Here is a 576,716-nt window from a genome sequence, read left to right on the forward strand (position 1 = left end):
GTTAAACCAGCAAGGACACCTTTTTAACAGCTGTGTTATAACTTAAACTTCAGAACGATAGCTTTTTTTTTTTATAAATGGGAAAAGATGAGCGTCCTTTCATTTGCTGTTTAATGCAAAATATGATATTCATTTGTTTAACTTGACATCGTCCTTGTGAATTGCCTAGATCTGCTACACTACTACAGTTGCTGCATATCATAAACTCTGGTACGTGCTTCCTATGTGCTGCAAATGTGTTGATATTGTGTTTTTACATTTATCAAACAATATTACTCAGTTGTTTACCTGTTTTTGTATCATCGGACTGCGGGGTTAAACTGGTGACTATATAGCAAGACACTTCTTCAAAAAAAAATTGTACAGATGTTCTGTGCTCATTTAGAAAATTGTGCTCAATTATTCACGACTAATGCTATACAGTATGACAATGTTCTGTATTGAATGCGGCAGCACATGCCTGCTATTGCACATCGTAATCTCCTTTTTGTATGTTTTATCTGTTACGTTAATGGAAAACATGCTGTGTACAGAGCCATCTCTAAGAAAAGGTTCAGGGATTTTGAGCAGTTTGAAATATTTTTGTATTGCAGTGTCCTTTTTGTAGAAATGGGTTTAGATCTTCTTTTTTTTTTTTCCAACACAACTGTACAGATACTGTGAAAATACGTTAAGGTTTTATGGACTTCTGATGATTTGGGGTATTTAAAATTTGTTGTAGTAGAAGGAAATAAAGTTTGTTGTACTCCTGTATTTATATATAAATCAATTGATATATTTGTTGAAGCTTTTTCTCGCTTTGATTACTATAAAAAAAATTCAAACACCAAATTGACTAGTCACGTTTCTAACGTTACTCGGTGCTAAAGAAAAAAACCTCTTATTTTTACGTGAACATTTTAACATGATCCTCCCCACTTTAAAAACCTCATTTATTTTTGTTCGCATGTTTTCTCTGCTCTTTCAGTACTTTTTGAGGTGTAATTATCTTAAAAGGGGCTCGTTCAGCCCAGAAACACATTGATTGCACACCTAAATAATTAAGATATACTTCTCAATACCTGTCCACATCGTTCTGGCAGACCCTATTTTTCACTTGTCAAACCTTTTTCGTACTTTGGGCCACCAATTGTTATCCGTTGCTAAAAAAACTTGGTTAACTAAATATCTGTGACCTGCTGTATGGTATGTGTTATATATATATATATATATATATATATATATATATATAATAAATGTTAGTGGGTACCTAGAATTTGCACCACGGTTCAGGCTGCAATCGCCATTCCTTCATTAGTTCTCAGTCCCCCTGATATGCAGTATCCAGGCTGCCCCTAGCTTCAGACTTTTCTCCTGTGGTAGTGCCCCTCCCAGTAATACATGCTGGATATGAGCTTTGGGTGTCCAGGATGCTGCTGTTTTTCACTAGCTCTCATGTATCAGCAAGGTTTCATTGCTGTTCAGCTTTTTTTTCTTCTACAGTCCATGAGAGATCTCCTCTTATCCCTTGTGCTAACGGACACTGATGCTAAGATGTATGTGACTTACTCCCTCCCCTGCACAGTCTGCTGTGGGTGCTCTTACAGGTTATGGGTACTAGATTCCGGAGATGGGATGTTGATCCAGGGATTTATTCTGATTTCCATATTTGGAGTCGGGGAGGAATTTTTCCCCCATGGGGGTTTAGCTTTCCTCTGGATTAACGGTAGGATTTTAGGTTGGACTTGATGGACCTGTCTTTTTTTTTTTTTTTTTTTTTTTTTCAACATTATCAACTATGGAACTATGCTCTTAAAGAGAATGTGTCGCGAATTGAACCTTACTTTTTTTTTTTTTTTTTTAAGTGAGTTACTTATTTCTTATATTTTAAGTTTTGGGCTATATTTATTTTTTATTTTTTTTTCTTCCACATGGTGGACAGTATTAAAAATGAAATAATAATTTGACATGTTTTCCTATGTTGGCCACCAGAGGGAGCACTTCCCAGAATTACAGCAAGGTGAATAAGGCAAAGCAACCTGACTCACAGCTGCCGTAAATGTTTGAGGGAATCTCCCCCCCCCCCCCCCCTCCTACAAGCCAGGAAAAAGTGTCTTCAAATTGCTAAGCATTGTCTGGCTGCCATTTTGGGTGTGATTGTTGAAATGCAGCTTGCAGAAGCTATGGGACACACCAAAAGGCTAAGGGTATGTTCACACGCTTAAGGAAAACATCTCCTGATTTTCAGCCATTTTTTAATCAAACTCGCGTTTTAACGGCAGTTTTTGGAGCTGTTTTTTTTCTATAGAGTCAATGAAAAACTGCTCCAAAAATGTCCCAAGAAGTGATATGCAATTTTTGGCGGGCGTCTGTTTACGTGCCGTTTTTGGAAAATGGCCGCATAAAAAAAACGCCACGTCTGAACAAAACGCCGTATTTCCCATTGAAACCAATGGGCAGATGTTTGGAGGTATGATCACCATCCAATACTGCTGACAGTCTCCTCCAGTGTCACCATACAATCCTGCTGACGGTCTCCTTCAGCATCACTGTCAGCAGGATTGTATGGTGATGTTGGAGGAGACTGTCCGCAAGATTGGGTGGGGACACATCACCAAATACTGCTGACGGTCTCCTCCAGCATCACCATACAATCCTGCTGACAGTCTCCTCCGCAGTAGAGGAGACTCGCACCACTATGTGATAGGAATAACCATCTACTGCTGACAGTCTCCTGCTGACTGATACCTCACCCGATCACAGAGAGTGGGGGTCTGTGAGAGCGAGGGACAGACACACACACACACACACCCCCCCCCTTACCTGCAGTGCAACTGGTCTTCATAATGGCGCCTGCTATCTCCCTACAAACAAGCTTCTGTGCTGTATGGCTCTGAACTGCGTCTGCGCAGTATAGAGCCAGCTGTCAGATGCAATGGACGGCTCTTGTTCATTGTGTCCTATGCACTGTGCTGCTGTATTCCATCTGTGTATGTGTCGTTAACAGACACGTACACAAATGAAATAAAACATGGCAGCCCCCAGTACAGTAAGTGTCAATTAAAAAAAACTGAAAAATTAAATAAAATCAATATAATATTTTATTAAATAAAAACACACAAATTTTAAAAAAATCATGATACTGTCCCTTTAACACAGATTTACAGCCTTTTGTGATTCACCCCCTCCCCCTGTGTGCTTTCTTTCCTATCTACACTCTGATTTTGTATAGCTTGTGTGATTTGCCCTCCTTGAGGTCTTGGATGCTTCCGACCTTGCATCACTCTGATTTGATCTTTGCAAAGCAGAGAGCTGACTTAGTCTGGATCACTGTGCTGTCGGATATATGTGGGAAACCGCAGGAACACCACTCCCGGCACACGTGACTTGGATGATACTGTAAAGGGGAACTCCGCTTGTCCACTCTCACTAGTACAAACACCTATCGCAACAGCCTAATAACGAGTTAAAGCGCACCCCAAAACCAGTTCACACATCCACACAAAACGCTGCCACCACTTGCCGTATTAGGCAGACAAGAGCCTTCTCCTGGTAACGCACACGTTCACACAGGCACACACTGAATCTAAATAGCATTCAACAGGTTATGCTTTTCCTCTTCGAGGTTGTGGGTAGGTTTAGAGCAGCAAGGAACAAACTTATTAATTTTAAGATTTAATATACGAAAGTACAGTGCTTAAGAAAAAGGTTACAAAAATGATGTAAATAAAATGACATACTTATAAGCAAAACAGTTACAAATTAAAAGGCAATAAAGCAAAGAATAACAGACCTCTTACGTAGTGGATAGGTTAGAGATCCCGCTGAGGAGAACAGCTTGAAGGTGGACAGAACTGCAATGTGGTCGCATCTCCTCGTCTTGACTACTGTAACTCATTACTAGTCGGTCTTCCCCTCACTAAACTCTCCCCTCTCCAATCTATCCTCAATGCAGCAGCCAGGCTCATCTTTATGACCAACCGCTACACCAATGCCTCTAATCTGTGCCAGTCACTGCACTGGTTGCCCATCCCCTTCCGAATAAAATTCAAACTTATTACTCTCACCCACAAAGCTCTCCACAGTGCTGCACCTCCTTACATCTCCTCCCTCAACTCTGTCTACCACCCTACTCGGGCTCTACGTTCTGCCAACGACCTTAGATTAAAATCCTCCATAATCCGAACCTCCCACTCCCGTCTCCAAGATTTCTCTCGTGCTGCACCCGTCCTCTGGAATGCGCTACCCCAGACAGTCAGATGAATTCCCAATATCCAGAGTTTTAAACGTTCCCTGAAAACACATCTATTTAGACAGGCCTATAACATTCCCTAATCTGACTTCTTTCCATGGCCCTCCTTTTAGATCAGTCATCAGAAAAAATATTCCCTCACACTCCTTCTCTTCATGTCCGTCATACACGGATACTGGCTGGTGACCGGCTCATGCAGCTTTGTTACCACCCCATGTGTATAAAAATGGCCGGACCATTGTACAGAACAAACACTTGTTACACTTTGTGTCTCCCTTATGTCCTCATAGATTGTAAGCTCTTGCGAGCAGGGTCCTCACTCTCCAGGTTTGAATTGTAAATGAACTTTGTCACTATGTAATATCTGATATTGTTTGTTTCATGTCCCCTCTAAATTGTAAAGTGCTGCGTAATATGTTGGCGCTATATAAATAAAGATTATTATTATTATTAGTTGAAGGAGTTAGACTTTACAGTAGCATTTTTATTAATGACTAGAAAGTTGCTTAATTTAGACATTTGTCTAAAAAGTGATCAAAAAGTTGTGTGCACTAAAAAATGGTACCAATAAAAACTACAGCTCGTCCCGCAAAAAATAATCCCTCACACCACTCTTATCGACCAAAAAATAAAAAGTTATGGCTCTCAGGATGTGGTGAAACAAAATGTGTTTGTTTTGTTTTTTGTTTTTTTTTACAAATACTTTTTACTTTGGAAGAGTAGTAAAATCTAATTTTATTTTTTTTATACATTTTGTATCCCCTTAACTGGTTGCTGACACAGGACGAGAATGCTCGTCCTGAGCGGCGGGTACTTCGCGCATTAGGACGAGCATTCTCGTCCTGTGTGACAGCCGTCTGTGTACGCGATCGAGAGTGGGGCAACGGCTGTAATACACAGCCACGGCCCCGCTTTGACAGTGGAGAGAAGAGAAACCTCTCCGCCGTTAACCCTTTAAATGCCGCGATGAAAGCTGATCATAGCGTTCAAGGAGAGGGGACTGCACTTTGATCGCGTCACAGAAAATAATTGACGCGATCAAAGCCCATAACTTGTAATTCCAGACAGCCCAGGGTCCATTGAAGGACCCCAGGGCTGTCTGAACATATTTCCTGTTGTTAGGGCATATCTCTCTAACAATCCGTACACAGGCTAATGTCCGTACACAGGCTAATGTACTACCATATAGATCTATGCCAGTACATTACAGTTAAAAAAAATCAAAATGATAAATCCCTTTATGGGATTTAAAAAAAAAAAGTTAAATGAATGTAAACATTTTTTAGGACAAATAAATAAAAAGTAAAAAAAATACTTTTTTTTATAATGAATAAACTTTATCAAATATAAGTCCCAAAACATGAAATAATATAGACATATTTGGTATCGCCACGACCGTAAAAACCTGTACAACAAATGTATAACATTATTATTATGATCGGTGTATGGTGTAAAAAAATTAAATATTAAAACTGCATTTTCGCCAAAATAAAAATGTATAGAAATTAAACTATAATGTATTTGTACCAAAAAATGGTACCTACATAAAGTACAACTCGTCCCGCAAAAAAGTCTCATACAACTACGTTGTACAAAAAATAAGAGTTATGAGCGTCGGGATGCAACGCGGGAAATCTAAAAAAATTGTTCTGTCCTCAAGGCCAAAATTGGCCGTGTCCTTAAAGGAACAGTGTCACCAAAATTATTTTTTTTTCATGTCAGTTTTATGTTAGTGTTTTATTAAAAACGTTTTTATTTATTTGTGTGTTACTTTTTTCTATTTTTAAACTTTTTCTTCCCTATGGGGGCTGACATTTTTTTTTCCATTTCTGTATGTGTCGATTAACGACACATACAGACATGGAATACGGCAGCCACAGTCCCATAGGGACTGCGAACGGGGCCCGTTCGCAGTCACTATGGTATACGCCGTCTGTGTGAACGGTGCATGCGCCGCTCCCACACAGTCCAAGTTGAAATGCGCGCCGTCCGGCGCCATTTTCCTGTGGACCGGAAGTCGCGGCCGGACAGTAAGATTACTACTTCCGGTCGCGGCTTCCGGACTTGTGCACATGGAGCAGCGGCAGCAGACTGAGCGGAGGGAGCAGCGGCGACTGGAGCAGGTAAGTGATTTCTGTGTACGTACGTGTTTTAGTGTGTGTTTACTAGTGTATGTAAACCTACTACACTGTGTGTTAGCACAAAAAATGGCGACACACAGTGTAGGAGGTTAGACTGTTCAAACCCCTCGCCACTAGCCAGGATAAAGGAGGGGGGGATTCTCAGAGCTCAATAGAGCGAGTGAGTTTTTCCCAATTTTGCAGCAAAAAGCAATGTGGTTGCTTTACCACATGCAATGCTGCAATTTTGGGAATAGCTCCATCTAGTGACCAGCACTGGGAAATATTATAAATTAGAATCTAATTTATAATATTTCCTGACTAAAAAAAATTAGAACAATGTTTAATACCTATACACTAATTGTTTATCTAAAAAAAATAATGCATGTTTTGCTGGCAACACATTCCCTTTAAGGGGTTAATCATATTAAGTTTAAAAAAAAAATTTGTAATTGTCGTTTTTACTTGCACGGTGAAAGCCGTAAAAACAAAACCCAAAAAACAATGGAGGAATTGCAGCTTTTTCCAATTTCAGCCTGCAAAGAATTTTATTTTCAGTATCCCAGTACATTAAAAAGTACTTTAAATGGTGTCACAAGAAACTACAACTCCTGCAAAAATAAGCCCTCACACCACTACTGACGGAAAAATAAAAGTTATGGCACTTTGAAAGCGAGGAGAGAAAAACTAAAATGAAAAAGCAAAAAATGGATCAGTCCTGAAAGGTTTAATTAATTTCTAATGAAAAAACATTTATGACCACGTAGGGTATTGCCGTACTTGGGAGAAATTGCTTTACAAATGTTGGGGTGCTTTTTCTACTTGTGGATAAAATGTTGATATTCATTTTCACAGCCGAATTCTAATAAATCCTGCAAAAGACCTGTGGGATCTTAATGCTCACTATACCCCTCGATAGATTCCTTAAGGGGTGTAGTTTCCCAAATGGGGTCAGTTTTGGGGTGTTTCCTCTATTTTGGTACCCCAGGGGCTTTTCAAATGCAACATGACACCCAAAAACTATTCCGGCTAAATTTGAGCTCCAAAAGCCAAACATTGATCCTTCCCTTCTGAGTGCTGCCGTGGGTCCAAACAGCAGTTTATAACCACATATGGCATATTGCCGTAATCGGGAGAAATTGCTTTGCAAATTTTGGGGTTCTTTTTCTCCTTTTATTCATTGTAAAAATTAAACCTTTCTATGTTTTGTCAGAAACAAAATATTAACTTTTTCACGGTCTAATTCCACTAAATTCAGCAAAAAATCTGTGGGGGTCTAAATGCTCACTATACCCCTTCCAAAATGGGGTCACTTTTGGGGGGTTTTCCACTGTTTTGGTTCCTCCAGGGCGTTGCAAATGCGACATGGCACTGAAAACCAATCCAGCACAATCTGTGCTCAAAAATCCAAGCGGTGCTCCTTCCCTTCTGATCTCCACCGTGGGTCCAAACAGCAGTTTTACTACATATGCGGGTATTGCTGTAATCGGGAGAAATGGCTTTACAAACTTTGGTGTGCTTTTTATTCTTTATTCCTTGTAAAAATTGTAAAAAAAAAAATATTTTTTCAGAAAAAAAAGATTTTCATTTTCACAGACAAACTCCAATAAATATAGCATAAAACCTGTAGGGGCAAGATGGTAACTATACCCCTAGATAAATTACTTGAGGTGTGTAGTATCCAAAACCGTGTCCCTTTTGGGGAGTTTCCACTATTTTGCCTAAAATATATTCTAAAATGGAGGCCCCAAAATCTTCTAGGTGCATCTCGGCTTCTGAGACCTGTTTAAGTCCATTACTACACTAGAGCCATATGTGTCATATTTCTAAAAACTGCAGAATCTGAGCAATAAATATTGAGTTGCTTTTCTCTGGTAAAGGTTTTACAGAGAAAAATTTATTACACGTGAATTTCGGCAAAAAAAATAACATTTGTACGTTTACCCTCTACTTTGCTTTAATTCCTGTGAAACACCTAAAGGGTTAAGAAGCTTTCTGAATGCTGTTTTGAATACTTTGAGGGATGCAGTTTTTAAAATGGGGTGATTTATGGGGTCTATCAAGTAGTACATAAGGCCATTTAAAGCCTCTTCTGAACAGAACTGGTCTTTGAAAAATAGCCTTTTAACATTTTCTTGAAAATTGCTGCTAAAGTTCTAAGCCTTGTAACGTCCTAGGAAAATGAAATCCTGTTCAAAAAATGATGCAAATATAAAGTAGACATGGAATATGTGAAATAGTAATACCACACAAAATAGATACTATCTGTTTTACAAGCAGATACATTTAAAATGAGAAAAATCATACATTTTTGCTAATTTTCTTAAAATGTTTTTTTTACAAACAAGCAATGATTTTATTGACCATTTTTCCACTAACCTAAACTACAATATGTCCCGAGAAAACGATCTCCGAATCGCTAGGATAGGCAAAAGCATTACAGCGTTATTACCACATAAAATAACACATGTCAGGGGCTGATCCTGAAGGCCAAAATGAGCTTGGTCCTGAAAGGGTTAAAACCTACATTTCAGCCTAAAACTCGCATGTAGAGGATTCAACAAAACAATGTAAAAATGTAATTGATCAAGGTAGGCAAAGTACATAAATACCACAAGCATCTACATCAACACGAACTTGCTCTCAAAAACATTGGTTATTAATCTTTTTTTATTGCACTTCGTAAGTGTGTAAAAATACAACTTAAACATTTATGTACACCACCACCTTCACGCAACTTTGCATCAGAGATTTTTGAGTAAAAATTGCATTAAAATGCAACTTTGCAATTAAAATGTGTACTCAAGCAAAACTCTTGTGCAAAGGTCTGTTGGTTTTTTCTTAAAAAAACCAAACCATGAGTTTAAACAAATGCCACCCAGGTGCGTGTTAAAGAGATGCAGAAATGTGGCAACTGATTTATGCACACAAGCTATATTTGGATTATATGTGTGTAATTTTCCATCCCCCTTGTATGAACGCTAACCCTACTGTGGCAAATTTTTCTGTTTTTTTTAGAACTTGTTGGAAATGATTTCAATTGGGTTTGCAGAAATCCATTTACATACTGCAGAAGCTTGAATATATGGAAAAGAGTTTTCAGTCGCAGATAAATGTAAATACTAAAATATTCACTGATCAGTCAGAACTCTTAAAACCCCTAATGGGAAGTGAATAACATTGATTATTATGGTACCTGATGGTATATATTAGGCAGCAAGTATATATTAAGTTGTTGAAGATCAGGTGTTGGAAGCCACAAAAATGGCCAAGTGTTAAGATCTGAGCGACTTTGACAAGGGCCAAATTGTGATGATTTCTAATTGCAGATCTTGTGTGGTGTTCCTGGTATGCGAAGGTTAATACCTACCCAAAAGGGATCAATAAAGGCCAATCTGTGAACCGGCGACAGGGTCATGGGCGCTTGAGGTTCATTGATGCACGTGGGTAGTGAAGGCTAGCCCGTCTGGTTCCGATCCTTCAGAAAGCAACTTGTCACGATCAAGGGGTATGTGGACCCACTAGTCCTCTCTGCCGTAGCGGAGAGGCAGCTGGCCAAGTCGGTCTATGCAAAAGTCTATACGAGTTCGTAGCACAAGGGTAGCTGAAATAGTCCAGATGGTGGCAGGGGCTCTGCCATGGATGGTAGTAGGTGCAGTAGGTTGTGCTAGCCTTGGCGGATGACAATGGTTGTAGCCGGACACGACTCCAATCACTAAACAGACTCCGGAAAACAATAACACCGCACGGGATGCAGGGCATGGGAAACAACGGGAACAGGATAACATGAAGGGACTATTTGGAAGACTAACATGGGATTAACTAACAACGCTCAGTCAAGGATCAGAAGGACAGGGCCCTCTTTATAGTTCAGGGTGATCAGGTAATATTTACAATAGTGATCACTACGGGACAGAGAGGGCGCATGTGCCGACGTCTCTGGGGAGGAAGGCGCCAACAGGAAGAGGAAGATCTGCGGAAGGCAGGTAAGTGAAGGTCGCGGTCCGTGACCGTGGCGGTAACCGTACCCCTCCTTACGCCCCCTCTTCTTGCGTCCAGAGTGAGAGGAATTTTTTAATGAGGGTAGGGGCTTCTCTGGCTACCAGGATCTCTTCTCAGGACCAAACCCTCTCCAGTCCACCAAATAGAAAATCCTTCTTCCTACCCTCTTGCGGTCCAGAATCTCCTTCACCTCGAATACATCAGAAGAACCAATGGGAGCAATTGCATACCTAGGAGCTTTACTATAACGGTTCAGGACCACGGGTTTAAGGAGGGACACATGCAAAGAGTTGGGAATCTTCAGAGTAGGAGGCAACCGAAGTTTATAGGATACTAGGTTGATTCACTGTAGGACTTTAAAAGGACCGAGGAAACTAGGAGCGAACTTGTGAGAAGGCATCTTGAGTCTAATGTTTCTCGAGGACAGCCAGACCTTGACTCTAGGAGAGAGTTGAGGGGGAATTTTCTTTTCATGCGTTCCACTGCTTGGAGAATCGCAGCCTTAGTTTGCTGCCAGATGTGAACAAAAGAGCCAAATGAAGAGTTAGCTGCCGGTACTTGAGTCATGGCTGGCTTAGGAAGAGGAACTCGAGAATGCTGGCTGTGCACAATGTAGAAGGGAGATGAGGCGGTAGACTCACTTGTGTGGTTGTATGAGAACCCTGCCCAAGTTGCTCCCAACTGTCGTGTTGGGTGGAAACAAAGTGGGGAAGATAATTCTTTAAAATTTGGATGGTCCTCTACACTTGACCATTGGACTGCAGGTGTTCGGCAGAAGAGAAGTCAAGTTTAACGTCCAGCACAGGGCTCTCCAGAACTTGGATGTAACCTGTAACCCCCAGTCCGAGACCATATGTAGAGTGAGTCCGTGTAGCCGGAAGATGTGCAAAATAAACCGGCTTGCCAGGCGAAGAGCAGACTGGAGGCAAGTCAGTGGAATAAAATTTGCCATCTTGGAGAAACTATCCACTACTACCCAGATTGTAGTACATCCAGCCGACAGGGGAAGGTCAGTGATAAAGTCCATAGCTATATGCTGCTAAGGAGCATAAGGAGTGGGCAGGGGAAGGCGCAGACCATCAGGTTTGGAGCGGGAAGACTTGTTCAAGGCACAGTTCGTACATGAAGAGACACAGTCCACAACATCCTTAGGCAGCGTGGGCCACCAATACTGACGGGTATGAAGTCCTGAGTCTTTCGAACACCAGCGTGCTCCGCCAATTTAGAGCTGTGTCCCCAGTGGAGAATTCTCCTGTCCGTAAGGCGGACAAAAGTCTTTCCATGAGGAATGTCTCTAATTTGCAACGGGCTAGCGACAATAATCCTAGATGGGTCTATAATATATTGGGGAACCTCTTCAGCGTCATTAATCTCAAATGATCGAAACACAGCGTCCGCCGTCAGATTCTTATCAGCAGGACGGAAGTGAGGCCGGAATGGCATGGCGAGGATTTAGTCGTTGTGCTGTAAGTACGTAAGGTTCTTGTGATCCGTATAAATGATAATAGGAAGGGGCCGCGCCTTCCAGCAAGTGTCTCCGTTCCTCTAATGCCATCTTGACGGCCAGCAACTCCCGATCCCCGATGGAATAGTTGCACTCTGCTGGAGAGAACAATTTTGTGAAGAAGCCACAAGCCACCATCTTGCCCTTAGAGTTCTTTTGACCTAGTGCTCCAGCACCAACGGAGGATGCGTCCACTTCCAGAAGGAACTGCCGAGAAGCATCAGGGTGATTGAAGAACAGATGCTGAGGTGAAAGTGCTCTTAAGCTTAGTAAATGCCGATTCTGCCTCTAGAGGCAAAAACTTGATGAGGGCCGAGATTGCGGCAGTCAGAGATGAGAAGTTCGGGATAAACTGCCGATAGAAGTTAGCGAATCGCAGAAATCTTTGTGCCGAAGGCCCTGTGGATGTGGCCACTCGATGTCGGATCTCACCTTCTCTGGGTCCATCTTGAGGCCACAGTCGGATACTATGTAGCCCAGGAAGGGCAGAGAGCTTCTCTCGAACACATACATCTCAATTTTAGCATATAAGCGGTTCTCAACCACGACAGAACTTGGCGAACATGTCTACGATGCGTCATTAAATCTTGCGAGTTAAATCAGGATGTCGTCCAGATAGACTACTACACAGACATACAGCAGATCACGGAAAATGTAATTTACAAGTTCCTGGAACACAGCTGGAGCGTTACACAGTCCAACGGGCATCACAAGGTATTCGTAATGGCCGTCGTGGGTGTTAAATGCGGTTTTCCAATAGTCTCTGCGGATACGGATCAAGTTATATGCTCAGCGTAGGTCCAGTTATGTGAATACCATGGCCCCACAGATTCTGTCAAATAGTTCTGAGATGAGCGGCAGGGGATACTTTAATTTGGTTCAGGCCCCGGTAGTTGATACATGGCCGAAGAGATCCGTCCTTCTTTTTCACGTAGAAGAATCCGGCTGGGGAGGAAGACTTTCGGATGGACCCTCTTTCGAGATTCTCTTTAACATCGGCGGACATGGCTTGGGTCTCTGGCATGGACTGAGGTTAAATGCGCCCTCGAGGTGGTGAAGCGTCAGGGAGTAAATCCACCGAGCAGTCATAGATGCGATGAGGAGGAAGAGTCTGCTTCTCTTTTACTGAGAACGTCCGCAAAACTAGTCTAATGAGATGGTAGATCAGAGAGTGACTGAGGCAGTGGGAGCAAAACAGGGCGAACCTGTGACAGGCTATGGCATCTGGGGCCCATTGGAGATTTCCGGAACTCCAGTCGAGAACCGGAGCGTGTAGGCGAAGCCATGGCAGACCCAGCAGAATAGGGTTGATAGCTTTAGGTAATACAGGTAAAACGATCTGTTCAGAGTGAAGGGCTCCGACTTGTAGTGTCAATGGTTCCGTGATGAACACAATTGGATCGGGCAATGGTAGACGATTCACAGAAGGAACAGCCAGAGGTCTCTCCAGAAGAACTGTAGGTAGAAGTGTGGCAGGAGTCAAGATCGGCAGAGGAGGAATGTGATTTCTCCGGAGATGAGGGCCACAGGAATCGATAGTTTGGAAGAGGTTTTGACGTTTGGAGACATCCCGCCTAGAGTTGCCTCTCCAACCACAACCCTAGGTGCTGGAGTTTCCCGGTTACTGTGGGCATTTGCGCACAAAATGACCCTTAAGGCCACAATACAGACATCATCCAGACGAGTGCCTGCGCTGTTTCTCTTGTTCGGACAACCGGACTCTGTCTACCTGCATAGGTTCTTCAGGTAGCGCACTAAGGGAAGGCAATAGTGGTCTCTGGGCTGAGGGTGCTGGTCTGTGACACCGGCTCTCCTGTCGAACTTCCTGAGTGCGCTCCCGGGTCCTCATGTCAACCCGAGTGGTCAACAGGATGAGGGCATCCAAGGTAGAAGGAAGGTCGCGGGCTTCAAGCTCGTCCTTGATGTGCGAGGACAGTCGCTGCCAAAAGGTCGCCACCAATGCCTCATTGTTCCATGCCAACTCTGCTGCCAGGATACGGAAGGAGATGGCATACGCTCCTACTGTGGAACCCTCTTTCTTGATGAGCTCGTAGCCTAAAATTAACTGCATTGGTTGATGAACCTTCTACACGCTCTGGGATCACCGTCCTAGCGAGGAGGAAGAGGCAGTGAAACTGGATCCGGAACAAACAGAAAGCAACGGACCGTGGAACAGCAACAGTCTCTGGAGGAAGAACTGGAGGTGGAACAGTGAGTTGATCCAGGTGGGCCATGCTGGAAGGCGCTGATCCTGACGTGGCCGTAGGTCATCCATCTCCGTCTATCTTTTGAACTGCGGTCTGTGGCTGGCCGGCGGGTTCCATGGCCTGAGCGTACTGTCCCGATCACTGGGTATGTGGACCCACTAGGTTGCTTCCCCGTGGCGGAGAGGCAGCTGGCCAAGTCGGTCTACAAGTTCGTAGCGCTAGGGTACCTGAAATAGTCCAGATGGTGGCAGGGGCTCTGGCACAGATGGTTGTAGGGGCAGCAGGTTGCGCGAGACGTGGTAGACAACAGGTGCAGTAGGTTGTGGCAGAGTGTAGCGTGACACTGCTCCAATCACTAAACAGACTCCGGAACAATAACACAGCACAGGATACAGGTAGCAGGGCATGGGAAGAAACGGGAACAGGATAACACGAAGGGACCAGTTGCAAAGACTAACATGGGATTAACTAATAATGGTCAGGCAAGGAAGAGAAGGGCAGGGCCCTTTTTATAGTTCAGGGTAATCAGGGAATAATTAATTTCCATATGCACGGGCACGCTGGTTCCCAGCCTTAAAGGGCCAGCGCGCGACTTCTAGTGATCACTACAGGACAGAGCGGGTGCTTGTGCCGACGTCTCTGGGAGGAAGACTTTGGCAGGAAAATCTTCGGGAGGTGGGTAAGTGAAGGTCGCGGTCCGTGACCGCGACCTTAACACTACTGAAAAAGTAAATGCGGGCTATGAGAAGTTTCAGAACACAGTGCATCACATCTTCATATGTTTGGGGCTGCAGACCTTCAGAGTGCCCATGCTGACTGTCGTCCACTACTGAAAGCATCTACAACGGGCATGTGAGCAATGAAAAGAGGTGGCTTGGTCTAATAGATCACGTTTTAAATTTATGTGAACGGCCAGATGCATGTTGCCTTGTAAAGAAATGGCACCAGGGTGGACTATGGGAAAAAGACTCTAGCAGATTTTTCTGCTGGGAAACCTTGGGTCCTGGCAATCATGTCGACATCGCTTTTATCCAGACAACCTACCTAAAGGCTGTTGAAGACCAAGTGCATTTCATGATGGAAATGATATTACTTAGTGGCAGTGACCTCCTTTCAGTTGGATAAATCATCCTGAAAATGCAAAAAATGGTTTGAGAAACATGATGAAGAGTTTAAGGTGTTGACTTTGCCTTCAAATTTCCCAGATCTCAATCTGATCGAGCATCTTTGGAATTTGCTTGAAAAATACATATTCTAGGATCTGCTTTTTTTGTTTTGGCGAAAGATAGCAAGTACACGTTCAGAGATCTCGTGGAGTCCTTCGCTTCAATGGGTCAGAAGTGTTTTGACATGAGGGGGACCTACATAATATCAGGCAGGTGAATTTTATGATATGGCTGATCGCTTTATGTACCCCAAAATAATGATGTTATATAATACAACTCGGCACGCTAAACACAAACCCTTATATGTATGTAAAATTTAAAAAAATTAAAACCGTTGTGACTGCCAGACTGCAGTGAGGCAAAACAAAAAAATTCCTGTGTCTTTAACAGTCTTAGTACTGTACATTGTATAAATGTTTTTTTTTTATTCAGTTCTTAGAATGCTGTACCGTGACAGCCTTTCGTAGAGACAAGAATTGTAGTTGTAAGAACCATTTTTTGGCTGATTTTAGATTTGACTGAGCAGCAGTGAAGTGCTGCTGCAAATACCGCCCCAACATCAATATATGGAAAAGTTAATCTGCCGTGTTGAATGTTTTTCAGTCGTTATGGAATGCAGTCCTTGGAAAGTCGTTTAGGTTAAATGACAGATCTGCATCCCATCAATAGAAGTCCACATCAGGTCAAAGTCACATATTTATTTATTTTTAAGTTATGTTGTCATCCAGAGTTAAAACTTTGAATATTCACTGTGAACTGTTGTCAACAAGCAGTTTGGAACTATTAACTTGGTACCAAGGGGACCAGAGTTTGAAGGAGTGATCACCACAACCATAATCCTATGCATGATAACCTCTTGTGCCCACTTTAGCATGGAGAGAGGGACGAAGGAATACTAATGTCTTGGGATGACCGCATGTGTCTGTGCCAAAAAGAAATGTAGATCAGATTTAGAAGGTAGTGAATTGAGACCTGAAAAAGGAGTGTAGTTGAGCATGTGAATGCCAATATAGCCGCTTGCAATTTCGGGTGAGGAGAAAAAAGGGTGTCCTGCACTGTAACAAAATGGAAAAACTGGAAGTCTGTTGAGAGCAAGCGCGAAACTGACGGTTCTGATGGAAAGGTAGGGTTGTGAAAGATAGGGTTTATGGTTCAGTCCAGTGAGAAAGGGGCCATTTAAGACTATTGTCCTACATCTGCCCTCAGTAGGGGTTTGGAAAATAAACGGTGGCCAGTGTGTATATCTTGGTCTGAAGAGAGAGATTTGTAAATATGGACACTGGATTTGTTCTGTGGGCTATCACTTTGAAGTGAATCTCTTGGAGGAAGAGACCGTAATACAACCCTTACGCAGATGAAAAGTTTAGAATAGTTCTCGGGTATATTGAATAATTAAGGTGTGGAATCCAAGAAAAAAAATAAAATAAACCATTTTCTCAGCTGAAACTCCAGTGAGCAGATTGAAATCTTCATGGTCTCCGCTAAATCCTTTTATGTTAACCACTTGATATCTCCCAGTGATCTGACCTGGGCAATATCTGTGTAAAAACACTGACAAAAATGACCCACTAGTTATAATAAATCTATAGCACGAAATAAACATAACTAATGGGAGTGGAAGTGGGGGAGGTTTTTTGTTTTTTTTAATTTGGATAAAAAATATTGTCGATAACCAGAGTCAATCATTACTGTAATAATCAATTTCTACCCATAAAAATCTTGTCTATTACAGTTCTATTCCTTCCCAGGTAGCTCTTCCCTTGCATGTCTCTGAAGTAGAAGGAACTGCCTACCCGAGAGAGAAAAAATATCGACAGATTTGTATGGTTTCTGCAGTAAATCAAGAGATGACAGAACTTCAGCACATTGCACGTTTGGGTGAATAAAACGTAACGCTATGTTTTAGGTCCTATGGAATTTACTTTGGGTTTAAGTTGCAATGCCAATGGACAAGTGAGGCTCCGTTTCTGGGATTTTTTTTTTACCTAATCTCAGTCACATATGTGGGTTTCCTGTCTCGGCTGTTAAGAATAAAAGCCTCCTTTAATTGCACAAAGCACACAGACACTACTGCCAGGCTTTTATATATATCACATTTATCAAAAGTAAGTGTATGAAAAAATTTTTTGTTGGCAGATATTGGAGGAGAATGGTGAATACAGTAGAATTTGTCTGACGTCTCTCTTCAAAGCAGACATTACTCCATAATGATCAGTGATCTCTCTACAGCTATTCATTTGTCATTTCTTCTCCAGAAAGGAGAGGAGAGCGAAATAAAAATGTCTACAAGGCCAAGAGCTGTTATTCTCGGTTTTTCATTCTTCAAGTTTATGTATGAACAAACCATTCTATCCAAACAATAAAGCAAAGAAATAAAATCCTTGCTCTTCTTTTGCTGGTTCTGTCCCCCAACTAAGTCTGTGTGCTGACTATTTGTTACCTCCAATTACAATGATCTTTGGAAAAGTAATCTGCTGCATTACTGGGGCCAAGGTTATTGCTATAAATTGGTGTGGGGGAGTCTGTCTGTACTTACAGGCCAGACTACTGTATGATTTTGTCTCCATTTAGTATGCCTTAAAAGCAGCTTTAAATGGGTATACTTGTAATTTTGCACCTGACCTTATATTAGTGTGATGGATTTTCACTCCTATTCCTTCTGTTAAAACTTCTTACTCTATTATATGGTGTGTCTGAAATTCTTTCATTCTCATTGTGACTTGGCTGAAAGAATACTGGAATTTTTTTTTTTTAAAGCAAAATGTGCAAGAATTCTGTGGCAAAGGCACGCTAAAAAAGCAGTGTCATGTAGGGTTCGTGGACCCACCGGGCCGTACCGCCTTGGCGGTATAGCAGCTGGCCAACAGGGCGCAGGTCAAAGTCTATAGTTCGTATAAGGTACCTGTGGCAGCTCGGACAGTAGCAAGGCAAGCTCGGCTGGGACTAGGCAGTGGGTAGACGTCAGGCGTGGAGTAGCAGGACAGGCGTGGAATACAGCACAGCACGGCACTTGACCAGGATAGCACGGGACGCCGGATACACTGGGAACTGGAAAACACTGGGAGACCATTTTCTTAGACAAACTAGGATACGAGAAACAACGCTCAGGCACTGCAGGAAAGGGCTGGGCCCTTCTTCTAGTCCAGGGTCCTCAGGGGCTAATTTAAAATTAATGTTTGGTGTGCGCGCTGCCCCTTTAAGAGCAGGCAAGAGCGTGCGTGCGCACCCTACAGGGGACCCAGCCGAGGTGAGTGGAAGGGAGCGCTGGCGTCTCCTGAGGAGACTGGGACCATGACTGCGGCCACCAGGAGGTGAGTGAACCTGACGGCCCGCAGCCATGGACATGACACAGAGTAGGATGGCGTGAAACAAATTTTATGTGTCTGATACTTTTTACACCTAAAAATAAATAGAAAAAGTTAAAAAATTAGAAAAACTGCCTTTGCAAAATTAGCAAGGTATTTGTAAACTTTTGTCATTGTGGAAAATCTTAGCTTTCTGCCATAGAACAATAATTTACAGATTTACTTCATATCAATATATTAATGGTAATTAAGAGCTGGTCCATCCCATCAGTGTGTGACATACACCGTTCACCAGTAACATTAAACCACCTGCCTAATATTGTGTAGGTCCCTCTCGTGCCGCAAAAACAGCTTTGACAGTCAAGGCATGGACTCCACAGGATCGTTGAATGTTCCTGCAGTATTTGGTACTAAGACGTTAGCAGCAGATCACTTGTCCTGTAAGTTGAGGTGCAGCTTCCATGGATCATACCTGTTTTTCGAGCACATCCAAAAGATGCTTGATCAGTTTGAGAGCTGCAAAGTTTGGAGGCCATGTCAACATCTTGAATTCTGTTATGGTCCTCCAACCATTCCTGAACAACTTTTGCAGTGTGGCAGGGCACATTATCCTGCTGAAAGAGGTTACTGTATTAGGGAATGCCGTCGCCATGAAGGGGTATACTTTATGTGTAGTATTGTTTATGTAGGTGGTATATGTCAAAGTGCCCGCTACGTGAATGTCAGGACCCGAGCTTTCCAGCAGAAAATTGGCCGGAGAATCACACTGCCTCCACTGACTTGCCTTCTATTCATAGTGCATCCTGGGGCCATCTCTTCCCCAAATAAGCAATGCCCACGCACCCAGCCGTCCACATTACGTAAAAGAAAACGTGATTCATCAGACCAGGCCACCTTCTTCCATTGCTCAATGGTCCAGTTCTGATTCTCACATTCCCATTTTAGGCACTTTTGATGGTGGACAGAGGTCCGCATAGACCGTCTGACTTCTCTAAAAATCTATGCAGCTTCAAATGCTGGGATGCTTTGCGTGTTCGGACTCCTTTCTATTCTAGCCAGCAGTCATTTTTTCAGCAATTTATGCTACAGCAGCTCTACTGTTGGATCGGACCAGACAGGCTAGCCTTCACTCCCCATCTGTATCGATTGGGCCTTTGAGGCTCGTGACCTAGTTGCCCATTCAACGGATGTCCTTCCTTGGTTATACCAAAGCCTGCATACTGGGAACACCTCTAAAGACCTTTCAAATTGGAGAATTTTGAATCCAATCGTCACCCTAGTTGCCCACCACTGATCTGCATTCATTCAAAAATTTGTAAAATTATTACAAAGTTTAATCAAGATAATGGTAAGGCTAGAAATGGTAATTACTTAAAAAAATTAGCGCTTCAAACTTTGCTTTCATTCGAGAATCCTACATTTGCAGCAATTACGAACTTACAGTCCTAGCTGTCAAGTTGTTGAGGTAATCTGCATGAATTTCAATTTTTTCTTGCTGAAGGTCCTCCCACAAGTTGGATTGGCTTGGATGGGCACCTTTTTCATACAATCGGACTTCTTTCCTAAATAGGTCTCGTATAATTTAGAGCAGTACTTTCGGTCAATCTCCTATTGTAGAATGAAATTGGGTACAATCAAGCGCCGTCCAGAGAATATGGCATGTCCTTACAGATTGACAGCAAGCCTTGTTTAAGATTTACTTTTATCATGTACAAATTTCCGACTTTACCAACACCGAAGCCACCCAGACCATCACATTTCTTCCACAATACTTGACAGATGGCATTGACCAGCAGCCTTTTACTGTTCTGTCTCACAAATGTTCTGTGGTTTGACTGCACGAAAAACTTTTCTCCGATCATTGGCCTTCTAACATCTGTGTTCTTTTGACAATTTAATCATTTTATTAGCCATATGTTGCCTGAGGCAAGCATCCCGAATGCGCCTCTACACTGTTGAAGAGGAGACTGGTGTTTTTTGCGGGTACTATTTAAAGGGGTTACCCAGGAAGCGACTTTTTTTTTTAGTAGGGGCTGCAAATCAAATAAATATACCAGAAAAGCAATACTTACCTGTCCCTGCCCTCGGTGATCCAGCGCGGTCACTCCGGTTGTTCTCCCAGTGGTTATTTACATGCATGTAACCACTGCAGCCAATCAACGGGGTTCTGTGGTGATTAATCATATTTCTGTCATAATGCCAGAAATACAACCTGGGCGCTGAGCCTTCTGGCTTCAGTGGTCACATGCTACATGCATGTAAACAATTACCAGGAGTGGCACGAGCCTCAGCGCTGGATCGCCATGGGCAAGGATAGGTAAGTATTGCTCTTTTACAGCCCCTACTAAAGAAAAAAAAAATGTCACTTCCTGGATAAAGCTGCTAGCTGTGGTCGTTTTTAAGTTCTCCAGAAAAATGGAAGATTACTTGTTCTATAAGCCAAGATAGTAGAACATTGTTTATTTGATCAATACTGAAATTCCCGTTTAGACCTAGTTCACACAGAGTGTTTTGACTCGGAAAGCGCGCCAAAAAGTGTCCAAAATCGCCTCCCATTGATTTAAACACGAGCGGAAAAAAAGTCCATTCTCTTTCTTCAGGCGTTGACATCAATGGAAGGCAGAGAAAGCGGTTTTCGCTGCTTTTCTTGGCCGCAGCGCTCAATGGCCACGGCCGAAAAACACGGCAAAGAGTGTAGGCAGGTCGAAATCTGCCTGAAAAAAAACTCTGTGTGAACATAATACCAGTACAGGGACAGTGCTTTGCTTTGAAACCCAGAGCTGTTTCTCAATAGCTAGAGCACTTGGCAGCTTTGCACTTGAAGTATTAATAATTTTTTTTGTTAAATGCTAAATAATAAGGAGCACTTCTGCATAGTATCAAAAAATCTAACCCAAAATTGAAGCCCCAGAGTAATCCTGTTTTGTGGAGTTTTTTTTTTGTCTATTTTACTCTCTTCCAGCCAAATTGGCCTACTATATGAGTAAAGTTGGTTTCCGTTAAGTAATTATTTTTGTATTATATTGGCACTCTATAGGCATTACACTGTGTTCCAAATTATTATGCACATTGGATTTAAGTGTCATAAACATTTAATTACTAGCTTTTCATTGAAACTCATGGATGGTATTGTGTCTTAGGGCTCTTTGGATCATTGTAATCAATCTCAGACACCTGTGATAATTAGTTTGCCAGGTGTGCCCAATCAAAGGAAAACTACTTAAGAAGGACGTTCCACATTATTAAGAAGGCCACAGGTTTCCAGCAATATGGGAAAGAAAAAGGATCTCTCTGCTGCCGAAAAGCGTGAAATAGTGCAATACCTTGGACAAGGTATGAAAACATTGGATATTTCAAGAAAACTTAAGCGTGATCATCGTACTGTGAAAAGATTTGTGGCCGATTCAGAGCACAGACGGGTTCGTTCAGATAAAGGCATAATGAGGAAGGTTTCTGCCAGACAAATTGCACAAGAAAACCTAACTAGGTTAGCAGTTGTAGAAATACTGGCCCGAGCTTGTCTATGACCAATGTCCATGCCTCGTTCCAAGTCAGATCGTTTGAATTTTAGATTCTAAGGTGGATTCACACTAAAACTTATCCAAGGAAAACTTGCTTAGTTGGTTTTATTCTGCACTCTGGGGTCACGTGTCTCATATCCATACAGGGAAGCTCCAATGATGAAAGTACCAGTGTCTCTAATAAAGCGGCCATTCGGTGTGTGTGTGTGTGTGTGTGTGTGTGTGTGTGTGTGTGTGTGTATATATATGTGTATATATATATATAATGTGTGTGTAGATTTATATTCGGGCTGGGCGATTTAGAACCTAAAGCAAAATCACGATTAATTGAACATGTAACCTCGATTTACAATTAATGAGCGATTATTTAGGCAACACCATTTTTGGATACCACGCCCCCTATTTGCGTGCTACGCCATTGAATTAATATTTATCCTGATGCATGCTGTAAACTATTGTATATAATATACCCTGTAACACTGCCCCCACAGTGCTCCCCACAATGCATAATGCCCCATAGCTGCCCCCACACATAATGGCTCCATAGCTGCCCTCTCACAGTATATTGCCCTCCATAACTGCCCTCCACACAATATAATGCCCCAATTACTGCCCCATAGCTGCTGTTACAGTATAAAGTCCCAAATAGCTGCCTCCACACTGTAGAATGCCCCACAGCTGGCCCCACAGAGTATAATGCACTCATAGCTGCCTCCACACAGCCCCAATAGTTCCTAATATAAAATACATACCCGCGTAACCCCGTTCCAACGATGAGTGGAGGAGATCCCTCTGGTCTGTGTGGCTCGGTGCTGACAGGTGCGATGACATCACTGCCTCGCGCCTGTCTGCACTGAGCCGTGAGCGTACGGCGAAACAGTGAATGGTAGAGCAGGGATCTTACGTCTTCCATGCTCCATTGGATTCAACTGTATTGAAGTACGGTGATACAGATGAAACCGGGGAAAAATAATTTAAGAAACCAAAATGCACAAGATGTCTGTTGATTGCGCTGAATTTAAGTTTTGATTATTTTGAGATTAATTGCCAGCCCTAATGTGTGTGTGTGTGTGTGTGTGTGTGTGTGTGTGTATATGTATGTATGTGTGGGTTCGTGTGTGTGTGTGTGTGTGTGTGTGTGTGTGTGTGTATATATATATATATATATATATATGTGTGTGTGTGTGTGTATATATATATATATATATATATATATGTGTGTGTACGTGTGTATATATAGCCTGTGTGTGTGTGTACATGTGTATATATAGTGTGTGTGTGTGTGTGTGTGTGTGTGTGTATATATATATATATATATATACCACAGGGAATTTTGTTTTCCTGTGGTTGCCCTGCTCTATTTTGATATCTACTGCTTGTACCAGGAATAATTCTGATAGAGTATACCCAGGAGCGGCATGATTGCTGAGCACCTCGCACTGATGTTTAGTGGATAAGGATTGGAGAAGAAAAAAAAATCAAATTCATTTTTTTCCCAATGCATTTTTTTAAATCAAAGTGTTTTGAAGTAATAATAATTTGGACACCTCCTGTTCGGCTTATTGTGGGATGGAACCTAAACTGCTCAGGTTCAAAAATAATTTAAATATGTTTGTTTCTAGCTGGCGCACTGTAATATATGCAATGACTATTTCTGTGTTCTGTCATATGTTTGACACCTAGAAATAGCAGTAATAATTTAATGTGGCGTGTTTCCCAAACTCAACAATAGCTTGCATTTGCATTATATTTATGTATGCTGATTATTAGGTTAGGAATGAAGAGAAACTGACAAACCGAGAAGAAATAGCTCATTTTTTGTCAAAGAAAATGACGGTCCCACTGTTTTAATGAAAGATTTGTAAATTTCCGCGAAATTTTGTAAACTTACATTGAAAGTCTGACATTTCTTCTCTGCATGCTGTGCACCGGAGCAGGAACTGAAACGTAATCTCATACAGGGAGTACTTTAGTAAATGGGATTTTATTTTTTCAACAAATTTTTTGAGAATTCTGCAGTTTTTTTTGAGGATTTAAAATAAAAATGTCCCAAAATTACTCCAAAAACCTCATGCGTATCATGCTGATTTTGCTGTTGCTTTCTTGCGCCTCTATTTCCCAGACATCCGCACAATATACACTTTATAAGAAAAAAAAATGTAGACGGATTTACCCATTTAATGGGTGAAATCTGCAAAATCCAAAGTAGATCCTAAAAGTGTGGATGAGATTTTTGAATTCCTATGCAATGAGTAGTATTTTCTGCATCGCATGCACTACGTTTATATGAAACATTATGGGCAATAAAATAAACAACTGAGAAGAGTGACCGTAAAGTGTTCTGACCAATGAAACAGATTTTGATACGTGTGAACCGATCAATTTTTAGTACCATAGAAATGAGTGTCCACACGTGTTTTTCTAAATAGGTCAAACGTTCTGTGCTTATTTAATTTCATAACGTATCTTTATAGTGGTCAAAGCTCTGTTCTGATACACCGCTCCAAACTAATGACATAGTTAAATAAAGCAAAATTATGGCTGCCTGCAACCGCCACTAGGGGGAGCTAATTGCGTACAGTTTTACACTGGCCATATTATTTGTATGTAGCTCAGGAAGGCAGATTCATTTCTCTTTAGGGAGCTGCACTGAATGGCTACTTTATTACAGACACCTGCCCTTTCACAATTAAAGATTACCGGCAAGGGAAATTTAGATATGTCATCCCAGAGTGCAACAAAATGAAGTGAGCAAGTTCTCTGTGGATCAATTTGTGTGAATCCATATAAAAATGAGAAAATCGAGCGACTTGGAGCGAGGCATGGTCATTGGTGCTAGATTAGCCAGGGCCAGTATTTAAAAAACCGACAACATTACTTGTGCAATGGTTTTCCTGTATACCAAGAATAATGTGATTAAAGAGGCTCTGTCACCAGATTTTGCAGCCCCTATCTGCTATTGCAGCAGATAGGCGCTGCAATGTAGATTACAGTAACGTTTTTATTTTTAAAAAACGAGCATTTTTGGCCAAGTTATGACCATTTTCGTATTTATGCAAATGAGGCTTGCAAAAGTACAACTGGGCGTGTTGAAAAGTAAAAGTACAACTGGGCGTGTATTATGTGCGTACATCGGGGCGTGTTTACTACTTTTACTAGCTGGGCGTTGTGTATAGAAGTGTCATCCACTTCTCTTCACAACGCCCAGCTTCTGGCAGTGCAGCACTGTGACGTCACTCACAGGTCCTGCATCGTGTCGGCACCAGAGGCTACACTTGATTCTGCAGCAGCATCAGCATTTGCAGGTAAGTAGCTACATCGACTTACCTGCAAACGCCGATGCTGCTGCAGAATCATCTGTAGCCTCTGGTGCCGACACGATGCAGGACCTGTGAGTGACGTCACAGTGCTGCACTGCCAGAAGCTGGGCGTTGTGAAGAGAAGTGGATGACACTTCTATACACAACGCCCAGCTAGTAAAAGTAGTAAACACGCCCCGATGTACTTTTACTTTTCAACACGCCCAGTTGTACTTTTGCAAGCCTCATTTGCATAAATACGAAAATGGTCATAACTTGGCCAAAAATGCTCGTTTTTTAAAAATAAAAACGTTACTGTAATCTACATTGCAGCGCCGATCTGCTGCAATAGCAGATAGGGGCTGCAAAATCTGGTGACAGAGCCTCTTTAAGGAAAAAATCCAGCAATTGGGGATAATGTGGACATCAATAACTTGTTGACAAAAGAGGTCAGAGGAGGATTGTACTGACGAATAGGTGGAGCATAGTCAAGCAAATTGCAGCCAAATACAACACTAGTGCTCCAACTAATGTGTCCAAATGCACAGGTCGTCATTCCTTAGCATGGATGGTCCATAACATCGGTTCCAGTGCCATCACTGTCTAAGGGAAACAAAAAGTTAAGACTCCAGTGGGCAAAAGAGAGCACAAATTACATCACTAAGCAGTGGAAAACATCGCCTGGTGAGATAATTTAAGATTTCTGTGGCTCCATACTGATAGGGAGGGTCAGAAGATGGCGCAAACCGCATGTATCGATGAACCCTTCCTGTCCGGTGTGAACAGTTCAGACTGGTGGAGGTGGGGTAATGGTGTGGGGAATGATTTTTTTGCCACACCCTGGGTCCTAAGACGTCGAGCCCCAGGTACCACAGCTTACCCATGCATTGTGGCTGACCAAGTTCGTCACTTCATGGCAGCCGTTTACCCTAGGGCAGATGGACACTTTAGTGGCAACTGCGAAAAGCTATTCTCTCCGAATGGGCAATGTTTCTTCCGAACAATCTCAATACCTAGTGGAATCTATGCAACGACAAATTTTGGTGGTTCTGAAGATCAAAGGAGGTACAACCCTCTACTAAATGGGTGTCTAATAAAGTGGCCAATCAGTGTATATGTGGAGCAGCCCAACGTTTGCCGAGTAGGACGGCCTGAAAGTGTCTAAATTATTTTAAGTAATTGTTATTCAAATACTCCATGTCTTTGTGTAGGTTCATCAATGGTGGAGCTTCACTGTGGATCTCTTGAAAACATGTAATCTGACTATATAGAAACTTCTCTTCGTAACCTAGTTTATCATATCTTGCCTGATTAAGGTACATCCTCCCACATGTTCTTTCACCTCTCGTTTCTTTTTGTTGATTTAGATTACGAGCTCCTGAGCAGAGCTGTCATTCCTATTTAACGTGTTTGTTTAAATGTTTTAATTGTGTAATTGTTATAATTACCTTGTTTGTAATACCGACTCTGTACAGCTCAATGTAGGGAATTTTTATGTAGGGTATATGTTTCATTACTACTAATAATTAGATGTATTAATAATCTCTGTAAAATGATCTCCTATATAAAAAACGTGCTGGATCCAGTTTGGGGGTCTGAAAATTTATTTTTCCCCAATTTAGAACAAATTGTCTCGTGCTATAGAGGTGTTTTTTTTTTGTTATGTTCATCTGAATCAATCGGTGTAAACTGCGTTTCCGTTTTATTTCCCCCCTTTTTTTCTCCACACCATCGTCCCCTGGTTGAACTTGATGGACGTTTTTGTATTTTATTTTACCATACTATATGTATGTTGGCATATGGCTATTGTAAGCTGCAACAAAGTTGCACCCGAATGGATCTCCTGAGTGTCTCCTGGTTGCAGATGCATTAAATTGCAGATTAGAGGTTTTACCCCTGATACTTGATAAACATTAGGTCAGTGGGAGGTCTGGAGTGCTCTCGACTGTCACCGTATGCCCCATAGAGTTGTATGGAACAGCTGGATGAAGCAGTACGCAAGTCTGGCCACCGCTCCTGTTCTACAGATTAGTGGGAGTTCCAGCAGTCAACCTACTGATATAACAAACAGAATATCTAGAGCCTATAGCTTTCATATAGCTGCCCTGCTGTTCTTTTCCCCAGAGTGCCCCCATTGCCCGTAGTGACTCCATTAATAGTGGTATAATAGAGATTCACAGGTCATGATACTTAAAACTCCGCTTGACCTATAAAATATTACATAAAGACCTAGATAAGCTAGCGGCATGGGCAAAAACATGGCAAATGACATTTTAATGTCGATAAATGTAAAGAAATGCACCTAGGATGCGATAATCGTATTAATGCATTAGATGGAATAAAACTGGAGATAACGGAACAAGAGAAGGACTTGGGTTTTCTGTTTACAAATAAGCTAAGCAGCAGAACTCAATGTCAAGCAGCAGCTGCAAAAGCAAATAGGATTTTAGGGTTTATAAAAAGAGGTAAAGAACACCTGTGTTTCAAATGTAATATTACCCCTCTCTAAATCCCTTGTAATGCCACATCTTGAATATGGAATTTAGTTTTGGGTTCCACATTGTAAAAAGGATATAGAAGAATGGGAGAGGGTTCAAAGGCGGGCAACTAGATTATTAAATAGGATAAGAGGTGTCTCTTACAATGAAAGGCTAAAGAAATTGGGCTTGTTCAGCTTGGAAAAAAGACGTCTTAGAGGTGATCTTAATAACCAGTTCAGGACCGCGCTATTTTGAGCCTTCAGGACCAGACACCGTTTAGCCCTTTTAGCACGCGTTAGTTAAATGGCTATAATTGTATTATTTGTTGGGCTAACAACGTGATTTTTTAGATTGTTTTTTTCCGTAGACAATGCAGGTTTGTTTTTTTTATCGTTTTTATACACCTCCTTTTTGCTATTTTAGAATTTTTATTCTTAAAGTTTGAAAATAATAGTAAAAAAATAAGCTTTTTTACTTTTCAGCAATTTATTTTTTATTTTTTTGGTAATAGCATAGTTTTACCCTAAAATAGACCTTTTATTTGTGATCGTCATTGTCTACCGTAAATTTTAATATACGATTGTCACTAATAGGGCTGTGCTGGGTCTAGTAAGATCCAGCAGCAGTCTGTCACTAACGGCACCTGGCGATTATGTGACCAGTCACATGAACACCGGGACCCATAGAGGCAGCAGCGCGGCCGCTGCCTCTATTCATATACACAGCGTTCTCTGATCAATTCAACACAGCGATCAATGAAGACGGAAGCAGCGAAAGCTGCTTCTATCCTCTCCTCAGGGTCCCCGGCAGTCACTGACAGCCGGAGAGCCGACATTCAGCTGCCCGATCGCTCGCGCAGCAAGTTAAAACCCGAGCCGTAAAAAGTCTATGACGCGGGTTTTAAGGACCCTGACCGCTAGCCGTAAAAACACAGCCAGCGGTCGGGAACCAGTTAATATGTATAAGTATATGTGTGGTCAATACAGAGACCCAGCACATGATCTGTTCCTTCCAAGGACTCTACAAAGGACCAGGGGACACCCATTGCGTGTGGAATAAAGACGTTTCAGATATCAATATAGGAAAGGGTTCTTTACAGTTAGAGTGGTCAAACTATGGAATGCCTGACCCCAAGAGGTAGTCATGGCAGAAACTATGTCAGAATTAAAAAAAATAAAAAAAAGGTGAGATGATTATTTATTGACGAATGACACGGAGGGTGATAATGAATCAAGCAATGAATGATGGGTAATTTATTGAGAAAGGTTGAACCTGATGGACCGACGTGTTTTTTTTTTGCTTTTTTTCCCAACTATGTAACTATGTAATTCTGTAATATTGTATCTAATGTTGGCTGAAAGTGAAGTTTCTATTCGTAGCAATTTTTTGGATGATTTTCCTTTCCCTAAACATGTTCTCCTCCTCTTTTTTTTTTTCTTAAATCCCAGTGGACTCCTATTTTAGAGCTGAATTAGAAGGCGATTCTTTAAGCCTGTATTGCAGAGCTCAGCTGGTAATGCTGAGATTTATTCGTAATCCGTAAAATCTTTCTTCAGTTTATGGATTTCTCCTTTGTTGTAGTAATTATCACCGCCAACAGTTATGCAGAGTATTCAAACAATTTTTTGGAGCCTTTACACTACACAAGTCAGAGTAATTACACCCTCCACACATCACACATCATTAAATACATTGACATCTATCACAAAAGGAGAAGACACCGAGTATTACAGATCACGGTTGCCTTTTGTACACGGGAAATCAAACAGAAACTACGCTTCATAAATTGACAAAAATGACGGAGAACGGGCTGCTTTTAGGATTAGTTGCTGCTTCTTGATGGACGTCTACCCCGCACACTTCCTCCTATGGAGTGAAATCCGTCGCTTGTATAAAGATGACATGCCCCTCTCCTACGTGTTTCCAGTCAAACCAGTCTAGAATCGAAAACCACAGCGCTACATACCAGTCATATTCATTTCTGCATACTGCTCGGCAGATAAACTGCATGGGACTAATGGTAAAAATGTCAGCTTTTCTCCTTCTCCATATTGGAATTAACATGCACGTTGTACTTTTGGCTGATACTAGTGCAAAAAGTTACAACCAATTAAATATGGTTGGATAAAGCATAGAGAAAAAAACATCCATACAATTATTTAGAGGCCGATTTGTATCATAAGCCTTAGGTTATGACCAAAAATATCCAACAAAGGATAATGTTAATTTTGCAAAAAACCCCAAAATTGGGTATATATAAAAACTAGTAAAATCGGTGGCAGCAACTATATTCATCGTCTATGGTCATGTTAAGACTCTGGAGGTGGAGAACAATTTAAAGGCCGACACTCGAGCATATTTCTCTTCTACCTGCTATTTTGGGCGTTTGAGGCAGATTTTGTTATTTTTGCTTTTTTGCATCAATACTTTCTAAGAGCCATAACTTTTTATCTTTTCTGTTGTAGCTGTCTGAGGGCTTCTTTTTGCAGGCTGAGCTGTATTTTCTTAATGCCACCAGGTACATAAAGTGTATTGAAAACTTTTTTATATTTTGTGAAAATAAAAAACGCAAATTTCGCAATTTTTTTAAATTTAGTTTTTTGTTTCATTTTTATGGAATTCACTGTGCAGCATAAATTACATACTGACACTTTATTGTGCAGATCAGTAAGATTACGGCGACACCTGTCAGAACTGCCAGACCTTGTTTTTTCTGCGGTCGATGGAGCTTGTTTTTTGTGGAGCGCGCAGTAGGTTTTATTGGTACTATTTTGGGACACATACAATTTCAATATCACCAACAAACCGCAATTCTGGCATAGTTGTTTTTAGTTCTATTTTTTTTATGGTGTTCACCATTTGGGATAAATGGGTTCATCTTTACGAACGTGGCGATAGAAATGATTTAAAATTTTTACATTCTGTTGCAATAATCAGGGAATTTGTAAGGGACAAAGGATATATATATATATATATATATATATATATATATATATATATATATATATATATATATATATATATATATATATGTATGTATGTATGTATGTATGTATGTATGTATAGTAATAGAAAAAAGCAGCACTCAAAGATAAATTCCAAAATGGATATGGGTGCCCAGCAGGTAATCCTGATCCAAGGATAATGAATGTATATAAAAAGAAATCCCGAAGCACTCCGGTATGGCAAATAAAGGTGATTTATTTCAAGCAGCAAAACAGGATACAACATTTCTGTCCAACCTTAGGACCTTGCTTGAAAATATATATCTAATTTTTTTTTCTTGCCTATTTTTTTTTCAAAAATCTTTTTGGAACTTATTTTATTTTTGTCCCAGCAGGGAACTTGAATGTGCGATCCTCTGATCGCTCATGGAATACACTCCAATACTTCTGTATTGTAGTGTATTATGCCTGTCCGTGTAAAACTTACAGGAGGCCAATTGGGGCCTAATAGGCTTCCATATATGGCAGATCTGGGGGCCATTGTTAGGCCCCTAGCTGGCTGAGTAACTCCTCGCCACCCCACGATCGTCGCAGACGGTTTTGATCACGGGATCTAAGGGGATGAACAGCAAGGATTGGAGCTAGCGCCGATCCTGGCCGTTGCAGCAGAGTGTCAGCTGTATGTTACAGCTGACAACCATTGCTGATGGTGTGGGCTCTGATTCAGATTGCGCTGCAGCGGCGCATCTATACAGCCGATGTCGCCAAAGGGTTTAAAGGAACACTCCAGACAAAACTGATATACTGTGCTATGCCTCATGCAGGGCCTGAAGGGGAGGTGCATGGCACACGTATTCTCATTCGTTTTCTTTAGATCCCTGTCACGCACCAGGCATAACACAATACATGCGATTTCTTTTGGGGTTCTCACCCTTTAGGGGTTGTTATACAGCTTACTTCAGACCCTGAATAATCTACAGGGTGGGCCATTTATATGGATACACCTAAATAAAATGGGAATGGTTGGTGATATTAACTTCCTGTTTGTGGCACATTAGTATATGGGAGGGGAGAAACTTTTCAAGCTGGGTGTTGACCATGGTAGCCATTTTGAAGTCGGCCATTTTGTATCCAACTTTAGTTTTTTCAATGGGAAGAGGGTCATGTGACACATCAAACTTATCGAGAATTTCACAAGAAAAACAATGGTGTGCTTGGTTTTAGCGTTACTTTATTCTTTCATGAGTTATTTACAAGTTTCTGACCACTTATAAAATGTGTTCTAAGTGCTGCCCATTGTGTTGGATTGTCAATGCAACCCTCTTCTCCCACTCTTCACACACTGATAGCAACACCGCAGAAGAAATGCCTCCCGATCTGACCCCCTTAGACTTTTATCTTTGGGGTCATCTGAAGGCAATTGTCTATGCTGTGAAGATACGAGATGTGCAGCAACTGAAACTACGGATACTGGAAGCCTGTGCTAGCATTTCTTCTGCGGTGTTGCCATCAGTGTGTGAAGAGTGGGAGAAGAGGGTTGCATTGACAATCCAACACAATGGGCAGCACTTAGAACACACTTTATAAGTGGTCAGAAACTTGTAAATAACTCATGAAAGAATAAAGTAACGCTAAAACCAAGCCCACCATTGTTTTTCTTGTGAAATTCTCGATAAGTTTGATGTGTCACATGACCCTCTTCCCATTGAAAAAACTAAAGTTGGATACAAAATGGCCGACTTCAAAATGGCTGCCATGGTCAACACCCAGCTTGAAAAGTTTCCCCCCTCCCATATACTAATGTGCCACAAACAGGAAGTTAATATCACCAACCATTCCCATTTTATTTAGGTGTATCCATATAAATGGCCCACCCTGTATAATTCTACATTGTTCTGCAGGTACATTTCCGATTCCACCTCTCCCCAGCCTGAGATGGCTGCTCACAGAGAACAATAGTTTGCCTTCGTCTGCGCACCACGTGTAGATCCGCTTTCGGTTAGGCTGGGTTCACACACCCTATTTACGGACGTAATTCGGGCGTTTTAACCCCGAATTACATCCGAAAATACGGCTCCAAAGCGTCTGCACACATCTGCCCATTCATTTGAATGGGCTTTACGATGTTCTGTGCCGACGGTCATTTTTTTTACGCGCCGCTGTCAAAAGACGGCGCGTAAAAAAGACGCCCGCGTCAAAGAAGTACCTGTCACTTCTTGATTGGAGCCGTTTTCCCTTGACTCCATGGAAAAACAGCTCCAATTACGTCCGTAATGGACGCAGCGAAAAGCGCCTCAACATGCCATTGCGTTTGAAATTCCGGAGCTGTTTTCTCCTGAAAACCGCTCGGTAATTTCAGCCATAACGGAGGCTGCCGTGTGAACATACCCTTAGTGTCTATGCTTTGTCTTCCTTGCCTGCCTCTTCATTCTAAACTCGCACCATTATAATACTCACACAATTATGACACAAAGAGGTTAAATATGGAAGTGGCCGTCACGTCGCCGCAGTTCATGTGCAGTTTAGTTCCTCTGTGTTTTATGATAATTTGTCTGTGGCTCTTGAACACGGTGTCTCTCTCCTTCCTATGTATCTATGGCATTAAATCTGTATGTGCACTATTTTTAGAAGCCTCCCTACGTAAGGACCAGGTTTGTTTTTCAGCTGGAAGGTTTGTTTTCCAGTTTCTGGGATAAATCGCATTAGGTTAAAAGAAAAGTTGTTTTGCTGTATCCGAGCCGTAATGCTTTTAGTTTTTGCCGCACGTCTACAGTTTTGTAGATTGCTGATAAATTGAACATCATCTAAATGAGGCTTTATATTTCAGATGCGAATTTAAGTCTTGTTTTCTGCAACGTTCATTATCTGCCGCAGGGATTATAACCTTTAGGCCGGATTTACACGAGCGTGTGCGTTTTGTGTGCGCAAAAGGTACTTAACAGCTCCGTGTGTCAGCCCTTTATGATGCGCGGCTGTGTGATTTTTGCGCAGCCGCCATCATTATGAAACTCCGTTTGTATGTTTGTAAACAGAAAAAAACGTGGTGCTTTTCTGTTTTCATTCATCCTTTTTACTGCTGTTGCGCGAATCACGCGCGTCACACGGAAGTGCTTCCGTGTGCTGCGCGAGAAATGCACAAATATCGGACATGTTGTGAGTTTTATTCAGCGGACACACGCTGCGTAAAAATCACTGACTTTCTGAACGGCCCCATTGACTAACATAGATCCGTGCGAGGCGCGTGAAAATCACGCGCGTTGCACGGACGTATTACACGTTCGTCTAAATAAGCCCTTAGGGTATGTTCACACGCTTAACAAAAAACGTCTGAAAACACTGCGCTGTTTTCAAGGGAAAACAGCTCCTGATTTTCAGACGTTTTTTTAACTACTCGCGTTTTTCGCAGCGTTTTTTACTGCCGTTTACCTCCGTAGAAGTGTCCTGCACTTCTTTTGATAAGCTGTCATTTTATGCGCCATATTTTGACAGCAAAGCGTAACATAAAGGCTCGTGGGAACAAAACGTAAAACCCATTGCAGGCAATGGGCAGAGGTTTGTAGGTGTATTAGGGGCGTTTTCTCAGGCGTAATTTGAGGCGTAAAACACCTGAATTACGTCTGAAACCACTGCGTGTGAACATACCCTAAGGGCATATTCACACGCAGTGACCAAAAACATCTAAAAATACGGAGCTGTTTTAAGGCGAAAACAGCTCCTGATTTTCAGACATTTTTGTAGTAACTCGCGTATTTTACGGCCGTTTTTGGAGCTGTTTTTCAATGCAGTCAATGAAAAACGCCTCCAAAAACTTCCCAAGAAGTGACGTGCACTTCTTTTTCGCGGGCGTCTTTTTACGCGCCGTATTTTGACAGCGACGTGTAAAATGAAGCCTCGTGGGAACAGAAGACCGTAAATCCCATTGCAAGCAACGGGCAGATGTTTGTAGGAGTAATGGAGGCGTTTTTTCAGGAGTAATTCCAGGCGTAAAACGCCCGATTTGCATCTGAAAACACTGCGTGTTAACATACCCTTACTGGAAGTAGAAGCTGCCAGGGAAGGTAAGGAGTTAATGGGCGTTATGGAGGCACACATCACACCTTTTAACGCATGGCTGCAGTTTTTTAGCATAGGGAAATTCAGGTTTCTAAAATTACACGTTGTCGGAATGAAAAAATAGGGATTACGCGCCACATATTTCCTTTGAGAGAGCGAACGGGGGGGGGGGGAGGAGATGACTGAGTCATAGGAAATAAATGAGATCTTAAATTATAAAACATAGATATGGCTGCAAATGTCGCTCCTCTTGCTCAAGAAATATAAATGTTCACCTGAATAGAGACAGATAATTAAGACGTGACGATTTCCGATAGCAAATATTCTCCCCCTTGTATATGTCCCTGTTGCAAATATATAGGTTTCAACATGATCATGCAAAGGGAGCCTAAGGCATACGTCATCGAAATTATTACCGGACATATTTAACAAGCAAAGATAATAAATACCAATATTATCCATGAAGTAATTGCCCCCTAGCACTTAAGCTGGTTGTCTCATGAACACAACCTCTGTCCGCATGCTCTCTTAGGGCATATAGACGTCTAAATTTTTTTGCTCAAGATCCAATTCTTAGCCAGAATGGAAAACCGCTCTTGCGGATTCAAGCCGTTTAAGTATTTATCTGAATGGACGACAATTTATTACTATGTTTCCCCTGCAGCAGCCGGTGAAGGGGAAATTTCTGTCCAGCCATGGCTTCTCTCAGAAAAATCAGCTGTGGCTCCATATGAGCAGGTTGTCTCCCCCTTTAGCAGTAATAACTATAACCAAATGTATTTTATGTGATTATTGGTCTTTCACATCCTTGTCAGACATGTTATCTGTTAGGGTATGTTCACACGCTGAGCCAAAAACGTCTGAAAATACGGAGCTGTTTTCAAGGGAAAACAGCACCTGATTTTCAGACGTTTTTTGAGCAACTCACGTTTCTCGCGGCGTTTTTCGCGCCGTTTTCGCAGCGTTTTCGTGCCGTTTTTTCAGCCGTTTTTGGAGCTGTTTTCAATAGTCTATGAGAAAACGGCTCCAAAAACTTCCCAAGAAGTGTCCTGCACTTCTTTTGACGAGGCTGTAATTTTACGCGTCGTCTTTTGACAGCTGTCAAACGACGACGCGTAAATTACAGGTCGTCGGCACAGTACGTCGGCAAACCCATTCAAATGAATGGGCAGATGTTTGCCGACGTATTGGAGCCGTATTTTCAGACGTAAAACGAGGCATAATACGCCTCGTTTACGTCTGAAAATAGGTCGTGTGAACCCAGCCTCATGGAACGAAGATTTGTCACCTATTTGACCCTCTACCTCTCGTGTCCTTCCCAAGTATATGGTCTGAACACTGGCAAAAGTATATAAATCCTCTGAATGCAGAAATCCTAGCCGCCCGCGCTCATGGAGTTGCTGTTTATTCTAATTTATTGCAGCGTTATACAGGGTAGGGCTATAAAAAAAGAACAGATACTGTAGATGTTTCGGGCCTCCCAGACCTTTATCACTAGTACTTTGGGGTGGATTCAGGCCATATGCGATTCCGTAAAACGCACGGTTGTAAGTAGGAAAAAGCTGTCTCTTTCCTCCTCACAGCAGTCCTTACCACACTTCATATGGCCTGAATCCACCCAATCCTCCACGTAATTGGCCTGTACAGATGTGCGCTTATCCTTTTATATTTTTTACTTGTTTATACCATAAAAGTCCATTATTGTTACTCCCAGGGTTCCCGAAATCCTGGATGTCTTGTACAGTTCAACAGTGGATCTGAGGTGGCATTGTGGGAATATGGAGAGCAGGCAGAGCTATAGCAAGGCTTTCCTTCACCCGGGGCAATGGTTGTGGTTTCTGCCCTAGGCCGGCATCTAAATACCGTGGCCAAGGTAAAGTGGTTTGTTAGAACCCCTCTTGGGGCGATGGATAAGAAAATATATATATATCGCACTCTACCTGCCTACTCAGATATTCAAAAGTTTGGACTTTCCAACACTATAGCACCTTATCGGAATATTAAGTCATAATAGAGAATTTGGCCCATCTTTTATTAGACTTGTGTAGTGGAATATTGAGCCAGTCCTCATCTTGTTGGTTACAGCTCTTACAATTAATGGAATTGTTTCCTGCCGATTCATCTATATCTTGTCACATGCCACACGGTTGTCACACTATTTTCCTATAAGGTACTTAAGACTTTGGATCCTTTTACATCGGCTAATTTGGGCCGTAAAAACGAGCGCCGATCAAGAGACGGTTGATCGACACGCATTTGCTCTTTTGACAAGGAGCTATGTATGGGGACGAGCACTCGTTACTACGATCTCTCCTCCTCATACATTTCCATCATGTCATCAGCGCGTCTCCCTGTTTACACCTGGAGATGTGCTGTCGACAACGATAATATTTTATGCTGCATGAACGATACGATCAGCCGATGAGCGAGCGTTTGCTTGTTCATCGGCTAATCGTTTCCCTGTTTACACAGGGCAATAATTGGGAACGAGCGATCATATGAACCCTTGTTTGCCCAATCGTTGGTCCGTGTAAAAGGGCCTTAAAGTCTTCTACACTGACAGGTGGTAAGTATATCTGTAATTTCCTCAACTATTGAGATTTCTGTCTTTTCAGGTTGTCAAATTGCAACGGAGACGCCAGATATAAATTCTGGAAAATGGTGCAGACTATAGACCTCTCGCATCCTCAGCTCTGAGCTTGTGCATCGTCCTGGCGTGATGAGACCTGTCGGCTAAGATTACCTCTGATAATGACATCCACATGTCTGTTCCTGCAGGAGTTACATGTTCTTATACAATATCAAACCTCTTCTGAATGCAACTTCATAGGACAATCGAAGACGCATGAAACTCAAGGCACTAGTAAGGAAAAATTCAGTTTTTTTATTCATTATTTTTGTCTTTTTATTAACTGTAACAGATTAGATTTTTGGGCTTTTTTTTGTCCTCCCTGTGTAATGTAATGTTGTTGTTTCCTAATGGGTGAATTTCCTACAATGGAGCCATATTTGCGGCATATAAGGCAATGGAGGCAGAAATACAACTCCAAATTCCAGCACTTGAGCCTCCATTTACTTTGCCCATTACCAATCTTTAATTCCTGAGTTCTGACCTGGCTTTCTGCCAAAAAATAGGAGCACACGTCATGAGCCAAAATTATTCTGTTTTTTGACACCCTTATTAATCGTCTTTTTAGCGTGTTGAAGAGTAGGGAAGATTTATTAAGCAAAAATGAACCAAAATTCTGCCACAAATTGCACCAAAAAAAGCAGATGACCGTCAAACATCCTGACGTTAGATGCTCTGCGGCTGTCACATGGGATGAAACATCATCCCAGGAGGCCGGCCTGGAGGAAGAAACATAGACTTCTGAGTAAGAATAAAAAAAATGTTTGTTTTATCCTGAATTGCGTTTTTTGCGGCGGAATTGCTGCTATTCTGCCGCAAAAAAAATGCAACATCTGCTATTTGTTGCGGGTTTTACTTCCCCATTGAATTCTGTGGAAAAAACCCACAACAAATAAGCAGCGATTACGCACATACAATTGACATTCTGCGGATTAAAATACCAAATCATGGGTCAATTTCTGAGCGTTTGATCCGCTGCATTTACGCAGCGTGTGGATGAGATTTGTTAAAAAATCATCCACTCTGTTGCTACTCTGTATGATGCTGTGGATTTTCCGCAACGAAATTCGCTGCAGAAAATTTGCAGTATTTATGCTATGTGTGAACTGACCCTTAGGGTGTCTAGAAAATCGGGCGTGGCTAAGAGGAGTCCTAAAATGCAGCAGAAATATTAATGATGTGCAGCCTTTTTTTTTTTAAAGTGCAAAGTATAAATTCTGCCAGCCATGTGGGGCGTAAGGAAAAGAAACATGCCCAGTGACTTGTGCCAAATTTATACATTTGAGAAATGTGGCACAATTTGCGCCATTTTTGCCAACTCATAAAATTATTCATTTTATGGCATTGTGGGAAGAAGTTGTAAGTTCTTAAAATATTTTTCGACAAAATATTGATGTGGTGAGTGAAAGGAAGAAAAAGTGTCTAAGGGCATGCCCCCACGTGGCGATTTCCTCCGCAACTGTCCGCATCAATGCCGCACAGAATCTGCGTTGCAGATTCTGTGGCGGATCTGCCCAAAATGTGCAGTAAATTGATGCGGACTAGCTGCTGCGGACTGCGGTAAAAGTGCTTCCCTTCTCTCTATCAGTGCAGGATAGAGAGAAGGGACAGCACTTTCCCTAGTGAAAGTAAAAGAATTTCATACTTACCGGCCGTTGTCTTGGTGACGCGTCCCTCTTTCGGCATCCAGCCCGACCTCCCTGGATGACGCGGCAGTCCATGTGACCGCTGCAGCCTGTGATTGGCCTGTGATTGGCTGCAGCCTGTAATTGGCCTGTGATTGGCTGCAGCCTGTGATTGGCCTGTGATTGGCTGCAGCCATCACTTAAACTGAAACGTCATCCTGGGAAGCCGGACTGGAGGAAGAAGCAGGGAGTTCTCGGTAAGTATGAACTTCTATTTTTTTTTCAGGTTGATGTATATTGGGATCGGTAGTCACTGTCCAGGGGGCAGAAACAGTTACTGCCGATCGCTTAACTCTTTCAGCACCCTGGACAGTGACTATTTACTGACGTCGCCTAGCAACGCTCCCGTAATTACGGGTGCACACACGTAGTCACCCGTAATTATGGGAGCCCCATTGACTTCCTCAGTCTGGCTGTAGACCTAGAAATACATAGGTCCAGCCAGAATAAAGAAATGTCATGTTAAAAAAGCAATACGCATCCGCAGCACACATAACATGTACATGACATCTGCGGACTTCATTGCGGAATTTAGAATCTCCATTGAAGTCAATGGAGAACTTCCGCAATGAGTCCGCAACCAGTCCGCCACTGGTCCGCAACATCCATTGTATGCTACGGACACCAAATTCCGCACCGCAGCCTATGCTCCGCAGCGGAATTTTCAGCCTCGTCTAAACGAAGCCTACTAAAAAGAAGTGGAAGGCAATGGGCAAACGGGTCCGCTGCGGATTAACGCTGCGGAGTGTCCGCAGCGGAATTCAAGAGCAATTCCGCCACATGGGGCTTTGCCCTAACATGCTTATCTAGTTGCACCAAATTTTTCATATCATGAACGCCAATTGATACCTGTAATATACAGTACATACGATATATTGAAATAAACGCAATACACAGGCGGACCTATTTTATGGAAACTTTACATGAAAAAGGCCGGAGGCCTCAGAGGAGATGTCATCATCTCCCAACATTGAGAAAAACGCAGCAAAATACGCACCATTTTCTGCCATAAGTGGTGCGGTTTTTCCGCAGCGGAATTCCAGCTAGTTTCTGCGGAATCGCTGGAGAAATTTTCTGCAGCAATTCAGTTACGTGTGGTCAAGCCCTAAGGCCTCATTCACACTTGCGTATTTTGGTCAATATTTTTCAACAACTAGGAGTCGATCCAAAAAACGAAAAAGGTGCAAATCTTTCCGCTTCTGATGCACAATACTAACCTAAATATGCAAGTGGGACTGTGGCCGGTTTTATTATGGCGTTTCCCTTTTAAGTTATACTTTATCACAGATGACCGTTTCCTTTGATGTCATGTATTGTCCATATATGAACATTTCCATCAATACTTCATGGTCAAAAAATGGCCTTGTGTCAAAATAATCAACCGTAAAAAAATAACCAATATAGGAATAGGAAATGTATCTAAAAAAAGGAGTATACTACTTATTGTAACTTTTTTTTTTTTTCAATTATTGAAAGTTATATTATGCAAATGATCACATAAGAAATCACCTGACATATAATATAATGAACCCTCTGCGTTCGCTGCCTGTAACCCTCTGCACGACTCCTCAAGTGACGCTGTTGTCACGCACGACTTGTACTGTCAGTCATCTGTCAGCTACATCCTGATGGGGGAGGGTTTGGAATCGGTCTGAGTGACATTTTCCCAAATTATTACAATGTTGTAGTATTTATAGGAGTTACTGCTGCTTAACGTTGTCAAAAGGAATATAAATATAAAGAAAATGTAAACTGGAATAAAAATTACCTTCCTTGGTGAACTGCACTTTTATTTTGTGTTTTATACAGCGCTAACATAGTCCTCAGCACCCAACGCAGAATATATCCGCTCGCATCCGTTCTTGTGCCCATGGGGCCACAACGTCTAATTTCCCGCTTTGAAGCATTCACATACTTACTCATTAGGAACAAATTATCTTCTCTGGTTGTTTTTGGAGTGTAGAAAGAAGAGAATGTAGAGGAAACCCACAGAAATATAAGAACATATAAACTTTATCCTGATATTACCCAGATGGGATGTGTATTCTTCCCTCCAGTGCTGTAAGACTGATCATTGAGCCACCGTTCTGCCCGTGAATATCTCGTCTTTGTACTTTTATTGTATTACTTATTTTTTACCTTTCAAGATTAGTTTGCAGATCTCACGTTGCTCATAGGGACAACTTCCCGTCCTTCGACCCGTAGGCCTACGAAATCCTACTGGGTGGAAGGTACAATTGAGATTTTTAGTATTCATTGTTGGAAATCATTTGGAATAGCTCAATATATTCCCAAATGTTGGCCCAGTTCAAGGATAGAGTAATCTTGGGGTAAATGAACCTGCGCCATGCACCAACGTCCTGCAGCACATCACTTATTCCCTTTCAATGCTGCTAAGAGGCAAAGGGAATGAGTGAGGGGGGCCACTTTAATCCATGATAACTATATAGGGGTGTTAATGGGATTTGTATTATTCTTGGATGGTTTTCACTCCTGGTAACTCCTATGGATTCTACATCACCAAATTGTTCGGTCTTCTGGTTGGGTCTTCAGGATTTTCTATGATGTGCCCTTAATTTCTGTGATTGTCTCCATCCATCTTGTTGCTGGTCATCCTCTTCTTCAGCTTGATTTGGTCAAAGTTGGTTTTCCTATTCTTGCTGTCCAGTCATCTCAAGTCGTTGCCAACACCAGCCCTTGCCCCTGTCTACTCTTATATTTGTGCCCAGAAGTTATGGGGGCTTATAGTTGATGCTCCACTGCACCAATCAGGGGTGGGCGTATGTTAGATGGTGCCCTGTGGGGAACTTTCTGTTGGCACCTCTCCCTTTATATTGTGTACTATAATATACTGTACAAATAACCGTACCAAACAGTGCCTGAATATAAGTGCCATTAAGTTTAGTGGCCAAAGAACGGTGCTATATTTTTGCCAAATAACCCCATATGGTTGTTTAAATAACGATATATAGTGCTGCCACCGCCACCACCTCACATTGCAAAATAAGTCCTAAATAAATACCACCATAAAGTCCTCAAATAATACCAACATACAGTGACCAAATAACCGCTCCATACATTAAATAATTCAATAATGGTACTATATCATTAGAATAGTAATTGTGAAATAAGCGACTCCTTCACCAGAGGTTGCAGATGTGTCCTGGCACCAATGACCTTGAGTGTTTGTTGGCTTTGGTAATTCTTAGAGGTTGGACTTTTTTCATCCCCCTTCTAATTCTGGAGTTTTTAAAGAGCTTTTCCAGTCCCCAAAAATCGATGGCCTATCCACAGGATAGGCAATCAATACTAAACGGTCGGGGTCCGACTCCTGGCACCCCGCTGATCAGCTGTTTTGAAGGGGCCACAGCGCTCATATGAGCGTTGCTTCCCCTTTATTTCCTTCGCTGCTCACACTGTGAATCGCCGACACACTTAGTGGCAGTTCACAGTATTACAGCTTTCTTCCATTCACTTCAATAGGAGAAGGCTGTAATACTGTGAACTGTAGCTACAAGTATGTTGGTGAATCACAGTATGAGCGGGTAAGAATTAGAGGGACGGCAGCGCTCATAGGAGTTCTGCAGCCCTTTCCAAACAGCTGATCGGCGGGGGGTCGGACCCGACCGATCGGATATTGGTGGCCTATCCTAACCCCCTTTAATATTTATAAATTTATGTATGTATGTGTGTGTATATATATATATATATATATATATATATATATATATATATATATATATATATATATATACACTGTGATTTCTTTACTTTTTTTTCAGTATAGAATCATGGACCGAAAACTAGAATTGTACACAGGTTATACAGGCTTGTATTTCTAATGGAAGATTTGATGTAACGCTACCTATGAGACCAGACGATTCCTAAGAGGGTTTCCCCACAAGATGTCGAGGTCCTCCTGTTCGTACATGCTTGCCATAACTACTGACAAGAAGCCTTTACCAGAGTCTAAAATTATTGAATGCTTTACCCTCCCCTATGTAGGGTTCCCGGAGAGTGAAAACCTTTTTTTAGGACTTCCTCTTCGGTAATGAGGTTGGTAAATTGTATTTCACTGAAAATACACTGGCAAATATTAGTAGTTTAATTTATTCTATAAACGCATACACAGCCCAACCCAATGTACAGAACAGCAGAAAGCTGCTCCAACTGCAAGGACGCTAGTGCATCAGAAGTAGAACACGCCTGTCTGTCTATGGGCACATGGCTGGCTATATTGGTACGATGGTAATCCTATAGTTGAGCCAGGTGTGCGGCGCCGATCGGAACATCATGTAAAAATAATCTATTGGTTTCATGAATTGCTGCAATGAAGAGTCACTGGGGATTCGGCTCTAGAACATGTGAACAGTGAATGAAATCCTAATGAAAGTTTGACATGAAAACACTGCAAGGATGAGTCAAGGTCTAGTGGAAGGCGAATTCCTTGAATTAGATTGTCATTATGCGTTGTATAATAGTCTTGCCTTGTAAGGCTCCGTGGTTGAGTATTTAGCTCTTACAACATCAGTGGGTTGAAATGTCAAACCCTGTAAATATTTTCATTGTTGTGGTGTCATTGTGTTGAGGAGGTACATGAGAGCGGTATAGTTATTGCCATCGGAGATGAGGAAATTGAAAGCTTTCCTTTTGTCCTGGATAAACTTTGCTCCTTAGATTTGGAAACTGACGAGCCGCGCATTGTGCATATTTATTAATTTAATCTACATGGTCTTCGCTGCGCAAAATGAATTGCATGAATGACAAATGTTCCCGGCTATGTTGCTATGCAACAAAAATTACCCTGACCAATAAAACCGAGTAAGTTTATGTAAAGCTCTTGTTTTGTGTTCGTCGGTGCATAAAATCTGGAGGTGATGGATTTGATATTAAACTACAGTGACATACGGTTTCAATGGGATGTAGTACATGGTATCCTCACTAGTTATACAAGGAGCCGTCACAGTCGTATCATGGATAATTCTTAGCTGGTGAAGTTATTGTTAAAGCGTTTGTCTCACTACGACAATCCCCATCCATATGTCCTATTAGGCCACATGGACATCATATAGAGGGAGGTCTCCAGTCTATGTCCCAGAGCGGATATCTGCTCTGTAAGAGTGGCACCTTCTCTGGGAGACCCAGTGCATCCATGCATTACATTGACTGCCATTCATTTGTAATACTACATTTCCCCTGCAGGGAAAATGTGTCGCTGGCCATGGCTTTTCCCTGGCGATCACTGCTGATTGTCCATGTAGAAGAGGCGAACCTGTGGTGATCAATCGACTTCTTTTTAAAAACCGGTAGCTCCTTACATATGGATTTGCACAGCTGGTATTGTGTTCCATGAGAATTGTATACATCTATATGCGTTGTGCTCCCCCTAGTGGTGGCTACAGGCAGGAAGGATTTTAACATTTTGTTCCTGCACTTGGGAGGGCTGCTAGTTACCCTCATGTATAGTATCCATATAGGAAATCACCATTTCCCTTTCTTATCAGGAGAGGTGAACCAGTATTTTGGGTGCACTCACATTTTCATCTGTATAAAAAAAAGATGTGGATGTTTTTCTCTGTCCAATGTGGCTGAAGCCATATGAGGAACGTACGCTCAAGACAGAATGGTTTTCAGATATGGTAATTACACCTAAATGCTACTACTGGACAATCGAGTAGACATTCCAACAGCTAAACTTTAACTCTAAGTTTTAGGACTTCGCCCAACTCCAAAAAGGAAAGGTGCTTGGGTAAGGATTTGTTTGTTCATTTATTTATTTTTTGTATACCATGTAATGTAGAGAGAAAATACACTCACTTTTTTGGCAGAATCTGTAGCATAGTCGACTACGTTATCTATTCCGCCAAAACAACGGAAACCTTTAGCAACGGAAGCATTACCATTGAAATCTATAATAATGCAAACGGAAAGCTATGGTTTCCGTTCATGGGTTCCCCAGATGGAAAGGTGTCACGGAATCCTGACGCAGAGGTGAACGAAGCCTTAGGCCCCATGCTCACGGCTGTGGGCGTAATCACGGTCCACTATTACGGGCACGGCCGGCCGCTGGTGGCCACGGACAGCCACGCGCATTTTCGGCCCGTTCTCCCATACAAAGTATGGGAGCATGGGCCGTAAAAAGCAAAAGATCGGCAAAAGAGGCGATCTACGGCCCGGACACTTCCCCTTAAATATACACGGAAGGTGTCCATGGTCAATAGAAATTAATGGGTCCGTAATTGCAGACCGTAACTACGGTCCACAATTGCAGACTAATCCTACGGTCACGTGCATGGGGCCTTACATATGCACCGTTAATTTGCTCCAAATTGTATAAATTGGGCTCATTTTCTGGCTCCTCCCTCTTAGCTTAGTCCAAAAACTACCAGGTAGGCATAGAAGGTGTGAAAAACAACACTTGATGTACATCCTGATGTCTCCTACTCCTAAAACTTGCTAGACCGTGCCCAAATGAGATGGCTGAATAGCACCTAGCCATGGTGACCAGGTTGTATCTGCACTCTCTTCTGTAGATGGATAGTAAACTTTCATATGGCTAGTACTACCAGCACTTTGATGAATGCCCTAAGCAGGAAAAGAGGTGGCAGGTCCTCAGTGCTGGAGCAGGGAGGATTAGGTGTGCTAATGCATGTGGATAAGGTGTGAAAGGTTGAAAGAAGAGACAGTGTGGACCTTTTTCTCCACCTTTTCACACCATCACATTTTTTAGGTCCAAACTTCTGTGTAGATTCATTTTTTATTATATCATTACAGTGGAACTTTCTTTTTTGATAACACGGAGCTCCACATTCCCTGCAAAAATAAAGCATCAAATTATAAAATTCGACCTACCCTTTAACCAACAATAGAGAGCGCTTACCGCAAACAGTGTTATTATTTAAAGGAGTTGTCCAGTTTGGGGGCTGTTTTTCATACTGATGACCTATCCACAGGATATATCCTCCGTACATCCACCGTTACGACTGTCTCCGGGCATCGGAAGTTATGCAGTGGTGGGTGCTGGAAGCAGATGGCTCAGTACACTGCATAGCGGCCGTGCTGGGTTACTGCAGCTCTGCTCCTATTTACTTGAATAGCAGTACTGCAGCACGGCCGCTATACAGTGGTCGGAGTCTTTTGCTTCCAGGGCCCAGAGGCAGCTTGAACAGCTGGTCGGTGTGGGGTCCTGTTGTCGGACACCCACTGATCATATACTGATAACCTATCCCGTTGATTGGTTGGCTGGTTTTCAAACTGGACAACCCCTTTAATGATATGCAGTAAGTTACCTATAGCAGTGGCTGTACCACTATAATGATATGTTAAGAAGTCATTCAGAACAGCATTTTGGGCATTTATTTTAAAGGGAACCGGTCATGTTGAAAATGCAGACTAATCTGCAGGCAGCATGTTATAGAGGAGAAGTTGAGCAGGTTGATATGTATTTTTGTGGGAAAAAATTCTTTACAACTTGTAATTTTATTAATTTCAACGTCTGCTTATTCTGGGCGTAGGAGTCCAGTGGGTGGTCCTTATTAATGATTAACTGCTATCTCTGTATTTATACTCCCTACAGGAGATGCTATCAATCAGGGATAAGGACCGCCCACTGGACTCCTCAATACAAAAGAGTTTTTAAATGAATAAATTACAAGTTGTACTGAATCATTTCCCACAACGATCTGCTCAGCTTCTTCTCTATAACATGCTGCCCGCAGATTGGACAACATTTTAAACGTGACAGGTTCCCTTTAAGGCAATTAATTTTCAAAAAATTTTAAAGATAAAAACAGTGCGAGCTGCTTCATGAAAATGTCTTTGGCACAGTTTAATATTACATCATGATATCTGTGATGGGTAAATTTGCACTCCACATCGGATAAGTATCATCCAGTGAGGTAAGAAATCGGTACATTGTGACTGAAGTAAAATAATAAGGTAATAAGATTTCCCTTTTATCCATAGTCTGCAGGTTAGGGATCCACTTTTATACGATAGTTAAGAACAGTGATCCCCCTCTGTGTTTTCTCTTAATACATGGGAACGTCTCTCAAACTTTAAAAAGCGTTTTATTCATTGTAGTCAATTGTGATCATACACGGGAAGGGCAGGTTATCCCATGTAGCTGCTTTGATCGTTAAACAGATTATTTGATGCTATTTACTGTCCGCTTCGTACTCTGACATTCATTGCCTATTACATTCATCAGGCGTGTACAAGTGCGGCGCATCATCCCGTGTTAGGGCCCTTTTATACCGGCCAATTATCGGGCAAACGAGCGTTCACAGAACACTCCTTCCCGATAATTGCCCTGTGGCAACGATGAGCCGATGAACGAGCAAATGCTCCTTCATCGGCTTATTGTATCCTTTTAAAAATATTATCTTTGTCGGCAGCACATCTCACTGTAAACAGGTAGATGCGGTGCCAACATGATAGAAATATATGGGGACGAGCGATCGTAGTAACAAGCGCTCGTCCCCACACATAGCTCCTTGCGAAAGGAACAAACGAGCGCTGATCAACGAGATGTCTTGTTGGTCGGCGCTCGTTGTACTGGCCAAAATGGGCCGGTGTAAAAAAAAAAAATTAACTTTCATTGTGTCACTCTTCGTATTTGAGAATGATCATCACTCAGAGTGGTCCAAAGATACATGTTCTAGACTTCCACAATACGGAGATGCTTGGGGTGCATTAGGACTTCTCTGGACCTCCGATAAGGGGACGTTTCTTTAAGGAAAAAACCTGGGCAATACTGATACACTGTTATTCCTAGGGCAGGCCGGTGCATGAAACAGGGATTCTCTCTAAATCTCTGTGCCATTCTCTGCTCCTCAGACCCTGCTCTAGGCATAACACATCAGTTTGTGAATAAGAGTCAAACACTATCTATCTGCTCCACTGGCCACTTCAGCTTTGGGTAGACCACTAAACCATGCTATCTGCAAGGGCGGAAGTAGGGCCCTTTTCACTGAGACATGAGGAAGAGGAACATCAAGTCAGAATGTCTGCAGTAAGTAACAGGTAACAGGTCTGCGCTGAATTAAATGGGTTAACTATTGTCACGTTAATAGAGATGGATCATTGTATAATAGAAAGTTCTGCAACTTTTGTGTTTCAATTCTTCACCATTTTACAGACCTAGTACATTTACAGCTGAGAACCTGTCGCAACAAACTGATACATTTTTACCCACACTGATACATTGTACCAAACGCACATGAGCGGAGCAAATTGTGCAGCTGATGTATTTAACTCATGGATTGTCTAGACTGTATATAACTAACAAATACTCAGCTGTGAGATGTATTAGGCGTTTACAGGCTTTCAGTCTCTGGATGTAAACAAAAATATTTCCATCCACTGACAGCAAGCATATGTCTCAAAGCAAAAAGTACTTTTGAAAGTAGTAAAACTTTTCATTATAGAATGATCAAGCTTTATTTACATAAAACTGGACAAATCTTTTATTTCAGAAATGTCCCCGAACCCTTGTTTCTCAAGACACTTTTTTTTATTTGGAGCTCAGTATCCGAAAAAACAGGGCTTAGGCCGGATTCACACGAGCGTGTCCGTTTTGCGCACGCAAAAGCTCCGTGTGGTATCAGCATATGGTGCGCGGCTGTGTGATTTTCACGCAGCCGGCATCATGATGACACTCTGATTTTATGTTTACAAACAGAAAAGCATGTGGTGCTTTTTTGTTTTATTCATTGTTTTTACTGCTGTTGCGCGAATCACGCGCGGCACCCAGAAGTGTTCCGTGTGCCGAGCGCGATTTGCACGCACCCATTGCCTTCAATGTGTGCGTGCAGCGCAAAACACGGCCAAATATAGAACATGTGCGTTTCACGCAGCACTCATACACTGCATGAAATTCACTGACCGTCTGAACGGCCCCATTCATTAACATAGGTCCGTGCGAACGCGCGTGAAAATCACGCGCGTAGCACGGACGTATTATACGTTCGTGTGAATAAGGCCTTAGGCTGCTATAAAGATATATTCAGAAACTAATCAGCACAGGATTTTAGACGGAACCAGGGGAAGATTCACTTTAAAATCATTCTATAAAAAGTAAATAAAATATGCAGTGGTAATGCACCATATTACTTTTATTAGCTGTGCGAGCTACACATATTACTAAAAGTAAGTTGTAGTGGCACTCTGCTGCAGGGCCAGACATCTCCCGTTAACCCTTTACCAAATAGATGCTAAAGCAACCAGTGCGCTTGTTGTGTAAAGTGTCATTCTGCTGTTAACATTTCAGTTTAAATCTACACATAATGTTGAGTAACTTCGTACATACTTTACTATTTTATACTGATTTCTTTATTTTAAGTTATTTCAAATTTTCTCCATTTGTATACAGAGCCGCTTTAAAAAAAACAAAAACTTTGCTGATTGCGCTTGGAATCTGACCGCATCTGAGCTACACTCTGCTGTCCGTAACACGCAGCTTAGCTGATAGGTTACATGACTGTCATCTGCACTCCCACAATGCACTTCTCTCGGGTAACAGGAAACTTTACTTTGGACATGAATAGAGCAGAAAATATATAACTCAGAGTGCAATTGACTGATTTTAAGTATTACAAGTATTAGAACACTCCAACCCCCCCTCCCCCCCTTTTCAATCCAATGGATATCATCAGCAGGAAGAACTTTTACTTTGCTAGGATCTCTTTACGTTAGTGAACACTTAAACACTTCACAGTGGTCTTAGATCCTTATGAGCAGAACCTTTTGTAAAGCCTTTCCCTTCAAAGCTCGGCTGATTTATGCTGCAGACCTTCATAATTCACTAACCGGAAGTGATCATTGTCTGCGAGGTTATAGATACGGTGGAGCTGCAGCCCGGTCACAGTCACTGTCTCTACAAGCTCATATTAGACTTACCGCTCCTCCTTCATTGGTACACTCCCACACACTTGTCGTATGTAATTTGTCATTATTTTGACCCTCAATACGGATGGGCATAGATGTGGTATGAGAATGTTTGTTTCTATTCAGGCTGCCAATGAGGCCATGTTTGTGTTTCTACAGATTTGGATGTTCTTGAAAAGCTCACAAGACATTGTGGGTCCTTACAACTTTACTGAAATCATTGCCTGTCCCTGCCAAATAAAGCCCATCACACAAGGTATTTAATCCATAGTCTCATACTACTCAATGCCAAGAAACCATTCTGTAATATTTTACAAAATTGTACTTTGTATCAATGCTTGACGTTATAGGTCCAAAGCTTGTGGCAAATTGAGTCCCATGTTCTCAAGACAACGCTTCCTGCCTGATTTTTGGCCATGTTCAGATTTGTCATAGGAACATTGTGTGGATCCACATCACCGCCCACATCATTGTCCATGCATACAAATATAACTGCCATCATACAAGTCAGTTAGGATGTAGTTGGGTATCTTACTCCACAAAATGCCCCTATGACAAACCTGAACAAGACCATAGAAGAAACTAACTGCTTTAGGCCTGTAGCCAAGCAACTGTAATAATAATGTTTTTTTTCCTTTTGAGGTAACCTCTCAGTCCTCATTCTTTTTACTTTATTACTGTTCTAGACCTTCATAAAAAAAAAATGGTAGCGCCCTTTTTTACAATAGTTTGTCTCACAAATTGTCACATTTTTCAGAAATTTTGCGCCACCGTCATCGACGGTATAAGGAAGGTCGGTCACAGATCTTACATGTTAACTTTGCATGCAGAGTTATATACAGGGTTTCATGCAGATATAGACCTGCTGGAGAGAGATCCCACAAATATAGGAAGTTTGGGTCATCCTATAGTGTAAGCTGCTGTGTATGAATAGGAGCCGTATAGACCATGAAAACCTGTACAATGACTGCACATCTCAATTCTTTCCACTACCCCATTCTAGCAGCAGAGGCAATTGGTCTTGTATGACTGGAAAGAAGTCTATGGGATAACAGCTAGATTTACTGTAGTTTATGCTCTACAATTTCCATGGTTCTGTTTAGAGAAGGACATGGAACGAATAGATCAGGTACAGAGGAAATGTCAAATGTTTACTGAAGTGCCATTTACTAATGTCTTCCAGGTATTTTCCAGCTCAGCCAAAAACGAACAACATTTTAAGAAGGGTCCCGCAGGACTGAAACGTTGCACTGGTGGGTGAATACATTTCCACTTATTTTGGAAGTGCTGCCTCTTTTCTGTGGATTCCATTTGTGGGACTTTGGATCAGGTTCATTTTAGGCTCGCACCCATTACTTCAAACGTGATAACTCTCCCTCTTTTAAAAATGAACAGACACAAAATCGAATGAACGAAAGAGTCTATTAACCAGTTAGTGACCGCCAATACGCCTTTTCATGGCGGCCACTAACGGGCTTTATTCTGATGCATATGCCTTTTCTCGGCGCTGCATCAGATCTGCGGCATCGGGAGCAGTTTAAACTCCCTGTTCTCAGCTACCAGAGGATCGAAATCCGCCCATTTAACCCCTTAGATGTGGTGCTCTGTGTAAGGGTAAGGCCACACGGCGCGGTCACGTTGCGTTTATGTTGCATTTTTAAACTGCAGCAAGTCATTCTTCAATAGAAGTCAATGGTGAAATGTTTGTTATGGACAGACTGCTGCTATTATATTACAATGTGTTTTTTGTGCAGTTGACTGCATCTTCATAATGTCCGACCGCATGCGGTTAATGACTGCGCTGCCAATGTTGTTGCTGAACTGCTTGCGTTTTTGGTAACAGTTCAGCAATGCCTTGTAATGAACAATATACAGGAAGCACCTAACAAACTCCAACACCAGTGAAAACTATGTCCATAAACTATGTGCGTCAATTATTTCCTTTAAAAAACGCAACAGAACTGCAGCATTACAGACAAAAACGCATGCAGTTGACCGCATGCGGTTTTCAAACGCAACAAAACTGGGTCAACGACGCACCGTGTGGCCTTACCCTAAAAGTAGTAAAACATAAGAACCATATAAATTTGGTATAGTCGCAATCGTAACGACCCGCTGAATAAAGTTGTTATTTATAACACACGGTAAAAGGCGTAAATTAAAGACGCAAAAAAAGTGGCGAAATTGCTGGTTTTTTTTCTTTTACGCCCCAAAAAAAGTTAACAAAAGTTAATCAAATATGTACCCCAAAATGGTGCTATTAAAAAAAATACAACTTGTCCCACAAAAAACAAGTTCTTATACAGCTCTGTCAACTCAAAAATAAAAAAGTTATAGCTCTTGGAATGCAATGATGGAAAAACGAAAAAAAAAAATAGCCTGGTCATTAAGGCTGGTCACTAAGGGGTTAATACTCTAACGAATGAAGCGTTTTGGCACCACCTGCATTATATGTTAGACAGAAATCTCTGTTTTGTTAATCCGATATGTAGCAGAGCCGAGTTTGTAAGCACCAATCCTATTGTTTTCTAATGCTAAGCAGAGACTGAACCATCAGCTACACAAGAGATTTCTAGTAGCACAAGTGAAAGGATCTGTGATCAATTGCAATATATAGTGATAACGTGTATGTCCACCTTTGATCACCAGTTTACAGTTTATATATAGAATTATCCTACATAAAAACTCGAGTCACGTTGTAAATATATTACATTACTTAACTTGTACTAATCCTATTTTACAGCCTGTATTATACTCAAGAGCTGCCTTCACAATTCTGCAGGCCTCAGAGCTGTAATCTGCCAGCCTTCCCTGCTGGCTGAGTGTCTGCACAGAGCTTGATCTGCTGAGTTGCATTCTGGTAAGTGTAACCTTTACACCAGGTACTATTCAGTAATCTAATATAGGGAGAACAAACTCTCATTGCGTTATAGACGCTTAGCTAAGCTGTTACAGGAGTGTTAGGCTGGGTTCACACGACCTATTTTCAGACGTAAACGAGGCGTATTATGCCTCGTTTTACGTCTGAAAATAGGGCTACAATACGTCGGCAAACATCTGCCCATTCATTTGAATGGGTTTGCCGACGTACTGTGCAGACGTCCTGTTATTTACGCGTCGTCGTTTGACAGCTGTCAAACGACGACGCGTAAAAATACAGCCTCGTCAAAAGAAGTGCAGGACACTTATATACATTATATGCGGGACACTTATATACATTATATGCAGGACACTTATATACATTATATGCAGGACACTTCTTTGGACGCTTTTGGAGCTGTTTTCTCATAGACTCCAATGAAAACAGCTCCAAAAACGGACGTAAAAAACGCCGCGAAAACGGCGCGAAAAACGCAGCGAAAAATGCGAGTTGGTCAAAAAACGTCTGAAAAGCAGGGTCTGTTTTCCCTTGAAAACAGCTCTGGATTTTCAGACGTTTTTGGTCACTACGTGTGCACATACCCTTAGGGTATGTTCACACGGCCTATTTACGGACGTAATTCGGGCGTTTTTGCCCCGAATTACGTCTGAAAATAGCGCCTCAATAGCGTTGACAAACATCTGCCCATTGAAAGCAATGGGCAGATGTTTGTCTGTTCACACGAGGCGTAATTTACGCGCCGCTGTCAAATGACGGCGCGTAAATAGACGCCCGCGTCAAAGAAGTGACCTGTCACTTCTTTGGCCGTAAATGGAGCCGTTATTCATTGACTCCAATGAATAGCAGCGCCAATTACGTCCGTAATGGACGCGGCGTTCAAGCGCCTGCACATGCCGTTACGGCTGAAATTACGGGGATGTTTTCAGGCTGAAACATCCCCGTAATTTCAGCCGTTACGGACGCCCTCGTGTGAACATACCCTTAGATGAAAGCTTGTTGACTGTTTCCAATGACAACCAGCAGCAGTGTGAATGCAACTCTGGTGTAGTCTATAGAGGCTAGAAAAACAGTTCAAAATATGTATTTATAATTTCCTTAACTTTTTGTATAGATAACTATTATTATATGGATATAAATAGCAGGCCTTGTGGCATGTTCAAATATGGCAGCGTGTGCTACTTCCCCACCATCATGTATTCAACATACACTGTAATTACTCATGAACTATATGGATAGTTTAATTTTTACAGCTGATATTACCCCATGTAGGAGCTACTGTGAAATCCACACGAGTAGAGTTTGGAAAAACTCACCTGACTGATCCCCTGGTGTACCAGCATCGCCACTCTGGTGCTGCCCGCTGCTCTTTGTTGACCGTGCAGCAGCGACAACATGCCCATATAACCACGTGATCACTGCAGCCAATCACTGGCCTCCGCGGTCTTGTGCCGTATATCACTGAGGCCAGTGATTTGGCTGCATTGATCAAGTAGGTGTACGAGAACGGTCAACAAAGAGCATCGGGGAGCACCAAAGCAGCGGTCCTGGAACGCTAGGGGATATGTCAGAGTAATGACTCATTGTTTTATAGCACCCCCGCCCCCTAAATGTTGTTGCAGGCCTAATGGGGTTGTGTCTCCAAGACCATTCCTGTCCATATGTCCTGTTATGGCACATGGATATCAGAGAGGGGTCCTGAGCAGGGGATCACCTCTATGAGAATGAATGTGGTAACGAGCTGCGTTTTCACAACAAATCCTATCTCTGCTGTTCGTGTAGTGTTTTTCCCCATATGAAAGATTGAGATATTTGCTTTTACCCAGATGGTGGTTATCCATATGTGGAACATATCCTAGAACTGGCTCTTCACAAAAAATAAAAGTGTCCTTGCGAAATGGTGGAAGTAGGGCCGAAAGCAAATCCTACACACGGAGTGTAAGCTTTGTCTTAAAGGCTATGTACACCTTTGCAAGGTAATTGTTTTTTTGTTTTTTAAAAAAAAAGGTGTACCAGTGTGTTTGGCGCAACTTTACAAATACTTTTTATTAAAAATGATGTTTACTTTTTTAGATACAGCTGCTCTGTATTCTCTATACAGAGCAGTTGTATCTAGCGCTATTAACTGAATCTATCAGTCCCACGGACTTGACTGGTTCAGTGACAGCGGGTCCTGTGTCTCTGACACGCAGGATCCACCTGTAATCTATCATATGTAAATTATGAAGTTACATGCGATAGATTACAGATGGATCCTGCATGTCAGACATGCAAGACTTGCTGTCACTGAACCCGTCAGGTCCGTGGACTTGACTGGAGCATGATTTAGCAAAAGATACAGCTGCTCTGTATAGAGAATACAAAGCAGCTGTATCTAAAAAAAAGTAAAAATAATTTTTAATATAAAGTATTTGTAAAGTTACACAAAACACACTGATACACCTTTTTATAAAAAATTCAATTTGCCTTGCAAAGGTCGACATAGCCTTTAATTGTGCATAGTTTTGGGGAATCTAGTGGGCACTATTAGTTGCAAACAGAGGAGACCAGGTTTAGGAGCTGGGGTTGGCTAATGCTTGTTACTAATTGTCCTTTTCTCTCTAGATTTAGGTGAATCCCAGGAGACCGTTACCTGGCACTGTATGGCACCACAGTTATTTGGCACCAAGTTCATCAGACATCACGGTTAGTACAACACTGCTGACTACGACATAAGCGTTCTGACACTAGGCTTAGGGAATTATGAAAATACTAATATATTACTTCTTAAATGAAGTGGTCTACACTTTCAGGTTCACCCATTGCATCAGCCTTATTTACAGATGGTACAACTATCGATGTAAATAATCGATATCCAATTCTGAGGTTTTCTGTTTGCTTCATTAACTTCTTAAAATTTCCAGAAACAACGCCACTGTTGTAGAGGGCCTGTATCTTGTATTGTAGCGTTCAGGTGAATAGGGCTGAGCTGCAATACCAGACACTACCAATGGACAAGTGGCGCTGTTTCTGGGGAAAAAAGGCAGGCAGATTTATTTTATTTTTTTATTCTGGACAACCCCTCATCCAACAATATTTAGGACTTTTATATGACTTTCTAATAAAATGTATAATATAATATTTTTGACTGAGCCCATCCACTGCCTGATTGTGGCTCACAAAATAAACTGTTGGGAACCTATGTTCTATATTTTCTCCTGCCGTGTACTAGTCCTTAATGAATTAGAATATCATCACAAAGTTAATTTATTTCAGTAATTCAATTCAAAAGGTGAAACTCATAAAAAATATATTCTATAGATTCATTACACACAGAGGGATCTATTTCCAGCACTTTTTTCTTCTAATGTTGATGATTATGGTAACAGGTAATAAACTCAAAATTTAGTGTCTCAGAAAATTTGAATATTATATAAGCCCAATTTCAAAACTGATTTTTAATACCGAAATGTTGTCCTACCGAGAAGTATGTACAGTATATGCCCTCAATACTTGGTCAGGGCTAGTTTTGCATGAATTACTGCATCAATGCGGCGTGGCATGGGGGCGATCAGCCTGTGGCATTGCTGAGATGTTATCAATGCGGCGTGGCATGGGAGCGATCAGCCTGTGGCACTGCTGAGGTGTTATCAATGCGACGTGGCATGGGGGCGATCAGCCTGTGGCACTGCTGAGGTGTTATCAATGCGACGTGGCATGGGGGCGATCAGCCTGTGGCACTGCTGAGGTATTATCAATGTGGCGTGGCATGGGGGCGATCAGCCTGTGGCACTGCTGAGGTATTATCAATGTGGCGTGGCATGGAGGCGATCAGCCTGTGGCACTGCTGAGGTATTATCAATGCGGTGTGGCATGGGGGCGATCAGCCTGTGGCACTGCTGGGGTGTTATGGAAGCCCAGGTTGCTTTGATAGTGACCTTCAGCTCATCTGCATTGTTGGGTCTGGTGTCTCATCTTCCTCTTGACAATACCCTATAGATTCTCTTTGGGGTTTAGGTCAGGCGAGTTTGCTGGCCAATCAAGCGCAGTGATACTGTGGTTATTACACCAGGTATTGGTAGTTTTGGCAGTGTGGACAGGTGCCAAGTCCTGCTGGAAAATGAAATCATCATCTCCATAAAGCTTGTCAGTAGAGGGAAGCATGAAGTGCTCTAAAATTTGCTGGCAGATGCTGCGCTGACTGGACTTGATATAACACAGTGGACCAACACCAGCAGATGACATGGCTCCCCAAACCATCACCGACTGCGGAAACTTCACACTGGACCGTAAGCCACTTGGATTGACGCCTCTCCACTCTTCCTCCAGACTCTGGGACCGAGATTCCCAAATTAAATGCAAAATTTACTTTCATCTGAAAACAGGACTTTGAACCATTGAGCAACAGACCAGTCCTTTTTAAAGGCTTAGAAAACCTTTGCAGGTGTTTGTGTTGATTGGCTGATTAGAGTGTCACACCACGAGTCTACAATCTTCAACTTTTACCCAATATTCAAATTTTCTGAGAGACAAAATGTTGGGTTTTCAAGAACAGTTAGCCAAAATCATCAACATTAAAAGAAAAAAATGCTGGAAATAGATCACTCTGTGTGTAATGAATCTGTATAATATGAGTTTGACTTTTTGAATTGAATTGCTAAAATGAACTTTTTGATGATATTCTAATTTGTTGAGAAGGACCAGTATATTCGTTAAAGTGATTGTATGAAAATAGTTTTTTTTTCTAAATTGGACACTCTATTAGGGTATCCTGAGTTAGAGGGCGGTCATCTGTTCAGGATCCTCATCTCTTGGCCAGGATAGAGAGCGGTAACAAGGAGTGTCTCTTGCTTTGGAGGACCTTTCCTGTCCTGTATTACACAGACTACCTTTTAATTTGAATGAGCACAGTGTAATGCTTAATTTCCCCTGTGGGGGTGCTGCAGGGAAATTGAACACTTACTGCCAGGTTTCCCCACAGATAATAGCTTATTGCTGAGGGTCCCAGCAGGGGGACACTTTGTGATCTGCTTATTTTCAAGGGTCCCTTCTGACCAGTCAGGATTGTTCGGACGACCCCTTTAAAGTAGGTTAACGCTACATAATAATTAAATCTAAGATATATAAAAGAAAACACATTAAAATCAGTTGTTTTTCACAGACAAAAGAAAGTGCTTTATGAAAGTAATGCGATGGTCCCCTACTTTTGTTTTTTTTACCGTTACCTCTTCCTAGGAGAAGTTAAAGAATCGGAAAGTATATTTGTAGAACATTCTGCGCTATACAAAAATAGAAATAATGCAATACTGTCACAATGGTTACAAAAAAAATGTGTCTAACTCCAAAAACAAAACAAAATAGACATAAAGCTTCCTTCGCACTCCGTGTAAATCTATCCACATTGTGTATAAATACATTTTGTGTTTTAAAAAAAAAAAAAAATCTCTATCTACACATTTACCCTCTACACATATACCTTCTCTACACCTCTCCCAAAGATTACAACACTATACAACCAGTCAGCATGTGTGCGCGTCTCTCAATGTAGTAGGTACTGTTTATACATATAATTTTTTTTGTTGAATGCCACAGACATTAAGATGTTCACACATCTGAAAGGGAAGCAAAGTCCAGTTTTACAGAATGTATTGTCCGCTTTTTTTTTGTTAATTTTTAATTATTTTTTTTTTAATCCGGTGTGGTATGATCTATGATGATCCAGTCCATTGAGATCCTACATACACTGGGAACAGCCGCACTTTATTGGCTTCTCTACATCTTCCACAAAAGAGGATCCGTCGCTGCACTCGAATGTGTACTTCCTGCGCTTCATGCGTAAGCCCGTGCAGCAGCCCTGGTTGTTGCAGGATCCCCGGCATTCTACCCACGATACTGTACGTGTGGTTTGGCAAATGGCATATCCCCTCTGCACTTGGTAGTAATCCCTGACGGGCTCGCCTCTACATTCCGACTCTGTAAGAAGAGAGAATTGTGAGCATATGTCAAGTGAATATCGAAACGGTTGCCATTTCAGGGGCAATTAAGTATCATTATGCTTATAAGGATGGTTTGTCACATGACCTAACAAATTAACAAAAGGCTCGTTAGATGTATAGGAAAAACATTGCACCGTAGCATTATACAGGGAAATGAGCACAACGCTCTCAAAAAACCCTTTGCAAAGGGATGTATGTACTACACAGGCAGACCATGCAGATGCTATTGGGCCCTTGGAGAGAGGGGGCCCAGCTCTGATTGTTCCATCCCTTTTGCTATTGGGTGATTAGAACCTGTGCAGCCCTCCCCAAATGAACTGCACTGTTGGTTAGTCCAAGGGTCATGGAGGGGACAACACCAGACCCTACTGTCCTGGGTGGTCTCTTCTCTGTACACCTGTTTTTACAAATAGTTTTCATGTTGGTCTTATAGATCCCATTCAAGATAGTATAAGACACGATGTTACCCTTACCTACCCTGATCACAGACGTCACCCACGTAGCCGTTCTCACACTCGCAGTATGCTTCACCCACATCTGAGATCTGACAGCGCCCCTGCTGGCATTGCAGATTCTTGCAGGGATTATAGAGTTCTCCACCTTGTTGATTACAGAGGGCACCCTTATAACCATCCTTGCACAGGCAACTGTAGGTCAGAGAATCCAGGGGCATGCAGGTCCCGTGTACACACCTGAAAAGAGAAATCTAGTGTAAGCACCTTGTAATAAGAGTCTTTAATATTTATAAATTAGAAAAGGATAACCGTTGAGTCTTTTCCACAACATGACAAGTGTACAGTAAGAGAGGAACGAGCAGCACAAACGCCACACACTGGACCTGGGATCGAGCAAATCCCCAGCTCAAAGTGCATTTCCATATACTTCCCCATAAATCTTTATTGCACCCATACGGTTACATTCAGATGATGTTTTGGCTCATCAAGGTGTAAGGGCTCATTCAGACGAGCGTGATTCTCGTCCACGTGCTGTGCGTTGTAACAACGCACAGTACACGGCCCCATTGATTTCCGTGTGTCCGTTGTATCCTATATTGGTGCGTTTTCACGCAACTAGTCACACATTGAAGTTCACATCCGTGTGCTGTCCGTGTTTCACGTATCAATTACATTGGAAAAAAAAAAAGTTCTTGCAAGTGCATGAAAACGCCTGCCACTTGCAAAGCACCCTGATGCAAAAACGCAACGCACATGGGCAGATTTACATGCGCTGTTTATGCACGGAAATCTGTCACGCTCGTGTGAATGTAGCCTTCGAATGGCAATTGCATGTAACTTAACGGGTGCAAAAGATTTATTTAATCTGGATAGGAGTGCGGTCGGTATGGAGAAGTATATAGAACCCCATATAAATGTGACACTGGATTACTCGCCACTTCCAGCACTTGTGATTCCACAGCCTACGATGCAATGTAAAGTAGACGTGCACGTGTTCTGTATCGCTATAATGTGGGCCCTCAGACTCCAAGAATGAAATGATGGACCCTGGCATTGTCGTTTTCATATTTCTATATTGTACTCCATAACGATGGGGCTCATGTATCAATGCAATTACTCCAGTTTATTTTACGTAAATGCATTGAAAAAAAACAAACCACTTCATCTTTTTCAAGTGGTGCACAATGCCAGATGAGACCGGTGATTATGAAGCCGTGTGGACCACATTCCATGTTGGGTAATCCAGTGCACACTCTCAGGGTCAGGTCTCCCTTCACTTGTGAGTGTATAAGGGGGATTGATGAGGCGTGTTTTGTGTGTACATTCAGCATATGCGCTAGGAAAGGCTCCCGGAGTATACGCTGAATGGTATCTGCTGGGCGTATACAGTCGACCACCGCAAATTATCTTTTTTTAAATTTTTCTTTTTACAATGGTGGCCTATGGACAACGTATACAACTCTATGGCATGCTGTTGCAAACGTTGCCCCTTTAAGTTCCGCACATACGCCAGGAGATTCTTCCACGGTTTGCGCCGAATGTGCAGAAAGAAATAAAGTGTGAACAGAGGCTGAGCTGCCAATAAGTATGTGACTTTTACTGTGTTACTTCTACTGTACTTACTTATGGCCTATGCAGGGGTTGCTTATCTGTTGGTCACAGTGTGGGCCTGTCCACCCTGTCTCACAGTGACAGACTGGTCCATTGACCGCGTTGGGCTGGCATATGCCATGAAGACAGAACAGCTTTTTGCATGGTTCACATCCAGGTACAACGCCAGGCTTCATCTGAGTCTTGGTGAAGTCCTGGAGCTCATTGTTGATATACAGGTTGCGGATGCAGCCGTGGAAACTGGTCCCGTTAAGAATCTGCCATAGTCTGAAAGCAGCTGAGTTGACGTCCACTGGCATGCCTGCAACACACAAGCAATGTCCATTATCCACTATTGTATAGGTAACGGTCCAGTGATAGGCATATGAAGCAACTTTTTACTGTTTAGATTATTTTTACTATCGGCGTTGCTGCTTAAAGCAAATAATCAGGTCACTTCTTTTATTCTATAACATGCACTACAGAAACGACAGGATTGTGACTGGTTGTTTAGATCAAGATTTATATATTTTTTTGCATTAATGCCCCCAAGTAAGTTTTATAAAACAAACTAAAAGCTATAATAATTCTATGAATTTTCATTTAGAAAGTCCCTGGATGGTGAATCTATGTAGTTATTCTAAAAATGCTTACCACGGGGTAGAACCATTGATGTGTTTGCTATCTACACAATTTCCATAATTATAATATAATAATTTGGTACTTTAAAGGAAAACCCCTGGAAAAACTGAACGTATGTATTATGCCTAGTAAAGGGGCTTAGGGGGCGGTGCATGACTTCTCTCTATGGCTATTCCCTGTGTCATGCTCCGCCTCCTTATGTCCTGCACTACACAACAAAATTGCATCAGTTTTTCCAGGAGTGTTACTTTTAATGTGCATTTAGCAGCTTGTACACAGGATCTTCTTTTGTTTGATCCTCTTGCTGTTCAACTGCAGAGCATTCTGTAAACTCTCTCCTGTATATTCAGGCTAATTTGCCGTAAAACCTGGTCAGAACACGGTCATGATACTAATGGAAACCTGGTCGTGACACTACTGCATGCTCTGTCCATGTCCAGGGTGGGGCTTTCTGTGTACACTCCTTTATACGTACCTCAAGTTATGATTGTGGCCATGTCTCCCAAAATTGGGACGGCAGGGTACGCAGCCGGGAGAGCAGGTCTAGGCCACCTTACCACACTGTGCTGTATGGTTATTTAGACAACCGTCGACTGCCTTTTCTTTTAAGCTCCTGGTGTGAGACACGGTCGCGAGCATAACTGGAGGTGCACTTTAATTATATAGTGAAGTACTACAAGTTGCAGCATGACTGATGACTGACAAGTTACAACCCTAGTCTCCGCTCACTGATTATTCCAGTTCATCCAGACATCTATTACAGCTCTTACCTCCTACATACAGCGGTGCTTCGCTGTTAAGAGTATAATGTTTCCCAAAGTTGTCCATGGTCATGGGGGCACCGCCGTCAATCGACAGATTAACCATCTGGTCAAACGTAACTAACTCCACTGTATGGAACTGCCCATCATTGATAGTCTCTGCGCTGGAGAAGAGGAATTGTCAGGAACACACTCTCATTATCCTTCTATTCAAACAATAATGACTCCTCAGGGAACGTTAAGAATGGGCTGCTAATTCTAAATTAAAGAGTGATGCTGTGGGCATATGGTGTAACGTGCCATCTGCCGGCGGCCCAGCTCCAGTAATCCACCGTCAAACAATGATATCAGTATCAGATCACTAACGGATCTCAGACAGACATCTATAATAAATATGTCTGCATCTCCCTGATTTACCGCACCGCGGGTGGAGACGCATATGTGGCAGACATTGGATTTCATCTTATTTGGCTAATTGTTTGTTCGTTTGTAGACAAAATTACCATCAAAGACGAATGATTAACATGACGTGAACCAATCTGTGCTACTCGCACCAACAATGCAGGTTGTTACTCGATATTTTCAGACCTGCCAGTATTTGCTCTCTTTATATATAGGGATTAAAGAGGAACAAAGAGGCGGCCTAAATCTATTATGATCAGGTTTATTTCTAACATATAAATGTCCCAAAAAATGAAAAAATCACCAGTAAATATAAATACTGAAAGGGGTTTTCCCAGCCGCTAAAAATTGATGGCCTATCCTCAGGATCGCGTAGATTCACAGGTATTGCAGCCTTCTGCTCCCATTCACTTCAATGGGAGAAGGCGGCTGCAGTACCTATGAACCGCCGGTAAATGCATGTCGACGACTCAGTGAGCAAGCAGAAATGAAGGGTAAGAGCGCTGCGGCCCCTTCAAAACAGCTGATCAGCGGGGTCCCAAAATTCGGACCCCGACCCATCAGCTATTGATGGCATATCCTGAGGATAGGCTTTACATTTTTAGTGGCTGGAAAACCCCTTTAAGTCGACCACTTCTTTCATGTTGTGAAAAGATTATATTCAGCAATTGATTAGTTATGTCTGTTTCTATAAATGCCGGCTTGTTACTTTCCTAAAATTTTACTTAATCTGCCGAGTTATGGAGCAATATGGTCATGAATGGGCATCACTACATAAAAAGCTCATTTAAAGGGGTTGTAAATTTGAAAAACATGGATGCTTTCTCAGAGAAACAGCGCCATGCTTACCAATGGGCTGTGTGTGGTATTGCAGCTCAGTTACATTCAACTCTATCACAGGGACACACTTGATCAATTTGTTGTCACCTAGTTATGATGGCAAAGGCTAGCGTCCTTACACATAAGTAAAGTGCAATGGTGAATAAGGTTCAATACAACATGACGACCTAAGCTATAAAAAATAATAATACAGTTCTTACTCCAAATAGTAGCGGTTACCCAGATGATGGCAACCTCAATGTGGAAAATGTTCCGCAAGTCAGACAGATTTTTCTAGTTCTTGTGTTGCAGGATATTTTCCCATACATTGTAACGTTTTTTACAGTGTATTGTTACGCTGCGGTAATACGAGGCACACACGCCACTAAATTGCAGCTTTGAAAATCTGCATTATGTGAATTCTTATTAGTAAAAAGAAAAATAATGGGTCTTACCTATAGATGGCCGAGCTGGGGAAGCTCCCGGGGTCATAGCTGACTCTCACATGACCCTGATATAACTCTACAGCCATGTGATCACGATCGCCATTGTAGAGGAGAATTCCATTGTCTTCGGCTGTTGAGACCTGCATATTGGAAGGAGAAATATTCATTTTGGGGATGGATAATCATTGAATTTGGATCTCATTCGGCAGATTCTGATTGTCAACGATAAATCGAAGAAGTCTCACAAAATGTTCCTATCCTGTGATTATCGGTTGTATAAGATTTCCAGAAATTGCTCCACTCTTGCTGTGTCTGGTATTGCAGAGGTCTATTAAATGGGGCTGAGCTCCAATACCAGACACAGGCCATGGACAACAATGGCGCGGTTTCTGGAGAAAAAAAGGTAAATCCTTGTTTTTCTAATACAAGAATTTTCTTGAAACAAAGTATTAATATTAGAACACACCGGAGTACATACTTCGTATAGAAAACGTCTTGAAGTGTCCCCTGCGTTATGCTCTGGGATAACACCAATGCATGGGGGCTACCTAGTAGTATGTCTCATAGTGATATGGATTATGAGGGTATGTTCACACGCAAACTCAAAAACGTCTGAAAATACGGAGCTGTTTTCAAGGGGAAACAGCTCCTGATTTTCTGCCGTTTTTTTTAAGCCACTTGTGTTTTTTACAGCCGTTTTTTGAGCGGTTTTCAATAGAGTCTATGAAAAACTGCTCCAAAGACGTCACAAGAAGTGACCTGCACTTTTTCGCGGCTGTTTTTCAAAACGGGCGCGTAAAAAAATGGCACATCGGAACAGAACGCAGTTTTTACCATTGAAATCGATGAGCAGATGTTTGGAGGCATTCTGCTTCTGATTTTACAGCCGTTTTTCGGGTGTTTACGGCACGAAAAACGGCCGTTAAATTCCATGTTTAACTGCAAGGCATTGTTTGAATGTATATAAAAAGTTGAGTGACTTTGCTTTACTATTTTTGTACTGAGCGGTTTCAAAATTCTGCTGGTTGCCCTTGGAAACAGATAGCGGTTTATCTACACTCTGTTGTCAGACATGTGACCTAACAGTTTAGGTCCTACTGTGTAACTCATCTGAGCTCCCACAATGCACTGCTCTTTGGTAATAGGAAACAAGAAGACTTCTGCACTCTCCTTAAAGGGGAATCTGTCACCAGTTTATCAATTCCCTATCTCCTAACTAATCTAATGGGCGCTTAGCTGCTGCTAAGTACAGTGTCCGTGTGATTTGATTTTTAAAAAAAACGTTTATTATTTGCAAAGTTATGAGCATTTTTCTAAATATGTAAATGAGGTTTTATTAGACAAGTGGGAGGTAACCGCAGCGATTCTCCTGAGGTGGAGCCTCCTCACAGCCTCGGACGCTGTCCTATCAGCATGAAGCTGCTTCACACAGTGTGAGAGACTGAGGCTGGAGGGAAGGGGGATCACTTCAAGCACTTGTTTTCTTCTCCATGTTTAAATATGAATAGTAACAAAGTTACTTCAACTTTTATTAAAGAGAACCTTTCACCTCCCCATACATGTGCACAAACACTGGGGCACTTTAAATTTTTTTTTACCCTCCTCCATTATTTAGATATCGGTGCCGTTATATTTGGCGCCCGATATTTAAATAACCTCCTGAACTGTCAATGGAGCGTTTACTGGCAAGGGGGCGTGTTACTATGGCTGTGACACTGTCCAATCAGATACGGACAGTGTTACAGCAAGAGCGAGGACAGAGGAGAGAGTGTGCGCGCGCGCACGCTCTCACTCTTTAGCTTTCAAGATCAGTTTTCTGCCGAACTGGCAAGGGGGCGTGTCACTGCTACAGACCGTGTAAGAGCTGGAGAGAGGAGAGCGCGCATGCCCCTTGCTAGTTGGCCAGACAAAGTACCAGACTGATCTCTCGCAAGAGCTGAAGAGATGAGAACGCGCATGCGCGCTCTCCTCCACAGCTTCTACACTGTCCGTAGCAGTGACACACCCCCTTGCCAATACACGCCCCATTGACAGTTCAGGGGGTTATTTAAATATCGGGCACCAAATATAACGTCACCGATATCTAAATAACGGAGGAGGGTAGAAAAAAATTAAAGTGCCCCAGGGTTTGTGCAGCCCTGCCCATTACATGATGCACATGTATGGGGAGGTGAAAGATTCTCTTTAGGCTGGGTTCACACGACCTATTTTCAGACGTAAACGAGGCGTATTATGCCTCGTTTTACATCTGAAAATAGGGCTACAATACGTCGGCAAACATCTGCCCATTCATTTGAATGGGTTTGCCGACGTACTGTGCAGACGACCTGTCATTTACGCGTTGTCGTTTGACAGCTGTCAAACGATGACGCGTAAAAATACAGCCTCGTCAAAAGAAGTGCAGGACACTTATATACATTATATGCGGGACACTTATATACATTATATGCAGGACACTTATATACATTATATGCAGGACACTTATATACATTATATGCAGGACACTTATATACATTATATGCAGGACACTTATATACATTATATGCAGGACACTTCTTTGGACGTTTTTGGAGCGGTTTTCTCATAGACTCCAATGAAAACAGCTCCAAAAACGGACCGCGAAAACGGCGCGAAAAACGGCGCGAAAAACGCGAGTTGCTCAAAAAACGTCTGAAAATACAGAGCTGTTTTCAAGGGAAAACAGCCTCTGATTTTCAGACGTTTTTGGTCACTACGTGTGCACATACCCTTAAGCGTTCTCCTTTTTGAATTTTCATCCCTCCTCTTATATTGAGGTTAGTAATGTGATTGTCACAGTGATACCACAAGCAATGCCAGCCTATCTTGAGCCATACGGTCCCCCATGCGTGCAGATGGAGTTGAGAGATACATTTTTAAAGGTAATCTTGACTATATAAAATATTTCTAATCTGTAAAGCATGAATTTCCAGTGTACAAATTCATTTAGTATAAAGCGGTCTCACAGGCTTGTGCCGGTAATAATGAGTATAGTGAGATTACTGTAATCCGGCATCTGCAAAAACTAGAAAGTCTGATTATACGGCACTTGTTTCAAGCACTGAACTGACATTCTCTGCGCTCTCCTCTGTGTGAACAGGGACTTATATAATGTCCAGACGAGAAACAGAGTTTTTTTGCAGGCGGAAAAATCTTCCTAATCATTTCTTCAGGAATTTTGAGGCAGATTTTGACCTGCCTGCACTCTCTATGCAGTGTTTTTCGGCCGTGGCCATTGAGCGCTTCAGGCAAAAAAAAACGCAGTGAAAACCGCTTTCTCTGCCTCCCATTGATGTCAATGGGAGGTCAAAAACGGAAACGCCTAAAGAAAAGGGCATGACTCTTCTTTTTCCCGCAAACAGGGAAAAAAACGCCTCCACCTCCCATTGAAATCAATGGGAGCCTTTTTCTGACATTTTTTGGCGTGGTTTCAGCGCCAAAAAACTGTATGAACTAGCCCTAAACTAGGAAATTTCTTTGACTGTTCAATAATGCAGAATATTTGATAATCCGGCATTTTAAAACACATTGATGCCAGATTAAAGGAATGGTATTGTGTTACTAGATTATTCGATGTTGAACTTGTTTGTTGACAATTATTAAAGTAACACTGTCACATTATATTGCGATCACGTTTTTGCTGGTTTTCAGTGACTTTGTCTGATTTTGGAGTGATGTGTTTGCAAACTGTGATGTTACAGCCTCGGCATTGTGAAGCAGATAGGCCGGGATATTAATTTGCTGACAATTCTCACTGTTGTTTGATAGGATTAATAGCTGATTTACACCTACCTGAAGTGTGATGTTTGCCCGAGGCCAGTTCTGCAGGTCTGTGAATTGCAGGTAAGTGTCTCTATCCACAAAATTCACACTCAAGAGTTTCTCGCACCTGTTCCCTCCGAAGCCAGGAAGACACTGGCACACCGCGCTGTTCCCCAGGTCAATGCAATTCGCTCCGTTCTGACAGTCGGCTAACTTACATGGGTTCGTCAGGGTGGATGCTTGTGATGGCATTTCGCAAAGCTGCCCACTGAGAGACGAGAGAGTTGTGGGGGATAGTTATAACAAAAGTAATGAGCACAAAATATGTATATACAAATGTATTATTTATATTTGGTGTTAAATTATGTCGCAAATTATGGTGCATGCCACTTTTGTGAAATAATTTACGATTTTTTGTCTATTTTAAAAAGGTGAGAAAAGGGGGTGGTGTTTAATGGGAGGGGGCAGGGGGGGGTCACACCATAGGTCCGACAGAAATTGGTGTAAATTATGGCACAAGTCTGCACCTGCTCATAGTAGGCCTACGTATTAATTGTTGGCGTATGGACAGCCAAAGATGTGCCAAATTTATTAAGAGGTCTGCATAAATTTGGTGCATCTTACTCCAAAGTATTTTAGTTTTAGACTGGCGTATGAATCGCCAGTCTTAGTAAATCTCCCCCAATGTATTTATCATACATATTATCTTATTATTTATCTTTGTTTTAAAACACTGTATCTGAAGGAGGGTCCACTTAAGATTCTGATTCCGGAATCGCTACCTTTTTAACATTGTTATTTACAAAGGCCCTTTTACACGGGCCAATGATCGGCAAACAAGGGTTCATATGAACGCTCATTCCCTATCATTGCCCTGTATAAACAGGGCAACGATCAGCTGATAAACGAGCAAACACCTGTTCATCGGCTGATTGTATCGTTTATGCTGTACAAAATATTATCGTTGTCGGCAGCGCATCTCCCTGTGTAAACATGATAGAAATGTATGGGGACGAGCGATCATAGTAATGATGTCACCATACATAACTGATCATAGCTCCTTGTGAAGTGATCAGCGCTCGTTTTTACGCCCCATATTGGCCGGTGTAAAAAGACCTTAAGTTCCATATACAGTGCTGGTCTTTGTGTTTTTAAGGGTATGTTCACACGCTTACTCAAAAACGTCTGAAAATACACAGCGGTTTTCAAGGGAAAACAGCTCCTGATTTTCAGAAGTGTTTTTAATCAAACTTGCGTTTTTTGCTGTGTTTTTTACGGCTGTTTTTCTATTGAGTCAATGAAAAACGGCTCCAAAAACGGCTTAAGAAGTGACATGCACTTCTTTTTCGCAGGCGTTTTTTTTACACCCATCGGAACAGAACGCTGTTTTTCCCATTGAAATGAATGGGCAGATGTTTGGAGGCGTTCTGCTTCCTATTTTTCGGACGTTTACAGCCCGAAAAACGGTCGAAAATAAGCTGTGTGAACATACCCTAAGGCTGCGCTCACACATGGCGTACTTTTATTGCATTTCCTGCAGCGTAAAAATGTATGCCTATGGGAAAAAATTTCTGCAACGCAAACAGATTTCTCCAGTACATTGTAGTTTTCCGCAGCAGATGTTTTGGCTGCAGGAAATACAATGCAAGTACGCCACATGTGAGCACAGCCTAAAACAGATCTCTAAATCCCCTGCATAGATAGAGGGGACAATTTACGGAGACTGATGTAGCAGAGCTGAATTTGTCCTTTAAATCTTTGAGGCTGTACATTTAGGGTATGTGCACACGATAACTGCATTTACGTCTGAAATTACGCAGCTGTTTTCAGGAGAAAACCGCTCCTGAATTTCAGACGTAATTGCTCGTACTCGCGTTTTGCGAGGCATCCATTACGGACGTAATTTGGAGCTGTTCTTCATTGGATTCAATGAAAAACGGCTCCAATTACGTCCCAAGATGTGTCCTGCACTTCTTTGACGGGGCTGTTATTTTACGCGCCGACTTTTGACAGCGACGCGTAAAATGACAGGTCGTCGTCACAGTACATCGGCAAACCCATTGAAATGAATGGGCAGATGTTTGCCGACGTATTGGAGCCGTGTTTTCAGGCGTAATTCGAGGCGTAAAACGCCTCCATTACGCCTGAAAATAGGTCGTGTGAACCCAGCCTTAGATGGTTGTGATTACTACCGGAGTTCAGATCATGAATGATAGTAGGATTACCTGCAATACTATGCAAATTGACAAACTCTCCTGTATACTATTAGATCAGATTTCTCTTTAGTCTTTTTCGTTTTTATCTACAGCTCCTCTTCTACTATATGACATATTCGATCACTATAGAGGACATCGTTGTGGGTGATCACAACAATGAGATTTTAACTTTCCACTTCTGTTCTTCTCTTTAAGCTTAATTAAGGGGATTTAAGTCTATGGGATTTTGGCCAAGAATAGTCAAGTAATACAAGTAACAGTGACTAGTAAATTCCCCCATACGTGTCTAAACTGCGGAGTATTTCACATGTCAGCTGATAACCACAGCAAGGACACATGACCAAAAATATCTAACTTTAAATGTAAAACTCCTGGCAATGGGGCCTCTCTAAAGAGGATTTCCTCCTGAAAATGACAAAAAACATCTCCTACATGTAAAAGTTCTTGATTTGTCGTCCTCCTATTTTTCTCATGTATTCCTGTTTCAGTAGAAGCTGATGAAAACCAATATAACTCCTGGAGGAAAGGATTGCAGGTTTGCTGTTCAGGATCCAAGGAAAACAGATGTGACTAATTAATGGCTTAATAGAATCTGTTTAAGGCTGGGTTCACACAGTGCATTTTTATTGCGTTCTGAGCTTGCGTTTTTTTTTTGTATCTAACAAAACAAAACAAAAAAGCATGCTAAGAAGGCAGGAAAGACGCCCCGTGTGAACCCAGCCTAACAACCGGACAGAGGACAATACAAGAACTTACAGGTGATATGTTTTTTGTACTTTGGGAGGGGGATGACCCTTAGGCCATGTTCACACTGCATGGATTCTCCATAGGCAATTCTGCCCTGGATTTTTTATAAAATACACTTCTAAAACGGATTTCTGCCATGAATTGGCCACTGGATGCGCACGATTAGCCCCAGTGTAATTCATTAAAATGAATCCGCTGCTTCTCAGAGCGGAATCCGCGATAATGATGGACATGCTGTGGATTTTAATATATTTACACAGGTATTTCTATGGGACCCGAAGGGTCCATTCACACGTTGCGGTGAAAACTGCATTGGAAAACCGCATGCGTATTTACCGCGAGTTGATGCGGGTTCCTTTTTAATGCAACAAAGAACGCAACAAATTGCGGTAAAAAAATGCACCTCAACTGCACTGTGTAAATGGATCCTTATCTATCCCACGACCTCATTCACTAATTCAAGCAGCTGCTTTTCTCCACTGTAATTAATGGGTCTTTGAAGTCCTATGGGAGTAATGGACTGAGCCGGGCAATTCCCATAGTAGCCGCTGTCTGCAGTTTTGAATCGATGAATGGGGGTAGCCAGTCCGTGTTCTATCGAAAGGTGAGGGTCCCAGGGAGACCTGCACCCATGGATATACACCATAAATGCCTAAGCTGTAAATACCCAACCCCAAATTACAAGGTCCACGCAATTCCGTAATATCATGGCAGTATATGGACATAGCAGGCTCTTACCTGAAGCCCTCTGTGCACTGACATGAATACCCGTTCAGCTCATCCACACACTGGGCATTGTTCTGGCAGCGGTGGTCCCTGCAGTCATCATAGTTGAGGCTGCAGTTCTCTCCTACATAACCTGGTGCACATTCACATCTAGGAGAGGAAACAGACAGATCGTGTTCTCATAGACTGCTATACTGATTATATAAGTTACCAGTGCTATCTGGGAGGTGTTATATGGCGCATGTGATGGCACCAGATGTTTCTGATGATAAAGAAGGTTCCCCCGATTTAAAGCGCATGCCAGGGTGGGTGCTCGTCTCGTGGTCTGAACTATTTTTGTTGTTATTGCGCTTTAGGCCTCAAGCAGACTTCAGTGATATTCTTCAGTGCGCTATCCGTTTAACGGATAGCACGACCCGTTCATTATTATGAAGCCGTGCACACGTCTTTTTTTTTTTTTTAGGGGATCTGTGTGTCCGTTCCGCAAATTATAGGACAGGTCCTATTCCTGTCCAATATGCGGATCAGTCTCGGCCATTTTATGCATTGGTCCGTTAAAACTACAGATCGCACACAGAAGCCATCCTTGTCCTGCGGATCCGTGATTTGCGGTAGTATAAAGGCCCACGAATGTGCTTGAGGCCGTATTTTGTTCATTGGTGTGTATTATATACTTGTTGTATACAACCTCAAAAAGTTTTAGAAGGTTTACACACACGTGATGCATTATCAGAGCAACCCCTTTCATGTGTCCTATTAGAACACGTGGAGGTCATAGAGGGCAGACTGGGCTGTCAATGTATCATATTGACCCTGTATTGGTCGCTAGACGGGAAATGAGCAGCTGACCACTTCTATGTGCAAAATGAGCTGTTTGCCGGTGGTTTCGGGAGACATACCCGCGACTCTCTTATTGAAGAGATTGTCTATAAAAGACAACCCTTATACTGCAGACAAACCAAGGAGAAGAGGCAGCACTCCAAAATAGAAATCTCAAAAATGGTTTTATTCACACATATGTTCAAGGGATGCAACGTTTAGCTCGATACAGCCTTTGTCAATCTGCATTGAGCAGCTGAAACGTTGCACCCCTTGAACATATAGGTGAATAAAACAATTTTTTGAGATTTCTATTTTGGAGTGCTGCCTCTTCGCCTTGGTCTGTCTAAGTTTGTGGGATCGGCAAGTTGGATTCCTGCAGGCTGGCACCCAGTTGGCCCCTGCGAGGTCTAGTTCTGCTGTGCTGCCCATATCTTTGCTGTTTAAACCCCAATAATACAATACCGGATAAAAGTTACTTGTAGACAAGTCTTTCCTTTTGTGCTACTTTTTCCATTTGACCATGTCCACACATCTATTGTATTTATTAAATAATTTGGAAAGTTATATTTTATGTTATAAAAAAAATATACAAAAAAAAGAACAAAAACTCTAACATATAACATAAAATATTTTTTTTTATGTTCTGTTATATTTTTTATTATATGTTGGCCACTTACTTTGGACCCTCAGCAGTTGTAATACATTTAGAATCGGGATGACAGGGGTTGAGCTCTGCAGAGCAAAAGTCCAGCAACTGTTCACAGTATTCTCCTACAGAACACGTAAAAAGGGAAAAAAGGGGTCAGACGAGAGAAAAATCTATAGATAACTTTACAACAAGATCGTTCTGTTTTTGTATGATGAGGTATAGGAAACAGTAGAAGACTTTAGTGAAGCCTATTCTGTGTCCAGGCAGACCGGGCATAAGGTGCATCTGCAACTCTATCGCATATCTCCAGTAGGGAGTATCCTGCACTTCCTGTCAATCATCCCATTGAAGGGCGCTACAGTCAGCCCTTCCTCATCCTGAAATGGCTGATAATAGAGAATAATAGTTTGCATTCACCTGCGCTGCAAATGGAGATATGAAAATGGGCAATGATGCACTATGACCAACTGCAACCCTCATGATGTAGTCCGTATAGTGGTATAGAGGTCACTGTGGTCTGCAGCTGTTCCGCCATAATATAAAAAATGTCATTGTAGGTCAGAGTAGATTATTGCTCATTCATTTGCAGGTGTTCACTTGTTCTGCTGGAATTGTTTTATATTTAGCAGGTTGTAAAATACATTTGTGCTTTTTTACAGTCTACAGGTGTTTCTATGGGAAGAACCTTACAATATCCGTTTTTCAGGTAAGCGACCACATAATAGATAAACGTACCTGTGTATTGTGGAGGACACTGACATGTGTACGTGTTTATTCCGTCTACGCAGGTGCCGCCGTTCTCACAGTCACTGTACTTGCATTCATCTCTGTTTATCGCACACGTTGAGCCGTCAAAACCTTCGGCACAGGCGCATCTGATGGTGACAGGGTACAGCCATAAGTCACAGTACACAATAAGTAGAAGTGCTGCACGCTGTATTTCATGTCTCACACGTCCCACAGTGAGCACTTCGAGCTTTCATGGCACTGCAGCCCCTTCATCTGTCACAGAACCTGACGTGAAAATCTCCCTGTGATCTCCTATATGTTTAGTTAGCATACATATTACCTTGAGGCTCAGGCCTTTTTAGCTCGGTAGTAAAACTGACAGATAAATCTGGTATATAAATAGTGCAAAACTGAATATAATTCCCATCCTGAAATGTATGAACATAAGATGTGTCAGGCTCCATTGTAATATACAGCCAGCATCCCGAGAAGGATTTTCATGCCCCCCCCCCCCCTGGCAAATACCAAATGCTGTGCTAGGAGTTGTAGTACTAACAGTATTATCAGGTACCGGTATTAAAGGGGTATTCCGGAACTAAAAAATTACATTTATTTAAATAAAACAATGAAAATGATATAACTTTACAATGTACTTACGTTTCATCAGATGGCTGTAGCGTCGTATATCCTCCTCCGTCACCGCCCCCTTAGTGAAGCAAAATCTGCACTTCCTGTGCAGACCCGTCCATTTAGTCTTCTGCCTTGCTTCCGGTTTCCGGCTTTCACACTGTACGGTTACGTCACAAATGACGTAACCGTACCACGTGCTTCTTTATCTCAGAGCATGCGTGGTTAACACACTCCACCGCGCATGCTCTGTGAAATTATAACCCCTTATAAATTACCGACGGAATACGAAGTTGCGGGAATAACGGCCGTTTCGACCGTCTTCCCGACAGGTGCAGGAGCTGTGACAGCTGCTGTCTCGTACAGCAGCTGCCGCAGCTCCTACAGCGGGGACCGATCGCTGTGTCCCCGCTGTCTAACCCCTTAAAAGCCGCGTTCAATAGAGATCGCGGCTTTTTAGGGGTTAAGTTACCATCGCCGGCCTGCTACACGATAGCGGCCGGCGATGGTTACTATGGCAACCGGACACCAAACAATGGCGTCCGGCTATGCCATCGACGGAAGCCTAATGGGTCCTGACAAAGTCAGGACCCACTATGCTTGCTGTCAGTGAATAGCTGACAGTTCTAATACACTGCACTACGCATGTAGTGCAGAGTATTAGAATTGCGATCAGGGCCTCCTGCCCTCAAGTCCCCTTGTGGGACAAAGTAATAAAGTTAAAAAAAAAGATGTGTAAAAATAAGAAAATAAAAGTTTAAAAAAATCCCCTTTTTTTCCCTTATCAGTCCTTTTTTATTAATAAAAATATCTAAATAAATAAAATATACATAATTGGTATCGCCGCGTCCGTAACGGCCTGAACTACAAAATTATTTTGTTATTTATCCCGCACGGTGAACGCCGTAAAAGAAAATAATAATAAACCGTACCAAAATCACAATTGTTTGGTCACTTCACCTCCCAAAAAATTTATTAAAAATAGATCAAAAAGTCGCATGTACCGAAAAATGGTCCTGATCGAAACTACAGTTCGTTACGCAAAAAATAAGTCCTCGCACGGCTTTATTGATGGAAAAATTATAAAGTTCTGGCTCTTAGAATAAGGTAACACAAAAAGTGAATGATTTTTTACAAAACGTATTTTATTGTGCAAACGCCATAAGACATAAAAGAACTATAAACATCTGGTGTCACCGTAAGGCCGAGTTTACACGAGCGTGTGCATTTTGTGCAAGCAAAAAGCGCGGCGTTTTGCGTGCGCAAAAGGCAATTAACAGCTCCGTGTGTCAGCCCTTTATGATGCGCGGCTGCCTGGTTTTCGCGCAGCCGCCATCATTATGACACTCCGTTTGGATGTTTGTAAACAGAAAAGAACGTGGTGCTTTTCTGTTTTCATTCATCCTTTACAGTGCTGTTGCGCGAATCACGCGCGTCCCACGGAATTGCTTCCAAGCGACATGCGTGGTTTTCACCCACCCATTGACTTCAATGGGTGCGTGATGTGCGAACAGCGCACAAATATAGGACGTCGTGCGTTTCACGCAGCGGACATACGCTGCGTGAAAATCACGCCCACCTGGCTGCACGGCCCCATAGACTAACATAGGTCCCTGCGACGCGCGTTGCACGGATGTATAACACGCTCGTGTAAATGAGCCCTAATCGTATCGCCCCGCAGAATAAAGTGAATATGTAATTTATAGCGCACGGTGAACGCTGTAACAAAAATAGAATAAAAAAACAATAGTAGAATTGCTGTTTTTTTAGTCACCACGCCACTTAAAAATAGAATAAAAACTGATCAAAAAGCCGCATGCACCCCAAGAAAACTACAATGGATTCCTCAAGGGGTCTAGTTTCCAAAATGGGGGCACCTTTTGGGGGTTTCCACTGTTTTGGTACCAGAAGACCTCTTCAAACCGTTTAACCCCTTAATGACCGGGCCATTTTGCACGTTAATGACCAAGGATAATTTTTGTTTTTTTCACGGTCGCATTCCAAGAGTCGTAACTTTTTTTTTATTCCGTCGACATAGCCGTATAAGGGCTTGTTTTTTGCGGGACGAGTTTTATTTTGTAATTCCACCATTTTTAGATGCTTATAATATATCGATTAACTTTTATTAACTTTATTTTAGGAGAGAATTGAAAATAAGCAGCTATTCCAGCATTGATTTTCACGTTATAAATTTACGCCGTTTACTATGCAGCGTAAATAACATGTTAACTTTATTCTATGGGTCGGCACGGTTACGGGGATACCAAATATGTAAAGGTTTTATATGTTTTCCTACGTTTGCACAATAAAAACCCTTTTAGAAAAAAATTACTTGTTTTTGCATCGCCGCATTCCAAGAGCCGTAACGGTTTTATTTTTCCGTCTATGTGGCCGTACGTGGGCTTGATTTTTGCGGGACAATGTGTAGTTTTCATTAGTACTATTTTGGGGTACATAGGACTTAGATTAATTTTTATTTAATTTTTTATGGTGGGAATGGGAGAAAAGAACGAATTTTGCCGTTGTTTTTTTGGACGCCGTTCATCCAGCGGTTTAATTAATGTGTTAATTTTATTGTTCAAGTGGTTACGATCGCGGGGATACCATATATGTGTATGTGTGATTTGTTTTGACACTTTTACTTTAAAAAAACCACTTTTTGGGCAAAAAAAGTAGTTTTATTTGATTTTCACTGTAATTTTTTTTTTGTTTTTTCACCAACTTTATTTAACGGATTGACATTTTTTTTTTAGTTCCACCCGGGGACTTCACTATGCGATGTGCCGATCGCATATATAATGCTTTGGTATACTTCGTATACCAAAGCATTATTGCCTGTCAGTATAAAACAGAGGGAGCTCCCTCCCTCTGTCAAACACATTAGATGCCGCTGTCACTATTGACAGCGGCATTTAATGGGTTAAACTGCCGGAATCGGAGCGCGCTTCGATTCCGGCAGTTGCAGCAGGAGCCAGGCTGTGTATAACAGCCGTGCTCCTGCCGCTGATCGTGTGGGTACACTGGCAGTACCCGCGCCATCACAGGACGGATATATCCCTCCTCCTGCGCGAACTAGCAGCTGCAGAGGACTGATATATCCGCCCTTCGACGTTAAGAGGTTAAAAACGCAGATATCCAGTGATTTCAGCTTGTGCTATCAGTAATAGAATGAGAGCACCAAAATGAAGACTGAGATTGCAGAAGTTAGTAGAGCTGGGTGTAGTAGGCGGAGCAAGTGCACTGCTGCATGCACATTGCATGCTGGGACTAGAGCAGTGCATGCAGGGAGGAGAAACACAGGAAGAGAAGAGGAATGAACTTACTGAGCAAAACAAACCTCTCAAGGTAAACAATAGGGAGTAATGTTACTAAAACCATTTATTATCAAGAAAAAGCTAGTCAGAGCGCACTAATATATTAATAGAGGAACATTGCATTGATTTAAAAAAAAAAAAAAAGGATTGGAAAACCCCTTTAATGAGTGGCAAATTAGGTAAATGCCCTGGGCCTTCATTTCCTTAATTTTAGAGTTATCTGGTGGTATTATTTGGGAATTTCATTGCAGTATTATGTGAGAACTATGTGGCAACCCTATGTGGGCTCTTTATAAGGGAGTGTTATTAGGACAATTTTACTTAGGCGCTATATGGCGGTATTATGTGGGTTGTATATGGCGGTATTATGTGGAGTGTCATTAGGATACTTCTTACTTAGGCGCTATATGGCGGTATTATGTGGGTTGTATATGGCGGTATTACGTGGAGTGTCATTAGGATACTTCTTACTTAGGCGCTATATGGCGGTATTATGTGGGTTATATATGGCAGGATTATGTGGATTATATATGGCGGTATCATGTGGGTTGTATATAGCGGTATCATGTGGGTTGTATATGGCGGTATCATGTGGGTTGTATATGGCGGTATCATGTGGGTTGTATATGGCGGTATCATGTGGAGTGTCATTAGGATACTTAGGCACTATATGGCGGTATTATGTGGGTTGTATATGGCGGTATTATGTGGGCAGTGTATGAGTATTATTTAGACACTAAATTGGAGATTTCTTTGGGGTTTGAATGTCGGCATTGTGTGAGCATTGTATGGCAGCATTAGGTGAGCACTGTATGGTAGTACTTGGATACTGTATGGAGGTATTATATAGGCACTGTATGGCGGTATTATTTTATATAGCACTGTGTTTGTACATGTCTCAGTATAGCTGACATATGCTGTATGCTTACATTTTACCTCTGTGCTTTTCAGTCTTGTATTAGTATTATTGGGGAGTTCTAGAACCGTATTCGGGGGCAGCTCCATAATATAGTAGAATAAAAAAACTATACAACTAGTCCTAGAAACACATGGCACGTAAATAAAGAAGGAAGCTCGGAGGATAAAATAGAATATTTTTAGCGGGGCTGATGAAGGGAAATGTAAAGAAAATACATGTAAAACTTCTTGGGGTAGAATATCCTGTGCAGCTCACTGTAATACAGCTTGTTATAAATGACAGATGCGAATAGCAGCTCATGTATTGGGAAGACGACGCCGTTACAGGCGACATTCAGATCTGCACAGAGGCTCTTCTCAATCTCAATAAGGATCTCTCTTCAAGGCTGAAATGTCAATTGTCTTGTAATTCAGTCTCTATGGTATAGTGCTTATTTGCACTTAATATGCAGAGTGCATTAACTTGTTACTTCATGTGTATTCTCCATGTGTGTACGAACATGTAAATGTTTTGCAGTGGAAGCCTAAAAGCATAGATGTAGCAGACCTGAGTTTGTCAAGTGCAGCAGAGGAGATTTTGTCAATAGGTAAGAATCATGGGTCATCTGTGGTTTTACAAAGGACTGCCGTTATATCTAGCTCTTGTTTGTACATTCTGATTACTCATTTAACATAATATTGTACAGACACATTCAGATCTGCTACATCGGTATAAGACTTGAACAGTGTGATACTGGTTGTCCATGCGATCATACAATAATCAGGGACAACTCAACAGCGCCCACTACATCCAAATATCCATACTAAAGTTTTTACTATTTATTTCACCTTTTGTATATAGAACCATAATATTCTTTACATCATTCCTTTCCCCAAAGGGTCTCACAACTTAATCTCCCTAGCTCAGATAAACACGTAGGACTATGTTCACATCTGCGTTTTGCTGCTTCGTTTCCGTCATAGGAGCAAAACAACGAAAAACCGGAGCGGCCAGATCCGTCGCATGACGAAAAGTAATAGTGCCCGATGAAACCCATTGACTTAAATGAGTTTCATCGGGTTTCTGTCATAATGCCTGTCATTTTGTTTGGCAAAAACGATGAAATCTGCGCCAGAGGCCTCTAACAGACCTCTGACGCAGGTGTGAACAGAGCCTTAGGCCTTATTTCATAAGGATCCAATTATCCGATCAGTATGGCATTAGGGTTCATTAACACGTTGCAGTTAAGCTGCTGTAAGAAATGCATAAAAAAAAAAAGCATCTGAAAACCACATTCAGCTTTCCTTTGATTTGATTTCGGAAAACCAAAACGCTAGTGTATCGAAATGGCACCAAATCGCTGTAAAAACGCATGCGGTTTTCGGATACGTTTTTTTTCTATGCAGTCCTAACTGCACCTCGCCCTCAATATGTGATTGGACCCTAAGGCCCAATGCACTGCACACGACCGTGGTTTTTCGTACATGTGCTGTCCGCAATTTTGCCGATAGCACACGGACCCATTCATTTATATGGCCCCATGCACACGTGTGGAGGCCGCAAAAACGCACGACATGTCATTTTAATGTGCGAATTTGTGGATCATGTGACCTACTCAGGGGGATGGGACAAACTGGTGACATGAATTCCAGCCTTCCTTTTTGTTTTTTTCAGATCTGTGAATACTGATGACTGATGCGCTACGGAAGGTTTTTTGCGGACTGCAAAATCACCACGGTCGTGTGCATTAGGTTTTAGACTATTGGAGGAAATAATATACGCACAATGCCATGTTCTCATAGAAAGAAATCCCGCTTTGGCATGAAACGAGTTAACATGCCCCCCACACACACAGCCTAGGAGGTCACACTTCTTCACTTCTTGTCTTGAACACAGGGTAACGCTATAGGTCGGCAGAGAGACGCCTATTGTAATAAATATAATGTAGCTCTTGAAAACCGCATCTGCCGCATTGTTTCACTCCATACCGTTCCGATGTTCCTTTCTCATTTGCTCCTTATTAATAATGGGGGCATTTACACATTGCTGGAATTGCCTGCGCGTTAATTTGAAATGGATTCCACTCTCCGTAAATTCCCCAAAATAAAAGGAGAAAAGAAAAGCGTCTGCGAGACATTTGTGCGCAGGTTGAAAGCTGCGAAGAGTAAATGGTTTGACTGAATGGCTTTTGCAAACCCCAAAAGGAAAATATAGGCCTATTGTAAAGATGCTTGGTTACCACGGCAACAGAACGAGAGGCCATTTAGTATTATTTTTATTTTTTTTGTACATCTGGTCATTTTAGGCTTTTAGATGCAGGTCCGGTCATTTCTGCCTCTTCATTCAACATCGTCTTCAAATAACCCAATTCTCTGGTCTTTCTCTCTTTTTCTCCTTGATTTATTTTTGGCAACCAATTATCTTCTAGGGATTGGTGAAAAGCAGCGACTACGGGAAAAGTGCGTCTCCCTGATTCAGACGCTTGGACTTAAAGTGGTAGTTGGATGATGGGAGATGCTGTCAGTTTAGATGCACATGAAGGTAAAAGCAATGACAGTAATTACAGGAGGCTCTGCCGCACTAAAGATAGAAGTAAAAATACAATCTAGAATGTAAATACTGACAGTTCTTTATTAGCGCTCGTCATTTTTGGTGTGGGGGGGGATAAGCACGCAGCAGATGGCAGCATAATGTACAGAGCAGGTTAATTGGGGGTCTATAAGGGATTCTAAAACAATTTGGATAATTGTCCTGTGCGTTAAAAAAATAAATTGTTACATCCATTCTGCTCTTTATCTTAACTTCACGGAACTGGGAATTATAAGGTGGGGGGGGGGGCAATTTAATGATCGCACAAGCTGGATGAGTATTTAATGCATCGTAGTGATCCATTTTAAGTGGATCGGTCATCAGGCTTAGTAAAGGCAGTATAGTCTGATGACGGATCCACATTTGGAGCATCTAGATATATATATTTTTTGTGCCCTGGATAATAACATTTAATGTATTCCTCTAGTTAAGACTTTGTGCAGCTTAAAATTTAATTGGGGTTCCCTGCTTTATTTATAAAAAGCTTAAAGACTACGTACAACTTTTGAAAACTATTTTTTTCTAAATAAAACGATCCGTGTGATTGGTGGAACTTTATCATTGCTGTTTATTACAAAAAAAATTATATTTTTGAGATACAGCTGCTTTGTATTCTGTATACAGAGCAGCTGTATCTATTACTGAGACCTGAATCCGTCAGGTCAGCGGGAGTGACTGGTTCAGTGTCGGCGGAGCCTGCGTGTCTCTGACACCCAGGATTGAGCGGTTATCTATCACATCTAAGTTCATAACTTAGATGTGACCGATAACAGGTGGATTCTGCATGTCAGAGACACACAGGCCCCGCCGACACTGAACCAGTCACTCCCGCTGACCTGACGGATTCAGGTCTCCGTGCTAGATACAGCTGCTCTGTATACAGAATATAAAGCAGCTGTATCTCAAAAAGATTTTTTTTTAATAAACAGCAATGAAAAAGTTGCACCAATCACACTGATACTGTTATTTTTGTTAAATATTTTTCAATTCCTCCGTTTGCAAGATCTCTGCTTACTGTCAGTGAATGGAAACATCATTGTTTACACAATCTCTGATATGTTTGAAGGGGTTGTCCACGATTAAAAAAACATTGCTGCTTCTTTTTTTTTTTTCAGAAATAGCGCCACACCTGTCTATGGGTTGTGTTTGTTATTAGATCTCAGCTTTATTGAAGTGAATAGGGCTGAGCTGCAATACTATACCAAACCTGTGAACAGATATGGAGCTGTTTTTGGAAGACAGCAGACGTGTTTTTCTCATTGTGAACAACCCCTTTAAAGTGAATTTACACTTTTTATGTAGTTTTTAAGTTCAAAATTCTATGCCGAGTAATTTCTTGATATAAGTTTATAGCAGTTGTAGCTTTAAATTAACTGCATAGTCATAAAGTTAAATGATAAAATTCTTGCCTCCTGCAGCCGCCACTAGGTGGAGCTTAAATAAAGACTAGTTTATTATTGAGGTCAATATTTAAACCATATTCAATAAGCATTTAAGCGCCCCCTAGTGGTAGCTGCAGTCAGACATAAATGTATCATTTAACTGACTATACTGGGGATTTGGAGCTATAAACATATATTAAAAAAAATATTCAGATAATTTGAAGGTCCGTATCAGAAAAATGGGACTTTGGATTTAGAATAAAAAAACAATCTTCAAGAGAGGGCATTCACTTTAAAAAGCTGTAAACTTGGCGCACAGTTGGAAATGATCTGTACGGGTTTCCCGCCTTTTGATGTAAACAAGAATGTTTCCATTCACTAACAGCGAGCAGAGATATTGAAAACTGTGAGGAAATGCATAACTTTGCAATGAATAAGCTTTATTTGGGACTTTACTTGCACAATGAAAATAGTGTCACATAGTTCAACCAAACGACCACCCATGGATGGATTTGGGGCTGGATTATAGCATGGGCAAACAAGATAATTGTGCCGAGACCTCCACCATTTATTTTGGCTCTGTGTGGCGTTTTTAGGTGCTTGCAGTATAGCACTATTCTGTAGGCACTATATGGAAATCACATGACATTATGCTACTATTATATGAATAAGATTGTAGAACTGTCCTTAATAAAAAAAAAGGGTCACATTGCAGTTTTGTTCAGGGTCGGACAAGCCCACCAGAGTATCAGAGGTTCTTTCGGTGGGCCCGGGAATGGACACAATAAGAGGACCAAAGGTCTAGCAGAAGACAACTAAATTTGAAAGGATTTTTTTCCCAGAATTATAAATGATCACCTATCCACAGGTGATCATTTTCTGATCGCTGGGACCCTCACCGATCGTGAGAATGGGGGTCCCGAACCCCCGGATCCTCCTCACTGCGGGCGGTGCACTTGAGCATTGTACTCTGCTTTTTCTTCGTTACCATAGACACTAAAAGGAGCAGCATCGCACATGCTCAACCGCCACTCCATTCAATGTCCTCACTCCAGTCAAGCAGCGTGGAGGAATGGGGCTTCGGGACCTCCGTTCTCACGATCTGTGGGGGTCCCAGCGATCAGAAAATGATCACCTATCCCATGAATAGGTGATCATGTATGATTTTGGAAATATCCCTTTAAGCGGACTTTGGACCCAATCATGTGCCACTGGGGTCAAGAACAAAAATAGCAAGTGGGACGTTTCTTGAGGCTTCTGGGTCCCAATGCAAAATCTCAAACATAGCCCCCCCCCCCACCCCACCCACCATGTACCATTTATAATACTGGCATCTTATGTGACAGAGGAGCTTTTGGGTTCCCTCATGTGCCAAGGCCTGGGTGCGACTGCTTCCCCTGAACCCCCTATAGCTCCAACCCTGCTTTACTTAGTAAAACACAAGACAATAAGCTAAAAAAGTAGTCCGTCTCAATGGAATGAAGAAACAGAAGGAGGGGAGTAGTGTGTAATTATTTCACAGAACATCTATAGAATAATTCCGTTTGGATCTGGCTGTATACGGGTCATTGGTCACCTAATGTTATTTAGCGGGATGGCTCTCCAGTATTTTGTCAACAAAGGGCTATGTCCTCAGGGTGTACGAGCACTTTATATGAACTTCTCATATGAATAGGGAAACTAGTGGCTTTTGTTCACATATCATATTTCCTATAATGTGCCATCACAATAGAGCCAGAGCTCCGCATCTTACTTTATCCGGCCCAACAATTCTAGGATGTCCCAAAAACTGCAGGGTGTAAATTAATCCGAAAAGTGGACGTCTAGGTTTTATTTGTTGCCACATTATGCTACGTTATACAAATCACCTTTGACCCCTCACAATTACAAATGGCCCAGTATATATATATATACACACACACACACATACAAATATTTTAAAGAGAACAGGTTCTGCATTGCTTCACTGAAGAGAAGGAAGGTTCATGTTGTCACAATCACACGTTTAGCGAGCTGTTTGCAAATTATGCTGCCATTTTTAGAGGTGCTTAATCTGGAAACTAACTTTAAATGTTTCCATAGAAACGCGGCATAATATGTTCTCGGAGGCCACGAAGCCTTAAAGAATCTATTTTAAATGCACCTGCAGACAAAATCCTTGACAATAATCTCTGAAAACCTCACAAGAGTGCACCTTTTATTAACTAATGTATCCGGCGCTCTCCGACAGATAGAAAGAATAAAAATTCTTTGCTTCTAAACCCATCGATTTATTTCCCTCTCATCACAAAGTAGCCGCTGGAAAAGGCAGCAATGCACTCGTGGCTCCATGTTGTTTAATAGAACATGTTTAGCAAAGTTGTTGTTTTTTAAAGCGCAAGAGTGTTCTGTGCCCTGTACAAAGTGACAAGTATGTTCTCTGAACCTAGCAAATCTGTTTTTCTCTAAGATTCAGGGTGAAGTGGGGATAGACGTGAATGCCAAGTACAAAAGGTGTATACTAGTCCTTAATGAATTAGAATATCATCAAAAAGTTCATTTATTTCAGTAATTCAATTCAAAAAGTGAAACTCATAAAAAATATATGATATAGATTCATTACACACAGAGGGATCTATTTCCTGCATTTTTTTCCTTTAATGTTGATGATTATGGGAACAGTTACTGAAAACCTAATATTTAGTGTCTCAGAAAATTTGAATATTATATAAGCCCAATTTCAAAAATGATTTTTAATACAGAAATGTTGTCCTACTGAAAAGTATGTACAGTATATGCCCTCAATACTTGATCGGGACTCCAACTCTGTATGAATTACTGCATCAATGCAGCGTGGCATGGAGGCGATCAGCCTGTGGCACTGCTGAGATGTTATTAATGTGGCGTGGCATGGAGGCGATCAGCCTGTGGCACTGCTGAGGGGTTATCAATGCGGTTTGGCATGGATTTGATATAACACAATGTACCTACACTGTTGCTAAGTGGTTCAAAGTCCTGTTTTCAGATGAAAGTCAATTTTGCATTTCGTTTGGGAATCAAGGTCCCAGAATCTGGAGGAAGAGTGGACCGCAAGCAATATAGATTGATGCCTCTCCAGTGTGAAGTTTCCACAGTCAGTGTTGGTCCAATGTGTTATATCAGGTCCAGTGTCAGCGCAGCGTCTAGCAGGACATTTCCCAGCACTTCATGCTTCCCTCTGCTGACGAGCTTTATGGAGATGCTGATTTCGTTTTCCAGCAGGACTTGGCACCTGCCCACACTGCCAAAAGTACCAATACCTGGTGTAATAACCACAGTATCACTGCGCTTGATTGGCCAGCAAACTCGCCCGACCTAAATCTCATAGAGAATCTATGTGGTATTGTCAAGAGGAAGATGAGACCCCAGACCCAACAATGCAGATGAGCTGAAGGCCGCTATCAAAGCAACCTGGGCTTCCATAACACCTCAGCAATGCCACAGGCTGATCGCCTCCATGCCACGCCGCATTGATAACCCCTCAGCAGTGCCACAGGCTGATCTCCTCCATGCCACGCTGCATTGATAACCCCTCAGCAGTGCCACAGGCTGATCGCCCCCCATGCCATGCCGCATTGATAACACCTCAGCAGTGCCACAGGCTGATCGCCACCATGCCACGCCGCATTGATAACACCTCAGCAGTGCCACAGGCTGATCGCCTCCATGCCACGCCGCATTGATAACACCTCAGCAGTGCCACAGGCTGATCGCCCCCCATGCCATGCCGCATTGATAACACCTCAGCAGTGCCACAGGCTGATGGCCACCATGCCACGCCGCATTGATAACACCTCAGCAGTGCCACAGGCTGATCGCCTCCATGCCATGCTGCATTGATAACACCTCAGCAGTGCCACAGGCTGATCGCCCCCCATGCCATGCCGCATTGATAACACCTCAGCAGTGCCACAGGCTGATCGCCACCATGCCACGTCGCATTGATAACACCTCAGCAGTGCCACAGGCTGATCGCCTCCATGCCACGTCGCATTGATAACATCTCAGCAGTGCCACAGGCTGATCACCTCCATGCCACGCCGCATTGATAACACCTCAGCAGTGATACAGGCTGATCACCTCCATGCCACGCTGCATTGATAACACCTCAGCAGTGCTACAGGCTGATCTCCCCCCCCCCCATGCCACGCCGCATTGATGCAGTAATTCATGCAGAAGGAGCCCCGACCAAGTATTGAGGGCATATACTGTACATACTTCTCAGTAGGCCAACATTTTGGTATTAAAAATCATTTTTGAGATTGGGCTTATATAATATTCTAATTTTCTGAGACACTAAATATTAGGTTTTCATTAACTGTTCCCATAATCATCAACATTAAAAGAAAAAAGTAGTATATGTATTATTTTTCTTTTTCCTACATCAGCCATATTGATACATAATATGGACATGTTCCAGACTTGCTTTCTCTCTGTAGTTCAGGATACCGAAAACAACATCCTTTAATCCGGAATTAAAAAGAACAGGTGGGCGACAGATTATACAATATTCTGGATTATTGGACTGTCACACTAATTATACTGTATTTTATCTGAGTTCTCCCTTTTGAGACTGTGTTCACGTCATGTATGGTGTCTATGTTCGGCCTATATGTCAGGAATTGGTCATCATCTGACAGTTCTATTGGCCAGACGTATGGCAAAAGAGATCCCTATATAAGTCTGTATACCTTTTTATTAACTGTATAGAATAATGTAGTCAAATACGCTTTTCGATACAACTGGATGCCATAAAAAAATTAATACTGTGCGTTATTCAGTATTGTAAAATGACAGTCAATGGCAGACGTATGCAGCTGTATAGGCATTAGTTGTATGTCTGGGTAATACACTCGGTAGCAAACTTCACAGCGTATGCTGAATGTAGAGCCTAAACCTGATGTGATGTGAACAGAGTTTGAGCATCACATGTTCAGAAGAAGCGGTTTTCATCTTCTGAACATAAACAAAAGTTTCCATTCAATGATAGCTAACAGATCTTTAAAATATTACATTAAAAAAAGTCACATAACTTGTCATTACACAATGATTAAATGGGTCCTCCTGCCGTTAACTATCATTTTTTGTATATATCATACAAAATTAACAATGTTTGCCATTTACACGCTGTTAAAAAACGATCAATAGAACAGTTCTGACATTTACTTATACAGTCTGGCACCACCTGGTGTTCAAAGTGTATAGCAATGTGCATGTCCACCTAATGAGCTAGTGGACAGACATGCTCAGTCCCCCCCCCCCCCCCACTGCCAGGTCTCTGCATAGTGATCCTCTGTCCAATAGAAAGAGCTTTCTGACCTGCTTGTCAGGGAAGGAGCAGAGCCTCAGCTATACTGCCATACTATTGCAGAGGAACCTCCTTCTCAGCTTGTTAGGACTGTAAAAATCTGCATCCTGACAACTGATACGATCCCTGCACCTGCCACTCAGTATTAATTGTTTTATTTAATTATATTTTCAACAGTTTCTTAGGGAATGCATACTGTGGATGTCTCACACTATGTATATCTTCATGCCTGGATCCCATGTTACCTATCTGCAGGAAAAGTAAGTAGGGACTATATATTCAGCTACCAGAGGTGAAGGAGACTGATTCTGCTCGGAACCCCTCCCCAAACAGCACAGATTAGTAGCAGCACCAACAGGGACACAGGAACTAAAAAGACGAAAAAGGTATGTTTTTTTTATGCTAGAAACACATAAATTACTTTAAAACCGCTATTCACAGCATTTCTGGACTTTTGGTATAAAAATTATTTGTGGGATAACACGATTAAGCTTTATTTACATAGAAGCAGCAGATCCATCAGGTCCCGGCTGCTAATATTTACAAATCTGCTGTTTTCTCTCTAGTGTATAGTCCTATAAGGATCATCGGCAGGCACTGCATTCAAGTGCCATAAAGCAAATCTGCATTCTAACTACATATCGGCTACACAGGGGAACGAGGGAGATACACTTTAAAGTACTGAAAATCAAGTGACACAAATTGCCATAATACTCACATGAAGCCACTGGTGTCATCTTTTGGGTGACACACTCCTTGGTTTTCACATGGGTTGCTAGAACATGCATTAAGTGAGATTTCACAATTTTTGCCCTGCAAGAGAAGAATTCAAAGGCGATATATATGATAAACCTTCAACATTATTGGCTGGTATTCACAAATGTGTTTAAGGTCTGTAAATATATATATATTTTTTTACCTACGTTGAAATTGGATTCCGAAATAAAATACAATAAAAAAAAATTAAGCCTAAGATTGTTTGTAAAAACACCTGCGATTTTGAACATTTGTATGTGTTTTTAACCCCCTGCCAACATTTCACGTAGGGTTGCATCACAGCCGGGAAGGAAAAGTATGGAGCGCACTTATGTTACAGCCCACACTGGTCTGCAATGGCCAGGATCAAAGGTAACTTCGATCCCAGCCGTATAACCACTTAGATGCAGCTGTCACTCTTGACCATGGCATCTAAGCCGTTAGAAAGAGAGAAGTGGCCCCCTCTGACAGCTCATCGCCCCCCCCATGCAAAAAATAAATTAGTATCACCGCATCCATAAAAGTCTGAACTATTACAATGTTACATTACTTAACCCGCATGGTATATGCCGTAAAAATAAAAAAAGTAGAATTGCTGTTTTGTAGTCACCTTGTACCAAGAACGACAAATAAATAAAAAGTGATCAAAAAGTTGCATGTACCCCAATCGACGGAAATAGAATTATTTTTTTTTAAATAAATTTGGTTTTGTCGTAATCTTATTAACCTGCAGAATAAAGTTAGGCCTCGTTCACATCAGCGTCACCCTTTCGTTGATGGCTTCCGCTAGACCTTTACGTCGGAGGGGCCCATCAAGGAAAAGGCAGACGGAAACCGTAGCTTCTGTTTGCATTACCATTGATTTCAATGGTAATGCTTCCGTTGCAAATGGTTTCCGTTTGTGTCAGTTTCGCGAGGTTTTTGTTTTTGTTGGCGGAAACTATAGCGCAGTCGACTACGCTATTAATTCCTTAAAAAAAATGGAAACCTTACAGAACGGAGACAAACCAAAACCATTTGCAACGGAAGCATTACCATTGAAATCAATGGTAATGCAAACGGAAGCTACGGTTTCCATTTGCCTTTTCGTTGATGGGCCCCTCCGACGTAAAGGTGTAGCGGAACCCATCAACGGTACCCTGACTGATGTGAACAGGCCCATAACATGTCATTTCACCGCACAGTGAATGCAGTCAAAATGTAATAAAAATAACAATGGAGGAAATTGCTGTTTTTTTTCCCACTCCACAAAGATTTTTTTTCCAGTTTTCCTGTACAGTGTATGGTACAATAAATGGAGTCATAAAAAACTACAACTTGTCCCACAAAAAACATGCCACCATACAGTTATATTGAGGTAAAAATATAAAAGTTATGGCTTTTGGAATATGGGGAGGAAAAGGCGAAAATTAAAAGCTGAAAAATGGCTGCTGCGCCATGTGGTTAAGACCTCTCCACTCCCGAACGCAGTTTATAAATCCAGCCTAAAAGAATACAGACTCATGTGAGCAAACCCTATAGAAAGTAATGACCCAGTGGCCCTGATAATGTAGCAGCATTTGCTGAGTGTGTTACATATTACATGCGGCTGCCTCGCAAGGCTTTTGTTGCTGGGGATGTTTACAAATCACGTGTTTCTGCAGAGACAAAGTAGTTAAAAACCCGGCCTTATCAATCCAGATCTCCGAGTCACAGCTGCATACCAGGAAAACCATTAAGCCTGGTAAAAATAAGGCAGAAATCCCGCACACTGTAGTCTGCGTCTTACTAGATACCACACAAGAGCACTAAGAACTGCTTTTAAAAGCACCACTCTTCTCCTCCACGTCAGATAATGGAGATTTATAGTTTTATTTCATCTGCTCTGTGACATCTACTTCAGCTACACAAGGAGGAATTGTATGTTTTGTTTTTTGCTTAAAATTTTTTCTATAGCACCTGTCACAAGGCAGGAGGGGGGATACTATACTAATAGATTCAGAATATGTAAAATATCAGCGTCTTTTAATTGTGCATCCTTTAAATACGTGCGCAATCAGTACCTTTTGTTAGACAATTTTCATCTTCTGGTATAGATAGGTGTGTGTGTGTGTGTGTGTGTGTGTATATATATATATATATATATATATATATAATTAGTGTAGAGACAGGCTTTTTAATAAATTTGGGTGATTCTTACACATGAATCTGTATTAAAGGGGTTGTCCTCTACCACTGTCTTAGAAGGAGGGTATTCTTTTGTCTGGCTATGTGCCATATTGCATAGCGGCTCCTTCTCTAGCAGATCCGGCGCAACCTTGCATTACATGGACAGTCATTCATTCTAATGGCTGGCATGTAATGCTGTATTTCCCTTGCAGCGGCTGCTTTAGGGAAAATGTGTAGGTGTCCACAGCTTCACCGTGGCGGCTCCTTTTTGAAAAGGGATAGTTTTCATGAGACAACCCATTTAAGATGGCCATAGACATATGATAACTTTCAGTGACTGCTATCGTACCGGACTCCTTCATTGACATACAAACTTGGATTGGCTGAACGTGCAGGTTTCTTTCAATACAAAGAGGAGAAAAACCAGGAGCCAGACACTTCTGTTATTCATGCAACTTTTTGTGAGGTCTTTTAACTGGAAATAGTAGTCATTTAGCCCAACATACTCCTCCAATTGTACCCCCAAATACCAACCATGTTATTTTTGGACAACTGATCCATGGAAGGCCCTAGATTTTCATGGACATGTGCTCCACCCGTTGTATAGGCCACGCTCCAAAAAACCTCCAACCTACTACCCTTGAATCACGATCACTACGCATTACTGCTTCCTCAAGCTCCTTTATCAGACCCTAAAGGGTATTCAGACCCCAAAAAACAGAAGCACTGACCTGCACACATTGGGTAAGGATAAAACATCGGACACATGCTGTGGAGAGGAGGAAACTCGGCTAGCTAATGGAAAATACTTATTTCCACAACCTCCCGTCTCCTCTGATGGAGCCCGGTTTGTACTATGCAGGTCACCAGTGCATAAAAGGCACCCAGTTTTTGTTGACTGTCGGCTACCCAGATACCAACAGTCGTACAAATAGTTGTAATATTGCGACAAAACTGTCTCATTACACCAAAAAATTACATAAACACAGGACTAGCTCGACCTGGCATGCAGGCTCCCCTCAATGACCGTTCATGAAGTCCTATGCAATATTTGGTTTGCAACGAAAACAAATATGACATGCAAACAACTCTACGGATGATAACTGCATAATTTTGAAGTCATTTAAAAAACGTTGTGACCCATTTCTTGAGCTTTAAAGAACATAACACAAGCTCATACCTTGAAGCCAGGTGGACAGACGCATGTATAGTACTCCACGGCATCCTTCTGACAGCTGCCTTGGTTACGACAAGGACTGGACAAACATGGATCACATTTGGCCTGGATACTCAAGCTTGGTGGCCCTGTGGGAAATAAAACCAGAATAAAAAATGGTAAGATTAAAAACCCACAGGTGGCCATGGCAAACCCCTCCAAAAAAACCTCTGTTTTGCTCTAAATCGTGATATGACATGTGACGACCATAAACCTAGAGCTGCATCTTGCTAATGGCAGGTCCTTAAAAAAGCCAATTTCCATAATGCATTGCAGACAAAAATAATAGTCACTTATTGGAAAATGTTACATAGAATATGGGGCAGTAAATCAGATTTCTGCCTTTTTAACCCACAGGAGTAACATAAATAAATTGACCCTAAAACAATTCAGCGAGGTCGGAGAGCTTTAGCATTAAGCGTAATATGTTGTGATTCTGAGGGACAGATGGAGGAGGTTTTTGTGATAGACCCACATAATATCGGAGCTGAAGGTCATTTTAATCAGTAGCAGAGAGGGGGAATGGAGAGCTTCACACCACTACAGCTGCAGGAGTGTTCGTACGTGACTGTCACACACTGCATATCACATTGTGATGGAGCTCCACTACAGCCAGCAAGTAAGTGCTGCTCATATGGAGAGTGATATGAATAACGTTTCAGAAGTAAATCGGTTCCTGATCTGAAATCTAAGACTTCCTTTGGGTGTAAACAAAAGGTATTAGTGAGTCCGTGCTTCCCATGGAGCGTGATATATTGTAGGTCAGTGCTTTAATTTTGGCCATGTTATTTAAAGCTATTTAGCCCTTTATAAATCAATAGTGGCTATTGTACAGCAGTAAATGTGGGCGATGGTGTACATACAGCCCCTATGTCATACACGTGCCTTGTGAGAGTTTCATAGTGTGTCTTTATGGATGGAGATGGGACCATACAAAAGAAGAAGGCATCATGGTTAGGTATTCCATTATCACACAACACACACACACACACACACACACACTTTTTCTTCTTCTCTACAAGATAGCAGGCTACATGTGGTGGGGATGGCTAGTGGTGGCAATGTTTGCCCATGCTATAATCCAGCCCTTCTCATGGCATGTTCTAGTTCTTGCAAACTGCCCCTACCCTCTGTATAGATATTAGAATGGCCTTAAAAACATTTTGGAAAAAGAGAAATGGCCAGAGCAACCACTTTAATAAAAAAAAATGGTTCTTAAAGGAACTTTTCCGTAAAATGATGCAGTGTAGCAAACGAAAAAAAATAAAAAGAATTGAAAAAAAAGAATGAAACAAAATCAATATCTGCATATAAAAGTAACTAAACAACAGTAGAGGTGCTGTGACTTTCTAATATACTCTCTCCCTGATCTATGAGGACGGACGATCAAGACAGAAGTGGATTTTCATTACCATTACATTCAAATTTTTTGGCCGGTGTTGTAAGGAGAAGTTTCCCATCCATTTCAGGGGGTCCGGTGCAGCGGGCAATGCCAGGTTCCTTGTACCCAGTCTTCACCCAGCTTGACAGCCAGCGTAGATTACAGTCACAGTAAAGTGGGTTTGCACCAATCGCTCTAGTAAACAAAAGACCAAAAACAAGATGAGCAAACAAGTTATTCATCTCCCAGAAAATCTGCAGCAGCAACAAGCAGCATTAGGCCGCATTCACACACGCAGTTTTTGTGGCAGTTCTATTTATGCAGAGACATGAGTGGATCCAAAAGAGAAGATGTACAGATCTTCATCCATACGATTGTACGTGTTGCGTCAGAGCGGTTTCTGTGTGTCATCCGTTTTTCTCGTCCGTGTTTCTCTTCTGAAAGCTCTTCCTGGTTTCACTTTTTTTTTCTGCATTTCTTTAAGAAATAATCTATGAAAAACGGACAGCACACAGATGTCGTAAGTGTGCAGTCCATTATTTTCACGCCTTCTTAGGGTATGTTCACACGCCCTATTTACGGACGTAATTCAGGCGTTTTACGCCTCGAATTACGGCCGAAAAAATGGCTCCAAATCGTTTGCAAACATCTGCCCATTCATTGGGTCTTACGGTGTTCTGTGCAGATGGGCTTTTTTTTTTTACGCGCCGCTGTCAAAAGACGGCGCGTAAAAAGACGCCCGCCTCAAAGAAGTGCCTGTCACTTATTGGGACGTAATTGGAGCCGTTTGTCATTGACTCCAATGAAAACCAGCTCCAATTACGTCCGTAAAAGACGCAGCGAAAAACGCGTTCACTAGTCAAAACGTCTGAAATTCAGGAGCTGTTTTCACCTGATAGGATAGGTCTTCAGTATATGATCGGTGGGGGTCCGACACCTGAACCCCGTATCAAACCGCTGTACCGGCTGCCTCCGGGCGCCGGAAGCAGATGGCTCCGTATACTGTATAGCGGACGCGCTGCAGCTTTGCTCCTATTTAAGTGAATAGAAGCAAAGCTGCAGTTACCCAGCACGGCTGCTATGCAGTGTACGGAGTCATCTGCTTCAGTGTACGGAGCCAAAACAGTTGATTGGTGTGGTGTCCGGGTGTCGGACCCCCACCGATCATATACTGATGACCTATCCTGTGGATAAGCCATCAGTATAAAACACAACCCCCGAATTAGACAACGCCTTTAATGGGCGAGTCTTCTTCACAAAAATGGACCAGAATATGGCATGCTGTAAATTTCTTTGAATGTACACACCCTCCATGAAAAAAAACGTATGTGTGACTAACCCTACTGAATTGCATGGGTCAGTGTGCTCTTTGACGGACAGCACCCGGACGAGAAATACGTTCATGTGAATAAGGCTTTAGGGTACGTATGTTTACACTCGCCACATTTATTGCAGAAATTTCTGTCCCTAAGTCTGTTCCATATGTGTGAATGGGGTTGCTTCTGCAGCGTATGCATGGATTTGACTGACCCCATTAATTTGTATGGCGCAGTCGCAGAAATTTCTGCCACAAATCTGTCATGTGAACTTACTGTGCTGGAAATAGAGGTGACCCAGAAAACAAAAGGAGTAGTACGAAAGTGGTATGCTAGGTAAAGCTGGCTATAGACGAGACACTATGCCCCAATCCGAGCAGCATTGCAGTATACCTCCCTATAGGGACACTGCTCAGTAATGGGACATGCACTGCAGCGATTGATCCCTACCCTTGTACATATGATTTGAGTTTATAGCTGTAGATTAATTTTCTCATATGATAGATGATTATGCTCTACGATCTTAGTATTTAATCAGTAACCGCTGTACAGATACATAATTTACGCCAGCTCTGTCCCCAATGGGGCTCACGATCCCCCTTTCTCATACACACTAGAAAATTGGAAGCCATTAACGGATCATTATGTTTATTGGGAGGAAACTGAAATACCTGAAGGAAACTCACACAAATATACAAACTCGGGTTTGAACCCAGGACCCTTTGTGTGTGCATATTTCTTATGCGTATTAATAGGGTTCATTCACAAAGTATAGATCAGCATCAGCCCCATATCAACTTCCAAATGCAAAAAGGAGACTAGATCTCAGCAGGGAATAAAGGAAAATATTAAGGATTTAGAATAAATGCTGAATAAAAAAAGTCCCACCAGGTGGCGCTGGTGAGCAGTCAGCAGAATTGAATAAATTGCTAAGGGCAGTGTTAACATTTGCAAACACCTAAAAGCTGACTTGCTGCTATTTTACTATTTGCACAACAGCTGTGAGGCACAGCGTGCTCAGCCATCATAAATCACTCTGTAAAGAAAATAATTCCTGGAGACACTGCGGAGTGGATGAATCGTTATTTTGCTAACTATGAAATGCAGTTATACAATGGGCCAAATTAAACAAAAGATTGAGTAAAAGGAGGAACCAGTTTGGCAGCGCTCCCTGGAAACAAACACAGAACATACTGAATGAACACACAACTACAAAGGCTGCAACCAAAGAAAACAGAACAGGTGGAGGTGAAGGAGCAGAATTTAGTAAAAATGTTTTGTACGTTTTCATAACCAAAGTCGCAGTTCTGCAATCTCATATGATTCGAAAGGTGCCCTGGTCTCTGCGTGATACCTGCTTACATTATGAAGCCCTCATAGCAATAAGTATGTGTGCGGAGAGTTTAGGAACTCGTCAGGACTAAACATATTAGAGGAAGTCTCAATTTGTCATGAAAATATCTTGTTCAATGCAACGCGCATGTCTATGGGGCCCTATTGTACTTCCGTATGCCTGTCAGAAAGAAATGAGTGGCATGCTGTATACTAAGGCTATTACTACACTAGAAGCATTGCTGCTAAGGGAGCAGATCTCCATGATACGGTGGTGTATGTAGGCACCATACGGCGGCACACACAGTGTCTATGGCTCCATAGTCCGAAGCCGCAGGTACTCTGTGTGCCTCTGTACAGGCTTCAAGTACTTGTCCTGTCTGGACAATTGTATGTACATTTGACTCAATGTATTGCTATTGCAACTGTCTCGCTATAAGAAAAATCTTTGTGTATCTCAGCCTTAGGACTCATCCGTGATCATGGAGTGCATTATGGGGGATCCAGTATGGATCTGTACTGCATTTCGTGTGGTGGAGACGCGAGACACCATATTCTCCACTAGAAGAATTCCTCTAAGGGAGAATATCTCTAATACAGCATGTATATAAAATTGGAGGTACAGTATAGGCCCAAACAGGCTATGGGTGCTGTATTTCGGATCCATGTAACGGAGATCCCAAACAAGGCCATGCACATAATCTGGCCAATCGGAACTCGCTGGGAAAGGGACACCTATCATGGAATATAGTTTTTTGTTTTTTGCGGTCGTGGACATACAAGTATTTGCATTGCCCAACATGCATTTTTCTCAGACATTCGTACATGCAATGCCTGTAGCGTTTATACTAACAACCGAGGAAACCGCAAGCATTAGGTGCTCCAATACAGTAATTTCTATAGGTCAGAATTATGATTTTTGTTAACTATCTCTAGAATGTGCCATCACTTCATGATCGTGGCGATCTGACCTCTGCGATCCTTGTTGATCTCTAGAATAAAGGGGCAGAAGCCGCTTTTGCAGCTTCTCTGCACAGCACAGGTCTGTGTTGCCGCTCCCTGCACAGCGGGTAGGTGGGAACGGCACTGTGCAAAGAAAAAGTAAACCAACCAGTACTGTGCACTATTTATTCTGGGCATTGGTGGTGCTCCCAGCAGGTGGACCCCCACTGATCAAGAAGTGATGGCACATCCTAGTCCTCATTTCTTTTGGTGGGAAAACCACAGCTTAGAATGCCTGGTCTCGATTTTCTCTGACATTCTTATGGTCCATGTGGACGGGCTAGGAGTCTGAAGTGTACTTACAAGTGGGACAGCGAGGAAACATCAGAAAAAATCCCCTCGGGCAGAGTAGAAATATCATTTCCATGGACAGACCTGAAACAAAAAATGGGAGAGGTTTGTTAATTATTAACATTGGCTTGTTATACAGCCGGTACAGAAAGTAATTCTAGATAGGATCGTCTACTTACAGGAGCCTCAATGATCTCAGCCCCTCAAAAGCCAGAGGAGGAATGCACCTCAGGGAGTTGTAACTGAGGATCCTGGCAGAACGAAAAGAATCTCTTTCAGTAATATAATGACTTCCTCCAGTCACACACAAACTTTCACAAGTATTTTTCATCCATTGTATCTGATTAATGTACATGGAAAACATTATATAGACTAAAGGTCCTTTTACATCGTTGATCGGCGCTCGTTTGCTCCTGTGACACTGAGCTATGGATGGGGACCAGCGGTCGTTACTCTGATCACTCGTCTCCATACATTATTATCATGTTGGCAGCGCGTCTTCACACAGGGAGATGTGCTGCAGACAACGATAATATTTAACTTTTTTAAAACGATACGACCAGCATATGATCGATTGTTTGCTCGGTCATCTGCTGATCGCTGCCCTGTTTACACAGGGCAATTATCTATGAACGCTCGTCTGCCCGATAATCGCCCAGTGTAAAACCCCCTCAAGCCTGACTGTCAGTGTATTCTGGGAATGGACAGTGCAGAAGGATGTCTTGTACGTTAAACCTATGTACACGAATGCAAACTATTAAATCATTGGGAAGTAGTCACATCATTGCGTCATCATTCAGCTTCCTCCAACACGTTTTATTACAAAGCAAATCATGGCATTCTCCAGGCAAAACTCAAGCCCCGTGTTGTATCTAGTGCAGAGCCTGCGGGGGTGGAGCATGACTTCTCTAGTGATTCGCTGTATCATGCTCCACCCCTTTAGACCCTGCACTTGACATAATACAGTGTATCATTTTGGAGTATTCCTTTAAAGAGAACCTTTCACCTGCCCATACGTGTGCAGCTGAGTGCACCATGTAATGAGCAGGGCTGCACAAACCTTGTCTCACTTTAAAAAAAAAATTGTATCCTCCTCTATTAATTAGTTATCGGTGTCGTTATATTTGTCGCCCGATATGTAAATAACCCCCTGAACTGTCACTGTTTCTTTATTTTTAAATGGCAGGGGGGCGTGTTACTTATCACAGTGACACTGTCCAATCAGCTCTCGCAGGAGATTACACAGTCTTTCCTTCACTGTCTGACAAGAGCTGGAGAGGAGAGCGTGCGCGCGCACACACACAGCTCCGCCGCGGAGCAGAAGAATGTGAATTCTTATGCTCTTCTGTTCCGTGGCGGCGGAAGTATTGTCGGCAGCGGCGACGTCGGAGCACGCTCTAATTCTCTTCAGCTCTCGGCAGACAAGGATGACAAGACTGTGTGATCTAGCGAGAGAGATCACACAGCACAAGCCCCTGTGACACTGTCCGTAGCTGATTGGACAGAGTCAGAGCAATAAGTAACACGCCCCCTTGCCATTTAGAAATAAAGAAACGCCCCATTGAGAGTTCAGGGAGTTATTTACATATTGGGCGCCAAATATAATCGGCACCGATATCTAAATAACTGAGGAAGATAGAATTTTTTTTTTAAGAGTGAGACAAGGTCTGTGCAGCACTGCCTATTACATGGTGCACTCCGCTGCACACGTATGGGCAGGTGAAATGTTCTCTTTAAGACATCCCACCCTGATCTTTTGCCTCATGTAGCTCACATCATTCCCCTCCAGGTGGAAATAGGGAATGTTTGGCACTTGATTCTGCATTATGGGAAAAATATATACATATATATATTTTTATTTATATTATGTATTTATACATCAAAGCTTTTTTGCATAAATACATCATGCAGGACAGTGGTTAAGCATTAGGGTATGTTCACACACACTAATTACGGACATAATTCGGGCGTTTTTGCCCCGAATTACGTCCGAAAAATGCGCCTCGATAGCGTTGACAAACATCTGCCCATTGAAAGCAATGGGCTGACGTTTGTCTGTTCACACGAGGCGTATATTTACGCGCCGCTGTCAAATGACGGCGCGTAAATAGACGCCCGCGTCAAAGAAGTGTCCTGTCACTTCTTGGGGCGTAATTGGAGCCGTTATTCATTGACTCCAATGAAAAGCAGCGCCAATTACGTGCGTAATGGACGCGGCGTTCAAGCGCCTGCACATGCCGTTACGGCTGAAATTACGGGGATGTTTCCTCCTGAAAACATCCCCGTAATTTCAGCCATTACGGACGCTGTCGTGTGAACATACCCTTAGGGGGTATAAATGTGGAAGTTGCAACTGGGCCCTGGGATAATAGGCCGTCTACACTATATAACATAACAGCTGCACTATATGCAGGAGGTGTGGAGGAACATAAACCTGTTATGCTAATTACACAGTAATGTCATCTTGCGCTACAGAGTGATCTCACTACTCCATTTTTACTATATATTTATATATCCCCTTATGCAATCACATACAGTAAATTTTGTCACCCTTTACATGGGGTCAGGCTTTTGCACAAACTAAACTTCTAATAAGGCGAAAAGCTCTGTAATCTACTGTCAGCTTTTGGTAGGAACCTCCAAATGGCACAGTGTACAGTATAACAGTAGCTTCCAGTATAAACTATGGCCTAAGTTGCAATTGACCATCCCCCACCTTCAATTCTTGAAGGTCGCATTGACGCTAATATATCCAATAAAAGCGACCAGGACAGGTTCATACTATTAACAAAAAAAACACATTTTATATATATATAGTAAATATTCTGTGTTAAAGCTGTAAAACATTTGGAAGAATAACATGAACCATGATAATAGCACATCCAAGGACTGTTTGTCCTACTTCTGCGCGGCGGCTATGCTGAAATTTCACAAAAGAATGTAACCTAATTGCTTTGTGTGTAGTTTGTTTTTACAAAAGTAAAACATTTTTCCTTGAGAAGGACGCGGCATTCAGCACAGACAGACCCCTCGCATCACATCAGTCCACGGCTGACCTTGTTTGCAGAAAATAACTTACAATGTGGTGAGTTGACTCATGTTTGTGAAGGAAGAGTTGCTTAGGGAGCCGATTTTGTTATTGCTCAGGTCTCTGTAAAATACAAGAGATCACATTAGATTAGAAGGGTAACCATTCATTTCCTTTGCACAAAATCTCCATTTTTAACCTCCTGTCACAGCTCATACACGTCTTATATAACATCAAACACAAGGGAGAGGCTGAAATGTGGCTCCCGAACCTCTCAATTCCCAATACCAAGGCAAAAGTGCCCAGGATTCAATAAGACAGAGGTAGGTTTCCAGTACTGTCCTGGACTGTGACTTATGTGTCCGGAACAGAGGAGATCAATCAGAGATCGCTTCAGTCCGATAGATTTCTCCAGTGCCAATGTCAGACCACAGACAATGCCGCAGAAAAACATAGCGATACCTGCAGATGGGCTGTGCGTAATTCAGTTAAAGGGGTTGTCCGGGCACGGGGCGGTTTATCATACTGATGACCTATCCACAGGATAGGTCATCAGTATATGATCGGTGGGGCTCCAACACCCAGACCCTGCACCGATAAAAAACAGCCCCATGCCCGGAAAACCCCTCAGTTTGTATTTACATACAGTGAAACCTCTCTGTATGGCACTATCTACAAGAGGGAGGTGGGGGATGCTCTCTACAGGGGGGGGGGGGCTGTATGGCACTATCTACAGGGGGGAGGAGGAGGCCACTATCTACAAAGCACTGTCTATGAGGGGGAGAGGTGGCATTATCTACATGGGGGACTGTATAGCACTGTCTACAGTGGGGGCTGTATGTCACAATCTACAGGGGGCGCTATCTACAAGGGGGGTTGTGTGTGGGACTCAGGGGAGGGGGGCCCAGTCTTTCCTAGTTACACCTGTTAATTTTAATGTGTAAACAGTGTGTAGAAAGCTCCTAAGCTTCCCCTTGTGGTCAGCCAGAATGTCGTTTTTTAAATCTGTGCAGGGGTTTTGGAGCGAGAAATATAAATATATATATTATAATGAGTCAGTACAGAATTTTTAACCTATTTAGATTGAAAACAAAAATGGTATTTAAGGGTGAACAGCAAGTGAGCAAAACATACAATTACAATACAATATATTTTGAAGAAAAAAAAGGTGAAATTGGTCATGACTGTAGTAAACGGAGACTGAGTGTATTATGACAATGCCTGGGGGTGAAAGACAAAAGATATTACTTTTCAGATACAACAAAGAAAAAACAGCATACAACCTTTAGATAAAAAAAATAAGAAAAACAAGAGTAATAAAAAATGTATTAAAGGCTATGTAAACCTGTGAAAGGCATTTTTCTTTTTTTTTTTAATAAAAAGGTCAGCCAGTGTGTTTGATGTAACTTTATAAATAGTTTTTATTAAAAGTATTAAATGTATTCTCTATACAGAGCAGCTGTATAGTTCACTAAGACCTGAATCCGTCAGTTTCGCCAAACTTACGGGTTCAGTGACAGCGGGTCCTGCGTGCCTCCGACACAGAACCCGCCTGTAATGTATCACATCTAAGTTATAAACTTAAACGCAGGACCCGCGTTCACTGAACCAGTCAGTACTGCGGGCCTGACGGGAACAGGATTTAGCGAACAATATAGCTGCTCTGTATAGAGAATACAGAGCAGCTGTATCTCAAAAAGTAAAACAAATTTTTAATAACTATTTAGAAAGTTGCACCAATCACACGTATTGAAAGGAAAATGTTTTAACATAAAAACATCAAAGGTTTACATAGCCTTTAAGTGCACGTACGCAGGATCTCAAATAAATACAGGAAACTCTGCAACTTACAACATCCCATTTACAATCTGCATAAAATGCTGAGCAACTTTGTCCTTTTATTTACTTATCTTGTACTTATTTTGTTTTACATACTTCCCCGTTCACGTGTAAAACTAAATTATATATATAAAACATGAGATAGAAAAAGAGCATGATAGATAGATAGATAGATAGATAGATAGATGTGAGACAGGTAGAAGTATAGATCTATCTATCTTATAGATAGAAATTATAGATATATATATATCTATGTAGATTGTTAATTCACAAATGTCTATACATAGATAAGAATCACACAGCTGTAAACTTACACCAGTTGTAAATACTTGAATGTGGACAGCTGTTTGGGTACCAATGTGAACTGATTGCCATCCAGGTACCTGTAAGAGGACAAACACCATTACTATCTATTTCTAAACACAGCAAATAGAAAGTATAATATTCCAATACGGTGTCCCTTAAAGAGTCTCTGTCACCACATTATAAGTGGCCTATCTTCTACATAATGTGATCGGCGCTGTAATGTAGATCACAGCAGTGTTTTTTAATTAGAAACACGATCATTTTTTACAGAGTTATGACCTATTTTAGATTTATGCTAATGACTTTCTTAATAGACAACTGGGCGTGTTTTACTTAAACGTTACCGAAGTGTCGGGATTGTGAATAGACATTCCGTTCTGGCTGAAGGTGATGCCTATTAATTCTCAAGACGCTACAGTAACGTTAGTGTGTGTGTGTATGTGGCTGCATATAGTGTATGAATGGCACCAACTTTAATGGCGTTTAGGTAAATATGTATATTGTATGGGACGCTCAACCAATATTTGAATGGATTGAAGATCACAAAAGTCAAGCCAGAATCCTGAAAGCAGTCCTCCGGCCATGTGTATGTGTATATGTGTATATATATATATATATATGTGTGTAATTTCCAGTTTAATATTTTATATAATTTCCAGTCATTGTCTTTATAAAGTACAGTAGGACGCACAATGGCCCATACATACTACAGAAAGCCTGTTAACACTTTTCAATCACCATTTTGTAGTGGTCCCTGGGAAAGTGACGATGAGACTTACAACTCTGTGACGTTCTTTGGTATTCCTTTCGGCAGTGATAATAAGTGCTTATTACTGCAGCGCACCACGGTGTCCAGGCACGTACACTCCTGCGGACACTGCGGCTGCGGAGCACAACTCAGCTCGTCTTGTCCTGTGGAGAGAAGAAAAATAAAATACAGTTCAACTTATCAAAAGTTGGTGAAATAAAATATTTTTACACCTTCTAGGAATCAGTTTCAGGTGTAAACTTATGAAGATGAGACTTAAGACTTACATTTTTACATAGTCTTGTATTCAGTGGTGTAGCTATAGGGGACTCAGCGTTCGCAAATGCGACCGGACAGCCAAAGGGGGGGACCCATGGCCCGCCACACCATGTCTATCCACTGTTACTGTAGTAACTGGGGCCTCTGTAATAAGCTACACAGGCACCTGTTACTACAGTAACAGTATACTTACCCTCCTCATTCCTGAATTGGGTATGGGAGCAGCGCGGGTCCTGACGCTTTTCAGCTTCACAACGTTCTGTGGGACACTATCATGACGTCAGGACCCGGGATGCACCCTGAAGAGGACCCAGCTCAAGAACGAGGAGGGTAAGTATAAGAATACTGTTTGCTGGGGCCCTATATCTAAGCCAAACATGTGTGATACTGTCTGCTGGGGACCTGTATCTAAGCCTACCATGTGTTATACTGTCTGCTGGGGACCTGTATCTAAGCATATGTATTGGGGCTATTGCCCCTGATGTATTAAGACCTTCGCAATTCCCCTGCCTGCTAGTGCTGCATCGATGGGTTACTTAAGAGACCCAGCGATGCAGTTGAAAGCTGCGTGGCATCGGCCATAAAGAGACGTTTGAGGGGCCCCAAGAAGAACTTTTGCATCAGGGCCCATGAGCCTTTAGCTATACCCCTGCTTATATTCGTGACTATATACAGTCTGTTCACAAATCCTCGTGACAATCTAGGCTAGCATTGCAATGAGAACCAATGACCTGTATTCCCAGAAAAAAACATACCACAAGTTCCTCATGAATGTACCCATGTAGAGTTTTTGTAACTTCTTACAATGATGGTGATGGTCTAGGCAACCACATTGCCCGCTCTCCTGCCTTCAATCATCTAGTGGGAGATGTGGCCGGCACCATTATTGGAGGTACACTTTAAAGAGGTTTTCCCACCACAGACATTTATGCCATATGCAGGGGATATGCCATAAATGTCTAATACGTTAGGTTCTAGGTCTGGGACCCCCATCTATCAGGAGAATAGGCGTCCCCTGACCAGATTTGAATGGAGACAGCAGCTGCCGCCAGCCACCTCACCTGGTGGAACAGGGGTCAAGGGACACCCATTCTCTCGAAAGGTATGTCATATATGTCTGAGATGGGAAAACCCTTTAAGCGTTCATGTTTGTTTACAAGTAATAAATCTAGTTTACCTTCTTCACATCGGAAGTCGGGGGAGGCTACATCCTGAAGTGGGATCTGCCGCAGGAAGTCTGGGTTCTGACAACGAGGGTTTCCAGTGACAATTTTCCTCTTCCTCAGCCAGTCTCCAAGCCAGGCCAGCTGGCAATTGCAGTTAAAGGGATTAGCCAGTAAGTTCCTGCAAACATATAATGCCATGGTTAAAACATCAGACAAATTAGTAGAAATAGAAGGCGTCTTTATGTTGCTCTGACCCCAAAGCTACAATAAAAATTTCCAGTCCTGCAATCACAACACCACAATCGCCCTGGATTGTTTACAGTATATAGCAATTGAATAGGTGACTGTGCAAAGTAGTGAACTGTTCTTATACATTATACAAGTTTTCAACATACTTTCTTTATCCATTCCACATTTTTCATGATCACTGCTTGCTGTCACTTAAAGGGAACCTTTATTGTTTACTTACAGTAAATTAAAAATCAATCCAGCTCATGTGATGATCACACAGGTGCACAGTTCGTTACAGTACAGTCATCAGATCTCTGTTTTGTACCGAGCTGTGCACTTGTGTGATCATCACATGACCCGGACAAATTCTTGTCTACTGGGAGTAAACCATGAAAATTCCTATTGAATGACAGCAAGCAGAGATCTTGAAAACCATGAAGAATTGATAAAGAAAGTGCGTTGGATAATTTTATGACCTTTTTATCATCACTGTCACCTTGCTTACATGCAGTTGTAGGGTTTTGGAAATAGAGACTAGAAGAAAACGCTTTAATTAATCGCACATGTTAGATGAAGGCTTTGTTTTATTTTAGATGCACATGAATGAACTGAAATAGTTAATTCCCCAAAATCCGCAACTTTCTAAAGACGTGAGATAAAACTCTGCATCGCCATCTGCTGGCCAGAAATGGTCTTCTTACGTGCTCTACATCATTTGACTTCTTTCCATTTTTTCAATAGCTCAGATATTGATGGCCAATTGATGGTCGTCTATAACCGACTGCCATAAGAATGTGAATTATTTACAACTGCAGGACGACCCAGGGTGAGCGAGGCAAAGGGGTAAACGCCCCAGGATCTCCACCATCCTCAAGATAATATACAGCAGGATCTATCTAAACGTCTCTGATCCCAAAAATTTGGGACCTATGCACTGACTGATTATTATTTAGGCAGTGTTTGTTTGGGTTATTATTAGTTTTCTCTACGGCACTATTATATCAGTGCTATATAGCGGTTACATTGTAGGACTGTATCATTTGTAAACTGCATGAGTTTGTGCTACTGTGTGCAACATTTTGATACATTGTGACCGATTAAATTTTGACCTTTTTTTCTTTACCTGTAGCCTATTTTTTCAGAACTATTCTTCCTACCAAAAAAACATTGCGTTTTGCCCCTATGCCTCCACAAACCCGGATCTGGCCCTGATCCCCCCCCCCCCCTATGACTCTTGATGATATCTCTCTAAAACTCAATAGACATCTACTCACAAAGTGGAGAGTGACTGCAGAGTGTCGAATGCCCCTGGAGTGATGGTGCTGATCTGATTATCATACAGGGACAGGAGACGGACGTTCCGGAGTCCAGTGAAGCTGTCGTTGTGGACACAGCTCACCTTGTTATTTCTCAACATCCTGTAACGATATGCACAACGATTAGCTTTGTTTTATCAATGCAAGAAAATTAGTCACAGCCTCCAATTCTCAATAATGTCATTTATATAGAGAATCGGCCTTAAAATTGTATGTAGAAAAAAAAGGGTTACCTTTTGTTTTACGTAGAAACAGCGCCACTCTTGTCCATGGGCTGTGTCTGGTATTGCACACATTCACTTAAATAGGAATAAGATGCAACACCACACACAGCCTATGGATAAGAGTGGCGCTGTTTCCTGGAAAAAAAACCTTAACCCTTTTCTGTAATGCCGGACATACAATAGTCTAAAAAAAAAAAGCAAACAAAGCAATATGTAGTGTGTAACACCTCTAGATTACCATCAGCTATGCATGAATAGGAATTAAGGCCATGAAATTGCAGCTTGTTGGCCCTCGCCCAGTTTTTCTTTTATAGGATCCTTATAGACTGGCATGACTAGGGCAATATAAAATAAGTATTTTTACTTACAATGTCCTCAGACCTTCCAGACCCCGGAACATGGCGCTGCGTACAGACTCCAGGTGATTGGCGGTCAGGTGTAGCTCACTCACTGGAGCCGCCCCCTCAAATGCCCCATCCTCAATTTCCGAGATCTTGTTGTTGCTCAGATTTCTGCAGGAAATACATATTTGGATGTTGCTTATATCGTCACCCTATTATTGTTCTCTGGTGTAGGTCACGTGTCATGAGGTTATCATATTGTGACCGCTACATACAATGACAATGCTAAAAAAAAAAAAATCACATGCTGAACACAGGTAAGACCGAATATTTTAACAGTATTTGCTTATGTTAGGGTTTTTTTTTGAGGAAACCAGAAAGAGGAGTTTCAAGTGTCCAGAAAATTAAAGCAACCTCTAAAGTGATCCCGGGACAAAATTTTAAATATGATGGTGTAATATGAAGTAATATTACCTGTGCCCCTCTGCCGTGGATCTGCCGTTTTAGGGTCCCCTCTGAGCTGTCCCAAAATGGCTGCAAAGTGTCTTAGACTACAAGTCTGAGACATTCCCACTGTTCTCGGATTGGCCGGAGCTGCTCATGTGAGCAATTCCGTCCAATCTGTGAACAGAGTGGCTGTGGCCATTATGAGACAGCATAGAAGAGACCATAAAACTGCGGATCCACGGCAGAGAGGAACAACTGGAGGGCACAGGTAATATTACTCCATATACCCCATCACATTTATAATTTTGTCCTAAGACTGGAGGGTCGCTTAAAGGAGCCGAATTGTCCATTCACAAGTGCATTGGCTCTCCAGCTGTTGGGAAACTACTACTCTCACCATGCATAAAATTACTACTTTGTAAAAATGACATGACTTTGATCTTCAGCCCCTTGAAGGTAACGCTCATCAGGTGCTAAAAAAAAATAATTTACAACTTCCTAATCTCACCTTTGTGTCTTAGGCCCCATGCAAACAACCGTAGTTTTTAGCCACAATTACGGATCCATAATTGCGGAGAAAGTACTGACACATTCATTTCTGTCGGCCACGGACACCTTCATGTATATTTACGGGTGTGTGTCTGGCCCGTAGAAATGAGCCGGAAAAAAGAGGGCTCATGCTCCTATACTCATTACTGTGAGCACGGTCCGCAAATGCGGATGGCACTCCGCGGCCCCTCTGTGCAATATTTACTGACCATAAATACTGCATGGACATGTGCATTAGGCCATAGGCCGGATTCACACGAGCGGGTGCGTTTTGCGCGAGCATAAAACGCGGAGTTTTGCACGCGCAAAAGCCACTTAACAGCTCCGTGTGTCAGCCCCGTATGATGCGCAGCTGCGTGATTTTCGCGCAGCCGCCATCATTATGACACTCCGTTTGGATGTTTGTAAACAGAAAAGCACGTGGTGCTTTTCTGTTTTCATTCATAGTTTTACAGCTGTTGCGCGAATCACGCGCGTCCCACGGAAGTTCTTCCCCTGTGGTGCACGTGACTTCAATGGGTGCGTGATGCGCGAAATACACACAAAGAACGGACATGTCGTGAGTTTTACGCAGTGGACTGACGCTGCGTAAAAATCACGGACAGTCTGCACTGCCCCATAGACTAATATAGGTCCGTGCGACCCGCGTGAATATCACACGCGTTGCACGACGTATATCACGTTCGTCTGAATAAGCCCTTAGAGAGTCTTCTAGCCACGTCATTTGTACAACGGTCATGTGACTTAGCAAATGGGACAATCTGACCGACCAGCGCAAATGGTCACTTACATTTTTTTGAGGTGCGGGAGTTTCCTGAACAGTCCAGTAGCTTCTAAAGTCGTGATCTCGTTGTTGTTCAAGCGCCTGAAATGTTACAAAATTAAATGTATAATTAAAATCGAGTTCACGAATATGGATTACACCGAACATCTAGATTTACATTGTCTATATTTTATCCACTGAGTGACTTCAAAAAACAGATGCAGAGGTATGGGGATGACAAAATTATTGTGCCGCAGTGGTTGGGGCTTATTATGTCAAGGTTGGCACCAGTGTGATAATTACATGGTAACCATCTTGTCATTTACATTTGCCATCGAATACTGTATGCCATGGCTTGTTTGATAATAGTGGCAGCGAAATGATAGGCTGTGACAACGTGAGAGTTCAGAGCCCTGGTACATCGCTATACATCAGTAGTGACGAATCTCATACATACAGCTCAGCTGTAGACTGTGGGATGCGCTCTGGGATTTTGGACAGTTTCAGATTGGAACAATCTACCACATTGGATTCACATCTGCACTTGGGTGGACAGACAACGTCGCTGTTACATTCGCTGCTGAGCTGTAAGTCCTCAGTTCCTGTGAAGAGAAACAAACCGGATCAAATGCCATGTGGGATCCTTAATACTAGAAATTCGACATCAGAATAATTTTGATTTTATTTTCCTCTGCATCATTACTAAATAAATTCTAATGAGGCTGGGGGCGTTGCAAGATGACAAATAAAGGCAATATGTATGCTACCCACATTTGGGAAACCACATTATATAAGTCCTTTCTGGGACTACTGCTACAATATTATATATATATACACACACATACACACATATATATATATATATACACACACACACACATACATATACATACACTGAATGGCCACTTTATTAGAGGCATCTGCCCTTTCACGATTAGGGCTGTCCTGTATGGAATTAGACATGTGACCCTGGAAGCAACATAAAATTAAGTGAGAACGTTTTCCGTGGATCCGTTTCAGTGTAATCCACATTAGAATGGGAAAATTGGTAGACTTGGAACGAAGCATGGTTTTCGGTGCTAGACTACCCGGGGCCAGTATTTAAAAAAAAAAAAAAACGCCAACTTTTTGTGGTTTTCTCGTGCAACGGTGTGGAGAGTATACGGAGAATGGTGTGATCAAGGAAAAATATCAAGCTTAAAGAGGCTCTGTCACCAGATTTTGCAACCCCTATCTGCTATTGCAGCAGATCGGCGCTGCAATGTAGATTACAGTAACGTTTTTATTTTTAAAAAACGAGCATTTTTGGCCAAGTTATGACCATTTTTGTATTTATGCAAATGAGGCTTGCAAAAGTCCAAGTGGGTGTGTTTAAAAGTAAAAGTACAACTGGGCGTGTATTATGTGCGTACATCGGGGCGTGTTTACTACTTTTACTAGCTGGGCGTTCTGACGAGAAGTATCATCCACTTCTCTTCAGAACGCCCAGCTTCTGGCAGTGCAGACACAGCGTGTTCTCGAGAGATCACGCTGTGACGTCACTCACTTCCTGCCCCAGGTCCTGCATCGTGTCGGACGAGCGAGGACACATCGGCACCAGAGGCTACAGATGATTCTGCAGCAGCATCAGCGTTTGCAGGTAAGTAGCTACATCGACTTACCTGCAAACACTGATGCTGCTGCAGAATCAACTGTAGCCTCTGGTGCCGATGTGGCCGACACGATGCAGGACCTGTGAGTGATGTCACAGCGTGATCTCTCGAGAACACGCTGTGTGTCTGCACTGCCAGAAGCTGGGCGTTCTGAAGAGAAGTGGATGATACTTCTATACACAATGCCCAGCTAGTAAAAGTAGTAAAAACGCCCCGATGTACGCACATAATACACGCCCACTTGGACTTTTACTTTAAACACGCCCACTTGGACTTTTACAAGCCTCATTTGCATAAATACAAAAATGGTCATAACTTGGCCAAAAATGCTCGTTTTTAAAAAATAAAAACGTTACTGTAATCTACATTGCAGCGCCGATCTGCTGCAATAGCAGATAGGGGTTGCAAAATCTGGTGACAGAGCCTCTTTAAGGGCATCCTGTGGACGTCACCACTAGTCGACGAAAGGTGTCAGAGGGGGATGTCAAGAATCGTTCTGATGAACAGGTGGTGCACAGTCAAGAAAATTGCAACTGACCACAGCACTAGTGCTCCAACTAACGTGTCCGAACACACAACTTGTCGTTCCATAGCACAGATGGTCTATAGCAGTAGACGACCAATTCTGGTGCCATTGCGGTCTAAGGGAAACAAAAAGTCAAGACTCCAGTGTGCAAAGTAGCGCAAAAATGGGATCACTGAGCAGTGGAAAACATCGCCTGGTCAGATGAATCCAGATTTGTGGCACCACGCTGATGAGAGGGTCAGAATTTGGCGCAAGCCGCATGAATCGATGAACCCTTCCTGCCAGATGTGAACAGTTCAGGCTGGTAGAGGTGGAGTATTGGTGTGGGATTTTCTTGGCACCATGTGGGTCCTCTGATACCTGTGGATGGACGTCTGAACAGTAGGAATTACCTAAACATTGTGGTCAAGTTCATCTCTTCATGACAGCTGTTTACTCTATGGCAGAAGGACACTTTAGCGGCAACTGTGAGAAGCTATCCTCTCCGCATGGGACAATATTCCTGCAGAACGATGTCAACAACTAGAGTCAATACCACGACGAATTGCTGCGGTTCCGAAGGCCAAAGGAGGTCCAACGTGCTACTAGAGGGTGTCTCTAATACAGTCGCCATTCAGTGTGTATATACTATATACATATATATGTATCGTAAATTGTGCCGTTTATTCTATTATTATTCTACGTGAACTGTATGTAGCAGTAATTAATCCATTTATATGCAAATACAGCAGAGGATTTAGGCTATATGGCATATAAGTGTATTCTTCAAGTATGACACATCTAATATCCATACCTGGAATGAAGTATTGTTCTTTAGCTGTGAAGAAAGAAAAAATAAAAATTATCACAACAAGGTTTGCGTTCCACTGTTTCATTTCGTTTTTTAAATACATTGCAGCACATTGATGCGTGGATAACAACAACCTATTAAGAATTGTCCTAATAGAAAGCATTGGTTAATATGAACGTACCTGAACATCTGAACTTCTTGCTTTTTATTTGCCCGATGCGTTTGTTGGCGAGTCGGCGAGGACTGGCGCATCTGGCACCGCTGGTCTCTATTGGATTAGTTCTTAGGAAGTCTGCCAGCCACTTGAGGTTACAGTCACAGATAAAAGGGTTCTGAGCCAAGTGCCTAAGGAAAAATCACACATTGTCAGGATTAATAAGGGCATACAGGAACCTCTGCTGCTATCTTAGGCCCTGTTCACACAGTTTTTTTGGCGCTGATTTTGAAACTTGCATCGGAATCAGCACCAAAAAATGACCGAATTCACCCCATTGATTTCAATGGGAGGCAAAGGCGTTTTTATCCCCAGGCAGCTTTTAGACGCTCGCGAGAAAAGAAAGGCATATAATTTCTTGCCACGGTTTCTGCCTCTAACCTGCGGCGCTTGTATCCGAGTGATTTTCGCTGCGTCTTTTGCCTGTGGTCCTGGCATTAGCTTTAACGGCCACGGGCAAAAAACGAAGCAAAAAAGAGGAATTCTGGGGCAGATTTTTTCTGCCTGCAAAAATTCAGTATGGACAATGAACATGGGCCTTGAGGTGATCGCATTGCAAGGCAGTTGCTTTGACTTGTCCAACCAAGGGAAAAAAAGAGGGAGGTACAGACAGTATAACAGCGAGATATTAGATGTACTGCTCCCCTATACCTCTTTCCCTCTCAACGATGTGTTTTGCCGTCTTTTATTGTGTTTACAATTAGATAGAAATATAGAATCTAAAACAAAAAGGATAAGAGGGTGCCCTCAACAATTGTTTCCCAGAGTACTCCAAAAATCTAAATCTGTCACTCTACATTATTTAAGATTATAATTTAGTATAAAGTTCTACTAAAAATCAGAGGAAGTGTAAAATCTACCTCTTGTCACATCAGAGGCTCATGCTGCTGTCCTGTTCCTCCACCATACTTTATACTGCCTGCTTGTACAAGTGCCGCGGCCTCTTCATTGTTTATACGGATTTATTTTTTTATTCATACTTGCACGTCTATGCATTTACAGCGCCTATGCAAGGTAATGCACCATTGTCCCATTTAAGTGCTTGCACAGCCACTACGAATGTATACACGTGTGCAAGTATGAACGAAAGAGAAATCCGTGTAAACAATGAAGAGGCTGCTTCGATTATACAAGCACCGCTTTCCCTTTAAACAGCTGATCGGCAGGGGGCGCAGAGAGTCAGACCACCACCGATCTAATATTGATGGCCTATCCTAAGGATAGGCCATCAATTTTGAAAACCCAGAAAACCCCTTTAAAATACTATACTATTAAGAACAATAGGAGCTTATATGAAGCTGTAATACAGCCATGTGCTTAAAGGGGTTGTCCCATGAAGGACATTAAACACTTATACACAGGATATGTGGCGAATGTCTGATCATTGCGGATCCCACTGCTGAGACCCCACTGTTCACTAGAACGGGGGGTTCTGAGCGCACATTCCACTTTACTGCACGACCGCAGTGAGGAGGCGTTGGTACATTCAATGCCTTTGGAGCACTATAATTCCACTGTGTGAAAACAGCCGTACATTCAATATGAATAAAGTCAAAATGTAAAACTCTGTTGTTTATTACTGTAAGTAGAATCAGATGCGGACTAGGGATGCTGAGGCTTGTAGTTGTCATTCAATGGTACTCACAAGGTCTGGATGGCACGGAGGGAGGAGAAGGTTCCTTTTGCCAAACTTTGGATCTTGTTGTCGTATAGCGAGAGCAGAGAAAGATTCTGCAAGTCCTGGAAGGTGTCGGCTCGGATGCAGTTAATCTTGTTGGCATTCAGAAGTCTGAGCAGAGGAAGATTGAAAAAAGAAATAAATAAAATAAGTAGAATAAGTCTAACAAGCCCTGACATTATGACTGCATTGATTTCAGCTTGTAAGTCATTAAAACAACCAGGACCGGCATTCAGTATAATCAATCACTCGTCTGTGCATTTTCCAAGTCTTATCTAAACACATCATTTCAAATGCATAAATCCAGGTACATAAGATATATATGAAATGACAGTCTATCATCTTCTCAGCAGTCGTGGGTCCAGAGGAATTGTTAGGCTTCGTTCACATCTGCGTTGGGGCCCCGTTGTGACGTTTCGTCTGAGCTTTCCGTCAGAACGGGGCCCTGAACAGACACAAACTGACACAAACGGAAACCCGTTTGTCTCTGTTGTGCACCAGACCCGTAGTTTTGCCGGAAGCAATAGCGTAGTCAACTACGCTATTGATTCCGTTAAAACGACGGAACCCCTATACAACTGAGACAAACAGAAACCATGGGCACCGGATCCTTCACCATTGAAATCAATGGTTATGGAAACGGAAACCTCTATTTTCCGTTTGTGTCAGTCAGGGCTCCGTTCCGACGGAAAGCTCAGTCGGAACGGAGCCCTGACGCAGATGTGAATGAAGCCTAAGGTGGATGAAAGGAAAAGCTTTAACATAAATACAATAATAGAAATAAAAAATATTAGTAAAAGCTTAAAACAAATAAAATCCATTCATTATTCAATTACATTTGTGCATGCGTGACATATTTACGTGCGTATGTGGCATGTGTTAGTCACGCACTCGCAAGGCACTTTTTTTTAAATGGAATCGATGAGCAAATCATGCACAGCACACGGATGTGCATCCGTGTGCTGTGCATGGTTTTCACGCACCTATTTACTTCAATGGGTGCGTAGGTGCGGGAAAACGCACCAATATAGGACATGCAGTGAGTTTCACGCAACGGACTCTTGCTGCGTGAAAACTCACGCATGTGTGAACAGCCCCATTGAAATCAATGGGTCCGTGTGCTGTGAGTGATTTCTACGCACAGCACATGGACGAGTTTTACGCTAGTCTGAACGAGCCCTTAGACTTTCATCTCTTCCCATCCTAAACACTGCTTAATCACTAACTCGTGGTCAGGCCTCATTTTTACAGATTTATAACTCAGTGCTTATGAGCCAATCATGTCCCTCCAATTTTATATGAAACCATGCTTCTAAGGGAGGATTAGGTGCCTCATGGAGGTACCATACGGCGGCACACGGGGTGCCTATGTGTCTTGAATATAGACCAGTAAGGACTTTGAGTTCTGTCATACAGGGTTTGTGCATGGACCCTCAGACTGATCCACTAGATCAGACATGGGCAAACTACGGCCCGCGGGCCACATACGGCCCGTTAGGCTTTTCAATCCGGCCCGCCGAACTTGTCCAAATCATAGTAAAAACCTCCTTTTTTTTCCCCTTTCCCTGCAATGCCCACGTTTTCCCAATAGATGGCGCACTCAAAACACATTGACCGTTGTTAACTCCTTAACGCCGAAGGACGGATATATCCGTCCTCAGCAGCTGCTAGTTCGCGCAGGAGGACGGATATATCCGTCCTGTGATGGCGCGGGTACTGCCAGTGTACCCACGCGATCAGCGGCAGGAGAACGGCTGTTATACACAGCCTGGCTCCTGCTGCAACTGCCGGAATCGAAGCGCGCTCCGATTCCGGCAGTTTAACCCATTAAATGCCGCTGTCAATAGTGACAGCGGCATCTAATGTGTTTGACAGAGGGAGGGAGCTCCCTCTGTCACCCGATCGGCGCCCCCGCAAACAAATCGCGGGTCGCCGTCGGGTTTCCATGACAGCCGGGGGTCTAACAAAGACCCCCAGGTCTGTCTTCCGCAACTGCCTGTTTGGCGATGCCGGAGGCATGACCTAACAGGTTGCCTGTCAGTTTTACACTGACAGGCAATAATGCTTTGGTATACTAAGTATACCAAAGCATTATATATGCAATCGGCACATCGCATAGTGAAGTCCCCTGGTGGGACTTAAAAAAAAAATGTCAATCAGTTAAATAAAGTTTGTTGAAAAAAAATAAAATAATTACAGTCAAAATCAAATAAAACTACTTTTTTTGCCCAAAAAGTGGTTTTATTCAGTAAAAGTGTCAAAACAAATAACACATACACATATATGGTATCCCCGCGATCATAACAACTTGACCAATAAAATGAACACATTAATGAAACCGCCGGATGTACGGCGTCCAAAAAACCCGCAAAAAACAACGGCAAAATTCTCTCTTTTCTCCCATTCCCCCCATAAAAAATAAAATAAAAGTTAATCTATAAGTCCTATGTACCCCAAAATAGTACTAATGAAAACTACGCATTGGCCCGCAAAAATCAAGCCCACATACGGCCACATCGACGGAAAAATAAAAAAATGACGGCTCTTGGAACGCGGCGATGCAAAAACAAGTAATTTTTTTCTAAAAGGGTTTTTATTGTGCAAACATAGGAAAACATATAAAACCTTTACATATTTGGTATCCTCGTAATCGTGCCGACCCGTAGAATAAAGGTAACATGTTATTTATGCTGCATAGTAAAGGGCATAAATTTATAACGTGAAAATTAATGCTGGAATAGCTGCTTATTTTCAATTCTCTCCTAAAATAAAGTTAATAAAAGTTAATCAATATATTGTAAGCATCTAAAAATGGTGCAATTACAAAATACAACTCGTCCCGCAAAAAACAAGCCCTTATACGGCTATGTCGACCGAATAAAAAAAAAGTTACGACTCTTGGAATGCGACCATGAAAAAACAAAAAATAATCCTTGGTCATTAACGTGCAAAATGGCCCGGTCATTAAGGGGTTAATGTGGCGCGTATTTCTCTTTATTTCACTTTAATTTTCACTTCGTTTCACGTCACCATTAAGCCCTTCGGTTTTCAAAGAGTACAATATCAGCCGTCACTTTGCCACGAAGCATGCAAACTATGCTAGCAAGCAGTCAACACAAGAACGGGCGGCTACTGCTCAGAGGTTGGCAGCTAATTTACAGAGTCAACAGAACTTTTTTCTTGATAAATCACAGTGCGTATGTTATTTTAATCTATTTACATTTCCTCCTCCCAGTATCTGCGAAATAGTATGTAAATGCCATATCTTGCATATTCCTTGAGACAAATTTATTAACTGATAAGGGCTATTTTTCACATTTGAAAGACAGTTAATAAATTGGGTTGTAGTGTTCTTACTGTGCTATGAGGTTTGCACACACTACATTTAATGCTTTAGTATATCCGGCCCAAACACTCCCTCCAAATGCTCCTGGCCCGGCCCCTCTGTCAAATTTTAGAACCCATTGTGGCCCGCGAGTCAAAAAGTTTGCCCACCCCTGCACTAGATGGTCCTCCAGATGCCCAGAGTTTAACATGACAATGGGCCTTGCCATAACACAACCCTTGAGGTCCAGCCATGGACAACCCCATCTGAAGCGGACAGTGGTACAGATCACTTTCTCCTGGGGTTAGATCATTTTTAAAAATACTCTACACCAACCAGCCATAACATTAAAACCACCTGCCTAATATTGTGTAGTTTCCCCTTGTGCCACCAAAACAGCTCTGACCCGCTGAGGCACGGACACCACAAGATCTCTGAAGGTTTCTGAGGTATCTGGCACCAAGACGTTAGCAGCAGATCCTGCAAGTTGTGAGGTGCAGCCTCCATTGATTAGACTTGTTTTTCCAGCACATCCCACAGATGATCAATTGGATTGAGATCTGGGAAATTTGGAGACAAGTCAACACCTTGAACACTTTGTCTTGTTCCTCAGACCATTCTTGAACAATTTTTGCAGTGTGGCGAGGCATTATCCTACTATAAGAGGGCACTGCCATTAGGGAATACTGTTACTTGGTTTGCAGCAATGTTTAGGTAGGTGGTACATGTCAAAGTCACATCCACATAAATGCCAGTATCCAAGCAGAACATTGCCTAGAGCATCACACTGCCCCCGCCGGCTTGTCTACTTCCCATAATGCATCCAGGTGCCATCTCTTCTCTAGGTAAATGACGCACACGCACCCGGCCGTCCACATGATGTTACAGAAAACATGATTCATCAGACCAGACACCTTCTTCCATTGCTCTATGCTCCAGTTCTGATGCATTGTGGATGCTTTCGGTGATGGACAGCGGTCAGCATGGGCACTCTGACCATTCTGCGGCTACACAGCCCCATATACAGCAAGCTGCGATGCTCTGCGTGTCCTGACATCCTTCTATCATAGACGGCAGTAACTTTTCATTAATTTGTGCTACAATAGCTCTTCCGTGTGATCAGACCAGAGGGGCTAGCCTTCACGATCCACACACATTAATTAACCTTGGGTGTCCATGACCCTGTCGCCGGTCACCGTTGTCCTTCCTTGGAGCACTTTCGGTAGGTCCTGACAACTGCCTACCGGGAACACCCCACAAGACCAGATGGGGTGATCTGACCCAGTCGTCTGGACATCACAATTTGGCCCTTGCCAAAGTTGCGCAGATCATTACACTTGCCCATTTTTCCTACTTCCAACACATCATCTTCAAGAACAGACTGTTCACTTACTGCATAATATATCCCCCCCCCCCCCATGTCAGACACCATTGTAACCAGATCATCAATGTTATTCACTTCACCTGTCAGTGGTTTTATGTTATGGCTGGATGGTGTATATATCCATTCTAATGATGTGACCTGTGTGCAATGATAATGCTAAATTTTATGATGCGATTAAAATAGTGCATGCTATGTATCATGTCACGTGTAGCTGTATGGTGCCCACTGGTGCTCCAGTCCATTCTGCTATGTGATACATGCCAGTTTTGCAGACCACTATTCCAATCTTACCTATCCTAATCTAGTAGAAACCAGACATGGTTCCCATTGAATATGTAATAGAAATCTTTGTTATGTACAGATCTTTTCAAACTTAACACAGTACATTAGATTCCCTAATTCTTCGGCCATTATGTCACACAAAAAAAAGTCACATATGCATGCAAAGAAAACACAGATAAATCCTTACTTACAGAAGCTGCAAGGCATGGAGACCACTAAACACACCTTTAGGAAGGTCTGTAATCTTGTTGCCATATAAAACCCTGAAAAACAGAGAAAAGCTTTATGAACGATATTATGAGAACTCAACACCAAGGGCTATTATGGCATGCTGGGAGTTGTGGTGTCACAACAGCTGGAAAGCCACAAGTTGGCAACCATAGACTTAAGAGCAGTGGTCTCCAACCTGTGGCTCTCCAGTTGTTGTAGAGCTACAACACCCAGTATAGCTAACTGTTAGACATGCTGGGAGTTGTAGTTTTGCAAGAGCTACGGGTCCGATACTATGGTTTTACAATGTCTGCGCCTGAGTAAATTAGTGTAACTGCCTTACAAGTTATTCAATTAATATTTAATTAACTGCAAGAGAAAAAAGGGTCGCATTTGTAGTAATTAACGGGTGGAAAAACGGTCCTCTCCTCATTTTTATTTAACCTGTTGTGTCAAATTCTGATTAATTGGACAAAATGCAAAAAAATCTCTGGATTAGACTACAGTATCTGCAATCACGCTGTGATTATCTTGCAGGAAAAAAAAAAAAAGATTAAGAAATTATTTAGCGGTCAAAGGTGCCTGTCATGGTGAATGATAATTGCATTGAAACGAAGACGCCATGTGAGCTGAACGCAGATAAATACTACGTGGCAGCGTCTATTAATACATAAGTTACCATTCCAGGCACATCATATATTTATATACGCTCATTAGTGTACTCTGTCTCAGGATGTAAATATCCAGATTAGATATAATGATCACTTATTTGAACCAGCCATGTAGAGATCTGCTTTTCTGATCTTGTATAGCGCCACCTACTGGTTGCAGATTTTCTGAACTTCTCCAGGACAGTATTATAGTAACAGACTTATTTTTACTTTCCCTTTAAATGTAATAACAATATTTGACCAGAAACAATAAAAAAGGGCTTTTCACATGACGGAGAGAGGGAGTCATTCCCTAACATTTCATGTTTCCCCTCTTCCTTATGCCAAGACCCGATGCTCTTTTTGATCTAAAAAGTCGTACAGGAAAAATCTCCTGCATAAAATGTGAAAAGTTACTTTTTTTTTGTTGCTTTGTTTTCTATTTCAACCAGTTACTCCCCTGCCTATATCTTATTCTTCATGTAGCTGGTTCTAGGAGGCAGTTAAGATACAACAGCGATTTTTAGAAGCTATGGCTCTATTATTTAGTCAAAGAGTCACCCAGGCTTAATGGAAAAGCACAGTCCCTGCTCTTCTCACTTTCAGCCATTACCTCTTCCTGTGGCAAAAGCTGTTAGTCTTATACAGAGAACCAGTATGATCCCATAAGTTTATGCTCAATTACTATGGTAGAACTGAGTATTCTCTACAAGTGTTGATCGCTTTGGCTTGGACACCAATGCTGTTGTCTGCTGGCAGCTGTTGAGGTGAATGGGCTTTTGCTGTAATATCAGAAATGTGTGATGTTTAAGAAATACCCCAATTCTAAATTGCATAACGGACAACGGATATATTAATGCTAGAAAGTACTTCTGCTCATTATGACCAATCGTAGAAGAATGCGACTTAATCCAAATTATTTTAAAATCTCTTCTGTCATTTCTCACTTAAGTTATCCGAGGCAATGACAAACAATAAGACCCAGGAATCACCCAAGGTCCACATGAATCTGACAGAATAACCCTTCTTTATGCCTCCATATAAAATCAGCGGCATACGGAGGTACAATATGGGTCCATAGACTGCTATGGGGGCCGTATTGCATAACTTGGAGGTTGTACGGAGCCGTAATATGTCTGTGTGCATGAGCCCTTAAAGGGGTTTTTAGAGGTTTTACATTGATGGCCTATCCTTAGTATAGTTCATCAATGTATGATCAGAGGAGATCCTGCCTTAAGACCCCCTCCAACCAACAGAATAAAGGGGTAACAACAAAGTGTACTGTGAAAAGGCAATGTAAATCCTGGAAAGCCTCTTCATTCTGCGAATCGTTGAGGGTCTCGGGGTGAGAACGCAACTGATCACACAATGATGGCCTGTCCTTCGGATAGGCCATCAATGTAAAATCCTGGAAAGAATCTCCTTTAGGCCCTTCATTTCAATGGGAGTTGGACACTTTTTTTTCCCGCTAGATGATTTTTATCAGCTAGCAGGAAAAAGAAACGTCCTGTTCAATCTTCGGATGGATTCCATCCAAACCTCCCATTGAAGTCAATGGGAGGAGGAACTTCCTGCAGACGGCAGGAATAATTCCGCAGTGGATTTTGCGGTGGGACCCACCACACAAAATCTGATGTGTGAACAGGGCCTTAGGCTGGAATCACATGCCGTTTTTATGGTAGTTTTTTTAGGCCAAACACAGGAGTGGATACAAAAGAGCGGAGAACTATCAGTCTTTCCTTTATACTTTATTTTTTATTTTTACATCCACTCCTAGCTTCTGGACAAAAAAGTGCATCAAAAACTGCCATGAAGACAGCAGGAGTGATTCCAGACTGATGGTGTTTTTTTCTCTTCGGAAGCCATATGACCAAAGTCACATGCTGGTTACCACATTTGCCAACATAGGGCTTGTCCACACGTAGCGGAAGTGCAGACAGAAAATACGCAGCAGAATACAGTAGCAGCAAAGTGGGGGAGATATAACAAATCTCATCCACACACTGCGTAAAATTCCCTTGCAGAAATTGACCTGCGGTGCGTATATTTCGTACCACAGCACGTCAATTCCTGCTGCGGAAAAGTGGGCTTAATTGCTGCATTTTTCAGAGGAGATGTCGCCATCTCCCAACATGGAGAAAAACGCTGCAAAATCCCTACCAGTAAAAAATGCAGGAAATGGTGCGGTTTTTCCGCATGAGAATTACTGCTAGTTTCTGCGGAATTGCTGCAGAAATTTTCTGCAGCAATTCCATAACGTGTGGACAAGCCCTTAATTTTGATTTTTGTATGTAAAACTGTGATTTGATCTAACAGGAAACATTGATACAAAGAAAATATAATGCCTCATGCACACGACCGTTGTGCCACTCGGGCCGTTTTTGATGGCATCCGAGTGGCACCCAATAGTCTTCACGGACCCATTCACTTTAGCGGGTGAATCGGGTTCAGGAAAAATTATCAGAGTCTCCAATCCGAGGAACGATAGGACATGTTCTATCTTTCCTCGGATCACTGACAGGACTCGGCTTAAACCTGTCTTACCGATTTGGGTAAAGAAAAGAAAATGCAAATAAACAAAGATTGTGCTGAACCCCAACCTAAGGCTATGTTCACACTGAGTTTTTTTGCAGGCAGAATTTCTGCCTCAAAATTCCATTTGGAAGTTTGAGGTGGATTTTCCTCCCCCTGCATGCAGATTTTTTTGCCCACGGCCATTGAGCACCGCGGGCATAAAACGCCACGAAATACGCTTTCTCTGCCTCCCATTGAAGTCAATGGGAGGTCAGAGGCGTAAACGCCCAAAGATAGGGCATGTCCCTTTTTCCCGCGAGGCGGTTTTACCGCTCGCGGGAAAAAGACGCCTCCGCCTCCCATTGAAATCAATGGGAGGCATTTTCGGGCTGTTTCCGCGTCAAAAAACTCGTCAAAAAACCTCAGTGTGAGCATAGCCTAAAACGGTTTGAAACCTCAATCAAGGGAAAAGTAAAATATTGCTAGTTGCATTAGTCGTCGAAACGCATTAAAGCAGCCATCTTTATAGCCCTGGATAGAAAAGCTAGTTGTTCATTCTTTAGTAGTCTGTATAAATCTCCCTCATTGTTAAATTGAATATATTTTTTTAAATAATGTTAATAATCCGCTTTAGTACAAATTTTCTCTGGTCTGTAACGGCGCATAATAATACATTAGTCATATTACAACCAAACAAGATAAAGTGCTTCTCCACGCGCGTTTCACAGGTTCCTAAATCACCGAGTATTTTTGCCGACTTCTTAATTACGTTTCCTCTGCATGAAGTTCTAATTAACATGAAAGGCAAAGCTGCCGAATCTCATCAATTCTCAGCCCGCAGAAAGCCAGTCACATTAAAATTCACATTTTCCAGAGCAGCCATCCCAAACATCATTGCCTTTAAGTCCCTCTCCTGAGGAAATGGGTTTATGCCGTCACAATATGAGCTGTGGCCACTGATAGAAGATATTCATTTTCCCAGTGTAAAACACTCAGCATTTAATAGAAAGAAAAATACAATTCTTCAATGGAAATCACATTATAATCTGCAATACATAAGAGCAACATGAGCTCATGTATTCCAGATACGTGAACCGCAATTGCTGGGTAATTTAATTTTGTACGATGGCCCCTTCTAAATTCAACTTACAGGGAATTAAGTGAGCGGAGGCCGTGGAACGCATCAGGAGCAATCTCTGAGATCTGGTTGTTACTCAGGTCTCTGGGGGGAAAAAAAAATACAGATTAATTATAGGTTGAAAATAAACATTGTAATGTAAAACAGGATTGTGACCAATGTCCCGCTGGCATCAAATATATGGCGATAAAGGTGAAGTTGCATCAGCAGGATTTAAAGAGGAGCGTACATCTCTCCTGACAGGTCTGTCTTAGTAAATAATTCTATTCCCCATGAAATAACAATTCTGGATCTGCTTTTCTTAGAACTCTACGTTGTGCCGTTCCTCTGTTATTCCTCCTGCAAATTTATCATGACTAAATTAACAACTGGGTATTACCAGTTGGGTGTGTTTCCCTACAAAGTCGGACATTGTCCAATCAGTGCTCACAATCTCAGACTGTTTAGGGATACGTCCCCTTGATAAGGGGAATGAGAACACTCATTGTCAATTTATTCAAAAATTTGCAGCAGGACTAAGAGAGGAACGGAAAAATGCGAAGTTATAAGAAAATATGTTCCGAAATTGGTGTCTATTTTAGTAAATACTTAATTGAAACATGTCAGAAGAGTGGACAGTTCCTGTTTAAGAACAATAAGGGTATGTTCACACGGCAGCGTCTGTTACGGCTGAAATGACGGCGCTGTTTTCAGGAGAAAACAGCACCGTAATTTCAGCCGTAATGGCATGTGCAGGCGTCTTTCGCTGCGTCCATTACGGACGTAATTGGAGCTGGTTTTCCATGGAGTCCATGTAAAACGGCTCCATTTACGTCTGAAGAAGTGACAGGCACTTCTTTGACGCAGGCGTCTTTTTTACGCGCCGCCTTTTGACAGCGGCGCGTAAAAAAAATGACCGTCGGAACAGAACATCGTAAGACCCATTCAAATGAATGGGCAGATGTTTGCCGACCCTTTTGAGCCACATTTTCGGACGTAATTCGGGGTTAAAATGCCCGAATTACGTCCGTAAATAGTGTGTGTGAACCCAGCCTTAGGGTATGTGCACACACACTAATTACGTCCGTAATTGACGGACGTATTTCGGCCGCAAGTCCCGGACCGAACTCAGTGCAGGGAGCTGGGCTCCTAGCATCATACTTATGTACGATGCTAGGAGTCTCTGCCTCGCTGCAGGACAACTGTCCCGTACTGTAATCATGTTTTCAGTACGTGACAGTGGTCCTGCAGCGAGGCAGGGACTCCTAGCATCGTACATAAGTATGATGCTAGGAGCCCGGCTCCCTGCAGTGTGTTCGGTCCGGGACTTGCGGCCGAAATACGTCCGTCAATTACGGACGTAATTAGTGTGTGTGCACATACCCTTAGATGAATGTGGTCAGACCAACTTACATAAAAAATATAAAATCACATGTAATTTAAGCCATCCGACATACTCCTGATATATATCTCGGACGTATACAACTGTATGCCACCATAGTAAAGAAACCTGTATGTTCTTTTATTGTGCCTGACTGTATAGGAAAGCGCAGAAGGCTGCACTTTTCGATCCAAAAAGTTGGATGTCAAAAGGATACTCATTGGTCACTCCCATAGGGGGTCTATGGACTAGTTGAGCGTATGCGCCTGGATCATTTGAACACAACTTTTCTTTAGGTTATCCTAAGAAAAAAAAAGGATGTGACCGATAGCGCTTCATTTTGTACAATTTATATTGCGCTAATGTTTTTTTTTAATTTTTTATGTATAACCTCTAAAGCTAGGGTTCCATGGGGATACAAAGTCAATTGCATTTCGCAGTAAAATCACAGCATTACTGTAACTCACGCATGACCACAATGTTACACTATGTTGAAAAAAAGTTGCGAGCTACCTTGAGCTCTGATAGGTTGCTATGGTCAGTCTGTTAGACAGTTTTGATAAATCTTTCTATGCTCATTTAATATATATGGCAATGGAGACTGTTAAAAAGGGATTTTTACTTCTTTCTTAAATGTCCGACTAGGTCCCTGACCTACAGTGGTCCAATTGCGAAGCCATACAAAAGAGTCTCAAAGGCTTTCGAGCTTTTACCACTCAGTCTGAAAAACGCATTGGGCCATGAAAGTTTTTCTATGGTATTTCACAAAAAGTCGTCCGTAAAATCTCCATGTTGTGATCATTAATCTTCATTTTTTCTTCTTGACCAGAAATTTCTCAGCTATTATTAAACAGAAGTACAGAACTGACTGGGACGGATATCTCCGGAACAGCTCTAATATGATACATAGAATGAAATACGTCATGGTGTGCTGTACTTACATCCTGCGCAGCTTCTTATATGGTGAGAAGGCTCCGGGCGGCACGGACTTGATTCCATTCAGCTCCAAACGTCTAGAATAAAATATAAAAATAATGACTCAGGTCAGAATTAGTGATTTTTGTAAACTTCCATAAAACCTTACATTTCTCATCTTACATGAAGGGATTTCCTTTCTAGGCTACTATATATCCATTATATTACATTTATATTATTGGTCATGTTCATTGGTCTACTTTACAGATCATGTTAGGGTGTTGAGTCCTGTAAGTCTGCAGCTGTCCCCCAAATCAGTGCAGCCAATGCTATGGCGACCGCTGAATGACAGGACCCTCATCTTGAGGCGCCACCTGCATGTCCTTCCCCAATACCGCTATAATGGTCTGTCCGGCAGGTGATTAACCCAACATGCCCGCTGTTTTAAACCTTTATATGCACGGTTGTGACTCTTTGGCCCAATAACACTTTAATCAGACATCCTATTCATAACAGGGTATTACTATTCATGATACAGCATACTAAATACAAAAACACATAAGAAAAACAGATCCATCAACAGCAAGTTTATTTACTGTTTCCAGGTAGCTACAGAAGTTAAATAAATAAATAAATAAATAAATAAAAACAGTGCAAAAAAAACAACAAAAAGACACTGGAATTTACACACGCTGTTACCCCATGGGTTCATGCGCAATGCAAAGCCGTCAGACCATATGCGTTCATGAGAATATCTGCGTGATACGGCATGTGATGGATCATGCCACAAGTTTTTTCTGAATCTATGAGAGACGATGACTACGTGCGTCCGCGTCAAGGGCACATAGAGATGAAGTATGGGACCATATCAGGCTATGTGCTCTGTATTATAAACATAGATCTCCCAGAGCAAGTAACACTTTGGCTAGGTGATTCAAAAAACTGTATCTCACCTCCAAAAGTATTGAATAGTAACAAATAGAAACTCCACAGAATCATTTATAAGAAACATAAGAGAAACAAGGAGTCATGCACTATTTAGTGTAAATATGAAAAATATCAAATCTTTTATTATACAAAACATACTGGATAAAATAACAAGGAGGACCCCATTAATTTACAGCTATACATGGGCTACACATGGATGTTTAATACAATGCGAAACAATGGTGTATTCCATGTCAGCAAAAGAATGCACAATGGGTATAGAATAACATAGTTAATGAATTTGGATATATATCCACATGGGAATGATGGCATCAAAGAAGTAAATGCACTAAAACAGCCTAATTGACTGCTATAGTCTGGTGCCCTATCCAAAAATATATCTAATAGGTAACGAAAAAGAAAGGGATAAACCTCACCTCCTTTTCTAGAGTGGATAGAAAATCCTAATGGGATGACTTACCCATATGTGCTGAGTAGACCGTGTGCCCAGGTGCAGCGCCCCGATGCGCGTTTCGCATTTAATCGCTTTTTCAAGGGTTACTTTCAAGTACAAATCCAATCCAAGTACCCCTTGAAAAAGCGATTAAACGCAAAATGCGCGTCCATGTGTAGCCCACGTATAGCTGTATATTAATGGGATCCTCCTTGTTAATTTTATCTAGTTTGTTTTGTATAACAAAAATTTTGGATTTTTCCTATTTACACTAAATAGTGCATGACTCCTTGTTTCGCTTATGTTTCTATATGTGCTCTGTATTACTTAACTGTACAACACAAATCCATAATACAGAGCATGCATTAAGCTAGGGTCACCCCGCACCTCCCCAAAAATTATCTTTGATTCTTTTTTTCCTCTATAAATAATCTTGTCAGGGCCGACTCCAGGTTTATATGGGCCCTTGGGCGACACAGACTTAGTAGGCAGCAGTAAAATGGCAGAAAACTGTAATTTTTGCCCCATATAGACATTAGGCCCTGTTTATGCCCTCATATAGAAGTTAGGCCCCCAGTTTGTACCCCCATAAATTTAGTGCCCCCTGTAGATAGTACCACACAGAGCCCCTTCCCAGGTCGTGCCACACAGCCCCCCCAGGTCGTGCCACACAGCCCCCCTTACTAGTAGTGCCACACAGCCCACCTCCCAGGTAGTGCCACACAGACCCCCTCCCAGGTAGTGGCACACAGACCCCCTCCTCCCAGGTAGTGCCACACAGACCCCTCCTCCCAGGTAGTGCCACACAGACCCCCTCCTCCCAGGTAGTGCCACACAGTCCCCTCCTCCCTGGTAGTGCCACTCAGCCACACTCCCTGGTAGTGCCACACAGCCACCCTCCCTGTAGGTAGCGCCTTTGGGGTTCCCTCTAGGAGTGAAATCCCCAGCCAGAGCATTGCAGACGCTCTGGCTGGGGATTCTGCTTAAGGAAAAGCCCCTGACATCACTGTCCACATATAGACAGTGTTGTCAGGGGCAACTCCAGAGCCATAGTCTCGGGCAGAGCACTACTAACACTCTGGCTGAGACTACTGCTCTGATCCTGACATCACTGTCCATATGTGGATAATGATGTCCGGAGCACAGCTGAAGTCCCCGGCAGAGCGCTAGTAAAGGTACTGCTCCGGTACGCCTGCTCTGGGGAACCCTCTGACATCACTGTCCATATACCACTAGTGATGTCAGGGGCAACCCTAGAGCCAAAGTCCTGAGCAGAGCGCTACTAGCACTCTGCCTGGGACACTGCTCTGCTCCTGACATCACTGTCCATATATATATATATATGGACAGTGATGTCAGGGGCTTCCCCAGAGACGGAGTCCCGGAGCAGAGCCGCTAGCGCTCTTCCTAGGACTCCTTCTCTCCTCCTGACATCACTGTCCATATATGAAAAGTGATGCCGTGACGACGGCAGCTTCAGCACCCGGCAGCAGAGTCTGGCCCCCCCCCCCATGGGTAGTGGGCCCCGGCATTTGCTCGGGTTCGCCGGGTGCTGACGCCGGTTCTGAATCTTGTAATAAGTTTTTTGTACAAGATTAAGCGCACATATTCCGTATAGGCAAAAGACATAAAAGCATAAAAATATGGATAGGGGTTAGTGAGTAATGCCTAATTTTAGCTTTCCTGGTTCATTTCCCTCTTCTCCATCATTGCTATTACATATATTATCTGGTTGCTTCTGTGTGACCTTCTCAGAGCTCAGGATCTCCTAATTAATATTTCTTGCTAAGTGTCCCTGGATCGAGAGGTAGGAAGAAGTGACCTGTCAGCTGTGCATGTGAAGCAGAATGACCTGAGTTAACACTCCATCAATTACATTTAGTGGATGCCAGCAGGAGCCTGTGTAATGATTTGGTGTTATAACAAAGCGTGTGTAATGTTTTCAGCTCCGCTGACTCTTCTGGCTTTTGGAGAGCAGCTGTGTATTTACTGAAGTCACTTTTTCTTCCCCCAGGAGGAGCGGACATTGGGGGATCAGCTGTCACACAGAGCCATACAGTGATTGCAGGAAGGAATGGTGCCTGGCGCTGTGTAACACATGGGGAGCCGCATGGCCCTTCAATTCACGAGGGTCTATCATTCACCCTCAAGTGCATCTGTGGCACAAACACATGTTTACCGAGTGGGTTTATACATGATGAGGCCTTCACCAGCATATTCATAAAAATATTAGTAAAATATTGGACTAAGATCAGAAAATACATTGGATAGTTTAGTCCTGATTGCAAAAATGTTATTATGGCACATAAGGTTTTACAGATATGCATAACTGATGCTGTTTTATTTTTTTTCCCATTAGTCATCATTAGTCACCTCCATCAAGAGGCCGATGCAACTCCACCGACAATGAGATGATTGCTGGGAATCAGGCTGCAGTTATGACATCCTCCAGAACAAGACCCTGGCTAAAATAGTCAGTTTCTAGTGCATATAGACAGGGATCTTCCTGAGTGGACAATACCTTTAAAGAGGACATGTCAGTGTCTTTTTCTTAGAACTCTGCTTTGTGCCATTCCTCTGTTATTCCTCCTGGAAACGTATGAATAATTTGACAACTGGGGCGTTACTATTCCCCTTGTCAATAGGGTGTGTCCCTACACACTTTGACACAGTCTGACCAGTGTCATTGTCAGACTGTATAGGGACACACCCTCTTGACAAGGAGGATGATAGGGCCCAGTAGTCAATTTATTCATATATTTTCAGGAGGAACAATAGGAATGGCACAATGCCGATTTCTAAGAAAAGACACTCAAGAATAGAAGAGGCTGGACGGCAGCGCGGAGGGCTTAAGGGGAAGCTTCCATGACTGCCATAGGAGAAGAGGTAGTTGGGGAAAGGGAGGAGACGTACAGGGGAGGGGACGGGGGGAGTTATCTGTTCCTCCCGCTGTTTTCGGCATTGAGCCGGAAGCAGCGGGAGGAACAACAGGTAGAATTGAGCTCCCACCGTTAGATTTTCTTACCTCCCGTGGCAGTGTTAGGATGGCTTCCCTGGCCACCATGTTCGAGCAGCTGCAGGCTGCAGTGGCGTTTCACTATCCGGGCTGGCTGGAGGAAACAGTGGCAGTGCTAGCCCGGATCCCTCAGGCAGGCCCGTCGCGCTCTTTGTCGGCAGCCGGCATAGAGGCGCCCCCTTCCCCCACCCTTTTCACGGGCGTTAGTGTCACTGCAGCAGGGGGAGAGATGATCCCTGCGGCCCCTGCTACAATAAAGCAGGTGGCGTCGTCGGGAGCGGTGGCTCAGGCCAGGTCACCCCGCCGCTCCAGGCGGTCCCGTCCACCAGAGCGTCTGAACCCAGACATGGCCCCACGGGCCCGGCGTCGCAGGGGGAGCCCTTCCAAGGACGCTGCAGGCCAGGTTGCTGGGACGGGCGCCTCCTCCCAGGGCCTGCGTCCTGGCAGGAATCCCCAGCCGCGACGGGGCTTGGCGGGTAACAGGGCCGGGCTCCCGATCACACCCCCGCCTTCAGCCGCTGTATGCAGTGTCCAATCCACGGCCGCTCCGCATGGTGATGTGCCGGCCAGGGGGCAGGCTTCCTCGAGATCGGCGGGGAGGACAACAAGATCAACGCCGCCGTCGAGGCAACAAGTCCGGTCGGAGGTTTGGATCCCTACGGCCGGGCGGCATGTGGCCGGCCCTTCGGTCAGCATGTCGGAGTCCCCATGCCGTAGATGTCGGTGTGAGCGCCAGGCGGCACCAAGAGAGGATTTGGAAGATGGAGAGCTGGATGAGACGCAGCGCGGTCAGGATTTTCCGGCTGGCGGGAATACAGCGCCTGGGCAGCCCGGTGAGTGTGTAACTCCAACGTTACCGTATCCAGCAATTTTCATGTCGGGTTGTGAGGGTGGGTTAGCAAGCGCGGAGGTTGCGGCTGTCGATAGTGGCGTTGTCGGGCGCGATGGCTTATCGGATTTGGTGGGTTGTTTGCGCGAGTTAGTTGGGCGTTTAGATAGGGCAGCGGCCCCTGTAGTTCCTGCGGTGTCCCCGGCGGTGGTATGGGAAGGTCATCGTGATGTACTGCCGCGGTCCGTGGGTAGGAATGTTTCGGGGGTGTCAAGAGAAGCAGTAGCAGTGTCGGTTCAAACTGAGGTGCAGAAGGATGGGGATAGAATTAGGCTGGATGATCGCGCGCGGGGGGAGGTGTATGTCTGTTTTGAAGGTCCGTTAGGTGCTCACCTGAAGCAGGAGGTGAGGGATCGTATTTGGAAAGATGAATACGTGGAGATATTTTCTCTTCTGCCGCTTGCTAAGTTCAATCTGGATAAAGGCAAGCGGGATGAGAGTAAAAAAGGGGAGGAGGAACGCCGGCGGTATAGGCTTATTCCGCAGACGTTCGTGAACTGGTCGCAAGCCTTCGCTATTTTCGCGAGCGTGATCGGAGAGAAGGCGCCGGAAAACTGCTCGGCGTTGTTCTGTTATTTCGATGCCATCGGGGAGGCATATAGGGCGTACGGTAGGCAGGCGTGGTTGAGGTATGATGAGCAATTTCGCCAGCGGAAAGCGGTACGACCGGCGATTCGGTGGGATCAGAAAGATATTGCGCTATGGTTAAGGGTTACGGCCCCGGTTAAGCAGTCCTTTCCCGGGAGCGTTGGCCAAGGAGGTCAGTCGGGTCAGTCCGGACAGGGTTCCGGTTCAAAACTTGGGTTCTGCTGGCAGTTCAATGATGGCCAGTGTAAGTTCGGGGCCGCATGCAAATTTAAACATGTCTGTTCGGAGTGTAACGGCTCCTCTCATGGGGCTGCAAAATGTATGCGGAAAGGGAAGCGGTCAGGTCCTCAGTCCTCCTCCGCTGGCCAAGGGTCGGTCTCCGGTGAGGGTGGAAAGAATGGCACCGTATCTAACTGAAAATCCGGATAGGGTTGCAGCCAAGTTAATTTTTGAGGGGTTTTCGTTTGGTTTTGTTATTCCCCCTCCTCCGTATGAGGTCCCGGTTACGCGGCGTAACCTTAAGTCGGCTTATTTGCACTCGGCGGTTGTTTCTGAAAAACTGTTAAAGGAAGTTTCGCTGGGGCACATGGCCGGTCTTTTTGTCGAGCCGCCTGTTGTGAATTTGGTTGTATCCCCCTTGGGAATCGTGCCGAAGCGGGAGCCCCATAAATTCAGTTTGATTCACCATTTGTCCTTTCCCAGGGGAGCGTCGGTTAATGAGAGGATAGATCACGATTTATGCTCGTTGGTTTACACGTCATTTGATAAAGCGGTGGCGTTGGTGCGAGGGGCGGGACAAGGGGCGTTGTTGGCAAAGACAGACATTGAGGCGGCTTTTCGTTTGCTGCCTGTACATCCGGAAAGCCAACGGCTGTTGGGTTGCTTCTGGAACAGGGGGTTCTACGTCGATAGGTGTCTTCCAATGGGGTGCTCCCTTTCGTGCGCATACTTTGAGGCTTTTAGTAGCTTCGTGGAATGGGTGACGAAGGGTGTAGCGGGGGTGGACTCATTGATACATTATCTGGATGACTTTTTGTGTGTCGGCCCTAGCGGTTCTCCGGTTTGTGGTAACCTATTGTATTGCTTGCAGAAGGTTGCGTCGGATTTCGGAATTTTGTTGGCACCGAGTAAAACTGAGGGCCCAGTTTCCACCATCTGTTTTTTAGGGATCGCAATTGATTCGGTCGCTATGGAGTGCAGGCTGCCGGAGGATAAATTACGACCGTTGAGGCAGGAGGTGAGGCGGGCATGCCGACTAAAAAAGATCACTTTGCGCAAACTCCAGTCGCTGCTGGGGAAGTTGAATTTTGCCTGTAGGATTATGCCAATGGGTAGAATTTTTAGTAGGCGTTTGGCGGCAGAGACGGCGGGTATCAGGGCTTCCCATCATTTTGTGAGGCTTGGTGTGGAAGGCAGATCTGCAGGTATGGGACGAGTTCCTCGGGCAGTATAATGGTAAATCGTTGTGGATGTCCCCGGTGCAAGAAATGAGTGACGTGGAGTTGTTTACTGACGCGGCGGGGTCCGGGGGTTTTGGCGCATATGCGGGGGGTCAATGGTGTGTGGGGAGCTGGCCGGACAGCTGGGTGATCAGTGGGCTTACGCGAAATCTGGCCCTGCTCGAGCTGTTTCCCATCGTGGTTGCAGTAACCATTTGGGGGGACAGGCTCAGGGATAAAAAGTTTAGTTTCCACTGTGATAACATGGGAGTGGTGTTAGCAATTAACAACTTATCGGCATCATCTCCACCGGTGGTTCAGTTGCTGCGTCATCTAGTGTTATTGTGCTTGTCGCTAAACGCATGGATGGTGGCGGTGCATGTGCCAGGGGTGTCCAACTGTATTGCTGATGCTCTTTCTCGCTCACAGTGGGATCGTTTTCGTCAATTGGCACCGGGAGCGGATGCGTCCGGCTTGGCTTGCCCGGAACATCTCTGGGAGCTGGTTTCGGTCCCGTGGAAGGGTTGATTGAACGGTCGCTGGCTAGGGCGACTTGGAACGCTTATTCGGCTTGTTGGCAGCAATGGGAGGATTGGGTAAGAGTATTGGGCAACGTCTGCACGGAGCAAGACAGGTTGGTAGCATTGTTGTATTGGTTGGGTGATGCGTGGGAGGCGGGGTTTTCGCTGGCTAAGGTAAATCGTTTTGTTGCTGGTTTGGCGTTCGGTTTCAAATTATGGGGTTTCCAGGATGTATCCAAGCATTTCCTAGTAAAGCAAGCTTTGAAAGGGTTGCGTAGAGGCAGGGCCGAAGCAGATCAGAGGCGACCTGTGTCTTTTGCCCTCCTTCGTTCACTGGGCGCAGCGCTGGGGGCTGTTTGTAAGTCACCTTATGAGGTAGAGCTGTTTAGGTTGGCTTTTTCCCTCGCGTTTTTTGGGGCGCTCCGAATTGGGGAGTTGGTCTCCCCTAGTAAGGCTAAGGCTGGGGGTTTGCGACAGGTGGATGTTGGTCTTTACCGGGATAGACTCGAGTTGTTGGTGCGGCGGTCCAAGACCGATCAGTTGGGCCGAGGTAAGCGGATAGTGTTGTTTGCTCTCCCGGGATCGACGATGTGTCCAGTCGCTTGCATGGGTGCGTTCAGGCCATTGGGCGAGGTGCCGGAGGCGCCATTGCTCCGTCATGAGAATGGTGCGTTTTTGTCTAAGTATCAATTTGATGCAATATTCAAAAAATGCTTGGCTGTGGTTGGTGTGGTGGACGTGTGCTACTCGTCTCACTCGTTCAGAATTGGCGCGGCTACGGAAGCTGGGCGTTGGGGGTTGGATGACGAGGGCGTGCGTCGCATTGGCCGCTGGGAGTCCAATAGGTTTAGGTCTTACGTGTGCCCTCATTTGTTATGAGTTGTTTCGTTGTTTCTTATGATTTTCTGTGAGTTTCTTGTCCTTTCTTTCAAATCATCGCCCATGTTTAGTCTGGCTGTTAGGACATTCTTTTGTGCACTGGGGGGCACTGCGGGCGGATGTGCGCCCGGATGGCCGCCAGCTTCTCATTCCGCGTCGGGATGCGGTGTTACATTGGTTGGGATTTCGAGGTATGTTATGGAGCCGGGTATTGGCCGAGTTTCAAACATATGCTCGCCTGGATAGAGTCCCGGAGGTTTTGGTGTTACATGTTGGGGGGAACGATCTAGGGGTATGCCCCTTTCGTGAGCTAGTGCGGGATATAAAGCATGACTTGCTGTGTTTGTGGGCGTCTCATCCGTCCTTGATGATTGTTTGGTCGGACATAGTTCCGAGGAAGGCTTGGCGCCTGGCAAGGTCGGTGGAAAGGGTCAACAAGGCCCGCATTAAGGTGAATCGGGCGGTGTCACGATTCGTTGCCAAGAATGGGGGCATTTGTGTTCGTCACAGGGATCTGGAGTCCGGGGTTGGGAACTATTGGCGTAGTGATGGGGTGCATTTGACCGAGGTTGGAATTGATCTGTGGAGCTTGGCCTTAGCAGAAGGAATTGAGAGGGCGGTGGTGGTTTGGAGGAACTCACAGGCTTAAGGTGGTCAAGGCCTGTTTCGCTGTGGCGGGGGGAGTCCTTGAGGTTGGTCAGTACAAAATGGTGGGGGGGTCGCATCGGGGGTATGCGTCCCCCAAAAAGGTATATCATTTGAAGACTTTATAGGGTGTTATCCCTTTGAAGTGGTCTTCTGGTGGTTGGAGCCATCTGCAGAGGTGAGCGGTGCCTCCGAGCTGGTTTACGGCTGGAGGTAAAGAGTTGGTGGTGGTTTGCAGATGGCTAATTTAAAGAAAAATCCGGTTTTAAAATGGCTTCAAGGACTTCCCCTGCTCTGTTAAAGTATTAAAATATGTTTATGGTTAATTCTGATTCTGACCCATGTTGGGTCATGTGAATTAGAGGTGAAGTTATCCGAATGTTTCGGATTAAATTGCATTTAAATAATGTAAATAAATAAACGGCTGCTGTGGCCATTTGTTATCCAACCTCGGTTGTCACGTGTCGTTATTGGGAGATGGGAAAGAGAAGGGGGTGAACAGGTTCATTAGGTAAAATATTGCATGACTCTACTTAAGCCAGTCATGTTATTTCCTGGGAAATACTTGCGCGTGTGTGTGTGTGTAGCAAAACAATTCGATGATGATGTGGCACTCCAAAGTACGATGAAAAAAAGTGCATAGATCTTTGTTTCACCCATATGTAAACTTTTCAGCCCAGCTCAATGACTTAAGAAAGGCCCCATTGAGCTAGGCTGAAGCATTGCATGTGGGTAAATAGAAGATTCATACACTTTTTTCATCATGCTTTGGAGTGCCGCCTTATCTTTGAATAAATATATTATTTCCCCAGAAAAGAACAACGTAGTTTGAGCATTTTGGCCTATACCATGGCAGGATTGGATACAACTAACAGGTGGTCCTCCAGATCCTGGCAATGATCAGGACGGGACTTTCGGTGATGTCAGGATTGCATTTTAATCTAGCCAGTCGCTTCCCTTCCTACCTAGGCTTTGAACATATTGCCTACAGGGTAACTTCTGGACCATATCTGTAGCTATATAGTCATGAGGTTAACATACATATAAAAATACACACTTTAAACTAATTTCCAGGGGGTGATAAGGAAGATATGGTGCCATGTCTTGTGAACTTGGGATATGCAATCTCAATTACAATAAGTTTACTCTAAGTTATGTTGTTTGCATAGCAGTAAAATCATGTTACTGGAGATACAGCAGAAAAGAATAACAATAGATTGTAGGTGATGATGTGGCTTACATTTCAGTCATGGTCTCAGGTAGATTTGCTGGGATCGCAGTTAAACCTTTTCCCCGACAATCCACTATGCCGTTACTACACGTACACATTGCCGGACAGGAGCCAATAGAGAGGCTGCAGATCTGAGTGCTGGATGGATCTGTTTGACCTGTAAAACAAGAGTGGAAAGGGACTTACAAAAAAAACCAATGGTGGTCCAATATGATTGGAATAAATCAAGTAATGAGTGTGGTTGTCACCCAACGAACACCTAAATAGTATTTGTAACAATTTGATAGATGAAAACTCAAAAGACCACTATTTACTGGTGAGGGGGGACGTACATTTGCAACATCTTCATTAGGACTGGGTCTAGAGGCCATACACTAAGTGGTCACAATGTGGACGCCTGAACATCATATCTACGTGTGCTTGTTGGACATCTCATTCCAAAACTAATATCAGGTTGGAGCTGTTTCCCCTCCTTTACTACTAAAACAGCCTCTACTCTTCTTGGAAGGCTTTCCACTAGAGTGTTCACAGCCATTTAGCCAAAAAGGTGATGGTGAAGACTGGTTTGTGGTTGGACTTCATCCCTAATGGCAACATGGTCTGCACTACTCCAGCAGACACTTGGTATTACACAATGGTAGATCGTACCACAATGGTAGGTGGATGGAACATGTCAGCGTAACATCCACATGAATGCCAGGACCACAGATTTCCCAGCAGGACATTGCCCAGATCATCACACTGCCTCCGCCGGCTTGTCTTCTTCCCATAATGCATTCTGCTGCCATCTCTTCCCTGGCTCATGTACCTGGCTATCCACATGAATAAAAAACGTGACTCCTCAGACCAGGCGCCTTCTTCCGTTGCTCCATGGTCCAGTTCTGATGCTCATGTGCCCATTGTAGGCACGTTCGGCAGTGGACAGGGGTCAGCATGGGCACTCTGACCGGTCTGCGGCTACACAGTCCCATATACAGCAAGCTGCGATGCTCTGCGTGTTCTGACATCTTTCTATTATAGCCAGAAGTAACTTTTTCAGCACATTGTGCAACAATAGATCTTCTGTGGGATCAGACTAGCTAGCCTTTACTCACCACGAGCATCAAAAAGCCTTGTGCACTCACGGCCCTGTTGCTGGTTCACCGGTTGCCCTTCCTTGGACCACTTTTGGTAGGTACTAACACTGCATACCGGGAACACCCCACAAGGCCGGCCGTTTTGGTGATGCTCTGACCCAGTCGTCTAGCATCACAATTTGGCCTTTTGTCACAGTCGCTCAGATCCTTACACTTTCACATTTTTCCTGCATCAACTTCAAGAAATGACTATTCGTTGCTGCCTAATATATCCCCCACTCTTGTCAGCCGCCATTGTAACCAAATAATCAATGCTATTCACTTCACCTTTCAGTGGTTTTGATGTGTCAGTAATTTTTCTGCTCTGCTCTTAGGTAGCTCTTGAGGGCACCATCTTTGGGGCCCCCAGGACACGGCAGCCCTGGGCAATTGTCCAGTTTGTCACCCCTTAAAACTAGCCCTATTCGTTAAATCCCTGGTAGTATCGGCATCAGGACATAGGAGCATAGATTTTCAGCAAACAGGTATAAGAAGCGTAAATCTTTCCCTCTGTTCCTTTAAACCCTGATGTTCGCTTATCTCGCATTTTGCATGTAGTGTAAGATTTAAAGATAAAACCTGCGCTATAACCTCCAGCAATTTTCTTTTCCAAAGAGCACTCTATAACATGATAAAAACCATTTCCATAATTTATCCCAGAACGAAGAACCTGGTAATGACAGAACTCGATTTTCAGCTGTACTATAGATTTTCTTTCGTTTTTAATGTAAAAGGGAAATAACCTCCGGAGCGATTTTCAATTGCAAACACAAATGCTAGCAAAATTTTCACACAGGAATCCTGAAATTCATTTAAGAGAGAAGAACGATTACAGAGGAGGATGTGGGCAGGAAACGGGAGCCGACAATGAGTGATAAAGCCAAGACATTTGTTACTTTACCTTTAGAAGGTCATTTAGGTAGGAAAATAAGCCATAGATGTGCCAACAATAGTCTAGGACAATAAATATGTCACATACTAATTATTAAAATGTATCCACATGAGTAGACAATGTCACTACATGGTAAAACTACAACTCCCAGCATGCCCTGGGGGAGATTTACCAAGCAAAATGCGTCAGGATTCTCAAGGCTTAAATTGCCGAAAAAAATACCCTACCTGTCATGCTCCAAATTTATTATGTGTTTTGGAAGTTTTTTACAACTTTGAAAAGTATCTAGAAAAGGCGGCATGGCTAAGAGAAGTCGTAATGTGCGGCAGATTTATTTAATGATATGTGCCATTCTTTTGGCGCAAAATATTGATGTACAGTATGTCAGCTGAGATGTGGTGTAAAGTACAGAAAAGTGTTTAATATGTCTGGCAAAACGCGTCAAGGTTATCACACAGCGTGCGACGCAGTAATAAATTTGGTGCAGTTTCTGCCTGTCTGATCTAGTTTTATCATGTCTACTAGAAGACATTATTAATAAACCTCCCCCAATGAGTCTTCCCGTGTCACAGACTGGAGAGGACTCCCATTATCCTCTGTCATTTAGCATTGGAGTGACTAAATAAAGCAAAAAACACAAAGGTCTAGGTACTAAGAAAGGTTCTAAAATGTATTTTTTAAATATTATTATTATTATTATTATTATTATTATTATTATTATTATTATTATTATTATTATTATTATTATCATATAATTCACCCTTTAAAGTGAATGTCCACCTTTTTATCAGCATTTTATTTTTAGGTCCAAAAATACTGTAGGGACTAATTTCTTAATCTATATTTATAGTGGGTTGGAGCTTCATTTTTCTGATACAAAGCTCCAAATCACTTGCATAATTATTATTGAGTTCAATGTATAAACAGTATACAGTTATCTCCTGGGCTCCCTCTAGTGGTGTTTGCAGGAAGTAAAAATCATATCATTAAAGGGTAACTAAACTTTCAACAAACTTCTGACATGTCATAGTGACATGTCAGAAGTTTTGATCGATGGGAGTCCTTGCATAGAGACCCCCACCGATCGCTAAAACGAATCAGTAGAAGAACTCGGGTGAGCGCCAAACCGCTTGGTTTGTGATCGGCTTTTCTCAGAAAGCCGATGTAGCAGTGTACGGACTCAATAGAAAGCCTATGGGCCCGTAGAATGCTACATGGGCTTTCCGAAAAAAGCCAATCAGAAATGAAGCGGCTGAGCGCTCACCCGAGCAGTTCTGCCGATTCGTTTTAGCGATCGATAGGGGTCTCCATTCTTGGACCCCCACCGATAAAAACTTCTGACATGTCACTAGGACATGTAAGAAGTTTGCTGAAAGTTTAGTTACACTTTAAATATGATTCTGGCTTCCTGAAAACACCACTAGGGGGAGCCCAGGAGATAACTTTATACTATTTATGCCTTGAACTCAATAATAACTGGCAAAAAAAGCCAAGGAAATCGCTCAAAGACAAGCTACGCAGGTTTTTCCTGCCTCTCATTATTTTCATTCAGAGGTCAGAAGCGGAAACCGTGGCAAGAAAGGAGATGCCATTTTTTTCCCCCGTGAACGGCCAAAAGCGGCCTGGGGAAAAAACGCCTCTGCCACTCATTGAAATCAATGGGGTGTGATTTTGACAGTTTTTTTTGTGCTGATTCAGGCATGATTTCCGTGTCAAAATCATCGCCAAAAAATTCCTGACCCTGTGTTTATAGTGTGCAATTATTTTAGTGGAGTTACACAGTTAACCATTAACTAGACATGTTGCCCATATGCCAGGCAAGTTTATCTGAAGATCGCGGCATCCGTCAATAACTTGGGCACATTAAGCCGTCTCTACACGTACATCGCGCCTTTTCACCTCTCTCTCAGTTTGCAGCTCAAACTGTGTTGGAAATGAAAACAAACAGCACATTCCTGCATATAAAACTGGCCACATAAAAGTGTAATGAGATGACACCAGATGCCCCTGTGATGGAGATGTCACAATGCCACGTGCCAGCTCTGCAATTACATAACAGCACTCTATGTCACTGGCAGGATAAAGACTCGCTGGAGCAAACTGGGAAATACATGAACTAGGCAACACGGATCTCACATCATAAATGTGACTAAGGGATTCGAGACTTGTGCAAGACTTTGTAATTAAGAGCCAGTAAGAGATATCCCCCATGTAACACATTGAATGACAAAGCTTCATAGAAAGCACATAGGGGTTGTCCACGATTAGAAAAACATGTCTGTTTTCTTCCAAAAACAGTGCCACATCTGCCCACTGGTTGTGTGTGGTATTGCAACTCAGCCTCATTCATTGCAATGGAGCTGAGCTGCAATACCAGACACAACCCATGGACAGTTGTGGTGCTGTTTTTGGAAGAAGGAAGCCATGTTTTTCTAATCCTGGACAACCCATTCAAGACCTGAGGGGAAAGTGCATGACACAGGGTCCTGAGAGATAATCCCTGTGTCATGCACCGCCCCTTCCGACACTGCACCTGGCATTACACAGTACTCCTTTTAAAGAGTATTTCCCTTTAAAATGAAAAAAAATAAATAAATTCTCTAAATATGTCCATGAGCCATCTCTGAGTTATATCTGATTCTCGGAAAGCTAGGTTGACGTACCCAACTTTTTAAAGTTCTGAATGGAAAATCAAATTACGTAAGCAGAAATATAGGAGATGGAGATGTATCACTGCATTACATTCTGCTCCTGGGGCAATTGAATAAAAGTCCCTGTGAAAGCTACAGTAGTGTCCATATTGATTGACATCAATTTTTCGCAGAAACAAACATATAATATCTGTCATGAATATAAAACTATTAAATCAACTACATCGGAGAAATAAATGACAGTTCAGTCAGATTAGTTCTGTGGACCCTCATCCGTGATTACATGTGAATATTTTTGCTATTATCTAAAGATAAACTCTAGCCATAGAAAAAATAAATAATTTAATTTCATAATCTGCAAAATGGGTTATTCTACGGCTCACGCCCTGTATAGTGGTACATGGAGTATCTACAGCTCTATGTGAGTCCATGTGCCGCCGTATGGTACCCGAAAAACACAGTATTCTCCTCTAGAAGCAAAGCCTTTGTACTATGGCATACGAATCTGCAGACTGTGATCTGGGCCCATAGTAGGATATGGATGAAACTCTTAAGGCTCTTGCACACGACCGAGTGCCACTTGAGTCGTTTTTCACGGCATCCGAGTGGCACCCGATAGTTTTCACTAACCTATTCAGTTCAGTGCGTGAAACGGGTCCGTGGAAACGACCGGACTCTGATATGTTGAAAGATAGATCATGTCCTATCTTTCCACGGATCATGTAGGGGATGGGCAACACACACGGTTGAGTGCAAGAGCCCTTAGGATCTGTATAATATGGATCCCAAATACAGTGACAACTACTGTGAAAGGCTGTCGCACACAGGGGCCCTGGTCCCTAAGGGGCTCAAACGTCTCTCTGCCAAGCAAGAGGATGGCAGGACTTTAATTAACACATAGCAGTCCAGGATTCCTGTTACAGATTTAACTACAAGGCCCTAGATTTCAACTATCTCGAGCAAAGTCCCCAAAAACGATCCCCTTTTTTTGATGCTAACAAGACAGGTTGCAGTTTGTCGAGGGTCATTTGGTTTGTATGATTTATGAAGTAGGTCCACAATGCTGGTCATGTCGTGCAATACAAAGGGGCAGATTTGTGGGTGGCGCACAGACGCCGGCTTTCTTCTCCGGTGTCTCCATATTCATTAGTGCGACCTAAAGTGCTGATATAAACAAACATCAATGATATGCTTGAATGAAGATCTCCATGCTCCCCATCTGCACGGCTCGCAGTAGAAGCTGACTTTTAATATTTTATCATATTGTGTCTCGGTTTCATTCAGCTTAATGGGAGGTCTCAGCTGCGGCCTTTTTTTTTTTTGCAGCAGCTGTTCCTCATTTACACACATCCACCTCCCGTAACAGGGAGATCCGGGCTGACCTCACACCAGCGAGACAACACACTGCTATTCTTATCACACAAGCCCAGATCAAGTGTGACTTCTGAAGATGTGGAGGAAAAACAACGGAAAAGTGAGAAAAGAGACGGGTATTTTACAGCATCAAATACAAAAACATAGTTGGCCTAAGAAGTAAAAATGATTAATTATCATACGTGATCCAAAGTGATCAGTTCTGACTTATAAATATCTGTTCTACTAGTCTAAATATTTATTTCACCCTCTTTAAATGGTACATTTTACACCATCAAAATTACATAAACAGAAATGAAACTTTGTAACTTAAATACGACTCTCCTGGTTGTCACTGGAAATAGTCAAAAAGCTTGTCGACAGACAGACTCCAAACATATTTATGGTGCCTGGTGTAAATATGGCACTTCCAATGAATGGAAATCAACTTCGGGAAATGCAGATGTTGAATCAGAAAGGGATGCAGCGAGATTTCAGCTCTGAATCATGCAGAACTCTGCATGCAGCTCTAGAGTATAATACAGGCAGTAATTCAGATGAGTGATGCAATGTATTTAAAAAGTAATCGAACATCTTATGTAGATTAATTCTCTATATAAACTGTAAAATATGGTGTTATGATCTTTGTTGTTTGTGGTGAGTTTCCCATAAAAAGTAGTTGGAAAATTAGTGATATATAAGGACTTTCCTGGCAAGACTCTCAAGTCTTTTTATCTATGGCCCACTTAATTCACTGTTGGCTTAAAGGGGTTTTCCCATGAAGGAAATTTATGACATATCCTAAATGTCAGATAGCTTCAGGTCCCACCTCTAGGACCCGCACCTTTCTCTAGAACAGGGTCCCCTAAACCCCGTTCTAGCTTTTTGTGCTCACGCTGCTTCCATAACTGCCATTCACTACTATGGGAGTTACGAAAACAGCTCAGCTCACGCTCTTTCCGTAACTCCCGTCCATGTCCCGACCATGTAATCAGGAAGTGTCCGGGAGGCAACGTGAGCACAAAAAGCTGGAATGGGGATTAGAGGGCCCAGCTCTAGAGGGTGGTACCCGCATCTATCTGACATTTATGACATATCCTGTGGATATGTCATAAATCTCCTTCATGGGAAAACCCCTCTAAGTTGAACCTACATTCGTTAGTGTATCTGGTTTTATTAAACGCTTTCTAAACATGACAGTGAAATGTGAATCACAATAATCCAAGTACGTTAATTGCCTTCCTATGAAGTTGGCACACTCATAAATGCCACTATTACTACTAGTTGAGATGTAGACATTGATATGGATGGTGATTTGTATCCATAAAGTGTTTTTATTACAAGTCTAGACAAGGCAGGAAGTGTTGTCACAGGAGCAGAGAAGCTGTAGGCTTTGTGCTTGTAACTTTAAGCATTGAAAACCCAGCAAAGAAGTAAAAAGTATTTAAAAACCATTCTCATTTGTCATCTAAAATAAACAGCTTTTTACACAATATTTCTGTTAGTTTCCCTTTAAGAGGACTTTTCCTCTCTTAGGTCTGTTTAAGTACATACTTGTATTCCCCATAAAATCACAATTTTACAGCATATTTTCTAAAAACTCTGCGTTGTGCCATTCCTCTGTTATTCCTCCTACAAATTTATTAATAAATTAACAACTGGTTGTTGGCATTCTCCTTGTCAAAGGGGTGTGTCACAACACAGTCTGAGGCCGTCACCACTGATTGGACAGTCAGACTGTAGGCACACACTGCCAACTAGTAACATCCAATTGTCAATTTATTTATACATTTCTAGGAGGAATAACAGGGGAACGGCACAATTCCGGGTTCTAAGAAAAGATGATCCAGAAGCTCTATTTTATGAGGAAAATAAGTATTTACTAAAACAGACATTAGGAGAGGTGACACGTGATCTTTAACACGCCGTTATTACTAGATTGTTCCAGTCCAATAGATATGAAGCCATTATAAAATTCTATTGTTGTGGAGAAATTAAAAATATAAAGAAGTCTGACCTGAGCAGCTAAACTCGTGTTTCTGGACCTCTGCCACGTTAAGGCCACGGAGCTGGGACGGCCCTGTGCACTGTGTGAAGAGCCCAATGGTTGGTCGTTGGCGAAGCCACTGGGAAAGCCAGGCCAAGTGACAGTCACAGAACAAGTTGTTGGAATGAAGCCGGCTGGAAGAGAGACAATCAGCGGATCACATAAAGAGAATTCAAAGTTCTGTACTAATAATGTAAAGTTACTTTCTAACATTCTCCGATAATCTATCAAGACTGAAAACTTGTTCTGATAATGCCCTGCTCACATATAAAAAAGAGCTGGGATTCACTATGAGCCAAACACCTTTGCAAGCAGGACATAATCAGGACAACATCTCAGTCTCTGGATGTAAACGAGAATGTTTTCATTCACTCACAGCAAGCAGAAATCTTGAAAATGTGGAGAAAATGAATATATTGCATAAAGTTTTAATTATACAATAAATACGTTTTAATCTACATAAAATAAAAAAACGCTGTCCCACAACAAATGATAAATGTCTCCAATGGCTGCTCTACAACAAACACTGTGTCAGCTCTGACCACTATGGTAAGACAAAATTCTGTTGTTAGATATTAATAAATGTGTTGCATATCTACAGCTACCGAGGCAGGCGACTGCCAAACCAAACCAGAATTAAAAAGTGTTTACAGCAACTGCAAAAATGCGTCTGATTAATAAATACGGCATCAGTTTTTGGTAGGAACTTCTACCGCTACTACATGGAGGTCAACTCTACAAAGAAGTTGAAGGGGTTGTATGAGGTTAGAAATAAATGTTGTTTTTTTTTCCAGAAACACTGCTACTTTTATACATGGGCTGTGTCTTGTATTGCAGCTAAGTCTCATCTAAGTGAATAGGTTTGAGCTGCAATTCCAGTCACAGCCTGTGAACGAGAGTGGCGCTGTTTCTGAAAAAAAAGTTAACTTTTTTTCTAATCTCATAGAACCCATGTCCAAACTTCTTAGAAATCAATGCGGTCTCTGCAGTTAACCCGACTGTGATGTTGACAGCAGCCAAGGCTTCTTCCAAAAGCATATTCATCCTATAATATGCCTACCCCCTCCTTCTACAGGTTGTGCGCACACCTATGGAGTTAAAGCTCTGCTAAAGGCTCATGTTTTATTAAAACCAGAATAAACAGAACATTATCTAAAGCTTGAGAAAGATTAAATGCCTTCAAGATGCAGCCAAGGAAGCTTCTCATTCCGTTCATTTCATTGAAGTAATGTGTTTCTCTTAACTCGTCTTTTCCAGACTTATGACAATCCCATTGCAGCCTATCCCACTAGATATGGTATTGTCATGTAAATATGGAATAGACTCATTTATTCCCCGCGCTAATAATAATTCCATCTCCGCACGCAGAGTAATCGGCTGAAATAGGATTAGGATATATTACATATTGCATGAGTAACAGTGTTATTATTGGATAAAGGTTTTACTGCCTTTTGCTAGTCATGCGTGACATTCCATTTACCGCCAGCAAAATTACTCACGACAGCGACAAAATATCCCTCTAAAAACTGGCGAACCTCCATTCTGGTAACGTAATACGAGGCAATTCTTAATTAAAAGGAAATTAATAATTAACAGTCCCCGAACGTATTCATCTCTTTATAGAGTGTCAAGATATATGGCTTATTATTGAGAACAAAACGATAAGAATTAGAATATGAATGTTTTGCTTCTATTCACGCAAAGGAATATGTTCAATTGGAAAATAAATAATCTCAACCCAAATTTAGTTTTTTAAAAATCTGATTTTTAGCACAGGCTAGGGAATGTTATAGGATAGCTTTTCCTCTTCTCTGCTGTCAGCTATGAAGTAATGGGTGAGACATTTGAGACAGACTGGTTGTTAGGGATTCACTGCCTGACAACAGCATTTTATATGGGGCTCTCATGAAGTTCAACCATAGTAACCAGTCGTTCTCATGTTACTTAGTTCTGGTTGTCTACATCAATATTTTTTATAGTGGTCCGAAGCCGCTCCCAGTGTCGGCAGATAGCAAAAAAAACGTGTGTGCTGCCCGAGTCCCGTCCGCGATCGGTGGAAAGATAGGACATTTTCTATCTTTCCACCCATCGGAGAGTCGTGTCCGTGAAAAACAAAGTGAATGGGTATGTGAAAACTATCGGGTGCCAATCGGATGCCGTGAAAAACGGCCCAAGTGGCACTAGGTTGTGTGCAAGAGGGCTTAAGCTATGCAGGGGATTTGGATCTTTGTATCAGAAAATATATGACATTAATCAGAAAAAAAATGTATGTTTCGTTCACATCTGTGTCGGGGTCCCGTTTGGACGTTCCGTCAGGGCTTCCCGTCACAACGGGACCCTGACTGAAACAAACAGGAACCATAGGTTTCCGTTTGCATCACCATTTATTTCAAATAGTGACGGATCTGGTGCAAATGGTTTCCGTTTGTCTAAGGCTTCGTTCACATCTGAGCTTTCCGTCGGAATGGAGCCCTGACTGACACAAACTATACCATAGGTTTCGGTTTCCATCGCCACAAACTGAAACCATTGACACCGGATCGGTCACCATTGAAATCAATGGTGATTGAAACGGAAACCTATGGTTTCAGTTTGTGTCAGTCAGGCCTCTGTCCCGACGGAACGGAGCCCTGACGCAGATGTGAACATAGCCCTAGTTGTGTAAGGGTTCCGTCGTTTTGACGGAATCAATACCATAGTCGACTGCAGCATTTTTTTATAGTACTGGTATATGGGGCAGAAAGACCTTTTGAGCCCCCCTCATGCTCCAGGGCTCGGGTGCAACTGCATCTGCTGCACCCCCCATAGTTACACTCTTGGAACCGTAAGGCCGGGATCCCACATAGTATAAATGTTGTGGAATTTCCGCAACAGAATTGTGTGCAGAAATTCCGCAGCATTTACAGTAGCAGAAAAGTGGATGAGATTTAGTAAATCTCATGCCCACGCTGCGAAAAAAAAAAGCGCAGCGTATACGTTAAAAAATTGACCTGCGGTGTGGAATTTAAATCAGAGGCATGTCAATTTATGCTGCGTTTTCGTTGCTTTTCTGTTGCGGGCTTTTCCCATTGAATTCAATGAGGGTGCAAAACCCACAACAGAAAGCCAAGTGTTGCGACTTCTGCAGCGAAATCGCAGCGATTCCGCAGCAAAAATCCCAACTCAGGAAAAAAAAAAAGTTATACTTACACAGAACTGCCTGCTTCTTCCTCCAGTCTGGCCTCCTGGGATGAGGTTTCATCCCATCTGACTGCTGTAGCCAATCACAGGCTGCAGCGGTCATATGGCCTGCAACGTCATCTCACAGAGCTGCTTTCCACAGCGGAAATTCCGGCCAATAAACCGCACCACAATGTGGTGCGGTTTTTAAGAGAGAATGTGCTTTGGCGGGTTCCAGGTCGGATACGCTGCGTGGTTTTTAGGCAGAATATACGACCCGTGGGAACCCGGCCTAAAACTTCTGTGTGCATGAGCCCTTACTCATACACAGATGTATACAGGATGAGATTTTGTTTTTGTCGTAGGTGGTGTGGGCAGAAGGATGGGCCCAAGCAGAACTTTGGCACTAGGGCCCATGAGTCTATAGCTACGCCTCTGGTCAAAGTATTGTTATGGACTGTACACCCGAAACATTCACGCCAAGGACACGGTATAATGCACTTTGTAATGTTTTTCTTGCACTGCATGTTTTTAATAATAACCAATGTCTTCTTGATTATTGCTTGTTTTCTTAGCTATTACATTTAATTGGAAACAGAAGAACATACAGCAAAACCACAAAACACAGGAAAAACAACGAACAAATAGAAAAATTTAATAAAAAAAATATAAAATTAATTTGTCCTGCAATTTATGTATTCTCTGTGTAATGTTCCCAGCAATTTTGATGATAAATAATAGCTGCAAGACTTCCAGAGAACACAAACAATTATATATTAATGTTTGGTTGGGGAAAGTACTACCCACAATTCCAGAAGACCGGTAAACAGACTATAAGGATATGTAAAGGCAATTTAGAATTAAAAACAGCATGTTTTATACACATTATATATTAATCTATAAATACACAATCATCTACAAAATGGGTTGGCTTTTCTTTGTATTCCTTATTAAATAAAACAAAAGAACATAAAACAACAATGCTTAGAGGAGCTTAGGCTCTGTTCACATCTGCGTTGGGGTCCCGTTCTGATGTTCCGTCTGAGCTTTCCGTCAGAACGGGACCCTGAGCAGACACAAACTGACACCGGTGCCCGTGGTTTCCGTTTGTCTCTTTTGTGCGCCGGATCCGGTGCACAAAAGGGACAAACGGAAACTACGGGCACCGAATTCGTCACCATTGAAATCAATGGTGATGGAAACGGAAACCTCTGGTTTCCGTCAGTGTCAGTTTCTGTCTGTTCAGGGTCCCATTCTGACGGAAAGCTCAGACGGAACGTCAGAACGGGACCCCAACGCATATGTGAACAGAGCCTTACCGGTATATCTGAAACATGAATAGCCCAACCGACCGTGTCAGCCATATATAGTAGTTGATGTATGTAGTAATAATAATAATAATAATAATAATAATAAAAAAACAACCCCAAATAAGCCCAAATATAAAGTAGGCATTGATCATTCCTATAAAACTTTTACAAACGGTGAGGGAATGTTAAAGTATCTATTTTCATAGAAACATAAATATTTATAATCTATATAGGTGTAGCCACCTTTATCTTGACTTTTTCAATGACTTTTCAATGGCTTTTGTTGTGTGATATCACACTGCAGCAAGTTATCAAAGTCAATATAAAGATGGCTACATCCGTATATATCTGAAACAACTAAGTCAGCCTTTACAGACCTACAGTCCAAGCAACAGCTTCATCTACAAGAACATTTTAACTAAAATATCAACTATAATACTGGTCCTATGTACAAAAATATAATAAAGCCCCCTATGTATACTAATATAACTCCTGTAATACTGCCCCCTATGTACAAGATATAACTACTATAATACTGCTCCTATATACAAGAATATAACTACTATAATACTGCCCCTATATACAAGAATATAACTACTATAATACTGCCCCTATACACAAGAATATAACTACTATAATACTGCCCCTATGTACAAGATATAACTACTATAATACTGCTCCTATATACAAGAATATAACTACTATAATACTGCTCCTATATACAGGAATAGAACTACTATAATACTGCCTCCTATATACAAGAATATAACTACTATAATACTGTCCCCTATATACAAGAATATAACTACTATAATACTGCCTCCTATATACAAGAATATAACTACTATAATACTGTCCCCTATATACAAGAATATAACTACTATAATACTGCCCCTATGTACAAGATATAACTACTATAATACTGCTCCTATATACAAGAATATAACTACTATAATACTGCCCCTATATACAAGAATATAACTACTATAATACTGCCCCTATACACAAGAATATAACTACTATAATACTGCCCCTATATACAAGAATATAACTACTATAATACTGCCCCCTATGTACAAGATATAACTACTATAATACTGCTCCTATATACAAGAATATAACTACTATAATACTGCCCCTATATACAAGAATATAACTACTATAATACTGCTCCCTATATACAAGCATATAACTACTATAATACTGCCCCTATACACAAGAATATAACTACTATAATACTGCCCCTATATACAAGAATATAACTACTATAATACTGCCCCCTATGTACAAGATATAACTACTATAATACTGCTCCTATATACAAGAATATAACTACTATAATACTGCCCCTATATACAAGAATATAACTACTATAATACTGCTCCCTATATACAAGCATATAACTACTATAATACTGCCCCTATATACAAGAATATAACTACTATAATACTACTCCTATATACAAGAATATAACTACTATAATACTGCCCCTATATACAAGAATATAACTACTATAATACTGCTCCTATATACAAGAATATAACTACTATAATACTGCCCCTATATACAAGAATATAACTACTATAATACTGCTCCCTATATACAAGCATATAACTACTATAATACTGCCCCTATATACAAGAATATAACTACTATAATACTGCTCCTATATACAAGAATATAACGACTATAATACTGCCCCTATATACAAGAATATAACTACTATAATACTGCCTCCTATATACAAGAATATAACTACTATAATACTGCTCCTATATACAAGAATATAACTACTATAATACTGCCCCTATATATAAGAATATAACTACTATAATACTGCCCCCTATATATAAGAATATAACTACTATAATACTACTCCTATATACAAGAATATAACTACTATAATACTGCCCCTATATATAAGAATATAAATACTATAATACTGCCCCTATATACAAGAATATAACTACTATAATACTGCCCCTTATATACAAGAATATAACTACTATAATACTGCCCCTATACACAAGAATATAACTACTATAATACTGCCCCCTATGTACAAGATATAACTACTATAATACTGCTCCTATATACAAGAATATAACTACTATAATACTGCCCCTATATACAAGAATATAACTACTATAATACTGCCCCTATGTACAAGAATATAATGACTATAATACTGCCCCCTATGATGGAGAATATAATTACTATAATACTGCCCCCTATGGTGAAAAATGCAACTACTAGAATACTGCTCCCTGCAACTGATGTTGTTTTCACAGATCAAGATCTCTTCTTCCCAGACTACAAACTCCTTTTACTTACAAAGTCCTCAGTTTCGGCATATGGTTGAAACTGGAAACTGGAATTGTGGTGATGTTGTTGTTGTTGAGGGTTCTGAGAAAAGGATGAGAACATTTTAATCACACAGAGCTAAAAATTACAGGGATAAGCGAGGAGAAGATTTTCAGGAGCATATATAAGGGCACTTGAGTTTTACTGCAGACAGGATCTGAGGACTTGGAGGAAATACACAGCCTTGCTTCCAAAAGAAAAATATGACAAAAACCACAAGCACAAGAATTTACCATCCATCTCTTTTCTGAATGATGCGATAAAGTGACGTTCTTTATTGAAAAAAAACAAAGACGCACAAAAGCTGTGTCCTTCCTACTAACCACTTTCACGCTGGGTTCACACGACCTATTTTCAGATGTAAACGAGGCGTATTATGCCTCGTTTTACGTCTGAAAATAGGGCTGCAATACGTCGTCAAACATCTGCCCATTCATTTGAATGGGTTTGCCGACGTATTGTGCAGACGACCTGTAATTTACGCGTCGTCGTTTGACAGCTGTCAAACGACGACGCGTAAATGGACTGCCTCGGCAAAGAAGTGCAGGGCACTTCTTTGCCACGTAATTTGAGCTGTTCTTCATTGAACTCAATGAAGAGCAGCTCAAGATTTACGAGCGTCACAGACGGCTCGCAAAATACGAGGAGGAGCATTTACGTGTGAAACGAGGCAGCTGTTAAGGGTATGTGCACACACACTAATTACGTCCGTAATTGACGGACGTATTTCGGCCACAAGTACTGGACCGAACACAGTGCAGGGAGCCGGGCTCCTAGCATCATACTTATGTACGATGCTAGGAGTCCCTGCCTTGCTGCAGGACAACTGTCCCGTACTGAAAACATGATTACAGTACGGGACAGTTGTCCTGCAGCGAGGCAGGGACTCCTAGCATCGTACATAAGTATGATGCTAGGAGCCCGGCTCCCTACACTGTGTTCGGTCCGGTACTTGCGGCCGAAATACGTCCGTCAATTACGGACGTAATTAGTGTGTGTGCACATACCCTAACAGTCTGTCTTTTCACACGTAAATGCCTCTCATCGTGTGAACATACCCTTACTGTACTATTTCACTTGCATTTTGGCCTGATGTTACACTTCTGTGTGGTGATCACAGCTTGCCCTATACATCGCAGTTTTTGCCTTTTTTCTTCTATTGAAAACCGAGTATAAAACCACGATCGAGGTTTTCACATGTAGTACTTATGATTTTCTATCAAAACAGATTTTAAAACATTTCCTGGAAGTGCTTCTCCACACTAATGGGTTTTTATGAGATTAGTAAAAAGTTTAAAAACATTTTTTTTTGTAGAAACAGCACCACTTTTGTCCATAGGTTGTGGCATTGCATCTCATTCTTGTTCAGTTGAATAGGGCAGAGTTACAATACCAGACACAGACCATTGACAAGGGTGGCATTTTGTTTCTTGCAATAGGGTAGACCTATTTTCTAATCTCAGACAACCCGAAGTTTTTTTTTTAATTGTTTCAATGCAACTAAAACAGAAAATGACCGTCTTTGCAAATAAAAATGGCCGATTTCTGTCTACAGCTTATATGCAGCCATGTGTTTCCATGGTAACAGACTACAAACAAACTCTGTGTAGTCTGCAGTCATATTTCCTTTCACCTGTTCCCTGGTTCTTGCTTTACTATCGAATGCATATTAGTAAGAAATAGTGGACAGATAGGAGTATGACTGCAGGATCATACTATATAAAGTATACTGTGCCCGATTAAGTAATTTAAAGAGGCTCTGTCACCAGATTTTGCAACCCCTATCTGCTATTGCAGCAGATAGGCGCTGCAATGTAGATTACAGTAAGGGTATGTGCACACACACTAATTACGTCCGTAATTGACGGACGTATTTCGGCCGCAAGTACCGGACCGAACACAGTGCAGGGAGCCGGGCTCCTAGCATCATAGTTATGTACGACGCTAGGAGTCCCTGCCTCTCCGTGGAACTACTGTTCCGTACTGAAAACATGATTACAGTACGGGACAGTTGTCCTGCAGTGAGGCAGGGACTCCTAGCATCGTATATAACTATGATGCTTGGAGCCCGGCTCCCTGCACTGGGTTCGGTCCGGGACTTGCGGCCGAAATACGTCCGTCAATTACGGACGTAATTAGTGTGTGTGCACATACCCTAACGTTTTTATTTTTAAAAAACGAGCATTTTTGGCCAAGTTATGACCATTTTTGTAGTTATGCAAATGAGGCTTGCAAAAGTCCAAGTGGGCGTGTTTAAAAGTAAAAGTCCAAGTGGGTGTGTATTATGTGCGTACATCGGGGCGTTTTTAATACTTTGAGAAGTATCATCCACTTCTCTTCAGAACGCCCAGCTTCTGCCAGATCACGCTGTGACGTCACTCACAGGTCCTGCATCGTGTCAGACGAGCGAGGACACATCGGCACCAGAGGCTACAGATGATTCTGCAGCAGCATCGGCGTTTGCAGGTAAGTAGCTACATCGACTTACCTGCAAACGCTGATGCTGCTGCAGAATCAACTGTAGCCTCTGGTGCCGATGTGGCCGACACGATGCAGGACCTGTGAGTGACGTCACAGATCTGCACTGTCAGAAGCTGGGCGTTCTGAAGAGAAGTGGATGATACTTCTCATCAGAACGCCCAGCTAGTAAAAGTATTAAAAACGCCCCGATGTACGCACATAATACACGCCCACTTGGACTTTTACTTTTAAACACGCCCACTTGGACTTTTGCAAGCCTCATTTGCATAACTACAAAAATGGTCATAACTTGGCCAAAAATGCTCGTTTTTTAAAAATAAAAACGTTACTGTAATCTACATTGCAGCGCTTATCTGCTGCAATAGCAGATAGGGGTTGCAAAATCTGGTGACAGAGCCTCTTTAACTTCAAAGCACAAAATAAAAATTTAGGTTCTCTTGTAAGTAAATTGCATGAAAAGCATTTTCCTATCACCAGATTTGTGAGAAGAGTCAATAGCTGAGTAGGGCAGCCGCTGGGATGGGATACTCACTGCTACCTGTGATAATAGGTCAGCAGAATAAAGGCAGCTATATATGACAGCCTATATTCCGCCTGTTGATCAGAAGACACAGGACGTCATAAAACAGCCGTGACAAATTGTTATCCCCTTTAACTTTCCCCTGTTCTACCTCTGGAACACTTGTAAAAGGAGGGATTCTGATACCAGGAGTATATTAGGGAATAACCTTTAATAAAATTCTCCAATATAGATAGCAAAAAGTAATAAACTATATACTGAATGCCTGCCATATACTTACAACACTTCCAGTCCTCGAAGAGCACGAAAAGCTCCGTCCTCGATACAACTGATCTGATTCTTGTCCAGTTGTCTATGAATAAATAACAGAATTAGACCGATGGATTGTTCATAAACTGCACATGAGTATATACATTTTGGGGGGAGATTTATCAATTCGATGAAAAGTCTATAAAAATTGCACAAAGTGAGCAAAATAGCCAAGGCACATTGGTAAATTTGGCGCAACTGATCAAACATGTTAGACACCTCTCTTTCTTCTACCACATGGATGGTGTATATGTGTACAAGAATATATAACAAATAAATCGTGCACATCTTTATTAAATTTGGCGCCTTGACTCCTTTTAGTCACGTTCCTTTTCTAGACAGGTTTCAAACAATCTTTTACAGTACAAGAGGAGCAAGAAATGTGTTTATATAATGTTTGGATGTTATTCTCTTTCACAGCTGTCTGGCGACTTTATGTTTTTGGGTATGGCAAAAAATGGAGTATACGTGCACCTCATTCAAAGCGAGTGTGAGGTTATTTGCCCCTGAACAGGACAGGCAGACGGACATTGTAGAAGGGTTGTTTTGGGGCAGCTGTGTGAAGGCACGAGTACCAGCATGCCATGAGGGCATGCTGGGAGTTGTAGTTTCAGACTGACAAAGCAAGGTCATATCGAATTCTACAGACTTACAAATTCTTAAGTTCAGTAGCTCCCCGGAAAGTTTTCCTTGGAATTGCCTGGATCACGTTTTCACTAAGATCACTGCAAGACAGAAAGAAGTTTCCGGTTATTCTTATGGTTTACCGTCATGTATTATATTAATTTCCTGATATCCCCTTAACATACATACATTATATCTATACATATATATATATATATATATATATATATATATATATAAAAACACACATAGATATATATATATATATGTATATATATATAAACACACACACACACACACACACACACACACACACACACACACACACACACACACACATTATATATATATGTATAGCGCTCACATATTCTACACATATTCTCCAGTGCCGTATCAAGAATATTTTATTACATGCTGCTTACACTGTGCTGACACATACAGTATACTAGTGGTGGACTGAGAGTTATCTGGGACACCGGGCATTAAAGGGTAACTAAACGTTAAAAAAAAACTTTTTACATGTCATACTGACATGTCAGAAGTTTTGATCGATGGGGGTCCGACAACCGAAACCCCCACCGATCACTAAAACAAAGCTGGTTTCTGATCGGCTTTCCTCAGAGCAGTGTGCGGGCTCAATAGAAAGTCGGAGTCCGTACACCGCTCGCTCGGCCAAGGAAAGCTGATCAGAAACGAAGCGGCACATCGCTCTGCCGCAACATTTTAGTAATCTATATTTATAGTGGGTTGGAGCTTCATTTTTCTGATACAAAGCTCCAAATAACCTGCATAATTATTATTGAGATCAATGTATAAACAGTATACAGTTATCTCCTGGGTTCCCCCTACTGGTGTTTGCAGGAAGTAAAAATCATATCATTAAAGGGTAACTAAACTTTCAACAAACTTCTGACATGTCATAGTGACATGTCAGAAGTTTTGATCGATGGGAGTCCTTGCAGAGAGACCCCCACCGATCGCTAAAACGAAGCAGCCGAAGCGCTCGGGTGAGCGCCGAGCCGCTTGGTTTGTGATTGGCTTTTCTCAGAAAGGCGATGTAGCAGTGTACGGACTCAATAGAAAGCCTATGGACCCGTACACTGCTACATCGGCTTTCCGAAAAAAGCCAATCAGAAACTAAGTGGCTGAGCGCTCACCCGAGCAGTTCTGCATATTCGTTTTAGTGATCGTGGGGGTCTCTGTGCTCGGACCTCCACCGATCAAAACTTCTGACATGTCACTACGACATGTCAAACGTTTTTTAATTATTTACCCTTTAAAGGTTATGTGCCCCTTATTAACCACTAGAGCCATGATCCACGGTAATAATTGAGTTTGGCGGGCATCTTTGGCTTGCATTTTTTCAGGTCCTCCACTTAAGGAGCGGACCCTTGGATACTGACCTAATGCACAAATAGTCAGTCCACCCCTACCATACACACACATACCCAATTACATAAACAGTAACCAGACACAGCTAACATCTATGGGGCAGACAGGCTCTCATCTCAGGGCTGCCATCGGGGGAAATACATATCAGATGTATCTTTCTTAACCCAGCCTATTGTTCCTCTGGGAAAGAAGATGTGCCAGCAGAGTGTCCCTTGTTGTACTGAATTAAAGGGGTTGTCTGGTTTGGAAACCCATTTTTAAATACTCTTTTAAGGCACTCTTCATAGAGAGGGGTCCCTCATTCTGGACCTCCATCAGTTATCCAGGTAGGACAGGATCTCTTACTCTGGAGGACTGGGCGTTACACAAGCAGCCCATTCATTTCAATGGGAATGATGTAAAGCTTAATTTACCCGGTGGTGGCGCTGCAGAGGAATTGAACGCTTGCTGCCACATTCTCCCACAGATTACAGCAGCGGGACACCTGTAATCTGCTTATTTTTGGGAAACCCTTCTAACAAAAAAGGATTGTCCAAAGTGGACAATTCCTTTAACAAGAACCTTCTCTTCAGGTTTGCCCATGATTATACAAACATGGCTGCTTTTTTCCAAAAACAGTGCCACACCTGTCCATAGGTTCTGAGTGGTATTTTAGCTCAGCCCTATTCACTTTGATGGATCTGAGCTGCAATACCAGACGCAACCCATTCGCCGGTGTGGTGCGGTCACTGGAAGCAGCCATATTTTTCTCATCATTGACAACCCCTTTTAGCTGAATGGACCAATCAATTTTTCTGCTGTAGTAATTAAATGGTACATCTACATGTGGAGTTACCGAACAGTACATGCTAGGGAATAGCTTATATAGCCGTTATACTGTTACTATATGTACTTTCTGATCTTTCCCCCTACTGGTTTTAGATTTTGTCCCGTTGTCCGTAATCATAGCCGAGTAATAAACTCAATTAATTACTCATTTACATGTATTGACTGCTATGACTTTTCCCCCCTTTCCCTTCATGCTTTCTACCTGTAAACAAGAACACAAATCTTCCCGGCAGTACAGGCTTTATATAGGTACGGCCGATCAGGGGCGGACATACCGCATGTGCAGCCGGTGCAGCTGCACAAGGGCCCCGCGTGGGAAGGGGGCCCGTTCAGTGGCGTAACTACCACAGTAGCAGCCGTAGCAGCTGCTACGGGGCCCGCGGCATGGGGGGGCCCGTGTCGCCCTGACAGGCACATTACATTTTATGTACCAGGCCTGGCGGCACGGGCCCCCTCATGCCTAGTAGCATCACAACACTAGGCATGAGGGGAGGGAGGGGGCGGGGGCCCGGTGATAGCCGCCACACTGCACTACCAATCGGGAGGGAGGGGGCGGGTGCCCGGGCCCGGTGATAGCCGCTACACTGCACTGCCAATCTGGCACAGATGAATAGGACAGGACGGCGATGCTGGTGGTAGGAGGAGCGCTCAGGCAGGGGAGAGGACAGGGGGCGGTGCGACGTAAGACTTCGGGCGGCTGGACAGTACAGTCAGGACTGCCGGAGAACTCATAGGATGAGCGGAGGACAGACACAGGACGAGTGGAGGACGTGCAGACTGCAGAGGACAGGTAGATGAAGTTAAAAAGTTCATGTCAGAAGGGAGAAGTTTTTATGTAGAAAAATCTGCCTCATAATTCCTTCCGGAATTTTGAGGCATATTTTGACCTGCCGGTAGAACACTTCCCGCGTTTTTCATTGCGTTTTTTTGTGGCGTTTTTCGGCCATCGGGCCGTGGGCAGGGAAACGCAGCAAAAAACGCATTTTCTGCCTGCCATTGTTGTCAATGGGAAGTCAGAGACAGAAACGCCCGAAGAAAGGGCATTGCGCTTCTTTTTCCCGCATGCGGTTTTTACTGCTCGCAGGAAAAATTTCATGGATTTCAATGGGAGGCACTTTCTGACGTTTTTCGCGAAAAAAACCTCAGTGTGAACTCCCCCTAACACAGGGGCGTAACTACTGCTATAGCAGCCGTAGCGGCTGCTACGGGGCCGCGGCATGAGGGGGCCCGCGTCACCTGCCGGCACGGGCCCCCACCTTGGCCGGAATCTCCGCTAGCTGCCGCTATGGCTGCTACAGCGCGATGCCACGGAACACTACGGCAGAGCAGGGAGTATCTCCCCGCTCTGCCATTAAACATAAGACATGTATCCCCTATCCACAGGATAGGGGATACGTGTGTGATCGCTGGCATTGATAGGGAGAACGGGGGACCGAAAGTCCCCTGAAGTTCTCCATCACAAACCTCGGACTTCCGGGGTCTGTGTCGGCAGCTCCGTAGAAATGAATGGAGCGCCGGTCACACTTGAGCTGCGCAGACACCGGAAGTCAGAGGTGAGTGATGGAGAACTTCGGGGGACTTTCGGTCCCCCGCTCTCCCTATCAATGCCAGCGATCACACATGTATCCCCTATCCTGTGGATAGGGGATACATGTCTTTTGTCTTTTCACACTGTAGGTCGCATTTTTTTGAGTGATTGGGGGTGTATGGCGTTCCCTACAGGGGGGGGGCTGTATAGCGTTCCCTACAGGGGGGGGCTGTAAGGCGTTCCCTACAGGGGGGGCTGTATAGCGTTCCCTACAGGGGGGGCTGTATAGCGTTCCCTACAGGGGGGTCTGTATGGCGTTCCCTAAAGGGGGGTCTGTATGGCGTTCCCTACAGGGGGGGGCTGTATGACTTTCCCTACAGACCCCCCCTGTAGGGAACGCCATACAGAACCCCTGTAGATAACGCCATACAGACCCCACTGTAGATAACGCCATAAAGTCCCCCCTGTAGATAACACCATACAGCCCCCTGTAGATAACGCCATACAGCCCCCCTGTAGATAACGCCATACAGCCCCCTCTGTAGATAGCGCCATACAGTCCCCCCTGTAGATAGCGCCATACAGTCCCCCCTGTAGATAGCGCCATACAGTCCCCCCTGTAGATAGCGCCATACAGTCCCCCCTGTAGATAGCGCCATACAGTCCCCCCTGTAGATAGCGCCATACAGACCCCCCTGTAGATAGCGCCATACAGACCCCTCTGTAGATAGCGCCATACAGTCCCCCCTGTAGATAACGCCATACAGCCCCCTCTGTTGATAGCGCCATACAGTCCCCCCTGTAGATAACGCCATACAGCCCCCTCTGTAGATATCTTGAGATTCAGTCCTGCTTGATAGGTAACAGTGCAGTAAGCTAAGCATGATAAGATCATCTAAATTATTGCATCTCAGTTGCATGAGTGCTTTGTGTTATATTCAATGATTCAATTTAACCTAAGTCTCTAAATGTGGGCAAAGAAAATAAAAAAACTATACTCACCTCCTCCCTCGCCTCCGTTCACCCGCCGCAGCCCCCATCCTCCTGTCTCGGTCTGTGTTACAAGTGTACAAGGCTGCACTGGTGACGCGCTGCCGATGGCACGTGACCGCTGCTGCCAATAACTCCTCATTGGTGTGCTGCTGAGGACAGTAGTTCCACAGCAAATCGCTGTTGAGGGCATTGATTGGCTGCAGCGGTCATGTGCCATCGACCGCGCGTCACCACAGCAGCTTTGTAAACACAGAAAGGGATAGGGGCTGCGGAGGGGGAACGGAGGCGCCGGAGGAGGTGAGTATAGGTTTTTCATTTTCTTTGCCCACATTTAGGGACTTAGTTTAGATAAGAATTTAACCCGGAAAAAAATGTGTTACTTGTGTTCTAAACTGGTAATAAAATGTACAATATAAATCTTCCTTCATAATTTTTATTAGTAAGGTTTATTTTTATATGCATATATATGTTTAGGTAACTTTGTCGGTATTGGGGGGGGGGCGGGGGGGCCCTGGCACATTATCTGCACAGGGGCCTTTTGCAGTCTGTGTCCGCCACTGCGGCCGATGTCTCTTTGTTCATTTTGAAACGTTTATAATTATCGGACTTATAAGACAGAAAAGGCAGCGAGAAAAGTTTGCGTCTTCCAAGTCTTAATCACGCCAATAAAGTCTAGCGGAGCGTACAATGGCAGCTCATTAAGGAGCTGCTTTATTCAACACAACCAAGGTTGTAATGAGGACATCATTCACAGCGACTTAAATGTCTGCTACAGCCAGAATTAAACCATTATCACAATATGGAACCAAAAGCCCAAGAAGGGAGGAAATGGTGAACTAACATGATATGTATCTAGCCATAAAAATTATCCTCCTTTATTAATACAATACAACCCTATCAGTGATGTATTCGACTCATCCACCCCAGTAGAGGGGGCAATTAATAGGGCAATTCGAGTGGATGACATGGAGATGACGTATATTAATTTCACAATAATGCTATCACATGAACGGACTATTGTTTTTATAGCATGCATGGTAGGGGGTTATCCTTGCTAGTGCATGAAGTCATGAACACAGGTATTGTATTTGTGCCACAATCCAGATACCTACTGTAGGTCACTGGAGATTATGATCTAATCTCACACAAGCCCCAAACATAGCGATAACCACATGTGATTAGTATCGAGAAATACATTAGTAAGATTTAGATAATGAAAGACGTTTTAATTATAGGCACAGTCAGGGTTGGATTCTCCATTAGGCACAAGCGGTCCATGCCAATGGACGGTCCTGCAGGAATAGGCGCCTGTGCTTCAATGTCAGGAGCAGATTTCTAGTTCATGCAGTGGGAGCTGCGGCAGCAGTCTCTAGTTAATATTTACACTGCGTGGCCACTTTATTAGAGACACCGGCCCTTTTACGATTGGATCTTCCCTGTATGGAAATTGAACACTATATCCCTGGGTCCAGCATAAAATGAAGGGAGCAAGTTTTCTGTGGATATGTTTTAGTGTTAATCCACTTTAGAATGGGAAAATTGAGCGATCTCAGTGATTTGGAACGAGGCATGGTCATTGGCGCTGGACTAGCCGAGGCCGATAATTCAAAAAAATGCCAATATTGTGTTTTTTTTCTAGTGCAGCGGTGCCGAGAGTAAACTAAGAATGGCATAATGGAGGAAAAGACACACAGCAAAGGGGAACCTTCGAAAACTTGTCAACGAATGGCGCCGATGGAGGATGTCAAGAATCGTTCTGATGAACAGGCGGTGCACCGTCAAGCAAATTGTGGCTGAATACAACTCTGGTGCTCCAATGAACGTGCCCGATCGCACAACTCATCGTTCCTTAGCACAGATGGTCTATAACAGTAGACGACCAGTTCAGTGTCATTGCTGTCTAAGGGAAACAGAAAGCCAAGACTCCAGTGTGCAAAAGAGAGCAAAAATGGGATCACTGAGCAGTGGAAAACATCGCTTGGTCAGATGAATCCAGATCTCTGTGGCACCATGCTGATGGGAGGGTCAGAAATTGGCGCAAGCCGCATGAATTGATGAACCCTTCCTGTCAGGTGTGAACAGTTCAGGCTGGTAGGGGTGGAGTAATGGTGTTGGGAATGATATCTTGGCACCATCTGGGTCCTCTGATACCTGTGGATGGACATTTTAACACTCCAAGCATTGTGGCCAACCAAGTTCATCCCTTCATGACAGCTACTGTCCAACACGCTACTAGATGGGGTCCCTAATAAAGTGGCCATTCAGTATATATCAAAACACTTCTGCCAGGGGTATACACAGAAATCATAGGGCTCCATAGAAAAACTCAGAATTCCCCACTAAGAGCCCCTTAAAAATGACTACACCTTTTTTTAATTGAATTACTACCAATCCATTTTTAATCAATACATTTCATAATATACCTGCATTGGGGAGCTCTGTTTTTCTGATAAATGTTAAAACTCTAACTGCATGCAGCCACCACTAGGGGGAGTTCATTGTATATGGATTTATACAACTAGTATTGAACTAGAATAACCCGTATTCATAAAGAGAATTACTCTTTGATATAGTTTATCCGAAAAAATGAGAATTTTCTATACCTACAATCCCTCATGGCTCGGGCAGTTTGTTCTGGCTACAACTGATGGCAGGGAGACTATCCAAAGCTTATATAATATATTCCTGATGGAGACTAATTGAGACGATTCTTATCTGCTCTGCTCTCATTTCCAGCACATAAATAGATGAGGTAAAGGATCTGAATGTTTGAAGAGTGAAGCAGAAACGAGTTGTGAATTCTTCATGGATGTGATAAACATTAGCGGAGGACGGTTTCAGCTTTGAAGTTTCTTCGTGGTGCGAGTCACTTGGGTCTTTATATTAAGATAAACAAAATCATTCTTTGTTGCACGTCAGTGCTGAAAATGCTCGCTTGTGGCAGCGTGAAATGCGAGGAGCTTGTTAAACAAGTCGTTCTAAACAGTCTGTTAGTGCAAAAGAGTGCGGCTTCTAATGGTAATGAAATGTAATATGTAGCCTAGAGCTGGTAATGCCGCCCAGGGTGGAAATCCAGTCAACAGTGAGGCTTCATCTGCAGTGGAGGGAGGGGGGCGGGGGGGGGGGGGGGTTGAAGCAGTATCAGAAATATTATCATGAAAGAGAGAAATCACAATTAAAAGGGGGTTCTGGATTAGTGTAATCAAAGCTTAGTCGTATATCGAAAAATTCTGCAACTTTCTAATATACTTTGTAATAAAATTTCTCACTATTTTCAAGATCTCGGCTTGCAGTCAGTGAAACATTATTGTTCATATCCAGAGGCTGAGAACTCATACATTCTTAATACTAAGGACTGAGAGTTGAGAATTTGCTACAATGTATCCAGTCTGGACAATTCTCTGGAAGCTAAAGACGCTGGACTCCACACGGATACATTTTACCTGCACTGATACATTGTAGCAAACTATCAAGACAGGAGAGAGATTTGTGCTGCTGATATATTTAGCTCACAGAGGATTCTGCGCACATCAGTTATTTTCTTCAGCGTCCTGTTTTTTTTTTAACAGATAGAATACTGACCCATTCATTTCTATGCGACCATGCACACATCTGTTTTGGTAAATCCGTGTGCCCGATCTGCAAAACTCAGAGCAGGTCCTATTCATGTCAGTTTTTGCAGGTCAGTCTTGTCCATTATATTCAATGTACGGTTAAGAAAACAGACCGCACACAGAAGCGATCCGTGTGCGGTCTGTGTCTTGCGGATCCGTTTTAAGCGGCTGTATAAAAGGACAAGGAGATGTCTTTAACTGGATATTCTTTTGTTTCAGTTGCTATCTGTTTGCTAGGTTTCCGTTTTTTTTTCACAGAAACAAAGTTCTGCAGACTGCACTTTTGCTTCTGTCAAAAAAAACAACAAAAAAACGAAAACCTAGTAAAGAAGACAAATGGAAAGCAACTGAAAGAACAAAAGAATTACCATTGAAATCTACGGTAATTCTAACGGAACCGTTGCTTTTCGTTTCATCTTTTGACCCTCTCTTCCTCTGACGGAAGAGAAGTAAACGTGTATACTAACACTAGTGTGAAAGAAGCCTTAAGAATACATTGGTTATCAGCCTCTCAATGTAAAGAAGATTTATTATTCACTGAACGCAAGCAGAGATCTAGTGAAGAATTTAAATATAAAAGTATATTACAAAGTTACAGAGCAGAACAGTGGGTACAATATAAATAAGTTACATCTGCCCATCTCAATGTGGGCATGGCACTAACATGAACATGCATCAGAAGCTGAATAGACCAGAGATGCGCGGACTGGATATCACTGAAGTCACTGCCTATGCACACAGAGGAGCAACTGCAAAGTTGGTGCCCAAAAGCAAGCAATAAGATCTCTTCTAACTTTTCTAGAAAAATGTCAGCTTCACTGTTACTTCACTGTTACTGGCTGTTGTGGGCTATGATTCCCTGGCAAACAGACACAAAGGATTGTATAAACTAAACTGACATTTCTCTTTTTTTCCATTGAATAGTGATGTTTAAAAAATGCAATGTGTCATCCAAATGTATAACAGACTCCTAGAAGGGGCCAGATGGTGGAACACATGTATGATATGATACAGTCACATTGACGGACAGGTTGTTTTTTTCATATATTTTTTGCAATGCAACAAAAAATTCTATACAACAGATACATGTCTGCGTATATTCTTATCCAACATATTCTGCCCAGCTCTACTGGAAGGAAATGATTGTAACCCCGGAGAGCAACACAGACACCTCCACCATCCACGCTGCTCAGCGCGACTCTGCTGGCCCTTCAAGGCCCTTTGACCATCATTTGGAAAACTACCGACATAGAAATTAGAACATCTCTTTGAAAAAAAATAAAAGTAAATAAATAAAAATAAATTATATATATAAAACTATTTTATTTTTTTTAAATAAAAATGTCCATCGGTGTGATTGGTGCAACCTTGTAATTACATTTTATTAAAAATGTTTACTTTTTTGAGATGCAGCTGCATTGTATCCTGTATACAGAGCAGCTGTATCGTGCGCCTAATCCTGTATCAGTCAGGCTACTGGGACTGATGGGTTCAGTGTCGGCGGGTCCTGCGTGTCTCTGACAAAAAATAAAAAAATTATAGCTCTTTGAATGCGACTACAGAAAAACAAATAAAATAGCTTGGTCATTAGGGCCTAAAATGGGCTGGTCACTAAGGGGTTAATACTCAAAGCAGTCAGGAGGAACAGTAAACTAGGGTTTACATTGAAAAATGTGTCAACACCAGACTTAGGCCAACCATATTGTAAGTCGCAGTACTTGAACCAACAAAATGTTTTGGAATCAAGGGAAAAACAAAAATATAAAGAAACATATAGAGGAAACGAAGAGGGAATACTCAGCCCTAATCAGTACATGACTGTATAAAATGTGTACACAACCCATGTATACACAATCCTCTCAACTGTATACATTTAATATAAAATCAAATCAATGCCTTAAAGTTCTGCCAAAATAATATTACTGATGTTGGTATTCTTTGTTTGCTCACTTGCAGTTCCAAATATGGCCACAATGTGGCAACAGCAGTCTTTCTAGAAGTGTTATTAACAAAGCCATCATGGATTCAATTATTAGCAGTGAGCTGTATCCACTAGAAAGGTTCCTAGGTTTACCTTTCCAGGACTTCTGAATGCATTCCTTTCATAGGAGCCTCAGCCAAAAAAAGAATAACAAGCAAGCATAATGGCATTCTGCGCTCTTTCAGCATGAGTCCCTTCTGAGCGGCATAGACTCAGTAGCAACGCTTGGAGACTCTTAGTAAAAAGGAGCTGCAGCAGGACTAAAATCTCCAGTGGGGTTTAGGATTTCCAGTAAGTGGCCACAAACAAGACACTTATTTGTAATAATGTCACTCATGCGCTCAGCTTCCGAGCCCGGCGAGCTGGGCTAGAGAACAATAAACATCAAACCAAGCATCTTAAAGTAGCCAAGAAAAGGAATTAACAGCGTAATAGTAAAACAGGCATCCAATGATCTCTGTACACAATTTAAAGGGGTTCTTCTCTTTGGACAATGCCTACTTGTTTAAAGGGTTCTTTGGCAATAAACTGATCACAAAGTGTCCCGCTGCGATCAGCTGCAATCTGGCAGTAAGTGTTCAATTTCCCTGCAGCGCCACCACAGGAGAAATTAGACATTACACAGTGCACATTCATATCAATGCGTTACTTGTGTAATACAGGACAGAGCACAGAGACGCACTTTGCACCCGTCCTCCACAAAAGATGAGGATCCTGAACAGATGACACCCCTGTATTAACTCAGAATTCACTAATAGGGTATATGAAAGTTGATTTTTATAAACTAGACAACCACTTTAAGTTCATAAGACACAGGCTGATCTTGGACGTCCTGGGCTCCAGTGCATAAGCTATACAGTATCTGGGCCCTTGACCGGACTGCCAATGATTTCACATAACACGGGATCTACGGATGTCAGGGTCTTGAATAATATCTCATTTATATATAATTATATGTAATAAATATCATTTAGAATATTAATAATACCAGAAAAATTTAAAAACTTGAGAATTTAAATTTTTGCAAGATTTAAGGAACTTTGGCCATATTGACTATACAAGAAAAAAAAAAAAAAGTACAGTAATAAAACCAGTAGGTAATAAACATACATAGAAGTATCCATACATGCTACTCATATATCAGCAATTTTAGAGTTTCCATAGACTGGAAAACATTTCTTTTTTTAGACATCAGGAGGAGCAGATACATAGTCTCTAATATACACTACAATGTAACCAATAGTTACAATGGGGAGATCTATTAATACTGGCACTGTGTGAGCGGTGTGCCAGTATCTCTACCCCCTTGCATTGTGTGCCAAATTCTGACTTGGTGTTGTTTCCCGCTACTTTTCTAGGTTAGATTAGAAAATCTTTATGAGAGCCGTGATCGGTGCAACTCTGAAGCCCTGCCCACTTTTCTGCTTAAAGGCACAGTGTTCACCAAGCTCATGTGTATTTTAACTACTGTGGTTGGTCAGGGAGCCAAGACCGACACTCAGTCCGCCCTTGTACACCAGTCATCGGAGTGTAGCTTGTAGATATAGGTTGCACTGTATATACAGGTAGTTGTACCGATATAGAATGTGGAAAGCTTATAATGGCACCCGGGCCCTTGTGTCTTAGGGGGCCTAAAGTCACCATCACATAAGAGTATGTTTTGTAAACAAGCAGTGCAAGTGTGAGATGGAGCTTCATGATGACGTCACTACTGTATTGTATAATGCATATGGGCACTACCCATCACGCACAATGGTACGTGACACAGAGTGGGCAAAGATTTTACATTGAGTGTGGAATTATACAGGATACAGACCATACAATTAAAGACTGCCTTCTGGTTACTACACAGCTGGCATGATGGTTGCTCTGGCACAATTAGGTACAGACGTTCCCACCATGTAAGGTATATACATAATCCCGAAACCAGCAGGCGTATATACTAATTAAATAAAAAATACAATATCGCCACGCTTAACAAGCCAACACAATGCCATTACTATGCAGTAGTACGTAAGGCCATCCTGACCATGCCCTATGGCGCAGTGCTCCTCCGCCTTCATTTTACCGCACACTCTGCAAATATCTCCTGAAGAGAGGAAATGATGGAATTAAGAACGGAAAAAAAGGTCAGTGTTGCAGTCTTCCTTCTCTTGTTAATCCCAAATTCACACTTTAACCTGATTGAGACTTGCCTTGTTTGGTCCTTCCCCTCTGTTCTCTGTTTGAGAGGATTAGATTTGGACTCAGCAGGGGGGTAATTGGCAGCCTAGCATCCCGCTCGCTCTGTGGTTCCATTGCTTGGCAGTGCGCCGCTGGACACAAACTTTACGTAGTGGGCTTATGAATGAGACGACCGAGCCTAAAGTTTTCAAGAGCTCTTGTGTCTTTGCAGGTCAAGTCTACACATACCAGATGTATGGATAGCAAATCGCTTTAAATGGCCTTCTAACCAGACACTTACCATCACGAGAGGATGGGAAATGGTCCTCAAAAGCTTTCATGTAGCTCCGCAATGTCTCTATAATGCATGGGAACCAGGGACAATGAGCGGCTCCGACATGCTGCAAATCCTTATTCATAACCTATTTATTATACTCATCGTTCATTACGACTACATATACCACAGTGCTGTACAGGTAACTCACTCACAGAATTTCCTCTCTTATTGGAGTTTACAATATAATTTGCTTAAAGGGATATTCCAACTGTAGTAAATCATGGTATAAGGGGAAAACAGGGGTCTGGTGACCCATGTACGCTGATTCATGCCGGATGCCTTGCACATGGAAGTTGATGGAGAGGTGGCCATGCTTACGTGCGGCCATCCTCATTAAAGTCTATGAGAGATATGGAAGAATGGGATCAGTACCTATTAGGCATTTATGGCATAGGCAACACTTTGGTTCTTATCCTGCTTACCCAGCAACAGATATAAGTCGGATAAAAATGTAAATAGCTTGAAAGAAGATGGCAGTCAATAGCTTTCATCTACTATACCGATCATTTTTATATTTACACACAGTATATATGTATTCCTCCCCCCACCCCCACACACAAACATTGTGGCTCATTTTCTTCAATATATGTGTCAGATACCTGATATCTCTTTTTTCCATTAGTGGTTTAGTTGCTTTTAGTTTATCACTTTATCTTAGCTGTCATAGTAATTAGCAGACAACCTGCACAAGCAAGGCTGCAGTGTAAAGCATGAGGGAGGAAGAAGCAGCCTGATAGATAAAACAGGAGGTATATTTCAGAAACTAAACAGATAATGTAGCTCAGGGCCCTTTTACACGGGCCAATAATCGGGCAAATGAGCGTTCCAGATAATTGCCCTGTGTAAACAGAGCAACGACCAGTCGATCAATGAGCAAACGCTCGTTCATCGGCTGATCGTATCGTTTATGCAGCAAGAAATATTATCTTTGTCGGCAGCACATGATGAAGGGAGATGTGCTGCTGACATGATGGTAATGCATGGGAACGAGCGATCGTAGTAATGATTGCCCGACCCCATACATTACTGATCATAGCTCCTTGTGAAAGGAGCAAACGAGTGTCGATCAATGAACTGCCTCATTGATCATGGCTCAATTTCACGGCCGATATCGGCCGTATAAGAAGACCTCTAGTCACCACTAAAGACAATAAACTTCCGTGACCATTTCTGTACACTTTATTTCAATTATAAAAAGTTATTTGTGAGATTCTCGATTACAAGTATTATGTGTGTGTGTGTGTGTGTGTGTGTGTGTGTGTGTGTGTGTATATATATATGTATTTTACAAAGCTCACTATAGACGGTGATACTATTTTCATATCTCTGATGGCATTTCTCTAGAGGCTTCTGAGATGAACTATTGACAGTCACGTAGGTTCAGAAGTTCTCTATTAAGTAATTGTTGGATTTGCTTTTCAGTTAAGAAGTAAAGAAAAGCAGAGTTCAGTCTCCAGGAAAATGTTATAGCTGCCAGTGCACGGCTGTATCTGCATTACTTTACTTTGAAGATTCCATTTAGAAGTGATAAAAACAAAGCTTCAGAAAATCTATTTTTGCCTCTTGATATGCAAGTCAGTTGGAGACGCAGGTATACAGTAGGTGAGGGCTCAGGCAATCAATACTCAGGTCAAGCTGAAGATTTTTTTTTTTTTTTTTTAAAGAACAGAGACCGTAAGTTTAGGATTTAAAGGGGCTGTCCAGTTTAGAAAACCCATTTCCATATACTCTATTGGGGAATTCTGGGTTAATAGAGGAGAGTCCTCTGTTCAGGATCCTCATCCCTTGGCCAGAGCGGAGAGCAGTTACAAAGAGCGTCTCTCGCTCTGGAGGACCTGTCCTGTCTTGTGTTAGAGACAACACATTGATATAATTGAACACTGTAATACTTAATTTCTCCTGTGGTGGCACTGCAAGAAAATTGATTGAACATTTTCTACCAGGGTTTCCCACAGATTATAGCTGGAGTCCTAGCAGGGTGACACTTTGTAATCAGCCTATTGTAAAGGGACCCTTCTAACAAGTGGGGATTATCCAAAGAGGAAAACCCCTTAAAAAAAAACCAAAAAAACACAAATGAAGGAAGTGAGGAAAGATGAAGACTGGCAGTACAGGTCCAATGAATATAAATATAGTGACACCACAACAAAAAGTCCACCAGGTGATTCTGTGATAATCTCCCTTTTCCCTTTGTATATTGACCCTCTTGTTGCAGAGGACCACCTCTCTAGAAGACCAATTTTTACTGCTATTTTAAGTGGTAGTTTTAAAAAGATTTCACAATATATAGGGTTAACCTAACTCTAGGGTAAAGCAGTCTCTGAAGAGCAGAAGCATAAAATGTTCTGCTTTGTAAACAGGAATAATACACGGCTAGTTATTATTGCGACTAATGTAAAGTTGCCTCCAGTTAAACGTGAAGAAAAAGTGTAGCGGTTGCAGTAGGACCAGGACATGCTGAGAAGTGAACAAGGAAGCTGAAATATGGGCTGCTGCATGCAGGTTCCTTGCACTGGAGGGCGGCTTTAGCTCTTCCAGGACCTGCTGAAGTGGCATGAATGGAACAAGGTGCTCACCAGTAATTGTATATGCGGAATAGTAGTTCTGCAGGGTCAAAATCAAATCACTGCTTCAGCTCAAGGACCTTGGAAACAACATCTCAGATCCCAGTTCCTAAGGCCAGTGTAAGTATGCCTGAGAGGGGGGAGTTTGTCAGATTTTGGACAAGGTATACGCGAACATAAAAAAACGGAGAATTTCCCATATGGGGCAATACAACATGACTACGCATGTATATCCTTTATGCATAGAAACTCCATCAATACACACTGACATTTTGCTAAAATCAGTGTCTATGGCCAGCTTGATGCTTGATTTTGGTTTCTTTTGGTTTCTGAAACCCATTGATTATGGGTTGTGTCGGTTTACTTAATTTTTGTTGAAAGATACTTAAAAAATAATGGGGGGCTGACGTGGAATCTGCACTTACATTCTTTGAAAGGCCTTTCCTTGGACTTGAGAAAAACTTCTCGTCTTTGTTTCTGCGGTATCAGTAACCAACTCATGCATTATCTGAAGACAGCGCATTAGCACAAATAGGCACATGTCTTGGACTTGATTAAGTGGTTGATGCTACACCAATACCAATCAAGGTGACTCGCCGTGAGATGATACGCCTTGCTTTGTCGGGAATCGTCCTCAGGTCAATAGCTTCGAATGACAACTGGTGCAGATAGCACGGAGGTGTGGAGAGCTTCCAGGACATCACTGAACACAGGCTAATGGAAATCAATACCGCAATCAGCGTCTGCATTACCTAAGGACATACACTATCAAATGAGTTCTTCTTTCGCTGTTCTTCCATTGTTTTGTACTGAGCTGTCAAGGAGATGATGACCGTGCACAATTCCGGAGAGTCGTCCACAGCTCCTCAAGTTACTTCTCTTACTTTTAGAACTAAACTTAGAGCCAGGAATTCGTTATTTCAGGGAAAATCTTATGAAAACTTGTTTATAGTCATCATAACTGTGGCAAATCATTGGGTTTCGAGGATTATAGCATTGGATACATGACCTCCACCACCATCCGTAGCCCCCTGGAACTTCAGCAGGAGTTGGTGGCGTTACTTAGGTATTATTTGGACACTGTTTGGCACGGTTGTTTGGGCACTGTAATGTTAGACACTGCATGGCAATATTATATAGACTGAAGGCTCACTACAGCCATGCATATGCAGTATGTTTCCGATAATAAGATTATATTGAAGAACTTCTAGTTATGCAATTTCCGAATATAAGCTCCAAACTTATTTCATGGTCTCAAACTACCATTGAATACAGCATCATTTTTTTTCTACTACATTGTGGTACATTATCAAGCAAGTTGTCATGTTAATGTAACCCTACAATTACGCTGACTTGTTTCAATGGAATATGTTGAAAGATGGAAGTGGAAGCACTTACAGAGAAATTCCATCAGACTCTGTAATAAATAAGTACTTGGCCCTGCCATTTGCTAAGCAACGTCCTGAATACGTGTGGGCCTTTGCAATGACGGCCACAGCCCGGGGAGACCTGCCATTACTCATACTCACTGCAATGATACACAATCCTATTTAAGTATCATTAGAAAAAAATAGAATCCCACCTAAAGTCCAAATGTTGTCCCATCGAGAAAAACTTTTGACATGACTATCATATGTCAAAACATTTTTAAAAGTTTAGTTAAACTTTAAATAAAGTTTAGCCTAGGAGAGATCTGGTACGATGGGGTATGTGATGTGAGAGTGATGTTGGTGGTCCCTTTTGTTGTAAATGACACTCTTGCTTTTGTTTTTTAATTTTATGTTGTGAAATATTAAATGTTCAATAATAAAAATCCTTTAAAAAAGTTCAGAAATATTCTTACATATGCAACAATAAGTTCGGTTTGAACACTAATAGCCATATATTATTATTTTCTATTGTAATGTAAATCACTATTTGCAGATGTACAAAACTAGCTTATAGCAGAAAGATCTACGGGTTGTGCTGTATGACAGTACAGTAAAAAATTGTGTAGTACCGTGTTAGCCAGAGACAATATGAAATGTTAAATACTTTTGTGTCAAAAAAGACAAAAGTATAATAGGTATGATACCTTTATTGGCTAACCATAAAAGTTCTATATGAATAGGAAATAATTATAGCAAATGGAAATGGTGATATATGTGACGGAGCTTGCCCCATCCTTATTGTACTGTAATATTGTCTTTTATATTACCTCCTAGATGTGATAGAAGACTGTTCAGGTTTTCCTTCACATGTCCTTCTGGTATTGCCTAGAGAACTATGTAAGGACACCTAGAGATCAGGGTTTTTGTATGTGATTCATTGTGTCGGCTATCGGATCCACTCGGAAGCAGAAGAGAAGATAAAAGGAAAACCCTGATCTTTATACATCCTTTTGTTTCCTTTGCATATAATTGACCTATAGAAATTAATAATGCAATTTGCATGCTTTTTATTAGTGCACGATAAGTCTATATTTATGTAATAGAAATATTGATATAATAACTATTTTTACATCCGTACCTTCAGTGCTATTTTGCGGGTCTGTGATCTCTTCTCTTTGTGGTATCACCGGCCTTGTAGAAATGTGGAGACTGCCAGCGTACAGATACTGACTTTATTACAGCCTTTTAGAGTGAATTACATCTAAATGTTGTGCTTTTTTCTAAGTCATTCATTTGTAAACTGCCTGAAGAAGGGGCCTCTGTGCTCTGAAAGCCGCATATAGAACTTTTATGGTTAGCCAATAAAGGTATCATACCTATTATACTTTTGTCTTTTTTGACACAAAAGTATTTAACATTTCATGCTGTATGACAGTGTAATTCACTCTAAAAGGCTGTAATAAAGTCAGTATCTGTACGCTGGCAGTCTCCACATTTCTACAAGGCCGGTGATACCACAAAGAGAAGAGATCACAGACCCGCAAAATAGCACTGAAGGTACGGATGTAAAAATAGTTATTATATCAATATTTCTATTACATAAATATAGACTTATCGTGCACTAATAAAAAGCATGCAAATTGCATTATTAATTTCTATAGGTCAATTATATGCAAAGGAAACAAAAGGATGTATAAAGATCAGGGTTTTCCTTTTATCTTCTCTTCTGCTTCCGAGTGGATCCGATAGCCGACACAATGAATCACATACAAAAACCCTGATCTCTAGGTGTCCTTACATAGTTCTCTAGGCAATACCAGAAGGACATGTGAAGGAAAACCTGAACAGTCTTCTATCACATCTAGGAGGTAATATAAAAGACAATATTACAGTACAATAAGGATGGGGCAAGCTCCGTCACATATATCACCATTTCCATTTGCTATAATTATTTCCTATTCACTGGCCTATATACCATAAAAGTAAAAAAATGGTCAATTGAATGAAACATTTTCCCTGCTGCGGACCCCGGCTCCCCTGCTGACTGATCGGGATGGAGACCGCCGACGGCTCACAGCTCAGCTGCTTCTATAGACAAGCCTGTGTGGTACTCTCAAATGAGTATATATCGTATATTCTTTGATCACATATATCTTAGTCCTTTATGCACTTGCTCTCAGGCCAAACAAAGCAAACTACCCTTCAAGCTCCGTCCTAATATCCACCTTATATAGACATCATTTGGGACTTTCATTATATATTTATACAGGTCAATGTGACCTCCAACATCATCATGATATAACTATGATAAACAGATGACAAGGTGTTAGACACATTCCAAGGACTTCTACTCTGTAGTTAGCTCCATTAGAGTTAAATGATAAAATGTGGACTGCCTGCTGCCACCACTAGGGAAAGCTTAGTACATACTGTTTTATAATTGAGTTCAATGTATACACAGTATGCAGTAAACTCCCTAACTCCCCCTAGTGGTGGCTGCAGGCAGTCAGAATTATATCATTTTACTCTATATCTAGGCAGGGGATTTGGAGCACTTTATCAGAAAACCTAAGCTTTGACCTATATAAAGATATATTCAACTTACCACTGTAGCTTGGCTCTATTGTGAAGAAATTGAGCAACACAGTTTAATAGAATATATTGCAGGCTTAATCCATATGATAAATTCTGTCTTTAAAATCTTTTGAGAAACTTAATGTTGTTGACATTCATTTCACCGGTGCAGGGGAGCAACTAGGGGTGATGCCTGATGCTGGGTGCCAGGTCCACCTTTACCACTGGGCAGGGAGTCTGATGGCCCTTGGTAAGGGTGGGGGGCACAACTACCCTCCAAGAGCTTGTCAGCTGCTCGTCCTTAAGTGAAAGCGAGCAGGTGGGAAGATGATCAGTGACAGGTCGAGTGAGACTAGGGGTGCCGGTATATTTACCCTCCTGACTCCTCCAGCTCTGGGCGCTGCTGCACTGGGTCCTAATGCCATCAAGTGTCCCGATGCCACCCTGTATGGCTGTGCCAGAAGCTGAAGAGGAGCCAGCAAGTTAAGTATATGCATGGTTTTGTGTCTGATTAATTTAGCGGGTCTAGTCTGGGGTCTAATAAATTTAGGTGGTCTGAAATAATTTAAGGGTCTGATTATTTTGTTTTTCTCTGGTCTAAGTTTTGATTATTTAAGGGCTGGTCTGGGGTTTTATTAATTTAGGGGGTCTGGGGTCTGATTAATTTAGGGGGTCTGGTTTGGGGTCTGATAAATTGAGCGATCTGGTCTGGGGTCTGATTATTCAAGGGGCCTGTTCTGGGGGTCTGAATAAACGATGATAAATTCTCTATAAACTGCCCTGCCAGAGGGCATCAACAAGTCACTCGTCTTCTCCAGGGTATTTAGATACAGGATAAGCCATGAATAAGAACACAGATTGTGTTCGAAACGCGTAGGCTCCCTTAATTTGCCATGTTTTGACCACCTTGTACTGCATTCTTTTTTCTATGTTCGTTATTTTATCGTTCACGTTTAAATAAAGCGGAAACCGAGTTTCCTTTTACCACTACATCTCGCTGGATCCTACCTTTCCTTCTTATACTGCCTGCCGTGTGCCGTCGTGGAGATCCGGGCGAGACCTGAACATAGAACCCAGAACTGGTAAGCTGGAGGTTTCCTCCTACCCCTTCTTTCCAACTTTTTATTTAGATACAGGGCTAGGGTAGCAAAACGGAATCATTGCCCTGAGTGGAGGAAAACTTAGCTAAGACTGGGCAAATTTGTTTCAAAATCCCAAATAACTGCATTAATGCTACTAATTACAGCAGAATAAACAACACAGAGAAGCTACAGATATAGCAGTGCTCAATTTGTCGTCTAACTCTTTAAGGAAACAAAGATTACGCACTGCAATAATATTCTAAGTAGGTAGGTCCTACGTAAAACTGCAGATTAAACATCAACATGAGTGGAGAATATATCAATCTGCTACATCTTTCAAACTCCGCTCTGCTACTTCTCTTAGGGCAAAATAGATGCGCTAAGGGAACTTCGATTTTGCATCACACAATATCTAGCATTGTCTTCTACGCATTATAAAAAAAGATTACGTACACAGGGCTTTCTTTCCTACCTACAGCAAACTAGCCCACAATGGGATAAGACACAACACAGACTGCGCAAGTGTGAATGAAGCCTTTCCAGATCTTAACGTCTACAAGTCATGACCCTGCAAGACGACGTTGTTTTCTTTAACTTGCAAAGAGGGTTACTGAATATTTGATTTGCGGCCGTGGCACAGCCGGTGTTTTTGCCTGTAACAAGATCCAGTGAAGGAGATTAGGATTTAAAAACAAAATCGGAGAGAATCTTAATTCCTAAGTAAAAGAAGAGGTTTATACTGTAGCTGACAGATAAGAAGCAGATATGTTACATGTATAAGGTCTGGACCACACGCAACTGTGGAAGAGAAGGCGACTCTTAAATTAATAGAGGTAGTTGTGTCTTCATCCCGGTGCCATGTGAAGGATTTCCACAGGAGAAAGATAAAATATCTTTATAACCAGTGCGCCAACGTAAAGTGACAAAGATGCTATGTTCTACGTTGAAAACGTGGTTGTTGTTTTTTTGTTTTTTTGAAATAAGAATGTGTATCAGTGTGATTGGTGCAATTTTGTAATTACTTTTTATTAAAAAACAAATTTACTTTTTGAGATACAGCTGCTTTATATCCTTTATACAGAGCAGCTATATCTAGCGCTAAAAGCTGTATCCGTCAGATAAGCGGCACTGACGGGTTTAGCAACAGTGGGTCCTGCGAGTCAGATCCACCGGTTATCCATGACATGTAAGTTATGAACTTAGATGTGATCGGTAACAACTCGATCCTGTGTATCAGAGACACAGAACCCGCTGACATTGAACCCGTTAGGGTATGTGCACACGATGAGAGGCTTTTACGTCTGAAAAGACAGACTGTTTTCAGGAGAAAACAGCTGCCTCGTTTCAGACGTAAAAGCTCCTCCTCGCATTATGCGAGGCGTCTGTGACGCTCGTAAATCTTGAGCTGCTCTTCATTGACTTCAATGAAGAACGGCTCAAATTACGTTGCAAAGAAGTGCCCTGCATATAATGTATATAAGTGTCCTGCATATAATGTATATAAGTGTCCTGCATATAATGTATATAAGTGCCCTGCATATAATGTATATAAGTGTCCTGCATATAATGTATATAAGTGTCCTGCACTTCTTTGCCGAGGCTGTCAATTTACGAGTCGTCGTTTGACAGCTGTCAAACGACGACGCGTAAATTATAGGTCGTCTGCACAGTACGTCGGCAAACCCATTCAAATGAATGGGCAGATGTTTGCCGACGTATTGTAGCCCTATTAAATAGGGCGTGTGAACCCAGCCTTAGTCCCACTGATCTGACGGATACAGCTTTTAGCGCTAGATACAGCTGCTCTGTATAAAGGATATAAAGCAGCTGTATCGCAAAAAGTAAAAATTATTTTTAATAAACAGTAATTACAAAGTTGCATCAAAATCTCTGATACACGGTTTACTTATTTTTTAATCGTTTTCAAAAGGTTGTACATAGCCTTTAAAGGGGTTGTCCAGTTGAAAAAAAAAAATAATAATTTACTATACCCCGTTAGGAAATTCAGAAAAAAATAAAGGGGGGTCCTCTGTTCTGCAGAGTTAGCCAAAATTGATCAAAGTTTTAATCAGATCTTGTTAATAATATATTGAGAGGCGGATAAGTCTGACAACAGGTCACATAGGGAGGTCCAAGCTCAGCTAATAAATGATGAAACTTCTCACTAGAAATAAAAATGCTTGATTGTTCTTTATTACAAGCAGCCAGTGATGGAAAGCTTCACGGCACTATAGCCCCTTTATTTGGGGATTCAAGGGGGTCCCAGATTAATAAATGGCACCAATAATATCAGAAAATGATTTGGGATGGAATTTCCTTTAATTACTATATTGTTTGGCTACCTGGTAATTTGAACATGGGGTTAAATAAATGGGATATGAACAAGCTGGGTAATAATAACTGCAGATTTGGAGTTAATTAACTCAATGTATAGGACACCACCTGAACCTCAATGTAAAGGACAACAGCTGAATACACAGCCCTGACGGTCATAGAGACTATTCATCAGTTATGATGGGCCCAGCTGTACAGACTACCTGTGTATTACGTCTTATTCCTCTTCTCCAGTCCAGTCATTAATCTCCATGAACATAAATCAAGGTTAAAGCAGGTCACAGGTGACCAAGTGAATAGCCCAAGCCTGGAGCAGCCTGGATCTGTATCCTAGAATTGTCTTTACAGCCAAACTTGATACAGATACATTACATAGAGTTACAACAGCTAAAACATGGGGTTGGTATTTATGGTCAAGTTCAACATGGGAAACGGCTATCCATCATATACCTGATACATGACATCATAAAATATGTCCAACCCCGATCCAATCTCATGAAGAAAGATCTGTATCATTATATATATATATATATATATATTCAAACTGCATCCTGACCTGATAACCAGCTACCTAGGTTATAGATTTGTAAAGCTGTGGGCAATGTAAATTGCTCACGGCTGCCTTCTTGCACTGTCGGGAAAGCACATGTTTTCTGTGACTGTGCGGAGCAGAGGGTATGTTGCATTGTGCAAATGTGCACTGCCACAGCCTTCTTCCAACGAGTAAACCATTCTGCTCTATTAGTGGGAGCTACTTTTTTTCCCTCAGAAACAGCGCCACTCTTGTCCATGGACTGTGGTATTGCAGCTCTGCTTCATTGAATTGAAAGGGGCTAAGCTGCAATACCAGACACTGACCATGGACAAGAGTGGCACTGTTTCCAGGTTAAAAAAATATATATTTTTAAAAAAAAGCAGACTCCTTTTATCTAATCCCAGACAACCCTTAGTCTGTTGTTAAAAATATAAAAATGTGTTTTTTTTATATATTCTTTCAATTATATGTATACAGATCATAAGTATACACTTCCGTTCAAAAGTTTGGGGTCACCCAGACAATTTTGTGTTTTCCATGAAAACTCACACTTATATTTATCAAATGAGTTGCAAAATGACTAGAAAATATAGTCAAGACATTGACAAGGTTAGAAATAATAATTTTCTCCTTCAAACTTTGCTTTCGTCAAAGAATGCTCCATTTGCAGCAATTACAGCATTGCAGACCTTTGGCATTCTAGCTGTTAATTTGCTGAGGTAATCGGGAGAAATTTCACCCCATGCTTCCAGAAGCCCCTCCCACAAGTTGGATTGGCTTGATGGGCACTTCTTGCATACCATACGGTCAAGCTGCTCCCACAACAGCTCTATGGGGGTGAGATCTGGTGACTGCGCTGGCCACTCCATTACAGATAGAATACCGGCTGCCTGCTTCTTCCCTAAATAGTTCTTGCATAATTTGGAGGTGTGCTTTGGGTCATTGCCCTGTTGTAGGATGAAATTGGCTCCAATCAAGCGCTGTCCACAGGGTATGGCATGGCGTTGCAAAATGGAGTGATAGCCTTCCTTATTCAAAATCCCTTTTACCTTGTACAAATCTCCCACTTTACCAGCACCAAAGCAATCCCAGACCATCACATGACCTCCACCATGCTTGACAGATGGCGTCAGGCGCTCTTCCAGCATCTTTTCAGTTGTTCTGCGTCTCACAAATGTTCTTCTGTGTGATCCAAACACCTCAAACTTCGATTCGTCTGTCCATAACACTTTTTTACAATCTTCCTCTGTCCAATGTCTGTGTGCTTTTGCCCATATTAATCTTTTCCTTTTATTAGCCAGTCTCAGATATGGCTTTTTCTTTGCCACTCTGCCCTGCAGGCCAGCATCCCGGAGTCGCCTCTTCACTGTAGACGTTGACACTGGCGTTTTGCGGGTACTATTTAATGAAGCTGCCAGTTGAGGACCTGTGAGGCGTCTATTTCTCAAACTAGAGACTCTAATGTACTTGTCTTGTTGCTCAGTTGTGCAGCGGGGCCTCCCAATTCTCTTTCTACTCTGGTTAGAGCCTGTTTGTGCTGTCCTCTGAAGGGAGTAGTACACACCGTTGTAGGAAATCTTCAGTTTCTTGACAATTTCTCGCATGGAATAGCCTTCATTTCTAAGAACAAGAATAGACTGTCGAGTTTCACATGAAAGCTCTCTTTTTCTAGCCATTTTGAGAGTTTAATCGAACCCACAAATGTAATGCTCCAGATTCTCAACTAGCTCAAAGGAAGGTCAGTTTTATAGCTCCTCTAAACAGCAAAACTGTTTACAGTGGTGATAATATAATTGCACAAGGGTTTTCAAGTGTTTTCTAATCATCCATTAGCCTTCTAACACAGTTAGCAAACACAATGTACCATTAGAACACTGGAGTGATGGTTGCTGGAAATGGGCCTCTATACACCTAGATATTGCATTAAAAACCAGACGTTTGCAGCTAGAATAGTCATTTAGTACATTAACAATGTATACAGTGTATTTCTGATTAATTTAATGTTATCTTCATTGAAAAAAAACCTGTGCTTTTCTTTCAAAAATAAGGAAATTTCGAAGTGACCCTAAACTTTTGAACGGTAGTGTATAAAGATAGAAAGACAGTAGAGATAGATAGATAGATAGATAGATAGATAGATAGATAGATAGATAGATAGATAGATAGATAGATAGATAGATATATATGAGATAGATAGATAGATAGATAGATAGATAGATAGATAGATAGATAGATAGATAGATAGATAGATAGATAGATAGATAGATAGATAGATAGATAGATAGATAGATAGATAGATAGATATTAGATAGATAGATAGATAGATAGATAGATAGATAGATAGATAGATAAATAGATAGATAGATAGATAGATAGATAGATAGATAGATAGATAGATAGATAGATAGATAGATAGATAGATAGATAGATAGATAGATATGAGATAGATAGATAGATATGAGATAGATAGATATGAGATAGATGGATATGAGATAGATAGATAGATATGAGATAGATATGAGATAGATGGATATGAGATAGATAGATAGATAGATATGAGATAGATAGATATGAGATAGATAGATAGATAGATAGATAGATAGATAGATAGATAGATAGATAGATAGATAGATAGATAGATAGATAGATAGATAGATAGATTGATTGATTGATAGATACTCTTTTTGACGTACAGTGTTTTTTGGCATTGGGCTTAGTAGAAACAATTCCTCTTATTCGGCTCACACCAGTCTCAGTATTTATGATTATGACCATGGTGAAACTCTTTATTCTGCTGTTCATCTTCATAACTCTGGGTGATTCTTCTTCTTCATACATAAATATTCCCATGGTTCCTCAGCGCTAGGAATGACTATAGAATTAATATGAGCGGTCTGTAATGTGGGGGTGATGCAGATACTATTACAGGGTTATTGATTTGCTCGTTAATATAAAATATGTGAAATAAATCCGTCCGTCTGTGGAGCAGCTCAGGTATAATTTTGCTTCATGTCTCGCTACCTACTTTCAGGAGCACTCCAACAATAAGCCATTGTCCCAGCTCTTAATTGCGTTTCGACCTTCCCTGACTGCGGTTCGCCCGGCCTGTGATATCTGTACAGTTTCTGATTCTCTGCGTTGTCCACGCTGCTACACTGTCTCTAAGTATCTTGATTTCCAGACTTAAAAACAGTGCTTAAAAAGAGATTTTTCTATAACAATTCTGCCCTGAATAAAGGAGCGGGCTGGTAATGAGAGATATTAATCACTCGAGCTTTGCAGAAGATGACAATTATCTACTGAGTAAATCAATGGGATGTAATTGCAGTATTAATAGCTCATTACACAGACTAATGAGCTATGTACAACCATTGTCAGCAGCTGCTACTTTTATCACCCCCTCAACAATAAAGAATGGAGGTCACACGTCTCCGGTCTCTTGCATCAGACCCTTAATTCAGCAGCAATGTTACACCAAAGCAATCGGGGTTGTAAAGGGTAAAAAGAGTATTACAGTTTCAGCAAATAAATGAAAAGTTCTGCAATTTATTTGATTTTCAAGATCTCTGCTTGCTGTGAGTCAATAGGAACCTTTTTTTCCAGTAGATAAAAGTCTGTCCTGGACATGTGATAACCACACAGGTGCCTGGCACGTTACAAGACACAACTCTGGTAACTGTAACGAGCTATTCACCTGTGTGATTATTACATGATCAGTGACCAGCCTGTATTAAGCTGAAATAACACATCGCGGCCAAAATTGCTGTGATTTTCGCAAAATGGCACGGTTTGCAGTAAGAAAAAAAAATGCATTTTAACCGCAATGTATGAATCCAGCCTTATAGAGCAGAGCTGCATTTACAGTTGTTATGGCTGCAGAGCGGACATCTCCCTGCATTCCTTGCTGGCTCAATGTCCGCATTAAACCTGCTGTAGTAATTTATAGTCTAGAAGTAAAGTCTTTACATCAGACACTGTACAGAAATCTGATATAAGAAACGAAATGTCCCTTTGGATTGTAGGAGCTCAGCTAAGCTGCTAGAGACGTGCCCGATGACAGGATTGTTGACAATAAGAATGAGCAGAATTGTGAGAGCAGCTCTGGAGTATAATACAGAATGTAACTCAGGATCAGTACACTATAAGTAATGTAATATATGTAAACAGTGACTCTACCAGCAGAATAGTGAGTGCAGCTCTGGAGTATAATACAGGATGTAGCTCAGGATCAGTACGGGAAAAGTAATGTAATGAATGTACAGAGTGACTCCACCAGCAGAATAGTGAGTGTAGCTCTGGAGTATAATACAGGATGTAACTCAGGATCAGTACAGGATAAGTAATGTAATGTATGTACACAGTGACTCCACCAGCAGAATAGTGAGTGCAGCTCTGGAGTATAATACAGGATGTAGCTCAGGATCAGTACGGGATAAGTAATGTAATGTATGTACATAGTGACTCCACCAGCAGAATAGTGAGTGCAGCTCTGGAGTATAATACAGGATGTAGCTCAGGATCAGTACGGGATAAGTAATGTAATGTATGTACACAGTGACTCCACCAGCAGAATAGTGAGTGCAGCTCTGGAGTATAATATAGGCTGTATAACATAAGTATTTACAATGTTACTCAACTTTTTATAAAAAGACGACGAAGGAATAACAGAACTGGAAATGTTATTAGCCACATCCATAAATTACAACAGTAATAACGTTTAGTATATAAAGTAATATAGGAAATGACGGCAGTCCTGAGCAGACTGGAACAGTTTTTGGTCTCCATATGTAGGACCAATAATTGCAATGATCAGGAGTGCAGTATATATGCTGGATGTGATTATACTGCATGTGTACAAAGTGGAAGCCAGACAATCTTCATGTACAACCCAACTACTAGTCAGCAGAAATAATAAAACGCTGCCTGTTCGAACGATAAAAAAAGCAGCAGGAGAGCAGGAGGCCACTTTCAACGTGATTTGGTGCGCTCCGAAAAATCCTGTCAATATAACCTTTAACACTATGGGTGCCAGGACTATTCCCAATGTAAGGCATATCCCAAGGGGTTATAGATATTGTTAGGAGGGATACCCCGGCCTCCGGATCTGGCTGATGGGGTGCATGGAAGGTGCACCTCTGGTCACAGCATTCCTTCAAATGGACAGAGGCCAAATCAGGTTTTCTGTCTTTGTTTAGGCAGAATCGCATAAGCAGCTGTGGCGGAGGAAATTTGGAGCGAAACAAAAGATTTATGTGTACAGAACAGCAAAAGTACCCTGACTCCACTATGAAAAAGAAGGGGATTGAAAGCATATATAAAAGTAGATTTATTGCCCTTTGCTTAAATAGCGGCAACATATTAGGCAGGTCTGTACAGAGATCGTCACCATTCACATCAGTCCCTGTAGAATAATAGTATTTCTCCTATACACATATAACAGATAGAAAAATACTGTATAGAATAATAAAATAAAAATTCTAAAACAAACAATAAAAAATTATTTGAAACAAATTTAGCCCAAATTAACCAAAAGTAGAATTAAAAATGTAAGGGGATTTCTACTTAAATAATAAACATTAATTTAATAGTCTAGTCAGTCAATTGAGATAACTATCTTTGAGAAAACTGGTTGAGAACCAATATGGTGGCCATTACAGCTCCCCCAGAGGTGGTCACCCAGCTTTTGCAGATTCCTGAAAAGCAAATATAGCAAGAAAACATGTCAAGAGCAGAGCAAGGGATGTATCACTGCATAGCTAAGCAGACCTAGTCTTCAGGAGTCATGATAAATGGCAAATTGGCCCTGTGGGAGCTGTAATGGTGGCCAAATGTATTTATTTTGGTCAAGTGTCTTTAAATTTTCAGCAACTAAGACATCATGCACGTGACCATTTCCATTTTGCAGACCGTAAAACACAAATCCTAGTGGCTTCCGTGCGCCTCTTCTTTTTATTTTTTACGGACCCATACAAGAGTGGGTGAGACGGACTGCAAATACGGACTAGAATAGGACATGTTTTATAGTTTTGTGGGACGGACACACGGTTCCACAGAAAAAAAACTTATGTGTGCATGGACCGCTCTAAATGAATGGGTCAGTGTGCTATCCACAAAAAAATGGATAAGACATTGAAGAAAATAACAGCTGTGTGCATGAGCTCTAAGAATTTTTAATTTCTAATATTTCAAAAATGTTAAATTTTTTCGCTTCATTCTCAACTGGAACACTCTTTTAAAAGCAAAATCTAATTTTTACTCTGTCACTTGACCCCTGGATCAAGAGGTCTTCCGGGGTCATTTTTATAGCATAACATCAAAATAAATGATGCATTGCAGAATAAAAACAGGGAAAAAAATATTGTGTGCACCATAAAAACCTAAATATTTAAAGACCCCTTTTCTATCTTTAGAAACGCAAAATCTTTCGTACCCAGAGGGCATCAACTACAGTCTATGAAAACATTTACACTAAGTGTATAAGACTGATGACTGCCCAGGTCTTCTCATGCATGATTTTGAGTATCATTTCATATTATGTTCAAATAATGCCACGCTAATAAAGTCTAGGGGTTGCCCTGTGACTATTATTATGCCGCCTTGGACAGCGAGAAGATAAAAGATTACCGAGAGAAAGGCTCTCGATGTTCCAAATAATGAACTTCTCTTAATTATAGAAGCAAAGGAGGTGGAAAAAAAAAAAATCAGCTTCCTATTAGATGTGGTAATATAGAAGTCTCAAGTGGTGGCCAGCGAGGCAGAACTCATCTATTGCTGTCACTTACTGCTGCGGGGAACTCTCACCAGAAAGACTGGATGTTAATAGGTGTGAGGACAACGGCCGCACTTGTCTGCTTGATGTTGTAGTGAGAATGAACTGAAAGGCTGAGCCGAACGTTCAATTGCTGCTCTTGTCCAGAATGTCCTCGCGGCCCCGGCTCCTCCGCATCTCCTACTAATTAAAGCCTTTACAATATAAATTGGTTGCCGAGTCGCCCTCTCTATTATACAGGTGCACCGCTGCAAGCGATGTGACTTCAAGAACACAAGAAATGTCCTAGTTCCATCTCCTTCACTGCTCATAAGATTCTAGTGTCTGCCTTAAAGTGATGTGAGCGATTCTGAAGTGTTACACGGCGCCATTAAAAGCAAACTCGCAACCAATTCACATAAGAGGATCATTCACTTAAAACGTCATTCTTAAATTTACCGAAAGGGAAACATGGAAAGATCAGTTTTTATTTAAAAAATAAAAAATAAAAGCACCAAAAATGTATACTTTTTGCATTTTGAGACAAATATTTACATGCAATTTTTGAATTTTACAGTTTCCCCCAATTAGAGTCAATGTGGACGTATCCAATCATTTATTATATAACTAAAAACTGATTCTCTTGGAGCAGCGCCCGATATGGTCAACTCATTTTTTTTCACCCATAGATCAGATCCTTTTGCACATTTACATATAAACCTTATCATTCACATTTGGGGCACATAAGAGATCCAATCCCGTCCTCAGTAATATCACATACTTACATGGCTTAAAGGGATTGTCCGATTTGAGCAAATTTGTTATTTTCTATATAATGAAAAGTTATACAGTTTACCAATACACGTTCTGTATTAATTCCTCACGGTTTTTAACCCGTTAGTGACCGCCAATACGCCTTTTCACGGCGGCCACTAATGGGCTTTATTCTGATGCAATAGCCTTTTCACGTTGCTGCGTCAGAATAAATAAACAGAGCAGAGAGCCGTTAAATCTCCCTGCTCTCAGCTTCTGGAGGTAGCTGAGGGCTGGAGGCAACCCTCCTCAAACGGGTGAGATTGATATTAGTATCGATCTCACCCGTTTAACCACTCAGATGCGGCGCTCAATAGCGAGCGCCGCATCGGAGTGGTTTTGGAGAGAGGGACTGAGCTCCCTCTCATCCCACCGGCACCCAGCGATAAGATCGCAGAGTGTCTGTGTCTCCGATGGCAGCCGGGGGCCTAATAAAGGCCCCCAGGTCTGCCTGTAGTAAATGCCTGCTAGGTTATGCCCAGAGGCATGTCCTAGCAGATGCCTGTCCGTTTTAAATGGACAGGCAGTAATACACTGCAATACAGAAGTATTGCAGTGTATTATAAAAGCGATCGGATGACCGCATATTAAAGTCCTCTAGTAGGACTAGTAAAAAAGTAAAATTTTTTAATAAAAAGTTGATAAAAAAAATGTGAAAAAAGATGAAAAACCCACTTTTTCCCCTTACAAAATTCTTTACTATTAAAAAACCCCAAAATAAAGCAAAAAAGTTACACATATTTGGTATCGCTGCGTCCGTAACGACTCCGACTATAAAGCTGTTACATTATTTAACCCGCACAGTGAACGCCATAAAAAAATAAAATAAAAAACAGTGGAAAAATTGCTGTTTTCTGTGAATCCTGACTTAAAAAAATGTGATAAAAAGTGATCAAAAAGTCGCATCTACTCCAAAATAGTACCAATAAAAACTACAAGTCGTCCCGCAAAAAAAAAATGCCCTCATACAACTGCATCGGTGGAACAATAAAAAAGTTATGGCTCTTCAAATATGGAAACGCAAGAACAAATAATTTTGAAAAAAAAAAAAAAAAGTGTCAATCGCAACAACCCGTTGAATAAAGTTATTGTGTTATTTATATCACGCTGTGAACGGCGTAGATTTAGGACGCAAAAAAGAGTGCCAACATTTGTTTTTTTTCTATTCCCCCCCCCAAAAAAGTTACAATTTAATCAATAAATAATATGTACCCCAAAATGGTGCTATTAAAAAATACAACTTGTCCCGCAAAATACAAGACCTTATACAGCTATGTCGACGCAAAAATAAAAAAGTTATAGCTCTTCGAATGTGACAATGGAAAAACTATAAAAATTGCTTGGTCATTAGGGCCCAGAATGTCAGCAGGGGGAAGGGGTTAAGATCTCTGATTGTTGTTATTCAGTAGGAAAATTCATTGTTTACTTCCAGTGGACAAAATTCTGTCCATGGTCATGTGATGGACACACATGTACATAGTCTCGTTACATGGTCATGTGATGGACACAGGTGCACGGCTCGTTACATAGTCATGTGATGGACACACACATACATAGTCTCGTTACATGGTCATGTGATGGACACACAGGTGCATAGCTCGTTATATGGTCTTGTGATATACACTCAGGTGCTGGGATCGTTAGATGACACAGCTCTGATACACATGCTGTAACGATCACAGCACCTCTGTGTCCATCACATGACCATGTAACGTGCTATGCACCGGTGTGTCCATCACATGACCATGTAACATGCTATGCACCTCTGTGTCCATCACATGACCATGTAACATGCTATGCACCTCTGTGTCCATCTCATGACCATGTAACGTGCTATGCACCGGTGTGTCCATCACATGACCATGGACAGAATTTTATCCACTGGAAATAAACAACGAATGTTCCTACTAAACAACAAGAAGTAGAGATCTTGAAATTCGTGAGAAATTAGTAGAGAAAGTATATGGGAAAATTGTATAACTTTTCATATTACCAAAAATAACAAATTTGCTTAAACCGGACAACCCCTTTTATTTTTGTCTGCTTCAGCTACGAACTGGTTCCCTGGTGGGCTCAGTCTCTCTCATGATAATGCGGCTGACCAAAAGTGGGCCCATGAGGTCCAGTGTAGGACATTTCCACTATCTCGTATAATTTTTCAGAGGTTATTCCATTTTTTAAGATGCGGCCTGTAAGCGCATTGATAACAGAGCAAAGTTTACAAATAAGTCAAGAGGATGTGTGAGTGCTTTACAACGGTGAATAGTGGGGCCCAAAAATGTCATACTCCGGTGGCCCAAAGTCTTATCTAATATTAATAAAAGGAGAATACTTAATACAGCTTTTCAGGCTGTGAGTGAGTATTTTACAACTAAGTAACTTGCATAGGATAACCAGAGTTCATGTGTAGGAAGAAAGCTGCAATAAGTCAAAAACATTATTGAACTTGGTGCTCATAATTGGGAACATATATTCGGTGACATGGTTACAGAATACAAAAACATTGAGCTTTTAAAAAGACTCCAATGCACTAGGACCTTGAAGGAGCCTGCCGAGAGTCCATACTTAAGGCACTCTGCCAAGCCTGATTACCCCCTGATGGAGCAGGCCTGGCAGGGCTGTTTTAACAGTTCTGATTGAAGCTGGTTTCCCGCTGTCATCTGTGCTCCCTTATCATTATCGGCGCCACAGCCTCCCACCAGTGAGATAAGAAGAAGTGAAAGAAATAAGGAAAAATCAAAAGCAGTGTCATAAATTCCATATGAAGATGGGCTGAATGTGAAGGAAGTAGGAGCAGCTCCCCCAGCCTAAAACTTTATTTTAATCAGTGTACACCCGAGCTGTCAACAACAGACTTCATTTAGACAGTGAGTTTGTGCTATTAAAATTTTCAGTTTGCAAACCCGCTCCTATTTGCGCAATATGTCTTCCTAAACAGAGCAGTCACCGAATGAACTGTGGATGGCAAAACATTAAAGAGCTGCGGAGACTTGAAAGGGAAACATAACATCATATACTTATATAAGGCTAAGAAAACAAAAGTTTCCCTACAGCAGTGCTCCCCAACCAAGCTCTCAGGCCCCCCCCCCCTGCATGTGGCTCCCCAACTGGTGGCAGTGATAAATATTATGATGCCAAAATATCACTGGAACTTATAAAACTGGTTATTAATGCATAGTATAAGATCCATGTGACTCGCTCATATCTTTAATAGACTTTCACTCTAAATATCCAAATGTGGCTCAACATCACCCTTCATATTTGTGTCTCGCGAGCTAGAAAAGGTCTGTAAACCACTGCCCTAGAGAGTCGTGATCTACTTCTACACGGAGTACAATGTAGGACAGGTATGTTTTATAGAATACTAACTATTAGATTCACTAGGGCCACGGACTGATGTGAGACCAGATGAGTAATGTCATGTATGTACACAGTGACTTCACCAGCAGAATAGTGAGTGCAGCTCTGGAGTATAATACAGGATGTAACTCAGGATCAATACAAGATAAATAATGTATGTACTCAATGACTCCACCAGCAGAATATTGAGTGCAGCTTTGGAGTATAAAACAGGATGTAATTCAGGATCAGTACAGGATAAGTAATGTAATGTATGTACACAGTGGCTCCACCAGCAGAATAGTGAGTGCAGCTCTGGAGTATAATACAGGATGTAACTCAGGATCAGTACTGGATAAGTAATGTAATGTATGTACACAGTAACTCCACCAGCAGAATAGTGAGTGCAGCTCTGGAGTATAATACAGGATGTAACTCAGGATCAGTACTGGATAAGTAATGTAATGTATGTACATAGTGACTCCACCAGCAGAATAGTGAGTGCAGCTCTGGAGTATAATACAGGATATAACTCAGGATCAGTACAGGATAAGTAATGTAATGTATGTACACAGAGACTCCACCAGCAGAATAGGGAGTGCAGCTCTGGAGTATAATACAGGATGTAACTCAGGATCAGTACAATATAAGTAAGCAATATATTTTCTCAACTTGTTATGTAGATCACAATTATATGAACTTTAAAATGGTGTGTCATACCCAGTTAATAGGTTTTCTGGGATAAGGAACCGGAGGAGCAGTACAACAGTGTGCACTGAGGCCTTTACAATGTTTATTCAGGTGCCAGTCCCTCTATTCTGTTGATCGTAGGGGTATCGGATGTTGGACCCCCACCAAACACACATCAATGCCCTATCCTAAGGAAAACCCAGAAAACCCCTTAAAGTCATGACCCACATCCAGCAAAGTTGGAAAACTTCGCATGTGCCCATTGTAAACAATAGGTGGCATGCATGGGCAACCATTGATTCATTGAAAAAATGGGCATAAACATTATGCCTCATGAGGACTCAAAACAGCAATGTTATTTGGCATAAGAGAAGATGACCCGCAACATGAAAAGGGGTGCAATTCCAAAACACAGTAGTCCCTAAGGTACAAGGCCCCGGCTGTGACTGCAATGTCTGCTTCCCTATGGCTCTGCCACTCTCTTGACATAAGGTGTTTACAGTCATTGACATTTGCTTGCAATAGTCTAAAATGACAGGATGATAGATTCACGTACATATTTTTTATTACAGACTAATACAAGTCTGTCACTTTTAGACACAATGAAAGTAATTGTAATAAAATGAAATTAAATTGCTGGAATATTTTCATTCCAGGGAACAGCTGTACAAATTGAGTTTATGGTTGCTGGGAAAGAGACACAGATATAGATATATGATTATTCAAAATTCTGCAACCAAATTGAAACAAAATAAACTCCCTGATGTAGCAGCCAACAGCAGGGTAGTAATGAGATAATATCAGATGACAGGAAGGTAAACATAACCAAGGAAAAAATAAAGTGCCATGGGCAGACTTAAAGAACTATTAGGAGGCGGCATAGGTGGCAGTGAGAGATACAGCATTGCTTACTGAAAATAATAACGTTTTATTGCACATCATTTACATTTTATATTTGAATTTATTTTACAATTTCATGCAATGCAATAGTTCCTTACAGGCCGAGGCCTATACAACTGTTCATCACCTTGCAGAGGCATAACGTGAGGATCCTCAACCCCAATACAGAAAGTGCTGTATTTTTATGTGGAAAATGTCAGTGGTTCCCTTCAGGGCCAGGGCCTGCTGTATGACTGTTATCTTGGCAAGATGAAGACACTGTTGATGGCTATTTCTCCTGATCCCCTTCCTCATACACATGCACGCTCGGCTTGGCCGAGTATTCATGCATACTCAATGCGAAGAGGGGAAGAAGCCACCGCCAGACACCTTTGGCGGCAGCTTATTTAACGCGGGACCAAAGGATCGGGCTTTTGTAATCCAATATGGCCGATCCTTCGCCGACAGCCATAGAATTAAATTATAAAATTCTGTGTGCCTGCGACCACCAAGAAGCAAAACTTGGGATCTTACTAAATACTGTTATTATGGAGTTCAATGCGTAGCGCCAACAGCTGCTGGCCTCCCCAAATTCAGCGGCTGCGGCCGTCAGCTTGTGCATCCTCACCAACGGCATCCTCTGCCTTCTCCCCCTCCGCCGTTTCTTAAAGGGCCAGCGCGCACCAGGAATATTGTCCCAAGACTATCCCTGCATAACCTGGACTACTTAAGGAACTCTGGCCACCTTCCCAGTGCCTGAGCAATGTTGTTTCTAACCCAGTGTTAGTCTGCAAAGTTTCCGTATGCCGTTGCCTGAATCCTGTGTCCATGACTATCCTGTATCTTGAGTCCAGTGTCCGTGACTATCCTGTATCGTGAGTCCAGTGTCCGTGACTATCCTGTATCGTGAGTCCAGTGTCTGTGACTATCCTGTATCGTGAGTCCAGTGTCCGTGACTATCCTGTATCGTGAGTCCAGTGTCCGTGACTATCCTGTATCGTGAGTCCAGTGTCCGTGACTATCCTGTATCGTGAGTCCAGTGTCCGTGACTATCCTGTATCGTGAGTCCAGTGTCTGTGACCAGTCCTGTATCCGTGTCCAATCTTGCATCCTGTGTCCTGTATCCGTGACCAATCCTGCATCCTGAGTCCAGTGTCCGTAACCAGCCTGCTTCCACTCATCCAGCGCCGGCCTGCTTCCACTCATCCGGCGCCGGCCTGCTTCCACTCATCCGGCGCCGGCCTGCTTTTGCTACCTGCAATCTGTCGGTGTCCAGCTGCCACCCAGGTAACATCTACCAGTGACTGTATTTTATCTGTCCGGCCAGCAGCTACTCTGTTACGGCGGAAGTAGCCTAGTGGATCCTCAATCCCACTGGACGTTACACAATGTAAACACAGTATGCAGTAAGCTCCCTCTAGTGGTGGCTGAAGGCAGACAGAACTTTATTATTTAACTCCATGCATCTGAAAAACAAAGCTTTGACAGCTATAAAGATATATTGTGAAATTTATCAGCACAGAATTTGGCAACTATTTAGATTTAAAATATAAAAAATGGTGTTTAAGGGTAGACATTTATTTTAAGAGAAATCGCACCAGCATCAATACTAGATTTGTCATTTTTTTGTCTAGACGTGGCACATCTTTAGGTCATGAAATCTTAACGGCTTTGCTTTTCTTATTTGTAAAAATAACTAAAGACGGGTATAAAAAAAAAATCTATAGTCCTTTCTAAGATGCTTGGGGATTCTGAGCTTATAAAATCAATGGAGGCCTGCCTCATACCTGATGATCTAGCAGCTGCAAAAACGCACAATCTGCTATGCTCCATTTTTCAAAATGAACCGGACAAGAAATGAATAAACATCCATGACCAAATGTCTGTTCTTTAAAAACAAGACAGGTCTATATGAAAGGCATTGAGTATAAGGCGGTCCATGAGATATGTATCTCCTTAGACTCACATTGATCTTCTGCCGCGTGGAGAAGGAACTCGTTAAAACAATAGTAATCTCATAGAGGCCATAAAATATGTGAAACTTGTCTGCGAAAATCCCAAGAGGGCAACTGTATTATTTTAGAGTCTTGAATATAGCTTGACAAGAGTAAAATAAAGGAATAATATTGTCAATATTATAAATATAGGAGCTCATGGCTTATTCTGAAATGACCCAAGAAGACAATGAAACTATATATTGAATCTCATTCTATCATTATAATGAAACCATGTATCAAATCTAGTTCTATTATTCGAACACATAGGATAAAACCTGCAAGATTTCACCTTTCAACAATGGCAAGAGAAACCGCTTCCCCCATCCTGGAAAAAATAAAGGAGCTGACATTTTCTGTAGGATATGAGCCAAGAAAGGGGATATCTTTTAATGTGACTTAAATGATCCATTAATTGCACAATTTTCTGCAATAACGCAAATGTAGTTAAGTGCACGGGGCTTTTTCTTTTGTGTGGAGTCGGAACCCTTGAGATTGCTACATTGTGTCAACCACTGTGACTTGCATTCTGTTAATTGGAGAGCTTCAATGCTACATTTTGAGAACAAGAGGTAAGGAGGGGGGCACGATCACATATTTTTGGCGATTTGCCATGTAAAAAAGGAATTCTAAAAAAGAAAGAACTTAAAGGAAAAAAAAAAGAGAATGACATAAGTAGGTTATACTCAGGCTGGATTCACCCGGCCATGGTATGGACCTCCCTTTTTTTTTTACTGAATAAACGAAGAACACCAGAGGACACTATGATCTAAATTCAATTCAGTAAAACCACGGGGGAGTCTGTACTATGGACTCAAAGTCAGCATTGATATAAGGATGTACTAAGCATGCCTGGCTAAGTTTCAGTGGTGCTACATATGTCTGACTTGGGTTCTTTATGCTAGGAGGTGAAGATCCTATGTGTCGCCCTCCCAGCAAATGAAGACTATAAAATTAAGACTTTATATAAACTCCATCACCAGTAGCGTGCCAATCATAGTTCTGGTGCAATTTTTTATGCTGACCTTTTTAGTGATGCAGCTACTCTCTGACCTTCTCCTATAGTTTGAGAAATAAAGACTCTTTGGTCATCAACTTTCCTCTTGGACCCAACAATGCTTTGTCTAAGGATTTTTTTTGTCTTGTGGTTCTTCCGTTGTCAACCTACTAACGAATTATAACATTTCCAGCAGTTTTCCTGCATGATTTGACTTTCCAGCTGATGACACAGACTGAAGAACAGTGGGACTTCACCGACCATGCAGGACAACCACTCCCTAAAGATTTGGACATGTCTGTTTCAGCATATTGGAGCATCTTTTGTTAGAACAGGGTTGGTCCATTCCTTGGTTATTCCTCCTTTAAACTTATAAATAAATTGACAACTGGGTGTTACCATTCCCCTTGTCAATGGGGCTCATCCCTACCGCACTGCCTAATTATTGACAATTAGAATGCTAAGGACCAGTTGTCAGTTTAAATCATTTCCAGAAAGAATAAAAGAGGAACGCACAATGTGGCACAATCTTTTCTAAGTAAAAGATTCCCCAGATATGTTATTTCATGGGAAATACAAGTATTTACTAAAACAGAAATGTTAGGAGTGCTGACAGGTCCTCTTTAGGCTGTGTTTATATCGATGGAGCCTCCATCACAGGATACGTCATGAATGGAGAAAAAAAAAAACAGCGCATCATGCTATACAATTTCTGGTAGAATAATGGACACCATGACGGAAACCAGACAGACCCCATTACAGTCAATAGGGTACGCTGGGCGCTATTGGTGTCAGTCATGTGCTGGATACATCACAGCCATGAATTCCATTTTCCTGCTCCTATGACATAACAGAAAAACGGAATTCATAGCACAGAAGTGAATAGAGCCTTATGCTGGTCCCACTTGCACAGATTTGCAGCAGTTTGCAGCTGTATTTTAATAACCAGCACAAATTATTCCTGAATTCGCTTTCAGATGGCATTAATGCCGACACATTTTAGTATCTGTATTGCAACTGCAACACTTCATCCAGCCGTAGTACGAATGATCCAACCTTAGATCAACATAGGATTTGGGTGTTGCTGCCATAACACCGCTGTCTAAAAGTGGCCACGTTCACACAGGGCAGGTTTTGATGCAATTTCTTCTTTAGCCAAAGCCAGGAATTAATCCTAAAAGGCGGAGAAGTATAAAGGAAAGACTGATAATTATCTCTTGTATGTCCACTCCTTATCTCATTATGGCTAAAAAAGATGCATCAAAAACTGTACCAAAAACTGCCCCGAGTGACCTTGGCCTAAAATAGAAAGCTACGGTCATGATTTTTACGCCTATAGTACATATGAGATATAATTTATTTTGGCTCATTCCTACCTGTCTCGCAGAGATATGACGTGATGATAGCAAGCCTAATGACTGTGTAATTGCCTCTCTCACCTGACATTAGAAGCCTTCAGAGCTCAGAGAAAATGGTGCAGACTATTCCCTCAGAGACCGACTGTCAGACACTTCACTGCAAACGTGAGATGTTTATCCTGACGATTTCCACGAGACTGCAGTCTAATTTCCCAGTTCAGCTGACTGACCGTCACACCTATAATCAGGTCAATGATGAGAACATGTGACAGCCGTGCTCTGGGGTCTCGTCTCACTCCATAAAGACTACGTTACCATTCTCATGTGTTAATGTAGAGACAGAAACATTGAGAGCGAAACACGTTCCCTTCATATTGGACATACTGAGAGTCAGACAGGTTTTATTGTTCTAGCTGATAATTTGTGACGGCAGACTCTTAAAGGGCACCTGAGCCATGGTCTAAAATCCATTCTCTCGCAAACCCTACAAAGATGGAAGAATAATACAAGGTTATATCAGGGTTGGATCTATAGTCGTATTATACAGGCAGACCAGGCAGCTGCTATGGGGCCCTTGGAGAGAGGGGGCCCAACACTGGTTCCTACCATCACCTTTTCTATTGTTTGGCAAGAACTTATGCATTACTCCCCTCTCCAGAGTAACTACATTGTTATCAAACAAGGGGGCAAGGAATTGACCCAATGGTCATGAAAAGGGTGTGGAGGGGGAAAAACAACAGGCTCTTCTTTCCTGAATGGCAAAACCCAGCAACATTTTTGTCTTTCCTATGGGACCCCCTCACTTCTATATGTGCCGATTATACATCCCTAATTTCCTTGTGTTTGCAACCTTATTTGCCTCGTATTTCTACAGCGCAAAAACACGCTGCGGAAAACGTTACAAATGTCCAATGAGAAAAATATTCTGCAGCAAGGACATATTTTTTTTAATTTCTTGCGCTGCAGAATATTTCTACCATTGGATTACATTGTAAAGTTTTCCGTAGTGTATTTTTACACTCCTGAAATAGAAGGTAAAAACGCTATCTGTGACTGCACCCTCATAATCTTGTATTTTGTTGTATTTCCCTTAAAAAATGACATTGCAATTCACTAAAAATAAATAAATAAATATACATATATATATATATATATATATATATATATATATATATATATATATATATATATAAATAAATCTCTCAGGTTTTATTTTTTGTATGGCAATAAAAATATTCCAGGGCACACTGTTGCCTATTAGATCCGAGATGGCCTTTCAGTTCACATTATATAGACTACTTATATGTATGCCACCTTCTTTCATTTGTGGCACGGCCCACCAGAAACCACTTTTTCTGCTTGAATTTTATTTATCCATTCATTAAAGTAGCACTTGGAGGTTTCTAAAATTCCAATTAGTTTAGATGGAGGCCCTGTGAAGCCAACTCTCTACTGATGGGAGCCCCTCGTTCTCAACATTAGTGAGAGTCCCAGCTGTTGGACCACCAGAGATGTGATTTGTCTGATTAACATGTCAAATTCTCTAATCTAAAACTTTTTAGAGGAGAAAACAGACACATTTATAAAAATGTCTAAAATATAATCAGGATAATAAACCTTTGAAGGGTTTGCATGAGATAAGCAGCTCTTTTCCATGGGTTGTGTTTTGTGAAGTTCAGCTCCATTCAAGTGAAGCTGCCATGTTTTTCTGATCTCATGTAAAACCTTTAAAGTTTTAGAAAGAAGATGAGAAAACTGTACAAATCTTGATGCATATTTAACCAGCAGTCGTCAATATCAACCATATGTAACAGATCTCCTAGAGGAAAAAATACAAGCAAGAGTGGCACTTAGGTCGGTGGTGGGGCTAGAACAAAAGTGACAACCAGTTAAATTAGCATTTACAGCAGTTGTCACTTTCCATCTGCCCTTCCCATGTATATATTAGTCGCCTTGTTGAAAACCCTTTTGTGAAAATGCTAAGTATTAAACGATCCATGAGTTTGTATAGAAAGAGTCAGAAATAAATGGGGTGGGCTCCTGCACAAAGAGTTAATTTTTTCTGACCACATCGGACTGGAGTGGAAAGTTCAAGCATTGTGACAACGTTCTCATAGCAGAGGCGAATCACTAGGGTGCGGTACTTTAGCTGTGCCGTTTAGCGAGCACCAAAATATAAAAAGATGGGAATTTTTGTAAAAGTTAATTATGGCAACAAGAAACGTGTAATTAGTCAGTTTATCCTAACATAAAATACAGTACTTAGAATATATGGTCACTACATACAGACTGACATTTTTGTTTTAAAGGAATGCTAAATGTAGAAAATGCACAGAAGAAAATCCCAATAATTCCTCCCTTAATATTCTTTTCTCCTATGATCCTATCCTGTCTCCTACTGCAAGCATAACTGAGAAATGTATGATGAATTTTTCTATATGCGTCAATGGAGATTATCTATCCTCCTCCTCACAATTCTTAAATGAGACCTCTATCTAGCTGTACGGCAACTGGCTGCAGCAGGAGCTCTCCCCCACAGCTCTGACTGCAATAGAAGTCCAGGCACGCTAAGCACTATCCCCTTAGTGAAGCCCCTACCCCAATGGAAGGAATCAGGAAGATATTAAAACTTTTATTCTCTGCCCGATTTCCACACGACATTGTGGGCACATTTTTCTTGTACTTACTTTCAGGATTTATTTCTAGATTTACTGTCACTTTAGAGTTTATTAATAAATAAGCGAAGTAAAAATTGGTGTGAAAATTGTAATGGACTCGGTAGCATCATGGTAACATAACGCAACATTGCTGTTCTATGGTGAGGTACCTACAGCATAACATAGAAGGAAATCCTGAGTCTATAACCTCTACATATCTTTATATTATATCTTCCTTACTATTCTTCTCTATATTTCATTTATTTATCGCAGTTCCAGGTGCACTTGGAGCCAATTACTTAACAATTTCCTTGGAGTGGAATAAAGCTTTAAGTGCATTTATAATGCAAAATTTAAGAGATCAGCATAAGACCCCAGAAAGGTATTATAGGGGTCATATCCAGTCCTCTGCCCCGGACTACACCTGCAAACAGCTGGACAATAAGCACTGCTTTCCTTTACCGATGGTGATCATTATCAGCTGATAAATGCCGGCAATAAACCATCTAGTTATTGAGAAAAGTAATAAGCGGCATAAAAAATAGAGGTCATCTCTATGATTTGCGCTCCCATAATAGTATAGGGTTGCAATACATTAATGAGCTGTAGATTTACAAAACTATGGGAAGATTTATCCAGTTTTTCTATAAATTGAAAAATATGGCAATCATGCTACATTTACCATATGAAATCCCTGCGAATGTGTCTGAAAAAGTGGACAGTCAATTAATTTTGTACAAAATGGTTTATATTGTTATTACTAATCCCTTTGTGTATGGCAAAATGTTAATTTGGAACTTTATATAGAACGGATCTAAACCTCCTTTCAATGATGTATCTGCTAGGGCAGGGACTGACACAAATACTGAGGGGAAGGTGAGATGTGTGTACCCAGTCCTGCGGTTAGAGTACAGGTTATACAGAGGAAATATCAAGTAGCTAACAATTTGGGTATTGGGTTTGTTGGTTTACATGGCGCGTCTATGTAATTTTTTACAATCAACTTGTTGACCCAGGGCTGGGCAAATCCCAATGAGTCTAAACATTTTACAATGGGCAACTTTTTGGGTTGTTTTTTTTTATTGATCTCTACTAAACATTTCATTGATTGGCCACCAAAAAAGTCAAACTGGTTTTTGATATAGTAGTATTTTGTCCATTCTTGATAATCATACACACTAAATGCACCTATGCTTCCAAACTAAGAATTTTATGGGCCCATACTATACCTGTACATGTGTTCCTCTGATTATTATCTAAAAATAAAATTGTGGTATGCCCCATCACATGTTGTATTACAGAGTGCCTACCGGTCACCAATAGGAACTCCATGTGTACAGGGTCTGTGTAGGAGGCTCTGCAGGGTGCATGGACCCAATGACAATAGCGATTATGCTAATCACTAGAAGTTAGTTCATCAAGTTCATCACTAATTCTTACTTACTTAAGGGGCCCATATACATTAGATAAATGTTGGGCGAACCTGACGATTTCGGCAAGACCAGCCGACCATATAATATGCATTAGAGTGTCCTAAACTCTCCCCCGATGGCACATGTTGGGGGTAAAAAAAAAAAATCGGGCATGTTTGAGTTTCAACATGCCCGACTGTAATGACGGGGGTGGGGAGACAGACAAGTGAGCCCTAATCTACCCACCACTCAGTCCCTGCCTACTTGCAACGACCCGCCCTAGGCGACGGGGTACAACTGGGCGACGGTCCCTACGCTCAATGAGTGCACGACAGACAAACAGACAAGGGTACACAGAGCTAGGGGGAGAAAGGGGCAGTTGCCCACGGCAACACCGTGAGCAACAAGAGAAGTGAACAAGCCGAGTCAAACCAGGAGAGTACGAGGTGCCAAACGCAGAGCAGAAGAGTAGTAAACAAGCCGAGTCAAACCAGGAGTGTACGAGGTACCAAACGCAGAGCAGGAGAGTAGTCAGCAAGCTGGGGTCAATATGAAGCAAGGACAATGGTACAAGAAGCTGCAGCAGGGCCAGGAAACCAAACGAGAAGAATCACAAGCAAAGGAGGAACAGGAAAGGCAGGTATAAATAGACAGAGGGCGGGAGCTAGCTCCGTCTGGCCAGGCTGTGATAGGTTCTCCCACTCCTAAGCCTGCCACCCTGAGTGGTGGAAGATGGAGTCAGTCTCACAGACATAGAAGCAGGTGCAGACTGATTATCTATGGGCGTTAACCCCGAAGCTGTGGCTGGCAGATCCTTTACACCGACACTTTGTTCTCAAGGGAGAAAAGCCGACACCAAAGGTGTACAGCAGCGGCTTATTTCCCTCTCCTCATTGAGTGCTCGGCCGAGCGGACATGTGTACTTGGGGGTTGGGAGGAATAACTTTTGCCCGAAAGCTATCTAAGGTGTATGGCCACCTATAGAAAGGAAATGCAACATGACAGTACATATAGTTAGTGGCCATCCATCATGGTGCTATGGGTGTGATAATCTGATATTCAATCTGTAGAAAAGTGGAATTTGAGGAATGCAGGAAGTCACAGAATTTATATGAAAATTTAAATACAGATTTTTTTTTTTTTTAAATGACAGATCAAGTTGTTGATAGAATGATGATCGGGTGATAGAAATGAGGATAATGACCTACTGCATTGTAATGGCTCGATAAACTAAATAACTGTAGGCCGAAAGTAACTGGAGCAGCTGCTACATCAGAGAAAACTGCATTATCCAGGTGTTTGTCACATGAGCAATTGGGAATGTTAATTTGAGGAGGAGTTGCTCGTAGGTTTGTGTATAACAACAATGATGGTATATATGTTTATATGTGACATTAATTCAGCGCTTCTAGAAGGTATTCTGGAATTCATTCTTCTTTGAAAAAAAAAACCCTCTATGCCCCATTTATCATTCAGTTTAGGCCAGGTTTTGGCGTAAACTGTGACAAAAATAAAAAGTTGCAAAACGTGCAACAAATCAGTCGCATTTTGTTACAAATCTACACCTGCTCATAGCAGGCTGCACTATTAATTCCGTTAAAAAAAACGGAAACTTTACGAAACGGAGGCAAACGGAAACCATTAGCAACGGAAGCATTACCATTGAAATCAATGGTAATGCAATCGGAAGCTATGGTTTCCGTTTGCCTTTCTGTTGATGGGTTCCTCTGACGGAAAGGTCTGACAAAACCCATTAATAGAAACCGAACGATGATGTGAACAGGCCCTAATGCACACGACCGTAAAAATCGTTCGTAATATCGGACCCATTCACTTTTATTGTCCACGGACACCTTCCCGTTTATTTATGGGACGGTGTCCGGGCCGTAGAAGTGTACTGCAAAAGATAGGACAGGTCCTATCTTTTGCTTTTTACGGGTCGTGCTCCCATATGTATGGGAGCACGACCCGCAAATGTGGGCGGCTGGCCGTGCCCGCAATCGTGGGCACGGCTGTATGAATGAGGCCTAAGTCAGTGCAAAATGCAGCAAATCTATTAACCCCTACCCGCACCATGACGTAAGCACGTCGTGTTACAGGGGGTGATGTTTGGAGCGGGCTCACCTGCTCATTACAGCTGACACGATCGCGCTGTTCCTTGCCGTTTAACCCCCCAGATGCTGCGAGGAATCATGATCGCAGCATCTAAGATGTTAAAAAGAGGGGGCACCCCCCTCTGACAGCTCATCGCCCCCCTCCCGCAACGCGATCGGGGGTTGCCGATGGTTGTCATGGCAGCCCAGGGGCCTAATGAAGGCCCACAGGGCTGCCTTTCTTCATCTCCTGGCAGGGCTGGACAGGAGCTGGTAAAGATGACAATATACTACAATACACTAGTATTGCAGTGTATTGTACCAGCGGTTCAAGTCTCCCCCTAGGGAGACTTGATAAAATGTGTAAAAAAAAAAAAGTTTAATAAAGTTTTTAGTAGTGTAATTTTTTTTTTAAAAACCTCCCTTTCACAATTTTTACTTAAAGTAATATAAAAAAAATAAACAAAATTGGTATTGCCGCGTCTGTAAAACTACTAAGTACAACAATATACCATTATTTAACCCGCACGGAGAACGCCGTAAAAAAAAAAACCAAAAAATGCCAAAATGGCTGCGCTGTTTTTTGGTCACTTCATATCCCACAAAAAAAATGAAAATAAAAAGTGATCAAAAAGTGCCATGTAGCCCAAAATTGTACCAATAGAAACTACAGCTCGCCCTGCAAAACATATAAGAAATAAGCCCTCATACCACTCAATCGACAGAAAAATGTAAACGTTATAGCTCTCAGAATGTGGCGACAAAACACAAATTTTATTTTTAACAATTAGTTCCTTCCTTGTAAAAGTAGTACAACATAAAAAAAACTACATGAATATGGTATCGCCGTAATTGTATTAGCCGGTAGAATAAAGCCAACATGCCATCTTTAACGCACGCCGAAAGCCGTAAAAACAAAACCCCTCAAATATTGAAGAATCACAGTTTTTTCCTATTCCACCCCACAAATATTTTTTTCCCAGTGTCCCAGTACATTATGTTACAAAAAATGGTGTCGTGAAAGACTACAACTCGTCCCGCAAAAAACAAGCCTCATATCAACGGAAAAATAAAAAAAAGTTTTTGCTTTTGGAAGGTGGGAGGAAAAAAAACAAAAATCCAAAAGAATGGCTGTGACGGAAATGTAATACCATCTCCTTTACTAAGACCGGCGGAAGATATACCAATCTTCGTAAATGTGGGCTATATGTCTATGAAAATCATAGAGCGTAGAGAGATAGGGTAGATAGTCAGGCAAGAGGCTTCCTATTTTGCATATAAGCTTTTAACACCAGGTCGTTTTAGGTTTAAAATTCTGTGCTGATTTATTTCTTAATATATCATTATAGCAGTCGGAGCTTTGTTTTTCTGATACAGAGCTCCAAATCCACTGCAGAAACATATTTAACCCATAATATTCTGCCTACTTGCAGCCACCTCTAGAGGGAGATTACTGCATACTGTTTTACTATTGATTTCAATGTACAATTGAAATTGTACATTGACACATGTCCTTGATGGACATGTTTCTTTTTTCAACCGTACTAACTATGTAATTGCAAGCAAGTTCATTAGCTCCCCCTAGTGGTGGCTGCAGGCAGACAGAATGATATGTTTTAAATCCATGTCTATGCAGGGAATTTGGAGCTCTGTTTTATAAAAAAAAAAAAGAAGCTATAAAGATTTATTAAGCACATAATTAGCACAGAATTTTTAACCTATTTAGATTAAACAAAAAAAATAATAAAATGGGCTACAAGGGCAGGACTTTCACTTTATAAGGAGTTTACCAAAATGGGACATAAGATAATTACAAGAATAAGTATTTTCCAAAAATATTACATTTACTTCCGAGCTTAGGAAGAAGTAGTTCCCATCTATTGAAACAGCTGGAGCATGCCTTTGGCAAAAACACATCTGACACTTAAAGGGCTAATTGCCTATTCTTGGTCCGTGAACACCTATAATTGCACGCTAGTAACTTTAGAAGAAACTAAACGTCTCCGAAAAAATAAATAATACATAAATTTAGAGGTCCAATGAATGGAAAAAACCGGGGAAATCCAAGGGCGCCCTTGGATTTCCCCGGTTTTTTCCATTCATTGGATTTCTTCAGCGGATATTGTACCTTCAAACCTCCGGATTGGGAACTGTGGCGGCAACCGATTTTGACAGAGTTACCTCTGAATGCAAGTGTGGGTTGTTATGCTCCTAGCATAACATCACCAGGTCAGTACCTTTGACCCTATTTTCTTTTTTCGTTATATACAAATTCAGGCACGATGTGCGCTTTGTTTTTATTTTTTCTCTGTAGCGTGATAAATTTAGAGGTGGAATTTACAAATGTGCCCAAAACATACACAGTTCACTTAGACTTATGAAAAAGGGTCCTGCCAAAGAAACATTAGCCCCATAAAAACATGGCAGGAGCTTTTAAGAAAGAAAACACAAAACCGGGAGTGCGGGGTCCGCTGTGTGACACTTAATGTTGTGGTACAAAGTGACAAATCTAAGGCAGAGCAGATGTTTTGTAGCTTGTAAACAGCAGCTGATGAGGTGGATCCGATGAGGTGTAGAAAGCAGCAGAGGATTGAATTACTCCTTGTAGATTGCTTGGGGCCGGCAAGACATCGTGCTCTACTCTATAGTAAGTGACAACTACTGTGTACTGACTCTTCACTGGCGAAGAACAGCCGAGCCGCTCCTTTATTATATATGCACTCATTTCCAGTTTAGAAACCCCATTTTCATGCACAATTACGAAATTCAGCATTAATAGAGGGGTGGGGGTCCCATATTTAGGATCCTCATTGCTTGGCCAGAGTGGAGAGCGGTTACAAGGAGCGTTTCTCGCTCTGGAGGACCAGTCCTGCATTACACAGACAACACATTGATATATGAATGGACACAGTGTAATTTCTAATTTCCCCTGTGGAGGCGCTGCAGGGAAATTGAACACTTACTGCTGGTTTTCCACAGCAGATCTGCTTATTGTCACGAGATCCTTCTAACAAGAACGGATTGTAGAAAGCGGAGATCCTTTTTAGTATGAGCCATCTCCCTATTTCAGCAAACATCCAATATCAGTCTGGTATGTTATTGATACCATCAGTTTAATGACCCATGAGGAATTTGACTAGACTCTAATATCTACTGCCAACTTTACTGTAAGACACGTTGGAAGATTATTGGCTATCTTCTTAGAGCAGAAAGAAGGTGCGGGTGTGAAGGGACTGGGCGCTTAGGGTTAAAACAACCACATTAGTGTTCAATTCCTTTCCTTTGCATGTTTATAAGTGAAGCTTCATCTTGGGGTTCTTGAAGGATTTTAGTAGAGAACTTCATTATCAGCAATTCCCTAGTATAATATCATTACCAGCAAGTCTTTGCAGTCTGTATTCTGTGAATGGATGCCGGTCTGCCGCTCTAAGCAGATCACTGATAGAATACAGGCTGCAGTAAAAGGTGCCGATATATTGGCGTTGGCACCTGTAGAATAAAATATATAAGAAAATGTAATTATAAAAGGTCTGACCATATAAAAGCATGAGGATAATGTATGCAGCAGCTGAGTAGCGTGTTATGATGTTGTGCAGCATCTGAGGTGTTTGTTAGGCCTCGTTCACATCTGCGTTGGGGTCCCGTTCTGACGTTCCATCTGAGCTTTCCGTAAGAACGGGACCCTGAACAGAGACAAACTCCATCACCATTGATTTCAATGGTGACGAATCCAGTGCCCATGGTTTCTCTCTGTTGTGCACCGGATCCATCAACATTGAAATCAAAGGTGATGGAAATGGAAACCTCTGGTTTCTGTAAGTTTGTGTCTGTTCAGGGTCCCATTCTGACGGAAAGCTCAGACGGAACGTCAGAACGGGACCCCAACGCAGATGTGAACGAGGCCTAATAATGTTCTGCAGCAGCTGAGGTGTGTATTATAATGTTCTGTAGCAACTAAAGTATGTATATTAATGTTCTGCAGCATGTGAGGTGCGTATTATGATGTTCTGCAGCTTCTAAGGTGTGTATTATGATGTTCTGCAGCATCTGAGGTGCGTATTATGATGTTCTGCAGCTTCTAAGGTGTGTATTATGATGTTCTGCAGCATCTGAGGTGTGTATTTGATGTTCTGTAGCAACTAAAGTATGTATATTAATGTTCTGCAGCATCTGAGGCGTATATTATGATGTCCTACAGCAGCTGAGGTGTGTATTATGATGTTCTGCAGCAGCTGAGGTGTGTATTATGATGTTCTGCAGCAGCTGAGGTGTGTATTATGATGTTCTGCAGCATGTGAGGTGTGTATTATGATGTTCTGCAGCATGTGAGGTGTGTATTATGATGTTCTGCAGCTACTAAGGTGATGACTTTAATACCCTGAGACCTACTGACCGCACACATGTATATAACTATTGAGTTGAATACTCAGGGCTGTTACTGATGTAACACTGGAATAACATGCGGGGAATAAATCTTACCCGGTGATATATTTTTCACTGCTGAGTAATAAAACTATCTTCACATAATCTTTACCATACTCCATTAGACCGACCGGTCCGAGAAATAAAATCAGCTCCAATTTGAAGTGAAAATTCCCTTTATTGGGTCTAGCAGGGATCACTAAGAGAGACAAATTGGATTCTTTATGTCACCACAAAGCTCGAATTACTATCTCCCTCCAAGAACGACTTGATAGGGTATCTCATCAATAATTTGTGAATACAAATGAGAATGTCAGCTGTCCCGCTGCATAAGCCGCATATCCCCAGGGGCCAAAGGTAAAGTGTAATCTTTATTATTAATGTAACGTCGGGGAGGAAAGCGAATAAATATTTAACCAGGTGTCTCTAGCCAGTTGTTCGTGGCTGAATCGTGAACATAGGTTTTACACTGCACAGCCGGGGCTCCCGGGATTCATTGTTGCCAAATTAAAGCCCTTGGTGGGATTCAGCGCTGCGAGGCATTAAGAAATAACACACTGGATGAACTCGGACTCTTTCCATCAAATATTTCAGATTTTTTTTTCAAAGAGAATATAAATTTATTGTTAATAAGCTGCGAATTTATGCCTTCAAGATAGACTGTAGGAGATATATAAATACACACACATACATATAGTGTGTGTGTGTGTGTGTGTGTGTGTGTGTGTGTGTGTGTGTGTGTGTGTGTGTGTGTGTGTGTGTGTATATATATATACACACACACATATATATATTATTTAGAGATATATAGATATATGCAAAACACTATCAGGCAAACTCAATTTAACCTCATCTGTTCCCAAACTGCAGCCACTTGCTGCAAGTCAGTGCATATCAAACCCAGTGCAGGTGAAGGGTACTTTAGTGCCATTGTTTTTGCCTTTACATTAAGGGTATGTTCACACGATGAGAGGCATTTACGTGTCAAAAGACAGACTGTTTACAGCTGCCTCGTTTCACACGTAAGGCTGGGTTCACACGACCGATTTTCAGTCGTATACGAGGCGTTTTTTGCCTCGTTTTACGTCTGAAAATACGTCTCAAATACGTTGTCAAACATCTGCCCATTACTTTCTATGGGTATAACGCTGTATTGTTCCGACGACGCGTAATTTTACGCGTCGTACGGCAATTACGACGCGTAAAATTACGCCTCGTAAAAAGAAGTGCAGGACACTTCTTTGGACGTTTTTGGAGCTGTTTTCTCATAGACTCCAATGAAAACAGCTCCAAAAACGGACGTAAAAAACGCCGCGAAAACGGCGCGAAAAAAACGCCGCGAAAAATGCGAGTTGCTCAAAAAACGTCTGAAAATCAGGGGCTGTTTTCCCTTGAAAACAGCTCTGTATTTTCAGACGTTTTTGGTCACTACGTGTGCACATACCCTAAATGCTCCTCCTCGTAATTTACGAGGCGTCTGAGACGCTCTGAGACGCTCGTAAATCTTGAGCTGCTCTTCATTGAGTTCAATGAAGAACAACTCAAATTACGTGCCAAAGAAGTGTCCTGCACTTCTTTGCCGAGGCAGTCCATTTACGCGTCGTCGTTTGACAGCTGTCAAACGACGACGCGTAAATGACAGGTTGTCTGCACAGTACGTCGGCAAACCCCTTCAAATGAATGGGCAGATGTTTGCCGACGTATTGTAGCCCTATTTTCAGACATAAAACGAGGCATTATACGCCTCGTTTACGTCTGAAAATAGGTCGTGTGAACCCAGCCTAAGGCCTCATTTACACGAGCGTAATATACCCGCGTGCGACGCGCGTGCTTTTCACGCGTGTCGTACGCACCTATATTACTCTATGGGGCAGTTTAGACGATGCGTGAATTTTGCGCAGCGTGAGTGCGTTGCGTAAAACTCACGACATGTTCTATAATCGTGCGTTTTTCACGCAACACGCACCCATTGAAGTCAATGGGTGCGTGAAAACAACGCATGCCACACGGACGCTACTGCGTTGCATGCGCGAAAATCACGCAAGAGCTGTCAAAAGGATGAATGTAAACAGAAAAGCACCACGTGCTTTTCTGTTTACAAACATCCAAACGGAGTGTCAAATTAGAGATGAGCGCACCGAACTTCACCGGGTTCGGCCGAACTCGTTTTGACCGAACCCGGCAAAAAATGTTCGGGTACGCGACGTCAGGAGACAGTCACTGCCCACGGTGCTGAAAGACTTAACCCCTTCCCTCTTTAGCCACTTTTGACCTTCCTGACCGAGCCTCATTTTTCAAATCTGACATGTGTCACTTTATGTGGTAATAACTCCGGAATGCTTTCACCTATCCAAGCGATTCTGAGATTGTTTTCTCGGGACACATTGGACTTTATGTTACTGGCAAAATTTGCTCGATATGTTCAGTATTTAATTGTGAAAAACACCAAAATTTAGCGAAAAATTGCAAAAATTAGCATTTTTCTCAATTTAAATGTATCTGCTTGTAAGACAGGCAGTTATACCACCCAAAATTGTTGCTAATTAACATCCCCCATATGTCTACTTTAGATTGGCATTGTTTTTTGAACATCCTTTTATTTTTCTATGACGTTACAAGGCTTAGAACTTTAGCAGCAATTTCTCACATTTTCAAGAAAATTTCAAAAGGCCATTTTTACAGGGGCCAGTTCAGTTGTGAAGTGGCTTTGAGGGCCTTATATATTAGAAACCCCCAAAAAGTCACCCCATTTTAAAAACTTCACCCCTCAAAGTATTCAAAACAGCATTTAGAAAATGTCTTAACCCTTTACACATTTCACAGGAATTAAAGCAATGTAGAGGTGAATTTTACAAATTTCATATTTTTTTGCAGAAATAAATTTTTAGTACAATTTTTTTTATAACACAGAAGATTTTACCAGAGAAATGCAACTCAATATTTGTTGCCCAGTTTCTGCAGTTTTAGGAAATATCCCACATGTAGCCGTAGCGTGCTAATGGACTGAAGCACCGACCTCAGAAGCAAAGGAGCACCTAGTGGATTTTGGGGCCTTATTTTTGTTAGAATAAATTTTAGGCACCATGTCAGGTTTGAAGGGCTCTTGCGGTGCCAAAACAGTCAAAATCCCCCAAATGTGACCCCATCTGGGAAACTACACACCTCAAGGAAATTATCTAGGGGTACAGTGAGCATTTTGACCGCACAGCTTTTTTACAGAAATTATTAGAAGTAGGCCGTGAAAATTAAAATCAACATTTCTTCAAAGAAAATGTAGGTTTAGCGATTTTTTTTCTCATTTTCACAAAGACTAAAGGAGAAAAAGCACCGTAAAATTTGTAAAGCAATTTCTCCCGAGTAAAACAATACCCCACATGTGGTAATAACCGGTTGTTTGGAGACACGGCGAGGCTGAGAAGGGAAAGAGCGCTATTTGGCTTTTGGAGCTCAAGTTTAGCAGGAATGGTTTGTGGAGGCCATGTCACATTTACAAAGCCCCTGAGGGGACAAAACAGTGGAAACCCCCCACAGGTGACCCCATTTTGGAAACTACGCCCATTGAGGAAATTATCTAGGGGTATAGTGAGCGTTTTGACCCAACAGGTTTTTTGCATAAATTATTGGAAATAGGCCCTGAAAATGACAATCTAAATTTTTTCAAAGAAAATGTAGGTTTAGCTAATTTTTTCTCATTTCCACAAGGACTGAAGGAGAAAAAGCACCGTAAAATTTGTAAACCAATCTCTCCCGAGTAAAACAATGCCCCACATGTGGTAATAAACGGTTGTTTGGAGACACGGCAGGGCTGAGAAGGGAAAGAGCGCTATTTGGCTTTTGGAGCTCAAGTTTAGCAGGAATGGTTTGCGGAGGCCAGGTCACATTTACGAAGTCCCTGAGGAGACAAAACAGTGGAAACCCCCCACAAGTGACCCCATTTTGGAGACTACACCCATTGAGGAAATTATCTAGGGGTATAGTGAGCTCTTTGACCCCACAGGTTTTTTGCAGAAATTATTGGAAGTAGGCCCTGAAAATAAAAATCAACATTTTTTCAAAGAAAATGTAGGTTTAGCTTATTTTTACTCATTTCCACAAGGACTGAAGGAGAAAAAGCACCACAAAATTTGTAAAGCAATTTCTCCCGAGTAAAACAATGCCCCACATGTGGTAATAAACGGCTGTTTGGAGACACGGCTTGGCTTAGAAGGGAAAGAGCGCTATTTGGCTTTTGGAGATCACATTGAGCAGGAATGGTTTGCGGCGGCCATGTCACATTTGCAAAGCCCCTGAGGGGAAAAAACAATGAAAACGCCCAAAAAGTGACACCATTTAGGAAACTACACCTCTTGAGGAATTCATCTAGGGGCGTAGTGAGCATTTTGACCCCACAGATGTTTCATAGAATTTATTAGAATTGGGCAGTGAAAATAAAAACAATCCTTTTTCTTCAATAAGACGTAGCTTTAGCGCAAATTTTTTCATTTTCGCAACAAATAAAGGAAAAAAAGAACCCAACATTTGTAAAGCAATTTCTACCGAGTACGGCAATACCCCATATGTGGTCATAAACTGCTGTTTGGGCACATGGCAGGGCTCAGAAGGGAAGGACCGCCATTTGGAGTGCAGATGTTTCTGGATTGGTTTCTGGGCGCCTGTGGGCCCAAAACAGTGGAAACCCCCCAGAAGTGACCCCATTTTGGAAACTACACCCCTCAATGCATTTACCTACGGGTGTAGTGAGCATGTTAACCCTGCAGGTGTTTTGTAGAAATTAGTGTGAACTCGATGTTGCAGAGTGAAAATGGGATTTTTTCCACAGATATGTGGATAATATGTGGTGCCCGGCTTGTGCCACCATAACAAGACAGCTCTCTAATTATTATGCTGGGTTTCCTGGTTTTAGAAACACCCTACATGTGGCCCTAATCTCTTGCCTGGACAGTCGACCAGGCTCAGGAGTGAAAGGGTACCATGTAAAATTGAGGCCTAATTTGGCGATTTACAAAGTATTGGTTCACAACTGCAGAGGCTCAGATGTGAAATAATAAAAATAAACCCCTGGGAAGTGACCCCATTATGGAAACTGTACCCCTCAAGGCATTTATTAAGGGGTGTAGTGAGCATTTTCACCCCACAGATCTTTTCCATAAATGAATGCGCTGTGGATGGTGCAAATTAAAAATTTATATTTTTCCCTAGATATGCCATTCAGTGGCAAATATGTCGTGCCCAGCTTATGCCACTGGAGACACACACCCCAAAAATTGCTAAAAGGGTTCTCCCGGGTATGACGATGCCATATATGTGGAAGGAAACTGCTGTTTGGGGACGCTGTAGGGTTCAGATGGGAGGAAATGCCATTTGGCTTTTGGAGCGTGGATTTTGCTTGGTAGTAGTTTTGTTTGGAGTCTTACTGGTGTTTCAGTTTATAATGTAGGGCATATGTAAGCCGGGCGGAGTATATAAGGGGCATAGTCAGGTGGTATAATAATCGGGTAAAAAAAAAACAATAAAATAATCCATAGATGTGTGTTACGCTGTGAAGCAATCCTTTCTGCACAGGCCGGTGTCGCACTGATATATGGCGTCCTTTCTTATCCCCCTTTTGATCCACACTCCGCGCCTTTGTAGTTTGGGGAATTTTGCTGGGAAGTGTTGTCCTGGTATAATACGGGCACCGTCGCTTCCAGCGGATATGTTTGGGCCCTCCCTTTCCTGGTTCCCTAATTTTAGGTCCTTGAAAAATCGCCTCTTCAAACAGAAGAAATGTTCCCCTCGGGCACAACTGCATATTTTTTTATTTCCTGACTTATTGGAGCCATAACTAATTTTATTTTTCATAGACGTAGTGGTATGAGGGCTGGTTTGTTGCGGGACGAGCTGTAGCGATTATTGGTACCATTTTGGGGTACATGCGACTTTTTGATAACCTTTTATTCTATTTTTTGGGATGCCAGGTAAACAAAAAAACGCATTTCTGGCACAGCTTTTTTCGTTTTTTTTTTATACAGCGTTCACCATGCGTTATAAACTACATGTTACCTTTATTCTGCGGGTCAGTACGATTCCGGCGATACCTCATTTATAGAACTTTTTCATGTTTTACAACTTTTTGCACAATAAAATTACTTTTGTAAAAAGAATGTATTTTTTCTGTCGCCAAGTTGTGAGAGCCATAACTTTTTAATTTTTTTGTCGACGGAGGTGTATGAGGGCTTGTTTTTTGCGAGACGAGCTATAGTTTTTATAGGTACCATTTTTGGATACGTGCGACTTTTTGATCACTTTTTATTCTAATATTTGTAGGGCAAAGTGACCAAAAAACAGAAACTCTGGTAACGTTTTTTACGGGTTTTTTTTACGCTGTTCACCGCGTGCAATAAATGATACAATATTTTGATACCTCAGGTCGTTACGGTCGTGGCGATACCAAATACATATGGTTTATTATTATTTTTCAATAATAAAGTACTTGATAAGAGTAAAAGGGGGATTGTGTTTTATTTGATTACTTGAAACTTTTACTGTTTTCAAACTTTTATTTTGTGCACTTTTTTTTCACTTTTTTATACTTTTTTTACACTTTTTCTCAAGTCCCACTAGGGGACTTGAAGTTCCAACGGTCAGATTTTTTTTTTTCTAATACATTGCACTACCTATGTAGTGCAATGTATTAGATCTGTCAGTCATTCACTGACAGCAAGCCGATTAGGCTTCGCCTCCCGGCGGGGCCTAAATCGGCTTCCGTAATGGCAGAGCAGGAGACCATTGTGTCTCCTGTTGCCATAACAGCAGTCGCCAGTCCTGATTGCCTGTCAGGGCTGGCGATCTGCTAGTAACCGCTACGATGCAGCAATCGTTTTCGATTGCTGCATCGAAGGGGTTAATGGCAGGGATCGGAGCTAGCTCCGGTTCCTGCCGTTACAGGTGGATGTCAGCTGTACAGTACAGCTGACTTCCACCGCTGATGACGCCGGATCAGCTCCTGACCCGGCGCCATCTTGCCGGCAGCTACGGAAGCCGATCAGGCTCCGCCGCCGGGCGGATCTTGACCGGCTTCGGTGCTAGGCAGACCGGGAGGCCAGTATTAGGCCTCCGGTTGCCATTGCAGCCACCGGAACCCCGGCAATTTCATTACTGGGGTTCCGATGAGCTGCAAACACCTTAAGTGCAGCGATCGCGTTTGAGCGCTGCACTTAAGGGGTTAATGGCGGGGATCGAAGCTCATTTCGGTCCCCGCCGTTACAGCCGGATGTCAGCTGTAAGATACAGCTGAGATCCGGTGATGATGGGACCGGCTCAGCTTCTGAGCCGGTCCCAAACATTTGGCGTACATGTACGGCAAGATGCGGGAAGTCAGTACTTTCCATGACGTACATGTACGGCAAATGTCGGGAAGGGGTTAAACTGTTTCAGCACCATGGACAGTGACTTTCGATCGCCATATACATATACGTGTAAAAAAAAACAGAAGTTCGGACTTACCGATAAGTCCCGGCTCCTTCCTCCAGTCCGACCTCCCGGGATGACAATTCAGGCCAAGTGACAGCTGCAGCCAATCACAGGCCAAGCACAGGCTGCATCCAATCACAGGCTGCAGCGGTCTCATGGACTGCCGCGTCATCCTGGGAGGTGGGGCCGGATGACAAGAGAGGGACGCGTCACCAAGGCAACGGCCGGGAGACCGGACTGGAGGAAGCAGGCAGTTCCTGGTAAGTTTGAACGTCTTTTTTTATTCACAGGTTGGTGTATATTGTGATCGGCATTCACTGTCGAGGGTGCTGAAAGAGTTACTGCCGATCAGTTAGCTCTTTCAGCACCTTGGACAGTGACGGGCGTCGACTAGCCTCATCTCTATGATGGAGGCTGCGCGAAAATCACGCAGCCGCGCATCATACACGGATGACACACGGAGCTGTCAAATGCCTTTTGCGCGCGCAAAACGCACACGCTCGTGTAAATCAGGCCTAAAGCTGTAGATTGACAGTGATGATTGAACTTATAGGCACCAGCAAAAATGTAAAGGGGATATTTGAAATAAAAAAATACTGGGAGTGATTGGTGGTATGATAAGATGTATCATTTTTGGGAGGGTAAAAAATGGTGTAAATTGCGCCAAGTTTATCAAACTAATACACGTGGTATGAATTTAGTGCAACTCAGATGTTAGATACTTCTCTCTTTTTTATGACCCATTCATGGCAGCCATACTTTACATCAATATTTTGTACAAAATAAGGACTCATTCTATTACTACTCTTAGGCCCCATGCACAGGACTGTAAAAAACTTCCGTAATTGCGGACCACAATTACGGCCCTCAATATCGGGACAATTTAGTTCTATTGTCCATGGACACCTTCCTGTTTATTTATGGGAAGGTGTCCGGGCCGTAGAAGTGTACCGCAAAAGATAGGACATGTCCTATCTTTTGCTTTTTACGGTCCGTGCTCCCATACCTTGTATGTGTGCATGAGGACTTAGGCTTTGTTCACACTTCGCAATTTGCTGCAGATTTTTCAGCCAAATCTAAAAGTGGATCGAAGAGAAAGGAGAGGTATATGTTCTTCCTTTATGATTTTTCATTGTTTTTGAAACCACTTCTGGCTGTCTCAAAATTCTGCATCAAAATCTGAACCAAATGGCCATGTGTGAACATTAGTCACTGCCCAAAAACAAAAAATGCCTAAAACACACTATATATTTGGTGCACATAATATTATTTTTTTGTTGCAATTTGGCTGGATTCACACGAGCGTGTTCGGTCTGTGATATACGGACAGCATGCCGGCAGTATTTCCCGGCACGAACACAGTGCAGGGAGCCAGGCTCCTATCGTCATAGTTATCTATGAAGCTAGGAGTCCTTGCCTCGCTGCAAGAAAACTGTCCTGTACTGTAATCATGTTGTCGGTACGGGCCAGTTTTCCGCACCGAGGCAGGGACTCCTAGCATCATATGTAGATAACTATGACGATAGAAGCCCGGCTCCCTGCAGTGTGTTCAGTCCAGGAAATACTGCAGGCATACAGTCCGTATACCACGGACCGAACACGCTCGTGTGAATCCGGCCTTTGTGTCAGAATTCTGGTAAATGTTGCTTAGTAAATCGCCCCGATTGTTTTTTTTTCCAGGAACAGCGCCACTCTTTTTTTATGGGCGGTGTTTGGTATTGCAGCATTTTTAGAGAATGGGGCTGAGCTGATTGGTGTTATTTCTCATTTCAGATAACTCCTTTACGGGTTAAACAACAGGAGAGCGCATAAGGGGAATACGTAGGAAACAACATTTTGACGATTTATGTTATTCTACTACTGCCTGTATGTCAGTCTTCACTGTAGAGCTGGTATCCCGTGCATGAACCAGGAGGATCAGGATGTGTAGTAGTGAAAGATCAGTCCATTAAGAAGCGTTTGAAATGGTCTGCAGAGAACAGAACAGAAGTTGGATAGATCAAAACTTAAGATAAATGAAAATGTCTCTAAGTTTAGTGTTAAGATAATGCAATATCAGTTAAGGGGAGCGCTGATTGATGTAATCTGCACAGATATAACGCTGTTCACATTTACAAAAGAGACCAGATGGTATCAACAGCCATCGCTGAACTGCTAACAAGCTCAAGACCATCTGAGGAAAGAAACTCCATCTCTAGATAAATATCCCCCCTGGAGACAGAAGAGATGGGAAAATATTTTATTAGGCTCAACCGGACATGAATCCCATATCTTTACTTGTTCAAGAGCATAACCTTATCTCTCCTCCTAAAGTCCAGGGATTGTTCCAAACTTACCAAAACCTCAGAGGTCATCTCAGTACCATCCATGGGCGTAACTATAGCGTAGTAGCTGTCATGGGGCCCGGGGGTTTATACGGCCACTGCAAGAACATTGGTCCTTATTGTGGGAAATAACACTTTAGTGGCTTTCTGCTATCTGTACTATGTGAGTTTTCTGATACAGTATGTGGTGCAATAATTCCTACTTTTAGTTATTGCTACTTATGGTTTCAGTTTTTTGTCACTGGGTGGTGGTGGGGCCTGTGCTATGCGACCCCTTGAGTTCTAGTTATGCTGTTAGGACCATCCATCAGTAACACGGCTTAGGGCCTGACTTGTGATATCACATATTGGAGTATTCCGCTTAGGCCCCATGCACACGAACGCATTGGTTTTGCGGTCCGCAAAACTACGGGTCTATAGCGGTCCATCTGACAGCAGAAAACCTTTGATGTGCATCCGTGTGTCATCAGGACTCACAGATCCGCAACAATTCACCGGCAGTGGTGAATCTGCACATCCAGACCGTAAAATGACTTGTCCTGGATTTTTGTGGTCCGGATTTGTGGTACACACGGATTCGTGTAAGCCGCAGTTATGTGCATGAGGCCATGGAAATGAATGAATACGCAATTTATCTGCAGGAATGCGGATAAATTGCGGCCGAAAAAGCACCGTCGTGTGCATAAGGCCTTATACTGTATTGTGTTCAATTATTTAATTATTTTTAGTTTAATTTCAAATATAGAATGGCACAAATATTATCATTTTGAACTCCGCATTTGCCGTTTGCTAAATATTTTTAAAAAAAGTGTTCGAAAGCGCTCATACTCATACAAGTGAATGTGGCTGAACTGCAATACCAGACACAGTCCATGGACAACGGTGGCGCTGTTTCTATGGAAAAAAAGGCTGATCCTTTTTCTAATCTCATCTGTTCACATTAGAGTCATGACTTCCGTTTATAACAGATCCATGACTGATCAATTTTCAAATGAATCCATACAAATCCTGACGGACCCTATTGACTTATAAAAGTGGGTTCTTTGGGTTTCCATCAGGGTTTCTGTTTTCTTTTATTGCAAAAAAAATGCACGGCAGACGATACTATTCTTGCCTAAGTTACACGTAAAAATTACCTTCCCATTTCAATATAAAAAGGGTCAAATTATTACTGGTGAAATGTTAAAAAAAACAATATGAAAAAAATCTAAAATATTTTCTTACAATTCCTCTTCGATTTACATGCAATATATTTTGATTCGTCATATACATCAAATGATCCAGAATATAGTGAAAAAAAAACATTTCATTGATTGAATAGCAGACAAATGCGGGGGAGGGAAGTATGATCTTTGCTCGTCTTTTATATATATCATCTTTTTGTGGGTTGAATTTAATGTTCGCTCTTATCATATTGTAACCTGCTAGTTTGCGGTGTCAGAAATGCAATACAGCGATGGGCAGACACCAGCGCGGCGTTCTAGCCCAGTCAGGGAAGGGTTGCTAGGAGACTGAGGATGCCCAGCTGGAATTGTGACGAAGGCATCTCATTTGTGTATCATTGAGTGAAAGACGGGCTGGTTTGGTGCGCATGCGATGAATCTCTTCCTCGGTCAGATGCTCCCATTGGGATGAGAGGTTGTGCACAGGATTATAAGACAAATGCATATCTAAGTCTTTAGGCAAATGAATCACACCAGGGATAACGACGGGATCTGTCTGTGCGCCACCACCAACCCGTAATCTTGTATGAAAAATAAAATAAAAACATAAATGAAAATAAATAACTTACAACTCTTTCCTTACACTGGTGTATGCTGCAAAGTGCGCAATATGTGTCCCTCTTCAAGCTCTTTACTACATTACCTGCATAATTCCTACTACACCAATTTCATAGGAAGCAAAAAGCAAAGAAAAGAAAAATCAGGAGAATACAAAATCATATGCTGCTCCTGTTGGCAAATCATTTAATGGCTATGTACATCTCAGAAAGCAAAAAGTCAATCAGTGTGTTGTGTTCAACTTTATAATTTGCTTCAATTAAAAATTATTTGAACTTTTTGAGATAGAGCTGCTTTGTATCCTGTATATAGAGCAGCTGTATCGTGCACTGAATTTGTTTGTCCCGCGGGACTGACGGGTTCGGTGACCGTGGGTCCTGTGTGTCTGACACGCAGGATCCACCTATAATCGATCACATTTAGGCCGGATTCACACGAGCGTGTGCGTTTTGCGCGCACAAAAAACGCAGCATTTTGCGCGCGCAAAAGGTCCGTGTGTCATCAGCATATGGTGCGCGGCTGCGTGATTTTCACGCAGCCGGCATCAAGATGACACTCTGGTTTAATGTTTACAAACAAAAAAGCACGTGGTACTTTTCTGTTCTCATTCATTGTTTTTACTGCTGTTGCGCGAATCACGCGCGGCACCCGGAAGTGCTTCCGTGTGCCAAGCGCGATTTGCACGCACCCATTGACTTCAATGGGTGCGTGCTGCGCGAAACACGGCCAAATATAGGACATGTCGTGAGTTGCGTGAAATTCACTGACAGTCTGAACGGCCCCATTCAGTAACATAGGTCCGTGCGACGCGCGTGAATGAGGTGAATTCCGACCATGAAAAGGGTTATATGGTCGTGAGTTACATAAACTGCGAAGCTCGCTGAGCTATGTTGTTTCCGTAAGTCCCATAGAACTAAATTGAAGTTACGGAACCATTAGCTCGCATACTATGCTGCTTCCATAGCCGCCATTCACTACTATGAGAGTTACGTAAACAGCGTAGCTCAGCGAGCTACTCCTTTTTCGTAACTCCCGACCATATAGCCAGGAAGTGTCCGGGAGTCAGCGAGATCAGACAAAGCTAGAATGGGGTTAAGGGGGCTTTTATTTTTTACTTTAGTACACCTTTAGGGCAGATTCAGACGAACGTTGCGTTTTTGCGCGCGCAAAAAACGTGGCATTTTGCGCACGCAAAAACCACTTGACAGCTGCGTGTGTCATCCGTGTATGATGCGCGGCTGCGTGATTTTCGCGCAGCCGCCATCATAGAGATGAGGCTAGTCGACGCCCGTCACTGTCCAAGGTGCTGAAAGAGCTAACTGATCGGCAGTAACTCTTTCAGCACCCTCGACAGTGAATGCCGAACACAACATCGAGAAACCTGTTAAAAAAAAAAGAAAAAGTTCGTACATACCGAGAACTTCCCTCCCGGCCGTTGCCTTGGTGACGCGTCCTTGGTGACGCGCCTCTCTTGACATCGGGCCCCACCTCCCTGGATGACGCGTCAGTCCATGTGACCGCTGCAGCCTGTGCTTGGCCTGTGATTGGCTGGAGCTGTCACTTGCACTGAATTGTCATCCCGGGAGGTCAGACTGGAGGAAGAAGTCGGGAGTTATCGGTAAGTCAGAACTTCGTTTTTTTTTTACAGGTTCATGTATATTGGGATCGGAAGTCACTGTCCATGGTGCTGAAACAGTTTAACTCTTTCAGCACCCTGGACAGTGACTATCTCCTGACATCGCGTACCGGAATTTTTTTTGACGGGTTCGGACAAAACGAGTTCGGCCGAACCCAGTGAAGTTCGGTTCGGTTGTCCGGGTTCGCTCATCTCAAAGACACTCCGTTTGGATGTTTGGAAACAGAAAAGCACGTGGTGCTTTTCTGTTTACATTCATCCTTTTGACAGCTGGTGCGCTGTTTCAGTCGGTTCGCACGGAAGTGCTTCCGTGCGACCTGCGTGGTTTTCACGCACCCATTGACATCAATGGGTGCGTGATGCGCGAAATACGCGGAGATATTGAGCATGTCGCGCTTTTTGCGCAGCTGACAAACGCTGCGCAAAAAGCACGGACTGTCTGTACTGCCCCATAGACTTGTATTGGTCTATGCGTGGCGCGTGAAAACCACGCGGCCCGCACGGACCCAATACACGCTCGTGTGAATCCCCCCTTAAAGGGAAGACGCAAAAAACAAAGGGCTACTGTACAGAACAATAATCCAGGAAAACAAACCATTTCAAAGAAGTAGATAAAGTTATACAAAAATGTTCTTATTTGTACATATACTCTTTAATATGAATAAATAATTAATAAGAACAAAAAATATAAACATTCACAAGTCACTATAGTCTCTTTTAGAGTATCATATCAAATCCGAACCGCAGGACAAATGATAAAACTATAAAAGCTGAAACGTAAGTCGCCTTTCTGATCATGCAGGGAGCAGGAGGGACCTGATCTCTGTATTGGCTTTCTAGTCCAAGGTTCCTTCCAGGAAATGTAAAAAAACAAAAAAAAAAGCAAAAACTTCTTCCCGCGTTTTTATGATTCATGTTTGTAACAGTCTTTCTGCACCATTAAACATCTGGAATCGTGTAAGGATGTTTTCGGTCTGTGCTTTATCTGCGTTTTACATCTGCCGCCTTGTTTTACACTAAGTTAAACAAATGAAGTGACTAAAGGTTTGTGTTAGGGAAACTGCCTAGAGGTTAACATATACTAACCTGCAGATCATACTGCAAAATCTAGGAAAGAGGACAAGGGGGCCAACATTATACAACGGCTTAATATAGTCAAAATAGTATCTTTTAAAAAAATAATCTGACACTCTAATACTACCTGATTATTAACTATTATACCTGGTAATACCTCCATGTTTGATTGACATTGGATATATATTCAGCATCATATATCTTCATCAATTTTGGTTCTGTTTTGACAATTTTATGATATGCTGTATCTGTATTTGGACTATGGTGTGTGAGGACTTCACGGCCACTTAGTTGTGCAAGAGTCAGGGCAAAATTGCTGGGTATTGTGACCATTACACAACCTAAATTGCAACAGTCGTAAGTCGTCTAAAACTTTTTGCCACAAAAGAAAGCAACCTTTTAGAGTTACATGACCAAAAATCACAGTCGAGCCCTGGCCTAAAGGGCTTGCCCAACAAATCACTTTTATAATTTGGTAATTTGAAATGTTAGAAAAGTGTGATTGGTGGAAGGCGGGCTGCTGGGACCTCCATGATACCGAGAACGAGGGGATGAGGACGCCTTTTCCACATTATCAAACCTGTGGTCTTTCTACATTTAACAATTGTTAGTGCACAATGAAAGCAACAATGGTATTTATAGTAGATAGTGCACCATGATAGCAACTCGGTATAAAGAAAAGCAGAGCTGGGGATGTAAATTTCTTAATGCGGCCTGAAGATGACCCACAACAGGCACTGGATTATCCAACATTTTTCTTTACACAGGGCAATAAGCAAAAATTATTTTTAAAGGTTTAAAAAGTTCCTTCAAGATCCCAAAAATTAGTGACTATTATTTATTTACATTTTTAAACTATACGACTCTTCATGTTTGAGCCACTGTCAGAGCTATAGACTCTAGAACAGTGGTCCCCAAACAGTGGCACTTGGGTCCCCTGCATGTGGCTCCCCAGCTGCTGACAACTCCAGAGGTGGGGGGAAAGCTTAACTACGACTCCTGTTGTATATGGATTGTGACCTACAAAAAGTTGTGGACTTCTGATTTAGAACAAAATGTATTTTACTTTTTCTGGTTAATTCATCAGGTCTGAAAACTTTCCTCCCCCACTGTCTAAATCAGGGGTCGGGAACCTATGGCTCGCGAGCCAGATATGGCTCTTTTGATGGCCGTATCTGGCTCGCAGACAGGGCTCCTACCTGTCTATGGGAGGGATGCACGTTGCAGCCGCACAGCTCAGTATAGTGCACATGACTATGAGAGCGGGGCTGCGGCTGTGTAATTCAGCCACAGCCCCGCTCCTGAGTCCTGACATATGCGCGCGGGGTCAGCATCATGTGATGCGGCCGGCGCTGCACTAATGATCTGCGGCATTGAAGACAGAACATGGCGGGCGCGCTACAAAGCACCCCCATGTTGTCTTCAGTGCCTGAACTGCCGCTCATTAGTGCAGCGCCGGCCGCATCTCCTCATGCTGACCGCGCGCGCACTTCCTGTCAGGAGCGGGGCAATCACAGCTGACTGCAGCATTCAGGGGAAAGTGAGAAGGGGGGATGCCCCTGGATCGCATCACAGGGAATTCCTGTGACGCGATCGAGGGCCATACCATATATGGGCAGACAGCCCAGGGTCTATTGACGGACCCCAGGGCTGTCTGACCATATCTCTTGTTGTTAGGATATACCCAAGTATGTCCTAACAACAGCCTGTGTGCTATCTGTCCACAGACTAATGTACTGGCACATATCTGATATATGTCAGTACATTAAAGTTTAAAAATAAAGTAAAAACAAAGTATGGTTACATTTTTAAAAAAATATACACCTTCACCTTTTTTACAATAAACATTAAAATAAGTCAATACATAAAATACACACATTCAGTAATGGCGCGGACAACAATGTTTTTGCATCATTTATGATGTGTACGCTGTAAAAAAATGAAATAAACACGGCTTTCATTCACTTATTAATGTGAGGCGCGAGGTGCGATGAATTTACCCTCCATGTTCCTCACATTAATAGTAATTAACCCCATCATGTACCTCGCCTATCTGCGCATGCGCGAGTTCAAAGAGACAGAGAGTCCTGGGTCCTGCCGCCGATGGCCATAGTGAAGCGCTCCTGCACGAAATGGTGAGTATATCTTAAATTCTATATTTTAAGGGTAAAAGTTGGGGGTCGTCTTATACGCCCAGTCGTCTTATACGCCGACATATACGGTAGTTCTTTGATGGCCTGATAAGCATTGGCGGCAGTGGTGAGCGGAAGGGAGCATGGACTACATTTCCCATAACTCCCTGCATAGCCGCGCCGTCTGCAAGCACGCACCTGCGTCCCCTAGTGAAGCGGCATCTGCCTCCTCCCTTGTGTCTCCCTTGGACGTTCCAGAAACCCCTGGCTGTGCTGCTGCTTTGAAGGTGAACATTATAACATGGAAATTGTTACACAGCCTCATGGTCAGCAGCAGTGAGCTGCATCAATAAAGGGGCTGTGTAATACAGTGTGTCCCACCAACCCCCCCTTCCCACTTCACCCCTGAAAATAATCCCACATAATCCATAATATAGCCCCCCCCCCCCCAAAAAAAAATAAAAATATGGCCTTAAAAAACATCTGCCACCCATATTACACTCTTGGGGGCTTTAAATTAATCTCTTGTGGGCATAAGAAACTGATTTAAAGGACCACTATCAGGGCAAAAATCTGTTCTGAGCACTTTATTACAGCTCTGGAGGTCTCCCAGATGGGTCTGAGCCTCTCTTTTTTGTTCATTTTCTGTAAGACCAACACTTTTAAAAGGGCCACTGACAGATACAATTGCTCCAGCGGTCACTTAGTACACAAAGGAGTGTTCCTCTCTGCTGCACTAAGCCACCGCTGGACCTAAACAATAATTCGCTGTAAAATAATAAAATAGATAATTGACATAACTGACAATGCGTTGTGTGACATGTCCAACATTCCAGCTTCTTTCTTCTGCGAATGCCTCAAAGCTGGCATTCTCTCAACATCAGGTGGGAAGAATGCCAGCTTCCAGTCATGCGCAGGAAAAAGAAGAAGCCAGACTGCTGGACTGATGTCATGCATCGCAAGCTCACAATGTAAGTTATTTATTTAATTTTTTTACTGCTAATTACCATTGTTTCAGTCCAGTTGTGGCTTTATACAGCAGGGAGGAGCATTCCTTGCTGTACTAAGTGAACATTGGAGCGATTGATCTGTCAATGGCCCTTTAAACATATTGTACGGCTCTCGCGGAATTATATTTCAAAATATGTGGCGTTTACGGCTCTCTTAGCCAAAAAGGTTCCTGACCCCTGGTCTAAATGGACACCTTAAGAATATACTATGGTGAAGTAATGAAGTTGACCAACATCATATAAACTTTTTGGGTTTTGTTTTATTTTTTTTGGAGGTATTTTCTCAATCTCTAATAATGTATTTTTTTCCTTACTTAACTCAGACAGTCTTCTTAACAATTTATAACAATTCTACAGGGAGAACTATTAACCGAGGATTACCGCTATGTTGGTCTTCCGCAGCTGCATTGGGTTGAATCACCTTGGCACTAGGATGGCTGTTCACTAAACCGATATCAGAAAGGCTTTCCAACCGGTGTTTCAAATTGAACTTGATAAAAAGAGGATGCGCCCTGCCCCTGATATTTGTACTCCTGGACATTAAAAGTGCAATGTGTCTATTTGATGGAGGATTCACATTGCATTCCCGGTAAAGCTCCCTATCTTGGTGTAGACGTCCACCAATGAAAACTCTGTTACCCCCAGAGACCAAAACCATTTTGCTTGAGTAAATGCTGTCGGGATGAAAATGAGGCCCTGAGCAAAGAGTCTCTGCCGAGCTAATATTTGCCTTTTCTCATCAGCTAACCCTCAATACATTGGGAAGGTCAGAGGTGACCACCTGCTCTTCTCCTTTGGGAAAAAAAAACACAACTAAAAATTAGATGCTTGAGAAGTACAAATATAAGAAAAAAAAAAACCTTCAGAGTTTCCCAAAGAACCTGTATTTTTTACTACACCAAATCGTGTCTTTTTAAGAAAATATATTCAATTATTGGAATAATTTAAGCACGAGTATAAGAAAGAGTGAAGGCTAATAGAATAGACAGAGCTTCTTAAATCACAATGCGAGACAGAGGTCAGTTTGCTGTAATTTTCAACTAAATAGGACCTACTCAGCATCACAATAATCACTACCCCTCCAAAGTCAGCTTTTCTATAGACTAGACCAATACTCATGGGCAGGCAGAACAAGAACCATTAACGAAAAAACACACCAAATATTAAAGGACAAGTCACTAGCTCCAATTTTTCAGGGCAGCGGAATATTGATTACCTTCACAAAACAGCTAAACACTGAAGGAGAGGAATGAACCCCTATTTAGTGGCAAGTAGGAGTCACCTACTCCATAAAATTCTCCATAATTTAGGAATAAGATCATTAATATTCAGCATCTGGTAGATATTAGTTCCATAAAACAGCACAACCTGGATGGGTTAGCTATGGATTTATAATAGAGACATTGAGAACATGAGTTTGAGGCCCTGATCTGTAATAGAAACCAGTTATTTCCCACTCAAGCTCAGGGCAATGTCATGACTTTCACAATAGATTGTGACCTTCCAAAGAGTGGTAACTGTATATGTTAAAAGACCTGACAATATTCAGTATAATGTATAGTCTTTTTCTCAACCAACTAAATGAATACAAGGTCAGTGGTGTATTATAACGGAGGTGTGAGTTAGGCCTTATTCACATGACAGGGATAATCTGCAGAGTGAAGGATGTTTTTTTTTTTTAACGGCCGTCACACGGCTGCAATAAAATCAACGCATGTCTATGGGTCTATTCACACGGCCGTTTTTGTTTTTTTAACGGACCGTGTGAGCGGCCCGGAATAAAATAGGATCCATCAATAGACTCAAGTCGATGAGGGATCCGTGAAAACGGGTCCCGCACTGGTGCAAATCGTCCGTGAAAAACGGGCATTTTACACAACCAACTTGACACCTGGTCATGTGAATAAAGTCTAAGACTTAACATAATTTATTACTTCAAATATGCTAATTATTGGCCTCTTACAATTAGATGAGTTGCATTACAATAGAACAAAAACATATGTTACACACAGACTAGATCATTTAAGTGTGTTGAAGACAGTAGGGCATGTGTTCCTACTTTGTTATATGTCTTGTTATTCCTATAGATAGTCCGTCTCAACGAGAAGCAAACCGCCTAGGACTCCTAGCAAACCATAACATAGACCAAAAACAAACAAAGAGGGAGCATGTAGACTAGAATGTTTTTTGTATTAGAGAATATATTTTATTTATTTTCGACAGCAAAAGATAAAAAAAACACACAAATTTGTAATGTATAAAAATAAAAAATTATGATCTCAACACCATATATACAACGCCTAATTTTTTCACGTGTGAGTATGCTAGTGTGTGGTACTATTTAGCTACATTTAGTGGAAGTAGCATGGCAGCAAAAAGATCTTACGGATACATGTCAATATGTGAAACTTAATATATGTCACAATTGAGGTATATTCAATGAGTGTCCGTAGACCAGGTATAGGTCCCAAACAGCAAAAAATGGTAACGATATCAAGTATAGAAGCCAATTTAGAACAACCTTAGAATATACATGTACCCACATATAGGACTGTGTCCTTGCCAAAAGATAAGTAAACTCTTACTCACATGAAAGAGCAATGCATTGACGCGCGTTTCGTATTCATTCTCCTCAGGAGTAATGTTACATAAATATAATTACGTAACATCTTTAATACAGGTGACTTTGTATAAAGGGTTTGTCAATACTGGACAATCACTGTCCATATACAGTGAAGGAAATAAGTATTTGATCCCTTGCTGATTTTGTAAGTTTGCCCACTGTCAAAGACATGAACAGTCTAGAATTTTTAGGCTAGGTTAATTTTACCAGTGAGAGATAGATTATATATAAAAAAACAACTGAAAATCACATAGTCAAAATTATATATATTTATTTGCATTGTGCACAGAGAAATAAGTATTTGATCCCTTTGGCAAACAAGACTTAATACTTGGTGGCAAAACCCTTGTTGGCAAGCACAGCAGTCAGACGTTGTTTGTAGTTGATGATGAGGTTTGCACACATGTTAGATGGAATTTTGGCCCACTCCTCTTTGCAGATCATCTGTAAATCATTAAGATTTCAAGGCTGTCGCTTGGCAACTCGGATCTTCAGCTCCCTCTCTATAAGTTTTCGATGGGATTAAGGTCTGGAGACTGGCTAGGCCACTCCATGACCTTAATGTGCTTCTTTTTGAGCCACTCCTTTGTTGCCTTGGCTGTATGTTTCGGGTCATTGTCGTGCTGGAAGACCCAGCCACGAGCCATTTTTAATGTCCTGGTGGAGGGAAGGAGGTTGTCACTCAGGATTTGACGGTACATGGCTCCATCCATTCTCCCATTGATGCAGTGAAGTAGTCCTGTGCCCTTAGCAGAGAAACACCCCCAAAACATAATGTTTCCACCTCCATGCTTGACAGTGGGGACAGTGTTCTTTGGGTCATAGGCAGCATTTCTCTTCCTCCAAACATGGCGAGTTGAGTTAATGCCAAAGAGCTCAATTTTAGTCTCATCTGACCACAGCACCTTCTCTCAATCACTCTCAGAATCATCCAGATGTTCATTTGTAAGGGTATGTGCACACGGTAGCTGGCTTTTACGGCTGAAATGACAGACTGTTTTCAGGAGAAAACAGCTGCCTCGTTTCAGCCGTAAAAGCTCCTCCTCGTATTATGCGAGGCGTCTGAGACGCTCGTAAATCTTGAGCTGCTCTTCATTGACTTCAATGAAGAACGGCTCAAATTACGTTGCAAAGAAGTGTCCTGCACTTCTTTGCCGAGGCAGTCAATTTACGCGTCATCGTTTGACAGCTGTCAAACGACAACGCGTAAATTACTGGTCGTCTGCACAGTACGTCGGCAAACCCATTCAAGTGAATGGGCAGATGTTTGCCGACGTATTGTAGCCCTATTTTCAGGCGTAAAACGAGGCATAATACGCCTCGTTTACGTCTGAAAATAGGTCTTGTGAACCCAGCCTAAGTGTACAGTTTTCCTGCAGCGCCACCACAGGGGAGATTAGGCATTACACATATTAATGGGTATTCTGTGTAATGCAGGACAGGACAGGTCTTCCAAAGCAAGAAATGATCTCTGGCCAAGATATGAGGATCCTGAACAGAGGACTCCCCACTCTATGAACTTAGAATTCCCTAATAGGGTATATTGAAATTTGTTTTTTAGAAACTGGTCAACCCCTTGAAAAATTGCAGGACAGGACTTCACAGAAATTAATACTCTCCACCTGAGCTGACTCAGGAAAAGAGCCCCATAAATTAGTTTTTCTATGTTTTGCATAAAATAATGACGGTGGCAGACAGAAATTGTTGTTTTGCGCCAAATTGTAAGAAACGAACATGAATAAAGCAATGTGACCGTGTAAGATCGACAAGAGAAATCAGCTCTCAAGTTGCACAGGACCAGCCAACCGTAACAAATCTTCATTGAGTGGTCGTTTCTGCATTCTGTTGACGTGTGGCCCTTTGTCTCAACCCCACATTTAAACGCATGAACCAGCGCTGTACAATAAGCAAATCGTTTAAGCTATTTCAGCCTTGCAATCTCTGGGCCTCCCCCTGAAAATGGAAAATGTCATTCACTCCTTGCTTGTTCCGAAGCTGCAGCAGAGAAGGGGGAGATAAAGTGGAGCAGGGGCTATGAAAATGAATTGTGTCAATGGTTCATGACTGAGCAATTGACTAAACACTTTTACTTATCTCCAACTCTTGGTTTTAATCTACCCTGGATCTTTGTATACTGTGTATGCAGGAAACGTCTGCTATCTGCATTCTTCCTGTGATGTGAATGGACGTGATACAATCTGACATTCCACACGGTCATCGCCATGTTCTTTTATAATACAATTTCTATCCTATTTGTCTCTTGCCAGTTTCTAGACTATAGGAGAACCTAGCTCTGTCTTTTGAAGATTCTCTGTATTATTAGTCATCCTAAAAGGCGGCTGATCAGTACAATAATGTCAATCTTGCACGTCAAGTATATTAAATAATGAGAAGCTATTCAAGGGAGTCCTATAGATCCAGCATAAGAAAACTCAGTGACATATATTAAGATTGATTAAATTTTTTATTCATTTTAGGTGAACATCATCCTCACAGTAATTCCACTTTTAACAATATTTCAATAGAGTCATTTTGTAAATATTTTCCTTTACTTCTTGGTTAAATTTTAAGTTGTTCTATGTTCTTTTCTCCATTCCATTAAAATTCTGCTAGTTGCCCTTGGAAACTGACAGCTGTTTATCCACACTCTGCTGTCAGACACATGACCTAACACCTGAGCTTTAACTGAGTCATCGATATCAGCTCCCACATTACAATACTTTCTGGTGACAGAAAACCAGCAGAATTCTGATATTAGCTATGTATATGGATGGAGAAGAAAACATCATGTAAGTCAAAGTTGTTAAGGGGAACCGGTCACGTTAAAAATGCAGCTTAATCTGCGGCTGCATGTTCTAGACCAGGGGAGCTGTGCAGATTGATATATAGTTTTGTAGAAAATGATTTAGTATAACTTTTAATTTATTGATCTAAACCTCTGCTCATTCTGGGCTTTGGAGTCCAGTGGACGGTCAAACTCAGTGATTGATAGACTACCCTGTATGCGTGTAAATACAGAGAGAGCTGTCAATCAGTGATTAGGACCGCCCACTGGACTCCTAAGCCCAGGATGAGCAGAGGTTTAGATCAATAAAGAAAAAGTTATACTGAATGTATTGCCACAAAAATATATATCAATCTGCTCATCTGCCGCTAGCCTATAACATGCTAGCCATGAGAGCAGACAGTATGTATTACGTGTCAGATTCCCTTTAAGATATGTAAAGCAAAGTATTTACAAAGTCACCTAGTAATTATATACATTTTAGTAGTGCAATGTTGTAAATTGTAATTGGAAAATTCTCATTTAAGTTTAAGGGTATGTTCACACACTTCACGAAATACGGCTGAAAATACAATGATTTTCAGCCATTTTTTAAGCAACTTGCCTTTTTTACAGCCATTTTTGGAGCCGTTTGTCTATTGAGTCAATGAAAAACAGCTCCAAATACGGCTCAAGAAGTGACAAGCACTTTTTTACGAGGCGTTTTTTTTACGCGGCGATTTTTAAAAACGGGCGTGTAAAAAATGCCCCGTGGGAACGGAATGCCGTTTTCCCATTGAAATCAATGGGCAGATGTTTGTAGGTGTCCTGCTTCCGATATTTCAGCCATTTTTTGGGGAAATTACGGCCCGAAAGACGGCTGAAAATAGTCTGTGTGAACATACCCTAACAGGACAGACCCTCAAGCAGGCAGAGGATGCATAATGTGCCGATAAGTTGAAAGTGATAGTTGGTGAGGAACGCGCTAGTATTACTTTTACTGACCAAATTCAAAATGAAATTCTGGAACAGCTTCAGAACTGTGAAGCATTTGCTGTAACTTGAAAAACTCAGCAGTTATAGAAACCAGGGCTGGTTGCCTGATGCATGTGCTTGTTTTCATATAGCAGGCGCTAGGATTTCCAAGCTGGATATATTTTTACGGCAATGGTGGAGGTCCGGGAATTGAGAACAACACTGAACTGGTTTGTATGACTGCACAAAAGACATAAAACATTAATTGAGAGGAAAATAGTCTTTAAAAGGTAACAGAAGAACCTAATATATTACTGTACCCTTCCAGCATTCATTGAAATTAACTCTAAGGGCATGTTCACACGGCTTAGCAAAATAGATCTGAAAATATGGAGCTGTTTTCAGGCGAAAACAGCTCCTGATTTTCAGACGTTTTTTTAACAACTCGCGTCTTTTACAGCCGTTTTTGGAGCTGCTTTTCAATGGAGTCAATGAAAAACTGCTCCAAAAACGTCCCAAGAAGTGTCCTGCACTTCTTTTGACGAGCCGTCATTTTGCGTGCCGTATTTTGACAGTGACGCGTAAAATAAAGGCTCGTGGGAACAGAACACCGTAAAACCCATTGCAAGCAATGGGCAGATGTTTGTAGGTGTATTAGGGGCATTTTTTCAGGCGTAATTCGAGGAGTAAAACGCCCAAATTATGTCTGAAACCACTGCGTGTGAACATACCCAGTGGCTACATTCACACAAAGCGTGGCCAACCTCGGACGTGAAAAACGTCAGTTTTTCACGTTCGAGGTGCACCCGTACGGGACACGTTATTTCGCATCCCCCATGTCTAGTCTTAGAGTCATGTCCTATTTTTTCACTGACCCTTCACAGGCTCTGTTGAAACAACAGTCCTGTGAACGGCCCCATTGAAATACTTGAGTCTGTGTGACGGCCGTTGTTTTGCCCTGAGGCTCTGTTCACACGGAGGATTTTGTAGGCAGAAAAAATCTGCCTCAATATTCCTTCAGGAATCTTCCTGCACTTTCTTGCCACAGTTTTCGCAGCACTTTACGCCTGCAACCATTGAGGGCCACGGGCAAAAAACATAGCGAAACACGCTTTCACTGCCTCCCATTGATTTCAATGGGAGGTCAGAGGGAGAACCACGGTGGATTAAAAACTCCTCCACCTCCCATTGAAATCAATAGGTGGCGGTTACGGACGTCTTTTGGCGCGGATTCTGACACAGTTTCCGCGTAAAAAAACTCAGCGTGAACTGGCCCTAAAGCTGGCTGGATATTTAAAGGAGTCTTCCCACTTCAGACATGTACATCATATCCACGAGATATGCTATAAATGTCTGATAGGTGCTGGTACCACCTCTGGCCTTGGTTAGCAAGCCAAGTTGGCCAGCAGTGGCTATTTATAGGGATGGAGAGGTGGCCGCACATGACTTTGGCTTTCCACTAAAGTTTACTGGTGTTACAGAAATAGCCAAGCACTTTGGCTTTCCAAATAGTGGTCAAAGGACCTCCATTCTCCTGATAGGTGGGACCACTACCTATCAGACATTCATATATATTTAAAGTGGAAAAATTTCTTTAAGGATCTAAAATCGATGCGGTCTATTAGCTCTTCTTGTCTAATAAACAACGACAGAGGTAACTGCTAGCTCCCCAACATTTATACACTTGAAATGTATAGTCAACCAAGACCGACGTCCAAGTAAATTTTTGGGATAAAAATAATTTTACATCTACAGCTAACCCTACTTGGCCCAAAAATACCTATCTCTGCAAAAAAAAAAAAATACTCAATGTAATGATGGGAGTAGGGAAACAGACAAGTGAGCCCTAATCTACCCGCCACTCAGTCCCTGCCTACTTGCAACGACCCGCCCTAGGCGACGGGGTACAACTGGGCGACGGTCCCTACGCTCAGTAAGTGCACGACAGACAAACAGACAAGGGTACACAAAGCTAAGGGAAATGGGGCAGTTGCCCACGGCAACACCGCGAGCAACAAGAGTGGTGAACGAGCCGAGTCAAACCAGGAGTGTACGAGGTACCAAACGCTGAGCAGGAGAGTAGTCAGTAAGCCAGGGTCAGTATGAAGCAGGGTCAAATAGTTCAGAAGCTGCAGCAGGGCCAGGAAACCACACGAGAAGAATCACAAGCAAAGGAGGAACAGGAAAGGCAGGTATAAATAGACAGAGGGCGGGAGCTAGCTCCGTCTGGCCAGGCTGTGATAGGCTCTCCCACTCCTAAACCTGCCATCCTGAGTAGTGGAAGATGGAGTCAGTCTCACAGACATAGAAGCAGGTGCAGACTGATTACCTATGGGCGTATACACAGAAGCTGTGCCTGGCAGATCCTTTACACTCAACATACATTTACTACTGCTGCAAAATAAGAGGTTATTCTTGATGTATATGATAAAGATACATTATGTATAAAAGTCAAGGTCCATTACCAGGTCATAAAGCGGCTTGTGCTGACCATGAATTAAGAAAAAACATTACTTAGTTTACTCATTTATCGATCCAACCTAATACGTCAAAAGTCCTACACGGAGAACGGCCACTGAAAGTTGTAAACGGAACACTTTTTTTTTATGGTCAAATTACAGGATAGGCTTCAAGCGAAGACATTAATAGTCTCTATGAAGCTGCTATCAATTTTTTTGCAATGTGCAATAAAGTGGATAAAGTAAATCTATCTCTATTGTAAATAGTTATCTGCAGCAGTAAATTAATGACGGCCCTTTTAATGTAAAATACTATAATTTAATTAAAGCACATCATAAAAAAAAGATTTATCAAGAGTATATACTGTGGAAAATTCTCTTTGATCTTCTTCGTTTTCAGTACTAATGAATTATAAAATCGTGTAAGTGGAAACTAATCTCTTTTATATTCCGCCATCTGTGCCAGCACGATTCCTTTAATGTTTTCACAGAACAATACAAGCTATCTTGGATGATAAGAAGTGCGTGACGTGACAAAAAAAGTCAAGCAAAACCCATAGATAAGAACAGAAATGTGCATTAGACTTGCTGGATGAGGACTCTGTTTTTATAGACCAGTTAGTTATCTGTTTTTTTAGGGACCATTACTGTAATAGATTAAATAAAGTACACAGCAGCTGAAAGTATAATTTAGGCCACGTAGCTGGCGGTTCTTGGACCATCTCAGGTCCTAAAAAGTATTTTTCCTTATACTGGTCACTAAATGACTCAATAAAGTGTCAATCATGGTTTCAGAAGAAGCATAATATAAGAGCGCCAACTGTGACTGGTGCTATCATGTGTGCACTGTGGAAGGCACGCTTACGTGGGTACTATAAAAAGTAGTGTTGTGTGCCTACCAATATGGCAGGCTCTTCTTTAAGGGCATGGTTAGGTCCAGTTCAAATTGTATGGATATTGTATGGGTACTATAGGGAACTGCATATACGGCTTGATTATTTGGAGACTAAATAACACTGTTATTTGGGCACTGTATGGCAGCATTATTTGGGAACCCTACTGCATGGTTATTTACGTGCCGTGTGGAACTATTATTTGAGGATTGTATGATAATGTTTTTGGCCCCTGTATGGCAGGATTATTTGGGAACTTTTACTGCACAGTTGTTTAAGTACTGTATGGCACTATTATTTGAGGATTGTATGATAATGTTTTTGGGCCGTGTAGGCCAGCATTATTTGGGCACTGTATATTAGGGCACATAACCAAACTGTGAAGCTCTAGGCAGCACATGGGGTCCAGTCTTCATACTTGCATGGGGTGAGACAAACTACCCTAATCTAAAATATACGTCCCCAGAAAATACTTGGTAAACAATTGTATACATTGGTAAGACAGTAAACACCATCAGAACTACTTTTTGTATTATGTGCTTGAAAGATATATTGCGGAATGAGCTTCAACAATATAAGGAAATCACACATTCAATTGTCTATAATATATAAAGGCGATCATATATGTAAATTCCATTAGAACAGATCAGGCCAAACATTGTCAAATTTGGCCACGAGAGGAGCGGTGTAAAATAAATATGACCTCATCCTAATCTAACGGAGACAGCACGGACCTCATAAAGACTGATGAGTACAAGGGCCACAAGGGAGAGCTCCCAGCACTTAATGTTACTGATCATTTTTTATTTTTCTCTCCTCCCACACTGAACGCAAAAGTCATAAAGGTTATAGCACATTATCCTTCAGTTAATAAAAGTGGAGCTTTTTGCTAATTACTGTATTGTGTCGATATGTTTATGTATATGCAATAGTATAAAAAGTATAGATAAGTATAAACTATAAAATTATTCAATTAGTCCTCTATAAAAAGGTTTGTAGGCTATATCCCCTACTCATAAAATCTGAAAAGGACATACTAAATTCGTAATATAGCAGCCTCATGCGAATTGAACCAGCCATGACTCATACCTTCTGAAAATGCTCCTGATTTTTAATGCAATCCATCAACTCCCAACAGGATATTTTTTTCTAGAGTGTAGGCCCAACATTTTTATAACCTCTGGTGCAATACAATCCGCCCCCACGATTCGTTTTGTACACTGTATTTATTTAATGAGCAGCTACTTTGAAAATAGATTTGAATTTATAAGCATTATGCAAATCATTTTCCATGTGAAATTAAAACGAAACCACCAGATGTTCAAGTTCCTTCCTGGAGTGTCAATCTATTACACACTCTGGTTTTATTGCTGAACATGTATTGTTAAATGTCACACTCCTGCAATTCTTACAAAATCATATGATTAGAACGGCGTGATGTTAATTGTGTCTTATTATTATTATTCTTACCTAATTTGCTTGTTGATGTTAATACAGGAAGACTTTAAAGTATTATGAATTGAAAGAAATGGAAAAATCCAGTATTAAGTTCAAACTAATAGGAATTGTAAGCACTAGACAACCAATCTGTATATAGCTTGTTAGGGCATATGGATGTCGGAGGAAGGGGGGTTCCCCAATCGGGCCCCTATATGAGTCAGAATGGAGTGCTGCTGCAAAGAATGGCTTTCTCCCTGGCAAGCTCAGTGTGTCCATGTCAACCATTCAAATCAATAGGCGTTGTGTAATACTACATTTCTCCTGTAGTGGCCGCCGCAGGGGAAATTGACAGCTTCTCCCGACAAGAATACAGATGTCCTTCCTAAACTTATCGCTAAATCGGACATATGCCAAAATGTGCGGCGCAAGATGTTACAAGCGTAAAAAAACTTATACCTCTGACGTATACCATACATCAGCAAGCCGTCACCCATAGACTCCCATTCTAAAAAAACCGCATTCTTTCAACGCATATACTGGGTGGCTGTGTTGGATGCCATTCATCGGCAATCCATCATCTATAGATGCCTGTGATAAAATAAACATATACGATTTTTTACCGGATGGCATGGGATTGTAATGAATTGGTATCATGACAAATTGTACAGCTTAACACAATTCAAGAAAAAATGAAAAGTAATGGGTGGACACATCTATAGATGATCGCCAGGTGAGCTTGCTTCAGAGAAGAGGTTGAGACAACTTTTTAGTAGGAATGAATGTTTTAGGCCAAACAGCGGGTTACCCGTTATAAAATGGCACGTACCACATAACTGGGAATCCATGTTAGCACGTACCCCTTGTAGAACCATGTTTCTTAAAATATGACTTAGACTGCAATATTGCAATATAATGAATTTTCATTGCTACTGCTGAACCGTTCTTAGCACCAAAGACAATGATGTGCCTGTCGGGTAGGTTCAAAGATTAAACTCAGCTGAGTAAGAAACAAGTTAAAAGACAATCAACCTAAAATTGTAAACTTGCATAAATGCAGGTTATAAGAAAAATTGCTCTAGGTTAGCCGACAATAATCATAAGAAAAACAAAGCAATAATCATTTCTAACTACATAACTGTAAAGGATCTGCCAGGCACAGCGGGGTTAACGTCCATAGGTAATCAGTCGGCACCTGAGTCTATGCCTCTGAGACTGACTCCAGCTTCCACCACTCAGGCTGGCAGGCTTAGGAGTGGGAGAGCCTATCGCAGCCTGGCCAGACGGAGCTAGCTCCCGCACTCTGTCTATTTATACCTGCCTTTCCTGTTCCTCCAGTGCTTGTGATTCTTCTCGTGTGGTTTCCTGGCCCAGCATCAGCTCCTGACTTTTTGATCCTGCTCCATACTGACCCTGGCTTACTGACTACTCTTCTGCTCTGCGTTTGGTACCTCGTACACTCCTGGTTTGACTCGGCTCATTCACCTCTCTTGTTGCTCATGGTGTTGCCGTGGGCAACTGCCCCATTTCCCTTAGCTTTGTGTACCCTTGTCTGTTTGTCTCGTGCACTTACTGAGCGTAGGGACCGCCGCCCAGTTGTACCCCGTCGCCTAGGGCGGGTCGTTGCAAGTAGGCAGGGACAGAGTGGCGGGTAGATTAGGGCTCACTTGTCCGTTTCCCTACCCCTATCATTACATAATCACAAGCCCGTTACCTAATCTACCCTGGTCCCTGTCTCTACTATGGACCCCCTTGAGACCCTGGCCCAGCAAATGCAGGGTCTCTCCCTACAGGTCCAGGCCCTGGCTCAGAGGGTCAACCAGCCTGACACTACCATGGTAGTGCCCCTCACCTCACCCCTTGAACCCCACCTCAAGTTGCCTGACCGGTTCTCAGGGGACCGGAGGACTTTTCTCTCCTTTCGGGAGAGTTGTAGGCTTTACTTTTGCTTAAAGCCTCACTCCTCAGGTTCTGAGAGCCAGCGGGTGGGTATAATTATGTCCCGGCTCCAGGAAGGGCCCCAAGAGTGGGCCTTCTCCTTGGCTCCTGACGCCCCTGAACTTTCCTCCGTTGATCACTTCTGTTCTGCTCTCGGACTCATTTATGACGAGACTGACAGGACTGCCTTTGCCGAGAGTCAGCTGGTGACCTTACGTCAGGGTAAGAGACCTGTTGAGGAGTATTGTTCTGACTTTAGGAAGTGGTGCGTAGCTTCTCGGTGGAATGACCCTGCCTTAAGGTGCCAGTTTAGGTTGGGTCTGTCGAACGCCCTGAAAGACCTGCTAGTTAGCTATCCCTCTTCTGACTCCCTAGACCAGGTTATGGCTTTAGCGGTACGACTTGACCGACGTCTCAGGGAACGACAACTTGAACGTTTTTGTGTTTTCCCCTCTGACTCCCCCATGATGCCTCCCGAGGTCCCGTTGCTTCGCTCTTCCACGGAAGACTCGGAGGTACCTATGCAACTCGGGGCCTCCGTGTCCCCCCGACAACCTAGAGAGTTCCGCAGGAAGAATGGTCTCTGCTTCTATTGTGGGGATGACAAGCATCAAGTGAACACCTGTCCTTGGCGTAAGAATAAGCAGCCGGAAAACTTCCGCGCCTAAGTGATCATCGGGGAGGTCACTTGGGCGCACAGGTATTTCCCGTAAATATGAAACGTAATAAAATCTTGCTTCCCTTTCAGGTCTCTTTTGGTGGTAGGTCTGTTACCGGCAGTGCCTTCGTGGATTCAGGGTCTTCTACTAATATCATGTCTGTGGAATTTGCTATGTCTCTATCTATGCCTTTAATTGATTTGACTAAACCTGTTCCGGTAGTGGGTATCGACTCCACTCCTCTTGCTAATGCTTATTTTACACAGCATACCCCTGTTTTTGAACTCCTTGTTGGCTCCATGCATTTGGCGCAGTGCTCTGTACTGTTGATGCAGGGATTATCGTCCGATTTGGTTTTAGGCCTTCCCTGGTTGGAGTTGCATAATCCCACATTTGACTGGAATACTGGGGAGCTTACCAAATGGGGTAATGAATGCTTGACATCATGTTTTGCTGTTAATTCTATTTCTCCCCCTGAGGTGGTGAACACGCTACCTGAGTTTGTGCAGGACTTCGCTGATGTTTTCTCTAAGGAGGCCTCCGAAGTGTTACCTCCTCATAGAGAATACGATTGCGCTATCGAATTGGTACCAGGAGCTAAGCTCCCTAAGGGTAGGATATTTAATCTTTCTTGTCCCGAACGTGAAGCCATGAGAGAGTATATCCAGGAATGCCTGGCCAAGGGTTACATTCACCCCTCTACTTCTCCGGTAGGTGCTGGCTTCTTCTTTGTAGGGAAGAAGGATGATGGTCTTAGGCCATGCATTGACTACCGTAACTTGAATAAGGTCACTGTAAGGAACCAGTATCCCCTTCCCTTGATTCCTGATCTCTTTAATCAGGTTCAGGGGACCCAATGGTTCTCTAAGTTTGATCTAAGGGGGGCGTATAACCTTATCCGCATCAAAGAGGGGGATGAGTGGAAGACTGCGTTTAACACGCCCGAAGGTCATTTCGAATACCTCGTCATGCCCTTTGGGTTGTGTAATGCTCCTGCGGTCTTCCAGAATTTCATAAATGAAATTTTAAGGGATTACCTGGGGGTTTTTCTTGTAGTGTACCTTGATGACATACTGGTGTTTCCAAGGACCTGTCCTCCCACATTGAGCATGTCAGGAAGGTGCTCCAGGTCCTTCGGGAAAACAAACTGTTTGCGAAAACCGAAAAATGTGTGTTTGGGGTACAGGAGATACCATTTTTGGGTCAAATCCTCACTCCTCATGAATTCCGCATGGACCCCGCCAAGGTCCAGGCTGTGGCGGAATGGGTCCAACCTGCCTCCCTGAAGGCGTTACAGTGTTTCTTGGGGTTCGCTAATTATTACAGGAGATTTATTGCTAACTTCTCGGTCATCGCTAAGCCTCTTACGGACCTCACTCGCAAAGGTGCTGATCTCCTCCAATGGCCTCCTGAGGCTTTCCAGGCTTTTGAGGTCCTTAAGAAGTGCTTTATCTCGGCCCCAGTGCTGGTTCAGCCCAACCAAATGGAGCCATTTATCGTGGAAGTTGACGCATCCGAGGTGGGAGTGGGGGCTGTCTTGTCCCAGGGTACCAGGTCCCTCACCCATCTCCGTCCCTGTGCCTACTTCTCCAGGAAGTTTTCGCCCACTGAGAGTAACTATGATATTGGCAACCGCGAACTCTTAGCCATTAAATGGGCATTTGAAGAGTGGCGCCACTTCCTGGAGGGGGCTAGGCACCAGGTAACGGTCCTTACCGACCACAAGAATCTGGTTTTCCTAGAATCTGCCCGGAGGCTAAACCCGAGACAAGCTCGATGGGCGCTATTTTTTACCAGATTCAACTTTTTGGTTACCTATAGGGCTGGGTCTAAAAATATTAAGGCCGATGCACTGTCGCGTAGCTTCATGGCCAGCCCCCCTTCGGAGGAAGATCCTGCTTGTATTCTGCCTCCTGGTATAATCATTTCTTCTATTGATTCTGATTTAGTCTCAGAAATCGCGGCTGATCAAGGTTCAGCTCCCGGGAACCTTCCTGAGGACAAACTGTTTGTTCCCCTGCAATTTCGGCTAAGGGTACTTAGGGAAAACCATGACTCCGCACTATCTGGTCATCCAGGCGTCCTGGGTACCAAGCACCTCATTGCCAGAAACTATTGTTGGCCTGAGTTGCCTAAAGACGTTAAGGCCTACGTCGCCGCTTGTGAGGTTTGTGCTAGGTCCAAGACTCCCAGGTCCCGACCAGCGGTCTTACTACGTTCTTTGCCCATTCCCCAGAGACCTTGGACCCATATCTCCATGGATTTTATCACCGATTTGCCTCCATCTCAAGGCAAGTCGGTGGTGTGGGTTGTAGTAGACCGCTTTAGTAAGAAGTGCCACTTTGTGCCCCTCAAGAAACTACCCAATGCCAAGACGTTAGCTACCTTGTTTGTCAAACACATCCTGCGTTTCCATGGGGTCCCTGTCAATATTGTTTCGGACAGAGGGGTACAATTTGTTTCATTGTTTTGGAGAGCCTTCTGTAAAAAGTTGGAGATTGATCTGTCCTTCTCCTCTGCCTTCCATCCTGAAACTAATGGCCAAACTGAGAGGACTAATCAATCTCTAGAACAATATTTAAGGTGTTTTATCTCTGACTGTCAATATGATTGGGTCTCATTCATTCCCCTCGCCGAATTTTCCCTCAATAACCGGGTCAGTAACTCGTCAGGGGTCTCCCCCTTTTTTTGTAATTTTGGGTTTAATCCACGGTTCTCCTCCGTTTCACCTGGTAGTTCCAACAATCCCGAGGTAGAGGTCGTTCATCGGGAACTGTGCACAGTCTGGGCCCAGGTTCAGAAGAACCTAGAGGCGTCCCAGAGCGTACAAAAAACTCAGGCTGATAGAAGACGTTCTGCTAACCCCTTGTTTATGGTCGGGGATCTGGGGTGGCTATCGTCTAGGAACTTGCGCCTTAAGGTCCCGTCCAAGAAATTTGCTCCCCGGTTTATTGGGCCGTATAAGGTCATTGAAGTCCTCAATCCTGTCTCCTTCCGACTGGAGTTGCCCCCATCTTTTCGAATACACGACGTGTTTCATGCCTCCCTCCTTAAACGCTGCTCCCCGTCCTTAGCTCCCTCGAGGAGACCTCCTGTTCCCGTTCTCACCCCTGAGGGGGTGGAATTCGAGGTGGCCAAGATTGTGGACAGCAAGATGGTCCAAGGCTCCCTCCAGTACCTGGTCCATTGGAGAGGATACAGGCCTGAGGAGAGGACTTGGGTACCCGCCCGGGATGTTCACGCTGGGGTATTGGTCAGGAAGTTCCACCTTCGTTTCCCCAATAAACCAGGTCCACTTAGAAAGGGTCCGGTGTCCCCTCATAAAAGGGGGGGGTACTGTAAAGGATCAGCCAGGCACAGCGGGGTTAACGCCCATAGGTAATCAGTCGGCACCTGAGTCTATGCCTCTGAGACTGACTCCAGCTTCCACCACTCAGGCTGGCAGGCTTAGGAGTGGGAGAGCCTATCGCAGCCTGGCCAGACGGAGCTAGCTCCCGCCCTCTGTCTATTTATACCTGCCTTTCCTGTTCCTCCAGTGCTTGTGATTCTTCTCGCGTGGTTTCCTGGCCCAGCATCAGCTCCTGACTTTTTGATCCTGCTCCATACTGACCCTGGCTTACTGACTACTCTTCTGCTCTGCGTTTGGTACCTCGTACACTCCTGGTTTGACTCGGCTCGTTCACCTCTCTTGTTGCTCACGGTGTTGCCGTGGGCAACTGCCCCATTTCCCTTAGCTTTGTGTACCCTTGTCTGTTTGTCTCGTGCACTTACTGAGCGTAGGGACCGCCACCCAGTTGTACCCCGTCGCCTAGGGCGGGTCGTTGCAAGTAGGCAGGGACAGAGTGGCGGGTAGATTAGGGCTCACTTGTCCGTTTCCCTACCCCTATCATTACAATAACTAACATTGGCTCTTAAGAAAGCTAAAGAAAATAAATTGCGGTTTTACCCATCACAACCAGAGTCCAGGTCTTTTTAAGAAAAAAAAAATCAGATTAGAAATGTAAAGCAGTAATCTAAATTAATCTAGGAGGCAGACATCTTTTTTTTTTCCCACTAGATAACAATAGAATAAAAAAATGCAGCCATCTATTTCCATGTAAAAGAAGAAAACACTACTCTTGGGTCAGTCCAGAACGTTGGCTGAGAATTATCAAAAGCTTTGCCCACTTCCACGCTGAGTTTTCTTTTATGTAGGGGTTTCCTTTAAATATTCAGGGGTTCACATTAAAATGTTTGAAAACCACTGCTCTGAATACAAGGCAAATTAAATAGGGGTACAGTTGAACAGATCCCCCTTTTTGCACGGCTGTGTCCTATTCAGAAACAATGCATCAACTTCCAAAATTAGAATGCGATACATAGTAATTTATTTATAATTTATTCAAATGTAATTTATTGATTAATAACCATGTTATATACAGGTGGGACGGAATATATTGACCTGCGTTGACTGGGATAGTTAACTCCCAAGAATCCATCTTGTTCCGTTTAATTACTTAACATGTTTATGTTCTACCAATTCAACCCTTTCAATAGCCATATAGTCTAGCTATGTTTCCCTACTCTCTCTTCCACTGACATACCCCCATCTCACTGCTCCTGAATAGACACTGGGGGCTAAAATAGCCTGACAAATGACTGAGGAGGTCCTGAGGATGCCCGTTTCATTCTGCCGTCTTTATTGTGGCTGACCTAAAACCAAATACCCAGGCCCTGGTCTCCCTGGTGACACCTGAAGGCTTCTGTCTCCTAGAAACCCTGAACAATAATCCCTGGGAAAAGCCCATGCAGTTTGGTAAAGGGCAGTGCGTTCTCTTAGAGCTCCCTGCTTTCTCCTGTGGGTGATATTGGGAGGGAGAAGAGGGGATTTTGTCGGCTCCCGCTGGCAAACCACGAGCAGAAATGAAAGCTGTAAATACATTCACTTATTTCTTGTGCCTTTAAAAAAAAGTTTGCGAGAGTTTTAGCACTGCATACTCCCATGAGGCAAGGAAGCGGCTCCCCACCTGTGGAGTTAGTAGCTGGCTTTTAAGGGGACAAAAGCTCCTTTCACAACTCCCTGCCTCCCCCAACCCTCTCTATGGCCACTTTTAAACACTACGGGGATCCCAATCCAACTGCAAATTCCACTTCTATTGAAGGGGGGAAATGGCCCTGTTACACAGAAGATATTTCCTGCTTTCTTTAAGGATTACATGCACAAGCTGAACGTGTTGTAATTGCAAACACAGAGAATATCAAGTGTGATCTTGGGGCATCCACCAAGTGCCGAGGCTGCTACTTGTTAAATCTACTATTAGTACAACAAAAATAGTGAAGAGCCACAAACAATCTGTATAGAGGTCATCAACAAACAAATTCTTCAGGATTTTAAGTTTTTATCCAAATTAATGTTTCTTAATTTTTTTTATTATTTAGTATTACTTTCCTTTTTCATATTCTTCGGCAGGTGTAGGGTTTTATATATAGAATATTAAAAGGTCTGTATTATGGTCATGTCCAGTGGTCGGGTCATGTTGGGGCTCGTAGTGTTCTATGTATAGCGTATAATAAAATTTTATTATGGTCATGTTTAGTGGTCGAATGGTGTTGGGAGGTGTAGTGCTCTGAGTATAATAGAATTGTATTATGATCATGTCCAGTGGTCGGGTCATGTTGGGAGGTGTAGTGTTCTTTGTATAGAGTATAATAGAATTGTATTATGGTCGTCCGTGGTCGGGTCATGTTGGGAGGTGTAGTGCTCTATGTATAGAGTATAATAGAATTGTATTATGATCATGTCCAGTGGTCGGGTCATGTTGGGGGTTGTAGCGTTTTATGTATTGTATATAATACAATTGTTTTATGATATGTCTAGTGGTCGGGTCATGTTAGGACATAGACTGTTTACAAAGTTGTCGCATTTTTATATTATTGCAGATGCATTGGAGCAATAATAATAATTTTTAAAAAAGGCATTGGTTGCAATTGTGTTCCTACCTTTTAAGCAACCTGTGAATGGACTATTGCTCGAGACACTGTTCAAAGAGAGAGTATTACAACAAATCTGTATCCAATCTTACTCTACTGCCGTGTAATCTGTGCTACAATACCTATTATTTCCTACATTGTATTGACTTTAGTTCTATAGAAGTATAAAGTTTCACGACCAGAGTGACAGACAGACCTAAACTTCTATGTTCAGACAAGATATTGACGGCTTGTTCTCCAGGCTATTAACAAAAGTATAGCAAGAACACGTTCAGCTGAGGATTTAATCCAGAAAATTGATTTCTTTGTGGATATGACATGAGGTGACTGAATGTCAATAATCCTTTACTTAAAAAGGATGTAATTCAGAGGCTTTGTACATATAAATGCAAAGACTGAAATTCAAAATGGAAATCCACAAAAATTCCCCCAAATAATAGGCATGAAAATCTGCACTGATTTTTTTCTGCTACATGTGGATGTGGTTTTGAAAACCCCATTTACCTGTATTGCACTATAATTTTATTGCAAATTTTCTGAAAAGCCCCCAAAAAATCCGCTACATCTGAACATGGCTGTATAGAGCATCTAACGTATGCAGTAAGAAGCTGTATTAAAGCGTTTTCCCACAGGATTGGTGATAAATGTATGATCACTGGGGACCTCAGCCATTACCAAACCGGGGGTCCCAAGCCCCACGTTTTTCCTCGACCACAGTAAGTAGACATTTGATTGGAGCAGCTGTCGATTACGCATGCTGCCACGTCATTCAAACTCTATGGGGGTTACATAAAAATGGGAATAATTAGAGATACATAGAAATCAAGCAACAAAAAGATAGAAAGCAAATACCACAGGTATCAGACCATGGACTTAAAGGAGTTGGCTGGTTTAGGAAATACTCTTCAAAAACCTTATTAGGGTATGCTGAGGTTTTTTTAAGTGGGGGTCCCCAGTTAGGATCCTCATCTAATAGCGAGAGTATAGAGTGGCTACAAAAAGCATCTCTCGCTTTCTCGTCATTTATTTAGAAGTCAACTGTGTAATGGTGTAATGCTTAATTTCCCCAGTGGTGGCACTGCAGGGAAATAAGACACTTGCTGCCAGGTTCCCCCATAGATCATAGCTGTTCGCTTGGAGACATGCTATGATTAACTTAACCCCTTAGTGACCAGCCTATTTTAGGCCCTAATGACCAAGCTATTTTTTTTAGTCGTATTCAAAGAGCTATAACTCTTTTATTTTTCCGTCTACATAGCTGTATAAGGACTTCATTTTTGTGGGATTAGTTGTACTTTTTAATGGCACCATTTTGGGGTACATATCATTTTTTGATTAACTTTTATTAACTTTTTTGGGGGGGGGGGATAGAAAAAAAAAACTTGAAATTCTGCAATTGTTCTGTCTGTGTTCGCCACTGGGCCCAATGATTATCGTGTGATGCTTCCTAGTAGCAGGACACCCTGCCTTATAATTTTATTGTTGGGACCCATTAAACAAAAAGGGTTTTTCCAAACCAGACAACCATTTTAAAGCAAAATTGAAAAATGTACTTATTAATTCAATTCTATTATTTATCATATAGAACATCCATTTTATTTTCTCCTGTACCTTTAATAATAGAATCTCTTTAAAATTCTTTTCTATTATTCAGAATGTAAAAGTTGCAGACTTGAGTTTTTTCTGCATTTTCTAAACGAGAGAAACACAAGCTAGAACAAATACTTTCATGCTATGAAATCCTAATTGATGTTTTGATTGATCCTGGGAACAAAACATGATTAGACGATACAGATGTAAGTAATTTACATTAAAATGAAAACAGATTGGGATCTGTGAAAGCAGAACCTTCATTTTACTTTAACACACAAAGCCAAACATAGTTATATAGGGTAGTGCTGAATAATGCCTTGTGCCACCCAACAGTGCACCCCTTAACAACATCACACCTCATAAAAAACTGCATCCCATCTCAGTCCACAGCTAAAGCTCTCAGCCCGCATCGGAGTATACATGTACAATGAAACTGTACTGTGAAAGAATGGCAATGCCTCGCCATACTACTGGGGCATCCACCTGGCATCTGTACAGTTTAGGCCTAGCTTTATTACTACAATGGATATCTGTTAATATTATCATGTTTCAAAATGTTTTTTAAGGAACCAGACCCAAAAGTTTATTCACCAAACTCTAAAGCTCAAAGTGGTTGTCCGCTTTAGACAATCCCTTGACAATAAGCTGATCCCAAAGTGGCCCCTTGCTGGGACCTCTTGCGATCAACTGTAATCTGTGGGGAAACTTGGCAGTAAGTGTTCAATTTCCCTGCAGCGCCACCAAAGGGGAAATTAATCATTACACAGTGCACATTCATATCAATGTGTTGTCTGTGTAATGCAGGACAGGACAAGTCCTCCAAAGTAAATGACACGCTTTGTAACCACTCTCCACTCTGACCATCAGGTGAGAATCCTGAACAAAGGACCCCCCTTTATTAAATCAGAATTTTACTGATCGGATATATGGAAAAAGGTTTTCTAAACTAGACAACCCCTTTAAAGGGGTTTTACTTACTTTTTTTCATAGACAAAGCACACTAATTGTGCAATGAAAGTCCTGAATTTTTCTAATATACTCTATCAATTCTCCACATTTGTCAAGATCTCTGAGTGCTGTCCGTGAATGGAAACATTGTTGTGGCTGAAAATACAAGTGTATGGCTTGTTACAAGAGAGATGTTGGATATATCCAACTAGCCGTACACTTGTGTGAGGAGAACGAATTGTTGAGCCTTCGAATATCCATACAGGACATGTCATCAGTAAGGACTAATTGGTTATTTGTGCTCATCCCATAAGAAATAGGCCCTAGTGGCAAGTGATTGGCTCCAAAGTCCCTCCAAATGGGGTTGTCTTCTGTTGGACCTTTGGGAATCATTATTGTGTCAGAACCTGTGAGGCTTCAATCTGACCCTGATAGTACCTAGCAAGTAAGCCAAGAAATACATCTAACAAGGCACCTGCTGAGGTGAAGGTTTAAAACGAAGATGGACACAGACACGAGTCATGAATAAGGACAAGAGCTTTGTCCGAAACGCCACCCCCATGAACTTTGAAAATAATTTTAATCCAAACTTGAACGTTGCTTCCTTTTAATATCCTTCACAAGCGCTGGATCAATCCTTTCTCTTCTTTCATTGCCTTGCCGTGTGCAGTCGCGCAGGATACCGGGCGCAGTCTTGATCGAGACGAGCTATGGGTGAGCCGGAGGATTCCTCCCAGTTTTTTCCTTATATAGGACTTTTAAATAATCTGTAGTAATTGATCAGATCTGCTTCTTATATAGAAATATGCGACATAACCTTACAGTTTTGAATCTTTTTAAAGGATCTGTAAACTCCTTAGGTTTCTATAAAGTTATTTTTTTCTCAGGAAATGACTAAGAAAGATGGACACTTGGCGGATAATGGGAGTCAGTGTTATGGAGGACACAAGTTCCCAGCCTGTCTTCATGGTCTTCCAAGTCGTGTAGTTTGCACTGATTCATTCACACTGTACTGCTAACAAGACAGCTAAATGTCTTTGGTTACAAATATCTCCCCGGGGCTAGGTAAAAATTAATCCAGCTCTTCCTGCCTTTACAACGCACATACCCTGAACCACTTGTAAGCCTAGGGGAGGAAAGTATACTGCTGAGAGTTGATTCAGGGGAGTCCCTCCGTGATGCAAGCCGGATCCATTTAAAGAGAAACCAGACTGACTGTGGCAATTCGGTTATTCGCTGTGAATTAGACAAGGACAGGCCAACCTCAGGGCTTTCTAAATGTTCTCGAAGTGCAAAGCGTAATAGCTTAGGCAACCACTACTTAAAGACCCCTACATAGTCCATAGCTCCATCCACAAAATGCAATCAATCATATCAGTCCATGTACTCAGTAGGGCTTACAATGTCATTTCCCAATCTAACATGAGTAGATACTGGGGCCAATTTCAGAGGAAGCCATCCTCACCATTAGTATGTTTTTGGAAAGTGGAATACCCAGAGCCTAACGAAGACTTCATGAAAAAATAAATAAATAAATCAAGGAACAGAGGTTCTCAAGTACTAGGAGGATTTGAAGGACCTTGTTTAATCGCCTGGTCAACTATTGAACCTCCATAAACTAAAATTAAGTTGATCATCCCAGCCAAGGCTATGTTGAAGTGCTTATTGAACTTCTAATGAGACAACAGATGAATATATATATATATATATATATATATATATATATATATATATATATATATATATATATCCAGTTTATTACAATAATTACTCAACTTGTGACTGGTTGAGTTGTGTTGGATGAGCACCATAATAGATGTTTTGAAGATGGAAGACACCATTAGCGACCATTAACTACTAGCTTACGGGCTAATTAATTCAAGGTGAGAACGTTGCCTTAGCCAAGACCCTTTTCTGACTGTAGGGGGTAGCATTTTGGAAAATATACACTCCATCCATGCAACTTCTTCACATCAAATTTGTGGAGGGACAGAGCAAAATGTAACATCTCAAGCAGTAAAAAGACTACAAGCCTCCCTGTACCCAACCACAACCTTATGGACAGCAGTTTAGAAGAAAACGATTTTGCTAATCTCAAAAGCGGACCATTATTATTCCCACCAATATTTCATTGGTAGTAACTAAGAGAAACATGCCAGCAATGTTCATGTTATAGAGAAGTACCACAGTCAGATGTCAATTTTTTTTTTACCGGTGAATATATAAATTATAAATAGTCAATTTGTTTGCATGAATTATAGCTGTGCACAATGATAAAGAGTTGGTTTATCTGCCAGCGACAGCAGAGTGGGTGGCCATATGGTGATACATATGTAGGGCTCTCTAATTACATTTACATAATGAATACATAATATAATGTAGCAAGCTGGTCAGTTTACAGATTGCAAGTTTGACTTTAAAAGTTGAAATCATGTGCGACATCAAACATCGAATTTGTACGGAAATGACAGCAGAGCTCTCCCCATTTTCAGTGCCATTATATTGGTCAAAATAAGGCTACTATGAGGCTAAATAGAGAATCCTAATACATTCAATAATAGTGTTGGTGGTAGACTCCGCATCTATAATGGTATCATACATTATTCTGCTCTTCCGTCCTTTCTCCTTTATTGTACTTAGTCTCTCTCAATTTCCTTACAACTCCACTACTGTTGTCTTTCTTGCCTCTTTCACTTCCCTCTTCCCCTTAATAGTGGAGTCAGAGATCCTCCCACACCAAATCAAAGTTGTTGTCCTAGAATTGATAATGATCACCTCTCCATATAAATCGATGGACCTCCACCGATCGCAATAACCCGAATCCCCCATTTCTCCTCACTGCACCCCCCACACTGAGGAGGAGCTTGAATGAAGCGCCGTTCAAGAATGGCCACACCGCTTCATTTAATGTCTATGGGACTGATAGAACCACCCGAGCGCTATAGTCGAGCCTTCCCGTCATCTCCATAGACTTTGAATAGAGCAGTAGTGCGCATTCTCAACTTCTGCTCCATTCAATGTCCTCCTCTCTGCAGTCGAGTAGTGAGGAGGAATGAGGGGTTTGGGACCCCCATTCGTGTGATCGATAGGGGTCCAAGCGAACAGACAATAATCACCTATCCTGTGGATAGGTAATAATTGTCGATTATGGGATTACTCCTTTAATAGAGGGGGATCATCAGTTCAAGACCCTCATCTACTAGCCAAAGAAAAGAGCAGCTAAAAAGAGCATCCCTCAACTGGAGGACTCAACATATCCATGCATTACACAGACAGTCCATTGATTTGAATGGGCACCACGTCATTTTCATTACCCCAGTGGTGGTGCTGCAGGAGAATTTAGCACTTGCTTCCTTCCAACTTCCCCATCAGATTACAACTGATCACTGTGGGTCCCAGTAAGGGAGTGATCAGCTTGATTTCAAGGGTCTCTTCTAACAAAAAGGGGATTGTCAAAAGAGGACAAAACCGTCAACATTTCTGTTAAATATTCCTGAGAACTTCTTTCAAAGTTGAAAAAAGATTTAAAGAGATGTTTCAGTTACATCTAACCAGAATGAAAAAAGACACTGGTCTCAAGTCCAACCTATAAACCTACCGTCTCAATCTCAAAAATTTCGAATATATCCACAGGATATGCCATAAATGTGTAATAGGTGCTGGTCCAACTCTTGGACCCGCACATATATGGAGACCGCAAGGTACCCCGGCACGCCTCACCGGTGGAGTATGAATGGACGCAGGGAATAAATGGAGAGGTAATCGCACATGTGCGAGACTCTCTCCATTCACTTGCATGGGAGTTTTGGAAACAGCTGAGCACACTTGGGGACCCCAGGTCTCCAGAAAGGTGAAGGTTCGACCTCCCTTGGCTATGCCATAAAAGTCGAAGATGAAAATACCACCAGATTTCAGAAAACAGTATTGAGGATATTAGTATAGAATAGTTTAAGGTCTTCATACCTCACATTGATGATATGCTTCTACGCTCTCCCGCATGTATAAGTTCCTTATGGCTGGTTTGGCACTACCAACGCTTAATTGGTTTTACAATGCTATACCTTGTTAGACTTATGGGTCTTTTTTTGCAGAAAAATAAGGTCTTGATTATGTAACATTATTGGGTCAATCTACAGTCCATTTATTGAATATTATAATTATGAACGTAAATCCATTTCCATTGTGTCTTTACCGGTCTTAAATAAAAATGTGTAATTGTAATAATGATCATTTATTTTATAGTAAAACTCCTTTATGACTTTCTTGCTATTCACTCATGAACAATCCCCTAGTATCTGCATTTTGAAGAGTGATACAGATAGTTAATGGTTAAAAGGTACTGCATACACTATAAAACAGCAATTGCTTTCATTGGGGGATGTCACCTATAAATTATCCCAACTGTAAAACCATTCATGTGAAATGGAAAGGAATCCCACTGCAAAGCCCCCCATGCCTAATAAACCCGGGAAGTCTATATCACTACCATAATGCATGTGTTTTCCTATCCTGTAAATCTGAAGGATGGACTGTTAATGGCCCTAGAGTACTGAATGCTGAGATGCCATGCTGTGTCTCTAATGCACTCCATGAAGATCTGACTGGCCAGTATAAAGGGAACTGGGCAGTTTTATGGAACATTAAGTTATACAAGTTTACATAGGTGGGTTTTCTAATCTGGTAATAAAGGTTTACAACTTTCTAGAGCTGAAAGACTTCCTGGGCCAAAGTTGTTTTATTGTAAGGTGCCACCAAGGAATGACTGCAGACAAACCATTAACTACCATCCCATTTGCAAATTTTTTCTTGAAAACTTGCAACATACTCTATCCACAATAAAAAGGGTTAATTAGTACAGAACCCCTTCCAATTCTTTGCCCCTGGAGTGGAAATCCCAATATCCTAATAAAAAAGTATGAAACACTTTAAATTATCTTTTAGAAGCCGTTGGGTGCAACATTGATAAATAACTCTAAAAAGATTAATGGAGGAACATAACCAGCAAGGAACATACAGAATTGGTACTCTAATGCTTCATTCTGTAAAGTATATGGTAATACATTACTGAAATTCCGTAGTAATAAATATATGGCGTTACTATTTGCAATGCCATAGGACAACCTTAATACTACTGAAAGGACTAACTTTTTGGTTAACGATGCTTTTTCAAAACGTACAGTTCCCTTTCTAAAAATCTCAAAAGAAGCTATGAAAGTCTTCAATTCTATAAACTCAGCACTGCACGTTAATTTCTAAGCAGAAATCTTGGCGCCCTCTCTCTTCGAGGCTGTGCCTTCTTTTATTTTTTTACTATTTATTACCATTTTACGGTTATCCAGTTATGTCCCCATCCAATGCCCTTTTTACTTATTGTACCCTAATACTTTTCCTTCTCCAAATTCCCACTGCATATTCATCTCATGACAAAAAAAATACACCAGCCCTGAATGATCATACTGAAAAAAAATGTATTAAAACTACCATGTCCTCCAGGCTCATATATAGTGTATACTTTTTTTCTGTGTCTAGGTTATAAAGGGAGATTTACATGTCAGAAGGTGTTATTGGTGGGGGTCTATGTACTGTGACCATGGTGCTCATCCAAATGTCGTTCCCCTTCACCTTCTGGGAGATTTCTGACCACAGACTCAGAAATCAGAAGCTGTAGGAGTCTGTAGTCAGAAATGTCCCATTTACTACAATACAACTGTAATGCTCATTCTGTAGGGGTCACATGGAACAGATCCATGCTGATGACATCTGCCATGTCTCAGTGACTTCTTTCATTAGTGGCATTATATAAATTACACATGTGCCAGTGGTTTCCAGACAATATCAGTCAAGCGGACTACCGTCAAAACTGCAATAACTTTTCACAAACCTCATATACTGTATGTTAAATTCAACTCAGCATAACTTATAATGCTGCTTACGACTACCAGGCAACCAAGTCTACAGATTTATATATATAATGCCAAACACACGACCAAAATGACATCCTACGAAAAGAAAACAAATTTCCTGGCAGATCATCATGGTAATGAAGCAATCATATTGAGACAGTTTAATTCCCAGAAAGCCAAGTGCATTAGCCCACCCAGTCGGAGGTGCCCGTTCATGGCACATTATCAGAAAAATGAAAAATAAATCATACTTCATTCAACAGAGGACGAGCATTTCCAGTTTACAGGAACTCAACAAGAACATTACACATCACATTACTAGAAAATAGAATTTGGGAGTGTTGAGGTTTTCTGAAATGACTCCCTTCCTGACAACTAGTTCAATAGTAAATATGTGTTCCCCAATCAGAGACTGTGCGAACACTTTTTAGATGTGTTTGACTAGTGCTATTGCACCTTCTAGCTAGTATTTATTGTCCTCCATGTGCAGGACAGGTCATCGGCATTCCCGGATATTTTGTGAGAAGATGGATTGGGAAGCAGAAACGTGTCCACCTCTATGATAATGTTAGTGAGGACAAGGCTGCATGTAATGTGGAGTGTAATTAAGTGAACAAGGTAATTGAGGTAAGATGAATATGATTAATCATCACACTTAATGTTGTTCATTTTGGGAAACCCTTGTCCATATGTCTTATTAGGGCATACAGATGTAATAGAGGGGTGGTGTGCCATACTTGGAGACCTACTACAAGGAGTGGCTACCTGTCTGGAAGACTCAGTGTGATCATGTATTACACGATTGCCTATTCATTCGAATGGGTGCAACGCAATACCACATTTCTCCTGCAGAGGCCAGTGCAGGAAAAATGTGCAGTTGCTTGTATTCAATTGGAAAAAACAACCGATTCCCAGGGGTTTCAGCTACAGGAAGGGGTTATCCAGTATGGGAGAACTCTTAAGTGGGAAGCTTGTAATGTCAGGCATACTATTATTCATGACATTTCTTGACTCCTTCAGAATTTCTTTAGAACTATCTAAAGTATCATGATATCTTCTTTTGGGGGAGCGGTCCCCTTTACAACAGAATTAGTAATTAAATAGCCACACTGAATTAATGGGCACCAGTAAGCCCTTTAACTTGACCCTTGAAATTCCAATTGGGTGGTTGAAAAGTAGTGGTGTTGCATACAGTATGGCTTTTCTCCTCACCTCTGTGAACCCTTCACTTCTCCTTAGCTCTGACATCTTCGAAAAGGGACTCTCCATTTTTCTAAAGAGTCCTGGGGACCGACCATGTTACTTTTGACCACTCCAATGGTGCTTTACTAACTAGTTCCTCTTTGATGGGATATTCTACATATGCCCTACGATTCTGTTCTGGTGACATGTTCTCTTTAATATTATCCATCCTGACAAAAATGATTGATTACTCTAATTGTCAAGAGAAATGTAAAAAATGCCATCTAGTGCCATGAGAGAGTAGACTTTATTCTGTTCCAACAAAATATATATTTCCCAAGGTCTGCTCAAGACTTATTGGGCGATATATCTTTAGGTCATACATAGTAACCTTATGATGACAAATATATATACTGCATCAAACATTACCAGCGCGAGGTCACCTATTGTCTTTCCCCTTCGTCCAGCGAGTATCTCTAGTTTAATGGCCCCAACCATCCATTAGAAACTTTACACCAATGTAACCAGCCCTGTGAGACTGTTCACATTACAGAATATACATAGAAGCAATGTACACCATAGCGAGGACCTTAATTACAGTATTTAATGGTGTACAGATAGTAATATGTACAAGTCTCTCTTCGTTACATTATAACATCACCATGTTTGGTTGCCAAAATCATAGCCTGCCAACCTGTTAGTGGGTATTTCACTATTTATTCTGAATACAAGGGTTGAACAACTTCCCAATGGCGGTAGAGTTGACAAGGATTTATTAGGGGCTTGTGTTTCAAGGAAATCCTCCCCTGTGATTACAAGGCCATTAGTTACTGTGTGGTATTTCTAGAGAGACTATGAAGGCCACTTTGATTTCTTTGTGGCTTGTTCTCACACATGTCTTCACCTGCAATAGTGACTTTATAATATATTATAGCATAATCTCAGAATGGCTATCAGTTATAAGAGAACACATACAACAACTATGGAAGGTAAAATCTAATGTAACAATGGACCCACATTTTCTTATATGGTAATATCAACAAAATTAAAGAGGTTTTCTGGGACTAGGAGATTGATGACCTTTCCTTAGGATAGGTAATCAATAACAGATCTGTGGGAGTTCAAATCCTGGCACCCTTACCGTTCAGCAGATTAAGGGGGCCGCAACGCTCTCACCTCTTCATTGCTTACCAGGGACAGCGCCGTACATTCGGTAGTGGCTGTGCCTGGTACTGCAGCTCAGTCCTATTCCCTTGAATGGGATTCAGCTGCAAAGAGCTGCAGTACCATCTACTTTATTGTAAGCTGAGCATTACAACAAGAAACTCCTGAGCTGGGCTCTACACAATCATACTCTTTATTATCTATGCTTCGTTAAACTTCATTACTTCATCCTATACAGGTCCCAGTATAATAATCCAAGCACCAAATCCTTAACCATGTTCTATATCCTTGAAAACAGTTTGATCTTTTGCAGGAATTTACATTCAGCCGTTTCATCCTGAAATGATGTGCGCATCATTAAATCTTCCTAATTCAGGGCTTTTTTTATATGTTATTAAACAAGCTCTGCGTTATCTTTACCCATAGGATATACACACTTTAAGTACAAGTGTATTAGGACACCTACAGGAGCTTTTATAATATCCCTTTCTAAATCCATAGACATTAATATGGAGTCCCCCCCCCCCCCCCCCTTTGCAGCTAAAACATCTTCCACTCTTCCGGGAAGACTTTCTACAAGATTTTGGAGTTCTACAATTGAACACAATGTCTTGTGTGCTGAAACATTAAGATTTCCCTTCGCTGGAACTTAAGGGCCTCAGCCGACCCCTGAAAAACAACCCCTATCATTATCCCTCCTCCACCAAACGTCATAGTTGGCACAATGCATTCGCCAAACCCAGACTCATCCATCAGTCTGCCAGACAGAGAAGCGTCACTCCACAGAACACGTTTCCACTTCTCCAGGGTTCAGTGGTGGAGTGCTGTATACCACTCCATCTGGTGCTTGGCATTGTGCTTGGTAATGTGAGGCTGGCATGTAGCTGCTCGGCCCCCATGCCATGAAGCTCCCAGGCACAGTTTTTGTGCAGATGTTAATACCAGAGGAAGTTTGGACTTGCAGATATTGAGTCAGCAGAGCGTAAGCGACTTTTATGTACTATGCGCCAAAGCACTCAGCGCCCCCGCTCTGTAACTTTACATGGTCTGCCACTTTGCGCCTGAGTTGCTGCGGTCCCTAAACACTTCCACTTTACAATAATATCACTCACAGTTAGGGAACAAGTTTCAGGTACTGACTTGATACAATGGTGACGTCCTATTACAGGACCACGCTGGAATTCCGTGAGCTCTTTAGAACAACCCAATAACAAATGTTTATTAAGGCGACTGCATGGCGAGGTGTTGCATTTTATGCACCTGTGGAAAAGGGGCTGAATGCATATATATATATATACAGTATATATTTACATTTCAGTCACCCAAGGCTGATGCAAGACCTTCGCTCAGCACACTTGCAATAATCATACTCATCATCATACCCCATGCACCATCACACCCAATGTATTGTCCATTGGGTGTATGATCACAATAGACCCAATGGATAGCAGCACAATCAAGAAGTAAACTTTGCCTTGAGCATGGGAACGCTCTATAATGAGATCTGCCACAATCCAACCACCTCGTCATGAGCTCTACATCTAAATGTGGCCGCTCCATAATAAAGCAAGTCTTCTCATCCATTAAATCAACCCAATGAAACGACAGGATAATTAGTTCTGCTCCAACCGCACTGATTCTAGTCTAACCACGTCATTGAGATCTAACCAAAGCAACAGATTAAAAATATCCTACCCATGAATAAAGGCTTTCTGCCAAAAACATTAAATTTACCACATTTATTGACCTCTGAGTCATATGAATTTGAAGCGCCGCATCTCGTCATCCAAGCCGTCTGCTCCAGTGTGAACTGAGATGTGCATCATTGCAAACGGACATCGGCACGATCACAGAAGACCTTATAGCCTGCAGATGCGTCTCCCCTATACTCAGGGGAAGCTCCAGGAGAAGCAACCAGAATCCTCCAAAATTGAAGTGAGTGCTGCAGTCGCCCCAATATAAGCGCTAAAAAGTATATAAGAAATGAGTTTGTCTAGAAAACCCCTTTACCATCCCTGTTTGCTGTCGTAGAAAGATTGATCCATCTATTTTATAACTTCTGCCATAGTATTCAATTGTATTTGCGTCCTGAGGACGCAGATACAATTGAATGTGGCAGTCGTCCAGCAACGCCAATGGTCATGACAACTGGCACCCGCGGTCCAGGTTTGGAACGCAATCCGCCAGTTGAGGAACACTGGTCTAGATTCTGGCAAGTCACGGTTTATTTACACAAAATCGCACACATTATTTGAGAAATAGCAGCGAATTTCGGCCTTTTGAGGAGACTTTGTGGTAATAAGCCGTCATTGAAATGCACCGTGTGAAAAGCCCCAAAAGCTGTATGTGGTTTTATGGGTTATCACCCAGCTTACCAGACATAACTAAGAAGTGGCTGGATACAATCTTTAACAGCTTAACAAAATAGGACGACCCAAGAATGTATATTTACTGCAGATTTTTTTTACATCTTTATTTTTTTTTAAATTCTTGAGCAAAACCATGTAAAGAAAAATGTGCGCAGTAACCAATGACTCACAGTATGATGAAAGGTATGACAAAGACAATGTGATGGTCCGACCCTATAAAGCAGATGTGATGCTGACAGCAGACAGATGTTTGTGTGTCAGTTTTCACAGTAGATGCAATGATCTGAGCTTCTTGTGGGCGCGGGGCTGTACTTGACTTAAAATAAATGGTCCCGTTTTTAGGTGCCTTTAATAACCTTGTTGTGGAATGCAGACTCCGCAGCCAGCCCGGATTCTCAGGAGAAGCATTTTAACGAGCCGTAGCCTCCGGTTAAATTTACAGACCCCTGCTGGGGTAGTAATAAGATCAGAGCGGATGACAATGAAAGCATACATTACATGTGTAAGGCTGTGTATGTGCGCAAGCATTTGTCTCTCTATTGAAGTTTCTGCACTCACTTTATTTGCACATTATAAAATCCATTATTATTTCTTTATAAAACAAGGTGGTAGGAGTCTATCAGGAGACGCAGCACGCTCAGATCCTGCTAAGGACAGGAGTATTAAAGATTTAAATAGTGCGTCCAGGTTCAAGGTACACATTGCATCAACCCCAATAACATGCGTGCTCGGCTACAATCATGGATATTATATCTTTGGAGAAAGGAGAAGTAAGCGGCCAGATACCTCCGGAGCCACTCGCCCCCAGGAGAACAGACCAGTGTCCAACACGGCCAAGAATTTTTTGTCCATAGAATGGATGGTTGAAAAAAATCTAAGGGATCTCATACATACTACACTTTCAATTTATGATTGGATGTTTTTTTATAATTGAATTTTGCAATAAAATCTTTTTAGACCCCTAAAAATAATGGCCATTGTGCCCCAAATGTGTAGAAATTACAAGAAGTGGCGGGAGATCATGGCGCTGGAGGCACGGGAAGTAGATTACATGTCATTTTTAGAAATTTGGGGCAGATAAGGCATTGATTTCAGGAAGGCAAAAAACAAACTTTATAATTGACCTATTTAATGGGTGTTCCAAAACCTGAAAAAAACACTATAATAGTGTTAAAACAACTATGTGACAATCTCTAAACAATTAAGACCAATCATGTTATTATTCCTGACCACCACGAAATCCACGGCAAGTCCACAGCACAACCTATGGCAAAATCTGCATGCAACACATGCGGATTTTGCAGCAGCTTAGTTGCAGATTTGAGGAAAAATCGGTTGCAGGTTTTTTGTGCTACGTCTGGACTTACCCTAAGGGCGGATTCAGACGAACGTGATTTTCGCCCGTGCAGCCCGCGTGGTATTCACGTGGGTCGCACGGACCTAAACAAGTCTATGGGGCAGTGCAGACAGTCCGTGAGTTTTGCGCAGCGTGAGTCCACTGCGTAAAACTCACGACATGTTCTATATTTAGGCGTTTTTCGCGCATCTCGCACCCATTGAAGTCAATGGGTGTCTGAAAATCACGCGCACCACACGGAAGCACTTCCGTGGGACAAGCGTTATTCGTGCAACAGCAGTAAAAGAATGAATGTAAACAGAAAAGAACCACGTGCTTTTCTGTTTACAAACATCCAAACGGAGTGTCATAATGATGGCGGCCGCGCGAGAAGCACGCAGCCGCGCATCATATGGTGATGACACACGGAGCTGACACGCTGCTGCCACGCGCGCAAAACGCTCACGTTCGTCTGAATCCGCCCTAAGGCTGGGTTCACACACCCTATTTACGGACGTAATTCGGGCGTTTTAACCTCGAATTACGTCCGAAAAAATACGGCTCCAATGCGCCGGAAAACATCTGCCCATTCATTTGAATGGGCTTTACGATGTTCTGTGCCGACGGTCATTTTTTTTACGCGCCGCTGTCAAAAGACGCCCGCGTCAAAGAAGTGCCTGTCACTTCTTGGGACGTAATTGGAGCTGTTTTCCATTGACTCCATAGAAAAACAGCTCCAATTACGTCCGTAATGGACGCTGCGAAAAACGCCTGCACTTTCCTTTACGTCTGAAATTCCGGAGCGGTTTTCTCCTGAAAACAGCTCCGTAATTTCAGGCGGATCGGACGTGTACGTGTGAACATACCTGTAGATTTCTTACAAAAAAACACAAATGCAACCTGGCAGAGTAGGAGCAGATACATTACTGAAAACTTTAGGAGCCCGTAAGAGCCAGCCGAAGAACTGTAGACATCAATAGAAAACAAGCCAAAAACGTAGGCGCCGGCAGCAAATTTCTAGGAGAACCGCACTCTTGGGATTTGTCTAGTCCTGTGGCAGGGGGAAGTAGGTAAAGCTTTCCTTTAAAAAAAAAAAATTCCTGCTACCCTCTGCTGGGGTTAACTCTTATTTTTGGAAAAAACACAAATCCGGTTGTGTTAAATTGTCATTATCAGGGAATAGGAAACTTTCTATACTTTTAAGTTGCTTTCTCTTTTAGCTTGAGGCGAGATGTTTGTACGGGGGGGCATTGGTCACATCTGGCAGCACAAGAATGCGTTTTTACTTCCACACGTTATAAACACTCTCTTTTACGTTATGACCGAATGTGGCGATGTCAGCGCCATAAACCTGCATCTCCCGTTCCAGGACTCCAAGAACTGACTTACTGACTTCCTCAAGGTCGCCTTTCACAAGTGTTAAAATAAAAGTCACTCAGGTGTTTACTCGTTAACAAGCTCGCATGGATATGAACCGGTGACCTCCAGATAAATACGTCTGCTGGTGTTACGGCACTGGCGGATACATGTTCCAATGTCAATGCCTTGCAGATGTAGACTGAGGCCTGCAGTAAATTCTGTTTGCATCCTTAAACATTTGCATTTCGGGTTGAAAGCGGCGAGAAGTGGCGAGGCTGAGGGTATCTCGGGGATCAGTTAAATTGTCTGCTGCCTTTCATGTGAATACCATGTATATTCATTGAGCTCTGGGAAAGGTTCGTTATTCAAACAGGCAATGGAGAGAGAGAAAAAAAACCACAGCTTCTTTGGTTTTCAAAGGACGCTCTGATGCGCCAGTCAGAAAGCTGTCATACTATCCCTGAAGCGAATGATCCAGGGAAGGAAAGATGAAAAAGAGAGACAGACATCAGAGGTAGTAACACGCCAGAAAGAAAAGTGCAAAAAAACGGAAAGGGTGTACAACAATTGGGCTGCGGGATGGGAGGGGGTGGGAGTTGTTACAATCACGACGACCCGTGCATTTAATTCTAACTTTAAATAAATTCAGTGTACTGTTTGCTGCAATATACAACCGGTAAGATTGTATGGGAATTGTCATTCATAGGGAAAAGCTTGACTTCTCCTAAATATAGAGCCACAAAAATTCTCAGGATCTTCCTTTTTCGAGGTAGAAGGCCTCATGGACACATCTCTATTACAGTTCCGTACCACTTCTACAGGACCCTACGCGGCACATGGAGTGTCTATGGCTTCAGAGTACAGTGCTGAATGGACTCCATGTGGCTCTGTACAGCTTCCTGCATGGCCAAAGGGTGTAGGCTAGGGTTCTACATGCCAGGCTTCCATAGAAAAGCATTGGTGGGAAATATTAAAAGGTTTACGCCAGTTTTCTGGGGTAAAAAAGTTGCAAATTTTGGAGTTAAAATTTGCAACTTTTTACTTTTCTTTCAGAAAGTGGCTAGAAAAGGGGGCACAGTTTAGCTTAAGGGGCTGTGGACTCCACCGGAAGTTACCAGAATTTATGGCAGAAGCCTGTGTAAGGTATAGCGCAAAGAGGAGCCAAATTTATTGAACCTCTTAATAAATTTGGCGCATTTTCTGCCGATGTAAATTCATTTAAGACTGACGTATTAAACGCCAGCCTTAATATATCCCCCCCATCGAGTCACAATTTGTACAACTTCATACTTCTGATCCCACCAAAGTTGCATCTGACAGCAACAGTCGCACAACAGTCACATCCCATTCAATTTAACAGGAGATAAGTGCGACTTTTCTTTTGCGCGAAGAAACGTGAGAAGTTGCGCAATTTACCAATACCTTGAAAATTAAGAGAAAAAAAACAAAAAACAGAAGTGGAACCTACACAGAGAAATATTATAAATCGAAATATTTGCACTTTTTCCATGTCTTGCATCCATTCATAGTTTTGGCTAATAAATACTGACCAAAATATTGCTGTGCCAAAGTCGTATGTGCGACTGTGTTGCGTGATTGGTAATCGCACAACCAAAGTCCTTGGGTAACATGAAATTCAATTGAAATCAATGACTGATCCACATGGATATTTTCCACATCATGTGAACAGGGTTTTAAATATCCCATTACATACCTTGCGTTATCTTCGGTGTGAGTTTTCGGTGGGTAATCTGAGCCACAGTCCGTTTGGTCCATGTTTGTCATGGTTTACGTTGAGATACTGTTTTTTGAAAGTACTGAAAAGCGGAGTCTGCTACGCTATTCTGCACTTTAAATAAAGGTATACACGATGTAACGATTTTTACGCATAGATCTCAATGGACGACGTATGCAAACGTAATGCAATACGTTTCTACCCATTTACATACAGTAAATCTGTTCTTTTTTTTCTATCAGTGTCCACTTGAAAAAACAAAAGTATACGTTTTTTAAGTAAAAAACGGACAGAGATGTATACAGACATATGAGTATACGCTAAATGTACATGCTATAAAAAACAGACGTAAACAGAAAATGGTACACGTTTGTATGCGTTTTTAATGGTCCATGTTTTTATTTAAAAAAAACAAAACGTATACGCTCGGCGGTTAGCACAAATGCGATGTGAATGGGGCCTTACAGTATTTTGTGATCAGAAACATGTTATTTGTTACATGCACCGGTGGATACAATAAAACACAGCAAGACTGAACAGAATTCTCCTCGCTTTTTTTTTGCCATCAAGTGACTATTAGCATATGACTGCAGAACAGCATCAACTTCTGCGACCGCTGCCAAGTGGAGGGGACTGGCTTTTAACTGCTGAATTGTTAGGTCTCCACAGCTCTTGCACGTCTGGTGATCTCTACAAACAAAGATGTAAACGTGAAAGCGAGTCATGTCCTGTAACCAGTGTGAACCCCGCCGAACATTCTCTCATTGGTACTCAGCACCTTCTTATGTGTAGATTTCAGATTGAAATTCACCAGGCAGGAGCCCGCAGTAGACCGAGTGTGACCGATTTCACAGCCGTTTCTTACTGACCTTCAGAGACAGGAATTGGCTGAAAATGTAATGGACCTTTTTATCTGCAGTTCTCTTTAGTGGTTAAAATGTGCAAAATAAATGTACCAGTTACAAATGCAATTTGTATCTGACATGGAGGTATTGAAATTTTCTTTGGAGTATACCTTTAAGTATGAAAATCAGCTTTTATAGGGGTTTCCATTAGGCCCATTCCTTTCCATATGCCCTATTAGAGCACATGGACATCAGAAAGGGTGGTCCCATGATCAGGACCCCGTTATAACGCTGCACTGGAGGACTCGGCAAATGAATGGACGAAATTATTGCAATGTCCAACCACATGTAATACCACATTTGCCCTGCAGAGTATGCAGCTTCCCCCAGCAGCATATATTAAATTTGCCCCATGATAAATTCTACCTATAACCAGACGACCGTCATATGGGTGTAACTCCACATCTGTATTAGGTCTCCGCTGACATATCACTTTCAGGAGTTACACTCTCCCATATGTCTTGACCAAAAGGGCAATTGGATTTCAGCGCAAGGGAGAGGAATATTATTTTTACTAATAATACCATAGGATCTCACAAAAGTGACGTGCAAGAAGGTTAAGGGCATGTTCACACGGCCTATTTTCAGCCGTTTTTCGGTCCGCAAACGCCCTGAAACACGGCTAAAAATACGGCGGCTGAACGCCTACAATCATCTGCCCATTGATTTCAATGGGAAAAACTGCGTTCCGTTCCAACGGGGCATTTTTTCACGTGGCCTTTTGAAAAAACAGCCCGTAAAAAAAAACGCCTTGTAAAAAGAAGAAGTGCAGGTCACTTCTTGAGCTGTTTTTGGAGCCGTTTTCCATTGGGTCAATAGAAAAACAGCACCAAAAAGTCCGTAAAAAACGCCTGATGCATAAAAAACGGCTGAAAATTCCCTTGAAAACAGCTCTGTATTTTACAGCCATTTTTAGTTAAGCGTGTGAACATACCCTTATAGTCTCATGACATGGACCCCCCCCCCCCCCCGTGGTTCTACAGAACTAAACTTAAAGGGGTATTCCTGTTACAAGTTACTCCCTATCCGTAGGGTAAGGGGTAACTTGCTGATCGGTGGGTGTCTGATAGCTCGGACCCCCACCATTTCCAAGAATGGGGAACCCGAATCCCCCATTTGAACCGAGCGGCAGGTCGCTCATGCACCCATTCATTCTCTACGGGAGCGCCGGATATAGCCGAGTGCAGTGTTTGGCTTTTTCCGACACTGCCACAGAGAATGAATGCGCATGAGCGACCAGCCGCTCGGTTCAAACGAAGGATTCGGGATCCCTGTTCTTGGAAACGGTGGGGGAGCGAGCTGTCGGACACCCATCGATCAGCAAGTTACCCCTTATCTTACGGATAGGGAGTAACTTGTTGTAACCAGAATACCCCTTTAAAAGGGTAATCCAATAAATCAATATTTATCACTTATCCACAGGTGATAAATATCTGATCAGTGGGGGTCCACCCGCTGGGGCTCCCAGAAACGGGAAGGTAAGCCCGTTCTTGTGATCAGTGGGGGTCCCAGCAATCAGATAATTATCCCCTGTGGTAAGGTGATAAATTATGATTATGGGAAAACCCTTTTAAATGGAGATATAAGTTCCAGGTGTTACATGTGTTGTATTGTCACTAAAGTATAGCTTTATTTCGGCAGCGTGAAACCGTCCTTATAGTCCTGCCCCTGCCCACTCTCTTATATCTAAAATGCAGCCATTTTATTCATGAACCAGTAAGATCAGAATGACCTGGTGCTACTGGTGTCACATAGGAGAGGACTGCAGTGCACAATAGAAATAAAGGAGGATAAAACATCTAGTGATCATTTTGGGATTCTTCATATTGCAGATCTAATCGTTTTTAAAAATTAAACATTTGCAGTTTTCCATGCAGAAAAAAATGTTGCATAGTTAATAAAAGTCCCATTAATACTATGTGGTTAGAAAGTAAAACCACAATAGGAGATTTACTAACTAAATGTGCCCAAATTCTGTAAATTTGCACCAAAAAACTGCGCCAGATTTATTATGAATTTTAGACACTTTTTCCACCTCACGAGACAAGTTTTAAAAGGGTCCTAGAAATGGGTGTGACTTAATAAATACGGATATGGCTAAAGGTGCCAGATTGCGACCAAAATTATGCTAAAATTTTGGCACAAAATATTGGGCTAAAGTAAGCCAACCAAGAGATGGCGTAAGAAAAAGTGTCTAACATGTCTAGCAAGATGTACCAAAGTGATCATACAGCAAGCACTAGTGTGAAAAATTTGGCCTGGTCTGCCCCAATATGGATTGAATGGGGGTTGCACAACATAAAAAGCATAAATAACCATACTTGTAGTACTACAATACATTTTGTTTGCATGGCAGCATTGAGTCATGTGTCCCAGTGTACCCAGTGGTACAGAGGACACCCCAGTATAGAACATGCACAGAGGTGTAACTTTTACACCTGGTCCTTAATGCACAATCTGTAACAGGGTGCCAAACCTATCAACGGCCATTTATAATACTGGTGTCCCCTTATGTAGCAGAGGAGTTTTTGGGGGCCCTGCAGGCACCATAGCCCGGATGCAATTGCCACCTCTGCAACCCCTTTAGATACGTCCTGGAAAATACATATATATGTGACCAGCTTCTATGTGACTTGCATCTGCTCGGCTCTGTACTATATAAACCTATTCTGCTCTGACTGACCCCCTGCATTCTTCTATTGTGATACACAATTTCTAGCTAGCCTCTTATCCAAACCCTCCCCTCTTAGTTCTGCATCTACGTCACTATCGCAACTCTTCCATGAAGACAGCAAGAACAGTTGTATTTAATTTGCAATGGAGTTAAGTCCAACAAGTTGAGATTAAACCCTTGTTTACATGAAATAACATGCCCGTTACTCTAGATGCTGAACCGCCCAAAATACGAAATTGCTGCGGGAGCCGGACCTAATGTACTCTAAACAGTCAAACTTAAAGAGGCTCTGTCACCAGATTTTGCAACCCCTATCTGCTATTGCAGCAGATAGGCGCTGCAATGTAGATTACAGTAACGTTTTTATTTTTAAAAAACGAGCATTTTTGGCCAAGTTATGACCATTTTTGTAGTTAGGCAAATGAGGCTTGCAAAAGTCCAAGTGGGTGTGTTTAAAAGTAAAAGTCCAAGTGGGCGTGTATTATGTGCGTGCATCGGGGCGTTTTTAATACATTTACTAGCTGGGCTTTCTGACGAGAAGTATCATCCACTTCTCTTCAGAACGCCCAGCTTCTGCCAGATGACGCTGTGACGTCACTCACAGGTCCTGCATCGTGTCGGACGAGCGAGGACACATCGGCACCAGAGGCTTCAGTTGATTCTGCAGCAGCATCGGCGTTAGCAGGTAAGTCGATGTAGCTACTTACCTGCAACCTGCTGCAGAATCAACTGTAGCCTCTGGTGCCGATGTGTCCCCGCTCGTCTGACACGATGCAGGACCTGTGAGTGACGACACAGCGTGATCTCTCGAGAACACGCTGTCTGCACTGCCAGAAGCTGGGCGTTCTGAAGAGAAGTGGATGATACTTCTCATCAGAACGCCCAGCTAGTAAAAGTATTAAAAACGCCCGATGTACGCACATAATACACGCCCAGTTGGACTTTTACTTTTAAACACACCCACTTGGACTTTTGCAAGCCTCATTTGCATAACTACAAAAATGGTCATAACTTGGCCAAAAATGCTCGTTTTTTAAAAATAAAAACGTTACTGTAATCTACATTGCAGCGCCGATCTGCTGCAATAGCTGATAGGGGTTGCAAAATCTGGTGACAGAGCCTCTTTAAAGCGGAGAAGTAGAAAGGAATATTTAAATTGTAGATTTGGCTAAAAGCTGACAATGTTAAATACGGTTAAACACTGAGCTCAAGTAACATTTATTTCCCACGTTGCTCTCAATTATTTGCCGATTCGAATTTTGCGCATTTCACTCATCAACTTCCAATTATTGAATTTATGGAGTTTACCAAGACACGGTATCAGCAAATATGCTGTGTGTAAAAAAAAAAGAGATGTGACAATATTGTTCTGTAATAAGACAGCAGTGATGTTGAGGTCTGATGGTACTGTGGCTATAACTGCAGCAGCAGATTGAGGATAGAGGACACGGCTTATACTGCATTGTATCTGTCATGTCCATGGCCATGGGCCGTCAGGCGCTGGCCCCAGTCTCCTCCTCAAGAGACGCCAGCTCTCACTTCTGCTTACCTCGGCCGGGTCCCGTAGGGTGCGCGCGCACGCTTGTGCCCGCTCTTAAAGTGCCAGCGCGCAACACATGAGTTAATGTCTAAATTAGCCCATGAGCACCCTGGACTATAAGAAGGGCTCAGCCCCTTCCTCCCATGCCTGAGCGTTGTTGTCATACCCAAAGTTTGTCTAAGCAAATGGTGTCCTAGAGTTTCCCAGTTCCCAGTGTTAACCCCGTTCCTGCTACCTGTACCTGTATCCCATGCTATCCTGGTCAAGTGCCGTGCTGAGCTGAAGTCGTGCGGTGCTGTATACCACGCCTGACGTCTGCCTGCTGCCTAGTCCCAGCCGAGCCGGTCTTGCTACTGTCGAGATGCCAAAGGAACACTATACGTACTATAGACTGTGACCTGCGTCCTGTTGGCCAGCTGCCATACCGTCAAGGTGGTACGGCCCAGTGAGGCCATGTACCCAACGTGACAGTATCAGAGCGGCAGTAACAGGTGGTGATGTCAGACAAGCAGTGACGTCAGGCAGGCAGTGACAGGTGGTGGTATCAGACAAGCAGTGACAGGCTTTGGTGTCAGACAGGCAGTGACAGGCTTTGGTGTCAGACAGGCAGTGACAGACTTTGGTGTCAGACAGGCAGTGACAGGCTTTGGTGTCAGACAGGCAGTCGTGTTGAGGTCTGATGACACTTTGGCTATAGCTGCAGCAGCAGATTGAGGATAGAGGACATGGTTTACAGTGCATTGTATCAGACCGGCAGTGACCGGTGGTGATGTCAGGCAGGCAGTGACAGGCAGTGGTGTTTAGGTTTGAATGCAGCAAAAGAATGAGGATAGACGACTCAGACTATTGCCATACTCGCAAGTTAACGGTTAGCCATAAGATTATTTGCCTGGCAATAAAAATCCTCAACCCCCCCTCCATTAAAATACACACTTGACTTGACAGAATGCTGATATCAGTCACTATGAAGGTAGAAGTAGTTAGCGGCTGCCACACATACGATGCGGCTTTTCTTGGGGAGAAACAATCGTTTTAGACACAAGAAGACTGTACGAGTCACTGTGGCTACGTACTAAGGCGCTGTAGGCCCTCTGCGTGTTGCTGTATGGTGCTGCGTAAGGCGCTGTATTATCGGGTTATTCTCCCTTAGAAGCAACGCTTCTAGTGAAGAATACCCCTGTAATACGGCATCAGATGCATATGGAAACTCCATATGCTTCCATATAAAATCAGAGGCATAAGGAGGTATGGCAAGACCCTATAGAAGTCTATGGGTGCCGTATGATGGCTCTGTACAACTCAGAGCTTATACGGAGCCATTATACCCTTTTGTGCATGAATCTCAAGAGTATGGATCAAAAACATACTAATGATTCTGCACTCATATAAATGGTTCAGGATAGAACGTTAGTCCACCAGGCTTCCAAATTTTAAGTGTATCTTCTCCTCATTATTTGACTATTACAGTCTGACCTTGGAAGGATTACAGTCTAAGAGGCACATTTCATTTCTGCTATATATATATATATATATATATATCAGCCGCCCATTAGTTCTCCTTCACGGTTCTTTCATCCTTGAGTAATTTAAAGAAATCTGCAAAACAGAATCCCGGCATTATTTCCTCCCATCCCACCCGGCTTGATTTCATCTTTTTGCCTTCTCCACTGATGATGTAAACAAGGACAAGACCACGAACAATTAAAGCATCAACATCTGCCAGTCATATGTGTATCTCAGAGAGCATGTCAGGCTTTTCCTTCACTCGAGGTTACATGTAACGACTGTCAACAATCAGGCGCATGTTCAAAGTCAGTTCAGCCAGACAGAAAACTGTTTATATCTCAATGTACCTGGTAAGACGACCTATGGAAGTGAAGGGTCTGAGCAGATCAGCAGAGACTTGAGTACATGTGATGAAGTAGACAGAGACGGAGTAACTTCATATGCTACATAAAGGCGGAAAGGATCCATCGAGGAGGAGGCCATGACAATAAACAGACTTTGACAAATAGTTATTTTTTGCCCCCCTTTAATGGACAGCTGTGTGGATCTGTATATAGAAAGGGAGCTGATGATGTCATCTGTAGAGATGTACTGAAACTTCACAAAAGATGGAAAGCCTCTCCAACACAGGATGTGCACCATAAATTCTTTGTAATTTGCAATACTCTATGAATCTGTCCCACTAAGGCTAGGGGCGGTAAAATTGTAGAATTACTGCAATGCCATCACATCATTTCTCTATGGGAAACAGGGTCTTGGAAGAACTAGCAACCACTGCAAAAATACTGACTGGGTTAGATTTTTTGCAAGGGTCAGAACACGTCAGCGACCCGGTTTCCCATAGGGAAACACTGAGGTTGTGTTGAAGTAATCCCGCAATACTACTGTGATTGTCACACAACCAAATGTTATCGTATAGTTCTAGCATTAGCGGGCACAAGACTAGAAGCCAAAGCTGAACAGAAGATCATCCATAACAATTGATTGGTGGGAGTCCGAGCACTGAAACCCCCACCAATCGCTAGAACGAAGCAGCTGAAGCGCTTGTGTGGGCGCTCGCCGCTTCGTGTCGATTTGGCTTTTTCCGGAAAGTCGATGTATCGGAGTATGGACTCAGACATTCTATTGAGTCCGTACTCCGATACATTTATTTCCAAAAAAAGCCGAACAGAAACGAAGCGGCTGAGCGCTCACACTAGCGCTTCAGCTGCTTCGTTCTAGCGATTGGTCGGGGCCTCAGTGCTTGGACCCCCAACCAATCCAAACTTCTGACATGTCAGAAGTTTGTCAAACGTTTAGCTACACTTTAAGGGATTTTCCAATTTCTGCAAATAAAGTTTATTTAATATATACTGAATAATTAAGATATTTCTAAATTGACTGGGTATCATTTTCATAAATTAGGAACCTTCATGGATTACACAGGCTCATTACAGTTAGGATGGGTTCACATCTGCGTTCCGTTTTTCATTTTTTTCAGTTCGCTCATAGGAACAGAAAAATGAAAAAACACAAACCGAAGTGCTGGATCCGTTGAATGACTAACACCAATGGCTCCCGATGGAACCCATTGACTTTAAGAGGTTCTGTCAGGTATTCGTTGCTTTGCAGAATAAAATAGCACAGCATGCTACACTATTGCTACCGGCATTTTTGTCCGGATCTGTGACGGAGGTTCCGATATGAACTGAGCCTTCTAGTACGGTATATACCGAGCGTTTCTGTAATCATCAAATGACCAGGACAAATGTTCTACCGCTGAAAGTAAATGAAGGCTCCCATTAAATTACAGCAAGCAGAGATCTTTGAAAACCATGATGAATTGATACACAATGTAAATTAGAAAGTTTCATAACTTTTTATTATACAATGAATAAGCTGCATGTATTGAAACTGGAAAACCCCATTAATGCCCCATGCACACGATCGTATTTTTCATTCGTAATTACAGACCCATTCATTTCTATGGGCTACGGACAACTATCCGTTCTTTTTTTCCGGATGGGTGTCCGTGCCGTAGAAATGATAGAACATGTCCTTTTTTTGTCCGTAACTACGGCACCGACTCTCCATAGAAGTCTATGGGTGCTTCCGTAATTACAGACGGCTACGGATGTGCAGGGGATTACCCTAAATTCCGCCAGTTTTTTTTAGTGGATCCATAAATACGGATGCATTGCGGATGAAAGACGGACTGTATTTACGTACACCCTTCCATATATACGGATGATTTACGGATGACTATAAATGACTACGGGTCTATTTACAGATGGATGAAAAATACGGTCGTGTGCATGGGGCCTAAGAATGCACTACGTGGGTGAACCAATAGGACAACCACCAAAAGTTACAACCACCAAAAGTTACAACTCACTGCAACTCAGTCTAGATAGTTGTGCTCCAATACAAATTCATATAAATCATGCACAACATTAACATCAGGAAATAATGGTCTTCCTCTATGAAGCAAAATATAATTCCAGGTTTTTCTGATAAATGCTGTATGTTTTGGTAGCCGCTTCTTCTTTAATTCTCTAATAATCTAATGATAATTAGCTGTTTTGGGGCAAGAGAAAACACAAACATCCTGGGTTTCTATAGGCCTCTAGAGACGATAAGCAATGACACGGCAGTGGCAGGGTGGTAATTGTGGAGCCAGGATCTGTTCCCTGGTTCTCTTCAGTGCGGGTAGATTTTTACAGAGTGATGGAGATTTTCACAGTAAGTCATCTTTTATTTGTTACGGTAACATTAAGTTTTGCATTGTGCCAAATGTTGGAAAGATTAATGCTCGATCAGACTACACAGGGTTTGTTTGCAGTCTGTAGCCATGGAGACACATACAGTAGGTCTACTTAGGATGTGTAGACACAAAACATCTATCTGCAAAGTTGCTTCATTTTTTTTATTTAAGAGGCATTGGAGCAATAACAAAAAGGGTATGTTCACACGGCGGGGGTCCGTAACGGCTGAAATTACGGGGATGTTTCAGCCTGAAAACATCCCCGTAAATTCAGCCGTACCGGCATGTGCAGGCGCTTGAACGCCGCGTCAATTACGGCCGTAATTAGCGCTGCTATTCATTGGAGTCAATGAATAGCGGCTCCAATTACGGCCAAAGAAGTGACAGGTCACTTCTTTGACGCGGGCGTCTATTTACGCGCCGTCATTTGACAGCGGCGCGTAAATATACGCCTCGTGTGAACAGACAAACGTCTGCCCATTGCTTTCAATGGGCAGATGTTTGTCAGCGCTATTGAGGCGCTATTTTCGGGCGTAATTCGGGGCAAAAACGCCCGATTTACGTCCGTAAATAGGCCGTGTGAACATACCCAAATAGTTACACATGGTATTTTCACCTTTGCATCAGTGCAGTTGATAGCCATGATGACATATGACGCACAATTATGTAATCACTCCAAACTGAACCATACAAATTAAATAGGTTTGTCTGGTTTAAAAAACTCATTTTCAAATACCCTATAAGGCCGTGAAGGTTGGAACGGAGAATGGCTATAAAGAGCATCTCTCTCCCTCTTGAGGATCCAGCACATATGTGCGTTACATGGACAGCGCATTGACTTCAATGGAAACTGTGTAATGCTAAATCTCCCCTGTGGTGGCGCTGCAAGGAAACTGAACACCTGCTCCCAAATTCTCTTGCAGTTTACAGCTGAATGTGGGTAGTCCAAGCAGTGGAACACCCCGTGATCAGCTTATCATTAGGAAAACCTAACAAAAAGGGAATGTCCAAAGCAGAAAACCCAGTTAAATGGGTATTCCCATATCAGACATTTAAGTTCTGATAAACGCAGGCCCTAACTCTGGGACCCGCACCTATCTCAAGATCGTGGGCACCCTGATCGTGTCTGGAATTGGTGCAGAGATGGGGTAGCTTGGATTCTTCCGTAAACCTTAGCAGTTTCCGTAACCCCTAAAGAAGTAAATAGGTGTTAGGGTATGTTCACACGGCCTATTTACGGACGTAATTTGGGCGTTTTTGCACCGAATTACGTCTGAAAATAGCGCCTCAATAGCGCTGACAAACATCTGCCCATTGAAAGCAATGGGCAGACGTTTGTCTGTTCACACGAGGCGTATATTTACGCGCCGCTGTCAAATGACGGCGCGTAAATAGACGCCCGCGTAGAAGAAGTGACCTGTCACTTCTTTGGCCGTATTTGGAGCCGCTATTCATTGATTCCAATGAATAGCAGCGCTAATTACGGCCGTATTTGACGCGGCGTTCAAGCGCCTGCACATGCCGGTACGGCTGAATTTACGGGGATGTTTTCAGGCTGAAACATCCCCGTAATTTCAGCCGTTACGGACCCCCGCCGTGTGAACATACCCATACAGCATAGCACAGCGATCTCTGCTGTTTTTGTAACTCCCAAGTTCTGTAAGCAGCAAGCTCAGCTGTTTCCATAATCCCAGTTACCTTGCCACTGATTCACTGCCTGGTGAGATGGGCGATGGTTGCCGCATACAGGCGGGGCATCAGTGGAAAGGTGGCCGGGATTACGGAAACAGCTCGCTGTGCTACGCTATTTCCATAACTCCCATAAAAGTAAAGGTCATTTTACCAGGCGGGGATGGGGAACCCCAATCTCGAGATAGCTTCAGGTTCCAAAGCTGGGATGGCAATACTTGTTTAAATAATTTTATAGCTGCCATGAAGCAAGACATCATCATACCTATAACATAATTTGTAGCCTAGTGGAGAGGTCCAGTTATACATCTTTTACCAATCTTGTGGTGTTCTTCCTTATTCCTTTTGGCTGCACCCCTATTCTCCTGTACCCCCTCGCCCGACACCAACCCATTAAAGTCAGTGGGTTCCATCGGGGCGCCAGTGGCATCCATGGTGCAACGGAACCGGTGTGTCCGGCATTTTCAATGCTTGGTCATATGACGTGGAAGAATAAAAAATACCAAAACGCAGAAGTGAATGATGCCTAAACTATGCAGGTATCCGATTTATATGTTCTTCTTCCTCCATCCTAATTCTCACTTACGTCCACAAGACATGCTCAGGCCGGCTCAGTCTTACCTAATTGGTTTTGCTATACGCTTCTTCCATCTGAAAGTGTAAGATATTTTAATTTACAAATATAAAACTTCAAGCTGGGTTTCCTGTTACTACAGCCTGTGATATTCAGATGGATTTATGGCTGTTAGATAATGGAACTTTTTATTAAAGGGAAGGGGACAGTTTTCTTTTATAGAAGAAAAGAAAAACTGGGAGAAAACTGTGTAGTTTACTTAGAGACATTTGAAAGCATTGGGGCTGGAAGGACCTGAGGTCACCTCCAATCCTTTGTGATTTTCTTTGCAGCAAAGAGTGATCAATTTTTAACAGTTATTCATTTCATTCAAGGCTATGTCCTTGCGGCCTGGACAAAACCCTGCCCCTTTTGTCTGTCTGTCCAGCGCTGACAGTTTAATTAAACCCCGCTCGAGATGAGGTCAAAGGGTTAGCTATTCATCAGTAACGCTTTACTGAAATATCAGCTCCGGCCCTTGTTTAAATCCTAGAATCAAGTTAATGACTTATGCACCCCTCAATTATCCAGGAGGGGCGCGCCAGACCTTTTCCTATATGAAAACTGTCTAATCATGCTCCGATGGGTTAACAAAATGTAGAAAAAACAAACAATTTGTAGCAAAATTAAAAAAAATAGAGAGGAAAATAAGGGTCTCAGGTGGGCTACATTGCGCAGAAGAGCCGCGATACAGCAGCTAAGACAAGCACCATGGATATCAAAAAGACCTAATGGGTTAATTTGGGGTATTAATCCAATAAAATATTAGTTTCTAAAGTGACAGTAAAGTCCAACTTGTCTACATTTGCTGTGCAGTTTAGTGCAATCTATTGTTCTCTGTTATCAGCAATTTCAGGCTAATTGAAGCATTCTTCAATGGGATAACAAAAAAAGAAGTCCAGATAAATTTATGATCACGGGGACAGAGATTTATCTTACATATCTCAATAATATTAGCGACGACTTTCAGAAACATTGCAGTAAAATTCCTCTAATGTAGAATTGACCTCTTCTCTCGTGAGACGTCGGGTTATCTAGCAGTTTTGTGCTGGAAACAAATGGTAAAATATTAAGCTAGGGTTCCATCGAGACACGAGCTGCCTGTAATTCACAGTAAAATCACAGCGTTGGCACAACTGGCAGGAGACTTTATTGTTTCACTATGGGGAAAAAAGTTGTTTCATTTTTTTTGCACATTTTACAGACTATTGCAACTTTTTATTTTCCCATGAGATACATTTAAAATGCCTGTGGGATGTAATAATGCTCCAATTTTACTGCAATGGAGCCCTAGATTTGGTAAGCAGATACGGAATCCTATATTCCAGAACTTCTGAAACTTATTTCCATTATGCTAGATAAAATTGCCAGTATCTATTATTTTAATTTAAAGAGGACATGTCCCCTCTCCTGACATGTCTGTTTTAGTAAATACTTGTATTCCCCATGAAATAACAATTCTAGAACAAATTTTCTTAGAACTCTGCATTGTGACGTTCCTCTGTTATTCCACCTAGAAATGTATGAATAAATTGACTACTAGGTGATTCCATTACCCTCGTCAAATGGGCGGTTCCTACACAGTCTCACTCGGTCAGCACTGATTGGACATTGTCAGTCTATGTAGAGACAAACTCCCCAAACTGGTTACACCCAGTTGTCAATTTATTCATAAATTTCTAGGAGGAATAACAGAGGGGACAGCACAATGTAGAGTTCTTAGAAGAACTGCTCCAGAATTGTTATCTCTTAGGGAATACATGTACTAAAAACAGACGTGTCAGGAGACATGACCCGTACTCTTTAGTTTACAACCTTTATACTGGTGGCAACATTATCAGTCGCATGTTAGGCTCTCTTCACCCTGGCGTCATGGGTTCCGTTTTGACGGATCCTACCGATTTATAATGTGTCTGTCAGGTATTTCTTTTTTTACCAGGCAGAGTAGCACAGTGGACTACTTCCGCCTGACAGAGGCAACAGAAACCTGATGTAATGGAGCCATAATGCCAGTGTGAACAAAGCCTTATTATTATTATTATTTATTTTTACTTCTATTTTGGATTCTTTTTTTTTAACTTTTTGCAACACAACTTTTGCTTTGAATCATAGTTTTAAATGCAGATACCCTTTATCCCCTGCACAGTCTGCAGTAACCCATGGACATACCAACAGTACGAGATGTGACCGGATTAAAGTTCTGCCATCTCCTTCCACAGAGCCCCATTCCTTACAACAGGCATAATTAGCAGGGAAAGGGATCTCATTTCACCCCCTGCCCTCCAGCGAGCAGCACAATTTGTATTAAGACAGCTGCGATTAGCACAGGACAGGATTCCATAGACTATTTGTGCATTTAGTATTGAGGAGGGGGGGGGGGGGGGGAAATGGGAAATCCTATTATGAGGCAAGGACATTGCTTTAAATATGGGTCTCGCATTATGTCAAATGAATAGGTGGCATCTGATGGGCCTGTGTTTTTTCTTACAACCTGACTTACCATCTAGCGGAGCTCCATATATCAATCTTAATAGCACAAGTCAGTAAGTCTTTGAAAGAGCAGTTTCTCACCAGTCTAACTATTCTGTGCAGAGGCCGTGTTTACTCAGGAGCCGCCAGTCATTCAGAGTTTCACACAACGTCACTTTGTCGTTGACAGAAGAGGGTAGGGGTGGGGGTGAATACAAAGCAAAAACAAAACTGGGATGAAACCAGGCAAATTCCCCAAGGCAAGCTAACTAATCACCACAAAGTCACTGACCGATGGCAAGAGTCCAAATTAAGCGCCTCGTGTTACCATGGAAACGGCGACCTTCGACGCCAGGATCTTCCATGGTGGCTTCAAATCGTTTCATCACTTTTCTTGTCTCTTTATCCCTCAGACAAAACCAGAGGAAGCAATCTTAATGATGTGTTTCCCCCGCACTACAAACTCTCACCTTCTCCCCATCGATTAAAGGGGGTGTCTGTAACGGCACACAGCATTCAACTCGACGCTTCCAAATTGCCCACATTGTTAACTAGATATAGAAAAGAGACAACAGATTGCCAAGAAAAGCGGATTGTAATGATATACTGAGGTAGCAGGTGCATGATCAAGAGGGGGAACAAAAGCAAATATCATGTATCAATATGTATCCTCTCCAACTAAAATGAAACATTGTATATTGTCAAAAATAAATTCTATCTAAAAGTTTCTAAACATAAATGAATACCTTGCATTGAGCGAATGGTTTGTCCTGCGTTAAAAAAAAGTTTGTATTATTTTATACAGTGTTAGGGCAGATTTACACGAATGTGTAATACGTCCGTGCAACGCACGTGCTTTTCACGCGCGTCGCACGGATCTATGCTAGTCTATGGGGCCGTGCAGACTGTCAGTGATTTTTGCGCAGCGTGAGTCCGCTGCGTAAAACTTACGACAGGTCCTATATTTCTGCGTTTTTCGCACATCACGCACCCATTGAAGTCAATGGGTGCGTGAAAATCACGCATTCCACACGGAGGCACCTCCGTGTGACGTGCGTGATTCGCGCAACAGCAGGCAAACTATGATTGCAAACAGAAAAGCGCCACGTGCTTTTCTGTTTACAAACATACAGTGTCATAATGATGGCGGCTGCGCGAAAATCACGCAGCCGCGCACCATATGATCATGACACACGGAGCTGTTAAGTGCATTTTGCGCACACAAAACGACGCGGTTTTTGCGTACGCAAGACGCACACGCTCGTGTAAATCTCACTAAACTCACCTCACTAAACTCTCCCCTCTCCAATCTATCCTCAATGCAGCAGCCAGGCTCATCTTTATGACCAACCGCTACACCAACGCCTCTAATCTGTGCCAGTCACTGCACTGGTTGCCCATCCCCTTCCGAATAAAATTCAAACTTATTACTCTCACCCACAAAGGTCTCCACAGTGCTGCACCTCCTTACATCTCCTCCCTCATCTCTGTCTACCACCCTACTCGGGCTCTACGTTCTGCCAACGACCTTAGATTAAAATCCTCCATAATCCGAACCTCCCACTACCGTCTCCAGGATTTCTCTCGTGCTGCACCCGTCCTCTGGAATGTGCTACCCCAGACAATCAGATTAATTCCCAATATCCACAGTTTTAAACGTGCCCTGAAAACACATCTATTTAGACAGGCCTATAAAATTCCCTAATCTGACTCCTTTTCATGGCCCTCCATTTAGATTAGTCATCAGAATAAGATTCCCTCACACTCCTTCTCTTCATGTCCGTCATACACGGATAGTGGCTGGTGACCGGCTCATGCAGCTTTATGTCACCACCGCATGTGTATAAAAATGGCCGGACCATTGTACAGAACAAACACTATTACACTTTGTGTCTCCCTTATGTCCTCATAGATTGTAAGCTCTTGCGAGCAGGGTCCTCACTCCCCAGGTTTGAATTGTAAATTAACTTTGTCACTATGTAATGTCTGATATTGTTTTCATGTTCCCTCTACATTGTAAAGTGCTGCGTAATATGTTGGCGCTATATAAATAAAGATTATTATTATTATTATTATCCGCCCTTAGAAATTGTTAGAAAATATAAATTGCCTAATTGTATAAAGTCTTAGGCCAGATTCATACGAACGTGGGGAAACTGTTGTGAAAAATGTGCCGTTTTTAACATCTGAGGTGCCCCACGTGCGGGTTCCGCTTGCACGAATCCTCATAGACTCGAGTCTATGGAGGGATCCATGAAAACGGAAGGTAATAGAACATGTAATCACGGCCCGTGATTACGAGCACGGCCGGCCGCAGGTTGCATTTTCGGGCCGTGCTCCCATACAAAGTATTGAAAAGTAGGACATGCTCCATAATTCCCGGCACGGTTCTATGGCACGGACACCTATCCGTAGCGATACGGAAAGAAGTCCGCGGCCAATAGAACTGGGCAGGTCCATAATTGCAGACCGTATTACGGTCCGCAATGACGGAGATTTTTTACAGTCGTCTGCGTGAGGCCTTAGGGCATGCCCCCACGTGGCGGATTTCCTCCGCAACTGTCCGCATCAATGCCGCACCTAATCCGGGTTGCGGATTACGGCTGCGGATCTGCCCAAAATGTGCAGTAAATTGATGCGGACTAGCTGCTGCGGACTGCGGTAAAAGTGCTTCCCTTCTCTCTATCAGTGCAGGATAGAGAGAAGGGACAGCACTTTCCCTAGTGAAAGTAAACGAATTTCATACTTACCGGCCGTTGTCTTGGTGACGCGTCCCTCTTTCGGCATCCAGCCCTACCTCCCTGGATAACGCGGCAGTCCATGTGACCGCTGCAGCCTGTGATTGGCTGCAGCCGTCACTTAGACTGAAACGTCATCCTGGGAAGCCGGACTGGAGACAGAAGCAGGGAGTTCTCGGTAAGTATGAACTTCTATTTTTTTTACAGGTTGCTGTATATTGGGATCGGTAGTCACTGTCCAGGGTGCAGAAACAGTTACTGCCGATCACTTAACTCTTTCAGCACCCTGGACAGTGACTATTTACTGACGTCTCCTAGCAACGCTCCCGTAATTCCGGGAGCCCCATTGACTTCTTCAGTCTGGCTGTAGACCTAGAAATACATAGGTCCAGCCAGAATGAAGAAATGTCATGTCAAAAAAGCAAGACGCATCCGCAGCACACATAACATGTGCATGACAGCTGCGGACTTCATTGCGGAATTTAGAATCTCCATTGAAGTCAATGGAGAAATTCCGCCATGAGTCCGCAACCAGTCCGCCACTGCTCCGCAACAGACAGAGCATGCTGCGGACACCAAATTCCGCTCCGCAGCCTATGCTCCGCAGCGGAATTTTACGCATCGTCTAAACGAACACTTCTAAATTTAAGTGGAAGTCAATGGAGAAACGGCTCCGCTGCGGATTAACGCTGCGGAGTGTCCGCAGTGGAATTCAAGTGAAGTTCCACCACGTGTCAACCCAGCCTTAGAGTGTGTTCAGACATGGTGTATTTGTGTAAATTCCAGACCGAAAATCTGCAATAGATTACCAGTACAATGTTAGTGATTGCAGTTTTACAAAGCCCCATTCACACTTTCTCCACTCTGGATTTGCAGGCATAATGTGGATTTACAAATTTGCACCATACTAATTATGTTTCAGATTTACAGCAAATTTTTATTGCGGATTTCACCCTTTGCTATGAAAAGGACGAGATCCATGGCAAATTCGCAACAAAATCCACAGCAAAATCTGCCGCATCTGAACATCGCATTAAAGATCAGGATAATATGAAACTTTAGGATCAAGCTTTTTTTTCTTTTTGGTTTTTACGCTCATCATTTTACCCCTTGCAGCCCTTCTATTTTCAATGTATGACTTGTGATGCGTTCTTTTTGCTTTAATTATAACATATGGATTATAAAGAGGGTCCCACACTCAAAACCCACCCGTATTAGCCAGAGCAGACAGCAGCTAACAAAAAGAAGCTTTATTACGGTCTGGCTTGACCGCTCATCTATCATTTAGTTGAAATAATGGCCGGCACGTAATACAACATTTCTCCTGTGATCACCGCACCAGGTTTTTTTTATTTACGAGACAACCCCTTGATATAGGAAACGCACAAAGAACAAATAAATTGTTATTTCTATAGTTTATATTCATGTTAACCAGGACTGGACAAATCTCAGCAGCCAGGTAGGCAATGCAGATACAAATTTGCTGTTTTCCATCAATATTTATGGGATTTTTTATTGCTGGGCAACTAAAAAGATCAAACTTGCTCCTGGAATTGTGTAACTGGCTCTACAGTAATTTGTAAATCCCTAAATTTCACAAAAACACAGTAGACTGCATGAGATCTCTGGCGAATATTCTATCGATGTTGTAACCCATAGTGATCAATTATAGTGACGAGGCCGTGGTAAACATAAGGAACACAGATACTCTTCCCCCCCAAATCAAGAGAATCACTAGTAAATATAAGTAGTCGTCGCCCCCCCTATTGAATTGTTAAAAATTCTATTTAGCAGTTTTAGTTATTTTTCTTAGTTATTTTATTTTCACGTCCGGGTTGCCCCAGTGCGGGTTCCGTTTTCACAGATCCCCATAGACATGAGTCGATTGAGGGATCCGTGAAAACGGAACTAAATAGGACGTTCTACTTTTCAACGGACCCTTCACACGATCCGTTTAAAACAATGGCCGTGTGAACAGCCCCATTGAAATACATGCGTCCGTGTGACGGCCGTTGTTTTAACGACCGCCACCTAGACGTATACTACGGTCGTCTGAATTCGGCTTTATATTGATAGGACGATTTAGGAAGAAAAATTTGATATTTCTTTTTGCAAATTCCACTAGATACATATTATGGGAAAATCAGAATATTTAAGAATGCATTTTGATTCTCAAACACTAAAATGTCAGAATGGAGAGAGGTCACTTGGTTCCTTTCTACAATAAGCAACTTTCTCTCCTGTTGATATTAATTTGTTTTGGAAAAACAAGTTCCTAGCGCCTCTTATGAGTTTCCCATGTTCTCGTGACGCTTCCATGGCCATAGGCAGTAAATATTTGTATGATTACATTACTCAATCTCTCTCTTTGATGACTTGTACTTATGTCAATTTAGACATGAAGAGGAATGCTTTGTACGCTGGTATATGGGGTACAGGATGTCAGACCTGCCCTTATGTTACATAATCTTGGAGTTTAACCCGTTAGTGACCGCCCATTAGTGTTTTTACGGCAGCCACTAACAGGCTTTATTCCGATGCAATTGCCTTTTTACGATGCTGCATCGGAATAAATAAATGCCGACATGAGCAGTTAAATCTTCCTGATCTCAGATACCTATGGCATGACCTAGCAGATGCCTGTCCATTATACATGGACAGACAGTAATACACTGCAATGCAGAAGTCTTGAAGAGTATTATAAAAGCGATCGGATGATCGCATAGTGAAGTCCCCTAGGGGGACTAGTAAAAAAAAAAAAAAAGTTTAATAAAGTTAATAGTAAATAAATAAAAATCCAAAGTAAAAAAAATAAATAAAAACCCACTTTTTCCCCTTACAAAATGCTTTATTATTATTTAAACAAAAAACAAAAAAAGAAAACAAAAAAAAGTTACACATATTTGATATCGCCGCGTCCGTAACGACCGCAACTATAAAGCCGTTACATTTACCCGCTTGGCGAACGCCGTAAAAAAATAAAAATAAAAAACAATGCAATGTTTTCCGTGTAACCTGCCTTAAAAAAAAATGTGATAAAATGTGATCAAAAAGTCTGATATACTCCAAAATGGTACCAATACAAACTACAAGTCATCCCGCAAAAAAAAGCCCTCACACAGCTGCATTGACAAAAATAATAAAATAGTTACGGCTCTTCAAATATGGAGACACAAAAAGAAATAATTTTGAAAAAAAAGTGTTTTTACTGTGTAAAAGTAGTAAAACATACAAACTATACAAATTTGGTATCGTTGCAATCGTAACAACCCGCTGAATAAAGTTATTGTTTTATTTATACCACATGGTAAACGGCTTAAATTTAGGACGCAAAAAAGTGGCGAAATTGTATTTTTTCTATTCCCCCCAAAAAAAGTTAATAAAAGTTTATCAATAAATGATATGTACCCCAAAATGGTGCTATTAAAAAATATAACTTGTCAGACAAAAAACAAGACCTTATACAGCTATGTCGACGCAAAAAGAATTTTAGGCTTAGGCCTCATGCACATGGCCATGCCTGTAATCACAGTCCGTGATTAAGGCCACGGCCGGCCGCTGATGCCCATGGACAGCCACCCGCATTTTTATATGGGAGCACAGTCCGTAAAATGCAAAAGATAGGACATGTCGCTTCCTACAGCCCGGACACCTTTCCGCAAATATACGGGAAGGTATCTGTGGTCATTAGAAATGAATGGGTCCGCAATTACAGTCCGCAATTATGGACGAAATCTATGGTCGTGTGCATGGGGCCTTAGTCCACACACTGCAGACTCTTTCCAATTTCAAAGCACATCTGCAATGAAATCTACATTAAAATCTGCATGTCTTACATGCAGATTTGACCCTACAGTTTTGATGCTGATATCACCCTATGACTGCAAATCAGCGACAGAATGGACATGCTGCAGATTAGAAAATACTTACTAGAGGATTTGCAGCAAAAATCCAAGGTTTATATTTCTGCTGCGGATTTGCACTTTGATGTGCCGTAGATCCGCATGAGGAATCCACGAAAAAAAAGTAGCATTTACTTATTCCCACAAACTATTTTTTCCATGGTGCAAAGAAATATCTGAGCTGAATTATTTCTGCTTCATGTGAATGGGGCTACAAAAGCCCCTATCCACATGCATTGAATGCAGAATGTTAACAGATTTGAGGAGGATTATGTTTAAATTTTGTTGCTACTTCACTTTCCCTTCATGGAAATACTGAAAAACAGAGCTGTCCCAGTCTAGGGTGGTGACTCTCTTAGGTTTGATGATGTGTGAATAGGGTGACCCCTGCAAAGAATAGGGCCCTGTTCATAAAGTTCCTTGCAGGCGGATAAATCTGCCTCAAAATTCCTTCAGGAATTTTGAGGCCGATTTTGGCTTGCCGCGACCATTCAGCGCTGAAGGCAAAAATTGCTGAGAAAATCGCTTTCTCTGCCTCACACAGCTGACAATGGAAGGTCGGAGACTGAAACGCCGGAAGAAAGGGCATGACGCTTCTTTTCCTGCAAGCTTTTCTTTCCACTCGCGGGGAAAAACACCTCCGCCTCCCATTAAGATCAAAGGGAGGCGTTTTCGGATGTTTTTTGGAGCGGTTTCCACGTCAAAAACCGCACCAAAAAACTCAGTCTGAACTAGGCCTAATGGTCCTGAATTTCAGAAGGAAAAGTTGCCTCTTCTCAAATGACAAATGTTTACTTATACCATATCCCAATAAGACGCAGTTCTGAAGATTTGGGAAGAGCTAAGGGGTTGGCCTCTGATTTTATATTGCGGCAGTTGTAAGGTAGTCAACGTTCATGCAAAACACAACATAACAAGATCCTTACTGCTATAAAAAGTTGTCTATGACATCTGTTATTGGGCAAAGTTATTGTCTTCCAGGTCAAAAATATGGGCTGGTTATAGTTCCCTAGCAGGGGAACCAATTTATTAACTATATATGCCCTAAAATGGCACTTTCCTAGAGGTTGTCAAAGTCAGACCTGTTCTTTATTAGATTGGAACAGCGCCACGCTTATCCATGGGCTATGTCTGGTATTGCAGCATTCAAGTGATTAGGCCTGAACCGCCATACCAGACACAGCCCATGAATAAGCGTGGTGCTTTTTCTGCAGAATAAAAAAAAAACCTCTCTCATTCAAAGCTATATATATTTTACCCAGTCCTACAGATGAACTAGTTCTATAATCACAACTCAAATACTAGATTGTAAGAGTCATGTTCATTTTCCCCTTGAAAATTCACTTTGAAGTCTAATATGAAAATGGTAACGGAGTTGTAAAACAATACACTCACAGCTTATAAAATATTCAGAGCATCCAACCTCTTCTTTCGGCAATAAAACAGGCCATTTATTTCTGGACGATAACCTCCCTCGACTAGTAAACCAATAACGCAAAATTCCAAATCTGGTGCCGAATAAACACACAAGATGAATGCCGGCTCACCACAAGTATGATTAATAACCCAAACAACATTTCCTAAAAAGTCTCTCTCACAAGTACTCTTGATCCCATTTGTGCACTTCAAGTAGACACAGCAGCATACCAGGAAGGGCAAAGCATTAATTATACCCAGCGGGACACAAGCCGCAGCCGTGTATAATGGAAAATCAGGAGATCCCTTCTCCTCTAAGCTCCAGGGGAGCAGAATGTTGGGACTCCAATGTCTGGTGCCTCAGCTGTTCCCTCCGGCTGAGCCTTTTAGGAAGCACAGCAAGGACTCGGCTCTGTCAGCTGAAAACAAGAAAAATTTCGTAACAAAGACAATAGAAATAACAAAAGGAATGCAACTTTGATTAGCCATGGTTACTATTAGGCGTTCCTTTCCTTCATGAACATTCCTGGAAGAGGTCCTCAAGCCAGTGGTGTACAGCTGTGTTGTTGTATTTTTGTTTCCCTTTCAGTCAGGACGATCCAAACGGCAATAGGAAAAAAACGGCAACACAATTCTATAGGGTCCTGCTGTTTTTCAGCTATACATTGCAGTGGAGAATGTATAAAACCTCCAGTTACACTCGTACAGACGATCCACCACTTGTTCTAGAAGAAAACCGTGATTACACCGGCAGAATTACAACTCCTTCCTTCTGCTATCTCTGTCTTTTCCATTATGTTTGTTTTAGCCTCATGTTAGGTCTGTGATTAGTAGTCTAAATTTTTTTTATTGCAGTTGCTTTTTCATTTATTTCTTTGCTTTTATATTTATCAGGTTTTTTGTTGTTGTTTGTTTAGTATCATGGAGCCGGTAGGCCTTGTTGTCACATGGCCATTCCATTAGACTTAGGCCTCATTTACACGAGCGTGTGCGTTTTGCGCAGGCAAAAAAACGCAGCGTTTGGCGTGCGCAAAAGGCACTTGACAGCTCCATGTGTCATCAGTGTATGATGCGCGGCTGCGTGATTTTCGCGCAGCCTCCATCATAGAGATGAGGCTAGTCGACGTCAGTCACTGTCCAGGGTGCTGAAAGAGTTAACTGATCGGCAGTAACTCTTTCAGCACCCTCGACAGTGAATTCCGATCACAATATACACCAACCTGTGAATAAAAAAAAGACGTTCATACTTATCAAGAACTTCCTGCTTCCTCCAGTCCGGTCTCCCGGCCGTTGCCTTGGTGACGCGTCCCTCTCTTGTCATCCGGCCCCACCTCCCTGGATGATGCGGCAGTCCATGTGACCGCTGCAGCCTGTGATTGGCTGCAGCCTGTGCTTGGAATGTGATTGGCTGCAGCTGTCACTTGGACTGAATTGTCATCCAGGGAGGTCAGACTGGAGGAAGAAGCCGGGAGTTATCGGTAAGTCAGAACTTCTTCTTTTTTTTACACGTTCATGTATATTGTGATCGGAAGTCACTGTCCAGGGTGCTGAACCAGTTTAACTCTTTCAGCACCGTGGACAGTGACTGTCTCCTGACGTCGCGTACCGGAAAATTTTTTGCCGGGTTCGGTCAAAACGAGTTCGACCGAACCCGGTGAAGTTCGGTGCGCTCATCTCTAATTTGACACTCCATTTGGATGTTTGTAAACAGAAAAGCACGTGGTGCTTTTCTGTTTACATTCATCCTTTTGACAGCTCTTTTGCGAATCACGCAGTTCGCACGGAAGTGCTTCCGTGCGGCATGCGTGGTTTTCACGCACCCATTGACTTCAATGGGTGCGTAATGCGCGAAAAACGCACAATTATAGAACATGTCGTGAGTTTTATGCAACGCACTCGCGCTGCGCAAAATTCACGCATTGTCTGCACTGCCCCATAGAGTAATATAGGTGCGTACGACACGCGTGAAAAGCACGCGCGTATATTACGCTCGTGTAAATGAGGCCTTATACTAAATACTAGCAAACAGAGGGGAGGGTGGCACAGCCAATAAATGGCAACACATTGAATTTGTGTATAACATTATTTAATTTACAGATTCGGATTTAAAGGCTATATAAACCTTTGATGGGCTTTTTTAATAAAAAGGTCAGTGTGTTTGGTGTAACTTTATAATTAGTTTTTATTAAAAAATTTGTTTTCCTTTTTTAGATACAGCTGCTTTGTATTGTCTATACAGCGCAGCTGTATGTAGCGCAGCTGTATGTAGCGCTAAATCCTATTCCCGTCAGGCCCACGGGACTGACTGGTTCAGTGAAAGTGGGTCCTGTGTCTCTGACAGGCAGGATCCACCTGTTATCTATCACATCTAAGTTCATAACTTAGATGTGATAGATTACAGGTGGGATCCTGTGTGTTAGGCCTTATTCACACGAACGTGTGCGTTTTGCGCACGCAAAAAATGCTGCATTTTTTGGTGCGTTGCAGTTCCGTGTGTCATCAGTATGTGCTGCGTGGCTGCTTGATTTTCACGCATATGCCATCCTTATGACACGCGGTTTTGAAGTTTAGAAAAAGTAATGAAGGAAGTGCTTTTATTTTTTCCTTCATTTCTTTATCTACTGTTGCGCGAATCAAGCGTGTCACGCGGAAGTGCTTCCGTGTGCCGTGCGTGATTTTCACGCACCCATTGACTTCAATGGGTGAGTGATGCGCGAAAAACGGCCAAGTATAGGATATGTGAGTTTTAAGCAGCGGACATACGCTGCGTGAAAATCACGGACTGTCTGAATGGCCGCATTCACTAACATAGGTCCGGCGACGTGCGTGATTTTCACGCGCATATCACGGACGTAATACACGTTCGTGTGAATAAGGCCTTAGAGACACACAGGAGCAACGGATACTGAACCCGTCAGGTCTGTGGACTGACGGATTCAGGTTATAGCAAAAGATACAGCTGCTGTATATAGAGAATACAGAGCAGCTGTATCTAAAATAGTAAAACAAATTTTTTATAAAAACGAATTATGAAATTACACCAAACACACTGACTGACCTGTTTAAAAAAAACAAACATAAAATGCCCCTCAAAAGGTGTACATAGCCTTTAATATTAAAATAAATAATTTCCCATGCAGTTTTCATGCACTAAAATATTAATGTGAAGTCACCCTCCGATCGTGCAGCGTGGGAAGACTGGATGAACTTTACTCAAAGTTAAAATACTTTCAAGCAGAGTAAGATGTGGCTGTCACAGATGTCACTGATCCCTGTGACAGCGGCTCCTTCCTGTCCCTACAGAACCCAGACATAAGGTTAACCTTCACCACCGCCTATAACATAGGAGATTATCGGAATAACCAGGGTTATGTCCGAACAGCTCAAAAATATATCTGTAACAGTCCCTGCTGCAAAACTCTTATTATAAGATTTTAAAATGACTAAAGAGCTCCTTCCGAATGGACCATTATGGTTAATTTATGACGAGTTCTCTTAGGTTTATTACTGGGTAAAAATGTATATTTTGATTCAGTTCTGCAAATATGAACAGATCATAGTTCAGTTTATAGATGTTGGAAGAGAGGTGTCTGATTTTGCAGTAGGGTTGCATATAACCGGCCCGGGCCAAGAGCTAGATTTCCCGGTTTACAGATTGACTATGAGAAGAAGACTAGCACACAGGTGTACAGGAAGATTCAGATGCTTCTCGGATTGGACATCTTGAAATAGGGATTCTGATTATATGGTAAGATTGGAGAAAACTCCATTTGAAATACAATATTAGGGAATTCTAAGTCAATAGGTGGTGATACTCCGTTCAAGAATCGGAGAGTGCCAACAAAAAGCAGGACCATGAATTATCAACAACCGATTGACTTAAACGGTAAGTGTGTAATGCTTCATTTCTCCTGTGGTGGAGCTACAGGGAAGTAATACACAAGTTGTCCCTGCAGCAGGACACCCTATAATCATCTTATTATTGGGCGATCATTTTAAGAAAAAAGGATTGTCCATAGTACACTACCATCTGATAAAACGTGGAGGTTAAGTGCCCAGCTTGCTGTTAAATATAAATATGTGAGCAATAATTGACTTTTGATGCCATTAGTAAGTACACCCAATTATTTGTACATTAAATTAAGTTGTACAATGAAGCTCCAATATTCTACCAGTCTAGAACTCCCACGGATTATCCAGAATTCCTCAAATCTTACCATATAATCGGAATTTCTATTTCAAGAAGCCCAATCCTAGTAGCGTCTGAATCTTCCTGTACACCACGGGTCAGCAACCATCGGCACTCCAGCTGTTGTGAAACTACAATTCTCAGCATGCCCTGAATCCTTTGGCTGGATTAGTAAAGCCTTTGGCTGCAAGGGCATGCTGGGAGTTGTAGTTTCCAAACAGCTGGAGTGCTGAAGGTTGGTGACCCCTGTTGTGCACACTCCTGTGTGCCAGTCTTCTTCTTATAGTCAACATATAAACAGGGCAATCTAGCTCTCGGCCCCGGCCGGTTATATGCAACCCCATTGCAAAATCAGAGACCTTTCTTCCAACATCTATAAACTGAACTATATGACTTGTTCATATTTGCAGAACTGAATAAAATTAGATTATTTTTTTTACCCAGTAGTAAACGAAGAACCCTCTTCATAAATTCTCTCTCTCCCTCTATAATATATTGAGTTGTATCAAAAATAATGATGACGATGATAAAAATAATCGATTTTTGCAGAGAATCCTCTCATCCGGTAGGATGTCTACTTTGTTGCCATCTCTTATAACAAACATCATTAGAAGCCAAATGGAAAAAAGGATGTGCAAGCGTGCTGCCGGGCCAAGAAAGCTGCCCATGAACAATAATATCAGCTACGTGTGGGATGCAATGCAATTTATTGGAAAATGTGAAGATGAAATCTAAGGAGGCTCTAAAGATTATGGACTGCAACATCTGTCTACGATTTTTATGTTACGTTTATTGCCAGTGTCACAGCTTGTAAAGTATCTAGTAAAATAAAGCATGTGTATTATATGGAATGATACAAGTACAAGAAAATCAAAGAAGGGGCTATGAGGAAATCTACAATATCCCTGCTTTATTTCTTATCTGTGGAAGAGAAAGGAGACTTTACAACTGAGCGCACATGTAGAGAACTGGAGTTTGTTCAAATATTAAAAGGGTTTTCCAAGATTAGAAAAACACGGCTGATTTCTTCTAAAAAGAGCGCTACACCAGTCCAGTGGTTGTGTGTGGTATTGCAGCTCTTCCACATTCACTTCAATGGACCTAAGCGAATACCAGACATAACCCATGGACAGGTGTGGCACGGTTTCTTAAAGAAAGCAGACATTTTTATAATCCTGTACAACCTTTTTAAAATTCATCTAGAAGAAGAGCCTCTAGTTAATTCTTTGACTAGTCAAAATATAATGGCACAGTCATCCCTCGCTATATGTTAAAGGGGTTGTCCGGGCACAGGGTGTCTTTTTTATACTGATGAACTTTCCACAGGATTGGATCCCTACCGATCATATACTAAAGACCTATCCTGTGGATAGGTCATCAGTATAAAAAAAATAGCCCCCAGCCTGGACAACTCCTTTAACACCGTTATAGTCTCAAGTAACATTTTTCCAAATTACTGTAAAATGAGGGATCACGGAACAACACATTTTGAACAGATTGGCCCCCATTTACTAATGTTGTCTAACTTAGACAGTGTAAACTTAGACCAGGCAGTCACAAAATGCGGCAATTTTTTTTACAGTGGTGCCTGCTGTAGGATAATTTTGCCACATCTTGCATGACTTATTAAACACTTCTCTCTTCCTTATGGCAAACTTTGGCTCATTTAAGCCATGCCCCTTCTTGCTAAGCCGCACCCTCTTAGAAACACTTAAAAATTTCCACCAAAATTTGGGGCATTTTCCACACATTCTAGACACAGTAGTAAATCTGCCCCATTGACTGAAAAAAAAAAAAAAGAAGCAAATTATAGGTTTTTTTTGGAAGGAGTTTGTCCTCTTACCTATTATGGATGTTTAGATTTGATAGGAACTCTGTTGTCAATGCCCCTCCTATTTAAATGTCTAAATTACTATATGTGAAGGGCATAGAACTTTTTGAATGGGTACGTATTTGTTACTTTAACTAATATTTTCAGAGGCGCTTGTAGACAATCTAAGGCCTTATTCACACGGCGCTCCAAAAAAACTGTGTGTAAATGCGTCAAAATGCTAGCGTGTTTGCAAAGCGCTTTTTAAAGTACAGGCATTTTTGGGCGCGTAATTAGGACTTCCATTGACTATGGGAATTAGGTGCGTTTTCGGCACGTTTTACGTGTCAAGAATTGACTTGACGCTTCTTTTTTTACACAACGCGTTTTTTAAACACGCGAGCGTAAAAAAAAAAAAGGTGTATGCACTACAATGTGTTTTCCTATTGATGTCAATGGGAAGCTTAAAACAAGCATTTTTTATACGTTTTTGAAGAGTTTTTTGGTGCGTAAAACGCGGCAAATACACGCCATATGGCCTCAGGTGGGCACACATGTAGCTTGTCCACAGTTAGAAGCTACATTACTTCTGGCTAGGACAGAGGTCATTGATCCATTTGACAGTGGCTCCTTCCTGGCAATACTGACCATGTGCATGACACATCTATAGGGAGGGAGAACGGATTAAAGAAGGCCATAATACTCCTAAAAATCCCATTAAAAAGATACAGACAGTAGATTAGTGTTTTTCAGTTTTACACAACTCTAGACTAGTGGAATTCCAACTTCTGTGATATCGGATAAAATGTTTGTACTATCATGAAAATGTGCCCAAACACATACACCCACAAAACATTACCCACATAGCAGTTTCCCATAAAATTACTGCCAAATAATGTCCACATAGAGGGGTAGTAGTGGTAAAACAGCAGTGCCTGTATGCAGGGTCAGATTGACCCACCAGAGAATCCTTCAATGGGCCCAAGCTCTGACCCAATAATGTGGGCCAAAACTTAAGCAGAAGACAACTGAACAAACAGGTTTGCTCACTGCAACCCCAAGAGTCAATGTGGGGAATTTTTAAAGACTATCCTTCCATACGCTAATCTCAAACTATACTACATCAGTGTGAAGTGTTCCATATTAAAAAAGGTGCACGCCTCTTAATAAATTTGGCGCATATTTGGATGTCTATGCACCACAAATTCAAAACTATGCCTACGAGCAGGCAATTTTTGCTGTAAATTATAGTAAATGTAGCATGTACCACTATTCACATCTTTTCTACTCAACTTAAGAGGCAAAAATAATTTAATACGTTTCCGCCAATAGGTCATTGTGTAATTTATAAATTTCAATACAATCCATTACAGATCTGCCAAGAGTTTCCAAAATAAGACTTTTTGGGACCCATCTTGAAACGTTGACTTATTTGCTACTGAATTATAGAAGAACAATTAAAGTCATGTTAAATACCGAATAAAACAACGTTTTAAAAAAAAAAAGTTTTTCCTAACATAACAAAAACCACAAAATAAAAACAAAAAAAATCCACATCAATTCCAAAAAAATACCAAAAATGTAAAAGTATGTGGGAAGACAAAATTAATGAAATTGACATCTGATAACGGTCAGGACTTGAGTTTTGTTGCTTGGAGCTGCAGACCCGCCATAAAGCATTACATGATAAATATATGCAAATGTCTCTTATTTACTATGGATGTCAGCTTAGAGGGCGGACTGAACCAGATTTAACATTCCTTCACTGTTGTTTTTCCTGTTGCAATTGGATTAATTATGGTGTTTAGGAGAGATCAAAATAGGCAGAAAGTGACAGCACAGCCCTGCGTTTTCTATAGACCCGGCCTTCATTGAGCAGCTCAAAGCTGGGGAGAATGGCCTGGGGAACAATGTGGGAGGGCTCCAAAGATTGGTCTTTCACCAAATCACTAATGTCGCTGACTTGGTTTTGTGTCAGGAGAGATCTGAGCTACATTTATATAGTTGGATGCTTGAATAAATATCTCACGATGGGTCTTTACAGACGACACAAAAAGAAACATGGAAAGGAGGTTCGACAAGGAGGACCCGCGGGCGTGTAAAGCAATACTTACATTAATCCTTCAGTTATGGTATTTATAGTTCTCTTTTTGAAGGCGACTCTACATTTACAGTCAATCTCTACAAAGAGGGAACATCTTCTTTGATTCTTCAATTAAGAGAAAATCGGTTCCAAAAAAGAGTGTATTTATAGAAAAACTGTTTTCAAATGCCCTATTAGGACATTCTGAGTGAATAGAGGACGCTCTCCCTCATTTGGGACATCCTGGCATGAATTAGCTGGAGTAGAAAACTTCTACAGAATTGTCCTCTCACTGCGGAGGACCCAGAACATACATGCAACACAGACAGCCTATTGATTTCAATGGGTACATTGCAATACTTAATTTCGCCTGTGGTGGCACTGCAGGAGAATAAAACACTTGCTGCCAGGGTTCTCCCACAGATTACAGCTGATCGCTGGGAGTTCAGGCAGCAAGACATCCTGTCATCGTCTTAACTCGGGGAACCCTTGTTACAAAACGGGATTGTCCAAAGTGATTAGCTCCTTTAAGTTCAATAGGACACTAATGTATATGCACAATACAGTTCCTTTGAGATCTTAAACACTCCCGATCCCTATCAGACAACAGTGAATGTAAGAGCAATGCCACTTTTTGGCATATGAGCATAAGGCTGGATTCACACGAGCATGTTACGTCCGTAATGAACGGAACGTATTTCGGCCGCTAATCCCGGACTGAACACACTGCAGGGAGCCGGGCTCCTAGCATCATAGTTATGTACGATGCTAGGAGTCCCTGCCTCTCCGTGGAACTACTGTCCCGTACTGAAAACATGATTACAGTACGGGACAGTTGTCCGGCAGCGAGGCAGGGACTCCTAGCGTCATACATAACTATGATGCTAGGAGCCCGGCTCCCTGCAGTGTGTTCGGTCCGGGATTAGCGGCCGAAATACGTTCCGTCCATTACGGACGTAATGTGCTCCTGTGAATCCAGCCTAAGAATGTATCTACAGACCCATTAACATCCTCATGCAAATACAACTGCTACTGCAATCCATGTTCATACATCAGCGCTCCTACTTATGAATTATAGTAAATTAGAGAACAAATGAACGTTTACAGGAGGGTAAAAAAATATATAATTATTATAAAACAGGAATTCTGGTGGTGAACCTTAGTATGCAACATAATCTTCTCATACAGGGGTGTTGGTAGACTCTGAAGATACCTGGGGCACCACGTACCATTGTGCACAGGTTGCAGTGGAAGACACTGATACGATTGAATATGGTACCCGCCAGCTCTTGGAAATCTGGAGGAATAGGCAAAAGACCCCTGGTGGCCACTGCTAGCAACGTCAATGTTTTCATATATACTGTGCCATAGTTGGTGGGTAAATACCGTAACTCATGGGCCATGACGTTAACACAAATAATCCCGTGTAATTTTCACATTCAGGCTTGTACATCACCACCATAGCAAGAAGTGGGATCTGAGGTAGAGTAGTTAGGAAATCCACAGAAAATCTCTGACAATAAAAGGTTAATCTGAATTTTTCTGCCAGACACAACTACATAATAATTGCTGTGAAAGACACACGGTAATAGTTCATTCTCAGAATAATTGCTGACAATTATTGCCTAGTAATAATAAATTCTCGTGTCTCCACAGCATTACATTTTATTACGATAAGCGGATTAGGAAGCGGTGAAAAATACACACGTATGCTTTGTGGCTTTAGAAACCACCTAGACTGAATAGCGACTCCTAATTATTCAGATAACCCAGTGACAATTCTGGCACAGCACCGGATTACTTTCTAAGCGGGTGATATGTCTACACATCATAAATGCCCCAATGACAGGTGCGGGCATGCAGCGTATTTATGTATTGAGACAAGAGACTGTCATTGAGAAGACTGATCGCTATATTGTTGCTTCATTTTTAAAGTCTGTTACAGTGTAACATCTATGATACATTTTATATTTATAGGCGAGTGGTTTGCGAGACAATATCCACTTCTTATAGTTATCAATCACATACTACTTACAGAAGATGTTATTCCAGCTCTGAATAATTTAGTCCAGTTATGTAGAAGACGATATACAGTAGTCTACAGCATCTAGGTTATCTCCAATATGAACTCCATATTGCCATATATTCAGATCTTAAATCTGACCAAACATCTAATGGATCTTCTCAAAGCCAAAGAAATAGAACAGAGTAATGTATACATTATAATACCAGATACTTTACACAGTAGAAACCACAAAACCCCAGTCACCAGAAACACTACATGGCCAATTGTATGTGGACAAGCCTCATATTTTGGCTTCATGCACGCGACAGTTTGTATTTTGCAGGCCCGTAAACAAGGGATCCGTTGTCTGTTTTTTGGGGTCCGTGTGTCATCAGTGTGTCCTCCGCATCCGTTCCGTACGTTCCATAGGTTTGACTTCAATGGGCGAGCTGCAAAACACAGACCGGTATAGGAACTGCTCCTAGTTTTGTGGCCCTGTTCCACGGGCCGCACACGAATCAGTGGAAACCACAGTTGAATGCATGGGGCCATGTGCTATCTGTTGAACAAGGTATAGCACATGGACATAAAACAAAGGCGGCGTGCATAGCTCCAGTCATTTCAGCTACACTCATTGATAAAAAGAGTCTATAAAAATAAAGCATGCAATCTCCTTAGAGAGATATTAACCATAGGGGCGTACATCGTTAAGAGCTTAGTAACTTTCAATATAGCACCAAAGTAAGTCAAATCCTCTCCAGGCAGTCAATTGATCCAATTCTGCATAGTTACAAGTGCCCCGGACACCTGTAAGAGCTGTTATTGCAAAGTAAAGCATTTAGAAACAAGAACAACTCCGCCACAAAGACGAAGGCCACACAAGAATAAAAATGATGTGTCCTACCAAGTGACTCTGGAAGCAAAAGAGCTGTGTTGAATGTTTCAAATATATTTTCAGAGATCATCATACACAATGTCAGTAGGGGAGACCTAAAGGCATAGGACTCTGGGACAGTGGAAACATGTTCTTGGGTGGATTGTACCACACACTTCACCATCCGACTGGCCATTTTGGGTTTCACAGAAACCAGGAGAAGACTCTCTGCCTTAGAGTCCACTGATTGGTAAAGATGGAAGAAGGTCTTGTGTGGAGCTTTATGTAACAATTTAGGCTTGCCCCGATAATCCAGTGAAACAAAATTTTACAGTACACAGTGAAATTCTAGAGAATTGTGTGCTTCCAATTGAGTAGCATCAGATTGGTGAAGGCCCTTAGCTAGGTTTGGTTTGGAACAACTTGAGCAGCCAGCCCAGAGCCTTGATCTCAACTCTTTGGGATGAATTGGATGGCCAACTAGAAGAAAGGCCTTAATGCGCAACACCGTAGTCCGACTACATTATTGCTGAGGATCGGTCAGTTGCCTATCTCTTCGCAAATCAAAGGGGTGTCGCTAGTCCCAATGAAAAGCGATGATAAAAATTATATTTGCACATAATATGTGCCCACATAAATGAATGGGTTAATTTAACAATCTTTAAGGTGGATTTTTTTAAGCAAATAATGTACAATCATGGCAGTAACGGAGGTACTCACAGTCTGGAGAGCGCCTGGTTGTTTTGGAATAGAAGCTCAGGCAACGTATGCAGCTGGTTTCGGTTGAGGCGGCTGAAAGGAAAAGGAGGGAAGCACAAACATGAATATCAGATTGAATTGTACACCCTACGGATAGTGCGCTTATATAATATAGCTGCACAAATCCCAGGACCAAGCTGTAACTGTCTCCTGAATATCACATAGCCGGCCACACAGCGTAAGCCCTGCAGCACCACTATCCAATCCATGCCGGTATCTATTACATACAATGTAATGATGTATACACATTCATATTCTACTACACCGAAATCCACAAGAATTTAGGATTAGCTTTCCTAACAGTTTAATTCCTGAGCGACTGCAGCAGCACCATGTTTATATACATCGGTGTCACCCTTCATTTAAAACATTGGGAAAGACATATAACTATAGAAATATACAGCTATTGCGGACTCTTACTGCAAATTCTTCAAGGAGGTTCTACATGACAGACTTTTCCTGGATATGAATCATAAGATGATGGTACATATTATAAATTATTGAACCTGGCATGGCACCGTAATATAGTGCAATAGTTACTCTAAAACAGCAAGAACAGCGCACTACAATTTTTGCATTCCAAATCTGTACCAGTTCTTCATTCTGCAGGTGTATACAGTATAGAAGTATAAAGGTGTTTATAAGCAATGCATGCTTGTCCATGAGGGAAGAGGTAGATTGCTGCATCCCATGGGTCTCTTCACTCCCTAGTAAGGGTCATGCTACATGTGAGACTCTGACATGTATCTCTCTCTCATATCTATCTATCTATCTATCTATCTATCTATCTATCTATCTATCTATCTATCTATCTATCTATCTATCTATCTATCTATCTATCTATCTATCTATCTATCTATCTATTTATCTCATATCTATCTCATATCTATCTATCTATCTATCTATCTATCTATCTATCTATCTCATATCTATCTATCTATCTCATATCTATCTATCTATCTATCTATCTCATATCTATCTATCTATCTCATATCTATCTATCTATCTCATATCTATCTATCTATCTATCTCATATCTATCTATCTATCTCATATCTATCTATCTATCTATCTATCTATCTATCTATCTATCTATCTATCTATCTATCTATCTATCTATCTATCTATCTATCTCTCTATCTATCTATCTATCTCATATCTATCTATCTATCTATCTATCTATCTATCTATCTATCTATCTATCTATCTATCTATCTATCTATCTATCTATCTATCTATCTATCTATCTATCTATCTACAGTATCTATCTAAAATCTATTATATCTAATTAACTAACTTTCTCTCACATCTATCTAATATCTACAGTAGAATCCAAAAATCAGGCAGCACTCCAAGGTATAAGCAAGGTAGAAAAAGGTGCTTTATTGGTCCATATACACACAGTGTGTATATGGACCAATAAAGCACCTTTTTCTACCTTGCTTATACCTTGGAGTGCTGCCTGATTTTTGGATTCTACTACAGCAGGTCTGTTAGCCCTGACCTGGGCAGGTCGGCACCCACCTATGATTTACAAGGCTGTGAGGCTGACATTGTATTTGGACTTTAATATCTACAGTAGCTAGATCTTGACTTGGATAAGTAGAGTAGAGTGAACCGTACCTTCTTTAGCCTCCAGAATAACACACATGACACCGAGGTTGGATTTTAATGGCCACAGCAGCCGTTTATTATAAATTTTATGCAAATAAAATTTTATAACCCAAATATTATAAAACACCCAAGAATTCCCCAGAATTGGAATTCTTCCAAAAAACACATCACAAAAAACCCTTAACAGGGTCAACATAAATAACAACATGACCAGGGAAGCCCTTGAGGTTACCGCCAAATCGAAACCAACTAGCCATCTGCCACCACCACTTGTTTTTACCTCCAGCCGTAACCCGGCTCGAAAGCACCGCTCACTTGCAGATGGCTTTTTCCATAAAGCACTTCAAAGGGGTAACACCCTAAGAAGCCTTCCACATATTTTGGGGGACGCATACCCCTGATGCGACCTCCCCCACCAGTTTTACTGACCAACCTCAAGGACTCCCCACGCCACTGCGAAATGTGCCTTGACCACCTCAAGCCCATGAGCTCCTCCACACCAACACCCCTCTTTCGATTCCTTCTGCCAGGGCCAAACTCCATATATCCATCCCAACCTCATTCAGGTGCACCCCATCATCCAGTAACACCCCACACCGGCTTCCAGGTCCCTGTGCCTGACCACTACTCCACCATGCTTTGCCACAAAAGCTGACACCGCCCTATTAACTTTTATTCTGGCCTTATTCAACCTTTCAACCGATCGAGCCAAACGCCACGACTTTCTCGGCACAATGTCCGACCAGACTATCAATAATCTCGGGTGCAATGCCCATAAGCACAACAAGTCATGCTTAATGTCCCTAATCAGATCACGAAAAGGGCGCACCCCTAAATCATTCCCCCCCACATGCAACACTAAAAATGTCGGGAACCCGGTCTAACTGGGTATATATTTGTACTTCTTGTACCACCCTAGCCCAGACCATTCCCCTAAAACCCAACCAGTGCAGAACAGCCTCTTCCCGCGGAATCCTCAGTTGGCGGCCATCAGGACGAACATCCGCCCTCAGAGCGCCCCAGTAAACAAAAGAATGCCCCAAGATCCAGACCAGACAAGGGCGTAAACCTGAAAAAAGAGAAAAACACACATCTTACAATCCCATCCGCACTCCATTTTCTGACTCACACCTCCACTCCAGTAATAATTGCGCCCTGTTAAAGCAGATGAGGACGAACGTAGGTACGAAAACGGTTAGACTCCCACCTCCCGATGCGCCTCACCCCCGCCTCGTCCAACCCCCATCTCACTGCCTCTGTCGCCGCGCCAATTCGGAATGAATGTGAGGAATACTCAGTCTCCTGAACCCCGATTGTAATCAAACAGCGCTTGAACACCGCACTAAACTGGAATCTAGATAGAAATGACCCGTCCTCATGTCGTAATAACGGAACCCCCGTTAACCCCCTTTTCCCCCCAAACGCAGCCACACACTGTACCGGGCACATCATCGAACCCTCTAACGCGAACAACACTATCCGCCTACCCTTGCCCGTTACGTCAGTTTTTGATCTACGCAGCACAATCTCCACCCTGTCACCGAACAATTCCACATCATCCAAAGCTATACCGCCCGCCCGAGAAACACTTGGCGACACCAGTTCGCCAATTCTGAACGCCCCGAAAAAGGCTAACGAAAAAGCCAGGCGGAACAATCGGACTTCAAAACCCGAACTACAAACCTCTTCCACCGCCGATCCCAACAGGCAAAGAATCTGAAAAGAAACCGGCCGCCGCCGATCCACCGACACTCTTCCCCTGCGAACCCCTTTCAAAGCTTGAACCGCTAAAAACTCTTTAGTCACATCCACCAAACCATGCAGTTTCAAACCAAACGCCACTGCGGACACAAACTTGTTCACTTTGGATACAGACACACCTGACTCATACGCGTCCCCCAACCAATACAACAAAGCCACCAGTCTGTCCCGGTCCGACCGGACGTCACCTAGGGATCTCAGCCAAAGCTCCCATTGAGCCCAGCCAGCCCTGTATGATGCCCACGTAGAGCTCGCCAGAGATCGCTCGATCAATGCTTCTGCCGCAGCGAAACCAACTCCCAGAGATGATCCGGACAAACCATGCCGATCCGATCCGCTCCCGGCGCCAGCTGACGAAAACGGTCCCACTGCGAGCGAGAAAGGGCATCAGCAACACAATTTTCAATCCCCGGAACATGCACCGCCACCACCCAAGCATTTAAGGACAAACATACAAGCACCAAGTGCCATAACAGTTGCACCACTGGAGGCGATGACGCCGAGATATTATTGATAGCCAATACCACCCCTAAGTTATCACAGTGAAAACGAATCTTCTTGTTCCTGAGCCTGTCCCCCCAAATGGTCACCGCGACCACGATAGGGAACAGCTCGAGTAAGGCCAAGTTTTTCGTCAAACCGTTGTCCACCCAGGTATCTGGCCACCCTCCGGCGCACCACTGGCCACCACAATAAGCTCCAAATCCGCCCCCTCCAGCCGCATCCGTAAACAAATCTAAATCCACTGAATCCATAGCCCCATCCATCCAAAGTGACCGCCCGTTATATTGGCCCAAAAACTGATGCCACACGCCCAAATCCGCCCGGTGCTCACCACTCAATCTCACAAAATGATGCGGTGCCACCACCCTGGCTGTCGCCGCCGCCAGACGCCTACTAAACACTCTGCCCATGGGCATGATCCGACACGCGAAGTTTAACTTCCCCAATACTGATTGCAAACTACGCAACGTAACCTTTTTAAGCCGAGCCAATGCCTGAACTTCCGACCGAAGCCCTGTCAATTTGTCTTCAGGTAGTCTACATTCCATCAAGACCGAATCAATTTCTATACCTAGAAAACGAATAACAGTAACCGGACCCTCCGTCTTGTCCGGAGCCAACGGGACTCCAAAGTCCCTCATGACCCCCTGTAAGGCATACAAAATATTTGCGCACACTGTTGAACCACCCGGGCCAACACACAAAAAATCATCCAGGTAATGAATGACAGACTTCACACCTGCGACCTCCAGTATTACCCATTCCAAAAACGAACTAAATGCCTCAAAATACGCGCACGACAAAGAACAACCCATCGGCAAACAACGATCCACAAAAAATTCCCCTTCCCAAAAACAACCCAACAACCGTTGGCTCATTGGATGAACCGGCAGTAACCGAAACGCCGCTTCAATATCCGTTTTTGCCATCAAGGCACCTTCCCCCGCTTCCCTAACCAAAACCACCGCCTTATCAAAAGACGCGTACACCACTGAACACAACTCTGGATCAATTCCATCGTTCACCGATGCACCCCGGGGAAAAGACAAATGGTGTATCAAACGAAACTTGTTAGGCTCACGCTTAGGCACAACCCCCAAAGGAGACACCACCAAGTCATCCACTGGGGGTTCTACAAAAGGACCCGCCATGCGGCCCAAACTAACCTCTTTCCGCAATTTCTCGTTAACCACCCCTGCGTGTTGATACGCGGACCTAAGATTCCTACGAGTGACCGGAATATCATACGGGGGAGCAGGAATCACAAAACCACAACTAAAACCGTCCTCAAGCAACTTTGCCCCAGCCCTATCCGGATAATTACTTAGAAAGGGGGCCATCCTTGCTAAACTCACCGGTGTCACTCCCTTGACCAGCTGCCCCCCCCGAAACCCCACCCCTTTTTCCTTTTCGTAAGCATTTTGACGCACCATGAGACGTCCCGCTGCAATGGGAACACACGTGCTTGAACTTGCACGTGGCCCCAAATTTACATTGGCCGTCGTTAAATTGCCAACAGAAACCAAGTTTCGAACCGGAACTCTGACCAGACTGTCCGACCTGCCCTGCAGATCCCCCGCTCCCTGGAAAGGACTGTCCCGGCTTAACCGGAGCAGTCACCCGCAACCACAACGCGATGTCTTTCTGATCCCATCTAATGCTGGGTCGCACCGCCTTCCGCTGCCGAAACTGCTCATCGTAACGCAACCATGCCATACCGCCATAAACCCGATACGCCTCCCCAATAGCGTCCATGTAACAGAAAAGGGCAGAGCAATGTTCTGGAGCTTTTTCCCCCACCACACTAGCCAATATCGCAAACGCCTGCAGCCAGTTCACAAACGTTTGTGGAATAAGACGATAACGCCGCCGTTCCTCCTCCTCCTTTTTACTCTCGTCCCTTTTTCCTTTATCCAAATTAAATTTCGCCAAAGGAAGGAGAGAAAATATTTCCACATATTCGTCCTTCCAAATGCGCTCGCGAACCTCCTGTTTTAAATGCGCCCCCAACGGACCCTCGAAACACACATAGACTTCACCCCGCGCTCTATCATCCAACCGTACTCTCTCGCCTTCTTGCGCCCCCTCCGTCTGTACCGACACCGCTACGGCCCCCCCGGAGCCCCCAGCTTGCAACCCCACCAGTGGCTGCCCTGCCCCCAGCGCTGCCGTCCCCCAAACCGCCACCGGAGCCACTCCCGCCGATACAGACGCCTGTGACTTATCCAACTTATTCACCAGCTCGCGCAAACAACCTACCAAGTCCGCGAAAACACTAACATTCCCCCCAGAAGGCCCGCCATCGGCCGCGCTGCTCGACACAACCCTCGCACCCCCCGACAAACCAGCATTATGAACAGAGATAGAAGATGAACACCCACCTGGCTGCTCAGGTGCTGTGATCCCGCCAGCCGGACTAACTTGACCGCGCTGATGCTCTCTGACTTCTCCCTCTTCCAAATCCCTTGTCAACTGCGACCGCTGCCCACACACACAGTGAGGGCACGGAGATCCTCTTCCCGATTGTCCCGCCGGGCCGGCCTCCATTGGAGCCCTGATGCTGAGAGGGCCAACCGCCTGTTGCCCGATCCGCGGAACCCAGACCTCTGACCGCACTCCACCTCCCACAGGCCTCTCCATCCTCCCTGCAGACAACCTCGCAGCAGCCAGCCCCCTGATTGGCTCTTCATCATGCGGGGCTGCCGACGTGCCCATCTCCTGCATCACCCCCGACGGAGGGGGGGTATTTGGAAAACTGGGAGCAGCCCCCCCCACACCGCCACGCACCGCCGCGGCTGGGGATTTCTGCCAGGCCGGGACCTCCTAGGGGATGCCGCTCTCCCTGGAGACCGGACTGCAGCGACCCTGGAGGGGCTTCCCCGGCGGCGCCGTGCCCGCGGGATTTCCTCCGGGCTAAGTCTCGCCGGCGGGCGGGTACGCCTAGACCTGCGAGCAATCACCCCCCCTGTAGAGACCGGATCACTTCCCCCACTAACCGGAGTCGTGAACAGCAGCGGGCTGCCCACATCTAAGTCCAGCACTGCAGCAGCAGACAACGAGGGAGACGAGTGCAGGAGATCCGTCCCTCCCCCCTCTCTGGACACCGCGCGATGCGAGCGCCGGGGCCCTGCTGCCTGGGGCGCCGCCAGCCCCACCAGCCTTGTCACCTGTGTCTCAAACCAGCCGTCCTCATGTGACTCCGCTGCCACCCGGAGCCGCTCCACCAGACCATCGAACGACGCCATCAACCGCCCAGGTAAGTAAAAAATCCGCTTTGCACACAAATGAACAGCTCACTGCTTCTGCTGTTGTTCTTCTCGCTGTCTCCCTCGCACTGAGGAAAACAGCGGGAAGCCGTTACTCTCACCCCCTCCTCCCTCCGAGCCCCTCCCCTAACTACCTTATGCATCCCTCCCTTAACTACCGTTATACCTATTAACCCCTTACTTCCCCCTACCTCCTATCCTGTCATGGCGGCCTCCCCTTATGTCCTGCAGTCGGCAGTGCGGCCGCTCCTATCTAACTATACCTCTCACATATCTATCTCTCTAATATTTATCTCCAATCTCCATCTCGCTCATATCTATATAAAATCTACCGATCGAATATCTGCAGTATCTATCTAATATCTATCTCTATATATAATATGTAAAAAGAAAAGCAGCACAAAAATGAAAAGATAGATCTATGGTGCTGTATGTGGAAGCCTCAGGAGCTCGACCTTCAGTACCACATTCAAATATCCAAGAGATAGGCAGAACTCCACATAAACTTGTCAAGTGAAAAAATCCTCTATGTATCACAATACATTTTACCACTCCTGTATTCAAAATCTGTACTATGCTTTAAGAGGTATATACAAGTATATAGGCAATGCTTGCTTGTCCATGATAGATGGGGTAGATTGCTGCATCCTATGGGTCTCTCCACTCCTTAGTAATGGCCATGCTACATGTGAGACTCCTGTTCTGCTGTGTTGGGAGATCATTGCAGACAACATTTCGTACTGTGCTATGTATTATGTGAGACCACCTCCAGTTATGTGGTTTCCTCTATCCCTTTGGGATGTGGCGTGCAGATGGGTGTCCCTACTTTAAACCATTAAATTGCTTACTAACCAGACAATTTCATGTAGTTGATCCACACAATACAAGAAGTTCAAACTAGATCAATAGGATTGCAGGCGACTGACCATTGTGGCCTATTGACGCACGTACGGGATTCTGATTCGGTCTTCAATGCCTTAAACGCATTAATGTGGTGTATAGTTTATGCTGCTGTTCTCATGGCAATTTTTCAGTTGAAGCAAGCATGGGCGCTTTATACACTGGCACAGCTTTGTAACTGGCTGGTTTAGTGGTACCATATGTATATCTCATCCCAGATCATGCTGTTGTGCTTTAATATGGAGACCATAACACATTCTATATGGACATTCCTACAAATACTTTGATCTAAAAAAAAAAGTGTGACTAATACATTTTTTGCAAAAACTTGTGATGATCACAACTCCATGATGTTATCTGCACAACATAATACCAGCTTGTACATAGACAGATCAACAAATCTTAACAATTCTCTTATCATAACAGAAAACCTTCTGTAAGTTATGTCACTAAAATACAAATATAAAAAGATGTCTTTGTTGGGATATGATCAGCCGGGCAAATGCTTTATCCAGAAAATGTAACGGGACTAACTGAAGCATAACTATATTGTGCTAGTGATGTATGCAGCTCACGCAATACGCATTGCTTTTATCCCTTATCCCATGTGTAGAAGGACTTTCTTCATTTTATGTAATGACTATTTATATTACAGTCCCGTTTACTTACATGTTGGCACGGTATACAAATGCTCAAGCAAACACCGGTCCTATCTTAAAGAAGAAAGATGCAGATTGGAGTCTGCGCTATGCGATGCAGTATTAGAGGTAATACCTGACCCTATGATTAACTTTCTGTCATTACCCCACTCAGGTCAGGCATTGCATACCCAGTACTCATCAGGGTTAGATTCAGATACGAAGGCTGATGAAGGTCTATAATTCTTACCTGTACTTTAACTTCATTGTTTTGATCTCTCAATCCATATACACCCAATACATTACTCTTTGCCGATGTGTATTATACCGCTATAGTCCATACACACTTAAAGAGGCCCTGTCACTAGGTCATATAATTTGAACTGGTTTACTGACCCGAATAGCACTGTTTCCCTGATTTGAGCGCTGTTTTTCTTTTTCTCCTGGACCCCCCCCCCATTCCAGAGATATGGCCCATTGTTGTGTTGACTCCCTATAGGCTAATTTGCTGTAGTTAGCCAACAGGGCGTGAACTACCCTCAAGCTGCCTTGTGCCGATTGGTCAGCATCTGAGGCAGGGAAGCTAGCTCCGCCCCGTAGGCCAACTACAGCAAATTAGCATATAGGGAGCCAGCACAACATTAGCCATATCTCTGGAATAGAGGGGTCCAGAAAAAAAAGAAAAAACCAGTACTGGAATCCAGGAGCCAGCACTTTTCAGGTCAGATGACCAGATCAACTTATATGGCCTAATGTCATTGGTTCATCTTTAAAGAGAACCTGTCAAGTAAACGGACTAGAATCTAATATGGGAGTAACACCAAGAGTTAATGGTCTAACTAGACAGGGAGACAACTCTATTCAGGTCAGTTAACCAGTTCAACTAATATGACCTAGTGACAGGCTCTCTTTAACCCTGCCTTGCCTATATAGTCCAACCCTTAAGCTGGTCATAGACCTAACGTTTATATCCAGATCCGAGCCTTTGTTTTGCCGTCAGAGACCTTGTCTGGAAAAGGGCCATGCACGAATAGAGGTTACCCATGACAAGTCATTTGTATCACGTGAGATGTCATATCTTTACAATGCCCCACATACATCGTCCTCAGACAATAGTTGACACTACAAAAAAGTGTTTGCTGCTAACGCCTGAGAAAAATTTTGGACTACGAACGAGCAACCAGCAAGAGTTCCATTGATTATCATCAGTAGTCTACTATTATAACAATGATTATTGCTAACAATTGTAACATTATTTGGACTGTTAACAATAATCTCTAGGTCTTTAGCCGGCTTTACACCTAGCATTATTGATTTGTCTCTTTCACGCTGGACGATAGCTTGACATCCCTATAACTTATGTCCAAGATTTTCTTCAAAGCCATCGCACATTATAGTTCGTCATATTACTGCCAATGCCTTTGACCTCCCTTACCCACAGCTGTATCAGTCACATGCGTCTCACTTATCATGGTACCCATGAGATGCAGTGTGTAACAATTAGAGGTGCCAGGAATGGCGTTGTCCGTGCCAGCTGTCTGTAGGTAATGCAGTAATATGATAAGCAGAGAAAATAATTGGTGTACGAGCACTCACAGCCTCTCCAGTTCCTTCATGTCATCAAAAGGTCCGCGCTCCACACTGCTAATCTGATTCTCCATCAACTGCCTGGGAAACAAAACAGACGACACCTTTAATTCCTGCTGCCATAACACATATTATGAATGTTCTTCTTCGCAGACAAATTGTGGTCACTGTCTGGATAAACCGAGGTTTTCGGTCATAACTCTTGCCGGGTTCAGCATTGACGGGGGCAGCAGGGTTAACGGCTTTAGCCACGCAATAACGTCTCCAAAGCTTTTCATTTTGAAATGCAATTTAATAATCAAATATAAAATGTTATATGGTATACGGAAAAATAACACCATAAATCCCATCTAATTTAATGTTTGGTAATATCGAAAGGTATAGTAAATATTACATAGTTTTAAAGGACCTTTCACTAGGTCATATAAGTTGGACTGATTTACTGAGCTGAATAGCGCTGTCTCACTGATTTCAGCGCGGTTTTTCTTTTTTTCCTGGACCCTTCTGTTCAGAAATATGGCCCACTGTTGTATTGGCTCCCCCTATGATAATTTGGAATAGTTAGCCAACAGGGCGTGAACTACCCTAAAGCTGCCTCACGCTGATTGGTTAGCATCAGAGGCAGGGAAGTTAGCTCCAACCTCATTGGCTAACTACAGAAAACTAGAATATAGGGAGCCAACACAACAGTGGGCCATATCTCTGGAACAGGGGGGACTAGAAAAAAAAAAAAGAAAAACAGCAGTGGAATCCAGAAGCCAGCACTTTTCAGGTCAGATAACCAGTTAAACTTATATGACCTAATGTCATTGGTTCACCTTTAAAGAGAACCTGTCAAGTAAACTGACTAGAACCTAATATGGGAGTAACACCAAGAGTTAATGATCTAACTAGACATAGAAGAGGCTTCCATAAACATTACAAAATTGTTGGCTGAAACGAACAATATCAACTACATCTTTCCAAAATTCTGTCATGTTTTTTCGTCCTACCGATAGACAGACAACAAACAGACCTCATGCATATACCACAGTCAAGTGCAGGAGGCTGTACAGCGGTGCGCGGAGTACCAGCAGCTCCGTACTAGGGAGCTGTAGACACACTCGGTGCTGCCTTATGGTGCTTTGTACTGCTCTGTATTTCGGCGATAAAGCTTCTAGGGGAGAATACCTCCATTATAAGACATCTAATAGAATATGGCACGATTTTAAAAAAAAAAAACAAAAAAAAAAACACCATATAAAATATTGGAGTCAAATAGGAGGTACAGTAGAGCTCCACAGAAATCTATGAGCGCCTCTTAAGGCTCTATTGAACTTGTAGGTTGTGCGGGGCAGTAATATGACCATGCGCATGAGGTTTTAATCTGTTAAAAATTAATCTCACAAGGTGGGTTTTTTTCAGCAGCGAATCGAAGTATTAGCTTGTTGGTACAAGTTCGAACATGTTGGTAATGAAGTTGATTGTGATTCCATTTCTACAACCGCTCATTAATTTCTGACAATTTTATATGGTGCCCTTTAATATTACATTGACATTACCCTGCAGATTAGAGCAGGATTGTGTTCAAAATTTAAATGACTGTGATATATTCTCAAGGGTGCAACATTAATATCTAGTAACAGGAAGACGCGTAACCTTTGAAACAAGGAGATTGACCCAATAAAGCTGTAAGTGCAGGGGGTGTTGAAAGTAATATGCCGACTAGCCTTGAGAGAACCAAATTCTGCTCTTTACACCATTTTCTTTGCTTCCCTAGAACAATTGCCGGACAATTTGATTTACATAACTTGCCATAAATGTGCCATATGTCTATACATTGACCAATATCCGTCAGTAATGGGATCATACGTGTGCCTTGTACGGGACAGTAATTCATCTATTGTGTGGAGAGCTGGATCCTTATACTACAGGACAATATTTATCCTAACATCTCCCGCACGTGCATAAAAGTGCCATTTAAGGCATTATAAGGATTTTATTTCTACTTTCACGGTGTGTGGCAAAATCGTAAAACCTAGGCATTGAAGCCAGGGGGTATGAAATAATACAATTAGGAAATTTTTAGATCTCTTGAAGACGAGGGGGCACATTGTTTGGTGCCACTGCAAGACACTAAATACGGGAAAGATCTGCCTGATATTTAGTCCCTGGAGGACACCACTATATTCTTAGTACAATAAGCAGTCGAGAGACACCGCAGACTGTGTGTCCTCATGACAAATGGATTGAAAAATGTGAATGTTTTCATATTTAGTCAATTACATAATGTTAATTCCTATTCAATAAATTGGCTATTAATGAAGTGACCTACATGAAGCTTCTACGGTACTGTTGCATTCCCATTACTTCTATATTTCTCATTATCAGTAAACATGCAAGGGTTAAATCTGGCCAATAAATCTGTTATATGGACATCGGGAGAAAAAGCTTCTCCAGATACAGGGTATCCGTGCTTTTGTGAGCACCCAAACTCCTTCAGGGCGTCCTCTAACTGACCTTGATGTAGCCAAATACATTGAATTAGATCACATACACAGAACCTGCATGCAGACAAGCCACACGGCTGCATCATTCTGTCATTATAGCATAGCCCTGGCTTTAGAGCCCAAGGAAGAATAGCTTGGACTGAGGAAAACAATAAGTCATCCAGCTGCTGTGGCTTCAATACATGTTTAATAATGAGACATTAGCTATACTGCCACCACAATGCAAATGGTAAAATTCGCAACAAAATATGCACATTACACATGCAGATTTTGGCGCAGATTTTAGGTCATCCACCATGTGCACATGGCTTGATGCGTCATATGGACTGGAGTTGTGATCTTTTATATCTCGTACATTGAGAAATGTTCCCTCTGCAGGATCATGTAATATCTAGGAGAGGGGAAATTCACTAGTCATATAGATTATCTGGCAGATCGTGACACCACTTTATGCAGGCATCATAAGTGACATGTTATAGGGGAAACCGGTAAGAAAAACCTCAGTTGCCTTCACTCCAGATATGTAAGATTTTGTGGGGTAAGAGAATGACCCGAACCCTGCCAAAAAAACACCTAAATTTCAGTTTATGCAAAGTTATTGAATTACTTATTTACTGTAAGTGCCAAAAATTTACATTTTATGCATTAAATGAAAAGTCTTACAAGACTCGCAGCTGCTTGAGTCCAGAGAAGTCATTCTTCGTGATACGTGTTATGTTGTTCCCGTTCAGTTCTCTGCAGAAACAAAGAAACATAAGAAATATTTAAAATCAACGTCTTCCACCATTAGGTAAAAGCAGGAGCTCTGCGCTCTAAACTTCTAATTCCAAATTATCTAAAAATTCTGGATTTTTTTTAATATCGATAATGTTGCATTGAAACATATATGAAAATATATTGGACTGTGATTTACAGAGGGGGCTTGTTTACACAGCAACCATTATACGACTGGTAAGTCACATTAGAAATAGTTTTGTTTTTTTTTTAAACCATATATCTCACAATTTTAATTAAAGAGGTTCCATTGAATCGACAATTATCCCCTATCCACAGATGATGTTATAATTGTCTGATCGCTGGGGGTCCAATCACTGGGATCCGCACCCATTGCAAGAACTGGGTTCCCAAACCCCCCCTCCTGCTTACTGCACCGCTGCAGCGAGTACCTCGAATGGAGCAGCAACGCACATGCGCCATTTAATGTCCTCCTCCCTGGTTCGGTAATTTTGAGGTAGAAAGAAGAGGGATGTAACCACGGCGCTGCTACTCAATAAGGATGCAGAAATTGATAATAGTATTTATTAGTAAGAAGGCTACGCGTTTCAATGCCGCACCGGCATCTTCCTCAGGCCAGATGCCGGTGCGGCATTGAAACGCGTAGCCTTCTTACTAATAAATACTATTATCAATTTCTGCATCCTTATTGAGTAGCAGCGCCGTGGTTACATCCCTCTTCTTTCTACCTCAAAATTACCAATATTGGACGGTTACCCATTGGTGTGACTGTTTGGGATTTCGGCAGCAGCACTCTCCACGATCTACATCCATTTCAAAGTGATTGACCTATCCAGCTGTGGTAAGCATCCATCCGTCACACTCTGACTGCCTGATTGGGCTTACTCACACTATGTGGCGCCGTGTTTGTTTCTTTGTTATATCCTCCCTGGTTCCACATTCAGGACCCCCGTTCTCACAATTAGTGGGGGTCGCAGCAATCAGACAGGTTATCCACCTGTGGATAGGTGATAATTGTCGACACTGGTACAACCCCTTTAAGATTTTTTTTTCAGCTTTTACCAGTTTTATGCAAATAAATAATGCATATGGTCATGATTTACAGCCGGTATTATATTCCAGAGTGGTTTCCACAATTCTGCTGACTGCTATTGGAAACCGTCAACAAGCTTGTCTCACCCTCCTTGTCTCACCACTGCCGGCCACTCCATAGCAGCGCGAACACAAGCTCTTCTATAACTTAAAAGTATGCTGTAAACTTCCCAGAATGCAAACAACCAGAACAAGCTCTGTGCAGACACTGAACGCACAGGGAATGCTGGGAGATTTCAGCTCTGAGGCCAGCTGAATTGGTAATGCAGCTCTGTAATACAGGCTATAACTCAGTATCAGTACAAGATAAATAACACAAATCAATTTACCAAATTATGAAACTTTTTAAATAGTTTAATTCTATATGTAAATTGTGAAATGGTGTTCTGGGGTGAATATACATTCTGTTCTAGCAATTGTCTAGTAAAACTTTAATGCACATTCTAGTATACAAAACTGCTGTACATAATAGAATTACTGCCGAATCATATTCTGCATATTCTGAGGTAGCTTGCGGTATCACTAGCGAGACCTCATGTGAGCCGCACTTTCAGGTCAGGTTTCACAGGTGAAAGGTCAGAGGCAGCAGATGAAGAGACAATTATAGGGATCAACTAATTCAAACATCCCAAGTATTTCAGTATTAACTGGGATTTATCTTGCAGTTCTTCAATGTTCTCATGATAAAGCTACAAATACATCCCATATTATGATGATATATGGTGCATTAAAGCTGATCTAAAATAAACGCATCACAAAAAGTAGGTGCTTGTAAGGGTATGTTCACACGGCAAACAAAAAACGGCTGTAAAATACATAGCTGTTTTCAAGGGAATACAGCCCCTGATTTTCAGCCGTTTTTTAAGTATCAAGCGTTTTTTGATGCTTTTTTTACGGCCGTATTTGGAGCTGTTTTTCTATTGAGACAATGAAAAACGGCTCCAAAAACGGCTCAAGAAGTGACATGCACTTTTTTACGCAGTATTTTTTTTCGCACCGTTTTTACAAACGGCCATGTAAAAAAACGCCCCATGGGAACGAAACGCAGTTTTTCCCATTGAAATCAATGGGCAGATGTTTGGAGGCGTTCAGCCCCTGTTTTTCGGGGCGTTTACGCATACCCTCAGGTTTAATATATTTTGCAACCAATGAGGCCATTTTCTGGGAGCATGCGACAACTTGACAGAGTTAAAAGGTAACTAACTGCTCAAACTTCTAACATGTCATAGTGACATGTCAGAAGTTTTGATTGGTGGGGGATCCGAGCACTGAGACAGAAGCGGCTGAAGTGGTGGTGTGAGCGTTGTGTCGCTTCGTGTCTGTTTTGCTTTTTCCGGAAAGCCGATGTATCAGAGTACGGGCTCATAGACTTTCTATTGAGCCCGTACTCTGATACATTGATTTCCGGAAAAAGCTGGACAGAAATTAAGCAGCTGAGCGCTCACACCCCCACTTCTGCCGCTTCGTTTTAGCGTAATGTCCTTTTTTGTCTTGGTTTCCGCCTCTGACCTCCCATTAAAAATCAATGGGAGGCAGAAAAAACCTGCATCGCTAATTTCAGAGCGTTTTTCACTGTGTTTTACATTCGCTTCACTGTCCGCGTGTGAAAAACGCAGCAAATAAAAAAAACACCACGGAAAGATACATGCAGGCAGTTCAAAATCTGCTCAAAATTCCTGAAGGAATTCTGAGGCAGATTTTTTCTGCCTGCTAAAAAATGTGTGTGAACATCGCCCAACACTATTTGCAGAAAAGTCCACGCACACTTTATTTTTTTTCTTTATTAAATGCACCACTGTCAATCGTAGGTCTCATGCAGATATATATATCCCCTATACTGGGGCTATATACAATCTCCGAGCCACAATAGGGAACACAAAATTGGTAAGGGGCCCTAATGTACCCCATACAGAGGCATACTGAGTTTTTTTCTGTCGATTTTCCATATGAATCTGACAAAAGAAAATATCATGCCATGTTCAATTGAATGCCGTATTATGCAGGTAGTCCTACCTAGTATGCCTAGGGGAGGATCCCTCTGAAATAGGGCGCTGCATTGAGCACAATATGGCGGCACCCCGAGTCCCTGCTGCTCTGTAGCCAGGGCCGGCCATAAGATAGAAGGGGCCCCGTGCAAAACGTTATATCGGCGCCCCAGCCCCATCATAAAAAAAAAAAAATAAGTATAATGCAATTTTTTGTGCCCCCACACAGTATATTGCACTTTATAGTACCCCAGCAGAGTATAATGTCTCCTAAGTGCCCCCACACAGTATATAATGTGCCCTAAGTGCCCCCACACTGTATATTGCCCCCACATAGTATAATGTCTCCTAAGTGCCCCAACACTGTATATTGCCCCCACATAGTATAATGTCTCTTAAGTGCCCCAACACTGTATATTGCCCCCACACAGTATAATGTCCCCTAAGTGTCCCCCCACACACAGTATAATGTCCCCTAAGTGTCCCCACACCGTATATTGCCCCCACACAGTATAATGCCCCTTTAGTGCCCCCCCACACACAGTATAATGCCCCCATACAGTATAATAATAATAATATAATATATTATAACCCCTTTAAGGACACAGTATTTTATCATTTAAGTGTGCCCACACAGTATAATGCCCACTAAGTGCCACACACAGTATATTGCCCCCTGTAGTGCCCCTACACAGTATGATGTCCCCTTAGTGGTCTCCCCACAGTATAATGTCCCCCTCCCCTGGGTGCCACACACAGCCCCCCCTTGTAAATAGTGCCCCCTATAGATGGGCTGTAAATTGTGCCAACCTCACCCTTGTACACAGTGCCATACAGCCCCACCTCCCCCTTGTGGCAGTGCCCCCCACCTCTCCCTTATAGACCGTGCCATACAGTCCCCACCTCCCCCTTGTGGACAGTGCCCCCCAAACAAATAAAACAAAAATACTTATATTCACGTAGGCTCTGTTCTGAAGGCTGGCGTGATCCAGTGACGTCATCACGCTGGCCTGCGCAAGGATCCTGTCCCTGCGCCTGAAGCCTAATAAATGGCGTACTAGCCTGTAGCCTAGTAAATGGCACAGCAGGGAGATACCTCCCTGCTCTGTTATAGTGTTCAATAGTATCTGCGTCCTGAGGACACAGATACTACTGAACGTAGCGTCGCTACCACTGTAGCAGCCTTAGCGGCGCCACCAGGCATGGGGGGGCCCGTTCTAGTGGGCAGCACAGGCCCCCTCGTGCCACGGGCCCCGTAGCACCCGGGCGGAAAGGGAGCTGCAGAGTCGCTGGGCCTGGGCTTCAGAAACACAAGCAGGAGAAGAGAGCCAGCACAGCGCCCCCTTCCACCTGCTGGAGTGATGCACCCTGGGCGATGGCACAGGTTGCACACCCCAAATGCCGGCCCTGTCTGTAGCACATGGCTCTGTGCACATTGGAGCATAAACTATCACTTGTGTTGTCAGTCTGTGGACCGTATTTCTCTATGGAGATGCACCCAGTGTTATAAGTTAACATTTTGATCATCACAGTGCAGGGTCAGGTTTAGATCCTAGATAAAAACTTTATATATGACTAACTTGAGCACGGTATTCACTGTGCTGACTGCTCTATATTAGGTTTATTCATTTGCCTGTTTACGTATGAACACCAATTCATCATCTTTAGCGATAAGGTCTTCTAGCCTAGGAAAGAAGAGGCTGGACGCAGCCTGCAGGGCTTAGGAGGGAAGCCTCCATGACAGACCTAGGAGGGAAAGGGTTAAGTATTAAGGGAGAGTTAGGAGGAGGTGGAGGAGGGACAGGGAGGAGTTAGGGGCCGTTACGGAGCTTCCCGCTGTTTTCGGCACTGAGCCGGAAGCAGTGGGAGGAGTAACATACACTTGAGCAAGCTCCCACCCTCCCGCCCATTTGTTCGTTATCCCTTGTGGTCTTATTAAGTCCGTCTATGAGTGTGGTAATTTTATTGTGTGCTTATTTAACATGTTTTTCTTTTCATTCGGAGTAGGTCCTGGTGTCATGGCAGCTGGCGGGGGGAGTCCTTGAGGTCAGTCAGTACACAATGGTGGGGGGGTTGCATCGGGGGTATGCGTCCCCCAAAAAAGGTACATGGTTGAAGACTTCATCGGGTGTTATCCCTTTGAAGTGGTCTTCTGGTGGAAGGTATATCACTTGGAGGCTTCATCGGGTGTTATCCCTTTGAAGTGGTCTTCTGGTGGTTGGAGCCATCTGCAGAGGTGAGCGGTGCCTCTGAGCTGGTTTACGGCTGGTGGTAATTGGTTGGTGGTGGTTGCAGATGGCTAACTCGGGGTGTGTTAAAAAGGAATATCTAAAATGGCTTCAAGGACTTCCCCTGCCCGGATTAATTCTCTGGTGGATTCCTAATTAGTTATCCGAACGTTTCGGATTTAAATTGTTTTTATAAAACTGTGAAATTAATAAACGGCTGCTGTGGCCATTTCACATCCAACCTCGGTGTCACGTGTCTTTTCTAAAGGGGGGGGTGGAAGGAGAGGTAGGGATAAGGGAAGGTTCACTAACACACGACTCTACTTAGGCAGGTCATGGTATATTATATGAATACTGCTGGTGTTTCCTTTTTTTTTGTTTCTATGTCACATTTTGTTTTCTATGTTGTTGATGTTTTTGTACACAGATTGTTTGAACAAGGTCTAGAGATTGACCAAGAGATTATAGATAAAGTCTGTGGATTGTGTATAATAAAGAAATCGAGTGCAGAAATATTATTTGGTTCTGTCTATAAGAATTGGGATCTTGGTCTTCACACCAAATTTGATTTGCGTGCAATTATTATTATTTTTTTTAAAATGTTGCACAGCTCAAGATCTTTACCATATTGCGCTTTACTGCGATAAACTGGACTTCGAAATGATTTATGCAATCCCAGGCAGCAGTTTAGGAGAGGGCAAGTGGCTTAAATACTTATTGTTCTCAACCAGGAGGACAGGGCCATGGGCACAGAGACTGTACAAAAACCCACAGAGTCCCTGGGCTCCATACTACGGAGCCGTAGGCATTCTATGTGCCACCACGTGGCACCCCCTTACAGTACTGCATTAGGGCTCATGCACACTACCGTTTTCTTCAGTGTCCTAACCGTTGTTTTCTTTTGCTGATAGCAAACTAAACCATTCCTTTCTATGGGGCCATGCACTCATCTGTTATTTTTTGCGGATTCGTTTGTCTGTTCCGCAAAGTTATAGAACAGGTCTTATTCTTGTCCGTATTTGCGGACCGTCTCACCCACTTTAGTGTGAACAGACAGCACGTTGAAGCGACTAGAATCCATGTTTTGCTGCCCGCAAAACAGCAACAGTCGTTTGTATGGTGTCTTAACCCTCTACTGCATCCGTATAAAACCAGAAGCCATACAGAGACACATTAGGGACCCATAGAAGTCTAAGTGTATGTTCACACGCCGTGTTTTCAGGTGTTTTTTGAGGCGTAAAAGCCTCAAAAAACACCTGTAAATACGGAAGCTGAACTCCTCCAAACATCTGCCCATTGATTTCAATGGGAAAAATGGCGTATCGTTCCGACGGGGCGTTTTTTTTACGCGGGCATTTAAAAAAACACCCCGTAAAAATAAGTGCATGTCACTTCTTGAGCCTTTTTTGGAGCCATTTCTCATTGTGTCAATAGAAAATCAGTTCCAAAAACGGCCGGAAAAAAACGCCTCAAAAAATGATTGTGGTTTGAAAAACAGCTGAAAATCAGAGGCGGTTTTCCCTTGAAAACAGCTCCGTATTTTACAGCCGTTTTTTGTTTGGCGTGTGAACATACCCTCAGGGTGCCATATTACAGCTCCGTACAACTCAGAGTTTTGTACGGTTGTAATACGCTCATGTACATAAGCCCTTAGGGAGCCCTCAGCTGTTTGATACATATGGTGCAATCACTTGCAATAGTTTTCAGGACCCTTGTACAGCGCTGGAGAATGTGCTGGTGCTATATAAGCGACAGCAAAAAAAATTATTCACGGTAATATACAGAAAATATACAAAAAAAACAACATCCTTACTATAAGGGTATGTTCACACGGCCTATTTACGGACGTAATTCGGGCGTTTTTGCCCCGAATTGCGTCCGAAAATAGCGCCTCAATAGCGCTGACAAACATCTGCCCATTGAAAGCAATGGGCAGACGTTTGTCTGTTCACACGAGGCGTATATTTACGCGCCGCTGTCAAATGACGGCGCGTAAATAGACGCCCGCGTCAAAGAAGTGACCTGTCACTTCTTTGGCCGTAATTGGAGCCGTTATTCATTGACTCCAATGAATAGCAGCGCCAATTACGTCCGTAATTGACGCGGCGTTCAAGCGCCTGCACATGCCGTTACGGCTGAAATTACGGGGATGTTTTCAGGCTGAAACATCCCCGTAATTTCAGCCGTAACGGACGCCCTCGTGTGAACATACCCTTAATCTGCAAGGGAAAGTCTGCGCCTAATAATTTTACTTGAGCAGCTGCATACATAATCCAGATGTTAACTATACGATCCAGACTACTCTCTTTAATTATCAGAGATTAAGTAGGACACAGGATGTATACAGTCCTAACAAACTCATCTGATTTATTAACACTGACACTCGTTTTAAGATTTGCCAATAACATTCATGTATCGTATGTGGATAAATGCCACGTGTGTCCACGTCAAAATAAAGCGCTCAAACAATGACTAATGTCCCGGATTAAGGCGTCTCCTTGTCACTTATCTGCCTCCTTAGCAGGGGAAAGTTTGGAAAAGTCCTACAAGCACAGTAGCTTTAATAAACCACAAATAAAATAAACATTCACATAATACAAACAGAGGAAAGCAAGCAATAAAAAAAAAAAATTTAGGAGAGTAATACCAAACAGAAGAGCGCCAGAAAGCAACACGCTGTGCAGCCATGGGGCATTAAAATCTAATATTATTGTCAAGCACATTTGGAATAATGCAACAGCCGAGCAGAAGATCATGTGAAACATAAAAGTCGTCGTGATCTTCTATTTTCCTACTGAATTACTTTATACAATTATAATTTTGCACAGTACAGATGCAATTATGAACTCAGAGTAAATTTCCCTGGCTCTGTGGACCCAACCCACATTTGTTCTTGTTTTTTCACATAGCTGGCCCTCCTGAGACAAGTCTTTGTGCTCAGAGATCCTGCGATCAATACTTAGCTATGGAGGAACCACAAGGCTCCCATTGAAAACGATCAACTCCCATCACGGCCATTAATCAACTGAAGTCTGGCCTTCGGTTGCCTTTTGTAGTTAAACAGGCCCTTTTGGGAGATATTCCCAACTCTTACGCAATATGAGCCTTCATTGTCAGCCGGTCTAAGAGAGAGGAGCCGCCAGTATTTTTCAGTTTATATATAGATATAATCTATATAAACAAGATAAGTAACTTTGTTAAAAAATTACATTATTGATCTTGAACGGATCCTTCGTTTTATAGCCTGTATTACCAGACAGAGCCACATTCACAATTCTGCTGGTTATCATAGGAAACCGTCAGCAAGTTGCTTAGCTGAGCTCCAAAAATGTAGTAGAGAAATTTGCTCCTCCTATATCAGATGACTGTATAGTGCCTGGTGTACATAGGACACTTCCCAGAATGCAAATCACCAAAGAAAGATCTAGGCACACGTTCAGCCAGCAAGAAATGCTTGTAAATTTCAGCTCTGTCCTGGTGACAGATTCCCTTTAACCCCATGGCGACATGTTACGTATGTGTACCTGACAGCCGCCAAAGGGAAGTATGGAGTGGGTTCACGGGCTGAGCGCGCTCAATACTGAGCGGGTGTCGGATGTATGTTACAGCCAACACCTCACTGCAATAGGCGGAATGGAAGATCATTTTGATTCAGACCGATTAACCACTAAGATGGCGTAGCCAATAGCGACTGTGGCATCTAAGCCATTATGAGGAGATGAACGGCCACCTCCGATAGCCCATCGGCCCACCACGATGCGATCGCGGTGTGCCGATGGTTGTGATGGCAGCCCGGGTTGCTAATGAAGGGCCCCAGGTGTGCCACCTTTGTGCTCCTATTAAGCCCTGCCAGAATCAGGGCTTAACCCTTTCATGCCGACAATCTGTAGATTCACATCCTATTCGCATATACCCCGTGCAGATAGGACGTGAATCTGCAGACCTCTGCTTCTGCCCTCACAGCGCTGGGGAGATCGCTCTGACGCCGGTGGTGTCAGTGTCCGCGGCTGCCCAGCAACCTGTTCTCTGACAGTCTAACCGATTAGTTCGGCTACAGAGAATATGATCACCATTTTTAACTGTTTCCCGACCGCCCACAGTAAATTCACGTCGGCGCTTGCTGGGCTCTGTGCAGCACCGATGTGAATTCACAGTGGGTGTTAAAAGCGCGATCTGGGTGTCTCAGGAGTAGTGCTGACACCCGGATCGCACTGTTAACCCCTGCCTCTGGTCCCGGAGACATGATCAGGACCTGATTGGTTCAGGTCCCAATCATGTGATCGCAGGGAAAATTTGTTGTAGCAACAAACTGTAATGTTTGTTGCTACAAAAAACTTACCCGGGGACCGATTGCGGGTGTTGCCATCGGTTGCATGGCAAAACCGGAGGCCATACAACGGCCTCCGGGTCTGCCATGCACGGAAGCCTATGAGGCTAGGCTTCCTGTCAGTGTGACTCTCAGCGTCACACTCAATGGCGGATTATAATATGGCCGTTTCGGGCGGCCGCCCGGGGCCCAAGGCTGCCAGGGGGCCCATCGCCCCCACACACAATCTTAAAAAACTATGCAACTATGCAGCGCTGCCCGCTTCCAACTGAATCTGCGTCCACAGGACGCAGATTCAGTTGGGTTGAATGCTGGAGTCTGTGAGCACAGGCTCTGCTGTGAGCGGCTCGGTGCAGGCAGGCGCGATGTAGTGACGTCATCGCGCCTGTCTGCACGGAGTCACTCACAGCACAGTGCAGAGGAGGAGAAGCATCCCCCACCGTCGTGGGAACCGGGATAGGTAAGTAATTTTTTTATTTTTATTTATTAGGTACGTACATATGGGGCATTATACTGTGTCACTCACATCTATGGGGCATTATACTGTGTCACTCACATCTATGGGGCATTATACTGTGTCACTCACATCTATGGGGCATTATACTGTGTCACATCTATGGGGCATTATACTGTGTAGCAGCTATGGGACATTATACTGTGTGACAGCTATGGGGGCATTATACTGTGTAGCAGCTATGGGGGCATTATACTGTGTCACAGCTATGGGGGCATTATACTGTGTCACAGCTATGAGGGCATTATACTGTGTCACAGCTATGGAGGCATTATACTGTGTCGCAGCTATGGGGGCAATATACTGTGTCGCAGCTATGGCGGCATTATACTGTGTCGCAGCTATGGAGGCAATATACTGTGTAGCAGCTATGGAGGCATTATACTGTGTCGCAGCTATGGGGACATTATACTGTGTAGCAGCTATGGGGACATTATACTGTGTCACAGCTATGGGGGCATTATACTGTGTAGCAGCTATGGGGAAATTATACTGTGTCGCAGCTATGGAGGCATTATACTGTGTCACAGCTATGGAGGCATTATACTGTGTCGCAGCTATGGGGAAATTATACTGTGTCGCAGCTATGGAGGCATTATAATGTGTCGCAGCTATGGAGGCATTATACTGTGTAGAGGCAGCTATGAAGGGCATTATACTGTGGGGGCAGCTATGGGTGGCAATATACTGTGGGGGCAGCTACGGGGGACATTATACTGAGCAATTACAAGAGCTGCAGGTCCAAGGGGGGAGACGCTGTGTAGAACAATATACAAGGGGGGATTGTTGTATAGCACTATATAGAAGTGAGCGCTGTGTATCACTATATCTAAGGGGGATTGCTGTGTAGCACTATATACAAGAGGGGGAGGGCTATGTGACGCTATTTACAGAGGGGGAGGACTGTGTAGCGCTATTTACAGGGGGCTGTGTGTGGTGCTATCTACAGTGTTTGACACAATTATATTCAGGGGCGCAGTCTATGGTGCTATAATATTTAGGGGCACAGTGTTTGTACTATTTTATTCAGGGGTGCAGCGTTTGGTGCTATTATATTTAGGGGCACAGTGTGTGGCACCATGATAATATTAACTTTGTTTATAGGTGTGGAAATGTTGGAAAAGTGAGGAGCCAAAGACATCTGAGTGGCAAATTCTGCAGAAATGGGTCATGGCCGGGAAAAGTCGTCATGAAGTCTGGACTGGATGGAGAAGAGGAAAAAAACTACGTCGTCACCTGTTAGTCACTAGATTTATAGACAATCTGTCATCTCTACTGACATGTTTATTATAGGAAATCCTTGTATTTTACAGAGTCTTTGTGCAGTCCAGGATTGATAGACAAATAAGTGTTACTATTCCCCTTGTCAGGAGAATGTGTTCCTACACGGTGCGAGACTGTCAGCGATGGTTGGAGACACAGCCTGGAGTAGTAACACCAATTTGTTAATGTCTGGACAAAAAGGAAGTGTTAACAATAGTTACAGGGCGGCGGTGGAGAAGGGGGGCCCAACTATGGGTAACAGCCCAGGGCCTATGGTCTACTTAATCCGCCACTGGTCACACTGACCGTTTATTACACGTTACACTACCTAGGTAGTGTAATGTATTATAGTAGCTATCAGGGCTGCAGGTCTAAAAGTAAAAAAAATGTTTTATAAAAGTGTTAAAACAAAAAATGCTTTTTTCCTATAATAAGTCTTTTATTACAGGAAAAAAATGAAAATGTTAAAAAAGTACACATATTTGGTATCACCGCGTTTGTAACGACCCAAACTATAAAAGTATAATATTATTTTCCCGCACGGTGAACACCGCAAAAAAAAACAAAAAAACAATGCCAGCTTCACTATTTTTTTGGTCATCACCTCTCCCAAAATATAGAATAAAAAGTTATCAAAAAGTCGCACGTACCCCAAAACAGTACCAATAAAAACTACAACCCATCCCGCAAAAACAAGCCCTTATACAGCTTTTTTGACTATAAAATAAAAAAGTTATGGCTCTCAGAATATGGTGACAAAAAAAAATCATTTTATAGAAAAGTGATTTTATTGCGCAAACGCCACAAAACATTACAAAAAAAACTATATACATATGGTATCGCCGTAATCGTATCGACCCGTAGAATAAAGTAAAATGTCATTTATAGCACACGGTGAACACTAAAAAAAAAAAAAAAAAGGACAAAAAACATTGTCAAAATGTATGTTTTTTTCTCACTTTGCCCAAAAAAATAAAAAAACAAATAAAAAGTGATGTAGCCTAAAATTGTACCAGTGAAAACTAGAGCTTGTAATGGAACAAATAAGCCCTCGCACAGCTCTGGTGGAGAAAAAATAAAAAAAGTTCTGGCACTCAGAATATAGCGACAGAAATTTTGTAGAGCGTCCCAAAAGCGGATCAGATCGGGCACCATTTATCAGTGCGACACCGGCCACATATCTACGAATTATTATTTATTTACCGCATAATTATACCCTCTTATTATGCCCTGATGTACCCGCACAGATTACATATGCCCCCACATTATAATCTGAAATACCAGCACAACTCCAAATCGAACTACTACCAAGCAAAATCTGCGCTCCAAAAGCCAAATGCCGCTCCGTCCCTTCTGAGTCCTGCCGTGGGTCCAAACAGCAGTTTATTACCACATATGGGGGTATTGCCGTAATCGGGAGAAATAGCTTTACAAGTTTTGGGGTGCTTTTTATTCTATATTCCTTATAAAAATATTATTATTTTTTTTCAGAAAAAAAGTAGATTTTCATTTTCACAGACAAACTCCAATAAAAATATAGCAAAAGAACTGTGGGGTCAAGATGCTAACTATACCCCTAGATAAATTCCTTGAGGGGTGTAGTTTCCATAACCATGTCACTTTTGGGGAGTTTCCACTGTTTTGGCACCACAAGACCTCTTCAAACCTGACATGGTGCCTAAAATATATTCTAAAACAAAAAGGAGGCCCCAAAATCCTCTAGGTGCTCCTTTGCTTCTGAGGCCGGTGTTTCAGTCCATTACCACACTAGGGCCACATATGGGATATTTCTAAAAACTGCAGAATCTGTTGAGTTGCGTTTCTCTGTTAAAACATTCTGTGTTACAGATTTTTTTTTTTATTACAAATGAATTTCGGCAATAAAAAGGAAATATGTAAATTTCCCCTCTACTTTCTGAATGCTGTTTTGAATACTTTGAGGGGTGCAGTTTTTAAAATGGAGTGATTTATGGGGTCTTTCTAGTATATAAAGCCCTCAAAGCCACTTCAGAACTGAACTGGTCCTTGAAAAATAGCCTTTTGACATTTTCTTGAAAATGTCAGAAATTGCTGCTAAAGTTCTAAGCCTTGTAATGTCCTAGAAAAATTAAATAATATTCAAAAAACTATGCAAATATAAAGTAGACATATGGGGGATGTTAATTAGCAACAATTTTGTGTGGTATTACTATCTGTTTTACAAGTAGATACAGTTAAAATGAGAAAAATCATAATTTTTGCAAATTTTCTTTACATTTTAGTGTTTTTCACAAATAAGCAACGAATTTATTGACCAAATTTTTCCACTAACATAAAGTACAATATGTCACGAGAAAACACTCTCTGAATCGATTGGATAGGCAAACGCATTCCAGAGTTATCACCACATAAAATGACAGGCCAGATTTGAAAAAATAGGGCTGGTCCTCAAGGGACAAAATGAGCTTGGTCCTGAAAGGGTTAATAGGGGTCTGTCAGTGTCATTTTGGTGAGTCCAGCCGACTATCTAATGTGTATGGGGGTGTATGCCCGATCCTTTGTTCTCATCAGAAATTATCCGCCGCTTGGCCAACCTAAGCGTGCATGCATACGGGGGTGGCAGGAGGAATAGCTGTCGGTTCAGCCGACAGTTATCCAAAGTGTATGACCACCTTAAGGCAAAAAGTCACTTTCTGCTTAAAATGTTGTCGCACAGTCTTCAATTATAGGTTGCACTCTCTTAGTCGCTGTCGTTCAGCCCACAAGATGGCGGCCCCGCGGTCTGTAAACACCATGTGCATTTTAAAAGCATATTTACTGGGGAATCTTAAACTAAATACAGACCCATTAAAATGTGGTGTGTTAAATATTGCCATGCGGTACAGAGGGCCCTTCTATAAAAGTAGAAGTTCATGTAATTTAGATCAAAGCTGACCTCGGGAGAGATTTCCAGGTTTATGAGACTATTCATAGGTCAGTTTCCCTTACGCCTCAACCACAATAAATTAAATTAGACACATGCCCGGGAATATAAAAATCCCAATCACACACTTAACTCGCTCGCTGCCGACAACTTTCCCCTGCGCCGTCTACAAGTTGCCTTGAAACCTCCTGGCTACAACGTCTTAAACCAATAGGCAATCCCTACATACAGTACAATCACGGAGGCCATCGCAGGCATGTTTTTCTTATGTCTCAGACCAAAATTAGTAAAGGAAGCTCCAATTTCCGCATGTAGCGAATCACAAATAATGTGAACCATACTATCACCGTATGTACTGGAGTCAGTTCATTCCTCATGTGATGAAGTTACAGTTCAGCTGAAAACTAATATGAAATTTAGACAGTAATATTCGTGTGTCAAGGTAAAGAGAGAGAAATGGGAAGACCTAGTAGACTATTTGGAAAATGCCTTATAGAAGCGAAAACATAATGGGCAACATGGATCAGAAAACGATGTATGCCAAAATCTGTTCCCATCCGCATTGCGAACCTTTGTCGGCGTTTCTGTTACTTTCACAGCAAGAAAAGTGCAGCATGCAGTAAATATTTTTGCTATCAAAATGCCGGAAACCTCGATGGACTGTTACAAAATCCATTATAGATGGCAGCTATTATGCGAATGTGAACGGATCCTAATGACACCTACAAAAAAATGTTTTATGTTTGAAAGGGTGTGGTATAGAAGTCTATATACAAGGTCGGACTGGCGCACCAGCGAACCAGAGGATCCTCCGGTCGGCCCAGGCACGAACAGAATAATGGGCCTTAAAGGTCCAGCAGAAGACAACCCCATTTGGAGCTCGGAGTCAACCAATCACCACTAGGTTCGATTTCCTCTGGGATGATTCACAAATGACCTATTAGACCTTATTGATGAAATATCCTATGTGTACAATGATAACAAGGACTATGATGAAATTAAAACATGTCCATGTTCTAAATAGATGGATGGTGGACCCAAGGAACCCCAGTCCGACGCGGTCTATAATATACATATATATATATAGACAAACTGGAAAACTGTAGGAACTAATGCATACTTTGTCATAAATACACCCTATTTATTAAAGGGGCACCCCTTTAATATGATCCCTTTCCAAATCTTCCATTATAAAAGACATCATTGGTCTACTCCCTGTTGGTTGTACTGTCTTTTAGGAAGGAGTAGGACTCTTATCATGCGAAATTAAGACCAGTTTTCAATATCACAGAAAAAAATAAATGTGTTTTAATATATTACTATATACTTCTAAAAATTTAATCTTTGAAATGTAACATTACTTTTCTGTAAATTTAAAACAATAAGATACCATTGTCACATGCTGCTGCAATTTACCCATTCCAACCTAAGGGTGTGTTCACACAGGGCGGATACGCTGCGTAAAACACCACAGCGTATACATCCTGGAAGCCGCAGGGAATTACGCCAGAAAAACCACACCATATTGTGCTGCAGTTTTTCGAGCAGAATCTCTGCTGTGGAAACATAGCCAGAAAAAAAAGTTCATACTTACCCCTGTTCGTCTTTGTCATAGCGACGCGTCCCTCTGCTCTGAGTACAGTCCGGCCTCCTGGGATGACGGTGCAGTCCATGTGATTGCTGTAGCCTTTAATTGGCTGCAGCAGTCACATGGGATCATCCCAGGAGTCCGAACTGCACAGACAGAGATGCGTCACTATGACAACACCCAGGGGTAAGTATGGACCTTTCCATTATTTTTAAACCAGAAAAAAAGCTTTGTTTTTTCTGATTTGAAATTTTTGCAGCAGAATTGCAGCTCATTTTTTTTTTAGGGTTTTACCTCCCATTGAATTCAATGGGGAAAACCCGCAGCAGAAGAAGAGCAGCGATTCTGCAGCATAAATTGACAGTTTGTGGATGTGGATTAAAAAAACCGCACCGCAGGTCAATTTAGGAAAGGTTTCATAGCAGATTTTTTCCGCTGTGTGGGAATGAGATTTGTTCAAATATCATCCACTTTGCTACTACTGTACTACGCTGCGGATTTTCGCACGTCGCCCGGACCTATGCAAGTCAATGGGGCCATACAGACATTCCGTGTTTTTCACGCAGCGTCTGTCCGCTGCGTGAAACTCACTGCATATCCTATACTTGAGCGTTTTTTGCGCATCACGCACCCATTGAAGTCAATGGGTGCGTGAAAATCACGGACATCACATGGACGCACATGTGTGCTGTGCGTGATTCACGCAATAGTTGCTCAAAAAATTATGAGAAAAAGAAAACACCTCCTTCATTTCATTTTGAATACGTCACAACCACGTGACATAAGGATGCCCTACGCGCAAAAATAACGCAGATGCACCAAACACTGATGACACACGGAACTGCAACGCGCGCAAAACACAGTGTTTTTTTACGTGCGCAAAACGCACACTTTCGTGTATATAAGGCCTACGGGTAAGTTCACACTGAGTTTTTGTCAGGCAGAAAAAAATCTGCCACAAAATTCCTTCAGGAATGGCTCTTATTGAAATCAATGGGGGAGATTTGGGGCGTTATTTGGCATGGATTCCGACACGGTTTCCATGTCAAAAAACTCGTTGTGAACTGGCCCTAAAAGTTCTGATGCCTCCTTCCTCCCAGCTATGAATGACTATGTATTGGTGACCACACGGTCTATACGTACTGGTCACTGGGAATTATTTCATGCAGAATAGAGATCTGCCCCGGATGTGGACAGGGAGTGGAGAGACGGTGCTCCGTCATTGCATCAGCAGGAAGGACAGGTGAGAAAGATGGGGAGAAAAAGGGCCACATGGAAAAATAACACAAGTATGGGGCATAGGGCTACAGGGGTTTATACGATTGGTGAATTTTAAGGGACATTATCTAAATGCATGTAATAGGTCAACAGAATCAATGTGGTTTTCCAATATAGTAAAAATTAATTTCATGTAGATGGAACATCCTTGTACGGCACAAATAGAGGCAGAGTATTATATCATCTTATTGTAACCCTGGTTAAGACGAAGACCAGTTAGTCGAGCGGATATGATCTCCATGTGACTTCTCTTAGATCACTGACAAGATAATAAGGATAAGGGGATAAGAGGAGTTGCTTATCCCTGCGTTATTCTTTCCTTCCATGCAAAGCTTTGAAATCTTCTGCGAATTGATTACAGTACGGCTACGGTCATGCCACCCATAATACAGAAACGCCTGAATGCCAACATGAAGGTAGAATACATCACAAACTGAAAACTGTGATCACCACCATCTACGAATATATATACCCACAGAAGTAGTCCTGTGATGATCTATATAACATGACATATACTAAAACTGACATACAAGTACAAGAGACGCTACTCTGTAAGACATAGCAAGACTGCAAGAAGTGGTACTGTGCAAATTCCTATACTTATAACTATGTAGACGTCACTTTCCCATTTACCAGTTTACATGCAGTCCTATGTTAAAACTACAGAGTACAGATGATACGTAAAAAATTGTGCCAAATTATCTCAGCTCTGCTACATCTATAATCTGGAACATATAGTAATAATGGCAAACCGGACAGAAGATACCATGCACTTGCCCATACATACAAACTATTATACTACAGAGACGCAAGTATGTTGGTTTTTAGACGTGGCCCTGTTCACACAGAGTTTTTTTGCAGCGGTTCTTGCTGCAGAAAAAAAAAAAGGGCCGAAATCGCCTCCCATTGATTTCAAGTGACATACCCTTTCTTCGGGCGTTTCCATCTCTGACCTCCGATTGACATCAATGGGAAGCAGAAAAAGCGTGTAGACGCTGCATTTTTTGCCTGCGGCTCTCATTGGCCGCGGCCGAAAAAACACAGCGAAAAACGCGGCAAGTGTTCTGCCAGCAGGTCAAAATCTGCCTCAAAAACTCTGAAGGAATTTTGAGGCAGATTTTTCCGCCTGCAAGATACTCCGTGTGAACAGGGTTTATTTTCAACCGTTTTTCAGCCCGTAAACGCCCGAAAATACGGAGGCTAAAAACATCTGCCCATTGATTTCAATGGGAAAAACAACGTTGATGCTTAAAAAACAGCTGAAAATCAGGGCCTGTTTTCCCTTTTTCATGCGTAAAAACGTGCGTAAATCTGTCCGTGTGCATGGCGTTTTTGCATCAGTGTGCTTTGCGCGTGGCAAGCGTTTTTCACGCATTCTTATTTTTTTTCAACGTAATTGATGCGTGTAACATAGCACATGTGCGTCCGTGTGCGGTCCGTGGTTTTCACACACCCATTGATGTCAAGGGGTGACTAGGTGTGTGAAAATGCACCAATACAGGACATGCAGTGATTTTCACGAACCGGACGCACGCTGCATGAAAACTCACGCTTGTGTGAATAGCCCTATTGAAATCAATGGGTTCGCGTGCTGTGCGCTGTTTTAACGCACAGCACACAGACAAGAATCACGCTCGTCTGAATAAGCTCAAATACTTATGGTTTTGCAGCTGTTGCAAAACTACAACTCCCAGCAGGACATGAATTGCTATAAATTGGCAACTCAAACAAATTAAGATAAAAGTTTTCCAACTTTTATAGTCTGAAGAGTGTAATTTCTTCCATCGCTTTGCCACTGGTATCAAACTCTGAGCGGAGTCAGAACAGATGCCTGGCAAATGTGATGCCTACGACAAAACAATGTGTTCCAGCGAATTATCCATAAAAAAAAAATGCAAATTGGACAATGGAAATTTTGCATGGAAATTCATTTGTCTGCTGACACGCGAGGTGCACAAAGACAGATTCCCAGAATGACGCTGTTGGCAGACACACACAGAGACTGTTCTTCAGCACTTACGATACATGTTATAAACGAGGATCTGCATGTCCTTATTCCTAGTTATAAAATGATATGGGGGTTGGAGAATGTGTCCCTGGTTAAAGCGCGCTCCTCTGTACCGCAGCGCATGAGAAAGTCATATATCATTTACATATACAAACTATATTTGAAAAGTAGCCAACCGCTTTAATGAATAAGAGGGCGAACTAAAATATAATAATCCTGGACAACCCCTTTAATGCATCTCAGATCTGAGGGTTTGGTAAAAATAATAATAACAGTATAGGAGAGAGATTTGTGTAGCTGCTGATGTATTTAGTTCACAGGAGATTGAATATAATTGTAGTAAAATCTCAGCTGTGGAAAGTATTAGGTCTGAATGTAAACAAGAACATCCCCATTCGCTGACAGCAAACTGATCTTGAAATTGAATTGATGCACAAAGTATATTAGAAAGTTGAAGAACTTTTCATTATTCATGATTACATTTCACAGAAAACCATAAACCCACATTAATTAATGGTCTGTTCACAGTGTCTGTCGGGAGGATATCTCCGATGGAAACACGGACGTATACGCTATACCCATAGGCTCCCATGTTAAATAAAACTATTTTTGCAGGATGCCTCTTTGTAAAACAGCTTAGTTGGCTAATTGGGCATATGTAAAGGGTCTGTCTTCTTAAGACAGTCCAAGATTTGTAAGAGTAAATGCCATTTAGGCCTTATTCACACGAACGTGTTTAACGTCCATGATACGCGCGTGGAAATCACGCGCCTCACACGGACCTATGTTAGTCAATGAGGCCATTCAGACATTCCGTGATTTTCACCCAGCGTATGTCCGCTGCGTAAAACTCACGAAATGTCCTATACTTGCCCGTTTTTTGCGCATCACGCACCCATTGAAGTCAATGGGTGCGTGCAAATCGCGCACGGCACACGGAAGCACTTGCGTGGAACGCGTGTGATTCGCGTAACAGTAGATCAAGAAATGCAGGAAAACATAAAAGCACCTACTTCATTTATTTTTCTAAACATCAAAACCGCGCGTCATAAGTATGGCATATGCGTGAAAATCACGCAGCAAACACTTATAACACACGGAACTGCAACGCACCAAAAATGCAGCGTTTTTTACGAGTCGCAAAACGCACACGTTCGTGTGAATAAGGCCTTAAGACGTGATCTTCACTTTTCTTGCACCAAGAGAAAGGCCAGATACCAAGTCCTACAGGCAACGACTAGATTTCCCATGTGATGCCCAGGATCCGTTCCTCCACATATACATAACTTTCACAATAGATTATGATTGTTTTGATCAGTTCACCGCAAAACCTATGTTTTAGATTATTACATTTTTTCCTGCGGCTCTCTTGACATCACTTGTTTGTGAATTTGGAGCGTGTATTCTATAAAAGAAAAAATCTGAAATTGTAAACTGCACATTTCTTTTAATGACATCCAGGAAATTAATTAGCTGCCCATAAAATCGGTTCTCAAGAAATGCCATAAGGCAGATACGTAGCACAAATGTTCTCATTCAGTGCCAAGAGTAAAATTATGAGGAGCGTCTTGTTTGGTTTACATGAATAGTCTTATTTTTAACAGTCTGACTAGGACCAAGATCAGCTACAGTCATCTGACCAGTATATAGCGTGCCATGAATATGTGGCTACTAAGGGTATGTGCCCATAATGCCCCACGCACACAGCAGAGTTTTGTGCACAGTGCCTGCCCGGTACATACTACGTACCATGCTCCATCGGGTGCCATATGCACTGAGCAATTCATCCCTAGAAGCTGTGAAGAATACTTCTGTACATACAGCATTTCATGGAGCATGCCACATTTTTATTTTTTGTTGGACTCGTACTGAATAGGACACAAAAAAATATTTATATATAGGGGGTACAATAATAGCCCATACACTAGTAACTATTAATATGGCCATGAAATGAGGACTAAGTGCTTGACAGTCTGCACCGTTATTACTCTCGGGGAATGGGGAGGGGAGCAGACACTCAAAAACGAGTCATGCAACACCTGTGTTTATGGACATTAATGAAGACTGATGTCTGAGGATACTGGAGGAAAAGTAATGCATTGTATGGTTTCTCCACAGTCTTCCTGTGAGATCAGTCTTCATTAGAGCAAATACACAGGATCAAGATGGACGAATAATTAAGCACCTATGTGCACAGTCCCTTAAAGGTGACCTACCAGAAGAAAGTGAGGGGTCATTTGGTGGACATTAAAAATGGGGATACTCTGCTGAGATAAGATCGATTGAAATTAGAGGACCCAAAATCAGTAAAGGTCTTATGTTCCACCCCAGCATCGGGTGTTTAACTAAAAGGGGTGTTGCGCAGTCACTCTGACAGGAATCAAGTCACTGTCAGACAATTGCGGAGAAAAAAAAGAACTATTAACTTCAGAGGCTGGCAGACTTTCCACAGAAAACACAATTACTTGAACGTTTTTACACACAACTGGCGAAGACGTTGGCTGTGCTGGCTTCCTCTTCACACGTAACTCCCTCACACTCTCTTTAAATTGGGGCAACTCTTCCATCACCCTCTCTGTGTTCACGATGTCTCAATTTTCTTGCAGTTGCGATCTGTAAATGCGGCAATAGACATGGTCTCTCTTTAGGCTTCTCTCTGACTCTCTCTTTCAGCAGTTGCATCTTGGCTCACCGTGACTTACAGAAACCGACCACAACGTGCCCATAACCCCCACCGCCATGTTGGCTCACGGGACACTAACGGCATTTATAGGATAGGTAAACTTGAGCGCCCGCAGAGGGAGAACCGCCACATACCACAATAAAATGTCATACAGTATAAACATATTTACAATAAATGTATACATAGTAATCAATACTTCAAATGAATGGCACTGAACACATTTGGTGCCCGGGGGAATTACAACTATAAAATGAACGTCAACAGAACCCGTCGACCATCTTATGTGTGTGGGGGTGTCCCGAGTCGCCTGACGAGAGATGTCAGGTTGAAGAAGGATCGGGCATTTTGGATTTTAACATGCCCGATCCTTTGTTCTCATTGCAGAGAAAAAAATGTGGCTAAAAGGTGTGTGACGGGGGCTTATTCCCCTCTCCCCATTGAGATTGTGTGGGGAGGAATATCTGGCAGGCGTCAGTTAATTAAGGCCATTAGCAGATAATGAGCTTGCCCGTCTAGCTCTTAGACCACCTAGTATCTTCCATGCAGGACCCTAGGCAAATCTGCTTGTAGAAGGTGGACCTCTGATAGATATTTCAACCAATGTGTATGATAAAATATAAAAAGCACTGCAAAAACTTCTATTTCCATTATATTACACGTTAGTCATTGTAAGAGCTATCAATGCTGTTCCTGAATTGAATGAATGGCGGTGCCGACAAGTACAGATCATATATCATTTGTGACCACAAGTAAGGCAGTTCTGCCATGTGTTTGCAGCAGATGCTGCTCTATAACCATGAAACTAGAAGATGGAGATGACCGGATTACATAGAGCGGACCCCAAACTTATAATTTACATACATAAGACCGCTGGTATTTGAAATTCTCAAGTATTCCGAGACTGCACTGTAAAAAAATAAAAAAAATCGTTGCCTTTTTAAGAAATCCAATTAAATTATAATGTATTATTTTTATTTAATTTATATACTTATTAGAGAGAGAGCGAGCGAGAAAGAAAAAACCCATTCGATTGTATATATCCATAGGATTATGAGACTTTGTGGGTGCCTAAGCCTTCCTGGTGACTGATGGGTCCCCTTTTAAAAGGCTGTTGGCTAACGCTACATTGACTTGTGACCACGAATTGGGTCATTCTCCAGTCCCCATAAAACCAGTCTTGGTGGGTGGTCCTTCCACTTAAGAACACCACACACAGTCATGGGTCTGTTCATAGCAAAAAGACTAGTACTGTATATGTGTTTCTGTCATTGTTTTGCATTTACATATATATTATATGCTTAAAAAGAGTAGCTGTACTCTCAGCAAAAACTTTTGATAGGTCATAGAAACATATCAGAAGTTTAGATCGATGGGAGTCCGGGTGCCGAGACCACCATTGATAGCTGAAATTAAGGTGCAGAAGCGCTCAGCTGAGAACCCTGCACCTTTGGCTGTGATCTGCGCTCCTTGGTAGGCTGAAGACGGCTCACATAGAATGTCGGTGAGCTGTCTCCAGTCTGACAATGAGCGCCAAGCACAGCAGAAGATGCAGGAAACTCAGCGGAGCGCTTCCGCACCTTCATTTCAGCAACGGTGGGGCCCGGGTCTCAGCACCCACTGCCCCAAACTTCTGGTAGGTTTCTAATGACATATCAAACATTTTCTGAAAGTACAGGTACTCTAACTTACATGGCACTAGCATTAACACTGGTGGTGCTAGACAACTTTTCCCTTGTTCATGACCTCTGAGGAAGCTGTACTTTTTTTTGCCAGGGATACGCGTGGGGCAGGTTTGGTGCTAGTCCTACTGCTGGATGACTTCATGATCTTATACTATACTTTTGGTTGAGTATATGTTGGTTTACAGTGGAAGTCCTACTAACGTATCATATCAAGTATTATAACAATATTCCCCTCTCTTTGGATATCTTTACAGTATTACAGCTCGAAGTATAATACTATATCTGGTTTATAGTCCAGCAGTTTGACTGTTTGGGGACTTGGTAGATCACTATTTTGTATCTCTGTGTACATCGTTTTTGGTAAAAAAAAAAAATTACGCTCAATTCGTTGGACCTGCATGCTTTTTTATTTTGCCCTGTTTTTGTGTTCGTTTTGGTCACAAACTTTAGATATGTCTGCTTTTTTGTAGATGTTTGCATTTGCTTATTGTAAGGCATCAAACGAACAGGGCTTGAGAATTTCCGGTAGCCTGGTAGCCAATATACCTAGGTAGGTTTGTAGCTGGCACTGAACTTTGTGTGTTGTTTTCTATTGAGGTCTAAAAAAGTTTTAATTCATTCTTAAAAAAAAGTTCATCTTTCCCCTTAAGAGCTCCTCGAACCGGCATCTAAAGTTAGATGTCCATTCCTGAATTAAAGAAGTTGTCCACACACTTCAAGGACAAGAGCAGTGCAGTTAAACCTCACTATTCAATATACATAATATTCATTTGGAGCATCCATTTCAGCAGGACAGCATTTCAAATTAAAAAGACATGACTAAATCTCCAGCTCTCTAGCAATGGAAAGATAAAACAAAAGGCAAAGGAATTCTACATATTTCAATTCAACAGATAGATTAGATTTGCGGCTACGCTACGAGCCAAAGCACCAAAGCCAAGCTCTTTCATTTCACAGGATGGAGAATGTCAATCGACGACCAGGCAGTGAACCTTTCATCAGGGTTGTTGGTAAATAAGTATGGGGTGCGGAATGTTAATAGCGCCATATCATATACCGTGGCTGAGTCAAGCTGTCACCATGCACTTCTAAAGTAACTTCCTGATCCCTGAAATCTGATCAGCAGGTAGAACGCAGCACTTTGCCAAAGCCTGTCCAATAATTAGTGGTGTATGCAAACATAAATGGACGGGTTCACGTTTCCTGCATGGAAATACTAGATGAAAAGGAAGTCAATGGTCAGAATGAAATCAGTATTTAGTCCTATATATTTTTGCTTCTGGAAGTGAACTGCATAATAACCTGTATAATATGAAGCGGAAGCTCATAGAAAGGGCAATGTACCCAGTTTCCTTCATACCGAACAATAGACAGAAGAGAGCAGAGTACATAGCACAGAACAGTCCGAGTCCCCCATTATGGTGCTGGGTCTTGCCATCCGGGACAGGAGGGCCCGGTGTTTATTCTCCCCTTCATGACCCTTGGGCCAATTCCCCACCCCTTTCTTGCGAACAATGCAGTTCTTCTGGGGACAGGAGTCCTGCACAGGTTCTTGCCACATAGCAAGCAAATAGGATGGGACAACCAGGGCTGGGCCCCCTCTCTCCATGGGCCACATAGCAGCCGCATGGTCTGCCTCCATGATATGTATGCCCTAGACCCTAAATGCCTCAACAATTCTTCCCTGCCTTCCATTACCTGTGCACACAGCAATGTCTTGATCTGTATAGCGCCTCCACGTGGTACCGTATTCTCCCCTAAAAGCAAAGGCTGTCTCATCAACACCTGGTAAAACGAAGACCTGGCAATTAACTGATCGCCGCTGATCCGACTTCAAACACGCACTCCTATTGCAGGACAAAACGTTTGGCTGTCCGTACTTTTCATACACCGGCTGCTGGAGCAGAAACGCAATATTACATGATGGTCATTCAAATGAATGGCCAACCATGTAAGACATAGAAAGGCCAGGTCTGCCTGGACAAAAGCGGTGGTTCATCAGTGGCTCTAAGGTCTGGCTAATAGAGGGTGTCTCGAGTGTGGGAACCCCACTATGAAGTCCATGTGCCCTACCAGGGCATATGAAAAAGGGGTGATCAAAGTCTGAATGCCAAATCAGTCACCAATCCTACATGCCATGCACACGACCGTAGTTTTTATACGTAATTACGGATCGAATTGCTGATCCATTCATTTCTATTGGTCACGGACACCTTTCAATATATTTACGGATTTGTGTGAGTGCTGTAAAATTGATCCGAAATATATAGAACATGTCCTTTTTTTTGTCCACAATTGCGGCATGACCTCCCCATAGAAGTCTATGGGCGCTTCCGCAATTGTGGACGGCTACGGAGTTTGATCCATAGCCGTCGTCAACAGGGGATTACCCAAGATTCCTCCGTTTTTTTTTTTGTGGATCCATAAATGCACCACGGACCATAATTACAGATACCGTCCCGTATTTGCGGATGACTACGGATCCGTATTTTCGGACAGTAAAAAACCCTTCTGGTCGTGTGCATGAAGCCTTACAGTGTACAGAGAGGAATATATGAATACAAATTTGTGTCATTATAAATCTCTTTCTATAGAGTCACAGTGCAGGATCTTTGATGTAGGTGACTGTCACAAGGTGCTTTTATTCTACAATGGATCAAACTACATTTTCGCTATTGTGGCCCTTTAAAAAGGTATACATGAACTGTAAAAGACTCCGCTCTGTCATGTGCTTTGAACAGAGAAAATAAAAAGCTCGGAATCAGGTTTCGTCAAGTTGTTTTATGTTCTGCGCTGAATAGAGATTGTGGTATTTTCATGTATTCTTTTGTGATGATGGGCAGTCCGAGCGAGAGATCCTATGCAGACCTGCCAAAAGCTTCTCTTTTTCCATCACCTTCTGAGTGTTATAGATCCTGGCAGACAAAGCGATTAATACTCTAATCCCATCACCACCTCCCTTTACCTCCCTCAGGGGCTTCAGCAGTAGCAAGCCGAGCAACTGTAAGGCACCATTCACAGCTGCACTGCCAGACAGGGAGATTAAGAACCAAAGACCTTGTATTGGCGAGTATGTGTGGGCAGGCGTGGAGACTTTCCTACACTTGTAGACTGCGCTGCCGCTTTTTCCTGCAGGGACAACATTATAAATTCACTAGGTGGTTTCCAAGAAAAGGTTATGCAAAAAACAGAACTAAATCCTGCCAGTGAGCTACATAAAAGTGTAACAAATGACCATATGAAATATAATATATGAAATTAGTTCTGCACAGAGGTGCATTTGACTACATAAACTCTCGGTATCTATGTGCCAAGAATATTACAATAATATCGAGTAGCTCTATTTCTGAACATCACTTTATTGGCTAGACCTAAATATAATGGTGAGTAATTTTACATTATATCATGCGATAAAGTGCATGTCCAGCCAAAAATGAAAAGTTCACATTGCTCTAGAATCCGCAAAGTAGTAATTTGTTCCCACAATATTCAGCAGATTTATTTCCAGCCCTGTCAACGTCTATCCATTCAAGAAAAGCAAACCTGACATGGGGCTGCAGCCTTGGTCTAATGGTCATCTTCTCAGCCTATATACAGGCATGCTACATCAGCAGGTTAACCAGGCTCACTGCCCTTTAATTTCAGGTTTCCATCAGTATACGGGAATATCCGCTTCTCGTAAAATTCATATTGGGTGCGGCAACACGTGCAGCTTGTACAGATGTAGCAGTCCTTCTAGTGACGGATTACTTGATGCAGCGTGATTTCAGACCACAAAAGCCGCTGAAAAGCCATTAAAAAAGTCAAGTTAAAAAGTTTCTTGCCACTATGTAACTAATGTGTTAAAAGTTAATGGTAAAGATCGCTACATCTGTATATATACAGCGAGAGGGACCACATGTCAATATAAAGTATGGTCACTTCTGTCCCCGTTCTTCCACACACCAAAGAGTGCAAGGGACTATAGTTCTATGGTTATTCCATTAAGAAGGAAGGTCCTGGCAGGGTTGTACCTAGATATCTTCATGCACGTTAATGGAGAAGGGAAAATAAGGATCTGGGAAACAAAACAATCAATCAGGAAAAATCCATCCGATCAGATCTTTGATTCCACTTAATATAAACCTCAAATCGCTTGCTCAGGGTGGATTTCCAGCCAATCTGAATTACCTGCGGTGTATAACGTAAGGAGGGACAGGTCAGCAGACTGAACCTCTGATGAGACAATATGTAGATTTCAGACCTTCAATTTACAAGAAGTCACTGATCACAGCTCTACCTAGCAGAGCTAAAAAGCAGCAAAAACGAAATAAAATAAATGCAGGTCACCTTTACCCATAGGTAGTGATTTATATATATATATATATATATATATATATATATATATATATATATTAATTATTTTCCCTACAGAGTAAGTCCTCATGCCCGTAATCTAGTCCCGCGACTGCGAGCACGGCCGGTTGTCGACTGTTGCGGGCCGCATTTTCGTGTCGCGCTCCCATACAAAGTATGGGAACACGGCCCATAAAAATCGAAAAGTAGGACACTCCATAATTCCCGGCACGGTTCTACGGCACAGACACCCTTCCATAGCGATACAGAACTGTGTCCGCGGCCAATAGAACCGGGCGGGTCTGTACTTGTGGACCATATTGCGGTCCGCAATTACATTGTTTTTTTATGGTCGTGTGCATGGGGCCTAAGCAGAACTTATTCCTCTCAGCAGACATAATAAATAGTAAACGTGGCAAACTCATCTTTTGTATCTCAGGAACTTTAACAACAAATGCAATGGATTTCTCACAAACCGTTCATGCAAAAGAACACAAAAAGATATAAAAAATAAAATATTGCTAAATAAATAAACAGCATTGAATAGAAGCAGGGGAATAGCTGTTTAGAAAAAGACCCAATAAAGCAATTAAACCAGCTGCAAATTACTTTTAGGGAGCAGGTATACACACCCCCCCCCCCCCCAATACTAAAATACAGGGGAAAAAAAATAGTGTAGTGCTGCGTTAGTCAGAAACAATTATGCAATGTTAAATACTTTTGTATCAAAATAGACAAAAGTATTAGGGCATGTTCACACGCAGTGACCAAAAACGTCTGAAAATACGGAGCTGTTTTCAAGCGAAAACAGCTCCTGATTTTCAGACGTTTTTGTAGCAACTCACGTTTTTTGCAGCGTATTTTACAGACGTTATTGGAGCTGTTTTTCAATGGAGTCAATGAAAAACGTTTCCAAAATCGGCCCAAGAAGTGACATGCACTTCTTTTTCGCGGTTGTCTTTTTACGTGCCGTATTTTGACAGCGACGCGTAAAATTACACCTCATGGGAACAGAACACCGTAAAACCCATTGAAAGCAACGGGCAGATGTTTGTAGGCGTAATGGAGCCGTTTTTTCAGTCGTAATTCGAGGCGTAAAACGCCCGAATTACGTCTGAAAACAGTGTGTGTGAACATACCCTTATAGGTAGGATTCCTTTATTGGCTAATCAGAATAAATAAAATGTATCATACCTATAATACTTTTATATTTTTGGACACAAAAGTATTTAAAGGGGTTTTCCCACGAGGGACATTTATGACACATCCACAGGATAAGTCATAAATGTCAGATAGATGCGGGTCCCACCTCTGGGACCTGCACCTATCTCTAGAACGGGATCCCCTAAACCCCGTTCTACCTTTTTCTGCTCCCGCTGCCTCCCGGCCACTTCCTGACTATTTGGTCGGGAGATACGAAAACACCATAGCTCATCGAGCTATGCTGTATCTGTAACTCCCATAGTAGTGAATAGCAGTAACGGAAGCAGTGTAGCATGCGAGCTTTGCTGTTTCCGTAACTACCATTCAGTTTTATGGGACTTACGGAAACAGCGTACCTCAGCGAGCGGTTTCCTAATTCATGGTCGGACATCACACGATTCAGGGGGTTAAGGGGCCCCGTTCTAGAGATAGGTGCGGGTCCCAGAGGTGGGACCCGCATCTATCTGACATTTATAACACATACAATGGATACGTTGTTAGAAATGTCTCTGTTGGGAAAACCCCTTTAACATTGTATAGCAATACTAAAGTAATGCACCAAATAGTTTTACTGTTTCTATACACAAGATGCAATTTTTACAAAAGTTGGTTTATGAGCTAATATTTGGAGTAGTACTGTATTTAAAAGTGAAATGAGACAAGTTGAGGCTGCCCTGGGACATAGGTTTTGATTAATGAAGTAAATGAGCCCAGCGTGGCGACGTCCCGCAAGTGAGAGGCTTAGTCGATTGACCAGAATAGTGTCAAAACGAGTCCTGTCTACTACCGAGTCCTGTCTACTACCATCTTCAGGAAGGGGTCAGCAGTGGAGTTCAGTCATCACCATGGGGCAGAACGGGCTCCTCAGCTATCGGCTCTGTCCACACTACGAGCTGCATAAACATATCCTAATGTGAACTGCCCTACGGGAATGGTCATCCAGATAAATACTCAGATCCCTGGATGGCAGCATCTGCACAGCAGTAAGGATACAATTAGAAGCTTTAGGAGCTATCTACATATTGGAAAGAATGAGCAGCAATTTTAATTAATCTGGGAGGAAAAAAAAACGAAACTATTGCTAAAAATCCTACAACTGCAAATAATTAAACTTCCTGCCTCCAAATAATAGACTATGGAAGGCGCCAGTGAATATTTTGTATACGACAACTGCTATGGGCGTTTTTGGAATTGAGCAAAAAGAATCCATCTACATAAATGTTCATACACGACTGCAAACAGACATCCCGGAGCAGAGAGGAGAGCAGCTGCCAGTATACCCCAATGCCAGTGGCATCCCGTGCGAAGAACCAATTGAAGCCGCCAGCCGCATTTGCTGCCGCTGCAATTACAGATGTGGGCAACATACAAGAGTATTCTGTTTTTTTGTCATTTTTAATTGCTTCAATCCCAAATACGCCAAATAGGCAGTGATGTAATAATTATTTATTATTGTCGCTGTACATAATCCTACACACACTGGATACATGATATATGAGCCTACAGCTATATTTCTATAGATTAGACAGAATAGACTCCATCTGGCACACAGATTTTTATCACAAGTATTGAATGAGCCTGCTGTGGCTTGTTTTGTACCTGCCAAGGTCCAAGGGGCCCGAGGGAGATTAAGAGTCACGGACCAGGAAAATAAAAATTAATTCTCATATAGAACAGAGAGAGGCCTTTACAATTTACGAGGACAGATGCTGATAATGTGTGAGATTTTATTCCAATGCATGAACTCCTATTGACAGGATACGGCTGTGTCGGGATTATACCATCATGCAGAGACTTGCGATTTCCTAACAATTTCTGCTAATAAAACAGTCGTTACCACTTTTCTCATTAAACATCCCTAATAAAGCACGTATTGTAATGCTCCATCATGCTTTCTCTTGCGCTTCTCTTTGAAAACTACAATTTCCCTGTGAAAATAGAATCACCATAAAATTATGTCCCATATTAAAACTTCCCTCGTCCTTTTTCCTACAATATTGTGTTTACTGCCCCCTATATTATGTTCATCGGTTTGGGTCCAATAAACTTTTTGAGTCTAAAAAGTAACTTAAAAGAAAAAATACACATGTAGAAAACTACAACTAAAAAGTTAAAGGGTGTTTCAAGTAAGTTGTCCATAATAGATGTTTTTTAAAAATTGCATCTCTTACTATATTTAGTTGTTTCCTTCCACGATATGCCCTCCATTGAAATGAATGGAAACCCCAAGAGATGGAATTTATATGGTTATCCCCGGGGGAAAATGTAAGCAGTCATGTGAGCATCTCTTCCTCCGTTTAAAAGAGTTAAAAGCAGAGAAGGCAAAGGGTAGTGAAATACATAAGCTGGATAGACATTAGGAGGAAACAGCACGGAAGTTTTTGTGTATTCAACTCGGTAACAAAGTTGCAACTTCCTGTCGTTCGTTACAATAGCAAGTTCAGGTCTGGAGCCCAAACGGCTGCTCTAACTTATGAGATCCTGAACAGACTAGGATCCTATTACGCGGTCCAATATAAGCCATAAAAACGAGCACCGATGGACGAGACAGCTCGTTGATTGACACTCGTTTGATCCTTTCACAAGGAACAATAATCGGTTATGTATGGGTACGAGCGATCGTTACTATGATCATTCGTCCCCATACATTTCCATTATGTCGGCAGCAGATCTCCCTGTTTACACAGAGAGATGTAATTCCCACTAGCGATCATTTTATTGGCCGCGTAAACAAGCAGATCAGCTGATGAACAATAGTTTGCTCGTACTTCAGCTGATCATTGCCCTGTTTAGGGTAATCATCAAGAATAAGCTTTGAAATGAACGCTGGTTTTCCCGATCATTGGCCCGTGTAATAGGGCCTTGCGATTGGCCTGACACATTAGATGGAAGTCAGCGGTGAGACCAGCTGACTATCTAATGTGTAGGGGGTTGTTTCGACCCTTACCCGACTGCAGAAGTCAAGGGAAAGCAGGATCGGGCAACCTGTATTTCAAAAGCCCGATCCAATGTTCCCGCGGAAGATGAGTCACAGATGTCTGGCAGCAGCTTATTACCCTCCACTTACTGAAAACACATACGTGCATTGGAAAGTTGGGAGGAATGGCTGTCTGCTAAACGGAAGTTCGGCCAACAGCTGTCGTAAGTGTATGAGCATCTTAAGAGGACGGGAACACATGTAACCTGTATTACCTGGGTGAAGATATTTAATGGGAAGTTCCATAAGTGACTAGCGAATCAATCACTAGTCTAATTACTGGGAAAACTCAACGTAATGTCTAAAGCAATTTAAAAAGCCTCAGGAGACTGTAAGTAGGTTTCAAGATCTCCTCAGTTTCTTCTCCTACTACACCTATGATAAGGATTAACACGGACTTCCACCTACTTACAGAATCAGTGAATTACAAAGTGTGGTGTAAATACCTACCTATCACCTTCCGCGGAAAAATCAGAGTAACCAAGATGGCTTACTGAAACAATGACTTGGCATGATTTTGCCCATGTTGATGTATTCTGTGGTCAATGCCAATAGGGCACCGGTAAGGAATATGAATTCTCTGCAGCCCTGGAGGGTTGATATTGTATTGCTCTCTTTCCTATAAAGGTAGCTATTCCAAAAACAAATATTCCGCAAATTGCTAGTTATGCAATTCTCTAAAATAATCGTATAGCTGGAACTTCTGTTTAAAAACCTAGACTTTTTTGTTTTTACAGAAATAAAACTTCAAACGGCATCAGTAACACTTGCAAGAGCACTCAGATCGGAAGAATCAAAACTTATATCCTACAGGGGTGAAACTTGTAATGTATAAACCAGAAGAACACCACATCCGAGAAGAGAATTCAGTCAGTAAGAAGCAGCACAGCAGACAGCTATTCTTTGTGAAGCATCTCGGCCCCACTGAGCACGCTGGACTAATCCCAAAGATGCCGATCATTATTTCTGAGTCATATGGTGCTCAGCAGAAGAAGATGTATCCAATACATTTACACGGTGTCTACCTGCGCTGCAGCTGTCGCATGTCTAAGTCATTATTAATATGCACATGAAGAGAACATTCCAAAGCGGAATTCTAAAAAAATAAACAGATCCTGCGGTTCTCATCCCTGCCTCCCAGGAGCAGCTGTCAAAGAAATGCCCAACTAATTACTGTATGCTCCTGCGTTATACCAGACTGTCCAGAGAAATGTACAACAAGCCACATTCTCCAAATGTATGGATAGCTGGAATATGAGGGCTGAAATCTGGAGAACACATTAAAGAGCATTGCCACATAGACAATATTTGTATAGGGAATGGGATACAATCAGCAAACACGTATAACTGCCACAGTATCGCATATATATATCCAAAAATGGCGGCAGCACATTGCGAACACTAATGCCACCTAAACACTATATATAAATAAATATGCATTGCTGCTGAATCTACTTACAATAGTGAGGGTCTTAGAGCACATTTTGATTAAGTTGTGTGAGCCCACCTGCCACGACAAGGCAACTTCTATAAGGTGGCTCCCTACACTGCTCATACCCCCAGAACTGGGCCTAAGCCTACATATATCTGGGGATGGTAGGAACCATTATATGTATATAGCCTCTAAGTTCTATTGTCAATAGCAAGATAAGGCAATAGGAAGAACTGCATTTCTTTTGGTGCTGGGGCCCCTTGCCTATGGGGACCCGCTGCAGCTGTATATATGGCATGTCCGCTCCAGTAACAGTTTCTAGCATTGGCAGATCTTCCATCTTCTTTTTCCTGATACAAGAACAAAGAACAAGAAGTGACAACAGAAAAAAAAATCAAGCAGCTGTCACTTCTTATCCCCTCCAGGACCATTAGGGCTTCTGTTTTGTACGAAGCCGTAATAGGACTGCTATTGAGGTGCATGAGCCCTCTACTGTCCCTCCGTGTACGATTACATACGGAAACAGAGGTTTGTTTGTTTTCTCTCGGATTTCGTACGAATTCTATAGAAAAAAAAAATGTGGCATGGTGTTGGACGGAGCCCGTAAGACTGGGACGCTGCACTACAGCTTCAGTGCATGTGTGCATGAGCCCTTATTCTTTTACACTGACACATGGGGCCCAAGAGCTTTATGTTGCACCTCTAAAAGTTGACCAGCTACTAACAAACCCGCCTGCAGGATTTCTCCTGGTTAGATGGCTGCAAATCCCAAGCACAGGAGGAAGGAATATTAGGTGAGCGGGCACTGCCAGACAACTTGGTCTCCATGCTGAACTTTTTCTTTAAGTAACTGTGGCTGGTAATCTTCGCACGGCTAGATCTCCATCTAATGGTCGTACAGTTTGATCCAATGTCCCCCCTCCCCACCATAAGAAACCTTTTAAATTATTTTCCTGCCCACTTTTTGTGTCTTTGACAAAAAACAAACTCTTTTAACCCTCTATGTTTTCACAGCTGCATTTCCTTGGCAGCAGATGGGTTAATCCAACAGAAGGAAGACACAATAATAATAATGTCTTATGAACAATGGAGACCAACTGAGAGGCAACCGAGACAAGAAGCATCCAGGCTGATTAAGAAGATTAAGTAGTAAGAGGACAGCTTTTATGGCACGGAGCAGAACCCGCCATGTGCGGGTGAGCTGCGAACAGTTGGCAAGTAGTGAGGAGAATGCTGCAATGCAGGACTGGAGCACGAGTTTCATTACAAAGTGCACTGAACCAGAGGCGATCATTTCAAGTTTATCTAAAGATTTCTGCATGACTGCAGCAAAACAGAAATGACACGAGATGAGCCTCCCCGCTGCCTCGCACTCCAAGAGCTGCTTCATGCTGTGACTACAGAGCAGACACTGCAGCAGAGGACAGGTCAACCTTGTGTGCTTTACAGGGACAGGGATAAAGGATACGCCAACTGGGTCAAGTGCATGTGTCATATGTGCTCTTGGCTTTCCCAAAGTCTCAATATGGCTCCGATAATCATCGAGCTACCATTCCATGAGAAGCCTACTCATAGGCTACATGCACATCACCATTATTTTCGTTAGTACGCTATCAGTTGTTTTTTTTTAACGTATGGCACACGGAGCCATTCATTTCTATGGCCCCGTACACATTACAGTGTTTTTCACAGATCGTGTAGGGGCTATGGGACTAGGCTGCAAAACACAGAGCAGGTTCTATTCTTGTTCGTATTTGCAGCTCCGTCTCGCCCATTTAAGTCAAACCTATAGAATGGATGCGGAGGACACTCTGACCGCAAAATACAGACAACTAATCCCTTTACGGGCCGCAAAATACAAATGGCTGTGTGCACGTAGTCTTACTACTATACCTATCATTGTAAAATGACTTATATACCCAAATAGCTGCTAACATTAAGTTCATTTTCACTCGCTCGTCTAACTCCCGCAATTTGCAGCTTCGTGTGGCACTAATGAAGATAAAGTAAAATAGAGCGTTTTACTATGAATAATGTAAAATAATTACATACAGAGCTGCCTATGCCGCCACATGTTACGGTCATTTCCATGGACTGAACGTTCATTCATGTGATTCTTCCATCTGCAGGCAGGTCACCATCTGAATTGTGTAATTGTGACTGAAGTCAAGGGACGTTTGTAATGTATTATGGGTTGCAGTAAATTGTACAAATTGTGCAAATGCATCACATGCCATAGTCACCCATCAGGAGTCATTGTCTAGCCCTTGACCTACAGAAGTGATTACTTTGCATTTATCGTGACTGCAACATTTTAATATTACTATAACGATCAATATTTTTACTTCTACTATATTATTGCTGGTATTACAAAAAAATAATGTATTTGCTGAGGCAGGAATACACTTTTTTTTTTTTTTTTTAAACTCGTTTTATTGAAAGAATTGTACAGTACAAATGTCCATAGTACATAACAGAAAATAAACACATTTATGTAGTCATACAAATTTTGAACACAGATGCATAGTGGCTATGGTGGTATTTAACAGGTCATGACCTAATAAATCACATAGTTAACCCTCAGTAATAACATAATGACATCCCAGCGGGCAAAATACTTTCCCAGACCAATTTGAGTTATTCCATACAAAATATAGAAATCCTAGAAGTATCCAATCATGCAACATCCGTCCTCCTCAAGGTTGCAGCAACTGGTCCCTCAGGTCTGTGAATCTATGCGGAGTATACAGGGTACACGCTGAATCACACCAAATCTGCCATATTTTATAAAATTTACCAATACACCCTCTTTTCTTATATAATACTCGCTCATATGGGATAATGGAATTGATCAACGATTTCCATTTCGTCACCCTAGGAGGTCTCTGATCCATCCACCGAAGTGCAATGGTTTTCCTTGCCATGAACAATACTTCTTGCAATAAAATACGTAGGTGGAATGGCCACTTATCCTCAGGCAGCACCCCAAATAGACAAATCTTGGGTGAAAAGGGGACCGGCTGCATCACCACTTCCTCAACCACTTTCAACACCTCCCCCCAAAAGGAGGCCACCACTGGACATTCCCAAATCATATGCCAGAAATCAGATCTGGGAAGACGGCACCTGTGGCATTCAGTGCTAGGATATCTGCCCATTCTATGCAGTCTCACCGGCGTGAGGTAACTCTGATGCACTATAGCTAATTGAATCATTTTGTTATTTGCCGCCGGCGATACAGACATAGGAGATGAAAGTACATCCTCCCAATCCTCCCCCGTCAGATCTGGTATCAGACTCTCCCATCTATCTTTTACCGGTAATTTGACATTGGCCAGTTTAGCTTTTATAAGGGCCGTGTAGACAGCCGAAATCAGCCCCCGGGGGCCCTGTGATTTAAAAACTCCAATCAAAGGGAATCGGGAGAATTCGTGGTCTGACCTAGGGTATTGACTTGCAAGAGCATGTCGCAGCTGCAGATATCTATAAAAGCTTTTTCTAGGGATTTGGAAGTCATCTTGCATTTGCGCAAAGGATTTAATGGCATTATCCGTATACACATCCCCGACTCTACATACCTCAAATCCTTCCCAGAAAGAGGGGGCCTGCCCCTCCGTTAGATGTGGAAGAAGGGGATTATCCCATAGTGGCATGTCCACCTGTATATCTGCATATGCATAAATTTGTTTGGCCGCCGTCCATGCCTGCACTGCCACCTTGTGGATTGGGAGCATTCTTTTATAAGTTCCCGGGAAGCTTTCTAGCACTGGCCAAAGGTGCGTTAGATGCAAATATGTAGCGAGGTGCTGTTCCCTCATTGGTAACGGGTCCGACCCTGTCCATAGCTGTAGATATCTCAACTGCCCAGCTAGATAGTACATAAACAAATCCGGTAGTGCCATTCCCCCTTCCTGTTTAGGTCTCTGCAGAGTAGCCAAGCTAAGTTTGGATCTGTTGGATCCCCATATAAAAGCCGGGAATAATGCATGTAGGGATTTAAAAAAGGCCTTATATACTGGTATGGCTGCGTGCTCCAGAACATACAGACATTTTGGCAGAATAACCATTTTAATTAAATTTACGCGACCCGTCACTGCCAGTGGGAGTGCCCCCCACACCTTGAATTTGAGCTTGATATAGTCTAACAGAGGCAGTATGTTGGTGATTTGATCTTGTCTATGGTCTCTATTTATGATAATACCCAGATATTTAAAGGACGACACTACCTGCAGGCCGTGCTCAGCTTCCGCCCACCCCACTTCCTTCAAAGGCATGAAAAATGATTTGTTCCAATTAACATGTAGGCCAGAAAATCTACCAAATTGGTTCAGGATTCCAATAGCTAGCCCCAAGTTGTCCCTCGGGTATGACATGTACAATATCACATCATCGGCGTACAAGCTAATCCTCTCCTCTCGTCCTCCCACTACTATTCCCCTATATTCTGTGTGCATTCTTACACGTATCGCCAAAGGCTCAATAGCTATTGCAAACAATAGCGGGGAGAGAGGGCACCCCTGCCTGGTACCTCTACGGAGTTGAAAATAAGGGGACATTATACCATTAATCAAAATTTGTGCCTTCGGATCCTTATACAAGATTTTTATCCATTTAATAAAAATCGGGCCAAAACCAAACCTCTGTAATGCTTCAAACAAATATGCCCACTCAACGGAATCGAAGGCCTTGGCCGCATCAAGAGATGCCATTGCCCAGTCCTCCTTCAGTGCCTCTCCTATTTGAGCCAAAATTTGAACCTTGCGTATATTGTCAGATGTGGACCTCCCCGGCATAAAGCCTGCCTGATCCGGATGAATGAGTTGTAATATCACCTTATTCAGTCTATTTGCCAGTACCTTTGCAAGTATCTTGTAGTCTAGATTCAGTAATGAAATAGGGCGGTAAGAACTACAGTCCCTAGGGTCTTTGTCAGGTTTTAGTAACACTACGATTGTGGCATCATAGAAACTGTCCGGTAGTTTCCCCTCCCTCCGGGCATAAGAATACATAGAGCATAATGGGGGAATGAGCTGGTCAGAGTAACGAAGATATACCTCCAGTGGAACCCCGTCTGGGCCTGATGCCTTACCCTTCGACATATCCCTCAATGCCTGCGTAACCTCGTCTTCCGTGATATCAAGATCTAACATATCCCTGCCTGTCACATCTAACTGTGGAAATTTCAAGTCTTCCAAGTATGATATACACTCGGACCAATCATACGTAGACTGCGAGGAGTATAAGTCCCTATAGAATTGGGTGAATCGGGCCGCTATACTAGGGGTATCAGTCAACTCACGGCCCTGACTGTCCTTAATCTTAAGTATTGCTGAGCTCTGAGAGCTGAGGTGAATTAAATGGGCCAGCAATTTACTTGATTGGTTTCCCAATTCAAAATAGGTCTGCCGAGCAAAAAACAGTTTCCTATCAGCTTTTTCTTGTAGCAATAATAAGTATTTACGGCCCATTGTCAGCCATGCATGTTTATTTGGTTCAGATGGGTTTTCAATATACTCGTCCTCCAATGTTTTACACTGCTGTGCCAACTGACCCTCCTCCTTTGCCGCTTCCCTTTTTATATAGGATATTGTAGACCGCAAGCAGCCTCTAAGGTAGGCCTTCAGGGTATCCCATAAAATATTGAGATTATCACACGAGTTATTGGTATCCTGAAAAACCTCCAGTTGATCTGGTATGCGATCTTGCGGCCCTATCAGGGTGAGCCAGAATGGATGAATTTTCCAGCTACCAGTCCTCACAGGCCCTGGGTGAATGAAACGCGCTACCATCGGAGAGTGGTCTGACACGCCCCTTACTTCATAAGAAATATCCGTTACCATCGGAACCATTAGAGCGTTCCCAAATATGTAATCTATACGGGACAGGGAATTCCTACCGATCGAATGACATGAGTAAACCTTTACATCCGGATGTTTGCACCTAAATATATCTATCCAACCCATTTCTTGAAATAGCAAATTCAACTCTGTTGGAGCCACCGATGCAACCCCACAATCCACTTCCCCTCTAAATCTATCACATTTGGGATCCATGACCATGTTAAGGTCCCCCATGCCCAGTACCGTAGCTTGTGGGTAAGCAGCAGCAAATGCGGCAGCCTCATGTAAAATCTGTATATTCGCCGGAGGAGGAACATATAGGCCCAGCAGTACAAATGGTATAGTGTCAATGTAAGCATGTATAAACACATATCTACCTTCCTTATCCACTTTAAGTTTGACCACTTCCCACCTCAGAGATTTGTGGATTAATACCGATACCCCCCGGGAGTAGGACGTATGGAAAGAGTGTGAAGACCATTGGATCCAAGGTCTACGCAATAATCTCGCTTTTTCTGGGATTAAATGCGTCTCTTGCAGACATATTATAGAGGGATTAAATTTACGGATACATGCAAAAATGGCTGCCCTTTTCCTCGGGGTACCGAGCCCCCGTACATTCCAAGACACGATTGGTATAGACGCCATTAGTGGGGCCGGAAACTATGTCTGCCTCGGAGGGAAGATGGCTCCCGACTCCTGCACAATATCGATATACTTTCCCTAGTGACCTGTCCCCACCTTCTTTGCACTGTATGACTTTTTAGACATTTGCATTCATAAATGAGTATAATTTCGCCTAAATACGGCGTTAAAAACCTAAACGACAGAACTAACATATAAACAGTAAATTGTATCGACAATGCGAGATGACACATAGGCCATTGCCGAAACATGCCCTCCTCGTGGCACCAAAGAGTAACGGGGAAGGCCCCGTGCTATTAGGCAGTGTTAACGTATCCTTCCCTATCTACATCTTCAAACATCATATTACATCTTAAGCCCTTTCCATAAATTCGTACAGGAGGACTATAAATCAATCAGCAGTGTAAACAATATATCAGTAATATTTAACCGTAATATGCTTCCTGCGCATATACCAGGATCTCTCCTGAAGTCTCTGAACTGGGACCTCTTCTTCACTTCGGCCGGATCAATCCTTCCCACTATAGGCCAAGCTCCATGGACAGAATGGCAACAGATTGATAGTCCCGACAGTCCATTCAACTGAAATGGGGAGGATAAGAATGACCCTTTTCAGGGCCTCCGGATCTATCCACCCGCCAGATAAGACTTCAAATTGGGTGTACCATAACATTGGAATCCCTCCTAAAACACAGGAGATCAACCAGCAAAAAGAAACCTTTTAGCCTGCATCAGGCGCATGAGAAACTCCAGCATCATCTTTAAATTCCAGCACTTTCCATCCTCATCCACCAAAGGGATCACACGCGGCGGGGTGATCTCCTCCCTCTCACCCAATCGTCGGGCTCCAGCGGAGAATTAAAAAAGATAGAACGGTCGTTATCCACTACCCGCAGCCTTGCAGGATACGCCATAGAATATGGGATATTGAGATCCCTCAGCCGTCTTTTCACCGCCATAAACGTAGCTCTGCGCTTTTGTAGATCAGCCGAGAAATCCGGGAATATGGATATAGCAACGCCATTATACTTAATTCCTTGCAGTCGACGGGCTTGACGAAGGATCATGTCCCTGTCGTTACAATTAAGCAACCGGGCCAGCATCGGCCTCGGAGGGGCCCCAGGTGGAGGTGGTCTTGCCGGCACTCTGTGCGCCCTTTCTACTGCAAAGGCCTGCGAATAAGGTGCATCTGGCAGTATCTCTTTCAACCACTTAGATATGAATTCGCCGGGATCTTGGCCCTCCGATTTCTCAGGCATTCCTATTATCCGGATATTATTCCGGCGCAGCCTATTTTCCAGATCATCATTTTTTTGTTTTAATAACTCCGTCATGGATTCCAGATCCGTAATCGCACGTGGCATGGCCGCCATCCTGTCTTCCACCCCAGACACTCTATCCTCTACATGTGTCACTCGCTCTCTCAAGGCCTGCATATCCTGCCTGATGAGGCCTATATCAATTTTCACCTCCTCCATCTTACCGGTCAGCGAGGTCTTGCATGCTGATATGGCTGCAAGGAGTTTGTTCATCCCCTCTGTCGGGGTAGGTTCCGGCTCTGTCTCCTCCACCACCGCTGAGGAAGATGTCGTCCCGCCAGGCGTCTCACTGCCCTTTGAGCGCTGCTGCAGGGAAGCACGGCCGCCATCTTTGATATCTTCCCGGGCATAGCTCTGTAGCTTTTCCGTGGCCGTTTGACCTCTCGTGGGGCCCATAACTCCACTCTTACCACCCGACTGCTGCCTGGATCTCCGGGACGTAATGATGAAGGTAAGGAACGATCAGGATATTCACAGGATCAATATAGCACGGAACCACAGCAGAGCTCTCAAGTCATGCGACTGCTCCCGTTGCGCGCCAAGCCACGCCCCTCGGAATACACTTTAAATATTGTATTATTGTTAATATCAATATCGTTTTCTATTCGTAGCACAGTATTACCTATATTATGGTATCTGATTATTTTGGACTTTTTGAGATGACTAAGGAAAAAAACAAAACATTGGGGTAGATTTACGAAAACTGGCCTGACTTTAGACAGGATAAAACTAGACCAGACAAGCATAAACTGCGCCAAAGTTATCACAGTGGTGCATGCTGTATTATAAATTTACGCCAACCCTTGGCTAGGGGAACTTTATACCAGTATTTTGGACTAAAAAAATTGTGGATGCCTTTAACAATACTGTTGCATTTTACAACTCCTTGTAGCTGCGCACATTTTCAAGATCCTCTTAAAAAAAAATTGTAACTTTGTGAACATTTTATTTGCAAGTTCTTGAATCTCATATACGATCATGCATGTCAGGCTCTGCGTCCTGGTTTCCATTTATAACAGAAACCAGGACGCAGCGCCAGATCTGTCATACGACGTATACCACCAGCGCCCAATAAATCCTATTGGCTTCTAATGAGATCCGTAGGGTTCCACCACTGCATACAGCGCTATTTTTCCTGGCAAAACTGATGCAATAAAATCGACAAGTCTCACACGGAGCCTTACACCAAGAAAAAAAAAGGGAACAGTTTTAATGAAGTTAATACATTTGTGTCTATATTAGTAAGTTTTTACAGCATTGGTGGAAAATGTGACCTTAATTTTCTGTTATAATTTCTGACAATATCACTGGAAGAGAGCTGAAGTTTTAAAACGTAAAGCACTCCCAAGCTTTTTTTTTTTCTATTATTAGATAGTACAGTGCTGGGTGAGCTGGAAAAAAGAGTCTGCAAGGGCGCTGCTGCACACGGATGAGACCGAAGTGACAACTTCGGAATGATGATGATAAATCAATGATAAATTGATGATGATTGAATAAAATTTATTGGTATTATGACTACGCGTTTCAATGCCGTACCGGCATCTTCATCAGTTGACCTGATGAAGATGCCGGTACGGCATTGAAACGCGTAGTCATAATACCAATAAATTTTATTCAATCATCATCAATTTATCATTGATTTATCATCATCATTCCGAAGTTGTCACTTCGGTCTCATCCGTGTGCAGCAGCGCCCTTGCAGACTCTTTTTTCCAGCTCACCCAGCATAGCATCTGCGGTCGTTCATCTTGAATCACCGGCCTCGAGTCCCGGCAGCAGCAGCACCTTTCTCTCCATCGCTTATTTTTCATTGCTTCAAGGTAAGCATCACTCTTCTTAATTATCCATTCTCACTTGGGTAACCTGCACCATGTGGCGCCGTGTTTCGCTTTCTCTCATAGATAGTACAGTGAATGCATCACTCATTCTTTTATAATTTTTACCTTTGTCCTCTTTCATTGTGTAATTGCCCCTGTATCGTTCAGTGTCCAGCACCACATGACCGCAATCAGACTCCCTGAACTGTTCTTAAATTAATGGCCGGACTGGAAGCCAGTTTGAGCGAATGTCGGTCAGATCTGAACTACACAGTGGGACGTCGCTCAGAGCTCCCCTGACGTGCCCCACCCCCAGTGCGCATGTAGGTAGTGCCACACAAACCCCACCCTTTAGTTACCGCCATTAGGGCTCCCTCTGGCCAAGAATTCCGCTCCTGGAGGAGCCCCTGGCGTCACAATCCCTATATGGATACGGATTTGGGTTTCAGCGCAGGATACAGCTTCTATGTATCCAGGATACATAGAAGCTGAATCTCAAAAAGTAAAAACATTTTTTAATAAACAATTTAAGTTGCATTAAACACTATAATAAATTTTTTATTTTTTACTAAAACAGGTCAAAAGGTTTTCATAGCCTTTTAAGGGGTTGTCTCAAAGACATGAAAGAAAACCATCGATCAGTGGGCGGGACTCCTGGGACACCAGGGTATCCGCTAATATTGCAGTAGGAAGTCTTGTCCACCCACAAATTGCCTCTAACACCCACTGCAGGTGAAATGTAGTATTACATACCAGCCATTCAAATGAATCGCTCTGGCTAAAAGAGGGTGGTTTATGCTCAAGATATAATAATAGCAAGATATCAAAAATTCACGCTAAAAAACAAGTTTAAGTATATTTATGTCTGCAAAAAACATTGGAGTAGATGCTGCGCATATGTGGCAAGGTTCCAGTATAGAGTCACCCTTATTATAGGGACACTGTCTAGCGCATGAATGAGGATTTTTCTTTACAATGACTCCCGCAGCTCTAGGAGCTCCATATAACAAGCTATGTGGACTGTGGTACGACTGTTGCGATTTTCTCATCATCTTTGATGTTCGTTTGGGGTGATTTTTGATTTATGTGTTTCGTGCCCTTCAAGTTTTTTTATTTATTGCTTGAATTGTGATTTATATACTCAGGATTAATGGAGTCTGATGAACGATTTCATCTCAGAATTTATGTCTGATATAATTTATATAAAAACCTCACCTTGATAAATTCAAAAATTATATTTGCAAAAACTTTATTCGCACTGCACACGGATTCTACAGCAACCAAGACCCGTGCACAAGAATTGCAGCAGTTTTGTGGATTTAAAGAGGCTCTGTCACCAGATTTTGCAACCCCTATCTGCTATTGCAGCAGATCGGCGCTGCAATGTAGATTACAGTAACGTTTTTTATTTTTAAAAAACGAGCATTTTTGGCCAAGTTATGACCATTTTTGTAGTTATTCAAATGAGGCTTGCAAAAGTCCAAGTGGGTGTGTTTAAAAGTAAAAGTCCAAGTGGGCGTGTATTATGTGCGTACATCGGGGCGTTTTTAATACTTTTACTAGCTGGGCGCTCTGAAGAGAAGTAACATCCTCTTCTCTTCAGAACGCCCAGCTTGTGACAGTGCAGATCTGTGACGTCACTCACAGGTCCTGCATCGTGACGGCCACATCGGCACCAGAGGCTACAGTTGATTCTGCAGCAGCATCAGCGTTTGCAGGTAAGATTTTATACTATAAGATCGACTTACCTGCAAACGCTGATGCTGCTGCAGAATCAACTGTAGCCTCTGGTGCCGATGTGGCCGTCACGATGCAGGACCTGTGAGTGACGTCACAGATCTGCACTGTCAGATGCTGGGCGTTCTGAAGAGAAGAGGATGTTACTTCTCTTCAGAGCGCCCAGCTAGTAAAAGTATTAAAAACGCCCCGATGTACGCACATAATACACACCCACTTGGACTTTTACTTTTAAACACACCCACTTGGACTTTTGCAAGCCTCATTTGCATAACTACAAAAATGGTCATAACTTGGCCAAAAATGCTCGTTTTTTAAAAATAAAAACGTTACTGTAATCTACATTGCAGCGCCTATCTGCTGCAATAGCAGATAGGGGTTGCAAAATCTGGTGACAGAGCCTCTTTAACCAACATAGATTCTCTCAATGCAGAGGGAACGACTGACTCGGTGCCATCACTAGCGGCTTGTTACATGGAATATTAGTTAAACCAACAAAATGGCTGCATCTATTAACAATTTATTTTTATTGTTATCAGTGTCAACTTTTCATTCCTTTTGCATCCAGCAGAAACACAATTTTATTGGCCATTGTCTGATCTCTAATCACCCATGTCTTCCCGTCACTGGTAATTACTATTTGAACCCAGAGGCTGTAAGGTCTGTCAGCCTCCTCGGAGAATCAAAGCTTGCCAAGGAGCCAGCTGGCAGGAGCATGCAAATGCGTCCCCTTAGAGATACAGACAGCAACTTCTGCCTGGTCAAAACAGAGACGAAAAAAAAAAATCCCCAGCCTTAGGAAATGAGAACCAGCAGCAATTGTAGCCACCAAGTAATCTGTGTTGATTTTTTAATTATACTGCCAGGACTCTGTGAAATTAGAATTCAGCTTGAAGAAAGCACAACCTCATGCCTGACAAAGCTCGGGAGAGGAATTCTTCATCACCCTGTGACAGTCCTCTTTGCAATAGTTGTGGCAAGTAGCGGTCCAACACAATCATACCGGAATTAACCTACACCTTGTAGTTTCATGGTACTTTGCTCAGCACCAAAGACAGAAAAAAAATCTTGTTAACATAGGGGCCAATGCCACCAATGTAGTAATGTCTCTTGCACACGGGACGGAAATGCTGCAACGTTTTTAACAAGATAAATTGACATGGTGCAGGTTGAGAATTTAGGTAAATTTCCGCACATTTTCTACAAATTTTCCTCAGGTGTGTGGATGAGATTTGTTGAAATGTCATCCACTTTGCTGCTACGGCAATGCACAGAATTTGCGTACAAAAATTCTGCGTCATTTTCGTCCCGTGTGCAGGAGGCCATCGTGTTATCAGTACAAAATCAGGAACCATCCCCTCAATTCAAGAGCACCCAAACATTTGTAGAGCTTGGTTTGATCAGTGCCGTATAGACCCTCATATTTGTAAATGATGTCAATGCTTGCCTATGACCGAGCAGAACGATCATCAACCATATAAAAAAACCTGTGCACCGCTATTTCAGATTATACTGTTCACATTTCTAGCTGGCAGAGGGGAATTTTCCTAAATTTTTCATTAAAGGTCCCTGAGATGGTGAAATAAAAATTTGCACTAGCTCATTCAGACAAGTATTGATAGAAGATCACATATAGCTGTTAGTTTTGCTAAAGTAGATTTCACATATGTACTAAAAGCCTCCATTGGGGGTTTCGGTTGCCATTCTGTTATTTTTAAAATCAAGAATACCACAAACTTGAATAGCACTTTTGACGTAAAAAATACTGAAAGCTCGGACAGCCCCCTTAAACAGAACCGGTCACTACTTTTATTTTAGTACATACTAGTATGGCACATGAAATAACAATTCTGTAACATATTTTATTAGAGCTTGTGTTTTGCCATTCCTCGGTTATTTCTCCTGGAAATTTATGAACAATTTAATAACTGGGTGTTACTATTCCACTTGTTAAAGTGGTGTGTCCCTACATATTCTCACTGTCAGCATGGATTGGAAAAATAGTGTCAGTCAGTGTAGGGACACATCCCCAACTGGTAACACCCAGTTGTCAATTTTGAGGAGGAATAACAGAGGAAAGGCACGACATAAAGTTCTAAGAAAAGGTGCTCCAGAATAGTTATTTCATGGGGAATACAATTATTGACTAAAACAGACCTGTCAGGAGAGGTGACAGGTCTATCAAAGGGTCTGTCAGTTTTGTGTAAAACCGGATCAGTCACAGCTTCCTTTATAAACCTTATTCATATGTGAACAACGCCTTGCAGATCTGTTTTGATTAAATAAGGACAAAATTGGAAACGCAAGTAGGCCCAGCATATGACAAGGGAGGATAAATTAAAATAGAACAGTACCTGGCTATTAAAAATCTATGAGCTTGCAAGGTTTGTAAACAAGCAAAAGAAGAAACCACCCCTTAAAAAAAAAAAAGTTTTTTTTTTTTTTATAAAACTGGCACCAGGAATACAATGCTTGGCACTTTAGCTGTACTGATTTTTAGTGCAGCCCTGGAATAAAATGGAAATATGAAGCACAAGATAAAATCCTGCCTTATATTGGACTGTAGAAACCGGTGGATGCTGCCAAGGTCTAATTGTATAGGAAAGGATATTAGTTTGACACACCGTGTTATCACTGGCCACAGTTGCTAATGTGAATCCATTCATCTCTGAAGAGCAGAAAACATTCATTGAGAGCTGGTCCGTATAGGATTTTACACATTTACTCAGTAAATGTGGACGTGCTTCAGCAGATGATACAGAGGTCAATAATCTTTGTGACAACCACAAGTTGCAGATGTTTCACATGCAGTTTGCTGGTGTTGGACATATTGAGGGTAAGCCGTTCCATTATGTGAGTGTGGACGTAATGTCAGGCCATGGGCTGTTTAAGCATTGTAAAAAAAAATATTAAATAATTGATAATTCGGGTCTTTTCATCTGCGTTGTGGCTTCCATTTATAACAGAAGCTATGACGCAGTGCCGGATCGATCGTCATACAACAGATGGCAGCGGACGGAGCCCATAGCCTCGTTTACACCTGCGTTGGAGGCTCCGATCCGGCCGAGAATAACGGAAACAATAGCGTGCTATACTATAGTTTCCGGTAAGACCACGGACACCCTGATGGAATCCATTAAAGTCAATGGGTTCTGTCTGCCACCGATGGTTTCCATCATGCAACAGGACCAGAGCTTCAGTTTTTTTCGCTTTGTTCTGGTCCTCTCTGACGAAGCAGGACAACAGCAAGCCAAACACAGATGTAAACAGAGGCTTTATTCTTCCCATCAAATCTGACAGAATATTGACAACGGAGGCTCCAAACTAAAAATGTGACATACCATGTTCATTGTGATCTTCCTGGTTCATAAATAGAACTTCAGTATAGATAGTGCAGTAGGAGCAAAAGGATAGTGTGATAACCCTATGGCCACTGTAATAGCTGGCATATCTCTTAGGCCTCATGCACACGACCGTAAAAACACCCGTTATTGCGGGTCGTTATTACGACCCGCAATAACGGGCTCATAGGCTTCTGTTAGCCACGGGTACCTTCCCGTTTGCTCACGGGAAGGTACCCGTGCCGTTAAAAAAGATAGAACATGCCCTATTTCATGCCGTAATAACGGCACGGGCATCCCATAGAAGTCTATGGGGCTCCCGTAATCATGGGTGGCTGCGTGTGTTCACCCGTGATTACGGGAGCGTTGCGAGGTAAGGCGAGGTCAGGGGACTACCCGGTCTGCAGGCCACAGCCCAGTGGCGTAACTACCGCCGGGACTACAATGAAAACTATGGCAGAGCGGGGAGGTATCTCCCCGCTCTGCCATAAACAAAAGACATGTATCCCCTATCCTGTAAAAAATAAAAATAAAAGACGTTCATACTTACCGACAACTTCCTGCTTCCTCCAGTCCGGTCTCCCGCCCGTTGCCTTGGTGACGCGTCCCTCTCGACATCCGGGCCGACGTCCTGGATGACGTTTCAGGCCATGTGACCGCTGCAGCCAATCACAGGTCAATCACAGGCTGCAGCGGTCACATGGACTGCCGCGTCATCCAGGGATGTCGGGCTGGATGTGAAGAGAGGGACGCGTCACCAAGACAACGGCCGGGTAAGTATGAATTTCTTTAACTTTTATTACAGAAAAGGCTGTCCCTTCTCTCTATCCTGCACTGATAGAGAGAAGGGGCTGCCGATTAGTGCAGTGCTATTTTGCTGCCAAAAACGTGCTCGTAAATACGGGTGGAATACGTGTGACACCGGACCCATATTTACGAGCACGGGTTCGTAAATACTGGTGCAAAACGGGTGGAATACGTGTGACACCGGACCCGTATTTACGCCAGTATTTACGGGTGTGAAAAAATACGGTCGTGTGCAGCACCGCTTACCCAGTGAAGAAGGCAAAAATAATCTGGAAAATAACCCAGAAAGGGACAATTATTAGAGAGGAGCAAATTTCCCGAAAAATACATTCGCCGCAAATTGCAAGCTCCCCGATTGCCCAGAAAACTTGTGTCTGACCCTCTGATGTCTTCAGATTATTGGGTTGAATTTTGTGGGCTGAAACAATATTCCACAAGTTTAATTCTGAATCCCATCTACCAATTAGTGGTATCACTGTGAAATGAGACGCTGTGTGCCTTGTACCTCAATAATGTAACAAGCTACAAGTGAACCATGAGGCTGAAAATGTACACATCCCACAATTTCTGTCTGCAACCTGTGTCGTCAGTGAGAATGCTTTACAGCTCTCTCCACTGACAATGATTCATTACTAATTATTACTGGGACCTGCCTGTTTCAGGGATCGGCAAATTTAAGACAGTCCCCCATTCAGTGCCAATAAACAGATGCTATTCATTAGGTTTGGGGCATTCCATGAAGTTAATACAAGGGATGTTATGTGTTACCTGTAATCCCTCCATTAACTGGCATATACCAATGACCTTTAAACTTCCTATAACGGGTCCTATTCGAAATTTATTTACTAATAAAACATAAAATGACAAAAAATTCCAGAAATATCATGGGAAACCTGACTCCAATAATTATTTTTTATTACAAAACAAACAGTGTTAATTGGCCAATTACCTTCTGCCGTCAGAAAACAGGACAAATTTGACGTCAACATAAACCTATTCACTGTAAGCCAAAATGGGGGTAATCCAGACAACTCCAGCAACCGAGGTGGTACTTGAGTTTGACGCAATAAAGGCCAACAATTGTACTTCTATATGGACTAGAATATCGTAATTCCTTCAGGCTCTTTGGTCATTTTATATAGTGAGACATGTCAGCAACTGGGTAGATGTCAGGGCCCATTTGACTTGGGGACCCTTGGCAATTTGGGTAAACATGCTCTTTGTTCGTCAAGCCATGGGTAGGACTATACAGATGGGCCACTTCTACTCTGTCGCCTACATATACAAAAATGCAGTCCTGGTCCTAACATTAGTTATTTTAGATTAACATTCCTGGTGAAGCCTGCAATGCATTCAAAGTTAATGTAAGATTCAATGCAGGGGTTCACAAATTTATTTTTTCAAAAAAGTTAGGCGTCAATAAAACTTTTATTGGCTCCCTGGCTCCTGGGATTTACGTATCCCTGATCTTTGTGTCCTCTACAAGTATAGAATTGACAGAAAGTTGTGTCCTATAAAGTGCAGAATTGTAAGGGTCAGGCTTAGAGCTTGCCGAAAGGTCCAGATGTCCAAATCTCTGGGACTAGGACAGCTAGCCTTCAGGACACTCGGATATTGGGGTTTATTCACATGTTGCAATCATATTGTTTTTACTTGCAAAAACAGTCATTTGGAACGTGGTCAAATGGCTGTTTTTGCAAAAAAAATAAAGCAATATGGTTGCAACGTGTAGATAGACTCCAATACCCCAGTATTATGAAGGCTAGCTGTCCTAGTCCCAGAGATTTGGACATCTGGACCTTTCTGCAAGCTTTGCACCAGTGTATGAGTACAAATTGTGACTCTACAGCGGTTGTAAAACTACAATTCCCAGCATGCACGGACAGCCTGCCGCTAGTTGTGGTTTACAGTAGCTGTAGAGCTACAGGTTGAGGGTTACTAATCTTTACCAATGGGAACCCTATACTATGCGAACAGGTCATATGGCTTATGATCAGTGCTGAAACTGGCGCTTTCCAAATGGACACGTGCCAAAGCAGATTTGTAAGTCAGAGATTTCATTCAAAACAAAGCAGATCTAAATATCTCTGTTGATAAAAAGTGATTTTATTCTAACCAAGACCATACATAAGGAAAAATCTTTGGCACTAGAACTAATTGCAATTTAATGGCTTAAACTCAGAACCTTGTATGAACCTCTCCTATTATAAGTCATAGCCAAGAGCGGAAAAAGCACTTTACATCTTACAGTAGCCGCTGACCCTAAAAAAAGGGTCTTGGTTAAAACAGGACGATGTATCATGCAGTTCCATTATGGTTCAGAATATATATAGCACACAAGAAAACGGCGACCATACTCTGCGAACATGATTGCCACCTAAGCCACTAAATCTAAAAATATGCATTACTGCTGAATCTACTTACAATAGTGAGGTTCTTAGCACACATTTTGATCAAATTGTGTGAGCCCACCTGCCACGACAAGGCACCCTTTGGGACTGCCTCCATTTTTTGATCTTGCACTCCTCCCATTTTGCCCTGAGTGATTTGAATTTGTTTAATGCTGGTTCCTACCATCCCCAGATATATGTAGGCTTAGTCCCAGTTCTGGGTGTACATGCCGAGTAGAGACCCACCTTATAGAGGGCGTCTTGTCGTGGCAGGTGGGCTTACACACTTTGTTCAAAATGCGTGCCAAGGACCTCACTATTGTAAGTAGATTCAGCAGTAATGCATATTTATCTATATTTAGTGGCTTAGGTGGCATTAGTGTTCGCAGTGTGTGGTCACCAGTTTCTTGTGTGCTGTATAAATTTCCCCTATTAGGCAATACTAAGTTTATAGAAGGGATTCCCCGTTCAAGACCCCATCTATTAGTCAGAAAGGAGAGTGGCTACAAAGAGCGCCTCTCCCTGGAGGACAGAGAACCTTTGAGATGTCACAACGGATTCATGCACATGCTGCAGAAACATCCCCATTTAGATCAGTCGAAGAAATTTCTGCAACAAATCTGCCGCTTGTGAATATATACCCTTAAAATCTAAACAGTTGAAAGAGTTAATGATTGTCATTTCATTATATGCAGCTCAAGGTTCCCCTTCCACGGTTCACAAGAAAACACAGTCTCTGCAAAGCACGAATGCATGTCTGAGCGCAAGACGTCTTTTCCAGATGGTCTGGCAATTGAAACGCAGGAAATTTCAGCGTGCACTGCTATCTAAATGATCTAAACATAAGCAGCGCATAATTACTTGGACCGAGGTGAGGAATACCAATGCACTTGACTAAAAAAAATCTTAAGATAAGAATTCCAGAGAGCAGAACAAGCCCCTTCTCAGAGCTCCCAACGATGCATTGTATAAAGAACATGTGACAGCTTTCACGCCCCGCAACTCCGGAGAGGTTGTGGTTCTTATTAAAACTTCCCAATAGTTTTCATGGAATTCATCAAAGTTTTACACTTGTCACTAAAAGTCACTCAAATGAATCAAAGGGTACAGCTTGAGGGTATAAACTGAGACTCTTCTATGGAAGTCTAATGTTAACGTAACTTGTACATAATGGGGGAAATAGTCTGGACTATTTGGAGAAGACACCGAGAAGTTTGACATTTTCACTTTTTCGCTCCCATTTGCTTCATTTGAGTTACAATCAAGTACCCTCAAAAAAACTTAACGTAGATCGTCGGACGAGCCTCACAGCATGACAGTGGATAATTCTGCGAACATCCTTATTACAATCCGAGCGGAGCATCTTTAGACATGAACTCACCATTCTGTATAAAACACCATCAACCAAGAGCAGATGGTTCACTAAGGTCTTAGTTCCACATACAGGGAAAAAAAAAAAAAAAAAGCAGTTTCTAGCAACATACAGGGGAAAAAAATCCTTTAAACCGGCATCAATGGGACCTGATAGGCAGAGGGGTAACTTGGCGCATTATTTATGGTATTGGTCTCCTCATATGGGGCCGAGGGACATTTTGCACTTCTGCAACCCTATAGTTACACCCCCAATAATGGACGCCGGATTATGAGATATTATAGGATATTGGGTAGTCATAGAAAAGTATATGAGACTCAACCATAAGGGTATGGACACATCATATAGATTTTTCCTTCCTTACTTTCCGCCACTCATCTTGGCAGAACTCAAACCAGGAGTACAAGGTAGTGACAGACATCTGTATGCTACTAAAACTTGTTTCACACGGCCGTGTTCGGTCCGTGAGATACGGACCGTATATCGACTGTATTTCACGCACAGAACACGGATCAGGGAGCCGGACTCCTAGCATCATAGTTATCTAGGATGCTAGGAGTCCCTGCCTCCCCGTGGGAATACCGTCCCGTTTTGTAATTATATTTTTAATACGGGACAGTATTTCTGTGGGGAGGCAGTGACTCACAGCGTCATGGATGATGATACTAGGAGTCCGGCTCCATGAACGGTGCTCGGTTCGGGAAATACTGCCGACATACGGTCCGTATCTCACGGACCAAACGGGGCCGTCCTTATATTGTTGTTCTGGGTTAGAGACAAGTGCCAGATTATCAGACTTTGTGGATCAAAGTTATTTCACCGTATATCATTTTATGGAGATGTGCAGTAAAGCAATTATCCCTTGATATTCGCAGCAGTTTACCTAGGACTTACGGCTATTTCTAAAAAGGTCTTTGCTTTATATGTGGGAGGTGCAGCTTCTTACTTTATGAGGTGTCTGTCATTACATGAACTAATACTTAATACTATGAATAAACTTGCTTGAGCACAAGTGAGTCACAACTATTCCGAATGCCCTCGTCTGATATATGTAGCGCCATGCACGGCCTGATTTACATGGAGTATCAGCTCGAAATATTTTACAATCCTATATTATCACAAACAAAAACTTTACGGACCAATCCCAAACCTTTCGATAAGAACTGAACGGATACACGCAGTAAACTAATCTACTGCAGAACATGAAAACTTTCCGCCAACTATTTGCGTGCAAGAAGTATATAGTATATAATAAATACAAAGCATTATTTAATCTAGCGGCCATCTTAAATCCCTCTACTGCATATAAAAGCTAACAAATAGTCAACATTAAGATGACCAATTCAGTACGTCGTCTGTCTGTTATGGAGATATAATATGCGGTGGTCCTCCAAACTCCACAGTAGTCTCATATTTCATAGTATCCAGTGTAATGGCGAGCGTTACTTCGCTGCTTTGTGTATTTTTGGGAAACGTTAGCCTATCTTCTATAAAAGCGGATTGTCCATTGATGCAAAAATAAACAGCTTTCATATACTGTATCTAATAAAGTATTCCCAATCACAGACTCTGCTGTTTCCACAAGGCTTGAGCAGGATGTAGTAATGGCGAAACGTGACGTATCATATTTTTTACATTAACGTTAAGATGTAAGCGGCAGATAAGAGGACCGTGTGAAACCGAGACTCAGGATATTTAACACCTACAGGGAAGATCCAGTGACTGCACTTCAAGCATGGATGTAATATCCTGCACATAATATACAGCTGCGTTTAGGGAAACACATGGATTTTGGGTTATATTGCATTGCAAATGCGCACACTGACCCAAAGCACAGAAAACAATATAAACTGCGTCACAAGTCAGATCAGCATCTATAGACTGTGAACTCAAACCCTCCTGCCCCTCAACATCACACCCCTGTACTACTGATACATAACGCCTGCAGATAAGAACCTAGAAGTGCCTTATACCTTCTGGGACACCACAACTATGACAGCTCCACTACACATCTCTTATAGGATCTGCAAAAGTTAAATGACTTTACATATTTCAGTGCAACTTTTCCCAGTATCACATATAACATCTGAACATTTTCTATTCTGCCTTTGGTCTGCATAAGGAATGTAATTATCTGAAGACAGGTATGGATATATCAGAGCGAAGTTTGCCCGATGCAGCAGAGCCGAGTATTATTTCGGCACCACCGATAGGTAATATCATTATGTGGCATGTGGTTTTACACAGGACTGCAGGTAACACTGCGCTACATCGTCTTAACTCAGAAAATGATCATGAACCACAAAATGTGCAGCCCCAAACTCAGCTCTGCTACATTTCAAAAATTTGAAAATGATAACGTACGGGATGCCAGCCTATAAATCGATCTAATATAACAAATCACAGACCTTTAAATGTTGCGAACTTGACTCACGAAGTTTAATAAATGAAATGTAAGGGCGCAGGACAACTAGAACACATACCGTAGTAGCAAAACAAAGTATATTTGTAAAGTTACAATTGGAGGAAAAATTGCTTTTGCTTTACAAATAGGTAAAAAGGATAATAAAATAAAACATGAAATAGAATAAAAGGATTGGTAAAAATGCAATTCTTTTTAAAATCAAACAAATATAATAAAGTAAACAATAGAAAGAGCAATATAAGTACAAATGCTGAACTAAAACATAATAAAAGCTATCAGGTCCTACTTACAGCCTCTCTGTGTTTCTTGGGATATTTTTTGGAACCATTTTAAGTCCCAAACCATGACAATCCACTGTAGTTCCGCTACAGGAGCACAAGGCTGGGCATCCGTTGGCACATACTTGGCAGATGCTGCTCCAAGCCAGGATCCACACTCCGGCTCTGAGCCACAATGAGAAGGTAGAATATCCCCTTACAGCCATGCTGCCAGATGAGTGTTTCCAGCCTTAAACTGCCCTGAGCCCTTTAAATCATCAGAGTCCTGAGCAGGATCCAGGTAGCTTCCAAATTTCTTGGCAAATCCCAGAATGGCAGAAAATAAACAAAAATAAAAAATTGTAACAAAAAATGTCAAGCTTTCAGCCTTCTAGTGTTACAAAAAAAATTCTTATAGAATTCCTTTTTTTTTTTCCTGCTCTCAGGCTGCTAGGAGATTCTGCGCTCACAATGCAGTCAGCACCCTCTTAATGCATTGAAGCTGGTTTCAGAAGTCTGCTCTTGTATTTGTGTGTCTGGAGTTCCCTGTGCACAGTAAGCGTTATCTGCCCTGTTCTCTGTGTCTGATGCTTGGTACCAGTATTAATAAGAGGGAGAGCGCACACACAGAGGCACATCACAGCAGTCATCCATCAATTGAGAGACACACAAATATCACGCCTGACTCCTCCCTGCTCCCTCCTCCGTCTAGTGTGCAGGGCTTTACCCCCTACAGTACAGCAAGGAGAGGTGGGGGCTCATTGACTAAACTAAGCGACTACAATAGCTTGCAGACAGCACACACATACGCCGCTTTGAACACTCAGCAGCTTGTTAAAATAAGAAGACCAATAGGAAAAAGTTGTGCCCCAATACCTCAGAGCTCTTAGATAGAGGGGGTACACATTGTGATGAAAGACCCTTTTTGAGTTGAAACTTTTGCTGGGAGTCCCGTATTTATGTAATATACCCGCTTACTGTATGGATTTTTAATACAAGATCATTTATACAGTGCCAACATATTCCACAGCGCTGTACAGAAGTAGTCGTCACTCGCTGCCCCCAGTGGAACTCACAATCTAAAGTCCCTATCGGTATGTTTTTGAAGTAGGGGAGGAAACCCAAGCAAACATGGCGAGAACATACAAACTGCATACAGAATAGGATCGAAGAATATTTCATAGGCCATAAATGTCTGACCTGTGATACTATTCAGGGGGAGACACATGTAACGGAGGTCTCCTGTGCAAGAACTGAATATGGGCCCCTTGTTCTAAAGTTATAAAACATCTCAAATATCAAAGAATACCCCGTATGTCTCTGCAACAATCCAGCAGTAATTGTGGGCTGTGAAATTTATTACCTCAGTTCTTTACATGCAATCTATTAAAAGTGATCGTGGGGGGGGGGGGGGGGGGTCCAACTGCTGGAAATCCAACCAAGCCCCTAAATGAAGGTGCCCATTACTAGTGAATCGCTGTGAGACCATTACAGTTTCTCAGCACAGCGACTCTCCAATCCACCAACTATGCAACGTGTGGACGGGATCGCCGCTGTGCAGGGAAAAAGCTAAATGGACCTCACTCCCTTTGCTCTTGAGGTGGACGGGGGTCTCCGAGGTCAGACCCCCCACCTGTCATAATGTTATAGCATATACTATCGATATGCCATAACATAGGAATACCTATTAAAAAATGTAACTCCACAGACCAAAAGGGACACAACATGGTCACCCAGGCATGACTTGGGTTGTTGTCCCCCCTTGCGAAACGTTAACTAAAACAATAGATCCTGCATAGACATAATGCTAGACACACAAGTATATAATAGATAAACCCGTAGGACATTGGGTCCGATTTATTAATAGTACGGAGTTAAATTTAGACAGCTTAAAACTACACCAAGAAGGTAGACGATGCCCCAAATTTATCTGGCGCACATTGTGTGATAGATTTGGCACATTTTGCTGCATATGTTAGACATTTTTCTCTTCTTTACACCACCTCTTGGTTGACTTAATCTACGCTGGTATTTTGCACCCAAATTGTTGCCCAAGCCATTAATAAATCAGGCGCAGTTTAGAACTCCACTTAGTGCAAAAAGTGTCTAGAACACATAATAAATTGTGCAATTTGAGCCAGAATTCTAGTGCATTTGGTATAGTAAATCTGCCCATTATTGCTAAGGCTATGGGGGCACTGTTCTCCAGGTGTCAGTATTCAACATTTCTGGAGTCACTATGCGCTGAGGTCTGTTCATAGATACGAAATGACTGCAACATAGAAAGTGTGGAAGTTATTGCCCCTCATGTCTTATTCTATTTGCACATAAAACGACAAGCTACTTTTGAAGAAAGCCTCAAGTGGAGCAGAGTTGAGTTTGTCATTTGGCACAATGTGTCACGTGAGGTTTTTCTTGAAACCTAAACCTACTCCAGTGAGTTATCACAATGCACGAAAGAAGTAGGTGTCAACAAAAAGGAATCACAATTTTTAGACCAGTAGAAACGACTCTATATTTTATTGGAAATAGTAGAAAACTGTACCCTGCGGCAAAGTGGAAATACACAGCATTTGCCCTACACAGGCTCTTGCATTCTCAGGAGACACAATAGTGACACTGCATAATCCAAAATATCTGCTTACTTCAGCTTTGTGCTCTTTGGAGTATACATATATACTTGTATCCAGTGGATATGGAGCTAAAGCAAATACAGACCAGTGACTTCTGCTTCCATCCAGCAAGGACAAGGGCTGAATGGCTCCGCCTAGTGGCTGAAAAAAGTGATGCACAGCAAAAAGTGGCCTGGTTCATCCCTTATAATCACATACCACTGGGCCACGAGCAATCAAGACTTCTTCCAACGGTTATATGCACAAACAAATTTATTAACCTTATGTCTACATTAAGCAAATACCACGTATAAGAGGCAAAAGTTTAGGCAATCTATGCTTGGAAAGTTATTTTTGAATTACAATATTATGTTGTCAGAAACAGAATACTTTAGAAACTGGTCTGCTGCACACAGCTCTTATTCCTAGGTGTTGTTAGTACATAATAATTCTGCGACCGTCCTTAGGCCTCATGCACACGGCTGAGTTGTATGCAGGAGGCTGTGCGCGGCACATGGAGTCCCCTGCGGCTGTCTGCTAAAGAGCTGCAGGGACTCCAGTTTCTGCCAAACATTGCAAGTGCAAAATGTGGGAGATATTCTCCCCAAAAAGCAAAGCTTCTAGAGGAGAATAGCCCTGTAAAACCGCATGCAATGAAGCATGGCACACCTTTTCTTTTCGGTTGGATTTATTCAGAATAAGACGAAAAAAAATTCAGCATGTAATCAGAGGGCACACAGTAAGGCCCAATGCACCTCTGGGGGGGGGTCCCAATTCTAGCTCCATACAAAACAAAGCTGTAGTATGGTCTTAGACTTTTGTGCATTTCTATGGATAAGTTAGAATTGTCAGAATGTAAATAGATATAAATTGATCGAATATAACAAATCACAGACTTGTAAATGTTGCGAACTTGACTCACGAAGTTTAATAAATGAAATGTAAGGGCACAGGACAACTAGAACACATAGTAGCAAAACAAAGTATATTTGTAAAGTTACAATTTGAGCAAAAATTGCTTTTGCTTTACAAATAGGTAAAAAGAATAAAATAAAACATGAAATAGAATAAAGGATTGGTAAAAATGCAATTCTTTTTAAATCAAACAAATATAATAAAGTAAACAATAGAAAGAGAAATATAAGTAAAAATGCTGAACTAAAACATAAAAAGGAAGTAAAAGTCTCAGGATGCCATGTCATGGTCTGAAGTGCCACAGCAGCTGTGAAATGCTAGGCCCCTCAAAACACACCACCTCTAAAGTGACATTGACACCATCGTATTTTCAATCTAAGGCCTCATGCACATGACCATAGTGGCGTGCACGGCCGGGATTTGCTGCTCGGACGGCCGCGGAATGTCACCCGCGAGCCGCCTGCAAATCGCGGGCCGTGCACATGGCCGTGTGCATTCATTTCAATGAAGCTGGACCGCAAAATACAGCCGTAATAAGACATGTCCTATATTTTTGCAGTCCAGGTTCCCAGACAATGCACGGATCGTGGAAATCACTGTCGTGTACATAGGCCCATAGAAACGAATAGGACTGCAATTCACCCACAGATTTGCGGGTAAATTGCAGCCGCAAAAACACGTTCGGATGCATGGGGCCTAGGACCAGTGGCGGATTATCATATGGGCGATTCGGGCGGCCGCCCGGGGCCCGAGGCTCCCAGGGGGCCCATGGCAGCCCGAACCGCACATCATCTTGCAAAGTTACTTATTCAGCGCGCTAGCGCTGCTAACTAACGAAGATGAGGGGAGGAGCAGGGAATTGGCCGGGAAAGGGGTAGGACACGCCTCCCTGACAAGTGCGGGCCGCCGCCATTGAGTAACAGAACAGCGAGGGACGGCTGTTCTGTTACTCCGAATCTGCAAGACGGTCGGTCACCGGCGCTGAGGTCAGTACAGCAGGCTTATCCTCCTTCCCAACTGGTTCCCGACCGCTGGCTGTATTTTTACGGCCAGCGGTCAGGGACGGGTCCTTAAAACCCGAGCCATAGACTTTCTACGGCTCGGGTTTTAACTTGCTGCCCGCGCGATCGGGTCTCCGGCTGTCAGTGACTGCCGGGGACCCTGAGGAAAAGACAGAAGCAGCTTTCGCTGCTTCTGTCTTCTCCGATGTCTTCTTACACAGCGTTCAATGAACGCTGTGTATAGGAATAGAGACAGCAGCAGCGGCGCTGTCTCTATTCCTCCCGGTGATCATGTCACTGGTCACATGATCGCCGGGTGCCGTTAGTGGCAGGCTGCTGCTGGGTCTAACTAGACCCAGCACAGCCCTATTAGTGACAATCGTCACTATGAGAGGGCTGATTTCCCCTGTAACTGGGGCTGCTGTGCAGCTCCAGTTACAGGGGAAAAACATGGTGTAAAAGAAAGAAAAAATATATATAAAGTTCCCCAAAGGTCTTTTTTGACCTTTGAGGAACAGACCACAGTAATAAAAAAATAGGAAAGTAAAGTGCAAAAAAAATGAAATAATAAATACACATAAAATACCCACCCCAATAAAAACCGTCCGTCCCCCCCGCCAATCATTGTTGTAACGCAAGCGCTGACCCAATTACCCTAATATAGACATGTAATATATTAACATTTACGGTAAACAATGACGATTACAAATAAAAGGTCTATTTTAGGGTAAAACTATGTTATTACCCAAAAAAATAGCTGAAACGTAAAAAAGCTTATTTTTTTACTATTATTTTTAAACTTTATGAATAAAAATTCTAAAATAGCAAAAAAGGTGTGTATAAAAACGCTAAAAAAAAAGAAACCTGCATTGTCTACGGAAAAAACGTCGCAAAAATCACGTCGTTTTTATTTCTTTTTTATAAAAATGTGTGTTTGGTGCAACTTTGTAATTACGTTTTATTAAAAAATATTTTCACTTTTTGAGATACAGCTGCTTTGTATCCTGTATCCATCAGGTCAGCAGGACTGACGGGATCAGTGAAACGGGCCCTGCGCTAAATTATAATCTTCGATGTGATAGATTTGAGGTGGATCCTGCGTGTCACTGATCCTGTCAGTCCTGCTGACCTGACGGATACAGGATACAAAGCAGCTGTATCTCAAAAAGTGAAAATATTTTTTAATAAAACGTAATTACAAAGTTGCACCAAACACACATTTTTATAAAAAATAAATAAAAACGACGTGATTTTTGCGACGTTTTTTCCGTAGACAATGCAGGGTTCGTTTTTTATCGTTTTTATACACACCTTTTTTGCTATTTTACAATTTTTATTCATAAAGTTTATCTATATGGGGCTGTGTGTAACGCTCTCTACGGGGAGGATGTGTGATATATAGAGGGGGCTGTGTATGGCGATATCTATGGGGGTGTGTAATATCTACAGGGGCTGTGTGTATGGTGTTTTACAGTGTGTGGTATTATATTCAGGCGCGCAGTGTTTGGTGCTATTATATTTAGGGGTACAGTATGTGGCACCATGATAACTTTATTTTCGTTTATAGGTGTGGAAATGTTGGAAAAGTGAGGAGACGTCTGAGTGGCAAATTCTGCAGAAATGAGTCATGGCCAGGAGAAGTCGTCATGAGCGCTGGACCGGATGGTGAAGAAAAGAGGAAAAAAACTACTAGAATCTGAGACGTCGTCACCTGTGAGTCACTAGATTTATAGAGAATCTGTCACCTCTCCTGACATGTTTATTATAGGAATCCTTGTATTTCACAAAAAGTCTTTCTGCAGTCCAGGACTGATAGACAATTCCCCTTGTCAGGAGGTTGTGTCCCTGCACAGTGTGATACTGTCAGTATGTAGGGACACAGCCCTGTGACAAGGGAAATCGTAACACTGTTAATGCTTGCCCAAAAAAGTAGTGTCAAAAATAGTTACGGCGCGGCAGGGCGGCGGTGAGGAAGGGGGGCCCAAGTTTGGTTAACAGCCCAGGGCCCATGGTCTACTTAATCCGCCACTGCCTAGGACCATACAATTCTAACCAAAAGCTGAAGCAAATCCTACCAACTTTAGTAAAGGTTCCCTGCTTTCCTCTAAATCGGCTCCCGTTTTTGGTAAATATATCTACCCAACATGGATCATAAATACGACCGCATTAATGTGCCCAAAAAGGATTTAGCCAAGATTAAGTATAAACATATTTTAATCAAAGCCGTTAAGCTAATTTTTCCAATTTCCAAAAACAAAAATCAAGGTTAGTTTTTTGCAGGTGGAAAAATCTGCCTGAAGGAATTTTGAGACAGATTTTGACCTGCCTACACCCTGTTTGCGTTTTTTGGCTGCAACCATTGAGCGCCGCGGGGAAAAAATGCCACGAAAATCGCTTTCTCTGCCTCCCATTGATGTCAATGGGAGGTCAGAGACAGAAACGCTTGAAGAAAGGGGATGTTGTTTTTTCCCACAAGCTGTTTTAAAATCAAATGGGAGGCGATTTTTTTGGCGTGGTTTCCGATGTGGTATCCGCATCAAAAACAGGGCCAAAAAGAGCAGCAAAATACTCTGTGTGAACTCCCCCTTAAAGTAGATCTCTCCACTTTAGACAAACCCTTTTTTAGGAGGGTCTCCTGATAAGCTGATCACAGGGTGTCCTTCTACTGGAACCCCTTGCCATTATCTGTAATCAATGGGCTGTCCGTGTAATGCACGGACATGCTGGGTCCTCCACACTAAGAGACACTTTTGTAGCCACTCTCTGCTCTGGTTTATATTGAAGGGTCCTGAACAGGGGACTCCCCTCAATTAACTCAGAAATCCCTAATAGGTTATTTGACAATTTGGTTTGTACATGAGACAACCCCTTTTTAAAATGCAGCTGCCATGGTGATCAGCTGATCGGTGAATGTCCGAATTCTCTCACCAGCAATCAACTATTATAGACGAGGAAAACCGCATTTGGGCGCACATTTCCCTTGCTGCGGCCATGCAGAAGAAATATAGCATTACATGGCGGCCATTAAAATGAATGACCGTCCGTGTAATGCACTGGCACTACGGTCCACCAAGGCCGCTCTCTGTTTTGGCACATAGACCGAGGTCCCAAGTGGGGAACCCCCCTCTATGACGTCCATATGCCCTAATAGAGCATATGGACAGATGGTCATCCTGAGACTACCCCTTTAAGGAAATCCTCTAAACAACATATATGGAGAAGTGACATCATTATACAATATGAAAGCATCGTTCAGTTAGATCTGTGCATATTCCTGAACTTGTAGGTAGGATATAACCTTATATCTTTGCGGATGTGCATTTTACGGTCCCTTATAAATTTACTGACAAATGACAAACCTCATTATAAAGTGCATTTTCCCAGCGCAGTCTTGGCCGTTGCCCCTGGAGATCTTTCTTGCAGTATACTTACTTCTTTGAGAATTTAGACACCTGAGTCAACAGAAGGAGTAGGATGGATTCCTAGGACGGCTTCTGGCTCTTCAGTATCACTCTGCATACAATAGGCCGGGTGCGCACTTCTATCAAGAAGATTAAAAAAAATAAAAAATCTGAGAAAAGGAATATTTACACAAACAAAATCCAATAAAATAACATTTAAAACCTCTTCAAAGCTTTTAATCCTGCAGTATTAGTGTTCTTTAGTGTCACTAAAAGCTTTTATAGACTTCGAGGAAATTCTCACCTTTATTTTATGAATAACTTTGTTCTTCATTTACTTTATGCAGCTCTTATATAACACCGGGAACTTCACCAACACATTCAACAAGCGATTTAGGAAGGTTAGAAGGGGTAAAATATATATTTTTTAACTAGTGTATTAACAAAAGGTAGATTTTTCAGAATTATTTTTTAAAGGATATGCCCACCTTCACAACTAATTATTTATTTTTTTTTACTAAAAAATTAAAATTAAAAATGAAGGCAGTTCAACAAACCTATTATAAGATACTGTGTGACGCTTCATGTTCTTTATTGCATTTTTGCAACAAAATGTACGTACAATTTGTTACGATACGATAATTCTGACAATAAAAAGTTTTAAAATAAATTGAAGGAAGTTTGCAAATGGTCTTATTACAAATTTCCTACCGTTTTGTGTATACAGCTCATGTACAGAACAATGCGCATCAATGGTAGCGGGATGCAAACAAACGGTGTAGTCTAATCCTGCAGGTTCCCTTCCATCTGTCCCTTACTTTGTGCTTACGTACATTTAGTAGGATAACAAGTAGTAGAGGATAGATGGAAGATAATATCCTTGTAGGATCAGACTACACAGGGTTTGCTTGTAGTCTGTAACCATGGAGACGCATAGGTCTGTATAGCAGCTGTGGACACAAAACTGAGATTTCATTTTAGATGCATCAGAGCAATAAAAAAAAAATAGTAAAAAGTTGAAGGTGGACTTCAAAGGGGTGTTCCCATAAACAACATTCATCACCTATCCACAGGATAGGTGATAAATGTCTGATTGAGTCCCCTGTGTGAATGGAGTAGTCCCTCTTCAAAGGACCCGTATTCTCTGAATCGCTGCGGGTCCTAGCGGTCGGACACCCAGTGATCACACATTTACCACCTATGTAGATAGGTAACAAATCTGGTTTATGGGAAAACCCCTTTAAATATGATGTTATATATTGAATATACCTTACACAGCAGCCATGAATTGAGTTTGTTAACACAACAGTACCCGTTTTATTGCCAGATACAAAATAAATTTTAAAAAAATAATATTTTAAACGAACGATTTTAGGTTAATTTTTAGTGGTATGTAAGGAGCAGTTATTTTTTGGTGGTTGTGGGGAATAATAAAAAATGTGTCTACAATAAAGGCAAGTTGGCATTTATTTGGTTAGAGAGGAAGTGACGCCAGGGCCTTGAAAAAGTGTGTGTAGCGCAAAACGGCCGTAGGTTTATGCCACATCATACAGACCAAGATTTTGATGAATAAAGAAGTTTTATTGCCACCAACGGTGAGTGCCTCGATTTTTTTCTACTTTTCTATTTATTTGTTTAGTCTAAATATCTTAATTAACCATACCTTTTCGTTACACTTTGATTTCTTACTCTGCCTAAATTGGTGCAGAATTGGTTGGAGCTACAGATCCCTGGCTTTCTTTTAGTAGGTCCCTTGACTCTCTTTATATGGGGAATTTCCACTAGGATTTGCCATAGCTTTATGATTGGTGGGGGTTTGACTTCTGGGACCACAAGTACATAGGGCCCCTCTGGCTTATTCCCTATATAGCGGCGCTCCCGGCTACCCACGTGGTCTCAAGTGAATGGGGCTGTACTACAATTTCTGTGCAGTTCTGTTGTCTTCAGGGGGTAGTGGTGGGGGGGGGGGCAGAGTGCGCATGCTGTGCTTTTAATAGGCAGCGCAGTGTAAGCCCCACCCACATTTAAGCGCAGTGGGCAACGTAAATGCATTGAGAGACTTTTGATGCATTTGCGACTTAAGTTAATAAATTCTCCCCTAAATATCTTTCTATACTTTTATCATTATACTCCTATAGAGTTGTATTTTTACTATTCTGTAGCTTATAACATAACATTCTGCTATATGGCGCCTAAATAAGAATGAAACAGAGGATAGAAGTGGAATGTCACAAGCAATAGGTTTTGAGAAGTGATCCTGCACAGGAAGGTCACGTACAATGCACCCAGTGTTATAGAGAGTCGTCCTTAGTACTTGTCTATATGACCCCACGTGACTAGAACGACCCCACGTGACTAGAACGACCCCACGTGACTAGAGGATCTACAACCAATCATACATGATCAACAGCTGCATCCTTCTAGAGAGCGTGCTGCGTCCAGGAGCGCTGCTTACATAACCTGCAATCCTATTATATACGAAGTCATTACCACAAGTTGTAAACATCAGCAGTTATCCGCTAATGGATTCTATAGGAAATATTACCTATATAAGAATAATATACAAGTCTTTTAGCTTGGTAGGCTACAGAGGTAGCATGTTAATGCCATTGGTTAGTGGGCAGGTGTCTGCTATGTTAAGCGGTGATCCTAAAAAAAAACAAAAAATAACTTATACAACGCTTTTCAAATCCAATGAAATAAAAGGTATGGCGAAAGTGTGCCAAAAGAAAGCTGAATAGGTTTGCATTCTACTGCAATTATGCTTTTATTTTTTATAAAACTTTAAAAGAACAGCCTCCGCTAGCAATATGCCCTTTCCAAAAGATGGGGTTCTGTACTAACCCTGTTTTCTTGGGTTTGCATACATGATATGATGCCAATTTAATCCAAGTAAAGGCCCTTTTACAACGGCCGATAAGTAGCCGATGCAGCGAGCGCCGATCAACGAGACATCGTTGATCAGCGCTCGTTTGCTCCTGTCACACGGAGCTATGGATGGGGATGAGCGGTCACCCCCATACATTATCGCTCGCCCCCATACATTATCATCATGTCGGCAGCGCGTCTCCCTTTTTACACGGGGAGATGTGCTGCTAACAACGATAATATTTCACGGTTTTAAAACGATACGACCAGCAGATGATCGAGCGTTTGCTTGTTCATCTGCTGATCGTTCCCCTGTTTACACAGGGCAATTATCGGCAGCGAGCGTTATATTAATGCTGATCTGCCAGATAATCATCCTGTGTAAAACCACCTTTAGGGACATTTTTCCAGATGTCCTTTAAACCAGCCGAATTTTGCATACTGAATGGAAGCAAATATTTATCCATTCCGGCCCACCCATCACTTCCATTCTGTGCCCGATCACTCAAACACTATGGCTTTCAGAACAGCATTGTTTGCACTGGCGCAGTGTTAATCATTAGTATCTTCCTTTGTGGTGTTCTCACGTTCACTTTCTACTGTATCTTAGAAGATGCCACTTTATTTGCCAACTCATTTTAATTTATAGGGTTATAAACTCTAGCATTGGGGACTGAAATTCATCTTCTCCCATTTTGGTGCGAGTATTGGTGGGATGTCGTTAAGGCTCAAAAGTCCCTCTGCAGAAGTCGGAAGAGACCCTGCTGATCCACAAAGGAGCGTCCATCTGGCAGCGTCACCCACATACTACATCTTTTGTAGTATGTATATTATTAGGGAGTAATTAGAATGGAAAACTGCCGTTACGAATGGTCCCTGAATTGACCCATTTCTTAAGTTCCCCCTTTATTGCCTATTTTAAAAGGAAAAAAAAAAAGACTCCCTAAAATGAAATAACGATAGAAAATCTTATATTAAAATATCATATATATTCGATAGAAAAGATAATTTAATTAACCAATATTTACTATCAAGCTGGAAATTTTTTTTCTAGTTACCCATTTCCTATACGGTCTCTGGAGAAAGAAAAAAGAAATTAAAAAGGTGGCTTTACACAGTTTTACTGTGAAGAAAACCCATCAGTTATCAATATTTTACAAGGCTTTACACATACCCATGGAACAACGATGCTTTTAGCATGTACAATCACTTTGTGACAGTCAAAGCCAATCGCTGGTGCACATTTATGACCGAAAATAAAAGTAAAGTCACCTAAAGAAAAAGGCTGTATTGAATGTTAGTCTTGTCACAAGACAACAACTCCAAGATTTAGATTTACTGGCATTTTTTTTTTGTATTAGGAGTGAATGTTCTATAAAGCAGTTGTCCACTTTGGGAAAACATTATGGTTAAAAGGTTCCCGTTATATTAAGCTGTAATCTGTTGGGGAAGCCGCCAGCAAGTGTTCAATTTACTTGCAGCACCTCCACAGGGGAAATGAAGTACTACATATTTCCTATAGAAATCAACAAACTGTCCATTTAATGCATGAGAGTGCTGGGTCCTCCAGTGAGAGAGGCGCTCTTTGTAGCCATGCTCCGTTCTGACTAATAGATGAGGTCTTTAACCCAAATATATCAGCTTAGAATATATATACATAATATGGTATTTGAAAATGGGTTTTCTAAACCAGATAACTACTTGAAGATCCCATGCCTATACTATGTAGGATTTATATTTATGACAACCCCCAGTAAACATAACGTCCATCTAGATCATTGCTCATTCAAAAACTTTTCAGAAATGCTTGCTCTGGGCAATACAGACAGTATTATTGAGTCATTACAGAGGTTTTCCCATTGCACAAAGTAATTTGTTGCTAGGATATGCCATCACTTTCTAATAGGTGAGGTCCAAATTCCCGGGCCCCCGTCGATCCTTGGAATGAAGGGGCAGGATTGAAGCGCACCTGCTCGCTTGCTCTTCAGGGGACTATATCAAAGCTCTATTGAAGTGAATGAGGTTGTGCTGCAGTGGCATAGCCTGTGGCCGGGAGTGGCGCTCCGCAGGAAAAACTGTGGAGGGGCCACATCGCTAAACCAGCGATGTTGCCCCTTCTTTCGGACTCCCACCAATCAGAAAGTGATGGCATATCCTAACGATATGCCATCACTTTCTGGAATGTGGAAACACCTTTATCTGTAGACAAATACACTCCACAACATTGAAATTGCAACACCAAGAAGGGCAAGCCGTAAGGTTAAACAATTAGAGGAATTAGCAGGTCTCGCTAAGATCTGCAAATTATCAAATTTTTAAGCGCCGAGCTCCAATCTGTGGCATGTGGGAGAGGCATAAAAGCCAGATTGAAAGCAAAGATTTTAGCCAGATGAAACCTCAAAAATCGGATCAAGTGGTGTGGGATGATTGTGTGATGCCTCCTGTTCGTCGACGTGCCAGTTATCGCCACTGTCCCAAACTGAGAGGGACAGAATCCTTGATCTGAGAGACCTGGGTTTATCACTCCGGCAGATCGCTATGCGCCTAAGCCGAGATGTCAGCACTGTTCAACGTTGTGTTTGGGAGAACAATAACAAATGGGAATGACAGCAAGAGGTGCGCAGATGCGAACCTCTGCACGGACGGATCGTCTGATTGGAAGAATGGCGCATAGTGATCCATTCTGTACTGCAAGTGAAATTGGACATCACATCCCAAGCCTAGGGCAACAACCAGTGTCGACACAAAGCATGAGAATGTGTTTGCTCGATACTGGTCTACGAGCCAGACGTCCAGCTACAGGTGTTTCATTGACCACACGCCGCCGCACCCAAAGGCTATCATGAACAGCAAGACGGCAATGCAGGCTGGAATGAAGGTCTGTCCTCTTTAGCGATGAGACCCGCATTTGTCTCGGACGCAATGATAGCCAGAGATTGGTCTGGAGACCACGTGGGCAACGCCATGAAGAGGCCTTCACAAGGGCACGTCACACCGGTCCTACTCCCGGGATTATGGTGTGGGGTGGCATAATGTACAGTAGCCGGACTCCTCTAGTCTTCATTTGAGTTACACTAATAGCTCGGCATTACATTGATTTGGTCGTGGAACCAGTGGTACGGCCATTCCTCCAGTGTCCCAGAAGCCGTTTTTAACAGGACACAAAGGGACTCAATGATAGCATACCAAGACGTGTAAATGCGTATATTTTCAAATGTGGCGCTCATACTCGATACTCTATAAAAGTCTAGATGTTTGTAATATTTGGTTTCCTTTTTCTTTTTTTTTTTAACATTTGCATATCTTTAACATGTCTATCATGTGATTTCCACAATTCCAAAACTTTTCCTTGGTGTTGCAATTTCAATGTTGAGGAGTGTGGAAGTGGTTGTCTTTTTTTTTTTTAAACTCGTTTTATTAAAAGTAACTGTCAGAGTCAATCCATCACATACATCAGGAGAACATTATACATTCAATAGTGCATATGTCAGAAGACTCAATATATACAAAGGGATTACTCGCAGGTATCCATCATAATAACTCGTGGTTCGCAGACCACACACACATAATACAGGATTCTCAATGCATTCCACCCCGACTTTTATTACATTACATCATGAGAATAGGAATACTCCCACATTTCAATATTCTATCACCCCGTCCCAATCCTCTTGTACATCATACCCTGGAGCACCTGAACATGTCATCCTCCCTAGTCTTTTACCCTCTCCCACCCCCAGCTTGCGCCAGAGCAGCTGTCAGCCCTTGGACTGTACAATGAGTGAGGCTCGATGAGCACCACCCATCCCAGATCAGATCAAATTTAGCTGGCTTTCCCCGGTGTTTATACACTATTTTCTCAAATGGAAGCACGTCATTGACCATTTTGCGCCATTGCGCTACTGTCGGGGTCCTATCCGCCATCCATCTCATGGCCACCGCCTTTCTTGCCATAAACAGTGTTTCTCTGAGAAAGATCTTCTCATATACTGACCATTGCTCCTCATTTAGCAGTCCCAATAAACACACCTCCGGCCTGCAAGTTATCGTCCTCCCCATCACTGCCGTTAATAATGCAACCACCTCCTCCCAAAAACGAAGAATCCGGTGACAACCCCACATGAGGTGTATAAAGTCTGCCCTCATCTCTCCACACCTATGACATTGTGAGGACTCCAATCTTCCCATACGATGTAACTTTACGGGCGTTAAATAACATTGGTGGATGATGAACAGTTGCACAAGTTTATTATTTGCAGCTGGTGAAACCAGCAGATGGGAGCCCTGCGCCTCCCTCCATTCCTCTGCTGTGAGTTGTGGGATTAATGCACGCCACCTATCCTCCACCCCCAGGGGCTCCATTTGCATTTTAGCCTCCATTAGATAAGAATAAATTTGGGAAATAGCACCCCTTGTAAACGGCGTGCACAGCCTCACCACTAAGTCACAGCTAGAGTATGTCACGGAGTTCAATGGGAATTGTGCTACTAGAGCATGATGAAGCTGTATGCAATATAATTCATCCCCTGGCGGTATATTGAATGCTGCCCGAATCTCGCTCACCGTCATCACCGACCCTTCTTCCGTTAGCAGTTGTGATACAGTAACTACCTCTCTAGATGACCAGTAACGTTTCCCCACCAACCCATGCAAATGAGAAAAGCTCGGGTTATCCCACAGCGGACTCTCCGCCACCACCCCCACACATCCCAGTACATCTTTAGCCTGTTGCCAGACTCGTCTCGCCAGCTTATGTAAGGGTAACAGTGAGCGGTGTCTAAAATCATGCGGCTCCAGTATCGGCCATAGAGTTTTTAAGCCCAGTACTCGGGCTAGATGATTCTCAGCATTAGTCTTTAGGGGGGGGGGAGACCCAAGAGATCAAGTACCTTAGCTGCCCCGCCAAATAATATAGAAAAACATCCGGTAACGCAGCCCCAGCCTCATCTTTAGGTCTTTGTAGAATCGACAACTTGAGTTTAGATCTCCCCCCCCCCCCACACAAACGGCGCAAACAACGAGTTTATTATTTTAAAGAACCTTTTAGGCACCAACACATCCATGTGCTCCAGCACATACAAGAACTTTGGCATTACTATCATTTTTAATAGATTGACACGTCCTGCTACTGACAAAGGCAGGCCCTTCCACACCTGTATTTTGTCCCTTAGATACGTGATCAAGGGCACTATATTTAACCCATACGATCTAGTGCTATCTCTAGCAATATTAATCCCCAGGTACTTGAACTCTGATCTTACCGGCAGTCCGCTAAACTGGGTGCCCCATCCACAATTATCCTGTCTCAACGGCATCAGATACGATTTAGACCAATTAATTAGTAACCCTGAGTATCTTCCAAAATCGTTAATAAGGGAAATAGCTCTGGGGAGGGTGGCATTGGGGTTTGCCATAAACAACGCCATATCGTCCGCATATAATCCTATCCGGTCCTCTCTGTCTCCTATTCTAATTCCCATATATGCAGGATCCTTCCTAATTTTAAGAGCCAGTGGTTCAATGGCTAAAGCGAAGAGAAGTGGCGAAAGAGGGCACCCCTGCCTCGTGCCCCTATGGAGGCCAAAGGAAGGGGACAGGGCCCCATTCACCAACACCTGCGCTCGTGGAGATTTATATAACAAGGAAACCCAATTGATAAATCTCTCCCCAAACCCAAATCTTCGCAGTACTGCCAGCAGATAAGGCCATTCTACCGAGTCAAATGCCTTTGCCGCGTCCAGAGATGCCACTGCCCAGTCCTGCTGCTCCTCCCATCCGATCTGTGTCACCACCTGTACCCGCCTAATATTTTCTGAGGTGGACTTGCCAGGTATAAAGCCACACTGGTCTGAATGGATGATCTCTTTTATCACTCTGCAGAGCCTACTAGCTAACATCTTAGTCAAGATTTTGTAATCCACTGTCAGCAATGAGATCGGTCTATATGAACCACATTCTTCTGGTTTTTTGTCTGGCTTCAGCAACACAATTATGGTGGCGTCACACATGGATTCCGGGAGAGCGGAATTCCGATAGCTGTGTTCAAACAGGGCCAGCAATTGGGGGGCCAGCAGCTCTCCATATTGTAAATATACCTCCAGAGGAATACCATCCGGCCCTGAAGCCTTCCCTTTAGCCAATGAAGCCATTCCCTCCAAAACCTCATCTAACGTAAATGGAGCCTCAAGCGATGCCACCCCCTCCGCTGTCAATGAAGGAAACGATATTCCATCCAAGTAGCTCTCCATCTCCTCCATCCTATAATCAACTTTCGATGCAATCAGCTGATCATAAAACTGTGTAAATTGCTCGAGAATCTCTCCCAGGGAGGTGTAGATCTCATTTCCAGGCCCCGCTATGCCCATCACCGGGGGGGATCTAGAGCTGTTCCGTACCATTTGTGCCAGAATTTTACCCGATTGGTTGCCCAGTTCAAAATGGGATTGTTTGCTAAAGAATAAGCTACGCGATGTCTTATCCCTCAGGATCTGCAAATACTGTCTACCCAAATCCAGCCATGCATTCCGGTTAGCTGGTGTGGGATCCTGAACAAATGCCCCTTCCGCCTGTGAACATTGATATGCTATGTCCTCCTCCTGCAGGGCGGATGCTCGTTTTACATAGGATATGGAGGATCGGAGACACCCCCTTAAATAGGCCTTGAGGGTATCCCACACCAGTGACCGATTTTCCATCTGGGCATGCGCTTCTATAAAAATTGATAACTGATCCGGTATGCGATCATTCTGTTGGATGAGCTGAAGCCAAAACGGATGTATTTTACCCATCCCCCTTCTGCCTACCTGTGGCCTTTTTAATGTCAATAATATCGGGCTATGATCCGAGATCCCCCTCGGTAAATGATCCACTGATTCTATCTCCTGGAAAACCGCATGTGATCCAAATACATAATCAATTCTGGACAACGCGTTGTACTGCAAGGTGTGACATGTAAATTCTCTGATCCCTTCATGTGTCACCCTCCACAAGTCTATCCATCCCATTTCCTTCACCAACATGCTCAACTGAGTGGGACTACCAGGGCCTCTACTCCCATTCCCCGGCAGTCTATCCATACCTGGGTCCATAACCAAGTTGAGATCCCCCATCATGATCACTCGAACCCCGGGGTGTGCTGCCACAAATCGGACGGCTTCCTGAATTACTACCAATGAGGCTGGTGGAGGATTATACACCCCCATGATCACATATGGGCAATCATCTAGAACCGCGTGTAAAAAAATGTACCGCCCCTCCGGGTCTACACTGGATTGTAGCAATTTCCAACGAAGCTCTGCGTGTACTAAGATGGCCACCCCTCTGGAGTACGAAGTGTGCGAAGCGTGTCCCACCCACTGTACCCAGGGCTTATTCAGAATCGACACAGTGTCCGGTGTCATGTGTGTTTCTTGTAGACACGTTATATGTGGACGCTGTCCCCGCACAGTAGCAAATATCATATGCCTCTTTTCAGGAGACCCCATTCCCCGGACATTCCAGGACATTAACCGTAATCCTGCCATTTCATACTGTTAACACACATTGGAGCACCACTGCCCTGAAGCCTATCCCCCAGCCCCTGAGTAACAATTATCCCAGTCCCGTATGCATTGCCCTCCATGACTCGTAGATATGCAATATCTAAGCCGTGCTCTGCTGTAATGTGAATTGACTCAATATCCTTCATAACAACTTCAAAAACAAACATTGCTCAACAGGAGCTAACCTTTGTAGCCTATACTCTAGGGGGTAGTTTCTACGGCTAGTGTGCTTCTGCCGTAAATACACTGTCTGTATAAGTGTAGCACACCCCCGAGCCAGCATCCCCAGGCCCTTTGAAAGACATTTTAATACCTGACGTATAATATCGGTCCCCCATACCTTCAAATTAGAACATATAAGGATGTTACTATGGGCCTTAAACTGCCCACCTTATAACATGGGCCTCATGCCCCCCATAACAAGTTGCAGACAATACGGTACATCATCACATCATTATCTTAGAAGGATACTTTTAGCTGGAACGTCCGTGCTATAAGCAATATGGGGTATCCATGAGTTCCATATGTCAGATATAACTTCCATCCTGCACAGCCACAGCTCTCATCTTCGGGGAGATTGCCTATGCTTTCTTGTAATCCATTCTTCCGCCTCAGTTGGATTCGTAAAGAATATGGCTCTGTCTCCATCCACAACCCGCAATCTAGCCGGATATGCCATCGAATAAGGAATCTGCAGGTCCCGTAGTCGGCGCTTGATAGGGACATAAGACGCCCTCTGTCTCTGCAAATCAGGAGAAAAATCCGGATATATGGACACAGAAGCATTTCCAAATCGAATCCCTCCGGCCTTCCGAGCTTCCAGCAGAACCGTATCCCGATCTTTGCAGTTCAGCATCCGAGCAAGCAGAGGTCTTGGGGGAGCACCCGGAGGTGGTAATCGTGCTGGAACCCTGTGCGCCCTTTCTACCGCATACGCCAACGAGAATGGCGCATCTGGGAAGGTCTCCTTCAGCCATTTCTCCACAAACTCTCCCGATCTCTGCCCCTCTGCCCTCTCCGGCAGCCCCACAATGCGGAGATTATTACGGCGCGATCTATTTTCCAGATCGTCGGCTTTCTGGCGCCACAAATCCACTTTACGGTGCAGGTCTTGTATAGCCGCAGGCATATTAGCAGTGGGATCTCCCAAGGCCGAAATCCTGCCCTCCGTCTCCGTCACTCTTTCCCGCACATTCTGCAGGTCTTGCCTCAATAGGCCCACGTCCACTCTCACCTCATCTATCTTGGCCGTGAGTGTCGTACGTGTCTCAAGGATGGCTGTCAGCAGCTTATCCGATGCCTCCTGCAACGTGAGTCCCGCATCCTGTTCCGGGGGAGCTGATGTGGATGTCCCTGCCATTGCCGCGGCCTGCCCAGCAGAGCACCCGCCAGCGCCATCTTGGATCACCACGCGGGCATAGGATTTCAGTTTTTCCGCCGCATCCATCGCTTTAGGCGGGCTCATCTTTTTTTTGGGAGATGTCCTTCCCTTCCAACGTAGCTGGTAAGGAATTTTGGCAACTTTCACGGATTACAGTACCGTCAGGAGGATATAATGCAGGATGCCGGCCCGGAGCTATCGCCACACACGTCCTCTCACATCAGTAGCTGGCCACGCCCCCCGAAGTGGTTGTCTTTAATCCAAGATCGTGCTGTATAGTGTTCTGCTATTAAAGAGATCGGCTGACACCGTGTTATCCCGACCCTGATAGGGAGCCGAAATGGTCACACAAAAATTAAAAAAGCGCTAAACAAAGTGATCAAAGTGAAGAGGAAATGAACATTCGCTGCTGGGTTCTCAAATTTTTTTACAGCTAATTGCTGGAGATCCCAGCAGTGGGACACCTGGTGATCAGTTTTTCATCAGGTTACGCTTCTAACTAAAAGGGATTGTCCAGAGCAGACAATACTTTTTAATCTCAGTAATACACTTTTGACATACTGCACATTAATATGAAACTGCGGCTTCACTTGCGCTTTAACGTTTAGGAATTAAAAAGTGTAATGGGATCCACAGCCAGAACAAATGTCCCACCTGGCATCTGGCCACAGACAAACTAACACTCAGACTGGGCAGTGACCATGAGTCTGTAAGTGATACCATCAGATGTGCCTTAAGAATTCTTAAATTGCATTTGGATTTAAAGGCAAGGACGATACGAAACAATATCCTGAAAGCTATAAAGATCTTGTTGGTATGGTGGATCCCCGTCACAGCAATGTCTACTGAAAGATGCTTGTCAATTAACCATTTTTATATCATCAATATTTCTAGAACACATTTTAGCTTCCTTAGATTTTTTTCTCTTGTTAAATAACTTAAAGAGGCTCTGTCACCAGATTTTGCAACCCCTATCTGCTATTGCAGCAGATCGGCGCTGCAATGTAGATTACAGTAACGTTTTTATTTTTAAAAAACGAGCATTTTTGGCCAAGTTATGACAATTTTTGTATTTATGCAAATGAGGCTTGCAAAAGTCCAACTGGGAGTGTTTATAGTAAAAGTACAACTGGGCGTGTATTATGTGCGTACATCGGGGCGTGTTTACTACTTTTACTAGCTGGGCGTTCTGACAAGAAGTATCATCCACTTCTCTCCACAACGCCCAGCTTCTGGCAGTGCAGACACAGCGTGTTCTCGAGAGATCACGCTGTGTCGTCACTCACTTCCTGCCCCAGGTCCTGCATCGTGTCGGACGAGCGAGGACACATCGGCACCAGAGGCTACAGTTGATTCTGCAGCAGCATCGGCGTTAGCAGATAAGTCGATGTAGCTACTTACCTGCAAACGCTGATGCTGCTGCAGAATGAACTGTAGCCTCTGGTGCCGATGTGGCCGACACGATGCAGGACCTGGGGCAGGAAGTGAGTGACGTCACAGCGTGATCTCTCGAGAACACGCTGTGTGTCTACTCTGCCAGAAGCTGGGCGTTGTGGAGAGAAGTGGATGATACTTCTCGTCAGAACGCCCAGCTAGTAAAAGAAGTAAACACGCCCCGATGTACGCACATAATGCACGCCCACTTGGACTTTTACTGTAAACACGCCCAGTTGGACTTTTGCAAGCCTCATTTGCATAAATACAAAAATGGTCATAACTTGGCCAAAAATGCTCGTTTTTTAAAAATAAAAACGTTACTCTTATCTACATTGCAGCGCCGATCTGCTGCAATAGCAGATAGGGGTTGCAAAATCTGGTGACAGAGCCTCTTTAAACGCCTTATACAAGCAGTCAGTGATTTATGCCATATACGTCAGTTCCACACTTCTGAAAACAGCTGCATGTAGTCCACTGATTGATTCTCAGGGCAAAAGTAGACGGAGGTGCAAATCCTCAGGCTGGATTTTTAGGTCACTCCTGAAGCTAAACAGGGTTATTCTCTTCATATCTATATATTAAGGAAATGCTATTCAAATCTGTAAAACTGAACCAGAAGATCAATAAACTCTACAGGTCCACAAGCTTCTGCATATACAGATGTAGCCAAGTTTATCTCGACTGATAACTTTCTGCAGCGTGATATCACACAAACGCCATTGAAGTTTCTTGCCACTGTATATTTAAAGGGTTATTCCTATCTACAAAAATCGAGCCATTAAGCTCACCCTTCTAAAAAGATATTAATTTTTGTAATTACGTTGCTTTATCCCAGCGATGTCGTTTTCTGGATATTCTTTCTTCAAGTCGCGGTCAGTCCCTCTTTGTTTGTAGCTGTCTAGGGATCCGGCCACCACTATTTACCTTTAGCGGTGGCCGCGCATGCGCAATGATATCCTCTACGAAGGACGGAGAGGATGTCATTTCTATCATGAACGTGCATATCGGCGCATGCGCATTAGATGCCGGGCCGGCCACCAGTCGTGAGGAGAAAACAGCAGTCCACTCAAGGTACTGCATGTAACGTGCGTGTGTGTCTGTGTGTAGGTGTGTATGTGTACAGTATATGTGAGAAGGGTGCCATGGTGTTGCAATTCACGGTGTGTAAGGTTATGTGCACACGCTAGCTGGCTTTTACGTCTGAAATTACAGACTGATTTCAGGAGAAAACAGCTGCGTCGTTTCAGACGTAAAAGCTCCTCCTCGCATTACGCGAGGCGTCTTTGATGGCCGAACATTTGAGCTTTTCTTCATTGAATTCAATGAAGAGCGGCTCAAATTACGTTTCAAAGAAGTGTCCTGCATATAATGTATATAAGTGTCCCGCATATAATGTATATAAGTGTCCTGCATATAATGTATATAAGTGTCCTGCATATAATGTATATAAGTGTCCTGCATATAATGTATATAAGTGTCCCGCATATAATGTATATAAGTGTCCCGCATATAATGTATATAAGTGTCCCGCATATAATGTATATAAGTGTCCCGCATATAATGTATATAAGTGTCCCGCATATAATGTATATAAGTGTCCTGCATATAATGTATATAAGTGTCCCGCATATAATGTATATAAGTGTCCCGCAGATAATGTATATAAGTGTCCCTGCATATAATGTATATAAGTGTCCCGCATATAATGTATATAAGTGTCCCGCATATAATGTATATAAGTGTCCTGCATATAATGTATATAAGTGTCCCGCATATAATGTATATAAGTGTCCCGCATATAATGTATAGAAGTGTCCCGCATATAATGTATAGAAGTGCCCCGCATATAATGTATATAAGTGTCCTGCATATAATGTATATAAGTGTCCCGCATATAATGTATATAAGTGTCCCGCATATAATGTATAGAAGCGTCCCGCATATAATGTATAGAAGTGTCCCGCATATAATGTATATAAGTGTCCCGCATATAATGTATATAAGTGTCCCGCATATAATGTATAGAAGTGTCCCGCATATAATGTATATAAGTGTCCCGCATATAATGTATATAAGTGTCCTGCATATAATGTATATAAGTGTTCCGCATATAATGTATATAAGTGTCCTGCATATAATGTATATAAGTGTCCTGCATATAATGTATATAAGTGTCCTGCATATAATGTATATAAGTGTCCTGCATATAATGTATATAAGTGTCCCGCATATAATGTATATAAGTGTCCCGCATATAATGTATATAAGTGTCCCGCAAATAATGTATATAAGTGTCCCGCAAATAATGTATATAAGTGTCCTGCATATAATGTATATAAGTGTCCCGCATATAATGTATACAAGTGTCCCGCATATAATGTATATAAGTGTCCTGCATATAATGTATATAAGTGTCCTGCATATAATGTATATAAGTGTCCCGCATATAATGTATATAAGTGTCCCGCATATAATGTATATAAGTGTCCTGCATATAATGTATATAAGTGTCCCGAATATAATGTATATAAGTGTCCCGCATATAATGTATATAAGTGTCCCGCATATAATGTATATAAGTGCCCCGCATATAATGTATATAAGTGTCCCGCATATAATGTATATAAGTGTCCCTGCATATAATGCATATAAGTGTCCTGCATATAATGCATATAAGTGTCCCACATATAATGTATATAAGTGTCCCGCATATAATGTATATAAGTGTCCCGCATATAATGTATAGAAGTGTCCCGCATATAATGTATATAAGTGTCCCGCATATAATGTATAGAAGTGTCCTGCATATAATGTACAGAAGTGTCCTGCATATAATGTATATAAGTGTCCCGCATATAATGTATATAAGTGTCCCGCATATAATGTATATAAGTGTCCTGCATATAATGTATACAAGTGTCCCGCATATAATGTATATAAGTGTCCTGCATATAATGTATATAAGTGTCCTGCATATAATGTATATAAGTGTCCCGCATATAATGTATATAAGTGTCCTGCATATAATGTATATAAGTGTCCTGCATATAATGTATATAAGTGTCCCGCATATAATGTATATAAGTGTCCCGCATATAATGTATAGAAGTGTCCCGCATATAATGTATATAAGTGTCACGCATATAATGTATATAAGTGTCCTGCATATAATGTATATAAGTGTCCCGCATATAATGTATATAAGTGTCCCGCATGTAATGTATATAAGTGTCCTGCATATAATGTATATAAGTGTCCTGCATATAATGTATATAAGTGTCCCGCATATAATGTATATAAGTGTCCCACATATAATGTATATAAGTGTCCCGCATATAATGTATATAAGTGTCCCGCATATAATGTATATAAGTGTCCCGCATGTAATGTATATAAGTGTCCTGCATATAATGTATATAAGTGTCCTGCATATAATGTATATAAGTGTCCCGCATATAATGTATATAAGTGTCCTGCATATAATGTATATAAGTGTCCTGCAAATAATGTATATAAGTGTCCCGCATATAATGTATATAAGTGTCCCGCATATAATGTATATAAGTGTGCCGCATATAATGTATATAAGTGTCCTGCATATAATGTATATAAGTGTCCTGCATATAATGTATATAAGTGTCACGCATATAATGTATATAAGTGTCCTGCATATAATGTATATAAGTGTCCCGCATATAATGTATATAAGTGTCCCGCATGTAATGTATATAAGTGTCCTGCATATAATGTATATAAGTGTCCTGCATATAATGTATATAAGTGTCCCGCATATAATGTATATAAGTGTCCTGCATATAATGTATATAAGTGTCCTGCATATAATGTATATAAGTGTCCCGCATATAATGTATATAAGTGTCCCGCATATAATGTATAGAAGTGTCCCGCATATAATGTATATAAGTGTCCCGCATATAATGTATATAAGTGTCCCGCATATAATGTATATAAGTGTCCCGCATATAATGTATATAAGTGTCCCGAATATAATGTATATAAGTGTCCCGCATATAATGTATATAAGTGTCCCGCATATAATGTATATAAGTGCCCCGCATATAATGTATATAAGTGTCCCGCATATAATGTATATAAGTGTCCCTGCATATAATGCATATAAGTGTCCTGCATATAATGCATATAAGTGTCCCACATATAATGTATATAAGTGTCCCGCATATAATGTATATAAGTGTCCCGCATATAATGTATATAAGTGTCCCGCATATAATGTATATAAGTGTCCCGCATATAATGTATAGAAGTGTCCCGCATATAATGTATATAAGTGTCCCGCATATAATGTATATAAGTGTCCTGCATATAATGTATATAAGTGTCCCGCATATAATGTATATAAGTGTCCCGCATATAATGTATATAAGTGTCCTGCATATAATGTATATAAGTGTCCCGCATATAATGTATATAAGTGTCCCGCATATAATGTATAGAAGTGTCCCGCATATAATGTATATAAGTGTCCCGCATATAATGTATATAAGTGTCCCGCATATAATGTATATAAGTGCCCCGCATATAATGTATATAAGTGTCCCGCATATAATGTATATAAGTGTCCCTGCATATAATGCATATAAGTGTCCCGCATATAATGCATATAAGTGTCCCGCATATAATGTATACAAGTGTCCCGCATATAATGTATACAAGTGTCCCGCATATAATGTATACAAGTGTCCCGCATATAATGTATACAAGTGTCCCGCATATAATGTATACAAGTGTCCCGCATATAATGTATACAAGTGTCCCGCATATAATGTATATAAGTGTCCCGCATATAATGTATATAAGTGTCCCGCATATAATGTATATAAGTGTCCCGCATATAATGTATATAAGTGTCCCGCATATAATGTATATAAGTGTCCCGCATATAATGTATATAAGTGTCCCGCATATAATGTATATAAGTGTCCCGCATATAATGTATATAAGTGTCCCGCATATAATGTATATAAGTGTCCCGCATATAATGTATATAAGTGTCCCGCATATAATGTATATAAGTGTCCCGCATATAATGTATATAAGTGTCCTGCATATAATGTATATAAGTGTCCCGCATATAATGTATATAAGTGTCCTGCACTTCTTTTGACGAGGCAGTCATTTTACGCGTCGTCGTTTGACAGCTGTCAAACGACGACGCGTAAATGACAGGTCGTCGGCACAGTACGTCGGCAAACCCATTCAAATGAATGGGCAGATGTTTACCGACGTATTTGAGCCGTATTTTCAGGCGTAAATCGAGGCATAATACGCCTCGTTTACGCCTGAAAATAGGTCGTGTGAACCCAGCCTTAGGGTATGTTCACACGGCCTATTTACGGACGTAATTCGGGCGTTTTTGCCCCGAATTACGTCTGAAAATAGCGCCTCAATAGCGTTGACAAACATCTGCCCATTGAAAGCAATGGGCAGACGTTTGTCTGTTCACACGAGGCGTAATTTACGCGCCGCTGTCAAAAGACGGCGCGTAAATAGACGCCCGCGTCAAAGAAGTGACCTGTCACTTCTTTGGCCGTAATTGGAGCCGTTATTCATTGACTCCAATGAATAGCAGCGCTAATTACGCCCGTAATGGACGCGGCGTTCAAGCGCCTGCACATGCCGTTACGGCTGAAATTACGGGGATGTTTTCAGGCTGAAACATCCCCGTAATTTCAGTCGTTACGGACGCCCTCGTGTGAACATACCCTTAGTCTCAACCAGGCTTACCATGCCTGGTTGAGATGAACATTCTCCCGATGCTGCTAGATCTACATTATCTAGCAACGTCGGGAGCGCGCACACTGCAGAGCGGCTTGATTGACATCGAGCCGATCACGCCCCTTTTTTATAAAAGATAACCAGCACTAGCGGAGTTATCAAGTTAAAAAAAAAGGTAGGTAAAGATTTTTTTGACATTTTTTTAACAGCAAATGATTTTTAATTTAATTTCAGCTTAGAATGCTTAAAAAAAAATGTTTGGACTCCACTTGGAAATAAAAGTAAAGATAAAGATGGCTACATCTGTACAACAGTCATCTCTGCTTCATAGGCTGGGTTCACACGTGGCGGAATTTCACTTAAATTCCGCTGCGGACACTCCGCAGCGTTAATCCGCAGCGGAGCCGTTTCTGCATTGACTTCCACTTCTATTTAGAAGTGTTCGTTTAGACGATGCGTAACATTCCGCTGTGGAGCATAGGCTGCGGAGCGGAATTTGGTGTCCGCAGCATGCTCTGTCTGTTGCGGAGCAGTGGCGGACTCATGGCGGAATTTCTCCATTGACTTCAATGGAGATTCTAAGTTCCGCAATGAAGTCCGCAGCTGTCATGCACATGTTATGTGTGCTGCGGATGCGTCTTGCTTTTTTGCCATGACATTTCTTCATTCTGGCTGGACCTATGTATTTCTAGGTCTACAGCCAGACTGAGGAAGTCAATGGGGCTCCCGTAATGACGGGAGCGTTGCTAGGAGACGTCTGTAAATAGTCACTGTCCAGGGTGCTGAAAGAGTTAAGCGATCGGCAGTAACTGTTTCTGCACCCTGGACAGTGACTACCGATCACAATATACAGCAACCTGTAAAAAAATATAAGTTCATACTTACCGAGAACTCCCTGCTTCTTCCTCCAGTCCGGCCTCCTAGGATGATGTTCCAGTCTAAGTGACGGCTGCAGCCAATCACAGGCCAAGCACAGGCTGCAGCGGTCACATGGACTGGCGCGTCATCCAGGGAGGTCGGGCTGGATGCCGAAAGAGGGACGTGTCACCAAGACAACGGCCGGTAAGTATGAAATTCGTTTACTTTCACTAGGGAAAGTGCTGTCCCTTCTCTCTATCCTGCACTGATAGGGAGAAGGGAAGCACTTTTCCCGCAGTCCGCAGCAGCTAGTCCGCATCAATTTACTGCACATTTTGTGCAGATCCGCAGCAGAATCTGCAACGCAGATTCTGTGCGGCATTGATGCGGACAGTTGCGGAGGAAATCCGCCACGTGTGGTCATGCCCATACTCGCACACGCATTGGAGAATCACGCTTATTTCAGCTTAGTCCACATTTCTAAAGAGGAGCAAGCAACCAGATTGTGACCTCTATAATGTGCATGCAACAAGTGTATATGCATAAAAAGAGAGAAAAAGAACAAGGAGAGTAATCTATAAGAAAAGAAATGGGCTTTGTTTGACTGAGCCCTCGTGCTCAAGACCATATTATGTATCTGTGTTGTACGGATCCATAACAGAAATCTATAGGCCCATAATATACCTCTGTGTGTCTTTGATATCATACGGAGACACATGGAGGGTCTTTTTTACGGACAGATTCGCATGGAAAAGGAATCCTGTTATGTTCTATTGAATGACGTATGACGGAGATATTCTGCCCTAGAAGCATATTACTATATGGTGGGGTGTGTAGGCACCATATGGTAGCGCTGTCAGCATTCTAGAGGGATTATAGCTGCTGACAGATTCCCTTTAAAGGGGTCGCCCAGTCCTAAGAAAATTGATGGCCTATCCTCAGGTAGGCCATCAATATCTGATCGCTCTGAATTCCGGCACCCCGCCCATCAGCTGTTTTGAAGGCGCTGTGGCGCTTGTATGATCGTTGCTTCCCCTTCAACTCCTTTACTGCAAAAACTGTAAATTGCTGACACACTTGTAGCGACGGTGCACAATATTACAGGACCATGACCCCTTCAAAACAGCAGTTCGGCGGGTGTCACGGGAGTCGGCACCCTGACCGATCAGCTATTGACAGCCTATCCTTAAGGCTGGGCCATCAATTTTTTAGGTAACATATAGATCATCCAGAGAGGCTGTAATAATTTTTTTTTGTTTCACGTGAATTAGCCAATATTTTAGCTGCCGCGAGCTCCTACCAGGGAATTATTCCTGGATCTGGTATTGCAGCAGTACATTACATTTATGATGTGCTTTATGCAGCTCCCTAAATATTATTTTATTAGCTTGCGGGTTCTGGCTGAAGAGAGGAGTTTCTTTGAAAGAAAGATCAACGCTGCGTTTATGTAATCCGATGTCATCTACATGAGGGGAGCAATGGCGGACTGAACGGATTTCTATCTGTGACGTGGTAAAGTGTAAACTAACGGTTGCTGCAATTGTTTGTCAAAGTTGGATTATTTTACTATCTTATAGATACTTAACGAGGAGAATTTATTAAGACCTCTATGCCGGTTTTCTGGCGTAGATAAGTAAAAAAAAAATTGCCAACTTTTCTATTTTTACGCCCCCTGCGCCATTTTTTTACAAAAGTGGACAGCGCTTTGCAGGACTGGGATGGGGCCACCATGACCTAATATAATTTACTATCATTTCACCAGAAAACTGGCGTAAATTAAAGCGCAAACCTACTGAAAAAAAAAGTGATCAAAAAGTTTTATGTAGCACAAAATTTTACCAATAGAAACTACAGCTCACTCCGCAAAAAAATAAGCTCGCACACCGCTGAAATCGATGAAAAAAAAAAAATAAGATAAAAAGTTATGGCTCAGACTATAGCGACAAATATTTTATTTTAAGAGTTGTAGGACTGAAAAATCGGAAGCAGAACGCCTCCAAACATCTGCCCATTGATTTCAATAGGAAATACGGGGTTCTGTTCAGACGAGGCATTTTTTACGCAGCCGTTTTTCAAAACGGCCGCGTAAAAAACGCCCGCGAAAAAGTAAATGTCACTTCTTGAGCCGTTTTTGGAGCAGATTTTTTTGACTATTGAAAAACAGCTCCAAAAACGGCCATAAAAAAACGCAGTGAAAAACGTGAGTGGCTTAAAAAAAAAAGTCTGAAAATCAGGAGCTGTTTTCCCTTGAAAACAGGCCTGTATTTTCAGATGTTTTTGATTTTGTGTGTGCACTAAAAGTAGTGAAACATGAAAAAACAATATAAACTTGTTATCACCGTAATCCTATTGACATTTTTACCTCATGAACGCCGTAAAAACCAAACCCAAAAAACTATGGAGGAATCACAGGTTTTTTTTCCCATTCCAACCCACAAAGAAATGTTTTCCAGTTTCCCAATAGATTATATAGTACAATAAATGGTGCCATCAAAAACGACATCTCGTCACACAAAAAAACAACAACAAGCCCACGGCTGTATCGACAGAAAAATAAAAAAAAGTTATGGCATTTGAAAGATGGAAAGCAAAACCCGCAAAATGGCGGCAGTGGGAAGGGTTTAATGAAGGGCAGATAGAAAATAGACAGATATTAGATAAATTGATGATAAACTGGTTGCCAAAGTGCCTAAAAATTAGATTTTTTTTATTAGATAGCTATGGTGTCAGATACACAGATTTGAGGTGATTTTTGTTTTACTTGATCCTGAACATTACACAGCAGCACTGAGGAGACGAAGGTCATACTTCCGATTCATAGACTTACCACACGATATGAGGTAACATACACTAGTCTCCATTTTGGTAGCGTTCATGGTAACAAAGAGAACCTCTGGGGCGCATCATTCAATATTCCCTGCAGCGATTGGCTCCTGCCTGTCATGTGATATCAAATCCTGCAATGCCATCTGGGAAATGTAGTCTAGTCCTTGACCTGGTGTAATAGCATCGACTGTGCTAGAGACCTTCAGAGAACTACAATCCTCCTCCTGACCCGAGCCCGCCATTTTCTTTAGTGCCTGAGGTGATAAAACAACCTATTTCATGTATTCTTTATTCCAATGTAAAGTATTCAATGTAAAATCTAAAAGGGGGAAAGATTTATGGCATTATATTTTTTTAGTAATGTTTGAACCCAAGTATTCTCCATAGAAACATCAACACGTCAATACTCCACAGATTTACAATACTTGACACAGGGCGCACTCGCTTATCAAAGGTGCGTCAACCTTGTCACAATTTTTGTTTTCCTTCTGATTTCTTGGGAGAATTCCAGGATCGTTTCTTCCTGCTAATCCTGACCAAATATGTAAAAAAAAAAATATAGCATAGATAAACTAAGCAAAACACGACAGAACTCGAGGCAAATTGCGCCAAAAATGGAGTACATTGTTTACGCCTTCCTTCAGATTTGAGAGAAAAAGGCAGGGCTAAGAGGAGTTGGCATATTTATTAAAATCCTGCGCCATTGTTTGGGATTTTTGCGTACACGTATGTCATCCATGAGGCGCAAGAACGAGAAATGTGTCTGACATGACTTTCGCAATATATATTATTCCGTGTCTCATTTTTGGCACTGTTTGGAATACATCTTCAGTGGCCCTGTAGTCATTAGCATTTTCACTCGAAAAAATTTTTTTTATATGCTGTTCAACCATTTTTACGTTTTGTTGGTGTAATTACGGATGCTGGATTTGTAACGGTGACATGTTCTAAGAGCAGCCAATTCTGCGCGCATAAGTCTAGTACTGCACGGCGAATTAGGACCAATTTTCATACGACCAAGGATCGCTGTGTCGCGCTGCCTGCATCGCAGGAAATGAAGTGAATGTGGTTGCTTTGCTACCCGCAAAGTTGCCGCTACCGTGACACCCCAGTCACGAGAAATCCGAACAGCCTGGACTACGCCCGACTGTCGTGTCAACTTGTGTGTCGCAAAGTGACCACATTGACTTTCGTTAGCAGCGAGACAAAGCGATCTTTGTTCGTACGACCTGTGATGTGGCCAAAGTCGCCATTTAGCCCTAGCCTTATGAGTGTCAGGCTTCTTTCACACACACTTTTTTTTAGTTGGGTTTCGTTTATCAAAAGTGCAGAAAGTGGCGGAAAATCGACAGCATAATACAGTAGCAGCAGAGTGGACAAGATTTGAACAATTCTCATCCACACGCTGCGTAAATGATAAGCGGAAAAACGTTAACCTGCGGTGCGTTTTTTTAGCACGTCAATTGTATTTGCGTAATCGCTGCTGTTTTGTTGCTGGCCTCCTGTGATGACATTTCATCCCATGTAACTGATGCACCAGCCATAAAAACATCATCCCAGGAGGTCGGGCTGCAGGGACGCGTCGCCATGGCTACGTAAGCAAGAAACGTTTTTGCTTCTTTTCTACGTGCAATTTTCCTGCAGCGGACATTCCGGCACAAAAACTGCACCACATTTGGGTGCGGTTTTTTTCGGTTGGAATTTCCTATGGCACCCGGGGTGGATACGCTGCGTGCTGATCAGCGTATCTGCACTGTGTGAACGTAGCCTACGAATTGCGGTAGATTGTACCAGCGATCTAACAATTGCTTGTACAAATCGTTCCATGGACGAAAAAAAAAAGTTATGGGTCTCAAAATATATCAAACAAATCACTGGAAAGGAATATTTACTTAAATTGAAATGGGGAAAAACCGCAATAAATAAGCAGCATTTACGCAAATACAATAGACACGCTGCGGAATAAAATTCAAATTTCATGTCAATCTCTGAGCGGTTTTTCTGCTCGATATTTACGTGTGGATGAGATTTGTTCTATCTCATCCACTTTGCTGCTACTGTATAATGCTGCGGATTTTCCACAACTATTTCCGTTGCAGAAAATCTGCAGTATTTACGCAACGTGTGGACTAGCCCTAAGTGTGTCAGTAGCTCAGTTACGTGTAGCGCACCATGCTGCCCATACTGTTAGATCAAAATAGGTCAACAGAAAAAATGAAAAAGTGTCCAGCGTATCCAACCTAGAACTCGCAGCACATTCCGTCCGAAAAATCCTGCCACATTGTGGTGCACTTTTTCTGACGGAATTTACGCTGCAAAAGGCAGTTGATACTTAACCTGGCTTTAACCATGGCGATACTTCCCTCTGACGCCCGTCTCCTGGGATGACGTTTCCTGGGACGACCGCTGCAACCTGTGATTGGCTGCAGCAGTCACATGGGATGAAACGACATCCCTGGAGGCCGGAGATGGACGCACGAGTTACAGCGTTCTGGGTAAGTATAATTTTTGCGGCGGAATCATAGCTTCTCTGCCGCAAAAACCGCTCGTTGCGGGTTTTACCTTCTCAATAAGTTCAATAGGGAAAACCCGCAACAGAAAAGCAGCGGTTCCAAAGCAAAAATTGACATGCTGCGGATTACAAAACCGCATCGCAGATCAATTTACGAACGGCTTTCTGGCGGATTTTTGACGCAGCGTGTGGATAAGATGCCTTCAAATCTCATCCACTCTGCTGATACTGTATGACACTGCGGATTATCCGCAATGAAATCCGCGGTTTACGCTACACATGAACCCGGCCTTGAAGTCATAGAGCGCTAATTGCCTTTAATGACTTTTGCTATCACAGGCATGGGATATGTTATGCAGAGATGGCCGGCATTTTCCCTGTTTCCCATGTCGCTCCCCTAATACGACTGTTTTGATAGATACGTAATTTTACAGGCAGTGGAAGAATTTACTTCTATGAAAACATATTTATCTGTTCATATGGGCAAAACGTATCCCCAGGAAATGTACAACCCAATGTTCTGTATCCAGCGCCACAGGGAACGATGGCTGAAGCTTTAATGTAGCTATTAAGTGGGACTTCCTTAGTGTATTTTCTAACAAATAATGTAACACAGTATTACATGCCGGTCTTGTACACATTGTTTCCTTCCATCTGTGTCTCTCTGTTAGTATTTTCTGTTTTTTGTACCCCTGCCAAGTCCACATATGAGAGCAGGAACGCACAAGCAACGTAGAAACATGATGCCGCCTGTAACAGAGTGAAAAGGACACCTGTTTAGCTCTTTGGGGTATCCTGTTGTTTCTGCGTGAGTCTTTTGCAGTCATTTAAGAAGCATTAGGAGGGCAATAAATCTAACCACTTACTTATATACAGACTGCCAGCACAAGAAAGTTTTTCCTTGCCCCCCCCCCCCCCACTTCATTAGAGAAGAGTAGTGGTCCCACTAACTTAAAGGAGTTCTCCAGATTCTAGTAAATAAAGTTACATAGTACAGCAGTCAAAAAACTGAACATGGCGTTAAGGATCGACACGGTTTTCATTATATGGGTCTGCTTCTATATAAACAATGTTTTGTGTCATATCGAAGAAAAACATCAACGTTCACGTATAGAGAGCGGCGGGGGTAGATCGCTTTATCCTATTTTTCCCTTTGTTCTCGTGTTGGATCGCACTGCCATCAACCTTATAGAAGACATCATTTTCACAGACCCAAACACAATATAACATATAAATTTAAAATCCACAGCAGGTTCGTTTCTACTGCGGATTTTCACACGGATTTCACCCCTTTCAATGTAGAGAAATCCGTAGCTAATCCGCAGCAAAATCCACATGTTACACATGCAGATTTTGCGGTGGATTTTTCAGCATTATGGGGAATTCACACGTCCATTACGTCCAAAGAAGTGTCCTGCACTTCTTTACCGAGGCAGTCATTTTACGAGTCGTCGTTTGACAGCTGTCAAACGACGACGCGTAAATTACAGGTCGTCGGCAAACCCATTCAAATGAATGGGCAGATGTTTGCCGACGTATTGTAGCCCTATTTTCAGACGTAAAACGAGGCATAATACGCCTCGTTTACGTCTGAAAATAGGTCGTGTGAACCCAGCCTAAGGCCTTATACGGCTGTGTTCGGTTTGTGATATACGGACCGTGTGTCTGCAGTATTTCCCGATCCGACCACAGTTCAGGGAGCCGGGCTCCTATCATCATAATTATCTAAGGAGCGAGAAGTCCCTGCCTCTTCACGTAAATACTGTCCCATACTGAAAAGATGATTACAATACAGGACAGTATTCCCGCGGGGAGGCAGGGACACCTAGCATCATAGATAACTATTATGCTAGGAGCCTGTCTCCCTGAACCCTGATCAGGAAATATAGCCGACACAAGGTCCGTATCTCACAAGGTCCTATCTTTCCACAGATCGGAGAATCGTGTCAGTTTTCACAGACCCGATTCATCCGCTAAAGTGAATGGGTCCATGAAGATTATCGGGTGCCACTAGGATGACGTTAAAAACGCCCTGAGTGGCACATCGGTCATGGGCAACTGGCTTAAGACCTAGCTCATCATATATTTCATTGATTGATCATCCTTACTTTCGTCACTGAGCGACCAACCAATTTTAGTAAAGCCAAATTCACAATCACTGACGATCGCTGACAATCGCTGACAATCGCTGACAATCACTGAGCTTTTACTATTCTTTAGTCTTCTTTTCCCATAGGTATGTAATCGACAAATACAAAGTGTCCTCTGAATCCAGTGAACTCTTAATGCCCTACGCTATAAGTACAGGTGTATTTTTAGCATTTCAGAGGAAAACAAACTTTCATTAATTATTTAAAAGATTATCATAGAAGAGATATTTGCAAATGGTTATTTCTTTGGAGCTTGTGTGCTTAGTCATGTTACTTTTATAAATCATCTATTACGCCGTAGTATTGTGCAGAGATTTTATGATAAATGCTCGGACACTTTGTACATTTTTGGTGTTTTATACTAAACCTATAAACTATTGTCCCTGACTATTGAGCCTCACAAACTTAAATACCTCGTACCTCTGTGCAGTATCTGACTTACAGCTCTGAAGCTTGTAGGCACAGAATGCCTGCTGCCTTAGACCCCACTCATCAAGTAGGCCACACTTTAATGTTCAGGATAACCTGTAATTCATTGATTTAAATTCCTGCTCACTGTAGACTAAAGAGTCCAGTGGGTGGTCCCACTCCGTGATTGGCAACTATTTCTGTATGCACACTAATACAGGAAAGGCTGTCAATCAATGATTGAGACCGCCCACTGGACTCTTCAGCTCACAGTGAGCAGGAATTTAAATCAGTAAATTATAGATTACCCTAAATCTTTCCCACAAAACTATATATCAATCTGCTCAGCTCCTCCTGCTCTATAACATAATGTTCACAAATTGGACAGCTCGACATGACGGGTTCCCTTTAAAAGATGTCTACCTAATTAAAATATTAATGTATCTAATTTAAATATGCTCATAAGTGTATTCATATGTACATTTCTATTGAAAGGGGGCACTCTGGCTGTTCTTGGTGATGTTGTAGCTCAATTAATGGGGGTACCCTGTCAATAGGACACACTTATTAATGGGGGCATTCTGGCCGGCATTGGTTATGAGGGCCCTTTTGTTAGCGTAACCAGAATTTAATAACCAGATTTATGTAGAATAAAATTTCTATGGCCTACATTACTCACATTTTGAAATCCCCTGAAAGCCATCCTTAAAAATTGGCAACTAGGGCTGTTAACTCATAGGGTGAATCACTGGCGTATGTACCATAGAGGCAGCTCATGTGGCTGCTATGGGGCTCTTCAAAAAATGAGGCCCAGCCCTGTTTGGTCCGATCCCCTTTGCTATTGGGTAGTGAGAGCATGCGCAGGACTCATTGTTTGCAAATAAGTGGGTGGGTAATTGGCCCTTGGAGGGGAAAGCAAATCAAGGCCCTTTTGTCCTGAGTAGCAAAAACTTGTCACTATCGGGAGGCCCTTATAAACATTTGTTATAAGTACACCATTGGAGTGAATGTTAGTCCGACAAGTAATGGATTGTAGGGTTATGTTCACACAGAAGAGAAAAAAAGCTGCACCACACTAAAAACAAAAACATGTAGTATGTGCGGCTTTGCCACCTTCGTTTGTCCATAATTTTTCCAGAAAAAGGCACAAAAACAATTAGGATAGGGGATGCTGTAGTTTGAAAAACTAAGCATCATATGAATAGGACTTCATTTCATACTATGTAAAATCTTTCCACTGCAGATTTTTTGCATGAAAAACTGCTACAAGAAAACAGCATGTGTGAACATGTCCTAATGCCTTGTTTACACGGTGCAGTTTTTGATGCATTGTTTTGTTTGTCTTTTTTTTTTTTAGAAACTGGGATTGGATCCAAAAGAAGAAAAGTATTTATCCTTACTTTTTTACTAATTTTCCTTCTTTATCTATCTATCTATCTATCTATCTATCTATCTATCTATCTATCTATCTATCTATCTATCTATCTATCTATCTATCTATCTATCTATCTATCTATCTATCTATCTATCCCTATATGCAAGCAAATATAGAAAATGGTAATTGACAGTTTTTCTGGCGTAGAAATGTGCCAAACGGCCCAAGAGGCGCAAAAAATGCAACTTTTAATGCACTGGACCCTTTTAAAAAAGTGTGTGGTACTTAGTGGAAGGGGCGTGGCCGCCCACAGCCCAAAACTTTTACTAATTATTACACCAGAAGCTGGCGAAATAATAACGGGAATCTATATGCGTGGTAAAACGCTGATGTTAGGGGAGAAGGTTTGACTCGCTATCAGCGTTCCAATGCTTTCCAAAGGTGTTGGATGGGGTTGAGGTCAGGGCTCTGCGCAGCCACTAAAGTTGTCCCACATCAAGCTCCATACACGATGTCATTATGGAGCTTGCTGTGTGCAGAGGCACAGTCATGCTGGAACAGGAAAGAGCCAAACCCCAAACTGTTACTACAAATTTGGAAGCTACAATTTTGTAAAATGTCTTTGTATGCTGTAGCATTAAAGGGGATGTCCAGTTTTAGAGAACCCATTGTCATATACAGTTAGAGAATTCTGAGTTAATAGAGGAGGGTTCGCTGTTCAGGATCCTCATTTCTTGGTCAGAGTGAAGAGCACCCACAAAGAGCGACATTTGCTATGGAGGATCTGTCCTGTATTTCCCTTGTGGTGGCGCTGCAGGGAAATTACAAACTTAGGCTGGATTCACACGAGCGTATGCGTTTTGCGCGCGCAAAAGGTCCATAAAAGCTCCGTGTGTCAGCAGCATATGATGCATGGCTGCGTGATTTTCGCGCAGCCACCATCATTATGACACTGTTTTTATGTTTGTAAACAGAAAAGCACGTGGTGCTTTTCTGTTTTCATTCATAGTTTTGACTACTGTAGGGCACATCACGCGCGGCACACGGAAGTGCGTCCGTGTGCCGTGCGCGGTTTTCACGCACCCATTGACTTCAATGGGTGCGTGATGCGCGAAACATGGCCAAATATAGGACATGTCGTGAGTTTTACGCAGCGGACATACGCTGCGTGAAAATCACTGACAGTCTGAACGGCCCCATTGACTAACATAGGTCCGTGCGATGCACGTGAAAATCACGCGCGTAGCACGGACGTATTATACCATACTGCCAAGTTTCTTCACAGATTACAGCGGATTGCTGGGGTCCTAGCAGGGGGACACATTGTGATCTGCTTATTGTCAAGAGACCCTTCTAACAAGTAGGGATTATCCAAAGCAGAGAACCCCTTTAACATTACCCTTCACTCAAAATAAGGGGACAAACCCTGAAAAACAGCTCTAGACCATTATTCCCATATAGACCATTTACCCTCTTCCACCTAATGTTACAATGGGCACAATGCAGTAATGTAAGTAGCGTTCTCCTGCCATCTGCCAAATCCAGATTCATTCATCAGACTGCCAGATAGTGAGCCGTAATTCATCACTCCAGGGAACACCCTGCTCCAGAGTCTAGTGTGCTTTACACCACTCCAGCGTGCATAATGATCTTAGTCATGTGTGCAGCTACGATGAAAACCACTTCTTGAAGCTCCGGACGCATAGTTTGAGTGCTGAAGTAACTTACAGAGGCAGTGTGAATCTCTGTCCGGAGTGATACAATAGAGGATAGGCGATTTATACATAGCATGCGGTACCGCACTCAGTGAGTTTGCATGGTCTACTGCTTCATGGCTGAGCTGTTGTTCCACTTCACAATAATAACACTTACAGGTGACCAGGCAGATCTATCAGATAATAATAGCACTTACAGGGGACCAGGGCAGATCTTTTAGATATAATAACACTTACATGTGACCAGGGCAGATCTATCAGATAATAATTGCACTTACAGGATGTCCGGGGCAGATCTATCTGCTAATAATAACACTTACAGGTGACTGAGGCAGATCTAGAAGATAATAATAACATTAACAGGTGACCAGGGCAGATATATCAAATAATAATAGCACTTACAGGTGACCGGCACAGATATATCAAATAATAATAGCACTTACAGGTGACAGGGGCTGATCTAGCAGATAATAATAGCACTTACAGGTGAACAGGGCAGATCTAGCAGATAATAATAGCAATACAGGTGACCAGGGCAGATCTATCAGATAATAATTGCACTTACAGGATGTCCGGGGCAGATCTATCTGCTAATAATAACACTTACAGGTGACTGAGGCAGATCTAGAAGATAATAATAACATTAACAGGTGACCAGGGCAGATATATCAAATAATAATAGCACTTACAGGTGACCGGCACAGATATATCAAATAATAATAGCACTTACAGGTGACAGGGGCTGATCTAGCAGATAATAATAGCACTTACAGGTGAACAGGGCAGATCTAGCAGATAATAATAGCAATACAGGTGACCAGGGCAGATCTAGCAGATAATAGCACTTACAGATGACCGGGGCAGATCTAGCATATAATAATAGCGCTTACAGGTGAACAGGGCAAATGTAGCATATATAATAGCATTTACAGATGACCATGGCAAATCTAGCAAATGATAATACCACTTACAGGTGACTGGGGCAGATCTAGCAGATAATAATAGCACTTACAGGTGACCTGGTGGATTTAGCAGATAATAATAGTACTTAAAGGTGCCCAGGGAAGATCTAGCAGATAATAGCACTTACAGATGACCGGGACAGATCTAGCATATAATAATAGTACTTACAGGTGACCGGGGCGGATCTAGCAGATAATAATAGCACTTACAGGTAAACAGGGCAGATCTAGCAGATAATAATAGCACTACAGGTGACCAGGGCAGATCTAGCAGATAATAATAGCACTTACAGGTGACCGGGCAGATTTAGCAGATAATAATAGTACTTACAGGTGCCCAGGGAAGATCTAGCAGATAATAGCACTTACAGATTACCGGGGCAGATCTAGCATATAATAATAGTACTTACAGGTGACCGGGCGGATCTAGCAGATAATAATAGCACTTACAGGTAAACAGGGCAGATCTAGCAGATAATAATAGCACTACAGGTGACCAGGGCAGATCTAGCAGATAATAATAGCACTTACAGGTGACCGGGCAGATTTAGCAGATAATAATAGCACTTACAGGTGCCCAGGGCAGATCTAGCAGATAATAATAGCACTTACAGATGACCGGGGCAGATCTAGCATATAATAATAGTACTTACAGGTGACCAGGGCAGATCTAGCATATAATAATAGCACTTACAGATGAATAGGGCAGATCTAGAAGATAATAATAGCACTACAGGTGACAGGGGCAGATCTAGCAGATCAAAAATGTTACAAACTGACGGTGGCAATGGTGTCATCCTATGACAGTGTGTCACGAAGCGGGTTAGTGGACCCACTAGGCCGTACCGCCGCAGCGGGGAGGCAGCTGGCCAAACAACAGGACACCCCAGAAATACAATGTCCCGCACAAGGGTACCTGAATAGTCCAGATGGTGGCCGCAGCTCTGGCACAGATGAGATGGGTGCAGCAGATGGCGGCAAACGTGGCGGATGACACAGGAGCCGCAAGTTGCGCCAGACGTGGCGGATTCCTCCGTATGTGGCAGATAACACAGGACGTGGTGGATTCCTCCGGACGTGGCGGATTCCTCCGGACGTGGCAGATGACACAGGACGTGGCGGATTCCTCCGGACGTGGCAGATGACACATAAAGTAGCGGATTCCTCTGGACGTGGCAGATGACACGGGACGTGGAAGATTCCTCTGGACGTGGCAGATGACACAGGACGTGGCATGACTAGATACTAGGGCAAAGCATGGGAAACAGGAACGGGGAACAAGATACGGGTAACAACAGGAACGGGAAACACTAAGGGACCATTTGCAAGACAGACTGGGAAAACTAACAACGCTCAGGCATCGAACTAGGGGGCTGGACCCCTCTTATAGCCCAGGGTACTCACGGGTCAAAGGTCGTTCAAGATGTCCGGTGCGCGCGCTGCCCCTTTAAAAGCGGGGACGAGCGTGCGCGCGCACCCTGCGGGCTCCGGCGGAGGTGAGTGGATGCAAGCGCTGGCGTCTCCTGAGGAGGAGGCTGGGGCCAGCGCTTGCCGACTCGTGGCTGCGGCTGTCAGCGGGAGGCTGGAGCTGACGGCCCGCAGCCACGGACATTACAGTATCCCCCCTCTTACGCCCCCTCTTCTTGGGACCGGAGCGAGAGAGAAACTTCTTTAGAAGAGTAGGGGCATTGAGGTTCTCCTCTGGCTCCCAGGACCTCTCTTCGGGACCAAACCCCCTCCAATCCACCAAATACAAGATCTTTCCTCTCACTCTCTTGGTGTCCAAGATCTCCTTTACCTCAAAGATGTCCGAGGAGCCGCTGGGAGCAACCGCAGGGCTGGGAGTCTTGGAATAGCGGTTTAGGATCACAGGCTTCAGGAGGGAGACGTGGAAGGAGTTGGGAATCCTGAGGGTAGGAGGCAGCCGAAGCTTGTAGGCGACAGGGTTGATCTGCTGCAGGACCTCGAATGGTCCAAGGAACCTGGGAGCGAACTTGTATGAGGGCATCTTCAAGCGAATGTTCCGAGAGGACAGCCAGACTTTAGTCCCCGGAAGATACTGAGGCGGCTCTCTTCTCTTAGTATCTGCCTTTCGCTTCTTGCGATCTACTGCCAGCAAAATAGAGGACCGGGTCTGTTGCTAGATTTGCAGGAAGTCCCCATATGCAGAGTCAGCAGCGGGAACCTGGGATGAAGTCGACACAGGAAGAGGGACTCTGGGATGTTGACTGTAGTTGATGTGAAACGGAGAGGAAGTGGTGGACTCACTTGTGTGGTTGTTGTAAGAAAATTCGGTCAATGGTAGAAGCTGTACCCAGTTATCGTGCTGTGAAGAGATGAAATGGCGGAGATAATTTTCCATGATCTGGTTGATCCTCTCAACTTGCCCATTGGACTGGGGGTGATAGGCAGAGGAAAAGTCCAATCTCACATCCAGGAGTTTACAGAGGGCTCTCCAGAACTTAGAGGTAAACTGGACCCCCCGGTCGGACACAATGTGAAGAGGCAAGCCATGCAAGCGGAAGATGTGCTGGATGAAGAGACTTGCCAGACGAGGAGCAGAAGGTAGGCCGGTCAGCGGGATAAAATGAGCCATCTTAGAGAACCGGTCCACCACCACCCAGACAGTGTTACATCCTGCTGAGGGGGGAAGGTCAGTGACGAAGTCCATCGCAATGTGCTGCCAGGGGGCATTGGGTACAGGCAGAGGTTGAAGCAGGCCGGCAGGCTTGCTGTGAGTCACTTTGTTAGAGGCACACACCGTGCAAGAAGAGACAAAGTCCAGAACATCCTTATGTAGTGTGGACCACCAAAAGTGACGAGCGATCAGGTCTCGGGTTTTACGGACACCGGCGTGCCCAGCAAGTTTAGAACTATGTCCCCAGCGGAGAATTCTTCTCCTGTCCGCCAACCGAACAAAAGTCCTCCCAGGAGGGATGTCTCTAACCTGCAGAGGATTAGCAGTGACGATGCAGGACGGGTCTATGATGGTCTGGAGGGACTCCACCGTGTCTTCCGTCTCAAACGATCTGGACAGGGCATCTGCCCTCACATTCTTGTCCGCGGGACGGTAGTGGAGCGCAAACAGAAGACGGGTGAAGAACAGCGACCACCTGGCTTGACGAGGATTAAGTCTTTGAGCGGACTGAAGGTAAGTGAGGTTCTTGTGGTCGGTGAAGATCAGGATGGGGTGAGCAGCGCCCACCAGAAGATGTCTCCACTCCTCCAGAGCCAATTTGATGGCCAGCAGCTCCCGATCTCCAATGGAGTAATTGCGCTCAGCAGAGGAAAACAGTCTAGAGTAGTAGCCACATACTACATCCTTTCCTTTGGAGCTCCTCTGGAACAGAAGTGCACCTGCACCGACAGAGGAAGCGTCCACTTCCAGTGAGAACTGCCGAGATACGTCAGGGTGATGGAGGATCGAGGCTGAAGTGAAGGCACTCTTCAGGCTATTAAATGCAGACTCTGCCTCTGGAGTCCACACTTTGGCGTTCACACCCTTCTTGGTAAGGGTCGAGATGGGAGACGTCAGAGAAGAGAAGTTAGGAATAAACTGCCGGTAGAAATTGGCGAATCCCAGGAACCGCTGTATGGCCCTTAAGCCTAGGGGACGTGGCCACTCCAGGACTGCCTTCACTTTCTCAGGATCCATCTTGAGGCCTTGATCCGAGATGATGTAGCCCAGGAAGGGCAGAGAACTCTTCTCAAAGACGCACTCCTCCAGCTTGGCGTATAAAGGATTCTCCCTAAATCGTAGTAGAACCTGACGAACATGCCTCCGATGAGTCGTCTGATCTGGGGAGAAAATCAAAATATCATCGAGATAAACAACAACACAGACATAGAGTAGATCTCGGAAGATGTCGTTAACGAACTCCTGAAACACTGCTGGAGCATTACACAGTCCGAAGGGCATCACCAGGTATTCGTAGTGCCCATCCCGGGTGTTAAATGGCGTCTTCCATTCGTCACCCCGGCGAATCCGGACTAGATTGTAAGCCCCACGCAGGTCTAGCTTAGAAAAATTTTTGGCCCCACGTATGCGATCAAATAGCTCAGAGATGAGTGGCAACGGGTATTTGTTCTTAACTGTGATCAGGTTGAGGCCTCTGTAGTCAATGCAGGGACGAAGGGATCCATCCTTCTTTTTAACGAAGAAGAATCCAGCCCCGGCCGGGGAGGAAGATTTTCGTATAAAACCCCTCTCCAGATTCTCCTTTATATAGGCCGACATGGATAGAGACTCAGGCAAGGAGAGAGGATATACCCATCCACGGGGAAGAGAGGCATTAGTAACCAGTTCAATGGGGCAGTCATAGGTGCGATGTGGAGGCAGCGTCTCAGCCTCCTTTTTGCTGAAAACATCTGCATACTGAGCAAAATGGGGAGGCAGTCCCGACAGCGACTGAGGCAGAGAAGGCTTGACAGGATGGATCTGCAACAGACAACGACCATGGCACTTGGAGCCCCATTGGAGAACCTCTCCAGAATTCCAGTCCAGGACTGGGGCATGAAGTCGAAGCCAAGGCAGGCCCAGCAGAACAGGATTGATGGCCTTGGGCAAGGAACGAAATAAATTCAGAGTGAAGTACTCCAACCTGGAGCTTCAACGGCTTGGTTTTAGAGATAATGGGATCAGGCAGAGGCAGTCCATTAACTGAGGCCACAGCCAAAGATGTCTCCAGGGGAACTGTGGGCAGCTGAAGATGATCCACAAGCTCTTTCTGGATGAAATTTGCAGCAGAGCCAAAGTCAAGATAGGCAGAGACTTGATGCGTCCTGTCGCCGGATACCAGGGTCACAGGAATAGTCAGTTTGGAAGCGAATCCTCTGTTTGATTCTGTTCCACCTAGTGTTGTCTCTCCAACCAATCCTAGGCAATGGGGTCTCTCCGGCCTCTGTGTTGTTTCTCCTGGGTAGACAATTTAACATAATTACTCTGCATCGGGTACTCTGGTGGGACGACTGAGGAGGATTGCGGGACAGCAGAATCCAGCCTAGGAAGTTCTCTCTCCCGGAGAACCTCTTGGGAACGTTCCCGGATCCTCATGTTGACGCGGTAGGCGAGTAGGATAAGATCATCCAGGGTAGATGGCAGATCGCGAGCAGCCAGCTTGTCCTTGATCCCTGAAGACAGTCCCTGCCAGAATGTAGCCACCAAAGCCTCGTTGTTCCAGGTCAATTCAGCAGCCAGGATATGGAACTGAATGGCATACTCGCCCACGGAGAGGTCTCCCTGGTGTAGGGTTAGCAGGGATGCAGCAGCCGAAGAAACTCTTCCGGGTTCCTCAAAGATCGAGTGGAAGGTCCGTAAGAAGCACTGCAAGTCCCGGGTCTCAGGTCCCTGATGTTCCCACAGAGGATTGGCCCATGCCAGGGCTTTGCCGGTAAGGAGAGAGATGATAAAGGCGATCCGGACGTCATCCGAGCAGAAGGACCTGGCATGTAGTCTGAAATGGATCAGGCACTGATTCAAAAATCCCCTGCAGGACCTCGGATATCCGTCATAGCGTGGAGGTAGCGGCAAGAAACACAGGGGGTTGGTACCGGTACAGACAGGAGGTGTAGCAGGCGGAACTGCAGGAACGGGTGCGGTGATGACTGTCGACGGAGCAAGCAGCCGATGGGCTATGGCGTTCACCGACAGGAGGAGCTGGTCTTGTCGTGACTGGAGATCCTCCATCTCAGCCAGCATGGCTTGTGTAGTCAACGTCTCAGGTTGACCAGCGGGGTCCATGGCCTGAGCGTACTGTCACGAAGCGGGTTAGTGGACCCACTAGGCCGTACCGCCGCAGTGGGGAGGCAGCTGGCCAAACAACAGGACACCCCAGAAATACAATGTCCTGCACAAGGGTACCTGAATAGTCCAGATGGTGGCCGCAGCTCTGGCACAGATGAGATGGGTGCAGCAGATGGAGCCAAACGTGGCGGATGAAACAGGAGCCGCAAGTTGCGCCAGACGTGGCGGATTCCTCCGGATGTGGCAGATAACACAGGACGTGGTGGATTCCTCCAGACGTGGCAGATTCCTCCGGACGTGGCAGGTGACACAGGACGTGGCGGATTCCTCCGGACGTGGCAGATGACACAGGACACGTCTAGATACTAGGGCAAAGCACGGGAAACAGGAACGGGGAACAAGGTACGGGTAACAACAGGAACGGGAAACACTGAGGGACCATTTGCAAGACAGACTGGGAAAACTAACAACGCTCAGGCATCGAACTAGGGGGCTGGACCCCTCTTATAGCCCAGGGTACTCACGGGTCAAAGGTCGTTCAAGATGTCCGGTGCGAACGCTGCCCCTTTAAGAGCGGGGACGAGCGTGCGCGCGCACCCTGCGGGCTCCGGCGGAGGTGAGTGGATGCAAGCGCTGGCGTCTCCTGAGGAGGAGGCTGGGGCCAGCGCTTGCCGACTCGTGGCTGCGGCTGTCAGCGGGAGGCTGGAGCTGACGGCCCACAGCCACGGACATTACACAGTGCCACGTGTAAAGTCACTGAGCTCTTCAGTATGACCCTCACTACTGCCAATGTTTGGAGATTGCATGGCTATGTGATTGATTTAATGCACCTCTTTGCAATGGGTTCGGCTGAAACACTTGAACGCAATAATTAGGAGTGGTGTCCACATACTTTTGGCAATATAGTTTATAATTTTTATATTGATTTCTTGTTTTTACGTCAACGTAAGTTTTGAAATATTTTGTATACAGTAGCCACACTGAACCATTGGAAGCCATAACCATGCATGCTACTAATTCAGTAGGTAATAATCACCCAGGTATGGAGTATTTTATGATCAGAATCAAATGCATCAATACTGGAAGGTGTATTCTAAAATAACTTGTAAATCAGTTTTATGTCTCATTTTACCATTCAACCAAATTTAAAGCAAAGGAAAATATATGAAACAAACTTATTGTAACCCTTGAGCCTCAACAGTAGTGAGGTATTCACATACCGAATGAAATGATAAAGTCATACCAGTACAGTACTATATGTTATAATGTAGGTTGGGGTTTGCAATAACACTTGATCATATTGCGTAAATTCACTTCACAGACTGCAGGGAATCATTGCCTGCTTAAAGTATAGTACTGACCCCAAAATCTAGATTTGATGAGTTACACCTTAAGGCCGGGACGGTGCATTTTTTTTCAATCCGCAGCATTGCAATTTATGCTGCAGAGTCGCTGCTCTTCTGTTGCGGGTTTTCCCCCATTGAATTCAATGGGGAGGTAAATCACGCAACAAATAGCAGATGTTGCGATTTTTGCAGTGGAAAAACTGCGATTCCGCTGCAAAAATTGCAATTCTGAAAAAAAAAAGATAATACTTACCCAGAACTCCCTGCTTCTGTGTTTCATCTCATGTGACTGGCTGCAGCGGTCACATGGGATGAAACGTAATCGCAGAAGGCTGGGCTGCAGGACAGTAGAGGGACGCTTCGCCATGGCTACGGGTAAGTATGCAACTTCTTTTTTTTTTTACGTGCTTTTATCCACAGTGGACATTCCGGCCAAAAAAACTGCACCACAATTTGGGGCGGGTTTTCGTCTGGAATTCCCTGCGGCGACCAGGGCGGATACGCTGTGTGCTTTTACTCAGTGTATCCGACCGGTGTGAACATACCCTCAATGTTTGGCTCCTTTTTGTAAAAATGTTAAAATCTCAAGTAAAAAGAAATGCATAAACAATGTATTAGAGACAGAACAGTCACACTTTCATCCCCAAATTCTTTAGCGTTCTCTCCACGTAGCGTATACAAAACTATATTCCCCACCCCCCATGGTGAGTCATTAATTAATGTTCTGAAATGAACAGCCACCATACAATAGATTATTCACATTAAGGAACGCTTCTAATCTACACTAGAGGTTTGACAAGTTTTTTTTCTTTTCTAATTAAATATGTCATAAGGGTTTCATAATATAATAATCTGGCTTGAAAATGTACTTAGAAATAAAATATGAATGGTTTGAAGAAAGGTGGCAGACTAATTATGCATTAACTATGAAGGTTCGTGTTAAACGATGCTCTGATATAGTAACAAATTACTTGTATTAACTCTGCAAATAATGATCACGTATCATCGTGTCATTTGTTCCTACTTTCTCACTAATGTATAATTCCTCACACATCCTTAGAAGATTGTCATTTTGCTCCTACCGTACTACTGAAGTTAGGGCTCCTTTCTTCCTGATTGGGAATTGCAATCTTTTAAAATAAAAATACAATATCATAATCTTAACACTTAATAGGACATCAATGTTTGGTTGGTAGGGGTCAGACCACCGATACCCCCTCTGATGCCTAAAAAGATGCCAAATTACTGCCACCCCTAACTAGACAATGCACTGAAATTGCAACACAGCCCCATTCCCTTGAACCCCGTTGCAATTCCCAGTACAGTCCTGTGGCGTATTTGTTCTTGGCAGGCCGTGCCCCCCACCGATTGCACATAGATGGCATATCTAATCTAAATATCATCAGTAGTTATTGTTGGAAAACCCCTTTAACCATTCTATAAAGGACTGTAAAGGCCCTTTTACACTCGCCAATAATCAGGCAAACGAGTGTTCATGTGAACGCTTGTTCCCGATCATTGCCCTGTGTAAACAGGGCAACGATCAGGCGAAGAATGAGCTTACGCTTATTTATCGGCTGATCGTATCGTTTATGTAGCACTAAATATTACTGTTGTCGGCGGCACATCTCCCTGTAAAAACACGGAGATGTGCTGCCGACATGGTGGAAATGTATGAGGAGGATCGATCATAGTAACATTACTGATCATAGCTCCTTGTGAAAGGAGCAAACGAGCGCCGATCAACGAGCTGTCTTATTGATCAGCCCTCGTTTTTATGGCCCAAATTGGCCGGTGTAAAAGGACCTTTATCCAAGTCAATGTCTATAGTCTCCGTATGACTCCATACAGTATTCCTCCAACAGAAAAAAAATGTGGCATATTCCATACTCCAATATATATTTCTGTAACAAAAATGAGACATATTATTGGTGTAAAAAATGCAATAAATGTCATTATTTACTTATCTGTTTTTCCACTTTGGTAAATCATTGTCAGGAAACTTTGACAATCAAACTTTCAACAATGAAAGATTTTTCATGAAGAGACCCTGTAGACACCTTGTTCTTCTCCTTTCGATTCTTAAATCTACCTTACTTCTCTCTTCCACTTTCTTCTGGATCTCATTTCCTTGATCTTGCTCCATTCTTGTTTTTCTTCCTCGGCACCACTGATTCTTTAGTCCTCCTTTACGTGCTACTTATTTTTTTATCTCTCATGTGATACATAGAGGAATCCTTACTCGGTTATGCAGGGGCTTAGCTAGGGGGGAGGAAGACGGAGCATGTGCCCCGGGCGCAACTAAGATGGAAGGTGGGGGGGTGCCAGGGCCGCACGGTCCATGACGGCGGCCTGCTGCCTCTCTGAGGGGGCGGCGACGCCACAGAAACCAGCCGCCCTATAGGCGATGAATGGCCGGGTACATTCCGTGCCCGGCCATTTAGCGCCTTTCAATGACTCAAGCGCCGCTGAAAGGCTTTATTGCGCCGCTTGCGTCGTTGAACCCCAGCAGACCTGCTCAGAAGAGAGCAGATCTGCATTGCCACCGGACGGTGCAGGGACAGGATTAAGGTGAGTATGTAGAGGATTTTTTTCTATTATCGTAATAAAAATGTAAGTGACATTATCTACAGGAGGGCTCTATCTACAGTGGGGGGGTATATATAGGGGTCGGCAATATGTGGAGCACTATAGGGGGAGCTATATGTGAGGCACCATATACAGGGGGCTATATACAGGGGTAGGACATATGTGGAGCACTATAGGGGAGCTATATGTGAGGCACTACATACAGGGGTGGGCTATATGTGGAACACTATTTATAGGGGGAGATATATGCAGGGCACTATCTATAGGGGTGGGCTATATGTTGGACACTATATACAGGGTTGGGCTATATCTACAGGGGGCTATATACAGGGGTGGGCCATATATGGAGCACTATAGGGGGAGCTATTATGTGAGGCACTATATACAGGGGTGGGCAATATATGGAGCACTATTTATAGGGGGAGATATATGTGGGGCACTATCTACAGGGGTGGGCTATATGTTGGACACTATATACAGGAGTGGGCTATATGTGGAGCACTATCTACAGGGGGGCTAAATGTGGGGCACTATCTACAGGGGGGCTACATGTGGGGTACCATTTTCAGAGGGGACTATATGTGGGTCACTATATAGAGGGGGCTATATGTAGGGCACGATCTACAGGGGTGGCTATATGTGGACACTATCTACAGGGGGCTGTATGTGGGGCACTATCTACAGGGGCTTTATGGGGATCACTATCTACAGAGGGATCTCTGTAGGGCACTATCTACAGGGGGCTCTATGGGAGCACTATCTACAGTGGGCACGGTGTGTGTGTGTGTGTGTGTGTGTGTGTGTGTGTGTGTGTGTGTGTGTGACAGTGTATGTTGCTATTATATTTAGGGGCACAGTGTCTGGCACCATGAGAACTTTATCTTTATGTTTGAAAAGTGAGAAGCTGAAGACATCTGAGTTGCAAACTTCAGAAATGGGCTGTGGCCGGGAGGAGTCGTCATAGAGGTCTGGACTGGATGAAAAAGAAAAGAGAAAAAGAACAACTAGAATCTAACATCACCTGTGAGTCACTTAATGTAAATGTTTATTCTGACTATAATCAGCACTGTAGTCACTGTATGATCTGCAGTGAGATCATACAGTGATCTGTTTTTTTGTGAAACAGCATCTCCCAGCCTATCCTTACCATTGTTCGGGTCATGCTGGAAGCTGTATACAATTTAGGGCAAACCTATATGGCAGGGGTTGCACTAAATTGAGCTGTATTTGTGCTGGTGCTGTATTTATGAACTGAACTTAGTTCTGGTGCTGTATATATGTATTGAGCTTTTTTCTGACACTGTATATATGTACTGATCTTTGTTCTGGCACTGTATATATGTACTGATCTTGGTTCTGATGCTGTATATATGAACTGAGCTTTGTTCTGGTGCTGTATATATGTACTGAGCTTGGTTCTGATGCTGTATATATGTATTGAGCTTGGTTCTGGTGCTGTATATATGTACTGAGTTTTGTTCTGGTGCTGTATATATGTAATAAGCTTTGTTCTGGTGCTGTATATATGTAATGAGCTTTGTTCTGGTATTGTATATATGTAATGAGCTTGGTTCTGGTATTGTATATATGTAATGAGCTTGGTTCTGGTGCTGTATATATGTAATGAGCTTGGTTCTAGTGTTGTATATATTTAATGAGCTTTGTTCTGGTGCTGTATATATGTACTTAGCTTGGTTCTGGGGCTCTATATATGTAATGAGCTTTGTTCCGGTGCTGTATATATGTACTGAGCTTGTTTCTGGTGTTGTATATAGAACTATATTGCTTGTAAAAGGTACAAATGGTTTTATGCTCGAGTTACATTAAAAAAAATGTGGAAAAAAAGGACACCTCATTGATTGGTAGAGAGAACAAACCTGGCGAGGGGGAAGGAGATGTCGGGAAAGAGGTTCGGGGGGGGGGTGCCAAACTGAATCTTTGCCCCGGGTGCTGGAGAACTTAGCTACGCCTCTGGGTTATGTTCCCACAGACAGGCTATGCCGTAGAATTTCTGCAACGGAATATCCAACGGAATCGCAAAGAAACGCAGGTAAATTGGTCACCGAAATCTACAGCAGTTTTCTGCAGATTTAGTGTGAGGTATTGATTGTAGCAAACTTTATGTGCATTTGCAGATTTTCAGCGTTTTTTACAGCCTTTTTCGCTGCGTAAACGCTGTACACACCTCAACAAAACTCAACTTGCAACCAGCGTAAATTGACAAGCTGCAGATTTAAAAGCAGCACTGCAGAACAAAAAGTGTCTCCAAAAGGGAGTACGGCTCACCGGAAGGGATTTGGTTTAAAATTCAACTTTTGTTGGACGATTCTAAATGCAGCCACTATTCTGCAGCGCAGTGTTTTTACGACGCCGCAGAAAAAAGCCTCTTAACACCCACAATAAAAACGCGTAATGGCAGTATAAGGGATATACATGAAAATCTAAAATGATAAAGGCTGTAGTGTCCCAGGGTTTAATATTATCTTTTGAAATTACTATCTACAACTATAATGATAATTATCTCCCATGTGATGACTAATCTCCTGTTGTAAATTTTCAAGAAAACTGTCTCAAATTATAGGGGTTCTCTAGTTTAGAAAACACATTTTCAAATATCCTTAGGGCAAGTTAGTAGATAGGTTTCTTCGGTCAGACCCTTCATCAATTAGAACAGAAGAAATTTGATCCAGCGCTGGTTGATTTAAAAGGAAACGATGTTCCAACTTTATTCGTACAAATGGTAAAATCCGATGGAAGGGTGGTTGCATCAGCAATAAGCCTACGCGTTTCTGACAGATCACCTGTCCTTAGTCATGGCACAACGCGTAGGCTTATTGCTGATGCAACCACCCTTCCATCGGATTTTACCATTTGTACGAATAAAGTTGGAACATAGTTTCCTTTTAAATCATTCAGCGCTGGATCAAATTTCTTCTGTTCTGTTTATCCACATTGTGTGCCGCCACACAGGATCCGAGCGCAGTCCATACCTGGACCCACATAACGATGAGCTGGAGGAGTCCTCCTATTTTTTCCTACACCTTCATCAATTAGCTAAGGCAGAGAGTAGCTACAAAGAAGTTTCTCTCCCTCTTTGGAAGACCTGGCACATCCTGCAATACATGGACAGCCATTGATTTCAATGGGTACCATGCAATACTTCATTTCTCCTGTGGTGGCGCTACAGGGGAATTAAACACTTGCTGCCGGGTCTCACTGGGACCCAGCAGTCGGACAACCTGTGATCAGCTTATTGTAAAAAGTGGACAACCCACTTAAACCGAAGTTAAGCTTTATATAAAATGGATGTATAATGCTGCACTGACTGGGATGTATGGTTTAAAAGACCCATACCCTATTAGGAAATTATATAGTTAACAGTGCGGGGTCCTCTGTTCAGTATCCTCATCTCTTGGTCAGCGTGGAGAGCGGTTACAAAGAACGTCTCTCTCTCTGGAGGACCTGTCCTGTCCTGCATTACACACACAACACATTGATATGAATGGGCACTGTGTAATGCTTCATTTGCCCTATGGTGGAGCTGCAGGGAAATTATACATTTACTGCCAGGTTTCTCCACAGATTATAGTTGATCACTGGGGGTCACTGCATGATCAGCTTATTGTCAAGGGAAACTATAAACAAGGATGGCAAAAAGTGGACTATCCCTTTAAACATATTGGGACACATGTATCGATAGTCTTGTAACACTATATAAAGGGAGAATACGTCTTTGTCTTAAATTGCAACAAAAATTATCAAGTTGGCCCATGCTACATAATACATTTGGTGCAACTCAGGGAATACTAGATGTTCTTTTCTACCTTACGCAAAATCATAGCTGTCATGCATGAAGGGTCACCATTAGAAATATCTGGGCCCTATTATGCCAATCAACTTTGATCTTGTATACTATTGCATACATTTGGTGGGCACCTGAGGGAGTCTGTTCTTCTTCTCAAGCACAGTAACCCACTGATTTTGAAATGAAGGTGATTAATCATCTTTATGAAACCTCTCAGGTCCAAAATATATATTTAGTGGGTGAAGGTGAAGCAGAGTATTAATTGGGGCCTCAGCACTTACAAATAAAATAAAAGGCACCATGTTGGGAGCCAAGTTTGCCCATCATTGCCTATTGAATAGGGCAATAAAACTTAATAGCTCCCATACCGCGACTAGTAGGTAGAGGTGAGGGGCCCCTTATTTGATTGGGCCCCTGACAGCAGAGCCACCTGTACTGCCCTGATGGCGGCCCTGCTTACATATGACTGCATAAAAAAAAATCTAGTCCTTGGTTAAAACGTTGCAAGATGTTTTACCCATCGATACATCTATATACAAATCTATCATATATGTAAAAAAAAATAATACTTTAATCCTCCTCACCCCCCTGGGCCTTGGTACCCAAGCCCAGTCCTTAGGGTCAACATTTTTATATATATATATATATATATATATATATATATATATATAGTGGAACATTGAACATGCTATATAGTTCACCAGATACTATGAAATCTCTTTAAAGTGTAACTAAACTTTCAACAAACTTCTGACATGTCATAGTGACTGTTACAGGAGAATATTGTTCCCATCCAGACACTCTGTCTTATGACCACATAAAATATACCTGGTAAATAGATATAGTATATACTGATATTATTCAGTGGTGTTCACCCTTTGAGGTGGCAGTATGCTCAGAAGCCATTTGATCATGGATTCTTATCTACTGCCTTATTAGCATTACAATGGACCTCAGCACAGGAAGGAGCCATTATAAACTGAATGTAGAGACAGCTGAGCATACTGGGAATAGATTTACCTATACTGTACAGATGCACATTGGAAGGTGTATGGGTGGTCATGAGGTGGAGTCAATGGAATGGGTGGGTTCAACCCAGGGATAGGAACATATAGGTCATGGGAAGCTCTTGGTGCTGCCTCTTTCCTGCCAGCCCTGGACGCTCAGCACTTAACATCAGGAGCAAGCTAAGTTCTATTATATGTGTGCTTTCTGTGTATGTATATAAGTATAATTATATTACAGCAGACTTTATATGTGTACATAGAGATATTCTAGGAATCTTATGTGGATTATAGATGAGTAGATATATATATGCTGTTTATGCATGAGTCTCTATATGTACATGTACTAATGGTCAGGCGCTGTATGTGGCTTTGGTTATAGTGGTAGTACCAGGAGACCGTATAAGGTTGGGACCTGGATTTATATTATATATACATACACATTACTAGTCACATGTGCAAAGTGTTCAGGGAAGGTAGGAAGAGAGGCCGCTGTGTGTGGTTGTGTTGTCTATGTAATGTATTGTATCTTGATGTAGTGTATATTGGTTTGTCACGTCTATGTTATGAGTAAAGTATTTTTATATATTTAAGTATCTGCGAGGGTTGTATGTTACTCCTGTGGTGTGTGAAGGACTGGAGTGTGTGCACATTGTCAACAATACAAAGTAAGCGGACTATATGAGAAACAAAGGTAACGGACTAGGAACGGAGAAAAGGGAGATAATACAGATAGTCATTTGCCCCCTTTAACAATGGCGCCCGAACAGGGACAGGTAAGGTACACACACACCCTGGTAGGTATTTTGCTACCTCAACCTGAGAACTGGTATGGTCAATACGATGATGGATTGAATGTTAGAGGGGAAATGGAAGGCGATGCTCCACCCCACAGTAGATTCCTGGGTACTAAGACATCATCTCCTCCTCGGGGATGTTAACCTGCCATGATAGAGACATGGATATCGGCCCACAAAGATTGTTTCGTCTTCAATCAAGATACTGAAAAGATTTGGAAAGATAACGGACTGCGTACAAAGGTTGTCGGAAGGCGGGCTAAGTCATTCCAAGGCTGACCGTGTGAGGGCACAAGTAGCCTTACACGGGTTGGCATGCTCGAATGGGATCGGCCGCTAAAAGACCTGCTGACGCCGCTAAAGTGGAAAAGATTTATAAGAAAGATCAAGATCCAAGAAAGAAGAAGATCAAGGATAGAGACTTGGAGTTTCAATCGACTTTGAGACTGAGTTCTTTGTTTCAACCTCGTTCTATGGACCTTGAGGCTTCGTTCAATGGACTAAGAGATTTCATTTCAACTTCATTCTATGGACTGTGAGGTTTATTTTATTTCGACACTAGACTCCAGAGTCGGAGGACTGGCGGGAAGGTGTCCTTGAGGAGATAGCTGATGTCACGTATCTAGGTCCAATAGTATACTTCATTCCATCTCCGACCATTACCAGTAACAATGTTGAGGGGGTAATACAGAACAAACACTTCCACAAATTTCATTGTCGTGTTCCCGACAACAGGGGGATTGTAAAGGGAAGTGTTTTATATATTTATATCTATATACATGTGAGTGTAGATATATATAGATTTGTCCCTCCAGAAAGGTGTATACCCATTCACCTACTAGATAATGGTATTCCATGAGGCCCAGGCCCCTCCCTTTCACGTGCATGAGCCTGTGAGGTCACACAGGTGTGCACGGGGATGTTTAAAAGGACAAACGTTCCCAAAGCTCACTTTCTCTTGTTCCTGCTCCCCAACTCCACTAAGGGTCTCCTCTTCCCTCCTGGCCTGCTCATGGCCCTTGCTGAGAGACCACACCAACTTGTACCACATGGACTGCTAAGTATCCACGTGTAGCAGCAGCTACACGTTATGTTCTCCCCCTCCTTAATTTAACCCTTTCCTAAGTTAACCCTTTATCCTCCTGCTGTCCCTGGTAACCCTTGCTATTAACCCTTAGAGTATAGGGAAAGCTATATTAGGAGGGAGTGATACAGAAATAGTGAGCTTTGGGAACGTTTGTCCTTTTAAACATCCCCGTGCACACCTGTGTGACCTCACAGGCTCATGCACGTGAAAGGGAGGGGCCTGGGCCTCATGGAATACCATTATCTAGTAGGTGAATGGGTATACACCTTTCTGGAGGGACAAATCTATATATATCTACACTCACATGTATATAGATATAAATATATAAAACACTTCCCTTTACAGTGACATATCAGAAGTTTTGATCGGTGGGTGTCTGAGCACTGAGACCCCCACCTATTGATAAAACGATGCGGCAGATGCGTTCGGGTGAGCGCTGGGCTGCTTAGTTTCTGAACGGCTTTTTTCAGAAAAGTCGATGTAGCCATGTATGGGCCCATAGACTTTCTATTGAGCCCGTACACGTTACATCGGCTTTCCGAGAAAAGCCGATCAAAAACCAAGCGGCTCACCCGAGCACTTCTGCCCCTTCGTTCTAGCGATCAGTGGGGATCTCCATGCTCAGACCCCCACCGATCAAAACTTCTGACATGTCACTATGACATGTCAGAAGTTTGTTGAAAGTTTAGTTACCCTTTAAAGTAGATGCATTTAGACCTTAAAGGATTTGCTCTGTCCATCAAATGAACTTTTTTGAGGGCGAAAATTACATAAACTCCACTTTTACTTATTTCCAAACATCACTAATAGTTTCCAAATGAAAATGCCTGACTTCCTGCCACTTATCTCCGTGAAAACACAGACTGATGTAATGGTATTTTTTCCAATTTCCCCACCTTCCATTCTACTTAGATCTATTTTGATACCCTTGAAACATCGTCCTGTCTCTCAGCCCTCGGGATTGAGATATGCAGCTTTGTAATGACATCATGATGATAGGGTTTTCGCTGGTCGCGTCCTGGAATGTACAGATGTTGTTCGCTCACTATTCATCACAATAAGACGTTTTATTTTGACTAAAGCGATTTTCATATAATATATTACCGTTTGTCTCGTCTGTGGGCTTTTAGCGCTATGTTGCCAGATACATTTTTATCAAGTGTAAAGTAATAAAACACTTAAGTAGAAGCACTTGGGTATAGACTTTAAGAGAAAAACCCTTTTGGATGGAACTCTCGCTCTCTCTGTGACCAGTCCAAGACACACCCAAGTTTAGATAACAGAAAAAAGGAAAAAAATTCAGACTAAAACTTCCCTGGTGGTCCAGGGTAGTGGAGGAATTAATAATTTATTACCTGGTGGTCTAGGTTAGAAGGGGAGCTTAAAGGGGTTTTCCCATAATCAATATTTATCACTTATCCACAGGATAAGTAATAAATATCTGATTGGTGGGGGTCCGAATGCTGGGACCCCTACCGATCATCAGAACAGGCTTACATTACCGTTCTTGGGAGCCCCATAGAAATGAATGGAGCGGTGGTTGAGCTTGTGCGGTACTACTCCGTTCCTATGGGACTCCCAGCGGTTGGACCCCCACCGATCAGATATTTATCACCTCTCCTGTGGATAAGTGATAAATATTGATTATGGGAAAACCCCTTTTATTACCTGGTGGTTTACTCAAATCACATTAAACCTCCCCACATCCGTTTCGGGCACAGAGAGAACTTTGCAACTATAAACAACAGCACAGTTCTCTCTATGATCGAGCATTGTGATCTGTCCGATCATTAAGGAAATGGTCTGGGGGTATTGGACCACCGGGCCCCCCTGACTCAAGACTATAAGAAGGCCAGCATAGTGTAACACAGTAGCACATTAGCAGCACATACTGCGGAAAAAATCAGCCAAGAAAAACGTTCATAAATTCACCTGCGGCGCGTTTTTTAATCCCCAGCATGTCAATTTATGCAGATATTTTTTTTCTTCCAAGCACAATTTTCTGCAGCGGAGATTCCACACGAAAATCTGCTCCACAATTTGGTGCGTTTTTTCAGCCAGAAGTCCCTGCGGGTTCTAGGACAGATACGCTGCGTACTTCTACGTAGCGTATCCACCCTGTGTGAACATACCCTTAGGGTTCATGGCCTCCAGTGGGTTGCGTCAGTGGATGGCATCTCCATGCTCCTTTGGACATCTAGATTAGTTACATGATATACTAGTGCAGGGATAGACTCATCTATTGATGTGTGCACCATCAGCACTTTAAGACATGATCAGCCAAGAGAGCAAGATTGCCGCTTATCCCCAAAGTTGGTGAATGGATTAAAGAAGTTTTCTGGTTTTACGTAAATAATACTTAACCAGTGAATACATTTAAAGTTATACCAATTTCTAATACATTTTGATTGGAAACTATTGAGAGGTTTACGCCACATTAGTGGTGGTAAGAAGACGCAAATTTTGGCACATTGCTTTTTAAAATCGTTTTACACCGCTCTAGACACTCTAGACAAAAAAAGTAGGTGGGCTTAGCAGAAGGGGCGGACCACCACAGCACGTCAAATTTATTAAAATTTACGCCAGAAATTATACTAAATTATAGTGCAAATAATTTAACTTTGTGACACGCAGGCAGCCCAAGATGCGACAAAACTATTAGGAGGTGTGCGCTTCAATAACTTTGTTGCATCTTACTTCAGCGGATTTCAGTCTAAGGCTGGGTTCACATTACCTATTTTCAGGCGTAAACGAGGCGTATTATGCCTCGTTTTACACCTGAAAATACGGCTACAATACGTCGGCAAACATCTGCCCATTCATTTGAATGGGTTTGCCGACGTATTGTGCAGACGACCTGTAATTTACGCGTCGTCGTTTGACAGCTGTCAAACGACGACGCGTAAATGGACTGCCTCGGCAAAGAAGTGCAGGACACTTCTTTGCAACGTAATTTGAGCCATTCTTCATTGAAGTCAATGAAGAGCAGCTCAAGATTTACGAGCGTCACAGACGCCTCGCATAATACGAGGAGCAGCATTTACGTCTGAAACTACGCAGCTGTTTTCTCCTGAAAACAGTCTGTCTTTTCAGACGTAAAAGCCTCTCATCGTGTGCACATACCCTTAGGGTATGTCCACACGCAGAGTCAAACACGTCTCAAAATACAGAGCTGTTTTCAAGAGAAACGTTTTTTGTGCCACTCGCGATTTTCGCTGCGTTTTTCACTGCCGTTTTTGGAGCTTTTTTCAATAGAGTCTATGGAAAACGGTTCCAAAAATGTCCCAAGAAGTGTCCTGCACTTCTTTTTCGCGGCCATTTTTTTACGCGTAAAAAAACGCAGCGAAAAACGCTCCGTCGGAACAGAACGCCCTTTTCCCATTGAAATCAATGGGCAGATGTTTGGAGGCGTTCTGCTTCCGATTTTTCATGCGTTTACGGCTCGAAAAACGGCAGAAAATAGGTTGTGTGGACATACCCTAAAGCTTCGTTTAAACCTGCGTTGTGACATTCAGTTGTTATGCGTCGTCAGAGGAGTAGAACAAGGAAATAACGGAAGCAACGGTTCCGTTGCACAACGGACACCGCCGGCGGCCAACGGAAACCATTGTCTTCGCTATTGTTTCCAGTAATCCCTGCCGGATCTGCGACGGAGGCCCCTAACGGAGCCTCCAACGCACTTGTGAACAAAGACTAAGACTAGCGTGTGAAACCCCATTCTTGGTAAATCTGGGCCTTTGCGTTTCAATTCCTCACCATTTTCAAAATATTTCTTTGCTGTCAGTGAAGAAGGACATTCTTGTTTACATTCAGAGGCAGCAAACCAGTACATACCTAGTTCTGCTCTCAGCTGAGAAGTGGATACAATTGTATCTAGTCAAAACAATGCTCTGTAAACTAAATACCCAACTGCACATGTCTCACTGGTAGTTTGCTACAATGTATCGGTCTGGAGTCCAGGCAGATCCTGTACTGTGTTGAAGCTATCGTACTTTTCCGTTCTGATCCTGGCTATTTTTTTACATCAATTTTACTATATCCTTTGAGCTACATAATTACGATACCTCCGTAGCTACCGACAACTATTCGCTAGTTCACCCGATGTTTCCCAGAGAATTAGTTACTGTAAGTGCTGGGGCCAGTCGAGTACCAAGCCGAAGTTAGGAGGAAATGAAGGTCTTACTGGTGAATTTTGTGACTTGGTTTATCTCTGTCCCTGTGGGTATCTTGAACTGGGCTCTTTACAGAAGTTACACCTAATCAGCTGTAATATGGTTCTGCTTGGCCTATATTAGACTAGGTGATACGCAGTTCCTGCAGGTACCACATATGCAGCCGCTATTCATCACGGAGCATGATATTTCAAAGGAGTTAGCGTTGCTCTCGGAAAGAATCTAAGTGAGCCACATTTACCATTATATTTTATATTTTATAAATAAGTGCGAATCAGCTCCAAGCATGCCTCGTACATCTGTGAGAGCTTTCAATTTTACGATGTGACACAAAAATGCACTCTCAGTTTTACGAATTTGCAGGTTTTGGATTGAGATAGGGATTAAACAAGAGAGATAATAACTCACTAAATTGTTGAACGAAGTGCTATAACCTGGAGTAAAATACATTGTAAACTTGGGACCCGAATGAACTAGATGGAAAAGAAGGCTCAATGGTAAAGAAGGCTCAATCTACAATGTCCGCTTAAGGCTATGTTCACACGGGGTCTTTTGCCGAGTTTTTTGACGCGGAAACCGCGTCGCAAAACTCGGCAGAAACGGCCCGAGAACGCCTCCCATTGATTTCAATGGGAGGCGTCGGCGTCTTTTTCCCGCGAGCAGTAAAACTGCCTCGCGGGAAAAAGAAGCGACATGCCCTATCTTCGGGCGCTTCCGCCTCCGACCTCCCATTGACTTCAATGGGAGGCAGGAGAAAGCGTGTTTTCTGCCCGCGGCGCTCAATGGCCGCGGGCGAAAAACCGCGCGATCATTGCTATTCACACGGAGTATTTTGGGGGAGGAATATCTGCCTCAAAATTCCGTTTGGAGCTTTGAGGCAGATATTCCTCCCCCAAAATACTCCGTGTGAACATAGCCTTAGGTTTTAAATGCAGCGATCTAAAATAATGGTTTATGGGATTTTCCTGATTGTTGGTCCATGATAGCTTCAGGATAGGTCATCAATATTTTATCGGTGCCACCCCTGTGGATTAGTTTAGGTTAAATAGGAACTACACAATCATAAAACTTTTGATATGTCATAGAGAAGTTTGGATCGCTGGGGGTCCGGGTGCTGAGACCCCCATTATTGCTGAAATGAAGGCGCAGAAGCGCTCAGCTGATAGCTTTGCTCCTTCGACTGTGAACAGCACTGATTATCAGGCTCACATAGACGTTCTATGTAACCCGTCTTCAGCCCGAGGGCTTATTTAGACGAACGTGATATACGTCCGTGCAACGCACGTGATTTTCACGCGCCTCGCACGGACCTATGTTAGTCAATGGGACCGTTCAGACATTCCGTGATTTTCACGCAGTGTGTGTCCGCTGCGTAAAACTCACGGCATGTCCGATATTTGTGTGTTGTTCGCGCATCACGCACCCATTGAAGTCAATGGGTGCGTGAAAATCACGCCCCGCAACAAGAAGGACTTCCGTGGGACGCACGTGATTTGCGCAACAGCAGGCAAACTATGATTGCAAACAGAAAAGCACCACGTGCTTTTCTGTTTACAAACATACAAACAGTGTCATAATGATGGCAGCTGCGTGAAAATCACGCAGCCACGCATCATACGCTGCTGACTCACGGAGCTGTTAAGTACCTTTTGCGCACGCAAAACGCACACACGCGTGTAAAACCGGCCTGACAATGAGCTCTGATCACAGTGGAAGGTGCAGGGCGCTCTGCTGATTGGTTCTGCACCTTCATTTCAGCAATGGTGGTGGTCTCAGCAACCGGACCCCCACCGATCCAATATTTTGATATGTCTCAATGACATATCATTGCTCGTTCATCAGCTGATCGTTGCCCTTATTACACAGGGCAATGATCGGGAACGAGATATCATATGAACGGTTGTTTGACCGATCATTGGCCCATGTAATAGGGACTTTTAGAGAGGATGTCTGCCAAATACAGAATCCAAAAAATGATCATCAGTTTTACATATCAACTGAAATCTTTGGGGAACTGTAAAAAAAAAAAAAAAAGATACCTATCAAATTTGGTAGTATCAATCACTTCAAACGGAGAACCTGCATGAGCTTTATCTTATAAGTGGTGGATTGAGACTTCCTTTATTCCATCCATAAATCTTTGATTGAAGGAGGACCTATCACTAACATGGGTGTCCACCTTGCTCCCGAAAAGGAGAGTTAGCAGCACAAACACAGGCACTCTCCATTTCAGTCCTTCAGCTGTCTCTCATAAAGTAAAATGGAGAGAATTGGTCTCTCTGGTCTTCTCCCATCTCCTATCAGCTTCAATGTATAAAACAGAGGGGCATTATACTTCTTTCAAGTTCTTATTTTATGAAGATTCAATGCTGGAATACCCCTTTAACATGTACAATAATTTAATCTTCCTAAATGGTGCGATCTCACTACACAAATGAGTCTATTTTATGATGTATATAGACAAAAACATTCATATCAAAGTAGTAGACCACACGGGTGGTTTGGGACCTTTAGGGAATGTTCACATGCAAAGTCAAAAACAGCTGAAAATTATGGAGCTGTTTTGCTATTGACACAATTAAAAACAGCTCCAAAAATGGCTCAAGAAGTGACACGCTACTTCTTTTTACGGGGCGTTTTTTTTTACGCACCGTTTTTTAAAATGGCGGCGTAAAAAAAACGCCCTGTCCGAACGAAACTCAGTTTTTCCCATTGAATTCCCATTAAATTTTCCCATTGTGTTTATGCCCCGAAATACGCCTGAAAACACAGCATGTGAACATACCTTTAGACAGGGGCGTAGCTAGGGGGGGGCAGGCGGGGCATGTGCCCCGGGCGCAGTTCAGAGGGGGGCGCCAGCGCCACCTCCTCCTGCGACATTCAGCGCCTTTCCACGAATGAAGCGACTGGTACCTTTTGTACCAGTGACGCTTCCGTCGATGAAAGGCGCTGACTGACTGTCAGGGAAAGTCATCCTGCCCAGCCAATCAGCGCCTTTCATCGACGCTGCGTTCAACCCCCTGGAGACCTGCGCAGAAAAGAGCAGGTCTCCATGGCTGCCGGACGGCGTGGGAGCGGGAATAAGGTGAGTTTGAAATGTTTTATTTTTTTTAAAATTGTAATAGAAGTGTGGCTGTATCTGCGGGGGGACTTTGTCTACTCACGGGGGGCTTTATCTATGGGGGGTGTCTATCTACAGGGGGACTATATCTACAGGGCTGAGCTATATACAGGGGGACTATATCTACAGGGCTGGGCTATATACAGGGGGACTATATCTACAGGGCTGGGCTATATACAGGGGGACTATATCTACAGGGCTGGGCTATATACTGGAGTGGGCTGTCTATAGAGCACGATATACAGGGATGGTCTATATAGTATATAGCCCCCTGTAGATATAGCCCACCCCTGTATATGGTGCTCCATAGATAGCCCACCCCAGTATAAAGCCCCCCCTGTAGATATAGTCGCCCTGTATATAGCCCAGCCCTGTAGATATAGCCCAGCCCTGTAGATATAGCCCAGCCCTGTAGATATATTCCCCCTGTATATAGCCCACCCCTGTATATAGCCCCCCTGTGTATAGCCCCCCTGTAGATATAGCCCTCCTGTGTATAGCCCACCCCTGTATATAGCCCCCCTGTGTATATCCCAGCCCTGTGTATAGCCCAGCCCTGTAGATATGGTCCCCCTGTAGATATGGTCCCCCTGTAGATATGGTCCCCCTGTAGATATAGTCCCCCTGTAGATATAGCCCACCTCTGTATATAGTCCCCCTGTAGATATAGCCCACCCCTGTATATAGTATCCCACAAATAGCTCCCCCTATAGTGCTCCACAGAAAGCCCACCCCTGTATATAGCCCCCTTGTACATATAGTCCACCCCTGTATATAGTGCTCCACAGATAGCCCACCCTTGTATATAGTATATACAGGGGTGGGCTATCTGTGGAGCACTATATACAGGGGTGGACTATCTAGTGGAGCACTATATACAGGGGTGGACTATATGTACAAGGGGGGGCTATATACAGGGGTGGGCTATCTGTGAAACACTATATACAGGGGTGGACTATATGTGGAGCACTATATACAGGGGTGGGCTATATCTACAGGGGGGCTACATACATGTTTGGGCTATCTGTAGAGCTCTATATACAGGGGCGGGCTATATCTACAGGGGGCTATATACAGGAGTGGGCTATCTGTAGAGCACTATAGGGGGAATTATTATATGGGGGACACTATATACAGGGGTGGTCTATATGGGGGCACTATCTACAGGGGCTCTATGGCAGGCACTATCTACAGGGGGCTCTATGGCAGGCACTATCTACAGGGGGCACAGTGTGTGTGTGTGGGACACGGTGTATGGTGCTATTATAATTAGAGGTGCAGTGTATGGCGCTATTATATTTAGGGGCGTAGTGTGTGGTATAATGATAACTTTATATTTATTTATAGGTGCAGAAATGTTGGAAAAGTGAGAAGCTGAAGACATGTGAGCGGCAAACTGCAGAAATGGACCGGGAGAAGTCATCATAGAGGTCTGGACCAAATGGAGAAAAATAACTAGAATCTGAGACGTCACCGGTGAGTTACTTAATGTAAATGTTCACTCTGCCTCTAATCAGCACTGTAGTCACTGTATGATCTGCAGCGAGATGATGGGTGGTGTGATTATGATAGGATTTATTTTTTGTGAAACGGCATCTCCCAGCATATCCTTACCATTGTTCGGGCCATGCTGGGAGCTGTAGTTTTACACCGTACAAACCTATACGGCAGGGGTTGCACTAAATTGAGCTGTATTTGTGCTGGTGTATATATGTATTGAGCTTGGTTCTGGTGTTGTGTATAGAACCATATTGCTTGTGAAATGTACAAATAATTTTATGCTCGCGTTACATAAAAAGAAATGACACGTCGATTGGTAGAGAAAACAAACACGGCGAGGGGGAAGGAGATGTCGGGAAAGAGGTTGGGGGGGGCGCCAATCTGAATCTTTGCCCCGGGTGCTGGAGAACCTAGCTACGCCTCTGCTTTAGAGAAAGTGGGCAAAGCTCTGATTGGTACATTGGGTGGCGAGAACCTGTTCAGGACTCCAACTGTAAAGCAAACAAAAGGGGTGGAAATTGTCCCAAGAAATTGTGTGGAGAGGAAAACAAATAACAGGGCCTTCTGTCCCGGGTAACAAAACCAGGCATTATATTGGGGGGCCCATTTAAACCTTTGCTCTGGGTCCCTTCTCTTCATATATAGATTTTATATAGCCGGTCATTATTAGATACTCTGCCATGTAAAGCTATTGGGGGTTAGGTAGAATGTCCAGGTATAGCATTTGGTAAACCTCCGTATTGCACCAACATTGTTGATACTTTTTGTTTTGGAAACATTTTATGCAAAGAGAAAATAATTGAACTTTTACATAAATTCCTAGCAACTAAATAAAAGATACATAAATATTTTCAATGCAAAATGGAACAATGACATTAAAAGGAACACATAACGTAAAACATATATTTACTGGAAAATAAAGTGCTTCCTCCATTCCCTACAGAACATTCTTCATTCTGGCAAATATCACAATTGTGCAGCTGATACAGTTTACACACTGGCAGATAATATGTCTTGGAGAGTTCTTCCTCTCTCTTCCTAAACCCTAAGCAGATGATAATGAATACAAATGAGAAGAAACAGCAGCTAGGTATTTGCATGAGAGGTTAAAACCTTACAGCCTCCAATTCCCTTTTCAATCATGATTGTCATTCTTCAGACCGTGTAGTCAGTGTTTCCGTGTCACATCTGGAGACTGCATTTGAAAGCAAAGAGCTAATATTTAGATATTCTTGGGAAAGAGAAAGCTGTCACTATGACAACATGGTGAATAGCGTGCGCTTAAAAAAATGGTGGGATCGTTTTAAAAAATAAATAATAAAAAAAAAAAAGCTACTCAAATACAAGCTGTTCACAATTGGATTGTCTCCCGCGGTCTCAGCTGCCATGGAAATGGTTTTACTTTGTGGAAAGGAGACCTAGAGAGACACCTAGTGGATAATGGTTTCAGCATGGAACAAAGAATGAATCAATGTACATCTTTGTACACCATTTTGGTTTTCTAATCTAATTAGGTCTAAAATTGTAGGTTAATTAGCTTCTTAATATATCTTTATAGCAGTCTGATCCCTTTTTTTTTTCTGACACAGAACTCCGAATCATTTACAGAGGCATAGAAGTTAATTGATAAAATTCTGGCTGCCTACAGCCACCACTAGGGGGTGCTTAGGACCTTACTGCTGTGCGTTTAAAGAGGCTCTGTCACCAGATTTTGCAACCCCTATCTCCTATTGGAGCAGATCGGCGCTGAAATGGAGATAAGAGTAACGTTTTTGTTTTTTTTAAAACGAGCATTTTTGGCCAAGTTATGACCGTTTTTATATTTATGTAAATGAGGCTTTCTAAAGTACAACTGGGCGTGTTTAAAGTAAAAGTCCAACTGGGCGTGTATTGTGTTCGTTACATCGGGGCGTTTTTACTTTTTTTACTAGCTGGGCATTGTGTATAGAAGTATCATCCACTTCTCTTCAGAACGCCCAGCTTCTGGCAGTGCAGACACACAGCGTGTTCTCGAGAGATCACGCTGTGACGTCACTCACTTACGCCTCGAATTACGCCTGAAAAGACGGCTCCAATACGTCGGGAAACATCTGCCCATTGCTTACGGTGCAGACGAACTGTCATTTTACGCGTCGCTGTCAAAAGACGGCGCGTAAAATTACGGCCGCGTCAAAGCAGTGCAGGACACTTCTTGGGACGTATTTGGAGCAGTTTTTCATTGACTGCAATGGAAACCAGCTCCAATTACGTCCGTAAAAGACGCCGCGAAAAACGCGTGCACTTGTAAAAACGTCTGAAATTCTGGAGCTGTTTTCTCCTGAAAACAGCTCCATAATTTCAGACGTGTTTGGCGTTGTCGTGTGCACATACCCTTAGCCGTATCAGGATGCGAATACAGTTGAAACCTATGTCAGAGCAGGGAGCCTGTGTCCTACAAGTCACCATACCCACGCACAGGACGTCAGCCTTGATGTTAACCATAATCGTGGGATCTGCCGGGTTGAGTGAGTCTGTTTTATTTTTTTTTCATCTAGAAATGGGCACAAAGGTGGTAACTTTTATTGTGTAGTGGTGGAGGCACACATAACTGTTGGGGCACACAGGGGCGATTATTAATTTTAAGGGTGCACACAGGGCATTACTTTTTAGGGGCAATATTACTTTAAGAGCACACATAGGGGGGCATTATTACTTTCTAGGGGTATTTTTTTTACTGCCAATGAGCTATTATTACTGTCCAGAGGTAACAAAAAGGGCATTATTACTTTGGGGCACAAAACGGTCATTGTTGCTGTGTGGGAGCACTAAAGGAGGCACTTAGAGGAGCACTATTACTTTTTGGGGCCTAAATGGGGCACTATTATTGTTTTGGGGCACTGGCAAGATTAGTAACACCTGTGTTGGAGCAAAAAAGATGACACTTTTACTGTGTGGTGCTCTTTTATTTCTTTTGTATAACTTATTAGGGGGTCTGGTCTGGGGTCTGAATTAATTTAAGGGTCTGAATTCTATTTGCGTTGCTGCTGAGGCTGGCTGCAGACGCGAGGGGCCAAAGAGGTCTGGGCAGCAAACTCTGCATAGACGAGTCATAGCTGGAAGAAACCTCCATGGTGGTCTGGGCCAAATGGTGAAGAAAATGAAATATACGACCAGAGACGGTGTCACCTGTGAGTCACTGGATTTAGAGGAGCTATCACATTCCTGACATGTCTGTTGTATTTTCCATGAGATAATAAGTCTGGAGCATTTTTACTTAGAATTCTGTGTTGTGACGTACATCTGTTATTCCTCCTGGAAATGTATGCATACAGTCCGACATACATGAAGACTTTTTGTGACGCAACTAACCGATTTTAACTATTCAGCTGCAGTACAAAGCCACATAATATCTTGAAAATGGTGAGGAATTGAAACACAAAGTATATTAGAAAGTTGTCAAACTTAATTTATATAAAACCGGTATATATTATATATTATTTCTGCAATCCTAGTTTTTATGTTACGGTTGTAGGCCTCCTTATTGGCTCGTTCAAATGTGAAAAAAATATGTTACGTTATCACTAGGTGAAGTAACAGGCCTGCCAATAAAGCTTCCGTGGCTGTGTCCCCATGATAGCCCTTCCTGTAATCTGGCATCTCAGTATGATCAGTGCATTGTGGCTCTATGGTAACACTGAACTGTCAGAGTACAGAATTTTTTGTTTTGAGAATTCAGATACAGTTCAGGTTTTTTTTTTTTGTAGGTACCAAATGCCTTTTCCATTTTATTTTTGTAAGTGTGTGTATAATATATATAACTTTATACAAAATAAATGTTGATTAAATACATGGCTGAGTAATTCCGGAGTGTTAAATTAGGAGGCACAAGAAGATTTTGCATCTCAGCATGCAGGTTTGAAACAAATCAACTCAATCAGGCCAAATTCATGGGACGCCTAATGTGAAATTCCAACGTTGGTAAAAATTTCTTAGCAAAACAGCAGGCACCAAGAGGGGAAAAAAAAAAAATCCAATGGGTACTTCACAGACACTGAGCACATAACAACAGGCTGTTTACAGGAGGGCTTGGAAATCAGTTTGATGTGACAGGGGGAATAATCAGAGGACAAATTTCTATTCAGTAGAAAATGATTGCTGTAGAACTGTCTTAATGGGCTGAAGTTTGAGGACTTTATTAAACTTTGCTATCAGTTCCTGTGGTGTTTCGGCTACATTTCCAACTGTTGCTAGTGCCTCTTTTGGACAGCGTTAGGAAACCTTTCCTTGTGAAGAATAATGCAGACAAATAACAAGGCCGTTTTTATACTAGATTATTTCCCTTAAAGAGCCACTAGACCTAATATTTGTCTACAGATGCTTAAAATTATACATAGATACTATAAACAGATTACATCTGTATATAAAAAAGTTTATTTTGGATTTTTTTATTCATCATCCTATCAGCCATGCGACATATTCTCAAAAATATCCCACCAGGTACGTAGAACGTCATACACCCACCAGTGATCATTCATAGAACTACAGGGCAAAGGGCAGGGGTGCAAAAACTTTGGTCTAAAGTCCACATGGTAATGGATTGTACAACGTGAAAGATCCACAATCAAGCAATCACCACGTCCTGGCTGGCAAAATGTTTGAGAAGCCTTGGTCTACGGCCAACTTTAGAAAATATTGGGCTGAATAGGAATTGTACACTGTTCAGACATTAAGGGTCAATGCACACGATACGTGCGTTTTTTTCCCCTGCAAATCTCTTGCGGTTTTGCTGCGTATTTTACACAGCAAAATCCGCAACGTGTGCATGTAGCCTACGAGTCAATGCATATGATGCGTATTACATGCGGTTTTGCCGCACGTATTTGCATGCGCTAAAATCTCAGTGTAAGGGTATGTGCACACACACTAATTACGTCCGTAATGGACGGACGTATTTCGGCCGCAAGTACCGGACTGAGCTCAGTGCAGGGAGCCGGGCTCCTAGCATCATAGTTATGTACGATACTAGGAGTCCCTGCCTCTCCGTGGAACTACTGTCCCGTACTGAAAACATGATTACAGTACGGGACAGTTGTCCTGCAGCGAGGCAGGGACTCCTAGCGTCGTACATAAGTATGATGCTAGGAGCCCGGCTCCCTGCACTGAGTTCGGTCCGGTACTTGCGGCCGAAATACGTCCGTCAACTACGGACGTAATTAGTGTGTGTGCACATACCCTAATACAGCACACGGTCCACTCTGCAGTATTTTTCGGGGCGTAAATTGACCCGCGGAATCCCATGTTTCCGCTTGCAAACTCTATCTCCCGAGTTATGCAGAAATACGCAGTAAAACCAGTAGCATGAAAACGCAGCAATTTACGCAGCAAAACGCATAAATGCAACACGCATAATGCATTTCTTTGCTGCGAATTTCGTGCGGTTTCCTGCGGTGTTGCGGATTTTCAGCAGCTAAATATGAAACGTGTGGATGTAGCCTAAAACCACTGACAACTGAAGTGAATAACATTAATTATCTCGTTACAATGGCATCTGACAAGGGGGGATATATTTAGTTGCAAGTGAACCGTCAGTTCTTAAAGTTGATGTGTTGGAAGCACAAAAAATGGTAAAGTTTGATGATCTAAGTGACCGTGACAAGGGACAAATTGTGATGATAGACGTAAGATCATCTCCAAAACGGCAGGTCTTGTGGGGTGTTCCCGGTATACAGTGGTTAATACCTATCAAAAGTGATCCAAGGAATGGTGACTGGTGAACCAACTACAGGGTCATGAACGCCCAAGGATCATTGGTGCACGTGGAGGGAAGGCTAGCCCAACTGGTCCGATCCCATAGAAGATATATTGTAGCACAAATTGCTGGAAAAAGTTACATCTGGCTATGATACAACGGTGTCAGGACATGCAGAGCATCGCAGCTTGCTGTAAATGGGGCTGTGTAGCCACAGACCAGTCAGAGTGCCCATGCTGCCCCCTGTCCACTGCCAAAAGCCCTAACAATGGGCACATGAGCATCAGAACTGGACCATGGAAGACGTGGCCAGGTTTGCGGAAACTTGTCTTTATTTACATTATTTGGGCGGCCAGGTGCGTGTGCGACACTTAGAGATGGTACCAGGATGCATTATGGGAAGAAGACAAGCCGGCAGGGGCAGTGTGACGTTCTGCTGGGAATCCTTGGGTCCTGGCATTTATGTGGATGTTTCTTTCACACCTACCACCAAAGTAAATATGATTGCAGACAAGTTCCCCCTCCATAGCAGCGGTATTCCCTAATGGCAGATATATTTGTGAATTTGTCATTAGCTCGTCAGTCTCTGACAATTTGAAGTTTTGATTCAGTGGTCGAGAACATCTGTGCCTCCGCCTAGAAATGCAGGGAGGGCAGCATGTGTCCCCAGGGCCTTTCATTGGACATTTAGGCTTTAGTGCAACAGGTGTCAGAGAGGAACCATAGAATTTACTGGGGATTATTTACTAACAAAGGGCAATCAGTCAAAAAAATCCACATAGCAACCGCCCAAACATTTGATGTTTTCACTGGATCAATCAACGCAAATTGTTAATTTGTCACCAAGGGCTAGTGAATATTTGCCTGGTGTCAGCAGCTCCGGCAGACAGATCACATTATATCTATTCAGGCTTCTGGGCCACACTGAACTCTTAAAAGCAACTTGTCCAAAGAAAAACAAAAATTGTACCCAGCCATGAGCCGGTGTCGGAAAGACAAGTATTTCAAAGGTACCTAGTAATAATCTATTTGGCTTAACTCTCTATGTTAATAAACCAGGTGCCAATTTCAATGAATTGTAATTTTGTGCATCCAATAACACCCTTAATCTCCATTTTTAAGAACAACTCCGCGATTAATGGCGAATTAATATCGGATTAATACCGTTAGCTCCGTGCTACATGGTGCCATGAAGTTACATGTAAAGGAGTGAGCAGAGGTGCAGCATTCCAATGGTCAGTCATGTATACATCCGCCATTCAGGAGGGGCACTGGCCAGCATTGCAATTGTCCCTGTGTTCCCACTCCCAGCATTTTCCAGCGCCCACATGGTCAACCAATTAAATGGTTGACCATGCAGAGTCCGGAAAAATCTGAGCGGACAGGAGATGAAGTGGCACAAAACTTTCCGAGAGCTGCTGCCACTTCATACTGGTGGCGGTCACAGCAGTCGGGTCCCGATCTGTGAGCAAATTTGCATTACCTGGCCCCAGTTTTGCAGTCCACGTGGCTCATGTGATCATAATGCATGTACATACTAGATTTAGTGGATTGCCAGCCCCGTGATCTTTGCTTATATGGCATATGCCAACCTTGAAGAATTGATGGTTCCGTTCTCAGAAAGAAGCTTCTCCTGCGGTCATTACAAATATATCCATCATCTGTACAGAAGACACAAAACCTTTCTGCTTTGCTGCACTACAACGTTTAGCATATGGACGTAGGGTTGAGTATGATACAGTAAGTGGTGCCGTATATTCCTCATAATGCAGGCACAGCTCCACCTAGTAATAACATTTTGAATTGCAGTTAAAAAAAAAAAAATGTGTATATAAAAAGAAAAAAAAGTTTTCATCCCTTAACAATTGGCCAGAAATATTTTTACGGCGGACAATGAGATTTCTTCAGACCTGCCGTCTCAGAATAGCAGCTTCTTGAAGAAGTAATGAGGCCGGCTACCTTTAGCAACAAACATCTCAATAAATGGCATTTTTCCCGTGAAACTAGAATTAGGGCTGTTTGGGAATAATACTTTGGTAAAAGCCACTATAAGCCCAGTTCACACTGAGGTTTTTGGCAATGATTTTGATGCAGAAGCCTCATCGGTATCGGTGCCAAATGCCAGCTGAAACCACCTCCCATTGATTTCAATGGGAGGTGGAGATATTCCCCCCCCCCCCCCCCTCGAGCAGCTCTTAGCCACTCGTGGGAGAAAACAGCAGAACGTCCTTTCTTCCTCAGTTCCACCTCTGACCTTCCGATGAAATCAATGGTAGGCAGAAAAAGCGTTTTTCGCAGCTTTTTTTTGCCTGCGGTGCTGAATGGTTGCGGTAGAAAACCACACACAAAAGTGCAGGCAGGTCAGTCAGCCTCCAAAATACTCTGTGTGAACATGGCCTAGAATGCCCAATAACCGCTCCATCCGTAAAATGTATTGTAAAGCACTGTTAAGATTATTACTGGTTGTCACAAGTCTCGAGTGCAAGGCCAGCATTGACACTCCCCTCAAAATGGATTATTGCACACCCTTAAATGGGGTTATTCTGAATTTAAAAATTGATGGGCATTAACAATAGATTGGTAGGGGTCCGACTCCGCTGCCTGAAGGTGCCATGGCAGCCTTTTCATTGTTTGTACTTGCACGCGCTGGTACACGTACGTGTGTCAAGAGTTTAAAATAAAAAAAAAAAAAAAAAAAAGCACCGGTCTAATATTAATGGCCTACCCTTAAGGCTATGTTCACACGGGGTATTTTGCCGAGTTTTTTGATGCGGAAACCGCGTTGCAAAACTCGGCAAAAACGGCCCGAGAACGCCTCCCATTGATTTCAATGGGAGGAGTCAGCGTCTTTTTCCCGCGAGCAGTAAAACTGCCTCGCGGGAAAAAGCGACATGCCCTATCTTCGGGCGCTTCCGCCTCTGACCTCCCATTGACGTCAATGGGAGGCAGAGAAAGCGTATTTCGCGCTGTTTTATGCCCGCGGCGCTCAATGGCCGCGGGCGAAAAACGGCGCGAAAATCGGCGTGCAGGGAGAGGAAAATCTGCCTCAAAGTTCCAAACGGAATTTTGAGGCAGATATTCCTCCCCCAAAATACTCCGTGTGAACATAGCCTAAGTCAGGCTATTGGTGACATGGAGACACGACCCTCTGTTCTGAGCACTGCTGCAGCAGTCACATGGGATGAGAGGTCATCCCAGGTGGCCGGGTTTAAAAGAGGACCGCGTAACTAGTACTACAGCCGGAGATAAGTATAAGCCTTTTTATAACATTTTAAAATAAATAAAAGAAGGTTTTGTTTTTTCTTCTTAGGCTGGGTTCACACGAGCATGTTCGGTCCGTAATGGACGGAACGTATTTCAGCCGCAAATCCCGGACTGAACACAGTGCAGGGAGCCGGGCTCCTAGAATCATACTTATGTACGACGCTAGGAGTCCCTGCCTCTCCGTGGAACTACTGTCCTGTACTGAAAACATGATTACAATACGGGACAGTTTTCCTGCAGCGAGGCAGGGACTCCTAGCGTCGTACATAACTATGATGCTAGGAGCCCGGCTCCCTGCACTGTGTTCAGTCCAGGACTTGCGGCCGAAATACATTCCGTCCTTTACGGACCGAACACGCTCGTGTGAACTCAGCCTTATTTGCAATTTTTGTGGAGAATGGAAGTGTTTCCACCGCATAAGTCGCTACACATGGCTCTGTTGCAGGTTTTACCTCCCAATTGAATTCAATGGAGAAACCTGCAACAGAAGAGCAACGAATACACAGCATAAATGGACATACTGCGGATTTTAAAAAAATAAAGAAATCAGCAGGTCAATTTATGAACAGATTTTTTGCGCAGCTTTTGGATGAGATTTGTCCAAATCTCTTCTACGCTTCTGAAATACGCTGCAGATTCTCCACAATTAAATCCGTTGCAGAAAATTTGCAGTAAGTATACCCCCAGTGTGTTCCTGCGCTTACTCAGACTTTGGTGTTGACTTGACGACTGGTTCCATAGTGTATTTTACCATGTGTGAACCCATCCTTATAATCCTGAATAAGTAGTGTAATTATGTAGTATTATTCCTCATTCCCATAAGCAGCAGAGCGGTCATTCAGGAGCTCAGCAAAACTGGGGTAATGGATAGGAGCTGCAATGGAGGCCACATTAGTGGAGTCTGTTTTCCCCAAAAAAATTGCTCAATCTATGGGGATCCGTGATAACACGTCCTGCACGGGGGCACCTCGGACGTGAAAAATGAGGTTGCACACGCTAGTCTGAACGTAGCCTTAAAGCCAAGGGGATGATGGAAGGGCAAAGAGGTAAGAGGGAGCAGCAGATTAATGTAGTCATTTTGGAGAACCGCACTGTAAATGGTAACGTTAGTCCGGCTTTATTAGAAAAACACGAAAAAAGAATTGTTTTTTAAATTTGTAAACCTTTATATTAAGAGAAAATACAAAACACAGAACAAGAACCATAAATATTAAAACAACAACATCACAGGTTTATACAAAGAATGTAGAGGAGTAACAATCACATTCAACAGGTTTATACACAAGACGGTTCAGCCGGATCCTCATGTAATGAAGCGGTAAAAAAATTCACCCCCAAAAAAACGGGTTCTACTTACGGTACCCCTCCAACTGCATTTCATCTTGTGAATTGAATTATACAGAATACAATGGAAGTTGTGGGAAGAGAGAGAAACTAAATTCACATCCCCTCCCCCCCCCCCACCTCAATGTCACGTTTTTAGGCCCCATGCACACGACCGTTGTTTTCATCCGTAATTACTCATTCATTCGTTCGTTCGTTTCTATAGGCCACAGACCTCTTTCCGTATATTTACGGATGGGAGTCCGGGCCGTAGGAATGATCCGCAAAATATAGAACATGTCCTATTCTTGTCCGCAATTGCGGCACAGACTCAGCCATGGAAGTCTATGGGCGCTCCTGCAATTGCAAACGGCCACGGATGTGCATCGGTCGTGTGCATGAGGCCTTAGAACGCAATATTACATACAGCAGTCAAAAAAATGTGTAGTGTACTTGTACACTACTCGATACGAGAGAAGCTACATAATGTATTTGGCGGTTGCATTAGGGTCCATTTACAATGCGCGGTCACAATTTTTGCAGTGATTTTGCAGAAATAAAACCCAAAATGTATGAATAGACCTTTAAAATGAAGCTCCTACCTCGAGACCCTTTGAAAACCCACACACCATTAGCTCTGAAAGCTGCAAGAAACTTTTTGCTGCATCATGGACCATCTGGCAAGTTTATATTTTCTTTGGCTAGGGCACGAACAGAAGGGGCTAGCAGAATACTAGCGGGAGACTTGTGTGCTGGAGCTTTAGATAAAGCGGTGGTCTCATCATAGACATTAACGGCATATCACTAGATACCACCAATGTACAATCAGCAGGGGGTGTGACTGCGGAAAACCTCTTACCGATGGTCGAGCGGAGGAGCCGACAGGAGACAAAAGTAGAACGGCACTTTCCTAGGAACGCTGTGACTTCCTTTTGACAAGAAAATCCATTTTAAAAGGCTAGGTTCACCCCCACAGGGAACCCTGGGAAAATCCGTATGTATGAACCGGAAGCGATCTGCTGCAACAGCGAAGATGCGGTCAACGTATAAATGATAGTGATGTTGAACGCTCTAGACTGCAGTGTAGACATATAAGACATCTCAGTCATATTCTCAAACATTACAATAGTGTAAGGAGGACGTCTTGTAATGAATATAGCATTTAAAGTGGTCTACATTGCCGAGATGGAATGACAAAACAAAAAACACAAAGCGACGGACTGCAAAACACCCGGTCGCTGCAGAACATCACAAACAGGACGCCTACTCATTGCCCAGAAGTAACATGTCACTGATACTAATGGGAGTCATACCAAGAACGACAATAAATGATAGAATACAAATTCTCCGGGTGGAGCGCCGTTTAGGTCCCCAGCACACAAAACGGAATCTGCAGCATCAATGTATTTTGCATAAACGCCCCACGTGCAGGGGGCCCGACGATGAATACCACCAACTGAATTTAAAAAAAAAAAAATGGTGCAGCGCCTCCCATAATCATCAATATACTTTTCATTAACTGTATTTGCTTGGTGTGAGAGAGATCGGCATTGATCGCTCAATGTCCTTGCTGCTGATTGGACATAAAGTTCTGAAATATTGTGGTCAATAAAACTGGAAGCTCATCGTACCGTCTCAGGCCATGGATAAAATAGTACAATTTATCTGCACAAAAGAACACAGGACATTAATCTTCGTTCCAAATAACTCAGCGACTTAAGACAATTGGCCTTCAGCTTTATACCTCTGCCCATTATAGTATAAGGACCGGATCTTACAATGAAGCTCGTGCCTATCAAAAGAAAAAACAAAAACACACAAAACAACTGGAAGGCGCAAAAGTTGGTGGAATGCAGCTCTTAAGTGACTTTAAAAATAGACTATTGGTCCCCCATAGTAAATCAGAACCACCATAGATGCCCAATGTAGGGTTCCCACAAGGTAAGACCCACCAGTCAATCATGGCTTCTCAATCACAGTTTTTACAGAGGGCCGGTCATCTCTCCTGATAGATCTGTTCTAGTAAATACTTGAGTTGCCCATAGAACAGTTGTAGAGCATCTTTTCAGTTATTTTCGGTTCTTCTTGGAAATGTATAAATAGCCGACTGGGTGTTACCATTCCACCGGTCAATGGGGCATGTCCCTACACAGTTTAACATGGTCATCACAGATTGGACAGTGTCAGACTATTTAGGGATATGCCCCATTGACCAGGGGGAATTACAATGCCCCAATTTATACATTTCCAGGAGGAACAACAGAGGACTGGCAATGCAGAGTTTTATGAAATGGTGCTCCAGGATTATTTTAAGGGAATACAAGTATTTACTAAAACTGACAGGTCCACTCTAACAGTGTTTAAACCAGGCTAAAAGGGGATTTACTTATTTTTCTTCTTCTAAAGGGAGATATATATATATATATATATATATATATCAGCTCTGTACAACCCTAGATGTATATATCCATAATCTGACACCCATAGAAGTCTATAAGGGGGGGCGGGGTGTAAATAAATATATATATTAAAATTTTTTTTTAATTCCCGATTTCATGCAGTTTTCGGTCGGCTCCTGTATGAATCCAACGAAGTAGTAAACAAAAAATAAAATAAATTGTGCCATGTTCCCTCTTTGGCAGTATTGCAGAGATACATCTCCATAATATTGCACCGTATACCTCTATACGTGAGGCCTTAACCATATAGGCGGTGCAGATTGCACGAACACATAACAAGGCACGTCATTCGCAGGACAACTTTCCTTTAGAGAACGGCACGTAGTACAAAATATCAAATAAAACCTCAACAAGATTCCACCAAGACCCGGCCAAGAACACACGGCAGGTTAAAGATTCTCATACATTTGACTTCTTGTCCAGCCGATTATAGGAAGCGAAAAGAAAAAAATCCCTTGGGAAGAACAAACCTTAAAAGAAAGATATTCCGCCTTGTATGGGAAGACAAACACGGTTGATATTTACAGTCCACAGTGCGGACAAAGCTTCTCTGGTATCAAGAGATGTTTAATCACGTTACTGACCACAAACAGCGGCCTATTCAGCGGGAGCCGACATTGTTCAGCAGGTCCAGGAAAAGCCAACGAGGCTCCAAATCAGGTTCACAGTAAAAAATACGGCCAGACGGGCAAGTCACAAATGTCTAACTACAGTATGAAGGAGTCGGTCAATGACCGCAAGACTTAGCGAAAAATACAAAAAGGTGTCATCTGATCCGGTATACAAAAAACAACAACAAAAGTCAAATATTACAAAAGGCCTCCTTGGAAAAGTGGCAAGAAACAGATTATCAATTGTGTAGTCCTAGTCCAACTATGGTGGGAACATTTAAAGACAATTTTTGGGGTTTATAGTGAACAGAAAACTTCTAATGATTGAAAGCAACATGTAGGAAAAGTTCGATTTGAATGGTCAGGTTCTATTCCTATTATTTGACCTTGTCTGCAGCTTTTTACTTTGTGTTTTAAGTTTTTTTTGTTTGTTTTTTTTAAAAAAAAAAAAAAAAAAAAACGGGATGTAAAACCGAAAAAAAGTGATAAACTGAGGTCAATCACCCACTGATCAACCACGTTACCATATTTGGTGCTTCTTTTTTTTTTTTTGCAGGAGCTTCGCATTAGCTTTGGAATAAAAAAAATAAATAAAATTATAATAAAAAAGGATACAAAACGTAGTCTATTCAATGCTGGCTACAAAAAGTTAAACACTATAGTACAAGCGACCGTCACAGGAGGGGACTACAAAGTCGCAAGCTGGAAATTTGTGCAAGGATTTGTCAATTTTTATCCCCCCACCTGCCGTGTAATGACAAGTCTGCGTATAAATACCGGCAGTGCATAAATTTCACCAATAGAGTGACGCAGGTGGTCGCCAATAAGCGTCAACTCCATTTCTGTTCTAATTGTTTAAAATTCACATCGTTACATTTTGTAACGAGACATTAGAATTTGCAACATTGATAGCAATTTTGCGAGAACGTTTTTGTTGCCGCCGTATGTCATAAATTACAATAAACAGTAAACATTTACACGTGTGTTTGTGGCTTCTGGATTAAAGGGAGGATTTTTAGTGAACAAGTATTCGGTCTTGTTCACATGTGTTGGAGGCTCCGTTAGGGGCCTTCGTTGTAGATCCGTCCGACATTACCGGATGCTGCGCTATGGTTTCCAGCAAAACCACGGACACCCTGACGGAAAGCCGGCAAAACCCATTAAAGTCAATGGGTTCCATTTGTCGCCAGCGCTCTCCGTGGTCCAACGGAACCGTCACTTCTGGATTTCCCTTGTCCAGCTCCTCTGACGGAGCAGAGCGGAAACCCCCCGACAAGGTGTGAACATCGCCTCATACAGAGGAGGATAGAAACCGGTTCTGGTTTCAAGAGTCAAAAGTCAGAAACCAGATGCTTAAAATGAATGTCCACCCTCTTTAATTATTTTTTTAAATTTAAAATTAAATGATGTGCTGAATTATTTTTTAATCTGTACTAGATGATGTAAATCCACTCCAAAAACAGAGTTAAAAGGCTGTGTACACTTTTGCAAGGTTTTTTAATTTTTTTAATTTTTATTAAAATCAATGTTTTTGAATTTTTTTAAATGGACTTTTCTAAAATGTTGCTTTGTTTTTCGGATACATCTTCTATTTATCCTCTATACATGAAATCTATTTATAGCGAACTATATATCTGTCAGTTCAGCTGAACGGACGGCTCGTCTGAGAGCGGGTCCTGTGTGTGTGTAATACACAGGATCACTAAAAAAATAAAATTATGGCACTAAAATGTGTTAAAAAGGTGGACATTCACTTTAACGGTATACTGATCTAGTTACTACTATTAGACCTCTGGGAGAACCTTTGACGTCCCTCTGCCATCTTGAATACATTTTAAGTTCACCACACAGATATTGGGACGGTTCCGGACCTTTTTGTTTAATAGCTTCGGGTCACGCTGCTCTTCCACACAAAGTGCAATATCCAATTACACGTACATAACCTCACATCATTCAACCTGTGCTATGGGATGCAGAATAAGCAGTCACTATACCATCTAGCACACGTCCAGTGCAAGTCATTCTACACCACCCCATCAGCCGAAACCAAGCTCACGGTCACACATTGTGAAAAGCAGTAGTCTGCAATCTGAGAAGTTTCAACTGGAAGGCTTGTTGTAGATAAGAAAACAGTTCACAGCCACAACATCATCATTATCATCAACGCAGAGAATGTGAGGAGTGCATCTGTAGGTCGCGAGGTGAAGAGGTTCTAGATTATAAAATCAGCGCCACTCTTGTCCATGGACTGGTATCGCAGTCGACTGCGATATTGATTCCGTCGAAAAAACGGAAACCTGCCGGAACGGTGACAAACGGAAACCATTAGCAAGGTTTCCGTCGCCATTGATATCAATGGTGATGCAAACAGAAGCCGTGGTTTCCGTTTGACTTTCCTTTGAGGGGTTCCAATACAGAAACCTCCGACGGAACCCCTGAACGGAAAGCCAACGCTGATGTGAACAGGCCCTAATTTGGTACTCAGCTACAGACCCAGCCCATCAACAAGAGTGACGTGGTTTCGGTCTGAAAGCAGCCATGTCTTTCTAATATCTTACAACACCTTAAAAGGTGTTTTCCAGCTAATAACATGTTTTTGCACATTTAAAAATGTAAAAAGAGAGAGTTACTTACATATAGATGGCCGCTCTGGCATTCAGATGCACCATTCCACCCCTATCAGCGCCAGTCACGTGATCATGGCAATACATTCTTCTTTCAGATGGGATTCCGGCAGGGGAAGGGGTCATTTACATCACGCCAGCCCGACCCCTCCCACTCCTCCTCTAAATCTTGCCACTCGAAAGCAGATTTATGTATTTTGCATGGTCTGACATACCGACCACTGTGGGACAGAGATTGGTGAGTTGGAACCACTGATTACCAAAAAAAGAGGCGGAGCGGATGTAATCACATGACTGGTGCAGACACGGGAGACTGTGCATCTCACCGCCGGAGCGTCCATCTATATCTAAGGAAGTCTCTCTTTTACATTTAAATGAGCAAAAACATTACCCTGAAAACTCCTTTAAAGCCAATATAAGGCCTCATGGACGCGACGGTGGTCCGTGATGTAGGGACCACATATCCCAGACTGAACACAGATCAGGGAGCCGGGCTCCTAGCATCATGGTGATGTATGACCGAGTCACTGACTCCCCGTGGAACTACGGTCCCGTACTGAAAACAAGTTTCACTACGGGACAGTATTTTTTGTGGAGCGGCAGGGACACCTAGTGTCGTACATAACTATGATGCTAGGAGCCCGGCTCCCTGCAATGCGTTCAGTCTGGGATATGTGGTCCGTATATCACGGACTTATGCACGAGGCCGAAGTCTGTAGAACCATAACTACAATGAAGAAATATAAGGACCCTCCCTAACAGTTTTTGCCAGGAACATTATATTCATTAATACACTACAAGCATGTATCAGAAGTCTTGCAACGAGCAGCGGACTGGTTAAAAGAAGACCTTTTTGTGTTAAATAATAACAAAAATAAATCCAGAATACTAAAATACCGCCATATAAAAACCACCCCAGAGATGGGTAGGAGTCTGCACAGGATTAGTGACGTCACAGCTTTGTAACAGTTGTCCACAGGTTGATTAAAAAAAAAAAAAAAAGGAGTCCAGTTCTCTGCGATGCTTTAAATGGATGTTTCTTGAGTAGACAAGAGATGGGTCCGTTTTAATTTGCTGGATGCCTGAAAAGAAGAAGAAGAGGTGAAGCATACAGCAAATTAACTATATCCCGGTTACAAAAAAACAAACAAAGTAACTAACTACAACGGAGTAAAACATGGCCAGGAAGCCATGAACATGGATTTCCAGTTGCAAAAATTATAAGTATCTATTGTAATTAGGTAAGTGTTTCTCCAGTGAGTTTTAGTTCTGCTCCATTAGGTTATAGCTATGATAACTTTAGCTACGATGTCTAGAGTCTGAATTCCACCTGCTGTCTCATCAGAAGCTTGGTCTCTCCCTCATGCTTTACACTGCAGTTTTGCTTGTTTAACATATCTTAGTATAGTACTCTAGGGCCACAAGAGGTTGCAGCCGTTCTAGGATCCTAGATCTGCTTAAGGCTGGAATTTCCGCAACGGAATTGTGTGTTTAAATTCCGCAGCATTTACAGTAGCAGCAAAGTGGATGAGATTTAGAAAATATTATGCCCACACTGCGGAAAAAACCCGCAGTGTAAGGCCTCATGCACACAAATGTATTTTTTTCCTCCCGTAAATACGGGTCCTTGGTCGCACGTATTCGACCCGTATTACACCAGTATTTACGGGCACGTTTTCGCTGCAAAATTGCACTGCAGTAATCGGCAGCCCCTTCTCTCTATCAGTGCAGGATAAAGAGAAGGGGCAGCCCTTTCCGTAGTAAAAGTAAAAGAAACTCATACTTACCCGGCCGTTGTCTTGGTGATGCGTCCCTCTTTCGACATCCAGCCCGACCTCCCTGGATGACGTGGCAGTCCATGTGACCGCTGCAGCCTGTGATTGGCTGCAGTGGTCACATGGGCTGTAACGTCATCCCAGGAGGCCGGACTGGAGGAAGAAGCAGGGAGTTCTGGGTAAGTATGAACTTCTATTTTTTTTTTTACAGGTTGATCTACATTGTGATCGGAAGTCACTGTCCAGGGTGCTGAAACAATTACTGCTGATCGATTAACTCTTTCTGCACCCCGGACAGTGACTATTTACTGACGTCGCCTAGCAACGCTCCCGTAATTACGGGTGCACACACAGTCACCCGTAATTACGGGAGCCCCATAGACTTCTATGGGCCTGCCCGTGCAGTAATTACGGCCTGAAATAGGACATGTTCTATATTTTTCAAGGGCACCTTCCCGTAAGTATACGGGGAGGTACCCATGGCCAATAGAAGTCTATGGGCCCGTAATTATGGGCGTTTTTACGTTTGTGTGCATGGGGCCTTAATGTTAATAAATTGACCTGCAGTGCGTAATTTAAATTACATACATGCTGTGTTTTAGTTGATTTTCTGTTGCAGGTTTTCCCATTGAATTCAACGAGGATGCAAATCCCGCAACAGAAGGTAAAGTGTTTGGACTTTTGCGGCGTAATCACAGCGTTAACGTCGCAAAGATCGCAACCGTGATAAAAACAAAAAAAACAAAAAAAAAAAAATCATGCTTACCCAGAACACCGCACTCCTTCCTGCAGTCCAGCCTCCTGGGATAACATTTCATCCCATGTGACTGCTGCAGCCAATCACAGACTGCAGCTTCACATGGCCGGCAACATCATCGTAGGAGGCCGGACTATGTTCAGAGAAGACCAAGGTGGTCAGTATGGGCTTTCTTCCGCAGCGGAAATTCTGTTAGAAAAAACGCACCACATTGCTCCAGGTCAGACACGCTGCGTGATTTTTATGCAGTGTATCCAACCCGTGGGAACCCGGCCTAAATGTCTTCTCTGGTCATTATGTTAACCTAGAGAAGCGGTTGAGAGAGGCTTTACATACGGGTATGAGACGGCTTGGTTGCTCAGTCTATATTGAGAGGAGTTCGAGAACAGAACTGCAGGTGAATTTAAAGGGGTTTTACGATTACAACAAGTTACCCCTTATCCGTAGGGAAAGGGCTAACTCGCTGACTGGTGGGTGTCCGACAACTCTGATCCCCACCGTTTACGAGAATGGGGAGCCCGAACCCAAAGTTTGAACTGAGTGGCTTGTTGCTCATGCGCGCTGCCGCGTTATTCATTCTCTATGGCAGCTCCGGAAAAAGCCGTACACTGCACTCGGCTATCTCCGGCGCTCCCACAGAGAATGAATGGAGTGGCAATGCAAATGAGTGACTTGACGCTTGGTTCAAACTTGGGGGGGGGGGGGGGGTTCAGGCAACTTTGATTACGGTGATACCAAACTTAGAAATAGTTTACTTAATGTTTTACTCCTTTTACAAAGAAAAACCTATTTGCTAGAAAAAAAAATTATTTGTGTCGCCACATTCTGTAAACCAGAACTTTTAGATTTATTCCGCGATTGATTTGTAGGAGGCCTTATTTTTTTGCGGCAAGAGCTGTGGTTTTTATTGGTACAATTTTTGGGTACATACGACATTTTGATCACTTTATTATCAATACCGATACCAATTTCGTTTATTTTTTTACATTACTTTAGAGGAAAAATAGGAAGAGATATTTTTTTTTTTCACTACTAAAAACTTTTACTTTTTTTTAAAAACATTTTTATGCACATTTCATTAGCCCCCCTAGGGGACTTGAACCAGCGATTAGTATTGCAGTGTATAGTCATTTTTACAGGCTTTTGTTAAAGAGAACCTTTCACCTGCCCATACATGTGTAGTGAGTGCGGCATGTAATAGGAAAGGCGTCAAACACTCACTTCAAAATCATTTTTTGGACTCCCTCTGTTATTTACATATCGGTGCCGTTATATTTGGCGCCCGATATGTAAATAAGCCCCTGAATGGTCAATGGGGCGTTTCTATCTAACTAAATGGCATGGAGGCGTGATGTCTTCGCTCTGACACTGTCCAATCAGCTACGGACAGCATCCGGGTGGCTTGCGGTGTTCCCTCCCGCGAGATCACACAGACAGAGAGCGCTCCCTGCAGAACCACCAGTCTGTGTGTGTTCTCACGGGAGGGAACAAAGCGCAAGCCGCCCTGACACTGTCCATAGCCGATTGGGCAGTGTCTGAGCGAAGAGATCACTCCCCCTTGCCATTTAGATAGAAACGCCCCATTGACATTTCAGGGGCTTATTTACATATCGGGCGCCAAATAGAACGGAATCGATATGTAAATAACGGTGGAAGAAAGGAAAAAAAAATAAAAAAGTGAAGCAGTGTTTGTGAAGCCCGGCCTATTACATGCTGCACATGTATGGGCAGGTGAAAGCTTCTCTTTAAGCCTGGCCTTTAACACAATATATCCCTAATAACGATTAAATCTAAGTTGTTCAACTTAAATTTGGCCGGTATTGGGGTTAGATTGTGTGTCAGTCAGAAAAATATATATAAGAAACAAACAAACCCACGTTATCAAAAGTTAGCAAGTGTTCATTTACTATAAAGGGAAGACAAACTACGACATACAAACCTCTTTCTTGCCATGGGAGTGCTCGGACAGCTTTAACTTGGCTCTTGTAAAGTAAACCGCAGGAGATTCTTGGGATGCCTAGAAAACGTGTAGAGACATCAGTGTACTCAAAAAGGTTTAGTTTCTTAGAGAAAAAAATAACTACAAGCCTCAGATTAGATCTGTATCTGCCTCTTAGGCAACTGTCTGCAGCAGGAGCCCTCCCCCACTGTCTGCTGTAGAAGACCAGGCACATTAAACCCTGACCCTTCAGTCATCCAATAATGGAGGTTAAGAAAATTTAAAACCGGTGTTCTCTACAGGGTTTCTACAACGCAGTCTTAGGAGCACGGGAGAAATCCTGCAGATCAAGAAACACTGGCCCATTTTTCATCGGTTGTAAAATATAGAAGTATATTTCATTTTTGCACCAGGTCGTTCCTTGGTATGTTTATCCTTAAAGTGAGTGTCCACCTTTAAAGTAGTCAGCGTTAACATTTTTTTCAGAGTTTCTAATAGACTTCCCTGAAGGGTTGACTATGCAAAACATTGTTTTGCCAAGTTGTCCAGGGTGGTAGCGACTCTTTGCAGCGGCTGTGTGTTCTGGGTGGTCCAGAGTGGGAAACCATCCTCTAAGAAGTCCATATTCCCATAGCGACCATCCCTTTAAATTCTAAAATCAGTTCTGCCTGCAGAAACCACTAGGGGCAGCAGTGGAGCAATATTATACTGCCCCCTATGAACAAGAATGTTTCTAGTAGTTATATATTTTTGTATTCAACTTTGAACTTTAAACTCAACTGTAAGAAACAGAAAAGAAGGAATCCGAGGGGGAGAGGGGGAGAGAGGGGGAGATTAAAACTAAATGCAGTAAATTGAACAGATGGAATGGATATTTTACTACTTACAAATGTAAGATTTTCCTTGACATACTCTGATCCTTCTGCCGATAGTGGAGTCATTGTCCGCTTCTTCTCAGATACCGCTTGTCCACCCAGGACTTTGCGCTGGTGGTAAATAACATTTCACTTAATAAAAACATATAGACCCGTTCATCTCAGAACACAATTAGGAAGAGATGAATCACACTGGGGGGAGGTGAGAAGAAGCCAGAAACTTCTACCCAAGCGCTGCTCTTAAAGCGACCCTCCGGTCCTGGGACAACATTTTAATAATGATTGGGCATATGGAGTATTATTACCTGGTGCCCTCCTGTTGTGCCCCACTGCCGTGGATCCGCCGTTTTAAGGTCCCCTCTTGTGCTGTCCCAATGGTTTTAGTGCGACTACGAGTCTGAGACACTCCCACTGTTCTCGGATTGGCCAGAGCTGCTCACGTGAGAAGTTCTGTCCAATCCGTGAAGAGAGAGCTGGTCTTAGACTGTCTGATAAGCGCTGTGGCATTTTAAGACAACACAGGGGTGACCCTAAAAATTGTGGATCCACAGCAGAGGGGGGGGGGGGGGGAGGGGCAACCGGTGGAAACCAGGTTATATATTACTCCATATTCACCATCATATTTATAATTTTGTCCTGATCACGGAAGGGTCGCTTTAACACTGAACATGTGCCAGTGACAAAACTACGATTTCTCGAAAATGCGGCAGCTTTTTTTTGAATAAAAAGGTTTACTCCTTGATGTCAATTTTCGTCATGAATTGCGTTTCCTAAAGGCTCCAGGACATACACTTAAATCAGATAGATTGCACGGGTACAGGAGCTCTGCCCATGCGATCAACAGCGGGAGACCGGCGGTGATTGACAGCCAATCTCCCACTTTAACAGCTGGGAACAGCGAAACCTCACCATGGTGGCTTAACTATAGTGACCGCGGCATCTAAGGGGCGCGACGGTGTGATTTGGCATCTGCCTATTAGCCGTGTATTGCCTAGGTACTCCAAAGTATTATGCAAGCGATCAAGTGATTGAAGCTTCAAAAATTTCCCTAGTTGGAAGTAAAAAATTTATTTTTATTTTTTACATTTTTAAAATCCGCACCGCAGGTCAATTTATGGACGGACAATTTCCGCAGAATGTGGATGAGATTTGTTACGGTCTTCTGCTGCAGATTTTCAGTGCACAAATCTAGTTGGAAAATCCGCTGTATTTCTGCTACATGTGAACGTAGCCTAAAAGAATATATCAATTTGGCATCTCAATTTGTACCGACCCGTAAAATAAAAAGTTCACATATTCTCCAGTTTACTGGACTTTTTTTTTTTTTTCCCCCCCCCTTTTAAATTGCTTCTCAATCGAAAATAACCTGAACTAATTTGGCATGTTAACCCTTTAATTTATGTACATGCTATATAACAGACCTGAATGTGACAGGCGTATTGGTAGTACACAAATAGTCTGCCACTAGGGGGAGCTGTAACTCGGAAATCCCTGAATTTTACTAGCTGCATCGCTGGAATTTCCATTCTCTATCAGTGGTGTTTTAAAACTTGGTTTGGATTGTATTTATCCCCTTCACTGCAAGGTTGTAACTATTCCATAAGTTTTAAAAAGTCATTTATGCAGCTTTTGTACACTGAAGTGAATTTCCAGCAGTGAACTCTCCACTTGTGCAGCATGACTAGTGCACCAATTGCTCCAGAAACTATTGGTATTCTCTCATAGTCTATAAAAGATCCTCTTCTTTCATAGTGGAAGCTACAACACCGTGCACTGTAGGCAGCGCTAGTCCAGCTGTCAAATCTGACAGAACTGCTGATGGAGGCCCCGAGTGAAGCGTCCAATGCAAATGTGAACACAGCCTTAGTTATAGAACAGTTTTCTCTAGACATCACTACATACAGAAATGACTTGCATGACTATCCTAGGAACCTATAACTTATTAGGCTGTGTTCACACACAGTTTTTTGCAGGAGGAAAATTCCTCCTGCAAAAACTGCTCCGGACGGTTTTTGCACAGTGGTTTGACAAAAACTCGTCAAGGCGTTTTTTTCCTCTTTCTGACTGATTGAAATGGGGTTTTGGAGGCGGAAACCGCCTCAAGATGGGTCATGTCGCTTCTTTTTACCGCGACGCGGTTTTTTTTTTTTACTCGTGGTAAAAAAACAAAAAACTCGTCCAACTCCCATTGAAGTCAATGGGAGGCATTTTCGGGCGGTTTTTGACGAGTTTTGCGGCACGGTTTCCGCGTCAAAAAACTCAGTGTGAACAGGGCCTTACATACAAAAATGTAACAAAACAAAAAAAAGTGTCAGTGAAACAAAAATGCCATTGAAGAACATCCCAGAGATCCCCTACAGTCAGAGAGCAAATTGAGGATTAAATCCATGTCTATTGCTTTGCTTGTATTACACTTGTTATAATAAGAGGAGCAGATAGAAACTTCTCTAATAAATTACCTTAATCATCCCGCTGAAGGAGCGTGATCGGGCATGTTTCTTACCGCTGGTCAGGTCAGGCGTGCCTTGATTATGCTTATTGAACTAAAACGAGACAGATTCAAGTTAGAACGGTGGTACGGCTTAAAGGGGTAGTCCAGGTTGGGGGCTGTTTTTTTTTCATACGGAAGACCTATCCTTTATGATCATTGGAGGTCCAAAGCCCGGCCCCTGCACCGATGCGCTGTTCTGGCTGCCTCCGGACAGCGGTATGCAGGGGTCGGAGCCTCATGCATTCGGCACAGCCCCCAACCCGGACAACACCGATAATAAATAGATGTCTATAGCTTTTAGAAATACTACTTAAAAAGGGGTTTATCCCGGACTTAAAACATTGATGGCCTATTCTTAGAAGCAACACGGCCCCTTCTTTGTGCCAATAGGTGAAGGGTCCTGGAGGTCAGACTAGTCCATCGGTGTTCTAAGTCCTGGATAATATGGAACATTGACGACGCATAGTAGAATGTGCTCACTACGGAATTTGGAAAACGACATTTGGTGATTACATTTTTGCCGATTTATGGACAAGGAAATAGCAAACTGGAATTAAAAAAAAAAATAAAATCAGAAGACAATCTACAGGTTGCAGATTTCGAAGGGTTAAATTAGTAAACCAGTACCAATAGATTTAAAGGTGAAATTTTGCTTTAAAAAAAACTTAAAGGGCAATTTCTCCTGCAGTCTGAGGCCCCATGCACACGGCCGCAATTTTGATCCGCAATTAGGGACCGTAATCGCGGATCAATGTACGGACCCATTAATTTCTATTGCCCACGGACACCTTCGCGAATATATATATGTGAAGATGTCCGGGCTGTAGAAAGACTCCGCAAAAATAGGAATATTTTTTTGATTTTACGGCCCGTGCTGCCATACTTTATAATGGGAGCACGGCCTGCAAACGTGGGTGACTGTCCACGGCCGGACGTGCCGGTAATCGCGGGCACAACAGTGAGCAGAGGGCCTTAGTTCCTGCTTTTTGCAGTTCTGCATAAATAAATGTTAGGACTGAAAATAAACCAGCAGAGGGCGCCATATGAATAGAAAAACAAAAATGTAAAATTTTCATGGTTAACAGAAAGACAAGATGAAATATAAAAAAGGAGTAAAGGTTCCCTGCTCGACTACGGAGTATTATGCATCGCTGCGGGTTCAGGGTGCATATCTGCATTTCTTCCAATAATATTCTGAGCGGTATACTGCCTTCCATTGTAATGTTATGCACTTTTGTTATGCAAGTTACTGGCCTGTGGCCGATGTCAATACCGACTTGGTGAGTACTGACGCGGTGATTCTTAGGACCATAAAGCGATGGCATATCCTGGTGAAATGCCATCACGTTATAAGATGGGTATACTCCTCTAAAAGGGAACTGTCCCGCAGATTTATGCAAGTTCCGTACCTGCCGGATGAGCTTTTTCTTTTTAGCAGAATCCGGCATATTGTGGACGTGCTGAAACAATTCTCTTAATGCTTCCTCTGTGCGGCGTTGCGTCAGTTCCTGCTGAGATGCGGAGGATGAGGGTGATGATCCTATCCGATTTCTTTTCTGGCTCTTCACAAACGGAAATTCGCTGTGGGTTTCAGAGGATAACAACTCCAGATCATCCTGTAGGAATAGAACAAAAGAAAGCGCTGAAGGGTTAACTCTGCAATTTGCCGTTTATGAGACACGATACAAAAGACGGCGAGAGAAACCGTCAAGAGTAGAACGTGCAGTATTGTACTTCAGTGATCATTCACTTCTTAATATATCCCTATAGCGAAGAACACGAAGTAAAAAGGTGGACACTCGCTTTACTGCAGACCGGATCAGAGGGTCGAGCAACTAAATCAATCAATGAGACCTGTGGATGATCAAAGCCTGCGACATCCACACATCACACCAGCAGAAAAGTGGGATCATTACAGACTCTAGAAATAGACAACTTGCTGTAAAGTGGATAAAATAATGATCGCTATAGAGGATGTATACAGCTTAGGGGAATTCTACATCAGGGCCTGGTCACCTCTGCGCTGGAGGCTCCGTTAAGGGTTCTCAGTCATAGATCCGGGCCAAAATAGCAAGCTGCGCTATAGTTCCCGGTAAAATGACGGACACCATTAAAGTCAATGGCTTCCGTCAGGTGCCGGTGGTGTCCGTCATGCAAAGGAATCAGCTCTGCTGGCATTTTCTTGGTTCGGCGCCTCGGATGGACCAGAGCAACGGAAACACTGACAGATGTAAAACTTGCGTTGTATAATCCGCTATATATAACGGACCCCGGAGAACAACACCATTAGGAGCCACTTTCCACTTATTGGGCGATTTACCAAAAACAGATCAATAAGATCTAATAGCGTTTGTGCGCGCCAGGATTACAATGCAACTAGAAGTGGCCGTGCACATTTTCTGTAGACATCCGGGCCCGCTCATCCACCATGTCGCTATGTCACAGACAATTACATGATTACCTTGGAGGCCGGAGTCCTGCTGCCACTGAAGTACATCCGCGCATATTCCCGTATATAAGCAGGTGCCTAAAAGCAAAGCAGAACATTTAGAAACATCTCCGGCACAGATGGCTAAACAGCTTTTCCTGCAATCCATTTTCATTTGTGCAAATATGCAATTATCTCGCATTAGGCAAATCTAATAGAGGGACGGCAGTCGCTGCATTAGAACAAACTGCTATGTAATTAGTGTTCAGTCCTGGTCGCCATTACAGGATCTACCATAACCCGGTGTAGAGACAATTCGCCGACTTTCCAGCAAACAAACGGCAAATACTCACTTAAGGCCCTTTTACACTGCGCAATTATCGGGCAGATAAAAGAGTCCATAGAACGCTCGTTCATCTGCTGATCGTATCGTTTAAAAAAAAATAATAATTAAATATCATCGTTGTCGGCAGCGCATCTCCCTGGGAGACGGACTGCCCACATGATAATGGATGGGGACGAGCCATCCGAGTAACGACCCCTCATCCCCATACATAGCTCCTTGTGAAAGAAGAAAACAAGCTCGTGGATCGGCGCTCGTTGCAACAGTCAAAATTGGGATGTGTAATAGGGTCTTTAGTCCAATATCCTTCCGCCCAGACGCCATCCATCAAACCAAAAGGAGAGGTGATAAGGGTCTGTTCGCTGGGGGCCCCACCGATCATTAGAACAGTGGCCCCGAACCCACCGCACAGAGAGGAGAACTTTAAATGGAGCAGCAGACAACATGTACCGCTCCATTCAAAGTCTATGGGACCGACTGAGGCCGCCATGTTTAGTCCTAATCAGTTAGACCATTAACACTGTTATTCGGAGTCAGGAATGACCCTCGTATCCTGACCAACCCGCTATTATTCTTCGCGTCACGCACGAGACCGGCAGGTTTCCATCACACATGATCGGCTTTTGTGGGCCACAAAAAGAAACAAAACCTTAACAAATTAGTTTACAGTGAGCTCGGTGAATCAGAAGTCATCTATATATTCCAGGCTCTCACAATGGCGCATGTCGGCATGGCAACTTGATAAAAGATTCCGTGTGGCATAAGTGAGAGGGGTTACGTTCGATAGAAACATATACACACGCTTTCATATAGCAACGACATAAATTAGTGGTTAAACCGCAGCTGAGATTTTAATTGGCAATTAGTAATATGAATATTCTGAATTACGTTTTTCCAGAGGCTCGTTAGATTTATAATTGTTGTGATGTACAGATTTAGGTTTTATTCATTTTTTAATGTGCACCAGCAAACGCTTCAAAACCGCAAATATAAAACATTTCACGGCAAACCAGGAAAGAGCGATCAGTAAATAGACGTTGGATTTCTTTATATTTTAGGATTGCAAAGTGAAGGTTTAGCTTTGATGTTCACAATCTCTCTGTTCTGTTACACTGCTCCAAATCCCCAGCTTGTCTCCACAGAGCTATATAGGTAAATGATAAAATTCTGTCAGCCTGTAGTGACCACTAGGGGGAGCTTTACTGCATATAACTCCCATTGAATTAGTAATCCGGGGGTCTGGTTCCCTTGATCGGTGGGGGTTCATACACACATACATACATTTTATTTCGGCTGACATTTTTTAAGTTCAGTTCTAAGTCAGTCAACGTGGATACAAATGAATAGGGCTCTGCTGCACGGTGGCCGTAAACAACTGAAGCGCCGCTGCTCCTTCATGGATGTTGGAGGGGGTCACGGCAGTCAGACCCCAGCGGGCAGAAAACGATGGCATATCCTAGCGATATACCATGAATTTCTATGGTGGATCCCAATTTAGGGTAAGGCCTAATGTTTGGAGCAGTTGTCAAATCGCTTGTTGCTACAACTTTCATGGCCGCACAATTTTGCAGGTAAGTAGCAGTTTTAACCACAACAATGGGCGGCCATGAACGAGCAATTTGACAGCCGCGGGGAACAGGGCAGTGGCATAGCGATGGGCTGCGCCGGTGCCGCTCAGTGGGGAATGGCCTTTAAATCTGTATTTAGTGTGCTTTTAATCTCCCCCTAGTGCCGACTCCCATTTGGAGCGGTGTCTCAATAACATAGGGCACATGGACACTGGAGAAGTTGAATCAGGATGTTGCCACAACTGGGAGGATTTGTATACCCGACAGACAAATGGTGGTCCCACAAAATCAGTGCGGACCTGCTCGGCATTCCTACATAACTAGTGCTAGACACTGGAGTAATCTGTTACGGGGCTCAGAGACGCCCAATACATCTACAGTTGTAATAACTGAGAACTGCTGGAAAACAGAGCGCAAATCCTCAACATGACAAGTGCAAAACACAAATGTTCAGGATTCAGAACCAACAACGCTAAATGGGCAACACGGGGGAAAAAAAGAAAAGAAAAAGGAAAATATTCTAATCTCTTGCTATAGTGGTGGTCTTCCAGCTTTCCCAGCTGCAGATCAGACTTGCCATTACAGCTCCCACCAGGGTTGTCACAAAACTTTCCCCAGGTTCCGAATGGCAATTTTGCCTAGTTATGCTGTCATGCCATCTATCAATGCCAACCTGGGTGGATTTGTCATTTAAAGCTCGGTGGACACCCTGGCAGCAGCCATTTTCACATAAAGATAAGGCCTAGTTCACAGTGAGTTTTTTTGCAGGCAGAAAATCTGCCTCAAAATTCTTGTAGCAATTTTGAGGCAGATTTGGACCTGCCTGCACTCTTTTTGCGGCGTATTTCGGCACAACCATTAAGCGACACGGGCAAAAAACGCCTCCCATTGATGTCAGTGGGAGGTCAGAGATGGATACCAGTCACCTCTCCGGTCATGTCTGTTTTAGTAAATAATTGTATTCCCCATGAAACAACAACTCTGGAGCATCTTTTTAGAACTTTATGTCGTATCGTTCCTCTGTTGCGCCTCCTAGAAATTTATGAATACATTGACAACTGGGTGTTACCAGTTGGGGGCGTGTCCCCACAGTCTGTCCCACAAACATACGGCTACATCATTGGAAGAAACGTGCTATTATTGTGAAAATGTAGTAAACCATTAGAAACTATCCATATTTGGTATTGTCGTAATTGTACCAACCCATAGAATAAAGGTAACCGGATATTTATACCGTATGGTGAACGCCGCAAAATTTATAATGCTAAAGATAAAACAAGTGGTCGAATAGCTGTTTTTTTTCCCCCCTACCTTCGGAAAAAGTTAATAAAAGTTATACGTACCCCAAAATGTTGCCATAGAAAAAGCATACAACTTAACCTAGCTGTTTGAGGGCTTGGTTTGTGCAGGATAACAGAAAAACAAACGGTATAGCTTTAAGAAACACAGGAACGAAAAAAAATATAAAAAATATAATCCTGAAGTCCCAAAGCGGGTAAAGGCGATGTCCATCTGCACAACCAATTTTTTAAGCTTTTCCAATGCATCTAAAAAATGAAATCAACTTTGCAAATAGCGCTAATGTAAAAAAAGTCTCACATCTTTTGGCAACAGTCCCCACAATAAAAATTTGGTAGGTTAGCAAGAAGTAGAGGACAGATTAATGGTAGCATGACTGGAGTCAGACTACACAGAGTTTGTTTGTAGTCTGTTACCATGGAGACAGGTCTGCATGGGCGCTGAGTACCCAAAATAGATTTCAATTAGATTTCTACAGTGTACACTTACCTTAAAAAGTTTTTGAGAATGCTTAATCATGAAGGTGACTCCGTTGGTCAGCTTTATGATATGTTCTTGCAAATCATTTGCGGTGACCTGGGATACGAATATAAAATAGAAAGAATGAAATCAAAACTGCCTGACAAATTAGGACTTGCTAAAATTTATATCAAAAGTGAACATGTCAACACCTAAAGGGTGCATTTGACGGTTCCTAAAATATATTAAAGGGAATGTGTTGCCAGCAAAACGTGTTTTTTTTTTTTTAGTTAAACATTTAGTGTGTAGGTGATTAAACATTGCTCACATTTTTTTTATTTTTTTCACGAGTCAGGAAATATTATAAATTAGATTCTAATTTATAATATTTCCCAGTGCTGGTCACTAGATGGAGCCATTCCCAAAATTGCAGCATTGCATGTGGTAAAGCAACCACATTGCTTTATGCTGCAAAATTTGGAAAAAATCCCTCGCTCTAGTGAGCTCTCAGAATCCCCCCCCTCCTTTATCCTGGCTAGTGCCGGGATAAACGAGGGGATTGAACGGTCTAACCTCCTACACTGTGTGTCGCAATTTTTTGAGCTAACACACAGTGTAGTAGGTTTACATACAGTAGTAAACACACACAAACACTAACATACATTGAAATCTCTTACCTGCTCCTGCCGCCGCGGCTCCCTCCGGCCCGTCCGCTCCGTCTGCTGCCGCTGGTCCAAGTGCACAAGTCCGGAAGCCGCGACCGGAAGTAGTAATCTTACTGTCCGGCCGCGACTTCCGGTCCACAGGAAAATGGCGCCGGACGGCGCGCATTTCAAATTGGACTGTGTGGGAGCGGCGCATGCGCCGTTCCCACACAGACGGTGTACACAGAAGTGGATGGGACGGGCCCCGTTCGCAGTCCCTATGGGACCGTGGCTGCCGTATTCCATGTCTGTATGTGTCGTTAATCGACACATACAGAAATGGAAAAAAAAATGGCAGCCCCCATAGGGAAGAAAAAGTGAAAAAATAGAAAAAAGTAACACAAATAAATAAAAACGTTTTTAATAAAACACTAACATGAAAAAAAAATAATTTCGGTGACACTGTTCCTTTAAGTCGAAGAAAGAATTACATTTCCCTCACAAATGTAAAAAGGCAAGACGGGAAGTCGAGAGGGATGTTCACTTATCCGCTTTAATTTCAATGGGTGCCCCATCACAAGCCCTTTTTACATTGAGCTTCTGGCGGGACATGCCAGCCATTCAAGCAAGTGGCCAACCATGTAATATTAGGACCATGTAATATAAGGACCATGTAATATAAGGACCATGTAATATAAGGACCATGTAATACTGTATAAAGGACAAAAAAAAAAAAAGCAGTGAATGCAAATGGCAAATCTTGCATAATTGCAATGTGTTACCGGAATAGGACTTGGCAGGCTATGAGTGTATGTGACGCATTATTGTCCCAGTATCCAAGAAGAAATTAATTCTGTCCATGCAAATGACTATTTTATTAGATATCTTTAGAAGCAGCAGCGGCTTCAGTTGCCACAAAAGCGGACATTTATTGGAAAGCACAGATTGCCTGGGGAAACGCTCCTCCTAGGAATCAGGATTCTGGCTAGGTTTGCGCTACTTACATTCTTGGGCCATATGATGTGTGGGGCAAACATCAGAGCCAGATTGTGGGCGGACATCTTGTTGCGGTCCTGTTTTTTGGCGGTTTGGTACAGGAGATCCAATAGTAGTTTGAGAAGATTCCTGTTGGGGGATGGAAGGAGCAGAAACAAAAGTTGCAGAGCCTCGATTTGTCGCTCCTTATCAGGTGCCCCGGTCCGATTACCCTTGTCATCAAAAAGCATAAGGTCTGTGAAGGAATAATAAAACAAAAAGTTACAATGAAATACATGTTGAATGTAAAGAAGAAAAAAAAAAAAAAGCGTGGGGAAGGAAAAAACACAAGTGTTATGTCTGGGGAAGAAGCCGGTCCGGCCTCAAAATGCGTTATTTTTGCGCTTAAGTTTCAGCAGGTTATCCGAATATTCTATTCTCTCTCATCACAATAAAACACAGTCTATTGAGTCAGTCTGCCTTCATCTCTTATGTATCCAGCCCGCTCTGACTGTTCTGTGTTTTGCCCTTTTTCACGTAACAGGAAGCCGGATGCAGCCAAGGTCGCAGAGCGTATTCCATAATGGACAGCATCCGTCATCCACACTGAATCATTATGTAGAAACAAAGTTTATTCAGCAGCTGAAAGGCGCGCTGCGGAGCGGAACTCCAATACGCATCTCAAATCTACAATAAATTAAATCTTCCTGAGTGGACTGAAGCGGATCGGTCACTGGTTTATTAATTCCCTATCTCCTAACTAATCTAATAGGCGCTATGATGATAACTACAGCGTGATTTAAAAAAAAAAATAAAAAAAAAATAATTATTTTCAAAGTTGAGCATTTTTCGAAATATGCTTATGTGGCTATACTTGCCAAATAGGAGGTGACTCCACTCTGGGTGGTGTAATATTTTCTGTATTACGCTGTCCAATCAGCGTCATACAGTTCTCCTGTATCTGGCCCAGCAAGCGTGATCATATACACCGCTTCCATTCCCAACTGTTTTTAACTGGTAATATCTCCGGTTGTTTCACAACTAGTACTGCGATCATGGTGCCGTGCGAGACTCTTATGAGGTCATTCCTAAATTCAAATCAGCTGGGCCAAATGTGTGGAGTGCTGGTAACAAGCAAAACAAAAAAAATGAAGGGGATGTGTGCACTCCACAGATTTGGCCCAGCTGATTTTAATTTAGGAATGACCTCATAAGTGCTTGTGCTCTCAGTTGTCCACTGGGGGCGCATGGTAAGGTGAGCTTATTCCATCTGTTCATATGTTGTGGTGCCTGTTGCTGTAGTGCTGCACTTGTGGGGGGACGTGGCCCAGAGCCAAGGAGGCTTGGCATGGCCTGATGGCATGGGTGCTTTTGGGCCTCTAGGTTGCTCCCTCTGCAGGAGCATTGCTGCAGTGACGGTGACCGCCATGCGGAGCTGCAACCGATAGAGTAGGGACCCGCTTTAAAGGGGTCGCCGTGAAGTGGCAAGTGGGCTTGTATACAATTTGATCAAAATGTTAACAGAGAACCTCATGTTCATGTTTATAAATTTTGCCTAGTCGCGATAGATCAAAGTATATAGGGGATGTGCGGTCCATGTCTAGTTTCTCACTAAGTGAACTCATCTGAATGGCCGCCATCTACTACTACATTTCACTGCAGGAATTATTATTATTATTACATATGGGTGCCACTACAGTAAAAATCCTTTAATCTGGCATCTATAGGACCAAAGAGCTGTCGGTTTATGAAATTATTATATAAAACCCACATGGTTAGGGATAAGAACCTTCAAAGACCCAAACGTGAGGCCCCATGCACACGACCGTATTTTTTCCCTCCCGTAAATACGGGCCCGGAAATGATGTCGTAATCATGTCCAAACCCCTTAAAAGGGTCACATGATCGCTCAGACGCCATTTTCTCAACTTCTCTTTATTCAAAAATTGAAATTCCCTGATGTCGCCTAGAAACGCTCCTGTAATTATGGGTGCACACATGTAGCCATCCGTAATTACGGCCTGAAATAGGACATGTTCTATATTTTTCATCGGCCCGGGAACCTTCCCGTACGCAAACGGGAAGGTACCCGTGGCCAATAGAAGTCTATGGGCCTGTAATTACGGGTGCTTTTACGGTTGTGTGCATGGAGCCTAAAAAAGGAGGGTTTTTTTTTTTTTTAAAGAAGGAACTTACCTGCGATCTTCAAGTGAGCGTGGTAATGTCTGTGTGTCAGCAGGGGTTCAGGCAATTCACCTAGGAACATTTTAAGTAACGTGGCTACATCATTAGGGTGAAAATCTCCAGAATCCACATCAACGTCTACTCCAGTGTTCAGAGAGTCTTTAAGTATCTGCAGACGATTGCTGTTCCCAGGGATACGAAACAAACCTTCAGTGCGGAGATCTGTGAGGAGACGGAGGATCAGTGAAGGAGCACACAAAGGGAATACTGAACCAAAAACAATCACACAAGCTTAATGGGGGAGACGTGTAAAACGTTATTGAACGCAAGTGATAAAGCGGGGGGGGGGGGCGAAAGGTGGTGGTATCCTCCCCTGAGAAGCATTATTAGAATATACCCCATACAGCATCACATATTCCCTGCGGCTCTGTGGTAGTCACAGACTAATGGTATCTATGTGCACAGGGTTTGCAATAGGCAAACTCATTTCTCCTATGGATTTGTTCCACTATGCTGCAATAGAACTACCATAATCTGTGGCCTTTCAGTGCAGAATTTATTTTTCCAGATCAGGTGAACGGGGCATAAAACACCCCATACACATGCACCGACGGCGGAACCTGCACGTAAACCCAAACAATTAAACGAGTGAGCACGACCTATTAGGGTCTTGTGATGGCAGCCTGGGGGCATTTGCTGTGCCTAAAAGTCAAATATTGTGAGTGATACCAGCCTTGAAGGGGTATTCCTAAAATAGACATTCACCACCTATCCACAGGATGGTTTTGTTTTTTTTGCAGGTTGTGATCCACTTTGAAATAAGACAGAGGGAGTTCATGGGGTTGTAGCACAACAGACTATTCACAGAATGGGTGATAACGGTCTGTTCGCTGGGGGCCCCACTGAGGACTAGAACCACTAGCAGTGAGAAGGAGCTGCAATGGAGTGGAGGTGGAGTACTCGCCCTGCTGCTCCATTCAATGTCTATGGGACTGACAAACAGCTGAGCTCTGTACTCCGGCCTCTCTGCTCTATCCAATGTCTATGGGACTGACAAACAGCTGAGCTCTGTACTCCGGCCTCTCTGCTCTATCCAATGTCTATATGGACTGACAAACAGCTGAGCTCTGTACTCCGGCCTCTCTGCTCTATCCAATGTCTATGGGACTGACAAACAGCTGAGCTCTGTACTCCGGCCTCTCTGCTTTATCCAATGTCTATGGGACTGACAAACAGCTGAGCTCTGTACTCCGGCCTCTCTGCTCTATCCAATGTCTATGGGACTGACAAACAGCTGAGCTCTGTACTCCGGCCTCTCTGCTCTATCCAATGTCTATGGGACTGACAAACAGCTGAGCTCTGTACTCCGGCCTCTCTGCTCTATCCAATGTCTATGGGACTGACAAACAGTTGAGCTCTGTACTCCGGCCTCTCTGCTCTATCCAATGTTCTCCTCGCTGCGTTCTTGCTCAGTTGTAGTGATCGATGGTGGTCACATCGGTGAGGTCCCCAGCGACCAGACACTTTTTCCCACTTAGGGATGACTTTTTCCCCATCGGCATTGCAGAAGGTAGATTTTTTGCGTGACAGGTTGTACTTACTGAATGTACCATTTTTGTACGTCAGCATTTAAATGGCCGATCTAAACTAAGTGCATATATTAAAATACAAGAATTTGAGAGCCACGTAGGGACATCCCTGGTGAATGTACTTGTGTTTGCCAGCCTGTTGTGCTGGTACATAGTACTACACACAGAGGCCTTTTCGGGCATACTATCTGTATATTACATGATGCAGCCCTGGGTACCAGTATACGGCAATACTGTAGCCTTGTAGCTGTAAGATCGGGTTCACACAAGTCAGATACGCTGCTTAAAAACCGTGCAGCGTATCTGATCTGGACCCTGCAGCACTTTCCGCCCGTGGCCTTTCAGATGGAATTTCCGCTGCGGAAAGCAGCGCTGGAAAAAAAAACCCCCAAAAAAAACGTTTCAACTTACCCCTTCCATCTTCTCTGCGTGTAGTCTGGCCTCCTAAGAGGACGTTGCAGGCCATGTAACACTGCGGCTGTCACATTGGATGAAACGTCATCCCAGGAGGCCGGCCTGCAGCAATGAGAGAGCTCTGGGTACATAGGATTTATTTTTTCCTGTTCCCGAGATGCGATTTTTGTGGCGGAATCGCTGCTATTCCACGGCACAATTTGCAACACTTGGCTTTCTGGTGCGGTATTTACATCTCCATTGAATTCAATGGGGAAAACCCGCAATAGAAAATCAATGGAAGCGCAGCATAAATTGACATGCTGCGGAACTAAATTCTGCACCGCAGGTCAATTTGTTAACGTTTACGCTGTGGGTTTTCCCCCGCAGCGTGGGCATGAGATTTTCTAGATCTCATCCACTTTGCTGCTACTGTAAATGCTGCGGAATTTCCGCACACAATTCTGTTACGCTACGTGGGAACCCGGCCTTCGTAACAAGGAAGCATATTATCCATGTCTGCAAAACATGGAAAGCTCGAAGTAGTAAAAAATAAAACTGCAGCTGATACACAAAGGTCACTCACTTTTGTGCAGATATTCGATGAGCTGGTATATTTGTGCAATGCCTTCTTCAGTCAGGGGGGCTCCAAAAACGACACCTTTTTCTAGAGAAGGGAAAAACCATAAAGAAGTAGATTACTCCAACATCTTCTCCAAGCGTAAAAGAGGAGAGCGGCTATCGCCTTTGATCCAGACAGTACATAGATTCCGAAACGAGAGAATTGCAAGCCAAGTATTATGTTTTATTTTTTATGTAGAAGTGAATTCTTGAAGGATGAGACATTACATTCGGTTATGGTGTTCAGCATTGGTGGAAATAAGGCCCCTATGTTACACCAGTCCTCCAGGGATGCTCAAAATATTCACATGAATGACGGAGTGAACTACAACCCAGAGGTGAGATCTGACGTGTACCCCAACCCCTTTGGCAAGGTTTAGAGATTTCCTTCAATGAAAATCTCTGCCTATAATAAAGCACCACCAACACTATCCCTCAAAAGAAGGGCGACCTCTTTCCTGAATAAAGACCTGCTTGCAGTCGGCACCAGGGGAAGCAGCTGGTATAACACGGCGAACATTCGAATGAGCGAGAGCCACCGTCTTGACACCAGATTGTGAATTTCCCAAAAAGTTCAGATGCCAAAAGTATATTCTGCTGCTACTCCGGTGCTCCTTCTCCAGCCGGGGTGTTACGGCCAGGATCTACAGACCGAATCCTCCAAACCTTTATCCACATCATATGCACGTGGTCATCATTTAAAGTAGTTTTCCTACACCATGAAATTTTTTGCAAGTAGATGACAATGGTCCGATGTATTTTCAGTGATTGGCGTTGAGACAACACGTCATCACTGGTGCCGGGTAAACAAAGAACGGCGTGGGACCAGAGAAGTGTCGATGCTGGAGAGGCAGGGGATTGGTGGGGAGTAGTTTGCAAAACATTTCATGGTGCTGGAAAACCTTCTTAAGATGGTTATTAGAGTACCTGCACTTGTGCACCAACAAAACATTGAAAATGGGGCACAAAGGCAACAGGACCGTCATTCTCTTGTAGTGCAGAGGTCCAAATGGCCACAAGGTGGCCTCACTGCAGTCTTTGTTGCCGCTGGTCACCCGCTGCAGATGAATTCCTGGACGGTCATCTTCAAGAAGTGTCAGCTCCACTCTGCATTTGTGGTTTGGTGTGTGATGCAGGCAGAATACGACGTAGTGTGCCTAGGGTTAATGCATTTGGGGGGAAACAATGCTGAAGAGAAGACAAGGAAAATTGGGCAGACAATAAGGCCTCATGCACACGACCGTAGCCGTGTGCACGGCCGTGATTTTCGGGTCGGGCGGCTGCGGACTGTCAGCGGACTGTCAGCGGACTGTCAGCTGCGGGCCGCCCGCAAAACGTACGACATGCACATGGCCGCCGTCATTGTTTTCAATGAGCCCGGACCGCAGAAGATGTCCGTAATAGGACATGCCCGTTCTTTCTGCGGTGCGGGTTCCCGGGCCATGCACGGACCGTAAAAACTACGGTCGTGTGCATGGCCCCATAGAAAAGAATGGGGCCGCAATTCTCCCGTGGATTTTCGGGGGAATTGCGGCCGCAAAAACACGTTCGTGTGCATGGGGCCTAAGCCCTTATTCACCCGAGCGTGACAGATTTACACGCCTAAATATGTGTGTTGCGTTTTTGCATCAGTGTGCTTTGCATGTGGCAGGTGTTTTTCTAGCACTTCCCCCAATGTAATTAATGCGTGAAACACGGACGGCACACGGATGTGCGTCCGTGCGGTTTGTGGATTCCATGCAACCATTGACTTCAATGTGTTTTGAGGGCAGCTGGACAGGGATTTTACAAGCAGGCCATACATACACGCTCACTTTTTCCTGGTCAGTTGCCGTGCTCCTTCTATTTCTTTAGTAAGGAGGTTTCATCCATAGTTGGAAACACATTTTCCCCCTGAACAAGCAGTTAAACGAGGATGAATTACTGTAACTACACCTGAATCACAGAGAATAATCCTGAAAGATGGAAAAGGTCAACAGGTGGCAGAAACCACAAGAAAGAAGCCATTAGATGGAGGCACGCACTTAACCCTTTACTACTCATTACTGGTCCATTGCACTCAGATGATGGGGCAGCGGTGCACATGGTCTGTAGAGAAGTAATTCATACTTTAGAACAAAAGCAAAAAACATACACAGCCTGTGATGTGGGTGCATGAACATTTTTAAATCCAACAGAGAAAAACCTGGACTGCATATTCACTTATTAGGTCTGGTTCACCTTTTTTTTTTTTTGACAGGCAGAAGAAAAAAAAAAAGAAAATCTGCCTCAAAGTTCCTTCCTGAATATGGGGCAATTTGGGGGAGTTTCTTGGCCCCAATTCCGATGCGGTTTCTGCATCAAAAATCAGCGCCAACAAACTGGGTGAATTGACCCTTAGGTCTCATGCACGCTTCCGTCGGCCGTTGTATGGCCGCTAATGACTGTTCCGTGAAACACGGACGGCTTCAGTGTGCAGTGCGTTGTTTCACGGACCAAATCAATGAAAATGCCGAGACTGTTCCGTCAAAAACGGGCAGGAGTAGGACCGGTCATGTTTTTGATGGAATGGCCGCACGGTTCCGTTAAAACAACAGAAGTGTGCATGGCCCCATTGAAATAAATGTGTCAGTGTGCTATCCGTCTAAACAACGGATAGCACACGGACAAAAAAAACTGAAGTGGGCATGAGGCCTTATAAATGGATTTATTGCGGTTAAGCAAAATTTATGAATATGAACATGAGGTTCTTAGTAAATATTTTGATCACACTGTATCAGCCCGCTCACCACTTCACGACGACCTCTTCTAAAGTGGGTCCCTACTTTATTATTAGTAAGAGGCTGCATAAGGCCAGGATCACACACAGAGTTTTGATGCAGTTTTTTGAGCAAAACACAAAACTGTAGATAAAAGTAAGGAGACGCGGTCTCATTTATACCTTTCCTTTAGGATTCATTTCTGGCTTTGGCTAAAAAAAAAAACCTATCCAAAAACTGCCTCAAAACAGTGTGTGATCCTGGCCTAAGGGTTTCTACCTATTTGTTCTCAGTTTGTCCACGGAGACCACATGGAAAGGTGAACTTCTTTGATCTGTTCCCTTGGTTGTGGTGGTCTTTGTTGCTGTATCTGTGGGGGGACATGACAGAGCCAAGGTGGCTTAGACTGGCAGCATGGGTGCTGTTGGTCTCCTGGGTTGCCCCCCACTGCAGGTGCGGTGTTGCAGCGGCATTGGTTACCATGGGATACTGCACCTAAGAGAGTAGGGACCCACTTAAGAGGTTATCGTGGAGTGGCAGGTGGGCTAATACAGTATGATCAAAACGTTTACAAAGAACCTCATATGTTCAAATTTATAAATTGTTTAGCCGCATTAGTTCAAGTATAGCAGGTGGATGTGCGGTCCAGGGTCTTCACTCTCCCTTACTGGAAATTTTTTTTTTTCAATTGTCGAATATGCGGGATTATTGGAATTTTTACTAGGCGATAATTGTAGTGGTCAAATAATAAATGTAGGCTCCTTCATGGGGACAAAATAGGAGATTAGCATACACTAATGTAATTTTCATCTAATGTTGTCCCCATGCAGAAGTCTACACTACCCACCACAGGCCTCCTATGCATTTCCACATGCCTTGGGAGGGCTGAAGTAATTAAAGGGGTTTTCGGGGGGTATAATACTGGTTAATATCAGATCAGTGGTGGTCCAACTCCAGACACCACTGTCAATCAGATGACAGAAGGGGCTGCGGCGCTCGCTAGATTGTTTACCAGGCACAGCGCCATATATTTGGTAGTGGCAGTGCCTGGTATTGCAGCTCATTACCATTATCCTGAATAGTACCAGGCACTGCCACTACCAAATATACAGCGCAGTGCCTGGTAAACTCAGGGGATGCGACAATCAATATTATAAAGCATGAGCAGTCCTGAAGAGAACATACATATAAATATAAATCTAAAAGGAGACCGAGTGCAGCTGCATTAACCAGGAGAAGGAACGAGGAGTCCCGAGAAACAGATAAAACCGATCTTATGTAACACTCGTAATATGAAGAAATTTACATGTAAATTGTGCTGTTTACCATATCATTACCGGTACAGAAGAGAACCTGTCATTGTGCTAGAAGTCATTGCTTCTGGATGTAGAAGTGACGTCTGGTTAATTTCTATATGGATGTAAAGTAGGCATTTTCCTATGTGCGAGTAATTTACGTGCATGCATTTCCCTCACAGCGTCGTATATTAAGAGCGCCAATTAGACTCCTATTCTGTAATATAACGAGGCGTTTTTTGGCACAGGAGTTATTAATGCTGAGCAATAAAAATAGATTTCATTCCCTTCTCTATTCGATTAGTAAATTCTAAGGGTTGCCATATTAGCCAGTGCAGAATGAGACTTTAACCCCTTCCCCGACACGTCGTAAGCATACATCATGGAAAGCCAGTGCTTCCCGCAAATTGTCATAAACTTACGACAAATGGATGGCACCGGCTCAGAAGCGGAGTCGGTGCCATCATCTCCGGAAGTCAGCTGTATCTTACAGCTGACACCCTGATGTAATGGCAGGGACCGAAGATAGCTTCGATCCCCGCCATTAACCCATTACATGCAGCAGTCAAAAGCGATCGCTGCATTTAAGGTGTTTGCAGCTTATCGGGGTGCCGGTGGCTGCAACGGCAACCGGAGGCCTAATAGTGGCCTCCCGGTCTGCGCAGTATGGAAGCCTTCCTGGCCCCGTCCGGAGGCAGGGCCTAAAAGGCTTTCGTAGCCGTCTGCAAGATGGCAGGGCTGCCGACTGCTGCTATGGCAGCAGGAGGCCTAACAATGGCCTCCTGCTCTGCCATTACGGAAGCCTACTAGGCCCCGCCGGGAGGCGAAGCCTAATCGGCTTGCTGTCAGTGAATGACTGACAGATCGAATACATTGCACCACATAGGTAGTGCAATGTATTAGAAAAAAAATATCTGACAGTTGGACCTTCAAACCCCCTAAATGGGACTAAAGAAAAGTATAAAAAAAAAAAAAAAAAAAAAAGTTGTAAGAAAAATATAATAAAAGTTTCAAGTAATAAAATAAAACACAATCTGTTCCCTTATCAAGTCCTTTATTATTGAAAATAATTAAACCATACATATTTGGTATCGCCGCGACCGTAACAGCCTGAACTATAAAAATATTGTGTTATTTATTCCACACGATGAACGGTGTAAAAAGAAAACAAACCATGCCAGAATTTCGTTTTTTTTGGTCACTTTAATAAAGTGATCAAAAAGTATCCAAAAACGGTACCTATAAAAACTGTCGTTTCGCAAAAAAAAACAAGAAAAAAAAAACCCTCATACTGCTCCATCGACTAAAAAATTAAGAAGTTATGGTTCTCACAAGATGGCCACAGAAATAATATATTATTTTTACAAAAGTAATTTTATTGTGCAAGAAGTTGTAAAACAAAGTTCTATAAATTAGGTATCGCCGGAATCGGACTGACCCGCAGAATAAAGTTAACATGTAATTTATAACGAATGGTGAACGCTGTATAAACAAAAACTAAATAACTATGCTAGAATTGCTGTTTTTTGGTCACCTGGGCTCACAAAATAGGATAGAAGGTGATCAAAAAGTCACTTGTACCCCAAAATGGTACCAATAATAACTACAGCTCGTCCCGCAAAAAAAGCCCTCATACCACGAAGTCTATGAAAAGATAAAATTAGTTAAGGCTCCAGTAAGTCAGGAAAGAAAAATAAGTAGTTTTGCCGGCCCGAGGGGAACATTTCTTCTGTTTCAAGAGAAGATTTATCAAAGCCCTAAAATTAGGGAACCAGGAAGGGGAGGGCCCAAACATATCTACTAGAAGCGACGGTGCCTGTATTATACCAGGACAACAACTTCCCTGCAAAATTCCCCAAACTGCAAAGGTGCGGAGTGTGGACCAAAAGGGGGATAAGAAGGGATGCCATATATCAGTGCGACACCGGCCTGTGGATAAAGGATTGCTCTACAGCATAACACATCTTTGGATTATTTTACGGGTTTTTTTTTTACCCCATTATTATACCACCTGACTATGCCCCTAATATACTCTGCCCAGCTTACATGTACACCCACATTATAAACGGAAACACCGGTAAAACTCCAAACAAAAAACTACTCCCAAGCAAAATCTATGCTCCAAAAGCCAAATGGCGCTCCCTCCCCTCTGAACCCTACAGTGTGCCCAAACAGCAGTTTCCTTCCACATATATGGCATAGTCATACCTGGGAGAAACCTTTTAACAATATTTGGGGTGTGTATCTCCAGTGTCATAAGCTGGGCATTACATATTTGCCACTGAAATGGCATATCTAGGGAACAATTGAAATTTTTACTTTGCACCATCCACAGCGCATTCATTTATGGAAAAGACCTCTGAGGTGAAAATGCTCACTATGCCCCTTAATAAATGTCTTGAAGGGTTTAGTTTCCAAAATGGGGTCACTTCAGGGGTTTCTTTTATTATTTCACATCAGAGCCTCTGCAATTGTGAACCAATACTTTGTAAGTCGCCAAATTAGGCCTCAAATTCACATGGTGCTCTTTCACTCCTGAGCCTGGTCGAATGTCCAGGAAAAGGATTAGGGTCACATGTAGGGTGATTCTAAAACCGGGAAACACAGTATAATAATTAGAGGGCTGTCTTGTTTTGGTGGCACAAGCTGGGCACCACATATTGGCATATCTATGGAAAAAAAAATATTTTGCATTCTGCAACATAGAGTACACACTAATTTCTGAAAAACGCCTGTGGGGTTAACATGCTACTACACCACTAGGTGTATAGATTCCAAAATGGGGTTACTTCTGGGGGGGGGGGGGGTGTTTCCACTGTTTTGGTCGCACAGGGGCTTTGCAAATGCGACATAGTGACCAGAAACCAACCCGGCAAAATCTGTACTCCAAAAGCCAAATGGCACTCCTTCCCTTCTGAGCCCTGCCGTGTGCCCAAAAAGCAGTTTATGACCACAAATGGTGTATTGCCGTACTCAGGAGAAATAGCTTTACAAATGTTGGGGTTCTTTTTTTTGTAGAGAAAATGAAATGGAGCTAAAGCTATGTCTTATTGAAGAAAAAGGATTTTTTTTATTTTCCCTGCCCAATTCTAATAAAATCTATGAAACACCTGTGGGGTCAAAATGCTCACTACACCCTTAGATAATTTCCACAAGGGGTGTATTTTCCAAAATGTAGGGGGTTTCTACTGTTTCGTCCCTTCGGGGGCTTTGCGAATGCGACATGGCCTCTGCAAACAATTCTTGCTAAATTTGAGCTCCAATAGCCAAATGGCGCTCTTTCCCTTCTAAGCCGTTTATGAAGACATGTGGGGTATTTTTTTACTCTGGAGAAATTGCTTAACAAATGTCGCAGTGCTTTTTCTCCTTTAATCCTTGTGGAAATTAGAATTATTTTTTTTAGCTAAACCTACATTTTCTTTGAAAGAATGTAGCTTCATTTTCACGGCCTACTTCCAATAATTTCTGCAATAAACCCGTGGGGTCAAAATGCTCACTATACATCTAGATAATTACCTTGAGGGGTCTAGTTTCCCAAATAGGGTCACTTTTGGGGGATTTCCACTGTTTTGGCACCGCTATAGCCCTTCAAACCTGACGTGGTGCCCGAAATATATTCTATTAAAAAGGAGGCCCAAAATCCACTAGGTGCTCCTTTGCTTCTGAGGCCGGTGCTTCAGTCCATTAGCGCACTAGGAATGTGGGATATTTCTAAAACCTGCAGAACCTGGGCAATAAATATGGAGTTGCGTTTCTCTGGTATAACGTTCGGTTACAAAAAATATTTAAAGAGGCTCTGTCACCAGATTTTGCAACCCCCATCTCCTATTGCAGCAGATCGGCGCTGCAATGTAGATTACAGTAACGTTTTTTGTTTTTTTTAAAACAAGCATTTTTGGCCAAGTTCTGACCATTTTTATATTTATGTAAATGAGGCTTTCTAAAGTACAACTGGGCGTATTTAAAGTAAAAGTACAACTGGGCGTGTATTATGTGTGTACATCGGGGCGTTTTTACTTCTTTTACTAGCTGGGCGTTGTGTATCATCCACTTCTCTTCAGAACGCCCAGCTTCTGGCAGTGCAGACACAGCGTGTTCTCGAGAGATCACGCTGTGACGTCACTCACTTCCTGCCCCAGGTCCTGTATCGTGTCGGACACATCGGCACCAGAGGCTACAGTTGATTCTGCAGCAGCATCAGCGTTTGCAGGTAAGTAGCTACATAGACTTACCTGCAAACGCCGATGCTGCTGCAGAATCAACTGTAGCCTCTGGTGCCGATGTGTCCTCGCTCGTCCGACACGATGCAGGACCTCGGGCAGGAAGTGAGTGACATCACAGCGTGATCTCTCGAGAACACGCTGTGTCTGTGCACTGCCAGAAGCTGGGCGTTCTGAAGAGAAGTGGATGATACTTCTCGTCAGAACGCCCAGCTAGTAAAAGTAGTAAAAACGCCCCGATGTACGCACATAATACACGCCCAGTTGGACTTTTACTTTAAACACGCCCACTTGGATTTTTGCAAGCCTCATTTGCATAAATACAAAAATGGTCATAACTTGGCCAAAAATGCTCGTTTTTAAAAAAAAAACAAAAAAAAAAAAAAAAACTTTACTCTGATGTACATTGCAGCGCCGATCTGCTGCAATAGGAGATAGGGGTTGCAAAATCTGGTGACAGAGCCTCTTTAAAATGAATATCTGCAAAAAATAAAATAAAAAATAAATTTGTAAATTTCACTTCTACTTTGATTTCATTTTTTGCGAAACGTCTAAAGGTTTAAGAAACTTTCTAAAATGCGGTTTTGAATACTTTGAGGGGTGAAGTTTTTAAAACGGGGTGATTTATATGGGGTTTCTAATATATAAGACCCTCAAAGACACTTCACAACTGAACTGGTCCCTGTAAAAATAGCCATTTGAAATTTTCTTTAAAATGTGAGAAATTGCTGCTAAAGTTCTAAGCCTTGTAACGTCCTAGAAAAATAAAAAGGATGTTCAAAAAACAATGCCAATCTAAAGTAGACATATGGGGGATGTTAATTAGCAACAATTTTGTGTGGTATAACTGCCTGTCTTACAAGCAGATACATTAAAATTGAGAAAAATGCTAATTTTTGCGATTTTTTGCGAAATTTTGGTGTTTTTTTTACAATTAAGTACGGAATGTAGCGAGCAAATTTTGCCAGTAACAAAGTCCAATGTGTCATGAGAAAACAATCTCAGAATCGCTTGGATAGGTAAAAGCATTCCGGAGATAGCACAATAGCGAGAATCACTCCGCCACCCATGTACCAGAGCAGTGGTGAACAATCTTATCTGGTGTGAGAGTCACACTATCAGATTATACCACTCCCAAGAGCCGAAAATAGGCTTAAAGTGGTATTCCCATATTAGACATTAAAAGGGGTTGTCCAATCATAAGAAATTGTTGGCCTATCCTCAGGGATAGGCCATCAATATCTGACCAGTGGGGGTCTGACTCTCGGCACCCCTGCCGATCAGCTGTATGATCCAACAGGGAAGTGTAATATTTAGGACAACCCCTTAAAAAGGAGGCGCACTTGGAATGGCCGAGCCATAGTCCAGACCTCAACCCCATTAAGATGCTGTGGTGGGCTTTTAAGAGCGCTGAAGCAAAGTTGTAAAAGCCTAAATTTTTCCAAAGAAAGTGCGGGACAAACTCCTACAGAAAATCTTTTACTTTAGGCTATTGTTGCTGAAGGTAATTCTACATGTTACTGAATTACAGGGGGTACTTATTTTTTCCTACCTGGATATCCAATTGTTATTTAGGTCCTTAAAATAAATTAATCCCTCACCCCCACCAAAAAAAAAAAAACCCCCAAAAAAAACCAACACACACCTGTATATTTGTACTCACCTTTACGCTTCAGAAAGTTAAGTGACTTGAAGAAGGAAGCGGCTGTTCCGTTCGGTCCGGGAAGTTTTGGTTCCACTTCTCCCATGAGCTGAGCGAACTCGGTCCCGGGCAGATCTACCAACCTTGTGAGGTTACTGACCATCAGCTCGGTAAATACTTCTTGATGCTCGTGACGGAGCTTCTCCACAAAGAAGTCTGGGTTGTAGATAACCGGCTGGCTTCGTAGGGAGGCGTCATTACAGATAACGATACCGCACAGCGCGTCACTGCGAGGAAAAGCACAATGGTCACACGTAAATATTTCAATGTAGACATGAGAAGTAATGAACAGATGTGAGACTCCGGGTTTACAGTCACCACTGCTGCAAAGACGACATATTACGCTGGTTCCCTGGGTGAACCGTTCCATTATACATGATCATCTGGTTTGGTTTACTCCTATCCATCATCTTCGCAGGTAATGTAGTTCCCCTTTGCAGGAAATCACATTAATATATTAGGGAAATGCATATTTATAGAACACCTGCTTCCCTTTACAAAAAGATAAAATTCTGGCTGCCTACAGCGGCCACTAGGGGGAGCTGACTCTACAGATTTCTTTAGCTCACATTGAACTCCATAAATGCCCACTAAGCTCCCCCTACTGGCAGCTGCAGGTGGGCAGAGTTTCTTACGGCCATGTATTTCACCAATTGGCTTTAATGGGGAAGATTTACTAATGATGTCTAAGATTTAGACAGCATAAACTTAGACCAGGCAGTCAGAAGATGCGCCAAATTTATCATGGTGGTGCACGCTTGGCTAGATGCTTCTCCATTATACCACCTCTTGGTTGGCTTAGTTTATGCCAGTTTATTGTGCCGCACCTCTCTTTCTGCTAAACCATGCCCCCTGGCTGTAGGAGGTGCAAAAAAAGGACGTCCATGCTGGAAGCAGATGGTTCTGGACACGGAATAGCGTTCGAACTGAAGTATTCAAGTGAATAGGAGCAGAGCTGCAGATCGGCTGCTATGCAATGTACGGAGCCAACTGCTTCCGGCTCTGTACACGGCATACTGTGAAATGACATCCGGTGCCCGTAGGCAGCCAGAACAGCTCATATACTGATGACCCATCCTGTGGATAGGTCATCAGTTGTCAGGTCGTCGACAACCCCTTTAGGCCCTGTTCACACTGAGTATTTTTGCATGCGGAAAATTCTGCCTTTTTTTCGGCTCGCGGGAATAAAAACAAAAAGGGGGGGGTTAAAGGGGTTTTCCACCTTCTGACAACTGATGAACCTATCCACTGTAGGGATGCACGAAGCATCGAAACTTCAATACTGTTTCGATACTGTGCATCCCCCAATGGTTCGATACCGTTATTTCATGTATTTCGATACAGAGCTGTGCGGCCGCACAGCTCAGTATTGTAACACATGAATATATGAGAGCGGGGCTGCGGCTGTGTGATACAGTCATTGCCGCGCTCCTGAGTCCTGATAACAAGCGCGCGGGGGCAGAGTGATGCGATGCGGCCAACGCTGCACTAATGAGCGGCGGCACTGAAGACAGAACATGGCGGGCACACTGTAAAACACCCCGATGTTCTGTCTTGAGTGCCTGAACTGCCGCTCATTAGTGCAGCGCCAGCCGCATCACCTCATGCTGACCGCACGCGCACTTCCTGCCAGGAGCGGGGCAATGGCTGTATTACACAGCCGCAGCCCTGCTCTATAACCGCGGAGATCAGAGAAACCGCTCATCTCCGCCGTTATTCCCGTGAATGCTGCAATCACAGCGGACTGCAGCATTCAGGAGAAAATGAGAAGGGACATACCATATATGGGCATTGAAGGACCCCAGGGCTGTCTTACCATATTTCCTGTTAGGGCATACTGAGGTATGTCCCAACAACTGCCTGTGTACTATCAGTACACAGCCTAATGTACTGTAATATAGATATATACCAGTGTACTATCAGTATATAGATATATGCCAGTACATTAAAGTTTAAAAAATAAAGTAAAAACAAAGTAATATTAAATTTAAAAAAATAATTACATACACCTTTTTTACAATAAACATTAAAATAAGTCTCAATACATAAAATATACACATTCAGTATTGGCGCGGCCGTAATAACCTGCACAACTATTTTTTTTTGCATCATTCATAATGTGTACGCTGTAAAAGAATAAAAACTGCTTTCTATCACTTATTGTGAGGCACGAGGTGCGAGGATGAATTTAACCTCCATGTTCCTCACATTAATAGTAATTAACCCCATCATGTACCTTACACATTCACCCATTATGACTGAGAAACATGATGCGGTTAACTACTATTAATATGAGGCGCATTCAAAATTCATAATCGCACCGCGCGCCTCACATCAGAAAACGGAAGAATTTTTTTTTAATTTTTATTATTACTGTTGCCAAAGTATCGAAATCGCAATACTAGACAAAGTATCGGTATCGAAGTCCAAATTCTGGTATCGTGACATCCCTAATCCACTGGATAGGTCATCAGCACATGATCTGTGGGGGTCCGACCCCCCAGCCCCGCACAGATCAGCAGGTCCGGTGCTTTTGTGCAGCAGATGTACATGCCGGAAGCAGTTCGCTCCAGCCACGGAATAGCGGCCGAGCTGCAGTACTGGTATTCAAGTGAATAGGAGCGGACCTGCAGTTCTGCAGCACGGCCGCTATGCTATGCACGGAGCCAACTGCCACAACATCTGATGCCCGCAGGCCACCGGAGCAGCTTATCGGTGCGGGGTCCGGGTGTCGGACCCACGCTGATGACCTATCCAGTGGATAGGACATGAGTTGTCAGAAGTTGGACAACCCCTTTAATAAACGCGGTGCAGTGTTTGATGCAGTGATGTGGCAATAGAAATTTTAGAAGGAAAAAAAACAAAAACAAAACACAACTGTATAGGTTATAAAGTTACACTAAAGTAAATAGATGAACGTTCAGGATTAATTCTTATTCCACCGTCACATAGAAACCTTCTCCTGACATCACTAATATCTCTGAAAGCCAGCATTACTACGAACGCTCCACTGAAGATGATGAGAGTACTCCTGAGCACGACGGCAGCGTTTACTCCACACGGTTAGTTGCCGCATCAACACAAACAACTTGACCTTTTACAACGAGTCTATCATTTCTTAAGTGCTTTACCATGAAAAACAACATACAATTCGCGTTACGTTCTGCAGCAAGAACAAAATATAAAGCCAACGCCACAAATTTACAGTCCGGACACCCTGCCATTATATCAGGCGGCTCCACCAATTCCTATTAAAGACTGAAGAAGAAAAAAAAAGTCTTACAAGATTGCGGAAAGCTTCTGGAGCGGCATGGCTGGACATGGATGTGAACGGGGCTGCGAGCTGTAGACATGGGGACCCCGTACAGCCCATGCAAATTCCTGGCATACTGTTCTGTACAATGGAGCATTGTATGTACATTCACCATCATGCAGAGAGACTCCCGCATTTCAGGACTGTATTAAGGAGGACATTATTAGGCTTTCCTACGGCGCCATTGCTTCGTAAAATTAAAAAAAACTTAAAAATGTATAGTAAAAGCTTTCCATTTCCACTCAGAATCCCAATGTCAGTTTGCAGCAGTTTTTGCTCCTTCCTAGACAAGACACGGAGTGAAATTCTGGACACTGTATACTGGATATTGCACCTGAATTTTTGGGATTTTAGGAAATTGCAGTTACAGTGGAAAAACAAAGGGATGGACTGCCAGATTACACAGGTCATTGATTGGGAAAACAAGCGATCATATGAACGCTCCTTCCCGATCATTGCCCAGCGTACACAAGGCAACGATCAGCCGATGAACGTGAAAACGCTGTAAACACGGAGATGCGCTGCCGACACGATAGAAATGTCTGGGGATGAGCAATCGGAGTAACGACCACTCTTCCCCATGGGACAAACAGACACAGCAAAGGGTATAGGCAAGTGTCCTGACAAGTAATACCTGAATAAGTATACAATGAGGAATACATAGAATCCAGTGCAAATATAAATAGATGCCCTGCAAAAATCAACCAAAGTAAAATGTATACGAAGATGGAAAATAAACAGTGCAAGGCCTAGTTCACACTGAGCTTTTTGTAGGCAGATAAATCTGCCTCGAAATTCCTTCAGGAAATTTGCCGCGGAACTATTCCTGCTGATGACCGGAAGATTTCTCCCTACCATTGACATCAAGGGGAGGTTCGGGGGGAATCCGCCCGAAGATCGAGCAGGACGCTTCTTTATCCCCCATAATCAGCTAGCGGGAAAATGAAGCGTCCGACTCCCATTGAAATGAATGGGAGGCAGAGTTTCCGCTGTAAAATTCTTACGTGTGAACATACCCTAAGGCCTCATTCACATGACCGTACTTGTTTTTATGGTCCGCAAAACCACGGATCCGTTGCTTCCACTGGACCACAAAAAACCTTTGTTGTGCATCTGTGTCCCATCACGATAAACAGATCTACCCCTCATCTTCAATTTCCAGATTTCACTCCATTTCTCTTTGGCCTAATGCACGACCGTGGTTTTTTTCAGATATGGACAGTGTTACAGCAAGAGCGAGGATAGAGGAGAGCGTGCGCCCGCACACGCTCTCACACTCCAGCTTTCGAGATTAGTCTTCTGCCGAACTGGCAAGGGAGCGTGTCACTGCTATGGACAGTGGAAGAGCTGGGGAGCGCTTATATTGTCCATAGCAGAGACACGCCCCCTTGCCAGTTCGGCAGACAATACAAGGATGATCTCTCGCAAGAGATGAGAGCACTCCCTCCTCTCCCCATCTCGGACTTTCCGTAGCAGAGACACGCCCCCTTGCCATAAGCATCATGGGATTGATAGCAAAGCAGAGAGGAAGAGAAAGCTGGGGAAATCTAAGACTCAAAATGGAGGCTTTTAAAAGCACAGACAAGGAAGTTGTATTTCCACTGGAGGTCTCAAGAGTTTCTCCCATAGACTTGGGAATTTGCCAACAGGGGTCACTGGATACCCGTTTATCCAATAGGGGAACACGCGCCCATCAAACATTTATGGCATGTCGTGTGGTGAATTTTAGGAGTATTTGTATTTCATTGGTACAGGAGAAGGATTTCTATTTGTTCATAATGGTCACATTAAATGGAAATATTGTGCTTTGCACTGGATGATGAGCCTCTTCCGCACACGATAATAAAGGACTCCACAATAACCAGTAAGCGGATGTCCATCAGTCGGAACGGATTTCTACAAAACGTACTAAGACATTACTGGCACATCCACGGGACTTTCCCACCGAGCGACAGACGCATGCAGATGAAGACACGCCAACATGCTTACGAATTTTGCCAGTTACACTTATTACCCGCAAAATCATGCATCCATTGGCCACCACATGTGGGCGTGGCTCCATCCTGACTCAGCAACTTGATAGATGTGGGTCCCAGAGTTCGGGACAAGGGTCACTTGACCCCCCCCCCAATAATCGCCTGCTAAAGCAGCCGCCGCCAGACCGAGAAACAATGAAGAGATCTCCATCGATTCCAATGAGTTACAGAAACAGCCAAGCAAGAAAGGTGGCCCCTATTCTAGCATCAATCAGGGTACGTTCCCAAGTTGTGAGGGGCACATAATGACCTGTATCCATCAGACATTTATGGTATTTCCTGTAGATATGTCAGAGGTCTCAGGTGGGAATAAGCTTTTAAAGAATGTACAATTGTATGGCCAGCTGTCGCAATGCAGGCACAGAACGGGCACACCGCTAAGGCCTTATTCACAGGAACGGTGAAATCGGCGGTCACACAAAAAAAAAATATATATATTTCTATGGCGCAAATTACATGGCCATTGTTTAAACAGAACTTGTGAACGGCAGTGAAAAAATTAGGACTCAAGTCTATGAGGGATCGGTGAAAACTTTTTCCCCAGCCGATTTGACACACGTTCATGTGAATAAGGGCTAAGACTGTAAACAAATGGTACCCAGCAGGGAGGTCATTTCGGAACAGGTGGGGACGCAGGCTCCGTATAACGGTCTATGCAAACATCACTGGTGCGTGCACGGCCCCTGTACAGCAGCGGCACGGGATGGGCCCATAGTGGGCTCTGGGCACCGTATTACAGATTCGTGCAGCAGAGATCCATAATACGGTCGTGTGCACGGACCCTCATAGCAAATTTCCTCTGCGGCTTGATGGCCAAAAAGCAGACGACGGGTTCCCTTTAATAGAAGGTGTTATGGATGTTGGCACAGCTGAGCTCCCAATTAGCAAAGAACCAGAAAACCAGTCCCCCCTACACCCAGTGGGATTATTGCCGCAGCGACGTTTCCACCATATTGAGGTTTGGCCCTGCGGGTGCCATTGAATGGCGCAGTCATGTGACCTTACAATAACGTCAGCCTAGTCATAACAATGGACAGAGGGACACAATAATGACAATAAGTATATTATAGAGTCTATAGATAGATACAGAGGGGGGGGGGATTAATAAACTGTAACAGCAATAACTGTCTTTGTTGCCCATAGCAACCAATCACATTGAAGCTTTCATTTTTCAAGAGCACTGTAAGAAATGAAAGCTGCGCTTTTATTGGTTGCGATGGGCAAAGACTTATCGTTCACATATCACAGCCAGTCTATGCACGACCCCATGTAACACGCCATAGCATCCATGTTATTAGACGTAAGCAGCTCATGGAACTACAACTCTCAGCCTCCCCTCCGAGCACGCTGACACTTGTAGTTCCCCAGAGGCCGGAATACAAGTAATACACAGGAGCGTCTCTCCTCCGCACTGACACGCAGCCACGTCCGACAACTCACCGCGTTATTCTCTTATTTCTATCGCCCGCATCCTCCGTTGCTGCCATCTTTTTTTTTTTCAAATCATCCGCCGCCGTGCCTGTCACGCCCTCATTGGTGAAACTTCTCCTTCCCTTCGCTGCTGATTGGTCAATTTGAATATCCCCGCTGCAGGTGGGCGGGGACACGCGGGCGCTCTACAGTTTGATTACAATAGACTGCGGCGCGTCTTCCCGCGATAACTTACGAGACTTGCAGAGCCGTGTCAGTGCAGAGTAGCGGTCTGCGTTAGTTAATTGCGTCAAATGTTGCTGAAGATACGAGACGTACAAATACAGCTCCTGTATATTGCGCTAATTCCAGCATGACAGATTTGGAATAATGAAGTTCTACGTAATTCATACATTGTAAAATACAAATGTGGCTGTGTTATAATGCTCTACACACCACCTGGTCGGGAATGGCCTCTCTATCCCAAAAAGACAGCTGCGGGATTTTCAGAAAGCCCTAACATTTTTAACAGTGAGGGCTTGTTTTTCGCGGAATAAGGCCTCATGCACACGACCGTAGTGTTTTTTCTGGTCCGCAAATTCCAGGACCGTGTTCCGTGAAATGTCCACCGCAGTTCATCCGTATGTAATCCGCAGTTCATCCGTATGTAATCTGCGAAATGCGGATAAAAAAAAAAGCCTAGGTAAAACAGGATGACGACAGAACTCATTCCCGGTCGTCGCCTAGCAACACTTCCGCAAACTTCGGTTGACACATGGAGGTGTACCCGCATTTTCCACGGGCTCATTGACTCTATGGGCATGTCCGCATCGAATTTGCGGGCCGTAATAAGACATGTCCTGAGTTTGTGCGGCACGGATTTGCGGACATGCGGGGACCCATGAAAACACGGATAGTGTGTATGGGCCCATAGAAATGAATGGGTCCGCAATTCTCCCGTGGATTTTCGGGGGAATTGCGGACGCAAAAACACACGACCACAGTTTTGCTGCCGTATACTATCCGCAATTGCTTTCCTACGGGCCAATGCACACGACGTGGTTTCCACGATCCGTACATTGCCCGGAGACCCGACTGCAAAATAAATATGACATTTTGCGGTCCAGGCTCATTGAAATCAATGCATATCTTCTGTGTGCTCGGTCCGTGATTGCGGAGGACGCGGGCTCCCATGGTGATCGCTCGGGCACGGCTTCTATGCTTGCGCGATCACCATGAAGTAACTGTCCGTCATGGCTTCACAGGTTCACAGTCCGTGATTACAGACTGGGACCTCCTGCCGCGGACAGCCACCCGCATTTTCGGCCCGTTTTCCCATACATAGTAGGGATCACGGTCCGTAAAAACCAAAAGATAGGACATGTCCTATCTTTTGCGGAGGCGATCTACGGCCCGGACATCTCCCCTTAAATATACGGGAAGGTGTCCGTGGTCAATAGAAATTAATGGGTCAGTGATTGTGGACCGTAATCTACGGTCGTGTGAACGGTCTGCAGGCTGTGCCTCCCTCATCTGTTGCGAAACTACAAGTTCCAGTACGCTATTACCACTGCATTTATGGCGGTTATATTTGCAAGGTCTCCCTATTTAAAGAGGCTCTGTCACCAGATTATCAGATCCCTATCTCCTATTGAACGTGATGGGCGCTGCAATGTAGATAACAGTAACGTTTTAGTTTTTTTTTAAAACGATCATTTTTGCCCAAGTTATGAGCAATTTTATATTTATGCAAATGAGCTTTTCAATGGACAACTGGGCGTGTTTTGTGTTTTTACCAACTGGGTGTTGTGAATAGAAGTGTATGACGCTGACAAATCAGCATCATACACTTCTCATTGTTCCCACCCAGCTTCTTTCACTGCAGACACACAGTGTGACGTCACCCACAGGTCCTTCAACCTTGTCGTCGGACAAAGAAGATACATCGGCTCCAGGCGTCCAAAAGGTTAATATGCTCGTCTCTAGGGAGTTTACTATGCTTACCTGCACATGGTGATGCTGCTGCAGATTCAACTGTACCCTCTGACACCTGGAGCTGATGTGTCTTCTCTCTTCCGACGTCAAGGTTGAAGGACCTGTGGGTGACGTCACGCTGTGTCTGCAGTGAAAGAAGCTGGGTGGGAGCGATGAGAAGTGCATGACGCGGATTTGTCAGCGTCATACACTTCTATTCACAACGCCCAGTTGGTAAAAACACAATACACGCCCAGTTGGTAAAACGAGAAAACACGCCCAGTTGTCCATTGAAAAGCTCATTTGCATAAAGATAAAATTGCTCATAACTTGGGCAAAAATGATCGTTTAAAAAAAAAACCTTTGCTCTTATCTACATTGCAGTGCCGATCACATGCAATAGGAGATAGGGATTTGATAATCTGGTGACAGAGCCTCTTTAAACCATAATTTACCATGATTGGTTGTCTGGGATGGTCCCACCGCTAAAGGTCCTTTTAAACGGCTCGACATTCACTGTGAAAATGAGCACAAATCGACGAGGCAGCTCGTCGGACGAATATCGTTAGCTCTCTTCACAATGATCGGTTATGTAAATTATACAAATTGTGACTTTTGGGCTGCTTTTGCCAGGGGAAGCCATTGCCAGCCAGAATTTCTCCATGCAGTGGCCGCTGCCGAGGAAATATAGTATTACATGGTGGCCGTTCAGATGAATGCTCGTCCTTGTAATACAAGGATGACTCGAGTATTCCAAAATGGGAGATGGATGTTCAGAGTGGCTCTCAGTACTGGCTTATAAAGGGGGGTCCTGAACAGGGGAACCCCGCTCCATGGATGGAGTTGTCCTCATGAGACAACCCATTTAATACCCCTTCAATGTCAGGCGTGGCATGCCACGGTTATACTTGGCGTATGTCTCTACAGAGAACTCCTTGATCCATTTCCAGGAAGTGTCACGTTTGCATTATTATTTTTCTTCTGTTTCTGAACACTAATTTGTCATTCTTAGAATTCACATTCATTTGTCAGAAGGATTTAAAAACATGAAACAGAATGTAATTACCAGAGAATCTATCTGCTTCAGTGTCAAAAGAAATCAATTTGTCCCTTAAATTGCTCCTTTTCGCGGACACAATGATGGTGGTGATGATTATCGGGTCATTTGGTTTTTTGAACTGGAAAACACCTTTAATATCTGCACACAGAAGATCATGTTAGGCTGGATTCACACGAGCATGTTCGGTCTGTAAAGGACGGAACGTATTTCGGCCGCAAGTCCCGGACCGAACTCAGTGCAGGGAGCCGGGCTCCTAGCATCATAGTTATGTACGATGCTAGGAGTCACTGCCTCGCTGCAGGACAACTGTCCCGTACTGTAATCATGTTTTCAGTACGGGACAGTAGTTCCACGGAGAGGCAGGGACTCCTAGCGTCGTACATAACTATGATGCTAGGAGCCCGGCTCCTTGCTGTGTGTTCGGTCCGGGACTTGCGGCCGAAAGACGTTCCGTCCTTTACGGACCGAACATGCTCGTGTGAATCCAGCCTTATGATGGAGACAAGTATGTTTATTTTATTAGACGGGCTCAGAACTGACATCTGCCACTAAGCCCGGTTGCACACGACCGAGTACCACAACATCCGGACCTCTTCTATTCTGATCTGCCTCTGATTTATCAATTTCCACAGCTTGGATTCGCACAGAAACCCATTGATGTCATCTTCGCCATTGCCAAGTTTATGGACACCTTCATTCAGGGGTATGTCCCACCTTCTAGACACTTTTCTAACTGGAGAACTCACTTACACGGGTGGTCAAGATTTATGTAAATAAAGCTTAAAGAAGACCAGACTTATATTTAATATCATGTGTGATGTACTAGGAAGCTGGAATTTTTTTTAGAATGGTGTGGAATTGGGAAAAAAAAGCAGTTCCGCCATTTTCTTATGGGTTTAGTTTTTATGGTGTTCATTGTACGGTGAAAATGACACGTTACCTTTACTTTCCGGGTCAGTACGATCACGGTGATACCAGACATATGGTTTTTGTTATGTTTTAGTACCTCTAAAAAAAAAAACAATGTTTGGAAAAAACTTTTTTTTATTGCTGTGTATAGAGCTGTGTAAGGCGTCTTTTTGTACGGGGAAATATGTAGTTCTTATTAATAACATTTTGGGGAATGTCTGGCATTTCGATCACTTTTTATAAAAAAAATTCAGACATTTTGATATTTTTTCCCGCTATGGCGTTCACCGTATTGGATAAATATTTTTATAGTTTGGGCATTTTCAGACGCGGGGATACTTAACGTGTTTGTTTATTTTTGTTTATTTATTTTTATATGTGATCTAGGGAAAGGGGGGTGATTTGAATTTTTATATATTTTATATTTTTTTATTACTTCTATTTAGCCCCCCCTTGGGGGCTTGAACCTGTGATCATTCGATCGCTTATGCCATAGATTGCAATATGACAGTATTGCAATCTATGGCAAAATCAGTGCATTGCTATTGAAACCTGCCACAGGCCGGCCCATAGCATTTCTCGCAATGAAAGTAGAAAACCCCTCAGATGCCGGTGGTCACATCTGACCACGGCATCTGAGGGGTTAAATGCTTGCGATCAGAGATGTCTTAGATTGCAAGGTCCCTGCTGTGTAACACAACAGAGACCCAACAGCTATGGCGCCTGCTCGACTTCTGAGCGGGTGCCATTTTTAAATACCCCTCTCCCGAAGTAAATAGGCAGATTAACGACAGGAGGGGGTTAAAGCAAACACAACTTTTGAGACATGGTCAGCAGGGGCAGACACAGACAGCAGAGGGCCCCCGCAAATGACTGTATATGGGCCCCTTTCTTTCCAATAGCTCATCATAGCGCATCCCCCTAATGTCTCTCTAACAATCTGTGGGTAATTTTGAGAAGGGTCAGCCTTAGGGGTGTGCAGCCTCCACTGGCACTGAAAGCATGGGCACCCAGAGCATATTTCTCAGATAAAACCATGAAATGTATTAGCTCAGTCCATTATATGAAAACGTCTGGGAAGCTGCTTTTTGGTTGGCAGTGGGCTTCCTTACCTACTGGGCCCCTGGTGGTGAGTACACCCCCAGATGGATACCTCCCAACTTTTGAAGACCCATTCGTGGGACATTTGTAAGCCCCACCCCAAATCTTCACAGGAATGTCCACACGCCCCCACTTTGGGACATATTTGAAATGACCCCGCCTACATCAAGATCGGTTCACAAAAATCCTGTGATGATTGGGAGTCCTATCTCCCCATGAGACCCCGTACCGTACCCAGAAACCCCTCTGTCACTTAGCAATACGACATGAGCCCAGGAGTTTCAAGTTAGGCCTCATGCACACTTCCTTCACCGTTTTCACGTCCGTTTAAAACGGATCTGTGTGGTTTCCATTGTCAGGCTGGGTTCACACGACCTATTTTCAGGCGTATACGAGGCGTATTATGACTAGTTTTACGTCTGAAAATATGGCTACAATACGTCGGCAAACATCTGCCCATTCATCTGAATGGGTTTGCCGACGTACTGTGCAGACGACCTGTAATTTACGCGTCGTCGTTTGACAGCTGTCAAACGACGACGCGTAAATGGACTGCCTCGGCAAAGAAGTGCAGGACACTTATATACATTATATGCAGGGCACTTCTTTGCCATGTAATTTGAGCTGTTCTTCATTGAACTCAATGAAGCACAGCTCAAGATTTACGAGCGTCTCAGACGGCTCGCAAAATGCGAGGAGGAGCATTTACATGTGAAACGAGGCAGCTGTTAACAGTCTGTCTTTTCACACGTAAATTCCTCTCATCGTGTGAACATACCCTCACTCCTCATCCGTTCCGTTTTAAATGGACGTTGTGCTTCAGTTTGTCTTCCGATTTAAACGGTCCGTTAAAATCCATCTTGTGTGTTGAATGCAGGGAACTTTGGCCCTGCTTGGCAATGGATCCGGGAAAAACGGACGGCACAAAATTTTAGGTTTCTTTTATTTTTAAGTAAAAAAATACAATTGTCAGTCTTAAAAAATATCACAAGGGAATTTTAAAAAAAAGTAACGGAGAAAAGTAAAGTCTTGTATGTCGCACAACAGAGCCGCGACATCCCCCCAATTTACTATACCAGCTGTGATGAACAGAATAGTAACACCAATATGTCATATCTACACACAGAACAATACATGCCGGCCACTACTCGCTATCAAGCGATGCAACAACAGAGCTGAATTCATGATGTCGGGCTCCTCGCCAACAATAAAAGCTACATTACAAATATAAAGGTCAGACAGAACATATCACAATAGTCATTTGTATTAAACATCCATATAGAAATATAATCACATTTACAGTTTTAGTCACTGGAATCGATGAAAGAAAGTACATGGGTCGTCCGCGTGTACCCGGGATTTAAAGTGTATTCATTTACTGGTAACAGAGACGGACCCTTTATACTTCAGTGGTAATATGGTTATGGGTTCCCTGTGATACATGTAAACATTTGTATGTTATCAGTCCCTGAATTAAAGGGGTTGTAAGAGATTGGAAAACATGGATGCATTCTTTCAGAAACAGCGCCACCATTGGTCATTGGATGTATGTGGTATTGCCTATCAACCCTACTCAAGCGTGAGCTGCAATACCAGACCGTCCTGCAACACACTGCTGATAATAGGAACAGTGATGAAAATGTAGAAACAGTAAACGTATCTTTAGCAACCAGTGCCAGGCAGCTGCTGCCAAGGCAAATAAAATGGGATGCATCAAAAGAGGCATAGACAAGAATGTCGTTTTTCCTCTTTATAAATCACTAGTCAGACCTCAAATGGAATATTGTATACGATTTGGCCATCTGTGTATAAGAAGGACAAAGCTGAACTAGAGCAGATGCAAAGGAGGTTGACCAAGGTAATTTAGGGTATGGGTGGATTGCAGGATCAAGAAGGGTTATAAAACCAATCTTTGCCCAGATAAGTACTGCCTACAGTCTCCTCATCACTTACCGTCCCCTTGTTCTTGCTCAGAGTGAATTGTCCTACGCTGTGCTCTGTGTTGGCTGTAGCTATTATAATTAGTAATGTCTCATTGACATTACTGGTTCTACAAAGTGTAAAAAGTAGGACCAGCTATTCTGGCGGAAGAAATTCAGTACCTCCAGAATTGGTACACTCGGATGGTATACAATTGCAATGTGTTAACCCTAGCTCCAAGCAGGTGTCGGGCAGTCATTGTGGTTACACTTTGCATAGTGATGTACATTTTATAATAATGTGTGACTGTAGGTTCATACGAAGGTCGTGAGTTCTATTAAACGAAACAAATGCAGAAACAAAAAATTAGAGTACATAGAATAAGGGTATGTGCACACAACCTCTTTTCAGGCGTAATGGAGGCGTTTTACGCCTCGAATTACGCCTGAAAAGACGGCTCCAATACGTCGGCAAACATCTGCCCATTGCTTGCAATGGGTCTTACCATGTTCTGTGCAGACGAGCTGTCATTTTACTCGTCGCTGTCAAAAGACGGCGTGTAAAATTACGGCCGTGTCAAAAAAGTGCAGGACTCTTCTTGGGACGTAATTGTAGCCGTTTTCTCATAGACTCCAATGAAAACCAGCTCCAATTACGTCCGTAAAAGATGGCGCGAAAAATGCGAGTACTTGCAAAAACGTCTGAAATTCAGGAGCTGTTTTCTCCTGAAAACAGCTCCATAATTTCAGACGTATTTGGTGTTGCTGTGTGAACATACCCTAACTGGACCCAAATCATAGTTCAAAGTTTTTTGCATTCCTCTAAATCGTCCCAGGTGTCGTTAAGACTTTGTACGGCAGTATTTATAATGGGTGCCGCCTTAGGCACTCGGCGCCTCAATTATGACAATGAATGGCAGTCCATGTAATACTTGGACCAGGTCCACCTGACCGAGAACTGCTGCTTGTTAGCCCCGCTCTGGGTCATAGAGGGGATCCTGGTTGGGGGACCCCCCTCGACAACATCCATATGCTCTAGAACATATAGAAAACGGTTGTCAAAATGAGACAACTCAAAAGCGGGCGATAGGCATTCGATTTTTCTCAACCAATCCGACTAATTGTGATGGGATCTGTTGTTAAAGGGGTTGTCCCAGAATCCAAATGATATGTGATAGGGATAGGTGATAATTGCCTGATCGCTGGGGGCACCATTGGTTCCATACACCCTGGACATTGAAGGGAGCGGTGGTCGAGCATGTGCGATGTCGCTCCATTGAAAGTCTATGGGAATGACGGAAGTAGCAGTGTACAGCGCTCCAATGTTTCCGTCAGTCCTATAGACATTGAATGGAGCGGTGCGCGCATTCTCGACCGCCGGTCCATTAACGCTCTATTTCATTGCGTCAGTGCAAACGGGGGTTCTAGACCAATGTTATAGCGATCGATGGGTGTCCCAGCGATCATAGAGCGCAATTTTTTTTTATTGAAAACACAAGAAACGCATGAATACGGTGTGGGGATCGAAACTTATGGCGTTTTTTTACAGTGTTTTTTTTTAGTGCGGCCAGATGTTAGGGTCTATAGTGAAATAAAAAATGCACTTCATACAACTGCGTTTTGGTTTGTGGCGTTTCTGAGGCAATTTTTGTGGTCAGTGACGTTTTTTTCCCAAACGCAGCATTCTCATTTAGGTGTTTTTCCCATAGGCTTCTCTATAAGGGTATGTTCACACGTAGTCAACCAAAACGTCTGAAAATCCAGAGCTGTTTTCAAGGGAAAACAGACCCTGCTTTTCAGACGTTTTTTTACCAACTCGCATTTTTCGCGGCGTTTTTCGCGCCGTTTTCGCGGCGTTTTTTACGTCCGTTTTTGGAGCTGTTTTCATTGGAGTCTATGAGAAAACAGCTCCAAAAACGTCTGAAAGAAGTGTCCTGCATATAATGTATATAAGTGTCCCGCATATAATGTATATAAGTGTCCCGCATATAATGTATATAAGTGTCCTGCATATAATGTATATAAGTGTCCTGCATATAATGTATATAAGTGTCCCGCATATAATGTATATAAGTGTCCTGCATATAATGTATATAAGTGTCCCGCATATAATGTATATAAGTGTCCTGCATATAATGTATATAAGTGTCCTGCATATAATGTATATAAGTGTCCCGCATATAATGTATATAAGTGTCCCGCATATAATGTATATAAGTGTCCTGCATATAATGTATAGAAGTGCCCTGCATATAATGTATATAAGTGTCCCGCATATAATGTATATAAGTGTCCCGCATATAATGTATATAAGTGTCCCGCATATAATGTATATAAGTGTCCTGCTTATAATGTATATAAGTGTCCTGCATATAATGTATAGAAGTGTCCCGCATATAATGTATATAAGTGTCCTGCACTTCTTTTGACGAGGCTGTATTTTTACGAGTCGTCGTTTGACAGCTGTCAAACGACGACGCGTAAATAACAGGTCGTCTGCACAGTACGTCGGCAAACCCATTCAAATGAATGGGCAGATGTTTGCCGACGTATTGGAGCCGTATTTTCAGACGTAAAACGAGGCATAATACGCCTCGTATACGTCTGAAATTTGGCCGTGTGAACATACCCTAAGACTTCAAAAACACCAGAAAAAAAGTACAATATGACACTAAATGAAAAATGGCACCAAAAACGACATAAAAACGCATGTCACATTTAATAACGCTAGTGTTTTTAGAAGTGTTTTTTGATGCAGTTAAAATTGGCAGAAAAATTTTCTGTGTGAAGGAGGACTTAGACCATGTTCACACATCACGATTTGTTGCAGATTTTGGTGCAAATTTTGATGCAGATTTTTGAGCCAAGGCCAGAAGTGGATCCAGGAGGAAGGAGAAGTATGAGTTCTTCATTTATACATCCCATTCTTTTTAAAACCACTTCTGACTTTGGCTCAAAAATTTGCATCAAAATCTGGAACAAATCTCAATGTGTGAACATAGCCTTACAAAGTAAGAGTAGCCTTATGTTCCATTGCAGTTAAATGACAGTAATTCCATCTTACATAATCCCCTTAGAAAAATTGCCCTTTGTCTTCTCCAGTTGACAGCTTTTATGTGTTCTTTTTTCTTTTTGTTTTCCACGATTCCTACGCAATTAAGCTCACGCTGTGGAAAATTATATTACGAGGCAATTTCCACCTTTTGTTTTATCCCTAGCTCTCCTCATTACCTGACCGTCCTGCAAATTACACAAAATGTGTCCTCAGATCTTTTCCCCAATTTCATAAACAGAGTTCCTATGGAACGGAGAAGTCCCCGGTTTCCATCACATCAAGGTGTCGGAAGAATAAAAGTTTTGGGTCGCTGTTTTGAGTCTTGCCTAAGCACTCTTTGGGTTCTCCTTCGTTGGAATTTAGGGTCCATGTTGAACGTGTACTGGGCGCTGACACTAGGGAAGATCCACCAGACCGGACACAAGACGCTTGGTATATGTGATTTCGTCCATCTGCAGATTTTTCCTGCCAGGGAAGGAGCGCTGTTAGGGTTTCCCTGCATGCACTGCGGAAAGATGTGGATGAAATGCAAAACAGGATTGGGTCCAGAGCGCTATTGAGATACCAAAGTGGTAGTGAGAGGTAAGTCTTCAGCAAGGTGTAGACCTTGAGGACATATGTGTTCCAGTTATCTATATAGATCTGCATGAGGGAGGAGGCAGTGTCAGGAAAATTGCACAGAAAAAACGCCACCACCACTGCACCTGTAAATAAAAAAATACCTTCTAGTAAGTGATATAATATATATATATATATATATATACACACAATATAATATTCTACCATAAACTCGTTACTAACGTGGCACTGAAATCGAAGGATTTGTCCAGGCTTAGAAAAACGTGCGCTTTTTTTCCAAAAACAGTGCCACACCTGTCCATGGGTTGTAAGTGGTATTGCAGCTCCGCTCTATTGAAGTAAATGGGTCTGTGCTACAATACCACACACAACCTGTGGACAGGAGTGGCACTGTTTTGGAAGAAAGCAGCCATGTTTTTCTAATTTTGGACAACCCTTTTAATGTTGCATGTTTAAAGAGGTTTTCTGGCACCGTGATGCAGATGACTTATCCTAGCTAACTGGCGGGGGTGCCCAGAGTCAGACTCCCGCAATCAGTTATTTATGGCCATCAATATAAGGCTATGTTCACACGCTTAGCAAAAAACGTCTGAATATACGGAGCTGTTTTGGAGGGAAAACAGCTCCTGATTTTCAGACGTTTTCTAATCTAAGACGCGTTTTTCGCTGCGTTTTTAACGGGCGGCTTTTTAGCTGTTTTTCTAAAGGGACTATGAAAAACGGCTGAAGAAGTGACATGCACTTCTTTTTCACGCCCGTTTTTTTATGCGGCCGTTTTAAAAAAAACGCCCTGTCGGACCAGAACGCCGTTTTTCCCATTGAAATCAATGGGCAGATATTTGGAGGCGTTCTGCTTCCAATTTTTCAGCCGTTTTTCGGGACGTTTACAGCCCGAAAAGCGGCTGAAAACACTCCGTGTGAACATACCCTAACAGTCCTCCAAAATCCCTTTGAAGGGATTGTATAGGATTCACGGTTCCAGGCTTCTTTCTATCAAGCAGTGGCGTTTTGAACATGGACACCTAACTGCGGCAGTCAATTGCTGGGACAGCTGTCATGTCACTATGGATGACATGTTGCGGATTGATTGCTTAGGTCACATGTCCATGTACGAAACGTCCTGCAAAAACAACGCGTTGGGGCACATTTTTTATTTTTTTTACATTCTATCAAGCAAAAATCAAGGGTGAACCTATGAATATGTTTGGGGAGACTCTTGTACCCCCTCATATACAATGACAATTTTATTCTGCAAATGATGGATTTTGAAAAAGTTCTTGCATGAATTTTTTCACATTCTATATAACTATTACGTTAACTTGATCTACAATTAGATTGAGACTCGCGGTAATAACCTATCATTAGGCTTCCTAGCAAACAGTTAAATTAAACTCAGATTATTCAGGCTCTATATATTTAGATCACAGCGCTCGAAAACGGGAGAATTCAGTTGTAATTACAGTTCACATCAATCTCGCACAAGGTACAAAAAGCTCAATGGGGGATGTAATTTGGAAGCGTGCTTACAATGGAGAACTGCCTAAATGTCGCTATTTATGTCCATGAAAGGAGCAAGGTGGTCACGAAAGGTTGTTAAAAATGTCCAATAACGTTCTGACCAATAGAACAAATTTCCATCTGTCACAAATGAAATTTTCAAAAAATGCTTTCGCCAATTTTTTTTTTTTTTCAACCATGCGTGCCAGTGAACCTAGACATATGTGGCACGTATGAACGCCTTACATTTTAGGCTATCTTCACATCTCATTTGTGGTGTATGAATGCTGTTTACGCTGGGAATTATTTTCGATGTATACGCCAAATGTGTCCGAAGCCTATAAATGGGCCCAAAGTATACCAAGAAACGTGGTTTACATAGTGCACAGTTTGGGGCCATAAGTTCAGTATAGTCGTTGGAAACAGTTCCTGGCGTATGTACCAATTGTAGAAAAACGTGTTATTTTTTTTAGAGTGTATTTTTTTTGCATTAGACGTCTGCCTGAGTAATTCTTTCAATTGCAAAGTTTAAAGAGACTCTGTCACCAGATTTTGCAACCCCTATCTCCTATTGCAGCAGATCTGCGCTGCAATGTAGATAAGAGTAACGTTTTTATTTTTACAAAACGAGCATTTTTGGCCAAGTTATGACCGTTTTTGTATTTATGCAAATGAGGCTTGCAAAAGTACAACTGGGCGTGTTGAAAAGTAAAAGTACAAGTGGGCGTGTATTATGTGCGTACATCGGGGCGTTTTTAATACTTTTACTAGCTGGGCGTTGTGTATAGAAGTATCATCCACTTCTCTTCACAACGCCCAGCTTCTGGCAGTGCAGACACACAGCGTGTTCTCGAGAGATCACGCTGTGACGTCACTTCCCCAGGTCCTGCATCGTGTCAGACGAGCGAGGACACATCAGCACCAGAGGCTACAGATGATTCTGCAGCAGCATCGGCGTTTGCGGGTAAGTCGATGTAGCTACTTACCTGCAAACGCTGATGCTGCTGCAGAATCAACTGTAGCCTCTGGTGCCGATGTGTCCTCGCTCGTCTGACACGATGCAGGACCTGGGGAAGTGACGTCACAGCGTGATCTCTCGAGAACACGGCTGTGTCTGCACTGCCAGAAGCTGGGCGTTCTGAAGAGAAGTGGATGATACTTCTCGTCAGAACGCCCAGCTAGTAAAAGTAGTAAAAACGCCCCGATGTACGCACATAATACACGCCCACTTGGACTTTTGCAAGCCTCATTTGCATAAATACAAAAATGGTCATAACTTGGCCAAAAATGCTCGTTTTTTAAAAATAAAAACGTTACTCTTATCTACATTGCAGCGCCGATCTGCTGCAATAGCAGATAGGGGCTGCAAAATCTGGTGACAGAGCCTCTTTAATTTTCATGCACTTGTCACTGAAAATTAATGTTAGATGCAAAGTTGCATGAAGGTGGTCACTACTGGGTACATTTTCATAGGGTCTATTTTCGGAAAATATGTTGTCATTGGTTGTACAAATGCTTAGGGTTGTATAGTTCGGGTTCTTATTATTGCAAAAAAAAACAAAAAACAGATTTATTCCGGATCCACACGAGCGTGTTCGGTCCGTGATATACGGACCGTATGCCGCCAGTATTTCCCGGACCGAACACACTGCAGGGAGCCGGGCTCCTATCATTATAGTTATCCTAGTTATCTGCCTCGCTGCGGGAAAACTGTCCCGTACTGAAAAGATGTGCTGTCCGTGAAAAAAACGGACAGCACACTGACATGAAATACGCTTGTCTGAATAAGGCCTTAGTTTTGACATTTTTGAGACGAGTCCAGACGTGGGCATATGTAGAATGTATCAATTCCGTTCACCTTTGAATTTCTAGTGTCAGAGTTAGGGTATGTTCACACGGCCTATTTACGGACGTAATTCGTGCGTTTTTGCCCTGAATTACGTCCGAAAATTGCGCCTCAATAGCGCTGACAAACATCTGCCCATTGAAAGCAATGGGCTGACGTTTGTCTGTTCACACAAGGCGTAATTTACGCGCCGCTGTCAAATGACGGCGCGGAAATAGACGCCCGCGTCAAAGAAGTGACCTGTCACTTCTTTGGCCGTAATTGGAGCCGTTATTCATTGACTCCAATGAATAGCAGCGCTAATTACGGCCGTAATAGACGCGGCGTTCAAGCGCCTGCACATGCCGTTACGGCTGAAATTACGGGGATGTTTTCAGGCTGAAACATCCCCGTAATTTCAGCCGTTACGGACGCCCTCGTGTGAACATACCCTTAGGGTAGGTGCACACGACCTATTTTCAGACGTAATGGAGGCGTTTTACGTTATACGTCGGCAAACATCTGCCCATTACTTGCAATGGGTCTTACGATGTTCTGATCAGACGAGCTGTCATTTTACGCGTCGCTGTCAAAAGACGGCGCGGAAAATTACGCCCGCGTCAAAGAAGTGCAGGACACTTTTTGGGACGTAATTGGAGACGTTTTTCATTGACTCCAATGAAGAACAGCTCCAATTATGTCCGTAAAAGACGCCGCGAAAAACGCGAGTAGTTGTAAAAACGTCTGAAATTCAGGAGTTGTTTTGCCTGTAAACAGCTCCGTAATTTCAGACGTATTTTGCGTTGCCGTGTGAACATACCCTTAGAGTTGAAAACTTTGCATGCAATAACTGTCTTATGCAAAGTTGCATGAAGGTAGTTGTGAGTGTAAATGATTACGGTTTATTTTTATATACTGTATGTTACGTGCTTTCTGAATCACAATATATTTTGGTAGTACAGTAACTGCTTTTAATTTTCAAATTTGCATGTGGTAACTTATTTTTAGGAGGTTTTGTGTGTCTAACGCTCTGAATGGCTCAGACTTTTTGGCCGTGAGTGTAAAGTGCTGGGTGGCTTTTTCTGAAAATATATGGGTATAATTATATATATTTTTTTTATTCCATCAATCTAGTTCTATTTGTACAATTCATAAGTCTGAAATTGTACTGGCTACCAGTGGTTTCCTATGATTCAGAAACCTCTGGCAGTGAAAAACCTAAAAGGGTTGTCCGCGATTAGAAAAAAAAGGGTCTGATTTTTTTCCAGAAACAGTCCCACTCTTATCTATGGGCTGTCTCTGGTATTCACTTAAATACCAGACCAGGGTGCAATACCAGACACAGACTATGGACAAAAGTGGCACTGTTTCTAAAAAAAAAAGAAGCTGATCCAATATTATTATGTGCACCTTTACTTATGAAATTCATAAGCTTTGAAGACTGGCATCTGGTATTTTTGCCCCATTCTGAATCTACACGCTTGCTGAAATATTTGCATTTCAGAATGTGTCATGTTTTCATTTGTTATGAAATACAATGGTTTAAAAAAAACCTCCAATATACCAGAGCCTCGTTCATGTGTAGCTGTTGTGTAGTCAGAGGCTCAAGATGTAAATGGACCCCTTTTATAGTGCCGGATTTTGACACTCAGGACTGAAGTTCCTAGTTTTTGTTTTCCCCTTCCACACTCTTATGACCCCTGAACCCATTCCCCACCCTCTTGCTTGCTCTCCTCCGGGAGAGGGGAATCCTGCACGGGTTCTCGCCACCAAAAGGGCATGACCACACGTGGCGGATTTCGTCCGCAACTGTCCGCATCAATGCCGCACAGAATCTGCGTTGCAGATTCTGCTGCGGATCTGCACAAAATGTGCAGTAAATTGATGCGGACTAGCTGCTGCGGACTGCGGGAAAAGTGCTTCCCTTCTCCCTATTCAGTGCAGGATAGAGAGAAGGGACAGCACTTTCCCTTGTGAAAGTCAAAGAAATTCATACTTACCGCCCGTTGTCTTGGTGACGCGTCCCTCTTTCGGCATCCAGCCCGATCTCCCTGGATGACGCGCCAGTCCATGTGACCGCTGCAGCCTGTGCTTGGCCTGTGATTGGCTGCAGCCGTCACTTACACTGAAACGTCATCCTGGGAGGCCGGACTGGAGACAGAAGCAGGGAGTTCTCGGTAAGTATGAACTTCTATTTTTTGACAGGTTGCTGTATATTGGGATCGGTAGTCACTGTCCCGGGTGCAGAAACAGTTACTGCCGATCGCTTAACTCTTTCAGCACCCTGGACAGTGACTATTTACTGACGTCGCCTAGCAACGCTCCCGTCATTCCGGGAGCCCCATTGACTTCCTCAGTCTGGCTGTAGACCTAGAAATACATAGGTCCAGCCAGAATGAAGAAATGTCAAGTTAAAAAAGCAAGACGCATCCGCAGCACACATAACATGTGCATGACAGCTGCGGACTTCATTGCGGAAATTAGAATCTCCATTGAAGTCAATGGAGAAATTCCGCCATGAGTCCGCCACTGCTCCGCAACAGACAGAGCATGCTGCGGACACCAAATTCCGCTCCGCAGCCTATGCTCCGCAGCGGAATTTTACGCCTCGTCTAAACGAACACTGCTAAATTAAAGTGTAAGTCAATGGACAAACGGCTCCGCTGCGGATTAACGCTGCGGAGTGTCCGCAGCGGAATTTAAGTGAAATTCCGCCACGTGTGAACCCAGCCAAATAGTAAAACATATGGAACCAAATAGGGCTGACCCTTACCTCTCCAAGGGCTCCGTAGCGGCTACATGGTATGTAAGTCTTATTCCCCTATTCTCTAAAATTGACGCTTACCCATAAGTTGGCGTGCCCTTTTTTCTGAGAACGGACGACTACGAGGCTGATTCGTATTCTTTGATGAAAACTGCCAGTGTGTTCTTGTGAGCCCAATCTTTTCCCTCTGCCGGTGATTCATACTCAAGTGATGGAAAATTAGAAGGTGAAAAATAATGATAGCAACCAAGGGCACGACAAAGAACAAGATGCTGCGTGTTTGCATGATGCTTTTGTATACAATATATGGCTTTGGTTCCAGCATTTCACACACTGTGGAATCAAGGACAACTTCATCCCGAGAGGTAGCTGTATAGTCCAGGATACATGCCGAAGTCTCCCCATATACAATAGCGACAGGTATAGTGCTGCAGAATGACAAAATCCAGATGAAGGCCAATAAATAAGCCATGCGGGATTTTCGAAGTCCAGTGATCGACCACATAGGGTGACATATGGCAAAGTATCTCTCGGAAGTGAATGCGATGATGGTCCAGCTGGTGGTGGCACAGTAGATCTGTCTGATCATGAAATATAATTTACACACTGTGTCAGACAATGCCCAAGGGTAATACTGCCAAAAGTATCTGTACAAAGTCACTGGAATGGTCAGCAGTAGTAGAATATCGGCCAGGGCCAAACTCAAAAGGTAGAAGCGGACAGCACTCACTTTCATCCTACCGTTTCTCATTAAAGTAAGGATACTTAGCCCATTGGCCAAGACACCGAAAAGAAAGAGTAGGCTGTAAAAGATGGTGGCTGGAATGGCCACATAATTGGGCTCCTGTTTTTGGGCACCGATAAAGAGGCGATGCAGAGTCGTCCGAGAGGTGTTGGATCCAACGCTTTCATTCGACAGCGATCCATTGTCGACGTTGATGTAGTTTAGGCATTCGTTGTAAACTGCAGCACTCGACTGGTTCATTTCGGAAACTGGGTCAAGTTTGGAGATTTCAAGACTAAATGACAATACAATTGAAAGGGATACAACAGGAAGCAAAATTAAACGGAATAAAGCATAATTATACATTTCAGTTCCAAGAAAATCTCTACATTTACATTGTGGAACAATGGAGGATGATTAAGCAAAATTACTTCATTTTTCTGAAGTGCAAATTTTTGATTAGTTAAATTGACGTATTGAAAATATCACTCAGAATCGTACATCACTGGAAGAGGAATGTAAATGGTAATTAAAGTAACTATGTAAGTCGTAACCAAACTAGCAAAATATGATTTTTGGTGTTTTCTTATAGAGGATAGTCGTTCTTAGAGTATATACAAATGGATTTATTCAGCATTTTATAAATAAGGGTAAATCCATACATAGCAAACTTTTTCCGCTGCGGCAATTTCATCATGTCTGAACATGACATAAAGGAAATGTACCATGAATTAAATTTTTGTTTAAATAATTAGATGTAAGTCTAAGAAATTATGTGTTTTATTGGAGAGACACACTTCCTTCCCTGCATTGTCTGAATAGATAGTACAGCAGGGTATATGCGCTTTATGGCAGCTGCAATGAATGGGCGTTAATGGTCATAAAAGTGTCCATAGACTAATACAGTCTCAGGAAGCGATGGAGTACATCCCCCTCCCCAGTGACTGGGGAGTAGCAGGACGACTTCATAAAGAGCCTCAACTGTGACGTAGTGTAAATTGAAGCTCCAATGCAAAATCTGTAACAACACCCCCACCTACCAAGTGCCATTTTTAATAGTGGTGTCTCCTTATATGACAGAGGGGCTTTTGGGGCCCAGGTGCGACTGCTATCTCTGCACCCCTTATAGCTACGCCCCTGTATAGAGTATAGTTGCATTATCTAGGCCTCCAGCTGTTCAATAGAGCTGTCATCTGTCATTAACTTTGCACTCTCTAATGATAATAAATTGACTCTGTTGACCCTGTCCCATTTATTTATTAAAATAGGTTAGGAATTCTGTGCTGATTTTTCCTTAAAATATATTTATAGCGGTCGGAGCTCTGTTTTTCTGATACAGAGCTCCAGGTCCCCTGCATAGATATAGATTAAAAAGATCACATGCTAACTGCCTGCAACCACCACTAGGGGGAGCTTAGGAGCTAACTGCATACTGGTTATACATTGAAATCATTAAAGGGGTTATGTGGGGACCAAATGTTATCAATGCAGTCACTCCAGTATATGAGTACACTCATTAATATACATTCCGGTCCCCTATTGCGCTAATTCTGAGATTTTCATAGATTTTTATAGCGCTGCCGGGGGACTGGAAGTCTTGTTGCACTGTTTTCTTTAATGACGATGCGACTCTTCGTCATGTGACCGGCCCCGCTGCAGTCTATATACTAGCAGTAGTACAGCGATGACTTAGAGCAAAGCTGAGTCAGTCACATGACGAAGAGTCGTATCGTCATTCAAGAAGACTGTGCAACTAGACTTCCGCTCCCCCGGCAGCGCTATAAAAATGTCAGGTCAGCCTGCACCAATCTGATCATGGGTCCATTACCTTTCCCTGTGACAATGGTAAAAATTTCCACCAAAATACACATTGTTCCCCTTTATTTTAAAGGCATATCTCCACTTCAGTTTTTTTAGTAACATTTCACAGCATAAATCTATATAACAAGTTCGGGAATTTTGCTGTTAATTATTTGATCTTTTTTTTGTGAATTACATTATCTAATACTCCATTCACATCCAAAGCTTATTGGCAACAGTCAACAATGTATCTACACTCCCCAGTTAGACCTAATAACTTAGCGCTTTCTCTCTATTATTATGTATTTATCTTTTGTATGTGAATGGAGAAGAAAACATCATGTTCAAAATCAGAAGTACATGGTAAGTATCACTTCTAGTAAATCTGGACTGATTGTTAGCTCAGTTTATCATTTTCAATAGGCTTCTTGAAACCTTAGAGACATCTCTACAACTCCTTCTCTTTGGGTCTTCATCAATTTTAATAAAAGGAGAAGTCTGGCAGAAAATGTTTAAAATATGGTCAAGATTGCAAAGATTGAAAATCTGGAGGATCCAGCACATCCATGCATTACACGGACAGCCCATTGATTTCAATAGGAACTGCGTAATGCTTCATTTGTCCTGCGGTGGCGCTCCCAGCGCATATACCAAACAAATCCATAGGGCTCCATGCACCTGGCATATGTCAGAGGAGTGTCCTTTTGGCATGATATGTGTTGGCATACCTTTTTTTTTTTTTACTGCATAAGATTTTTTTACTGAGGGATAAAATGGGGGCATATAGTGGCATATGTGAAAGAGTTCTGTCGGAGATTTACATCAGGAAATGCTCCCAACCTATACCCAGATGGAAGTAAAGGCCCTATTACATGGGCCAATTATTGGGCAAACGCTCGTTCATCTGCTGATCGTATCGGTTCAAAAAACGAAAATATTATAGTTGTTGGCAGCACATGTGTAAACAGGGAGACGCACTAATGGATGGGGACGAGCGATCGGAGTAACGACTGCTCGTCCCCATAAATAGCTCCTTGTGACAGGAGCAAAGGAGCGCCGATCAACAAGCTGTCTCGTTGATCGGCGCTCTTTGCACCGGTCAAAATTGGCCTGGGTAAGAGATGTAAAAAAGAGCCTAATTTGAATACAATGTGTCATTCTCTAGTGTGTGCGCGTGTGTTATTATTATACTGTTGGACTTGAGCAGATCGTTTTACATTGAGAATATTTTATATAGCTGATAATTAAATGCCAACAAGCCAATTCTGTGTCATGAGAGATATATATTGTGTCACAATGAACCCATAACAATAGAAACAATGAAGTAACAAAATACTGAAGATGGTAAATAGAAGATTTGTTACAATTTCCTCAATCACTATAATAAACATCCTGATGAGTTCTGTATTGTTATTATATTCATAGACTAACGCAACAATAAGAAGGGTAAATAATCACAGTAATAATGGATTCCTTTCAAAGGAAAGTCATAAAGTGGCATGAGATTCAAGCAGCCATACATTTTATGTTTTAACTGGGGGTATATTGTGAAACAAATCGATAGATATTGGGTAGGAACTGGACAGATGATAGATAGATAGATAGATAGATAGATAGATAGATAGATAGATAGATAGATAGATAGATAGATAGATAGATAGATAGATAGATAGATAGATAGATAGATATGAGATAGATAGATAGATAGATAGATAGATAGATAGATAGATAGATATGAGATAGATAGATAGATAGATAGATAGATATGAGATAGATAGATAGATAGATAGATAGATAGATAGATAGATAGATAGATAGATAGATAGATAGATAGATAGATAGATAGATAGATAGATAGATAGATAGATATGAGATAGATAGATAGATAGATAGATAGATAGATATGAGATAGATAGATAGATAGATAGATAGATATGAGATAGATAGATATGAGATAGATAGACAGATAGATAGATAGATAGATAGATAGATAGATAGATAGATAGATAGATAGATAGATAGATAGATAGATAGATATGAGATAGATAGATAGACAGACAGACGGCGGAGGCAGTATTGTGAAGTAGACGTGGTGTAGAAAATGTCCATATGTTATATAAATATGATATTTGTGCCATCACTTTGTTTCCTCTTTTACACTAAAATGTCGCTGCGGCTCTGACCTTTTTGTACATTATTGAGCGTTTTTTTGAAAGGGTGAAATGTGGCACCTGACATTGTAACATACAAGAGACATTTGACTAATGCTGAGACATTTCGTTTAATATGCGCCAAACAAAAAGTTAAATTATTTTTTATCAGGAATTAATATGAACCTATCAAATGGATTATCGGACGGTCAAAGACAAGTAAAAATTTACCTACAGAGGACAGGTCAACATAAAATTATAACACAAATCTGAACTTCTGGACCATCCGATGTCGTTTTACTGTACGAGGTGCATTTTGCTTTGACATGTTCAAGTAAAGGACATTTATGGGATAGCTTTGTATATTACTGCTGCTGTTTACAGCCATTCTCTCTGTCTTATCATCTCAATAGATTAATTTTGTCCGGTGTATAGCCTTATGTTTAGGAAGTTGAATAAAATTAGAAAAACATTGCTGCTTTGTTCCAAAAACAGCGCCAGTCTTGCCCATGGGTTGTATCTAGTATTGCAAATCAGCTCCATTCACTCAAATGCTGCAATGCCAGACAAAACCAATAGGGTGGCGATGTTTCTGGCCACTGTATGTCTAAGGATATGGCCCATATCCAATTAATTGGGGACCGTGGCATGAAAGTGGGGCCACCGAAACTTGTGGTATCATTCTGTTATTGGTATAGGACCATTGTGGACAGTCTTACTTACCGCAGTGGCCAGGATTTGGGTTGCAAATCAACAGTTCAGAGGCAGTGGCACACTTTTCTACATGTAGTGGCACACTTTTCTGAAGCTGAGGTGGTCACTGAAACCTCCTGCCTCGACTTCTCCCCTTTCCCCTGTCTTGTGTTGCGATTCCTATACAATAGGCAGGATCTAGCCGATCATTATCAGCAGGCTAAATTATCAGGGGTTGCGTGCCGTGAATGGCAGCTCCAGGTCACTCAAAGCAATACCGAGTATACTGCCATGATTGTAGCCCTGGAAGCAGAGGAACATTTTGTTATAACGTATATGTATAATATTGGCCCAGGGCATACGCAGCATAGAGGCATCCTACGTATCTGCTATGGGCCCTTGGAGAGAGACTGCTCAGCCCCATCCCCTTTGCTATGGGGTGGCAAGAACCTGAGCAGGATTCCTTCCCCGCAGAAACTGCATTTTTAGCAAACCAAGGGTTGGAAATTTGGCAAGTAACTGTGGAAAGGACAAGGAAGAGGAATCCCTTCTGTCAAAACCCGGCAGCATTATTAGGAGCCCAATTTCATCTTTGCTATGGTGCCCCCTCTCTTCTATGTACGCCACTGTACAGAGTGTGCTTGTTGGGTAAATTGTACAAGAAATGTAAAGGCATGGAAGCAAAGTTTTCTAACAGTTATTAAATGATTACATCTGAAAACAAGTAAAATCTGATCAACGCGCGCATAGCAGCGTGAGACCATTTTCCCGCCCCTGCAGCTTATTCATCAGATAAATTTTTTGACAATGTCGGTTGATTGAAATTAGCGAGTTTGTTATTTGCCAATCAATATTAAATGCTTGACGGCTTAAGTCTACGGGAAATGTATTACTTAAACACGGTGACTCAGCAGGTCGATAACTAGACCATGCGCTAATGATTCCAGTCCGATGTACTTATCCCAATGAATCGTGCCCTGGTCACCTTTCTAAGTTGCTGTCGGATGATGGTTAAACTGGTGTTTTTTTATGTTTTTTTATTATTTTTATTATTATTATTATTATATAGAACAATTTTTTTTACAGTGTTTTCAGTTCGAGTCACCATAATAGCATTTTGCTGAGAACCAGTTCCTGTGCCGCAGCTATAAGGGTTGTAGAAGAAGTAAGTGCAACCTGGCCCAACACATTGGGGGCCCACGGTCTACCCAGCCACATAAGAAAGCAGGACTATGGGCGTGCAATGACTTCTTCTAATTTCACAATAACCTAATCAAGCTGTTGCACTATACAAGTGAATATATTTTATAATGTATCTTTAATGATTTAACCATCCCCCTTCCCTTCATCCGCATCGTCTCCCTTGCCCTGGTTGAATTCGATGTACAGAGTGGCTTTGGAGCAACATGCGGGTCCCAGGACTCTTTTGTGCGGCTCCTGACTACTAAACCCATTGCCAAACAAGTGCCCAGTTTTTAATGATACACTTCTGAGTACCTGGTAAACGCAACTTGTACATGTCCTCCTGTGCCAAACTTTGGCTGTAGAGATTGGCGCAGGAAGAGATGCCTACATTCAAGTGGCTAAATTCTCTACCGTGGGCTCCACACACACAAATGCTGGGTTCGACCCTGATATGGGAAGCAAGTTTGCACCTCAAAAGCAGCCAACTGAATCCTACTGTCTATTAGACTGCATATAAGGGACAGCTAATTAATTTAATATCTTACAATTACAGGTGGATTGTTGGAGAGACATAACGGGGATATTCTATAATAAGAGGGGTGCTCTATGATTTGACAACAAGGAGTTTTACACTGGGCAATCTTACTATGTTATTACAATGACTGGGCGTAACCCCTATAATGCCTAAATACAGTGTGAGAATGAAGTTGAGTTACTAAAGGGTGACCTATTAACTTGGGAATGCAAAGACTCTCATACCCTGGTTCGCTATCTTAGAAGGTTTCTCTCAGGCACTCTCAGCTCCTCTATACTACACCACACAGGAGAACTGACAGATCCTCTATACTACACCACACAGGAGAGCTGACAGCTCCTCTATACTACACCACACAGGAGAGCTGACAGATCCTCTATACTACACCACACAGGAGAGCTGACAGCTCCTCTATACTACACCACACAGGAGAGCTGACAGATCCTCTATACTACACCACACAGGAGAGCTGACAGATCCTCTATACTACACCACACAGGAGAACTGACAGCTCCTCTATACTACACCACACAGGAGAGTTGACAGGTCCTTTATACTACACCACACAGGAGAGCTGACAGATCCACTACACTACACCACACAGGAGAACTGACAGATCCTCTATACTACACCACACAGGAGAGCTGACAGATCCTCTGTACTACAGCACACAGGAGAACTGACAGAGCCTCTATACTACACCACACAGGAGAGCTGACAGATCCTCTGTACTACAGCACACAGGAGAACTGACAGAGCCTCTATACTACACCACACAGAGGAGCTGACAGTTCCTCTATACTACACCACACAGGAGAGCTGACAGCTCCTCTATACTACACCACACAGGAGAGCTGACAGATCCTCTATACTACACCACACAGGAGAGCTGACAGATCCTCTATACTACACCACACAGGAGAGCTGACAGGTCCTTTATACTACACCACACAGGAGAACTGACCGCTCCTCTATACTACACCACACAGGAGATCTGACAGATCCTCTATACTACACCACACAGGAGAACTGACAGCTCCTCTATACTACACCACACAGGAGAGCTGACAGATCCTCTATACTACACCACACAGGAGAGCTGACAGGTCCTTTATACTACACCACACAGGAGAACTGACCGCTCCTCTATACTACACCACACAGGAGATCTGACAGATCCTCTATACTACACCACACAGGAGAGCTGCCAGCTCCTCTATACTACACCACACAGGAGAGCTGACGGCTGCTCTATACTACACCACACAGGAGAGCTGACAGATCCTCTATACTACACCACACAGGAGAGCTGACAGATCCTCTGTACTACACCACACAGGAGAGCTGACAGATCCTCTGTACTACACCACACAGGAGAGCTGACAGAGCCTCTATAATACACCACAAAGGAGAGCCAACAGCTCCTCTATACTACACCACACAGGAGATCTGACAGATCCTCTATACTACACCACACAGGAGAACTGACAGATCCTCTATACTACACCACACAGGAGAACTGACAGATCCTCTATACTACACCACACAGGAGAGCTGACAGATCCTCTATACTACACCACACAGGAGAACTGACAGATCCTCTATACTACACCACACAGGAGAACTGACAGATCCTCTATACTACACCACACAGGAGAACTGACAGATCCTCTATACTACACCACACAGGAGAGCTGACAGATCCTCTATACTGCACCACACAGGAGAGCTGACAGCTCCTCTATACTACACCACACAGGAGAGCCGACAGATCCTCTATACTACACCACACAGGAGAGCTGACAGATCCTCTATACTACACCACACAGGAGAACTGACAGATCCTCTATACTACACCACACAGGAGAGCTGACATCATCTGTACTACAACACACAGGAGAACTGACAGATCCTCTGTACTACACCACACAGGAGAGCTGACAGCTCCTCTATACTACACCCCACAGGAAAGCTGACAGCTCCTCTATACTACACCACACAGGAGAGCTGACAGCTCCTTTATACTACACCGCACAGGAGAGCTGACAGATCCTCTATACTACACCGCCCAGGAGAACTGACAGATCCTCTGTATTACACCACACAGGAGAACTGACAGGTCCTCTATACTACACCACACAGGAGAGCTGACAGCTCCTCTATACTACACCCCACAGGAAAGCTGACAGCTCCTCTATACTACACCACACAGGAGAGCTGACAGCTCCTTTATACTACACCGCACAGGAGAGCTGACAGATCCTCTATACTACACCGCCCAGGAGAACTGACAGATCCTCTATACTACACCACACAGGAGAACTGACAGGTCCTCTATACTACACCACACAGGAGAGCTGACAGCTCCTCTATACTACACCACACAGGAGAGCTGACAGCTCCTCTATACTACACCACACCACACAGGACAGCTGACAGATCCTCTATACTACACAACACAAGAGAGCTGACAGATCCTCTATACTACACCACACAGGAGAGCTGACAGATCCTCTATACTACACCAAACAGGAGAGCTGACAGCTCCTCTATACTACACCACACAGGAGAGCTGACAGGTCCTCTATACTACACCACACAGGAGAGCTGACCGCTCCTCTATACTACACCACAAAGGAGATCTGACAGCTTCTCTATACTACATCACACAGGAGAACTGACAGATCCTCTATACTACACCACACAGGAGAGCTGACAGATCCTCTATACTACACCACACAGGAGAGCTGACCGCTCCTCTATACTACACCACAAAGGAGATCTGACAGCTTCTCTATACTACATCACACAGGAGAACTGACAGATCCTCTATACTACACCACACAGGAGAGCTGACAGATCCTCTATACTACACCACACAGGAGAGCTGACAGGTCCTCTATACTACACCACACAGGAGAACTGACAGATCCTCTATACTACACCACACAGGAGAGCTGACAGCTCCTCTATACTACACCACACAGGAGAGCTGACCGCTCCTCTATACTACACCACAAAGGAGATCTGACAGCTTCTCTATACTACATCACACAGGAGAACTGACAGATCCTCTATACTACACCACACAGGAGAGCTGACAGGTCCTCTATACTACACCACACAGGAGAGCTGACAGATCCTCTATACTACACCACACAGGAGAGCTGACAGGTCCTCTATACTACACCGCCCAGGAGAACTGACAGATCCTCTATACTACACCACACAGGAGAACTGACAGGTCCTCTATACTACACCACACAGGAGAGCTGACAGCTCCTCTATACTACACCACACAGGAGAGCTGACAGCTCCTCTATACTACACCACACAGGACAGCTGACAGATCCTCTATACTACACAACACAAGAGAGCTGACAGATCCTCTATACTACACCACACAGGAGAGCTGACAGCTCCTCTATACTACACCACACAGGAGAGCTGACAGGTCCTCTATACTACACCACACAGGAGAGCTGACAGATCCTCTATACTACACCGCCCAGGAGAACTGACAGATCCTCTATACTACACCACACAGGAGAACTGACAGGTCCTCTATACTACACCACACAGGAGAGCTGACAGCTCCTCTATACTACACCACACAGGAGAGCTGACAGATCCTCTATATTACACCACACAGGAGACCTGACTGATCCTCTATACTACACCACACAGGAGAACTGACCGCTCCTCTATACTACACCACAATGGAGCTGTTTTTCATAGTCTATTGAAAACAGCTAAAAAAAAAACGGCGTGAAAAACGCTGCGAAAATCAGGAATGGTTAAAAAAAAAGTCTGAAAAAACGTATTTTCAGACGTTTTTAGTCTAGCGTGTGAACATAACCTAACTGGTCAACTATGCTTACAAGTAACCACAGAAATCAAGAAGTTTACACGGAGAGGGAGACGCTGATGCCAAGTCATGCTCCAATTTCTCAACGTGCGTATATCTAATTTGTATGGCCACCTTTAGACCTGAGCTAGAGCTGGCCATACACGAGAAAAAAGTTGTCCATGAATGGTGGCTCCCTAAAGGTCCTATTACATGGCCCTATATGGGCCGTGAAAACGTGTGACGATCAACGAGACAGCTCGTTAAGTGGCGCTCGTTTCCTCCTTTCACAAGGGGCATTGCTTGGTTATGTATGGGGACGAGCGATCCTTATTAGAGGTAGATGTGCTACAGTCAATGATAATATTTATTGCTGCATAAACGAGCAGATCAGCCGATGAACGCTCGTTTCCCTGGTCATTGGCGTGTGTAAACGGCCTTTATTCTCCGCAACGGCAGATGTATTAGATGCAGAGGGATTAGGTATTCTGGATTTAAACCTGCCTAATCCTTTATTACAGTGGAAGATAATGGATGTCTGGCAGCACCTGATTTCCCTCTCCCCATTAAAATATATGTACATTTGGATGAGCGTGTATATTTATAGCAGCAAGCATTAGGCCGACAGCTATTGCATGTGAATGACCAAATGAATGAGAACCTGTCTGTGTCCCTGCCAGGTGTGTTGTAGTAAATACTTGTAATCCCCAATTAATAACAATGCATTAGCATCTTTTCTTAGAACTCTGCGGTATGCTATTCCTCTGTTATTCCTCCTGGCAATGTAGGAATGATTTAACAACTGGGCGTTACCATTCCCTTATCACTATGTGTTTCTCTACATAATCTGATCCTATCAGCACTCGTTGGACAGTGTCAGTGTGTGCACTCCCCATTTCTTTAAGAGAACTCTGTGTCTTCTCACTGGCATGCTCTGAATAGTGGTTGTCATCTTTAGGCCTGATTTACACGAGCGTGTGCGTTTTGCGCAAAAGGCACTTAACAGCTCCGTGTGTCATCAGCGTATGATGCGCGGCTGCGTGATTTTCGCGCAGCCGCCATCTTTATGATACTCCGTTTGGATGTTTGTAAACAGAAAAGCACGTGGTGCTTTTCTGTTTACATTCAGAGTTTGACAGCTGTTGCGCGAATCACGCTGTTCGCACGGAAGTGCTTCCGTGCGGTGTGCGTGATTTTCACGCACCCATTGACTTCAATGGGTGCGTGATGCACGAACAGCGCACAAAGATAGGACATGACGTGAGTTTTTTTCAGCGGACTCACGCTGAGCAAAACTCACGGACTGTCTGCACTGCCCCCATAGACTTATATAGGTCCGTACGACACGCGTGAAAAGCACGCGCGTCACACGGACGTATATCACACTCGTGTAAACGAGGCCTTAGGCTGGTTTCACACTCAGCGATTTGCAGCATTTTTTTTTTTGCATTTTCTCAGCTTTTTTTTTTTTTTTTTGCACATTTTTTGGGGGCTACAATACTGCAGCTTGATGTTAGTTTGTTCTTGTTTTGTTTTTGTAGGTTTTATTGGTGGGGTCAGTGGTCTTTTTGTAAAAAAAAAAAAAAAAAAAGCAGCGTGCTCTAGGTATGGCATTTTTTTTTTCTCCAGATGCTTCTCAATAGAACTTTGAAAGAAAATAAAAAAAGAAAAAATCCAGTACAAAATAAAAAAAAATAAAAAAGGAAAAAAGCCTGTACAAAATAAAGAAAAACAAAAACATATATATTTATAAAAGTCTTAAAAACACTTCAAATACTGTGAAGGAGGCCCAGTAGTTTACCCAGCCTGCACCTTGGGGGCAGTTCGGCTTAGATTGCTTAGTATGAACTTGTATTTTTAATGATGCTTTCATACTATTTCAAAAGACTAGAACTAAAGTGCCATTAGAGAGAAGCCTCGACCGTCGTTGAGAATACCTGTGATTGCTCCTTAGCAGTTCTGTTGGTTCATTAAGTCACAAATTTGCTTAATATTTCCATGGTGATCAATAGAATTTTTTATAGTGAAAATAAATGTATCAAAAGGCTAGATTTTCGTCTTCTATAGCTCATGACTCACTTGCTATAACCCAGTATACTCTAAAGGGGTTTTCCCAAATGGATATCCTATAAATGTCAGATAAGTCCTCCCAAAGCTTGCTTGGCTGTATGTGTAAGGGCCTATTCAGACGAACGGGATATACGTCCGTGCAATGCGTGTGATTTTCACGCGCGTCGCACGGACCTATATTAGTCTATGGGGCCGTGCATACAGGTGCGTGATTTTTACGCAGCGTGAGTCCGCTGCGAAAAACTTACGACATGTCCGTTCTTTGTGCGTATTTCGCGCATCACGCACCCATTGAAGTCAATGGGTGCGTGAAAATCACGCGCACCACACGGAAGCAAACATCCAAACGGAGTGTCATAATGATGGCGGCTGCGCGAAAAGCAGGCAGACGCGCATCATATGGTGATGACTCACGGAGCTTCTAAGTGCCTTTTGCGCATGCAAAACGCCGTGTTTTTTGCGTGCGCAAAACGCACACGCTCGTGTGAATCCGGCCTAAGGGTATGTTCATACGGCTTAGTTTCAGCCGTTTTTCAAATAACGGTGCGTAAAAAAACGCCCCGTTAAAAGACAAGCATGTCACTTCTTGAGCCGTTTTTGGAGCCATTTTTCATTGTCTCAATAGAAAAACAGCTGCAAGAAACGCCTCAAAATAGTTTGTGGTTTCAAAAACGGCTGAAAATCAGAGGCTCTTTTCCCTTGAAAATAGCTCTGTATTTTACGGCCGGTTTTCATTTTGTGTGTGAACATACCCTGAGGACGCAAAGCCATGTGTGCAGAGCCTTTACAGCAGTGCACGTAGGCCTCCTGGCTCCCTAGTACGGAGCTCTTTGGCCTCCGTGTGCTACATTGGGTGCCGTATTTACAGAGATTTTCACCCCTTGAAGCAATTTTCCATTAAATGACTTCCGTCTAATTATTGACGTCATATTCTAGGTTGGGCAAACAATATGTGATCGCTAGGATTCTGATTGCTGGTACCTCTTTATCATCTCTAGCCCTTTGGGTTTTACCAGACACAGGCTCACATTCGTCATTGCGCCCTGTCTGGTATTGCAGTTACATAGTTACATAGTTACATAGTTAGTTACATAGTTAGTACGGCTGAAAAAAGACACATGTCCATCAAGTTCAACCAAGGGAAGGGAAAAGGGAAGGAAAAAATTCTACACATAGGAGCTAATATTTTTTTGTTCTAGGAAATTATCTAACCCTTTTTTAAACCGATCTACTGTCCCTGCTGTGACGGCTCCTGCGGTGACTATTCCATAGATTCACAGTTCTCACGGTAAAGAAGGCTTGTCGCCTCTGCAGGTTGAACCTTTTTTTCTCCAGACGGAGGGAGTGCCCCCTTGTTTTTTGAGGGGGTTTTACAAGGAACAGGATTTCACCATATTTTTTGTATGTGCCATTAATATATTTATATACCGTGTATATATGCGTACAAGACGACTTTTTACACCCTTAAAAAAATGTCAAAAGTGTGGGGTCGTCTTATATGCCGGATATTGTCTACATTAGGGATGCACGGTGCATCGAAACTTCGATACTGTTTCGATACTGTGCATCCCTAAATGGTTCGATACCGCTATTTCCTGTATTTCGATACTTAGCTGCGCAGCCGCACAGCTCAGTATAGTAACACATGAATGTATGGGAGCGCGGCTGTGTAATTCAGCCACAGCCCCGCTCCTGAGTCATGATAAGTTCGCGGGGTCAGGATGATGCAATGCGGCCAGCGCTGCACTAATGAGCGGCGGCACTGGAGACAGAACATGGCGGGCGCGCTACAAAACACCCCCATGTTCTGTCTTCAGTGCCTGAACTGCCGCTCATTAGTGCAGTGCCGGCCGCATCACCTCATGCTGACCGCGCGCGCACTTCCTGTCAGGAGCGGGGCAATGGCTGTATTACACAGCCGCAGCCCCGCTCTATAACGGCGGAGATCAGAGAAACCGCTCATCTCCGCCGTTATTCCCCTGAATGCTGCGATCACAGCTGACTGCATCATTCTGGGGAAAGTGAGAAGGGGGGATGCCCCTGGATCGCGTCACAGGGAATTCCTGTGACGCGATCGAGGGCCATACCATATATGGGCAGACAGCCCAGGGTCTATTGACGGACCCCAGGGCTGTCTTACCATATTTCATGTTGTTAGGACATACTTGGGTATGTCCTAACAACTGCCTGTGTATTATCCGTCCACAGGCTAATGTACTGGCGTATATCTGATATATGTCAGTACATTAAAGTTTAAAAATAAAGTAAAAACAAAGTATTGTTAAATTTTAAAAAAAATACACATTCACCTTTTTTACAATAAACATTAAAATAAGTCTCAATACATAAAATACACACATTCAGTAATGGCGCGGACAACAATGTTTTTGCATCATTTATGATGTGTGCGCTGTAAAAAAATTAAATAAACACGGCTTTCATTCACTTATTAATGTGAGGCGCGAGGTGCGAGGATGAATTTAACCTCCATGTTCCTCACATTAATAGTAATTAACCCCATCATGTACCTCGCACATTAACCCAATATGACTGAGAAACATGATGGGATTAATTACTATTAATGTGAGGCGCGTTCAAAATTCATCACACGTCGCGCCTCACATCAGAAAACGGAAGAATTTTTTTTTTATTACTGTTGGCAAAAGTATCGAAATTGGTATCGAAATCGCAATACTAAACGAAGTATCGGTATCGAAGTCCAAATTCTGGTATCGTGACATCCCTAGTCTACATATTGTCTACACACAGGTTGTGTGTTACCTTGTGAGCCTGCAGTCCGGTACACAGGCTCCCGGGATGCACGGAATCCGCCACGGATCTGAGGGAAGCCGGTATTAGCCGCCAGGGAACATCTCTGTAAGATCCTCTGGCCCGCCCTTTCCTCTCATTCCCTGCCTCTCAGATCTCGCGCGATGAAGCAGCCTATCTGCGCATGCGCGAGTTCAAAGAGACAGAGAGTCCTGGGTCCTGCCGCCGATGGCCATAGTGAAGCGCTCCTGCACGAAATGGTGAGTATATCTTAAATTCTATATTTTAAGGGTAAAAGTTGGGGGTCGTCTTATACGCCCAGTTGTCTTATACGCCGCCATATACGGTAAGTTAATCATGTCCCCCCTTAGTCGTCTTTTTTCAAGGCTAAATAGGTTTAATTCTTTCAATCTTTCCTCATACCTTAGATTCTCCATGCCCCTAATTAGCTTTGTTGCTCTTCTTTGTATTTTTTCCAACTCCAGGGCATCCTTTCTATGAACTGGAGCCCAGAACTGAACTGCATATTCTAGATGAGGCCTCACTAATGCTTTGTAAAGTGGTAATATTACATCCCTGTCCCGTGAGTCCAGGCCTCTTTTAATACACGACAATATCCTGCTGGCCTTTGAAGCAGCTGATTGACATTGCATGCTGTTATTGAGTTTATGATTTACAAGTAGATGCCAAAGGCAGAGAGAACCCTATTTCCCAACTACCATTAAATTTAGTTAATAATCTTTATTATGCTATTGCAGCAAACAGACATACAGACAAAACCAACACATAGGGTTAAAATTTTCAATGCATGGATAGGGATAATAGCCGTGCGTGGCTATGCTAGTATGCACGTGTGCCTGCCGTCTGTATCGTCCGTGGTGGTAGCAGTGTACCGTCTGTATGAACAGTAGCTATACCAGTGAGCACATATGTCTGTCGTCTGTATTTGCATACAGGCAGGTTCAGCGGTCACCGAGACCAACAACGGATTACTAGGCAGTTAGATTGTTAAATTGTTAAATAGTATTTGCCCTAATTCCAGCATGTATTAAAATAAAACAAAGAGCCCCCCCGACATGTTTCGCTACATATGCAGCGTCCTCAGGGGTTCAGATTAGGTTAGTTTGACAACTTCTGTCCTTAGTAAAACCGTGCTGGCTGTCACTTATAATGCTATTTATTGTCACATAATCCTGTATATAGTCCCTCAATAGCCCCTCAAACATTTTCCCCACGATGGATGTTAAGCTTACTGGTCTATAATTACCCGGGGAAGACCTAGGCCCTTTTTGAAAATAGGCACCACATTTGCCCTGCGCCAGTCCCTTGGCACTATACCAGTCACTAGAGAATCTCTGAATATTATGAAAAGGGGGACAGAAATAACTGAACTAAGCTCTTTAAGAATTCTAGGGTGTAACCCATCTGGTCCTGGGGCCTTGTGCACATTTATTTTATTTAATTTAGCTTGGACCATCTCTACATTCATCCAATTCAGTATATCAACTGATATATTAACAGCACTGGCACCGGCTACATCAGCTGCTCCTTCTTCTGTTGTATATACAGAGCTAAAGAACCCATTTTGTAACTCTGCCTTCTCTTGATCCCCTGTGATCAACTCCCCATTACCATTATCTAGGGTTCCCACATGTTCAGACCTTGGCTTTTTAGCATTTATATACTTGAAGAATTTTTTAGGATTTGTTTTACTATCCTTGGCCACCTGCCTTTCATTTTGTATTTTTGCTAATTTTATTACATTTTTACAGATTTTATTAAGCTCTTTATATTTTACAAAGGCTAAAGCTGTACCCTCAGATTTGTATTTTTTAAATGCCCTTTTTTTGTCATGTATTGCCCCTTTCACAGAAGGTATAAGCCATGTGGGGTTTAATTTGAGTCGTTTATACTTGTTACCTATAGGAATAAATTTTGCACTATAATAACTCAAAGTAGATTTGAAAATCTCCCATTTATCATGTGTTCCATTATTTGACATTAGTTCTTCCCAGTCTATATCCTGAATTGCCGCCCTCATCCTGGGGAAATTGGCTTTCTTAAAATTAAGTGTTTTTGCCCTCCCAGCCTGCGTTTGTTTTTTACAGTATAGGTAAAATGTAACTATATTATGATCACTGTTCAGCACCATTTACTTGAGTTGCGAAACCAGATGCAAATTGAGTGTGGCGCTGTGCCTGGTCAAAGCCAAAGCGCTCAAGCGAGCACAGAGGGACCCAAAGCTAATCATTGTTCTTCGAGGTCCAAGAATTGGCATCCAAACCGATCACATATCATCCCAGGGATATGCCATTAAAGAGGACCTCTCCTGACATGTCTGTTTTAGTAAATACTTGTATTCCCCATGAAAACAATTCTGGAACATAATTTCTTAGAACTCTGCATTGTGCTGTTCCTCTGTTATTCCTCCTAGAAATGTATGAATAAATTGACAACTGGGTGTTACCATTCCCCTTGCAATAGGGGTGTGTCTTTACACACCTCAGGGCTTATTCAGATGAACGTATAATACGTCCGTGCTACGCGCGTGATTTTCACGCACGTCGCACGGACCTATGTTAGTCAATGGGGCCGTTCATACAGTCTGTGATTTTCACGCAGCGTGTGTCCGCTCCATGACACGCACGGCATGTCCTATATTTGGCTGTTTTTCACGCATCACGCACCCATTGAAGTAATGGGTGCGTGAAAACCGTGCACGTCTAATTGAACTTACATACAAGTGGTTCTCTAAAAGCCGCTGTTCCAGTGTTCGTGAATGAATCTCTAACTAATAATATCCATTACTTGAATCGCAGCTGCATAAACACTGGATAACACCATCTTCCACCTTTGATATTAGAATAGAGACATTCAATGCTGTTGAATTTAGTCCACAGTTTCTGTATTGTACGTTGACAAAGCGTTAAGTGGAGTTTACATTGGCTGCTTACATGTATTGTGTAGCTAGGAATGGATCTGCTAATGGATCTCATTCATGCATATGCAATATCTAAGAAAAAAAAAAAAAGCGTTCCCTTCTATAGTATTTCCGGATAGAGGGGGTCAGTAAACAAATGGATCAGGGGTGCTTGCCTTGATACAACAGCTGTAAGGCTATGTTCACATGAATCTACTGCAGAAAGCCGAAGCTTATCTGCCGCGGATTTGCAGTTTGTTGTGCGGCAGATCGACACGTGGTGAGCCCCATTCAATTGAGCTAATCCATGTGTGAAATCTGCTGAATTTTCCGTACGGACTATGTGACCATAATTGACATGTCACATATTGACGCTGATTTTTCAATTTTATTCCTATTGAAAACAATAGGAGGCAGATTCCACGTGGATTCCATGCAGAATTTAATGCGGAATCCGTGTAAAATACTGAACGTGAGATTAGGGCGTAACACATATGAAGTTGGTTTAGACGGAGGTGCTCTATACACTGGAGAACGGCTCCTGGACAAGACCGAGTTGGATACAGAAGTGGGTAAAAACTGCACAAGAAATGGAAGACGCTGATGGATGGGATTTCCCTCCATCAGCGGCCATTTTCGGGACAAGAACAGAGGGACTGACTGGGGAGAAGACCTGGGTAACCAGTGGTGGTGCTTCGAAATGCAATAAAACGGCGCCAAACTTCTAAACACAGTATATAAGTAAGTGCCATATATCCCCCTTGACCACATTGGCCCACATTTACTGATGCTATCTAATAATTGTCCATTAGACATTAGAGTAAACTTAGAACAGGCACAAAATGCGCCAAATTATCTCAGCTGTTTGTGCTGCGTGATATTTTTGGCGCATCTTACATGACCTGTTTGAACCAGAATTTTGTGCCAGTTTTTTTAGGCATGTCTGGTGAATATTTGCATATTTTAGGCCACGCCTCTTCCCTGTAAGCCATGCCTTTTTCCCGCCATGTTACGTCCCTTTTTCGGAACACTATTAAAAAGTGTCTAGTGATGTGCAAACATCAATATTGCGCCAAGCTGCTCCAATTTATGCTAACATTTTGCTAATTTTTTGTCACTTTCTAGACCCAGACACAGCAGTTAATCTGCCCCATTATATATTAAGTGGCTACCAATCACATCCCATGGACAAAAGTGTCGCTGTTTTTTATACTTACACTATTCCTTTAAAGGGGTTATCCGGGATGTGCAATTTTTGTTAGTAGGGGCTAAAAAGAAAATAAATAAATTAAAAAAGCTATACTTACCTATCCTTGTTCCTGGCGATCCAGCGCTGACACTCCGGTGGCACTCCCATGTTTACATGCGTGTAGCATGTGACCGCTGCAGCCAATCAGAGGGCTCGGCGGTCATCTGTTCTATTTCTGGTATTATGCTAGAAATACGACTCATCACCAGTGATCCCCGCTGAGCTCTCTGATTGGCTGCAGCGGTTACATGCTACGTTCATGTAAGCAACCACCGGGAGTGCCAGTGTTGGATCGCCACGGGCAAGAATAGGTAAGTATTGCTTTTTTTGTTTATTGATTTCATTTCCAGCCCCTAGTAAAAAAAAAAATCACATCCTGGATAACCCCTTATTTGAGAACTGATGCAAAAAATCAATACAGCTTGCATCAGTTTTAAAAAGATCTGCAATAATTTTTATTTTATTTAATGCATTTGTGAATAAAAAAATGTACCCCCTTTCCAAGAAATAAAGTTTATAGCCATATTGTTGAGTAATTTGTTTCCATAAAATTGCGTATTATAAATAATTTAAAGGGTACAAGCAAAAAATTTTGGGTTCCTTCCCACTTTCCTGGAAGAGAGCCATAGAGGTTCAGCTTATTGCCCTTTTACTCCAGGCAAGCATCCACTCCCACCCCAGGGAAACATTACCCCAGGATCGAGCAAATGTGGCTCAACCAAGCCATACGACCAGGATCAGACACAAGTTCAGTGCCAGTTCTAGTTACGCTCTACCCTGGGCAGCAGCATCCCTGTGGGCATCTTCAATTGAAATGACTGCCTTCATATAGAAAAAAATAAAAAATTGCTCCCATATAGTGCTCTTTTTTTGTTTCTATAAAGGGCAAAAAGCCTTCTATACAAGCCCGATCAAACATTAAACCTACTTGCACTACCCCTTTAAATGTGATTTCCATTCCATAATAAAGTAGATTAGTAATTAGTATCTTGATTTGAGATATCTTTAAGATTTCAAGATTTTCAATTCCCTGAATTCTAAAATGTCAATTAATGTTCCAGTTTATTGAGCATATAAAAATAGATTCTATTTGATAGATGGGATTGAGATGCGCATAAATACATATATATCAGCCAGCCAAGAGAAGATATTCATGGATATGATGTATGGGAATATAAATGATTGATACATAGTGATGATGAAGGAGTTGCTACTTACAGTAGACCGGAGACGATGTTGCTTTGTCTGATGCCTGTTGGTTACAGAAAATCCTCTATTCAGCTGTTGCTCTCAGAATAAAATGCATTTACTATATGATGCGGTGAGAGGGCAGATGGGGGAGGTAAGGATATTCTCCTATGCCATGGATTGCAAACCCGCACTATACACTTCTATAACCCTTATCTGTAGCTGTGCCCATTGGTAGCTGGGAGGAGAATGATTCTGCTTTACATTCTCGGAAGTGCATGAAAGAAGTTTGGGGGTGATCTGATCTGGGTATTGTTCCAGCGTGTGATTCATGTCTGACATAGGGCTGTATTACAACCAGACATCATTTCATGTGCTCATAGTGTTATATAGAAGCTCTCGGACATCCTAAGAATGACTTAAAGTGTTGCTACAACTTTATCCCACTTCTAAAGTAGCTTCATTAATCTAATGTTATTAGACGTACTGCCGATAATACAAGAGACCTGCTGTAGAAGGTAAAATGCCTAGTGGATTTCCTGTTCATGCTTGTCGGACGGCAAACTGGCTCCCATCTGCAGAATATGGGCTTAAAGGGGTTAACCGACTTGTGAACTTTTTTTTCCCAAAGAGCTACAAATGTGATAAAACAAAAAAGGAAACCGTACTCACCTCTACTTTCCCCCGGCGATCCAGCGCTGACGATCCTCCTGGTCTTTGTTTAGCAGCGCCCAGCATGTGACCACTCAAGCCAATCAGCGGTTAAGTGCTGTATTCCTGACATCATGGCTCCCATCACTGAGTGGTGCTGCCCGGACTACGACATGTGACTGCTGAGTCGACTGATTGGCTGTAGCGGTAAGCGGCTGGGTTCACACAACCTATTTTCAGGCGTAAACTAGGCGTTTTACGCCTCGAATTACGCCTGAAAACACGGCTCAAATACGTCGCCAAACATCTGCCCATTCATTTCAATGGGTTTGCCGTCGTACTGTGCCGACGACCTGTAATTTTACGCGTCGCTGTCAAAAGACGGCGCGTAAAATAACAGCGTCGTCAAAGAAGTGCAGGACACTTCTTGGGACGTCATTTGAGCCGTTTTTCATTGACTCCAATGAAGAACAGCTCCAAATTACGGCCGTAATTGACGCCTCGCAAAACACGAGGACGAGCAATTACGTCTGAAATGCAGGAGCTGTTTTCTCCTGAAAACAGCTCCGTCATTTCAGCCGTAATTGTCGTTATCGTGTGCACATACCCTAAGACGCTGGGCAGTTGTAACAAAAAGCCCGGAAGGATCGCCAGAGAGTCAGCGCTAGATGGCCGGGGGAACGAATAGCTGAGAACTGTTTCTTTTTTTCTGTTTTCTATTATTTGCAGCTGTTTTAAAAATATTTTTACAAGCCGGAAAAACCCCTTTAAGGTCCATTTACACGAGCGGATATTCGTATTGGCGATCTTTGATCTGATCACTGTAGGTATCAGTATCCAAGTATTTACACACAGATTTATCATCTCAATAATTGTTTAAAAGTTAATCGTTTGGTCTTTATCTGACAATTTATCTTTACATACCACAATGTCACAACGACCAACACATTTTTTTTATGTTCGCAGAAACTATTGTTTTCATGATCAACAAGCGTCTTATCGCTAGTTGTTCAGTCGCTACACCTATTTACATTAAGCCATTATCATGCGCGCTCGCTCGTCAGTGTTAAAAGGGGTTGTATGGTTAAAAAATATATATTTTCCAATACCCTAAGAAGGTATTCTCACTTAGGAGAGGGAGGGGGTCCCCCATTCAAGAAAAGAGCAGCTTTAAAAAGTGTCTCCCTCTTTGGAGGACCCAGCATGTTCATAAATTACATGGACAGCCCATTGAGTTAAATAAGAACTCTGTAATGCTTAATTTCCGCTGTGGTGGCGCTGCGGGAAAGTTAAACCCTTGTTGCCAATTCCCTCGCAGATTACAGCTGATCGTTGGAAATCTCTGTGATTTCGTGTGACCCTTAGGCTGGATTCACACGACCATGTTACGTCCGTAATGGCCGTATTTCGGCCGCTAATCCCGGACCGAACACACTGCAGGGAGCCGGGCTCCTAGCATCATAGTTATGTACGACGCTAGGAGTCCCTGCCTCTCTGCAGGACAACTGTCCCGTACTGTAATCATGTTTTCAGTACGGGACAGTAGTTCCACGGAGAGGCAGGGACTCCTAGCATCGTACATAAGTATGATGCTAGGAGCCCGGCTCCCTGCAGTGTGTTCGGTCCGGGACTTCCGGCCGAAATACGTTCCGTCCATTACGGACGTAATGCCCTCGTGTGAATCCAGCCTTAGGGTATGTTTACACGGTTAACAAAAAACGTCTGAAAATACAGAGCTGTTTTCAAGGGAAAACAGCCCCTGATTTCCAGACATTTTTTGAGCAACTCGCGTTTTTCGCGGCGTTTTTTACGTCCGTTTTTGGAGCTGTTTTTCAATAGAGTCTATGAAAAACGGCTCCAAAAACGTCCTAAGAAGTGTCCTGCACTTCTTTTGATGAGCCGTCATTTTACGCGCCGTATTTTGACAGCGACGGTTAAAATTAAGGCTCGTGGGAACAGAACATCGTAAAACCCATTGAAAGCAATGGGCAGATGTTTGTAGGCGTATTAGGGGCGTTTTTTCAGGCGTAATTCGAGGCGTAAAATGCCCGAATTACGTCTGAAAATAGGCCGTGTGAACATACCCTCATACTAAAAAATGATTTTTTTTTAAAAAGTGGACAACCCCTTTAAACTCTACTCTGCTGATGGATGTTCAGGGAATCTGCTAGAAATTAGAATTTTTCACAACAGCTCTGCAGTACATTTAGGTCAGTTCTGCACTTAAAGGGGTTGTCCACTGGACAACTGATGACAAATCCACCGGAAAAACAGCAGAAAATAAGCTGTGTGAACATACCCTAAGAGTAGACAAACGTTTTTAAACAATACATGACTTGAGGTATCACCTACTCAAAGGGTGAAGTCTAAGGTGCCAGATAATCTGTACCTATAGGCTGAGACCCTATTCAACTCCACCATCACAAGGTCAAAATGCACCTTGCAAAAATAAAGCTGTTGAGATATTAGTTGATATTTAGACCAAAATACGCGACCTCAAGGATCCTCATTGTCCTGCCCTACACTTACACTCCAGTAGGTATGGCAATTTTTTTCAGTGATATTAAATAATCTGAATCTAATTCTCTGTGACAAATGAATGAACAGAATAATTTTTATTACAAAATAAAATACTTGCAATAAGGTGAACCGGGTGTTTTTGGTCTGCAAAGTTGCATTTACTTCAAGGACATTGAGCTCAATAGTTGTTGGGTTTTTGTTGCAGTTCTTGCGTATCCTTTAGACTGGATCGATATTGTATATCAAGAACCGTTATTTCCAACCAAAAACATTCTATGATACCAGTTCGATTTTCTTTTCCGCTCTCCGGGTGGTTTGGATAAAAAGCAATTCTATTTCTATCCACAGTCATTTTGTACTGTACAGGGTGAGAAAGCTGAGGATGTAGTCATTTTCCTTTTCTTCTGATGAATGTATTTTAGTTCCGAAATTACATATTAGGATGGGGACTTTTCTAAATATATAATCATATATGTGTTATTGTATTATGACTAGCACAGTGAGTACTGTAAGTTCCTACATTATACAAAACCGCGTTCATATAAAGGGGTCTTTGACATTAAGGTTATGTTCACACGGCAACGCCAATTAAGCCTGAAATTACGGAGCTGTTTTCAGTGAAAACAGCTCTTGAATTTCAGATGTTTTGACAAGTGCACGCGTTTTTCGCGGCGTCTTTTACGGACGTAATTGGAGTTGGTTTTCATTGGAGTCAATGAAAAACGGCTCCAATTACGTCCCAAGAAGTGTCCTGCACTTCTTCGAGGCGGGCGTCTTTTTACGCGCCGACTTTTGACAGCGGCGCGTAAAAAAAAAAGGCGGTTTGGAGCCGTTTGGAGCCCGTAATTCGAGATGTAAAACGCCAGAATTACGTCCGTAAATAGGGAGTGTGAACATACCCTAACAATGACCACATACTCTTGGGATAGGCTCTTAACCCCTTCCCGCCGGATCACGTATATAAACGTCATTAAAATCGGTGGCTTACCGCCTTTTCACGTAAATGTACGTCATGGAGATGAAGCTGGCTCAGGAGCTGAGCCAGCGACATCACCACCGGGTGACAGCTGTATGTTACAGCTGGCACCCTGAGGTATCGGCCAGGACCGGAGCTAGCCTCCGATCCGACCGATTAACCCCTTACATGCTGCGTTCAATAGAGATCGCAGCATGTGAGGAGTTTATAGCCACCGGCACCCCAGCAACGTGATCGCTGGGTTGCCGGTGGCTGCAAAGGCGATCGGAGGGCTAATGCTTACCTCCCGATCAGCCTGTAACGGAATCCTCCTATGCCCCTTCGTCGGCGGGGCCCAGGAGGCTTCCGGTAACATCGGCAAGATGGCGCCGGCTCAGCTTCCGGCTCAGAAGCTGAGCCGGTGTCATCAGCAGTGGGTGTCCGCTGTATGTTACAGCGGACACCCCGATCTATCGCCAGGAACCGGAGCTAGCTCCGATTCCTGGCATTAACCCCTTCGATGCAGCGATCCATTGTGATCGCTGCATCCTAGAGGTTTGTAGAAAATCGGCAGCCTTGCCATGCGATGGCAAGGCTGGCGACTGCTACCATGGCAACAGGAGCCCTAACAATGGACTCCTGTCTGCCATTACGTAAGCTGATTAGGCCCCGCCCAGAGGCGGAGCCTGATCGGCTTGCTGTCAGTGAACAACTGACAGTTCCAATACATTGCACTACATAGGTAGTGCAATGTATTAGAACATCAAACAAACAGTTGGACATTCAAGTCCCCTAGTGGGACTAAAGAAAAGTGTAAAAAAAAGTGTAAAAAAAGTAAAAATAAAAGTTGGAAAACATACAATAAAAGTTTCAAATAATAACACAAAACACAATCGCCCTTTTTCCCTTATCAAGTCATTTATTATTGAAAAAAATAATAAAGCCATACATATTTGGTATCGCAGCGACCGTAACGACCTGAACTATAAAAATATTATGTTATTTATCCAGCGCAGTGAACGCCGTAAAAAAACAACTCAAAAACACTGCCATAATTACTGTTTTTTTGGTCACTGTCTTCCAAAAATTGAAATAAAAAGTGATCAAAAAGTCGCATGTACCCAAAAATGGTAACGATAAAATCTATACCTCGTCTCGCAAAAAAACAAGCCCTCACACAGCTCCATCGATGAAAAAATGTAAAAGTTATGGCTCTCACAACTTGGCGACAGAAAAAATACATTCTCTTTCCAAAAGTAATTTTATTGTGCAAAAAGTTATAAAAAAGTTCTATAAATTTGGTATCGCCGGAATCGTACTGACCCGCAGAATAAAGGTAACATGTAGTTTATAACGTACGGTGAACGGTGTATATAAAAAAAAAAAGTGGCACAAGCTGGTCATGACATATTTGACACTGAATTGGCATATCTAGGGAAACATTTTAATTTGTACCTTCCGCAGCGCAATCATTTATGGAAAAGACACGTGGGGTGAAAATGCTCACTACACCTCTTAATAAATGCCTTGAGGGGTGCAGTTTCCAAAATGGGGTCACTTCTCAGGGGTTTCTTTTATTATTTCACATCAAAGCCTCTGCAATTGTGAACCAATACTTTATAAGTCGCCAAATTAGGCCTCAATTTTACATGGTACTCTCTCACTCCTGAGCCCTGTCGAATGTCCAGGCAAAAGATTAGGGCCACATGTAGGGTGATTCTAAAACAGGGAAACACCGCATAATAATTGAGAGCTGTCTTGTTATGGTGGCACAAGCCGGGCACCACATATTGGCGTATCTAAGGAAAAATTCCCATTTACATTCTCCCACATCGTGTGCACACGAATTTCTGCAAAACACCTGTGGGGTTAACATGCTCACTACACCCCTAGGTGAATACCTTGAGGGTGTTGTTTCCAAAATGGGGTCACTTCTGGGGGGGATCCACTGTTTTGGTCCCACAGGGACTTTGCAAATGCAACATAGCGACCAGAAACCAAATGCAGCAAAATCTGTACACCAAAAGCAAATGGCGCTCCTTCCCTTCTGAGCCCTGCCGTGTGCCCAAACAGCATTTTACGACCACGTGTGGGGTATTGCCGTACTCCAGAGAAGTTGCTTTACAAGCGTTGGGGTTCTTTTTTTCCTTTATTTGTTGAGAAAATTAAAAATTTGGAGCTAAAGCTACGTCTTATTGAAGAAAAAGGATTTTTTTTATTTTCACTGCCCAATTCTAATAAAATCTATGAAACACCTGTGGGGGCAAAATGCTCACTACACGCCTAGATGGATTCCTCAAGGGGTGTAGTTTTCTCAATGGAGTCACTTTTTTGGCGTTTTCACTGTTTTGGTACCTCAGGGGCTTTGCAAATGCGACATGGCCTCCGCAAACCATTCCTGCTAAATTTGAGCTCCAAAAGCCAAATGGCGCTCTTTCCCTTCTAAGCTCCGCCGTGTGTCCAAACATCCATTTATAACCACATGTGGGGTATTGTTTTACTCGGGAGAAATTGCTTTACAAATGTTGTGGTGCTTTTTCTCCTTTAGTCCTCGTGGAAATTAGAAAAAATTAGCTAAACCTACATAATCTTTGAAAGAATGAAGATTTTTATTTTCACGGCCTACTTCCAATAATTTCTGCAAAAAACCTGCGGGGTCAAAATGCTCACTATACCCCTAGATAATTTCCTCAAGGGGTGTAGTTTCCAAAATGGGGTCACTTTTGGTGGATTTCAACTGTTTTGGCACCGAAAGAGCCCTTGAAACCTGACATGGTGCCTAAAATATTTTCTAATAAAAAGGAGGCCCAAAATCCACTAGGAGCTCCTTTGCTTCTGAGGCCGGTGCTTCAGTCCATTACCACACTAGGGCCACATGTGGGATATTTCTAAAAACTGCAGAATCTGGGCAATAAATATTGAGTTGCGTTTCTCTGGTAAAAACTTCTGTGTTACAAAAAAAATAGAATAAAAATGAATTTCTGCAAAAAAAAATGAAATTTGAAAATTTCACCTCTACGTTGCTTTAATTCCTGTGAAACGTTTAAAGGGTTAAGAAACTTTCTAAATGCTGTTTTGAATACTTTGAGGGGTGAAGATTTTAAAATGGGGTGACTTTTTGGCGGTTTCTAATATATAAGGCCCTAAAAGCCGCTTCACAACTGAACTGGCCCCTGTAAAAATAGCCTTTTGAAATTTTCTTGAAAATGTGAGAAATTGCTGCTAAAGTTCTAAGCCTTGTAACGTCCTAGAAAAATAAAAGATGTTCAAAAAACGATGCCAATCTAAAGTAGACATATGGGGGATGTTAATTAGCAACAATTTTGTGTGGTATAACGGCCTGTCTTACAAGCAGATACATTTACATTTAGAAAAATGCTAATTTTTGCAATTTTTCACCAAATTTTGGTGTTTTTCACTGGTAAATATTGAATTTATCGACCACATTTTTCCACTATCATAAAGTCCAATGTGTCACGAGAAAACAATCTCAGAATCGCTTTGATAGGTAAAAGCGTTCCGGAGTTATTACCACATAAAGTGAAATATGTCAGATTTGAAAAAATGGGTCTGGTCCTGAAGGCCAAAATGAGCTTGGTCCTGAAGGGGTTAATGTTTAAACGGTGGGGGTTGGACCTCCTCCGCACAATGAAAGGTCCTCAATGCTTGCATGAACGCCACCTCCCCTTAGAAAGGTTGTCCAGGATTAGAGAAACATAGCTGCTTTATTCCACAAACAGTGCCCAACCTGTCAACAGGTTGTGTGTGGTATTGCAGCTCAGCCTCATTCACTTCAATGGAGCTGAGCTGTAATACCAGAAACAACGCATAGACAGGGGTGGCGCTGTATGAGCAGCCATGTTTTTCTAATCCTGTAAAACCCCTTTTATTGCTCACATAGCCACAGTGGCTAATCTGTACCCGGCCTGTGTTGACCGCTGCTCTGTCTCATCCCGGATATCTTTCTTGGCCATTTGCTGGTAATCCTTTACCTAGATTTCCTTACATCTGCTCGTAACAATTTTGTGCCTCGCTACTATTGCCTGTTCTCGACTACTATCCCGTCTGCTGATTACCCATCCGATACCCATCTTATCATCTTTTGCTACGGGCAACCTCTTGCTCTGGTGTACAGATCTGTTTAGTCAAAGCTATTCAGGGAATAAATCTGGGTAAAACCCCCTTTGATTTGGGACCAGCGGAAGTGTAAGGCTTCGTTCACATCTGCATCAGGGCTTCGTTGATGGGTTCCGTTGGAGCTTTCCATCAGGGGAACCCTCTAACGGAATCCTGACTGACACAAACGGAAACCATTGGTTTCTGTTTGCATCACCATTGATTTCACTGGTGACAGATCCGGTGCAAATGGTTTCCGTTTGTCACCGTTGTGCAAGGGTTCTGTCGTTTTGATGGAACCAATACCAAAGTCGACTGCGCTATTCATTATGACAAACAAAAACCATTTGATGGTGTTGTAACCGTCCCGTACTGTAATCATGTTTTCAGTATGGGACAGTTGTCCCGCAGCGAGGCAGTGACACCTAGCGTGATAGATAACTATGATGCTGGGAGCCCGGCTCCCTGCAGTGTGTTCGGTCCGGGAAATGCGGCCGACTTACTGACCGTATATCACGGACCAAACACGCTCGTGTGTGGGGCTCCTAATGGTAAGCCATCAATATAGAAGTCCTGGAAAACCTCTTTAACTGAAAACTCCAAAAGTATGATCCAGGGTAAAATTGAGTGCATATTTTTACCACACTGGCATGCTTGGGTTACCTGAACATGTTCCAGTTCATATCTTCAGATTGTAGATAGATACATCACCAGCCTGCCGATATTTAGTTCCAAAAATGCCTATATAAGAAAAAATTGGAACAATACGGCTCCTACAGACCAACTTTTGTAGCACAAGGGATTTATTATAATTACAGGATTCCAAAAGCTAAAAGTATATAAATAAAAATATATAAAAAACAGCGTGACGGTCATCAGAATCAAACACCCAACTCGAGTTTCGCCTTCATGGCATAGCCCGAAAGAAGCCGCGAGGGTGAAACTTGAGTTGGGTGTCTGATGACCGTCATGCTGTTATTTTTTATATAGGCTTTCATTTTTTGGAATCCTTTGAGTATAATAAATCCCTTGCACTATAAAAGCTGATCTATCACAGTACTTCACCGTACGAGTCGCATTGTCCCAATTTTTTCTTATATAGCAATTTTTGGAACTAAATATCATCAGCCTGGTGATGTATCTATCTACAATCTGAAGATATGAACGGCAACGTGTCCAGCTAACCCACGTACGCCAGCCTGGGGAAGACATCTACTGACTTTTTCCCTGGATCGGACTTTTCGAATTTGCGCTGATCACTTTTATGTTTTTTTTGGAATATATCTTTAATATCCACAAAGGAATTACCGTAATGTCACTGGCTCATTTCGGAGAATTGTGTATTCGGTTAGAATAAAACTGGTTTTATTAAATGATACTGTAAAGCGAATATTGCAGAGTGACTTTTTTTTGTAGCTTTGCAGGCTGGTGTTTCATTGCTCTTATCCTTGAATGGCGGAGTAACATAATAATCGGTACTGACGATCTGACATCATAGAATGGTTGAAAGACATGCACAGAGAGAAAGTCATTGTTGCACGGTGAGCCATGTTTTCTATAGAAGACTAAAAACGAAAAAAAAAATTCTGATGGGAATAATGTTTTTAAATGAGGACATGGCCAGATATTCCTTGTTCTGCCGAGGGACACGCAGCCCGTTCCTATTTTCAGAGATTTAACATTTTTTCCATTGGAGATGAGCGGAATATTGAAATTTAGGTTTGCTAATGTTTTGCAGTCCAGTTTAACAAAAGACAATGGTGTGAATAACGCGTCAAGGTTTTTTAAATTTATTTTTTGTGTCCCATAGAACTCCCTGAACCCCTTGATTCTAAGACGCTGAGACTTTTTTGCAAGACTTTTCGTCTATCTATCTATCTATCTATCTATCTATCTATCTATCTATCTATCTATCTATCTATCTATCTATCTATCTCATATCTATCTATCTATCTATCTCATATCTATCTATCTATCTATCTATCTATCTATCTATCTATCTATCTATCTATCTATCTATCTATCTATCTATCTATCTATCTATCTATCTATCTATCTCCTATCTATCTATCTATCTCCTATCTATCTATCTATCTCATATCTATCTATCTATCTCATATCTATCTATCTATCTATCTATCTATCTATCTATCTATCTATCTATCTATCTATCTATCTATCTATCTATCTATCTATCTATCTATCTCATATCTATCTATCTATCTATCTATCTATCTATCTATCTATCTATCTATCTATCTATCTATCTATCTATCTATCTATCTATCTATCTATCTATCTCATATCTATCTATCTATCTCATATCTATCTATCTATCTATCTATCTATCTATCTATCTATCTATCTATCTATCTATCTATCTATCTATCTATCTATCTATCTATCTATCTATCTATCTATCTATCTATCTATCTATCTATCTATCTATCATCTATCTTCTCGTCTGGAAAAATATGATATCTTACAAATTTTTACCCGAACCTACTCTGTAAGGAAATCCTATATTTTTTGCACCAATTGATCAATCAATCCATTAATTTGCACATACAACTTTTCACTAAGAAAGTTCATTATCTCTTGCATGATTTTTATGTCATCTCACCTCTAATGACCATGTCGGGCTTCATCGCTGGGTTCCTTTTTATTGTGTTTTTAATATGTTTTATTTTTTTTAATTTTGCTTGTTGTATTCACTTTGAGAGACATGGGAGCTTATCTATTAAAACAAAAAAACACATGTTAAAAACGCACCAAAAATGCACAGTGTGAACCCAGCCTAAGGGTATGTTCACACGCAGTGTTTTTCGACGTAATTCGGGCGTTTTACGCCTTGAATTACGCTTGAAAAAATCCCCCTAATACGCTCACAACCATCTGCCCATTGCTTTCAATGCGAATTATGGTGTTCTGTTCCCACAAGGTGTCATTTTACGCCAAAATACCGGACAAAATTTGGAACGTTTTTGGAGGCGTTTTTCATTAACTCCATTGAAAAACAGCTCCAAAAACTACCGTAAAATACGCAGCGAAAAACGCGAGTTGCTACAAAATCATCTGAAAATCAGGAGCTGTTTTCGCCTGAAAACAGCTCTGTATTTTCAGACGTTTTTAGTCACTGTGTGTGAACATACCCTAATAGTCAACTACAAAAGGATTTGCTGTTAATTGATGCGTAAGGGTAGGATCACACGCAGTGACTAAAAACGTCTGAAAATACGGAGGCGAAAACAGCTCCTGATTTTCAGACGTTTTTTTTTGTTTTTTTTATAACATATTTTTATTAAATTTTTCCAAAAAAAAACACACATCATACAGTAATGCATTGCCATAATAATAAACATTACAAAAAATGTATAAATGAACATGAGATAGTAAATACTTCCTAGCAACATAGGTTTAATCTTGGATGGTATTCCCCAGAGGCTATCAACCCTCCTTCATCTCCTCTGTCCTTCCCATCCTTTAACCCCACATGTCGGGTATTCCTGTAAACATAGTTACATAAACTCGCGTAACTGCCTAACTAACACATTAAAACAGTACATAAAACAAATAAGAAATGAGAGCATACATAACATTTGGAGCTTCGTGAAGCAGTTCACCCACTCAGGCAGCTAGTCCGCAAGAAGAAAGAAATCCAAGAGGAGACATACGCTTTACTCCCTTGGTATTTTCAATGTCCCTAAAGTGCCTTTGAGATCCTCAATCAAGTACCATGACGTTCCCGTGAATGGGCCTATAATGTCTCTTCGTTCTGTACTGGTGAAATATTTTGTGAGGAAAAGCTTCCATTTCTCAAAGAATTTTTTACTCTGCGTGTCTTTATTCTGTAATATACCAATGCGGTCTAGATAAAACAGTTTCCTCAACCCCTGGACCACCATATTCTGAGTCGGTACTTCAGCTACCAGCCAGTTTTGGAGTATGCACCTCTTTGCCACTATCAGTGTGGCATGGGCCATGGGGGATAAATGTGTCGTTTCTATCTCTTCTAATTCTCCATCATGTTGTATATGGAATAAGACCTCCATTGGCCCTACATTCCCGTGGAACCTGCCCACCTGCTGCAGTAAGGATGTTATCTCCCCCCAGAATGGCTGAATATGTGCACACGCCCAAAGGCCATGATACATGTCCGTCTTTGAGATATTACATCTAGGGCATGCCGTTTTCCTATCTGGTTGTGAGGCGGAGGGGGCCAGAGTAAATGCATATATTGCTTGGTGTATAATCTTCAATTGAGTTTCCCTCCAGTTTTCGTTGTGCACGTGTGCCCTGAAATCCACCAGCCCTTTCTCAATATGCTTTTCAATACCTTGTAAATTAAGCAGTTTTTCCCATCTCCCAAAGGCCTGCCCCGGGGACATCTTCAGTAGTAATGGTCTGAGTGTACTATATAATTGGGAAATGGAGTGTCTGTGATTGTCCGTGAACCATGAGTCAAACAGGTTGGGGGTGACCTCATCCGCTACATCCGCAAGTTTAGTTTTACAGTGATTAACTATTTGCATGTACTGTAAGTGCTGATGCCGTGCAAAAACGTATTTATTCTGGAGCTCTTGCAAGGTTAACCATCTCTTATCCTGTGCGTGAAACATATCCCCCAGTGTCGCTACCCCTTTCTCCCTCCATTCTGACATTAGTTTGTTAGATCTTCCTGCTGCAAACTCTGGGTGCTGCCATAAGGGCATGTGTTTTGAAATGCGATAAGAGAGGTTATAATGTTTGCGCAGTACCTTCCAGGCAATGATGGTATCTCGTAACAGAGATGATTTCTTGACAATCTTTGGGAGACACATGAACGTTGTGTGTACCAGAGCCATGAGATCCCAAGGTTTTGCTAGCTGTCTCTCCAATCTAGTGTTGGAGTGGAACTCTGTGTTGTGTTTCCAGTCTAGCAGATGTCTACTCAGACAGGCCAGGTTATAACCCCGGATGTTAGGGAAATTGACCCCTCCTTCCGCCTTCCGCATCATGAGTTTCGTGAGCGCTATTCTCAGTTTCTTTCCCCCCCATATGAATTTGGTAAATGATGAGTTGAGTATATTGATATCTGAGTGCTTGACCAGAAGTGGAATAGTCTGGAGCGGGTAGAGTAATTTCGCAAATCCTGACATTTTGACCAAACAGCTCCTTCCCATAAGTGATAGAGGTAGACTGTGCCATCTCAGAAGGTCTGCTTGGATATCCTGTATAAGGGGAGGATAATTTAGATCATATAGGGAGTTGGGTGCTCGACCCACCTTAATACCCAGATAAGTAATGTTTGGCTTTGCCATCTCAACATCCAGGGTGGCTAGGGACCGCCTATATGCTGGGTCCTGTGTTCCCAAATCTAATAACTGGCATTTTAACGTGTTAACTTTGTACCCTGAATAGCTCCAAAAGTCGTTCAATGCCTGGAAGATACGCGGAACATCTTTAAGGGGGTTTGCGAGAAATAACAAGATGTCATCTGCAAACAACGTTTCCTTGACCTCCATTTCCCCCACCCTTATGCCCGTATATAGATTGGATGACGCCAGATAACGTGCCAGCGGCTCCAAAGCCAGATTGAAAAATAGTGGCGATAGCGGACACCCCTGTCTTGTACCTTTGCATAGACGGAATGGTTTAGATAGAAAGCCCGGTGTGGAGATTCTAGCCTTAGGGTCTTTGTAAATGTGGTGTAATAAGATCCTGAATGCCCCCGTTATTTCCATCCTATCCAGGACAGCATCCAACCATTTCCATCGGACATTGTCAAAAGCTTTCTCCGCGTCTAGTAAAAGTAAAGCCGAATGTTCCTCCGGAAATGGGTTATGCTGTACTCTATCTAGCACTGCCAGAACCGTCCTAATGTTAGTGACCGCCGACCTACCTTTTATAAAACCTACTTGTTCTGGGGCTATGAGGAACGGCATTATATTCGCTAACCTATCAGCTATGATTTTGGAAAGGAGTTTAGCGTCCACGTTTATGAGCGATATGGGCCTGTATGACCCTGGTAGTAGGGGATCCTTTCCAGGTTTTAGCAATAATTTCACATAAGATGTGTCTGCTGATGGTGGTAGTCCCTCCTCTCCCAGAGCATTGTTAAACAAGGAGACCAGAGTCTCCGTAATCTGTTCCCGCATTACTTTAAAAAATTCGCCGGTCAGCCCATCTGGGCCAGGTGCCTTACTATTTTTAAGGTTTCTTATTGCCTCATCTACCACCTCCCTTGTGACCCTGGCATTTAAAAGTTGCAGCTGTTCCGCGGAAATGACCGGTAAAGTGACCTTGTCTAACAGTGTGTCTGTCAGCGGAAGGGAAGATGTATCAGAGTACAGCTCCTCATAGAATTTGGCCAGGATGGTGTTAATACTAGTTGGATCGCATGTTTCTCGCCCATTATGATCCCTCAGTTTCGCTATGTGTTGCACTGAACGTTTCCCTCGAGCCATATTGGCCAAAAGTTTACCCGCCTTATTTCCAAACTTATGTAAAGTAGCTTCAAAGTCTCGAGTATGCATTGTTTCTTTCTGAGCTGCCCACTCGTCAAAAGAGTGTTTTGCCTGAATCCAGGCCTGTCTAGCATCCAATGTAGGGTGTGCCAAATATGCTGTATAGGTTGCCCTCAGTGTAGCACTAGAGGCATTAAATTTTTGCGTTATTTCCCGTTTTTTGCTGACGGTATATGCCATTATCCTCCCCCTCAGCACTGCCTTGGCCGTATCCCAGAACAATGAGGGATCATCTCTGTGTCCTGAATTCGTCGACGTGTATTCTAACCACCACCCTCTTAGCTGTCTCACAAAGGTGTCATCAGTTGCTAAATGAGCCAGGAATCTCCATATGAAGTCTGATCCTCTGGGATATATTTCCTGGAAATCTACCCGTACCGGGGCGTGATCTGAGATCACTAGGTCCCCTATCTCGGCAACTCCCAGCCTCGGTTGTAATGTTGGGGATATTAAAAGGTAGTCTATCCTGGACCAGGACTGTTGAGCGTGGGAGTAATGCGTAAATTCCCGGGCATCCGGGTTATCCCTTCTCCAGGGATCTATTAAGTGTGTTCTTTCCATCAGGGGTCCTAACACTCGGTCCTGTTTTCTGGGGGCCCTTGTAGGAATGGATTCCGTGCTTTGTGAATTATGTGTGCGTCTATCCTCCTTGTGATCAGAAACTGAATTAAAATCACCTCCCACTATTTTGTGCTGGACATTATCTGACAGAAGGGCCCTCTCCAAACCATTGAAAAACTGAATATTATCACTGTTAGGTCCATACACGTTATAAATGCTTAATACCCCGCATGGTGTGCTTAGAGTAATATGGAGCAGCCGCCCTTCCTTATCCGCATCAGTGTGAATTACCTTATGTACCAGGTTTCTATTTATTAAAATAAGTACCCCCGCTTTACGGCCACAAGCTGAAGAGCCGTATACTTGGCCCACCCACAATTTTTTCATGCGGTGGAAGTCGCTCTCCTCCAAATGTGTCTCCTGAAGAAGAGCGATGTCTGTATGGAGTTTTTTTAAGTGACGGAGTACCATCATTCTCTTGTTAGGGGACCTGAGCCCCTTTACATTCCACGAGGTCAGCTGCATAAATTGGGCGTTCCGAAAAGGTTCACTATTGACTGGTCATATATATCTATTTCTAGGCAAAAGTGCTTTGTTGCCTTGGTAGCCGCTCGGCGGCGTCTGCTCCAGATTGCTCCCAACATTACAATAACAACATTTACATTTGGTGCCAGAGAATTGGCACAACCTTTAACAACAAAATGCCCATCCAGGAATGTCACCAGCATTTCCTGTGAGACAAACTTTAAATTGGCATACATAACTTCACTTTTTTCTAGTCTGTGGCCCCTCCCCCCCCCTCCCCTTCCCGCCATCTTTTCGTGACATACTGGATCTTCATATTTTAAATTTGAAAATATTAAAATAAGTTGGACTTCCTATACATCACTGGTACAAGTGCTTATGCCTATTATAGCAGGAATTTTGTCGGAATAACATCCCACCAGAACCAATTGCCACATGAATATATAAGGCACAATCAAATGCGCTCATGGAGCCCCTATGAGATACTTATCAGTCCGGGATGGTTGCAGGCCGGTTTTCTGAGCGTTGTCGGTGTGGCGTCTTCGATGATTCTGCCCGTTGTTGCTTGGGTGAGGAAGTGGAATTGCGGGCGATATCTGACCATGTACAGTCCCTCGGTGGAGAAACTGGTGCACGGGGTCCTTCCCCTCCTGTACCTTGACTCACCGTCTCCTCTCCCGATTTTCTAGGGCCCCGAAGTCCAGGGATCTTGTCTACATATAATGCCGCCTCCTCAGGATTGTGGAATACCTTGGTGGTGCCATCCGTCTGCATGATCCTCGAGGTGGCCGGATACTGTAGCTGGAATTTGATTTTGCGTTTGTAAAGGGAGGTGCAGACCCCTCCAAATGCTCTCCGACGCCTTGTGACTTCTGCCGAATAATCTGCAAATAGGATGATTTTTGCACCCCTTATATGCAAAGGGGTATTACGGTTCCGGAAAGTGCGCAGAAGTTCCTCTTTATCATTGTAATCCAAGTAACGCATGATCACCTGGCGCGGTCTGCTTTGCGGCTCTCCTTTGGCGTTGGCGCTCGGACCAGGGGGGCCCACTCGGTGCGCCCTTTCCACTCTACAAGATCTGGTCAGGCCTAGCGCTTCTGGTAGCTCCGTCTCGCAAATGCCCTGGAGAAGCTGCGGTCTAATATGTTCAGGCAGTCCCACTATCCTTAGATTATTCCTTCTGGAACGATTCTCAAAATCTTCTAAGCGATCCCTGAGTTTTGTGTTATCTCGCATTAGGTCTCTAATGCAGGTATGTGCCCCTGCGGATTCATCTTCCATGAGGCCAACCCGCTGTTCCTATTCATCTAGTCGATTGCCATGAGATGTCACCTCATTTTGGAGTTTTTGGAGCGTTGTTGTAACTGTGGCTATTAGGGAGTCTCTGATGTCGGGGGCCAGTTGGGTAGCCACCTCAATTGCCAGCTTCCGATAATCAATCTGCGAGCCAGTCATTACCAACGGCGATAACATTTCCCTCTGTATTTCTGGGCTCTGAGACCGGCTCTGTGAAAGTGATGGCTGCAGCGGCGCCGCCATCTTGGATGGCGCCTCACCTCGTGTGCTGTATTCGGCCGGGCAGGAGATCTCTCTGCTGCCGCTCCGGAGGAGATATCTCTCCATAAACCGCCCGGTTCTTGTCGCCCAACTCTCCTCCAAATGCTGGGGTGGTTATATCCTGCGGGTGTGTGGCGTCGATGGGTTAGGGGATCAGGGCTTCAGGAGCTCATGCAGCTCCGTCCTCACATCCCAGCGCCGGAACCGGAAGTCTTTCAGACGTTTTTGTAGCAACTCGCGTTTTTCGCGGTGTATTTTACGGCCGTTTTTGGAGCTGTTTTTCATTGGAGCCAATGAAAAACGTCCCAAGAAGTGTCCTGCACTTCTTTTGACGAGCCGTCATTTTACGCGCCATATTTTGACAGCGACGCGTAAAATTAAGCCTCGTGGGAACAGAACATCGTAATTCCCATTGAAAGCAATGGGCAGATGTTTGTAGGCGTATTAGGGGCGTTTTTTCAGGCGTAATTCGAGGCGTAAAATGCCCGAATTACAGCTGAAAATACTGCGTGTGAACATACCCTTAGCCCTTATTCACACGTCCTTTTAACGGCCGTTTTCAGAGCAATGATATTCTATGGGTGCATTCACACGGCCGTTTTTTTAACGGCCCGTGAATAATGGCCGTCAAAAAATAGGACATGTCCTATTTTTGGGCCATTTTAACGGCCTGACGGCCCCCATAGAAGTCAATGGATCCGTTTTTAACGGCTGTCAATACATCTGTTACATGGGGATTGGCAAGGGAACTACTAGTTCCCTTGCTGGCTATCGTTGGCATACTCACGGTTGCGGCGCTTCTTCAGGTGTGGTCACTCGTCTTCACAGGTTTGAGGGCGCCTCGATGACGTCATCGCCCCGTCACGCTGCCTTGCCAGATCCCGTGCAGACGAGTGACCACAAGTGAAGAAGACGAGAGACGGCGCTGCACCTGTGAGTATGTGGCATCATGTACAGGGAGGCTGGTGTGGCATCATGTACAGGGAGGCTGGTGTGGCATCATGTACAGGGAGGCTGGTGTGGCATCATGTACAGGGAGGCTGGTGTGGCATCTACAGGGAGGCTGGTGTGGCATCTACAGGGAGGCTGGTGTGGCATCTACAGGGAGGCTGGTGTGGCATCTACAGGGAGGCTGGTGTGGCATCTACAGGGAGGCTGGTGTGGCATCTACAGGGAGGCTGGTGTGGCACGATCTACAGGGAGGCAGGTGTAGCATCATATACAGGGAGGCTGGTGTGTCATCTACAGGGAGGCTGGTGTGGCACGATCTACAGGGAGGCTGGTGTGGCATCTACAGGGAGGCTGGTGTGGCATCTACAGGGAGGCTGGTGTGGCATCTACAGGGAGGCTGGTGTGGCACGATCTACAGGGAGGCTGGTGTGGCATCTACAGGGAGGCTGGTGTGGCATCTACAGGGAGGCTGGTGTGGCATCTACAGGGAGGCTGGTGTGGCATCTACAGGGAGGCTGGTGTGGCATCTACAGGGAGGCTGGTGTGGCATCTACAGGGAGGCTGGTGTGGCACGATCTACAGGGAGGCAGGTGTAGCATCATATACAGGGAGGCTGGTGTGGCATCATCTACAGGGAGGCTGTAAATAGTGTCTAGGTGAACATGTGACCTTCCTTTGGGTGTTTTCAGGGGGCCTGGACAAAAAAAGCCTGACCAATGAAATTCATCAGTTTTTTTTAACGGCCATGAAAAACTGATGCAAAACGGATGTCAAACGGCCATTAAAAACGGACAGACGGACTGGAAATGGATGAAAATTTAGAGACACTGATGCAAAATGGCCATGAAAAACTGACAGTTGATCAGTTTTTAATGGACATTTTTTTTTCACTGTCGTGTGAATAAGGCCTTATTCTGCCACGCAAAGGTCACCTGTTAACCTGTATGTCTCATCTTTGTACAGGTCGTATTTGCTAAATGATGAAATTAGCTTTTTTTCCCCCTTCATGCTGTAACCAGTGTTTTCTGGAACGTGACATTAGCTACATGATCAATATTAATAAATAATCAAAAAAATCAAGGCACTACTAACCAGGATAACAACAAGCAATGACTCAGGCTCCACTACTAATGTTAGATAATCCTCACGAGGATCTGAATTCAACTACTGCTTTATTTTGGGTTTGTGATCTTTTATTCCTTTTTTTCTGGTTCTGTAGAAAATGTTACAACAATCATTGTTCCTCGCTGTGACAGTCAGATAAATGGGAAGTGCGTGAATTTTTAACCAATTCATGGAGTTTTCGGGGTCACATTGTATTTTAATAAATGGAATCTACCAAATCCCCATTCACACGTTGCATTGATTTTTTTGTTTTTTTCTTTATGCTTCCACCCCTTGGTGGGGTGCTTGTGGCAATTTTCTGTTCATGATCGTTTTAATACAAGCCAACATTTTAAAATGAGAATGGCACAAAGGACACCCCCACCTCTTGACCACCAGCAAGATACACATGCATACACACATTATATACACACACCACATATATATATATATATATATATATATATATATATATATATATACACACACACAAACACCACATATATACACATACAGATTATACACACACACCACATATATTGTATGGCCAAAAGTATTGGGACACCTGCACATTACACCTACAGGAGCTCTTAGGGCATGCCCAGACGTGGCAGATTTCTTCCGCCACTGTCCGCATCAATGCCGCACAGAATCTGCGTTGCAGATTCTGTTGCGGCTTTGCCTAAAATGGGCATTAAATTGATGCGGACTAGCTGTTGCGTATTGAGGGGAAGAGGGCTTCCCTTCTCCCTATCAGTGCAGGATAGAGAGAAGGGACAGCCCTTTCCCTAGTAAAAGTAACAGAAATTCATACTTACCGGCAGTTGTCTTGGTGACGCGTCCCTCTTTCGCCATCCAGCACGACCTCCCTGGATGACGCGGCAGTCCATGTGACCGCTGCAGCCTGTGATTGACCTGTGATTGGCTGCAGCCGTCACTTGGACTGAAACGTCATCCCGGGAGGCCGGACTCGAGGAAGAAGCAGGGAGTTCTCGGTAAGTATGAACTTCTATTTTTTTACAGGTTGCTGTATATTGTGATCGGAAGTCACTGTCCAGGGTGCTGAAACAGTTACTGCCGATCGCTTAACTCTTTCAGCACCCTGGACAGTGACTATTTACTAACGTTGCCTAGCAACGCTCCCGTAATTACGGGTGCACACACGTAGTCACCCGTAATTATGGGTGCACACACGTAGTCACCCGTAATTACGGGAGCCCAATTGACTTCCTTAGTCTGGCTGTAGACCTAGAAATACGTAGGTCCAGCCAGAATGAAGAAATGTCATGTTAGTAAAACCAATACGCATCCGCAGCACACATAACATCTACATAACATCTGCGGACTTCATTGTGGAATTTTGAATCTCCATTGAAGTCAATGGAGAAATTCCGCATTGAGTCCGCAACAAGTCCGCTACACGTCCGCAACAACCATTGTATGCTGCGGACACCAAATTCCGCGCCGCAGCCTATGCTCCGCAGCGGAATTGTCCGCAACGTGTAAACGAACACAACTAAAAAGCTATGGAAGGCAATGGAGAAACGTGTACGCTGCGGATTTCCGCTGCGGACTGTCCGCAGCGGAATTCCAGAGCAATTCCGCTACGTGTGGTCATGCCCTTATGACATCTCATTCTAAGGGCATTCAAACGCTCGTTCTCGATAATTACCCAGTGTAAATAGGGCAACGATCAGGAACGATCAGCTTATTCATCGACTGATTGCTTCGTTTTAAATACACAAACTTTTATCGTTCGCACATCTCCGTGTGTAAACAGGGAGATGTGCTGCCGACGCAATAGAAATGGATGAGGACGAGCGATCAAGGTAACGAGTGTTCGTACCCATACTAGCTCCTTGTGAAAGGAGCAAACGCGCACGATCAACGAGCTGTCTCGTTGATCGGCGCTCGTTTACACGGCCAACGTAGGGCCGTGTAATACTACCTCAAATCCATAGGCATTAACATAAATAAGATGTCTCTTTTGTCCCTGAAATGTGTTGTCATGTATCTGAACCTGATTTACTGGAGCCTGTGAATGCTCTGCAGTGCTGCAATGGCGATGTTAAGTCCTGCCAGGTGGATGTCAGCTCTGGAAGGAGCGCACAGAAGAATAAGAAGCCGCGTTCTCCTCGCCTCCCCCTGGCAGCAGTTCTCATTGATCCATCAACATCCTCTGGCTCCACAGAGCCACCTTTTCTGGGGCTGCAAGAAGAGGATTCATCCCTGGTCCTGCCTGGTTTCAGCATGCCTGGCAACCGCCCCGGATCCAGTCCTGTCCCGGGCAGCTGACAGGATATAAATGCAAATAAATCCTGACTGTCAGGGACTATAGACGTACTGAAAAATTTAGAAAATAAGTCAGAAAGATAAATCAGGATCTGGAGGCATTTGCATTACTATAGTGGTGGGATTGGGGACTATTGGGAGACAGGATTGTACCGCAGAAGCGATTGCTCTTAGATCATGCATAAATCGATATTCCCAACAAGTTAAATATATATATATACACACATAAAAGACATATTTTCTGCAGGGATATATCAATAACACATCCTCTGCAACATCTCTGAATCAAAAAGTAATAGTTATCTTTATCTTCCTAATTATTAAGCATTACACTTCAGATACAACTATCAATCTCATACACACAGAGAAATGTTTACACTAACCAGGTAACATTAGTGTTTAATATTCTGTGTTCTGTGTTAAGATCTCTTGTGTATACTGAAATCATTCTGTGACTGCAAATTGTATAACTACAGAGAAAAGCTGTGACTCTGTTATTACATAGCTTACTTCTTTATTTATATCTCTCTTCTTGTAGTCTTCACTCTCATGACTTACTTTCGGCCGTTTTTCGGGCCGTAAACGGTTGAAAAATCGGAAGCAAAACGCCTCCAATCATCTGCCCATTGATTTCAATGGGAAAAACGGCGTTCTGTTCAGACGGGGAGTAAAAAAACAGCCGCGAAAAAGAAGTGCATGTCACTTCTTGAGCCGTTTTTGGAGCCGTTTTTCATTGACTCTATAGAAAAACAGCTCCAAAACCGAAAATGCAGCGAAAAACTCGATTTGCTAAGGCTATGTGCACACGCAAAATCAAAAACGTCTGAAAATACTGAGCTGTTTTCAAGGGAAAACAGCTCCTGCTGTTCAGAAATTTTTTAAGCCACTCGCGTTTTTCTCAGTGATTTTTACGGCCTTTTTTGGATCTGTTTTTCTATAGAGTCAATGAAAAACGGTTCAAGAAGTAACATGCACTTATTTTTCGCGGGCGTCCTTTTACGTGCCGTTTCTAGAAAATGAGGCGGAAAAAAACGCCCCGTCAGAACAGAACGCCGTATTTCCCATTGAAATCAATGGGCAGATGTTTGTAGGCGTTCTGTTCCGTTTTTTCAGGCGTTTTTCGAGGCGTGAACGCCCCAAAATATGCCTGAAAATACTACGTGTGCACATACCCTTACAGACTTATACCCGCAACTGTCCTCCCCCGCTTGTCTTGTCACACTAACAGCTGCTGGAGCACCAAGCATCCCAGCAAGGCTACATAAAATACAATGGAACTTGAACAGCTATAAGGGTCAACTGGGCCCCAGTTGTGACCGGGCCCCAAAGTCTAAGGAGCCCACAGGTCTTGCTGCCACATCAAGCTGACACTTATTGTTGCTGGAGGGAAGGGGGTCTGCCAGTAGTCTAGGACTCTTGGACGAGCACTGCTCACTGTGGTGAAGCAGAGAGTCAGTGGCTCCCTGCCCCACCACTTACGCTTGTAAGCCACAGGCTGTTTTAGGGTGACATCAGCCTGATGTACCGGAGCATATGGCGCGATGATGTCATTACATCGCGCTGCCTGCACCTGGCAGCAGGCAGAAGACTCATCCGCTCATTGGAATGGGGTTAGGTGAGTTTAATTTTATTTTCATTGGTGCGAAGGGGGAGAGGGTTCTAACTACTATATTGGGGGACTTAACTACATTATGGGGGGCATATAACTACTATTTGGAGCAGTACCTAACTACTATATGGGGAACTTAAGAGGACAAGTACTATATAGGGGCACCTAACTACTATATGTGGGCACAAAAGAGGACTACTACTATGTTGGGACACAAAAGAAGACATTACTACTGTGTGGCAGAACATAGGGAGGAATTACAGTGTAGGAAGCACAAAGGGGACCCTATTAGTGTGTGGGGGGAACTATGGGGCGCTAAGAGGAGCACTATTACTGTGCAGGGCCTAAATGGGGGCACTGTGAGGGTATGTTCACACGCCCTATGTACGGACGTAATTCAGGCGTTTTTCGCCCGGAATTACGCCCGAAAAAACGGCTCCAAACCGTCGGCAAACATCTGCCCATTGAATTCAATGAGTCTTACGGTGTTCTGTGCAGACGGGCTTTTATTTTACGCGCCGCTGTCAAAAGATGACGCGTAAAAAGTACCGCAGCACGTAAATTCCTGCTTCCAGAAAGTGGACACAATCTGCACCATTTTCCACAGTAAAAAACGCAGGAAATGGTGCGGTTTTTCCGTAGCGGTATTTCTGCTAGTTTCTGCGTGAGGGTATGTTCACACAACCTATTTTGAGCCGTTTTTCGGGCCGTAAACGCCCCTAAAAACAGCTAGAAATGCAGAGGCTGAATGCCTCCAAACATCTGCCCGTTGATTTCAATGGGATAAACGGTGTTCCGTTGCCACGGGGCGTTTTTTATGAGGCTGTTCGTAAAAAAACAAAAAAAAAAACGCCTCGTTAAAAGAAGTGCATGTCCCTTCTTGAGCCGTTTTTCATTGACTCAATAGAAAAGCGGCTGTAAAAAAACGCAGCAAAAAACGCAAGTTGCTTAAAAAATGGCTGAAAATCGGGAGCTGTTTTCCCTTGAAAACAGCTCAGTATTTTCAGCCTTTTTATTGTTAAGGGCGGATTTACACGAACGCGATATACGTCCGTGCCACCCGTGTGTTTTTTCCCGCTGCGTAAAACGCACGACGGGTCCTATTTTTCTGCGTTTTTCGCGCATCACGCACCCATTGAAGTCAATGGGTGCGTGAAAATCACGCGCACCACACGGAAGCACTTCCGTGGGACGCGCGTTGTTCGCGCAACAGCAGTCAAAAGTGCTTTTCTGTTTACAAACATCCAAACGGAGTGTCATAATGATGGCGGCGGCGGCGGCGCGAAAATCACTCAGCCGCACATCCTATGTGATGACACACGGAGCTGTTAAGTGCCTTTTGTGCATGCAAAACGCAGCGTTTTTTGCGTGCGCAAAAACGCACACACTCGTGTAAAGCCGCCCTAAGAGTGTAAATATAGCCTTAGATCCAACAGCCGCAGCCAAAAAACTCTGCTAAAAAATCATGAAAAAAAACAAACAAAAACGCTGGCAAATCTGTCAACAAATGATGTGTGAACTAGGCCATATAAGGAAAAGAAGTAAACAGGGATTTTGGGGCTACATTTAGGCAATGTTAAATATTCCAAAAATATATATATATTATAAACTACCGTAATGTCTTTCTCAGAGAATATCTGTCTTTATAGCTGCTTTTTCTGGTGACTCATGTCAGTCTCTGTATTTGTTGAGTTGAGGGAGCTGCAGTACAATAACAAAGTGCTACATTTTCTACATATTCCATTAGTGAGGGAAACAATGACAAGACGTATGTTATTATTCTGCCATACACTTCTCAACTCCGTAATAAGTTCTCTAAGGGTTCTTTCAGTTAGGAAGAACTTTTTTGTTTTATATGAACAATACAATGTGTAGAAAAATTATTGTGTAAGAAAATCATAATATCGAGTAAGGGTATGTCCACACGGGCTATTTTCAGCCGTTTTTTGGGCCATAAAGGTCTTTCCACAAAACGGCTGAAAAGTCGGAAGCAGAACGTCTACAAACATCTGCCCATTGATTTCAATGGGAAATATGGCGTTCTGTTCCGAAGGGGCATTTTTTACACCTCATTTAAAAAAAAAAAAAACGGCACGTGAAAAGACACCCCGTAAAAAGAAGTGCATGTCACTTCTTGAGCCGTTTTTGGAGCAGTTTTTCATTGACTCAATAGAAAAACTGCTCCAAAAACAGCCGTGAAAAATGCTGGTTTGATTAAATAACGGCTGAAAATCAGGGGCTGTTTTCCTTGAAAATGGCTCCGTATTTACAGCCGTTTTTTGTTAAGCGTGTGAACGTAGCCTCGAAGTTCACAATCATTGGCCAGTGTCAACATGTGCAGTGATTGCACGATCAGCGAGAAATAAGCAATTTGTTATTGATCGAATCTTTTAAGAAGACCAAAAAATGATCATTTGTCGGTGCTTGTGTATTACAGGATCGGCTAGTCATTACCAGATGAGACCGGCGGTGTGGAATTATTGGCCGGAAAGACAAGGGATCTCAAAAATGATCAAATTAAGGAAAAAAACATTCAGTAATTGTTACATATAAATGCGCATCTTTCGAACATCGCTATATCGTCAATCGGCGCACATTTTTATAAGTTTATCTTTGCGTGTAACAGGACATACTGATATTATAGTATGCAGATCATACAGCAGAGACCAAACGTAATATGGTAAGGCAGCGCCTTCCGCTCGAAAAACGCATTATAATGTGGTGCGGTTTTTCGAACTGAATTTCCACTGGGGAATGCAGCACTGGAGTAAAAAAAAAACGACCATACTTACCCCCTCCCTCTTTTCTGCACATAGTCCGGCCTCCCAAAATAACGTTGCAGGCCATGTGGCGGTGCAGCCTGTGATTGGCTGCAGCGGTCACATGGGATGAATCGTCGTCCCAGGAGGACGGACTGCAGGAAGAAGGAGAACGTTTTTGTTAAAGGGGTTATCCCATGAGAGACATTTATGACATATCCACATATATAGTCGTGAGTTACGTAAACAGCGTAACGCGCTGAGTTATGCTGTTTCCATAAATCCCATAGAATTGAATAGAAGCTACGGAAACAACGTAGCTCACATGCTACGCTGCTTCTGTAACTGCCATTCAGTTCTATGGAACTTACGGAAACAGCGTAGCTCATCGAGCTTCGCTGTTTACGTAACTCACGACCATATAACCTTTTTCATGGTCGGAATTCACCTGGTTCAGCCGCAACACAGAACAGCAGAATGGGGCTTAGGGGGCCCCGTTCTAGAGATAGGTGCGGGTTCCAGAGGTGGGACCTGCATCTATCTGACATTTATGACACATCCTGTGGATATGAAGCAAAGTGAAAGATTTTTGAAGCAGCACAAATCCCGAGTCTGGCGCGGTGCACGCTGTCAAGCCAGGCAAACCCACTCCGGCATGTTGTAGAATTCCAAGAAAGATAGTCGAACAACAGCACACGTCTCCAGATAATCAAAGTGGTTTTATTGTCAGAACATCCACGACAAACAGGCAACGTTTCGACCCATAGTCAGTGTGGGGTCTTTGTCAAGCCTAACATTCTATCTAAAAACATCATCCTAAATAGGTGAACTCAAATAATCACATGGTACATTAATTCCAGTGAGAATCGTGATCCCGGTCTCCCAGGTGAATCATACATTAGTCTTAATAACAACCAACAACTTGTTACATGATGATACAAAAGTGTATAAATCCGACATACAATACATCTTCAATCCATAGTAAGTATTTAAGACATCAATCGTTAATCTTAGAGTAGAAAACGAAGAAGGGAAGTCCACCACACTCCAGGTTCCAGCTCCGATCCTAGGACACTACTGCGCATGCTCTGCAATCAGTGTATCGTAACGGCACAATGAAAGCAGAAGTATAACAAAAACATCTCTTTCAATCCAGTGCCTATAGAGGATATGATATCCTCAATCTCACACTATGTGGTTCAGAAATATCAATCCACACAATGGTAAGATCTTGAAGTCATCTGCTGTGTTAGATCGCCTATATAAATTAGATCACAAAATGTGGATATTTTTTGTATATCTTTTACAGTTGGGGACTATTCTCCTCGGAGGTTCGTTCACCACACACCAGCAGGCATACGACCAGGATGAAGACCAAAAATTTTTTTCTCTCTTCTCTTGTTTATTGCGAGTGTTTTTGCATTTATTATGGAGACCATAGAGGTCTCAATGGGGATATTATAAGTGACGATCGATAATTAATCAGAAGTCTTGTGTATTATGCGGTATAACTATCCGATGTATTCCATCGAACACATATTACGAGCATTCCCTGTAATTATTTTTTGACCACATTTTGTGATCTAATTTATATAGGCGATCTAACACAGCAGATGACTTCAAGATCTTACCATTTTTTGACCCGTACAATCAGCAAGGTGCAGGTTAAATTTACCTTCTCCCGTTCTCATTTTATTGGATACCTGGACACATGTGACTTATCGTCACGCAGTGATGGCGTCCTTGACAACATGAGATTATATCCTATAGCGTTTCTCCATATGATTGCTATCACATTGTGTGGATTGATATTTCTGAACCACATAGTGTGAGATTGAGGATATCATATCCTCTATAGGCACTGGATTGAAAGAGATGTTTTTGTTATACTTCTGCTTTCATTGTGCCGTTACGATACACTGATTGCAGAGCATGCGCAGTAGTGTCCTAGGATCGGAGCTGGAACCTGGAGTGTGGTGGACTTCCCTTCTTCGTTTTCTACTCTAAGATTAACGATTGATGTCTTAAATACTTACTATGGATTGAAGATGTATTGTATGTCGGATTTATACACTTTTGTATCATTATGTAACAAGTTGTTGGTTGTTATTAAGACTAATGTATGATTCACCTGGGAGACCGGGATCACGATTCTCACTGGTTGTAATGTACCATGTGATTATTTGAGTTCACCTATTTAGGATGATGTTTTTAGATAGAATGTTAGGGTTGACAAAGACCCCACACTCACTATGGGTCGAAACGTTGCCTGTTTGTCGTGGATGTTCTGACAATAAAACCACTTTGATTATCTGGAGACATGTGCTGTTGTTCGACTATCTTTCTTGACATCCTTTGGATATGTCATAAATGTCTCTCATGGGATAACCCTTTTAAGTATGATTTATTTATTTTTTTCCTGGGTTGCGATTTTTGCAGTGGAATCGCTGCGATTCCGTCGCAACACTTGGCTTTCTGTTGCGGGTTTTGCATCCCCATTAAATTCAATGGGGAAAACCCGCAATGGAAAATCAATGAAAACACAGAATAAATTCACATGATTTAAATTCCGCAATGCAGGTCAATTTATTAACGTTTACGCTGCGATTTTTCCGCAGTGTGGGCGTGAGATTTACTAAATCTCATCCTCTGTGCTGCTACTGTAAATGCTCCAGAATTTCCGCACATGTAATCCCTTGTACTTGTATCTATGTCTTGCACTCCATGTTCTGGGATACGTAATGACCGCTCAAGCCATTCAGCTATTAGCCAGAGTTGAGACTGGCTACAAAGAGACCCATCCCATTGATTGCAATTAAATAAAACGTCCTTTTCTGATGATACATTCCTTCAAAGGGGTTGTCCGGGCATGGGGCGGCAATTCATACTGATGACCTATCCACAGAATAGGTCATTAGTATATGATCGGTGGGGGACGGACAACCGGACCCCGCACCGATCAGCTGTTTCAGCTGTATCCTGAACCGGAAGTTATGTAGTGGTCAATGCCGGAAGCAGATGGCTCGGACCACTGTATAGCGGCCGTGCTGTAGTTCAAGTGAATAGAAACAGAGCTGCAGTAACCCAGCATGGCCTCTATGCGGTGTACGGAGCCATCTGCTTCAGGCATTGACCTCTACATAACTACCGGTGACGGATACAGCCGAAACAGCTGATCGGTGCGGGGTCGGAGTGTTGTCACTAAGTTTTCCAGAAACAAAAATACCGTAACTTCGTAAGAGCTGAATTGAGGACAATGCAAGGACCTGACATTTACTGGGATTTTTATTATATAGTAAAATTATACTTGCTTTAGTTGTTATTATGTAACAAAACAATGTCAAACCACTTAGTTAAACGAGCTACTGTTACATTGTGAAGATATTGGCGGTTTCGGGCCCAGGCTGGCGGTTAGAAGCTCAGTCTTTGTATCAGTTGCTGCTGGTTACTGTAGCATAATGAATCAAAAAGTACATTCTGTATGATGTGACCTTGTCAAATAAAGAAACACTCAGTCTTCATGAAGGATACATTATTGGAGAAAATTACCATTTACTGAAGAACTGAATCAACAGTAAAACAATAGTGAAATACAAATGTAACACCGTGGAGTAAAAAGGACTTTTTGCATAAACCCACACAAAAGTGCGCCAATTTTGCAACTTTTTTGTTACTTTACATGGCCTTATATGCGACGTAGCACTCAACATGCTGCCTGGCATCAGTACCTTGTAGGCGCTTCTGCCTGCTGTGAGAGCCTGAGGGGATCCCGGGAGGAGAAGCGGAGCGGTGAGTACATATTTTTTTTTTTTATTGACCGATCAGGGGGAGCTGGTAGTCCGATCGAGGTCTGATGAGAAGGAATACGGCGCCCGGCTTGGGCCTCTACCTCTTTACACCCCACAGAGAGAAATCTACACCAGCTAGGAGCTTATGAAGATTTCCTCTATAATTTACGCCAAATTATACTAAGTTTGCCAAGTTGTAAGTGGCCTTGCCCCTTTCTAATAAGCTCTGCCCACATATTCCAAAAGTGGCGTGAGTGGCATAACCGGGCAAAAAAATAATCTAATTTTTCCTGGCAAATTTTGACTTTTGCGACTTTTCCGGGTCATGTTCACACAGTGTATTTATCAAGCAAAAATATTCAACAGGTTGACCTTCAGATTTCTGCCGCAAATTGGCAATTTCATTCAATGGGGCTAATAGGTGTGTGTCCACCTGGTGCGGTTCTCACGTGGAATTCTATGATGCCGTTTTTAATTCCGCACGTGGAAAATTCTGCCCTGTATAAACAATTTGGCGGTTTACCCTTTAAAATTAACGTATCGCTGTTTTCAAGCAGTTTCATGTGGATTTTAGCGTTGAATACACTCATAGAAATCAGCCGTGATAATCAGGCCTAAGACTAGAGCTTCACGGAAACATATTGCACGCATTGTTTACCCTGTGATTTCATGTACAAACTCATGTGTCATACGTTCAGTGCGATGTAGTAAGTCGGGGGAATCAATTGTGTTTTGTAATAACCAATAATCTACAGGGTGGGCCATTTATATGGATACACCTAAATAAAATGGGAATGGTTGGTGATATTAACTTCCTGTTTGTGGCACATTAGTATATGGGAGGGGGGAAACTTTTCAAGCTGGGTGTTGACCATGGCGGCCATTTTGAAGTTGGCCATTTTGTATCCAACTTTAGTTTTTTCAATGGGAAGAGGGTCATGTGACACATCAAACTTATCGAGAATTTCACAAGAAAAACAATGGTGTGTTTGGTTTTAACGTTACTTTATTCTTTCATGAGTTATTTATGTCATTGTGGGTGTCAGGTCCGAGCATTCCTAGATGAACAGTTTCCTGGAAAGTGGATTGGTCGTCGTGGGCCAGTTGAATGGCCCCCTGGGTCTTCCGATCTGACCCACTTAGACTTTTATCTTTGGGGTCATCTGAAGGCAATTGTCTATGCTGTGAAGATACGAGATGTGCAGAAACTGAAACTAGGGATACTGGAAGCCTGTGCTAGCATTTCTTCTGCGGTGTTGCTATCAGTGTGTGAAGAGTGGGAGAAGAGGGTTGCATTGACAATCCAACACAATGGGCAGCACTTTGAACACATTTTATAAGTGGTCAGAAACTTGTAAATAACTCATGAAAGAATAAAGTAACGTTAAAACCAAGCACACCATTGTTTTTCTTGTGAAATTCTCGATAAGTTTGATGTGTCACATGACCCTCTTCCCATTGAAAAAACTAAAGTTGGATACAAAATGGCCGACTTCAAAATGGCAGCCATGGTCAACACCCAGCTTGAAAAGTTTCCCCCCTCCCATATACTAATGTGCCACAAACAGGAAGTTAATATCACCAACCATTCCCATTTTATTTAGGTGTATCCATATAAATGGCCCACCCTGTATATATGCAATGTCATGCAACCCCATAGATGTATACTACATGCGAACGCAATACGGTTACGTGGGAACGCACATGTGCCATAATTACTTGCGTACAATCGCCGTGAAGTTAGGGTATGTTCACACGCTAAACAAAAAACGGCTATAACATATTGCGCTGTTTTCAAGGGTAAACAGCCTGTGATTTTCAGCCGTTTTCTAAGCATCAAGTTTTTCTTAATGCATTTTTACGGCCGTTTTTGGAGCTGGCTTTCTATTAACCCAATGAAAAACGGCGCCAAAAACGACTCAAGAAGTGTACTTTTACGGGGCATTTTTTATGCACCATTTTTTTCAAACGGCAGAACAAAATGCAGTTTTTCCCATTGAAATCAACGGGCAGATGTTTGGAGGCGTTAAGTTTCCGTATTTTCATTAGTTTTTCGGGGCGCTTACAGCCAGAAAAATGGCTGAAAATAAAGCTTCGTTCACATCTGCGCTCGGGCTCCGCTCCATCGGAACGGAGCCCTGACAGACACAAAGGGAAACCATAGGTTTCCGTTTCCATCACCATTGATTTCAATGGTGACGGATCAGGTGCCAATGGTTTCCGTATGTCTCTACTACGCTATTCATTCCATCAAAACGACAGAACCCTTGCACAACTGGGACAAACCAAAACCATTGGCACCTGGTCCGTCACCATTGAAATCAATGGTGATGGAAACGGAGAACCTATGGTTTCCCTTTGTGTCTGTCAGGGCTCCGTTCCGATGGAGCGGAGCCCGAGCGCGGATCTGAACGCAGCCGTGTGAACCCAGCCTTACACATAAAAATACACAAAAAACCCTGTGTGAAGGCGGCCTAATGGATTTGACTCTGCACTCGTTTACAATGCCTAGTCGTATGGAAGACATTGCACAGCTGGTGCCTAAACCATCAAGGCTCAAACTAAAGACTTCCTGACCCTCTGGTTACATCAGGACGCCTCGGTCTCTGAGAAGTAAGTAATAATATGTGAGTGATATCTTACTGACGATACATTGTGATGCACCAGAAACCAACAAGAAAGTGTTTTACGTGTATAAACTGTGAGCTACTGCCTGGCACCAGTGTGAACTCAATAACTAAAAGCTTGTGCCTACCGCTTAAAGTTTCTTACTGTGAACTTGTACACAGTTTATACAACTTTAAGGCTATGTTCACACGCAAACTCAAAAACGTCTGAAAATACGGAGCTGTTTTCAGGGAAAAACAGCTCCTGATTTTCAGACGTTTTTTAAGCCACTTGTGTTTTTCGCTGTCGTTTTCAATAGAGTCTATGAAAACTGCTCCAAAAATGTCCCAAGACGTGACATGCACTTCTTTTTCGCAGCCGTTTTTTCACTTGGCCGTTTTTCAAAACGGCCGCGTAAAAAAACGGCCTGTCGTAACAGAACGCCTTTTTTCCCATTGAAATCAACGGCCAGATGTTTGGAGGCGTTCTGTTTCAGATTTTTCGGCCGTGTGAACATACACTTAGGGCTTTTTCAGACGAACGTATAACACGTCCGTGCTACGCGCGTGATTTTCGCGCGCGTCGCACAGACCTATGTTAGTCAATGGGGCCGTTCAGACAGTCTGTGATTTTCACGCAGAGTGTGTCCGCTGCGTAAAACTCATAATATGTCCTATATTTGCCTGTTTTTCGCACATCACGCACCCATTGAAGTCAACGGGTGCGTGAAAACCGCGCACGGCACACGGACGCCCCGTCTTTTGACAGCGACGCGTAAAATAACACCTCGTGGGAACAGAACATCGTAAAACCCATTGCAAGCAATGGGCAGATGTTTGTAGGCGTAATGGAGCCGTTTTTCAGGCGTAAAATGCCCGAATTACGTCTGAAAACAGCGCGTGTGTGAATATACCCGAAGGGGCCTATATACTGTTCTTGCACAGGAGCCCTTTGCTGTCTGTGTCCGCCCCTGATTCATTTTATATGTTAGGCCTCGTGCACACGACCGTATTTTTGCAGCCGCAATTTATCTGCATCTTTGCGGGTAAATTACGGACCCGTTCTTTTCTTCTTTTTTTTTTTTTATTCTGTTTTTATTTATTTATCAAAGGTGAATGTCAGAGAAATAAAACATTTTACGACTCTGTGATACATAGTTATGACATGTGAGCACCAATGTAAATGATACAGTCATAGAGAACACAAAAGAGAGAGAGTGAGGACCCGTTCTTTTCTATTACCCCATGCACACGACTGTGCCTTATTTGCGAGGGACGCAAACTCCGGACAAGTCAATTTACGGTCTGCAATTGCGGATTAACCAATACTGGTGAATTGTTGTGGATCCCTGAGTCCAGATGAGACACGGATGCACAACAAGGGTTTTTTGCCGTCTCACGGACAGCAACGGATACGTGGATTTGCGAACCGCAAAACCAATGCGGTCAAGTGCATGGGGCCTAAGGATACCTTCTCTCCTTATTAGATTGCATCTGTACATCCTACTGTCTGTGTTCCCCTATGAATTTTTATTTTTGTTACCTAACGCTAAATCTTGCTGTGATTTTTGCAGCGACTGGCGGCCATGCAGCCTTTGGAGTATATGCTATTTAAGGGCACGATTGAAAGTCAATGGAGCGTTTTTAGCACCATTGGGTTCTATACTACTACCCCAACCATCCCTGGAATCTACCATTGAGCATATCATACAGTATATCCTGGTTGTATATGTCATCTTAAAGGGCAACTAAACGTTCAACCAACTTCTGACATGTCAGAAGTTTTGATCAGTGGGGGTACAAGCATTGATACCTTCACCAATCGCTAAAACAAAGTGGCAGAAACGCTCGTGTGAGCGCTGTGTCACTTCGTTTCTGTTCGGGTTTTTCCAGAAAGCCAATGTAGCGGAGTATGGGCTCATAGACTTTATATTGAGTCCGTACTCCGCTACATCGATTTCCGGAAAAAGCCGAACAGAAGCTAAGTGGCTAAACACGAGCGCTTCTGCCGCTTCGTTTTAGAGATCAGTGGGGGTCTCAGTGCTTGGACCCCCACCAATCAAAACTTCTGACCTGTCACTATGACGTCAGAAGTTTGTTGAAAGTTTAGTTACTCTTTAACAATGTATAACAGACAAAATATTATTCTTTCCCTTCCAATACTTCACGGCTTGGAGCTCTTACACTCCATCTGCATAGAATGGAAACCTATTACTAGTACTACAGGTGAAATATTGCGGAGGTTTTGAAGAGAGAACCTGACGACTGCTCTTCTTAAAGCCAAGTGTTGTGATAAAAGCATTGTAATATTAATTGGGCCGACCCTATTTGTATGAATCCTCTTGGAGAACAAGTCTCTGAATGTCATTTCTACAGATACACAGGACAGGGGTCACTTCATCTTCTTCTAAAAAGGAAATGACTGCTAGAATAAAGAGCGGAATGAAGCCAGAAGAGGTTTTCTACCAGATTATATCAGTAGGAGCACTCGGAGAGGCCCGCATGACGGAATACTGTTGGCTTCACTATATAAATTCTAGGAAATAACAACTGAACCTGACCCGCATCTTAAGATCTCGCAACGTAAGAACTTCCATCGTTAGAAAATGAAAAGGTTTGTGAAGAATAGAGCTCTGCAAATGCTATAAAGGCTTCCTGCAGTATGAACGCATAAATAATATCAAGATATCTGCACAGATCCCATAGCGATCCTGGATACAGTAAAACATACATTATAAAGACAAAAGTATTGGGACACCTACACATTACACCTACAGAAGCTCCTTTGACATCCCATTCTAAATCCATAGACATTAATATGGAGTTGGACCCCCCCATTGCGGCTAAAACACCTTCCACTCTATTGGGGGCTTTCTACAAAATTTTTGCGTGTGTGTGGGAATTTTTGCCCATTCAGAGGAGCATTTGTGAGGTCAGGCACTGATGTTGGGGGAGGGGGCCGGGCTCGCAATCTCCGTTCTAGTTCATCCTAAAGGTGTTGGATGGGGTTGAGGTCAGGGCTCTGGGCTCACACAACCAACCATGTTTTTATGGACCTTGTACACCGGGGCGCAGTCATGCTGGAACAGAAAATTGCCGAACCCCAAACTGTTCCCACAAAGTTAGAAGATACAATTGGCCAAAATGTCTTGGTATTCTGAAGCATTAAGATTTCCCTTCACTGGAACTGAGAGCTGACTCCAGAAAAAACAACCCTATAGCATTATCCTCCTCCACCAAACTTTACAGCTGGCACAACTCATCCATCAGACCGCCAGATAGAGAAGCGTCACACCACAGAACACGTTTCCACTGCTCCAATGTCCAGACTTTACACCACTCCACCCGACACTTGACATTGTGTTTGGTGATGTAAGGCTTGCATGCAGCTGCTCGAACATAGAAACCCATGCCATGAAGCTCCTGGGCACAGTTTTTGTGCGGATGTTCATGTCAGAGGAGGTTTGTGCTCTGCAGTTATGGAGTCAGCAGAGCGTTGGCGACTTTTATGCACTATGTGCCTCAGCACTCAGCGCCCCCGCTCTGTAACTTCACATGGTCTGCACTTCGTGGCTGAGTTGCTGGGGTTCCTAAATGCTTCCACTTTACAATAATATCACTCACAGTTGATGGTGAGTAGAAATTTTAGAAACTGACTTGCTACATTGGTGGCATCTTATTACAGGACCGCGCTGGAAGTCAGTGATCTCTTCACAATGACCCATTCTATCACAATTGTCTGTAAAGGAAGACTGGCAATGGGACTCAATGAAACCAACCTCTAAATTCAATGATTGTTATTTTGTGGTGTGGAATGAAAAAAAATCAGGATTTTGGGTTTTGTTTTTACAGTGTTCACCTGGAGTTAATGTTACATGTTTACTTAATTCTGCAGGTAAATATGATCACAACAATACCAAATTTATGCTTTACTGGGGGGGCGTGGCCTAGCGGTGAATGTGAGAGGACGTGTGTGACCGGAGCTCCTGCTGTATTCATCCTATAAGGTCCATATATCCCGTAAATTTCGGGGAAAACAGCTTCCCCAGGGTCCTACCAGAGTCTAGAGGTGGAGGAGCACGAGTGCCCATTCATAATGATGCCCTCAAAGAAGCAGAAGTCGCCGCCAGCGAGTCCCGGGTCCTGCGCTCAAGATGGCGCCGAGGAGAAGGAGGGCCGCAACAGAGGCCTCCGGCAGGAAGTAGTGGAGAAGCTGGAGAGGTTCGCCCGCACTCCGAGAGCAGGGGGGGCGGCTGCACAGCAGCGAAAGTCGGCTGGAGATCAGGAAGCTGGAGGCTCATCTTATGGATCCAGGTACTCTCCTTTGGCGGGGGACATGAGAAGTGAGGAGGAGGAGGAGATGAGTGGCGCCATGCAGGATCAGCCAGGTGCTGGAGGAAAAAGTGGAGCAAGGAAGGAGGAACCCTCCTTAAAGGACATTTTGGCAGCGGTGAAGCAAAATTCTCTGGTCCTTAATACCTTAGCAAGCCAGATGGGTGGATTGAAGGAGGACATTTTGCTGCTCAGGAACGATCTGCAAAAAGTAGCGGAACGCACCACTGCCGTGGAGGGGAGAGTCTCAGACATGGAGGATGCGATTCCTCACATAAAGCAGGATGTACAAGCACACTCGCAGGCAGTGGCGACATTGCTGGCTAAGACAGACGACATGGAAAATCGGCTGAGACGGAATAACGTTCGCCTAGTGGGGGTTCCAGAAAGAGTGGAGGGAGCGAATCCGGATGACTTATTTGAAAAGTGGCTGATAGACACATTTGGCAGAGAGGAATTGACCCCTTTATTTGCGGTGGAGAGAGCGCACAGGGTGCCGACCAGACCCGGCCCTCCGGGAAGGCCGCCGAGACCGGTGCTGATAAAGATTTTACATTATAAAGATAGAGACAAGATCCTGAGGAAAGCTAGAGAACGTCAAGACATCTCCTTTAATGGGGTGAAAGTGTCCTTCTTCCCGGATTTCTCTATGGAAGTACAACGGAAAAGATCACAGTTTATGGATATAAAGAGACGCTTAAGGGCGTTACAAGTGCAATATTCAATGATGTATCCTGCCCGTCTGAGAGTGGTGGCGCTGGGCACAACTTCCTTTTTCGAGACACCGAGAGAAGCGGTTAAATGGTTGGATAGCCATGAAAGTCAGCTGAGACCGGCGGAGGCAGAGGGACGGCGTTGATCCGGAACAGACCGGCTGATAAAAGGAGGCTGGGGATGCGGGACTGAACCAGGTGTCGTAGAAAATTGCAAGATATGGCATTGAGGGTTCCTGGTCATGTTTGGACTTGGAGTTGGAGGGCATGGTTGCGGTGAACGCGGAAGACCGGAAGAGGAGGAATGTGTTTAATGGACATTGAGGGGTACCGATATGTTGAAGGGATGGTTGTTTATTTGCAAGAAAAAGGCAGCGGGAGGGATGGTCAGTTACGCGGGAAACGTGAATAACGAGTTATGGTATTGTTGAATGTACGGTGGGCGGAGTTGACCTGCCGACGCTTGTTATGGGTAATGGCAGATACGTTCTGTCGCCCCAACCCTTGGAAAGGGGTAGGTTTACGGGGGAGGTTACAGGGGGGGGGAGGGGAGGGAGGGAAAGAGGACCCAGCTGGTCGGATATGTAAAATTACGAGAACAGGATAGGATGTGTTGGGATATGTTGAGGGATGATGGGATCACTTAATTGTTTGTCCTGGAATGTACGGGGCCTGCGGGAAGCCAGAAAACGACAGGCGGTATTTGATTTTATTAGGAAACAGGAGTCGAGGGTGATAGGACTACAGGAGACACATATGACTAGGGATTCAGTCTCCATGATGCATAGGGCCTGGGTAGGCCATAGTTTTCATTCTTACCATACTACATATTCAAGGGGGGTGAGTCTTCTCATACATAGGGCAGTGCCATTTATATGTCACGACTCCTTCCAGGATGGGGAGGGGCGGTATGTGGGGGTACACTGTACGATGTATCATTGGAATTGTGTGTTGGTGGTGTTGTATGTCCCCCCTCCATTTTCTAGCGGATGTATCAAGAGAGTGGTGGAGGAACTGGCTAGGTACCCGGAGGTGCCGTTACTAGTGATGGGGGATTTTAACGCAGTATTGAATACTAATATGGATAAATTCGGCATGACAGGGGGAGGTTTAACAGCGTTTGGCCATCTTGTTGCTGAAATGGGTTGGCGGGACATATGGAGGGATAAACATCCAAATAGCTTTCAGTATTCTTGTGCGTCTTCCACGTATCAGTCTTTATCCAGGATAGACCTAATCTTGTGCTCACCGGCAGCGGTACCCTTTGTAGCCCAGATAGAATACTTGCAAAGAGCGTTATCGGATCATTCTCCTTTGTTAATGAAGGTAGAGACGGAGGGGAGGACAGGGCGGGGCAAGGGTGCTGGAAACTCAATGCCTTTTGGCTGAAGTTGATAGATCATAAACAAATTTTAGACCTCATAAAGGAATACTTTCAATTCAACTCGGGAACGGTACCGCAAGAGATACTGTGGGACGCGATGAAGGCGTGGCTGAGAGGGGTGTTCATCCAGCACATTTCGGCAGTAAAAACACGGTCTAGACAATTAGGGGAAGCGCTGTTGGAAAGGGTAACGGAGACAGAAAGGCTACATATAGCAGATAACACACCAGACACACTGAAGCATTGGGTGGAAGCGCAGCGGTTGTTAAAACAGCATCAGTTGGAAAGGGCAGATAACAAAAGGATGTTTTTAAAACGCCAATATTATGAGGAGGGGGAAACCACTGGACGGCTGTTGGCAAGGATGGCGCAGGCTCAGAGGGAGAATAATTACATACACACTATTAAGGGGGAGGGGGGGAAGTCGGAGAAGGATACAGGACAGATTTTGAAAGTTTTTCAGCAGTTTTACTCGGATTTGTATGCCTCTAGGGCAGAGCACACACCTCAACAGCTGGAAGAGTATATAGGGGAGATAGAACTTCCCAGGTTGGGAGGGGAGGAGAGAGGGACATTGGAGGAGCCCATATCTCTGGAGGAGCTCCAGGCAGCCATAGGGATACTAGCCAGTGAAAAGGCGCCGGGGCCGGATGGTCTTCCGGTGGAAGTTTTTAAGGAATATGGGGAGGAGCTCGCACCGCAGTTATTGGCCACTCTTTTAGATAGTTTTGATAGGGGGCGGCTTCCGGAAACAATGTACGAAGCAACTATAGTAGTTCTGCCTAAAGAGGGGAAAGATCCCCAGCTCCCGGGCTCCTATAGACCAGTTTCTCTACTGACGGCGGATATTAAAATCATAGCAAAAGTATTGGCGCTTCGACTAGCTAAGGTAGTGGCTGGGGTGGTACATGGAGATCAGGCCGGCTTTATGCCATCCAAATCGACGGCGGTGAATCTGAGACGGCTGTTCTTGAATTTACAAGTTCTGCCGGATAATCATGGGGGGAGAGCCATTGTGTCCTTAGACGCGGCTAAAGCATTCGATTGCGTGGAATGGAAATATTTGTGGGTAGTTCTGGAGAAAATGGGATTTGGCCCTAATTACATAAAATGGGTAAAGTTGTTATACGTAGCCCCGACCGCAAAGATAAGGGTGAATGGGGTGCTATCGGATCGGTTCGCGCTGGAGCGGGGAACGCGTCAGGGATGTCCATTATCTCCATTGTTGTTGGCGGTGGAACCCTTGGCGTGAGCAGTGAGACAACATGAACATATTCAGGGGTTGAGATATGGGGGGGTGGAGGAACGAATTGCATTATACGCAGACGATATGCTGCTATTCATGGCGGATACCGAGCGCACACTACCGTTAGTGATGGCCCTAATTAAGCGGTTTTGGAAATATTCAGGATTACTCATTAATTGGTCAAAATCGCCTCTAATGCTCATGGACCCGGGGGTTATCCAGACTGGGGAGGAGGAGGTGGAGATACCGGTGGTAACGGAGTTTAAGTATTTGGGGGTTAGGGTGACGGCGAAAGCACAGGATTATATGTCCCTTAATGTAATGCCACTGTTAACAACGATAAAAGCCAAAGTAGAGGCGTGGAATAAGTTACCGCTATCGGCTCTGGGTAGGACGAATCTGATTAAAATGATCCTTATGCCCCAGGTGCTGTATGTCCTACATAACTCCCCGGTATGGATCCCCAAATATTGGTTCAGGAGGTTGCACAACCTTTTTAGAGACCTAGTATGGAAGAAGGGGGTACCTAGGATTAAACTGGAGAAATTACAACTGCCTAAAGAGGAGGGGGGCCTGGCTGTGCCCAATGCTTGGGTGTATTATTTAGCTGCCCAATGTCAGCATTTCTGGGGGTGGGAGCAGGAAGAGACATGGGGGTCCAGTGCGCGCATCCTATCATATCTGGGGGGGGGGAGAACCCGTTGGTAGGACTGGAAGCGCACAGCTATAAACGGATGGCGAGTACCAGACCCACTCTGCTTCTCATACACAAGGTGTGGTGGCAGTGCAAGCAATTGCTGGGGATAGGAGAATGCACTAAATATACACCACTCTGGAGGAATGCTTATCTGGGGGAATTGGGTAAATTGGAAGGGATGCAGGGGTGGGAGCAGCAAGGCATAATACGATTGAGTCAGTTGTACGAGGGAGGCATACTCAAATCCTTTCAGCAAATAAGGGAGGAGTTTCAGCTGGACTCCCGCATGTTCTATCAGTACCTGCAGATTCGGCACGCTGTGCAGACACAAGCGGCCAGTGTAGACATGACAATGCATGCCGCGGGGGTGTTGGAGCATATTGCAAAAGCAGTAACGTCAAAAGGATTAATTTCATTGGTTTATCGCAGGTTATTGGTGGAACATCTGGGGGATCCTATGGCACCAGTGAAAGCTGTATGGGAGAGGGATGTGGGTCCTATTACGACAGACCACTGGGAGGCGGTATTGGCAGCAACATGTACTTTGTCCATTAATGTAGCACAACGAAGATCGCAGTTGTTTCTGATACATAGGGTGTATAGGACCCCGTGGGTGCTGAAACAAATGGGATTAAGAACAGATGCCAAGTGCCCTAGGTGCCCGGAGGAAAAAGCAGACATCCTCCATATGTTCTGGACATGCGGGAGGTTGGGGATTCTGTGGACGGAAATATTGGAGCTAGTGGGGAGAGTGTTTGAGGTACAGATTCCATGGGATCCTGTGGTAATGCTGCTAGGGTATGTTGGAGATTTGGAGGGGGATAGGATGTCAGGGTTGGCAATCGCTAAAATACTATATCAAGTTAGGAAAGGAATAGCAAAGCACTGGCTGGATGCGGAGCCACCATCAAAACAAGAAATCATAGGGGCACTTAACTCACAGGTTCTGATGGAATATAGGATATACTCCAAGAGGGGGTCCAGGGTCAAGTTTGAAAAACAATGGGCTAGGTGGATTGATCAATCTGGGTATGCTTCGGCGGAGCTAATGACACTACGGTCACACGTTCAGGTATAGGGCTACTGACGGTGGGGTACATACGGAGAGCAGGCGTAAGATGGGGAATGGGAAAGGGGAAGAGAAGGAGATAGGATTGGAAAAGGGGTATCGAGAAGACCGGCTGGGGGGATACAAGGGGGAGTTGGGGGGAAGGGAATGTTTGGTTGGATATAAATAATTGGGTCTGTGGAAATTTACTTATACACTGTATGAGAACGTACAATGACCTGTAATAATGTGAAGTTTGTTGAATAAAATTGAACTGATTAAAAAAAAAAAAAATTATGCTTTACTAATTTTACAAAATAAGAACAATTTGTAAAAAAAATTGTTTGTGTTGCCGTATCCTGAGATCCATAACTTTCTTGTTTGGAGCTGTGTGAAGGTTTGTTTTTTGCGGGCGGGCTGTAGTTTTTATTGGTACATATGCTGTTTTGATCACATTTTATTCCATTTTTTTGGGGGAGGTAAGGTGACAAAAAAAAAATTTTTTTTACGGTGTTCACCATTCTTGTTAAATAATGCAATGCTTCATAGGCGGATCAATATAGCAGACCATGGAGTTTTCATTAGGCCCAGAGGCTGCCATGACAACCATCGGCAACCTTTGATTGCATGGGCCCAATGGGGTGACATAGGTGACCCCCTCCCTGTCTAACGGCTGAGATGCCGCAGTCACTATAGACCTTGACATGTGAGCAGTTAAACTCTGATCCCGGTTGCTAGAGCGAGGTAGTCCGTTGTAATATACAGCTGACACTTGCGGCGTACGGATCAATATGGCTGAACTTCCAATTGCACATTCTTTTTCAAGGACAACAGGAAATGTAGATTGATAGGGCATCAGTGGTGATGGAAATAATTAGCTTCTTCTGCAATTTCGTTTAACCCCTTCAAGACGGAGCCTGTTTTGGCCTTCAAGACTAAGCCGATTTTTTTCAAATCTGATGTGTTACTTTATGTGGAAATAACTTTGGAATTCTTTTACCTATCCAAGTGATTTTGAGATTGTTTTCTCGTGACATATTGTACTTTGTTTGTGAAAAAATTTGGTCGGGAGAGGCGCATGCGCGCGGGACTGATGATTGACATGTGTCACTAGAGCTCCGCACCTCAATGGGAGTATACAGCTATTATTAGCTATTTTCAGCCACTCCCCTCGATTGCCAGTGGCGTAACTACCGCTATAGCAGCCGTAGCGGATGCTACGGGGACCGCAGCATGAGGGGGCCTGTGCCACCCGCCGGCACGGGCCCCCCTCCCCATGGCCGGAGGCTCCGCTAGCAGCTGCTTTGGCTCTACAGCGCAACGCCACTGAAGGGGTTGTTCCTACAAAAGACATGCATCCCCTATCCACAGGAAAGGGGATGCATGTGTGATCGTTGGGACGCCCAGCCATAAGGAGAACGGGGGACCGAAAGGCCCCCGAAGTTCTCCATGACAAACCTCGGACTTCCGGGGTCTGTCTGCAGCTCCATAGAAATGACTTGCGCACCGGTCGCACTTGTGCGCATGCGTGACCAGCGCTCCTTTCATTTTTACTGAACTGCGCAGACACCGGAAGTCCGAGGTTTGTCATGGAGAACATTGAAGGACTTTCGGTCCCCCGTTCTCCTTATCGCTCCTGTGGATAGGGGATACATTTCTTTTGTAGGACAAACTATAGGTCTTTTTTTTTTTTTCTTTTTGGAGGGGGGGGGTCTATATGGAGTCATCTACAGGGGGGTCTGTATGGCGTTATCTACAGGGGGGCTGTGTATGGCGCTATCTACAGGGGGGCTGTGTATGGCGCTATCTACAGGGGGGCTGTGTATGGCGCTATCTACAGGGGGGCTGTGTATGGCGCTATCTACAGGGGGCTGTGTATGGCGCTATCTACAGGGGGCTGTGTATGGCGCTATCTATAGAGGGGTGCTGTGTGGTGGAATCTATAGGGAAGCACTATCTACAAGGGGAGAGGGTTGTGTGATACCCAGCGGGGGGGGGCCCCTGTCAAAAGTTTGCTATGGGGCCCTGTCTTTCCTAGTTATGCCCCTGTTGATTGCCTTCCACCGGAATTCTTCCTGCTTCTCAGGGATCTTTTGATGGCAAAAGGGAGTGCCAAAAAGTCCGGGATCGTGACCAGATCGATGCAGATTGCACACGAGGAGCAGGCCGTGATGGAGCCGGGCCCACCTCACTCTCCTCAGTTGCAGGCACCCTCACCAGACCTGATACACAGTATGGATGTAGGTTCCCCTTGTTTTCAGAGCCCTGCCTTCGAGCTGTTTGGGGATGAGGATTCCAATGCTTCCTCCGCAGAACCTCCGGTGCAAGGGTTTTCAATTAGCCAGGCTGGGCAGGTGGGGTCTCATCCATTATCCTCCCCGCAGCTGCAAACTGACACTGGGGCATATTCGGGCGACAAATTTCTTATTGCACGCTTTTCACAACTCTTACAGCAAGAGAGGGAAAAAAGATGTGTGAAGATCACATCTGAACTTAAAGCTGACTTTCACGCTTTGTGATCTAGGATGGAAGCAATGGAGGCTAAAATTGATAACACGGTGACGACTGTTAACCAGCACTCTGATTGTATTAACGACAAATAACCAAAAGCTTGAGGAAGCCCACTCTAAGCTTGAATATATGGAAAATAGATCCAGGCGGGAAAATTTCCATATAAAAGGTCTGTCAGAGAATGTTCTGGATTTGGAAACTGCGGTACATGATCTCTTCAAACAGCTTCTTCCTGATTTATCTGACCGATATTTTGACATTGATAGAGTGCATAGGGCGCTTACTGCTCCCCGCATAGATGGTCTGCCCAGAGATGTGTTGGTGAAGCCTCATTTATTATTCCGTGAAGGAAAAGGTCATGAAAGCGTCTAGGTCCTCAGAACACTTACGACTGCGTAGCCGCGACATTCAGATCTCTGCTGATCTGGCTCCTCGCACGATCCAGAGGCGTCGTTCATTAAAACCTCTCCTCCAAGTCCTGATTCGTCACGAGATCCGATATCGATGGGCCTTCCCTTTTCGTATCGCTATCGGTCACACAGCTTTGCTTCTCTCCGAGAAGGAGAAGCCATTATGGAACGCTTGGATCTTCTTTAGAAAGATGGTACGCCCCCGCTGATGAAATCGCCACCGCCTGCTTCCTCCTCTACAGCACGTCTACAACAGCTCTGGAGCTCCAGATCTTCGGCCCGACCCTCAGCTTCTAATACTTGAACTTGCTAATCCTTGATGTCATCTGGATGTACTCCTCATAGGATCCTGTGACTGGAACTTTCTTCACGTACTAGTTCCCTTTGATGCTTACTATTAAAGTTTACTTTTACATTGCTTTTGCCTTTATTACTGTGGTATTTATTGCTGTTGTCTTTCAGCTAGATAAGGGCTGAGCTAGTGAAAGCCGGCCCTTCTGTTGGGTGATGGCATGCCCTCCTTGGGATCTTGAGAGACCCCACTGATATTGTATTGTTCTTGGGGTGGTGCTCTCAACATCCCTTATGGCACTGTTTGGGCGATGCTCTACATCAGGGGTCTCAAGCACGCGGCCCGCGGGCCGCATGCGGCCCCTGGGGCTGTCATCTGCGGCCCGCGGGACACAGAGCCGCTAGTATCGGCTCTGCTCCGAGACTCTGGAATTCCCTGACATCGTTGTCCACATATGAACAGCGATGTCTGGGGCTTCCCCAGAGCCGGAGTCCCGAGCAGAGCGCTGGTGTCGGCTCTGCTCCGGGACTCTGTGGAATTCCCTGACATCGCTGCCCATATATGGACAGTGTGTCAGGGTCTTGCCCAGAGCGGAGCAGAGCGCTGGTGTCGGCTCTGCTCCTGGACTCTGTGGAATTCCCTGACATCGCTGTCCACATATGAACAGCGATGTCTGGGGCTTCCCCAGAGCCGGAGTCCCGAGCAGAGCGCTGGTGTCGGCTCTGCTCCGGGACTCTGTGGAATTCCCTGACATCGCTGCCCATATATGGACAGTGTGTCTAGGTCTTGCCCAGAGCGGAGCAGAGCGCTGGTGTCGGCTCTGCTCCTGGACTCTGTGGAATTCCCTGACATCGCTGTCCACATATGAACAGCGATGTCTGGGGCTTCCCCAGAGCCGGAGTCTCGAGCAGAGCTCTGGTGTCGGCTCTGCTCGGGGACTCTGTGGAATTCCCTGACATCGCTGCCCATATATGGACAGTGTGTCAGGGTCTTGCCCAGAGCGGAGCAGAGCGCTGGTGTCGGTTCTGCTCGTGGATGTCTGGGGCTTCCCCAGAGCGGAGTCCCGGGCAGAGCGCTATTATCGGCTCTGCTCCGGGACTCTGGGGAAGCCTCTGACATCGCTGTCCATACATCGACAATGATGTTAGGGGCTTCCCCAGAGCAGGAGTCCCAGTGATGTCAGGAACACAGCTGGAGTCCCAGGAAGAGCCTACTAGCGCTCTGCCTGGGACTCCAGCTCTGGGCAAGCCCCTGACATCACTGGGGCAGCCTCTACAGAGGGCACTGTGGCAGCCTCTACAGAGGGCACTGTGGCAGCCTCTTCAGAGGGCACTGTGGCAGCCTCTTCAGAGGGCACTGTGGCAGCCTCTACAGAGGGCACTGTGGCGTTATCTACAAGTGGGTGTGTGACAGTATCTGAAGAGGACACTGGCATTATCTAGGGGTGTGTTGCATTATCTACAGAGGGCACTGTGGCCTTATCTACAGAGGGCACTGTGGCCTTATCTACAGAGGGCACTGTGGCCTTATCTACAGAGGGCACTGTGGCCTTATCTAGGGGTGTGTTGCATTATCCACAGAGGGCACTGCGGCAGCATCCACAGAGGGCACTGCGGCAGCATCCACAGAGGGCACTGCGGCACTATCTAAAAAGGGGCTGCCCAATCTTGACATGTGTGCTAACTGAGCCGCCGGACTGCATTTAGCGACACTTAAACTGGAAAGCTGGATTGTTGAAATAAACACGTGGAGAAATATCTCAAATTTTAAACCTAGCGCTATTATTATAGTAATGTAGTATTATTATTCTAGTAATATAGTGTTATAGTAGTTCAAATAACTAATTGATTAACAATAATTTTGTATTGTATCAAATTTTTGAAAGTAATGCGGCCCGTCAACTTCCCATTTTTTCTATATGCGGCCCACTTACCCGGCCGAGTTTGAGACCCCTGCTCTACATCTTGCTGTATGTACCGACATTACATATGTTTATTATCCTTTCTCTTTTACTTTTGCTCCTCTCCCCTCCTTTCCTGTCCCCTTCTTATGATGGTCAGGTGTCTTAGGTATTGTGCTTTCTGTGAACATTTAGGTCATGGTTAACCCTTCGTCCTTCTTTAATATTGTCACTCTCAATGTTCAAGGCCTCAATTCGCCGACTAAACGGTGCAAAGCTTTCCAAACATATAAGTCCTTGCTTTGTGATGTTGTGTTTTTACAAGAACTGCATTTCTCCACTAACTCTTGTCCTAAATTCATGCATAATCATTATCTTTTGTATTATCTAGCGGTTGCTGCAGAATAGAGAGGCGTGGGCATCTTTTTCAAAAGAAATCTTCCCTTCACACATCAAACAACAATGGCAGATCCTAAGGGCAGTTATTTGCTCGTGAATGGTACACTACAGGACACTCGGGTCACATTTATTTCTTATTACGCACCAAACGAGGGCCAAATATGTTTTCCCAATGCCATGTTTAGACACTTCCTCATCTCCTTGGTAAAGTGTTTTTAGGTGGGGATTCTAATGTAGCCTTGGATCACCTCCTTGACAAAATGACCACAGGTTCCTCCTCCCTTTGGCCCCCCCCCCCCCCAATAGTGGTTGCAATTAGCCAAACCCTTACACTCCCATGATTTTGTAGATGCCTGGAGATCTGCCAATCTCTCCACCAGGGATTATACCTTTTTATTCTCATGCCTATTCATCTTACTCTCGTATAGACCATCTATTCCTTCCATCTCCGCTCTTAAATAGTCTGCTTCTGGCTTAAACCTGAGTCTAGCTCATGGCGTTTGAGTCCCTTCTGACAAATCCCCAAATATTCAAAGATATCACTGTGGAACTTAACAGTATTTCCAACTTAACTGTGCGACTGACACTTCCCCGGCAATTAACTGGGAGGCCCACAAAGCTATCCTTTAGAAGGAAACTTATTCAGATTGCCTCACGTCTAAAAAGAACTAGAGACCAAACTCTTCAAGGTAAGGAAGTGACTTATTTAGCTTAAGTTAGACAACAGAAGGCTGATACCAGCCTTGATTTGCGGTCTAAAACCTAGGATGCCCGTACTGAACTTAACTTACGCCTTATGACTATCTCAGAACATCACGTTCGTTGGACGCAATACCGATTTTTTTTTTTTTTTTTTTTTTTTTTTTTTTAATTATTTTTTTGCCAAAAGTTACAAACCCGGCACCCTCTTAGCTCGGAAACTTTCTCCATTGCCTCGTAACTTTATGGTCTCTAAACTAAGGCTAGCGACCGGTAATCTCACGCAGCACCCTAAAGAAGTTCTCAATAGTTTATTTTCATTCTATTCCTCCCTGTATAAATCCCCCTCCCCAGCTAGATGAAGTGAAAGCTGATACATTATTTAAGGATATCTCCTTCCCGTATTAACAGATCCCCACAGAGATAATACTGAGGCCCCTATATCGACTCAGGAAGTTTTGGCTGCAATTAAATCCCCCAAACCAGCTAAATCCCCAGGACCAGATGGGTTCTCTAATCTCTACTATAAAAAATGTCCCTGTAGACCAGTTGTTATGGCTGACCCCAAGCACAGACCACCTGTGTGATGTCCCCTCCTCTCTTCCTTGGCGCTGTGTGATAAATTGAGTCATAGGTTCCAGCCAGATTATTTGCTAATCCTATTTTTGCTCCTGGAATGCAACCATCAGCGTTTCAATGGTGGCTGGACAAAAATCTATACCGAATTGGACACTTTTGTGATAAACTAGGTGTAAAACCCTGTCATTTTTACCAGTCCATACACCACATGACGGATTTTTCACTTTCACCAGATTCACCATTTTATGTCCTCCTTTAAACCTACTTCGGTTCTGCAGAATACTTCAGTATTTGAGAATTTATGTTTGAATAATTCTAGTGGTCCTCATATATTGTCTAATATTTACTCCTTTTTGGTTTCTCCGTCGGACAAGCTGTCATATATCTCTATGTGGGAAAGGGACTTGCACACATCCTAAACTGTTCGGGAATGGCAGGATATGGCAGAACGTACTGCGAAAATTTCTATTTATGCTTCGCTGGTCGAAGCCAATTATAAAGTATTTTTACGATGGTACTCTGTTCCCTCTAGACTGGCCAACATGTTCCCTTCTACCTCGTCTACTTGCTTCAGACACTGTGGATGTGTGGGAGACCCTCTGCATACATGGTGGGGTTGCCCAAAGGTACGCCGGTTTTGGCGACGAATCTTTAATAGGTTATATTCTGTAACTCATATTAACTTGAAATTTTCCTCGTAACAGGCGTTACTTAATGAGACCGTCCCTGGATTGTCTAAAGCCTCTCATAAATTTGTATCCTTTCTTCCTGGTAGCCAAAATTGCTATAGCTACATCCTGGAAAAGTCCTGTGATTCCTCTTCATCTGGTTAAGACTAAACTGAATTGGATTATGGTCAATGACCGTTTACACTGTATGGTCTCCGATAAGGAGGAACTCTTCCTTTTAAGTTTGGCAGCCATGGCTCAGATACCTCGGGACGATCTCTTAGGTTCATTTTGCCTGGAAGACATTTGACCCTCATTTTCCTGTCTTTCCCCCCTTTTTCCCCTCTTTCCCTCCCTCCCTTTTGTTCCTTCCTTATTTTTTTTTACTTTCCTTTTTCAATATATTGCAATATTTGGAATATATTTGTCTGTTATGATTCGACTTACGGGGAATGCCCCCGACTGTTATTTGCACTGTTTGATGTACAGTTTGCCTTTTCTTGAAAACCTTCAATAAAAATTATTGAAATATAAACTCTGATCTCGGATGCTAGAGCGAGGTAGTCCGTTGTAATATACAGCTGACACTTGCGGCATATGGATCAATATGGCTGAACTTTCAATTGCACAGTCTTTTTCAAGGACAGCAGGAAATGTAGATCAATAGGGCATCGGTGGTGATGGAAATAATTAGCTTCTTCTGCAATTTCATTTAAGTAGAAATAAATATAACCACAAACATGATGATGCTGATTTATAGGGGTTGTCTGAATTTAAAAAAATGTAGACGCTATTAAAGAATTAGGAGTTAATAGAGGGGGTCCCCAGTTTAGGGCCCTCATCTATTAAAGCAGTGAGTGGTTACAAAGAGCACCTTTAGCCCCGTAGGACCTAGCACATCCATGCATTACACGGACATCCTGTTGATTTCAGTGGGCACCATGTAATGTTTAGTTTCTCCTGGGGTGGCGCTGCAGGCAAACTGAACACTTGCTGTTAGGTTCCTCCATAGATGATAACTGATCGCTGTATCATAGGGGGACCATGGTAATAGAAAAGGAATTTTCCTAAGGAGACTCTAAAATAAGCTGCTGTGATGATTGCACATTATTCTGGGCTCAAAATTGTTCAATGGTCGTAAATTAATAAATAAAAATTTATTAAAACATTATATTTTACCAGTGTCAAATGATACATCGCTGGGGGCATCCACATCGTTTTATTAGAAACAACTGGAATAAAGGTAAGAAAATCCAATCATCTACTGTTTACTATGGTTATTTGTGTCACTGAGCGCTGTTTGTATCTCGATGATTTCTATACGTTTTTTTATACAATGTAACAACCGCGCTTTTGTATAGCGCACTGAAGGAGTCAAGTGCGGATATAAAGCAGTACTTGAGCTCTGTGGCAGCACTTAACCTGATGCATTATATACGATCAATAGTAGAAGGAACCCGGAAAACAAAACTGTATACAGTCTCTGATAAAAGTATTTTGCCAACATTCCTGATCGTTGCTCTAAAACTTCTATATTACATTAGATTAAACAAGCATAAAACATTAATTACAAACCATAAGGCATAATGCCTGCAATCCTGCATGTTTACGTGTAGAAAATGTAAAAACGTAAAAGGAAAATCAGTATAGCTTTGTTCACATTTGCGTTAGCAAAACATGGAAAAAACTGATTCGCCAGGTTCATCGCATAATGGTAACCAACTGTACCTGATAGAACTCGTTGAGTTTGTTGGGTTCCATCGGACTTCTGTCATGTTGTCCATCATTTTGCCGGAAAAATAGTGCAGCATGCTGCGCTATTTTGTTCGGAATAACAATGGAATCTGCGACGAAGACTCTTAACGTAGAATCCGACGCAGATGGGAACAGAGCGTTATCTGTACCGCTGTGGTCTGTAATCTTTGCGGTGTAAAGGGCTGAATGTGGTTGGGACTGCTACATTGTGATTGACAGCCCCGATCTAGAGTCCTGCTGCCATGTCCTGTGCTGGCAGACCATTGAACACCGTGCTGCGGGACAGACGGATACAAACACACACTTCTCAGGTCGTCTGCTTGATTAGGGGTCTCCAAGGATGGGACCACCCCGCAGCAGCCTGGTTAGAAGAGCTAAAAAACAGAGCAGTCATTTACACTGAGTCCTCTGCCCAACCATACAGAGGTTGGCGTCTGACGTTATCGATGACACTTCAGATGTCGACACACCGGTCCGGACGGCGGCGCTTTGCGTCTTATACTGGTTTCTGTGCCATTATGCTTTAGCTGCCACGGGTGAGCTGGATCATTTCCTATTGGCCTACTGACATATAAATGCCTCCTTGTGACTTTCTGGCACCACCCCTAGACCCCACCACCCCTCATCCGTAACGCGCGTCAGGGTGTGACGCCAGGCAGTTACTGATATTTATGGGTAAGTTGCTATGATGCAATACATATAACCTTGGATTTATACTATTGCACAATAGTGCTTTTGTAAATTGCGGTTTTTACCGCCATTACCCTTTAACCCCTTAATGACCGGGCCTGAAAAGACCTTAATGACCAAGCCAGATTTGTTAAATCTGGTATGTCTGACTTTATCAGAGAATAACTGTGCGAAAGTTTTGAATATCCAAGTAATTCTGACATTGTTTTTTCGTCACATGTACTTTATTTTAGTGGTAAAAGTAGACTGATACGATTTGCGGAAATTAATGAAAAAATAGAAAAATTGAAGAAATTTTGTAAAAATTATAATTTTTCCCTATTTTTAACTGCAATATGTCACATATGTACATACATACTGTACAATTTTTTTAATTAAATATATATTTCCATCGCTTTACTCTATTTTGGCAGCACTTTTGAAAAAAAATAATTTTTTTTGGAGCAATTTAGAAGACTTACAAGTTTAGTAATGATTTTATACATTTTGAAGTACATTTTGTTTTCCTGCACCAAGCCAGGTTTTCAGAGGCTCATAGGTGTCAGAATGGTGGAAACCCCCACAAGTGACACCATTTTGAAAACTACACCCCTTAAGGTATTTATTAAGGGGTGTTGTAAGTATTTTCACCCCACAGTTTTTTTGTAAGAATTCATGCAAAGCAGGCGTAAAAACATATAATTTCACTTTTTTCATAAAATTATCAATTTGAAGACCGATTTCTTTGTAAAGCGACCATGAGAATGAAGAAATGCACCCCAAAATCTATCACCCTGTTTCTCCTGTTTTCAAAAATGCCCACATTGTGACCCTAATGCGTTGCCTGGACACACGGCAGGGCCCGAAAGGAAGGGAGCAACCGGAGGCATTCAGGTCTCATTTTTGCTTGAAAATGTTTTAGGCCCCACTGTACATTTGGAGAGGTTTTGAACTACCAGAACGATAGAAACTCCCCATAAACGACCCCATTTAGAAAACTAGACACCTTAAAGGAATAGTGTCATCACAAATAATTTTTTTATATGTTAAAGATGTTAGTGCTTTAATAAAAACGTTTATATTCATTTGTGTGTTTGTGTTTTACTGTTTCTTATTTTTACACTTTTTCTTCCCTATGGGGGCTGCCATTTTTTGTTCCATTTCTGTGTGTGTCGATTAACGACACACACAGACATGGAATACGGCAGCCACAGTCCCATAGGGACTGCGAACGGCTCCCGTCCCATTGACTGCCGTGTACGGCGTCTGTGTGGGAACTGCGCATGCGCCGCTCCCACACAGTCCTATTCGAAATTGGCGCCGTCCGGCGCCATTTTCCTGTGGACCGGAAGTCGCGGCCGGACAGTAATATTACTACTTCCGGTCGCGGCTTCCGGACTTGTGCACATGGAACAGCGGCAGCAAAGGGAGCGGACGGGCCGGAGGGAGCCGCGGCGGCAGGAGCAGGTAAGACATTTCAATGTATGTTAGTGTTTGTGTGTGTTTACTACTGTATGTAAACCTACTACACTGTGGGTTACCTCAAAAAATGGCGACACACAGTGTAGGAGGTTAAACCTTTCAAACCCCTCGTTTATCCCGGCACTAGCCAGGATAAAGGAGGGGGGGATGCTGAGAGCTCACTAGAGCGAGGGCTTTTAACCCAATGTTGCAATGCTGCAATTTTGGGAACTAGCTCCATCTAGTGACCAAAAATGGGTAGTATTATAAATTAGAAAAAATTTATAATAATTCCTGACTCGCGAAAAAAATAAAAAAAATTTGAACAATGTTTAATCACCCACACACTAAATGTTTAATTTTTTTAAAAAAAACATGTTTTTCGGGCAACACCATGCCTTTAAGGTATTTATCTAGGGCTGTAGTGAGTATTTTGACCCCACAGTTTTTTGCTAAATTGAATGCATAGCAGGTGAAATAAAAAAAACAAAACACTTTTTATATAAAAGTATCACATTGAAGACCGATTTCTTTGTAAACCGACCATGAGAATGAAGAAACACCCCCCAAAATCTATCACCCTGTTTCTCCCGTTTTCAAAAATGCCCCCATTGTGACCCTAATGCGTTGCCTGGACACACGGCAGGGCCCGAAAGGGAGGTAGCGCCCGAAGACTTTCAGGACACACATTTTGCTTGAAAATGTTTCAGGTCCCATTACACATTTATAGAGGCACTGAGCTGCCAAAAAGATAGAAACTCCCCATAAATTACCCCATTTTGAAAACTAGACCACTTAAGGTATTCATCTAGGTGTGTACTAAGTATTTTGACCCCACAGTTTTCGCAGGAATTAATGCAAAGCAGGTGGAAAGAAAATTTAATTTCACTTTTTTTCACAAATGTGTCATTTTAAGGTCAGATTTCTTGTACAGAGGACATGAGAATAAGGAAATGCACCAGAAAATGTATCACCCTGTTTCTCCTGTGTTCAAAAATATCCCCATTGTGGCCCTAATGTGTTTCCTGGACACATGGCAGGACCCAAAAGGAAGGGAGCACCCGGAGGCTTTCAGGACACACATTTTGATTTGAAAATGGGAGGATTCTACTTTTCTAGATTGAGAAATAGATGTCCCTAACAGTTTCTACAACCTATGACTATGTCGTGCTAAGAAAGCAGCTGTCCTGAAATCATGTCAGTCCATAGACATTATGTATATCAACCCGCTCTGATATATAGTAAGTTAGAGTGGGAAAATTTATTAAACTGTCGGCGGAAAAAGGCAATATATCCAAAAAAAAAGGAGGAAGAATGTATCCAGCTATGTGGAAAACTAGAGCATGTTCACAGGATGAAAGAAAATTTGTAGGGCTGTAATGACTTTATTATTCAAAGTGACTGGTCATACAACGTCTCTTTAGCTCCATCAATCCCTATATAAGGGACGAATGTGCCAAGTGACGCGGTACACCATAACAAGCCCCTGCTCGGCAAGGTAGGAACCGCCATGTGCACAAAACAACCAATCACCTGTAGAATATATAAAGGGGCAGTGTCCCACACCGTATGTATAGATACAGTAAAGGACCACTACTCCCCAAATGTCGCTATTTCTAGAAGTATTGTCGGGTGTAAGAGGTCCACCAAAAACCCGAACAAAACTGTAATAAAGCCCATAGTGTATTGATAAGGAAAAAACAGGGACTTATGCATAGACCAGTTTTGGAAGGACAAGCAGAACAATAATATCGTGACTCACTTCGCTGTCCTCGTTTGCTGCAGACCCGACAGCGTTTTTTGGGGTATTTTTGGTTAGATGTTGAAGGGATGGGGTGTAAAAAATGTTGTTCAACAAGTCGGTGTACATCCTCTGACTCATGGACTACTCTCTGGTCTGCAGATTGAAATAGGAGATCTTCAATCACTTTCTCCTGAAATTCAAAGAATGTCGCCCTGCTCGCTGATTTTTTGTACAGGACAAATGCGTTCTGCATCACAACCTGAATTTGTTATAGCCGATGACACACACAGGCTTTTGTCTATCTGCAGAGGCCCCACGTTCTCTAATTTTTGCTGTTGCACTTGAATGGACAGTGCTGATCATGTAGACGTCCTTGCGGTCACGAAATTTTAAAGCCGGCATCTTCTCAATTTGAAAACGCATGACTCCCCCTTTCGTAGTTTTTTATCCACAAGTTGACGTGGGAAACCTTTGCGATTCCTGCGTATTGTGCCACAGGCTCCGGTGTTGGCACAATGAAGGGCGCTAAACAATGGCACACTGGTATAAAAACTGTCCATGTATACATGATACCCCTTGTGTAGGAAAGGGCCAATTAAATCCCACACAATCTTACCAGTGGTACCAATATTTGGAGGGCACCCTGGTGGATTAAATTCACTGTCTTTACCCTCGTAGATCTTAAATGCACATGTGTAGCCAGTAGTGCTTTCACATAACTTGTAGATCTTTACCCCGTATTTTGCACTTTTTGAGGGTATGAATTGACGGAATGAGAGACGCCCTTTGAAATTTGTGGGATTCCACAACCTGACATTAGGTGACGAAGGCTTATTGGCAATGTACTGCCTGGCATACAGATTTGTATGCCAGGAGTAGCAATAAAGTCATTTATGGTCTGAGAAAATAACCTCGTGGGTTCCCACACTAAATCGGTTTGGTGGGGTTGTGCAATTTCAGGGGCTGCACTTTGAACGGACGTTGTGGCAACTGCGCCGTCGCCCATATCACTGGTGCTGGGTCTTATATCCATAGAATCCCTTGAAGCGACACTTTCGCTGTCGCTTTCAAGTAAGGCTGGGTTCACACAACCTATTTTCAGACGTAAACGAGGCGTATTATGCCTCGTTTTACGTCTGAAAATAGGGCTACAATACGTCGGCAAACATCTGCCCATTCATTTGAATGGGTTTGCCGACGTACTGTGCAGACAACCTGTCATTTACGCGTCGTCGATTGACAGCTGTCAAACGACGACGCGTAAAAATACAGCCTCGTCAAAAGAAGTGCAGGACACTTCTTTGGACGTTTTTGGAGCCGTTTTCTCATAGACTCCAATGAAAACAGCTCCAAAAACGGACGTAAAAAACGCAGCGAAAACGCAGCGAAAACCGTGAGTTGCTCAAAAAACGTCTGAAAATCAGGGTCTGTTTTCCCTTGAAAACAGCTCAGTATTTTCAGACGTTTTTGGTCACTACGTGTGCACATACCCTAAAAGCTCAACTTCAGATGCAGAATCCGTATCTGAGCATAGCATCTGATAGGCTTCCTCAACGCTGTATCTTCTGGCAGCCATAATGATAATACAGTCTAAACCGCAAATAATAAATGGAACTAGCGGTTTAAATTTTTTTTTTTATCAACTAAGGCCTCATGCACACGACCGTAAAAACACCCGTTATTACGGGTCGTAATTACGACCTGCAATAACGGGCTCATAGACTTCTGTTACCCACGGGTACCTTCCCATTTTCTCACGGGAAGGTGCCCGTGCCGTTAAAAAAATAGAACATGTTCTATTTTTCTATTTTACGGGACGTGCTGCTATACTTTATAATGACAGCACGGCTCGCCATGCCCGGCCGTGCACGTAATTACGAGTCGTAATTATTTTTTTTTCAAACCTAAACCTAAACCCTACGCCTAACACAAACCGTAAACCCAAGCCCAGAACAGCACCCTACGCCGTCTAAGGCCCCATGCACATGAACGTGTTTTTGCGGCCGCAATTCCCCCGAAAATCCACTGGAGAATTGCGGCCCCATTCTTTTCTATGGGGCCATGCACACGACCGTAGTTTTTGCGGTCCTTGCACGGCCCGGGAGCCCGGACCGCAGAAAGAACGGGCATGTCTTATTACGGCCCTGTTCTGCGGTCCGGGCTCATTGAAAACAATGGTGGCGGCCATATGCATGTCCCGCGATTTGCAGGCGGCCTGCGGCTGACAGTCCGCAGCCGGCCGACCCGAAAATCACGGCCGTGCACACGGCTACGGTCGTGTGCATGAGGCCTAACAGAGTACATGCCGTCTAACAGCGTACCCTAAAAAGAAAGTAGTTTATAGTACGATTCTTAGTATATACAGTAAATATATTTATATATATATATGTGTATATACTATATACTATAAAATACTGAAAAAAATTTGTTTTTTTTTAAATAAACTATGTAAGGGACAAGTGATTTTGTGTGGGGACACTGACACACTTGTATCTGTTTCTCTCCACAGATAGAACAGTGAGGAGAAACAGATACATGTTTTTACTTTTATTTTACAGTAGTGATCACTATGATTGGATCTCATAGTGATCACAAAAGATCAGGAACCAATACTATTGGCTCCTGATCACTGCTCTAAGAACAGAGCTGCTAGCAACAGCTCGTTCTTAGAGCAGGAGCTGTCATTTAGACACTCCCGGCGGCTCTGTACGCAGTAACAGCATGTGACCGCTGTGATTGGCTGTCACAGCGGTCACGTGCTGTTACGACGAAATCGGCAGGTCCTGATGGCTGCACTAAGAACCGGACCTGTTACTTACAGCCGGTTTTTAGTGCAGATGTCACCAGGGTGCCGATAAACCCCCTCTACTACAGCGACGCCAAAAGGTGTCGCTGTAGACTGAGTACATGCACCGCCTGACGTCAAAAGACGGTGGGCGGTCGTTAAGGGGTTAAGATGCTCGGTCACCAGTTTATAACTGCCCTATCTCCTACCTAATCTAATAGGCGCTTTTATGTAGATAACTACTGATTTTTTGGGGGGATTTTTCTTTTTTAAACGTTTATTATTGACCAAGTTATGAACATTTTTTGATTTATGCAGATTTTTTCTAAATGCCCAACTGGGCGTTTTTCTTTCTT

At 42.9% G+C, this 576,716-nt stretch overlaps 3 protein-coding genes and 3 long non-coding RNA genes across 12 annotated transcripts; 3 read left to right on the forward strand and 3 right to left on the reverse strand.

Annotated features, from left to right (window-relative positions):
- The first annotated feature begins 37,453 nt into the window (after nucleotides 1–37,453).
- Nucleotides 37,454–67,880, forward strand: LOC142664090 (uncharacterized). The gene is made up of 6 exons (XR_012851188.1): nucleotides 37,454–37,696; nucleotides 50,194–50,290; nucleotides 51,218–51,287; nucleotides 52,778–52,894; nucleotides 55,517–55,597; nucleotides 67,789–67,880. It is a non-coding gene; the product is annotated as an uncharacterized LOC142664090 (long non-coding RNA).
- On the reverse strand, nucleotides 58,315–393,495 carry SLIT1 (slit guidance ligand 1). Of its 5 annotated transcripts, none has more exons than XM_075843037.1 (39): nucleotides 393,405–393,495; nucleotides 370,767–370,875; nucleotides 307,288–307,359; nucleotides 304,145–304,216; nucleotides 293,828–293,899; nucleotides 154,568–154,639; nucleotides 153,886–153,957; nucleotides 150,575–150,646; nucleotides 143,742–143,905; nucleotides 135,723–135,870; nucleotides 125,151–125,222; nucleotides 122,862–122,933; nucleotides 118,529–118,600; nucleotides 113,314–113,457; nucleotides 111,636–111,799; nucleotides 111,458–111,481; nucleotides 108,944–109,088; nucleotides 108,514–108,588; nucleotides 106,755–106,898; nucleotides 106,121–106,264; nucleotides 104,627–104,793; nucleotides 103,202–103,334; nucleotides 102,431–102,499; nucleotides 100,329–100,400; nucleotides 97,429–97,500; nucleotides 97,262–97,333; nucleotides 93,340–93,503; nucleotides 91,892–92,016; nucleotides 88,526–88,620; nucleotides 73,678–73,817; nucleotides 72,971–73,064; nucleotides 71,484–71,621; nucleotides 70,431–70,538; nucleotides 67,813–68,050; nucleotides 64,012–64,142; nucleotides 62,345–62,499; nucleotides 60,966–61,254; nucleotides 59,365–59,579; nucleotides 58,315–58,864 (listed from the first exon to the last, which is right to left on the reverse strand). In XM_075843037.1, the coding sequence occupies exons 4-39, from the start codon at nucleotides 304,207–304,209 to the stop codon at nucleotides 58,626–58,628; spliced, it is 4,437 nt and encodes a 1,478-aa protein (XP_075699152.1). In that variant the 5' UTR covers nucleotides 304,210–304,216; nucleotides 307,288–307,359; nucleotides 370,767–370,875; nucleotides 393,405–393,495; the 3' UTR covers nucleotides 58,315–58,625. The 5 variants fall into 5 exon arrangements, with proteins under 5 accessions (XP_075699152.1, XP_075699153.1, XP_075699148.1 ...); XM_075843038.1 differs by lacking the exon at nucleotides 393,405–393,495 and adding an exon at nucleotides 373,281–373,362; XM_075843033.1 differs by lacking the exons at nucleotides 370,767–370,875; nucleotides 393,405–393,495 and adding an exon at nucleotides 362,840–363,487.
- LOC142664092 (uncharacterized) lies at nucleotides 80,889–89,131 on the forward strand. Its single transcript, XR_012851190.1, has 3 exons — nucleotides 80,889–81,051; nucleotides 87,985–88,193; nucleotides 88,854–89,131. It is a non-coding gene; the product is annotated as an uncharacterized LOC142664092 (long non-coding RNA).
- LOC142664091 (uncharacterized) lies at nucleotides 123,001–125,251 on the forward strand. The gene is made up of 2 exons (XR_012851189.1): nucleotides 123,001–123,092; nucleotides 125,039–125,251. It is a non-coding gene; the product is annotated as an uncharacterized LOC142664091 (long non-coding RNA).
- A 49,672-nt stretch (nucleotides 393,496–443,167) lies between the features above and the next one.
- ARHGAP19 (Rho GTPase activating protein 19) lies at nucleotides 443,168–480,911 on the reverse strand. Of its 3 annotated transcripts, XM_075843039.1 has the most exons (12): nucleotides 480,783–480,910; nucleotides 473,955–474,220; nucleotides 464,004–464,084; nucleotides 461,448–461,657; nucleotides 459,281–459,507; nucleotides 457,663–457,749; nucleotides 453,997–454,062; nucleotides 452,945–453,151; nucleotides 451,504–451,587; nucleotides 449,057–449,155; nucleotides 448,170–448,247; nucleotides 443,168–444,780 (listed from the first exon to the last, which is right to left on the reverse strand). In XM_075843039.1, exons 1-12 carry the CDS (start codon nucleotides 480,827–480,829, stop codon nucleotides 444,724–444,726), a joined length of 1,509 nt encoding a protein of 502 aa, XP_075699154.1. In that variant the 5' UTR covers nucleotides 480,830–480,910; the 3' UTR covers nucleotides 443,168–444,723. The 3 variants fall into 3 exon arrangements, with proteins under 3 accessions (XP_075699154.1, XP_075699155.1, XP_075699156.1); XM_075843040.1 differs by lacking the exon at nucleotides 464,004–464,084 and having other exon boundaries at nucleotides 480,783–480,911; XM_075843041.1 differs by lacking the exons at nucleotides 461,448–461,657; nucleotides 464,004–464,084 and having other exon boundaries at nucleotides 480,783–480,911.
- Nucleotides 480,912–490,253: 9,342 nt separating this feature from the next.
- Nucleotides 490,254–518,770, reverse strand: LOC142663604 (neurotensin receptor type 1-like). The gene is made up of 3 exons (XM_075842352.1): nucleotides 518,596–518,770; nucleotides 497,517–498,454; nucleotides 490,254–491,474 (listed from the first exon to the last, which is right to left on the reverse strand). The coding sequence occupies exons 2-3, from the start codon at nucleotides 498,418–498,420 to the stop codon at nucleotides 491,014–491,016; spliced, it is 1,365 nt and encodes a 454-aa protein (XP_075698467.1). The 5' UTR covers nucleotides 498,421–498,454; nucleotides 518,596–518,770; the 3' UTR covers nucleotides 490,254–491,013.
- Nucleotides 518,771–576,716: the final 57,946 nt, after the last annotated feature.

The sequence above is a fragment of the Rhinoderma darwinii genome, chromosome 11, assembly GCF_050947455.1.
Source record: "Rhinoderma darwinii isolate aRhiDar2 chromosome 11, aRhiDar2.hap1, whole genome shotgun sequence".
NCBI classification, from domain to species: Eukaryota; Metazoa; Chordata; class Amphibia; order Anura; family Rhinodermatidae; genus Rhinoderma; species Rhinoderma darwinii.

What these genes read in the sequence shown, in the direction of transcription:
- LOC142663604 (XM_075842352.1), bottom strand. Translation starts at nt 498,420, where the DNA reads ATGAACCAGTCGAGTGCTGCAGTTTACAACGAATGCCTAAACTACATC. An exon ending in AAGGGCACGCCAACTTATGG is followed by an intron (nt 491,475 to 497,516) that starts GTAAGCGTCAAT and finishes TTTTATTTACAG; the next exon opens with GTGCAGTGGTGGTGGCGTTT.
- SLIT1 (XM_075843033.1), bottom strand. Translation starts at nt 363,033, where the DNA reads ATGGCTGTAAGGGGATATTCTACCTTCTCATTGTGGCTCAGAGCCGGA. An exon ending in CCTGAGACCATGACTGAAAT is followed by an intron (nt 125,223 to 135,722) that starts GTAAGCCACATC and finishes ATTTTATTCTAG; the next exon opens with ACGTTTGGAGCTGAATGGAA. An exon ending in CAAAAAATTTGAATGTAATG is followed by an intron (nt 92,017 to 93,339) that starts GTAATGAAAATC and finishes TATTTCCCACAG; the next exon opens with GGCCACCAAGCTTGAGTATC.
- ARHGAP19 (XM_075843039.1), bottom strand. Translation starts at nt 480,829, where the DNA reads ATGGCAGCAACGGAGGATGCGGGCGATAGAAATAAGAGAATAACGCG. An exon ending in AGAAATAAGAGAATAACGCG is followed by an intron (nt 474,221 to 480,782) that starts GTGAGTTGTCGG and finishes TTTTCCTCGCAG; the next exon opens with TGACGCGCTGTGCGGTATCG. An exon ending in ACATCATATGGCCCAAGAAT is followed by an intron (nt 457,750 to 459,280) that starts GTAAGTAGCGCA and finishes TTCGTATCCCAG; the next exon opens with GTCACCGCAAATGATTTGCA.